The 498,506-nt window shown below is 42.2% G+C and overlaps 6 protein-coding genes across 18 annotated transcripts in view; 4 read left to right on the forward strand and 2 right to left on the reverse strand.

Moving 5' to 3' along the window:
• Positions 1-3,603, forward strand: part of LOC308651684 (tubulin alpha-1C chain-like) — an 8,124-nt gene extending 4,521 nt beyond the window's left edge. The window contains exons 4-5 of the mRNA XM_081299105.1: positions 1-29; positions 1,497-3,603. The exon at positions 1-29 is cut by the window's left edge and continues 652 nt beyond it. Of these exons, the coding sequence (XP_081155231.1) occupies positions 1-29; positions 1,497-1,790 (323 nt within the window). The 3' untranslated portion in view covers positions 1,791-3,603. The remainder of the gene's footprint in view (positions 30-1,496) is intronic.
• Positions 3,604-22,444: 18,841 nt separating this feature from the next.
• On the reverse strand, positions 22,445-26,611 carry LOC308651310 (alpha-1,3-mannosyl-glycoprotein 4-beta-N-acetylglucosaminyltransferase-like protein MGAT4E; the record flags this gene model as incomplete). The annotated part of the gene is made up of 2 exons (XM_081298227.1): positions 22,445-23,610; positions 26,509-26,611. 2 exons carry the CDS (start codon positions 26,609-26,611, stop codon positions 22,445-22,447), a joined length of 1,269 nt encoding a protein of 422 aa, XP_081154353.1.
• An 11,563-nt stretch (positions 26,612-38,174) lies between these two features.
• Positions 38,175-115,725, forward strand: KDM5B (lysine demethylase 5B). Its single transcript, XM_081297714.1, has 27 exons — positions 38,175-38,587; positions 67,733-67,810; positions 69,727-69,849; positions 70,799-70,969; positions 75,486-75,620; positions 78,342-78,438; positions 78,738-78,847; positions 80,058-80,216; positions 81,968-82,087; positions 83,877-84,035; positions 85,387-85,568; positions 86,761-86,923; positions 91,349-91,468; positions 92,307-92,501; positions 95,777-95,958; positions 96,109-96,233; positions 97,451-97,601; positions 97,747-97,861; positions 98,543-98,898; positions 99,922-100,060; positions 103,533-103,712; positions 104,207-104,365; positions 107,396-107,881; positions 109,428-109,539; positions 111,281-111,435; positions 113,135-113,455; positions 113,968-115,725. Exons 1-27 carry the CDS (start codon positions 38,384-38,386, stop codon positions 114,103-114,105), a joined length of 4,635 nt encoding a protein of 1,544 aa, XP_081153840.1. The 5' UTR covers positions 38,175-38,383; the 3' UTR covers positions 114,106-115,725.
• Positions 115,726-132,086: 16,361 nt separating this feature from the next.
• On the forward strand, positions 132,087-244,918 carry SYT2 (synaptotagmin 2). The gene is given in 11 exon segments (XM_081299031.1): positions 132,087-132,355; positions 206,036-206,090; positions 230,632-230,826; positions 231,691-231,857; positions 233,300-233,419; positions 233,863-234,030; positions 234,327-234,350; positions 234,352-234,495; positions 235,645-235,762; positions 236,708-236,841; positions 238,892-244,918. Coding segments are annotated over 9 exon segments (1,260 nt in total). The 5' UTR covers positions 132,087-132,355; positions 206,036-206,090; positions 230,632-230,648; the 3' UTR covers positions 239,099-244,918.
• Positions 244,919-247,039: 2,121 nt separating this feature from the next.
• PPP1R12B (protein phosphatase 1 regulatory subunit 12B) lies at positions 247,040-469,502 on the reverse strand (the record flags this gene model as incomplete). 13 transcript variants are annotated; one of them, XM_081298885.1, is made up of 25 exons in its annotated part: positions 468,909-469,499; positions 403,239-403,369; positions 397,431-397,549; positions 394,658-394,817; positions 393,081-393,225; positions 391,458-391,532; positions 389,925-390,004; positions 389,142-389,281; positions 383,441-383,553; positions 380,600-380,803; positions 379,390-379,472; positions 378,279-378,404; positions 375,629-375,811; positions 371,784-371,966; positions 338,377-338,467; positions 334,677-334,868; positions 332,391-332,580; positions 332,189-332,301; positions 330,994-331,035; positions 274,175-274,191; positions 270,668-270,812; positions 269,618-269,722; positions 266,292-266,342; positions 264,848-264,898; positions 247,040-254,361 (listed from the first exon to the last, which is right to left on the reverse strand). In XM_081298885.1, exons 1-25 carry the CDS (start codon positions 469,404-469,406, stop codon positions 254,275-254,277), a joined length of 3,324 nt encoding a protein of 1,107 aa, XP_081155011.1. In that variant the 5' UTR covers positions 469,407-469,499. The 13 variants fall into 13 exon arrangements, with proteins under 13 accessions (XP_081155011.1, XP_081155010.1, XP_081155014.1 ...); XM_081298884.1 differs by having other exon boundaries at positions 266,292-266,345; positions 468,909-469,496; XM_081298883.1 differs by lacking the exon at positions 247,040-254,361 and adding an exon at positions 259,706-259,840 and having other exon boundaries at positions 468,909-469,497.
• Positions 469,503-472,332: 2,830 nt separating this feature from the next.
• UBE2T (ubiquitin conjugating enzyme E2 T) lies at positions 472,333-487,177 on the forward strand. Its single transcript, XM_081297280.1, has 7 exons — positions 472,333-473,833; positions 483,070-483,239; positions 483,810-483,879; positions 485,663-485,768; positions 485,855-485,953; positions 486,071-486,154; positions 486,929-487,177. Exons 2-7 carry the CDS (start codon positions 483,131-483,133, stop codon positions 487,076-487,078), a joined length of 618 nt encoding a protein of 205 aa, XP_081153406.1. The 5' UTR covers positions 472,333-473,833; positions 483,070-483,130; the 3' UTR covers positions 487,079-487,177.
• Positions 487,178-498,506: the final 11,329 nt, after the last annotated feature.

The raw sequence follows: 498,506 nt of genomic DNA on the forward strand, positions 1-498,506 counted from the left end.
TTGTAGACTGGTGTCCTACAGGTTTCAAGGCAAGTTGGGTGGGGGAGGTCCCATTCACCTGGGACCTGCGTTACTACAGAGAAAGATTCCTGTAGAGTTGTAGGCATAAAGGACAATGCACTGGGGGTGGAGAGAATAAGGCAAACAGCAGCTCTATGGCTCCCTGTAACTGATAGGTCTCAACTGGTCTAGAAGCTTTTGGCCCAGAAGCCGGGGTGGGTTCTACTTAGAAGACTGACTTCATGAAAGGAAAAGTATCTATTTTGTGTCACTTAGGCTAACAAACAGCATTCCCTAGACATGCCAGTCAAGTTAGGGAGACCGGCCTCCTTGTTCACATGTACCAGGGACATAGCCACAGGACACAGCCTGTTCAGAAGGGATAACTTTTGGAAGCACAGAAAAGCCCACGCCCAGATTTTGGGAGAACCATGGGTCAGAAAGCTTCTGGAGTTCTTTGCCTGTGAATGTAGTCACTTCCTTTTGCAGTGAAAAGCTACTCATTTAGGCCCCACCCTTTTGTCGGTTCACATTCCCAAGATACTGGGCATATGACCTAGTTTAAGTTTTATGGACTTTGCTCTAGGGTAAGACTCAGGAAAAATTAAAGGTGGCAGCTCTGACATTAGAAAACATACAGCCTTCTTACCCTACGACACTTGTGACCAAAACAGTCAGGGACATGATGACTGCTGATCATAAAGGTAATAATAGCTGCTTGCTATTATTATTATTAGAGTGCTGTAGCTCAGTATGCAAAATGAGGGGTAGTATGCAAAATGAGGAAGCGAGGCAGACTATTTCTTTCTTCCAAGAACATACACTCAAAGGAAGAAATAGACTGTTTTCAGGAAGTGGTAGGCTTGCTGTCACTAGAGACAATAATGGGAAATCGACCGTTTTGCGGGGTGGGTGAGCACTGAATATGAAATATATTTTCAAATTCCTGTTGGGTATTTTTGTTTTGTTTTGGCAGTACTAGGGCTTGAATTCAGGGGTGCTCTACCACTGAGCTGCATTCCCAGCCCTTTGTATTATTTCAAGACAGGGTGTCATTAAGTTTCCTGGGCCGGCTTTGAATGCAATCCTCCTGCCTCAGCTTCTCAAGTCACTGGGGTTACAGGCATGCACCATGCACCCAGCTGATCAGTGTTTAAAGTAGGTTAGATTTAGATCCAACAAGAGATCTTTAGGATGTTCTGTTTTTTATTTTTTTTTAAACTATTGAGTTTCTACACTATAGGAAAAGACACTAGTAAAATTAAAACCACGTGCCTGCTACACGGTTTTAACATCTAAATATATTTTCTTTATTTTTGCTTTGCTGACCCACTTAACCCCACTTCAGTAGCAGTATAACAAACCCATTTTTATGCCTCATGAGATTAATAGTACTTCCCCCAAATAAGAATACCTGATCAGTTAAGGGGGTCCTTGTACAGACCCCTCCCAGGGCGCAAAACCAGGTAGTTAGACTACTTTCTGTTTCTTCTTAGGTTGGCATCAACTACCAGCCCCCCACAGTGGTACCTGGGGGTGACCTCGCTAAGCTGCAGCGGGCAGTGTGCATGCTGAGCAACACCACAGCCATCGCTGAGGCCTGGGCCCGCCTCAACCACAAGTTTGACCTGATGTATGCCAAGCGTGCATTTGTGCACTGGTATGTGGGTGAGGGCATGGAGGAAGGAGAGTTCTCTGAGGCCCGAGAGGACCTGGCTGCCCTGGAGAAGGATTATGAAGAAGTGGGCTCAGAGTCTATGGATGGCGAGGATGAGAGCGAAGAGTTCTAGGGCTTCCTGGCCCCTGCCACACCTGGTGTCTCGCTCCCAGTTTTTTTCTCTCATTCCAGTGTCTCTCCAACACCCTGCAAATATAATTGATGTCTCCAGTGGTGTGGGTTTCTGATGTGGAATTCTGTACAGGCAGAGGGCCTTCCTATTATTATCATTTATCATCCTTGCTGAAGGAGAAGGCTGGTGATGACCTTCAGGGACTCCAGCTAGGGATGTGTGCAGGAGGGTTGGCACTGCATCGTTCTGTTAGCAGACTACCCTGAAAATATGCACTGGTTCAGCCCTGGACTGGCCTGCTTCAACTTCATGTGGGTCCCTCACTAAGTTGCTAAACTGGCTTTGAACTCACCATTCTCCTGCTTCAGCCTCCCAAGCTGCCCCCAACATTGTGGGGCAGAAGTTGCTCCATGTTTGGTTTCAATGTTTGGAAGGAATCAAGCCTTTTTAAGCATGTCCTCCTCATGGCCAACAGAGGGCAGTAGAGGTTGCACTCAGGCCAGTCTGCAGCAGCCATCTTAAAATTTAGGGCTCTACCTTGATGCCTTACAAAGACACAGGGTCCAAGATATTAGATTAAAAAAAAAAAAAGTTGTTAGCCTGAAGCTATGAACATGTAAAAATTTTTAAAGGTACTTATGAGCCTTTTAGGCAAGAAAATCTGTATCTTTATTCTCAAAGGAGTCCCTAATAAGGAAGTTAGGAACTGTTCTAGGGGTTAGCCATATCTGGTCACATATGGTCTTAGGGATCAGTGTATTAGTCAGTAAAAAGATCTGGCAGTAGCTAAAGGCTAAACAGATGGCACGGCCCAGGCTCAAAGAAGCATCGCTTTAATAATGAGCTTGACACGTCCCCTTCAACCAGGCCGAGGTGGTAGACTTGTGTGCTCTGAAAAGGTAGTGAATCTCCAGGGACCCCAGCTCTGTTCTTGGCAAGACCACACTGAACAGACCCCTTGGCTTGAATATACCTGCTGAGTGTCAGACACTCAATTCTAGCATGTGACTCAGGATGTGTGTCTGCTTTTTTAAAGCACCACTGAGCCTTGGAGCTGCCTGGAAATGTCTCCTGTGACCTCACTTTGGGTCAGGAGATTAGTGTTAATGGAGAGATCCATAGCAAGCATCTGTGAGCCTTGCCTGGTTGGTGCCTGCAGGGCTTTGCTGAGAAGTTGATAGACCCCAGACCTGCAGATTTTGACCACTTCCGAGGAGTGGTATTGTTGAATCATGGCTGTGGGCCTGGGAGATTGTTGTTTTCTGGTGTTCTATGTCTTTCCGTTTTTCCATCTTTCTCTGATTGTAGCTCTGAATATAGAGATCTGACAGTCTCCTGCTTGTTTTTTTCCCCCCTTTTCCCTCAGTCCTCATAATCCCAGAAGACAAGACTTAGCCTACTTTATTCTTTTGTCTTGATTTCCTGAAAACAGCTCTGGCATCATTTTGTGCTTTCCTGGCTCGTGTCCTCCCCTTTTCCAATTTAAGTCAGATCTCCCTGCTACAGCTGTTGACTTTCTATTTTAGAATCTTTTCCAAAACCATTTGTGGTGGACAACCTCCTGATTCCCCTTGCACTCAAAGGGCTGTAGTTGGAGGAGGAATTGGGTGTAAGGAAAGAGAGATGAGGCAAACCTCCTTATTAAGGTGCCTATTAGCCGGGCACTGTGGCATGCCTGTAATCCCAGCGGCTCTGAAGGCTGAGATACTTGAGTAGTATCACAAGTTCAAAACCAGCCTCAGCAACTTAGCAAGGCCCTAAGTAACTCAGTGCAACTCTGTCTCTAAATAAAATATTTAAAAAGGGTTGGGGATATGGCTCGGTGGGTAAGCGTCTCTGGGTTCAATCTCCAGTATCAAAAAAATAAAGTGCCTATTAAAGGATATGGATTTGTTTACCTGTTCTGCCAGTAGCATTACCCAGCAACCAAGAAGCTGATTTTTTTCTTCTTTCCCTGCTTTTCCCTCACTGGCTCCTGACTTTATACATACTAGCAGTTCTAACTCAGTTAGTGCAAACTATGGGAGAGACTACGCTTGCCTTCCAGGTGCCTGAGGCAAGGGGAAGGACACCATCCATCAAGAACTAGACACCTAACTTTAGCAGTCATATTCAACTCCGTAGAGTCAATTGGTTACAACTGAGAGGAACGATAGGTGATTTATTTGGATAAACTAGCAGGTGCCATCCTCCTGATAGCACCCAGGTAGAGTGGACTATTGAGGAGCCCTGATGGGGTGAAGATGGAGAACATGAATTCTTGCTTTGGATGTTGTGATAAAAATGGTGGATAATTGTAGTTTGGGTCTTATCAAGTATTCTCCTTGAAGGATAAATGTGAAGTAAGCATTGTCTATAGGAGTTCTTACTGGAGCCAGTAGCAAGTGGACTCTGGCCCTGACCATAGCCGGGTCTCAACCTAGATGACCTCCTGCAGGCACCATCACCTTCCCCTTGAAACTGCCCTAGGACTGAGGAGCCCATGCAGGGTTGGCTCCATGGAGTCCTTGGAAGGCAGGGTGGCTGTTCTAGTGATCTAGCACCAAAGACTAGGGGGATTGGCTAAATGAGAAGGAGGACCAGCATCCTCTGCAGAGTGCCTGTCCCAGATGAAAATCAACACGAAAAACTTTCTGCCATCCAGAAATATATAGATGGGATGGGAGAGTGTTTCTTTTTCTCTGTGGTGCAGACGTTCACTAAGCTTTATCTGGTTGTTGTTGGGTTTTTTTGTTTTGTTTTTGGTGGTGGGGGAGATAGTCAACCACTGAGCCACATCCCCAGCCCAGTTTTATATTTCATTTATATTTTATTCAGAGACAGGGTCTCACTGAGCACTGAGTGGCTTAGCACCTTGCTTTTTTTTTTTTTTTTTTTTTTTTTTTTTTTTTTTTTTTTTTTGCTGAGGCTGGCTTTGAGCTCCCCATCCTCCTGCCTCAGCCTCCCAAGCCACTACTGGAATTATAGGCGTGCGTCACCACTTCTGGCCTTTACCTGGTTTTCTCACTGTTTCTTCACCGACAGATACTCTGGGCTGTGTCTGAGGTATAGAATCTTAGACTTGACTGCTCCAGAGATGTATAAACTTGTTTTCTTTTGAATGTATTTGACAGCTGTCTGCCTGGATAAAGTATGTTGGCTTTCTGTCACTAAAACAAAATACCTGAGATAATTGATAAAAAGAAAAGGCTTATTTTGGCTCGTTTCAGGGGTTCCAGATCATGGATTTGTTAGCCTATGGCAAAGCAGCCTGTCATAGCAGAAGTGTGTGGCAGAGCAAAACCACTGACCTCTTAGCCAGAAAGCAAGAGAGGAAGGAACCAGAGTCCCATAATCCTCTTCAGGGACATATTCCCAATGACCAAAGGACTTCTCACTAAGTCCCAACTCTCAGAGTTTAACCATCTGCCAGTAGTGCCACTGTGGGGACCAGGCCTTTAACACATGTGCCTTTGGGGGACATTCAAGGTCCAAAGTACAGCTACAGCGGTGAGAGAAGGGATCTTGTGGTCTGGCTGTTCCTTTGGGAAGGCTTCTGCCAGTCTTCCAGTTCTCAGCTCAGCCCTGCCTCCTTCAGCACTTGCCAGGGTTTTTCATCGAGTTCCTCATCTTCTGGATCCTGTGGCATTAATCATCTTGCTTCCTGCAGGCATTTAGTCTTGTGTGCCAGTCCTTCTGCTATAATGAGGTATCTATCTGCTCTCTCCTCTTCCTTCTTCCTTAAAGCTCAGAATTGGGATGAGATCCATGTACAGTGTGCCTAGGAAGCCCCAGCATCGCCAAGGGGAGGCTTCCCGAAGGATTGGCTTTTGAATCAGGTAGTAGAGATGGATTGGGGTACAGGGCAGGGTATTCAAGGCAGGAAAGGTATGAAAAACATGAACACATTCTATTCAAGTGACATTGAATAGTTTAAAATTTGGGATGGAAGGAGGAGAAACTAGAAAAAAAAGGTACAGAACTGAATGACCTTGGTTTTTATTATGGTTTGGATTTTTTTTTTTTTAAGTACTGGAGATTAAGCCCAGGAACACTCTACCATCCTCAACCCTTTTTATTTTGCCCAGGATTGCCTAATTTGCAATTCCCTACCTCAGCCTCTTTCATAGCTGGGATTGTAGGTGTGAGCCACCACTCCCAGCCATGGTTTGGATCTTAAATGTCCATAGAGCTGATGTGTTGAAGGCTTGGTTCCCAGTGCAGCAGTGTTCAGAGGTGGAGGCTTTTGGGAGGCCATAGAATCATGAGGGCTCTAACTTCATAAATAGATAAATTTATTTATGGACTCAAAGCTTAATGGGTTTGGGGAGCTTTGTTTGGAAAGCAAGCTCTCTGCTTACTGGCTGCCATGAGATGAACCATTTGTTCTACATGCACTCTCCACCACGATGTTCTGATTTGCTATGAGCCCATAGCAACAGGGCCAGGTGACCTTGGGCTAAAACCTCTGAAACTGAGCCACAATAACTTTCCTCCTTTTCAAGTTGTTTAATCTCAGGTTTGTTTTTGTTTTTGTTGGCAGGGGCTACTGGGGATAGAACTCAGGGGCACTCAACCACTGAGCCACATCCCTAGCCCTCCCACCCCCACACCTTTTTTTGTTGTTGTTGTTAATTTAGACACAGGGTCTCAATGAGTCGCCTAGTGCCATTGCTGAGGCTGGCTTTGAACTCACAATCCTCCTGCCTCAACCTCCCAAGCCACTGGGATTATAGGCATGTGCAGCACCACGCCCTGCTTATCTCAGGTATTTTAACACAGTGTCAGCTGACCAACAGCCAGGTGGTGGTGCACACCTGTAATCCCAGTGACAGCCGGCTAAGGCAGGAAGATCACAAGTTCGGAGCCAGCCTGGGCAACTTAGCAAGACCTTGTATCAGAAAACAAAAGGGATGTAGAGTGGTAAACAGTGGTGGTAGAACACCCCTGGGTTCAATCCCCAATACCAGTGGGGGGGAAAAAAAAGCAAACCAGTTTTGTGTTTCTTTTTCAAATATTTATTGAGCAATTACTGTGTGCCATAGATGATTCTAGAGGGCCATTGGGGATCAGAAGAATTTGAACTTTTATATAAAATCTTCAGTGGCCTTCAAGTGCCTACATTGAAGGATCACCTATTCTAAAGCAGTGGTTCTCAATCTGGGGTGGCATTGACCTCCAGGGGACATTTGGCAATCCTTAGAGATATTTTTAGTTCTTCAAACTGGGGTGAGCCTGTTCAGGTATGTAGAGACCAGGGATGCTTTTCAACGTCCTACAAAGCACAGGATGGTCCCCTAAACAAGATCATCCCACTCCAAAATGTCAATAGTACTGAGATGGAGAAACCTTGCTTTAAAGGATTGCTTCACGATTGCAAGAAGGGTAGATTGCCAGGCACAGTGCGGTAGAGTCCTAAAGCTATTACTAATCAAGGTGAAAAGTAAGGCTTGGAACAGTGCAGCAAGACAGGGAGGGAAGGAAGATAAGAGAGTTGGAATTGCAGCACTTCTCAGTTGACAAGGCACCTGGAGAGAAGGGTTGTGGAACTCTGCCTTGGCTAACATTAGATGTTCTCCTGTGGCTCCCATTTGGTTGGGAGATGAATATACAGTTTTGGACACTGTATGAGTCTGCAAAGGCTGCCTCACAGATTACTACAAACTAGGTGGTTTAAACAACCAAAATGTTTTTCCTACTATTCTGGAAGCTCCAGGTCCAACTGAAGGTGCTGGCAGGATTGGTTTCTTCTGAGGCCGCTGCATGGCTTGGCTCTTACATGGCTGCCTGATCCCTGTGTCAGACTCTGGGCTTGTCTATGTTCTAGTTTTCTCTTAAAAGGACACCAGTCATGGACCTACCTACCCATCCATATCACCTCATTTTAGCTTACTTAGCACTTTAAAGGCACTGTTTCCAAATGCAGTCATATGAGGTGTACTAGGGATTAGGGATTCAACATATGTATTTGAGGGAGAGAAAGAAACTATTTGCCACTCAGCCCATAACAGATATACTGGGATTGAGGTGACTGGGGACTCGTAGCACAAGGTGCTACTTTGGTACCTAGAAAGTCAGGACTTGCAGGGCTGGGGTTGGAGCTCAGTGGTAGAGCACTTGCCTAGCATGTGTGAGGAACTGGGTTCGATCCTCAGCACTGCATAAAAATAAAGATTATGTCCATCTACAACTAAAAAAAAAAAAGGTCAGGACTTGCATAACTGGTGTGGATTGGGGTAGCTAGATCTGAGGGTCAAGAGGTCACCTATGGAGCTGGGCTAGGTAGCACACACCTGTAATCCCAGCAGCTCAGGAGGCGGAGGTAGGAGGATTGAGAGTTCAAAGCTAGCCTCAGCAACAGGAGGCACTAAGCAACTCAGTGAGACCATCTACAGTCATTAATCTCTAAATAAAATATAAAATAGGGCTGAAGATGTGGCTAAGTGTCCCTGAGTTCAATCCTCTGTACAAAAAAAAAGAAAGGTCACCTTTCAGAAGAGCAGAGGAGGCCTCTAAAAGTGCGGCTGTCTCAGGGTGTAGAGAATCAGTCCAAGAGATGAGACGACCTGTCTTCACTCTTGATGCTAATATCAAATGCAGCAGCAGTCGGCCGGGGGGCACTTGTACAAATGTTTCTAGGTGGGATAGTGGGATTTCTGGTTTCCTTTTTGTGCGTCAGAATTCATCATTTATTTTAGAAAGGAGACACTATTCACAACTTTCAGTTTTTCTCCAGAGGAAAGAAGCATCTGAGAACCCTCCAGGCCTTAGTGGCAGTTCTGTCAGGCAGCATGTCTTCCCCCATCCCCTTCTGAGCCCTTGAGTCCCCGGCATGGCCCCTTCCAAGGAGGCCCCAGCACATGGGGCATGAAATCAACATGCAGCCTGAGTCTCAGCGTATGAAGGAGCCAGTTAGGAAGCGGAAGCTGGGTGAACAAATCACAGTATAATATAGCAACGATGAGGAGCTGGGGGCACACACCTATAATCCCAGTGGCTTGGGAAGCTCAAGCAGGAGGATCGTGAGTAAACAAAGCCAGCCTCAGCAACTTAGGGAGGCCCTGAGCAACTCAGTGAGACCCTGTCTGTAAATAAAATACAAAAAAAAAGCTGGGGATATGGCTCAGTGGTTAAATGCCCCTGGGTTCAACCCCTAATACCCAAAGGGGGGGAAAAACATGACAGTGATGAACTTCAGTGTGGGTAAAGCCCAGAAGCTGATGGTGCTAAGGACCTGGGATCCCCAAGACTGAAGAGTTGGCCACGCAGACCAGGAACAAACAGGGCAGAGGGCAGAGAACGAACAGGATGCTATCTCAGAACTATGACTAGCTCCCCAATGCTGGGACTTAGGGCATAAGACAGCGATGGGAAACAGGTGGAAATGTCGTGGGGACCATGGGGCAGACATCTCCTGACCCCAGCAGTCTCAGGCTAACAGTGGGGAGAAAGGGCTCCTTAGCACATGAGCCTTTGAGGACAGCCTGTGTGTTTTGCTCACACAGCCTATGGTGGTGGCCCACCAGACTATGCTGAGGTACTGAACCAGGAAGATAGAAGCTCGCGTGCCAATTTATGGTCTCAGATGGTGACCACCCAAAACCAAAATGTCTGATAATTGAAGTCAAAGGGATAGTAATAAGTAAAAGATGCCCTGTGTGCCTGGCCTCTTAGAAGACTGGCTCATTCCTGTTGTCCAGGGAGGGAGGGAATAAAGTTAGAAGCCAAACTGGTGAGAGTTCTGGGCCTCTGCCTCAAGTGGACGTGGTTTCTGTGCCACTTTCTGGCGCGCTGACTGCCCTGAGGAGGGCTGTTGATGCTGGCTCAACCATGGACTTGAACAGCTGCTCTAAAGGACATGGCAGTCCTCAGTCCTGGGGAAGAAAAGTGGTGCAGCAGAGTTCCCTCAGCAGGGGAGAAGAGATGCCTACCCCTCTCTCTGAGGAGAGATGGAAACCTGGACTCAATCTCCAATTGAAAATACCCCCACGTGCCTGTGCTCTAGAATACAGAACCTAGGGAGCTAGGAAGAAAGTGAAGGACTGGGGGCTTGGTAGAGTGCTTAGCTCACATGCACAAGGTTCTGGGTTCAATCCCCAGCACCATAAAAATAAATAAAGTATGTGGAAGGATGAAGGATGGGAGTGTCAGCTGCAGGCATTCCCCCACACCTACCCCTTCTTGCTGATCATCTGAAGTCATTTTTCCCCCCATCAAGACTGAGCAGGCCTCTTAGAGGGGTTGTGGCTGCTGCCTCTGGGAGGGGCTGCTTCCAGGCTGTCAGAAGGCAGTGGGCAAATCCCATAAAGCACTTCACACAGCAACATCTGAAGGGGAGGCCGCAGGCACTGTGGCGCATTTGGTCATCTAGAGTTTTCCCCCAGGGATAGTTCCCATCCCTGATGCCTGGGCCCCTTGGAGTAGACTTTACTAGTCCCAAGCACAAGCCATGTCTAATGGCTGTGCTGAGGGCTCCGCAGAGGTGTGAGAGATCCATTTTGCTGCCCTTTAATCGCACAGAGTAGCATAGCTAGTGATTAACAGCACAGATTCAGAAGCCAGAATACCTAGATTTGAACCCCAGATTTGCCACTTAATAACTGCATGGCCTTGACCAGGTTACTTGGGCCTTGGTTTCCTGATCTATGACAACATTAAGCTCTTAGAATGACAGTACATGCCTTAGAGTTGTGAGGAACTACTTTATGGTGCTTACAATACTACCCGGGACACAGTAAGTACTGATTAGTGTTAGCCATGATCAATCTGATTGCAATCGTAACCCACCCCAAAGGAGGAAAGGGGAGCGGCCCTCTGTTTAAGCACTTTCGCTTCCATCCTCACATAATAATCCTCTGTTCCTATTCTAAGTAATCACTTCTTTCTGCTTCCCCGAAGCTCTTCATTTCCCCCAAAATTAAGCTCTTTTGAAGACACTCATTCTCCAACGGTTAATTATTCCAATTTTCCCCTTAGCTAAGGCCTCTCCCTACTTGCCTGTCTCCCCTTACCCCACTTGAGGTTGCAGTGTTCTAGAGCCCACACAATCGGCTCTGTGCGTCCGAGCTCTGGCTGCAAGCCCACCTCCACAAAGCGCCCCCCTGCCCCTTCCCCTGCTTGCGCCAGAGCCTCAGCTTCCCACCCATGTGCTCAAGCTTTAGGTGGGTCAGAGGGTGCCATTCATTATATACAAGCACAACTGTGACCTCATTCCCAGCCACTCAGCCAACAGTGAGACCCAAATATGTTATCTGAATGATAGGCAGGCCTTGGGCCTGACGAAAGGGCTTTCAGCAAGAGGAACTGAACCTTAATTACAAAGGGCCAGGCTTGGTACAGTTATCTCTTGCTATGTGACAAACTACCCCCAAACTTAGTGGCTGCAACAGCCATTATTTGCTCATGTTTCTGTAATTTGGATAGGGTTTGGTGGTAGTGGGTCACCCTCTTGGTGTGGGATTGACTGGGGCAATCCAAAATGATTGCATCTACCTCTGAGGCCTCAGCTGGAATGGCTGGAGGTGGGCTGGGCCTCTCTCCTTCTCATCTTCCAGGGCTGTTCTCTAGCAGTGTAGTTGGACTTCATATGACAGCTTCCAGAGAGTGAGTTCTTAAAGTCTAGGCCTTGAAGCCCAGATTCATTGAGATGTGTTATGGGTTAAATTTTTGCTTCTCCCCCTGCCCCCAATCATATTGAAGTCCTAACCCCCAGTACCTCAGAATGGACCCTTTGGAAATAAGGTCATTGCCCATGTTAAGATGAGGTCCTACTTGGGCAGGGTGGGCCCCTAATCCAATATGGCTGATGTTACTGTAAAAGGGAAAATTGGGCATCCACATGCACCTGGGAGAATGCCAGGTGAAGGTAGGAGTTATGCTCCCAGCTGACAGGTGCCAGAAAAGGGGCTTTCAGAGGAAACATGGGCCTTGACCTAGACTCCTGGCCTTCAGAACCACAAAACAATAAACTTCTGTTTTAAACCATCTAGTGTGTGGTGCTTTGTTACTGTAGCCCTAGCAAACTAACTGAGGGAAGATCAAGACCATCTCTTGATGGGAAGGGTGACATACAAAATTGGGAGGAATAATTGTTATCTTTGTTATCTACCACGGCTGCCCAAGAGTGGTCAGGGCAACAGGCAGCAGAGAACTAGAGATGGACAGGCAAACCCAGATTCTGAGCCAGACTCTGCCAAGAACTTGATGGGAAGCTGTTTTAATGCTCCCTCTTCTCTCCAGGGTACAAAGGACAGATAAGATGTCCTGTTTGATTTCAGCTTCAAAATTTTGTGCCTCCATTAGAGTTCTTCAGCCTGCATGAGGATGCCCTGTAGGGCTTGTCAACACAGATTACCAGTCCCACTCTGAGTTTTTGACTCATATAGTCTGGGGCAAGGCCTGAGAATATATGTGCACTTCTAACACAGTCCCGGTTTATGCAAATGCTGCTGAGACCACACCAAGAATCTCCATGTTCAGGTGGTGATTCTTGACTATGGCTGCACATTAAAATCGGGAGTGGGGGGGGGGGGGCTTTTAACAAGCACTGGTGCCTGGGCTCTGTCTCAGAGCTGTCACACAGCTAGGATGGCCTAGGATTAGGATGTGCTGGGTTTTTGTTTTTTTTTTTTTCCTTTTTCCAATGCACAGCTGGAGTTGAGAACCACTGCCCCAGGGGCCCCAGACATTTTCAGAAACAATACAATCAAACTGTGTTGGTGCATACTTTTAAAGAATAACAAAGATTGTTCCTCAGTCTAGCCCAAACAAAGTTTCTATAGCTTTAAAAAAAATGAGGAGAAATTTGTTCACTAATTTCCTGAAGTTAAGAAATTTGAAATCAAGGTTACTGACTCAAGTTCTCGTCATCTTTTTTGAACATGTTGTAAGTGCTTCTTGTCCCATCATCCCTATGGCTACTAACAGTTAACAGCCCAAGAAGGAGGTGAGAGTTCATTCCTCAGGAGAGGCCCTTGAGTTTTACCTCCCTGTCTCAAACATTATCACATATCTGCACAAACTCTGTATGACCTGCAGGAGACAAATCTTCCCAACTGTCTGGGTGAATCTAGATAACCTCAAGGTGCTTGAGGAGCAAACATGATAGGTAGGAGCTGGAGATGTAGCTCAGAGGGGAAAAAAAAAAAAAAAAAAAAAAAGCAACAGTGGCCGCTAGGAAAGCTTGGGGCTCTGGAGGGAGATTATTTGAGTACACACAACTTCATAGTGGTATGAGCAATCACCATCCCTCCATACTTCAATTAAAGCTCAAGTATAAAATGAGTAAATAGATTCTATTGCATTGGACTGTACAGGGGAAGGCACAGAAGGTGCTTAGCACAGCGTCTGACACATGTGGTAATTTGTAAACCCCATGATTGCAACCATTTTATGAAAACATGATTCCTGTGTTGCTGTAACCAAAAACTCCGTCCTCATCCTTGACACCAATCCAATAACGAAGACAAGGTCTTGAGAAAAAGGAAAAGGAAGGTTTATTACTTTGCTAGCAAGGGAGAAACACAGAGGACTCCTGTCCCAACGGCTGGGATTCTTCCTATCTGCAGGAACAGGGGGGTTTTATAGAGGTGATTCAGAGAAAAATGAGATTAGGGAGGTTAGGGAAAAGAAGATTGGAAAGAAAAATATAAGTTTCAAAGCCATAAGGGATATAGTCAAAGTATCAAGTGGACCTCTGTTACATTACTGATGAGGAAACTGGCACAGAAATTTGCCCAAGATGTGACAGGGCTGCGCACAGCTAGAGCTGGAATGCCAAGGGTTCTGCTCTTTAGTTAACGGGATGGGAGCAGTCCTCAGGAGGTTTGTTGACAGGTGAATAATCAACCTACACAATACCCCAAACCTGAAACTAAGGTGACATGGTAAACCATCCACCACTCTGGGATCATGGAAGGGAGGTTGGGAAAAGGATACAAGTGAATGGAATTTTGAGTTGTGACAGGATCAAGGGGGAAACCGTACAGCTCTTCCTTCCAGTTGATGGAGGGGCAGTTAGCTGAGCAGTGTTTGGGGTGGGGCTGTGTTTGGAGTGGGGACTGCTTCAGCCTTTAGGCTAAGGGAGACTGGGTGGGGAAAGCTGCCTGATTAGTTGCTTTTTTTCTCTTAGCAAATAAAATGCCTACTGCCTGTCAAGTACTCTGTGAGGCCTTGGGGATATGGTAATGAGCAAAATGGACATGCAGGGTCCTTGTCCCAGGGAAGCACCTACTGGGGGCTGGGGTGATGGTTTGCAAACCTTAAACAGTCCACTCAACTCTTTAGAAATTCGAAGAGGAGAAGACAAAGGTCTAAACTGCCCAGCCTGTGTGGGCAGTCAGCAAAGGCTTCTCTGAGTTTCACTGAAACTGAGGACAAGTGGTGAGGCGGACTAGGAGGTCCAGGCCAGGAAACAGCACAGGCACAAGACCCAGGGCAGGCATGAGTTTGGAACCACAGAAAGAGCAACAAGAATCATGTGGCTCAGATGGTAGGAAATGAGGTTAGTGAGAAGGCCATAGGCTGTGCTAAAAAATGTTTTGACCCCCAACAGCCATGGGGAAGCCGCTGAAGCACCTTGTAATAGATAATGTGGGGCCCCAGTGTGACGTGTACCCTGTCCTCCAATTCTGAGCCGAACCCTCATATAGACTAATCTCAGGTGATCACCTCACCAGCTCTGTGAAGATGGGATCTCCACCTTATGGAGGAGAACATTTGGAATCCCAGACAGCAGTGGTCTGGGCTCACATATAGAGACCACACCATCCTGCCTGGTGTTCCTAGAGATTCCACCTAGGCCCAGATAGACTAGGGAAGACACAAGGAGCCTGGATTTTTCTCTCTGTCCCATCTCTGAGACCTCTTGGTGACAACATCGCTCCTTGAATGCCTCGAGTTCCTAAGGTAGCCCATCCAGAGCTGGGAGGGTAGATGAGGTGGGGCGTGCTCACCCTGGATTCCATTCCCGGCACTACCTCATAAAGTAACTCAACCAGAATGGGGAGAATCATGCCCTGAGGACTTTCAGTGGGAAAAAATCTACCCCTCCCTACCCACCTGGGGCTGGGCTGGCTTCAGTGCAGATATGCTACCTGCCTGGGCCTGTCTGAACTTCCCTCTTAGACCAAGTAAGGCAGGGAAGCCGGAAGCCAAAACTGAGTGTGTATTTGCTCTGGAGACCCAAGGGATGCATCAGCAAGGAACTAGAGAGGCCCTAGGACAGGTGGGCTGAGCCTGTGGGCCTCCTCAGAGAGAGAGGTGTGGCAGGGTGGACAAGGGTTGCCCGCTGGGTGAGCCCTGAGGGCTAGGCACTTGATCTGATGCCCTCTGTCTACTTACTGTCTGCCTTACTTGCAGGCAAATCCTGCCTGGTTGGCAGAATCCCTGTTTTACAGGTGGGAAAACTGACTCATAGAGGCTAAATAACATTTTTAAGATCTCACAGTCAGTAACGAGAACTGAGATTAAAACCCAGGTTTAGTTGGACGTGATGGTGCATGTCTTTAATCCCAGCTACTCAGGAGTCTGAGGATCACAAGTTCAAAGACAACCTGAGCAATTTAGCGAGATCCTGTCTCAACATTTTAAAGAAGTAGCTCAGTGGTAGAGGACCCCACAGTTCAATCTCCAAAAGAAAAATGACAACAATAACAACTCCTGTTTGAGTGACTTTCAACTTTTGCAATTTTTCATTGAGCTTCAGTAACCAGAGAAGAGCTCACTTACTTCCCCAAGAGTCTCAGAGACTTCATGGAGGAGGTGACATTAGCAGGGAGCCCCTCCTCTCAGGTGCTTAGTATTCAACAGGAACTCAATAAAGGTTTGGATGAATGAAGAAAAAGTGTCACTGCTGGGTCCTAGGTAGCAGCATGGGTGGGTGGGGGAGGGCTGGGCTTTTGGTTGTAGTATCCATCAGCCATATGGGTTTCTGTTTTTTGTTTGTTTGTTTTTGGTACTGGGGATTGAAGCCAGGGGTGCTCAATCACTGAGCCACATCCCCGACCCTTTTATTTTGTGCATTTTATTAGAGACAGGGTCTCACTGAGTTGCTGTGGCTGGCTTTGAACTCGAGGTGCTCCTGCCTCAGCCTTGGGAGCCACTGGGATTACAGGCAGGCACCACTGCACTTGGCCTGTGTGAGTTTATCCATCTCTGGGAGTGACGGACCTTCTAGGCCTCTGCAGTCTCACCTCCACAGCCAGAACTTGTCTCACCTGGCCATGGCCTTTCTTAGCAGGAGCTGCTACCAAGTTCCTAAATGCCTGTGCTCTAAACATGCAGAACATGAAGGGCCTGCTTTTTTTCTTCTCTGCGGTACTGGGGATTGAACCCAGGAGTGCTTTACCACTGAGCTACACCCCCAGCCCTTTTTATTGTTTTATTTTTGAGATAGGGCCTCCCTAAGATGTCAAGGCTGGCCTCAAACTTGCTATCCTCCTGACTCAACCTCAAAGCACCTGCTCTTGATAAAGGAAGGATGTGGCCAGCACAAAAAAGAAAAGAGGTCTGCCTCTGGGATCCCCAGAGGATAGAAGGTGGGGGCCTGCAGGAGGATGTGGGGCTTACACTCTGCCTTCACTTTCCTTGCCCCCCACAGGAGCCCAATGGCTCAAATTGGCCAGGGTCAAGTTGCTGGTTGCAGAGATAGGAGTATACCTACATCCCCACATCAGTCTGAGACCACCTCAGCCTTTCCCCTGGTGAGGAAAAGCCACATCCATACAAGGTCTGAGTGTGGGGACAGTGTGGATGAGAGAGTCAGGATGTTTGAGTGTCCCAGATTTGTTGGTGGGTCAGAGTTGGGGGTGTGGAGATAGAGATCACCTTCAGGGGAAGTGCTGGGTGTTGCTGGCAGGTAGCTTGGTGGTAATTTCAATGAAGTTTCTCAAAAGCCACCTCCCTCTGCTAATGGGAGCCTCCCCAAGACACTCAACCAGATGGGGTGAAGTAATTCAAGAACCTCAGGCAGAATCAGGGTGGTAGCAATCCAGGGGATCCATGCAGTCTCCAGGGAACCTCTCTCTTTCATATATTTTACATGCTGGGGATGAAACCCAGGGCCTTGTGCATGATAAGCAAGAGTCCAACCACTGAGCAACATGCCTGGCCCTTCATGTACATGTCTCACCTGTAAAAAAGCCGCTCTCCCTCACAGTGTGCTTCTGATGATTAAGTCCAATAGTATATCCTTAGGAACTTTAAGAACTCAAGGGACCTACAAAAACAAAGGGGTATTCACTCATTCCACAAACATCCACTGAACAATGGATCTGGAGATGAAAATGGAACTCAAATCCAGCCACAGATGTATGTGGCTTGGAGGAGGGGATGCCAGGTGAGATATGGCTGAGGAGGCAGGGGTTATAATGCAGAAGAGGAATGAGGGGGTGGGGGTGCGGGGAGCCACGGCACACCTGATGGGAACCACATAAGCTGCCTTTTTACTGTATAACTAAAAAGAACCATTACATTTAAAACAAAATTGAGGGCTGGGGATGTGGCTCAAGCGGTAGCGTGCTCGCCTGGCATGCGTGCGGCCCGGGTTCGATCCTCAGCACCACATACAAACAAAGATGTTGTGTCCGCCGAAAACTAAAAAATAAATATTAAAAATTCTATCTCTCTCTCTCCTTCTCTCTCTCTCTCTCACTCTCTCTTTAAAAAAAAAAATTGAGCTCCAGTGTTCAATGCATGTTTCACTTCATAATCCTCATACTAATCTGTATTATCACCCTCATTTTACCTGATAAGAAACCAGAAATACAGAAGTTAAAGTAGTTCTCTGAAGTCATTAAATCTGGTGAATAACAGCTGAACTCTGAACTCTGCCACTCTGACTTCAAAAGCCATGTATTTAAACTTACTTTGTTCAATTCTCCATTAATTCTTCTTCTTTTTTTTTTGTACTGGGGATTGAACCCAGGGGTGCTTAATCACTGAGCCACATTCCCAGTCCTTTTGTATTTTATTTAGACACAGAGACTTACTAAGTTTCTTAGGACCTCACTAAGTTGCTGAGGCTGGCTTTGAACTTTATCCTCCTGCCTCAGCCTCCCCAACCACTGGGATTACAAGCGTGTGCCATCATGCCTGGCCAAAAATCCTTTTAAAGCTACATTTTCTTTTTTAGAGAATGTCACCTTTATCTTTCTTTCAGGCAAAGTCCCCCATATCTGCCACTTTCTGTGAGAAGGTATCTGACTTATGAGAGGCCAGAACAAGGTCAGTAGGGCACGAAGAAAGGAAAGATCTTATGCAGGAATCAGAGTCTAGGATGAACCAGAAATCAGACCCCAGGCCAGGCCCCCTACCTCTACAACACTCCAGTCTCCAACAGCAAAGAGCCGGGGAAGAACAAAAACAGAACTGATGCTCAGAGAAGAATCTTGCTTTCTGGTAGCCACGGCTAGTCTCCCTGTAAAGTTCACTTCCCCCAGGAAAATTAAGGGAGGGCATCCACTCTAGGGGACAAAGAATGTCCCAGAGAGAAGGTAGGCCAGTAAGGATCGGATGGGCATATGGTAGCAAAGAGCCCTCACCAGAGATTGGGACTGTCTTTAAGGAGAAGACTGAAGGATGATGGCATTCTCAGTGTCATCACCAGGGCTCTGTAGCTCTCCTTCAGTGACCTGGGTCACCTTCTGTCCTAACTGCATTTCTTCTGCTAACTTCATAATGACTTACCTCCTGTCTGCCTTCACCATTCAGCTTCTTTGAGGTAAAACCCCACAACCAAGCACATGGAGTGAGGGCCCATATTTTTTTTTTTTTAATATTTTTTTTTTTAGTTCTCGGTGGCCACAACATCTTTGTTGGTATGTGGTGCTGAGGATCGAACCCGGGTCGCAGGCATGCAGGCGAGTGCGCTACCGCTTGAGCCACATCCCCAGCCCCCATGAGGGCCCATCTTGAGGACATGGCAGCCTGCTTCCTTGTGTCTGATTTTAAGTCACATCACGCTCCAACCAGGTGCTCAGAGCGCTGTGCAGCCCCGATGGCCTGAGCTCCACCCTAATCCCTGAACTTCAGCAATCCCTTTCAGAAGTTGGCCACAAGCCCACTGCTCCCCTATCTCCCTTGTCGGGATGACGCTGGAATTCCTGGGTTCTTACACCAGGCCTGTTCTTCCCATCTCTGTTACCTACTGCCCTATGGACACAGGAACAAAGCCTCAGCCACTGTTTAGGGCAGAGGGTACCCTGATAGGATCTGAGTCCCCGAAGAAAGAGGGAAGTGACAAATGTCATTTATCGTCTGTCATATGCCAAGCAAAGAAATAGGCTTGGCACACGTTATCTTATTTAATTGGTTTCCTCATCCTGAGGCGCTTTTTTTAAAAAAAATATTTTTTTAGTTGTAGTTGGACATGATACTTGTATTTTACTTATTTTTTTATGTGGTGTTGAGGATCGAACCCAGCGCCTCGCACATGCTAAAAGAGAGCTGTACTACTGAGCCACAACCCCAGCCCTCATCCTGACGCTTTATTAAAAATATTCTTTTAGGGGCTGGGGATGTGGCTCAAGCGGTAGCACGCTCGCCTGGCATGCGTGCGGCCCGGGTTCGATCCTCAGCACCACATACAAAGATGTTGTGTCTGCCGAAAACTAAAAAATAAATATTAAAAATATATATATATATATATTATTTTAGGGGCTGGGGATGTGGCTCAAGTGGTAGCGCGCTCACCTGGCATATGCAGGGCGCTGGGTTCGATCCTCAGCACCACATAAAAATAAAATAAGATGTTGTGTCCACCGAAAACTAAAAAAAAAATAAACATTAAAAAAAATTTTTCTCTTAAAAAAAAAAAAAAAAATATATATATATATATATATATATATATATATATTTGTAGATGGACACTATACTTTTTTTTTAAAAAGAGAGAAAGAGAGAGATAATCTTTTTTCCTTTTATTTATTTATTTATCTATTTGGTTGGACACAACACAATGCCTTTATTTATTTTTTTTAATGTGGTGCTAATTATCAAACCCAGGTCCCACCCATGCTAGAGGAGTGCTCTATTGCTGAGCCACAATCCCAGCCCACAATACTTTTTTATTAATTTCTGTATGGGGGCTGGGGATGTGGCTCAAGCGGTAGCACACTTGCCTGGCATGCCTGCGGCCCGGGTTTGATCCTCAGCACCACATACAAACAAAGATGTTGTGTCCGCCGAAAACTAAAAAATATTAAAATCCTCTCTCACTCTCCCTCTCTCTCTCTCACTCTCTCTTAAAAAAAAAAAAAAAGAAATATAATTCACATACCATAAAATTCATTTTTTAAAGTACACAAGTCAATGGTTTTTTTTAGCTTATTAACAGAGTTGTACAAGCATTCACAATGCTAGAACATTCTAACTACACCAAAAAGAAACCCTGTATTAATTACCAGTCATTCCCATTCCAACCTTTTTCTAGCCCCTGGGCACTAATCTGCTTTATTTCTATGGATTTTTGTATTCTGAACATTTCATATAAACAAATCCTGTAGCACATGGCTTTTTGAGACTGGTTTCTTTCACCTAGCAGGATGTCTTTAAGGCTCATACACATTGCAGCATGTATCTGTACTCTATTCCTTTTTGTTGGCAAATAATATTTTATTGTAGGATGTACCACATCTTTGTTATCTTCCATCAGCTGATAGTCCTGTGTATTGGGTTATTATGTTATGAGCATTTGTGTAGAAGTCTGCATGAATGTTGGTTTTCATTTTCTTGAGTAGAAGCCTAGGAGTGAAATTGATGAATCATATTGCCACTCTGCTTAACATTTTGAGGAACTGCTAAACATTTTTTCCAAAGTGTTATACCAGAAATATATGATGGTGCCCATCCTCACCAGCACTTTTTGTGTGTATGTGGCATTGGGACTGAACCCAGAGACTCTACACTGAGCTACATCCCCAACCCTGATTTTTTATTTTGAGATAACATCTCCCTAAATTCCCCACTCTGGCCTCAAACTTGTGATCTTCCTGCCTCAGCCTCCCAAGTTGCTGGGATTACAGGTGTACATCACCAAGACCATCTTTTTAAAAAAATTTTATTTAAAAACAAATTTTTTAGTGGTTGATGGGCTTTTATTTTTATTTTACTGTCAAGAATTGAACCTCTCACATGCTAGGTGAGCACTCTATCACTGAGCCATAACCCCAGCTCCATCACCTTGTTTTTCTTTTTTTTTTTTTTTTTTTGAGTTTTTAAAATTTATTTTGCATTACAATTCTTCATACACCATTATACAATGATTTATCATATCTCTGATTATATATAAGGTACATTGACACCAAATTCACATCTTCATACATGCATTTTGTATAGTGATAAGGGTCTCCTTTCACCATCCATGCTATTCCCCCCTCCCTCCCTTTCCCTCCCACCCCTATTCCCTATCTGGAGGTAATCTTCCTCCCTTGCTCTCCCTCCCAACCCCATTTTGAGTCACCCCCCTTATATCAGAAAAGACATTTGGCATTTTTTTGTGGATTGGCCAGCTTCACTTAGCATAATCTGCTCTAATGCCATTCATTTCCCTGCAAATGCCATGATCTTATTATTTTTTATTGCTGAGTAATATTCCATTGTGTATAAATGCCACTTTTTTTTTTTTTTTTATCCATTCATCCACTGAAGGACATCTAGGTTGGCTCCACAGTTTAGCTATTGTGAATTGTGCTGCTATAAACATTGATGTGGCTGTGTCCCTGTAATATGCTGTTTTTAGGTCCTTTGGGTATAGTCCCAGAAGAGGAACAGCTGGGTCAAATGGTGGTTCCATTCCCAGTTTTCCAAGGAATCTCCGTACTGCTTTCCAAATTGGCTGCACCAATTTGAAGACCCACCAGCAGTGTATGAGTGCGCCTTTTTCCCCGAATCCTTGCCAATACTTATTGTCTTCTTAATGGCTGCCACTCTTACTGGAGTGAGATGGTATCTTAGAGTAGTTTTAATTTACCTTGTTTTTCAATTATAGCCATCATGATGAGTTATCAGTAGAATTTCATTTTTGTTGTTTTTTGGGGGGCAGGTTGGAGGGAGTTTTGGTACTGGACAATGAACCTAGGGACACTCTACCTCTGAATTAGATCCCCAGCCCCCCTTTAATATTTTTTGGTTGTAAGTGATCACAATACCTTTATTTTTATGTGGTGCTGAGGATTGAACCCAGTGCCTCACACATGAGAGGTAAGTGCTCTACTACTGAGCCACAACCTTAGCACCAGATCCCCATTTCTTTTTAATCTCAATTTTGAGACAGGGTCTCCCTAAATTGCTGAGACTGGCCTCAGCTTGTGATCCTTCTGCCTCAGCCTCCTGACTAGCTGGAATTACAGGTAAGCGCCATTGCGCCAGCTCCCCAGTGATGAATGATCATGAAACACATTTTTTTCATGTTCTTATTTGCTATCTTCTTTGGAGAACTGTCTATCCAAATCCTTTGCCTATTTTTTCAGGGTAAAGAGGGAGCACTGGGGATGAACTTAGGGGCACTCTACCCTTGAGCTACTCCCCCAGATCCCACATTTTATTTGGAGGCAGGATCTCACTAAGTTGCTGAAGCTTGTCTGGAACTTGTGACCCCCTTTCCTCATCATTCCCTTGTACCTTTCCTATGTCACTCACACAGGCTAGAAGGAAATGGCTTCATGACTTTAATTTTTTCATACTTTTAATGATGTACCACCGTCTCTGATGAGCTTTTCTTTCTTGGCCTTTTCTTCCCAGAGGTAGATGTGCCTGATCATGAGGCCCCCATCCTGTTTGGCTTTGGCCACCAGCCTCACACAGTTCACTTGGTGTCCCATGCTTTTTGGAACTATCTCCTGAGACAGCTGCCCCTCCACCAGATGGCCCAGCACGAAAAACGAGGCACAGTACTGAGGCATTCCCTCGGGGTCGTAGCCCAGCTCCACCTGCCCCTTCTTCAGGGCATACTTTCCCTCCATGATGGAGCCTGTCATCACCTGCACTTTTCTCAAGTTCAATGGATGGTTCAAGATCACCGTCAAGTGGTCCCCTACATTAACATCGTGAGTCCAGAAGTAGGACTCATCCAGAGTGTAGGCCTCCCAGGGGAAGTGGACATTAGAAACTGTCATATCTGTGAAAACGGCAGCAGGGGGGTTGTCGGGACCAAAAGGGTCGGTTTCCCGGTCGAGTGTGGCCTTTTGGTTGTCATCAAAGGTGGGGTGGGACATCCTGTAATAGAAAAGAAATGGTCTGCAGATGATTGATTTCTCCTGGACCATAAGGGTGCGGAAATGAAGGAGCAGTTTGTCAAGGGGTTTCTCCTGGTGGAAGAGGAGCAGGAAATGGGCCAGCAGTGGGAGGTCCTTGCTGTGGAAGAGTTTGCCAAGGAAGCCTATGTCCGAGAACTCCAGTATCACCCACGGACTGGACTTCATGGTGGCCACCTGTGAATGGATTTGGGTGACAAAGTTGGGGGAACAAAAGACATTGTCCTCGATTAACAGGAAGTAAGTAGAGAGATTTGTGGCAAAGCTCATGAGGAAGGCATGATCCACGTTCTGCTTGGAGTACAATTCCTCTCGACTGGCCTCATTCTGGGTGCCATTCACAGAGGGATAGACATCAGATGGAGCGTGGATCAGTAGCAACTGCCCGGCCAAGATCTGTGGACTGAAGAGTCTTGAAATTTGGGCAATGGTTTCTTTGAGCCAGAGGAGGTCAGAATCCGCCAGGTGGACCAGTACAGTGAGGTGTTTCTCCTCCTCCGGAGAGGAGGCTTGGTACAGGGAGACCAATGTGTACAAGAGGCCATTAGGAGTCCATTGTGACGCTGAGGAGATCCCCACTGTGAGCCATGCTAAGGAGACGTAAAATAGGGACAATTATCAGTGTACAAGTGGAAGTGAGGGTTGTCAAAAGAAGTGACCCAACTATCCCTCTCCTCAATCTATACCCAAAGGACTTAAAAACAGCATACTACAGGGACACAGCCACATCAATATTTATAGCAGCACAATTCACAATAGCTAAATTGTGGAACCAACCTAGATGCCCTTCAATAGATGAATGGATTTTAAAAAAATGTGGCATTTATACACAATGGAATATTACTCAGCAGTAAAAGAGAATAAAATCATGGCATTTGCAGGTAAATGGATGGAGTTAGAGAAGATAATGCTAAGTGAAGTTAGCCAGTCCCAAATAACCAAATGTCAAATGTTTTCTCTGATATAAGGAGGCTGATTCATAGTGGGATAGGGAGAGGGAGCATGGGAGCAATAGAGGAACTCTATTGCTCATGAGAAAGGGGTAGGAGGGGAAAGAAGGGGGCATGGGGTCATTAATGAGGGTGAAATGTGATGGACATTATTATCCAAAGTACATGTATAAAGACACGAATTGGTGTGAATATACTTTACATACAACCAGATATAAAAAATTTGAACTCTAGGGCTGGGGATGTGGCTCAAGCGGTGCGCGCGCTCGCCTGGCATGCCTGCGGCCTGGGTTTGATCCTCAGCACCACATACCAACAAAGATGTTATGTCTGCCGAAAACTAAAAAGTAAATATTAAAAGAAAAATCCTCTCTCTCTCTCTCTCTCTCTCTAAAAAAAAAAAAAATTGAGCTCTATATATGTAATAGGAATTATAATGCATTCTGCTGTTATATATAATAAATAAATAAATAAATAAAGTGCAGATGGGGATGTCATTGAGGACCTTCTCTCTTCTCTATCCTATTTCTCATCTTTTCTTTCCTTTGGTAGAGGTGATGTTTATATCATGACTACTCAAAGTACGGTTCTTAGTCCAGAAATGTGGGCCTCATCTACAAGACACACAGAATCTTATTTATATATTTATTTTGTAGTACAAGGGATTGAACCCAGGGGTACTCTACCACTGACCTACATTCCCAGTCTTTTTTTTTTTTTTGTTGTTACTGGGGATTAAACCCAGGGGCATGCAACCACTGAGCCACATTCCCCAGCCCTTTTTTGTATTTTATTTAGAGACAGGGTCTCACTGAGTTGCTTAGGGCCTCACTAAATTGCTGAGGCTGGATTTGAACTCAAAATTCTCCTGCCTCAGCCTCCTGAGTCTCTGGGATTATAGGCATGTGTCACTGTGCCTGGCTCCCTAGTCCTTTTAATCTTTTGAGACAGGGTCTCACTGACTTGCCCAAGCAGGCATTGAACTTGCAATCCTGCCTCAGCCTCTGGAGTAGCTGGGATTACAGGCAAGCACCATCATGCCAAGCTAGACATCCAGAATCTTGCCCTTTACCTCAGAATTTGCATTTTAATAATAACACCAGGGCTGGGGCTGGGGCTCAGTGGTAGCGCACTTGCCTGGCATATGTGAGGCACTGGGTTAGATTCTCAGCACCATGTATAAATAAATAAAGGTCTATCATCAACTAGAAAAAAAAATTAAAAAATATTAAAAAAAAATAACACCAGACGACATATACACATGAGAGTACTAGGCTAGGTGATGCTAAGTCCCTAAGGGTTCCTCTGAATCATTAAACCTTAAAGTTTGAGACATATGGTTTATGTGCTCAATAAATAATAGATATTATTATAGTTATTATGATTTGTTTTGTTTTTTTACCCAGTTCATCTTCTCAAAAGTCTCATTTGAAAACAGTGTATTAGAAAAAGGATTTTCTCTAGAAATCAGGAGCCCAAAGTTCTTGTCCCAGTTGTGCCACCGACTGTGGTCTTCAACAAGTCCTTTCACCTGTATGTTTAGTTCTAAATCCATAAAGCCAAGGGACTTGGACTATGTGATTCTTAGACACACACTAGCCCCCCCCCCCTTTTTCATGGTACTGGGATTGAATCCAGGGACACTCTACCATTAAGCTATAACCCCATCCCTTTTTTTGCTTTTTATTTTGAGATAGCATCTTGCTAACCTGGGCAAGTTGACCTTGAACTTGTGATCCTCCTGCCTCAGCCTCCTGAGTTGCAGGGATTATAGGCATGTGCCACCATGCCAGGTTAAGACCCCTTCTGATCCAAATGTTCTCTTATCCAATGATTTCACCACCTTCTTATAAATATTTTATCTTTTTCTCTCCAGTGATTCCAACTTTTTTTCACAGTTATGTATTTTATTATTTTTCTACCTAAGCATATAGATAACCTCAACCTCAATTCATTTCTTTTTAATACTTCATACTTTTTTCTTTTGTACTGGGATTGAACCAAGGGGTGCTTTACCACTGAGTTACAACCCTGGCCTTTTTATTTTTCATTTTGAGATAGTCTCACTAGGTTGTTTAGAGCCTCACTAAATTGCTAAGACTAGTCTTGAACTTGCGATCCTCCTGCCTCAGCCTCTGGAGTTTCTGGAATTACAGCCATGCACCACTGCATAGAGCCACATAGTCATTCATTCCTAGGTTATCAGTCATAATTGCAAACTCAAATATTAAGTTCTATAAAATAAGGAGACTCATGCTCTTCGTTATTTACCTAATATGAACAGGTACACTCTTGAAGATGAGAGTAAATACAGTGTAATGTTCAGTAATATTTTATGTGATTGACATATTTATTCTATATTTATTTATCTTTTCCTTCTTCTCATACTCCTGATAGGTAAATGCCTTGGGAGTGGGGAGAGAATTGTCTGCCAGATTGAAATTCTCCTGCCTTTTCTCCTCTCCTCTCGCTTCCTTCCTCCCTACCTCCCCTACATTCCTACTTCCTGGTACCATCCTTCCCCTCCTCAACACTCACTCTTTCTTCTGCGTTGGATTTTTTCCAGATATTTGAAGGTGATGGTTTGCCAGTCTTCTAGTGGTCTCGGGGTCTTACGGCTGCTACTGGTTTCCTGGGGCATCGACAAAGGCAAAGCATACACCTCCTTTCTTTAAAAAAAGAAAACGTACCCCCCTTCCAGGGGTGACCCATAAGCTTTTCTAGGGAAAGTGGTGGAGTGGGCCACCTTCTCCAGCATATTTTCGGGATGTCCCAGTCATGAGTCAAAGGATCCAGGGCCCAAGTGGTTTTCATTCCCTCTTTAAAAAATACATGCAGCTTCTTTAGGGACTAATGGGCCCAGATCCATACCCCAATTCTCTTTGGAGCTCCCTGTTCTCTGGTGGAAAGGTACAGGGAAAAGGAAAGCCCAGGTGCTTTGGGGAATCTGCTTGTCCTTGTTGAGAGCCACAGTTTAGTCGGAATGACGCCTGGCATTTTGCTAGAGGGAATGGTTGAAAGGTGACCCTGCTCTGGGATTAGGGTGGCTCAGGGATTAGGGCGGATCCTGCTGGGATTAGGGCGGATCCTGCTGCCTCGGGTGCCTGCTACTTTGGAGTTCCCATTTAGTTGTCCCGGTGGAGGGAGTGTGTTCCCGGGAAGTGTGGGTAGAGTGCAGGTGAAGAGTTCGGGAATAAAGAGTTGCTGTTTGAACCTACAAGGCTTTATGGCGGCTCGGTTATTTTGTGCCCAGTCAGACTGTGGCAGTCCTCACTATTCCCAAACTACACCCCCAATTCCCAAGCTGAGAGCAAGGGTTGCTACTTGGCCCTTAACAGTCACCATCTTTTGGTCATCTTCAATTTCCCTAGGGATTTTCAAAATGAAGAAGAGCCACAGGATCCCCACTGAGGTTAGGAAGCATCTCCTGGTGGACCCCCACATTGTACCTGCTGCGTTGGGATGTGGGTCCTGTAACAAAAAGTCCACATGTTAAAAAAAAATGTCAACATGTAAAACTGGAGGACTCTTCCCCTCCTGCCCATGCCTAGATCTTCCCTTCTATCCTTCCAGAAGGCTCCTGGCTTGTCTGCCCTACCCCCCAAATTCTGGCCTACCTCATGATCATCCTTAACTTCTGTCCAAATGCACTCTTTTATCTGATCTAGAAATCTACATGGAGAGAATACAGCTTTATTTGCTGCCTCATGAAGGAAGATCATGCAGGGCTTGGTGGTGCATACCTGTAATCCCAGCGATTTAGGAGGATTGCAAGTTTAAGGCCAGTCTCAGCAACTTAGTGAGACCCTGTCTCAAAATAAAAAAGGGCTGGAGATGTGTCTCAGTGGTAGAATGCCCTGAGTTCAATCTCCAGTATTGAAAGAAAAAATAAATACAACAGGGGAGGTGTCCTGTCCTGTGATGATGTTTGCTTTGCTAACTTCACTTCATCCATTTGTTGGGAGATGATAAAGGCTTGCTGGGTCTTTACAGATGTGGCCACTGAAGCCCAGGCAATGCTTTTTATTTTTATTTTTTTTAAAGAAAGAGTGAGAGAGAGTGAGAAAGAGGGAGAGAGAGAGAGAACTTTAATATTTATTTTTCAGTATTTGGCGGACACAGCATCTTTGTCTGTATGTGGTGCTGAGGATCGAACCCAGGCCGCACGCTTGCCAGGCGAGCGCGCTACCGCTTGAGCCACATCCCCAGCCCTGGGCAATGCTTTTTAAAACAAAAATAAAACTATTTATTAAAATAGCTAAAATTGAAATGTTGCTCAATCCTATGCCAAAATAGTGCTTTTCTTGCTTTATTTTTAAGAAAAAATGACACCCTTAATTAATTCCAATCTTTAATCTTCCAGATCTTGATTAAAACATGATTCTGTTAACTTAGAGTAAAACAATTTTTTCATGAGCCTTGGGTTATTCAGGCCACCTCAGCCTCAAAAGTACTTCTATGCTGCCCTCTTCCTCTTTAGTGTCTTTTCTATAGTGAGAATGTGTTTCTCTGATGGCTTCTAGATTATCAGAGGAAAAGCTTTAATATGCCTCGTCACCCACTCTCATTTCTTTCCCCAAATGCTCAATACACAAAAGAAACTGTAGTCAGTGGTTTCCATGCCCCACAGACTATGCTATTCTCTGATGTCCCCCATTTTAAGGGAAGCCTCCCACTTTTAGTATTTTGGTAGAGGTTAACAGGTTTCTCTCCTTTAACCATGTAGTTTTTATTATAGTTATAAAATAGTACTTACAGAGTGAAGAGCTATAAAAATAATACATGTAGTCATAGGCTTTACAGAAAGCTGTTCTTACCTGAATTCCTTTAGTAAAGACTTTTTGTATCCCAGGTGACTCAGATACAAACTTTCATGGGAAAGAACGGGACTTCTCTAGACCATGAGCACATGCACAGAGAGAATAAGAAGGCTTTACAATGTCAGTTAAAGGATTTCACCCCCACAGACATAGCTGTGTCCCTTCTGTCCTGCTTGCCATGTTGACCAGTCACATGGGAGGATTGCTCTCACTTGGCCCACGGGGATCAACAGACTTCTGGAAGGTGGAGCAGAGAAAGAATAAGAGGAGCAGGGGTGATGAGGGTCAGTCACTGTGAGTAAAGAACAGAGGGTGAGGCTGAGCACAGCCGTCTGGGGTCTCCACCGGTTTCCACCCCTGAGCTCATCTCCCTCTGTGATGCTACTCTTGTGTCCCTGCCACTTACTCCCTAGCATCACAGGGACGCATGCTCAGGACTTACATGTGAGAAGATTATGCTTCATAATTGGGAGCTATTCATTTGCTTTCACCGTCAAGATCAGCTGCAGTAGGACTGTATCTTTTTGCGAGGAGGGGATTGAACTCAGGGGCAAGCGACCACTGAGCCACATCCCCAGCCCTATTTTGTATTTTATTTAGAGACAGGGTCTCACTGAGTTGCTTAGCGCCTCACTTTTGCTGAGGCTGGCTTTGAACTCGTGATCCTCCTGCCTCAGCCTCCCAAGGCCCTGGGATTACAGACGTGCACCACCATGCCCGGATATTACTGTATCTTTCAACAGAGAAAATGGGAGAGAGACTCGCCGACGCTGCCCTCCCCATGTCCTCTGTTTCCTTGCTGCTCTGCCATATTCCCTCCTTCTCTGCCATCAGCTCCAGACATACTTGGCCTGGACTTCCACTCCCTCAACCTCAAGCTCTTTGCATTTATCCTTTCTCTTTTGGATGACCCCTTTGTCCTCTCTAGTGAACCACTTCCACCACTATGGAAAGACAATTTATCTCCCAATGGGGGGCAGGGGAGGCAAAAAGCAAAATGCCTCCCTGAATTCATGTTCTCAAGTTCTGTCCCATGGCTCTGAAACTCTATTTGGAAAAAACCTTGAAAGTGTTGCCTTTCTTGATTTGCCCACTTCCTTTCACCTTCTGTCTCATCCCACGCAACCTCCCTGCAGCCTTGACATGCTGATCACTGCCTCCGGCTTGAAACATTTTTTCTCTTCACCCACTCTTGCTGCACTGGACCTTTCTTCCCAGTTTCCTTTCTGCCTCATCCTCTTTCGAACCTGCCAGTGTAGAGGAGTCCCAGGGCTCTGTCCTTGGCTCTCTTCATACATACTCTCCCTGGGTGATTTTACCCAGGTGCCATATAAGTGTCTGTAGCTCAGTGGCTGTCTGTGTATATCAGGTAACTCCCAAAACTTTTTTTTAATTAATTGATTTATTTTAATTAGGTATATATGACAGCAGAATGCATTCTAATTCATCATACACAACTGCATCACAACTTTACTTTTCTATGGTTGTACATGATGTAGCGTCACACCATACATGTACCTAGGGTAATGGTGTCCATCTCACTCGACCCTTTTTAATATTTTATTAGAGACAAGGTCTTGCTGAGTTGCCTAAGGCCTCGCTAAGTTGCTCAGGCTGGCTTTGAACTTGTGATCCTTCTGCCTCAGCTTCCCTAGTTGCTGGGATTACAGGTGTGCACTACTGTGCCTGGCGCTCTCAACTCTTATCTCCAGCCCTGTCTCCTATTGTGACCCCCATTCTGAGCTCCAATTTGATTATTCATTTGTGTGAATAAGAGAAATAATACTAACAATAATAATAAAATAATAAACATTTGTATGAGTAAGAGGTATTTCAACATTTTTTTTGTGTGTGTATAAACTTGGAATCAAAGAGGTATCTCAAGTTTAACAAAACCAAAATAGAACTATAGATTCTGCTTACTTCCTGAGTCATTGACCCAGTTTCCCTCTTTTTAGTAAACAGTACCACCATGTACCTGATTACTCAGAAAAAAAAAAAAAGTCTAGGAGTTATCCTTAATGCCTCTCTCTTCTTAGCATCCCATATTCAATCTATTTAGACCTGTTACCATTTTCCCCCAAATTTGACCCTTTCAGCATCACCTCCTGCCTGGGCTATTGCAACCACCTCTATTGGTCTCTCACCTCTACCCTTGTTCTCTTGTCATCCATCCTCTACACTATGGATGGATGGTCTGAGATCTTTTAAAATTTGAAATCAGTAGGCACAGTGGCATCTAGAATATAAACCCCTGAAGCATAGGGACTTTGTTTTATTCAATGCTATAACTAGCACTTGGAATTATACTGGTCATAGTACAATCATGCTCAACAGTTCTTATCAAGTCACTGATTATTAGGAACCCTTTGATAGTAGTAAGGGATCATTTATTCTTCAGCAAATACCACATGAGGTGTTGGGGGCATAGCAGTGCCAGGAGGCCTGGGCAGTATTAGAGAAGGGCAGTAGACGCATGATGATTAAGAGCTTGGATTCTGGACTTAGAGAGTTGGGCCAGAATCTGGTTCTGCTAAACTTCTTGTCCATGTGGCCTTGGCCACATGACTCAGCCCCTGTGAACCCCAGTTCCTCATATATCAAAAGAAGATAATAGCGATGGCCTTAAGAGTTTTTACGAAGAGGGAAACAGATCATCCCTACAAAGATGCCTGGCACATAGCAAGCACTCAATAAATGTTAGCTCTTTTGTATGAAGAACTAGCACTTGCAACCGGAGAGGCCAGCACCACTTTTTTTCCCCTCATGTTTGAAAGGTCCATCTCCCCTTATTTCTAAACTCCAGCTAGGTTTTGCTTTTGGATTCTTCACTCTGAGAACCTTTCTGGATATTGCCATCAGATTCCCACTTCTCTGAGGGATTTGCAGGAGGGGAAAAAAAAAAAACAGGGAGGGGAAAAATAAATATGAAAAAGCTCAGCTGGGCGCGGTATCACATACCTGTAATTCCAACGCTTCCGAGGCTGAGGCTGGAAGATCCCAAGGTCAAAAGCCAGCTTCAGGGGCTGGGGATATAGCTCAGTTGATAGAGTGCTTGCCCGGCATGCACAAGGCCCTGGGTTTGATCTCTAGCACCCAAACAAAGTCAGCTTCAGCAACTTTGTGAGGCCCTAAGCAACTTAGTGAGACTCTGTCTTTAAAAAAAAAAAAAAGTCTGGGGATGTGGCCCAGTAGTTAAGCACACCTAGGTTCAATCCATAGTATTCAAAACAAAACAAAACAAACAAACAAACAAAAAAACCCAACCTGTGACATCTTCTAGGCTCCTCACCAACATAGTTGTTATGGGTAGGACACCTGCCACATAGTGCCAGTTGCCACTTTTAGTGTGACTCTGACTTAGCTGGAAGTCAGGGTCCTCCTCAAGGCCAAGGAGCATCAATAGAACTCCTTGGGATAAGAATGGGACATGAGGCACCTCTGGTCCTGCCTCTCTCCCTATGGCGCAGCAGGTGGTCCCTTGGCAACCATTGTCTCTGCTAAAGGACTCAAACTCATCCTCCCACTGGTGGCTGCTGGCAGGTGGAGAGGGAGTAGGTTCCACACAGAACATAGTCAAACTAAAGCCATATATATATATATATATATATATATATATATATATATATATATATATATATATATATTGCTGTCTTTGAAAAATGTGAATAAAGATTGAACATTGAAATATTGGCATTGCTTACATGAAAGCCTAAATAATTGGCTTCTCATGGAAAACTTGGAACTTGGTGCAATCCCTTGTCTATGCAGTGATGGTCTGAGCAGTAGCTAGACATGCATTCTCACTTCTCCATAGACTCTGTGACTGACTTCACTAGTGTATTTGTTAGGCCCTAGAAAGCACTGAGGTCTTTGTTTTTTGGTCCTGGACCTCTAACCCAGGGATGCTTTACCACTGAGCCACATCCCCAGCCCATTTAAAAATTTTGAGACAGGTTCTCACTAAATTGCTGAGGCTGGCCTCGAATTTGTGATCCTCCTGTGTCAGCCTCCCAAGTCGCTGGGATTATAGGCATGGGCCACCACTCAGTTCTCTTATTTTGAGACAGGGTCTTGCTAAGTAGTGAAGACTGGCCTTGAACTTGTGATTTTGTCTTGGGTGCTCAAGTAACTGGAATTGTAGGCATGAACCACTGCACTTGGCAGTATTTGAGTTTTATTTGTTTTGTCGTTTTGATATAGGAGATTGAAGCCAGGGGTGCTTTACCATTGAGCTATGTCCCCAGTTCTTTTTTTTTTTTAATTTTTAAGTTATAGATGGGCACAATATCTTTATTTTTATTTGGTGCTGAGGATCAAACCCAGTGGCTTACATGTGCGAGGCAAGTGCTCTGCCACTGAGCCAAATCCCCAGCCCCTGTTCCCAGTTCTTTTTAATGTTTTATTTTGGGACAGAGTCTCATTAAATTGCTGAGGCTGGACTCCAATTTGTGATCCTCCTACCCCAGCCTCCTGAATTGCTGGGATTATAGCCACGTGCCGCCCACCATGCCTGGTGAGATGAGTCAGCATTTGAAGCCACTGTAGCATAGCAGGAGATAATGGATATTGACAGTTTATGGGGCAGCTGGTAGTGAACTTGAGATCAGGCCTCTATGTCCTTTTTCCTTAGCTTTAGAACAGTCAGCCTGGTGTTTAGGGAAGATCAAAGGCAGGTACAAAGATGGCCATTCTAGTCCTGGCCCTGCTATTATTATCGGTTTGATTTTGACTCATCAGCCTTTCTGAATCTCAATTTCTCTGAAAAATGATGACAATAATACCACATACTTCATAAGTTTAGTCAAGTAGACTGTGAATTACTCCTGGCTGGTGGCCCTGTCTTATTCATGTTAGAATGTTATTTCCAGGTGTTCACAAATCACCCCTTCTTGCCAAGGAAGAGAAAAAGGGGAATGAGCATTTACCATTTACTCTGTCAGACGCTGTGCTCAGCATGATGTGGTTGAATGCAGAATTTCAAAGGGGCAAGGTAAATGGGGTGGTGCTCTCTCAAGTTCTGACATAGTGTTGCAGTCTTTTATCCTGTTAAAGTCTTTCATCCCAGATACAGAGGATTCCAAACATTCCAGCTATCCAAGGCCATTGAGCATACTGACAGGGTCCCCTCAACTCTAAGACCTGAGTTGGGGTGCTGGTGGTAGAGTTGCAGGACTAATGGGGAATGTGGGGTTCCCTCTAAGCTTCTCTCAGAAGCATGCACAATATTGCTCCTTGGGAGTTCCAAGCCTCTAAAGTGGCCCAACCGGAATGGGAAGGCACACCTGGAAGCCCTGGTGTTACTCTGCCCCTCCTATAGGCAGGGTAGCCAAGGTAGCTGGCACCGTGGGAACATCCCATTTGCCAGTGCCTGACCCATACCAGGGTCTAGTCCTTTAGGTTCCACACCCAAGTAAGCCAAAATTTAGGACGAAGGTGCAGTCATCTTGGATCTCAGTTGGGCTGAGTCAGCAGGGAAGAGATACCAGGATTGGAGAAGGTGCTGGTGGGTGTAACTCTTGGTATAGCCCTTTTCCTACCATGCAGAAGGCCCTGGGTATGATCCCCAGCAACAGAATAAAGAGAAAGGAAGAGCCAGGACTGGAGAGGGAGAGGAGATGGGAAGGAGGAAAAGGTATTTAGTTACCAGGAGCCTCCTTAAGACCTATACTCAGCTTCCTAAAGACAGAAATGAAACCTTTACCCTGGTGTGAACTGCAGCTGGAGTTGAGGTAGAACAGGGAGCACTGAAGTCCCACAGAAGAGACCAGTGCAGCCAAAGGGAAAGGTTGAGGGTTCCAGGGAATTAAGTAGGGCAGGGGACTGGGCGGGGGAGACTGAGAAAAGACGGGATTTTCTCGTGTTCACCCACCATGTGGGCGCCCCCAGTGCCCCACCTCCAATCTGCTGTGAGCTTCTTTCCAGCTCCGTGTGGGCAAGCAGATTCTTTCCCACAGTTGCCCAAAACTCTATCCTCAGCCTACAGGAGTCACAGAAACTCAAGCCCATTTCCCCTCCCTTTCAATATTGGTGAAGCGTCTACCACGTGTCTGGTTCCGGGCACAGAGAGGGACTTCAGTCCTTCCCTCTAGCGGCTTACTATCAGAGGGAAGAGGCACGTACGTGCCGAGGAGAGGACAGGGACACTGGTGGAAGAAAAGACATAGCGAGTCACATGTGCAGCGATAAAGGGTAGGAGCCCAGTATTGTGGGAATCAACAAAATAAATAAAACAAGGAGACAAATCCCATAGGTTTGTGGTTTGTCCTGAGGACATCTGACACCAGAGCACCAGAGGTGGTGAGCTGAGAGGATGGCACGGATCGGAGATGAGCAGCTGAGATGCGCTAGCTGGGCACGGGACCCTCGGGAAACCAGGGAAGGACCAGCAGGGCTGCGGAGGGAAGGGTGTTCGGAGGCGCAGACCCGAAGTCTGGGCGGAAGGGAGGCGCGCGCGACAGCCGGAGCCCTGGGAAGTCGTCCCTGGCGGCCGCGGCGGCGGAGGAGGTGGGGAGCGGGCTCTACACGTGCGCTACGTGCTGTGCTGGCCGCCGCCCCCTCCCTGGTCGCTGGGGAGCCGGGCCTGCCCCCCATGATTCGTTGGCCGAGTCCCCGGCAGTGAGAGGAGGGATGGGGAGGTAGAGGAAGGTCGCTCTCTCCGTTTGGAACCCAGGAGCGTGGTCTTCCCATCGCGGCGACCGGAAGAAGCTCCGGGACGCCGCAGCGGGCGGGCGAGTCTCGAGGCGAAGGCAGATCCGGGGGAGCAGGCCGGGAGTGGGACCCAGCAGGTTGGGGGCGTGAGGTCTGGGGACTGAGAGGAGCGGAAGCAGATGATGATCCTAGCAATGTATCGCTACGATCTGAAGCCGCACAAATGGGGGTAGTTTGAGGGACGGAGGCCCGGGCGGGGGTGGTGTGTTGTCCAAGAGTAAGGAGGGGGTTCCTGGAGACGTGGCACTCGGAACGGGGTTTGGTTCCGCTCGGGCCGCCCGGGCTGCAGCCCCGCTTTCCCCCGGGAACCTGGATCTGGCCCCGCCCAGGCCTTGCTCCCGGCCATCGGGGAGCCGTAGCCCCAGCACCTCCCGACCGGGGTTGCCCAGGTCCGGCCTCTGGGGCGTCCAGCCGGCCCCAGAAGAGACAATGCGGCCCGGGCTCCGCCCCCGGAGGCTGATGCAGCCCGGGCCGCGGCCAATCACGGACTGTGGCTAGGCTCTTTAAAAAAAGAAGAGCCGGTCGCGGTGTGGCTGTCAGCTGGAGAGGGATCCCTCCGCCCATGTAAACACACATCATAAAGGGCAAGGGGAAGCGTCTTCTGCGGGGCGGGGGAGCTGTCGCCTTCCAGGAGAGCTCTCCCGGTCCCTAGGTTCCCCTAGCTATCCTGGCAACCGCCCCCTTCCTTAACGTCACATCGGGTGCGTGCAGAGCCAAACAGCTGCTGCCTGATCTGGGAGCTACAGTATCTCATCCTTTAGGGGCACTACCGGAAATGGAGGAAGCAGGTTGGGAGACCTTGAGAATTGGGAGCGAGAAGGAGTTCTACCATACTGCTGAAAATTGAAAAAGATTTTCTTAGGTTCATTCCTCCTGTGCCCTTCGGTTAAATAATAGTCTCTATTCACATATATCGAGATTTCTTGTCGAAGTTATACCCACCCAGCTCGTAGGATGCCAACACTAAAGGGTCAAAATTCTTACTGCTCTCCCAAGAAATAGCGCATGACAGGAAATCAATTCCAGAAATGCCCCCCAAATACAATGACTGCTCTCCCTAACACTTTATTGTGAAAAAATTTCAGCAAAGTTAAAACTGCACAAATTCCTCTATATCCACTATCTGATTCTACCATAATAACTTGCCATATCTACTATCTTACACTGATTTTTTTTCCCCTCTAATGGGGTTGCCAGCTGCCCCCTTTGCTTGAGGCTCTATTTCAGTGGGGAGAAGGAAAAAGCTTATCCAAAGCCCTAGAGATCTAAGAAAAGGTCTACCATCTCCAAGGACTGCTGTATACCTCTGGGAAGTTTAATGAAGAAGAGGCCTTCTTTTCTTTTCCTCCCTCCCTCCATTTTTTTAATCTAATTGGAGATCCTTAAGGATAAGATGAATCTGATGAAATTACTCTTGAAGAATTTGAAAGCAGGGGTAGGGCTTCAGTGATGACTCCTCAAGGCGATCATGATAAGCAGTCCTTTCATGAAGATGGCTGCTTTCTGAATAAAGGAGATCAATTCAGTGTTGAAATTCTACATTTTGAACTGTTACCACCTTTTCTGGGGCTAAACGTACTCCCCCATCCCCCAAAGGTGCTTTAAATATATTTATATCTCCAAATTAGTTACCCTTACTATGCCTCCCTTGCCTTTGCTGCAAAATGGGGATAACAGCAATACCTTCCCAGTGCCTTTTGCACGATTAACATTACATAACTAATAACTATTACCTATATGCTAATAATCCCCAGATTTATGTCTCCCCTTCAGATTTATATCTTTCAACCTGTTGGATATCTCCAGCAGTATGTACTAGAGACACCTCAAATTCAACACATCCAGAAGTGAACACATTATCTTCTTCCCTAGAATGGCTTTTTATGTATAGTATGATCTGAGTGAATGTCCAGACGATGCTAGGGGGCCACTCAGACAGGTGTGCCACACACTAGATTCATCCTTAATACTCATGGTTCCTTCCTTCATCCCTAATTTTATTTCCTGCATGTGCATCTCCTAATCAATAGCATCACTGTCTTAATTTTAGCTCCACGATTTCAAGATTATTTCAAGAGCCTTTGTTCCTTTCAAATCCAACCTTGTCATGTGGTTGAGGATAACTCGTTTCCCTGCAACACGACTACCTCCTAATAAATAGTTCCCATCACTTAATAGTTTTATGTATTTGGACAAATTGCTTAATATTCCTTTTTGTAACATGTAAGAAGGAATACTTAACTCATGGGGTTGTTGTGTAGACTGATTAATCATATAAAACATTTAGAACAGTAGGATACGCAAGTACTACCATCCTTACTGTTGTCTTCTCACATCCATGCTATTCTGTTCAAGCTGTTCCTTTTACCTGGAAAATCCTCTCCTATTCTCAATACTCTTTCTGCCCCTCCTGTATATATAAGTGTATACTTATATCGTGGCACAGTATACTACACGATTGAATGATCGCCTTGTGGGTCCGATCTTCTCTATCCGTCTATTAACTTCTTAAGGGCAGTAACTCTGATACATAGTAAACGGTCAGTAGATGTTGGCGCAACTCAATCAGAAGGATAGACTCCATCCCAGGCTGAAGGCCCGGCCCCTCCCGACTCGGGGGCGGGGCGGAGAGCTCCGCGCGGGGTGGGGGTGGGGGTGGGGGTGGGACTCTTTTTCCTCGCCGTGGCGGCGGAGGCGCACGGCGTGGGTTAGCGGCAAGACGTCGTCGGAGGAAGGCTGAAAAAGCCCTAGGTGCTGCCGTTGCTAGTACAAGTCGGACTTGCTATCGCTCGAGCCGCGTCTGTACAGGTCTCGGACGGAGCGGAGCTCTCAGCCGCGGTCCCAGAGCCCACCTAGTCCTCGGCCCTGCCTGACCGCCGGTGATGGAGCCGGCCACCGCGCTGCCCCAGGGCCCGCGCCCGGCTCTGCCCCTTGGGAGCCCGGGGCCGCTGGGCGAGTTCCTGCCTCCTCCCGAGTGTCCGGTCTTCGAGCCCAGCTGGGAAGAGTTCGCGGACCCCTTCGCTTTCATCCACAAGATCCGGCCCATAGCCGAGCAGACCGGGATCTGTAAGGTGCGGCCGCCGCCGGTGAGTCACGCCAGCACCCCGGATTCTGCTCGCGGCTGGGGGAGGGAGCGAGGACGCGCGGGGCCCGGAGGCCCGAGGCGCGGGGGGCGGGGAGTAGTCGCCCCGCAGGCCTCGTCAAGTTTGGGGCTGCCCGGTTGAGGCAGTGGGAGGAAGACCCGGGCTTCTTCTGGGTGGGAGATAAGGAGTGTGGAAGAGCGGGGGCTTCGGCGATGCCACGCGAGAGCCGGGTGGCGGCCGGGCTCGGGCGGACGGGTGCGCGGCCGGGCCTGGGGGTTCGGGTTCGGTTCCGGACGGAGTGGTGGCAGGAGCCGGAGGTGGTCGCGGGGGAGTTTCCTCCCGGAGCTCAGCGGAGGCGCGGGCGTGGAGGGAGGGCTCTGGGCCCGGCCGGGCTCCGCAGGCTGGTCCTCGCCTCCTCCCCCGGGGTGCGGGGGTGTGTGATGGGGTGGGGGTGGGGGACTTTCGAGTTGTCGTGCGAGGAGGAAAGTTTTCAATATGGCGGCGGGAGCCCCTGGTCCTTTGTGTGGTGGCGGCGTCGGCCCGGAGCGGCCCTCACCTGGGCGCCCCACCCTCCAGACCAGGGCACCCCCCACCCCCTGGTCCCCGGGTCTCCAGGTGGCCCCCAGGCCTGGGTCAGGGAGAGGCGGCCAGCGCTGCCGGGGGGCGGGGAGGAGCTGCGGGTTGGGCCTGGAGCGGTGGTGTGTTGGGGGACACAAGTGTTTGGGGAGCACTTTTGGGATGATGTGAGCAGGACAGGCGGCGGTGGGCCCGGATGCCCGCCCACGCTCGCGGATGCTCCCACGCCGACTTCTGGCCGGGCCGCGCGGCTCCCGGGGGAGGCCTGGCGGGGTTGGTGGGATGGGGTGGGGGAGATGTCAGACGCCGGGCCGCTGCCGATTTCACCCCTGGCCCCCGACCTGCCCGAGCTGAAATGCGCCCACCCAGCGAGCCCTCCAAGCCCTGTCTGAAGCGCCTTGGGCCGGGGGGCTGTGAGTGAGGGGTGGGGTGCTTCCGAAACATCCCTAACGGCTCCAACGTCCGCGGAGGAAAACCCGGCCAACCCCTCCCTGTCCCCCACCCCCCAGCCGGAACTGGATGCGCTCCGACACCCCTGTTTTTTCGCCCACCTTTTGGGATGGTCTGAGCCGGAGTTGGCCTAAACGACGGTTGGACGGGCTGGGACGGTTGAAAGGAGGTTTAACTGCCTTTCCTACTGCTTTTAAGAATTTTCTCCCCACTCTTCCCCCGCCCCCCCCCTCCGTGAGTGGAAAAAGACCCCCCCCTCCCCCTTGTTCCTTAAACTTGCTCTTTGTAATGACATTTCGAGTTGCCGGGATTCCGTGTGTAATCACTGTGTTTTGGAAAGCAGTTTTTGAGGGAGATCTCGAGTAAAGTCTTAACCACCCCCGCCCCCACCCCCCAATAAAAAATAAAAACACGGACTCCAGACTTTGTCTTTTTTGGGGGGAGAAATTTTAAAATGGAGATGAAATATAGCCTCAAAAGACAGCTGGCCAGCTGGTGTGGGGAAAATGTTTGAAAATAGATCCGTTTCTTCCAGGGAAGTGGACAAGGTTGATTATTGTTGCTTACGGGAAGTACATTTCTTTAGAGTGTAGATAGGCCTGCAAAAGTTACACTGGGTTTGGTTAGAGTCAAGATTTTAATTCATGAAGAATAATGTTTCCAACATTCAGCAATTTAGCTTTATGGCAGATGTGGGGAAGGATGAATATGAATGTTGGACGTTTGCATTAATGAGATTTTATTCAGAAATTAGGCAACCTGAGCAAGTTCATGGTAACCAAAACGTGAAGAGTTAGGTTCCGAGTTAGGTTCCTGGGAGTTGTCCTCCATGTTGGTATTGTAGTATACTAGGGCTGGGGTAAGTCCTTTATCTTGCTTTCTTTTCCTTTTATAAATCCCTTTTACCGAAAACATAGTGTTGCTCTGGTTAGGTTTTGGCAACCCATTTCCTCATCTGGGCTAGCACACTAATGGCAGTCTTTGCAAAATGCGATTGTGTTGCCTTTTCCCACCCTGAATGTCAGACAGACATGATGGCCACCATTTTGTATTGAGAGTACTATATACTACAGCCTGAGGAAGGGGTAAGGAGGAACAAATAATCTACAAACATGACCAGTGCTCTGTTTTGTAGACCTTCTTTGTGTGAAGGGGGCTTGCCTCCTCCTTTGTTTAACAAACTCCTCTCCCAAATGGAAAGAGTTTGGGACTATTTGCTGTTGATATAACCAAAAAAAGGGAAATCTTTCCAGAAGTTAGTCTTGAAGAGGGGTCTTGTTGGAACAAAGGCTTCTTAAGATATGTAAACATTCTTTGTTTTAGCAACTGTTTTTTGGGAAAACTGTGAACAAGTGGTTTCATACAGTTGAAATACAGCAAAAACAACAAAAAACACCTGAAGAGACATGAAATTTTCCATGGTGATAGCTTTATAATGTATATGTTTGTAGATGATTTTTCTTGAGTTTTTGGAATACCAGTAGCTGTATTAAAAGGGGCATTGGGACCTTTGGTATTTTACTTGTTAGGAGGTAAAGGGTAGAATTATAAAGCATTTCTGTTCCCTTTTGTTTTTACCTTTATTAATGGTGCTTACATAGCTTAGGTTTTTACCTGTTTTCTTAGGGTACAGAGCTGCTTGGCTTGTGAAAACTTAGGATATTCATGTTACTTTGTATGTTGGGAGTATAGGAGTACACAGAAATTTGTGAAAATACAGTAAGATTAAAAGTGATAAAAGTAATAAGTCAAGAAGACTATACTCAATACCTGGGTTTTGGTTTTAAAGAGAGAAATAAACCTTTGTTTCAAATGATAGCAAATACTTAGGATAACCAGATTTTCTCAGCAGAGATCTTTTAAAATTTACAATTAATCTGGTTTCTGGTTTTATTGCCTTTAAAATGCAAATTTTAATTTGCTCTTTTAATAAGATTTCTGTTTAAAGTGGTATTTTTCATATCACTTTCGGTGTTTGGAGATCATTAATTTTAGGAGTGTAACTATTAGGCAAGAATAGTTAGCTGCTTAGTAGACCCTTTTTTGAATCCTCCAAGTTTTATAGGGACATATTTGATGGCTTTAATAACTTTCTTGCCTTAAAACAGCTAACATTTGGCCATAGATAGGCAAGTTCCACTTTTGTCCAAAAGTAGAGATTTAGATCAAACCCCAAGTGGCACAACGGATACTTTTTTTCAACTTTAACTTCTGTGGTCATTAGCGTTTTCCTTCACCTTTATAGCCAAGGTAAAAAACTACTTTGTTTTAACATAGCATCTTTGAGTAAGATCTTTCTTTGGTTGTGGTTATTATTTGGTCACATTAAATTTAAAAATAGGAACATCCTTGAGCAAAAAACAACAAAAAAAAAAGCAAACTTGAAATTACTTTTAAAAATTAACTTTATTAAAATAAACATATGCCATGCAATTCACCAGTTTATAGTGTACATTTATTGGTTTGAGGTATTTTCACAGAGTTGTGCATTCAGTCAATTTTTAGAACATTTTTATCTTCCCCAAAGAAACCCTGTACCCATTTGTACCTACATTTGTTGCTGGGGATACTGGCGATTGAACCCAAAGGCCTTTGTAACACTGAGCCACCTCCTTATCCTTTTTATGTATATAAATTTTTAGTCGTACGTAGTTGGACATAAAACATTAATTTTTCTAATTCAGCGCCTCACAGGTGCTAGGCAAGTGCTTTACTGCCGAGCCACAACCCTAGCCCATCCTTTTTTTATTTTGAGACAGGGTCTCTATAAATTGCTGAGGCCAGCGTCCAATTTGTGATCCCATTGCCTCAACCTTCCAAGTAGCTGGGATTACAGATGGCACCACTACTTCTAGCTTGTAACTGCTTTTTAAGACAAATTTAGGACTGTAAGTTATTGCAAGAGCGCTGCTAGTCTGAAGCAAGGCTATCCACGCCATCCCAGCGCTTGGCGCCCTACCTGCATATGGCCATTTCGGTTCCCACTTGTCTGTCTTACTGTGATGCAGCCAAGGAGGCCCTCAGCAGAGGCCCAGCAGAGGGGGCCACCCAACTTTGGACTTCAACCTCCAAAGCTACGATCTTTTAAAAGTACCCAACTCTGGCATTTAGTTATAGCCTTGGAAATTGTAGGGTAAATGCAGGGATAGCTAGTACCCGCAGGCGTCTCCACCTGGGTCCCTGGAGAAGCACCCCCACCATGCCAGCACACTCAGGAGACTCCAGGCCAGAGCACTCGGTGGCCCAGCTATCTTGGAGCCGAGGAAGACTCTTCCAGCTCCAGAGGCTTCTTCCACCTCAGCTGAACAGAGAGCTGGGAAGCTGCATTCATGTCCATGAAGAGGGGAAAGTCAGTTTCTGCCTCCCCCTCCATGATCATCATGTGGGAACAAATGGTCTGAAAGACCATTAAGCTGGGGCTGGGGCTGAGGCTCAGTGGTAGAGCGCTCACCTAGCATGCTTGAGGCACTGGGTTCAATCCTCAGCACCACATAAATATAAAAGATATTGTGTCCACCTAAAACTAAAAAATAAATATTAAAAAAAATTTAGCACTGTAATGCCCTGGAGGAAAAACTTAGTAGAAGGTAAGAGTTTGAATGAAGTTCTGCAGTTCTAGGTCACAAGTATTTACCTTAAACAAAGCAAAAATATACTTCATTTGTTGTAGTGTCTAAGAGGATATTTACCCAAATTTGACCAACCAGTGGCAAATGGGATGTACTATAGGAGTCAAGAACATCTATTCATCTATACAATTCTTACTGAGCTAATCAACAAATAGAGTGGAATGTGAATGATATTGCAAATACATGTGTCAGCTAAAGATTGGTCCCCACCCCCATTGGAAAAATTTCCCTTCCCGTGATTATAGGATATGATTTTAAACATGCAATCTAAAGTAAAATAAATTTTACTTTAAAAAGTAAAATGAATATAGAATTGCCTTTGTAAAGTGTTAAATAAGGGTTCTCTATTAAAGCCAGGGTTTACATTCTTTTATTTTAGAGACATAAAAAGGAAAAGTATTAACCCTTAAATTCTTTTTTCTCTTTTTTTTTTGGACTGTGGATTGAATCTAGGGGTACTTTATCCCTGACCTATATCCCTAATCCTTTTTACTTTTTATTTTGACACAGGGCCTCCCCAAGTTGCTTAGGGCTTTGCTAAATCAGTGAGGCCAGCCCTGAACTTGGATCCTCCTGCTTCAGCCTCCAAAGAGTCTGGGATTACAGGCGCCCTGCCCTATAAACTCATTCATTTTTTTTTTGAAGTATTTAATTCTCTCTCTCCCTCCCTCCCTCCCCACCCCCTTTTTTTTTTTGTAGTGCTGAGGGTTGAACCCAGGGCCTGTGCATGTGAGATAAGCCCTCTACCAACTGAGCTACATCCCCAGCTCTGAAGTATTTAATTTTCTTTATGATCTATTAACCTACTCTTGGAGCATTTCTGGTTGATAGCTTACTGATAAACTTATTTATTTGTTTAATTTGGGGGACAATAACAAAGTCCAGTATGTTTGGGATACTTGAATATATATATAGGTAGGCAGAAATCTGCCTTTGAGGGAGTTTTCTTTTAGGCGAGAGCGCTACTGCTTGAGCCACATCCCCAGCCCGAGGGAGTTTTCTTTTAGAAAGGTAAAAAATTATTTGTAAACTAAAAAAAAAAAAAAAAAAAAAAATAGAGCCAGGCCAGGGTGCATGCCTATAATCCCAACTTGCTGGGAGGCTGAGGCAGAAGGATCCAAAGTTCAAGGTCATCTTCTGGCAAGTTAGTGAGACCTTATCTCAGATACATAAAAAGGGACTTCGATGTGGCTTAGTGTTAACACCCTTCTGGATTCAGTCCCCACTACTTGCCCCTTCCCTCCAAAAATCACCTGGTTTATGTACCATCATGGGATCTTTTTGTAGGTTCTTTTTTTTTTTTTTTTTTCCAAATGTATTTTCTCAGTTCTGGAGGTCAGAAGTCCAAGATCAAGGTGACTTGCTGGCACCTTTCTTTTTTTGTGGTGAGGGGGATTGAACCCAGGGCTTTGTGCATATGAGGCAATCAGTCTACCAACTGAGCTATATCAGCCCTTTTTGTAGGTTCTTGTAACCTTATTGTTGTCTTAATTGGTCCACATTAATGTAGGCCATAGAAGAAGATAAGGGAAAGTCCATCTGCCCCCAAATAAAAATGCTAATTAGGTTCTTGACATTTGCATTCCTTGATGTCTACTTATGTGCCTCTTTCCAAATGCCATTTCTGAGTTTGAAAGACCACTAGGAAGATCTTGCTTTTTGTCCTTGCACATCTTTTTGGCTTGGTTTGTGTTGAAATTGTGTGATTCTTTTTCTGGGAGCATTAGGTATTTTCTGGACATTATGCGTATGTGGCCTATTTAAAGTTTTGCCAACCTAAAAATAATAATAATAATGATTAGGTGAATAAATGTTAGGAATTGGAAGGGTCTGCTTTATAAAATTTTTATTGTTTGGGTTTCCTGAAGAGGAATCACCAAGAGAAGTATTGATGGAGCCCTTAGGGTGAGTGGGATTATATCTTGGGAAGGTCATATCCCTGGGCTGCTGTTACAAATTTTTGTTATTTTGTTTTATTTTATTTTTTGTAGCAGGGATTGAACTCAGGGTTCAGCCCTGTCATTTTGTATTTTATTTAGAGACCAGAGTCCCACTGAGTTGCTTAGCACCTTGCTGTTGCTGAGGCTGGCTTTTCTACTGCCTCAGCTTCCTGAGCAGCTGGGCTCAACTTTTGGTTTTAAAGTTTGAGCAACTTTAAAAGTGGTAGAGTGCCCCTCCCCATGCTGATGGAGAATTGAACCCAAGACCTAGTGCATGCTAGGCAATTGTTCTACCGCTAGTTTGCATCCCCAGCCTGTGGTAGCTACCTTTAAAAAAAATCTGAGTTGTAACTGGGTGTGGTGGCACACACCAATAGTCCCAGTGATTTGGGAGGCTGAGACAGGAGGGTCATAAGTTGGAGGCCAGCCTCAATAACTGAGTAGTGAGATCCTAAGGGTCTGCTATCTCAAAATAAAAAGTAAAAAGGACTGGGGATATAGCTAAGTGGTAGAGGGGCCCCAGGGTTCAGTCCCTTGTGTCAAAAAGGAAAAAAACAAAACAAAACAAAAAAACCCTGAGTTGTGAGAAACTTGTTTAAGATGTGAGAATTGTATGCACTCTAATAAGGATTTTTTTCTTCTTTTTTCGTTTATGGGTGCTGAGATTGAACCTAGGGGCACTCTACCACTGAGCTATGTCCCCAGTCCTTTTTTAATTTTAATATTTTTGGTACAAGGGATTGAACCCAGGGACACCTAACCACTGAGCCACATCCCTAACTCTTTTTATATTTTATTTTGAGATAGGGTGGGCTTTGCTAAGTTGCTGATGCTCGCTTTGGAACTTGAGATCCTTCTGCCTTAGCTTCTCAAGTTGCTGTGGTTATAGGCGTGTGCTTGCACAGTTTAATTTTTTGAGACAGGGTCTTAAAGGCTCCCTCACTAAATTTCGGAGGCTGGCCTCCAATTTGCAATCCTCTTGCCTCGGCCTCCTAAATTGTTAGGAATATAGGTGCACACCACCAAACCTGGCTAGGATTTCTTCAGTATTTATTAACTGCTATAGTTTGGGATTGAAGATGACCTTTGTGTACTTTATTTTATTTATTTATTTTTTTTAAAGAGAGAACATTTTTTAATATTTATTTTTTAGTTTTCGGCAGACACATCTTTGTAGGTGGTGCTGAGGATCGAACCCGGGCTGCACGCATTCGAGTGTGCTACCACTTGAGCCACATCCTCAGCCCCCTTTGTGTACTATATTAAAATAAGATGACCTTTGTGCATCTTCAAAAAAGTTCTTATTTTTGGGATCATTAACTGTTAGAAGAGTTGTATGGTGAATTTGCTTTTATAGCTAAGTTTATGAACTAAACCATACTAATGAAGAAAAGTTACCTCTAGGACATTGAGGCATTTCATCTCCATACTTATAAGATTTTTGGAAAAAAATGTGGAATCTGACTAAGTGCATTCTTTTTAGTACTTTTTTCCTCATCATGGTTTAAATATATCCCCCCACTCCCTTTCCGTCCCCAACTGCCCAAGGTCTCACTTCAAAGCCCAGGCTGGCCTTAAACTCCTGTGCTCACACCGATCCTCCTGCCCCAGCCTTCCAAGAAACTTAGACTAGGAGTACCCACAACCTTGCCCAGTTTAAACATTCAAATCTTTAATTGTAGGCCACTCCTCCCAAGGCATTGTTCCCGTGCACCTTTATATATGACCTTAGATTCATTCCACTTTTAAAAATTCTCTTTTAAAGTCACTAAAACTTTCTTAGATGTAAAAACTGATTACTTTGTTCTGCCAGGGTATAAATTTTTTTATTGCAAATATTTTTTTATTATGAAAAATTTCAAGCATACACAAAAGTATAGAAAATAGTCCTTTAAACTATTTTTTTCTGTATATAAGAGCAGAAAGAGTATCAGCATTGGTATTGAGACAACTACTAATTAATATTCAGTCGTAGACTGGACAACTTGACTAGCTCTTTTTCTTGGTGGTGGGAGGCAGTTCTGGAGATCAAACCCAGGGCTTGGTGCATGCTAAGCAAATGCTCTACCACTGAGCCACATCCCAAGCCCCTTGGCTTACCTTTGGGTCCTGTTCTGGTTATAGGTGATATTTGGGCAATTCAAAGTAAGTTTAAAGCCTTTAGTGAGTGATGGTCACTTTGCCCAATTAGTGTAGAGATTGTTTCTCTGAGTTTTAGCAAGTAGCTTTGCTGCATTGATACATTTTTTTTGTGACCTTTGTAGAAATGTGTTCATCTACAGGCTGCAGGTGAGGGAGTGAGGAGTGGCTGGAGTGCATTTTCTATCAGCATCTTTCCATTCTCTGATATTTGTTCATTTCATGTTGACCAACCACATTTTATCTCAACTTATGGTCAGAGTGGGTAGTTAATCTGACAGAACAGAGTTGGTAGTTAGTCTGATAGAACAGAGTTGGTAGTTAGTCTGATAGAACAGAGTTGGGAGTCAGGAGTACCAAGAAACAGAATGAAGTCCCTTTTTGGAAAAGGAGTTTTAGGGAAATGAGAATTAGAAGAGTAATGTTGTTGATTGTGTTGTTTTCTGTGCAGAGTGGTAATTTGACTTGAAGTAGGATGGATGTTGCAGTTTCTGTTTAATTTTTAACTAACATGTTTTCAGATATTTTCTTTAAAATGGGTAGTTTAAAAAATAGATCATCAAAAAATGTCTTCTACCAGTAAAATCTTGGCTTCCCACTCCCTCCTTCTGGGGGTGACTTAATTTCTTAGATAGGAGACACCACTAGGCAGAAGTTCACATAATGATTTAGAACTTGTTGATTCCGATTCATATGGTAATCTCTTGTGAAGTGCTGTAAAATTTAAAGATTTGTTTTGTAGAGATAAAAATTAGTTATTATGTGGCTGTATTTTATTTATTACTTAAAAGCCAGTTCATTTATTATGTAAAAGAGAAACAGAGGTGGGGGGTATTGTTTCTAGATTTTAAAAACCTGGTGGATAGAGTTTTCAATCTAATTCCAAAATGACCTTGGACAAAGTTGTTGTACCCCGTGTGTGCCTTCTCATCTGCTCTAAGGAGATCTGACACTGACCTAGGGCTGCTGTCTAGATTAATTAATTGATGGATTGCAAAGAGCTTAAATCCCAAAGCTTTATTTGTCCATTGCTAAGAAGAGTCTGGGGGCAGATTTAGTGAGACACAGTGCCAAATATATCCTTCATTTTCCTCAAAAGTGAAGGGATTTTTTAAGTGAAACTTGAAAAGGCAAAAGCCTGTTGTCAAAACCAGAAAATGTAGAATGTTATTCTTCTATTGTTTTAGATGAATGAAGCTTTTCTGTATTTGGATTTCCCCCCCCTACCAGGAATTGAACCCAAGGGTGCTTGCTTGACTATTGTGCCACATCTCCAGCCTTTTTATTTATTTAATTTTAAGACAGGGTCTCACTAGGTTATACAGCCTCACTAAGTTGCTGAAGCTGATTTTGAACTTGTGATCCTCCTGCCTCACTTCCCAAGCTGCTTGTATTACAAGCATGTACCACTGCACTGACTGAGCTGTATGTATTTGGATCTTTTCTATATTATTTTTTCTTTTTTTTTTTTTTTTGCAGAGCTGCGGATCAAATCCAGGGCTTTGTGCTGCTAGTCCAGAGCTGTACCACTGAGCTATACTCCTAGCCCTGTACCTGGATCTTTTTTTTAAAAAAAATATTGATTTTTTTTTTGGGGGGGTGCTGTTATAAATTATTGCAGAAAATGTGCAGTTGCATGTGTGTTTCTTGTGCACATGCAGGAATTTCTTCTAGGTGAATTTTTATTTGATGATTTATAAATTTACCTGTAAATTTGCAAGCAAATGTTTATCATTATTTTCATTTCTCCTAGTATGAGATACCTGATGCTGTGGAAGCCATACAAATGGATGGACATATGTATTTAGCAAATTTAAATAATCCCAATGCATGCCTAACAGGAAGAATCAGTAGACAAGAGTCCAATGTTTTTTCAGTTATCCCATTTGTAAAGTGAAGAGAAATATAAAAGAGGTAGCAGGAAAAAATGTTTAGTTTGGTCTTTAAAAAAAAAAAAAACTACATCAGTCTGAGTGTGGTGGTCTATACTTATAATCCCAGCAACTCAGGAGGGTGGGCAGGACAATAGGATGGCATGTTCAAGGCCAGCCTTTGCAGTTTATTGAGGCCCTGACTCGAAATAAAAATAACAAGGGCTGGGTGGTGGCTCAGTGGTAGAGCGCTTGCCTAGCATGTGTGAGGCACTGAATTCAATTCTCAGCACCACATACAAATAAATAAAAAACAAAAGGTCCATTGACAACTAAAATATATACACATACACAAAAAATTAAAAATAAGTAAATAAAAATAACAAGAAGGGCCGAGGATGTAGCTCAGTGCTAGAGTGCCCTTGGGTTCAGTCATTAGATCAGGAGAAAAAATGAAATATATCAAGATTGTATTTTATTCTTTACTAACAATTAGACAAACTACTACTGTATATAATCATACAAACTTAAAATTCCCAAATTTTTGTTTAAATATATCTATGTTATTGTACCTTGTAACATTACTTCTTAGGTTGGCCCTATAAGCTGTGGTCTTACTATGACTTAATGGCTTTTGTGTGTGTGTCTTGAATCAAGTATTTTAATAATAATGCTTTCTAGATGTATTAAAATACTCTGGAGTTGGGAGCAGTGATGCAGACCTGTAATCCCAGCGACTGAGGAGGCTGAGACAGAAGGATTTCAAGTATGAGTCCAGTCTTAGTCCCTGTCTAAAAAGACCAGTGTGGTGGTACATGACTGTAATGGTTTGGGAGGCTGAAGCAGGAGGATTGTGAATTCAAAGTCAGCATGAGCAATTTAGTGAGGGCCCTAAGCAACTCAGCAAGACCCTGCCTCTAAATAAAATATTAAAAAAAAAAAGGGGCGGGGGTGGGGGGACAACAGATGGGACAGGACATGGCTCAGTGGTTAAATGCTCCTGGGTTAAATCCCCAGTACCAAAAAAAAAAAGTAATTCCGTGTGATATATATCAACTTTTAAATCTTCAAATGTTATGTTATTTTATTTGGGAACAGACATCTAGGCTAGGATTTATCTTCTCAGCTCTTCTCTTTGTGTGGCCCTAAGCAGATTTTTGTGCATTTGTGAGTTAATTTTTGCTAACTCACTGACTTGTACTGGGGATTGTTAAACCCAGGGCCTTGTGCCCGAGATGCAAGCAGTTTACCAACTGAGCTATATCCCCAGCTCTAGCTTAGTGTATTTTGAGCACCTGGTCTGGGATTTTTATTAAGCATGTATTTGAATAAGATGTTATTACACTATAGGTTCCAGACCCTGAAACATTGCCAATTTACTCTAATCATATAACTCCAGAAACAAAGAACAAATCCCTATCAAACCCACATAATTACAAGGTCTTTAAGGCAAGATCCTCCCAATTTTCTGTGTGGTTATACCAACTCATCATTTGGTGATATTTAAACCATATGGTAACATCTTGTCCTTGCCATGCTTTAGGGAAGAGATGGAGAGGGTTGGCTCTGCTTCATTTGTACTGATTCTTTTTTTATTTGTTGTGCAGGGAAGGGAATGTAGAATGAGAAAGGTCTGTGCAGAATTTTTGGGCTATAACCTCTACTTTGTAAAATTTCCAGGTATTTAAGCTCTCTGCCAGTATTATGATGCATGGGACAAATTGAGAAGAGCACCAGATTTTCCAGTGGGAGGCTGGCTTTAGGGTCTGTGTAGGTTGTGGGTTTGGGGTTTTAAAAAATTGTACTTGATGGCAGCCCATTCCTCTGGTTTCCTCTATAACTGCTGTTTTCACTGTTAAGCTAATGTTAATGTCTTTTTCCATCTTCCACTATAAAATGTGTTTTTGATTTACATAATAGATAATTGGTCATCAAGATCTTTTTTTTTTTTTTTGAATATTTTTAATATTTATTTTTAGTTTTCGGCGGACACAACATCTTTGTTTGTATGTGGTGCTGAGGATCGAACCCGGGCCGCATGCATGCCAGGCGAGCGCGCTACCGCTTGAGCCACATCTCCAGCCCGAGATCTTTTTTTTTCTTTTTTTCATTTTTGGTACTAGGGATTGAATCCAGGGGGTGCTCTACCACTGAGCTGCAATCCCCAGCCCTTTGAGAATAGGGTCTTGCTAAATTACTTAGTGTCTCAGAAGTTGCTGAGACTGGCTTTGAACTTGCAATCCTCCTGCCTCCTGCCTCAGCTTCCTGAGTTGCTGGAATTACAGTCATGGTCACCATGCTTGGTTTATTAAGGTGTTTTTTTTTTTTTTTTTTTTTTTTGACTAGGCATGGTGGTTTATTCCTGTAATCTGAATGATTTGGGAAGCTGAGGCAGGAGGCCAGCCAATGCAACATAAGAAGACCCTGTCTTAATATAAAAAATAAAAAAGGGGTTGGGGACAGTGCAGTAGTAGAGTGCTCCTGGGTTCTATCCCCAGTACACCTCTACCCCCAAAAAATTATTTTGAAAGGAACAGGGTTTAACATTTGATTTTGGATTCTAAAATAATTTTGTGTGTGTGTGTGTGAGTGGGGGAAATGTTATTATCCAGTTACCAAATGAAAACTTTTGAGAATAGGGCTAATAGGGCTGGTGGTATAGCTGAGTGGCATCTTGCCTAGCATGTATAAGACCTTGGGTTCAATTGCTACAACCAAGAAAAAAGAACTTTTTTAGAGAATAGAAACTTCATGAGAAGAAGACTAGAGTAAAAGTAAGAACATTTGGCTTCTGGTGTGTATCCCATTACTTACATGTTATCCTTGAGCTGCTAGCCTTAAGAGGGGACTATTTTCAGAACTTTATTCCTGTTAACTTGCCTATAAAAGGGGATAATGTTGGCCCTTCTTTACAAGTGAAGCCTAAAGAGGTACATTTGCCCAAGGTTTCCTGGGTAATAAGTGGTAGAGCTAGAATTTGAATCTAAGCGGTACAGATCCAGAGTTAATGTCCTTAAACATTTTTTAATGTTGCATCTTATAAAACCATAATCATGATGCAGTTGTGATTACATGAGATAGTTGAAGGGAAATTATGAAATTTTATTATTTTTGCCTATATCCTTTTTTTCATTTGCTTTATATTTTTTCTCATTTTTAGTGATGCATTAAAGTTGTGATTTATAATTACATATTAAGAAATGCTTATTTTTGACTAAGTACTTTCTTTTTTAAAATAAATATATATTTTTTATGTGGTGCTGAGGATCGAACCCAGTGCCTCAACACATGTGAGGCAAGTGCTCAACTACTGAGCTACAATCCTAGCCCTTGACTATGTACTTTGTATTCTGGTAGGCTACCATTTTTTTTTAAATTTGGCAAAAAACCCTTTTTTTTTTTTTTTTTTAGTACTGGAAATTGAACCCATGGGAGCTTAACCAGTGAGCCATATACCCAGCCCATTTTTATTTTTATTTTATTAAATGTTTTTATTAGTTATTGATGGATCTTTATTTATTTCTTTGTTTATATGTGGTGCTGAGAATCGCATCCAGTGCCTCACAAATGCTAGGCAAGCGCTCTACCACTGAGCCACAACCCCAGCCCCCCATTTTTATTTTTTATTTTGAGACAGGGTCTTGCTAAATTGCTCAGATCCTCACTAAATTGCTGAGACTGTCTTTGAATTTGGTATCTTCTTGCCTCGCCCTCCTGAGTTGCTGGGATTACAGGCCTGTATTTTTTTTTTTTTTTCCAATTCTTGCTAAGATAGATCCATTTTACTGATGAGAAGAGCCAGAGAGCTGTTAGGTGACTTGTTCAAATTGGCATAACCTTTAGAAGAAGATTGGGGTACTGGGCCTGGTGGCGCATGCCACAGCTCTAGAAGCTGGCGTATGCCACAACTCTAGAAGCTGGCACATGCCACAACTCTAGAAGCTAAGGCAGGAGGATCACAAATTCCCTTAGCAAAATGCTGTCTAAAACAAAAATAAATGAAGTGCTGGGGATGTAGCTCAGTAGTAGCATGAGTGAGGCCCTGGGGTCAGTCCTCATTACTACCTTAAAAAAGGCGGGGTGTGTGTCAAACCATGGCACTGTTTCTAAATTCAGTGTTCTTCCTTCTATTTAACATATCGTGGTTCTCCTCATCCTGTTTCTTTCATGTCCCACGATAAGCCTTTTGAGTGTGGTTTTCCCATCTTCCTTTTTGTTATCCAAACACAACTACAGGGAAATCAATGCTGCATCTATATCAAAGTACAATTTAGGTTATTTTGTCTACTATATTTATATAGTTCAGTTTATCAGTAAATAATAGCATATTGCCTTTATATAATTTTTTGGTTGGGTGGCTCCTTTATATGGAAGCTCCTGATTCATCAGCTTTTCAATGACTGTTAACACATAAGAAGTATTTAGGACTAAGGGCCTCCTAAATGTCTTCCTGCCTCCCTTCAAAGTTTTTTTGGAGGGTCCTTTTGAATTAGAATCTCATGTTGGGTTAAGTGTTTGAATTTTAAGAAGCTCCCCTAGTCATTCTAAACCTCAGCTGCGCTTGAGAACCACTGGTTTAAGTAATTCCCTAATAGGGAAAATAGGAAATTCTCTTGCCTGTTGGCTTCAGATTGGTCAGAAATTGTCATCTCTACTTCAGGAAATCCTTTTTATCATCTCTGTTGAATGAAGAAATGAATTGGATCTTTGGCATTAGTTGTGATTTCTTTCTTTTTTTTGAGAGAGAATTTTTTAATATTTATATTTTAGTTTTCGGTGGACATAACATCTTTATTTGTATGTGGTGTAGAGGATCGAACCCAGTGCTACCGCTTGAGCCACATCCCCAGCCCACTAGTTGTGATTTCTGAGCAGTACAATTATCAATATGTCAGTAAGTACTAGGCGTTGTGTAAAGGTTCTAGGGCTTCAGAAGTAAATTAAATAGCTTTGACTTGAAGGAACTCATATAATCTACTGGTGAGAAAGGTCTAAAAGAAGATTATTAAAGTATGACGTGTGGATGTCTGCATGGAAAGAAGTTGTATTAGAGTGGCTGGAGATAACCAGGGTTAGTGGGGTAATGCAAGTGGGGGGAGGGTGGAAACAGGAGAGGCTGCTAGGGATGCTCTGGAAGGCTTTGCTTCACCTGAATTGGAGTAAGAGTATATGAATATAGAATTAAAATTAGGGTCATGACAAACTCCAGAAATACCAACATTTAAGGAAAGAAAAGGATCTGGTTGGAGGCACCAGGAAATTGATGCAGGGAAGCCAAATAACCTGCTAGATAAATGCAGGATTATTGATAGTATTTCAGGCTTGCATGGCGAAGTGGTAGTGATTCCTTAAGTCTTAGATGCAGCTTTCATACTCTTGTATTCAGAAGCTGGAAAAGTAGATAATTGCAGTTTGTACAGAGTGATTCCGGGCAGCTAAACTGAGTTACTTCTCAGATCAAATTTATTTTAGGATGCAGCAGTAAATGTGAAGGAAATAAAGCAGTCAATAATGCTAACTCTACTATAGTAATACACAGAATGGTCTGAGTTACAGTGTTGAATAAGTTTAAGATCTTTGGAGATAACGACGTGTTAATTTACCATCTTAAGTGGATGTGCATCATCTTAAATGTTTGTGTCTCAATACATCCTTTATTCTTTCAAACGGGCATCTATCTTTGAAGCCTGGTCACTGTCTTAATGTGTTTATGCTGCTAAAACAAAATCCTGGAGACTGGGTAACTTGTAAATAATAGAACTTTATTTTTCACAGTTCTTGGTAGGTTTTGATATTTGGTGAGGGTTAGGTCTCTGTTTCCAAGATGGTGTTTTGAATGCTGTGTTCTACTTGGGTGGAAGGATAAAAGGGTCTGGGCTTAGTTCCTCCAGCCCTTTTATAAGATTTCTAATCCTATTATAAGTACTCTGCCCTTGTGATTTAATCACTTCCCAAAGGGCCCTACCCCTTAATACTATCACTTTGGTGATTAAATTTTAACACATGAATTTTGGGAGGGGCACAGACAATGAAACGATAGCGATCAGAATCTATTAATATATTGAATGGACTAGCAGTTTGCCTTGTGTAAACATTTAACAGTAGTGGGGTCAGCTAAGCAATTTCCAAGCTAATTTCAGTTCAGGTTTAAGTTTAGTCTTTGACTTTAAATATGACTATTAGGGGGGCTGGGGATGTGGCTCAAGCGGTAGCGCGCTCGCCTGGTGTACGTGCGGCCCGGGGTTCGATCCTCAGCACCACATACAAACAAAGATGTTGTATCTGCCGAAAACTAAAAAATAAATATTAAAAAATTCTCTCTCTCTCTCCTCTTTTAAAAAAATATGACTATTAGGGATCATATGTGGGGTTTAAGAATGTTTCCACTTTGAATGTTAGGCTTAAAGTTAATGAATCTTAATTCTAGGAGGGCTAAGTATTTGCTGTTAAATATTTGCATCTATTAAAATAGATAACCATTTAACTTCCTTTTTTGAATATAATTACAAATGTATGTTTAGTTGGGACATCAACACAACAAAGTTTTTGTGATCTTTTTCTATCTTTTCTGAGGCTCAAGATGATTTTTAGTCTTACTACTATCCCTTTCCTGACCCTGGCTTTGAATCTCTTCAAGTTACCCAGAGTGATTAGTTCATACAAGACCAAAGGTAGAGCTTGTGTTTACAGTCTAATGAGACCTTAAAAGTAGGGTGTGGGATGTTTGACTTTTCCTGCCTTTGGTGCCCAGGTAGGTTTGGGTGTTGCTTAGGGAAGGGAGTGGGGGCAGAGTCCAACCTGAACCCCATTCCTTTTCCTTAATGGGATCGTAAGTATGGAAGAAAACTGAACCAAAACTACTTATTAAATAATAACTTCCTTGAGAGAAAAGTGTTACAGCTATTTGGTCACAATCTGGCTTGGTGTAAGCATTCCAAAGTAATGTGTGTGCCTGTAATGGTAACAGTAGGGAAGAAGAATCTAAAGTTTCTTCTGGTCCCATTCAGTGATTTACATATCATAACTATGAGTGACCGAAAAGAAATATTAGTTTTCTGTTAACTTGTCATGATTAGCCCACATCATGATATGAGTCCATTCAGGTAGAAGGTGATTTGTTCTAGGGATTCAGTTAGCTTTTTTAGAATCCTTCTTCGTGAATTTTAAAAAGGATATTTTCATTATAGGCCTGTTAAGACTTTCGGGGATATGCCAAAATCAGTATGAATCATTTCAGTAGGTGATTTTTGGAGACTTCTGATGAGGAAATTTGGGAATGGTAAGGTATCTATATGGTCTAGTTAGCTTCCTTACTCTATTGTTTATGAACAACATGATACTTGGCTAGTTCCTATAAAGTGACCTGACAGGAAACTATTTCTTTGAGGTTTGATGAAAAAAGATAGCTCTGAGAGCCATTTTATATTTTCTTCTGGTTTTGAGGACCTGTAATTGCCAAGTTTATATATACATATGCATATATATGTACTTTTTATTGTTCTAAAGATTGAACCCAGGGCCTAACTGGCTACATACCCAGCCCAATTACCAAGTTTTGTTAAAAGTGGTGAAAAGGGAATTTAAACAACTCAACTTAAAATTAACACCCCAAGCCCCAAAATTAACCCAATTAATAAATGGGCAAATGAATTAAACAGATACTTCTCAAAAAGAAACATACAAATGACCAACAAATATGTGGAAAAAAATGCTTAGCATCTTTAGCAATTAGGGAAATGCAAATCAAAACTACATTAAGATTTCATTTCAAATTAGAATGTTAGCCATCAAGAACACAACAATACAGCTGTGATTTGGGAGGGGGTGAAGTAGGAGGATCAAGTGCAAGGCCACCTCACCTCAGCAATTTAGTGAAGCTCTAAGCACCTTAGAGACCCTGTCTCAAAATAACAAAAAGGATTGGTGAGGTAGCTCAGTCTTGGAGCCCACCTGGGTTTAATTACCCCCCCCCCCAAAAAAAAAAGAAGAAAATACAAGCAATAAGAAATGCTGGAGAGGATGGGAGGAAAAAGTAACACTTTTAAACTTTTGGTGGGGGCTGGGGATGTGGCTCAAGCAGTAGTGCACTCGCCTGGAATGCGTGCAGCCCGGGTTCGATCCTCAGCACCACATACAAACAAAGATGTTGTGCCCGCTGATAACTAAAAAATAAATAAATAAATAAATAGATATTAAAATTCTCTCTCTCTCTCTTTAAAAAAAATAAAATAAAATAAACTTTTGGTGGGATTATAAATTAGCACGAGCATTATGGAAATCAACATGGAGAAACCATCATATGACCCAGCTGTTTATCTTAAAAAATTAAAGTCCGAATACTGTACTGATACATGCATGTTCATGTTTATAGAAGCACCATTCACAATAACCAAACTATGGAACCATAGCCTAGGTGTCTCTCAGTGGATGAATAGATACAGAAAATGCGGTGTAAACATAATGGAGTTTTATTCAGTGATAAAGCAGAATGAAATTGTGTCATTTGCAGGAAAATGGATGGACCTTGAGAACACTATATTAAGCAAAGTAAGCCAAACTCAGAATGTTAGAGGGTCAGTATGTTTTCACTCATGTGGAAGCTAGAGAGGAAAAAGGAAAAGAAAGGTTGGGGGAAGGGGTCTCATGAAAATGGAAGGGAGATCCGATAGAGTAGAATAAAGGGACCAGTGAGAGGGAGAAGAAGGGTAAGGGGAGATCCTGGGGAATGATATATGAACATATGTGTTAGCAATGAATCCCACCATTATGTATAATTAAATACAGCAATTAAAAATATGGGGGGAAAGTAAAAAGGAATTTACTAGTGCTTGGAAAGTAAATACCGCCCCCCTACGTGTCTCTCTCTCTCTTTTTTTTTGGTACTGGGGATTGAACCCAGGGACACTTTACCACTGAGACACATCCCCAACCCTTTTTATTATTTTATTTTGAGACAGGGTCTTGCCAAGTTGCCAAGGCTGGCCTTGAACTTGTGATCCTCTATCTCAGCCTCCTGAGTAGCTAGGAGTGTGCCACTGCGCCTGGTTCATAGCATGTTTTTTTATTACCACTATATTTTATTTACTAATAGACGATCCACCAAACAAGTTCTTTAAAAACTGATGGCCTTTCCATAGGCTGTATCTCTATATAAGTTCTAATTTTAGTGAAGGTTCTTATCCCTTGGCACCCATTATTTTTAATATGACTATTAAAAGTCCACAAATGATTGTGCTATTTTCAGGATCTTTTTGGTGGTAAGACTTCAGGGAAGATTCAGTTGACCCAAGTACATCTTTTCTAAAAATGTTGTCATTATACAAATACATCAAAAACTGTTATTCATGGAAGATTGAAGGAAAACCTCATTGTTATACAGAATACATATATGATGTTGTAATGAGAAAAAGAAAAAAGTGTGTCAGATTGGATAGAGAGAAAGGATGGGAGAGGAGCGGAGGAGTAGGGAGGATAGGAAGGGCAACAGAATAGACAATATGATTGATGTATGTACAATCCATGTTTGTATTATATGTCAAAATACATTCTGCTGTCATGTATGACTAAAAAATAAAAATAAATCGTATGGTAAAAATAATTTATTTAAAAAAAATTTTTTTTTAATATTTATTTTTTAGTTGTCGGCAGACACAACATCTTTGTATGTGGTGCTGAGGATCGAACCTGGGCCGCACGCATGCCAGGCGTGCACGCTACCGCTTGAGCCACATCCCCAGCCCCAAAAATAATTGTTATTAATAGTGAATGGAAGAATTTCTGTATAGTTCTTTGGAGGAACAGATTAGATAGGGGGATCACTAGGGTTTGTTAGGGCAGTTGGTTTTTTTGCTTTTGGTACCAGGGATTGAACCCAGAGGGGCTTAATCACTAAGCTACGCCCCCAGACCTTTTCATTTTTTATTTTGAGACAGGACAGGGTTTTGGTAGGTTGCTGAGGCTGGTCTCGAACTTGCAGTCCTACTGTCTCAGCCTCCAGAGTTGCCGAAATTACAGGTATGTACACCACAGCTGGCAGGGCAGGCCAGTTGAAAATTTCATTTTCAACTAAATATCTGTGTGAAGTCAGATTTTCTTCATATACTTTTTAAAGCCCAATATATATATTTTTTTTTACTGTGCTGAGAATTGAACCCAGCACTTCACACATGCCAGACAAGTGCTCTTCTACTGAAACACAACCCCAGTCCTCTTCATATGCTTTTAACCAAAATAATATGCCACAAACCATTGAAGAAGAAATGAAAACATGGCTTATTTCTATTAAATTAGACATTAAAAAGATTTGGAAAGTATTTATAAAATAAAACTGTGCATTTAAGTATTGAAGAGCTTACTTAAAATGTCTTAGGTCTAATTTCTAATGTGATAAAAATCAGTAGTGTTAAAATATCTATGTCACTGTTCTATGAAGGCAGATAGAAATTTAAATTTTTCCTTAAAACCATTTTCACGTTTTATGCAGTTGGTGTCTGGATCCAGAATAAGCCATAATTCTAAAAGGAGAATCTCAGGCCACTACGATCACTGTGCTCAAGTTTGTTTTTTCTCCCTGTAAAAAAGGGAGGGTTGGCTCTGTAAAGTAGGATATGTGTGAGAGTGCTGTTTTTTCTCATTTTTACCATGCCTATCTGTGTGTGTGTGTGTGTGTGTGTGTGTGTGTGTGTGTGTTACTGGGGATTGAAACCAGGGCTTCACACGTTAGGCAAGTGCTCTACTATCAAGCTATACCCCAACCCATTTTAACACAAATTAAGCCATTTCCCCACTAGCTCTTTAAAAAACGCAGTGACACTGTTTATCTTAACTTTGTACTGTACAGTAAAATAGATATATAAGAAGACATGTTGTGGAGTCACACTGCCTGGGTTCAAATTATGACTCTATCGTGGCTATTTACTACCTTTTATATAAGCTATGTTAAACTTTTCATACCTTACGTGTATCTGTGTGTGTGTGTGTGTGTGTGTGCGCGTGCGCGTGTGCGCACCTGCATGTGTGTATATAATAATAATTGTGAAACCTGAGTACAATAATAGGTAAGTTCCTAAGACAGTTAAGTAAATGGTAAAAAATGTTAGTGACGATTAGGAAAAGATTCATGTTAAAATTGCTGTGATAAAAAGGGCTTGTTGAGGGGCTGGGGAAATAGCTCAGTTGGTAGAGCACTTGCCTCGCATGTACAAGGCCCTGGGTTCAATCCCCCGGCACCACCAAAAAAAAAAAAAAAAAAAAAAATGTTAGTTGAGGGCTGGGATGTAGCTCAGTGATAGAGTGCTTGCTGAAAATGTGAGGCTTTAGAAAAAAAGTGCTAGTTGACAATTAGATGCCAACTCAAGTTAGGCTAGAAGGATAAGGTCCTTAAAAATAAAGTTAAGAGAGCAGATTCTCTTTACCATACCCTACATCCCCAGCCCTTTTTCCTTTTTTAAAAAATTTTGCTCCTGCCTTAGCCTCCTGTAGCTGGCAAACAGTGAATTTTATTTGCCCAGGGTAAGATTACCTTTTAGAGGTCAAAATTAAATGTAATGACATTGTCATTTTTGTTTCATAATTTCAATAAAACCTTTAACTTGTAATCTCAATTCTTACCATAGTCCTGAAAGGTAACTCTTTTTCATATTTTTCAAAAGAAGAAATTGAGATCCTTTAAAGGAAAGAACCAAAAGTCAAATCCAGGTCAGTGTAGGACAAGAAGAGATGTACTGAAAGTATCTGCCCTAACTATATAACCCCTTGGCTGACATTCTCAGAAGCAGATATCTTTTCCATTATCATGTCTTGGTTAAGTAGCAGGAGGAGTTGAAAGAGACCAAGTATAGGAGTAATGAGATAAAAATGTAGAGGGGTGATGAATTTTTTTGAAACCCAGAAATATAAGACATTCTGGAAAGTTTATTTTTAAGGTTATAGAGTACTTTGTGACCCTGTTGAAAGCTGTGGGCTGTCTTAGAAAAATCCATATATACTCAATTCTACGCAAAACATAAAGCCTCTCATTTAAGGCATAAAATATTCTATAGTATAAAAGGAAAATCTACCAAATTTAAGTTTTTTTTTTTTTTTTTTCCTAGAAGGCTTATAAGAATGGGAGGTCTTAAACCCTTTGAACAAATGGGTAGCTAAGTAAAGCTGGTTGGTGCCAAGCCTGCCCTGAGGACAGAAAGAAGCAAGGGTAGAGTGAGTAAGCAGCATTAGCTAAGGAACTTTATTTTTGCTTTTGTTTGGAAGATATATATATATTTTGGGGGTACTGGCTCTTGAACCCAGTGGCATTTTACCACTGAGTTGCATCCCCAGCTCTTTTATTTTTATTTTGAGACAGGATCTTGCTAAGTTACTGAGGGCTAACCTTGAACTTGGGATCCTTCTGCCTCAGCCTCCTAAATTTTTGGGATTACTGGTATGTGATGCTGTGCCCGGCTGTTTGGAAGACATTGAATGCAGTTCTTCCAAAGGTGTTGTAGTTGGTCTCCATCAGGGTCTCATAAATAATAACCCAGCTTACTTGTTTGTAAGAGATTTACAGTGGTGGTGGAATTATCTGGTTTTCCTGCAGGTGTTTTAAGGGCATGTTACTGATGGGTATGGTGATGCCCGCTTGTAATCCCAGTGACTCTGGAGTTTCAAAGCAGGATGATTACAAGTTTGAGGCCAGTCTGGGCAACTGAGTCAAGCCCCTGTCTCAAGAAAAGAAAAAGAAAGAGACTAAAAAGACTAGGATGCTCTCTAGTAGAGCATCCTTGGGTTTAACTTGGATGTTAATTTTGATATACTAAGAAAATATGTATGTAGAAAATGGCTCTTACTTCTGTTGGCTTTGGGTTGAAAATCCTATGAGCACATTTGTTCTGTGATGTCTGGGTTTCATAGAACATACGCAATTAGAAAAATGCTTTTGTTCTTAGTTAATGTTATTCTTTGTAAACTAACAAGAATGTGCTTTTGACACTGATTTTTAATTGGTTTTGTCTGCAGGGAGTCAGAGAGCCAACTTATGTAGCCTCTGTCTAGAGTACACTTTTCTCATTTTGCTAATTATCAGATCTCAAAATGATGACAGTCTCTATAATTAGAAAGATTAAAGGAGTATTCTAATATGTGAAATATGGATGCTAATAGTAAGTCATCTACAGAATGAATTTTCATGGCATTTTAGAATTTTTAGCATCCTTTGAATATTATTTTCTTACTGGTTGATTTTGTCTTTGAAATATTTCAGTTAAATGTGTTTTAAGTTGTTGCCAAGTTAGTGCTGAGACTAAGGAAAATGTTTACCTGATGCTTTGCAGCCTCTGAGGATTTTGAAGCTTCAACTTCTTACTTAATTGCCTGTCCAAGGAATACATTTTTGAGTGCTAATAATTGAACCTTTTTTTCTCAGCTGTCGCTGAGGCTGGCTTTGAACTCGCAATCGTCCTGTCTCAGCTTCCCAAGCAGCTGGGATTATAGCTGTGCACCACTGTGCCTGGCCGACCTTTCCATTCTTGTGGGTTGTACATGATGTGGAGTTACATTGGTCCTGTATACATATATGAAAACAGGAAAGTGTTAAATAATATAGTTCTTGTAGTTTTTATTTTGAAAGTTAAAACTATAAAGTTTTAAAAATGAAGGAAATTAAATCTCAGCAGGGAATTTATTTAGAACCACTTGTAATCTATGATTTCTTATTACTTTATGGACTGAAAATACTGTTTTTCTGTAAGAAAAATGGTTTATTATTGGGCTGGGGTTGTGGCTTGCCTAGCATGTTCGAGGCCCTGGGTTCGATCCTCAGCACCACATAAAAATAAACAATTAAAGTATTGTGTACAACTATTAAAAAAAAAAAAAAGAGAAATAAAAAATGACACTTTTTTTGGGGGGGTATACAGGGAATTGAACCTAGGGGCACTCACCAATGATATACACCCCCCAACCATTATTATTTTTTGAGATTGAGGTCTTGCTAAATTGCTTATGGCCTCACTGAGTTGCTGAGGCTGTCCTTGTGATCCTCCTGTCTCAGCCTCCCCAGTTGCTGCGATTACTGGCATATTGCATCACCATGCCTGGCTAAAATTTTTTAAAAATCTTTTTTCTGTAGTGCCATGGATCAAACCCACAGCTTTGTTCATGCTAGGGAAGCCCACTACCGCTGAGCCGCATTCCCAGCCTTTAATCACTTTATTGATTAGGTTACATGATATATTCCTTTTAGATTAAGTGTTAGAAAATTTCACGATGTTTGTAAGTGGAGATCTTATTATTTGACTACTTAATTTGAGAGTCATTTCCCCTAATTTTTACTTATTAGAGCCTTTTTATTATGGTTTTTTACCTTTCTTTCTTAATGGCTTTCCCATCCTTATTTAAAACACATGACCCAATGAGGCCAGACTTTGCCAAGGCTATCTTGGGTTCCCCATGATAGTGAGCATTCAAATAATGTGCAGTTCTTGTGTTGTTTTTTTAACACTGGGGATTGAACTCTGGCACTCATCCACTGAGCTACATCCCCAGCCCTAGTTTGTATTTTATTTAGAGACAGAGTATCACTAAGTTGCTTAGGACCTCTAGTTGATGAGGCTGGCTTTGAATTAGTGATCCTCCTACCTTAGCCTCCTGAGCCTCTGGGATTACAGGCACATGCCACCGCACCCTGCAATTCTTTTTTTTTTTTTTAATTGGAGTACACCTTTGTTACTGAAAATGAAAGTCCCAAAAGGAATGGCATTTATCTTTTTTCCTCTAATTTGCAACTGAAAGAGGAGGCAAACATTTCAGTAGATATTTTAAAATGAAAAAAAATGATTTTTGAAACTTTTAAGTATAAATATTAATTGATGTGTCATTATAAAATATAATTGAAGTGACTCTTGATGTGTCACTTTTAGTATTCATTTTATTTGAGGCTACAGGCTAAAATAAGCATAAATTACGTATATAGAAATATAAAGATATACTTTAATTTTTCAAAAGTTTTACAGGCTTATCAAGACATGAAATTTCTATATCATTGTGTTTAGGGATTAGAAGGCTTATTATTTATCTGATCAGTCAGGGAGTAATTTATATCACCTTCAAATCCTTTTGGATCGGGGCTGGGGATGTGGCTCAAGCAGTAGCGCGCTCGCCTAGCATGCGTGCGGCCCGGGTTTGATCCTCAGCACCACATACAAACTAAGATGTTGTGTCTGCCGAGAACTAAAAAATAAATATTAAAAATTCTCTCTCTCTCTCTCCTCTCTCACTCTCTCTTTAAAAAAAAAAATCCTTTTGGATGGTATAATAAAACTAAATATTTGATCACTTGTTTGTATATGTGATACAGGGATTGAACCCAGGGATGTTCAACCACTGAGCCACCTCCCCAGCCCTATTTTGTATTTATTTAGAGACAAGGTCTCACTGAGTTGCTTAGGGTCTCGATAAATTGCTGAGGCTGTCCTCAAACTTGCCATCCTTCTGCCTCAGCCTACTGAGCTGTTGGGATTATAGGTGTGTGCCACTGCGCCTGGCAGACTTTCATCTTTAAAAAGATGGACACAGCACCTTTATTTTGTTTATTTAGTTTTAAGTGGTGCTGGGGATTCATCCCAGGGTCTCACACATGCTAGGCAAGTGCTCTACTACTAAGCTATAACCCCAGCCCCTAGACTTTCATCTTTTTGACTAGTATGGAGTATTTTTATTTTTTTAATTTTATTTTTTTAAAGAGAGAGAGAGAGAGAGAGAAATTTTTTTTAATATTTATTTTTCAGTTGTAGTTGGACACAATACCTTTATTTTATTTATTTATTTTTATGTGGTGCTGAGGATTGAACCCAGGGCCTCACACATGCTAGGCTAGTGCTCTACTGCTGAGCCACAACCCCAGTCCAAGAGAGAGAGAATTTTAATATTTATTTTTTTAGTTTTTGGCGGACACAACATCTTTGTTGGTATGTGGTGCTGAGGATGGAACCCAGGCCGCACGCATGCCAGGCGAGCGCGTTACCGCTTGAGTCACCTCCCCAGCCCTAGCACGGAGTATTTTTATCTTGAAACATATTTAGTATGTCATTAACTACCATTTAAATATTAGCCATAGTCTTTATTTATTTATTTGGTACCGGGGATTGAACTCAGGGGCACTCGCCACAGAATCATATCCCCAGCCCTATTTTGTATTCTGTTTAGAGGCAGAGTCTCAACTGTTGCTTAGCCCCTCACTGTTGCTGGGGCTGTCTTTGAACTTGTGATTCTCCTGTCTTAGCCTCCTGAGCTGCTGGGATGGTCATAGTCTTTATTGAGAAAGGAGTGTGACTGAAATGGCATTAAACATGTGAAGACTTTTCCTGTAATTGTATTCTTAAACAACTAACCCTCACGTGTCCCCCCCCCCCCAAGCATTCTTTTGGTGTGATGGTAAATACTTTTGTACTAATTTGTACTCTGCTTTTTAACTCAACATTTTATTAGAACTTGCAGGTGGGCATTTCAACGGAAGTCTTTCATATCACTAAAACAAAACTAAACTTTTAAAGTTTTCTTTTCTATTTTTTGTCCCCCCCCCCCCCCCCCGCCCAGTCCCTGGTACCACTGGGGATTGAATGCCAGTGTGCTCTACCACTGAGCTTCCTGCAGTATAGGTTCGAAAGGTGAAAAAGCCTTTTTTTTCTTCTTCCTGTTATGGTAGTCTTTAAAATAGGTAAAACTGTGAACACAATTTTTCATGTTTTGTTTTTGTTTACTCATTGAATCTTAGCTATTTTCAATGTTGAATGTCTAGATGTTTTATTTATTACCGCTGAGTAGTATTATTATTTACAGATGTACCAACATTTATTTAACTTACTCCTCACTGATACATATTAGGGCTTTGTTGTTGTCGTTTATTTATTTTTGTTTTGTTGTACTGAGGACTGAACGCAGTGCTTTCTGTTTATTTTGCTCAGCCTGGCTTTGAACTAGTTATTCTCCTATCTCACCCTCCCAATTAGTTGGGATCACAGCTGTGTGTATCACCATGCCCATCTTAGTGTATTTGGGTGTGTTTTTTTTTTAATAATTTTTTTATTTATATGTATATTCTTAGTTGTTGATGGACCTTTATTTTACTCATTTATATGTGGTGCTGCAAATTGAACCCAGTACCTCACATATGCTAGGCAAGTGTGCTACCATTGAGCTACAATCCCAGCCCATGTATTTGGTTTTAAGTTGAAACAATTCCGCAGTGAATTTCCTGTGTCTACATCTTGTTATTGTGAATACTAATGCATATTTGTAAATTCCTGTCAGGGAATTTCTGGGTCAGAGAGCATATGCCTTAATAAGCTTCCTAAATATCTTCCAAAACTTATCTTACCATTAAGAGTGCACAGTTTGTCACAAATTTCTAATATTGATGATATATGTATTTTTAGTCTTTGCTAAGTAAGATAGGTAGAAACAATATAAGCTTTGATTATTTCTTATTTGGAATTAATTTGGACACCAATCTTGGGATGATTGGTCATTTTCCATTTCTTTTTAAAAATTTGGTTCGGGGGATTAAACCCAGGGCCTTGTGCATGCTAAGCATGCTCTCTCACTACTGAGCTACACCCCAGTTTTTTCCTCCCATTTTTTCTTATTGATCAGAGATTCTTTATAAATCTGGCATTTGCAAATGCTGTATGTTATTCATTGTTATTTTAATATCCTAGTATTTCTTCCTAACAGAATACTGCAGTTAATTTCACACATGTAATTTGTTCACTCTGGTTGAATTATTCTCTTAGGATAAATTTCCGTGTATGAAATTGGGTTAAAGGATATGAACTTCCTTGAATTATATCTTTTCAGTATTTAATTTTTCTATTTCAAAGCCTCTTTTTCTTTTTTCCCTGATCTCCTTTATTTATTTCCCTGTTCCTATGATTATGATTATGATTATTTTGGTTGAAAACATTTACATTGTTGTGCAACCATCACTGCTATCTATCTCTGGACTTTTTCATTATTATTTCAAATGAAATTCATTAAAAAGCATTTTAAAAATATTTTAGCTCTTCCCTTATTGTAGATTTTTGTTTGTATTGAGCTCCACATAGGTATGCATTTATATGTTTTTCTTCTTGTTTGATTCTTTCCTCATGATCTCACTTCTCCCAGTATAGAAGGATTCTCTAGAGATCAGGTATCTATATGAATAGACATATTAAGGATAGTGAAAATTGGTTTTGGATGTCAGTTCCTCCTTCCCCCTATTGAAGAACTTATCTTCAACTTTTTAATAAAAGCTAATGTGACTAGAAGTTGAAATATAAAAATATATATTATAGTGTTGATATAGTGTTTTGTATTGTAGTAAGATACTTCTGTAGTAAATAAGAAGTTAGAGTGTCTTTTCCTAAACCTGGTTTTTCAACACAGACTGGGGCTTAGTGATGTTGCTGGGCGGCTCAGCAGGGAAGGGAGGGAGTATATGGGATATATCATTCATTCGTATATATTCTGCTACTAAATGTCAAATAATTATAAATTCTTCTAATAAGAGCTTTTGCTCTCTCCTAGGATTGGCAGCCACCTTTTGCATGTGATGTTGATAAACTTCATTTTACTCCACGGATCCAGAGGCTGAATGAATTGGAGGTAATGTCTTTACTATTGTTCCTGTTTCCTGTATTCCTGAGGGGTCTACTTTGAAGAGGCTTTGTCACCAATCTGGTAGGGAAAGAAAATATGTCCAATAGTTGATTATGGTAAAACAATTTGCAGTAAGGCCATTGAAACAGACAAATTTTATTAAAAGCAATGAAACTTGTTAGACACTTTTTGGTCTGTTAGTAAATCCTATATTAAGGCGATAATCATTAGAATTTAGGTTTTGAAAAGAATTACACAGTAGAACAGATTCTATAGTCCAGATTTCTTCAAAGTGCATAACTTTGTTACTTAGATTTAATAACACTTTAGTTTCCTAAGGAAGAGTGAGGAACACAGAACATTCTCTAGAGAACAGGTGTTTCTTCAGTTTCTAGCCACCAAGAACTTATAGTGCAGAGTAGATAAGACTTGTGTTGTTTGTAGTTTTAAAATCTGATTTTTTAAAAAAATAATTTATTTATTTATTTATTTTGGCGGACACAATGTCTTTGTATGTGGTGTTGAGGATTGAACCCGGGTCGCACGCATGCCAGGCGAGCGCGCTACCGCTTGAGCCACATCCCCAGCCCTTAAAATCTGATTTTAATATTGAACTAAATATCCTTAACTGATACAGAGCACGTATCCAACAGAATTTTATAGACATTGATAATAGGATTAAAATGTGTATATTGTAAAGAATTTCAAATTCAAATTTAACCTGAAAACAGGAGATAAGTACTAACTTGAAATCTTGGTGTGATTGAGAATATCTGAATATTGATCCCAGTTTTGGTCTGGCTTCAAGTTAAATCTCCCCAAACTGTCCAGCTTATATTTGACAAGGATAGTAAAAATAAAAATGACTGTATAGTAATAATATGTTTAAAAATAATATTTTAAAAAGTTTCCTTTTTTATCTTTAAATATAGGGGCTTTTAAAAATTGATATGGGGGCGCTGGGGTTGTGGCTCAATGGTAGAGCATTTGCCTGGCATGTGAGAGGTACGGGGTTTGATTCTTAGCACCGCGTATAAATAAATGAATAAAATAAAGATCTCTTAACAACTAAAAATATATATATTTTTTAAAAAGACTGATATAGGCTGCATCTGGTGGTGCATGTTTATAATCCCAGATACTTGGGTGGCTGAGCTTTGGAGGATCAGAGCTGGGGATATATGTAGCTCAGCAGTACAGTGTTTATCTAGCATGCACAAGGCCCAGGATCCAATCCCCAGGACCATTGAAAAAAATTTGCTATAGAAGCACTATTGTAAATCTGAATTTAGATTTGTGTTTGAGCAAGTAAGAAAATTTCTACTTGCAACAAGCCTTTGAAATCTTGTAAAAAGACCAAGGTGGGCATATAAAAACTTGTCACATAACTTAAGCAGTAAAATGAAATTGTGTTTACTCTGGTAGCTCTTAAATGAAGCACCTTTTAGGGTAAGAACTTATGTTATAGGACTGTTTATTGAATGTTGAACTCCTTGCCTGACGCATGTATGGTAAGGGCTAAATTAAGGTTTTGTTGAGTTAGTATATAAGTTTTTAGCCAACTTCATTTTATATACTTTCAGCTATTTCTTTATTAAAGTATGATTGTTTAATCAGGTTTATCTTGTATCCTTTGATTATTTCTCTTGAATTCAGAAAGTAGTTTTGCACTTAAATATTCTAAGAATGAAAATATAACACAGGCAGGTAATAGACATGAGCTTTAAAATAAACTAGGTAAGTTTATTTTATAAGCAGGCATATGTGCCTGTGTTCTGAGATATTCAGGAAGCTAAGGTGGGAGGATCCCTTGAGCCCAGGGATTCAAGCTAATCTTGGGCAACATAGTGAGACATGTCCAAAAATAAGTAAACAAACACAAACAAAATATTGAGATTAATGCTCAGTTTTTTGTCATTTAGGCTCAAACTCGTGTAAAATTGAATTTCCTGGACCAGATTGCAAAGTATTGGGAGTTACAGGGAAGTACTCTAAAAATTCCACACGTGGAGAGGAAGATCTTGGACTTGTTTCAGCTAAATAAGGTAAAGGGCTAATGACCACCTTACTCATTTATATAATTGTGAGCAGTGCATTTGGTTTTCTTTGCCTTATGAAGAAACTTGTTATTTAAAATATTTAAAGTGAAGCTGGGTGAAATGGCACACTCCTGTAATCCCAGCAACTGGGGAGGCTGAGGCAGGAGGATCGTTAGTTCAAAGCCAACCTCAGCAACTTAGCAAGGCCCTAAGCAACTCAGCAAGGCCCTGTCTCTAAATAATTAAATACAATAAAAAGGGATAGGGATGTGCCTCAGTGGTAAAACACCCCTGAGTTCAATCCCTGGTACCAAAAACAAACTAAGTGAGATTTTTAGTTCAGTTGAGTGATAAGAATCAGGTTCCACCTGTCTGATCTGGAAGTCTTGTGGAATATTTTGCTGCCACCCGTTTTTGTCATTTTTAAACTCACCAATAATTCTGAAAACTATTTCTTTCCATTTTAGTACACACAGACAAACTGAAGCTCATGGAGATTTAAACAAACAAACAAAAAAACAACCCAACTAAAATGGCTGAGCTCATAGTTAATTTCCAGATCCCACTTTAATCTAAAGCCTGCATTCTTTCCACCAAACATCATTTCAGGCTTTCTGTCCCTTAGTTTGTGGAGATTTTAAGGGTCATGGAGTAGGACCAAGTACCTAGGGCCTTTTTTTTTTTTTTAGTAGAGATTTGATTATTAACCTTATTCTTCTAAGATGACTGCTTTGGGGAAGCGAGAAGTCATTTTGGGAGGGACAAAATGTTTATGAACATGTTGTTAAAAGAAATGTTTTAATTGTCTAGCTTGAAATTAACAGCACATGCATTTTTTCTTTTGACTTAGGAAAAGTATTTTTAAAATATAACCATAGCCAAGAACATTTTGTTCTTGGAGTCTACCTAGGCATGATTTCCACATAAGTGTTTCTAACTTTTGCTATTTTAACAGTTAGTTGCAGAAGAAGGTGGATTTGCAGTTGTTTGCAAGGATAGAAAATGGACCAAAATTGCCACCAAGATGGGTTTTGCTCCTGGCAAAGCTGTGGGTTCACATATCAGAGGGCATTATGAACGAATTCTCAACCCTTACAATTTATTCCTGTCTGGAGACAGTCTGAGGGTGAGTTTTGGGGCTCGCCACAAACTTGTTTCGTTCACTGCTTATTGGTACATTATCTTTTAGGGGGAATGAAAAAGCCTCAGTTGTGTTTGAATGACACTGTTCAGAAGACCTTGGTTTTTGGCTGTTTTCTCCAGTGTTGTTATTCTGTTTTGAGAGCAACCATACTTAGACATTTGTTTTTAGAATGAGTAAGATTATAGAGGACATGTCATTTTACTGTCAAAAACTGAAATCTGTATTTACTCCACTACAGGTGTTTCTTTACAGCAAGAAGTTAATTATTGTGTAGTTAAATACTTTTGCATTTGCTTGCTATTTAAAGCATCCCTGGTAGCCATATTATGAAAGTATAACTTGGAAAATAATTTATTTGTTCTTTTTTGCCAGCAGAGATTCCCAAGGAAATGGTCATGTAGAATGCTTATATTTGTAAAGGAGAAGGAACTTAAAAATACTGCATAGCTTCAGGGTGTGTGGTGGGATTACAAACCTATAATCCAGTTAATGGGAGCCTGAAGGAGGAAGAATACAAAATTTAGGACCACCTGGGCAATTTAGTGATGCCCTATCTCAAAATCAAATTAAAAAAAAAAAAGGCTGAGAATGTAGCTCAGTGGTAGAAGATTTGCCTAGCATATGCCATTCCTGGTTCAATCCCCTGTACCACACCTCAAAACAAAAAACCCCAAAAGCTTTGTAGCTAATGGGTTCCTTTTTCAGTAGTTATTACCTAGCCATGTTTGTTTCCATACAGAAATGGTATTTGTGAATTAACTCAGATAAACACTTTTGTTCTCATTAATTAAGGTAAAATAATATTGTAGAAACTTCCTACCTATTTCAAGGTTCTGGCAAAAAAGAGTGTCATAATTTATTTACATCCTTTGAGTTATTCTAAGACTAGAGCAGTGAGCCCTATAATTTTAAAAGTTGTTTCTGTGTTATAGAAAGGTAGATAATAACGTGGTTTCTGAGGGCAAACCAGTAATCAAAACTCTGTTCTAATATTATAATCTAGTACCATCTGTAATGTTTAAATCCTATAGATTTTCTTCCCTTTCTTCTTTCTGAATTCCAAGTAAATTTTCTTTTTAGCCTAGAAGAAAGTGACCAATCTGATATTCAGAAAGCTGTGTGTCTATTTTTGTTACTGGGAACTGAACCCAAGGGTGCTTTTATCACTAAGCTACATCCCTATCCTACCCACCCGCGCCCCCACCTTTTTTTCTTTTTTCTTTTCTTTTTTTTCAATTTTGAGGCAGGGTCTTTTTGTTAAGTTGCTGAGGCTGACTTTCAAACTTGATCCTCCTGCCTCAGCTTTCTGTGTAGCTGGAATTACAGGCATGTGCCACCATGCCCAGCTGTTTTAATGTATATTACATGAGTGGTTAGTGAGTCCATGGATGAAATTAAAAACAATTATTGAATTTGGAACTTTTATGGTTCTGTTTTATAGTCAGACCTAGATAGAGTCGTCCATATAGATTTTCTCTTTTTGAATCTGAAGTGTGGAGGTTACAGTGAATCAGGGGAGAGAAAGTTCCTGCTTTAAAGTTCCAACATTTTAGAAATATGTCATCTGTATACTTAGGCAGTGGAGTTTTGTTGTTTATAAAGCACTTAACACAGGGAAGTATCATGAAAATAAATTGCCCCTAATCCTCCCGCTTGTTATTTCTAATGGCTATTTTTATGCATGTATATACAAATTGGCAATGGGTTCTTCCTATACAATATTGTTATCCTGTGTTTTCGACTTAACATATCATGAGCATCTGCTGTGTCGTTGAATGCTTTTAAAAACAGTTTTGAATGATGGTGGCTTTCCATTTTATATTCAGGTCTTGATTTAATTTCTTCTACTGTTGAAAGTTTATATTGGTCCCCCTTTTTTGTGGGGGGGTGTGGACAGGGAATGGGGATCTGGGATTGAACCTAGGGTCTCACACATGCTGAGCAGGAGCCATACCACTGAGCTACACCTCTAGCCCCTATACTCATTTCTCATTGTCAAAATTTGTTTTTATGGTAAAGGAGAATTAGAAAATATAGAGTTTTAAAAAAGAAGTGCACATAATGAAGGATTTATTGCAAAAGGGTGAACTTCAGCCTAAATTTGGAGAAACTTGAGAAAAGTTGAGCAGTGATATGGGCATTATAGAACACAGGTCTCCATCTTGCATCATCATGTTTTTTGAATGTCCTAAGAGATTACTCTGTGGGATGATGTGCTTATGGTGTGATGCTACTAATCATCTGTAAATCCCTGTTTCTCAAGTAAAGGTTAAAATTAGTGTTTGTGATAGCATTAGATATAAAACCACGGCTTCAGGTGTGTGTTTTGAATTATGGTTCGGAACAAAATAATGAAGTTCTTCATGTATATTCTAAAAAGCTGCTAAGCCTGTAGGTCTCAATATATAGAGTCCCTATAGAACTGAACTGATCATAGATAATGGAAATCATTGAAACTAGTGGGAAATAAATATTGTCTGAATATTTAGTATCTGAATTTCTGACCATCCTTACAGTAATTAGTATTTCCCAACTTTGGTGTCTCAAATAGAGAGTTCATAGAACACATAAAAGGGTTAGTTTATGTGATGGGCAAGTTTATTCTTCTCTGTTTGCTTTGTTTAAATGTGCTCCAGATGCTCAATAGAAGACTTGTTATAGAATGGTAGATATTGTTTCATAACAATTTTTTTTTAAAAAACTTATTACTGGTGTTTTATTCATAAGTTTTTCAGACTATTTAATTATAATATTAATAATATAATAGTTGACTTTTCCGAATAAAATCACTTAGAAAGAACAAAATATTTAGTATTGATATGTTGTTGTGCCTTTGGTGTATTCCTTACTTGATGTTCTGTTTTATATGTTATATGTTATATTTGTTTTATATGTTTATATATTTCTTAAACATTAGAAATTTTAAAAAAAATTATATTCTAATGTTTAAATTTCTTAAATATTAGAAACAATTTGTTTCTCTATGGTTTCTTTTGTTTCTTCTCCCCACAGTGTCTCTATTTTCTCTGCAAATATAAAGGAAAAGGAGCTAAACTTGTAAATAGGACTATATGGTAGTAGTGGTGCCCATAATGCCAATAATTCTGGAATTTTGTTATTTTAGTACCTATCATACCAAATACAAATGATATGAAACATCTAGATGGTTACATTTTGGAACATTTTGCAGGGGGTGTTGCACAGCTGGTATAGGGGATTGAATCCAGGGGAATTTTACCACTGAGCTACAATCTTGGCCCTTTTTATTTTCTATTTTGAGATGGGTCTCACTAAGGCACTGAGGCTGTCCTGAAACTTTTGATCCTTCTGAGTTGCTGGTATTATAAATGTGCATACTGTGCCTAGCTGGAACTCACTTTAAAAAAATGCTTTGCATGATCCTTCGGTTCATAAGCGTGACGACTGGGTGTTCATGCTTCTGTGTGCAATGTTCCTCCCTCTAAACCTTGTTACGACACGGCATATTACCTGTCTGGTGTGGAAAAAAAATTGCTTTGTATGCAAGGTAGGATGGTGCACACCTATAATCCCAGCAACTCTGGGCCTCTGGTAGGAGGATCTAAAGTTGCAGGCTACCCTCAGCAACTTAAAACAGTAAGGCCCTAAGCAACCTAGTGAGACCCTGTCTCAAAATAAAATAAAAGGACTGTGGATGTAGCTTAATGATAAAGTGTCCTGGGTTTAATCTCCTATCTCCACCTCCCGAAAGCTTAAGATGTTTGTGGGTTCTCTTATGAAATGGAAGTGCTAACTTAAAATTCATATTAGCTTCAGTGGTGATACTTTGTTGTGTTATGCTGTATTGGCATTAAATACCATCTTTTAGCCAGCTTAGAATTAAACTAAAGGAGAAAGTGAGTAAGTAGAGACTTGTATGATGAGCCAGTTATTGCTTTGAGCTACTGATTAATCTTTGCTTTGTGAGTTAGACTTTGTTGGAGACATGCAAACCTTGGAATGCTTGTCACATGTCCTGTTTTCTCAATTCAGGTGGTATATTTTGGTGACAGCATTGCTTAGTTATTTCTAAAACTACAAGATGGTAAAATTGTAAAAAACCTATTGGATTCCCCTTGTTATTACTCAACACTTTTTGAAAAATAATAACTTCTATTAGGGGTCTTTTTAACAACTTGTCTTCAATTAATTGACAGTTGCAAGCAAGGGAAATTGCAAATGGCTCTTTGGGAGTGTCTGGAACCTGCTGTGGTTTCCTGTGACTCAATGAGATCAATGAAATAAATTGAAGAAACTAAATTCAGTTGCTTAAAAAAGTTTAAGCTGTTGTACTTATTACATGTATGTATATTATTAGTTGTTACTTTTTTAAAACAGATGCAGACTTGTCTTTGTATTTAGATTTTAAAAAATAGACCTGTTTGTTATCTACATAAATAATCGTACCATGTAAAAATACATCAAAACAAGATTAAAAAAAAGAAGGGAGATTCATTAATGCAATTTATTTTATGTTTAGTGTCTACAGAAGCCCAACCTGACCACAGACACAAAGGACAAGGAGTACAAACCCCATGATATTCCCCAGAGGCAGTCTGTGCAGCCCTCAGAAACCTGTCCCCCAGCCCGAAGAGCGAAACGTATGAGAGCTGAGGTGAGAGCTGCACCAGGTCCATTAGCAGGCATTGTGGAGTTGTGGTGCTACGGCTGTCCAACAACTGTACCTCTCTCATAGTATGCTTTTTATAGTTTTGAACCTTATTAGTCTCACACAAGGAGGCTTTGTGTATTCCAGCATTTATACTTGTGGGGTGGGGTGGTGGGAACTGAGCCAGCAAAGGGATAAGAAATTGAAGAGCTTTTTCTGGGCTTATGTTGCTTGGATAGCTGCTGAGTTGTAACTAGTCAATACTTTGGAAGAATGGGTTTTCTTATGCTTCTATTTGGATTGCCCATTGCCCTTTTCTTTCTTTCTTTCTTTCTTCTTCTTTTTTTATTTTAATTTTTAGTTGTAGATGAACACAATACATTCATTTATTTAATTTTATGTGGTGCTGAGGATCAAACCCAGTGCCTTACATGTGCTAGGCAAGTGTTCTGTCACTGAGCTACAACCCCAGCCTGCCCATTGCACTTTCAAAGGTGATATACATTGGAGATTAAGGGTGGGAGATGTGAAGATGGGGAGTTATTAGTTTTTTAAAACAGGTTAGAAAGTGAAAGGCATAATTCTCAGACTTACTGAAAAGTAGCATGGAATCAATGTCAAATACTTAAGCTGGGAGAGAATTGGGAAGCTTAAAGTAGCTTTAAATATATGAGGTGAAATAAAAGGAAAATCAGGAGGAATAGTAAAAGACTGATAAGAAGTTTCCCTGGAAGAGAAAGAATATTTTTTCAGTTATCTTGTTCCATACAGAGGTGTAAACTTTTTGGATTCCTGTCTAGTATGTCTGATAGCATGTATGTTTTAGGATTCAGAATATATAGGGAACATTTAGAAATGAGAAGCTTCATATTGCAGTAACCACACTTCTCAATCTCTGACTATTTAATAATCATTGACAAAGATGGAAAAAAAAAGACTCAGCCATTTTGCTTTCTGAAAAAATGAGCAAATAAGAGAAGTGTTTTTTTTACTTTGATAAGTTGGAAATATGAAAAACTTTAGTGACCCCATTTTTTGAATGAGGGAAACTGTGTAGAATAGGAAAATAGTTATTTAAAATCCATAAACATATTAAGTTTGTTAATTAAAGAATCAGTTCTTTTTGATCATATCCTTGATCTTTAATAAACCTAAGTACTATGTGTAACTATAATGCTCTAATAAAAAATAATTGTGTAGATAAGCTGGGCATGGTGGCACACCCTTGCAATTCTAGCTATTTAGGAGGCCTAAGGCAGGAGAATCACAGGTTTCACTCCAATCTGGCATAGGTGAGACCCTTTCTCAAAATAAATAAGGGCTAGGGATATATAGCTCAGTAGCAGAATGCTTGCTTACCATGAGCAAGGCCCCTTGGTTCAATTCTCATTACTTCAAAAAAAGAAATAATAGTCGGGTGTGGAGACACATGCCTGTAATCCCAGCAGCTAGAGAGGCTGAGATTGGAGGATCACAAGTTCAAAGCTAGCCTCAGCAACTTAGTGAGGCTCTAAGTGGGACACTGTCTCCAAATGAAATATAAATAGGGCTGGGGATGTGGTTTAGTGGTCAAGTGCCCTGCAGTTCAATCCCTGGACACCCCCCTCCAAAGAAAACAACAACAACAAAAAAAGATAAAAGAAATAATAAAATAACTGAGACACATGTCCTAGGATATGGATGCCTACATCTTGCCTCAGTGACACCTAATGGTAATGATATCACCTGTGGAAGAAAATCTCTTACTTATGGACATCCTTAATATACCTGAATGAACAAGGGCAAAGTGATATATAGTTTCAGAAACACTACTTGGTTAACAGATCACAAAAATAATTTTGTTTTTTTTTCCCCCCAAAATATCAGTACTGGGCTGGGGATATATAGTTCAGTTGTTAAGAGTGCTTGGTTTGCATGCACAAGGCCCACGGTTCTAATCCCCAGCACCATAAAAAGAAAGAAACAACAAAACCCAATAAATATTAGTACTTTGAGAAACAGTAGAAACCAAGACTGGCTTATATACCCTCAATGAGAAGGAAGTCCTTAATAGTTTATTGATGCTAAAAGTATAGTTTATAATAATGGTTTGTAAAAAGAATTGAAGAAAATTTTAGAAGCTGAATTTTCTGTGAATACTGGTAGACCTTGGAAAGAAGTCAACAAAAATAAATAAGCTTCCAGGAGGAAAATAAGAGTTGTTTCCAATTTGAGTAGTAATATTTCTCATAATTTGTTCCTGATTTTTCGTTGTTATTTTTGGTGGGGGAGGGGGGTTATTTTATTATTTTTAAACATAAAATAGTGGATAATACTCTGTTAACTTCTAAGTTTCTCATTCATACCTTAAGTCAGAGTTATTTTAGGGCTGGGGTTGTGGCTTAGTGGTAGAGCACTCACCTAGCATGAGTGAGGCACTGGGTTCAATCCTCAGCACCACATAAAGATAAATAAAAGTATTGTGTCCATCTACAACTAAAAAACATTTAAAAAAAAGTTGTTTCAAAGATAAGGTGGTCTCTAAGGGAAGAGAGAAGTGTGTTTTGAATTTTTTTTTTAATTTAATTTATTTTTTTATTGGTTCAAAACATTACAAAGCTCTTGACATCATATTTGAATTTCTGATTAACAGATATAGTTTGTAAGATTATACAAACCTGTACAGTTTATATTCTTTAAAGATTTCTTTTTAAAGAAAGTATTCATGTATATGACAATTTTTTTTAGGCCATGAATATTAAAGTAGAACCAGAAGAGACAACAGAAGCTAGAACTCATAATCTGAGACGTCGAATGGGTTGTCCAACTCTGAAATGTGAAAATGGTAAGAAAGTTTATTCATGAATAAGAAAGAAAACACAGCTGGGTATGGTGTATTCCCAGCTACTTAGGATGTTGAGGCAGGAGGATCACAAGTTTGAGACCAGCCTGTGCAACATAGTGAGACCTGTCTCAAAATAAAATAAAATTGCCTGGGATGTAGCTCAGTGCTTACCTAGATTTGGGAAGCTCTGGGTTCAATCCCCAATATAAAAAAAGAAGGAAGAAGGAGGTGATGGGGTGAAGAAGGAAGCAGAGAACGGCATAATACAGAAAGATCTAACTTTGGATTGCCTCCCACAGACAAAGAAATGAAAAGTAACATCAAGCAAGAACTCACTGAGAAGAAAGATTATATTGTAGAAAGTGAGAAGGAAAAGCCCAAGAGTCGATCTAAAAAATCCACCAATGCTGTGAGTTGATTTCTTCCTTTCTCTTTCCCCCCCATTTCTTCTTTTCTCCTTTCATTTCTTCCTTTCGAGTCTCTTTACCCTGAAGCTTATACTTTTGTGCCGTACTTAGGTTAACTTACTGCCTGACAATGAAAAGATCTTTTTAAGTCAGTTTATACTATCAGTTTATAAATGAAGAAATAGTAATACGGGGAGGTGGTAGGGGCAGCTGTTTTTCTAGAGTACATTCTGTTTAGCACTGAATAGTAAATGAGCTGTATCATATTGAATCACGAACCTACCTTCAAATGAGCTGAAGGCTATGTCAAAAATCAGTTTGGTGTTTTCCAACTTTCCATTTAGCAAGGGAAAGGAACAGAAAAAAGAAATGAAAGATAAAACAGAGAAAGGAAGGAAAGAAAGAAGAAAGGAGCCTAGGGATTAGTGGGTAAGGACATGGCAGAGATGGGGAGCTGTTTACTCTGTTAGACACTTTTGTTTAAAGTGAAATTAGAGTGTTAGGCTCTGGTTGCCCTCTTTCCTGCTCCCAAACCGGTAAATATACCTCACCACTGGGTATTTTGGGGGAACTTTTAAACACTGACCCTTACTTAATTAGAATTTGAAGTGGTAGTTTAATGTAGTTAATTAACTTTAAAACTTCTCTCCTTTTAAATATGGCAAAATGGAATTTTTCCTTCATAAATTCTACTTTTGATTAGCTGGTTATTATTACCTAGCACCTTCTTATTCTAGAAGACTTTTTTTTTTTTCTTTTAAGGTTGGGTCATAAGCTTTTTAAAAAAATACTTGTTTTAATTGTATATAAACACAATGACTTTATTATTTTTTATGTGGTGCTGAGGATAGAACCCAGTGCCGCACAGGGTCTAGGCAAGCACTCTACCACTGAGCCACAACCCCACCTCTGAAAGACTTATTTTTAAACTACCAAAAGGTAGCAATGTAAATATAGGACAATTGAGAAAAAATATTTAGAAACTTGGGAGATCACATTTTGGAACTGAGGTTGCATGAAGTATTATGAAATACCTTTTATAGAAAATGAAGTTTTTTTTTTTTTATTTTAAATATCCCTATAGAAGTTGTACAACTGGAAGCAGGCTGGAAAGAATACATACATGTCTTAGATCCATTTCATTCTTACAATTTCACTAAATCAAGTAATAGCTCATTCTGCTTTGTTCTACCCCCTTTTTCATTGATGCAGGTGGACCTGTATGTCTGCCTCTTGTGTGGCAGTGGCAATGATGAAGACCGGCTTCTCTTATGTGATGGCTGTGATGACAGTTACCATACCTTTTGCTTGATTCCACCACTCCATGATGTTCCCAAGGGAGACTGGAGGTGTCCTAAGTGTTTGGCTCAGGTAAAAATTAAAGACAGTGGTAGCATTAGAAAATTTCTTCTGGAGTACTTTTTCTTTGCCTGGGGGTTTAGATTTGGCAATAGATAATAGTGAAGTCCAGGAAGAAAATTGTATTGACCCTGAATAGGATAGAAGTCTTAGAAGTAAATTTCATAGTGTGGCTGAGAGGGGGGGAAAAAAGTAAAAAATTGTAAGATATAATTACATTGCTTTAAAAAAAATCTCATTGTAAAGCAAGAATTCTTGAAACACTGAACAACTGAAAATAGAGATGGTTCACAGTGCATAGATAACCATCATATCAGTGTATATTCATCAAGACTCTCTTCTATTTTAAACAAATGAAATTACATTATGTAAGCAATTTGAGTGATCTACTTTTAAAGTATTTTTGTGTAGTTACTGATACTTGCCATCACTTTTTATGAGGGTTATTTTATACTATTTATAATGAAGCAGTCACTTGAATACTATGTTTGCATTAGGATTAGATTATATAATATGGTGGATAATAGGGATGAACTTGGCTTGGGTTGTGGCTCAGTGGTAGCACTGGGTTTGATTCTCAGCATTACATACAGGTAAATAAGATAAAAGTCCATCAACAACTAAAAAATATTTTAAAAAAATAGGGATGAGGGGCTGGGGATGTGGCTCAAGCGGTAGCGCGCTCGCCTGGCATGCGTGCGGCCTGGGCTCGATCCTCAGCACCACATACAGATAAAGATGTTGTGTCTGCTGATAACTAAAAAATAAATATTAAAAAAAAAATAGGGATGAACTTGCAAGATGTCTGGAATATTCAAATTCATTAATTTGCTATAATATAGGGCCGCCTGTAACTGCCTGCTAACTTCTCAATGTTTAGTTTTATTTATTTTAGTACTGGGGATTGAACCTAGGGGTGCTTCACAAATTAACTACATTGCTGATCCTTTCTATTTTTTATTTTGAGACAGGATTTTACTAAGATGCTTAGGGCCTTGCTAAGTTGGTGAGGCTGCCCTTGAACTTGGGATTCTCCTACCCCAGTCTCCCAAGTTGCTGGGGTTATAGGCATGCACCACTGTGCCTGGCTCTGTTTGTTTTTGATGGCATAATTTGGATATAATTAACTAATGCTGTTCATAGAGCCATTCTACTTCCATCAAGTGTTTTATCTCTATTTTGATGATATGTTATGTGTTGATTTTTTTTCTTAGTTTTAACTCTCTGAAGGACATTATTCCTCTCATTCATTATTGGAAACATTTTTTGGTCCTGAAAGAAGCAAGGTTTTAGGCTGCCTCTTTTTGTGTGTGTATGTGGGTTTGAGGACAAAGAGTTAATAATTGGTGATTGAACTCAGGTAACTGTACCACTGAGCTGTATTCCTAGTCACTGCTTTATATCCCCCCTTTTAAATTTATTATTTTGAGACAGGATCTCACTTATTTGCCCAGGCTGGCCTGGTACTTGTTATCCTTCTGTTTCAGCTTCCCCATGCCCAGCCTAAGATGCTTCTTTATAGAGATTTAAATTATTCAAAGTTGTTATCATTTAAGTAAATATTTTATTTGCTTGCTAGAACACCCTTCAATTTCAGGCAGATTCATTTTTTTTTTTTTTTAAACGGAAACATTGCATAGAAGTAAAATAAATAAAACTTTTTTTTAAAGAAATTCTGTCCTTTTGATGATTCACCAGATAGACTTGTAGACTTGACATTTTCAGGTGCCACCTAGAACACAAACTTTCTTTTTTATTTGCAGGAATGTAGTAAACCACAAGAAGCATTTGGCTTTGAACAAGCAGCCAGGGACTACACCCTTCGTACTTTTGGGGAAATGGCAGATGCATTCAAATCTGATTACTTCAACATGCCAGTCCATGTATGTACATATTTACTGCTTTGATAGAGGATTTTAATAACTTTTGGAGACAGAATGACACTTTTAATGATATTAAAATTCCATAATAAAATGCATTCTGATTCATCTAAGAATTTCACTAGAGATACCTTTTTCACAGAGATTATACAGTAGCAGTAGTAAAAATAGCAATAATCACCTACAGTCCCTTTAGCACAACGCATGTAATTTAAAGAATATGGCAAAAATTTATTGATAACTTACTGTGTGCCAAGCTGTGTGCTTTGCCTTGGGAATGCATTTGTTGTATATTAGCTAGTTGCATGTAAGTTAGTATTATAAACTTCATAAGATTCTGGTTTTAATTCTCCCTGTTTCACTTAGGACTATAAGCATGCTTCATTCAGCATTTAATAGTCTATCAAATGAATATGACAAAACTAAATGGTTTCCTTTAGTAATTCTGGGTATTTAAAGCTGGGGTCTTCCTCAGTTCTAAATAAATGCTATAGCAAACACTTCATCCATGTTGATCTCTGTAATTGAATTATGTTCTTTGAATGATTGCTGAGGTCTAATGTTCTCATAAATATTCTTATTTATTCCTTACCCCACTCCAACAGGTCCATAAACTTATGGCACTTCAGCTTTACTTTGTGTGTGTGTGTGTGTGTGTGTGTGTGTGTGTGTGTGTGTGTGTGGTGCTGGGAATTGAACCCAGAGCCTTGTGCATGCAAGGCAAGCACTCTGAGCTATATTCCCAGTCCCACCATCCAGCAGTATATTAATATGAGCCTGTTTTTCTTTATTATCACCAACATTAGCTAAAATGTTTATTTAATTGGCTTATGTTTCTTCTCCATTTGAATTTTTAGGTCTTTTGATTCCTTGTATATTATAGTATTTGCCAGTTTTTGCTCAGCCAGTTCTAGTGACTTGCAACCTATCTATGGTTGGCTTTTTATTTTAATTAAAAGATGAAGATTTTGAAAGATGTTTAAGTTACTTACTTGCCTGTGTACTCAAATCAGATATCAACAGATCCTTGACAATCTGGTGCCTTTTATAGGGCATTCTGCCCAAATTAATTGTTCTTTTTGTTCATAGTCTGCCCCCTTGTCTCTTTTTTAATCATCATTGCCTACTTTACTCTTCTGTCTCATCTAGTGAAAAGAAAAAAATGGATGGACTCAAGACAAATGTGTTCAAAAGCCTCTTGAAGTATAAAGCATCATTCTAAACACAGATTACCATTATTTTTATACTGTCCTCAACCAAGTTGTGTACTACATTTCTGAAAAGACAAACATTCCCAATTTTTGAATATCAGCATTTTACATTCTTTAGCTACTTTTTATAATCATAGCCAGGTTCATGGTAGAGGAACATGAATTCTTAATTTTTATGTTGCTGTTTCTTTTTTTTTCTTGGTACCAAGGATGGAACACAGCGTGTTTTACCACTGAGCTTCATCCTTGGCCCCTTTGTGTTTTATATTTTAAGACAGGGTCTTACAAAGGTGCTCAGGTTGGCCTGGAACTTACAATCTTTGCTTTAGACTCTGAGACTCTGGGATTATAAGCATTGTACCATTGTACCCAACTCTTAATGCTCCTTAATTATAAAATTCCTTTTAGAAAATAAGGATGTTTCCTGAATTGCCTGGGATCAATTATGGAATGATATGGAGAGAATCTTCCCTTAGAAGTCTGGTCCATGATTCCTGTCACTTAATTTACCTGGTTAGATCATCATAGGCAGTTTGTAAATGAGTAAGAAAAATCACCTTTTCCTCTTATTATATTTCTAGATGGTTCCCACAGAACTGGTTGAGAAAGAATTCTGGCGATTGGTAAGCACTATTGAAGAGGATGTCACAGTGGAATATGGGGCTGATATTGCTTCAAAGGAATTTGGAAGTGGTTTTCCTGTTCGAGATGGAAAAATCAAACTTTCACCTGAGGAAGAGGTAGGCCCAAGTAGTAAGGAACTTTTAGTTTGAGGGAGACTTGTGCATTTAAAGCATATCCTTGATCTAAAGAGCCTGCTACTGGATTAATAGCATCCTTATTATTATTATTTTTTAATGTAGATCATTTTTTTTAAACCTTTATTTCACTTATTTTTATGTGGTGCTAAGGATCGAACCCAAGGTCTTGCACATGCGAGGCAAGGGCTCTACTGCTGAGCCACAACCCCAGCCAGTCCCCCCAACCCCAGCATCCATATTATAAAAAATGAAAGTCCATGTATGTGGCTTGAAAGTTTAAGTACTTATTGAAATTCTGTTTGGTCCTTGAAGTAATTTATGATTACTTTCAGCAGATCCTTAATTATCAGATTTTTAGTGATTTCAAGAAAAGTTGGAAGACAATAGAACAATTCTAGTCCTAACTGTACCACTACATTTTATATCATGGTGATAAGGGAAAATAACTTTGCCTTCAGATTGTATAATTTAATTTCTCCTTCTGAAGAAAATCTAAGAGTTTTATTTATTTATTTATCTTAAAACTTTGTCTATGAGTCTATTGTTTTCTACACCATCAGGTTTCTAAAAAAAATTATTTCTATCCTGTTAGAATATATTTATTTATTCTTTTTTTTTGTTACTTCCTAACACACACAGGAAATGGATAATCCTATATCTATAGCTTCATGAATTTTCACAAACTAAGCACACACATGTAACCAGCAGTCGAATAAGAATTAAGATAGGCCCCCCACCAAACTCCTTTTGCCCTTTCTCCTTAATTGCTTTACCTCTTTCAGGATAACCGCTATTCTGACTTCCGATACCGTAGATTACTTTGCCTACTTTTGAACTTTAGTATCTCTTTTTTTTTTTTTAAAGAGAGAGTGAGAGAGAGGGGAGAGCGAGAGCGAGAGAGAGAGAGAGAGAATTTTTAATATTTATTTTTTAGTTCTCGGCGGACACAACATCTTTGTTGGTATGTGGTGCTGAGGATCGAACCCGGGCCACACGCATGCCAGGCGAGCGCGCTACCGCTTGAGCCACATCCCCAGCCTGAACTTTAGTTGCCCAGACTGGCTTTGAAATTGCAGTCTTCCTGCAGCAACCTCTTGAGTCACTGGGATTACAGCCTTTTCCACCAAGCCTGGAATAAGTCCATTTATATAAAGCTTTAAATGATGCGGAACTAATCTACGGGCATCCTAAAATTGAGCATGTTGACCCCTCTACTTCCCACTCCCTTTTATTTTGAAGGAAATTATTTTCCAGACAGCCTTTGGAAACAGAATTCTAAAGTAAGAGCATGGTACAGCTAAAACTTTACCCTCATTTTTCTTATTTTTAGGAATATCTTGATAGTGGCTGGAATTTGAACAATATGCCAGTGATGGAGCAGTCTGTCCTTGCCCACATTACTGCTGATATATGTGGCATGAAACTCCCTTGGTTGTATGTGGGAATGTGCTTTTCTTCATTCTGTTGGCATATTGAAGACCATTGGAGCTATTCCATCAACTACCTGCACTGGTGAGAAATCCCACATAGAAACTATAAGCAGTATGCAAACTGGGTAGAAAAACTTTCTGTTCCTCTCAGATATGTCTCAGCTATGTTTGAAGACTGACGAGTTAGTTTTTTTCACTGCTATTATAATAGGCATCCCATTAAGGCAGTAGTAGTTTGTAAAGCTTCCTAGAAAGTGCATGGATCCTCTGAAATTGTACACTATTTAAACTGTAGCCTGAGAAGTATAGTCTGTTTCTGGGGACAGGATAGTTATTCTTTGAAGTGAGTAAGTTTTTACTCATAGAATGGTTAAAAAAGCTTTGGACTATACTTTTCTACAGAAAATTGCATTCAGTGGCAATTTGGGAATAGAGGCAGGCTATAGGTACATAGTATCTTCCAGGTCCTTGGGATGCCAGCTTCCTTTTTGTTGAGTGGAATTCTGTCACCACAACACTTTGAGGGAACCTCATCCTTGTGTCTGTGAATTTTGTGGATGCAGATACTTGGACTTCTCAAAGCCATTTCTTCACATCTGTTTTCCCCCCTTTATTCATCTTGCTTCTAAATATAAAAATACTTGAAGATTCATAATTCACTTAAATCCTTATATAAGGAATTCAAGAATGTACTACAAGAAAGAAGAGATGGCATATATATGTATAGCATCAGTTCTGCTTCCCTGGGCAATTACTCCCAGCTGTAAAGTGAAGATGATATTTATCATACCTCACAGGGATGTTACAGATTAATTGGTTGACAATTTAAAATGCTTTGAAGAATAAGAGCTCTTTAGAAGTGTTAATTGCCTTATCATTTTTTATTTAACCTCATCTGTCAGAATGGGCAAGGGAAGAGGAAGATGGAGAGTTGCCATCTCTTGTCAGTTGCTGTAGGAAACTGTGGAACTTCATATCCTGTAGATCCCTTATATTATTAAAAATTCTAGATATCTGCATTTTTTAAAGGGTTAGTTAAAAGTGGGAGCTGGGAGAGCAATGGACCTCAGCTAGAAAGTCTCATGCTTACACTTATACTTGAAGGTAGAAAATGCATTACATATGTTCAGATCTCATTTATAATGATACTTCCTCAATTTGAACATTCTTTTGTAACTAAGTCTTACACAGCAAGGTCTGAAAAATACGAACTGATTAACATTTTGTTTTGTGTTGGTATTGCAGATTGATTTATTTTTATAATCTATTTCCAGGGGTGAGCCAAAAACCTGGTATGGAGTCCCAGGGTATGCTGCCGAGCAGCTAGAAAATGTAATGAAGAAACTAGCTCCAGAGCTTTTTGTGTCCCAACCAGATCTCCTCCATCAGCTTGTGACCATCATGAACCCCAATACCCTGATGACTCATGAAGTGCCTGTATGTTCTGGTTAATCCTCCTATCTCTCAGACTTACTAATTCACCACTTTTCTTATTCCCTATTATTTACTTTTTAATAAAGTTGATTTGGTTACCTATTTTCCATAGGATACTTTATAGCAGAAACAGCTGCTTGATACAAGTTGGTAGTGTATATATAGCATTAACCCAGTGGGGGTAGTCACTCAAATACCACAGAAACTGATTTGTTGCAGCGAATACCTGGATAACTGAATGGCCTGCTTTGCAGGAAAAAAAAAAGTGTGTTTTTTTTTCTTTTTTTCTTTCTCATTGTTCATTCAGTGGCTTTAGTATATTCATAGGTTGTGCAACTATCACCACTAATATGTTCAAGACTTCAGTCTTACAATCAATAAAACAAAAGCTTTTTAAAAAAATTTTTTTAGTTGTAGTTGGACACAATACCTTTATTTTATTTATTTATTTTTATGTGGTGCTGAGGATCAAACCCAAGGCCTTGCACGCTCTACCGCTGAGCCACAACCCCAGCCCTAAAACAAAACTTAAATGATCTGTCAGTATACATAGTTTACTATGAAAATGGCTAGATTTTGTTATAAGTAGAATGGTGTTAGAATGCTTTGTATTCTGTCCCTATTGGAAAAAATAATTATATTGAATCTATATGATCTTCATTTTGAATGGTGAACCAAAGTGTCATTTTTTAAAAAATTTTTATTGTTGGTTGTTCAAAACATTACATAGTTCTTGACATATCATTTCACACTTTGATTCAAGTGGGTTATGAACTCCCATTTTTACCCCGTATACAGATTGCAGAATCACATCGGTTACACATCCACTGATTTACATATTGCCATACTAGTGTCTGTTGTATTCTGCTGCCTTTCCTATCCTCTACTATCCCCCCTCCCCTCCCCTCCCCTCCCCTCCCATCTTCTCTCTCTACCCCATCTACTGTAATTCATTTCTCCCCTTTTTTTTTCCCTTTCCCCTCACTTCCTTTTGTATGTAATTTTGTATAACCATGAGGGTCTCCTTCCATTTCCATGCAATTCCCCTTCTCTCCCTTTCCCTCCTACCTCTCGTCCCTGTTTAATGTTAATCTTCTTCTCATGCTCTTCCTCCCTACTCTGTTCTTAGTTACTCTCCTTATATCAAAGACATTTGGCATTTGTTTTTTAGGGATTGGCTAGCTTCACTTAGCATAATCTGCTCTAATGCCATCCATTTCCCTGCAAATTCCATGATTTTGTCATTTTTTAATGCAGAGTAATACTCCATTGTGTATAAATGCCACATTTTTTATATCCATTCATCTATTGAAGGGCATCTAGGTTGGTTCCACAGTCTTGCTATTGTGAAGTGTGCTGCTATGAACATCGATGTAGCAGTGTCCCTGTAGTATGCTCTTTTTAGGTCTTTAGGGAATAGACCGAGAAGGGGAATAGCTGGGTCAAATGGTGGTTCCATTCCCAGCTTTCCAAGAAATCTCCATACTGCTTTCCAAATTGGCCGCACCAATTTGCAGTCCCACCAGCAATGTACAAGTGTACCCTTTTCCCCACATCCTCGTCAGCACTTGTTGTTTGACTTCATAATGGCTGCCAATCTTACTGGAGTGAGATAGTATCTTAGGGTGGTTTTGATTTGCATTTCTCTGACTGCTAGCGATGCTGAGCATTTTTTCATGTGCTTGTTGATTGATTGTATGTCCTCCTCTGAGAAGTGTCTGTTCAGGTCCTTGGCCCATTTGTTGATTGGGTTATTTGTTTTCTTATTGTTTAATTTTTTGAGTTCTTTGTATACTCTGGATTTTAGGGCTCTATCTGAAGTGTGAGGAGTAAGATTTGTTCCCAGGATGTAGGCTCCCTATTTACCTCTCTTATTTCTTTTGCTGAGAAAAAACTTATTAGTTTGAGTAAGTCCCATTTGTTGATTCTAGTTATTAACTCTTGTGCTGTGGGTGTCCTATTGTGGAATTTGGAGCCCGACCCCACAGTATATAGATCGTAGCCAACTTTTTCTTCTCTCTCTGATTTGATATCAAGCTCCTTGATCCATTTTGAGTTAACTTTTGTGCATGTCGAGAGAAAGGGATTCAGTTTCATTTTGTTAAAGTGTCATTCTTGATGGAAATTATTTATATTGTACCCCTATCCCCAAGTTTTATTTTAAGTGAAAATTTTCTTCTAGGTCTTGAGCTTGTTCAGGGCTCCCAGTCTTGACTGGAAGGTGCTGTGGATATTTTCTCTGAGATTCCTATTACATAAAGTAACATTCATATGCTTACTTTCTTTTGGAGAATACTCTGAAGATATTTTGGGAGTCTATATTGATTTTTTTTTTTTTTTTTTTTTTTTTTTTTTGGTGCTTGGGATTGAACCCAGGGCCTTGTGCACTTGTGTATGCAAGGCAAGCACTCTACCAACTGAGCCATATCCTCAGCCTGGGAGTCTATATTGAGATGTATGGAATTGAAGAGTCCATCCCAATTAGACTAATAGTGTTAAAATGAATTCTTTTATTTTTATTTTTTTTTAGTTGTAGATGAACACAATACCTTTGTTTTACTTATTTATTTATATGTGGTGCTGAGGATTGAATTCAATACCTTACATGTGCTAGGCAAATGCTCTGTGACTTAGCTACAACCCCAGCCCTAAAGTGAATTCTTGATCTTGCTGTGACCTAAATTTTATGTGTTTTGGCTTCACAGGTTAGTTAGTCAATGGGAATAGACTGAAAAGACATTACATTATGGTATCATAAGTTATGCATGGGCTATAACTGATAAAATAATGACCAATGAGTACCAAAATTGTTCCATACTTTCATTGTTAGTACTTTGCTCATTGATCCCGTCCCCCACCCGCCACCATGTGGATTGGTCTTGCCCCATTTGTCAAAAGTAGCTTGCTCAATGCAAGACTTGGCTCTAGTTCTTTAGTATTTGAGCAAATCATGCAAGACTACATTCTGGACCTACAGAAGTAGATGAATAAGCTGGGTGCAGTGGCTCACACCTATAATCCCAGTGATCTAGGAGGCTAAGGCTGGAGGATCACAAGTTCTGCCTCAGGAATTTAGTGAGGTCCCAAGCAGCTTAGTGAGACACCCTGTCTCAAAAATAAAAGGGTCTTGCCAATTTGCACCCCTGAGTTTAATGCCCTGTACCCCAAACAAACAAAAAATAGATGAATTAACTCCTTGTGCAATAGGGATTCACAATTTATGGGGAAAAGGGACAAAGTTTATGTAGAAAATGGAAAGGGTGGTGTGGTTTGTTAGTGTCAAGTAGACTATTGAGATTCAGAAAGGGCTTATAAATTAGATGCCATCTGAAGTAGGAGTTGGAACTTCTGCTTATCAGTGTTTGGCAAAGAGTAGGAGAGGAAGAAAGTAGTTCAGATAGACAAGTAGTTCAGATCATGTGATACAGTCTTTATGAGAACCCTAATAGAGTCATTACCATGCATATGTCTGGCCCCATCACTAGAATTTTTCTGATTTTTTGGGTGGTCTTTTTTTTTGGTCTTGACCACAGTTGGAACAACCATAAATTCGAGATAGAGGCTTAAAAAGCTGTGTGCTCTTATGTAAGTTCAGTGTAAAAGTTGTGTGCCTTGAATAATACAGGTGCTTTTGGTGTTTGGTTAATCCAAAGAGTGGAATGATAGGAAGTAAATTTGAGATCCAAATCAGGAAGAGCTCTGTATGAGATTCTTTTTTTAAAAAAATATTTATTTATTTTTTAATTGTAGTTGGACACAGTGTCTTTATTTATTTTTATGTGGTGCTGAGGACTGAGCCCAGGGCCTCCCACGTGCTAGGTGAGGACTCTACCATGGAGCCACAACCCCAGCCCTATTATTCTTGAAATAGAATCTTCAGCTGGTGGTAGGTTATCCTATTTGGGGGTAATGAAATTACATTAGGATTTTTTTTTTTTAAATAATGATATCAGGGATGCTTAACCACTGAGCCACATCCCCAACCCTTTTATTTTTTTTTTTTTTAATTTTGAGACAGTGTCTTGCCAATTTGCTTGCCTTCCAGAGTCTGCCCTTGAATTTGTGATCATCCTGCCTCAACCTTCTGAGATAATGGGATTACTGGTATACGCCATCATACTCAGTAGGATATTCTTTATGGTAGCTGTATTTAGAAAAATGTGTCTTGATCCTGGATGTGGTCAAAGTTTTGTATTAGAAGCCGTATTTTTTGTTCAGATAACTAACTATGGTAGCCTGGGGTACTGCTCCATCTTGTGGCAGAAATTAGGTGACATTCTATCTATAATTTTTCTTTTCTTTTTTTCCTCAGTTTTAATTGTCAGAAAGCTTCATGTTTTGAGAATCACCTAATAGTTTATGTCCAAATTATCTTTGGTGAGACTGTAATTGAGAACCTCAAAAATCTCTAATTATCTGTCTTTTTAGGTTTATCGAACGAATCAGTGTGCTGGGGAGTTTGTGATTACATTTCCAAGAGCTTACCACAGTGGTTTTAACCAAGGGTTTAATTTTGCTGAGGCTGTTAACTTCTGCACTGTTGACTGGGTAGGTAATTACAAATTAGTGAGCTTTTTCTAATTGTGGAAATGGAATATAATGCTTTCAAACCTGCCCTGTATATTGTTACTATAACCCGTTGATGATCAGCTGGACAGTCTGCAAATAGTTTTCCAGTCCATAAAGAGATAAGGCTCTTTGTACCACATTGTAAATCAAGCATATGTAATATAATCACATTATTTAATTCCACTAACATTTTCTTTCTTTTGTAGCAAGACTTTATTTGTTGTTGTTGTGACTTTTTTTTGTTTTTGATTATTGTTCTTTTGAGATGGGGTTTAGCTATGTTGCCCAGGCTAACCCCAAGTTCCAGGGCTCAAGTGACCTTCTTTAGCCTCTTCAGTATCCTGACTTAATGAATAAAGGAGGCTATTGATTAATATTCTGCAACTCTAGTCTGGAACTTTGTCCATACTGGTTTAAATTATCCACAGTATTGCAATTTACTCACACATTTGGTTTCCTTTAGTTATAAAGTTGAATATTTTAAAAAAGTATATTTTAGTTGTTGATGGACCTTTTTTTTTTTTTTCAAATATGTGGTGCTGAGATTCCATTGCCTTCATACATTCTAGTGTGATATTTTATAGTGTGATATTTGGTGATTTTTTAATACCACTTTTCAACTAAGGTACCCAATATGCCAGATCTTTGAGATGCAAAGATAAATAAGGTCGAGTCTAGTCTTGGTATCTTAGTCTGGTTTTAGAGTTGATAAATGTTTTAACCCAGAATGCGACATTTGATAAATTGATAGTACAAGTTCTGTTTTGGGAAATAGAAGATGAATGTATCTCCTCCTTTCTTCTCCTTTCACACACAGCTGCCATTAGGCCGACAGTGTGTGGAGCATTACCGCCTGCTTCACCGTTATTGTGTGTTTTCCCATGATGAGATGATATGTAAGATGGCGTCTAAGGCTGATGTACTAGATGTTGTAGTGGCTTCAACTGTTCAGAAAGACATGGCCATTATGATTGAAGATGAGAAAGCCTTAAGGGAGACTGTTCGTAAATTGGTAAGGTTTCTCCTCACCTAATTGCATGTCATCTGTGTATAACTTATTAAAGTTCTTACACACTTTAAGAAGTCTTTTCTTAGTGTATTTAATTTCCTTGAAAGCCATTCTAGTAGATGTATAGTAATATATCATTTTTGTTTTTATTTATTGCCTATCTTATTGTGGACTTATTTGCCACCTATTTCTCTATATTTATGTTCAAATGTTTGTACCCCTCTTTTAAAATATTTTTAGTTGTAGATGGACATAATACCTTTTATTTTATTTGTTTTTATGTGGTGCTGAGGATAAAACCCAGTGCCTCACAGTGAGCCACAACCCCAGCCCATATTAGGCCCTTTTTATTTATTAAATTAGATTGTTCTAAGAGTGCATTATATATTCTGTATACCAGTCATTTATCAGATAAGTGTTCTGCTAATATTTTCTCCCAATCTGGTTTATCTTTGGTTCTCCTAGCACTGTCTTTCACAGAATAGAAGGTATTCATTTTGATGAAGTCCATTTTATTTCTTCCTTTTTTGTTGTTGTTGTGCTAGGGATTGAACCCAGGGTTTTATGCATTTGAGGTGTGCACTCAACCAACTGAGCTATATCTCCAGCCAGGTTTTTTCCTTTTGTAGATCATGTGGTGGTGGTGGGTATGGGTCCTGCTTAAAAAAAAAAAAAAAAAATCTTTGCATCCCCAGCACTACATCCCCCGCCCTCTAAGACAGGGTTTTTTATTGAGTTGCTGGGAATGGTCTTGAACTTTAGATTCTCCTGTCAGTCACCTGAGTGGCTGGATTATAAACGTGTGCCACCACTCCTGGCTGAAATCTTATAGTTTGAAGACTATATTTAGGCCTTTGATCCATTTCAAGTAATTTTTGTTGTGTTAATATTTTTTTCTCATGTGGATGTCTAGTTGTTCCAGCATTATATTTTGAAAAAAGTATCTCTGTTCATTGTTACCTTGGCATATTGGTTGAAAATCACTTCATACACGTGTACATCTGTCCTATTGCTAATGCCATATGCTCTTCGTTATTGTAATTTTCTAAGAAGTTTTAAAATCTTGTATCTTACAAAACCATCCCTGCCTCCCCTACTGGGGGTTGGGGGTTCAACCTAGGGTGAATGCTCTGCAAACATTTTAACACTGAGCCACATCACCAGCCCCTATTTATTTTGTATTCTGAGCCAAGGTCTCACTTGCAGTCCTCTTTATTCATCCTCCCAAGTTTCTGGGATTACAGGTGTGCACCACTTTGCCTGGTTTACAACTTTGTTCTTTATTTTAAAAATTGTTTTGTCTCTTTTATTTTCTTTGAATTAGCTTATTGATTTCTACCAGAATGACTCATTAGGATTTTGTTTGGGACTTTATTAAACCTATAAATAGTTTGGGGATAATTGATGCTTTTAACAATACTGAGTCTTTTAGTTCATGAACATGGTATAGTTATGTTTTTCTCTTTTTTGGCATTATTATAAGTGGCACTTTAAAATTTTTTATTTTCTAATTGTTTTTTATTTTCTAATTGCTTACATGTAAAAATATAACGGATTAATTGTATTCTGCAACCTCACTAAACTCACTTTTAATTTCTAGTAGATTTTTTTTGGGGGGGGGTGGGGTACCAGGATTGAACTCAGGGGCACTCAGCCACTGAGCCACTCGGCCACTGAGCCCAGCCCTATTTTATATTAGAAACAGAGTCTCAACTGAGTTGCTTAGCACATTGTGTTGCCTAGGCTGGCTTTGAACTCACAATTCTCTGGTGTCAGCCTTCCAAGCCACTAGGATTACAGGCGTGCACGACTGCGCCTGGCAATTTCTAGTAGATTTTTTTAAGTACCTTTTTTGTTTATTTATCTTTTTATGTGGTGCTGAGGATTGAACTCAGTGCCTCACACGTGCGAAGCAAGCATTCTACCACTGAGCCACAATCCCAGCACTCTAGTAGATTTAAAAAAAAAAAAACAACTGTACAAGTATAGGCTGTCAAAGATCCTTTACATTTTTTTTTAAGAGAGAGAATTTTAATATTTATTTTTTAGTTTTCAGCGGACACAACATCTTTGTATATGGTGTTGGGGATCGAACCCGGGCCGCAAGCATGCCAGGCGAGCGCACTACGGCTTGAGCCACATCCCCAGCCCCTCTAGTAGATTTTTAATGGATATCTTTGAGGACAAGTCTTCAAGTAGAATTTAATTAATTAAAAATGTGCCTTATTTGGGTGTATGCTGAAATGTTGACTCTCTGAAGTCCATTATGAATTATTTGCAGGATACCTACCTTCCCTTGATACTTTATAGTTGGGGAAAACTATGCCCAGAGGATTTAAGTGACCTACTAAGCTCATACATTAGTAATTGTAGCTAATCTCATTTTAAACAAAAAATTTCAACTGTCTCCATTCATGACATTCTCAATTATAGATGTAAGACAAAAAAATTACATATTAAAGAAAAACATTAATTAGCATTTTCCTTACTCTCCTTGTTTTTGTTGGTCAGTATATTTGTTAGAAGTGAAATAGCCAAAAGGTTAAAATAAAACAGAAGGCTCATAAATTGACGTAACCAGGACTGGCATTTTCAAGTTGGATTTGGATCTAGAAGCAGATAATTAGAATAGGTGATAGAGTTTAGGCTTTGAGTGGCAAAAGATACATCCCACAAGGGCCCTCTAGAAATTGGATGGCATAGAATATAGGTGAAATTCACTGCTTAAGACTATTTTCTCTTGAGATTCTTTCATTTTGAAGTTACAGTCTCTTCTATTACACACATTTTATAATCTCATGAGATAATGATAGCACTGCAGATAACTTTCTGTAAAGAATTAAGAGACCACTTAGTAAACAATTACTACTTGGGTATCTTTCCCACTTACTCTTTTATTTTCATTCTTTCTTTTTATAGATTATCTAGGAATATCACTATGAAGCTCTATGTAGCATTTTCTCATAAATAGAAAGCTTATCTATTTCTTTTATCCCCATCTTTGCTGAAGACGTGGACAAGGCCATTTTGGAGTAGGATAAGCAGCTACTTATTGTTAGTCATTCTGTTTTTATACTTAGACCAGAAAAGCCAAACATAAGACCTTACCTTATTCAAAAAGGGTGGAGGTCCTTGTTACTTTGTATTCCACACATTTTTGGCCTGCTTCTGTATTTTGGTAAGAGTTTTTTTTTTTTTTTTTTTTTCCCCCTGTTTAGTCTTGGGGGCAAGGAAATTATATTGTCCTTTAAAAGTCTCTAAAGTCTAATTCATTTTAGGGAGTAATTGATTCGGAGAGAATGGATTTTGAGTTGTTGCCAGATGATGAGCGACAGTGTATAAAATGCAAAACAACATGCTTCATGTCTGCCATCTCCTGCTCTTGTAAACCTGGCCTGCTTGTTTGCTTGCATCACGTAAAGGAATTGTGTTCCTGTCCTCCTTATAAATATAAACTGCGGTAAGTAAGAGGAATGATTTTCCCCCCTTTATGAGAATCTTTACTAAAAGCTCAGTGATCTCCTTGTTCTCGAGCTAAAATGGTAAGTATAAAACATTAAGTTTTCTCCAGAGCCATGTGTCTCAAAGCTGTCTGGTATTCTCTTTCCAGTTATCGATACACTCTGGATGATCTCTACCCTATGATGAATGCATTGAAGCTTCGAGCAGAATCTTACAATGAATGGGCCTTGAATGTGAACGAAGCTTTGGAGGCAAAAATCAATAAGAAGAAAAGTATGTGGCACAGAAAGTGGGGCTTGCTGAATAGCAAATTGGGGCTGATTGTGATGCAGGCAACTTAAAGTTATCAACAAAACATATTATTAGAAAGAGCTGAAGTCATCCTTGGTTACCACCTCTGTGCAGACAGGTTTCTAGAGCATTTGCAACGCATTTAAAACCCAAGAGTGAATAAAGCAGATGCCCTTATATCAAAGTGAAGACTTAATATATGAATTGTGCGTGATAGTTTATTGTTAGGAAACACAATAACCTTTTATACCTCTTTGTTTCAGAGATGAAAGCATTTTACATTTCACACAGAATCTTGGGAAAGCTTGTATTTATTTATTTATTTATTTATTTATTATTTTGTGGTATTGAAGCTAGAGGCATTTTAGCACTGAGCTATATCCCTATCTTTTTATTTTCTTCCTTTGAGATAGGGTCTTGCTAAGTAGTTCACATTGATCTTGAACTTAGAGTCCTCCTGCCTCAGCCTCCTAAGTTGCTGGGATTACAGGTGTGTACCACCTTGAGTAGATCTTAATATTTTCATATTGAAGACCACTTCTAGACAGTTGTTTAAAATCTTTTCCTCCAGCCAGGTGCATGTCTGTAATTTCAGTGACTCGGGAATCTGAGACGGGAGTATCACAAGTTTGAGGCCAGCCTAAGAGAGACTGTGTCTCAAAATCAAAAGGGCTAGAGGGCTGGGATTGTAGTTTATTGGTAGAGCCCTTGTCTCACATGTGTGAGGCACTAGGTTCAATCTCCAGTACCTCCTGCACTGCACCCCTGCCAGTCAGTTTCTTGCCCAGCTGCCACCCCCCACCACCACCACTCAAATGAATAAGTTTATTTAAGTAATCAATTAATTTTGGTATTGGGGATTGATACCAATGGCATCGAAACACTGACCACATCTTCAACCCCCTTTTTTATGTTTTATTTTCAGATAGTCTCCCTAAGTTGCTTAGGGCCTCACTAAATTGCTGAGGCTGGTCTTGAACTTGCAGCCCTTCTGCCTCAGCTTTTCTCAAGTTGCTGGGATTGCAGGCTTATGCCACTATGCCCACTTCAAATGAACAAATTTATTAATGACCATTGCAAATAGTGTTCAAGTTATGTTTATAGATAAGAGTAGATAAGCAATCTCTCCCTCTCAGTTCTATGACAGTAATAATAAATATAATGATTATAAAAAAGGTGACTTTTTTCTTTATTCCTAGGTCTTGTCAGCTTTAAGTCTTTAATTGAAGAATCGGAAATGAAGAAATTCCCAGATAATGATCTTTTGCGTCACCTTCGCTTAGTTACACAAGATGCAGAAAAGTGTGCCTCTGTTGCCCAGCAGTTGCTTAATGGCAAAAGGCAAACTAGGTATGTACTTCTGATCATTTTTGTCACCTAAACTTGGAAACCTGTTTTAACTGATTTTTCCTTCTGTCCCAGATTTCTTTGACATTGGAACCTGTGAGTGATGAATAAGGTTCTCATACAGCTTCCTTGGGCTTTTCTTTTGCAGATATCGATCTGGTGGAGGAAAATCCCAAAATCAGTTGACAGTGAATGAACTCCGACAATTTGTGACACAGTTGTATGCTCTTCCATGTGTCCTCAGTCAAACACCACTGCTAAAGGTAACTATAGAGGATGTGTGGGAGTACATTATTAATTCTGTGTTCTGTAAATAAACTTAAATTATTAAATTCTCTTTCCTAATTACTTTGTACATTTATTTCAAATAAATTTTAATATACATTAAAAATATGTGTGTGTATAAAGAAATTATAAAATGTCCGTAGAAGAGAGATAACATTTAAAAAAGTGACCACCAGCTAGTTCTTATAGTTGGTGTAAGTTTTTTTTTTTTTTAAACATAGTCTCTTGTTTTAGCAAGAAACTTGCTAAAGTTGGCTTATGTTAGTTGCCTCATTTACTTATATTATTAGTAAAATCAAGGAGGGATGATGGCAGAGGATCACATTGAATGTGAATTAAAGATTCTAAGTCTGAAAGAAGCCAATTCCTGAAATTACTTGTTTATTTATTAGTAATTAAACTCAAGGGTGTTTAACCACCGAGTCATATCCCAAGTCCTTATTTTTTTTTCCCCCCAGACAGGGTCTTGCTTAGTTGTTTAGGACCTTGCTGAGTTGCTCAAGCTGGCCTTGAACTTGGGATCCTCCTGCCTCAGCCTCCCGATTTGCTGGGTTACAGGTGTACACCACCATGTCTAGCTTTGAAATTACTACTTTGGCTTATAATTTGTTGCATTTGCACCAAATGCAATTTGTGTTTGTTTCCTTTTTTCCTTTTAGGATCTCTTGAACCGTGTAGAAGACTTCCAACAACACAGCCAGAAACTACTCTCTGAGGAAATGCCTAGTGCTGCTGAGCTACAGGACTTGCTAGATGTTAGCTTTGAATTTGACGTTGAACTTCCACAGCTTGCTGAGATTCGGATACGCCTGGAGCAGGCCCGTTGGCTAGAAGAAGTTCACCAAGCTTATCTAGATCCCAGCTCCCTTACTTTAGATGATATGAGACGTCTCATAGACCTGGGAGTGGGGCTGGCCCCATATTCAGCAGTGGAGAAAGCTATGGCCCGGCTGCAAGAACTGCTTACAGTGTCAGAGCACTGGGATGACAAAGCCAAGAGTCTTCTCAAGGCCAGGTAAAAAAAGTAAACCCATATCCCTATCTTGGGGAAGGTTGGATGATAGTTACATTTTAAAGCATAGAGAGCATAGTTGTGGGCATTTTGCAAGTGTTCAGTTGCTAAAATGCATATAGAATACATGTGGAAATAGCTTAGATATTTTGGCCTACTTTGCAACTTGGGTGAAGAATATTATTATTATTATTATTATTATTATTATTATTTATTTTTTTTAACTGATGATGAAATGATTTAAATGAACTACCTCTTCTAGGGATAAGATTTAATGAAAAATTTCTGGATCCCAATGAGACTGTCTTCAAGAGAAGAAAACGTTTACAAATAGGTGTTTAAACCAATAAGTGGGGTGTCAGGAAGTCTTAAGAGAAATAGCTGAGAGATAACATTTGGATAATGCAGCTTTTCTATAGAAACAGGACTGTACATTTGTGCTGTTGATTTAGTAAATCAGGATACTTCATCTGTTTTTGAGGGAGAAGAGAGAATGAAGCTTCTTCCTACTCTTGCTTTTTCTGATAGATTTTTGTTGGTCCTCTTGACAACATAAAGCATAAAATTATCTAGGTTATAGACATTCTTTTGTAATCCTAAAATAGAGGTCTTTGAACAGAGCAAATTTTTGGTACACTGCTTTGAGTGTGTTAATATCCTGTAGAATTTCACTTTGTCCTTAGTGAAACTCTGAATTCAATCTAGTTTAATGTAGAAGAGATGTCTGCAGTAAGTTTTTTACCTTGTGCAGATGGAAGTTTGAGTTTATACCATCATAAGATCAGGTCCAAGTAGAGCTTAAATGCTTTACTGAGTCATTTGCTTTTTAATCCTATTTGTGATTATACAGCAATTAAAATTTAATTTGATATCTAATAACCAGTGCCATTTGCATTTGCAGATTTATTTGCCATACTTAATTTCTTATTTTTTAAAATGAGTTTTTTTTAGCTTTTTTTAGTAACCAATAAGAAAAATGAACCTTCATAGAAAATGCTGAGAAGTCTTTTTGTTTAATTTATGTAGACCACGGCATTCGTTGAACAGCCTTGCTACAGCTGTAAAGGAGATCGAGGAGATCCCCGCATATCTGCCCAATGGTGCAGCCCTGAAAGATTCAGTGCAAAAAGCCAGAGACTGGCTTCAGGATGTTGAAGCTCTGCAGGTTGGTATAAAAACAGAAGAAAATGTCCCAGATTTGAAAGTGCATCTATGAAGAGCAATAATTGACAAGCAGGTTTTTTGGGGGGAGCGGGTGTGTGTGTGTGTGTGTGTGTGTGTGTGTGTGTGTGTGTGTGTGTTGGTTTTTGGATTTTGTTTTTTGGTACTAGAAATATATGGAATAGAATCTTCAGTTAGTGGTAGGCAGTCCTGTTTTGGAGTAATAAAATTACATTAGGATATATATTTTTTTGGTACCCCAGGGATTGAACCCAAGGGTCTTAATCACTGAGCCACATTCCCCAGCCCTTTTTATGTTTTATTTTGAGACAGGGTTTTGCTCACTTGTTTAGGCCCTCGCTAAGTTGCTGAGGCTGGCTTTGAACTTGGGATCCTCCCACATCAGCCTCCTGAGTCACTGAGATTACAGGTGTGTGCCATGGCTCCCAGCTAATAATTGACATGTTATTAAAGATGGTGTGTGGGATCTTATTTCACTGCACAGATTCAGTGATTCTTTCAGCCTTTTGGGATATACTTATTTGTTATTATCCTGACCAATTGGATCAAATATTTAAAGCATAGACAATTCAACCCACTTTTTGAAGCTTTGTAGTCTTATCTTGAGTACATGGTTGCAGATCAAGGGAAAAAAAGAAAAGAAAAAGAAAAGGTTGTTGAGAGAAAAAGGTATGGTTGCCTTTACCCTCTCACACACACACCCCCAAAAAAAGAAAGAAAATGGGTTTCAAAGTTATATCCAAAGTAATTATTACCAATTAAGTAATTATGTGGCCCTTTGCTAGATGTTATTGACTTGGATATAAAGTTTTAAAAAGAGAATAAAATTTTTTATCTAGATTATTATAGACATTCTTTTGTAATCCTAAAATAGGATTGTAATCCTAAAATTTGGGCTAGGAATGTAGCTAAGTGATAGAGGCCTTGCCTAAAATACATGAGGTCTTGTGTTCAACCCTCAGTACTGTCTGCTGTGTTTCCTTCCATCCCCAACTCCAGTTCAGAAAAAATGCCTTCTATGATTTACCCAATTTTTAGCTGGATAACAATTTGAAAAGCAGTTGGTGGGGGAAATGGGCGTCTTCTTTTATCTTTGTAATTATTGTAGGTTTGATGGACCTTTTGATGGAGGAAAAAGAGCCTCAAGTTTTCTTTTCAGATTCTAGTAATAAAACACTATCTTGTTTTCTAAATATTTGTGTAATTTTAATTGATGCTAATTGACCACTTGTTAATAAGAAATACCAAATGGGACATTTGTAGATAAATGTTTGCAACAAAATATCTGGGCCTCTGTTCTGGTTAACAGGGCTTAAAAGAAGATACATTGTTTGAGGGATATTATGTAATTAAAATGTAATCCTAGCAAAACAAAAGTATTTTACATGCATGTAAAGCCCAAGGAGTTGTAGTTGCAGGCTCTTCTCGATAGTTGTTGATGTTATAGTAATTAGTTGTAGTCATGGCCCTCTTTTCACTCAGTGATTGGTAGCAACCAGAAGGTGAGGTCATGCAAATGGAGAGGCTAGCTTATTTAAATTAGAAAGCAAGGAAATGCTTCTGGATAGGTATATTGCATTCATTTCTTTGCAATAGTGTCCTTAAGACCAAAAAGCAAGTTTTGCTTCTTACTTGAAAAAAATAGCCTTGCCTTTTCTTGCATAGATTTGATTAACAACAGGGAACCAATCCACTTGATAGTTAGATTATTTATTTTAGAAGGTTATGGAGTATTATTTTTCCTGCCTCAGCCTCTGGAGCCACTGGAATTATAAGCGTGCCCAGCTGTGCCCAGCTGTGGGAGGCTGTCACATCATGTGACCAGCGTTTTTCCCTCCTGATCGGTTGAGGCACTATCAGTCATCCCTGTTGATCTGGCTACTTTTAAGTCGCTGAAGACGGTAGCCCCAATCTTGAGGGTAATAAAAATGCAGCCAAATGTGTCTCCATGCATGGGCGTGCCTTCCTATCCCCAGGGATTGAGTTACCTTACCTATCCTTGTAACCCTGCCCCTCTTGACCTTCATTGGATGGAAATTTCTAAAGAAGAATCTAGAGTCCCCCCAATAAAAGTCCACTCCGAAATGTGCTCACTCTCTCTCACCAGCCTCTATGATATTCCTCGCTTTCCCGTTTAGGGAGCTTGAGGCCGAGGGCAGAGGAGCCGAATTTAAAGGTAAATGGTGCATTTGTGTTTTATTTGATACCTTAGGAAATTCACTCGAGAGACCTCTAGTTTAGCTGCCTCTGCTGGCCGCGGCCAGTACCCAGCCACTCCATATTCTTCTAAATAACAATCATAGGAATGGCATGTGACTCAAGAGTCAATGCTTTTATTTTAAATGTCCATCAGAAATTTATGCCCTAAGAGATTCATTTCTTTAAGAATAAATATGAAAGACCATAAATATTCAACTGCCCAGTTTTCTCTGTTGCCCTAGAAATGTCTTTTAGGGTTGTCTAATCCATTGCACCTAATTGGTATAGCTCTTTTTATTTTTTTTTCTTAAACTCATGGAGTTCTCCCCATCTCATTTTTCCCCCCGTTTCACTGTCCAGTCTAATTTTCCTGAGGTATGCTCCATCTTCTGGATTTGTCTGATTAAGAGATTCTTTGTGGTGTGTTCTGTCTTCTATATTTTCTACAATTGGAGTTAGTTTCAAAGCCTTGCTGGATTTGAGTTAAATATGTTCAACTAGAATAAATATACCCATATGTGAGGTGATGTATCTGGAAGACTGACCATTAGCCATGTTAAGTTTTACCATTGTATTAGAGCAACACTGGTGCAGTTCATCCCCCATAACCTAATGCTTTTATTCTTCTTCCAGTTTGGCATTATCATTCTCAAATTGTGGTTCCTGGACCAGCAACATTAGCATCACCAGCAGCAGCAGCATCACCTGGGAACTTGTTAGAAATGCAAATTCATGGACCCTTCCCTCACCTACTGAATCAGAATGTCTGGGGATGGGACCCAGGAAACTGTGTTTAAACAAGCTTTCCAGATGATTCTTATGCATGCTAAAGTTTAAGAACCACTGGGCTTTCTCAACTCAGATTTTAGTTTCCTGAATAATTTATTCTGGGTTACTTTAATTCATCATTGGTGAGTGGATTGGAGAAAAATACTTTTTTGTTGCTTTTTAAATTATAAGTCAGCATATGAAAAGCTTGGGTCACTATAAGCTTTTATTTCTGTTGAGGTTTTTCAGACAGTCCATAAGGACCAATGTAACAAGTCAATTTAGAATGACATAAATAGAACAAAGAGACACCACAGTGTTTGTCATGTTGACATCCCATTGGAACATCTGGGAATTAAACATGTTGAAGTCACGGAGTAATTTGAATTGGTCCATTGATCATGGACCATCTGAATTATGCTTTTCTTGTTTTACCTGGAATATTTTTTTTCTTCCCTAAATTGCTGTAATTTTTCTTAATTTATTAGGCTGGAGGACGTGTGCCAGTGTTAGACACACTCATAGAACTTGTTACAAGAGGTCGATCTATCCCAGTTCATCTAAATTCTTTGCCAAGACTGGAATCACTAGTAGCTGAAGTCCAGGCTTGGAAAGAATGTGCTGCTAATACATTCTTGACTGAAAATTCTCCATATTCTCTCTTAGAGGTAAGTTTATAGCGGGCTCACTTGGAAGCACTAAAATCTCCTAGCTTGGTAAAATATGTGGTCTATCATACAAAAGTCACATCATTACTTATGGATCTGTGTTCTGAATTGTTTTTAGCAATCTTGGATACCTGTTGGCATTCAGTGTCTAAAGAAGACCATTTTTTCATTTAAGTTCCTCTGTCTTCATTGAAATTGTACTCTTAAACTTAGTTGTACTTCACTACCAGATTAGAAAGCACCTATTTCATAAAGTGCTTTATCTGTACTTTTTAATTATTTTTTTTCTAAGCTGATGCTCATGCATCATCACTAGAATCTGTGATATATTGCACATTTTTACCTATTTAAGAATCTGGAATCAAAGTAAATATTTTGTAAGCACTCCTGTCTTCCTTTCCTTTCCCCATTTTTCCTTCTTTCCTTTTTTTAGTCTTTTATTCAGCTTTATCTGAAACCTATTTTGCTGATGTTTGTGCTTTGTCCCACATTAGGTGCTGTGTCCTCGATGTGATATTGGCCTTTTGGGATTGAAAAGGAAGCAGAGAAAGTTAAAGGAGCCCTTGCCAAGTGGGAAGAAGAAAAGCACCAAATTGGAGAGTTTGAGTGACCTGGAGAGGGCTTTAAGTGAAAGCAAAGAGACTGCTTCAGCTGTGCGTAGTAGGGTTTTTTCTTCTCCTTTATTATTGGAAAGGATATGTATATATGTTTTGTAGTTGTAGATAGACAGAATGCCTTTATTTTATTTGTTTATTTTTAATGTGTTGCTAAGGATCGAACCCAGTGCCTCACAGGCTAGGCAAGCGCTCTGCTGCTGAGCGACAGCCCTAGCCCTGGGAAGGATAATTTTTAACCCTTTCAGATATACAGATATACAGGTATACTGGGAAGGCAAGTAGAATAAAGTGGAAATTGTCAAGTACAAAAGATTTATACTTGCCAGGATACCTGGCATGGTAGGTAGCACATGCCTATAATCTCAACTACTTAGGAGGCTGAGGCAAGAGAGTCACAAGACCAGATTTGGCAACATAGACTGTCTTACAAAACAAAAACAACAACATCATAAACAAAACCAAAAAACCTGACCAAAACAGAAAGATGCCAGGGATGGGGGGAATTAGCTTAGTGGTAAAGTGCTTGTCTGGCATTCACAAGGCTCTGGGTTTGATGCCCAGTACTGCTTATCTGAGTCTGACCTGCATTTAGTAAAATTGTTGATTCAAGATATCATCTTCAAGTTAATGAGTCAAGTCTAGCTCATGTTCAATGAACAGTATTAGGATAAAAGAAGATAGCTGCATGATTTGGAAGCTGTTTTTGTGTGGTGCTGGGAATTGAACCCAGAGCTTTCCACATGCTGAGCAAGCACTCTACTATAAAACTGCACTCTCAACCTGATTTGGATGCTTTTATTGGCACAAAGTATGGCCCATTACAGAGCAGGAATACCATCACCTGTTGCTTAAGGATGGGATAAGTTCTGGGAAGTGTGGCATTAGGTAGTTTTGTTATGTGAACATCATAGAGTGTACCCTTAAAACTAATAGGGCTACAGTGTCAGTAGGCAGTATAAGCTTACAGGAACACTGTCATATATACAGTCTGTTGTTGACCATAACATTATGTAGCAAGCAACCTGCTGTTGGAACGTGACTGAATGGGTTCATCTTTGGGCCACGGCACCTTTTCTCCTGTTTGCTTTTTTGTAGCTCACTGACCTCTTATGGATGTGAGATTGCATTGTTTATTTATATATTTGACACATTCTTTCTTTGGGGTATATTTATATATTTCTGCAACCCAACACTGTTTTGGTGTAGCTACTGTAGTTCACAGATATAATAGTGAACTACACTATTATATCTGTGCTTCATTTTTGTAAAGACTGAGTCATAGTCCCTTTTCCCTGAAATGCATATATGTCTGTCTGAAACTTTGTGTGTAGTCAGTCTCTGCCCATCTAGTCCATGGACTCTGGTTTAAGAGCTCCTCCTATGCACACATGGCAGAACCCTGAAAGGTCAGTCACTTGCTTTCCATTTTTTGGTTACAAGAGGGCACCTTGTTATTAGATAACGTATATATTGCTGAACATCATGTTCATTTACAAAAAGATTTTTTAAAAAAATACATCACAGGTTTGTTACTTAGTATACTTTTGGAACTATTTTTTTCTTGCCCCTCCCCACCCCATTCATATATTTTCTTCCTCAATCCCAAAAAGAGACAATAATTCATTCTGGTCTTATAATTCATGGTGTGACTGAAGGAGGATGGGTGGATATGACCACGGGGAATGGTTTCACCTGTGACAAATTAACATTTTAAAGACTTGGGAAAACAGAATAGGTCCTTCATCTGATAGCTTCTTTAAAAAAATCTGTTTCCCTTCATGTATCTGTTTTCTTTTAGTAATGTGCTAGAGGAGGGCTTTAATGGTCCAGCTTTTGGTTGAGGTGATGGTCAACTCTGACATGGTACAAATTTGAATTTGCCACCTTTATACTCTACTTTTACTTCATGATGGATAGTGAATAAATCTGTAATGCTTGGGCTTGCTTGTTTACTGGAGGCCTTAAGATAGAAAGTGCTTTAGTCTGTGCATGTAAAAAGTTTCACTTATGGGCAGCTTGTAAATGGTCATTTCAGCTTAATGACTATGAAGTTGATTGTGTTTGTTTTCAAGACAAGGTGACTGAACTCTGCTGGGTCATGGCTCTCTTTAATAAGGAAGAAAGGCTTTATGAATACATTCAATTTGCTGCAGAATGGCAGCTTTGCAGATTACTTGTTGTGTTTGCATTAAGTGATCTTAGTTTTAGTATGCATGTGTACATGTAATAAAATCTGAGCTGGACGTGGTGGTAAACACCTGTATGAGCAACTCTGTAAGTTGAGGCAGAAGGATTAAAAATTCAAAGCCAGCCTCAGCAATTTAGCAAGGCTCTGAGCAATTTAGTGAGACCCTGCCTCAAAAAAAGGCTGGGGACATGGTTCAGTGGTTAAGCACCCCTGAGTTCAATCCATGGTACGGAAAGGAAAGAAAGAAAGAGGAGAGAAAGGGAGGGAGGGAGGAAAAAAAATAAATCTGGTTAAAAGGTTTCTTTTTCTTTTTTAATGAGGACTCTGGTTTCATTGCCTGTAATTGCTGTACTCAGCACACATGGAAGACCTCAGCATTCAAGAGCAGTTAGACATACACTTTACTGTGTAATGGCTGGCCTAAGAGACCTCTATCTCATGTACCTTTCTAGAAGAATGCAAAAGCTAATGGGACTGAAAACAAGTGGAGAGCCTCAGAAATGAGCTCACATGGAGTATAAAACGTCTCAATATTTACAGAGAAGTAAATTTTTTAGGAGATAAATGTACATAGATGTTGGATTTTTAAGAAGTGATGTATAGAAGTAATTGCTCATACTGTGCTTCCTATGCCCCAGGCAGAGTGATCTATCTCACATATCATAGCTAATCATCATTGCTGTCCTGTGAGGTGCACACTATTTTCATCTCTATTTTATATAGAGTGGAATATGTTCCCCACAGTTCCTTGCACTACAATGTGAGGCTGAGCCAGGCTTTGAATGCAGATAAACTATTGTGGAGCCCTTTCTGTTAACTACTAGGACCTTGAGTTCTGGGGAAGGCAATTTCTTTATGATACCATCCTCTCTTTTCAGATGGCAACACTTGGGGAAGCTCGCCTAAGGGAAATGGAAGCTTTGCAGTCTCTTAGACTTGCCAATGAAGGGAAGTTGCTGTCACCTGCCCAAGATGTGGAGATGAAAGTCTGCCTATGTCAGAAGGCCCCAGCTACCCCTATGATCCAGTGTGAACTCTGCAGGGATGCTTTCCACACTAGCTGTGTGGCGGTACCCAGTATTTCTCAAAGCCTCCGAATCTGGCTTTGTCCCCATTGTCGGAGGTCAGAGAAACCTCCATTAGAGAAAATTCTTCCCTTGCTGGCCTCCCTGCAGCGTATCCGAGTTCGCCTTCCTGAGGGAGATGCACTTCGATACATGATTGAAAGAACCGTGAACTGGCAACACAGAGCCCAGCAACTGCTCTCGTCAGGGAATCTAAAATTTGTGCAAGACCGTGTGGGCTCAGGACTGTTATATAGCAGATGGCAAGCCTCAGCAGGACAGGTGTCAGAGACCAACAAGGTGAGTCTGGACTCCTCAGGTTTTGGGAATCTCTGTACCTTTCTCCTGATCCTGGTGTCACTAGCTCTGGTGTCACTGTTTGTTCCCTTGGTAATCACTTTGTGTTACCAGCACTCGCAGCACCTACAGCTTCCTACTTGAAGGACTGTGCTCATCTGCCATATCCTTTTAGTTTACTCTGCTCCTAATAGTTGTTGCCTAGGCACTCCATTTCCACAGAACAAATGTTCACCTTTTCATATATACAAGTATTTTTTCCATTTATATGTCTGTTATCCCAAATGTGTATTTTATGTGTGTATCTTTTTTTTTTAAATTTTTAGTTGTTGATGGACCTTTATTTCATTAATTTATATGTGGTGCTGATAATCGATCCCAATGCCTCGCACATGCTAGGTAAATGCTTTGCCACTGAGCCGCAACCCCAGCCCATATGTGTGTATTTTAAATTATTGTTTGACTACAAATTTGGCACCTGTCCCCGTTTTCCCTCATGGAATTTGCTGAGAGTGGAAGAGCTTCTTGCCTTCTGTGTATTCAGACTTTGAGAAAGAATAATTTTTGGAAGTATTGGAGTCCTTTATTTCTTCAGTTGAAAGCCTGTGGGTTTCAATACCTTGTGCATTCTTTCTGCCAAAGCCAGATTGCCTGACCATCACTGGAAGGGTAGGCCGTTTTCTGTCTTCCTCCATTGAAGCTGCAGGAGAAGAATGCGAAGATACCAGGAAAGCACAGTCAGAATGACAATAGTCTTTTTATAATTTGACTTTTAAATCTAGTACATATTTCTCTATCAGAGATAATTACAGTGCTCTTGTGCCATTAAGAACACAGACATGAACTAAATGGATTAAATCTCCAGCAACTTAAGGGTTAAGGAACCAAAAAAGCCTTTGTCATATTTGTTTCCTTGGTTTTTGTGTTTTTATTTCTTTCCAGGCCTTAAAAATAAATACAGTGCCTGGCACATACCAGATGATCAGTTAAATACTCACTGCATAGATAAATTGGGGCTATCTATATCGTGGAATTGCTTGTGTTTTTTTACACAGGGTTTGCTAGGATTATATCAGTAAAGGCAAAGGACACAACTGTTAATAATAATAATAAATTAATTCTTGGTCGAAGGAATGTTTCCCTATTTCCTTTAAATACAGGAGAAGATAGGGAGGTGATTTTGACAAATTCTCCTTTGATCTGTGCAGAGGGGTACTTGACTACGTTTAAATGTATTGTAATCTTCAATAAGGATAATTACATAAGGTTATATGATCTGTTCTCCGAGAAAGTGGCTTATTTCCCAGTGGTCTTCGTTACCTTTCTGAATTCAGTCCAAGTAAAACTGGGAAGATTAAAGGCTTGATCTTCCAGACAAAGAATTGTTGAGTTGGTCAGTTTAGAAACACCAGGAGACTCTTCAGTTTGGGAGAATTAGTCTTTCTTTTTCCCAGTTACCTTCCTGATAACCCAAGTTACTTTCCTTAGGTTGGTGCCAGTATTTTTAATCCTGAAAAGGCCTTGTTGTAAGATGTTTTTCTTCCATTAGGTATCTCAGCCTCCTGGTACAACATCTTTTTCCTTGCCTGATGACTGGGAAAATAGGACCTCATATTTACACTCTCCCTTCTCTACTGGACGGAGTTGTGTCCCTCTCCATGGTTTGTGTATCATTATTATCATTACTACTACTACTACTACTACTACTACTACTACTGCTGCTGCTGCTGCTATTTTGAGGGCTGGAGAGTAACAGGTCATCTTGCAACCAAGTATTTTGTTGTAGAGGATCACGTACAATAAAAAACTTTATCCTTCCATTAGGGTGGTGGAGGCAAGAAGACCGTAAGTTCAAGGCTAGTCTGGGAAACTTATTGAGACCCTGTCTCCAAATAAAAATAAAAAGGGCTGGAGATGTAGCTCAGTGGTAGGGAAAAAATAAAATGAAAATCAACTTTGAGCCCCCTTTCTTTCTCTTCCTTTTGGTATTAGGGATGGAACCCAGGATGCTCTACCACTGAGCTACATCCCAACCCCTTTAATCTTTTTGCTACCCGGGATTGAACCCAGGGGCACTTAACCACATCCCCAGCCCTTTTTTAAAATATTTTTTTAGTTGGAGATGGACACAATATCTTTATTTTTAGTGCTGAGGAACCTAGGGCCTCACACCTGCCAGGCAAGCGCTCTCCTACTGAACTACAACTCCAGCCCCACGCCAGCCCTTTAGAGACAGGGTTTCAACGAGTTGCTTAGAGCCTCACTGAGTTGCTGAGGCTGGCTTTAAAATTCTCCTGTCTCAGCCTCTCTAACTACTGGGATTACAGGCTTGCGCCCCACGCCCAGCCCTTTTATTTTTTTACTTGGTGACAGGGTTTCAAGTTGCTGTGGGTCTTGATGAATTGCTGAGGCTGACCTCAAACTTGGCAATCCTTCTGTCTCTGCCTTCCAAGATATTGGGATTACAGGCATGTACCACTGCACCCAGCAGAACTTCATTGTTAAATGTAGGATATGGGTTACTGTGCATTCACTAGGTAGGGAAGAGGGATAATGTTTAAGTTTTATAAGTGCAAAAGAAACAGAGAAAGGCCTTGTCTATTGCTTTCAGGGACAGAAGAGTCAGTCCCATACAATTAATAATTAAGCAGCAAGTATTTAAGTCAAGTGCTAAATCATGGACTGTCTTATTAAATTACCTAAGAGATTTGTGGAGGATCTCAGAGATAATACACATTTGAAACCTACCCCGTCCCAATTTATTTGGAATCAAATTCAGGGCCTCATGCATGCTAGCAGATGCTGCACCACTGGTTTACACCCAGCCCTTAAAAAAAATTTTTTTTTTCTTTTGAGACAGGGTCTTGCTAAGTTGCCCAGGCTGCTTTTGAACTTGTGATCCTTCTGCCTTAGCCTGCTGAGTAGCTAGAGTTACAGGTGTGCTCCACCATGCCTGGCCTACCTCCTTTTTCTTACTTATAAATGACTACCCCATGATTTAAAAAGCTGCAGCTGGAATCCTGAGCCTTAGTCACACCTTCTCAGTGTGCATCTAGTCTTGTGGTCAGAGCCCCTTGATCCACTCAGATTATTCATGCCCTGGGCTAGCAGCTTGTTTCTGAGTTTTCTAGTAGAAGCTGTCAGGGTAGAGGTACTGTCTTTTCTGTATTAGCAATTAGCAAAGGGATGAAGTTAATACTTCTAGTAATAAGGAGTCTTAGGAAATCTAGTTTGGGGCTTTGGGCACATTAAGTGAACCTAGCTTGAACTGAATGCCATTTAAGGAGGATAGAGGGTGGAAGTGGTATGAAAGGCAGTCCTTCTGTAAATTTCATAGTCCTGAATGCACATGTGTGAACACTCTTTGTTGTCATCCTTTTGATTGGGTCTGGTCTTAAACAGGCATCAGTCCAGAAGTGAATGAGCTATTGATGGAAGCCCAGTTGCTCCAGGTATCCCTTCCTGAAATTCAGGAACTTTACCAGACTCTACTTGCAAAGCCAAGCCCTGCTCAGCAAACTGACCGAAGCTCACCAGTTAGACCCAGCAGTGAGAAGGTGAGTGTCTGAGGCTGCTGGAGGCAGCAGAAGCACAAAGGCTTTAAGATGATTTTTGATCCACAGAAGGGTGCCAGGTGTCTGCCTTACAGCTTGCTCTTAAGGGTGTCGGTGAGAAGGTAGGCACCAGCCACCATTTGCTAACAGTTTAAGCTTATGGCCTGTGTTTGGGTCTTGTTTGAGGTGACTGTGTGAATTTCTTTCTTTTTTTTTTTTTTAATTTCTTTTTAGTAAGATGTATGTTTCATCATTACCATGTGATAATAGTTACCATGAGAGTTAGTGTTGTTTTTGACTTTCACAGAAATACTAAGAGGTGAAAATATAATTATAGCTGAGAGGGCTTTTAATTATAACAATTTCAAAAATCAAAGATACTTCCAGAGTCAACATTGAACAAATGCTTTTGCTACTCCCTGAACAAGGCAGCTGGTGTGAAGATTGAGGCTGCTCATCTTGAATGCTGGCTTACTTGAAGGATTCTCTACACTGTCCTATTTTTTTTTTTTTTTTTAATTTAGTAAATCGCTTTTTTTATTTTTTTATTTTTTTTTTTTAGTTCTCGGCAGACACAACATCTTTGTTGGTATGTGGTGCTGAGGATCGAACCCGGGCCGCACGCATGCCAGGCGAGCGCGCTACCACTTGAGCCACATCCCCAGCCCCCACTGTCCTATTTCTTAGCCTAGTTAAGGGTACTATTTCTGCTTCCTTCTAGTGAACTAACTGACCTGGCACTTCAGGCCCCTGAAAATAGTCAGGATAGAAAATTACCAGGAAGACTGAAGCCATATTAGGGAAGAATCTCATGAATGATAATACAAGGACTAATACCAGCATTTAGGATTTATTTTTCATATTGATAGCAAATAATATAGCACCATTATTATTGTTTAATACTTTTATTAGTTGTTGGGGGACCTTTATTTTATTGTTTTATATGTGGTGCTGAGAATCGAACCCAGTGCCTCACAGATGCTAGGCAAGTGCTCTATCACTGAGCCACAATCCCAGCCCCTAGCACCATTATTGATTGTGTTCAGATAATGTTCCTATGAAGGGTAGGTATGTACGGTTTTAAAGAAGGAACTAATAGCTTGGTTCCTTAGGAGCCAGCAGATCAAAGGGTAGACATAAACACCCAGATAGAAACTATGTAAGTGGCCAGTCACTCCCTGATTTGATGAAAAGAATCTTTGGAAGGATCTTGCATCTCCTGGTGCTGGTTGAGTAATTTAAGGCAAATCGTTCTTTCTTTCTTTATTTTTTCCTAGTGTTCTTTGTAGCACTAACAGAGAGGAGGGAAGGAAGTTAAAGTCAAATGGTTGTCCATAGGATTGGAGGGGGAGATGGTGGTGATGTTTAGGATGCAGGATATTCACCAGGGGAATAATTTGGTTTCTTATTCACCTATTTTCCCTTTCTGTGGTCCTGGGGATTGAATCTGGGGCCTTGCACATGTCAGGCAGGGGCTCAACTGCAGAGCTACATCCGCACCCCTTTTTATTTTGAGACAAAGACTTACTAAGTTGTCCAGACTGGTATTGAACTTGTGTTCCTTCTGCCTCAGCCTCCTAAGTAGCTGGGATACAGGTGTGTACCACCATGCAAGGCTCATTCGCCCATTTCCTTTAGCTTCACTAATTTTAGTAGTAGGGAAACTGTAGGCTAAAATTGAATTTGCTCATCTTCCACCCAGAATGATTGCTGTCGAGGAAAGAGAGATGGAATCAACAATCTTGAGAGAAAACTGAAGAGACGCCTGGAGAGAGAAGGCCTCTCCAGTGAACGGTGGGATCGAGTTAAAAAAATGAGGACACCCAAAAAGAAGAAAATCAAACTGAGCCACCCTAAGGACATGAACAATTTCAAGTTAGAGAGAGAGCGTAGCTATGAGTTAGTTCGTTCTGCCGAAACTCATTCCCTGCCCTCAGACACGTCCTATTCGGAACAGGAAGACTCTGAGGATGAAGATGCCATCTGTCCAGCTGCGAGCTGCCTGCAGCCAGAAGGAGATGAGGTCAGTGAGGTTTGGGCCGTAGAGGACGTGCTTTCCCTTAACTCAGAAACCCTGTAAGCTAGACCTCATCTCGCTGGGGCTTTCTCTTCTGCTTATCTGCTTTGAGCTGATCTGAATGGATTGCTCAGTCCTCCCCCCACTGATATTTCTGCTCTTACCATCGTTCCTGGTTCTCCTCCCTTCTCTTGAAGAAACTCTCGTTCTTCCCTTTTTCCTTTTCTTGCTCCTCCAGCTTTCACCGTCCCGGCGCTAAGAAGGTGGGAGGGATGCTGACGTAATGCCCTTTTGCTTACTGTCACAGGGCAGCACTGTCTTAACCCCAAAGCAGTCACGACTTGAAGATGACTTTGACTCGGTTGCTTTGGCTGGTGGGCCAGCTACACTCGTTTGGTCCCAGTGGTGGGACGGTGGCTGTTAATGGCAAACGGCCTGAATATCTTGAGGCTGGCCTGCCCAATTTTGAATGGCATTCTTTCCTCTGAACACCCCATCTTCCTGCTCTTTGTAACCAGGTGGACTGGGTCCAGTGTGATGGCAGCTGCAATCAGTGGTTTCATCAGGTCTGTGTTGGTGTTTCTCCAGAGATGGCAGAGAAAGAAGACTACATCTGTGTGCGCTGTACTGGGAAGGACGCACCAAGCCGAAAGTAAAAACAAAACAAACACCCCCACTTAATGTAATTCAGGACTCCAACCAAGAAGATTTCCTCAAATCTCAGCAAAGCTACAGGACTGGTGTTCAAGCCAGTCTGTACACGGTGCTATTTCTATTCCTCATGGGATCATTTTTCCAGAACTCTTTGAAAAAAAGAAAAAACAACTAAAAAAATTTTTGACACTTTTTGTATTTTTTTCCTTAAGAGCTGTTTGTGGTTGTTGAGGTTTGAAACGCTGACTGTTTTTTGCAGGGGTTTCCACCAATTTGGAAGGCATTGAAGCTTGCACCTTTTCATGTACAGCATTGAAATTGTACCTCTGTCTGGGATTTACCGGATTAAGACCCAACTCAGTTTCAGTGCCCAGAGGGGCACCAGAAATTCCAGTAAATCCTCATTTGAGGAATCCTTCTCTTGTTTACTCTGTTACCACATTGGGAATTTTAAGTTTTTCCACTTTTGGGATTTTTGTTTGTTTCTTCCTTTCTTTATCCACTTTTCTTTTTTCTGGTAGACTAGGTTTATTTATCTGAGCAATAACTTCTATGTTGGTTTCAGTGGCTGGAATTAAAACAAAACAAAACAAACTCCTGAACAGTGTGTTGGTGCTTTAGCATTTGGTTGATGTACAGAACGCAAATGTCTAGTTTCTAGTGTCACTGATGAACTAGTGATGTAGAAAAGAGACTGCTCTGTAAGTAATTGCCACAGCTGTATTTTGGCTTTCTCCCTGCCCCTTCCTCCCTCCCCTATTTTTTGGTAGCTTGTATCAAATGTTGCAGTTTATATTGTGGAATAAATCCTTGGTCCTAATACTACACTATATGCTGGTTATTTAGAGCCATTAGAACAGCTTCCTTTGCCCCTCTGCCTTGTGGGCTTGCAGAACCAGAAGGGGTTGCTTGCCTTGACTTCTGCCCAGCCAGGCTGTGGTGGCAGTGAGTGTATGCCTGCGAACAATTGGGGGTTTCTTCTTTTGCATCCTGCTCTTTTTGGTGGGTCGTATGCCTCCAGGCCCCACTAAAAGAACCCCTCAGTCTTCAAAGACTAGAACCTGTCTTTAAAGCCATGCTCTATTTTAATAAACGCTTCAGAATGTTGGTGAGTCAATCCTCAAGTCAGTCCTCCTTGTGGAAATGACACCTTTGTTATATTTCAGTTGACAGGGAAACTTGATTTAGGGTTAAGATATTAGAAGGAAATCTAAGGAAGTTTCATCCTCATAGAGAGTTGGGTTTAGTGTGAGGGCAGAAGGGAAACTTGAGAACACCCAGGCTCTGCCTTCCTGGTTTCCTTCCTGTCCCTTTCTAACTCTGGATCTGGAGCTGGATGGTTATGGGGTGTGGACTGCCACAGCTGTTTCCCTCCTTTTCTTTTGAAAGAGCTCTCCTCTGCAGTGGAGAGGGCATCCTGGTCAACAGAAGAAACTGTTGCTCGCTCTTCCTCTCCTCTTTCTCCCATATTCTATAGCCATAAACCTGCAGACGGTAAAACTCTAGTGGGTCTTTAATAAAATAAAACAACAAAAAGCAGTTTGTGATGTAGCAGAGATTTAAATGTACTACCCCCTTTTATGCAATTCAAATAATTAAATCTCTTTAAGAATGACTTCTAGTCAGTTTTCCTGCAGTTGTTGTGATGTCTCTCCTTGTCTCATGGGGGTTATGGGGCCAAAAGAAATGCATAGCTTCCAGTGCACAACCTGGAATAACAGTGGTTTGGCCTTTTTAGTATCCAAATTCTTAACCCCACCTCACCCCACCCCTGGTGTTGGAACAAGATACCAGCTGACCCAGTCCTCACCTTCCATTGAGAAAGCAAGCTTGAAAGAGGACATTTCTTGGGCTTGGGAGTAGCTTGTGCATAGGACCCTGGGTTCCACCCCCAGCGTTGCAAGGGGCAAAGAAGACTGCTGCTAAAATAAAGCCTTTGCCTTTAGAGAGCTCTCACCCATGTTGTACAAGCCACCCCCACCCCTCCCCGCCATCCAACCCCACTAGTCTTTCTTCATCTGTAAGTTGTGCACAATCTCCAACAATAGCCTCTTTGGTGAGGTAGTATCTTCATCTCTGAGGGGTTAAGATAGGCAGGTGTGTATTTGAGCCACCCCTCCCCCAGGTGGAAACCACTGATCATCATTTTTTTTTTTTAAATAATGCTGAAGCTAAAGATATAGACAGCATTGGTTGCCTACAGTTACACTGCTAGTAAATGACAATGCCTGGCTTTTTCTTTCAGTTCTGCTGTCTTGCACACTATCAAACACTGCAAATGAACAGAGCACGTTTTTGCTTCCATTGCATACCCAATGTGACCACAGACTAATTTTTGTTATCTAAAAACTGGCCTGGACTTCAGAAAAACCTCTGACCTTACGGGAAATATGAGGAAGCTAACACACCAACTGACACTTTTGAGTTTCCATCTCAGTAGTTCTGCAGCCCCCTGAGCTCAGAGAGAGAAGGGTTGAGGGAGGTAGAGCCTGAGCCAGGAGGAACTCATTGGTGAAGAGCAAGTCTGGGGACTTGGCCAGCAAAGGGTAGATGAGGAGTGCTGTCACTTCTCCCATGATGTAGTGGTTGCTTTTTCTTCCAGATCAGACTCGGGGATTTCTCCATTTTTTTCTTTTCCCTACCCTGACTGATAGCAGGGATTAAACCCAGGGGTGTTATGCCACTGAACTGTGTCCCTAGCCTTTTTTATTTCTATTTATTTTTTGCAGTACTGTGGATTGAATCCAGGGGTGATCTGCCACTGAGCTTACATCCCCAGACCCCCCGCCCCCCTGCCCCAATCCACTTTTGGTACTAGGTATTGAACCCAGGAACACTTAAACCACTGAGCCACATCCCAGCCACTTTTTTTTTTTTTTTTTAACACTTTGAGACAGGGTCTTGCTATGTTGCTGAGGCTGGCCTCAAACTTGCAATCCTCCTGCCTCAACCTCCCAAGTAGCTGGGAAAAAAGTCATGTGCCACTGTGCCCCACTTAAGGGATTTCTTATATAAAATAAATGGCTTTCTTATACAAGCCTCCAGCCTGGGGGGAAAATAAAAGACTGTGTCATTTGGACTAGCTGTAAGAGAGGTTAACATCTTTATCACCAACTTCCTTGCAGCCCTCTAAGAGGTAGGATTCACTTTTTTTTTTTTTTTAAAGAGAGAGAGGGGAGAGAGAGAGAGAGAGAGAGAGAGAGAATTTTTAATATTTTTTAGTTCTCGGCGGACACAACATCTTTGTTGGTATGTGGTGCTGAGGATTGAACCCGGGCCGCACGCATGCCAGGCGAGCGCGCTACTGCTTGAGCCACATCCCCAGCCCGGTAGGATTCACTTTTCTATTTCAAGAAACCTAAAGCAGAGGTGCCACTTTTGGCAGTGGAGGTGGGTACAGACTTGTTACCCTGCTTCATTCTGCCATGCAGAGCTTAAGAAAACAAGATGTGAAGGTCTTGAGGCTTTGAATCTTCAGTAATGAGATGCACCTGATTTGCCATTATACCCACCATAAAAAGCAACACAATCTTTTGGGTATCAGTGGAAGAAAAAATTGAGAAAGCAGATGCCAACTTGAAAGGGGCTAAAACTTGGCATCTATTTACCATTTTGTAGTGGATCTCTGCCCCCACCTCTTGCCCTCCACCCCCGTGGTTCCCCCCCCCCCCCCACACTGATATTTGGCAGTCCATTAAGACCTGCTTCTAGCTTGAAATAAGCCTTGATTGGTGTTTAGTGCCCACGGGTGTCTTTGTGGGTTCAACCTACCTAGGTTTCAACTCAGTCTGGAATGGATCACAGGTGCTATATTCCTGTAATAGGAAATGGAATTACTGAGTATTTTGAGTCTGCCTGTTTGCCAGGCATTGAACCAGAGCTGGTCACTCAGTAACAGGCTTACTTACATGTGCTAGAGGTCAGTCTATATTACGTTGGCTTTTCCCTGCTGTGATGCTGTGTAAAACTGAATTGCCTCCTGAGGAAATGCTGCCTGTTGGGAAGAAGATCTGAGGAAAGCAGTGAAGATCTCAGTGTTGAATCCTTTAAGGACCGGGGTCCTTCCTCAACTAGTGTCTCAGAAACACCAGAGCGATGGCTTCATCTCTGGTGACTCTCTGTTCCCAGTCCTCTGCTCGTGGCTTTTTAAGCCTCTTCACATTCTCTGAAAGGTTTCATGTGTAACTTGTACTGGAAATGTTATTGAAAGTTGCCTAAACAAAAAATTGTATAAAGCAATACTGTTGTAAATCTATTTTTTAAGGCATAAACAATTTGTAAAGTATATATTTCACTTTGAAATTTATGTAAACAAATTTTCATGTTTAAATACTGCTGACATTGGAACGCACCTATACATTTTCCGTAGTATAAGTGGAATATATATTCAGCCAACAGCAGAATGGGTAATCCAGCTCCCTGTTTTGGTTTTGGGTTAATTACATAAGGTGAAGGGCTGTGATCCGGTGAGTTTGTGTTTTTAATTTTCAGGATAACCTACTGCTTACCAAAGTGGAATTGGAATGGTGAGATCATTTGATCTGTTTCAGGTGAGTGGAGGCCAAAGGACTGTTCTTTCTGCTTTCCCTTCAGGAGGAACAGAGACATTTAAAAAAAAAAAATTGCCCTTCTGGGTCTGGGGATATGGTTCAGTGGTGGAGCACTTGCCCAACATGCAGGAGGTCCTGAGTCAATCCCAGCACCCCGCCCCCCCCCCAAAAAAAAAAGCCTTTCCAAGGAAACATTATTTGCTGTATTTAGGATACATCAAAAATTTCAGTTCCTGGCAAACTTTCTTGGCTAGAAGCTGCTGTTCTCTGCCCCAAGGATTCAGGAGGCTGAGGCAAAAGGATTGCAAGTTTGAGGCTAGCCTTTGCAACTTGGTAATACCTTCAATACCATGTCTCAAAGTCTAAAAAGGACTGGTTGATATATTTAGATAATATAGCACCCCTGCCTGGTTTAATCCCCAGTACTGCAAAAATAAAGGATGAAAAAAATACTCATTTAACTAACAATTTTAGTTTGTGGGTGAGGACCTGAGCAGACTTAAATGCTCAGCAGGCCAAGACTGAATGCACATGTTAGATAAGGAATGTAGAAATAGGATTGGGGTCAATTTATAAATTTTAAATCATGTGGTTCAGTGATTGTAAAAACGTTCTAAGCTCCCAGGAGACAGCTGCCATTACAGATGAGGCAAATCCTCTGCAGCAGCTGTGATGCACTGGTAGTTAGTCTGCTTGGAATTGTGTTCTTCAAAGCTAGTCTGCTGTTACTGAGGATCACCTTTCAGGGTGTATGTAGCAAAGAGCCCGATTTCCCTATTTCACAGGTGTGAAAACTGAAAGACTGTAACTTGCCAAGACAATTCTAGGAGATATGAATTGGGAATGAAATGAGACTGATCTAGGCACCCTATTCTAAGGGCAGAGCCTGTTGCTCTGATTTGCAGGTTCCTTTCCACAACTTTCTACAGGTTTCACAGAACCAAGAATATGGGCACTCAGGTGGGTGATCTTGCTTCCTTTCTCAGTCTTCCACCTTCCCCTTTCTCCCAGCCTTAAAGGAATAGAGTGGACAGATGTGACTCAGGATTTAACCTCCAACCACCGGATTCTTAGTTGTGGCCCTGGTTGGGAGGTGCTTTTGGGTTTTAGAGATGTCTGAAAACTAGCAGCCACATTTAGCATTTAACACTAGAACGACACTACCCACCACCCGCCTCCATAGGCCCAATACCCTACTTCCTTTTCCCTACTGAGACTGAGAACACGTAGTCAGTGATGGGTGTTTCATAACTAACCCCACCAGATATTGCTGGTGTCCTCAGGCAGTTTCACAAGGGAAAGCAGACCCTGGACACAAATTCCTGGACTTTGTTCATTTCCTTGCTTTCTTCATTTCTATCCCCCACCTCCACACCACCCACTGCTCAAAGAAGCTCCTCCAGGATCCTATAGGACTTATAGACTATAGGGAAAGCGCTGTCCAGAAAGCAAATCAGAGGAGGATTTGGAGGTGATGTGCCTGGGTGTCCGAGCTCCCAGCTCAGTGATGATTTTCCACTGATTGAGCACACCCTCTTTGAGCCACTGCTAGACTTAAGGAGCTGCCACTCCTGGCGTGGCCACCAGATGGCACCATTTGCTTTCTGTAAGTGCCATGGATCCTCTGGCCTTGTCCATGTAGGTTGGTCCTGTTGGCCAGAAGGCGGTAAACTAGAGTGAGTTTAGGCAAACTTCAATATGATTATTAGGGCTTTTAAGGCTCTAACCATTTTTAGTTTTTTTTTGATTTTTCAGCAATACACCACTGAGCTACCTCCAAACCCTTTTTAAAAAGTTCAAATTTTTATTTTGAAACAGTCATGCTAAATTACTTAGGCTGATCTCAATTTTGTGATTGTCCTGCCTCCTGAGTAGCTGGGATTATAGTTGTGTGTCACTAGGCCCAGCTGGGCTCCAGCCCTATCTTAGCAGAGAAAGCCATTGGGTCTCTATACATTGCTTTCCTCCCAAATCAGTCTCTTTATTGGGGTGGGGTGTGTGTTGGGGATTGAGCCATGGGGCCCTTTTGAGATACATTTTCACTAAATTGCTGAGGCTTGGCTTGATCATATGATTCACCTACCTCAGCCTCCAAGTCTGTGGGGTTATAGGCCCCACCATGCAGGGCCAAAGTGTCTTTGGATAGGTTTGTTTTTCAATTCAAGGGAAAATAAGGTCAAGGCCCTCTTTTTTTGTTAGCCTGTTTTGCTTTTGATACCAGGAATTGAACCCATGGGGACTTAATCACTGAGCCACAATCTCAGCCCTTTTTACTTTGAGACAGAACCTCACTAAGTTGCAGAGATGGGCTTTGAACTTGTGATCCTCCTGCCTCAGTTTCCTGAGCCTCTGGGATTACTGGCATTTGCTACAACGGCCTGCTGATAGAGGCCCTCTTGATGCAGGCTTTACAGTGTAAGTGATGACCACAGAAAAATGCTGGCTCTGATTAGAGGGTGGGGGTGAGCTGACTTGAAAATCTCAATACTGATTTCTTTCCCAGAGCTACCTTCATTGGAGAAAGGTTAAGGACAGTGTGCACTTATTCCTGAGAATCTTCTATGAGTCCAGAATGGCTAGGTCCTAGGGAAGCAGATAGGAAGTGATCATTGTTCTCTTTGCTAGATAGCCTGCAGGATGAGTACTGAAAAGGCAACCATGGAGGATGTGTGACTTGAATTGGGATATAGATAGAACTTGTATAAGGCTTGTACCCAGGAGGTGAGCCAGTCCCCGAGGTGTGTGTGTGTGTGTGTGTGTGTGTGTGTGTGTGTGTAACGCTGGGGATCAAACCCAGGGCCTTGTGCATGGGAGGCAAGCACTCTACCAACTAAGCTATATCCTCAGCCCACTCATGTTGTTTTAAACATTTTTCCTTCATGCTTTCCCACTGTACCATGACCTCTGCCACATCACTGAGTTGTTCTTAAAACATTTCTATAGGGCTCGGGTTGTGGCTCAGTATAGAGCTCTTGTCTAGGATGTGTGAGGCACTGGGCTCAAATCACAGCACCACATATAATTAAATGAATAAAATAAAGGTCCATCAACAAAAAAAAAATATAAAAAAGTTTCTATAGAGAAATATAAGGTAGAGACCCTCTTTTTTTTGTTAGCCTGTTTTGCTTTTGGTACCAGGAATTGAACCCATGGGGGCTTAATCACTGAGCCACAACCTCAGCCCTTTTTACTTTGAGACAGAACCTCACTAAAGTTGCTGAGACGGACTTTGAACTTGTGATCCTCCTGCCTCAGATACTATTCCTAGGACTTTATGTATATTTAATCCTCGAAACAAGGTAATATTTCCCTGTAGGTAAGGATGGAATTTTTATGCATAATTGTGCCCTTAAGTATTAGCTTTAGAGTTTAGGAGCATGCATGTACTTGTTCCATGTCTGCCAGATCCTCAGTGAAGTCCAGGGTTCGGAAGGGAAGAAATGCTCAATGTTGGTGCTTTTTGCCCAGAAAGACCATAGTCTATTTTCTAGTCTGAACTAGAAACTGTGGCAATCACAGCTTTCTTGCTTCTAATATTGACCTCATGCACTGAAACCATGAGGGTGTGGGGAGAAGAGGTATTAGAAGAGGAGTGGATGTTTTTCAGACTGAAGCAGAAGCCACCAGGAACTTCTAATAAACAACAGAAGAGGGCAGCAGAGGACCAAGATTAAACTGCTCTCCCATCCTATTTCCCAGACCTGAGCTAGGCCTTGTAGAGAGAAACACTTAGGTACCCAAGGTCACTCTGCATTCGTTTACATCTACATAACCAACCCTAAGCCAGAGGTAAGGATCTGTCTTCTGCAATGTGTAGTCTTTCAGTTCATCATCTAAATCTAACTTGCTTGCTGTTTGGGAGAAGATTGGTTATTGATCTAAAACCGAAGCTCTGAACCCTTCTTCTCTCAGTTGATTGATAGGAGGCAAGCCCTAAGCTAGTGATGATCTCAATGAATTGCCCAGCACATTGAGCACCTATCTCCTATATTCGTAGCCCTGCACTAGGTTTTATAGATTCATGACCTTAAGGAACATGAGCCCTGTGTTCAAAGGAACTCAAAGTTGAGGGCAGGAGGGAACTAAGAAAACAGATCATTCTAGTTTCTTGTTCTCTTGGGAATACATAATTTTAGTAGAACTAGAGAAGAAAAATAAGACTGGCTATGAGATCCCTCTCCCTAAATGTTTGGCTTGATTGCCACTCCCTTAAGTGGTACCTAAGATCAGCCAGAGGCACTGATGGCAAATTGTTCCAGTAAAGGTGTTCTCTGAGATGGACAGGCTTTGGCCCAGGAGGACCTTTGGGTATTGAGGCTGGGAACAAATTTTGGATATGTGAGTGGAGAAGAACCAAATGAAATGGTCCTAGGAGTCTGTGTTCAGTATCTTTAGGGAATGACTAGAACAAAGTGTATGTTTAGGGAAAGGTGAGGAAGAGGCATTTCAAATGACACCCATAACGATGAAAAATGGTAAAACTAGCACAATGCCTAATGCAGGTTCAATCTTTACCATATCCCAGCGGGGTCTGTACTATCACGCCCACTTTACATCTAGCTGGTACATAGAGGAACTAGAATTTGAACCCAGAGTCTGAACCTCAAAAGCAAAATGAAAACCCTCTGAGTACCCCTGATCCTCGACTCTGACATGTGGCTCCCCAAAGCAATAAGCCATTCCTAAACACTCCCCAACACAGCTACTAACTCCCCATAGGCTGTGAGTTTCTTGTTCTACCCCTGGTTTGGTGAGGCTTATGAAAGCCTCATTTCAGAGAACCCAGTGAACATTCTTTTTTCCTAAACGGGTAATTGAGCCACGTTGGAAAAGTATTCCAGCAGCCTCTTTAAGGTCCCAGTGCCCGCTACACGCAGGAGATAGGTGTGCAGGTCTATGCTGGAACCTTGCCCTCAGGAACTTGCTGGCAGGTGGGTGGCAGCTCCACCACAGCGCTCAGCCTCCAGCCACTGTGAGCAAAGTCACCTCAATTGGGACTGAGGCCAGGCATATTCATTGTTCCTGGCAAAAAGAGCAAGTCAGTCCCAGAAAGCTCAGACCTTTAGAGATGGAATTGCATAAGTAAAAGTGGAAAATCTCAAGGTGACTGGCCTGACTGGAAGAAGAGAACCTCAGGCCTGAGGCAAGCTGCTCTTGTGGCAGACACTTACCCAGGAGAAGCACTTTCTCAGTGCTCTGAACCCAGGTAGCCAAGCCCACAGACTGCCCTGCTGGTGGGTCTTAGCTGCACACACAGGGCAATCATTCATGCAGAAAGGAGGACATACCTGATGCCATGTCCTGTGATGGGGGGTCTAGCTCAGGGCATTCAACGGTCCTCTCCGAGGCAAATGATGTGGGGAATCTGCACTTTCTGGCCTTCTGGAGCTAAGGAATAAGTTACCGTAATGCCCAACATTCATTCAGCTCTTGCTCAGCATCTACCACCATGTTGGATACTTAAGAGTTATCGTTTGATTATGAGGTATCCCCCAAAATTCCCGTTAATGTAGGAATGTTTGGAGATGAAATGATTACATTATGAGAGCTGTAATCAAATTAGGAATTCATTTAATGAATAATTTGAATTTTTATTTTATTGGTACTGGGGGTTGAATTGGGGCATTTTACCACTGAACTACATTCTGAATCATTTATTTATTTATTTAGAGACAGGGTCTCACTAATTTGATAAGGCTGGCCTCAAACTTGCCATTCTCTTGACTTAGCCCCACAAGTCACTGGGATTATAGGTGTGTGCCATCACATCTGGCTTTGATGAATAGTTTGTTTCCCCCCGACACACACACAGTTTTTATTATTATATTATAGTTGTACATAATGACGGGATTTGTTGTTACATATTCATAATCCATGCACATAATTTAGCAATATAATTTGGCCAATATCACTCCCCAGCTCTTTCCCCACTCACCCCATGGTTCCTTTTCTCTACTGATCTCCCTTTGATTTTCATGAGATCTTCCCCCCACCTTTCCTTTCATTTTTTTTCTCTCTAGCTTCTGCATATGAGAGAAAAAAATATGACCCTTAACCTTTTGAGTTGGCTTATTTTGCTTAACATAATGGTCCCAAATTCCATCCATTTTCCTGCAAATGACATAATTTCATTCTTCTTTGTGGCTGAATAAAACTCCATTGTGTATGTATAACACATTTTCTTTATCCATTCATCCACTGAGGGACACCTAGTCTGGTTTCATGGTTTGGCTATTGTGCATTGTGCTGCTATAAACATGGGTATGCATGTGTCACTGCAGTAAGATGACTAATTCTTCAGGATAAATACCAAAGAATGGTATAGCTGGATCCTGTGGTGGTTCCATGCCTAATCTTCTGAGGAACCTCCATACTGACTTCCATAGTGGTTGTACTAATTTACAATTCCCACTAACAGTGTAAAAGTTACTTTTTCTCCACATCCTCTCCAGCACTTATTTTTTTTTAAAGAGAGAGAGAGAGAGAGAGAGAGAGAGAGAGAGAGAGAAGTTTTTTAATATTTATTTTTTAGTTTTCGGCGGACACAACATCTTTGTTGGTATGTGGTGCTGAGGATCGAACCCGGGCCGCACGCAGGCCAGGTGAGCGCGCTACTGCTTGAGCCACATCCCCGGCCCTATTTTTATTTTTTTAAAGAGAGAGGGAGAGAGAGGAGAGAGAGAGAGAGAGAGAGAGAGAGAATTTTTAATATTTATTTTTTAGTTCTCGGCGGACACAACATCTTTGTTTGTATGTGGTGCTGAGGATCGAACCCGGGCCGCACGCATGCCAGGCGAGCGCGCTACCGCTTGAACTACATCTCCAGCCCTCCAGCACTTATTATTATTTGTATTCTTGATGGCTGCCATTCTGACTGTTGTGAGATGAAATCTCAGAATAGTTTGATTGTTGATGATGTTGAACATTTTCTATTTGCATTTCTTCTTTTGATAAATGTCTGTTTAATTCATTTGCCCATTTATTAATTGGATTATTTGGCATTTTGGCATAAAAATTTTTGAGTTCTGTATATATTCTAGATATTAATCCTTTGTCAGAGGAATAGCAAGCAAAGATTTCTCTCCCATTCTGTGGGCTATCTCTTCACATTCCTAATTGTTTCCTCAGCTATGCAGAAGCTTTCTAATTTGATGCCATCCCATTTATTAACTCTCAGCATTATTCCTGAGCTTTAGGGTCCTATTGAGAAAGTTGTTTATTGCGTCTATATGCTGGAGTATTGACCCTATGTTTTCTTCTCAGAGTTGCATAATTTTTGGTCTAATTTCTAGGTCTTTGATTCATTTTTAGTTGATTTTTGTGCAGGCTGAGAGATAAGGATCAAGTTTCATTAACCATTTTTCCCAGCACCATTTGTTAAAAAGGTTGTCTTTTCTCCAATGTATGTTTTTGGCCCCTTTGTCAAGAATCAGATGACCGTAAATGTGTGGGTTTGTGTCTTCTAGTCTGTACCATTGGTCTATGCATCTGTTTTTATGCCAGTACCATGCAATTTTTTTTTCTTTTTTGGCTCGGGTCTTTTTTTTTTTTTCCCCCTTTTGGAACTGGGGGTTGAACCCAGGGCTTCACAGATGTGAGACAAGCACTTTGCCACTGAGCTACATCCCAGCCCAACAGGCAGCGTGTTTTTTTTTTTTTTTTTTTTTTTTTTTTAACTATAGCTCTGTAGTTTAATTTGAAGTCAGGTATTGCCTCCAGCATTCCTTTTTTTTTTGGCTTAGAATTGCTTTGGATATTCAGGATCTCTTAGTCTTCCAAGTGACATTTAGGACTGTTTTTTTCTAATTCTGTAAAGAATGTCATTGGTATTTGGATGGGGATTGCATTGAATCTGTATATTGCTTTTGGTAGTATAGCCATTTTAGCAATATTAATTCTGCCATTTTAACAATATTCTGCCTATCCATGAGCATGGGAGGTCTTTCCATCTTTTGAGGTCTTCTTTAATTTCTTTTTCCAATATTCTATGGTTTTTTGTTGTAGAGACATTTTATCTCCTTGGTTAGATTTATTCCTAGGTTTTTTGTTTGTTTAGGCTATTGGGAATGGAATTGTTTTCCTGATTTCCTTCTCAGCCAATTCATTTTTGGTATATGATGGATAATTTGAATGGACAAACTGGGTGGCATCTGTATGCGGTAGAGCATAAGGCTAGAGTTGGCGGTGTCACTGGGTGTGTACCTTGGGATTACATATTTTGTCCCTGGCTCTTCCTGTACTCTCTGCTTCTTGTCTGCCTGGGCTGAATAGTTTTCCTCCTCTATGCTCTTCTGCCATGATGTACTGCCTGACCTTGGACCTAGAGCAATGGATTTGGCCAACAAGAACTGAACCTCTGAAACCATGAGCCAAAATAAACTTTTCCTCCTCTTAAGTTGTTCTTGTCAGTTATTGGAGTCACAGCAATGAAAAGGTTGACTAACATACTTAGATTACCTAGGTTGGTTCTCAGCATATTTCTATAAATGAACTAACCTGCCCAAGGTCTTACTGCCTGTGAGAGGTGAGCTGAGATTCAAAATCAGGTGGTTTGGCTTTAGAATCCCAAATGGTGAGTACTATGCTATGTGGGCTCTTTTGAGAGGCCATCAGGGAAAGGGTCCTTATGGGTCTTTCAACTTAACTTCAGACTGAGTGATTTTTCTAAAATCAAGTGGATCAAGTTTTGTTGGAGGCAGTGGCAAAAGCCTATAATCCTAGTGGCTTGGGAGACTAGGCAGGAGGATTGCAAGCTCAAAGCCAGCCTCAGCCTTAGTGAGGCCCTAAGCAATTTATGCAGACCCTGTCTCTAAATAAAATATAAAAAGGGGGCTGCGATGTGGCTCAGTGGTCAAGCGTCCCTGGGTTCAATCCCTGGTAGCAGAAAACCAAAACAACAAGGGGTGTGTGTGTGTGTGTAGGGGGGAATGTGGCTCAGTGGTAAAAGCACTTGTGTGAGGCTCTGAGTTCAATCCCCAGCACCGCCAAACAAAAACAAAAACAAAGCAACAACAAAAACAAATGGATCAAGTTTCTCCTGAATGTAAGGCCCTAATCCACACAGCTGGTCAACAGGCTGTGGCGTGGTCTTGCCCTGGCCTCCCTGCTCCCCAAGCCCACTCTGCACTCCAACCTCACAGAACTACTTTCACTTTCCTGAGCATAATCAGGTAACTACCTTTTGCTAAGGCCCTGCTCAATCTTTACACACTTCTAATCTTCACAACAACCCCTCAAGGAGATGGTGAGGCCTCCATTCAACAAGGTTTCAGAAGGTGAAGACGTGGTATCCCAAGTCACAGAGCTTTCCCCCTACAAAGCTTAAGTGCTTTAATAAGTGCACTCTACCCATTTACCCCATGATTGTCTCCGACTGGCCGGCCTTGGACTTCACTGCCCACCCCAGAGAACTAGTCCTTCCTCTGGAGGTAGCTGAAAGGTTCCTCTAGGAGGGAAGGCTGTCATGGCTTCTGCCTTCCTGCCACGCTGACCTGGAGACTCTCGCTGCCATTCTCATGGTACCTTTTACTTTCCTATCCCTGAACATCTCACTCCCTGCTTCCAGGAGGCTGTGAACTCTTGGAGGTGTGTAAATGTCCCCTCCATACTGCCAGCCCCTAGCAGGGGTCCTGATAGACCTTGTCCTAGGAGGTGAGTGGAAAAATGCTGACTGGGTAGCCAATGGGGACATGGATGATCTGAAGCTTAAGAGAACTGGCTCCAGTGGTGCAGAGAAGGGTGGCAGATGCACCTGGGGAACCCAAAAGAGGACTGTGTCAATCCTAGAGCTCTTCCCTGGTGTCCTCTGCTGTGGCTTCTGGTACTCACCTCCCACAGCTGGGGCTCATCCAAGGGCAGTTCTGTGCTACGACCCCAATGTATGAAAGGTTTTAATGGACGCTGGGATATTAAAGTGCCAGGGTTAATTTTCCAGAAAGTGTTTCAACTGACCTGCTTTCCATCTCCTCCTGATGGGTAGCTTCGAAGCCCATGGTTGCCCTCTGGAAAGGAAAGACATCCTGCCCTTGTAGACCTGAGTTCTGAGCCATTTGTTCCTCACGTCCCAGAAGGTATGCACCACCCTGTGCACAGCATCTCTTCCTCATCTTTAGAGTCACCCTAAGAGTGTAAGAGGGAGTGGCTGGGGAAAGTGGCAGTTTTCACACTAGGTAGAATAGTCCAGAACCCTCTTCTGTATTACAAGGGCAGAAACTTAGGCTCAGTATAACTTGTCTGGGACATAAATCTGTGTGACAGGGACTCCACTGAGGAGGGAGGAAGTCTGCTCTGGTGTTTTAGATTATTCCCTTTGAATGCGAGAATCATTTTTACTTTCGGACAAGAATGTGAAAACATGAAGTCCTCATGATGTCCTCTCATCCCTGGGATCTGATAAAATTCTGAAAACTTCCAGACACTTCCCTTCTAGGAGTGTTAAGTTATAAATAAATAGCCCTCCCCATTCTGTTGTATTTAAGAGTTTTATTTGTGCTCCGTGTTATTTGTTTTATTGTTTTGTTCACTGCACAGATCATAAATAATTACAGTTCATTTAATAGCCTTCCTGGAAAAGCTGGCCTTCACCACTTGTTAGGAAACCAGGATTTTTATTTTTAGTTACAACTAAAAATAAGATATCTTATATCACATGAATTATACGATATTTAACTTTATTTTACCCATGTTTCATCCTCCTCTGTCTGATGAGTTAGTGTCTTCTATTTTTTCTTTCTTTTTCTTTTCTTTTCTTTCTTTTTTCTTTTTCTTTTCTTTTCTTTCTTTTTTTTTAATAGTAGGGATTGAACTCAGGGGCACTCCCCCACTGAACCACATCCCCAGCCCTATTTTGTATTTTATTTAGAGACAGGGTCTCACTGAGTTGCTTAGCACTTTGCTTTTGCTGAGGCTGGCTTTGAACTCATGATCCTCTTGCCTTAGCCTCCTGAGCTGCTGGGATTACAGATGTGCACCACTGTGCCTGTCTTGAATTAGTGTCTTCTATATTGAAAGCATTTTTATAGGATGTCTAAAAATTAAGTGGACTTTATAAATATATATAAATAAAATCAAGATACATTTAAACTTGCTATGTGTACGAAATCCAAGCAGAAAACACTAGTGAAGAAGACCTCAGTGACAGGAACTGCAGGTCAGTTTTATAGACCCATGTACTGAGTGCCTGCAGTGGGGCAGGTGTGTTCAGAGGCGGGTCCAGCAGTTGTTGGCTTAATTGTCGGGAACAACATGCAGAGTTAAGATGGATGCTCGTGGGCTGGGAGGATGGGAACGGCAATCCCTGGCCCCCGTGTTTGTGTTAGGAGTGTGAGGAGAGGAGGCAGGAATGAGTTGGCCAGGTCTGCAGGTGGACAGGAAGGCGGGTGCTCCTGCCTGATCTCTTCTGTTTACTCTAAGGACAGACAACGGGCAGGGCTTTGAAAAGCTGTGTGAGAACAAAGACCTTCCCAGGATAGAGGGGGAAGCAATCCAGGTGTTCAGTGTAAGTGCTAGCAGACCTGGGAGCAACCAGGGACAAAAATGCTGGGTTTTATGTGCCAATTAGTGACAAGTGGGGGAGGGGCACAGAGACTCTGCATCCCCAGAGAGTCGTTTGGAGGGAGATGCTGTAATTGGTTCCTTGCTCTCTCTTCTTTCCTACATGGGAAAAATTAGAGAATGAAGCTATGAGGAAGCAGTGTTTAGTAGAAAGTGGCAAAACAATGTAATCAAGGGAGGTAGATTTCCCTCCAGATAGCTCCATGTTATATGGGCAGACCCCTACCTTCATGGGTTCAGAATGATCTTGCATCCAGGCAGAGGGTTTGCCCTAGTGGTCATGCAAATCAGTGATGATGGACCAAGACTACAAGGGCTCATCTTTTAAAAATGATGAGTGGTTGAAAATAATAATAGGTTGGGTGTGGAGAGAGTGGATGTCTTTTCCATTCTTTGCTCTTCTAGCTCCTGGGGGAATAAGCGAGAGGGATGCTGAGCTCGTGATTAGGTTTATAACTCAGACACTACTGGTCCTGATGAATTAAAAGAACATTAAGGCTGTAGCCAGGGACACCACATTTTTCATTTAACCAAATTGATTGCAGCATTGACTTCCTAATAGTCTGGGAAGGCAGGCTGGCTTCCCCTGACCTTAGGTTCCCAGGCAAGCTTAGGAGAAGTTGGGGCACCAGATTGACACAGGCTTTCATTGTATGCGCGCAGCTGGGCCAACTGCCATAGAATTGAAGTGTGTTAGCCCGGTTAGCATGGGAACTGCAGTCCCTGTCTGGCTGCAGTCCTGTAGTTACACACTGTCAGTATTAGGAGTATGAAAAAGCAAGGGGAGAAGAGCTTGTCCCTGTGTCCAAGAAATAAGTCCTTGAACATGCCTGGCTCAGAGAGGAGTTGGACATCCTCTTTTGCATGGGAAAACAACATAATGACAGTCTCATCTTCCTTGATTAAAATTTGACTCTGCACATGTGGAGCACACCTGTAATTGCAGCAAGTTGGAAGGCTGAGGCAGGAGGATCACAAGTTCCAGGACAGCCTCTGCAATCTAGCCAGGTCCTGTCTCAAAAACAAAAAGGGCTAGGGATGCAGCTCAGTGGTAAAATAAATCAATAAATACTAATACTAATACCACTACTAATAAAAACGGACTCTGGAAGAGTTAAAGTGGGTACTGGAGTTGTGCTGTATTGTGTGAGTTGTGTGCCTTCCTCCTCATGCCCCCAGGGATCCTAAGTAGGTTAGGGCTCCACCCTGTGCTTGCAATCTTCTTTCTCCCCTGACTCTCCCTCAATGCCACCACTTGCTGTGTGTGGCTCCTTGGTCCAGTACTGTACCTGAACTGTTTCCCCATCTATAAACTAAGCATAATACCCATCTTAAAAGGGATGTCTCACATATTCAGCAAACTAACACGTAGGGAAAATCTATCATTTAGGGGTTTCCTCCCTACCTCCTCCCCTCTTCCTGGACACCACCCTATTGTCACAGGCTCCAGGCACCTTTATCTTCTCCCAGAGATCCTCCTCTTCCTCACTCACCCTTTAGGCTCAAAGGCCCCCACCATCCCGGTGACCACTGTAGGTAGACTTACTGGGGTGGGAGGAAAGAAAGGGATTCAGGGGCCCCAAATGGCTACGGGGGATCCTGAGCTTAATAACTTAGCCTTGAGCTGCAGAGGGTTCTGCAGACTGGGGAGAAAAGGCTGGCTCAAGCGAGACAACCCGTCGCAGGTGGGGAGGAGGCGGCCCCTTTCCTTGTCCTGCTCTCCCTGCCCTGGGAGCAGCCGCCTTGACCTTGAGCAGGAGGCGTGGGCGCGGAGCGGAGGGGGCTGCGCAGACCCGACCAGGTCCCCGCAGGCAGGTCCTTCCCTCCGCCTCCTGCAGGCCTCCTCCCTCCGCGGTCCCCGCCCTCCCGCGCTGCCCGCCCGGTCTCCTCCCCTCACTGCAGCGCTCTCCGCGCTCGCCCATCGATCAGGCCCCCTCCCGTCGCCGCCTCGGCGCAGACTGCTAAGCTCAGCAAGTCTTGCGGCAAAGGCACTTCGGAGCCGAGTTGGGGCCGGGGCGGAGCGGGGACTCCGCGCCCCGGGGGAACGGACGCCGCTGCTAAACTGTCGCCAGCGCCGCATCCTTACAACCCAACGCGCCCTCGCAGCGGGGACCCCGAATCTCTCCTTCCTCCTGGGGGTCTGTCTCCAGTAAGTCCGTACCCTGCCCGTGGGGGCATCGACCTCCCCCTCCGAAGTTTCTCCATCCTCGCTACAGATTAGAGGGGCCAGGGTGGCGCTCAGGAAGTTTGAGGCCAAGGGGTCCAGGCGCCCGCGCCTCCTCTGGGGGAGTTTGGAATGTCCAGGGGAAGAAGGTTCGTTTGGGGAAGCCGGTCGAGGGGCGAGGGGCCGGCTCCTCTTCGGGCTGGGGGCCAAGAGGGAGCAGATTTCCTCTCCCGCCTCCCCTAGAGGAGCTGCGGAGGAGAGGGGGCCAACGACCCCTGCGCCCTCGCCCCTCTTTGCTGCCTCCCGGAGCCCCCTATGCGCATCTTGCGCTCCCCCGCCCGCCTGAACGGTCTCTGACCAAGTGGGGACCCCCGGTTCCGCCGTCGTCGGAGGAGAAGGGAGGGTCCCCGAGCCCTGCGAACCGCAGCCCCTGGATCAGGGAGCGGTTGTAGAGCCAGATACAGGGACTGTCTGGAAGTGAGGGTCCAGAGGAGCAGGGACAGGGAGGAGCAGGGATGGAGGAGCCCCTTGCCTCCCTTCAAATCTCATGACTCAGCACGACCTAGGACGTCCCATTCCTGCTCCAGCCCTTGTCCCCAGGTGCAGACAGCCTCACTCTTCTTTCTGGACTCTTCCATCTACCTTTGCCTTGGCACGGGGTTATGTGAATCAAAGAGGAGCTGTATCCTTTCCCCTCCACTAATCCCAGGCATCCTCCCTTCATTTCCACACTCCACAGGTGCCTCCGCCGCCCCTGACCTACGCAGCCCATGTGGGCATGGGTTTCTTGTTGGGGTAGAGGAGTGAGAGCCCTCCCCTCTACACCCCCCCCCCCCCCCGCAGTGGAAGAAAACAGTGCAAGGACAGAGAATGCACTAGCCCAGAGGGACCACTGCAGTGTGGAGAGGGCAGAGGCTGGCTGGGTGCAGGAGGCCCAGATTGGAATGGGGTGGGCAGGAGATGAGGAAATCCTTAACATCCGGGGTCCGGGCAGGAAGGTGGTCTGGGGCCTGACCCAGAAAGCCTGGGGGTAGATGCAGTAACCTCTTCTCCTCCTTCCTCTGCCCAGAGGGGTCCTCTCCCTGTGTAATAGATTGTCCTCAATCCAGTCGCTCCAGCTCTTGGCAACCTGGGCATTTCATTACAAGGGGTGACAGGGAGGCACAGGATGGCCTTAGTCCTTCCAGCCATCTCCCCCTACTTATCCAAGTTCAGCTTTTGGGCTTCTGGAAACATCTCTGTGATCATCAGAGGTGTTGAAAAAAATAGCCATGCCCTGTGCCCCTAGGGCTGAGTGGAAGGGGCAGGTGGAGGGGGCAGGGAGGCTCTGATGCAGTGGGACGTGCATGGCGTCCTGGCCAGCGAGCAGTGGCAGTGGCCTGGCAGGCACTGCAAGCTGCAGCTTGTGCCAGGGCCTCAGGGGGTGAGTCAGCGTCAGGGGTCCATGCCAGGCACACTGAGGCCTGGCCCTGGGAGTCCAGCCCCAGACCTTCTTTTCCTCCTGCCCCCTGGGGAATAACCCATGAGGGCTGCACCCCCACTCCTGGGCTTCCTCCCTCAGTATGGCCAGCCTCTGTCCTGCTCTGCTCCCAGACACATCCTCAGGACTTCCTCATCTAGGGACACATCCTTAGGACACATCTAGGACTTCCCTCAGGGTCTGGCTTTTACTGGGGACTTCTTGGGTTTCCTCCTCACCATCTTTCCTCTGCACCTGGCCCACAGAGGAGCGAGGAGATTTGGGAAAGTGGCAGAGGGGGAGGCAGAGGTAGGTGTTCCAATTACAGCCTCCCATAGACTGGCCTTGTGTCCCTGGAGAAGCAGAGACTAGACCACTGTGTGGTGAGTCAGCTTTACTCGTGAGATCTTTCCACTCAACCTGGGATCTTTTTTTTTTTTTTTTTTTTTTTGAGAGGGGTGCGTTGTGCAAGCACATTTCTTTTTCTTTTAGTTCTTCATTCAGACCAAGGGCCGGGGGGAGGTGCGCACTTTGCCCATTTCCCCATAGAGGAGGCTGACTGGCTTCACCTGTGACTGGGGTTGGTCACATCCCTGGACCTTTCCCATAGTCTCTGCGTAGCCAGAGAGGCCTTTCCAGAGCTGGGTCTGGGTTGCTGGACCTACACTGCAGATGGAGCTCATTCCAGTTCTTTCCTCCACAGGCATCTTCCAGGCAGATGCAGCCAGGCCACCCCTGATACTGTGGAGAGGGGCGGGGTGGGCTTCGGAGGTGGCTGGAGAAGTCTCTTCCCTGGCAGCCACCCCAGTCCTCCCCAGCCTAGGTGTGCCTGACCTTGAATGGCCTCTGCTTATTCTTTGTCCTGTCACCCCTGGATCTCCTCTTTCTCTGCTGAGTGGTGGAAGGGGTATGGGCAGGACCGTGGGGGCGTGGTGGTAGTGGTTGGGCCTAGTGCACTGGAGGAATGACATGTTATTCCCTTGCTTGCACTGAGGTGCCTCGTGGATGATGGAAGGCCGCGGCTGAGTAGAAATGCTGCTTTGCTCAGCTTTGGGATTTGCTGTGTGGACTTTCCTGATCTGGGCAGGTTCTACTAAAGCTGGATTTGCTTATCTTAAGCTAAACATCTTAGATGGTCCAGTTTGCTGAGATTATTCTTTAGGAACTCGAAGGACCAGCCAGAGGGAGCAACAGAGAGGGCTTTTACACAGATGGTGGTTAAAACAGGAAGCAGCAAAGTAGAGAGGCCCGGAGCCAGCTGGGCTTGGGTTCAGATCCCTGGGTCCTGAATTACAATGGTGTGGCCTTATTCATTCATTCACACAACAAGTATTTTTATTAGCGAGTACCTACTCTACCTACTCTGTGCGGATGTTCTAGTCACTGGATGCAGCCGTGAGCACAATAGACAAAAAATTCCCGTCAATCTGGATTTTGTGTCCTTTGCCACCCCGATGTCACTTTCCACACTCACTCAGTTCTTGCTGTTTGACAGTCTGCTGTGTCCAGAGCTATGCTAGGCAACAGATTCAGATGGCAACAAAACAGACCTGGTTCCTGCCCATGGCGCTGATGATCTAGTGAATACCAAACAATTAGACAAATAATTACACCAAGAATCCACCGCAGCCCTGATAAGCATCATGGCAATAATAAAAGGAGACAAGAGCATTTCATGGGGTGGCCTGACCAGGTTCAGAGAGTTTTCTCTATGAGAATAAGTAATACTACTTACCTTACAGGGTAATATTGTATAAATAACTATAATATCGTCTTTAAAGTAGTCCCTGGATCACTGGACAGATGCATTTATAAATTCTGTGCATGAATCATCTCTACACAGGCAACAAGTTGATTATTCATCCTCCACTGGGTCAGAAGCCAGGTCAGGAAGCTGGGATTCAGTCCTGGGTCAGAAAGCCTGTGATAAATGACAGTTTCAGTTTCATTGGAGAAATGTCAGTCATCCTTTTTTTTTTTTTTTTTTTTTTGGTACTGGGGATTGAACTCAAGGTACTTTGTCTCAGAGTTACAGCCTCAGCCCTTTTTATTTTTCTTTTGAGACAGGGTCTCCCTAAGTGGCTCATGGCTTCACCATGTTTCTGAGGTTGGCCTTAAACTTTCGATCCTCCTGTCTTAGCCTTCCAAGTTGCTGGGATTACAGGAGGGTGCCACCATGCCTGGCTTTTTATTTTAGTTTTTCTAAGAGGCAGTAGAGTGACTATCACCAGATTGCCTGGGTTCCTCCTGGTTCTGCCACTTGCTCTGACTTTAAGCAAGTTAATCAACTTCTGAATCTCAGTATTCCCATCTGTAGAATGGAACTAACATTCCTGCCTCTGACTTAGGTTGCTGTGGGTGAGGAGTAAATGAATTAGATCTTGTAAAGTGCATTGCTCAGGATGAGAGTCATATAAGCTTTTCTGTCATGGTGCTTCTCACAGCCCTTTCCTTGCCCACAGACAGGACTCTGTCCTGGGTTCTCCAGCTGAAGAGAACCATATTTCACCTCTGTTCATCTTAAAAACTCAAAGAAGATGCGCTCTAACTGCCTTGGTGGTCACTGCAATATTTCATCCTTGCGATTTTCAGGGGCTTCTTTATGGCTAACAAGCCGTTTCTTGCCAAAGCTTGATTTCTGGGAAGGCTCTGTCCTGGCAATCCTTCATCTTCATCCCTGGAACAGACAGTTCCAAGAGGGAACCAGAGTAAATTTGTTTGCAAACCCAGAGGTACCTGATGAGTGAGTGGAGTCCAGCCTGCAGGGGGCACCCAACTGGTGGCCCCACCCCCACAGACTGGCTCTGAGATCCAACCCCACAGAGGACTCTGAAATGTGTGGCAAGCAAGAGCTGCTGTGGAACCGCCTCCTCAGATCAACTTCCAGATGAGGACGGAGTCCCCCAGTGAAGGGACGAGGAGTCTGGGTTCTGGAGGCCCCTTCCAGACCCTGCCCTGTAGGAAGGCAGGAGGAGTGTGGGGGCTGCTGAAATGACCATTGCACCTCAGAGCGTCTGATGCTCTAGCCTGCCCCCACACTGAGGGTCAGAGACAAGAAGAGAGAGAGAGAGAGAGAGAGAGAGAGAGAGAGAGAGAGAGAGAGAGGAGTTGACTGCTGTTGTCAAGTCAAGAGAGGTCCTTCTTTGGCCACTTTATCTGGAGCCCCAGGATTTCAGCTTTGGCTGAACACACGCCCCTTGTCACCCGCAGCATGCTGCCTGCCCACAAGACAGCAGTTCAGTACCACCATCAGATCTCAGAGCAGCCATCACTGTCCCCATTTTACAACAGAGAGGCAAGGGCCCAGAGACATGGTGTGACTTATCCCAAATCTCCAGGCCACGGGTCCTTGCAGGACGGAGATGACTGCTCAGAGTGGAGTTGCCCTGCTGTCGTCAAGTCCCTCCCCATCCTCACCAGTTCTGCCTACAGCATGGAGCCAGAGGATGGAGTTGGGGATTCTCGGGGGCCCTTGGGGATGAAGTTACTCAAACTTTGAGTATAAACTGGAGACTAGATGTTTGAAATCAGGCAGCAGATTTTTTTTTTTTAAAAAATTAGGCAGTGAGACTTGGAGAAATTGAATTGGTTCTCCTTCCCTGCCGTAGGGTTTCCTTGGGATTCTCCATAAAGGCTCGGGCATCTTCTTCAGGAGTACCTGCTCTGAAGGGGGTAGGGAGGAGCCATGGTAGGCTGCTGGGGTGACTGATGGGACGCCCGCTCCAGCTGAATCTGAATCTGCCCAGCCACCTTGGGTGTAATGGGACACTGATCCCCTGGGCACCTGAGCCTCGGCGAGTTCCCAGTTTGGTGATTAAATGATAAATGTCTGAGATGCCAGACATGTGGCAGCCTGTGGAGCCTGGCAGCAGTGTGTGTGTGTGTGTGTGTGTGTGTGTGTGTGTGTGTGTGTGTGCTGGGTCTTAGGATTAGCTGCAAAGGCAGGGGAAATGGGAACTCCTTGGAGCCTGCTTGTCTTTCAGAGTCCAGGCTCAAGAAGTCAGATCCCCGTGGGATGCGCAGCCTCAACCCTCAGATGCATGGGTAGCTGGAGTGCACGCACAGTCTGAGCCACAGTGCCCTGTGCTTTCTTGATTCCCCACCATCCTCCTCTTCCCTCCACTTTCCATTCAACTCAACTAAGTACCCACAGCTACAAAGGGAGCTCAAGTTAACCACTGCTCCTCTGCCAACCTGGGGCTCCCCAAGGGCAGGGCATGGGACTCTTTCCCCTGTCCTGGATCCCCGAGGCCCAGAGGGAGCCCTCGTGATGGCCCGTGTGGGGCGGCAGGGTTCCCGCTGCTCCCCCAGCCCAGGCTTCCTGACTGCACAATCTGGGATCCTGGGAGGAACCAGGAAAGTTCCCTGGAGGCATTTGTGGGGACCAGGTGCCTCTGAGTGGGACAGGAAGTTGTCAGGCTGTGAACACCGGCAGGACTTTCATAATGGGGCTGATGTGGTAGCTCTGGAATTTAGCAATTAGGGAATATTGCAATTAGAGGCAGAATTTACCCATTACTATTCCCTGCATCTTAATATCTAGTGTAAGTGGTTGTGACTATTAGTGTGGCACTAGAGAGCTGGGAAGATAGAAATGAATGAAGGGATGCTGTGAGGGGCTTGCAGGCTGAGCATGGGGTGGGGCTGGGAGGAGCTTAACCCTTTACATGCCCAAGCTGAGGAATGACCCAGGGGTGCAAGCAGCCGGTCGCATTTGTAAGATGTGACTGAGACAAAATCGCCCAGGCTCACCCTGGGCCTTTTTTAAAAATTACTTTTATTTTTAGTTCACAAACAGTAATCACACATATTTATGGGATATAGTGTGACATTTCTATATATATATACAATATGTAATGATCAGCTTAGGGAAATCGGCATCTCAGACATTTATCATTTTGTGTGTGTGTGTGTGTGTGTGTGTGTGTGTGTGTGTGTGTGTTGGGAAACTTCAAATTCTATGTGCTTCTTCAGCTCAGGTTGCTTGCAGGTGCGGAGGGAGTGGTGGTGGAAGCCATGGGGCAGCCCAGCGGAGAAGCAGAGAGTGAGTCCTAACCAGCTGTGTGTGTTTGTGAGAGAGGGGACGGTGCCTTCCTCACACCTGACCTTCCCTTTTCCTCTTGTTCTTTTCTCTCCCTCCTCACACCTACTCCTGGCTTCAATTTCTTCTGAAGCCAAATGAGACCAGATGTGTTGGTGCAGGATCAAGTCAAGAAGGGACATGTGGAGTTAGTGGCTCTTGGGATGGTGCCTGTTTGTCCCTTTCCAGAGCAGATGTGGCTTCCCCAAAGTCAGCCAGTGCTCTGGGCTCCAAGGACCCTCTGGACAACCCTGCTCCCTAAGAGGTGGAGGATTTGAGAGAAGTGTTTTTTTCCTCACCGTTGATTCTGCTCTGAACTAATGGTCCAGATGTTGGGCTGCTGCTTCCTGTTTTGGAAAGTGTCTGGGGAAAGAGCTTTTATGTCTTAATGGAAAGGAAGTCCTTTCTGATGTGTGACCTCACCTTCTCTTGCTGCTCCTTAGCTTCCTAGAGAGGAGGAGAGCCTGAGAGACAGCCTGCAGGGGGGTCCTGGAGGGTCCTTGACTGTGGTGGAGGTCTCTGTGTGCCTCTGCGTCTTGTGTGTAACTAGGAAGATAATATTTAACAAACACATAGTCCCTTATCTCTGTCCTTCCTGGGGCTGTCTGGTTCCCTGTTTTGATTGTGAACCATGGATCACTCATTGTGCCAACTCAGATGAACCCAAATCACACGCCCCAGGGTAGGGTCTGGGACCAGATGCCAGGAGGAATGGGATCACCCACTCCACAGCTCAGGAGTGGAGGGAGGAAAACAAGAATCTGTTGGTTCAGTGCTAGGGGTCCTGCGGGAAAGCAGACCTGGGACTGAAATCCAGCCTCCCCATTGGGAGCCAAGAAAAGTTAGAGGTTAAACCCCAGGAAAGTCAAGGGCAGCCTGTGGCTAGGATCCGAGTTAGCAGGAAGCACGGAGTTAATTGGTGAAGGGGGAGGCCTCTCTTTCCCAGTGTGAGTCTCCCAGGAGGAGGAAAAAGCATCACTTTAATAAGGCTGCCCTGGTTCCAAATCAATCCTGGCGTTGCAGGAGGCAAAGGGGGAGACACAGCCGAGAAATCGGATTAGCTCTTTGATGCTGGGAACTGTGCTCCGCTGCTGTGGGAGGCAGGGAAGAAGCAAGGACTAAGCCAGCCATTGGCAGCGCAGTTCCAGGGGTCTGAGGCTGCGGGGAGGCCTGGCCCCCTACTACCATCCAGTCTCTGCTGGTGGAGGGGCAACGGGGAACCCAGGATGCAGGCAGTACCGGGAGCACAGGCTCTCACTGCTGCAAGGCTGGGAGGTGTCCAGTGAGCTCCAAAGACCCCAGGAGGAGAGGAACGAGAAGGGAGAGAGGAGGCGTTTGACACCCCTGGCTCCATGCCCCCAGTTGCATGTTATAAAAGACACCTCCAAAGAAGGTGTGGGACAGTCAGGTGGCCTAGGTTTAAACCAAGACTCCCACCTCCTGGCCATGTGTCCCCAGGCAAGTCACTTAAACTTTCTGTACCTCAGGGTCTTCTGAGAATGGAGCTAGTAACACATAGGACATGTGGCCCTGTGAAGACTACATGTGATGTCCTACAACAGTACTTCTCCAGATGGGATCCACAGATACCTGGGAGCTCCCAAGAATTTTTCAGAGGGAGCCCCAAGGTCAAAGAAGTTTTCGTAATAACCCTAAGTTATTGACAGTTTCACACATGATGGTGTTGGGTACTGAAGCAACTGTGGGCAAAACTGCTGGCCCCTCTGCACAAGTCAAGGTTGTGGCACCAACTGGACTGGTCATTGTCTTCTTCCCCACCGCACACCTGCTAAGCAAATAAGTCAGTACATGAAGAAATGGCAGTTTCACCTGAGAATGTCTTTGATCAAGCAGCAGATGGTATGGTTTTATTAAATCCTGACTCTGCAGTACTCTCTCTCTCTCTCTCTCTCTCTCTCTCTCTCTCTCTCTCTGTGTGTGTGTGTGTGTGTGTGTGTTGCAGTGCTGGGGATCCAATCTAGGGTCTCGCATACTAGGCTGAACTATATCTCCAGCTCCTGGAGCACACATCTTGTTTTGTTTTGGTTTTGGAACCGGGGATTGAACCCACTGAGTCACATCCCCAGCCCTTTTTTGTGTTTTATTTAGAGACAGGGTCTCACTAAGTGGCCTAGGGCCTCACTAAGTTGCTGAGGCTGGCTTTGAACTCTCAATCCTCCTGCCTCAGCATCCTGAGCCTCTGGGATTATAGGTGTGCGCCACCACGCCCAGCTTGGAGCACACATCTTATAAATAATCATTGTGGTGAAATGAGAAGTACGATTCTGCATACTGAAATAATTCTCTCATAAACTAAAGATTAAGGGTTAGGGATATAGCTCAGTGGTGGAGCACTTGCCTAGCAAGCACGAGATCCTGGGTTCAATCCTTAGTATCTTAAAACAACAAAACAAAACAAAAACTCACCACCAATACCTATGCATTTGTTTGAGTTACAAGCTAAACTAACCACATTTAGTGGGGGACACCATTTTTACTTGAAAGAATGACGGGCAAATTACAATTATTTAGAATTGGGCGTTGAGCAGGCATTTTTACAAAAATGAATGAATAGAGACTGCGACTTCAAGAAAAATCAACTGACAGTATTTGTTCCCAATGATAAAATTCAAGCTTTCAAGCAAAAGAATTAGAATTTTGGGAAACTCACATCTATTGCAATGAAAAAAAAAAAAAAGACTTCTGATTAGATTAGCTAGAATATTAATGGATGTGATTTGTCAATATTTTGAAGTTTTTCAATATCTGAAAGATCTGCACAACTGAGCAAACCAGTATCTTCAAAATGATAAATTATGGTGTTATAAAATCATGCTCAGAGTTAAAAGATCCATTCCAAACTTAAGGTTTCAGATTCCACACTTCAGCTAAACCTTTAAGAAACTACCATGTATTGAGTTTTGGTGTCCCATCAAAGAAGAATATCCACAGTGATCTGCAAAGGCTTTAGCAAATCCTCCTCCCCTTTCACAACTATACTTCTGTATGAGTGTGGATTTTCTTTTCTCCTTCAATCAAAGTAACTTATTGCAACAGATTGAACACAGAAGCTGGCATGAGAATTCAGCTGCCTTCTAGTAAACCAGCCATCAGAGAGATTTGTGGAGATGTAAAATGAGGCCTTCTTACTAGATAGAACTTCCACTGTGTGTGAGAGAGAGAAAGAGAGAGAGAGAGATAGATACTGGGGATGGAACCTAGGGCCTTCTGCGTGATAAGCAAGTGCTCTACCACCTAGTTATATCCCCAGTCCTTTTTATTTGTGTTTTTTTAAATTATTTTTAAAATTTTAATTAATTTATTTTTGTGGTACTTGAAATGGAACCCAGGGATGCTTTACCACTGTGCTATATCTCCAGCCCTTTATTATTATTTTTTTTTAATCTTGAGACATGATCATACTAAGTTGCTGAGGTTGGTGCCAATTTTACTATTCTCCTGTCTCAGCCTCCCAAGTTGCTGGGAGTACAGACATGCACCACTGTACCTAGCTTATAGTTACTTAAAAAAATATTTTAATTAGTTGTTGATGGATCTTTATTTTATTTACTTATTTGTGGTGTTGAGAATTGAACCGAGTGTCTCACACATGCCAAGCAAGTGCTCTACTGCTGAGCCCCAGCCCCAGCCCTAGCCCTACAGTTACTTTTTATTAAACTATATTATGATACTATATAGAGAGTTTATTGCTTTTTTAATATAATAATTTAGAAATTTCTCAGTTTTAATTTCTAACATCAGAGGCTGGTGTTGTGGCTCAGTGGTAAAGCACTTGCCTAGCACACTTGAGGCACTGGGTTCAATCCTTAGCACCACATAAAAATTAATAATAAATAAATAAATAAAATAAAGGTATTGTGTTCACCTACAACTAAAATACAGTTAAAAATTTATAATATGGTAATTATTGGTAGCTATAACCCACATAACCACAGGCTCTTGGAGGGTCCTCCATCAATGGGTCTTGGGACAATATTTGAGAACACCATCCTAGGTGAAGGCAAGCTGGTAGCTGAGCACCCAGTAAATGCCAGACAAAGACTGCTTGCTCCTCAGAGCTCCTGACTTCCCAGGATTTGGTACTGTGGGACAGAACCTGGGGCATTCTGTGTCTCAAATGTTCAGGGTCACCTAGGAGCCTTGCTGGGTCTCCTGCATGAGACCAGCTGACCCCTAGAGATGCACATCCAGGGTCAGAGAAGCCCCGGGGGATACCTAGCCTACTGGCTTCACGTGGGCCTCTGGGGCAGGGGCTCTTCCAGGACTGCTTTTCTTGGAGTTGGGAGAGAGGATACCCAGGGACCGGCCCCCTCAACTGCCCCAGTCCTTTGTTTTAAAGACAAGACCAACAAAGGGAAAGTGACTTCTCAAAAAAAAAACACAGTGAGCCGTCAACTCAGCAGTGATCAAGGCACAACCAACACCTGAGACGGTCCCTTGTAACTGGAGCGCCTCCGCCCACAGCGCCTAGGTACTCTGTGGTGGGGCCCTGCAAATGGTCAGTCGTGCATTCCGATGCCCCCTGTGTGTCATCCCGTTTTATCTTTATAACAAGGCTGAGCTCTGCTGAGGTGAATTTGTAGATCACATTATCATCTGTTTAAGGTGCACAATTCAATAGTGTCTAGTAAATTTACAGCATGGAAATCCATTACCAGAATCCAGTTTTAGAGCATGTTTTACCCCATTTATAGAGAGAAACCATCTCAGGTAAAATAAATTCCAAGGTCACCCTGGGAATGGGTGGCAGAATTAACACCCAGATTCAAGTTTATTTGTCTTCCCACGCCACACTCCCAGGGCACACTGCAAAGAAGAGGGTCAACTGGTCCATTGTTTGGGGGCTGTGGGCAAAAGTCACCCCTAAAGGCTGGTGTCACAAGACTCTCTTGAGAGCTGGTCATGTCAGTCCAGTTTGAGCATGATTCTAGCCACACAGCTCTGTGGATGCTGAGGAGATCTGGATCTCTGCTCCTCTCCAGGGTAAAATTGCATGAACGGGGAGCTTCCATCACCTAATTTACAGGAGACCTAGAGCTCCTTGCTGAGCAGGTCCTCTAGGGTCTGGGAAATAAAAATTTCAGGAAGTAAATAAAAATGGTTCTTAACACTAGTAACCCCTAATGGTAAGGCATCTAGCCACATTCCTCCTGCTGCATTGACTATCCATTTCCACTTCCTATCCACTCTTCCAGTCCTCCTACCCAGTGAGTCGGGGAGGGGGGGAGGTCAATGTACATAGTTTAGAGAACAACTCAGAGCCAGATGCAGATTATGGACTGTGTCTACCTGGACACCTGCCTGTTATAATTAAGATTCAAGACCCTGATTTCTGAGGCTGGGAGGTAATTGCTTTCCCCACAAGAAGACCAGGCAGCCTTCGTGTCTCTTCTGTGGCTTTTGTGGCTCTGGCATTTAAAAAAATGTGGTCAGTTTATCCTGGAAGGACAAGTGGAGGGCAGGGAGGCTCTGGAGGACAGCAGAAGAGCCACCTTCATGCGGGGTCATGCACATCTGCTCATGCACATCTGGCCTAACAGGGAGCTCACCTCCCTCAGCTCCTGAGCAGAACAGGCTGACATAATTGATTGTCCTGACACACGGCTCCTTCCTCTGCATGAGCATCCCTGGCTGCCCAGCTTTTGAGTGCCTCTGCAGGGCTGCTTCCACTGCCCATTTTAGACCAGGAATGGGAAAGACCAAGACATAGTAAAAGATGGGGGGCCGGGTGGGAGAGAAGGGTCACTTGAACTTTCCTTGGATATTGCTTTGGAGGGGGAGACATTGCCCACGGAGGTCATCCAACCATGGCAGGAGTGGGGTCTCTGAGCTTCACCCTCTTAGCACCCCCAGCTGTGTTTTCCTTTCCTCTCTACAACAACGAGCAGCACTGTAGAAGGACCTTGAGCTGGCAGCCGTCAGGTAGGGGAAAATCAACACTGAATTTGCAAATGCTCAGAGGTGGGCTGGGGCAGCCTCATTAGGCAGGATTACAATTGTTTTAAATAGTTTTTTTTTCCAAGCTCTATTGTGGTATAATTGACAAATAAAAATTCTATCTATTCAAGGTATACAATATGATGGTTTGGTATATGTACTTACTGTGTAATATTCACCATAGTAAAATTAATCAACACATCCATCATCACACATAAATACCTTGTGTGGGTGCGTGTGTTAGACAGAAGGAGGTGATGCAAGAAATCAAACACGTGGTGGCAAGTGGGTGAGCTAAGCACATCTTTGCACCTGGCAAAGGGCATTATCCTGGAACCTGGCTACCAAGTGGCCCCGGGCGAGCAGCCCGCCTTCTTTTATCTTTAACCTAACGCAGCTCTGCCCTTCACTCTGATTGGACGAGTTCGGGGTTACCTTCTACGCGATTGGCTTATTTTAGAATTGGGGCGGGCAAAAGGGAAGGGCTCCAATCAGATCCAGTTAAGGCGTTACACTGTATTTTGAAAATGGACCACGAGACTTTCTATTTCTGACAGTGTGGATGAGGACTTGGGGGGCAGGTGGGTGCCCCCAGGACCCACCTGTCATGTCCGTTCTTGGGCACAGGGTTCTGGCCACCTCCCCCTCCAAAACAATCGAGACTGGTTCCCAAAGCAGCTCCTGGAAGGGTCCATCTGTACCCCACTTTCTGAGAGCATCTCCTTATCTGGGGTTGATGGCACCTTGGGAAATTTGGTTCTGGGAGGGAAGGATGCACAACGTCCCACCAGCTCACAGGCGAACAGACCGCCTAGGCCCAGCTTTTGGCAGGGTGCCTGTGGGCAGGGGCCCTCCCTCTCACAGTCCTTGGAAATCGAGAATGAAATTCAACCTGAGGCCTCATTTCTGTGTTGTTGCTGGAGGAGACTCCTCAGGTGACACAGGGCCTCCTTCCCCAGTCCACACACCACTGCCCCAGCTTGGCTCAGCAGTGCTCTGGGTCCTGCTTGGCGCTGGGCAGTTGTGTGGCCTGCTTGCAGACTCTAGACCCAGGTTTTGGAAGCATTTTCTGGAGAGGGACTTGGGTCAGGGGGAAGGTGAATGAGACAGTGTATTTGGGACCAAAGCCAGGGACTCCAGTCACTGCTTGAGTGACAGAGGTGGCAGAGGAGAAGCGAGGGGGAGGGAAGAAAAGTAGGTAGGAAAGTATGTAGATTCCTTGGGTCCTTTCACCAACTCCAGATGCTGGCCTGATCCATGCTTCACCCTGTAGTGAGAAGATGTTTTTTTTGTTGTTGTTGTTGTTGTGCCTGAAATTCTGTAGAAAAGGGAAACTCTTGTCAGTGTTGAAACCAGGAAGAGGAACGGGGACCTCTGCCCTGCAGCCCTTCACTTATGGCGCCTCCAGGTCATCACATGCCTCAGGGCCACCCTTCCCTGGGATCACTCCTCCAGGCTACCAACAATCAGGGAACCCCTCTGTGTGCGACTACAATGGTGAGGAAGATGGGACAGAAGGTCCCTGTCCTCCTGGCCCTTATTGTCCAAGGGAAGCAAGATATTAAGCAAGAGAATCACAACATTGTTCATGTAATTGCAACTGTGGTCACTGGTATGCAGTGAGAAATGCTTAATGCCTCCAGGGTTTATAGTAGGGAATGGGCTTGTGGCCATCTCAGCTCATGGGCTGCAGAGGGGACACAGGCATTCCTGGGCCTTCTTGAGGGGTGTCAGGCCGCTCTCCGGCAGTGCCCGAGTGTGTACACCTGGAAGGTACGTGGAGGAGCACCACTCTGGCTTGTATAGAGAACTGGAATTTTTGGCTCTGCCTTTAGTTAGTTCCCCTGGTAACCTTGAGCTTGTCACTTCTCTTTGTGTCTCTGTTCTTTCTTCTGTAAAATGAAATCTTACTCGAAATTTCCTGATGTCCCTTCCCAGAATCCCAGAAAAGCATCAGTTTCCAAGGGACAAATCATAGTTCTTTCCTGGAAAGGAACTCAGGAATGGGGTCTTCAGCCACTCACTCCAGAGAGCGACAGATAGGGAGGAGAACAAGCCAGAGTCAGGAGATCATGGTCCTTTGACAGCACAAATGGAGGGGTGTGGGTATGACAGGTGCATCCTACAGTGGATAGAATCAGGGAGATTTTGTACTAATGGCGGGACCCCAGGGCAGTGGTTGAAAACTACAGCAAGCAGGGTTTAGGTTAGATATTAGGCAGTACTTTCTTGCCTATAATACTAAGACATCTGGCAGGCGACCAAAGAGGTTGAAGGAGAGTGAGTGTCATAGCTATTTAATAAAAGCAGAGAAAGAGCTTTTCAGAGGGAGATGGTTGCATGGAGGCAGGGGCAATGGGTGACCTTACAAGGTCTCTCCTCAGACAAGTCCATGAATCTTTCCTGGCGCTGCCACTGATGTCAGTGCTGTCCGGGTGTCTGGGAGAGGAAGATGTCAGGTCCTCTTGGAAATGAGTTTTTGAGCATAAACTATCCCCGATTCACGTCTCTTGATGACACATGTGGCTAACTGTGCAGTTGTCACCCTCAATCAAATGGAGGCCAATTACACCTTTGCCCTTGTGTCCTCCTGTAATAGAAACATGGCTTCTGAGAAGTGTATCAGTTTCTGGCAACCTGGGGGCTGGGAGGCATTTCATGTTTCTGACCCAGAAACGAGGTCTGAGAATGCGCTCCTCGAGGGTGTGGCATTGGGCAGCCAATAAAGCCTTCTGCTTAGGGGGCACCAGGGCAGTTATGTATCTTGATAAAGGGGGATGGATCCCATGTCTTATCAAGGTCCTTTGTGTCCTTGGACTTTAAAAAAAATTGTTGTCCAAGGACACAGGTCTTCCGTGTGTCATTAGGGGGTTTATTACTTTTTTTTTTTTTTTTTTTTTTTTGGTACCAGGGATTGAACCTGGGGCACTTAACCACTGAGCCACATCCCCAGCCCATTTTTGTTTTATTTAGAGACAGGGTCTTGCTGAGTTTGATTTCACTAATTTGCTGAGACTGACCTCGAACTAGTGATCCTCCTGCCTCTCAGCCTCCCTAGCTGCTGGGATTACTGCATGCACCACCACCGAGCCTGGCTGTGTTACCTTTATGCACATGTCTGCATCCAGATTCTGAAAAGTCCTCTGCTTCTACTGAGGAACATACTGTGCATCTGAAAAACATGATTCATATTGTCAGAAAGGCAATGGGATTAGCTCTACCATGAAGAATATCAGGTAGATGGAAAGAGGAATTTCCAGACATTAAACATAGACATTGTCACAGAAGACCAAGCGGGTGGTGAGACAGACATCCTTTGACAGGAAGAGAAGCCTCAGATGGGGAAGACATCGGGGAAGGAGAAATTGACAAGATTTCTTCCATACCAGGGTTTGTGTGAGTGTGAGTGTAGACAAGGTCAGAAGAGCAGCTCAGTTGTCAGTCCACGAACGTGTGTTCAGTGAATGCATTAGTGTCAGGGCAGAGAGGAGCTGGGGGAAGGGAGGAGGCGGGAGGAGAGTAATGCTGGACCTAACAGGGCTCAGCAGAGTGGAAGCCCCTTTTTATCAGTGTCATGGTGTTATCTCCGGGCTCAGGGACATTGTGTGGGTGAGTGTGTGAATCAGGAAACTTGAGTTAGGAAGAGTCAAACCTGCCACAAGGACCTGCAAGTGATTCCCCAGCCCCAGCTGAGTTAGCAGCGCTGCCCGTTTAAATTCAGGGTGCTGCGCATCTCAGTCCTTTGGGTGTAGTCTGTTTACACACGCTGAGCATCTACCCCGCCAGCAAGCCACAATCCTTGAGCCTCAATATTGAAGGGAGCATGAAGAGCCTGGGTTGGTGAAGAATACGGTTTCCAGAGGAGGACTCCAGGCTGGTGTCAGGAGAGACTCCACTTTCCCGCCTCCCCTCTCTGTCTCTCTTTCTTTCTGCAGCATTGAGAATGGAGCCCTGGGCTGCTCCATTTATTTTTGGTACAAATCTCCCTAAGTTGCTGAGGCTGGTCTTGAACTGTGATCCTCCTGTCTCAGCCTTCCAAGTTGCTGAGATTACAGGTGTGCACCTCCTGGCTTTCGCTCTTTTTCTAATACAACTCTGATGTCATTCCAGATGTTTCTAAGGGTATCTCAGCCAGAAAATGCATAAACCTCATCTCAGGTTACTTTGCTACCAACACAGAGGCTGAATGACCAGTGCATTAATTTTTTTTGGTGATCTTCCCAACTTGACTCCTAGGACCACAATCCAGGAAGGGTTATGATTCTGGATTTTGAAAGTGTGACCTTGAAATGTCCTGGTACCAATTCTCCCGCCTCAGGGTAGGACCTTCCTAAATCACCCCATATCCTGTTAGGTACATGTTCTCCAAATTTCTCTTGGCCTTTCCTTCTAGTAGTTTCATATATATATATATATATATATATATATATATATATATACACACACACACACACACACACACACACACACATTTATTTATTTATTTTTATGTGGTACTGAGGATCGAACCCAGTGCCTCACATGCATGGCGGGCGCTCTACCACTGAGCTACAGCCCCAGCCCTTAGTAGTTTCCTTTTTAGAAAGTGTTCCTTTTGGCTAACTAGTATCCATCATGTTGTTTTCTCACATTTGGCTTCTGGGAAAGGGTCTGATTCTCAGTGTCTTAGGGCCAGGTTGTCCTGCCAAGTTCAAGATGATAGTGAGAGGTTGGGACTCTAGACTACTTTTCTTTGTGATCTTGATGTCTGCCTGTTAATCCCCTTAGAATTATTCTCAGCCTTCAGGTCTCTTGCATAGTGCCTTTGCAAAGCTGGAAGCCTCAACTGTGCTTAGAAATGTAGTCCGTACCCGCTGTTATGGTGGTACACCTAATTCCAGCTACTCAACTGGCCATCCCAGCCTGAGCAACTTAGTGAGACAGACCCTGTCTCAAAATAAAAACAAGAAGGGCTGGGGGTGTGTCTCAGTGGTTCAATCCTCAGTACCTCCCCACAGCTGGGCTTGGAAAAGGTTCAGGACCATGGACAGAGCTCAGCACCTCAGGCAGGAAGGCCACAAAACTTAATCCTGACTCCAATATTGGAGGTAGAGACAGGGACAAGGGAAAACCGGTGTTGTAGGATATTGTTTCTGCTTTTTACAAGGTGAGGCCTTGTCGGAGATACTTCCTGTCTCTGGGCTTCACTTTTTCATGTGTAAAACGAGGTGGCTGAACTCCAGGGCTCCGCTGCACTGTGAGCTTGAGTGACTGTGAATGTCTTTCCCAGAGGGTCTTTATGAGTGATCTCGACCTGTGAGGCATGGGTAGAGCTACTCTGGCCTGTGAGGGGAAGGATATGTGATCCCAGGTCCTCCAACCTGGCCATGGCCCCCAAATCAGTGTCATGCATATTTCTCCAACATGTAGAGCAGGGCCGTCTTCTCTGCCATATTCATGATTCCAGATCCCCCACCGCCCACTCTGCTGATGGTCAGAACCTGTCCTGGGTTGTTGGGAGAGGCGAGCTTTGTGGAGGCAGTGGGTCAGGTGAAGCTTAATGTGGGGTAGAGCCTCCATCCAGGCTGGGGCTGAGCAGAGTAGACACACCTGGGGGGGAGGGGCTACCTAGGCATTGGGAGGGAGAATCCAGACCTTGCAGCCTTGGCGATGGGGGCAGGGTGTCTGAGCAGGGTCCTCCCTCCCTCGCTCTGACGCTCTGACGCAGTGGCTCTGCCTCAGTACAGGGCTGGACTGCAGAGGATCCTGCAGAGGGAGGAGGAGGCGCAGCCGGATAGAATGGCTTGGGGCCAGATGCGAGGGCAGGGCTGGGCGGAGTCGGGCAGCTCTCCAGAGCTCCGGGCTGTAGGAGTGACAGTAGGAGGAAGGATTGAGTGCCAGACTGTGGCTGTGTCCTCATGTGCCTGGAGCAGGGCTGCACCAGGCTTCTGGCCTCTTGATGAGTCTGAACAGGGTCATCCCTCAGTTCCCAGCCCTCAGGTCACCCACAGGGATGGGACGTCCCTCCCCTCTGTCCTCTCACTCTTCTTCCCATCTTGCCCATTTCTGTGTCTTTTCCTGACCTCCACGCCTCTCACCAAGCCAGGAATCCAAGCCCTGTAGGTTCCCCTGTCCAGGGCACTTAGCTGGGGTAGAAGGCACAATTGTCATCCCGAGAAGTCACGAGAAGGCAGCCCAGGCCTGTCTGCTGAGTGGGGTAACCCGGAGCCCTCCAGACCTACTGAACAGCAAAGGGGAGACTCCAGGCAGTGTGTAGTTACCTGCACCAACCCTTTTGGTGCTCTTGCTGTTAGGCTCCCCTCAGAGATGACAGGTACACCTGCTGTCACTTGCAGGCTCACCTCATCTTCCTCCCCCAGCCCTAAGAACAGTCTGGTGTGTCTTATTTTACAGCCCCAGGCCCAGGTTCTTGGTCCCCTCCGCCTCCCTCCCCTCCCCGTTCTCTTCCTCATGAAGGGACACCTGCATGTTGACTATGCAGTGAAGTGACCCAGAAAAGGCTGGGTAAGCAGGCTGGGAATCCGGGCACGGCCGAGGCTGCTGGGGAACATATTCTAGGCAGGACTTCCCTGTACCACTTGTGCTGCCAGGTGGCTCACTACCTACCTCACCCAAAGCTAGTTCTTAGGTGTTGAGGGGTCTGGGCGAGGTGGAGGCAGACTCTTGGCTGGCAGAGACATCAGGGGTGCACACAAGTGGGCACAGTGTTCTAGGGGATGGACGGGGGCTCAAACCTCTAAAACCAGGGCTCCCCAATGCTCAGGTCCTGTTCTGGAAACCGTTGCCCAGATCAGGAGGGCAGTTCCAGGGCACAAGCCCAGCCTGGGGGAGCAGGCTGAGTCCCACAGTCTTAAAGCAGGGACCTCATGGCTTTAGGTATAAGCAGAACTGATTCACATCTCCCCCATCTCCGAGCAGGCCTGGGAAGCATCAGCAACCTGGGGACTAATTTTGTCCTTTTCTCAGGAAGGCGATTCCAACAGAGAAAGAACTTGGCCTGTTTCAGTTGTAAACCAGGCGGGTGCCTCATTCAGTACCAGGTGCACTGAAATTCAGTAAATAATTGTGAGGTTGTAGAATTAACACTGTCCCGAGACTCAGTGGCCTGCCTCAGATATGGGTATTTGTGCTTGGGCACAGTTGAGCAGAGGCCAGGTGTTGGAGGGACTTAGGGACCACTGATGGCTTGAGGGCTTTTTCTCTTTGACTTTGGGATTCCATGATTCTGTGACCTCTTTTGAAGAAAGGAGACCTCCGAGTGGGGCCAGAGCTGAGCAAGCAATGGGTGTCTCACTCAGGGACACGCTATGCAGCACCTTTTGCCCTGCTACCTCTGCTACATCAACCTGTCGTCAAACTGGGTAAGGAGAGCATGTCTGCCTCTCCTTTCTTGGAAATCCTTATTGGGAGCTTCTAGGTTGCAGTCTCAGCTTGGCCTGTGTCTGGGCCATCTGTTCAGTTGAGCGATATCCTTCTGACTCCTGAATACACTTTTCAGAAGTGGGTGCTCAGGAAGCCCCAGGTGGGTGGAGCATGGGAGAGACTGTTGACTGTCTCAGGGGGCGTGGAGGTGGGGTGGGGGTGGGTCCCAGCTTCAGCTGCTCCCTGCTGCCTCCCTGGCTCTGGCCCTGACGGGGATGAATAATTGATGGTGACTAATGGATCGTTGCTCCTTTATGAAATATTCAGCAGGGACTGTGGCAGGTTTGTATAATCAGATGTTTCACGCTGCCCTCCTGGTAGGTGTGGGACTCCTGGGTTTCCCTGACTCTCAGAACCATGGGGTGGAAGGGGACCCTTCCCTACAGATAAGTGGATCCTGTGCAGAGAGCTGAGAGGCATCCTTCTCAGGGGGCACTTTACTGGGGAGGGTGCCCCACAGTCCATAATTCTGGGGACTGGACTTGTCTACTTTGTGGAATGTCTACACTGCCCAACATTTAGAATATTAGGGAACTACCTGGAGGGGTTGCCAGCAGCAAACATAGGGATTGCATACATCCCAAAATGACTGGGATGCATAGTAGGGTGCTGACTCTGGACATTTAAAGCATTCCTGTAGATCAGCCTGATTATGCAAATGAGGAAGGGTGCCTGGGGTTTTGAATGACCCTAAGGCCTTACAGCTTTTGCTCCACAGAGCTGGCTCCACCCACAGCATCCCTCCATAGTGCTGTCCGCCATGACAGTACCTTGGTGTCTTCTTTCCACCCCACATCCTCTCCTCTCCTTTGTCACTGACCCTGTAGGAATGATGTCATGGGATCCCAGGATGGAATTACAGCCACCAGCTGCCATGTGTTTGAGAGGGCTGTTTAGTCTGCGCTGGGGGATGGGGCGATGGGTGTGTGTGTGTGTGTGTGTGTGTCTGTGTGTGTGTGTGTGCGTGCGTACATGCACGCCCACAGCCTCATCCTTGCATGTGTGAAGTGGCATGCCAGTATGTGTGCTTTGGAGGGTGTGCTAGTCTTCTTCCCCTCCTTCAGGAGTCCAGGGCTAAGAGGGTTCCGGTCACACCTGCCTCTGCCCCTTCTGATCAGCACAGATCAGACCTCGGGATTCAGGGAGGAGACAGGCCAGAGTCAGAGGTAGGGTGGGCTGTGTGGTACGTTGCAGGAGGCCCCTTCCTATGCTTGATGTGGTCCCTTTGGGGCTGCTCCCGTGGGAGTTTAACCTCCCATGGGGTCCGGGCCACAAGGAGAACCAGCATGTCCTGTCTTCTGCTTTGGATCTTCCCTCTGCCACACCGTTCGCATGTCTCCCATCACTGTTGGAGGCTGGATGGGGAGGTCACAGGAAGGCATCCCTCCCTGAGGGATGAGCAACTTAACTCAGTCCACTTTCACCGGCTCTGAAAGGTCCCAAACAAGGGTGCACCCCACCATCCATTTCTGAGTATCAAAATCAAGCTCCTTCCATCAGTAGGAAGTTGTTCCTGCTCTCTAGTCTGAGGCCTTCCTGCTGCCACCAGATACATCCTCCTGTTTCTTGGGCTGCAGATCTCTCCCTTCAAGGTCTCAGGTAACATCGCCAGTGTGGGAGATGGATGAGTAATGCTTGCTTAACAGAGAGGAAAATGCAATTCAGGATTTTGGGGTTGGAGCCAACTCCCTCCATAGTTATCTCTTATTCCAACTTGACACATCTCTCTGCTCGATACCTGGGCCCTGTCCAGGGGGCTGAATCAGAACATCCTTGCAGGAGGAAACAGTGAGGACCTGCTGGCTGTCCCCTGCTACTTACAACTCAACCTATTTCAGACCTGGGCCCTCCCGCTGGGGTAGGCCCCAGCATGGTAATCCATGGTCATCCCTGCTAAGGAATGAATAAGACCTTAGTGAGCTTTTACCACAAGCTGGTTCCACTCTTATGGTAGTGGGGATGGAGGAGAATGGCTGAGAGAGCCCTTGGCAGAGCCAAGGGTGGGGTGCACCCTTGTTTGGGGCCTTTCAATGGCAGATCACATTGTCCATTTCACAGATAAGGAAACTGAGATTCAGAGTAAAGTGCTGTGCCTGGGTTCACACTGCAGGTTGGAATGTGAGAGCATTTTTTTTTTTTTTTTTTTTTTTGGTGTGTGGGGCCTGCCCTGAAATCCAGCCTCAGGAGGTGAAGTGTGATGGTGACAGGAAGTCCAGCTCTCGGCCGTGAAGGGGGTCCCCTGCCCAGGGCCTCTGCTGCAGGAGGCTCTGGCTGAGGTGGCGGCAGCGTGCAGCAGGCTGGTGTTGCCACCCAGAATCTCTGTCCCCACCTCATTAATGTGTCCTCTGTATTGTGATGACTGAAAAGACATTTTTTTTTGTTGCTCATTTCAGTGTCAGGAACAAAGAACTTGGGAAGGAATGGAGGGGAGGAAGGGTGGGCTTTTATCTTTTTATGTCTCAGGTTCCCAAAGGGAAAAATTAATGCCATGGATGAAGATCCTTATTTATTTTTTTAAGGTGAGCACTGGGGGGGGGGGCTGAACCCCGGGGGGCATGCTACCCCTGAGCCACATCCCCAGGCCTTTTTATTTTTGTTTTGAGACAGGACCTCCCTAAGTTGCTGAGGCTGGCCTCAAACTTGCACTCCTCCTGCCTTGGCCTCTTGAGTTGCGAGGATTACAGGTGTGCGCCGCCACTAAGCCTGGCCAGAGGATCCATCTTACAACAAATACACCAACCCAGGGCTGCTTTGCACTGAGCCCTTTGAGCCCTTGCTCGTCTGGGCCCTGTGTGCTTTTGGCATCACTGTCTGCCAGCAGGGCTCCCTGTCTCCGCATCTGGTCCCGGGGAACCCCCCTCCCAACAGAGAGGGCCCCCTTCTGGTGTCAGCCACTCAGTCACCAACCTGGGCTGAGTTCCACCCCACAGCCAGCCTGGCACTGGGCTTGAGAAGAGTGGCCCCTCCCAGCCTGTGGCATTCAGAGTACCTTAAGTAGAGACAGGAAAGGGACAGGGGACGGCCACACAGACCAGTCACAGGGAAGGGCATTTAGTGCCACCTGAGGAATCTTAGCAAGATGGGCTTTTGGAATTCAAGGTGGGTGAGGAAACTAAGGGCTGGGTTGAAGGACACTTCAGAGAGGAGGACACTTAGACTGGGCCCACCTCTTCCTGGGGCCTTGGGGATCCTCGTCATCCATGCAGCCAACAATGTATGGCACACACCCCGGGGGGGGCGGGGAGGCCTCTGCTAAGTGCTGGGATGTGAAGATGTGTGAATGCTGTGCTCCCCAAACCTGCAGGGCAGACACTTTCAGGGAAGCAGCAGGTTCTGCCAAGGGCACTGGAGGAGACTTCCCAGAGCAGGAGGACCTTGAGGGGTGTCTTCTGGCATTTTCCAGACGGACAAGAGGAAGGGAGGTGTGCAGCAGAGGCCATCACAAGAATGAAGGTTCAGAGTGTGTAGAGCCTCAGTGGGTGGTGGGGGCCTGCAGGGGCGAGCCAACACAGTGGAGAGCAGGGCCAGGCCCAGAGAAGCCATGATGCTGGGTTCCATGGGGCAGGGGAGAGGGAGAGGGAGGATGTGCACTTGAGCAGGTATAGAGAACAACATGGAGGGTATAGTAAGAGGCAGAGAGCTAGGGGTCAGGGACAATGGCCATAGGAGATGACGGGTGGCAGGAATTGGTAGGAGTGAGGCGGTTCTGTCTGCTCATGCTCAGCAAAGTGCAGGGAATGTGTTTCAGGACGACCCGACCTTGTCCCATGGAGACATCAAGCAGCAGGACTTCAGCTCAAGGAAGGGAGCAGCTGAGGGCTCACGGTTTCCTCGAGAGCTTGTCCGTGTCTGAGGTTAGGGTGGAGAGAGTGGTGGGGAGAAGGAGGCGGGGCAAGAAGGGCCAGGGAGGACCTGTGCCCCAGTACTAAGAGTGGCAGGGCTGAGGCACTCTCTGACACATGTGGCCGGACCTGCCCAGACTCCCAGCCTTCGACCCCCCGGAGGCAGAGCTGAGGCCTGCCTGTACCTGCAGGCTCTGTGCCCAGGACCTATGAGACCATTTCTGATGATCTCATTCCCTCTTCTCGCTCGCAGGGAACATGCCTTCCAGCAGTGTGCGCCTGTTTCCCTAGTTAATGGAGCTGGGGAAATGTGCATTCATTTCTCCCCTGAGCTGTGACAGGCAACGAAATTTGCCCTGAAATTTGCTTCAGTGTGGATTGAAATAAAGATGCAGCATATTTTGCAACAGAGCATTAAGGAGGAAGAGTGTGGGCACCTCACCCCAACAATAGCTTCCTGGGGAAGCATTTCCCCCAAACTTTCTTTTCTTTCCTGCTCAAGTACCCCTCAATGTGCTACAGTGGGGAGATGCGTGGTACCTGGCAAGAAGCTACGGGTGTTAAGTAAGCATGATGCCAGTGTGGCCGCTGGCCAGAGACACCAGGAGACCCGGGAAATCACATTTCTAGAAGAATGGGACTCTAGAAGTCTGGAGGTAAGAATGGGTGTATTTAAAGTGCCCGATGCCTGGATCTGAATAATTAAAGGCCATCGATTCTCCTCATTGCTAATGGAACCTTGTCGGTGTGTGCCATGGTGGCAATAGGATGGGGCCGGAGGGATGCGCACATCTCTGGTTGGTGGAAGCGCAGCCCTTCTGTTCTCATAACCTGTTTACAGTCTCTGCCCAGAGATGACTAAGGCCAGCCAGGAGCGTGAAAGAGGCTCCGTTTCAACTTACTTTACTCGTTAGGAAGTGATAACACTGTGTCCTGGCAGCCACTTTTCCAGTAGGTAGGTTTGCCAGGAGAGGGCTGAACCCCAGAGCCTGAATCTGTCGAAGGCTCCGTCTCCCTCTTGGAGAGCTCAGACTCCCCCCAGGGAGCCGCCTCTCCAAAAACACCTTTTGAGCATTTCATGCCCCTGCCCAGATGTTTATGTAGGATCATGGCAGATGAATAAAGCTAGAGATTCAATGTCCAGCACGGGCCATCGTTAACATTATATACTGAAAATTTGCTTGGAGAGTGGAGGTTAGGTGCAGGTGACTGGGGAAAGTGATGGCAATGTTAATTTGCCTCCCTGTAGCAATCATTTCACTATGTGGATGTGCATGAGAGCATCATGCAGGACACCTTCAATAAATATAATATTTTAAAAGTCTGAAATATATATACAGAAAAGTGCACAGATGATTTAAGTGTAAAGTTGGATGAATGGATATCACCAACGGAACACACCTGTGTGGCCTGCAGCCAGCTGAAGAAAGAGAACCTCTCCAGCACCCCAGAGGGAGGAAACCATCCCAGGTGGATGAGAGAAGCCTCAGCTTCCCCAGCCAGGGTGTCCTGTGCTGTCCATTAGCTTGACCTGTGTTTGAACTGGAATAATATGGCATGGACTCTTTGGTAATTGGCTTGTTCCCAGGATTATATCTGTGCCATTCACTCTGCTGTTTCATGTAGCTGTTATGTATTTATTCTCATCAATGTGTCATGTTACACTGTGTCAATGTACCTCAATGTTCATTAACATTAACATTTGTGGAGTTTCAAGTTAGGGTCCATTACTGTTACTAATGCCACTATAAGCTTACTTCCTCTACATACCTTTTGGTAGCTGCCTTTCTCTTGTTAGGTCAGGGTGTGTCTGCATGTCACTGCAGGGTGTGTATTTTCCAAAATGCTTGTGCCAACTTACGCTCCCATGGGCAGTGATGGGGAGTCCTTGCTTCACCAGTATTCTTGTCAACACTTGGTATTTTCTATCTTGTATTTTAGCCATACTGGTGATGGGCGGAGAGGCTGTCACTCTTTTTGATTTCAACATGCATTTCACCTATGACTGAAAAAGTCCAGCCTCTTCCATTTGCTTGTGGGCCATTTGGATATTCTTCATGGAAGACACTCTTTTAGTCTTCTGTTCATTTTTGAACTGAATTGTTTTTTGCATATGTATTTGTGTGTAGGAAGCCCACCTGTGTTGAAGGCCTAGGTGCTAAGACTTCACTTGTGCTTTTCCTCGTAAAGTAGAAAAGCTGGGATGCTTTCAGAACCTAGGATCTAGCTGATTAATGTGACATTCCCAGGATCCCACCATCACCTCCCTATGGTGTCACATTTGCTTTGTGTGTCGTGTAGAGCCTGGGCCATGCCCAGCTGCAGGTTGGCTCTCTATCCTCATCTCCCCATCCTCCCCACCCTGGGAAGCCTGCCCCTTGGTCAGGTGAGACCGTATCCAGCCCACGCCACTCGGTACTTGGCCACTTGTGCTCCTTTGCTCACGTGTGCTCTTCACCTGGAATGCTATCTGGGAATCCTTTCTTACTGAAGGTCCAGGTTAAATCCCTCACTTCTTGGAACCCTTTCCTCCTTCCCACAGCTCACTATGGTTCCTCTTACCCGGCCTCAGCCCTTGTCTGCCTGCCTCTTGGAGCAATTAATTATATTTTGCTTTGTGACACCTCTTCTATTGTTGGCTGATCTTGTGATTTGACTTTTGGTGCACCAATGTCCAAGATCCCCAAGAAATCAGTGCCTCCGTGTTTCCTGCTGGAGTCCAGAGGGATGAGGTGGCCAGAAGTCACGTCATGGGGCAGCCTCAGCATGCCCTGCCTGTCCACCAGGTCTGATGGCTCAGTCAGCCTCCCTGGGTGCCTCCTGTGTGCCCGACTCTGAGCTGGGTGGGGGATCAGGATGCAGCAGTGAGGGCTACTTTCCACCTGAGTCGTCAGTCTCCCCAGCAACTGAAGGCAGGGAGCACAGAGGTGGTGTTGGAGCAAGTGTGGGCTCCTGGGAGGGGTCAGGGAGGCTGAGGGGTGGGAGGTCTCTGGGTTACTGTGGCCCTCATTGGGAGATAGTCTGATCCGAAGTGAGGCTGATGAGGTCAGGGACTCACATTTCATCCCCGTGGAGGCTCAAGTGGCTCTCAGGAAGCAGCATGGCTCACCTCTGTTCCAGGCACCCTACTTCCCCCCTCTCTGGTGATGCTGTGTGGGGAGATGTGAATCATTCCCCCTCTGACTGTTCAGCTTGCTTATTGGTGCTGCTGTCCCTGAAGGGAGGAGGAAAGGCTCAGTGCCACATCTCAGGGGCCCTCTGAGGCCCTGCGTCCCTTTGCCCAGAGGACTGCCTGAAGGAGGGCTCTACGCACCTGCCCTCTCTCTGGAAGGTGTCCCGTCCTGCTCCTCTCTGATCCGGGGCCTCCTGGATGAAGATTCTGAGCTCTGATCTGGAGCTTTTCCCTTATCCCTGCGAATCAAGGGCCTTCAGTGGGGAGCCTCTTAGAGATTCCATTTAACGTTTCCTGAGTGCTCGCTGTCTGGAGGAGTTAAGGACCCTGCCCTGGGGATTCTCCAGTTAAATAAGACGAGACACCTGTGGGGCAGGGCTGTGGGGCGGAGGAGAGTTCTCTGCAGCTGCTGGCTCTCGCTGTCCTTTCCCTGGTCTCTGGCCCCTCAGCTCTTCCTGCTCCCTCTCTGCAGCCATTGGGCCTGAGGAGGATCGCCAAGGCAGCCTTCTGGTCAGGGGGTGGCTGAGTGGGCTCAAGGAGGGTGGGAGGGTTGGGGCAGGAAGGGAAGGAAGGTGGGGGTGGAGGATGTTGGCCGGGGGTGGGGGTGGAGGAGGAGGCGTGGCCAGAGGATCTGGCCATCAGATGACCTGGCACTTCACTGAGACACTAGCTAGACTGCATTTGAGCCAGGGACTTGGGAAGAGCCCCCACCCCTACCCGGCAGAGGCAATCATACCACTGGGCCTTGGGCACCTGGAGTGAGGGTGACCTGTGTTCCAGGTCCAATGGCTCAGTGTTTGCTAAGGGACCTTGCCTTGTCCCCAAGATCACCTGCTGTCCTATCCCAGTCTGGCCCAACCCTATTTGCCCAGGGTCTACCACAAGCAGTGGTGGCTGCGCATTGTGTGGGAACTCGGGAGCCCGTGCCCTCTGTGTGCATGCCCTTTGTTTCAGGACTTGCCTGGTTGGACACCATTTGCGTTTGACGTGGGCTGAGGCTTCAACTCTGGGAACATTCTTAAATGAAGAAAAGCAAAGAGGGGCCGGGAAGAAGGTTGGAAGTGTGGAAATGATGTGATTGGGTAGTTAGGCGGGTAATTCTTCCTTTCTCTTCTTGGGCACCTTCCCATTCCTTCCTCATTCCCTTGTCCTACCAGCCAAAACAGCAATAAACATCATTCCCAACTGATCCTATATATGAAAGGAATCTCATTCCCAAAGAGGCCATAGTCAGGCCCTCTTTGCTCCAACTTCTAGAGGCAGGGACTGGTGTGTTCTGGTTCCGTATTTTAGTCACAATGACATCATGGCCTATATGGATTTGAATCCTCTGAATTTTCAGGTTTGAATTTAGGGAAGCTCTATATTTAGCCAACACGTATGGAGCCCCAACTTCATGCAGACCCTGTACTGGATTGGGGATACAGAGACCAATCGCCATGGCTCCTGCTTTGGGCCATGTGTCCTGGGAAAACTGCCACACAGACTGTTAATTCAGGACAGGAGGAAGTTCTGGGGGCTGGAGACACTAGTCGGACAAGGAAGAACTGGTGGACTTGAAGAGGAGGTCATGCTTAAGAATGTCCTGAAGGGAGCTGGGGATGTAGCTCAGTTGGTAGAGTGCTTGCCTCGTGTGCACAAGGCCCTGGGTACAATCCCCAGCACCACACACAAAAAAGAGAATGTCCTGAAGGAGGAGAATGTCCTGAAGGAGGAGTTGAGGTCATTTGAGGAACAGAGGGTACTGTAGGCAGAGAGAACAAAAAGCAGAAGGGCAAGTTGCAGCACTGGGGCCTCCAGGAAACATGGGGTGTGAGAGAGGGACCAGTGGGGTTGAGGCTAGATCAGGAAGGGCAGGAATGTGGAATATCGGGCTGATGGATATGGATTTTATCCACTGGAGGATATTAAGCAGGGGTGCAATATGAACAGATGTGCATTTTAAAAAGTTTATTCTGGCAGAGACGTGATTCCTGGTTAGAGGGAAGCAGCGCAGACAGCAGGGGAAGCAGTCAGGAGATAATCGTGGAATCTAGGTGAGAAATGATGAGGGTCTGGACCTCTGGGAGATGGAGTCTGCATTTGAGAGATAATTAGGAAGAATACAATAACACACCAAACTTATTAACCAGTTATGAGTGGGAATAAATGAAAGATAAGGAAGCCCTGGGATGATTCCTGAACCAGACAACTCAGGGATGGCACCTTCAGCTGAGCAGGGAAAGAGAGGAGGAGCAGCAGGTTTAATTTGAAGGATGAGAGTGAGTTTAGTTTTGGCATGGTGAGTTTGAGGCACTTCTGGGACAGCTGTCTTAGTGTATTTTCTGAGGTCATAACAGAATACCTGAGACTGGATAATTTATAAGGAACAGAAAATTATTTGGTGCACAATTCCAGAGGCTGGGGAGTCCAAGAGCATGGTGCTGGCACCTGGAGAGGGACTCTGTGCTGCATCATCACATGGTGGAAGGTGGAAGGGCAAGACAGGCTGAGCACCAGAGAGCAAGACCAGGTGAACTTGATTTTGTAGCAACATATCATGCAATAACTAGCCCACTCTTGTGATAAGAATATTAACTCATTGATGAGGGCAGAGCCTTCATAACCTAGTCACCTCTCATTAGGCCCCACCTCCCAACACTGTTGCATTGGGGGTTGTTTCCAACATGGGAACTTTGGGGGATATATGTAAAGCAGTGACTGTGTGGAAGCTACTGATAAACATCTGCAAGTCTGGGTCAGGTGCTCGGGAGAGGCATCAGCTCGGGGAGAAGGGAGGGAGTCTCACCCTTGGGGAGAGGAGCTGGAGGGAGGACAGAGAAGGGAGAGAGCAGGGATCCTTGGGTCAAGAGGCCAAGTAACCAAGTAAGAACAAGGAGGAGGCCAAGATGGAGGAAAGAGAATGGCAGCAAGAGAGAAGATGTGTTGCTCCAGATAGGGGAGAGAGAGCAGAAGGGAGTGTGGCCCCTGTCCAGAGCCCCTGCAGCGCAACAAGGCAGGGGCAGAAAGTGTCTCTGAGAACTTACCCTTTGGAGGCCACTGGGGACCTCAGTGAAAGCAAAGCTGTTTTATTGGCTAAGGATGGCCAGAGACAGATTGTGTTGGATTGTGGGATCATGGATCAGCAGTGAACTCCGAATGTAGCAGCGGGGAACAGTGGTGGAGCTGTGTAGGTAGGAGGAGCTATGTTTTAATTTATAAATGGGATAAACTTGAACTTACATGTAGATAGAAGAGGTGAGGCAAGTGGAAGGTAGAAGAGGGGTTGGGGATAATTTGAGCAGGGTCCTAGAGGAGGTGGGGAAGAGTTGGTGAAGGGCTATATGGAGGGACAGTTTCACCAAGGACTGAGGACTGTCCCCTTCCCTGTGAGATTGGGCAGATGGGGAAGGAAGGAAGCCTTGGAGAGAGTCTGGAGAGAGTCCATTAAGGAAGCCATAAGGCAGCAGAGTCCCAGAGACCCTGGGGGTATTGGATTGACCCTCAGGATGGAGAGGGGGGAAAAGAGGTGGAGAGTTGGAGATATGTTGGCAGAAACATATCAAGTTACAGAATCTAAATGTGGACTCACATAGATCATAGATAGAGAATTTTTACAATTACCATATTAAATTGGGGGGGGGGAGAAGCAGAAAAGTATAACAACCCATTTTCACAGAACACCACTCTTGATATTGGTTCAGTTGTTTTTCTATATATTTTGAACAAACAACATAAATACTATATGCACTCATCCTACTTTATAGAAAATATAGGTATTTTTGTATGACATAGGTACAGCTAGAATCCTGTTGGAAATCACCTCCAATCTTATTCCCTATCTACATCTTTGAAAGAACCCCTGATAATTTTACTATCCATACTTTATAAATCACACAGTATTGGCTTGGTGTGTTGTATAAAAACATAAACCTGGGGCAAAAATTGCCTGATAACACCTGATGAACACTTGATACAAACCAGTCAAAATAATTTGCTTTGCTCAGAAGACTGCAGTTTGAGCAGGGCTCAGCAGGGTGGTCCATCTCTCTGCACATGGTTGGCTTCACTGAGGCTCCGGTGGACCCACTTTGAAGATTGCTCACTGATGTGGCTGTCAAGTCAGTGCTGGCTGTAAATGGGGAGCTCAGCAGGGCCTTCTGACCTCTTCCTTTGAACTTCCCTGGGTTGCTTGAGCTTCTTCACAGCATGGCGGCTGGGCCTCAAGAACAAGTGTCTGTGGGGAAGAATGTAGAGATGAGTTCTGTTTCCATCACCTGGCCTTAGTATGTAGCATCCCTTCTGCCACCAGTTATGGGTCACAGAATCTATCCAATTTCAAGGAAGGGGGCATATCCTCTCTCTTAATGTTTAAGTCCTATTATATATGAAGAACATGTGAGATGGGCAGTAACAGTCTGCCACATATGTGCTTAAAATTTTTATCTAAACAGGATTTCATAGTCTACATTCTTTTTCTTTTTTTGGTACTGGGGATTGAACTCAGGGGCATTCGACTACTGAGCCCCATCCCCAGCCCTATTTTGTATTTTATTTAGAGACAGTTCTCATTGATTGCTTAGTGCCTCACTGTTGCTGAGGCTGGTTTTGAACTTTCGATCCTCCTGCCTCAGCCTCCCAAGCTGCTGGGATTACAGGTGTGTGCCACCGCACCTGGCTGTAGTCTATATTCTTTGACTTGTTTTTTTTTTTTTTCTCATTCAACATTGTGTTTATGAAATTTAGAGCTGAACTTTAATTTTTACATATGTCCTGGCTGGTGTTCGGGTCTGGTATTGGGAAGAGCCTCAAGCCATATCATGAATTTGGGTTCAGCTTAGTCTTCTGTAGGTAGGGCTAATATGCAAAACCAGTCGTGGTTATCTGCTGTGAAATGCAGACTCTGCCACTTGTTTCAGTGTGAGTTCAGCAAGAAAGGGAAAGAGGAAAAGTAGTGAGTGTAAATTGAGGGAGGGATTGTGTGCTAGGATTTGTCAGGTATGCAGAAGAATACAAGATAGGGCTCTTGCTCTTGAGAAACCAGTCCTCCATTCCTAGAGGACACGGGAACCATGGACTGCAAGAAGGTTTATGAACTGAGTAGGGCAGTTGGGAGAGGGTGGGGTCGGCTTGGCTGGGAGCTGAGAACCAGCATCGGGAAGGGTGCTCTGCCCAGTGGTCGCCTCCAGCCCAGGAGGGAGTCTCATCAGCCTCCTGTCTCCACTTCTCCAAAGGGCACCTGGCTCACTGATCGTGTGTTAATTGTGGGGTGTGAGACCCAGGCCAACTCTGAATTGAGTGAGGAGGGGAGAAGGCAGATCTGCCATGAAGGCAGATCTGCCATGGCTTAGGCCCCAGCCTGACCTCCTGTAAGCTCCCAGGCTGGAGTGATGGCAAGGCACTGGACTGGCTGTTGGGAAGGGTGCAGGGGTGGAAAGGCAGGGACCCTGGAGAGACCGGCGTTTCCAGTGAGCAGGGCAACGACGGGACCTGACTCTGCCACTTCCTGGTGAGGTGGTGGGCAGGGGAGGTTTCAGTTCCCCATCTGTAAAATAGGCATGGGAATACCTGCCCAGGGAGGGTTAAATGAAATGCCATGACGTATTTAGCACTTAACCCTCAGCAAGTGCTAGGAAGAGGTTAGAAGAATGACTTGAAGCGGGGCCAGAGAACAGGTGCCTCCAATGCTGAGCGGAGGAGCTGGAATTTGGCCCTGAGGTGCTCTGGCTGCTGAGCCTGGCAGTCTGGACTGGTTAGAGGAGGGGCAGGCAGAGGGAGACCAGCCAGGAGGCCAGAGGGGACCCCAGCGGGGCACCCGTGAATACTCCTTTCATCCTGGAAGTGCTTTTTTGGGATTCAGGAGCTCTGAGGAGGAGGTTTGCGAGTGGACTTACACATGATGGAAAAGCCCAGCTTTTCCCAGGTCACTGCTGCTGTCAGCTGTGACTTTCGCCCTCCGGAAAGCCTCTGCTGAGCTTCCGACTCCACCACGTCTCCTCAAGTACTGTTAAAGCTCCGTGCTCTGCCTTCAAGGCTGAGCATAATTTTTAATTATTTACTGTGTTTCTCCTCCCGGTGAGAGCAGGGCTATCTGGGTATGGCGCGGTCGATGAGAAGTAATTACTTGTTGAATACATGGCTACACACTAAATAATGGCCACGAGGACTGTCTCTAGTCACATGCCCAACAAGTTCGAATGTTCACTGTGTCTATTTTTCTGTTACATACTTTATTTGATGGCACATATACTGTCCTCATTCAATAGATTTTTAAAAGAAATTTGTTATATATGACAGCAAAATGCATTATAATTCATATTACACATATAGAGCACAATTTTTCATATCTCTGTACACAAAGTAGAGTCACACCATTCATGTCTTCATACATGATGTCCATCTCATTCCACCATCTTTCCTACCCTCATGTCCCCTCCCTTCCCCACCTTCCCCTTTGCCCTATCTAGAGTTCTTCTAATCCTCCCATGCCCCCGACCCCAACCACATTATGAATCAGCATCCTTAAATCAGAGGAACATTTGGCATTTGGCGTTTTGGGATTGGCTAACTTCACTTAGCATTATATTTTCCAACTCCATCCATTTATCTGCAAATGCCATGATTTTATTCTCTTTTAATGCTAAATAGTATTCCATTGTGTTTATACACCACGTTTTCTTTATCCATTCATCTACTGAAGGGCATCTAGGTTGGTTCCACAGTTTAGCTATTGTGAATTGTGCTGCTATAAACATTGATGTGGCTGTGTCCCTGTAGTATGCTGTTTTTAAGTCCTTTGGGTTTAGACGGAGGAGTGGGGATAGCTGGGTCAAATGATGGTTCCATTCCCTGTGTTCCAAGGATTCTCTTATAATAGATTCTTACTGAGCTTTGTCATGTGCTAAGCACATTTCTGGGGACACAGTGATAACCAAAAAGGCAATGATCCTCTTTACGCAGCTTACACTTTCTTGGGAGACACCAGCAGACAATAGTCAAGGTAAAGGTCTGATCAGGGCAGTTCCAGAGGCTGGCAAGTGCTCAGAAGGCAATGGAGCAGACTGACAGGGTGGGGGTGGGGGTGACCCTCCTGCTGAGCCAGCACTGGGGTTGTACAAAGGGGCCGGGGAATTAAGGGGGGGGGGCAGAGCTTTTCAGGTGGAGGGACTGGCTCTGGAAGAAACCAGCATAGTGGTGGAGGGGACATTGGTATGACCAGAGAAGTGTTTGAAAGCAAGAGAACGGGGAGTGAGAGGTCAGCAAGGTGGGCAGGTCCAGTCTGCCCAGTACCTTAAAGGTCAGGTGAAGGAACTGTGATTTTATATTAAGTACAGGGGGAAACTCTTGTTAAGTTTTAGGCTGAGGGGAGATCGTTTGGTTTACTGTTGAGAAAGAGGCTGAGGAAGGATTGTACCCCCACCAGCCCTACAGGTGGGGCACTGGCATGCACTTATTAAAGCTCACATTCCTACAGGCACACATGTGTGCACATCACATGCAGACCTTCACACAGATGTTCCCCGACTCCAACATGCCACGCTGACATCTGGGCACATGCAAAATTAAATACAATTCTGCTTTCATGTTTTTCAGAAATTCCCACACGTACCCACACAAGGTACACACTCAGCTGCCCACGCAGGTCTCCCTGTGCTACACATCTATGTAAATGTGCACACAGTAACTCTGGCCCAGGACCAGCCAGCCCTCGCCGCCCATCACCAGAGCAATCTCCTGCAGGCTTCTAACGACAAATGAGATCAGAGCTCTGTGAGGAATTGTCCTCTCTGTTGAGCATGAATGTGCTAAATAAATCTCTCTGCTTTGAATAAATCTTGTACAGATGTAGAAAATGCATTAAAGGCTGAGGAACTAGAGGTGGTTGGAGACGGTGGTGGAGACGGAGTAGTAAATCTGTGCAGCCCCTGGGGCTCTCTAGTTGCCTGGGAGGAGGGAGGGAGGTGAGAATGTGGGCACCTCTTCTTCCTGGAGGTCACCCCAAGGTAAACGTGGCCTCCTGGGTGATGCGCTCTTCCAGCCTGAGCTGTCTGCACCCCTCCCACGGGCAAGGTTAAGTGTTGGTCTTCTTGACACAGAAATACCCATCTCCTTTGACCCGTTCTGAGAGGTAGAACACTCCTTGAGAATCTCACTCTGAACTATTTTTGCAGGTACCAAAACCAAGCAAGCATCAATGGTTTTTGGTTTGTTTGGGCCTAATTCAGACACAAATTGCTGCTGCTTTCTTGGAATGTCACTGAGTTTCCAGGTCCATGATTTTATGCTATTGCTTGGTCCATTTTCAACTCCTCCCTGCACCCGCCTTTGGGGCTGGATATTAAACCAGGGCCTCGTGCATGTCGGGCAAGGACTCCTCCACTGAGCTACACTCCCACCTTTCCCTTGCTTTTTAATGGACATGTTCCAATGCTGAAGCTGATCCGATACACCCAGTCCTGTGAGATCATCCTGGTTATTCTAGAAGACCTCTCATTCCAATCTCTGAGCAAGGTTTAATGGTACTTACAGCCCAGTCATTTCCCCTTTTCCAGATCATTTATTATTGTGTCTAATAAATCCAGGGCCCACCTCCACACTTGGGTGGTGCTCATTTGTTATTTCCTTTAGTTTTCCATCTCTAAAGTTTTCCGTTACCTCCTGCCCCATCCACAGGCTCAGATGTCCAGGTAGGGGGTGGAACCTGCCTACACTCAGTTGACACACTTGTGAACATCTGAATAGTAAGATGTCCTGAGTGTCGACTGCCCTCCTAACTGCTGGCTTGGGTGTTTTGTCTCTATGTATGTAAGATACTTTTCTTTAGTTTTTTGCAGTTTTTCTATGATACGTCTACATGTGAATTTCTTTTCTTTTTTTTCCTGCTTAGGATTCATTAGGTTTCTTTTTAAAATTAATTCATTTATTTATTTACTCTAATTAGGTATATATGGCAGCAGAATGCATTTTGATTCATTGTACACAATGGAGCATGATGTTGTACATGATGTAGCCTGGTACGATGTGTGCAGTTATACATGTACCTAGGGTAACAATGTCCATCTTGTTCCACCATCTTTCCTGCCTCTGTGCCTTCTTCTCTCTCCTCCCTCCCCTTTGCCCAATCAAAGTTTCTCCAGTCTTTCCATGCACCCGCCCCCAATTATGGATCAGCATCCACTTATCAGAGAGAACATTCAGCTTTTGTTTTTGGGGTATGGGCTCACTTCGCTTAGCATGATGTTCTCCAACTCCATCAATTTACCTGCAAATGCCATAATTAGATTCTCTTTTAATGCTGAGTAATATTCCATTGTGTATATATACCACAGTTTCTTTATCCATTCATCTGTTATAGGGCATCTAGGTTGCTTCCACAGTTTAGCTATTGTAAATTGAGCTGCTATAAACATTGATGTGGCTGCGTCACTACAGTATACTGACTTTAAGACCTTTGGGTAAAGACCAAGGAGTGGGATAGCTGGATCAAATGGTGGCTCCATTCCAGGTTTTCTAAGGAATGTCCATACTGATTTCCAGAGTGGTTGCACCAATTTGCAGTGCCATTAGTAATGTATGAGTGTGCCTTTTTCCCCACATCCTCACCAACACTTATTATTCCTTGTATACTTGATAATTGCCATTCTAACTGGAGTGAGATGAAATCTTAAAAGTAGTTTTGATTTGAATTTCTCTTCACTGGGTTTCTTTTTTCTTTTTTGGTAGATTATTTTCTATATACCTTTATTTTATTTATTTATTTTTACGTGCCTTGCACGTGCTAGGCAAGTGCTCTCCCAGTGAGTCACAACCCCAGCCCCTTTGTTGGGTTTCTTGAATGTGCGAATTGATATCTTTTATCAGCTCTGGAAATCTTTTTCAGTCTTTATCTCTCCCAGTATGACCTTGGATCTCTTCTTGTTCTTTATTCCCTGCTTGTAATTCCAATTAAATGGATGTTTTCTTCTCATTGAATCCTCTTTTACCCTACATCTGCCCAGTTTTTGCCACTATATTGTAGACCATTTCTTCTGATCTCTCTTCCGGTTCACTAATTTTCTCTTCAGCTGTGTTAAATCTGTGGTCATATCTGTCCATTAAATTCTTATGTTATTTTATTGTATGTCTTGGTCTTCTCTAGCTACTAAAATGAAATACCCCAGGCTGAGTGGATTAAACAATAGACATGTATTTCTCACAATTCTGGAGCCTGGAAGTCCATGATCAAGGTACTCACAGGTTTGGTTCTAGGTGGGGGTCCTCTTCCTGGCTTGCAGATGGCTAACTTTTGGCTGAATCAAATGGTGGGTGGACTGTGTCTCTCTTTTCTTCATATCATGAAGACCCCACCTTCATGACTATCTAAACCTAATTATATCTTAGGGACTCCTCCTCCAAACACCACCACATTGGGGGTTAAGGTTTCAACATACAAACATTCATTCCATAACATTTATCAGCTAGAAGCTGTCATATGGCAAATTTTAGTTTTCATATTCCTGCTGAAATTAACTTTTTATTTACTTGAAAATTGAAAGCTTGATTGTTTTATGATCAATATCTACTAATTCCAATATCTGGAGTCCCTGTCCCTCTTTTTATTACCTGTTGTTCATACAATTCTTCCTCAAGGTCTCTTTTTTCTTTGTGTCCTTGATTTATTTTAATTATGTGCTAAGAACTTTTTTATTTTTTGTCAAATCATTTGCTATCTTCCTCCAGAGAGGACTTTTCCTCCCTTTATTTTAATTTTCTCTTTTATTCAGAGAGAATCTTGTTGGCATCTGCAGGGTGCCTGGGGGCATTTCTAGTGCTGGGCATCCTAATTCAAGTTCAAGGCATCTTAATTTAAGTTCAAAGCTTAGGTTTCCATAACCAAGATGAAAAGACAGCCCGGAAGCCCATCTGCTTTCATTTTAGAATGTGTGTGGAGGATGAGCCTGTTGGAGTCCTGGTCTAAAACAACAGGTAGTTATCAAGGTCCCCATTTTGGTGGACCCTGGGCACTGACTTTTATTTCTCTACCCCAGAGGCTGCCACAGGGCAAAGCGGGCAGCTGCTGAATTTCTCAGGGATTCTTCCTGATGAACAAAGGCCCTCAGGGCTCAAGCACTTTTGTCTGAACTCACTGCTCTGGGTTTTTATTGTCTTCCAGAGTTCAACCCAGTGTTTCCTCCACATTGTGTTAGGACATAGATGCTGCTAAGATGATTTTTGTATCCCACTAAAATTTTCTCAGCTGTCCTCTGAGGGAAGGTTGCTCCTACTTACCCAGTTTCCCTTTGCTGAATGTGGGTCTGTCTGTCCCGGCCCAGGTGCACTTGGCCATTCACAGCCCTGATGCGGAGATGGAGACCGGGAGCCGTGAATTGTCCCAGGAAAGCAGTAGCAATCACAGTTCTTTCTCTCTGGCTCTGACTCTGAAGCCACCATGGGTCATGTGGCTGGGTCCGATTCTCCTTCTTTCTCCAACCTGTTTGTTTCCAACGATGAGAGAGGATGGTCACGGTTTTGTTTCTAGAAGGAGAGGCTCCTCTCGTCCCTGTTCCCCCCACACTGGTTGGGGACCAGTGGCGATGATGTGAAGCTGCTGGAGATGAGTGGGCACGGCCTTTATGCGTCTCTGGTCCGATTGCTTCATCGGGAGAGTGATGGCTGGCGGAAATGATGGGCTGCTAAGCACCTGGCTAGACCTTTGACTGGCCTTGCTTGTCTCCGACCTGAGCACGTGAGCAGACCCAGGCCCAGCTGGCCCTCGGACCCCAGGGAGCTCAGCGTGATGCCCCCTTAGGATCCAGAAAGAGGAGGAAGGGTGTCTGGAAGGCAGAGCCATGATGAAACTCAGCTGCGCCCACAGGTCACTGAACGAGTACTTTCCCTTGTCTTATCGGTGACACCTGTGGCTGTGCATGGCTCGCCAGAGCCTGTATGGATCAAAACAGTGGGACACACAAGCGATGGACTTTAACCAAGAGCGGTGACCCAGGGCTGGGGAGGTGCCTTCCCTTCACGCTACTTCCTTTACAGCTGCTTTCAGACATCGGTGTGTGGGGATGGTGAAGTCACCCATCCTATCCCACCCATGTTGTTCAGAACCAGACGTGGCCATTATTGATGGCCAGGCCCACGGTGCACTCCCGGCTCCCAGTGAGCGCAGTAATTAATCCTGGCGGGAACTTCATTAATCTTGATTTAGTGCCCAGTGTAGTTGGTCCCTTTCCCTTTCCCCTTCATCTTCTCCACGTTAAATGACTAAAGGAAGAGTGTTAATTTCCTGAGATGGCTGGTGGTGGGGTCGGGAATTCTGTGGTTCTTCAGCCAGTAGCTCTGTGGGTGCCAGGGAAGGGCAGCGATACAGGGCTGACGAGTCCATGCCATCCTCCCATCTCGTCCGCCTCGCTTCTCTCTTAGGTTCCTGAGCTTCGGGGAAAACAGCACGTCCTAGGCTGTTCTCTGTGTCTCCCTCCCTCTTTGCCATGGCCCCCTCCCTCATCAGTGCTGTGCCTCTGTCAGGGAGCCATGTATGCTGCCGATAGCGTGGGGTGCTGGGTAGCCCATCATGTGGTGGGTCTGGACCTGTGACCAGGACGAGCTGTTGCAGGCAGAGGCAGGGCCTCGGTTATGCCCTGAGAGAGAAACCAGGGCTCCTGGGCCCGGTGACTGAGTGACAGAGGTGTGTCAAGTCTTGTTACTCAACTGTGGTCCCCAAATCTCTTAAAGACAAGAATTAGACATTAACTAGTATTTCTTTCTTTTTTTAAAAATTTTGTTGTCTTTAGATATACATGACAGCAGAATGTATTTTGATATATCACACAGACATGGAGTATGACTTACTCTAATTGGGATCCCATTCTTGAGGTTGTACATGATGTGGAGTTACACTGGTTGTGTGTCCATACATGAGCATAGGAAAGTGATGTCTGATTCATTCCACTCTCTTTCCTATTGCAATCCTCCCTCCCTTCCCCTCATTCCTCTTTGTCTAATCCAATGAACTTCTATTCCTCCTTCCTCCACTTATTGTGTGTTAGCATCCACTTGTCAGAGAGAATATTCAGCCTTTGGCTTTTTGGGATTGGCTTATTTCACTAGAATGATAGTCTCCAATTCCATCCATTCACTGGCAAATGCCATAATTTCATTCTTCTTTATGGCTAAGTAATATTCCTCTGTGTGTGTGTGTGTGTGTGTGTGTGTGTGTGTGTATTATCCATTCATCTATTGAAGGGCATTTAAGTTGGTCCAACAGTTTAGCTATTGTGGATTGAGCTGCTATAATGTGATGTGGCTGTATTACCATGGTATGCGGATTTTAAGTCCTCTGGGTATATGCCAAGGAGCGGGATATACTGGGTCAAATAGTGGTTCCATTCCAATTAACTAGTATTTCTAAGAAGCACTTTAATGCAGAGTTTAAAGAAAGACAAAGACTTTGGCTACCAATGACACTCACAATGTCTCATTTTCTGTTAGTAGCTGCTTAGCTGTGGTATTTTGCGTGGCTTGTGTGGAATCAAAGCACACTGAATTTGTTGACTGAACCCCAGACTTTCAGAAACAGCAACGGGTTCCAAAATTCCTGAAGGCTCGACAACCTTGAGATGTAGAAAGCTACTCTCACATATTTCCCCGTCTCCACTGATGTTCCTCCCGTCATTTCCACCTCAGGCCTCCTCCTGGTCTCTACTTTAAGACATAAGTGGCTCCAAAATGGGAGATGCAGACTTGTCCAGGTCCTTCGTCAGTGCCTTGACTCCCTCTCTTTGAGGGTTGCCCTGTACAGTCGTGGATGGGCTTGGAGACGATAGACCCCAGCCCCAATCCTAGTGCTGTCCCTTGGCAGCCACGAGTTTCGTGTGTATGGTACCAGGGATTGAACCCAGAGGTGCTCTACCACTGAGCCGCATCCCCAGCTCTTTTTAATTTTTTATTTTGAGACAGGCTGGCCTTGAACTTGAAATCTTCCTGCCTCAGGCTCCTGAATCACTGTGTTACAGGCATGTGCCACTGTATCTAGCCAAGAGATGAGTTTTTATGCAATTATTTAACCACTTTTCCTCTGGTAAATGGGCCACACCTGCCTTTCCGGAATGCTCCAAGGGTTAAACAGAACACTACACAGGATAGCAATCTGGGCCCTGGCATTTGATAAGCACGCAATAAGTGGGTGTTGTTATGTTCCTTTCTTCAGATAAAGGGTTTCTCCTTATTTGTTGTGGAGTCTTTAAACCTTGTAAATCTTATAATAATTCTACCTAGAACCATCACTATCAGTCTTTACTATACCTACTAAATGCAGAATGAAAGTACAATCCCAGCGATATTTTTGCATTTATTTGAGTAATGTGCCATAAACTTTATAAAGTGCTTTCACACGTATTATTCTATTTATCTCCCACATCACACCTGGGAGGTTTAGACTATATTTGAAAAAAGATTTAAAGCAGATATTATGTGTTTTAGTCACAGCTTATAAGTGTGTATCTGGGTATACAAACAGATGTGTGTGAGAGTCAGGAGCTGTGTGAGTGGACATTTACCTGTGTCTGCAACTGTGAATGGGTGGCCATTGGAGCTGTCCAACAGACTCCATATCCTTATATTTGGGTGGACTGAACTCCAGATCTCCTGCTTCTCTTCTGTTCCCACCCAAATGTCTATTTTTGTCCATTGTTATGCTGTTGATCTACTAGATGGGCTTTGGTAATGCTGCAAGATTCCTGAATATATTTGAGAAGCTTACTGTGTACCCAGCTAGTTAAGTCCACATGGGGCTTACTTAGATGGGCCCCATAAAATAAAGACATACAGTATTCTGGGCAGGTTTACCCACATGTAGGCATTGACTGAGACTGGAAGAGAGAATCCCTTCTTAACTCAAGTGGCTTCTCTGGCTGCAGTCCCCTCTCCTCTATGACTCTAGTTCCCCGTGGCCTCTCTTCATCTCATTATAGGACACAAAGGAAATGTAGAACCTCAGGGCTCCTGAGTGTCCAGGATTGGTCTGTGCAGAAGGAAACCAGATTGTCCCAGTTTCCTGGTGGGAAACTTCTCTGAGAGAGGAAAATATTGCCATTTTGACGAGCAGATTGGCTCTTGATTCTGCTGAAACAGCTAGTCAAGCTGTCAGATCACTGGGCAAGTTTAAGTTAAATTAGTTGTTTGGCATCATGTGGGCCAGGAACTAGGTAAAAAATTTTTTTTTCTGCTGAGAGCTGCTGAAAAGGTAACTCTTTAAAGAAATCAACTTATGTCCATTTCTTTTGCTTCTTGAATTAGGAACTATGAAGATAAAACTCTCTTCCCTACGTATCACAAATAATAAAAGTAAAAACTTTGTACTGATGACAGTAATGTGGGGAGAGAGAGTGGAGAACTAAGGAGAACTGGACGCGGTGGCACAGGTCTGTAATCCCCACAGCTCAGGAGGCTGAGGCAAGAGGATCGAGAGTTCAAAGCCAGCCTCAGCAACTTAGTGAGACCCTGTCTCTAAATGAAATATTAAAAAGGGCTGGGGATGCGGCTCAGTGGTCGAGTGCCCTGAGTTCAATCCCTGGTACCTACCCTCCAAAAAAAAAAAAAAGAACCAAGGGGAGGGAGGGTCAGATGTGGGGAAGGGAAGGAAAATCAAATGGGAGAAGAGAAAGATGTGCTCTGAGGCCCTCCCAGAGACCTTAATGTAGAGAAGGCGAGAGGAATGTGGAGAAAGAGGTGCCATTCAGGAAGCAGCGCCCTTTCTCAAGACCTTCTGGGAAGTTGCAATGACAGCCTTTCAAGGTAGCCTTGGTTTTGCCGGCTGTTGACTCTATCTGACGGCTGTGATGCAGGTCCCCAAGCTGACATTTCTCTTGGTTGCTTCAGTCCACCGTGGGCACCTAAGTCATCACGGGTTAATTGCCTGCCTCCCTGACAAGTGACCTGAGGCAGAATCCAGGTCATAAGTTCTTTTTCTGGGATTCAGAATATAGTAGGTGCTCACACTCTCTTTCCTTTCTCCCTGCCTCCCTCCCTCCCTTCCTTCCTTCTTTTTTTTTTTTTTTTTTTCCTGCTTAGGATTGAACTCAGGGCACTTTCCCACGGAGCCATATCCCCAGCCCTTTTAATTTTTTTATTTTGAGGTAGGGTCTTGGGCCTTGCTAAGTTGCTGAGGCTGGTTTTGAACTCAGAATCCTCCTGGGATGACAGGCGTGCGCCACCCTGCCTGGCTTGGTCCTCAGATTTTCTGATGTTAACCCAGAAAGGGAATCAGAAGAACGAAAAGGAGTATAGAAAGTCATTGGCTCAGCTTCTCTCCAGGCAGGACACAGCCCTGCTACCTTTGACTCCGTGCTTCCTGTGAGCCGTGGAAGCAAAGATTCTCCTTTTTCTTCTCTTTCCCCCGCTTTCCCACTTTCATCCTAGGGACAAACTCCTCAGCCTTTTAAAATGCAGAACAGGAGCCCGTGGGAAGGACAAGAGAGTATATATGAATACATTTCACATTATTTCAAATTGAAATTAAAATTTTAAACTGAAATTGGCACTTCACGCGATGGTGTACTATATTCAGTAATAAAAAAGAATGAAGACGTTGGTTTCCAGCAACCCATGGGTCAATGTCCAAATAATTATGCCGAGCACAGGAAGCAGCCCAGGGGAGTGAGTGTGGAGCGTGGGATTCCGTTGACGGGGCATTGTACACGGATGAGCCTGCTCTATGGTAAGAAGCACAAACCCCGGTGACCCGGGGCGGGGTGAAGCGGGCTGGAGGGCACAGAGGCCCAGGAGACATTTTGGGGGGATGGAAATGCTCTGCATCTTGATTGGGGTGGTGGTGAAGTGGGTATACACTGAAGATTCATCAAGTTAACACAAACTAGTGTGTTTTATTGTGTATTTGGGATTTTATCTCAATGCAATTGATTAGAAATCTAAAAATAGTGTACAATGAATCAAAATGCATCCTGCTGTCATATATACCTAATTCAAATAAATTAATTAATTTTAAAAAAAGAAAATGTAAAAATAGGGGCAGTGAAGGAGAAACTTGGGGCCCATTGGGGTTATGTACTCTCAGGGACCCAAATGGGATGGGGATGAACCCCTTCCTCTTGGCTAAGTGTGAACCAGAATGAGGAGCTGAGGCTGGACTTCAGTGGAAAGAGGGCCCTGGAATCCGCTGCTGCAGATGGAAGGCCCTCCCTCCACAGCCTCCTCTACGTTCACATCCCCTGGGTGGGGAGCTCAGCATGAGGGTGAGCCCGTCTTTCCTACCTGCGTTGCACAGAGGAGACACCTGAAGGTGGAAGAGCGTATGCCAAAGGTGGCTGACGTCCTACCCTGCCAGGTCCCCAGAGCTGCTGCTCCATGGGACTCTGCCCTGTGTCCCACAGGCCCTGTCCCCAGGGTGGATGTGCCTTAGCCTGCCTGGGGAGTGTCGGTTGCCGGGATACTGAAGGACAGCAAGTGGCTGGAGTGTGGGAAAGCCTGATGAGGGGAGCCTAGCTAGATCTCTCCTTGTCCCTGGGTCCCCACTGCCACCGCCGCTGCTGCCATATGCTCATAGTATGCTCAGTGCCCCACCTGAAGACGTTTCTAGAATCCAGTCCAGTGTCATTGCCAGGTGGGTTACATCCACTCTGTAAACACAGATTAAATACTCAGTGCATGTCAAGCACCATGGGAGGCACCTGGTGTAGTCAGGGGACTAAAAGTCTTGTGTCGGAGCTCCCAGTCTGGCGTGGGGATCCATGAGGTAAACGGGTTAGTACAAAGGTGAGGGTGGGTGGGGAAGCAGGCAGTGTGGGCTTCCAGAGGGGCTGCACCAATGCAGAATGGAGGCTTGGGAGGAGGCAGGGCCGAGCTGAATCCTTGAAGACAGTTAAATTCCACTCGGCTACATGTAGCCAAGGCAGGCACAAGAAGGAGTGTTCCAAACCCAAGAAACAGCAGGTGCAAAGGCCCAGAGGTGTGAGAAGGGCCTGTGTTGCAAGAGTTACAAGTAGTCTAGTAAGGTTGTGGGGCCTGGGGCTGATGGCACTGAGCGTGAGAGACAGCGGATGGTGGCGAGCACTAGATCCACCTCCAGTTAGAGCCCAGCATCAGTTTACAGGAAGCTGAATGGTCCCAGGAGGAAGCAATGGGCCAATCTGGAATGTGGGACAAATGACCTGCTTTGTCCAACTGATGAATGACATAATAATATGCCCAGTGCCCCACCTGAAGAAGTTTCTAGAACAAAAGGAATGTAATGGATACAACAACCACAGGCAACGTGTGAACTCACACCTGTAAGGAGGCATTTTGGAGCCCATCGGGGAGGTTTGAATATGAAGATAACACAAAGCATTAATTTATGCAAGTAGTGACAGTGTCATGTTATAGAGGGCTTTCTAATGGCATTTGAACTCGAGACCTATGCGGAAGTACTTCTTTTTTTGGCACTGGGGATTGAACCCAGGGGCACTTAACCACCGAGCCACATCCCCAGCTCTTTTTATATTTTTTATTTTGAAACAGGGTCTTGCTAAGTTGCTTAAGGCCTCACTAAGTGGCTGAGGCTGGCTTTGAAATTGTGATCCTCCTGCCTCAGCCTCCTGAGCCACTAAGATTACAGGTATGTGCCACTATGTCCTGGCAACTAAAAGATCTTTTTTTAAAATGGTGCCCCCAAGCACAGAGACACAGTGGTGCAGAGAGTAGACACCAGAACTCTTGGGGGAGGGGTCGATCTGGAGGCAGAGGTGACGTGTTTGCTGGGGAGCATGGTGTGTGGATGCAGATGCAATGTCTGGCCAACATTGGAAAGGAGAGACCAGGACTTGCGAGCAGGCTGAACTGCTCGGTGGTGACTTAATGTCCGTATGAGAATGGCCACTGGTCATGCTATCCTGGGGACTTTCTTACTGCAGGACTTTCTTACTGGGGCTCCTTCGGCTTTTCTGGTGGGGTATTCCCCTTTGTGGTGACTATCACAAGGGCCTCGTGTCCCTTGCTCTTCCTGGGGTGAAGGGGTGGCCTGAGTTCTGTTTCTTGGTGCCCATGAAAGGATCCTCCCCAGTCCTGGGTGAGTGCCTTGGCCACTGTCCCTTGCCCACCTTCCCTTGATTCCAGGCAAATAAAGGACTCTCCCAGGGAAGAGGCTCTCGATGACTCCAGGAGAGGCTAAGCACATAATAGAAGTCCCCACAGCCAAGTGTATCCAAGGACTCACTGCTGCGTCCTGCTGTTGCCTGTCTCCACTGCCAAAAAACAAGCGCAGGCCTCCTCCTGACCCCAGCCCCATCGCCATTATTACTGTCTGCCCATGTGCCTGGTGCTTTGCTAATCATTCTGTATACATTATTTCTAATCCTCAGCAACCCTTATTAGGTGGATGTTAGTAATCCTCTTTTACCGATGATGATCCTGAGGCTCAGAGAGCTTACCTGACTTCCCCAAGGCAACTTAGTAAGGTCTGAGCTAAGAACCAAGCTCTGCGTATGGCCCAAGCCATTCTTTGCAACCACCCTATACATCATCTCCCAGTGAACCTGGCCTGCGCTGAGAGAATCAGGGGTCTGTGAACTCGGCTCCAGAGGTTGGGAGACCCAGGGTCTCTTCAGCCACCTGGATCCACCCCACCCTATCAGTTAGTTAACCATGTCCCTGAGCAGGAATGAGGCCCGTGCTTGGCAGGGCCGAGGCTGTGCTCTCTCCGCCTCTGGAGGAGCCTTGACCCCAGAGAGTTTTAAAAATCCTTTTGGATTTTAAAACCCTTTTGGAGGCTGCCCTGGGTGTCACCGCTAATTAGAAGGTTGAATTTTGTGTCCAAGTGCACACAGCCCTCCCCAGGCCGGCCCAGTTCCCCATGGAGGGAGGGGGGATCCGAGTCATTTCTGCATCTCCAGGAAGCTGAGAGGCTGCAGAGGCATGGAAGATACTAGAATCTAGAGGTGCTGGCCTGGTTCAGCTCTGCTGCCTGCCTCATGTATGCGACATCTCTTGCCATTTCCTGGTTGTCGCCCAGGAGATGCCCTCTGCCTGCGATGTTCTTCCCATGTCGTGTGCCTGTGTGATTCCTGCTCTCAGGCCCCTGGCTCGCAGGCTGGGTAGCACATTTGTTCTGCCACACTAACCACTGTCCTCACTATGTCCTACTGTGATCACGTGGGTCTCCTCACAGGAGTGGGAGCTGCATGACAGCGGGGACCATGTCTTGTCATTTTTTATGTCCAGAGATTAGCCCAGCCTTGGTGCCTCTCAAGGTGTTTGCCAAGTGAATTAATGAATGGGTAAATGCATGGCTGGATGGAGGAAGCAGATGACTCATTTTTTGACCAACCTTGAGCAAATCAGTTCCCATCTGAGCCTCGATGGCTTCATTTGCAAAATCTGGGGACTGGATCCAGTGAATTCCAAGGGCCCTTCCTGCTTTACAAACACTCCAGCAGGGGTGGAGGGAGCCGGCCAGCGCCCGCAGAGTGTTCCCTCCAAACACCTGCCCCCTTGGAGCAGAGACCGGAGCTGGCAGGCTGGTGATGGATGCAGGACTGGCATGAAAAATTGAGGCCACAGGCCGAGCTCCCCCTGCCAGGTGGTTCGAGGGCCACAGAGCGTCACAGGGCAACCGCGAAGGAATGTTATCGATGGCCTGACACCATGTTGGGGGAATTAGCCCGTCCTCACATGTAATTACGAGGCATAGAATTATGCAAAGGGACCGGCCGGGAGCAGAGGCAAAAAGAAATGCTTTGTACCCGCAGTGACGATGAGTGAGTTGGGGAAGAAGGCCAAGCCATTCATCTCTTCCACAGCTTCTCCTGCCAGGGGTGTTGGCAGCAGGTGGCCTTTGTCAGCAAGAGGAACCCCACTTAACCCCATGCTGTCCTCTGACTCAGGGTTTGGAGGTGAGGGTCCTCAGGGTCAGGCAGTCCCTAAGGGTCATCTGTTCCTTGTCCTTTTCTGAGGAAGACTTTGCACTTAGCTTTAGCATCAGCATAATCCTGGAAGAGGGTAGATATCTAGTAGTATTTTTTTCTTTTTTGTACTGGGCTTTGAACCCAGGGGCGCTTAACCACTGAGCCACATCCCCAGCCCTTTTGATTTTTTCATTTTGAGACAGAGTCTCACTGAGTTGCTTAGGGCCTCTCTAAGTTGCTGAGTTTGGCCTCACACTTGCAATCCTCCTGCCTCAGCCTCCTACGCCGCTGGGATCACAGGCATGCTCCCCTGCGCTTGGCTCACCCAGCAGTATTTACTGAATGAATGTCAGTCAGTTAGTATACAAATCATATGGTCCATGGAGGCAAGGATTCTTGTCCTGTTTATTGCTATATCCCAGCACACAGAACAGTGTCTGGGATAGAGTAGCTGCTCACTGAGTATTTGCTGAATGATTAAATGGCTTCAGGAAAGCCAGTGCCAATGTATGAGACAGGCAGGAAAAAAAAAAAAAAAAACAATGAACTAGGTAAAAGGGAGGCCAGGGTTGGGGGAGGAGGCAGAAGCAGGGCTCAACACATGGCTAAGCATGGACTTGCATCTGTACTGTCCTTAGGCAAAGGCCTTGGGACCATCTCTCCTTTCCTCTAGGGTAGCACTTCTCAAATCGTGGTCCATAGACCACCAGCTCAGACTCTGCCCAAGCTCATCAAACTGCATCAGAATCTTTGCAGTTGAGCCCAGAATCCTCACTTTACAGAAGCTTCCAAGAGATTATTTTTGGTACTGGGGATTGAACCTAGAGGCGTTTTACCATGGAGCCACATCCCCAGTCCTTTTTATGTTTCATTTTGGGACAGGGTCTTGCTGAGTTGCTTATGGCCTTGCTAAGTTGCTGAGGCTGTCCTTGAACTTGTGATCTTCCTGCCTCAGCCTCGGGAGTCTCTGGGATTACAGTCATGCAGCAAGTGCCTGGCCCAAGAGATTTTTTAATGCACATTAAGATCTGGAAGGAGCTGATTAGGCTGCTGGGGAGAAGATCCTCTGCCTTCCTCTGCTACTATTCTGGGATAGAGCAAAATAAACAGCAGCCACCACTTACGAGGGCAGATATGCATTATGTCGCATAATCCTCCTGAGAGCCCTGTGAGGTGAAGGTTTCCCTGTCTCTTTATATAAGAGGAAACTGAGGCTCCAACAAGTGAATGAACTTGCCCCAGGTCACATAGCTAGAAGGCATCAGGGTCAGGACCAAAGCCTGGGCTTGTACATTACTCTGTCCTGCCTCACGGGGTTCCTTCTGTTGCCTGGTAGCTAACCCCAGTCACTTGTCCTGACTTCAGGGAGGAGAGAGCTGTCCCCTCCATGGGGGCAGTAATTCTGCTCCAGCCTGTGTGTTGATGGAAATGCGTGAAGCAGGAGACGGCCTCTCTCAGGCACGGTCAATTTGTTTCCACTGAAGACCTATGTGCCCTGCCCAGGGAGTCTGATGGCAGCTGGAGAAATCCCATAGGCAGCAGCTCTGACCCTGTCATCCTAGCTCACCCCCCAACTTACATATCAGCAGCTGTCACCTGCTCAGCAGATGGGCTGACAGGCAGCACCTCTCCCTGAGCGGTACCCAGATTGGCTTGGCTGTGCCCTGGCTGCCCCTGAGCTAGAGCCATCTGTGCCCAAGAGAGACCCAACATCAGAGAAGGGCAGACGGACCCTGCACAGCCCTTCAGGTTGCAGAGAGAGATGGCTCAGAACCTTGTGGTGCCCACACCTGCTTTGCCCAGATAGGGCACCTGAGACCAGCGCACGGGGGGCGGGGCAGCTTTTCCAGCCCCTGCTAGGGGCTTTCAAAGCCTGTGAAATGCCTCTCACTCAGCCAAACACTGCGACCTGACCGTGATTCTAAGCCATCTCTTTCTGCTGCCTTCTGTCTGTCAGCAAAGAGCCCCCCTGGTGTCTCTCCATGGCAATCAGAGTCCCTGGAAACCACGCACCACGGGAAGAGAAGGGGATGGCTGAGCCGGCGTGGGTGGGTCTGCCCCGGTTCTGTGAGGCCCTTCTGCATTTTTTTCATAGCTGATTGAACTCATTGCCTTTCTAATGGGGAAAACAGAGCTGGGCTGAAAAGTTCCTTTAAAATGAAACTCAAGAGCAGAAGAACACAGACAGAGGTAGAGTTTGTGGGAAATTAGTATGCCATGCGACAGGAACCGGGAGGGGTCCCTTCCACCAGCGAACCAGAGAGACAGGGTCGTTCCATTTCATGCCCTTCCTGAGATCCCTGCAGGGGATTTGGCATTTGATCCTCCATGGGAGGAGGGGCATTGCCCACCCCCTCCCTGAAAGAAGGCTCATTTAGAGAGACAGAGAGGTTGATCCTCCTGAAAACGAAAGGCATCTCTGCCTCTGCGTGGAGTCTCACGCCAGAGCCCCTGGGGTTCTGGAAAAGGAGAAGTCTTGCATCCAGCAATCATCTAAGTTCAATCAGCCCGTGCCCCAGCCTTTAGGAAGGGAGACTCGGCCACTTCCCCTTCCTCCTCCCTAGACCTCCGGACTGCAGCAGGAGCTGGCTGGGGGCTGCACCAAGCAGGCTGAGAGGCAGGTGCTAGTGTCCTAAGTGGGAAGGGTTGACACATTCCCACGCAACCTGGCCACCCCCTTCTGGAAGTGTTTGGCTGCACATTTTCCTGGGAAATGAGGACTTTTAGGGGAAAAAAAAAAGAACACACGCACAAAAAAAATCCGACCACTGCATTGCAGTGCCTCTGAGATTGGTGCAGGCTGCCCGGCTGTGTTTGAGGCACACATGCCGCACGTCCTCACCCAGCTGCACCTAGGCCACCGACCTCCTCGCCCCCCTGGCTGGTGCTGTCACAGCCCTGGGACCAGAGGCAGGGGAGGGGGCACCGGCTTTCGTGTCACCTAGCTCTGGACTGACCCAGAGCAGGATCCAAGAGGCAGTAGTAGTAGAGGTAGAGGTGGGGATTTCTGAGCTAGGGAGGGGGAGGACAGGGTGGCCTGGCCAGGCCAGCAGGGCTGGCCTCCTGCTGCCTCCACTGCCCTTGCCAGGACATCGGTTCTCTCCGTCATCCAGGACCCCTTCAGCTGAAGCCCGGGCGGCCCATTACCAGCCCTCATCCTTTTCTCCTCCTTAGGGCCCTTGCTGTCCACCCGCTTCTGGCTCCCAGCTCACAGACTAAGACCTATGGAGTTTAGAGCTGAAAGGGGATGAAAAGATCATCTAGTGCCATCCTTCTATTAACAATGACCCAGAGAGGCAAGGTGACTTGCCCAAGGTCATTCACTGAGCTGAGGGCCGGGCTGGTCTTGGAATGTGGGGCCAGAGGTGGGTCAAGAACTGCTGAGGGAAACCCAGTGAGAGGGTGCTCAGAGAGGTCTGGTGACTTCCTACTGATGGTTTAATTAATTCATTGATTAGCTGTGTGAGGCAGCCGAGGAGGAGACGCAGGATCAGGGTTCAGTGGCCTTCTCTACACTTCTCCCAGGGGCCTGGCCCCACTACAGCCCTCTGCCCTCAGCTTTAGGGCATCCCTCTAAAATTGCCAATTCCAGTCTGGCCCTAGGGTCTGTCAAGGACAAGGAGGGGCTCCTTCCACTGTGCTGGCCACACTGTTTCTGGAGGGGGTGCTGACCGCAGAGGAACAGGGAAGCCAAGCAGGGGAGCACCTCGTGTCTCTGACCCAGGACTCCCAAGCCAGCTCTCAGCATGGCAGTATGAGGGAGGAAAGGGGGAAACAAAGTGACCGCCAGAGACGGCCAACAACTTCCCGTTCACAGAACCATCTGCCTGTTCCCTCCCGGACCTCCCTCTAGAGCTAGTGGTACCCCATCCCTGCAAGCCTTAGGTTCTGAAGGCCCCAGAAGCTGGGAACAGCTCTGTCCAGGGTCCTGATCTCACTTCCCAGAGAAGTGGACTCTAGGTCTGCATGGGAGGACAGAGAACTGGGTGGGAAAGAGGTCCTGGGCATTCTGAAGGCTGCCCTTGGGCCTCTTCTTGTGGGCAGCCCGGAGCACAGTGGGCATCATGGCTTTTGTGTGGTGTGTCTGGACTCACTTTGCCTGAGGCAGGCAGTGATGAGGCTTCTGTGCCACTGACCATGATGAGGGTGGCCCAGCCTCAGTCTGACCTCTGGAACTCACCAGGAGGGCTCAGGTCTAGGTGGGGGGCATTCTCCTCTCAATATCCCATTTTAAGAAGGATAAGGACAAACTGAGTCTTGTCTTGTCCAGAAGAATTTGTCCAGGACAGAAGAGGCAATGGGAAACTCTGAACAAGGGTGGAAGGAGCACTTGATATTAGACACAGGCACCCAGGGGGCCTCTTCTAGAGAGCGGGAGAATGGCCATGACTGCCGTGGAAGCCACAGAGACCCAGATTTTAGTTCAAGAGAAGGAAGTCCACTCTAACTCTTAGAGATGTCCAAACAACCAGAAGGCTATTTTGTGATGGAGCGGGTGGCCAGTTGCTGGTCAGGGAATTCCTGCATGGAGCAGGAAGGAGGTTGAGCTGGAGACAACGAGGGGGGAAGGCAAAGGGAGGTCCTATGCATGTCCTGGCTTTGGTGCTCTTGGGCTGTCACCTATGTGTGGCATCTGACATTTAACAAGCAATACAGCCCACTGGAGCGTCACCTCTCCCTGCCAAAAAAGCTGTTGTTTCTTATTGTTATGGATGACAAAAGGAACCTCAGAGAGGTTAATGCTGAGTCCTCCACCTGGAAAGCAGCAGGCTTCCTGGTCCACAGCCCTTGTTCTTGTCACTCAACCACACTCGGCACCGAGTCTCGGGCTCTCAGGGGCCTGGGGCACAATGGAGGGACTGAGTGCCCATACAGACTTGCACCTCTCTTGCTCTGGGTTGAGAATAAAGATTAGCAAATCCAAGGAGGAGGGTAGCTGCCACCCAGGGGCTGAGGATCTGGAGGCCCTGAGGTTGGCTGGTCATTGGGTTATCCCTGGCCAGGCTGATGCTCCCCACGGGATGTTGTGAATGGCGTGTGTGTGTGCGTGCATATGTGTGTGTGCGTGTGAGTGTGTGTTCGTGTGCATGTGAATATCCCAAAGTCCACGTCTACCAGGGCCACATCTCCCTCACCCAGGCATCACTGATGACACTTCCCAGCACCCTGTCCTCTGCCTTCTTGGGGTTGCAGCGGGGAGGGCTTCCAAGCCTCTCTTGCCAAGTCCCCACCTGAGCCCTTCACAGTCCCCATAAGACTTGGACCCCCAGCCTTTGACCTTCAGCTAGGGCCCAGGTGTGGGGGGTGGAGGTTGGTAGCTGGTAGGATACAGAGCCCCTGCACCTTCAGGTTTGGAGGACCTTGGCACAATGCCACACAGACCTGTCTCTTCCCTTTCATATGTACCCCAGGGGCTTGCTCACCGTTCCCCCTCCATCATCTAAGCACAAGCCAGAAGCATAGGAGTTGCTCATTAATGTCCCCCCCTCCTCTCCCCTTGCGCCCAGTTCAATCCCAGAGCCGGTCACCTTTTGCTCTTCCCCCTGGAGCCCTCTTCTCTTTATCCCCAGCCACCTGGTCCAGCCATTAGCTTCTCTTCCTCCTCTGGATGATGCAGAGGCTGATCACTCAGCCTGGAATGAACTTCTCCCCCTCTGCCAAGTTAGTTCCCATCCAGCTGTCAAATCAATTCAAGCACCACCTCCTTCAGGAAGCCATCCTTGATCTCCCCCGAGAAGTCAGAGTTCCTTTATGATAGAGTTCCTTCACGCTACCGGCTGTACCACAGATCCGACAAGTGTGTGTGAGCAGGTGTGGTCAATGGCCAGCCATTGACTCCCCAGGAACTGGGCACAGCATTTGACACATGAAATAGGCAATTAATATAAGGCTGCTGAATGGAAGACGGACCGCCTGGGGTGAGTCTAGAGTCAGGCCTTGCGAGGACAGGGGCCTGGGGGAGGAGTTCTGGTGCAGGGTTCAGGCATGGCTGGCCAGAGTGCGTGGGGCAGCTCTTCCAGGCTCACAGGATGCTGGTGCACTGGGGAGAGCGGGCAGCGCCGTGGCCACGGACAATGTGCCTACTTGGGTCACGTGATTGAAAATATTAGTCCTGGGAGCAATTAGTTAAGTTAATTAGCTCATTCATTTAAGTAGCAGCTAAAGCAACGGGGCCTGAAGACTGTTTTGGGAAAGACACTCAATTATTTGCACCAATGTCACCCTAATTTCCCTAGTAAGCTCGGCTGTGGCTGGGCAAGGGAAGAGACTTGAACACTCAATTAATCTCCCCTGTTTGGGGCCTGGAGTGGGAGGGGAAGAGGGGCCTGGGGAGGAGGGAAAAGCAGGCCATCAGGACACAGAAGCCCCAGTGGCCACCTTAACACTCTGACTGACCCTTCTGATAAAGAGGATCTGTGGGCCTCTGAGATGTCACTCCCAGGAGGATGACTTAGCCAAGGTCACACAGCAAGTCAGTTCCAGGGACATAGCCAGAGCCCGGGTTCCCAGCCTCCCACACCAGACCTCGTCTTTAGGGGGAGAAGGGAAGGCATGCCAGTCACCATATTGACCTGCAGAGGCCAGGGAGTATGGTGACAGGCTTGCACAACACAGCTCACCTAGAATGGCATCCGGAACTGAGATGCCTGATATCCACTCCAGGGTCCAGCACCCAGTCTCTTCCCTACCTGGAAAACGAGACCACTGGTCTTGGACATACCCCTGTTCCCTACCCTAATCCCTTGGGACAATCTGTGGGTGCACAGGTCCAGGTCTCTTCCTCACCCCATCTGAGGTCACCAGGCAGCACTGTCCACACATTACCATGTGCCCAGATGCTGGGCTTGGCGGGGTTAGGGGTGACTGAACAGGCCCAGGACAGCCACCAGAGAGCAGCAGGGGTCAGTGTGTAGGGACAGCTGAGCCGGTGAGTAAGGACGGGGGAGCAAAAGGCGATGCTCAGGATGTTCAATCAGGACAATGGCATTGAGGTGTCAAGCCACAAATGCAGAGACAGAGGGAGGTGATGTCACTGGGGAGGGCCATATTTTCCATGGACTACTGAGCAGGGGCGATTTACTTGCAAGGCTGGTTTAGGAGGAAATGAGACTCCAAGGGAGATGCAAAGTGGGAAGGAGAATTAGATGCCTCCAGCTCGGGCTCGGTGAAGCCCCAGGCCGTGCGCCTCTCGAGGGTCATCTTACGTGAATTGGAGATGGATGTTTCCTAGGAAAAGGAAACTGGAGCTCAGAGAGCATAAGTCATTTATCCAAGTCACACAGTTCACACAAGGCAGGGCCGCGCTTCCTGGTGGGATTCTGAAGCTACTGGTCTTTCCGGAAGCTCTCATCCTCACTCTTGGCCCCACAGAGAATGACCGAAGCCAGATCCCCTCCCAGGCTGATTGAAAGGGACTCTCCAGGAGAGGGCACTGGCACCTTTCTCTTAAGCTCCTCAGGTGACTCTGATGGATAGAGAGGCTGAGGACCATCATTCTGCGGCCAGCAGTTTCCTAGAGCCCCTAGGCTCCAGCCATTCCATCACCGGCGGGCACTGGCTCCTGTGTCCAGGCACTAAATCCACCGTCGTCAAGGACGCGCGAGGCAGGGAAGAAAGACGGATGCGTTAAAGTTGATCTGGGACGGGCCTCCTGCAGAAGGACAGGAGCCAGCAAGTCACAGGGAGAAGCAAGAGAGGAAAAGCTTAGGAAACCTGGGGAGGGGGAGTCCCCAGAGGGCAAAGACAGGCGTGGAAACTACTGACACTTTCCTGTCACCTGCATGCATGTGTGGTCCTGGGAATCCCCTTTTTTCATCACCATGACCCTTGACACCTGCTACTTCTCCCTCGGGAGCCAGCTTTTGAGTTGCCACTCATCCAAGACAGTCAAAGGGGAGGGAGACTGTCCTCTCAACAGATGCACACATAGCTCCTCGGACCCCTTCCACTGTCAGCAGCTGCCACCAACTCTCTGTGCAGAAACACTCCTCCCAGGGCTGGGGATGTAGCTCAGTTGGTAGAGCGTTGTCTCACATGCACAAGGCCCTGGGTTCAATCCCAAGCACCACAAAAAGAAAAAGAAAAAAGAAACATTCATCCCAGAGATAGTCCAGGTGGACAGTTTGACTGCACTGGACACCATCTCAGATGTAAGTCACCTGTGTGGCTTCTTTAAGTATATACCTCACCATTCCAATTGTGTGAAATGGGTGGAATAATTTCAAACTTTTATTTGAAAGCTTTAAGAAAAAGAAAGATTGTTCAAGAGCAGTTTGTGACTTTTTAACCTTGAGGTAATGACTACTGATGATAACGCGCTGGGGTGGACAGAAGGAACCAGCCTTGAGTCTGGAATCAAATTCAGTCCCTACCACATATTGGGTGATCAATATCTTTGAGCAAGTTTTTCTCTGTGTGAGTCACTGATTTCCAAAGGTGTGTGACCTGTTCAAACCTCTTTTCTAAACTCCAGACCTAGTTCTAACCATCTGCCGGACGTTTCCTCCTGAATGGGGCACAGGTTCCCCCACTGAGCTCACAACCACAGCCTCTCATGCTCCCTCTATTGGTGAATGTCCTTCCCATCCTTCTGGTGACCCACACCGGAGGCCCAGAAGTTGTCCTCGGTGCTGTCTGTTTCTGGCCCATGTGCATGGAGTCTCCCTTCTGGACACGCAGACCCATCCCGCCTCCTCACTCCTACTGGCCCCTGCAGCCTGGGTGTATCACCTTTCCTTTATTTCCAGACACTGCCCCTCTCTGCCTGGGGCTCCCTCACCCGGCTCTGCCGCCAGCCTTCCCCAGTCCATTGCCAAAGCCCGGCCCCCTGACCAACAAGGCCTTCAAGTTCAGGTCTGATGTCCCTCCAGCCCCACCCCTGGCCACTCCTTCCCGCTCTGTCCAGTGCCTCTTGCTTCCTCCCTTGAGCACTTTGCTTGGATCGCCTGCTCTTTCCTCAGGAGCAGATCAGAAGTGTCCCTGGCGTGCCAGTGAGCAGCCATCTTCCCTGCAATCTCTCCAGAGTTGGCTCTACTGAGTCTCCAGCTGCCCCGGTCCAGGGTGCTTTGGGCACACCTGCTGGGGACCCTTTACTCCTGCATCATGATCTGCCTGCACGCCTGTCTCCCCAACAGACTTCCACATTCTTGTGGGCAGGGATCATGTCCCAGAGCATGTCACATCCCAGCTCCTGGCAGAGTGCAAGACACCTAGAGAACATTTGGCAGAGGATCCTGTCCAGTGTTTGTCCCCTTTCAAAGGCCCAGCTACACTAACAGGGACATACACACTGGCCCTGGTCAATAGGTGGTGACAGAAGCATAGCCATGCACCAGCGTATGGCCCCTTCAGGTGGTCATCTCAGGCAGGCAGGGGACATGGGCACGCAGGTGGGCAGACCCACTGGAGCATGAAGCTCACCCAGGTAGGGTTTCCGTGACTGCAGCTCCCCACCCACAGTTATGGGAATTGATTGTCTTGATGTCATGGTTTGAATCTTTAATGTCCCCAGAAGTTCATATGTTAGAAGAAGGTCCCCAGTAGATCGAGGCTCAGAGGCAGTGACTAGGACTGTAACCTCATCAATGAATTAATCCATTTGATGGATTAAGAATTTGAATGACAACTGGGTGGGGTAACTTAGGCAGGTGGGCATGGCTGGAGGAGGTGGGTCACTGGGGACATGGCCTTGGGACTGTTCCTGTCCTTGACCCTTCTCTCCCGCTGCTGTGAGCTGAGCAGCTTTCCTACTTCACACCCTTCTACCACGATGCGTCTGCCTTGGAGCCAGCCGGCCATGGACTGAGACATCCGAAATCATTAGCCCTAAATAAATTTTCCTTCTCTAAGTCGTCCTTGCCAGGTGTTCTGGTCACAGTGGTGAGACGCTGGCTAACACACTTGGCTTCCTGAATTCTCTTGGAAGGTCCTCTGAGCCCATCCCCGATTCCCTTTCCCTCCTCAGGGGCCCTCATATATGGCCCACTTGTGGCTCCAGTCTAGAGAGAATACAGAGAATGGGGCTTGCTGGTCCTGTCTGCGAAAAGCTCCTCTTAGAGACGATGGGGATATATTTCCTTGAGAGCAGGGAGGACTGGAGCTGGTTCATGGTCACCTGGAAAATGCTGAAGTTAGCCCAATGATCTTGGGAAGGTCACCTCACTCCCCAGGAGGTGGGTGAGTTTTAGAGCCCCACAGACAGGACTGGAATCCTGGTTCTGGTACTTTCCAGCCATGCAGACTAGAGCAAGTCATTTGCACTTTTTTTTTTTTTTTTGAAGCAGGGAGGGGGGCGTACAGGGATTGAAACCCAGGGGTGTTTAACCACTGTGCCACATCCCCAGCCCCTTTTATTTTTTCTTTTGATACAGGGTCTCACTAAGTTGCTTAGGGCCTTTCTAAGTTGCTAAGGCTGGTCTCAAACTTGCATTCCTCCTGCCTCAGCCTCCCGAGCAGATGGGATTGCAGCTCATTTGCACCTTTTGAGCCTCAGTCCCCTTAGCTGTGAAATGGGGACAGACATGTTTTTCTTAAGGTAGTTATAAGACTTAGGGAAGATCCAAGTGTCTACAACCCTGCCCAGTTTAAGGTTAAGGAATGAGAAGGGTGCTTGGTAGTGATGAGTAATGTATATAGAAGAGGGGTTTGGAGTGTGGCCCCAAGTTCAAATCCTGAATCTTCCATTTCCTAGCTCTGTGACCTTGGGAAAGTTAGTTTACCTCTTTTTTGCCTCACTCAATTTTCCCATCCGTAAAACGGGAATAAGGATAATTTTCTCCTCTGGGGTTACTGTAAGTATTAAGTAAATAAATTCATGTTAAACCCTTAAAATAGTGCCTGGCAGGGGCTGGGATTGTGGCTCAGTGGTTGAGCACTTGCCTGGCATGTGTGAGGCCCTGGGTTTGATCCTTAGCACCACATAAAAATAAATAAATATTTTTTAAAAATAGTGCCGGGCACATAGAAAGCACCTATATGTCTTCCTTGTTACTTTTATTAGCATCATCTCAACACCTGCATCTCATTAGTTCTTTTGGGGGGGAGGGGATTGAACTCAGGGACACTCAACCACTGAGCCACATCCCCAGCCCTATTTTGTATTTTATTTAGAGACAGGGTCTCACTGAGTTGCTTAGTGCCTGACTTTTGCTGAGGTTGGCTTTGAACTCAAGATTGTCCTGCCTCAGCCTCCCGAGCGGCTGGGACTACAGGTGCTTGCCCCCATGCCCGGCACATCTCATTAGTTTAAGCACCTGCTTGTTCTTGTGGGAAACCTGGCTTCCCCCAAATCTGCCTCCCCCTAGTCTAGGTTCTGGGAGCCCCCTCAACCTGCCTCCCTCCATCTGGGCTGCCACTTGCTCTGGTTTCAGTGTCTGCGGTCGCAGCACCACCATCTAAGCACTGCTCAGTGGCCCCACCACCTGCCCACCCCTCACACCTTCCTTAGAGCAATGGCCCCACGTCAGCAGCCTGGTTCCAAGAGAGGAGGGCAGCCGCCCTCGAGGGGTGAGGAGAGCACGGAGGGCGGGGCCTCACAGTAGGGCTGCTGGGGACCCCAAGTGCCAGATTTAGTGAGCTAGCTCCAGGGCAGCTCATCCTCTTTACACACAGCCATTCTCTTTTCAGGATCAGCGGGTCACACAGGGTCAAGTGACAGCCACTCTACCCAACCTGGAGGGTCTCTCCCACTGACCCCCAAGCCCTGTGGTGAAATTTGGCTTGTTTTGTCGACAGTATTCTTTATTTTGGGGGAACCCCCATTTAATGACTGCCAAAACCATTCCTATATGTCTGGAACCCTTGACACAATTCAGATTTCCCCTAGCAATCGCCGGGGGTACCACTCTTTAGCCCCCTGCAAGCCAGTGGATGCAAATACATACCTCAGAAGAGGGGCGTCAGTGGACTCCTTAGGTTTGCATGTGACTGTCAGCTGCAACCCATCCTGGACTCCTCACCCTGTCCCCAAGACATGTGAACTGCCTGGCCTGTAGTAGGCACTAAATAAACAGCTATTTCTATCAGTTTTCTCATCTGCAAAGTAGAGATAATATTAAAATAACAACTTACATTTCTGTACTCTGGTTCTGGCCTAGGCACTGTTCTGAGTTTTTTTGCTTTATTTTGTGGTGCTGGGAATGGGACCCAGGGTCTTACCTTGCCCATGCTAGACAAGTATCCTACCACTGAGCTACATCCCCAGCCCCTTACTGTTTTTTTTTTTTTAAACATGTATTAACTCATGCAGAATTCACAATGACTATTTCTGTTCTCATTTTACAGATGAGGCACAGAGAGGTTAAAGTAACTTGCCTGGCCACACAGTTAAGTAGCGGGATTCACACCCAGCAGTCTGCCTTTGGATCCTGTAACTTTAACCAACACAGTGTCCACACTCTCGCTCAGGATTGCTGAGGGTTCCAATGATTCTATATAATCTGGTCCTCTGCAAGCGCTAGGGGCTGATGCTCTGGGTGTTCAGTGCTTTGGAGGGAGAAGGGGCAAAGTTGAGGACAGCGTTTCCCTCAGCGCGAGTCATGGTCGTGGTGTGGGACTTAGGAACTCTACAGACTGCTGTGGCTGCATTTCCAGAAGGGAAGCACTGAGAGCCACGGTTTTGGCTGCCTAGGTCTGAGGGGGGAGGTAAAGAACAAGGACATCAGCCTCCCTTTTGTGCCTCCCTCCGCTCCCAGCTGGGACCCGCAGCAGGGGGGTGGTCACCAGCAGGCTGCCTTCCCACTCTGTAGGCAGCAGTCTCTGCTTCTTTGGCAGGGTACCCGCCAGCCTCCCAACAGCAGCCTCAGAGAGGCCCAGGTCACTTGGATAGAAAGGGGGGAGTATCTCCACAGCTCAGGGAGACTGCAAAGTCCTCTCTGGGACACCTCTTCCTAACATGACCCTGCCACCAGGAACCTGGTCCTACAGGGTTGGATTGGGGCCCAGAGCTCCAGGGCAGCTCTGGGACGTGTGTGGGAGGAGCGCGAGTTGCCATCTCACTGGAACAGGGAGGGGAGAACATTTTATTTTAGTCTGTGGACTTAGTGGAGGTGACTTTGGGGGGGGGGAGCTGACAGAGATCATGAAGGAGGCCAAAGCCCTTGCTCCCCTGACCACCCCAGCTCAGCCACTGACTGACACATGGCTCCCAGTCCTGGGTTGCTTTGGGATGACACCAGAGGCCAAGCCAGGGATAGGGCCAAGAAGCCTGTGCTTGGACTGCAGCCCTGAGAGGCAGAGCTGGCATTGGGGACAGAAGCTGCTGGCGGCTGGGGCGGCTTTCTCCAGGAGTCCTGGGGCTGGAGTTGGGATTTCAGGGACCAGGAGATGAGAGGAACATGGGAGGAGACAGAATTTGCCCAAGGACATACAATGTTCAAGGGCCAGCAGCAGGGTTCAATGATGCCAAGTCTCATAGCTTCTGAGCCATATATGGAGAGGCTGCCCGGGGCTGGGGGAGCAGAGGGTCCTTACCCTGTGGAACTTACAGTCTAGGGGGGAGGGGAGCCGAGAGTAAGATAGGACAAGAGTGACAAGGCTGCAGAGGAAGGGCACAGGGTGCATCAATGACTGTGGGGGCCAAGACTGGCAGGAGGAAGGTGGGCTAGCATGGGGAAGGGGGTGAAGAGGATGGGGGTCCTCCACTATTAGGACCCTGCAGCTCAAGACAGCGCAGCACGGCCAGGCTCTGCTGTGCACAGAGTTTGGTAGGGCCAGAGGGGGGCGAAGAGAGCTTTCTAGAGATGCTGGTGCAGGAATCCCACAGGAAGAGGACAGGGAAGGAGGGACAAACAGGACATAGGAGCTGCAAGGGAGGAGGGTGTACCTAGCCCATGGAGATTGGGGAGGATCACAGTCTAGAGTCCCAAGAGCTAGCTCCATAATCTGTGACCTTGGGCCCTTGGGTGGGTCACCCATATTTAGGGACTTCCTATGCCTTAATGAAGCAAATAATTGACCCCTTCTTGCATCCTGAGATTGTTTATGAGCATCTGGTGAAATTAAGACCATAAGGAGAGAGGTCCTGTGGGACCTCAGGAGGCCCTGAGCAAATCCAGCTGGAAAACCCAAAGGGACCCTGGATGCTCCCACCCCACCCCCCAAGCTTGACCCAGCCCCTCCTGTGCAAATGTCACCTGGTCCTTCCACACTCCTTCAGATTCCACTGCCCCTGGAGGGCAGGCAGCAGATATTAAATCCAGGTGCTTTCTGAAGGCACAGATATGGCCTTCAGGAACTCTGCCCTTTCTGTCATTAGACCCTGTTTTACTGAAGGCAGCCATGAGTGAGGCTGAAGGATCTTTTGATTTATTTTATGATAAGAACGAAAGGATCATTTCCTCCATCCCCAGGCATCCAGGTAGCTCTAGCTTCCAGTCGTGAAGGCACAGGCCTTCTCTGTCAGGTAGGATGGTGTCACAGACACTCAGCATCAGGGAGTTCTGAAGTCTAACTTGACCATGACCTGCTACATCTTCAGTGTGGTGGTGATCCCGGGGGGGGGGGGGGGGGGACAGGGAGGTTCCAAGGAGAAGCAGAAAGAAGAAGCCACTTAATGTTCTTCTGCTTGCCCACCCATCTCAGGTGACAGGGACCCCATCAGTGTGTATGTGTGTGTGTGTGTGTGTGTGTGTGTGTGTGTGAGCACATGCAGCAGGGGGAATCCGTAATGCCCTCTTCTGAGTAGATTGCCCTTGAGCTTTCAACCCTCAGGTTCCCTTTTCCATATTAAGAATGGCAAGGGTCAGCTGAGCTGACCAGATCTCAGGAGTCATTTCTTACCTTTAGCATGTGTGTGTGTGTGCGCGCGCGTGCACACCCTTGACAGCACTCATGCCAGGGGTCCCGTCCAGGCTCATGCTGCCTCCCAGGGCCTGAAGCCCGGAAATCCCCGAATCAGCTTTTCTGTAAACCTGGGGCCATGACTAGCCCGCTGCTGCCATTCTAAAGAGAGGCTCCGGCCTGCGCAGGAGCAGGGCTTGCTGCAGCACTGCAGTGGCACAGCTTTGGGAGTGATGTAGGCATCCTGGGGCTGGGGACAAGTGGAGGAAGGGAGGAGGAGGAGGGGATTCGCTGAGGCTGTGGGGAATTTCCCAGGTTCTACAGATTGGGTGGGGATGAGGAGGCCTGACTGAGTGCCCAGACACACAGGCCTACAGGAATTTGGGGGGTGGGATCACTTCCTGGGTCAAGCCCTAAACTTAATTCATGATTCTGAGTGTGCAGAACAGGAGGAAAAAGGAAGGAGCTGCTGCTGACTGTGAAGGAGGCTGAGGGCCTGAAGGCCAGGGAGGGCTAGTGGCCTGACAAAATTCCACCTGCTGAGCTCCGAGGCCTTAGCAGGTGGGTGCTGAAGAGAAGATGAGGTGCAATGAGGCCAAGAGGGACACCAAGCTCCTGGGCCTCCTTGCCCTCTGGCCCTTCCCCTGCCCACGGTGGTGGAGGCCTTGCCTTCCTCTGGAGGGACAGTGCAGAGTGGGCCTGGTGGGGCAGAGTTGGTCTCCAGGGCAGAGCGCTTTTGGTGTGTCCTGTCCCACCGCAAAAGCGAGTACAGGGTCCCTGGCTGGCAGGCACCGTGCCTCCTCCCTTGCCTGGCTCACTCCACCTCCCTTTCTCCCTTCCTCAAGTGACCAAGGAGAGCCCTGGAAGATTCTACTCGGCCCTCCCTGATGAATTGACGCAGGGGACCACGGACTGTGGGAGTCCTCTGGACAAACACCCCCACCTCCCCTTCCCCTCTAGAGTCTGCTTTTTGTTCCGTCTCTCCTCTTCTCCCTCCCTTTCCTCTTCTCCCTCCCTTTCCTCTTCTCCCTCCACTCAGGGAAACCTTCATCAGTGTCCCCTGAAGCAAATCCTTCCTCTCCCACCCCTCCCCTCACAGTTCGACAGCAGGGAGGTCCCCTTCCTCCCGCCCCTCCCCCAGCCAATCCCCGCACGGAGAGGCTCATAAAGCTCGTGGGTGGCGGGATGGGGTGGGGAGTGTCGCAGGAGGGCACTGAGGGGCGGGGACTCCTCCGCAGAGCTCGGGGAGCCCCATGGGGCTCCTGGCCAAAGCCGGCCCCGCCCGCCCCAAACTTCTGTAACGCCCGCTCTGCCAGGTTAACCCCCCTCCCCCGTGCACACTCCTCCCCTCCCCCTCGTGCCCCCTCCCGCGGGCTGGGCCGTCCCGACTGGAGAAGGCGGCGGAGCGGAGGCGGCCTCCCCGCACGGGATCGCCTGAGGCGGGGTCCCTGCGGTTTGCGGGATCGCCCCCCGAGGGGCCAGCACGGGCTGTGTGCAGGCGGATGTGAGGAGCATGTCAATTGGCGGGCGGGGGAAGCGGGATCAGGTTGTTACTACTGCAGAGAGAGAGAGAGAGGGAGAGAGAGAGAGGGAGAGAGAGAAGAGCGAGCAAGAGAGAGAGCGCGCGCGCTAGCAAGCGAGGAAGCTGCAGGCGGGAGGAGAGCCGCAGCGGCCCGGCCGGCTGCGAAGTGGGAAAGAGACCTCGACTCCAGGACCCCGGGGGTCCCCTCCGTTCTTCCTGTCACCAGCTCACACCGAACTGCCCCGAACGTCCCTGGTAAGAGGGAGCCCGGGCGGGGCACCTTGTGAGGGCAGCCCTTGGTCCCCAGCAAACCACGCCCCGACCACCAGCAGCAGCCTTCCCAAGGGACTGCACCGTGGGCGGTGGGTGGTCGCCAAACTGGGACCCTCTGACTTTCTGGGCTTGGCGCTCACTACGGACGAACTAACTGCAGGACGGTGCCCACGGTGGGAGCCTGGTTTCCGGAAATCCACTTCCCTGGCCAGTCCCTGGGGAGGTGGCCTGAATTATCCCGGGAACCCCTCGCCCTTCCACCTGTCTCTCCTCGCGAGCCCGGAATGGGCGCGGGGGGAAGTCGGGGGAGGCGGTTGTGCCTCCGCAGGGGGACCCGGACACTAGCTGGAAAGCGAAGGCGCTCGCCGCTGAAGGGGCGAGGAGGAGGTGGATGAAGTGGGTGTGCGGTGCGAAGTGGGTGCGGGGCACGTGGGACCCCACCCGCCCGCGCCGCAGTGAGGATGAGTTGAAGGATCCCGTGCGCGTGCGGAGCCTGGAGCTCGGGAGCCCCTGGAGAAAAGTGGGGCGCTCTGGGGACACTGGCGGTGCGCAGGGCTCACTGCCCTTCAGCACCCCTCGCCTGCTGCAGCCATCCGGGACTACGATCCTCTGTAACGTCTTTTGTCCCCTCCTCTCCCTGGAACTTTTTCGTACTCCAGCCAGCTCCGTGCTTTATGCACTGGAGGAGGCAGGGTCCCAGGGATCCTGGCAAGAGAAGGAGCTTAGGACGGGAATGGGGAGCGGGGAGAAGGGGCGGCTGGGCAATAGACCGAGTGCCCTATTCAGTTAGTTCCATGACCTTGGGCAAGCTGCTATATATCTCTAAATCTCTGGGTGATGGAGGCTCGTGGTGCACCAGGCAGGAATGGGAACGCGGTGGGGGAGGGTGATCTGGTGAACAACCCCCTGGGCCAGCCTGCCAGAGTCTCTGCGTCTGGAAATTCGCTGCTTTTAAGATCGCTGGCCTGGTCTATGACGAGCTCAGCACACACTTCCGGGGGAGAGGGGTGACACTGTGGAGCTGTGAACCCATCCTCCCAGGGAGAGTCCGAAAGCTCCCATCCTGACCTGTCCTATGAACTTAGGCAACTGTTTCCCTTTTCTGGCTTCAATATCTTCTTCTGTAAAATGGGGATTTGGAATTTGTGGTATCTTGAGTTCTCTCCCAGTCCCAACACCTGCTGGCAGGTGAGGCCCGTTAAAGAAATAGGGTTGGGGTGTAGCTGGGTAGGGTGACCTGTTCTCTGAGGAGACTGTAGCTCCCTAACCCTCTGCAGAGACAAGGGGACCAGGAGGGTGCAGCCTGCTTATCCATCATCCTGTCCCCCTCTCAGGACAGGCTGTCTGGGGAGTAGGATGGCTGAGTTCTAGCACCACACACCCTTTCTGCCGAGAGCAGAGCCTCCCCTAGGAAAAGTCTCCCTGTGACAGAGAGGAGACAGTAGGCTAAGGAGGATATCAAGGTCATGCTGTCTGCCCCCCCCCCCTTCCCCCAGGCAAGACTGCTTCCACCTTAGACAAAGATGAAGTAATCCTCTCTGTTTGGAAAGATCTCCACAAGAGCCCATACTGTGCCACTGTGAGGCTCTAGGGAAGTCCCATCTACCCTTTTCTGGGTGAGCTCTGCTTCTGTCTTCAGTGGAGATGCAGTGCTAGCTCTCATTGTGTCTCAGGTGTTGTGGGGAGTCCTGGTTGAAGACACAATAGCTGAGTTTAGTCTTCAGGCTCTGCCTCCTGTTTCTGTGACCTTGTGTGACCTTGGACAAGCCCCTTGTTTGCTTTCCTCACCTGTACATTAAGAGGGTTCAACTAGATAACCCTATCCAGCCACAGCACATCTGTGGCTGAAGTTTGGGGCTTGGAGCCTGAGTGGCAGGAATGGGCTTGACCTGGCCATGAGAACAGGTGGTCTGTCCTGCTCATCCCTGGAGTGAGACCTTGGGAAGTCCTGGCTCTTCTGGTTATTAGCTGTGTGACCTTGAGCAAGTGCTTTTATAGCTTTGAGCTTCATTGACTCAACTGTCAAAACACAAGGATCCTGGCAGTGTTTGGGGGTTGTTAGGAGGATTAAGCAAGAAACATGTGAAATGTTTAGTGAATGGGAGCCCTCTAGGTCCTCACCGAGGGGCAACTATTGTTAGTAGTAACAATAAAAGCTGGTTCCAGCAGGTCTGGAGCAGCTGTGAACAGTGGCTTGGGGGGCAGAGATTTGTGGACATGGCATCTTCCCTGTGTTCCCGAAGCTTCCCTGCAGACTGGGAGTCCAGGCACTGCTCCTGTCTTCTGGACACTTAGAGTCACCCTGTGGCGGGAACTTCAGGGCAAAGAGAGAGCCCGGCTTTCTTAGAAACTCACATCTATTTTCCTCTAGTTCTCCCTTTCACACCCCCTGCCACCGCTGGTCCCTTCTGTTGTTATGACAAAATGGGCCTTTTACTCCACTCTGTGAGTCTTCCAGGAATGAGCCAATTGAGGACCTGAGAGGATTGAGACTGTCTGTCTCTGAAGTGAGTGGCCAGAAGCATGTCCCCCTGGCTGGGGTGGAGGGCATGGCAAAGGGACTGGCTCATTCTTGGAGGAACTCTCAGTATTCCAGGGCCAGGCCAGACTGCGTGTGCGGGTGGCACTGGTTGGCAGGGCTGGGGTTTGGGTTTACCCCAGGCTCACTGCAGGACTTTAGGCAAGTCACGCCCCCCTCTGGGTCTCAGTTTCCTCATGTGTCAAGTGAACGTTTGGTTTAGAGTCCTTCTGGCACCGTGGGAGGTTTTTAGGTCATTTGGACCTGCAGGGCTCACTGCCCTTCCCCGCCACCTTATGACAGCCTGGGGACAGATGAAGAGCAAAGGCTTTGCAGATAGACAAATCCAGGTTCCTGTCTGGGCAACAGCTGTGTGAATTTACTGACTCTCCCTGAGCCTCTGTTATCTCATCTGTGAAGTGGGGATACTTTTTTCTACCTCTTGGGGGTTCTTATGAAGAAGAATGAAGTGGGAATGGTTTATACAAAACACCTGGAGTGTGGGGAGTTCCTAGTGTGATAGTTAGGTGCTGCGCCCAGTGTGGGTTTTTGAGGTTCTGTGTCATCACAGAGGGGGCTCAGGTCAGAGGAAAGGCAGGGACAGAGCTCATAGTTGTGCACTATGCACAAGCTTCCAGGAAAACTCTCCAATTCCTTGTGTCAGCCCCCATCCCCATCCCCACTGTGCTCTCCTGGAGTTTGTATGCTTTGGCCCTTGTCACCTGACCTGCTCCCCATGGGAGCTGCAGGGCTGAGCCTGAGCGGGCAGGCCACCAGGAGGCTCCTGGTGATGGGGGAACACAAGCCGGAGGGGTGACATCCTTCCATTCAAGGTTAGTCATGAGGAAAGGGCTGTGAAATGAGGTCTTGGAGAAAAGGCTGGGAGCTGGGGCATGGCCACCATGTGTTAGGTGAGGGAACCTCAGAATTTGGCACTGAATGGTCCCGTCCAATACTCTGATTCTGATTTGGGGGAAGCTGAGGTTCAGAGATGGGGAGCACCTTGCCCAGGATCACACAGCACATTAACACCCGTAGTAGAGCTGACTGGCACTTTTGGACCCTTGGTCCAGTTCTTTCCATCCTCCCACTCATGCACTGAACAGTCATTTTCTGTTTCTTCTAAAATTAGAGCACAAGGTGCAACGCTTTGATGGCAACAGGAAGGCATGGGTACTGATAGGAAGGAACATCCTGATCCAGATACCACGATCATTGGGTCCAATGTCCCCATTTTGCAGATGAGAATGCTGAGGCTCAAGAACATTAAAAGACTAGCATAAGGTTACCCAATGTCAGAGACTTGAATTCCCAGGCCTGAGACTTGAATTCCCAGCTACGCCATTCTGCTTCTCCTGGCTCCGACGTGCCACATGGCAGCGGGACAGACAGATCGGGAAAATAAACCTGGATGGGCTTGGGGACGGGAGACAGGACGCAGAAGATCAAAAGACAGAAATATCACTCTCAAGCCGGTAGCTGGCTTTCTTGGCCATATCAGTTGGCCTGTGCTCTGAACTGCCGGGCTGACAGCCTGCTGGCCCTCGAGAGGATAGAGACAATAGCCGCTCCTCCACTTGGTTCCATGGGCCATGCTGAGTGAAAGAAAGTCAATATTTGCCCAGTGGCAGAGCACAGGCTGTGAGTCTGAGTTGGGGTGCGGGTGGGGGGAGTGGTTCCAAAGGCCTGGGGGCGGGAGGGGACTTGACTTCTGAAGGAGGCTTTGGATTTTCCGCATTAAATAACCCTTTGTGTGTCAGCGTGTCTGGGTGTCTCTGGCCCTAGTCCCCGCCTCCTAGAAGCCCTGATCCCTAATAAATTTGCCTTATTGTTTGGAGCTGACGCCAACCCCCACCCCCACCCCAGCTCCAACTCCCTGGAGAAATGAGACTTTTGAAGCTTTTGCAGAAAGGCCTGGGAGCAGATGGCCCATTGAGTGGGTCTCAGGCAGGAGCAGAGAGAAGGCTGGCCTCCGTATCTGGGCCCCCAGTGGAGGGAAAGATGTGGGTAAAGTCCTTGGCAGGTCAAGAGAGGCTGCGAATGGTTTTTCTTTCTGCCTTTGTTTGGTTGTCTTTCCATTTCCCTTCTCTGCATCCTGCTCCCTTTCTCTGTGTCCTGAGATGGCAGAAGGGGTGTGGGGAGGAGAGCCAGGGAGCTCAGCCTTCCCCCAACTCCAATGAAATTCTTGAACCCGTAGCAGCTGCCGGCTGCTTTAATGGTTTTTGCAATTGCTGCCGTTGCTCGTAGAATGTGTCTTAGCAATTTAACAAAGGGTGCAGCAGGAAGGGCTTATATGAGATTCGAGGAAGGACTTCCTACCGTGGGAGTTCCCAGCTCTTGAATCTGCTAGGTGGGCAGCTGTGGGAGGTGATCTACTGAGCTCGCCTGCTCTCTCAGGCATCAGCCAACATTGTGATCTGACTCTGAAAGGGGCCACAGTGACATTCCCAGAGATCGGTGCCTAAACCTGAGGGTAGCCCCCAGTTGATCACCAGGGCTGGCGGTCTCAGGAGATCACACAGCCAGAGTGACCTCCTATGCCCTGTTTTGTCTGCACTGTGGGCTGAGGGAAGCTTCGCTGAGTGATTGGAGGAGGGATGGAGGGCAAGGGGGCCCTTGCCGGGCCTCAGCCCAGCCAGCCCTGTGGCAGGACAGATACCCCAGCACCTCGGAGCAGCCAGCATGAGTGTCTCTCAAAGCTGCAGCTCACAGTGGGCCAGGCCGAGGCTGCCAGCTCCAAGCTTGCCTTCAACCTGCTCCCCACCGCTTGGCCCAGACTCGAGAGCAGCCGGGGCTCAGAGACAGATTGCAGCCTGTCCCCATGCTCCTCCCCCAGCACTTGGTCCCTGGGCACAAGCACAGCCCAGAGCCCAAACCAAGGTGGACTTCTGCACAGGGGCCCCCCAGCTCATCTTCTGTGGGTCCGGGGAGGTGGGAGCCCTGTGCCTTGCAGGTGTAAGACCTCAGGCACCAGGGCTATATTGTCCATGTTCAAATTCAACTTCTCTAGTTTTTTAATACTTGTTAGTTATCTCAGTTTCCTCACCTGTAAAGTGGAAATAAAATAGTTTGTATATCATAGGATCCACATGAGGATTTAATGTATTAACAGTTACATCCAGCTCTGAGGATAGTAAGTACTGGAGATGGTGCTCTAAATATAAAGATTTAGTTATAAAATGCTACAAAAATTGTTATCATGGTGTTTCTTAAAATGGAAAGAGACTTTTTTTCTTTTCTTTTCTTTTTTTTTTTTTTTGGTACCAGGGATTGAACCCAGGGGTGCTTAACCACTGAGCAACATCCCCAGCCCTTTTTATATTTTGAGACATTATATGCTGAGTTGCTTAGGGCCTGGCTAAGTTGCTGAGGTTGACTTGAACTGGTGATCCTCCTGCCTCAGCCTCCTGAACTGCCGGGATCCCAGGCGTACACCATGAAGTCATTTTGAAGATACAGAAACTTAGCCAGAGCTGGGAGTGGGGTGAGGCAGAATGTGACTAGATTTGATCAGAAGGATCTAGAACCCAGTGGACTCACCATGAATCTACATGACTACAGGCAAAGCGGTTTCTTCCCATTTCCGGTCCTCCGTGGTGCTCCTCTGAAAAGGTGGAGAAGAGGCCTCCTCCCTCACCTCTCCTGAGATGCCCTGGGCATCTGTGAGGTGGACGTGTCTGAGGAAGCCAGCAGGCCTGGTGGGTGCACAGGTTGGCCACTTCCGTCTCGGCTCTGGGACTCATGCAGGCTTCCTGGCTGAAGCCATGGCACCAAACCTAGTGGGCCACTCTCCCAGTGAGGCCAGCTTTGGCTGAAACTGGACCCTCATTTTCTGTTCTTTCTCACTGGGCCAGGAAACTTGGGATGAGGGAAACTGCCTCTAACTGAGAGCCCCAGGGGATGCCTCCCTCGGACGTCAAACGCGGGAGCCCCTGCCCTCCTGACCCCCAGTGCAGGGGTGCTGCCCAGGAGCAGGGAATAGTCTCCATGCACATCCAGCACCTTTCCTGCTGTAGAAGCCAAGGACCCCGCTGATGGCATCCTTGTCCTTTACCTGCCTCATTCCCAGGGTGGAGGGTGGAGCCACCTGGCCTTCTGGCAGTACTAGATCGATGGCTAAGCCACTGGCCTCTCAAATGAGACCTAACATCCTCTGCCAAGGATCACAGTGGTGACCTGGCTTTTGATGCCCATCGCCCTCCTTCCTGGTCCTCTGGAGTGAGGCCAGGGATGGAGAAGGGAGGCCACTTTATTTCAGTTACTCGGGGCCTTGGAAGTGTCTGGCTTGGGAGCTGTCCTCTGAGTCTCTTCCAAGTGTCATTTCACCAAGAGCCCCAGAGATGAGTTGCCTTCCAAGGTCACCTGAAAAGTCAGCTGTGAGCACATGGCCTGGAGTCTGCCGTATTTCATCTGCCCCATTCCCCAGGCTTCCTTAAAGAAGACTTTAGCATTGGCTAGAAATGTAGAGATCCTGTTCCATGCCAGCCTCCTGGGACCTTGGTCCTGACCCCAAATCCCCTGGACATCATCCCTCCACAAATTGAAAGTGTTTACATTAGCTAACACGTAGAACTTTCAGAGTAGTCTCATTGGAGCAGAGAATGGAGGCTTTTCCCAGGATATTTAAGAGCAGACCTGGTCTTCATAAATCTGGACTGGATTAAGTCTTAGGGGAAACTTTAGAAAATGAGCCCTGATTTGCAATTAACACAACGGCAAAGGAAACTCAGCCTACTAACCATGTGACTTTGGGCAAATTGCTAAATCTCAGAGCCTCATTTCTGAATTGAGACTGGTACTACTTATTATCTTATTTACAGAGGTTTATAAATATCTATTTACTTAAAAACAGCTTTATGGAGATGGAACTCACATACCATACGATTCAACCATTTAAAACGCACAATTCAATGACTTTTAATATAGTCACAGAATTGAGCAACCACCACCAAATCTAATTTCAAAACTTTTTTTCCCACCCCCAGAAGAAGCCCCATGCACATGATTCCCTTTGTCTCCACTCCAGCCCTGAACAACGAATCATCTACTCTGGCTATAGATTTGTCTCTTCCAGATGTTTCAGATAATTGGAATCATACCACATGTGATCTTTTGTGACTATTTTTTTTTTTTTTACTTAAACAATGCTTTCAAGGTTCATTCACGAGGTAGTGTGGATCAGTACCTCATTTCTTCTTATTGTCACATCACATTTTGTGGTAGGGATATACTGCATTCTGTTGATCTACTCATCAGCTGATGGACGTTTGGGTTGACTCCACTTTGCAACTACTACAAATAATGCTGCTATAAATATTTGTGTAGAGGTTTTTGTAAGGACATGCATTTTCATTTCTCTGGGGGGGTATACCTAGGATTGGAATTGCCATGTCAAACAGTCTATTTTTAAATAAGGCATTTTTATATTAGGCTCTGTTTAAGTGTGTTTGTTTTTAATTTCATAGTTGTAGATATAGTTGTAGATGGACAGAATGCCTTTATTTTATTTGTTTATTTTTATGCGGTGCTGAGGATCAAACCCAGTGCCTCACACATGCTAGGTAAGTGCTCTGCGACTAAGCTGCAGCCCCAGTCCTTTTCCTTTTTTTAAGTATTTTTTTTAGTTGTCAATGGATCTTTATTTTTATTTACTTATTTATATGTGGCACTGAGAATCAAACCCAGTGCCTTACACAGGTTAGGCAAGTGGTCTACCACTGAGCCCTAGCCCAGCCCTGTTTTAAGTATTTTATATGAATCATCTCCTTTAATGATCACAATACTGTACAAGCTGGGTGCTATTACTACGCCCCTTTGCCAAAGTGAAGAGACTGAAGCATCATTTGCATGGCAAGGAACTTGTCCCTGGACACTCAGATAATAGGGCTAGGATTTGGATCCTGGCAGTCAGGCCCTTAGCTCTTCTACTATTTTGCTCCCTTGTGAGGTTTACGAGAGATGAACTTTTAAGTATGAACATTTAAGTATGTCCAGCCATGCCTGCCCTATAGTAGGTGCTGAATAAATATTTGTAGACTCTGGGGAATCTGACCAGACATCCTGCATTTCCCTGCCTGACTCTATGTGGCTTTATAGGACTGACTGTGTCCCTTTGAGTCTCAGTTCAGTTCCCCTCAATATGTAAAGCATCCAACATGGAATTTAATAAAAGGAGGGCTGATAGGGGCATGTGCAGCATCTTGGACAGAGTCCTGGATTCTGGTTCTGGCTCTCTTATTTGGAAGGGAAGTGATATCCCTTCTCTGGGCCTTGGTCTCCCCACGGTTCAGTAGAGGCTGGAATAATTAGTGCTAAGGTTCCTCCTGGTTCTCATTTCCTATGTAAGTTTGGTGTTTTCCCACATCCCAAGCCCCCAAGGAGCCAAGCCTGGGCTCACTGCTGTTCTCAGAAACACTTCTCCCACCCAGGGTAACAGACCAGGTGGGGTGACGGGGGAGGAGGGGGAACCTAGCATAGGCTCCCTCTGTCATGGAGACCTGGCTATGGGTGGGGACCTTCCATGGTCTAAGCCAGGGAAAAGCCATGTGGCCTAGGTACCTCCCCACTTTTTTGGCCCCCCTTCTCTTGAACCCACACCTCCGGGGCACCTGCAGCCCGCCTACCAATGAACTGCCCAGCTGCCTTCTGAGGCTTGGCCCAGCTCCTGATGGGATCATCCGTGGGCAAGTGCTGCCACAGAGTGGGCTGGCTGAGTGGAACCCAGCTCTGTGTTGGAACCGTGGCTTCCTGTAGACACTCACCTCCCTGTGTGCTTTTCCCCAGGCCTTTTCAATGAGAACCTGAACTGAATCCTCTGACTTCCATCGGGCAGCACCAAGTAAGGCCTCTAAACCTTTCTGCACCTTCTAGCCTGGGCAGGTTTTTTTTTTTTTTTTTTTTTTTTTTTTTGTACCTGGGGTTGAGCTCAGGGGCACTTAAGCACTGAGCCACATTCTTAGCCTGTTTTATATTTTATTTAGAGACAGGCTCTTGCTGAGTTGCTTAGATCCTCCTGCCCCAGCCTCCTGAGCCTTGTGGGATTACGGCATGCACCACTGCGCCCCGCCTGGGCCCTCCCTTTATTCCATATTCCTTCCTTCCCAGAATGGTTCGTGCTCCCTCCCCCTGAGCTCCAGGGAGGGTGCCAGGCGTGTGACATACAGGATGGTGTGGCTGACCATGTGTGGTAGGGTTTTTAGTATCTCGACTTTATGGATAGGGAAACAAGTCCAGAAGAGGGAACGACTTCTCTAAGGACAGTGCCTTGGTAGGAAGCAGCGGGAGGGTCTGAGTGGAGACCGTCTGGTCCCAAAGCCCGCATCACTAGAAGGATAAGAAAGAGACAAAGGGTTTTCGAAGGGCCCAAAGAACCCAGGTGCGCTGTGTCTGGGCAGGTGGGCTTGGCTCCTCCAGGGCAGGGCTGTGGCTCTGTCTCTTTCACCCAGCACGGTGGTGCCTATGTAGTGACACCTGTGAGCACCCCCTACGCCACAGCCTGTGGCTGACACTCCTAGAGAGGGCCACCAGCTGGAGCTTCCCCTGAGCAACAGCAAGGCAGCAACCTTCCTGGGGTGGCTGTGCCCGCCTGGGGGCGCGGAGCTGCAGTCCCAGCGCCCCTCCCCCTCGCGCCTGCACCTCTCACTATTTTTAAGCTCCGTGGGCTTAATGAGCCGCACACGTGTCTTCAGCTTCACCTTTTCCTCCAAGGAACCTCGGGGATCTGGATCTGGGCTGGGCTCCCTTTTCACCTGCAGCCTCGCAGGAGGCCAGAGCCTCAGCCCCCATCTGGATTCAAACTTGGCTCAGGAGCCACACCCTGCAGGGTCCAGACTCCAAGGAACAGGCCCTTCTCCTTGTGCCACCATCCCTCTCCTTTCTCCCTTCCTACCCTCACCCATTCCTGTGAGCTTAGGGACCTTACAGAGAGCACTGGCGAGCTCCCATGTGACTGTTGGTGGCTTCCTGAGGAAGAGCTGCCTGGGGGCTGCAGGGCGGTGGAATGTGGCAGCGAGGGCTGGGCTGGCAGTGTCAGAGATTTAGGGACTCAGGGTTGGACAGGGAACCTTGAAGTTCATCTAGGCCAACGCTGTGTCCCCCACCTGACATCCCTCTCAGTAATGGCTAACCTTGGCTTGAATATCCCCAATGATGGGACACTTGTCACCTCCAGAGACCAAGGTACCAGACCAATGGTGCTGACTATGCAAAATTCTTAATCATTTTGAGCCTAAATCGGTGTCACCAAGAAGAGGGGACACTCCCTGTCCCCAACAGTGGGTTCATCTTCCTCCAGCCCTTACTGCTGCTGGAGGAGGAGAGGGGAAGCAGAGGAGCTGAAGGTCACTCTTCATGGGGACACACAGCGTGGTGTCTTGGGCAGGGGCAGAGGCACCTTCCAGGGCTGTGGGGATGTGGTGGGATCTTTGCTGAGAGGACTCGGCTGGAGTCCTCAGTGGGCGGGGCCACTGAGAAGAGTCAAGATGCTTTTTTGGAAAAGCTGGGGTCAGGGCCTGCAGCCCTTCCCGCCCCACAGGAGTGAGGAACTTGAACCTGGGGCAGAAAATCAGAACTGAGACAAACCAGCTCTGTCTGTGGAGACCGTCACATGCCGACTTCCGCTACCAGCTCTAGGGACTTGGGCTCTGATAGGAGCCACACTGGGAATGCCAGCTACAGTCAGTGTCAGGGTGACTGGAGCCCCCTGAGACTCCAGAGAGCCACAGATGCCCCCGGCCCAAGGATTTGGCCCGCTCCGAGGAGCTCTGGATGGGGACCCTGCTCCGCCCTCCTGGTTCTGTGACCTTGGGCAAGTCATTCTTTCTGGCTCTACTTTCCTGGCTGGAAAGCATGTTGTGTGTCCCTTCAGAAGGGATGTGGGTGTCTGGGCTTTCGGGTTGCATGCCATATCTGTGGGTGGATGTTCTTCATCCCAGTTGTGCTCTGAAAGGCACGATGTCCTCATTAGTCATATGAAGGTGACAGTCCTCTGCTCGCTTCCTGTTCCTCCTCCTCTGGCCCAGGGCAGAGAGGCTGCAGCCCTGGGGATTTTGCTCTTAGCCAGGCAGGGGCCATGCCTGTGGTTTGCTGGGCAGTGTGAGCCTAGACGGAAGCCTCAACTCCTGGGAAAGGAGACCTGGAGGTTCGGGATCCGGCCCAAGGGGCTCTCCAACCCCAGGCCAGGCTCTGTGCAGCGGGCTCCAGGGAGTGGGCTCCCTGGGGTGCTCTCCTGCACCATCACCTTCCCAAGGCAGCTGTCAGCTCTGCGCCTTCCAGGATGGAGACCCCAAGTGGGGCCTGTCTGGTTGGTAGTTGAGAGACGCCTGTCCAGGACCCCTGCTAGGTCTGTCCCTGGCTTGGACCTGGCCAGCCCCTCTGAGCCCACTCTTGGCTCAGTGCTGCTCTCTCAGGAAACCTCCCTAGAGTGGAGCTCCTGTGGTCCCTAGGCAGGACACCCACACACCTCGGGGGAGGCAGGTTGGCAGCTTGGTGCCCCTTGCTCTGGGCAGGGCCCATATTTCCCTTGTGGCATCCTCCAGCACAGAGGCCACTGGAGGGTGTGGGTGCCGGGCTGGATCAACACCCAATCCTTCTTCTTTGCACGTTCTGTTTTTCTTTTTGATTGACTTATAACTTAGATTCAGCAAAGTGCTCAATTTATTGGTTTATGCACCTATACAAACACCAAAGAAATTCTCCAGAGGGCTCCTGGGTCCCGTCCCAAGCCCTGCTCATCCCTCACCTATAACCAGTCTCCCTCCAGGCACCATGGAGTAGTTTTCTATTCTTTTGGGTTTTCCTCCTTTCGGTGGCCAGGCCTCCATTTCCCTTCCACTTCCACTTCCTCTTTCTCTACAAATCCTCTAAATGTGGATGTCCCCCAAACCCATCTCTCACTTTTCTTTTACACCTACCCTCTCCCCAGGTGACTGTTTCCCCACGCCCCTTTCCCTCTGTGCTAATGACTTCCAGAGCCTCAGTCTCACAGGTGCTCATTCTTGTGTGACACAGATGCCCACCGGGATTGCCACTGATCTGCTGGCACTAGCATTCCTTGGGGGTCCCCTTGGGGGTCTGGGAAGCATTGTCTTGTTGAATTCCAGTGTCATCCTCTGTAGGGTGGGACTGGTGGAGAGGAGAGATAGCCAGACCCTGCTAACTTCTGTCAGGACGATGGGCCAGACACCCAGACATCACTTAAAATTTGAGCAACCAAAATGGAGATGCAGCAACACAGTGGCAGAGGACCCAGGTGCCCAGAGAGGCCTGAGCCTCAGGGAGGCGGCTGCAGGTGGGGCTGAGGAATGGCAGTTTCTGGACCCAGGCAGAGAAGAAGCCAGGGACAGAGCAGTGGCTCAGAGAGAGGACTTGGCCAGAGGCGGGCCTTAAGGCGGCTGGCTGGGCTGGAGCCAGGCCTGGGTGGAAGAGGATAGCTAATTAAGGAGGCCTCGCTGCGGCTGCAGAGGCCTGATTCTACCAGGATTATAAAAGAGGGCATTGAGCTTAGCCTGGGCCATGACAAGTTGGCTGACCGGGAGGCCCCCTACCTGCCCCCGCTGGAGCCATCCTGGGTGCTCCTGAAAGGCCTGTTCCCATAATGTACTTACATTGTTCCTAAGCCCAGCAACCCCGTGAGGAAAGTTCTATTCTGATTCCCATCTTGCAGTTGGAGGGTTGGCCCCCAGTGCAGATTTGCATGGCTAACACTGGCAGAGCTGAGACCTGTATGGGTCTGTCTGCCACGAGTCCAGGTGCAAATATACCCACTTGGCTCACCTGCTGTTTGACTTGGCTTCGGTCCCTCAGTAGAGCTGTCTCCTAGTTGGATCCACATCGAATTCCAAGTTGGGACTTTCCAGAGTGGAATTTTCCCCCAGCACACGCCTCCTCCACCCTGTGGGCACCGAGAGGCTCTGCGGCCTCTCTCCTGGCCTGTGTTTCCCAGGTCTGCCTCAGCCCTGGAAAAGGAGAAAGTTGGCTTCTTTGGGGGCTCTAATTGTGCTCCCAGGACTTGCATGACCCACTTCAGTTTCTGGAGACCATGAGCTGTCAGAGGTGTGGGTGATAATGGGCATCGCCATTGGAAGAGTGACTGGCACATCTGTGTCCCCGGGCCTGGCTGGCATCTGGAAGGAGGAGGCACTTGCAGAAAAGGGAAGATCAGGCTGCCTCCTCCTTGGCCGGCCCCTCCCTGGGTGCCAGCTGCCATTGCACATGGAGAGCAGATGGGAGGGGGGTTCCCCAGACTTCTCCCGGCCTCTTCCAGCCCCCAGCTTGGCCCACAGATGAGACGGTCTACTTTTGGGGAGTGCAACCCTTTCCGTCCCTCGAAAAATATGCAATGTCCCAGATATGAATGAGCAGCTTTGTTCATGTGCTGCTTGGCCTCATTTCCTCTTCCATAAAATGGGATGAATAGTGACTACCACAGGGTGGGAGTTAAAACAAAATGTGGCATTGGCATTTAGTGGGCAGTACTGAAGGGTCTCCTTCCCCTGCCCAGTACATCCCCCCCACGGGACCCTGAGTCTTCGTGACCCCCAACCCCCATTAGACCTGACTTCCCAGTCTTGAGAAGCTGGCTGGGGCTGTTTGTTGGAGAGAGTCTAGGGCTGGATATGCCAGGAAGTCAGGCCCCAGTTCACAGTGAGGCCTTGGCTGTCTCCTCTGTCAAGTGGCAGGAATCACATCTCCATTTCTACAGCGGCCTGAGTTTGTCATCTCCCTGGTGAGCTACTTGGGGACAGGATTGAGTTTTATTCATCTTGTATTAGAAGTGCTTAGCACAGGTCCTGGCATGGGATTTGGAGTAAATGAAAGTAAGGATCAAAGTCCCGCATGGTGGCACACACCTATAAATCTCAGCTACTCTGGAGGCCAAAGCAAGAGATTGACAAGTTCAAGGCCAATCGGGGCTACTTAGACCCTGTCTCAAAATAATGAAAATGGCTCAGTGGTAGAGCACTTGCCTCACATGCATGAGGCCTTGGGTTCAATCCCCAGGACTGAAAACAGAACAGGAAGGAAGGAAGGAAAGAAGGAAAGAGAAAAGTGAGAATCAGATGAAAAAGGAGATTTTGAGCAGACGTGCCCAGGGTTATTTTCAAGTCTGGATAAGATGGGCATGAATGGGGGAAGTAGTCTTCGTGCCCTCCCTGAGCTCGTGACCCTGGAGGGTCTGCTTGTCCACTTCTGCTCTGGCAGTGTACCCGAGGCCACAGGCCCACCCACCCACCCACCAATGACTCACGACCACTGGGACCTGGGCGTGAAGGTCTGCCCTGGATAGGTGCACCCAGCTCCTCCCCCCTGAGGCAGGGAGCTTGATGGACAGAGGTTTCCAGAGGGGACAGGCCAGTGCCTAGTGAGACACCCCCCCAACTTCTCAGTCACCTGCTGCCGGGCCCAGCAGCCAGTCTGCTCCTCTGGGCGGGGATGGAGGGGATGGGGGAAACCCAGAGGTGAACAAGACAGCAGCCCTTGGACCTCTTAGCCCTTAGGGTCCTCAGGGAGCTGAGCTGCTCACACAAGTGACTTTACCAGGCGGAAGCAATGCAGAATGTACAGAGCCAGGAGGAGAGCTCCGGGCCTCTGTCTCCCCGGCCACACACCCTGGGCAGCACCTTCTCCTCCTAGACAGCTCCTGGGTTGGCAGTCAGAATCCCTGGCTTGGCCAGCACCGTAGCCGCCTTCCAAGGACATGGCTCTTCTGACCTTGTACACATGGCTAATATGGACTGGGTCCTACCAAGAGGACCAAGGAAAGGAAATGGACATTTGTTTAGGGTCCACTCTGTTCCAGCACATGCTTTTCTAAGCTTCATAACGTCCCTGTGAGACAGGCACCATCCCCTCTGTCTGGCTGGGGCGGTGATTCCCAGAGCCACGAGCTCATCTCCCAGGGCTGCAGGGTTTCCCCATGTGGGACTGGAAAGCAGACCTGGCTGCTCATCACGGGTGCTCATCACTGCCCCACCCCCTGCTGTCTTGTGCAGGTCCAAAACTTGGGCCAGACAGAGACCCCTCCTCACTGGAGAAACTGCCAAGGGATGACAGAGAGACTGCAGGGATGGGGGCTGGTGGCCCTGTGGCTTCCAGCCCTGAGACTCTGTGGTTCTGCAACCCACATTATCCAAGCACAGGGACCTTGACTACCACCATGGCTCCTGGACAAGTGGTGTGGCCAGAGACTCCAGTTCTCCCTTTCCCAGGGTTTCTCTATCTCCCACATATGTCTGTGTAACACACCTGCACACTACACCTGCACGCTTCTTTGCACACGTTCATAGTACCTGTTCATGCGTGTTCCCATCCCCCTGTGGTGTTTGCACTCATGGTGCCCGACGTGTGTGCGCACACACAGCCTTTCTGCTACTCCCCTGCTGCTGTCCCGCATCTCCGCCAGGCCTGAGAAATGGAGAGCAGACCCTTCCTTCCCTTGGTGCTGGGCTAGCAATCGCCTCTGGAGCTGATGTTCTGCTCCATTACTTGGTTAATGGAGCTTCCCTCTGCCTCCGGCCTTTCCTTAGTTGCCTACCTCCTCCTTTCCAGGGCCTGAGCATTGACTCTGGCCTGGGAGTCCGTCAGCCTGGCTGGGATGCCCGGCTGTGTGTGAAGGTGGGCATGGGGCATGGTGCTGGGGGCAGGCTGCGGCTCATGATAGCCACCAGGGGGCGCTGCTGGGCCTCAGAAGCCAGCCCTGACTGGGGCGGGGGAGGAGTGGGTGGTGGGAGGAGCTCTGGAGACGCTAACTTCTCTCTTTCTGGTACTTGTCAACTGTCTTCTTGCTTCCGTCCCCTCTTCCCTCTCCCATACATCCACACACGCCCTCCTACACACCCCACCACACACACCCCACATGCAATGCACACTACACACTGATACACCCCTACCTATCATATGTGCACAACCCACACGACACACACCATACACCACACGCACTACCCATGCCCTACCCACCACAGACACACACGGCATACATGAAACACACCCGGCATACATGAAACACACCCATCCCTACACACCACACACCCACACCACCTACCCCACTACCCCCCCCCACACACACACCCTCCTCTGTGTTCACACATGAAAAGACTTTTCCTCTCATCTCGCAGCTCTGAGCCCACAGAGGGGCAGAGCTTGGCAGAGCTCTGTGTGCAAAGCCTGTAACGTTTAGAAAGAACATGCATCGATTTTTGATGGTTTTTAGCTCAAAATGAAGATGTGCATCTGGCATGAAGGAGAACGGGACACTCGGAAGGTACAGTGCATTTCCCAGGTGGCAGAGCTGCACACCCTGTAACCAGTGTCCCATTGATTGAGCTCGTTAGTCACTGCTAAGTGGCCCAGAGCCCCTCTTTTTTAACTTTTGGCACTGGGGATTGAACCCAGAGGCTCTTTACCACTGAGCCACATCCCCAGTCCTTTTTTAGTTTTTATTTTGATCAGGGTCTCACTGAGTTACTTAGGGCCTCATTAAGTTGTTGAGGCTGGCCTCGAACTTGGAATCCTCCTGCCTTGCTGGGCTCACAGGTGTGCCCACTGCACCCAGCTCCAGAGTCCCTCTTGCCCCAGGGGATGCTTCCTCAGCCAGCAAGCTCTATAGAGAGTAGTGCCTGATCATGGCTGGGGCAGAGCCCCCCAACTCCACCCCCAGTCCTGCCTCTTATCCCTCAGAGCATGCACAACCAAAGTCCCCCAAGGTTCCCTGACACTTCTGGGGACCCAACCCCTACACTCCACTGCTCTTCATCTATTCCCACTGTCACCCATTTGGAGCCCACCTCCACGCTGCTCCCAAGCATCCAGATGCCCAGACAGTGGGCAGCCTTCCCTCTCCAGGAGAGCTGCCTGTGGGCTCGGGCCATGCTGTAGGGTGCTGGAGAGTGGGTCTTTGGGTGAGGGCACAGGGTTCTGGGGAGAGCAGCAGGCCGGGGTCAGGAGCAGCTGGAATCCTTAAGGTGGCTGACGGCTTCTAGCACTGGGGGTGGGGGTGCTCAGCACTTCTCCCCCGGGCTTGTGGCTGGACAGACAGACGGGTGGGTGGAGTGACTGAGCTGCAGGATGATCTCTGTGCAGAAACCTCCATATCCTCAGTTGCTCGGGGTGCTGAGGACCCCTGCCTGACTGGGCATCCCCCACTCCAGCACCCTGCAAGAGATAGCGGGGAGGGAAGTGGAACCTGTAGGGCTTGGCGGGGTGGACTGGGGGACAACAGAGGCCAGGCCCACACAGCGCCACCACCAGCTTGCCATTTTATCTTCAAGACATCTGGTAAGTCCTGTCCCTTTGGCCTTCAGTTTCTTCATCTTTCAAGCAAGGGCTTTGCAATGCATTGTCTGTAAGGTCCTGAGGCGCTCACAGGCCGAGGCTCGGCTTGTCTGTGATTTAGGAATATCGTGCCTGGGGTCTGGGCTGAGAGAACTAATCCGTGGCAGGTCTGGGTCTACAGGGCCCGGCTCAGGAGCTTTGTTTGGATCGTCCCAGTCGGAACAGGGCGGTTAACCCTCGTTTATGGATGTGCAAGCTGAGGCCCAGGGAGGCAAACGAGCCAGCCCAAGGTTACGCTCACTGCCATCAGGACGGTGGCCTCCGCCTCAGGCCTCTTTTTAGGTGGTTTGGGATTTGTTAACCTCAATTTAGATGCAAGAAAGGGAAAGTGAGTGTCACTGCAGCCGGGAAGATAGAAGTTAGACCCTAGGAAGGATTTTCCAATTCCTAGGAAGCTGGAGTGGGAAGCTGGAGTAGGCCCAGTCAGGAGCAGGCTCTGGCTCCATGTGTGAGAGCTCAGCCCAGCTCCGAAGTAGCAGTGTGCACGAACTGACCCAGTAAGGCTCCTTAGGTCTCGGTGCACGAGGAACGCAAAGAAATGGGTAATTCATTTTCAAAATGAGCTAAAGAATTAATTCATTAAAACTTTATCCTCTGCCTCCCAGGACCAAATGCTGGACTGAAGCTTTGATGCAAAAAGTACAGCCATAAATTTATCCTTAAGTATTGATCTTTCTTAGCCTGCTAGCCTCAGCGACAGGCATCTTGCTGGCTAACCTATTTCCATCTCATTACTTTGGCTTCTGCAAATACAATGCCGAGAAAGATTAAATAAGTGGTATCTAGTCAGTCCTCCATTATCTGCCTTAATCGAGGTCAGGGCAGAGCGGGGTAATCCACAGAAGTGCATAGTCCCCAAATCATGTTTAATTGGTGTGGGGTGACAGTTGGAAGTGTGTGTGCATGCCCACGTGTGCTGTTGACGTGGGTGGGAATCCACTGTCCTCATCTGTCATGTGATCAGCATCTTATTCTGAAGGAACTCACACCTGGGAGGTCATGGAGGGAGCCCAGCAGCGCTGGAGGATAGAATGAGGCTTCAGGGCTCTCAACCTCTTTAGGACGGGCTGAGGAGGAGCTGGGTGGAGTCCAGGGTAACCTCTGTGGGTGGAGGGAACATCCTGGGGATGTCCTTCCTGCTGCGGGCCTCCCAGCTTGGGGAAGGCTGGGCCATTCCTGGGTAAGCTGCACAAACCTCTTCATTGCTGGCTTTTGCAAGGCTGGGGACCCAGCTCCTAGGTCCTGCAGTAACAGAGATGGGGAGAAGGGACAGGCAGATATATTTGTGGGATTCACAATTGAAGAAATACAGAAGAGCACACAGTGAAGTATTTGGCAGCCTCTCCTTTCCCAGTCCCCACCCCAGAGGCAATGACAACAGATGTGATCGACTCCTGCAAGTCTTTCCCAGAGCTGATCTATGGATGTGTAAGTGTGCACGTCCTTGTCCCCCACCCTGCACCAAGGTATCCTTCTTAACTCCTTTGTGCACTGACTCTTTGACTGACAGTCTCCCTGGGAGGTCATTCCAGATCTAAACACCAAGGGGGATGCTCAGGAGCGGTGGAGCCTTCCGTGATGCTTCTGCCTGCTAGACCCGCCGTGAGTGGCAGTGGGAGCATGTTCAAGGTCCCTTCACCCACTTCCACCTCTGGCCCAACTGTCCTTTCCTCCTGTTCCACAGATTATTGCCCATCAAGTCCCCCTGTAGTCTAGATCCAGGCTTGCGCTCAGCGCCGAGCAGCTACGTTTGGGTTAGGGAAGGTGAAGTCCCCCCTGCAGGGGGCTCATTACAAACATTCAAAATGAGCAGGGTGTGGTGGCGCAGGCCTGTAATCCAACATCTCAGGAGGCTGAGGCAGGAGGATCGCGGGTTCAAAGCCAGCTTCAGCAATAGCAAGGTACTAAGCAACTCAGTGAGACGCTGTCTCCAAAATAGGGCTGGGGATGTGACTCAGTGGTTCAGTGGTTGATTGCCCCTGAGTTCAATCCCTACAAAACAAAACAAAATACCAAAAACCACAACAAACAAACAAAAAAGATTCATAATGGGAGTGGCAGGCCTGGGCCTTTCCCAAGGCTCTCTTCCCCTGTGTCCTTCTCAGTCCCCACTTGGGCAGAGATCCAGCTCATGCCTGCTGTCCTGCCTGGTCCTGCCCACCACCCCACCCAGCAGTCCTGGCTGGAGTGCCTTGGGGACTGACACAGTCACAGGAACCAAGTGGCCATTCCTGATAGGTGGACAGCATCCAGCAGGCCACGGGGGTGGGGGGGTGGTGGGGGGGTGGGCAGAAGAAGGCTCCTCCCTGCTTACCCCCCTCCTCCAGGTGCTGGAGCTCCCCCAGCCTCACCCCTGGGAAACCCAGTGGGAAGACGGGAGACTTGGACCCAGGCAAATGGAGGCTCCAATCTTCACCATCAGCCGAGTGACCTCGGGCAGATCACTTGCCCGTCCTGGGGAAATTCACCTTCTCTCCAAAACGGTGCTCATAACCGTGCCCTCCTCCCAGCGGGATCATGGGCACTGAAGGAAGCTGCCGTTATCCAGCCTGGCGTTGCCCGCAGTTTCCTTGTGCCCGCCCAGATGCCACCTGGGGGAGGCGGGTGCAGGGCATCCGCAGGGCCACGGGGCCTTTCACGCTTCTTTTATTTCCAGCATCTGCTCTTGGACGTTGACCTCCCCATGTCTTTCCACAGTACTCAGAACCTCCTTTTCACAGTGGCCACCGTTTCAGAGGAAAGCAGACTGCAGGCACGTGCCAGCCCTCTGCCTGGGGCTTGGGGTGGCCTGGCAGGAGAGCTGGGCGGTCTGTATCCTGACAAGACCCCGGGGCCTGACGGCCAGGCTCCAGAGACCCTCCCCAGGCCCTCCCCCTGGATGTCTGCTCTCTGTGGGGCCTCGCAGGCCCCTTCCTCCTCCTGCCCTGGCCCTGCAGGCTGCGGACTGCCCAGCCGGCCTCCCTCTGGGGCGGCTGCGGCCTTCTCTGCCTAATGGCGCCATTTCATGCTTTCCTGCTCGGGTGATTCTGACCAGACAGAGGAGTCGGCTCTGTCCTGGGAGTCCCTGGAGCCCAGATCATTTATCATCCTCAGCCCTTCCAGCTGGCCGCCTCCTCGGGGCTGCCGCTGCAAGCCCTCGGGGAGGCGGAGGAAGCCAGGGCTCCCTAAGGACTGGGCCTCTGCCCCATGCTGTTCTGTCCACCTCCCTGCTCAGCCATGGGATGGCAGATTAAATGGCGGGGGCGGGGGGGGGGGGGAATGAGTCCTGGGGAGGAAGGAGGCTGCTGTGCAGCAGGGGAAAGAGTGCTGGACTCCTAGTCCAGCGACTTGGATTCTGCCTCCAAAATGCCTCTGTGACCTCTGACAAGTTACTACACCTCTCTGAACCTCCCTTCCTCAGAGGAGTCTTGAGAACACATGCCAAGTCTCAGCATCTTTTCCCCCTTGGCTTCTAGAAGGATCTGTGAGGATGAAAAACACTTTCTTTTTATACTTATCCAAAGAGAGAAGATGAAAGTCTATTTATTTATTTAATTTTTAAAATAAGAGCTTACATGCTGTAGCAATGGCTGGTGGGTTCACAAGCATCCACACTGGCAGAGGGATAAGAGGATGGAGCACAGGCATTGTAGATATGAAAGACCCTACCGATTCCTTATCCTACATTTTTTGAGCACCTACTACGTGCTAGTCAAAAATGCTTGTATTTGTGAATCTTAAATTTTAGAGAAGGGAGATGGACAAATAGAATTGATACAATACATAGAGGGTGTCAGCAGGGGTCCTGTAGACAGCAGTGAACCAGGAGAGGGGGCAGTGGGCAACAGTGGTCCATGGTGGGTGACAGGTTTAAATGTGGTTATCACAGACGACCTCATGGAGCTGAGGAGGAGATCTGGATGGGAGGCTGTGGGTAAGGGTTTCAGGCAGAGGGAACAGCAGCTGAATGCTGTGCAGAGAGCCTGGGGTGGCTAGAAGGAGGAGGAGGGGTTCTGTAGGAGAAGAGTAAGGGCCCCACCAGGCATGTGAAGGCCCTGAAGCCTATAACAAGGGAAATAAACTTTGAGGGAAATAAAAAGCCCCTGTGGGGTCTTTTTAAAAAAATATTTTAAAAACTTATGATAGTGGGATTCTTTATGCCATAGTCCAACATGCACATAACATAATTTGATCAATCTCATTTCCCAGTCTCTGCTGTGGTCTTATGTTTTAATCGTGGACTGAGGACAGCCTGGGAGGGGGAGAGGGACAGCAGGAGACCGGCCAGGAGCCTCACACCCCCAGGTCCTGACAGGCACCCCCACCCTGAAGGGAGGGCTGGGGGGTAGTGGGGTACCCAGGGAGCCACCTTCCCTCTTCTTTGCCTCTGTCTGCTAGGGGTGGCAGAGCTAAGGGACAGGGGTTACCAGGTCACATCAGAGAGAGAATCTGCTGGAGGAGTTTTAGATTCAGAGCTACTGGAGTGTCTCCCAGTGGACGGTGGCCAAGGGCAGCGGTGGAAAGCTAAGCAGCCGGGCTCTTGCTTCGGGCGGAGGCAGCGGCTGCAGGCAGGAGTGTGATCTCCCCCAGGCGTCATCTCACTGGATCCGGTCTCCCCTCCAGGCCTTGGGAACCGAGCTGCACTTGACAGTTAAGAAGTCTGATGCTCGGAGAGGGAAAGAAACCACCCAAGGTCAAATGGTGGTGAGGGCACGTCAGACCCTCCACAGCCCACGCCTGCAGCAAAGGGAGGGGGTGGGTAGGTCTCAGAGCTGGGCACAACACCCCCCACTACGCCAGTTTGGGGATCTCCTGTGGGAACACGCACACTCACGCCCCAGGCCTCAGTTCCCTCCCCTTCTATCCTGGGTGGGTGCCCCTGGGCTCAGCCTGGTGACTGTTGGAGCTTTGGAGTACTAACCCAGTTTGTGGAAAGAATGCTGAATTCAGAGTTGGCTTCAGATGTACTGGTGGCACCGAGAAGGCCACTGTGAATGGCATGATGTGACCCAGCGATCGGAGAGCCTGCTTGGTTGTTTACTTGTTCATGTGCTGCAGATCCACCAGCTGTCTGCTCCGCACTGGACGGCCCATGATCTGCTGGGGCACAGTGGCCAGCTTCTCTCTGAGGGACCACAGAGCCTGTGACTTCAGACTTGCAGGTTCTATGTCTTCTATTATATTATGTCTACTCTGGGTTTGAAGGGCTAAAGCAGCCATAGCGAATACGTGAACAACTGAGCATGGCTTTGTTCCAATAATATATTATTTATGGCCCGGTGTGGCGGTGCATGCTTGTAATCCCAGCAACTCGGGAGGCTGAGGCAGGAAGATTGCAAGTTCGAGGCCAGTCTCAGCAACTTAGTGAGGCCCTAAGCAACTTAGCGAGACCCTATCTCAAAATAAAAAAATCAAAAGGGCTGGGATGTGGCTTAAGAGTTAAGTGTTCCTGGGCTCAATCTCTAGTACCACCATCAAAAAAAAAAAAAAAAAATCTTATTTACAAAAAATTGAAGTATTGGGCTGAACTTATCTCCCAAACAAATAGTCTGCTTAAATGGTCACCAACTGCATGAGCATTCTGAGGATCTGGCAGAGCTGGGACACAGAAGGCCAGGGCCCTGATGGGCCTAGATGGGGGTGTGGGGTGGTGGGGCTTCTTTGGGGAGCTGTTGTTTGAGCTGAGACAGATGCAGACAGGAGCTTGGGGGTGGGCACAAGCAAAGGCCATGAGGTGGGGGAGCGTAATATGGTGCATTAGAGGAAATAAAGGAAGTCAGTGTGATGAGGGTGAGGGACCCTAGGGAGGGAAAGCTGAGGTGGTGCTGGGTGCAGAACATGAGGCCCTGAGGCCACCGAAGGATTTTGCCCTGTCTCCCTGGGATGGATTCTGACCACAGTGACGTGATCAGACTTGCATTTTACAGGGAATACTTGAGAGGCAAATGCAGGGCTGATGGGAAGTACACAAGGATACGCAGCAAGAGATCCAGTGGCTGTCCAGGGGCCAGTGGGGTCTCAGGGGCTGGGAGTGACTCCGGCTCCATCAGTCATGAGAATGGGGTGGAGCTGAAGCCAGGGCATGGGGAGACACCACCAGGAGCCACCAGGGCAGGAGAAAAGGGTCCTAAGGGCAACCCCGGGCACCTGAAGGGCAGTCAGGAAAATGATGAAAACCAGGGGGTGATAAGGGAGGAGGCAGCAGTGGTCAAGTGGCAAAAACAGGTGAGAGGTCAAGTTCAGCAAAGTTCAGAATTCTCCTGGTGTATTAGGGTCTCCAGAGGAACAGAATCAACAGGAAATGCAATTGTAAAAAAGAGGATTTATCAGATTGGCTGTCTGCAGGCTGGAGGGCTGGGAGAACCAGTGGCTGCGCAGTCCAGGAGGCCGAAGGCCCAGAGCAAGAGGGATCAACGGGGCTACCCTAGTACGAGATGGGAGGTCTCTGGAGAATCACTGGCAGAGTCCGCTTTGGAAGAGTGAAGATGCCAGATTTCAATATCCCCAGAGGATCGCAGCCACAATCGGGCTTGCGTCTGCCGCTGCTCCCTTGTTCTTCCAACTTTTATTCCATCCAAGCCACCATCCTATTGGACGGTGCTCTCCACTCTTAGGGAGGGTCTCCACACCAGCTGTCTGTCCCACATGCCAATCCTTCCTAGACACACCCTCACTGGGTGTGTAGAAGCCTCTCTTAATCATTGGCATCTCTTAATCCAATCAAGTTGACGATTCAAATTAACTGTTACACCTGGGCTTGGTGACCTTGGGGTCACCCATGACTTTCCCTCTCTTTCCCAGGTGTAGCCATGCAGTGGAGGGGAACCCGGCAGCTGGGTGGAGGCAAGAGGCTTTTCATTGGTGGGTTGGTTGGTGATGCTTTAACTGGAGGAAGCCGCAGCAGAGGGAAGGGGCAGGTCAAGCATAAGAAGAAGAGGGACTGGGAAGGCTTCCTGAGCTGGTCAGGCCACCTGCACAGGCACAGGGACTGGCCTCCAGCAGGAGGAGAAGCCCTCCAGGGCCATGGGGTCTGGAGGAGAGGGTGGCCCATGGTGTGGTTTGGATGTGAGGTGTCCCCCAAGCTCACGTGTGAGAAAATGCAAGAAGGCTCAGAGCAGAAATGACTGGCTTACAAGAACCTTGACCCAACCAGTGACTTGATCCCCTGACAGGATTAGCTAGGTGGGAATTGGAGGCAGGCGGGTCATTGGGGGCGTGACTTTGGGGTCCACACTTGGGTCTGGCAAGTGGAGTCTCTCTGCTTTCTGACCACCATGTGAGCTGCTTCCGTGATGTCCTGCCTCACCTTGGGCCCCAAGGAATGGAGCCGGCCTTCTGTGGACTGAGACTCTGAAACCATCAGCCCTCAATAAACTTCTCCTTCTTTATAATGGTTCTGGTCGGGTCTTTTAGTCCCAGCAGTGAAAAAGCTGCCCATGACAGCTCATGTGTACATTTGTCTTTGCTTTGGGCTGCGGAGAGGGTATTTGGGGAGATTTCTCTCCAATGGCTTCCAATTTTTTCTTGTAATAGCAGATAAGAGAGAGAGAGAGAGAGAGAGAGAGAGGGAGGGAGGAGGGTTTGTGAGCTGCAGGCCACCGAGGTGGGAGACCTTGGGGATCCCCTATGAAGGAGGCAGGGCAGGCTGGGGAGGTGGCTGCAGAGGGTGGTGCTGGGGTTCGGCCCCGGTGCTGCCCAGGCTCTGCCCTGTGGTGCTCAGCGCCCAGGGAAACCCTGAAGCTGGAGAAGCTGACAGCAGCATTTCTCCAGGGCTGGCGTCTTGTCAGCTGAGTGACATGAACAGAGCAGCCAAGGGAGTGCAGGAAGGTCACAGAACGACAGTGGGAAACGAAGATAGGAGGGGCTCATGGTAGCCCCAAAGAGACTTCCAGAGAAGAGCACGTGAGGCTGAGCCTGAGGGAGCAGGTGCAGAGGCTAAGACAGGGTCTGTTGGGGGGAGGTGAGTGACAGGGTGCTACGGGGACAAGAAATGTACTTGAGAGCCAACCAGGCCAAGCAGGGCTCTTGGTCAAAGTGTGACGAGAAGCCATGGGTGGTTTCAGGTAAATCAGTCTGGCTGCAGGGTGGAGATGAGACTGAGCTTGGGAAGTGGAGGCTTCCAGATGGGAGGCCCTTGTGGTACTCCAGGTGGAGGGGTAGGAGGTGGCTAGGTTTGGAAAACACTGAGTTGGGCTGTCCAGTCTGCATATGGCTGGATGTTGGGATGGCCCCACCTGGACAGGAAAAGTGACCCAAATGCCATGGGTCTGAGCACCTGGTGCCATTTCCTGGAGGTCTGACTAAGGTGAGAGCAGAATCTATTCCACCTCTTAGGACGTGCTGCCTCTACCTGCCCTTTATCCAGGGTCACCTTTGCGAGCATCTCATGACTCTCTCACTCTCTGGGCAGCTACAACCCCATGGTGTTTTTTAGAGAGGGGCTTAAAGGTGGTCCAGGCTCTAGGCCCTGGAAAAGCCACCCATGCCCCTCTGCTGCTCTGTTAATGGACCCCCCCCCCCCCCTTGGCAGCTGTAAGTCATTCCCCTCTGGGAGCATCTCCAGGAATGTGGCCTCATGTCTCATAAGAGCTCGGGGCTGACAGAACTTTGTTGCTGGCTGTCTCTTCTCCTACCCCTTCCCTCTGGGTCGGGCTCCATAGTCTTCCTCACTCACTAAGCCAAAGTGGAAATTTCAAGACAGAAGTTTGTACGTGTAACCTCACCCCCATCCTCCAGTCTTTCAAACATCTTCCTGCCACTCTTGGAGAAGGACAAAACTCCTGGAGGCATCCCAAAAGTCCATGCCTGGTCTGGCCTGGCACATCCTTCTGGCCTCATCAGGATCCACGCTCGCTCCAACCCAGCTTCCATAGCCTTCTCCAGGCTGTGTGCTCGCCACACTCTTCTCACCCCTGGACCTTTGCACGTGCTGCCCTCTCCGCCAGGGCTGCTCTTTTTCTGCCTCTTTACCTGGACACTTCCTGCTCTTCCTTTGGGTTGCAGCTCAATCCTCGGTTCCCCAGGAAAGCACATTTGCTCCCCCAGACTAGGTTACACACCCCTCTCCCACCACCAGCTGCCTCTCCTTCATGGCACTTCTGTTACAATTTTACATCCATATGTGGGCAAATATTTCACATCCACCTTATGATAAGTTCCACAAGGTCAGAACGGGATGAGTTCAACACGTACTTGAATGAATGAATGAGTCTCTCTCGAATGTTCTCTCTACTCCAGCTCCTTGTTCTTTCCCTAATCTGGGTCTGTTTCACTTCTGGTCTGTTGATCTGGCCTCCTCCCGGCCTCTGTCACCAGCCTCCCGTCCCCACCCCACTGTGCAGCTAACTTCCCAAAGTCCTGTGTTTAGCAGGTCAGGGTTGGTCCTCTGCTCATGGACCTTCCCTTTCCTGGACTTCTAGACCTCCGCAGATGCACCTTCCCCACTGGGCATCTTGGTCTGCAGGGGGATCCGAACCCCAGGAGCCAGACCTCCTCATTACTGGCTCTTTCTGTCCCGGGGACTGTTTTCTGGTGGTCAGTTCGTGGAGAGAAGGTCCACATCGAATATGGACCTCAGGTTTCTCTACTGTGCTGAAGCCATTTTTAGACACCTCCTCAGGGGCCCCAGGAGCCCTTCCCAGATTCAGATCCAACCTACATTTACTGGATGTGTGCCAGCCAAGGTCAAATGTGTTCTCGAAATTTTCAAAATGGCTCTGAAAAAATAGGTATCATTTTCTGCAATTGTTCTATGAGGAAATGAAGTTGTGGAAAGGGATTGGTGGGGCGTCACCTGAGCAGTAGTGTGTTCAGGGCACTCTCCTCAGCCTCCCCCAGCTGGTGCTGCCTCTGCCTGGGTATGGCAGGGAGTGGGGCTGGGGGACCGCAGGGGCCAAGCAATGGGGGGTGCGTGTGAGTGGTGGCAGAGCTGGGTGCAGGATGAGGAGTAGGACTGCCAGGCCCGGCAGTGAGAGTGTGAAATCCAGGACAGATGGCCATGTGGGTCCAGTCTGAGTGGTAGCATCTACATAAGACCCAGAGCTACCATTATGCTTCATGGAGAAAGACTGAAAATTTCCCTCTCAAGACGGGAGCAAAGACAGATGTTCCCTCCCACGTGACAGTCAACATAGGTTCTAGCCAGGACGGTTAAGATCATAAAGGAGGACATAAAACAGTGTCTATTTGCATGACTCTGTATTTGGAAAATCCTAAAGAATACACCCCCCAAACACACACACACACACACACACACAATTAGAATAAATAAATGAGCTTACCAATGTGGCAGGATACAAGATCAATATACAAAAACCTATTGTATTTCTCTCTCTCTTTTTTTTTGTGTGTGGTACGGGATTGAGCCCAGGAACATTCTACCACAGACTTACATCCAGCCATTTTTATTTTTTGAGACAGGATCTCACTAAGTTGTTGAGACTGGCCTTGAACTTGCAGTCCTCCTGCCTCAGTCTCCCAAGTCACTGGGATTACAGGTGTGTGCACTGTGCCTGTCAAGAACTTATTGTAGTTTTATACACAAACAATTAACAACCTGAAAGTGAAATTCAGAAAACAATTCCAGGGCCAGGCACAGTGGTGCCTGCCTGTCACTTCAGTGGGTGTTCAGCATGAGGCAGGAGGATTGCAAATTTGAGGTCAACCTCATAACCTAGCCAGACTGTGTCTCAAAATAAAAGGGCTAGAGATGTAGCTCAGTGGAAAAGTGTCCCTGGGTTCAAGGCCCAGTGCCAAAAAAAAGTAAAACAACACACACACATTCACAAAAGAACAATTCCAGGCTGAGGGTGTAACTCAGCATTTGCCTGTGTCTGGCATATGTGAAGTCCTAGGTATCATCCCCAGCATCCCCAGTAAGTAAATAAATAAAAGAAAAAAAATTCTACTTATACTAGAATAAAACACCTAAAATATATATCACAAATAGGCAAGATTTGTATGTTGAGAAGTAGGAAACAATGTTGAAGAAATTAAAGACCTAAATAAATGGAAAGACATTGTAAAATTTCATATATGCACAATGGAACATTACTCAAGTCTTAAAGAAGAATGAAATGATGGCATTTGCCGGTAAGTGGATGGAGCTGGAGACTATCATGCTAAACAAAGTAAGCCAATCCCAAGGAACCAAAGACCTAATGTTTTCTCTGGTGTGTGGATGCTAATTCACAATAGGGGAGAGGCTAGGGAAGAATAGAGGTACTTTGGATTAGGCAGAGGGGAGTGAAGGGACGGGAAGAGGGAGTGGGGTAGGAAGGTTAGTAGAATGAGTCAGAAGGTATTACCCTCTGTGCACATAAGACTCCACAACCTGTGTGATTCTACATCATGTACAACCAGAAGAATGAGAAGTTATACTGCATTTGTGTATGATATGTCAAAGTGCATTCTACTGTCCTGCATAATTAATTAGAACAAATTAAAAAACAAAACAGAAAAAAGATGGCAATAATCCCTCCATTGATCTACAGATTCAACACAATCCCTACCAAAATCCCAGTTAGTTATCTTATATATTATATAAATAAATGAGCTGATCCCTAAAAATCCTATGGAAATGCTAGGGGCCTAGAATAGCTAAAACAATCTTATAAAAAGAATAAAGTTGAAAGAGTCACACCACCAGATTTCAAAACAGTTTCAAGATAGCATGTTACATGGCATAGGAGAGACAGACAGATCAATGCAACCGAGTTCAGAGTCCAGGAAATGAACCATTTATGGTTAGCTTGTATTTTACAAGGGTACTAAGATAATTCAGTGGGGAAAGGATGTCTTTTCAATAAATAGTACTGTGTCAAATGAATATCCACGTAATGAATTTGGACTCTTTCCTTTTTTTTTTTTTTTAATATACTGGGGATTGAACACAGGGGCACTTAATCACCCCGGCCCTTTTTATTTTTTGAGGAGGGTCTCACTAAGTTGCTTAGGGCCTCACAAATTTGCTGAGGCTGGCTTTGAACTCACAATCCTCCTGCCTCAGACTCCCGAGCCTCTGGGATTACAGGCGTGCACCACTGTGCCTGGGATCCTGGGATGACCCCTTTCTTTATACTATGCACAAGAAATGACTCAAATTGAACTACAGATTTAATGTAAAACTATAAAATCCTGTAAGAGAACATAGGAGTAAATCTCGGTGACCTGGGGTTATGTGATTGTTTCTTAAATACAACACCAAAACATAAGCAACAAAAGAAATACACTAGACATCATCAAAAATCATATATGTGATAACCCTCTTGGTCCCCTGCAGGGTGGGCGTGTTGCTGGCTCCTGAAGAGGTGTGCGCAGGGGCTGGGAATCTGTTAAACTGGAACCTCCCCCGCCCACCCTCTACCATCTGACAAGGAACGGGTATCCAGAATATGTAAAGAACTCTTACAACTCAATAATAAAAAGACAAACACTCAATTAAAAAATTGGCAGAGGGCTTGAGTAGGCATTTCTCCAAAGAAAACAATCAAATGGCTAATAAGCACATAAAAAGATGTTGAGCATCATTAGTCATCAGGGAAATGCAAATCAAAGCCACAGCGAGATACAGCTTCATCCCTCACTAAGAAGGCTGTAAACAAAAGGCATGACACGTATTGTCCTGGATATGGTGAACGTGGAGCCCTCATCCGTTGCTGAAAAGAACATCAATTCCTTGCAACCACCTTGCAAGACAGTTGGCTAATTCCTCAAAATGTCAAACACAGTAACCACATGACCCAGCAGTCTCAGTCCTCGGTGTGTATCTAAGAGACAGGGAAATACATGTCCACACTAAAACTCACACGTGGATGTTCATAGCAGGACTGTTATGATAACCCCAAAGTGGAACTAAGCCAGAGGTCCTTAAATGGATGAAGAGATAAACAGAAATGTGTCCTGTTTATACAACAGAGTGTTATTTGGCAATGATAGAAATAAAGAACTGATATACGCTACACCATGGTGAACCCCGAAAACATCATACTAAATGAAAGAAGCCAGTCCCAAAGGTTGCGTGTGTAAGGAATCCATTTATCTATCTATCATCTATTTATTTACTTATTTTTGGATACCAAGGACTGAGCTCCTGGGCTCACTGAGCCAAATCCCTGGCCTCCTTTTACATCTTCTTTAGAGACAGGGTCTCGCTAAACTGCTTAGAGCCTCTCTAAGTGGCTGAGGCTGACTTTGAACTCTCAATCCTCCTGTCTCAGCCTCCCCAAACTCTGGGATTACAGGTGTGCGCCGCTGCGCCTGGCTTAAGAAACCATTTATATGAAATGTTTATAAAAGGCAAATCTAAGGAGATGGAAAGATGGGTGGTGGCGAGAGCTGGGGGGAGAGTGTGCGTGGGGAGTAGCAGTTGGTGGGCATGGGGTTTCCTTTGGGGGAGGGGAAATGTCCTAAAATTATCTCCTAGCTGTAGTTCCACAACTCTGTGACTACCCTGAAACCACTGAATACTTTAAATGAGTAAATTATATGGCGGATGAATTATAAACTTGGGAGAGCTGTTATTTTTTTTTTTAAAGATCCTGGGCAGTTGGGCAGGCTGTGGGCATACTTGGCTCTCATTTTTCTCTGGTGATGGGCTGACTGCAGTTCTCAGAGAACCTGAGGGGCCTGCCAGCCCGAGAGCAGGTCCAGGGGGCCCTAAAAGACAGAACTTCGAACCCCTAAAACTCTCCCTCAGAACTCAGCGCAGTGGAGAATTGACCCGACCAGAACAGTCTCACATTTTTCCTTTAAAATTCTCCTGCTGCCAGGCACGTGGGGGTCACCTGTAGTCCCAGCGACTCAGGAGGCTGAGGCAGGAGGATTGCAAATTCAAGGTCAGCCTCAGCAACTTAGCAAGGTCCTAAGCAACTTAGTGAGACCCTGTCTCAAAATAAAAATTTAAAAAAGGGTTGGGGGTGTGGTTCAGTGGTTAAGCCCTCCTGGATTCTATCCCAGGTACAGAATAAATGAAATAAAATAAAATAAAACTCTGTGTGCATCCTGCTCTGCAATTCCATGTTTGTTTTTGTAACTCCATGTGTATTTCCATGCTTGTTTTAATTTCAAATATATGGTAAATTGTTGGAGTCCAGTGTGGTGGTTCACACCCGTAATCCATCCCAGTGACTCGAGAGGCTGAGGCAGAAGGATCACAAGTTCACAGCCAACTTAGACCTTCCACAACTTCGTGAGATCCTGTCTCAAAAAATAAAAAGGACAGGGGATATAGCCCAGTGATAAAGTGCCCCTAAGTTCAATCCTCAGCCACAAACAAATGGTAAATTGTCATTAGGTGAAACGGATGCTGTTCATTCTTATGAGCTGGTCTGCCTCTGTGTCTACACTGCTGGATTTCCTGGGGTGCAGCAGCCAATGGACATCTCCTTGGAACCCATGGTGTGCTTGGTGTGGAGGGAGGAGGCACATACCCACCCAGTCATGAGAAGCAAAAATACTATGTGGGCACACGATTGGGAGTGAGGCAGAAACTCAAGAATATAACCTCAACCAGTCATGGTGGCATGCACCTGTAATCCCAGCAACTCAGGAGGCTGAGGCAGGAGGATTGCAAGTTTGAGGCCAGTCTCTGCAAACTAATAAGGCCCTGTCTCAAAACAAAATATAAAAAACCCAGGTGGTGGGTGGTATAGCATGTGTGTGTGTGTGTGTGTGTGTGTGTGTGTGTTATATTGAACCTGGGGCCTTGCACATGCTAGGCAAGAGCCCAACCAATAAGCTACATACTCAGCCGCATAGTAATATTTTTGCTAGCAAACAGTTGGAAATTATCTAAACGTCCAGACATTTTGACATTGATTAACCAATTACTCCACAGTGGGATATAATTTAGCTATTTAATGAAAAGGAAAAATTTAGGGATAAAGTAAAAGGTTTCTGATAATATTTTAGGTAAAAAACAAAAGGCAGAACACCAAATTATATATAGCGTGGTCTCAACAAGTCAAACAGCCAGAAAAAAAATAGTGGCATGAAATATACTGAATGCTCACCTTAGCTCTCTGGATGGTAGAAATGTGGCCTCTCCTTCCTCCTTTGCTCCTTCTTTCCCTCCCCTTCCTTCCCCTCCCCTCTTCTCTCTCCTTCATCCCCCAATTTTGCCTCCATCCCCAGATTTTCTGCAGTCATCTTGGGTCACATTTATTATTAGTGAATCCAGTTCTTGCAGGTGGAGGAGGGGCATAGCGAGGGATGGAGATCCAGCCATGGGGGAAGAGGTGGGTGCTGGGGGAGACGGGGAGGGAGGGAAGAGGGCTGAGGAGAGAGGCCTAGAGGACAGGGGAGGAGACGGAGCCGGGAAGTGAGTAGGAGCGTTGTGCGTGAGCCTTGTTTGGACAGGCAAAGAATCAAGGTAAAGTGACTGTCATGGAAGTCAGAGAGAACAGAAGCTGAAAGAGATCTCCCTGAAAACCTTGCTCCTTCCTAGACCTGCTGCGGGGTTAGATTTAAGTGAATCTGGGAAAGGGATTAGATTTCTAGGTTTGGAGTCAGACAAAGCTGTCAGAGAGCCAACTTGTTCAACTGAATTACTTTGGGAAGATTTCCTAACCTCTCCGAACCTCTGTTTCCCCATCTGGTAAGTGGGAACAATAATACTTTGGTTGTTTAGATTAAACGAGGTCATACATGGAGAGTACTTTGCGCAGCCCCTGAATATACGTGTACTGACGTGATGGCTATTGTGTTTTTGCACAGGTGTTAACATTATGCAGAACATCTTTGAACTCTAAAGGGATTGCTATTAATAGTTTTTGGCTTTTTTCTGCATTTTTCTTGGTGCATTATAGTTGTGCGTAGTGGTGGGATGTGTGGTTACATATTCATACGTGCACTCAGTATGACGGTGTAACTTGGCCAATATCGTTCCCAGTATTCCCTCTTCCCTCCCCTCCTCCCTCCCCTGGTCCTCTCCACTCTGCTGACTTCCCTTTCCTTGTCCTCTCTAACGTCCACACAAGCTCTTAAGACAGCTTTCTCTGGTCCTTTGGGCAGCGCTTTCTGCATCGGGGTCCCTGGATGCTCACCCTGCCCTCTTCTCCTCTCAACCCCAGCTGTCCCCTCTGCCACCATGAGGAACATCTTCAAGAGGAACCAGGAGCCCATTGTGGCTCCTGCCACCACTACTGCCCCGCTGCCAGTCGGCCCTGCAGACAACTCCACGGGGAGCGGGGGCGCAGGGGAGAGCCAGGAGGACATGTTCGCCAAGCTGAAGGACAAGTTCTTCAACGAGATCAACAAGATCCCCTGTGAGTGGCCCTGGGGGCTGAGAGGGGACTCTGGGCGGGGCCTGTGGGCAGGGCAGAGCTGAGATAGGTTTGCTTCCTGAAGCGTGGGTCTCAGCCTGGATTCTCTGCAGAACCCCTTTAGGAAGGGGGCTGTGGTCTTGAACTAATGGGGTGACCAAGGAGATTAGTTTACGTGCCTCAATTCCAGCAAGGGGAAAATATTTTACAACTTAAAACATTATTTTAAAAGGAAAAATTTGTACAAATCATAGTTTTCGGTAGTATAGTAAAACCACTTCATTTTGAAATATGGAAAATAAAAGCCCCGCTACTTTCTGAACTCTGGCCAAGGCTGTGTGCACAGGCCCAGTTTCTGGGGGGGCAGCCACACTGGTGAGACCCGGTGCTTCAGGACCACGGAGAGCAGCCCACCCCCGCCGGGAACACCTGACCTTGCAAAGCCCAGGCTTCCTGGTGGCCAGAACCTGAAAGAGCCTCTGTCCCTGAGTCAGCCCTCTCCACACTAGTGGTGGGGCCAAGGGACTCTTCCTTCACACGGGTGTGATAAGGACCAGTCCATCTGCTCCAGCGTGAGCTTCTCCGAGGATCAAAGTAGACACACTCCTGTTAATGGAGACGAGCTGGTCTTCTTCTGAGCAGCACCCAACGCTCTCTCCTCTACCAGAGCCACAGGCTGGGGAAGAGCAGGGCCTTGCTGGACAGTCGCTCGAGCACCGCAACTTTGCAAACCATGCATGGACACGTGGCTTGAGAAAGGGACAACGTGGGTGTTGGGGTGGGGGTCACGGGCCCCTGTGTTGCCAGCGCTGTGGGGTCCGGGCCGCGAGGCCCAGTGTGCTGACCAGGGCTCTTCTCTGTGGGCAGTGCCTCCCTGGGCTCTGATCGCCATCGCTGTGGTCGCGGGCCTCCTGCTCCTCACCTGCTGCTTCTGCATCTGCAAGAAATGCTGCTGCAAGAAGAAGAAGAACAAGAAGGAGAAGGGCAAAGGCATGAAGAACGCCATGAACATGAAGGACATGAAGGGGGGCCAGGTAGGCGAGGGTGGCTGGGCGTCTGCCGGCCACCCGGGGTGGCTCCAGGGCTGCCATGGCTAAGCTGGTTCCTCCTGCAGACTCCACGGGGCTCTGTGGGCTGCATCTAGGGTAACCTCATCCACCGTCTGCTAGTGGCAAGGGGAGCTTACCCAGGTGACAGCATGAGCTCATCCCTGAGAAGGAAAGGGAGAGAGCCAGGCCCCCATCCCAGGCAGCCACTGGAACAGAGGAGGACAAGACAGACCCCTCCATCACCAGGAGGACACTGTGGGTGACCCTGTGTTTTCCCGCCAGGACAGACTGAAGGACAGCAGGTGCCTGTTTGGAGGCATCTAGCTGGGCTGGGCCGGGGTAAGGAGTTGAATGAGCCGGGAGAAAGGTCTTCAGGCACCAGGTCAGGGATGAATGGAATCATGACTCATCAGAATAACTGTTATTTATTTTTTGGTACTAGGAATTGAACCCAGGGCCACTTTACCACTGGGCCACACCCCCAGCTCTTTTTCTGTGTCTCCCTGAGTTGCTTAGTGCCTAAGTTGCTGAGGCTGACTTTGAACTCATGATCCTCCTGTCTCAGCCTCCCGAGTTGCTGGGATTACAGGCATGCGTGGTGCATCATAATAATTTAATTTAATTTACCACTGTCTTTTGGTGTTGGTCAGCCTCAAAAGGTCCCTTATATGCCAAAGCCTCAAGTTTACAGAGGCCCCTGTGTGCATCACGGTCCCCATGTTTTCATTGGAGGTGACGGGTGGCATTTCTCACTCAAGGAACCAGGATGGAGGTTGAAAGGAAGAGGCAGCCTCAAGAATTTGACCAGAAGTCATCGTGGTCTTGAGTGCTTATGTGCATGTGTGTACACGGGCCAGAAGAAGCCTGCAGTGTGTGTGTGTGTGTGTGTGTGTGTGGGTGTCCAAGAGTGACATGGGCCTAGTCGTCCTGAGCTGACCTTGTGGCGGTGACATCAGGGGCTGGCTTGAGCCACAGGCTTTTCTCTGACATCACTTTCTCTCCTCTCTTCCCTCCTCTGTGGACGCGCCCTGCTCCTGTTGGCCTGGGATGCCCTGCTGGTATGTCTTGCCCAGGATGGGGAGAGGGGTCCGAGCTGGGGAAAGTGTGGGGGAATGTTCTTGTGACAGAAGTGAGTCCCCTGCCTCCAGAAGCAAGCTCTGCCACATGGCAGAGCTCCTGGCAACCTGGCACTGTGCTCCTGGAGGGGAACGAGGCACCAAGCCCAGAGCCTGGCTTCCCAATGCAGGGCTGGGCTCTACCTGGGCTGCCCGTGGGCTGGGGGGCAGCGGCGTCCCCCCACCTTCCCTCATGGCCCCACTCAGCTCTGGCTCAGGGTCTGGCACAGAGGGGCCAGGTTCCCATCACCTGCTGGGCCAAGTTGCTCTCTTCTCTCCTTTTAACCCATTTCCCCACCCTCAGGTCCCCAGGATGACGATGACAATGAGACGGGCCTGACCGAGGGGGAAGGCGAAGGGGAGGAGGAGAAGGAGCCGGAGAATCTGGGCAAACTGCAGTTTTCCTTGGACTATGATTTTCAGGCTAACCAGGTGGGTGGGGCTGGCGGGGACAGGCGAGGTGGGGCTTGGTTCTTGGGGCAGAATGGGGATAGACGCAGTGATTCTAGAGGTTTTGGACATTGTCCCTTTCCATGGAGAGGGCAAGTTGGAAGGCACAGGGGGTATATCCCTGGGTATCAACCCTGGCATGGCCACCATGTGATCTGGGGAGGTTCCAGGGGGACTCTGCTATTAACCTGCCCACCAAGCTCAGGTAAAGCAACTCATCTCTCAACTTCAGGTTCTCCAAACATCATTCCAAATTTCTGGGAGTGGAGATGGAGACCAGTCTGCCCTCCAGCAGGGGCCTGGCCTGCGCTCCAGCTGCTCCCACTGGGAGGGACGGGTGGGGCCAGGACTGGGGCGGGACATGGTCTGGGGTGGGACCTGGTCTGGGGCAGCAGGTACTCAGGCCCTTCCCTCTCTCTCCACAGCTCACGGTGGGCGTTCTGCAGGCTGCTGAGCTACCTGCCCTGGACATGGGCGGCACCTCAGACCCTTACGTCAAAGTCTTCCTTCTTCCAGACAAGAAGAAGAAATATGAGACCAAAGTCCATCGGAAGACCCTGAACCCTGCCTTCAATGAGACCTTCACCTTCAAGGTGAGGAGGACAGGAGAATGGCTAAGCCCGCTCCCTGCCTCTGAGTTCTGCAGACCTTTCCCTGGTGCTTAGCCATGGCTGGGGCCCTGGGACCAGCTCAATCCAACAGTGGCAGGTGTAGGCTACATGGAGTCCCTGTAGACCTCTGTGGAGGATGGGGCTCCCTCCTACTGTTCCCTCAGGCCCCCATCTCCTCTCTGTCTCTGAGCACTGCTGGGAGCCCCGAGGGATGGCTGGAGCAGGGACTCAGGTACCTGCCCACAGCCTTGCCTTCTCAACCCACTTGTGCCTGACAGGTGCCATACCAGGAGCTGGGGGGCAAAAACCCTGGTGATGGCCATCTACGACTTTGACCGCTTCTCCAAACATGACATCATTGGAGAGGTAAAGGTGCCCATGAACACCGTGGACCTTGGCCAGCCCATCGAGGAGTGGAGAGACCTGCAGGGCGGAGAGAAGGAGGAGGTGAGAGCGGGAGTAGGCCGGGCCCAGAGGAAGGAAATGCCACTGCTGGCCTGGGCTCCCTCCCCCGGCTCACTCAGCATGACGGGAACAGGGTGGACGGCAGTCAGGCCTCCAGGGTCAGGGTCCAGCTCCACATGCCTAGCTGTTGACTCTGGGCAAGTTGCTGAGACTCCAAGGTGAAGATCAACTATCCGTGTAAAGCGCCTGGTATTGTCCACCCAAATAAGGAAGTCGTTATTACTGTTTCTCCTAGATTCTGCTGTCACTTAGGGCCAGGGATGCATGACTGCCTCAGTTTATCCACCAGGAAAGTTCATTTTTGCTCTAAAGTTTTCTCAGCATGGAAGCTTGTCCTTCAAGCAACTGCTAAGGACACTTCCTTCAGTCACCACATATTCACTAAGCACTGACCGTGTGCCCAAACCCCCATTTTAGCAGAGATCTTAGGAATCAGGAACCCTAGTCCTCATCTGGTCCTCAACGCCAGATTGCTGTGTGACTCTGAGGAAACCATCCTCCCTCTGAGAGTCTCCATTTCTCATGAGTCACAAGAATCCTTGCCTGTCTACACACACTGCAGTGCCAGTAATAGAAGAAGAAGGAAGAGGAGGAGGGGGGAGGAGGAAGGGGAGGAGAAGGGGGGAGGAGGAGGGGGAATGAAAGGGGAGGAGGAGGAGGGAGGAGGGAGGAGGAGGAGGAGGAGGAGAAAAGTGCTTTGAAACCCACAAACCGCTCTGCAAGGGGAGCGGTTGGCCAGGGGAGATGGCTCAGGGAGGAGACTTCTGAGATCAGCAGTCTCCAGTTCCCCTGGGAATGAACACTTGACCTCACACCTGCTCCTGCCCTTCCCACCTGGCTTGGGCCTGGGGAAGGGGCTGAGCACTTCCCACACCTGCCCAGGTCTGCTTGGTCCCACTGCCCCAGCTTCCACTCACCCGTCGGCCTCCTCAGGACGTGGCTGTGAACTGCATCTTAGGCCTGGCCCTGAGGTCAGACACTGAAGAACCTTCTCAACCATCACAGCTGTGGGGACTGGGGACTGAGGGAGGTGGCAACATGGATATGCTAGTCTTCACAAGATGGGGTCAGCCATGCTAGCGACAGTGGGATGGCTGAGGTGACCTGAGTCCCACTTCTTTCCCTGGACAGCCAGAGAAGCTGGGCGACATCTGCACCTCCCTACGCTACGTGCCCACGGCCGGGAAGCTCACTGTCTGCATCCTGGAGGCCAAGAACCTCAAGAAGATGGACGTGGGTGGCCTTTCAGGTACATGCAGAGCTTCTGGCTGCCATTGGGTGGCACCAGTGAGCCAGTCACGGCCCAGAACCCCAGGAGATTGCACACCCCAGCAAGGAGGAGGAGGTCTTTCCTGTCCTGGGACCTGGGTGTCTGCCTTCAGAGCAGGGGAGCTCTGACCCCTGTCTGACGTGTCTTCCCAGGGCTCCCCGTCCATGCCCTGTGGGCTACAGAGGATCAGAGAGATTTCAATGAGTTGTGACAGGATTTTGCTTCTCCCAGGGAAGTGTCGGAAGTGGATGAGGCCTACCCAAAGTGGGCCTCTCCATCAGGCCAACCCACTGGGGAAACTTCCAGGAGAGGCGGTAGGCTCTGCTGGCTCTGCCTTGGCAAGGGACTCCATGCATACATGGCGGGTGCTGAGTTTTAGACTTACCTGGTGAGGAATGGGGCCGACACCTGAATCACCCGGTACCGGCGGTTGCAGCCCCCTGTCTCTGCCATGCTGTGCCAGAGAATCAGCCTGTGCTGGACTCAGTCACTGAGCCAGTACATGACCTTTGATGGGTCATTTCCCTTCTTCAGTCTTACTTTCTCATCTGCAAGTTTGGGAAGATGGGCTTGGGCAGGATCAGGACTAGGCAGAGGTACCCCTGCCTAGCACAGTCATCACCAGCTGAGCCCCATACTCTCTCACGAGGCCTAACTTAGAAGCAGAAATTTCCTCCCTGTGATGCTCTAGGAAGCCACAAGCAACCAGTCAGAACTGGTCCTTGAGGTGAAACCTACTGCCAGCCTTGAGGATCCTCTGTGTCTTTTGGGTTTCCTGTCCTGTGCCTCAGGGCTTTCTGAGGGCCTAGTCTCAGCCGGGTGGAGACCCCCACCCCACCCCCCATCCTCCACGGAGGCCCTGGGTACCTGGGAGGGAGGACGTGGGCTAAGGGAGCCTTTTGGGTTGCACTCTCCCCGCCACAGACCCCTATGTGAAGATCCACCTGATGCAGAACGGCAAGAGGCTCAAGAAGAAGAAGACAACGGTGAAGAAGAAGACCCTGAACCCCTACTTTAACGAGTCCTTCAGCTTTGAGATCCCCTTTGAGCAGATCCAGGTGCGTGAGCCTGATGGACCTCAGGCGCGGAGCTGGGCCAGGAGGCAAATGAGTATGGGCAGGTGGAGGGCAGGGGACTCACCCAGGAGTTTCCTCAAACCATGGAGGAGTGTCACTCTGGTGGGGGAATGCCACATGGGGACTCTTCCCCAGGGTCTCCCTTTTGGAGGAGATGAACATGAAGTAATTAAAAACATTCTACAGATGGTTTCTTTAGAACTTGGAGGGACATGGTTGTACATATGGGCCAGGGGGTGACACCAGTGAGACTGGAAGTGACTAAGGAGGAAATAGTCTCTTTCCCTTCCATCCTCCCTTGGTCATCCCTGCCCCCATGTTCCCTGCTTCCTAAGTCTGCGCCCATCTTCCCCTCTAACCCCTTCCTCCCTCCTCTTCCCCCCCCTTTCCTTTTCTTTCCCTCCCTTCCTCCCTCCCTCCCTTCTGTCCCACCAGAAAGTGCTGTACATGGTGGAGATGAGGTTTGTTTTTCTCCACTTCTGGGTGGGACTGGGATCTGGACTTGGTAAGGTGGGAGACACAGACCATTCTGGGCTGGAAGTCAGATGCAGGGGCTTGCAGGGGGGCGGTTCTCTTCAGGGGAGCTGTCCTTCCCCCTCTTCTCCCTCTTTGAAGGGCAAGAGTGCCAAGGGGCTCTTCAGAGTTGAAGTTGTCGGGTTTGAGGTGTCCATGATGTCATTTATGGAATCTTCAGGGGAATAGCAAAGATGTGATCCCAAGAGGAATCTTCACAATGGAAAGCTTGAGATGTGGCTCAAGCATCTCAAATCCACAAGTCCAAAGCCATCATAATGGTCTTCTCCCTCCCTGATCCCGTCCAAATCTGCTTTGTCTAAATTCTGTTTTCAATGAATGACCCCACATCTTCCCAGTGGCCCATGTCAGAGGCCTGAGCTTCATCTGAGACCCCAGTCCTTTTTCTTTTCCCATTTACTCAACATATTTCCTGAGCATTTCCTAAGTGCCAGGCACTTGCTAGTGTCTGGGGAAATAAGTGTGTAGAAGACACAGACCTGGGGTCAAGGCCCTTACAGTGGGAGGGGCCCAGCAAATACGGTGGGATGGTGGTTTCAGTGTGCCTAAGATGTAGGGGAGACTTTGCAAAGAAAGCTTTGCCCTAAGGGTTGAGCCTGAGTTAGTAGGGAGAGGGGGGAGAAAGGCATTGACTGTCCCCTCAGCAAGTCCAAATGATCACCAAGTCCTCTTAATTCTCTCCTCTAAATACCTCTCTGGTCTGGCCCTGACTTCCCATCCCCACTGTCCTGGTTCACATTCACTAATACACCCCTGCAGACCCCTAGCAATGGGTGCTCCTGCAATCAGGTCCATTCCTCCCACCTCGGGGCCAGGTTCTCCTAACAGATCCATGCCACCCCTTCTCTTATGTCTTCAGGAGCTGCCTACTGTTTATCTGACTGATAAAGTGCAAACTCCTTAGCTGACCTCACTTCCTGCCCAGCTGACCTCACTTCCTGTGTCTCAATCTATACTTCAGTGAATCTGAACTTCTGTTTCTCAGTTACCAGTGCACTCTCCTGTCTCTGTTCCCTTTCCGAGGCTAATCTTCTTTTCTGGAACTCTCTTCCCTCTTTTCTGCCGTCTGTGAAGCCCTTCCTGTATTGACCCAAACAGGACTGTCATTTCCTCTGAGTTTCCGTTGTACCTGGTGTTCCCCTCTGTAGCATAACGTTTATTACTTTGTGTGCAATTTTTTGATTATGTGCATGTTGATGTCATAGAGGTAAAATTCATCTTTTCCTCCTCCCATCCCCTCTGCAAGTACTGACAGTGCCTGGAGCATTTTTTGTGGTGCACAAAATGTTGTTAGTAGCAACACAGGTTGTCCCCAAAGGTGTGACCTTTGCCTCCATGTAAATTCAATCTTATTGGGAGCCCAAGATGGAAGGCAGTAAGGAGCCCAGGGAGGCCTTTCTTCCCAATTGTTTGGAGTAAATGTTGATGGAGGGAAATTTGGACTTGGAATTCCATGTCTTCACTTTCCAATGTCCTCCCTCTTTGGCTTCCCTTGCAGAAAGTCCAGGTGGTGGTCACTGTGCTGGACTATGACAAGCTGGGCAAGAATGAAGCCATCGGCAAGATCTTTGTGGGCAGCAACGCCACGGGCACAGAGCTGCGACACTGGTCTGACATGCTGGCCAACCCTCGGAGGCCCATCGCCCAGTGGCACTCACTGAAGCCGGAGGAGGAGGTGGACGCACTTCTGGGCAAGAATAAGTAGATGGCCGTGGCTGGGACCCCGTGCCCTTGATGGACACTGACAAGATCCAGAGCTATCAATACCTCAGTTATGCGACCTTAGAGGTTTTCTTCATCGTTTGTGGTTGTGTCCTTGTTTTTCCTTCCTTTTTCTCTTTTTCAAGACCAACTTTCCTTTGATGGCTGTGTGAGGAGAGTCCCCTAAGAGGTGGAAGAGAAGCCTGGCTCTGTTCGTCGTCCCAGGAGCTGCGGTGGGTTGCTGCATGCCCTGCCGGTTCCCCCTCACTCTCTCAAAGCTTTGTTCAAGCCTCACCCTGGGTGAGGCCCTCTCCTGGCGGGAAGTTGCAGCGCTTCCTGGTTTTGTGCGTTCTGGACCAACAACATGGCAGCACATCTTGTTTTGCGACAGCCAAGGAACACAGTAGCCAACGGGTGTGTGTGTGTGTGTGTGTGTGTGTGTGTGAGTGTGTGGGTGTCTGAGTATTTTTCTTCATTCCTGGGATGAGCCATAGACAGTGATCCTCTGTGGGAAGAGAAGGCTCTTCAGAGACATGAGGAGATGAAGAAAGTCCACTGTCTGAGTGGAACATGGTCTACCAGATGGCGGAGAAGGCTCAGACTCCCAATCAGAGGCCGGAAGCCCTCATACTCTTCTGGGTGGACATTTGGGAGGCAGCAAGATGTGGGGACTGGATGTGTCCAGAACTAGAACCAGACCCCTGATGCCATCACAGACTTCCTCCTGTCAATCATGTTTCCCCAGAAGTGGGGTTTCTGGGACATTCGTGGAAATGAACTATCCCTAGATTGGTTAGACTCTTCACAGGGACCATCAGTCCCAGGATCTTACTCTTGCTGACAATGAACATTGAACTATGAAGCAACAGAAGTCCTGTTACCCTGAAAGACCAAGCTTAAGCTCCTGGATCTTTGCCCCAACCAGTGGGAAACACACTTTCTCCCTTTCCAGAGTCTCAGCAGCACGGTTCATGAGCCCTTGTTCTCCATGATGCTTTTGCTTCTGTGTCTCTTTGCGTCTAAGTGGATCAACACTGTCTGAAGACGTGTTATCTATACAGAGCCAGAGAACGTTAAAAGGAAGGCTTAAATGTGCTTAGTTTCCCTGAGGTCCAGGTAAGAAGGGGGTGGTTAGAAGGGAAGGATGATGGACAGATGCTGGAGATTTTCTGAGACGGTACAGAGGGGAGCAGTGGGATTCCTTCCATTCCTATTCCTTGCTCCCTGGGCCCTCTGCTTTCCGTGCTTGGCTTATGGATTGCTAGAGCGGCCCAGCGAGACGTGCGAGGAGGCCCCAGCCTTCCATTCATCAGAGAGATTTTTCTCGGTGAATGTCAAGATGTGAATGCCATTCATTTGAAATGGGTGGAGACCAACCAGTGTTTCATCAATTTTATTTTATTTTGTGGTGCTGGGGATCACACCCAGGGCCTCCTGCATGTTAGGCAAGCACTTAAGCTATATTCCCAGCCTTGTGCCAGGTTTTCTACCCCATGCCCAGTTGTGTCCCATACCTGTTCACCTTTTGTCCCTAGCATTGATAAAAAGCCATATATATGTTAGTCAGGTTTGCACTGAGTTCCCTTCCAAAACTTCAGCATGGGCAAGAGAGTCAGGTCCCCATGTGGCTAGAGGCCAGCCCTCCTTGTCTCCCTTCCTCTGATCTCTCTCTTCCATCCTTAAAGCTCTCAGGCTCTTGGTATTTCCTTACCAGAGAAAAATCACAGCTTCTCCAGGAGGCTGGGGCTCACTCTCTTTCCCAGTAAAAAATGGCAGAATTTTCCTCCTGCCCCATCTGAGCCACTTCAGCTTCCTGTAGGAACCTGACACAGGTAGATGGTGATGGACTGAATCAGGCTTTGAGGCCCCAGCACAGAGAAGGTGCAGAGTGTCTTTTTATTCAAAAAAGTGGGGGAGGAGGGAATTTGGTTTGCTTGGCTTTGTTTTGTTTTGTTTTGTTTTGTTTTGGTTGAAGCAGGGAGTGAGGGGACACTTACAGCAGAAGCAGACCGGGAAGCAGGACTTGGCTTGCCTCTCTCAGAGTCCCCTCCCTTCCTACCAGTGGCCCTTGGTACATGGGAAGTTATGCATTTTATACTCCGTGTGTGTGTGTGTGTGTGTGTGTGTGTGTGAACAATGAGAAGGTAGCACTCTGATAAGGATTATGAGCAGTGGTCCTTGGGACCAGAGTTGTGGTCATGGTAGAAAACTGTAGGACAGTAGGGTGCCTTCAGAATCAAGGTGGCCACAGAGTACCAGAGTCTTGGTGTGGACATCAGAAGTCACTGGACTTTTCTTCCCTCCCCAGAGCTGAGGCATTTTGGTGCTTTCTCAGGGTCCTTCCTCACTTACGTCCCCGCGAACCTCATTCATGGAAACCCCCTGTCAATCTCACCCCCTTGACCTTCCTTCTTCTGCCTTCTCCCAATCCACTTCCTACCACCTGGGATTCTTCTCAGCCCATGAGCTTCATTTAACCCTTCTAGCGCCTAAGATTTACCACTTCCCAAACAGAGAAGGAAAGGAAACCTCTGGTGTTTCGTGTGTGCCTGGTCCTGGAGATAGAGGCTGGACAGTTCCTACTCAGAGCCCACCTTGAGTGGAGCCTGGAGGGGACAGGCTGCTGAGGCTTCTACTGGTAGCACGGTGGGTGCTGGGAGTGTGTCCTCCCTCAGGTCCCAGCTGGTCCTGATGAGCTCCCAGAACGGGAGGGGAGGTCCACAAGCAGGTGGGACATGCTAATGCTGGAAAGTTTCTATAGCTGACGGCTGAGGAAGCCTAACCACAGAGCATCCTTCTAAACCCTGACTGCTGTGTGAATTTATTCCTGGGGATGTCAGGGTCTTGGAGTGTCAGAGCTAATCAGGACAGAGTTAGGTGTCTGACTAGTGAGGGGTTCTGGATGCTTCTGGGGCTATGAGTTTTCATTCCAAAGTCTGTTCCAGAGAGAGCAAAGTTCTTAGTCGAGAGCAGCATTTTTACAGAGGGACTGAAACTATGAAAATCCAAACTCAGAGCCACTCAGAAACTAGGATGAGGGCCAAGGCTGCTTTCTCCCTGAATCATCTATGTAGAAGGAAAACCAACTCTGCCAAAGCTACGGGCAGATTTTTTAGATTTTGGAAGCAGAAGCTGAGGCCTGGGAGAGGCTGAGCAGGTGCTTGGGGTGAAGGAGAAACCACGGTCCTGGAGCTTCTTGGCTGGAGGTTGGATGACAGGGATCAGGCCACAGTTTCAGGTCCTGGTCTTCTTTCTTATCAAGAAACCATACATAGCGTGTGTCTCTGCAGAATCAGATTTGGGTGATTTTGCTGGCCCCAGGCTTCAGGGAGAGAAGAGGGGTGGCTGCAGGGTCTCTCATAAACTGGCCTCTATGTGATGGGGTGAGGGCAGGGTGGGTGGGAGACAGCAGAGGCTCTCCCTGGCTGTGGGAGCAAGAGATTCCTTGTTCCTTTAATGTTCTAGGCTTTTCTTTGACTCTTCAGTTCTGATGTCACCCAGCCCTGTAGAGAGAGCCTGTGCACCTCAAGAGGAAGAGATGGAGCCAGTGACTGCCCTCTTACCCTCTGCCTTCGCCCCTTCTCTCCTCAGGCTGGTTGGGGCCTTTCATCAGAGCCATGGGTGGTGGCAGGCAGGGAGCCCTAGGTCCTTATCCTTGTGGCACAGAGTCCCGTGATATACAGTGCCAGATTTGGCAAGTAAAAATATAGGATGGTTGAATTCAGAATTTCAGAAAAACAACACAATTTTTAAGGATGTCGTAGGCAATATTTGGGACACACTATACTTAAAAATGGTTCATCGTTTATCTGAAATTCAAATTTAACTGGCCATCCTGTACTGTGTCTGATGACCCTACCCTATGACCACATCCCTCCTCTCCTGCTCAGTCCCAGGGGGCCAGAGGTTGGTCACCACAGATTTGACCTAACCTGTTTTTTGAAATGCAATATTGAGAAGGGGACACTGTGACTTGAAGATACATGATATACTTTATTTTTTAAGCAACAACAAAACCACCTTTTGAAGCCATTTGAGCCTCATCCGACCCCTGCCATGTGCATTTAGTTATATATTAAAAGAAGATAGTTATCTATAAACATACGAACAGAATCTTGTTGAGTCAAGATGCATGTCTATAAACTTCTGTAAATAGCCGCATGGCAATGCTGAGAGTCCCCTCGGTCCCCCAACCTCAGGCCTATTTTACAGAACTGGTCAAGGCTGCTCCTTCTCTTTTCTGTTGTGTGATGTCTTTGTCCCCAGCTCCACACCCGCCCTTCCCCATTGGGAATCCCATAATGGGAGCTGTCAGGGGATGGGAACGGGTTTCCAGCCCTGGTGCCGGCCCTGTTGGAGAAGATGCTGGAGGACACCATGGCCCCGAAGGCCCCCCGTCTGCGGTGCATCTATGGGCAGGGCCAAGGCACGCCATGTCCCGCCTGCTGTCTGGTGTCCGCTGTTTCTGTGTTCCGTGTCCGTGTGTGGCGTGGCTCCCTTCCTCCCGCTGTCTGAATAACTGAAAAGCCATAAAGGGGGCCTTCTGCTGGAGACCACCCTCCACCCTCCCAGGAGCCCCCATGTCCCTCCGACAGGCTCCCACAGAACACTTGTGAAGGGCTCACTTGTTGTCCTCCCCTCCTGCTTCCTCAGCCCCGTGTCATGAGGATGGACGGTGGCCAGGGCTTCTGGTGGGGCCTTGGGAGGTGTCCCTGGCTGGCTGTGGTCTGATGGCTCCACTCCATCTCCACCCTGACGGTGCACGGTGGGACGCCACAGTTCTGCTACTTTCCTGGGGGCCCTGCAGAGTCAACCCAGAGTTTCAGGAGCAGCCAGTCAGCAGCTCAGTCTGTGGTCGGGTTTCCATTTACGACCTGGATCCTCAACCAGCCTGGCCTACTGCCACTGAGGTGTCCGGGTCCTTAGAGGGTAATGGAGGAGGAACTCGTGGGGGGAAACCTAGGGCTAGTAGTGGGTTAGGCTTTATCCCCATCTTCCTTCTGTAGCTTGAGAGAGAGCACCCCAATAGTGTGGTGGCCCTAGGGCTGCCAGGCTCCTCCAGAAGTGGTGGGTAGGTGCCATGGTTATGGATGGCTTAGAGGACCCTCGGCGGAACAGGTGTGTCCTGGGCTCTGGCCCTCATGCTGGCTCCCCCAGCCCCCGCCAGGCACAGCAAGCAGTAGGGGCCCAAAGCCTTCCAAGGTCCCTGGTTGAAGTGCAGTCCCCAGCCTGCAGCCCCGGGCCCCCAGAGCACAGGAGGGCGGTGATGCATGTGAGTAACCTAGGAAGCCTCGGGCCGGAGAATTGCTTGAGGAGAATCAGGCGGGTTGTGTTAGACAAGGCCAGAGGTGGCAGAGTGAGCCCTGCCAGTTACAAACCACAGCACCCGGGCACACAAAAATCCCAGGGCCAGCTCTCTTGGTCCCTCCCACTTTCCACAGACAGGGAAATTGAGGCAAGATTGGAGGGAGGGTCTGTGGTGAGGGGGCAGCATCCGTGAGCGGGGCAAGGGAGCTTCTGCTGTGCCTACCTTAGCAACCCAGAATTTAGGGGGTCCTCTTTAGAGAAGCATGACCAGTATGCCCTGACCCTGCTCATCTAAGGACTTGATTGGTTGCTTTCTAAAAACCCTGGGGCCAGAAAAGTTGGGCCAGAAAAGTTGAAAACTAGGCCTGGGGCAGAGGGTTGCCTGACCCAGTTCACCCTGGACCATCTTGCCCCACCAGGAGCCCTCCTGCCGGACATACGAGCAGCCCTCCCTGCCCGCCCCCCGCTTGGCAATGCCCTCCACCCCCTCATGTGGACTCTGTTGTTCTTGTTTGATCTCTTGTCAAATTGTTATTTTGTAATGAGCTGCGTCTCCTTATTAAAGAAATGAGTTGAAAGAAACCTGGGGGTGGGGGGTGTCTGTAGTTGTTTCTACCAGCCATGGTGAGGGTGGGGGAGGCAGGAGCTGCCCCGAGGGTCAGCACTGTGCATGAGGGTGACCAGCTGCGCCTGAGACTCTGGCCTCTAGTCTAGTGACTCCCTTCCGGAAGCCACCCAAGGGGCCAAGTCCCATTCCCTTCTTGAGAGTGGGGGAAGACCAGATGGGCACTGTTGGTTGGTGGAGCCTGATGCCCTCCTGGGGAAGGCTGTGGTGCTGGGATCCTCCCCTGGGAGACTGCAGGGTGCCCACATCCTGGAATTCCCCTCCAGTAGAGCGGTGCTTAGGAACAGCCAGCCTACGTCTGACAAGGAGGCTGGCCCTGAAGTGGGAGTGTGAAAAGAGAATTTCTACAGATTCTTGAATTACTCCACTACAAAGAAAGAACTCCAGAAGTCTTTGACTCTAATGAGGCAAAAATGTTAGGAACTTCATTGGGGCTTCAGAGTTCTTAGAAAAGAACCCGGTGCAGTGGCGCACTCCTGTCATCCCAGTGGCTCAGAAGGCTGAGGCAGGAGGATCGTTAGTTCAAAGCCAGCCTCAGCAACTTAGTTAGGTCCCAAGCAACTAGTGAGACCCTCTCTCTAGATAATAGATAAAATATAAAAAAGGGCCAGGGATGTGGTAGCAAAAAAAAAAAAAAAATAGTTTTTAGGAAAGTGTGGGGGCAGTATTGCCCCTAGGACCAGGAAGGGGCTAGACTCCTGTTTCAAGCCCTACCCCACCAGTCTCTTCACTTTGAAGACAGGCCAGCCTATTTTGTTAGTTTATGCCATGTGGCACTTGTCCTCTAGGGTTGCCACCTGCTCAAAAGTCAGGTCCAAATGCATGAGGAGCAGCAAAGTCAAGGCAGGGATGGGGCCAACTCAGTGACGAGCAAGGGCCAGGACCCTGGCATGTCTACCCCATCTTGCTGCCTCAGTCCCCGAGGTGGGATGGGCTGGGTGGCTCGGGTGTGTGAGGGGCACTCTCAGCCCAGGACTGGGGCTCCTCACTGGACCATTTCCTGGCCGGGAGTGTGACTCCTTGCTCTCCTGCAGGGAGGCCACATACTGCAACCCTCCCCGTGCAGCATTGGCCTCATAACTGCGAGGAGACCGTCTGTGCAGACCTCAATGCCCACTGGGGGACACAGAGAGGAAGATGACATTTGTGGTCTGGGAGCATCAGACATGCTGCTTTGCCTGTTTCGGGCCTCAGGACAGATCCGAACTCTTCAACCATGACATCATGTGTGTGTTTTCTGCTGCTGCTTGGGCTACAAACAGTTGGGTGACAGAAGGGGAAAAGAATCTTCCCTCCTTGACCTCCCTTTTAGTCAGTGAGCAGGGATTTCCGCTTGGCAGAAAACACTGGGCTTAGCAGAGCCAGAACAGAGTTTACTGGATGGAGAAACCAGACCCGAACCTTGGCTGCCAAAGGGCCGACCTGGCCGGCCACCCACCCACAAACCCTGCCAGCGCCTGTGCGGCTCCTCCCTGGGCTGGGCTCTTTCATTTGGAGTTTGAGTTTAACCTCCAGTAGTAACCCCCAAGTTAACTGCATTTGTAGTTTGGATCTAGGGAGAGGTTTGAGGTCTCCTGAATCAAACGACCCAGTGAAAACCCGTATGTGTACAGCAGAGGACTAGGTGGTGCCCAGAGACTTGCATGAGCCCAAACAAAGCCCCTCTTCTCTGGACACAGCCTGCCCAAGTATGAGAGGTCAGTGTGCATGAGATGGGATCAGCACCCTCGTCATGGGTGCTTTCTGCCTTTGAGGAAATAGCCCTGCTCTCGGTCACCTGAAACCCTGATGTCTTCTTACGGTTCTGCTGAACCTTCGATCTCGGCTTTTCCTGGGCCTGACACACTAAGGAAATACATTGGTGCTCTCAGAGACCTGTCCTTAGGGCTGGCCACTCACTTGTGGCTGTCCTGAGAAAAGACCTTCAAGTGGAGGGAGGTGTAGGAAGCTGGTGGGTGAGGCCCCCATGGGGAGGGGCGTTGACAGATGTGACATTCTATCAGTCTCACTGCACAAAGTTAAAACACAGTTTTATTTACTCATTTATAAATACTGTTGTGTTTACAGGCATCATATAGATGTGAATATTATTATTACCAAACTTTCAAACACAGAATACTTAATGCTATATAATAACAACCAGTAAAACAAAATCATCCATATCTCAGGGTTGAAAGGCCACTCAAAATTGCATAAAAATACATTCAGTTCACAAAGCAAATCTGGCTTCCCCTCCCGAAATGGCCCCCTCCCCAGGTGTATTTACAACAGACTGAAGTTAATCCACACACCTCAGATGAAGAACAGTTTACATCTGGTGTGGAAGTAAGGTGCGGAAGGAAGGGTGGAAAGAGTAAAGACACACGGTGCTGTCACTGAGGTGGGATCAGTGTGGAGACACCAGGGTGGTTCTTATGACCTCTTTTCACCCCTGTCTGATCAAGGTCGGGGCAGAGGCAAGAAAAGAGGGAGAAAACCATAAAGTCAAAGCCTGAATCTGAACCACTCAATTGAGAAGAGGCCACATCTCTCCTAGAAGAGGGAGGCAAGGTGAAGCACACTCCTTCCCTCCTTGGGGAAGTCCAGCCTCTTTCAGGAACCAGCTGGGTGGTGTCCAACCTTTCGGGAGTTCAAGGGATGCTGGCTAGAAAAGGGTGTGCTTTGGATGACTGTGTCTCCCTGAACCCTCCCGTGCCCCTGCAGCTTGCCACCCAGTGTCCTTTTCCCCCCAATTTCTCTTCACCTGGCCCTCTGCACCAGAGGACAAGCTGAAGTCGGCTGGTCTTGGGGGAGGGACAGCAAGAGCAGGTGTACTTTGGGGGAGTTGAGCTCGTGCTGACCCTCACAAGTCCCTTGTTCAGGATTTGTGCTCTGTCCCGGGACCACACCAGAGGCTCTCACCAGGTTCCCCAGTTACATGGCTTCCCCGAATCCCCTATCCTGCAGGCAGAAGTGGGCTGAGCTGTCGCCGCCAGATGCACTGCCAGGCCCGTCCAGGTGTGCAGAGAAGACACTTTTGCCTTAAGCTGGAACCAGTCAGCTCTCTCAGGACAAAGACGGGATAAACCAGACATGCTACCTCGTCTCCTTGGCCAGGCTAGGGAGGAACCCTAAGGGTGACGAGGGGCCATTAGCAGTCAGCAATCTTTGAAATGGGAAGGGGGGTGGCAGAGGTGGCTGTTGGATGTGAAACTCCAGGAATCCTGGCTGATTAGGGAACACCTCATTTTCTTAAGCACCATCATCAGGTCCTTTTCTTTTTTGAGAAAAGCAAAGAAAAAGAACATGGAGGAAGATGAAAGGGAGAGGAAGGGTGAAGTATGTTTACTGGAAGGACATAAGAGCATCCTGATGTCAACTTAAAGGCCACCCACATAAAATCTTATTGGCAGCATTAGGGGAAATTTTGGAGGAGAAATAACAAAATATCACTCTGGCAGATTCACAGTCCAAAATGATAAGCAGATGAGAGAAAAGTCCTTTGGGGGACTGGAAGGGAGGGGGAAAGGCCAAAAATATGAACTGATAGAATAATATACTTGAATAAAATTGGTTTCTGAGTTCTCATTTCTAATCAAGAACATGCGAGACCTCATTTTGGAAGCTCCGAGCTAGCATGTATGTGTCTATGCACTCAGACTAGAAGAGGACCCTCAAATCGTCAAACCTTTGTAAGGAAGGCCAGACAGAACATGCATCAGTGCTGTGGTCTTTAGACACCCCTGCTTCTTATCAACTGTTCTTCCCCAGGAATTCTGCAGGCTTCCAGAGATTGGGTTGCAAGCCATTCCTCAGTTCAACTCTGACCCTCGACGTCCACTCTTAAGAAGTGAGCGCATCTTCTTTCACTATGCTGCAGCTGGCTGCCAGGTCAAGAGTCTCTGCTGTTTTTTCTCAGATTTCAAAAAACACCTCATTCCTTAGTAGCTGTGGCAATGACTTCCTGGGATGTAGTGAAGTTGATCTATTTTTCCAATCTAATCAGAACACAGCGATCAATACCTGTCCCTGATAGGGTCTCCTCCTGAGCAGTGTCAATACCCATTAGGGAAGCTGATTAGAATCTCAGCTCAGCTGGAGGCTGAGGATAAAGTCACCAGCTCACAGCTCATTTCCACGCTGAAGCTTTGCTCCCTCCTTCCTTCCCTCCCAGTGCTTGCAACCTCTACCCTGCTCCACCTTCAAAGCCCTGCCTGTCTCTTTTCCAATGCTGCCTGGGGGCCACCTCCCCACCCAGGGTCTTTGCCCTTTCACTGGTCTCACACTAGACCCACAGGAGTCTTGCAAGAGCCGAGTGCTGCTCTGTGCAACATGGCAGTGTGGTTTGTAAACGCTTCTGACTTTGCTGGTCTCGTCTGCAGACCTGCTATAAAAAAAAGCCTGCTTGAACAGAACCAGAACTTCCTACTTCTGAGAGACCAGAATCCAGAGGAGCTCAAAGGAACTAATATTTATTTATTTATTTTTTTACTGAGGAAAATTCCTTTGCTGTTGCAAGATAGAGTTCAAGACCAGGGACCAGCTGGTGCTAAGCAGCAAGACAATCAATTTGTCTGTCTGGGGTGAAGAGGCAGAGTAGGCCATGTCTGAGGAAGCTGAGGAAAGGTGGTTGAGAACCTGTGAAACGACAGCTCTATTTCCTATTAAAACAATTTGTCTGAAGGCTGCCTACAACAAATTACTTTCTATCCATTTCCCTATGAGCTCCAATTTCCACCTCTGCAGGTTTTAATATTCTTACCAAAACATTAGGAGGGAAAGCAATTGAAACACCACTCAATTATCCTTAATACCAAACTCGCTTTCCAGCAAGGATGAGAAGTCAGTCTTGACGTGCTGATGTTGAACAGTCTGAATTAGAAGAAAACAAGAATTTTTGCTCTTGAATTTTTGAAGTTAAAAGAAGGAATTTTTGAAGCAGAAATTCCAAGTATAAGAAATGTTCTGTTCTTCCTAAGAATGAATAAATCACAGAATTTTAAGCCAAGAGAATTTAAAGGTAATCTTGCCCAAGGTCACACGGTTAATAGAAGAGCTGGCCCCAGCACTGATGTTCAGGTTCCTGGGGGTTTACCCTTTCATGTCGCCTGTTCTCCCCTCACAGCTGCCTCATTTACGGGGTCACAGGAATCCAAATCTTTGAGGGGGTCTGAACCTGCCTTAAAAATCAGAATGGTGAGAGAGATCTGGGCTTAGATTTGGGCAGGGACTACCTCTGACGAGATTGTGTGCCAAGGTAAGTGCAGTGTGGGCATAAATGATGGGGTTCAGTGGCCCTGGTGGTATCCAGAAGAGAAGGACACTGGACTCTTGGTGATCCCTCACTGTTCAGCTGCAGTAGTGGCTCGCTTGCTGGGGCAGACAGGAACTCCCCCTTTCCATGGGCCTTGTTGCTGAACCTGTAGGCCTCCCTTTAAGGTGTGAAGTGGCTGGAAGCAGAATAACGCAACACGTGGAACAGTCTTCTCTTCCCCAGGTGTCTGCTCACCCAGGCCCATCTCCTAAAGAGTGCCAACACTGTGGGGACCTTCTGCACAGTGGCCTGGCCAGAAACAACTGGCTTTTCTCTGAGAGGAGATGGTGTCTTTCTTTGGCTAAGAGATGCTGCAAAGTTGCCAGACATCCAGAGGCACAGCAAAGTGCATGGCTGAGAATTTCTCCTTCCTCATCTCTGAAATCAGTTAAATGCTCTTGGCGGAGAAGCAGCTGGTAGTTCACCCAGTCTTGTGTGGGATCCACAGCTATTAAGTAGGATTGTAGCCTCCTTGCTTCCTGGTAGAACTGTCAAATAAGCACATGCTTTGTTTGGGATAGGGAGAAGAGGTGAAATGTTCCAAACAGAGATATGAAACCCACCAGCGGCCTCGAGAGCATCAGATGCATCTAGATCTCCTTAAACATGGAAAAGCACAGAAGAGAAATGCAAATATCCTGCAGCTGGATAGAGAGCAAGGGAGTCTCTAGGAGATAGCCAATGAGATTGGCCTAGTGGAGAATCAAGTGTTCCAAGGACACCTGGGACATGTCTGTTGTTCAGAATCGTTAGTAGCTGTACCCTGAGATATGCACAGCCTTATGCTAGAGATTAGGATGGGGCTGGGGTCATCACACCTGGGGCTTCTGAAAAGGACTGGGCTATCTGAAAAGGATCAGCAGCCTCTGAAAGACAAATAGGCAAACTTTAGCTAGAGAATCTCTGGAATCCTCAATCGTTACTCCCAAAGGTGTGGCTTGGCTATTGAAAAATATCAAGTCAGTGGGAACAGAGGGTGTGAAGTTGAACTGAGAAATTCTCTTTTTCAGACAGTCTTGACAGTCTTCCTGTCAAGATTGAAGTGACAGAGCTGAGCCTCTCGCTGCTGGCCAGCCTGCTGCTACTCACTTAGCTTGAGCTGCTGGGGTGCTCATGAGTTCCCAAACCAGCAGGCAAGGATGCGGAGGGCAGTGGAGACTGAGGAGACCAATAGAAGGTAACTTGCTACTAAAAGGCCTACACCTAGCACCTCATATGGCTTCTAGTCAATACAGCTGTGAAGAAAGGACGTTTTATTCTCTATAGGAGACCAGGATTCATAATGTTATCTAATAAAATCAATGGCATAAGAACAATTGCCTGAAATAGTGAATTCAGGAAATTGTACCTTAGTGTGAACTATGGTTCACACTTTCTGAGTTCTTGGCCATAGAATCCAGTATTCCTGAGACTAAAAATCTTGTAAACTTCTTGACACAAGGAAAACCTCCTGGCAAGAAGAGACCTTTGACATGAAAGGCTGCTGTAGAGCAGCAGGGGAGAGACACCAATTCAAGAGTTTTGAGAACCTGCCTCCAACACTTTAAAAGGCACAAAGGGATCTGAGGGAATTCTGCAATTCCTTTACTTGGTCTAAGGAACTGAGAAGAATAACAAATGTTTCCTAATAATCTGGTTTTCTTTTCTTAAGAGGCAATCAGCTCCACTTCCTCCATATCCAAGAGGCACCAGGAGAATCAATTAGCCAATCCTTGTTGATTTCTTCCCCCCCCCTCCAATGAAGGATATGCTTACAGTGGAAGATATGGCACTTCTCACTCTAATCCAGCATTCCCTGAGAATTGAGCTTACAATGCCCCCATTATAATATAAAGTTCCAAGATAGGAGCAGCTTCTCCTGGGAAAAAAAGAGGAAGGAACAGAAGAGAGAATCTTATATACTCTAAAAGTGAGGTTCTGCCAGAGGAGGCATGGCTACTATTCTGGAACTGTTCCTGAATTATAGATTCTGAGTAAAGAGCATGGGCATTTCAGAGGACTATCGAGAACACCATCGACACTTTCAGGAGACAATGACAGACAGAGGTAGCACAGACTGCTCTCAGCACTGAGTATCACTGGCAACCCTACAATGAGGCTCTAAGTGACCTGCATACTCAAGGTGAACCAAGGGATGCAACTCCTCCAAAAAGCAAATACTATATGCCTTAATTGTCTCATGGAGAACTAATGATTGAACTGTACGCTGGGGTTATGGAGTACTCTGTGAAGGTCTGGGCAAGATATCTTAAAAGGCTGTTTTGTCTAAAGCAGGATGGCAAAGATGACAGGTATGAAGAGCAAGTCACATGAGGAGTGACTGAAAAGACTAGGGCAGTGTGGGCTTGACGTCAGGTGAAGAAGAGACCACCATCCACACGGATCTGAAGTGCTGTCACTTCAAGGAGCTATGAAGGGTAGACATGGCCTACAGGCAGACTTCAGCTGGTCTTAGGAGAAACTCTGGTTATTAGAGTTGCTCAAACCTCAAGTAGTAAATGCACAGCCACCAGAGGCTATCTAACTATGGGTCAAAGCTGTGGTAGCAGGGGTCCCTGTGACACAAAAATGGAAAGCTGGACCAAATGACCTCTGGGCCTTGCCACTCTAAAATTCCATGACCCTCATCATGTGTTGAAAGGACTTCTTCCCTTTAAACCTCATCAAGCAACCATGTCTCCTGATAACTTCTAAGAAAGCAAATATCTCTTCCCTCAATTAACCACCAGAAACAATCCAATCCACCACTATTCTCACAGCACAGTGGAACACTGTCTTCTCTGTCGTCATGTTTCAGTGTCCTCAGATACTTTCCTTTCACCAAATATGTATTTCAACTTCCACCCTCTGCCCAGCTCCCAACAGTCTGCCCTCCCCACCTTACAGGTCTCCTTGTAATGACTTCATATCTCATTTGCAAGAGGCACCAGGTGAAGAGAGGAAAACTCCCTCATCAAAGAGAGATCAGGCAGAATGGGGTATCCACTTTTCTGATAAGGAATAAGATTTTCTAATAAGAGCTATTTTCTAATAAGGAGCCCAGATTTTCTAATAAGAAAAACCATTTTTCAGGGGAAAGATAAGTGGGAAATGTGAATAGCAGGCTGACACTTCTGCCATGGTCTCACTTTTAATAGACAGGGTTCACGAAGCCACCCCAAAGCACCAGAGTCATGATTTTCTAGTCTTCAGAGTAATGATCTTCCACAATGGTCAAAACAAAACAAAACAAACAAAAAACCAAGGTCGAGTGCTCTGGAGGCAAGGGTGTGGGAGAGAAAGAACGAAAGGATAGAAGGTAGAGGAATAAGTGAGGCCAGGGCCATCAGTGCCTTGGATAAAGGTTAGGCATGAGGGAAGAAGAGGGGTTGAGACTAGTCAGGAATGGTTCTGGGTTGCTGAGGAAAAAATATAAGTCAGTTCCTGAGAGGTGAAGAACAGAGAGCTTCAGTGCAGTCACTGTCCCCTGGACTCCAAAGAAACACAGCTCCAGAGGCTGATGATTAATTCCACATCCTGCCATTTCTCTTGGCACCCCAGACAGGAACCTGGAGTGGTACCACAAGACTCACTTATATTAAAGGATACTGGGTCAGCATAAAGGCTAGGCATGTCTTATGTGTTTGGACCAAATCCAATGTGGACAAAGTAGGAGAGCAGCAGGAAGCTTGGGTCCATAGCTGAGCTTGGTATGCTCCGTGGGGTCTTTTCCAGATGGCTCCAATGATCACAATCATGCTTCAATTAAAACTGTCATAAAACTTGGGGTGAGGGTGTGGGAGGAACAGGGCATTGAGAGTGCAGAGAAAATGTACAGTGCAGAGGATGTGACTGAAGCGGGTCAGAGAGAAGTGTCCCCTTCCTTCCACCAAAACATTCACTTCTTTTGGCTGGAAGGCAATGGCTGGAAATGAGGGGCAGGGCAGCAGATGCCTTCCCACACCTGGAGCCTTGTCTATTTGGACAGTTTGCTGATCACTCTGATGAGGGCGCCATTTTCATCTTTCAGCCTCTGGTTGTCAGATTTCAGTTCTGTTAACACCTGTAGGTGACAGAGCGAAAAGTGTGTTAGAACCTGGCGCAACTGCTTCCCCTACCCTCCTGACCAGGCACGGCTGGCAGGGGAGCAGGGCCTTCTGAGAATGTGCATGTAATGAGCTGTCATCCCCCCTTCTCCCAGAGACAAAGTTCCATTGACTCTTCCTACTTACTCAGTTGGTGGTGTTCATATTTAGAGATCGCAGCCCCTCACCTTTTGAGCTGGCAGATTAGTAACACAGGCTCACGTTCCACACTAGATATCCTTTTACTCTATTGAGTCAATGGCTATTTTCAATTATTCCTTGAACTCACCTCTAGTCTAGATAAACTGGAGAGTGCCAAAGTAGGCTAATGAGGACATAGGGAAGGAATTCAGAAAGGAGTTGTTGGTGATCCAAAAGAGTTAAATGAGGACACTGCTTCGCAGCCAGTGAAAAACAAGAATGCAGGCTGAGGGACAGAACTTGCCTTTTCTGCCATGTGCACAAGACGATTTAAGGGCCCTCCTTCCACCAAATCTCAATGGTCATACTACACATACCCACTTTCAATCACTAAAACCCAGGGAACTCACAGATGTGGTCACACAGCTGCAAGACACAGTGGACACTAGGCACACAGTGGACACTAGGCATACTCTCCACCAATAGTTATCAAGAAAAACCTAGAGGCCTTAGAGCAGTTTTAGGAGATAGTGTTATAATTCCAGGAAACAGATGCTTATATATAGAGAGAGGCGGTGGCGATTCAATTCTATTAATTCTACTATCTTGGAAGTTTGCCCATCTTGTGGAACAAAGGAAAAGTAAGCTCCAGTTTAGATATCCAAGTCTTTATTATGTCATCAAAGCACTTTGATAAATACGTTATGCATTAGAAACAGCCTAATGGACTGTTGATAAAGGTAGTTTTACGTGTGGGCCTCACTGATAGCAAGATTTAGGTTGGAGGGTAAGTACCTCTTTGACAGAGAGGCTTCAGAAATTGACATCTTTGCTGTCAGTGCAGATGTTGCAGGATTATCAGTCATTTAAACCTAAAGGACCCCTGTGGCAGGCAATACCCTCAGAAACAGGTGGCCTGGGCCCAGGTGTTATGAGACCTATTAGTTCTAGCGCTTGCCTCTGCTACGAACACTTAGGGATCTAACTTTCCCTCAGCATTGCAGGGAGACAGGCTACTTACACAAAGTCCACCTGTGCACGCACAGACGTGTAGCATACACGCATAAACAACTAAAAAAAAAAAAGAATTTGTAACGGGAACAAAAGGAAAACCCCAAGGATCTCCGAGGTGGGAGGCAGTGTGCTATTGGGCCTCACTAGGGCCTCGTGAATCTGAGATACACTTCTATTCTTATTTCTACAAATGAGGGAATGAAGAGTTCATAACTAGACCAAGGCGTCAGGCTACTTAAGTGGCACAGCTGATATTGGTCTCAGGTGTGCCCAGCTTCAAAGACCATTCTTTCATTACAGGTGGAGGCAGGGGTGGGAAAACCCCAAACCCCAGGAACCGCCTCAGTCTGGAAACAGAGCCCAGCATAGCCTTCGCCATTAATGATCTGTATTACTTTAGGCAAACCACGTCTCTGCATTTCCATTTTTGTGTGTATAAACCATTCTACTCCCTCAGAAGGTAGGGAGGTGGTGAGGCCCACATGAGGTGAGAGTATGGGGGTGTGTGGACATCTAGAATGTGCTTTTGGATACTGAGTACTCCTGGGCCACTAGGAGTTTGCCCATGAATATGGGAGGGTGGGCAAACAGTCTACAGGCCTTACATAGATGACTTTCATTCAGAAAATGTCAAAGGAAAGTTCCAGACCTTTGACCCTGCCTTTCTTCCCTCTAACTCAACCAGGAAGGCTCTGGCTGCCTCCTCATGTCTCCATCCCTGCAGGTGTACCCATCAGAATCCAGTGCTCAGAAACTCATCTTCATCAGAGTTTCAGAAAACAGCCCAGGGTGGCCTCACAGTGTTTCACCTTCCCATCTCTTTCCTATGTCCCATCATGTGGACTGCAGGCTGGATGAGACTATGAAAACCATATTTCCATGACAGGACTCCACAGGCGGGAAGAAGCTATACATGGCAGTGGAGTACGGTTCAGTGCCTAGTGTCTCGTCCAATCAGAACTGAGTTGCCTTTTTTTTTTTTTTAAATGTACAAACAACTCATTGAGCTTTGGTGATTTATTTTTACATTAAGAACTCAATTCCTTGGGAAAAAAAATTGAACAAGGCAATTTCACAGCTGCAACATGCTACAATTGATATCTTAAGGGATTGTCAAAAAGTACAAGAGGAATGTAGAAATTGAGGGGAGGAAGCCTCATAAACCTCACTCTCAAAAGAGAGAAGGGGAAATGAACGTGTTATCTGATATTTTCTTGAAGTTAAAGAATGATTAAATAAGAACATATGTGAAAGCACTATATGAGGATGTTAACAAAGCTTTCTCATTTTAACTCTCTGAACCTCAGCTTCATAATTTCTTGATTTCTAGCTTACCACAGTTTGAGGTACAGAAAGTTGGACAAATAAGTATGGATTTCCTCAAATATTACTTCTTATAGCCTACTGAGAAAAGTGTTAAAGAGAAAGGTGACACAGGGGCCTGCAATTTCAGATAGCTCCAGGGCAAGGCTGGCTGAAGGCAAGAGGGTTTCAGATCAGTCTTGCCTCAATTTCTTTGTTTCCAACTACATGGGAGGTGGGAAGGGAATCCTCCCTTTTATTTTGTTAGTATTTAACTCAACTATGAGTTAAATACTTTTGTTAGTAAGTGGCTTGCACTACATGCTGAGGTAAGTTTTCTCCAGGGACTATTATTAAAAAAAACCAACCAACCAACCAACCAACCAACCAACCAACCAATCAACCAAAGAAAAGGGCAGGGTGAAAAATCTCTTGATCACGCTGCCAGTTTGGCTTAGTTATCTCATTTTTCCTTCTAGTGGGGGTCAGCAAGGTTTTTCTGTAAACATCTCAGGGTCTGCAGGCCACACAGTCTCTGTTGCTGTAGCACAAAAGCAGCCCCAGACATAATAATATTACATAAACAAAAGAGCATGGCTTGGTTCCAGTAAAACTTTATTTTTGGACATTAAAATTTGAATTCCATGTAATTGCATGTGTTATGAAATACTCTCCTTTTGATTTCTTTTTTGGCTATTGGTAGGGCTCATGGGCCATAGGAGTGGGTCACAGTTTGCAATCCGTTCTATAGAAGGTCATGTACCAGGCAATGGCATTCCTTAAAGTGGGCAGAATCTTGGCAGGGAAATGTTCTTTGAAAGTTAACCTTTCGCAGGGAAGTTGGAGTGCTGAGAAGGCAGAAGTCTGTCCCTCATCCCTCAGCTGCAGTACTGGGTACTGTAGTTGCTTAATAGATCCTTCTTGCATGTTCTGGCCATATGCTTAACAAACGGCCAAAACTTTGTGCCAAATAAGCAGACAGTTCCAATCACAGGGCGAAGAACATGGACTCTGGAACCTACCATAGGTAATGTGAATTTTGGTTCTACCACTAACTCTCTGAGCAACCTTGGACACATAATCTGTGACTGTATTTTTAAAAAAATATGTACAATAATTCTGAAGATTCAATGAGAAAAAGCATATAAAGCACTCAGCATAAGCCCTAACTGACTTTATCATGGTTATTAACCACTGAAAGGATGAGATCTAATTTTTCCCATATCCTATACTGTCTTGCAACAAAGAGGGGAAAATAACTGGGACATCTTTTGGGGGTCTCTACTTTGTCCCAAGTTGAATTTTCCAGGAATCTGTGTGCGCACAAGTATGTGTGCATGCACACTGGGGATTAATTGAACCTAGGGCCTTATACATACTAAGTATGTGCTTTACAACTGAGCTAAATCCCTAGTCCCTTTTCCAGGAATCTGGAGGCTAATTTTAAAGCATGGAGGTAGGCAGGCCTAACAGTGGCTGCTCACTGCCAGCCCATGGTAGCACTTCCCTTTCAATTTTCTTTCAGCCTGTGATAGCATCTGTAGCAGGATATTAGCTCAGCCCTTATGGTAATTTGGGTGCTTCAGTTCTAGTGGATATTAGTTGCCAGCTACTGACCCTGAAGGCAAAAGCAAGTAGGCAGGAAAAAAAAAAAAAAAGGCCCTGGTCAGGACTAATTAGATTGTTGCTGAAAATTAAAAACTCATTTCAGGGTAGTGGTGACCCCATCACACTATCTTGGGATGAGAAAACAAGCTGTCTATGAGCTTGTCTTTCAGATCCACAGCCAGGGGAAGGCTCCAGCTTGCCAAACACATTTTTTTGTTCTTAGTTGAAAATAAATCCCTGCTCTCTGCTCCACTGCCTGTCATCTCCTTGCAAAGCCAGCCCTATTAGGGAGGGTCTTGCTATTTGAGGGTCTCATTTATATAGACTGCGTTCTGCCTCAGCCCACACTCAGGGTGGGGAGGGACACATCTCTAGGGCCCAGATTTGTGACAGGGATGAAAAATGCCTCCCAAGGAGGGAGAAGAAAGCAAAGACTATTGCAGAAGGAGGCAAAGGATGCTATTCAGTTCTGCTCTGATGGTGGGATGCATGATGTTTTTGCTGGTAGCAGAGCTGGGCCAAAATGGCTCTAGCCATTGGTTCTAGTCCTCTCTGCCTATGCTGTCATATGCAAGGATTTAATTCTGCCTGGAATTTAAATGGCTGTGGTTCTCAACCCTAGTTGAACAAAAGAATCAACAGTAGAGCTTTGAAAAAAAAAATACTGAAGTCTGGGTCTCAACCCAAACCACTGATTCTTTGGAGCGGGCCCAGGCACTGTCATATGTCAACAGCTTCCAGGTGGGTCTAACGTGCAGGCAGGATTGAGAGCTCTTGTCCTTTATTACCCCAGACCCAACCATTATTTGGAGTCTACAACTATCCCCAATTGATGTAGGGGACCAAGTTGCAGTTGACTGGGAAAGATCTATCTCAGTTTGGGAATGACCCCACCAAAGAAATATATGTGCATGAATGTACACAGGTATAGGCATACCACACGTGTGCACATTTATGTGTAACCGAGTTAGAAAATACATATTCAGTATCTAGGAGAAGGACAAGTAATGTAGTTATCTTACTAAGTGTACGCTGGCCCATGTGAGTCTACCCACCGCCTCCCTCGACCTATGCTGTTATTTCCCATTCTAAGGTCTCAGTCCTGGCTCCCTCCACCTCCAGATGACCAAGCTTTACAGGAACCTGCACAGAGGCTCTTATGGAGGGGATAAGCACAGGGCTTCTGGAACCAACAAGAAGAGTAAACCTGCCTGGAGTAGTGGAGGAGGGAAGTGAGGTGGAGAGGAAGGGCAAGAACTAGAGCTCCTGGGTGTCCGAGGACTCGATGGACTCCGAGAGTCTGGCCACCACTCGGGTCAGGGCCCTGTTCTCAGCCTGCAGTTGCTCGTTCATCTGCTTCAAGGTTTGAATCTGTTTTAGCTGGTGGAGATTCTGCAGAGAGTGAGACACGGAGGGGAAAGACAGACAAGACAGAGACAAGACAGACCAGAGGAGAAAAAAGTAGGACAAAGAAACCATGTGACTTTTTGTTTTTGTTTTTAGTTTTCATGCTAGAAAGGAAATGAGAGAGGCAGAAGCAATGAGAGCAAATCATGTATGTTGGTTGAGGGAGGGTGGAGAAAAGCACCAGAGAGGGGAGAGCTATGTCTGCGATTCTTGGCTGAGGCCTAAGTGCGCTGATGGTTGGCCATATGGATACAACTGGACACTTGAAATGCATATCTGGATCACTTTTGAGAATGACAGTCCACCAAGTAGCTTGGGGCCTTCTGAACCAAATTCATAGGCTGAGCCACAGCCTCAGGGACCCTCCATGTCACTGTCAAACTAAGGACTTGGTGTGTTCCTAAATCCAGCTGCTGCCCTTTTCTTTCTCTCTCATCTCATCTTCTCTCCATACTTCCCATTTGTTTTCTTTCTGGATTCTTTCCTTACTTCATTTTTCTTTTTAATTTTAAAAAACAAAACAAGGAAAACAAGAGAGGGGTCTGTTATTGAACCGCTTTCTGTATATGGCATGTACTGTTTAGCAGGATGAAATGACACATAGTGAAATAATAAACAACTGTCAGCGCTCTAACCTGCTTTGGAGGAAGTTTCCTTGGCCTTGCTAGTTCTTCTCTGCATTCTAGGATCCCAGAGCTGCTGACCTTCCTTTGACCTGATATATGATTATATGCATCACTAAGTTCATAGCTAACTGTGTTCCCTCTGTCAGAGTTAATGCTGAGGCTGGGAGCTGCTTAAAGGTGTTCACAAAAAGAGTCGTACACTGGAAGTTTCTGCACATAAAAGTGGAGAAATCATAAATGTCCAAATGATAATGGAAGTGGCTGGGCCAATTCCAGCCCTTACTGTCTGTCAGTGTTGTAAATGGAATAGAACAACCAGCCCATGGGTATTTTTCTTAAAACCCTGTAAGGACTTAAAGACTTCAATAAACGAGACTATATTACGGGCCTGCCTACTCTGCTCCATGTCCTTCCTAAGTGATCATTTGCACTGACCCTGAAACTGAGGCCATCAGCTTTTGGGGAGGAGGGGAATGACTTTGTTATGCAATGGAGTTTCATGGATGAGGACAGACAATTCTGGGTTACAATGATGACAAAAAGATCACAGGGTATTAGAGAAATGTTTCCCATACCCACACAATGAGAAGGACAGAAATGAAAGATTAGTGGAGTAAAAGTTTGGGAGTAAAGCAGAAAATGAAAGGTAGTATGAGGGGAAAAACAGTGAAAAGGAAAAACAAGCAGAGACAAATCACTGAATATCCCTTTCCCTCCAAAGGGAGAATAACCATCTTGCAAAGAGGTAGGGTAGCCAAGCAATTCCATGGAGCCACTGGACAGGAGGGACTGGGCAACCCTCTTTGCCCACTGTAAGCATCTCAGTCATGAAGGGGACAGAGGAGGGAGATCATGGTGCAGCACATGGAAAAGTTTAAAGAGATGGGCAGGGACCAAATTTAAGAACCAATGGAAAGTCCCTGGCTCTCACCCTTCACTGGTGTTGACACTGGACCAAGCTTTCAACACAATCATTAACATTATATGAAGTGGTCCTTGCCTCCCAGAGAATATTAAAGACATGAACTATGAAGGTGACTCAATCTAACATGTGAATACAAGCAGACTGAAGTAGAAGAATTTGCAAGTTAGCAGCGTGAGAGAGGCAGGAAACACTAGTGGAATGTTCTATAGAAAGCGGTCTATAGAAAGCATGTTCTATAGAACATGGCAAGAAGATGGGGAAGAGTGCAGGGCATAGAGCAGAGTGGACAAGGGCACAGCTGAAAGGGTGGGTCGGCAAGTGATGTTTCCAAAATAAGCAAAGTAAAAATCCCAGGACCAATCTAAAAGGAGATTGGTTGATGGGCCTCTGTCATGCAAGGACCTGGGAAAAGAAGGGCAGAAGGTCTAGCAAGGAGGCTGATGCTGAATGGAGGATGCAGTAGAAAAGTAATGAGATCAGATGAGGGAACATCCCAGGACCAAGTACAAGTCTAGCACAGCTTACACTGACATACACGTCTGTCAGAAGCTGGCATGTAATCCTGCTCCAGCCCAGGATCTGGGTGGGGTTTCTCCTGGGGAGAATTTATGAATACTTACCTTTCTAGGCAAAGGCCAGAGGGGCACAACCCAACTCACAACTACAGAGCCCACATACATCTGGGTGAGCCAATCTCATGGTTCCCCATTTCACCTGGCCTTTGTATTTTACTTGCTAGAGTCAGAAAAATAGGCACCAAAATTACTCTGTGTCCTTGAACACTTCCTCTTTAAAGGTTCACTGGAGGTCAGCCGCATAAACTGCTCCCTACTGATTGCACCAGGGAGATTTGAGCATCTGTACAAATATGCAAAAATATGGAGACCAACAGGTCCAGCCTCTACTGGGTCCCACAAGATGGTTGCATGGACTGTTGGCTGGCTACCTAATACACACAAATTTTGTCCACTAACTACTCTAGAAAAGTTGGTCACAATGAAAAATAGCCTGAATAGAGAACCTGGAGCTGAACAAGGATTTTCTTTAATTCCTACAGAGCAGTGATATTAATTTGATAACATTTATATTTGTATATTTGAAGTTTTTGTTTTCAAAGAAGGTATAGTCACCAATGCAATGTTGGTGTGACTGGAGGCTCTGATGTTCCTCTCCCTTAGTCCTCTAGGGGGACAGTTTGTAGATCTGGTAGTACTATATGATTTGAGCAAACTGTTTAAGGGCTTTAGAGCCTATAGGCATTTATTCTCCCACAACTTTGTAATTAGGAATGGAGAAAAAAAGGCAATGACTGCGGGGGTATATTTTTAACTAAAAAAAACAAAAAACAAAAAAACACAATAAAAACCAGTCTTAAAACAGCTTATCTACTGGTTTGGGGGCCAAAACCATCATGATCTGGTTCCAGTTGATAATGTAAACAAATTGATTTTAAAGTTGTTGGCAAATGGCTTCTAACTAGAGAGAGCAAACACGTTCATGTACAATAAACTCTATTGAGAAAAGAAAAGAACTCATGATTTACTTTAGGAAATCATGGTCTGACAGGATAAAGAGAGAGAGAAACATGTAAACTTGTCTCAACCACAGGATCGAGAGCAACTAGAACACAGGAGGACTTCTGTATTCTCCATTTTAGAATGGGAACAGAAATAGGAAATGATCTCAAGTTCTCCACTTTTGGCCACTTTCTGGGTCTTTGTGTGGGGTCCTGTGTGGAGACAACTCAAGAGTTTCAGGACTGGTGGGTATAGGCTGGTTCTGGACTCCTCAGTACTTGCTGGGAGGCACCAGTTTTGGCTTCATTTACATGAGGATCCGCATTTTGGTCCTTCCTTCCTTCCTTTTTCTTTTAGCCATTTCTTAATGAGCATCACTGACAGGACAGCTACCTAATAGCAAAGTACAAATGGTATAACTCAAGGGTTTCGAAGATGGAATAGTCGCCATGCAACCAAGAGATGCTGATCCATCCATCTGGGACTATTTACAATGCTCACATGTCACGCTAAGAGGGCGAGAATAGTTTTGAATGTAAGTGAGATGGGTTTAGAAAAACCAGAAGATGAAGAGGTTTAACAGTGGTAGGGTATGGTCCTATCATCTCAGGAGAATCACCCATATATTATAAAGAGTAACAGCTGGATGCAATATAAAAAAGCACATGCCTATAATCCCAGCAACTTGGGAGGCTGAGAAAGGAGGATCACAAATTCAAGGCAAACCTGGGCAACTACAATTTAGAAAGATCCTGTCTCAAAATGTAAAAAAATAAAAGAGAGTTGGGGATGTAGCACCCCTGGGTTCAATCCCAGTAGTGCCAAAAAAAAAAAAAAAAAGCAATAGGATCTTATGAAAACTATGACCTTGTCATGTCCTGAAAGCCCCCCACACCCTAAAAATTAAACATAAGCCTTTGGAATAATAAATGTGTCTCTCAAGGTGCTGTAACTGTATATTAGGGATACCTACTATTCACAGAAAGAAATTTAGGGATATGCCTGAAACTGAATTAGTATTCTTGTTTCCTAGCTGATGAAACCTGGGTCTCACCCAATGAACACTTGGCAGCAGCACAATAAGATCCTTGAAGAAAGAAAAGAAGCTTAGCAAGCACTAGGTGATTGTGGCCATGAGGCATCAAGGCCACTGTGGGGATGGGATGCTCCACAATCATATCCAGGTGGCTACCCTGAGCAGCTTTGTATCTTCCCCTTCCATAGTAGTGAGTTGATTCCTTTCAAAATATTACCAAATCTTAGCATTCAAAGCTGCAAAGCATGGCAACTGTTCAGTAAAGTGCCCAGGAGGCTATATCACTTCAGGTCATGGTGAAGGTTGAGAGGAAAACAGCAAGCCTGAAGTATATCTGGTGGCATGAGCTTATTCTAGTGGGACAGTGCCAAGCACACTGGAACACCGCAGAGGAAATGGACTGGGGAAGGAAATCAATATGTGAATAAATTTTTACTCTGCTACAGAATGACTCAATCTGTGTTCTTTCCTGCAAAGGGCTGGGTTAGGGAGGCGCAGCAGGGAGGAAAGCCTGTGGCCATGCGCAGGCTTCACTGAACACCTAATGGGAAGCTCCGCAGAGTTGGAAATGTGTGTACTAGTCTTTTTATTTAGCCTTTCAAGGGTGAAGCCATTGCTCAGAAAACCTTACATGTTCAACTTGGGTTTACCTCCAGTCTTCTAGAGACCTCTCTTTAAACTGAGGGCAATATGTGGACTTCGAGGTGACCACAGTAGATGATATGTGAGCTGAGAGTGCCTGGGAAACCTCCTCTTCACATATCATCTCTTCCTGGGAGTGTGGAGTTTGTGGTGAATTTCAGAGAGGGCAGGCCTATGCTTAAGTATCCAGTCTTGGCAGGCATTTAGAGAACAGGCATACAAAGAGAGAAAAAAATCTCTTCATACCTTCATCTCTTCTTCCATTTCTGACATTTTCCGCTCCAAGGCTCGTCTCTCCTATTTAGAAACAAGGAGCCTATTGAACATGTAATGGACCTACAGGCAGCCACGACGCACCTCCCAGCTGCTATGGGATCAGCAGCTTCATGGTAAAGGGTCTGTCTACTGACTCAGACAAACCTTACCCAGATGTGAGCGCTCCTTCATCCTGTACCTGTGGAATGAGCTACTTCACTGATAAGAATCCCAGGATCTCTAAGCAACTAAGTGAGACCCTATCTCTAAATAAAATGCAAAAAATAGGGTTGGGGATGTGGCTCAGTGGTTGAGTGCTCCTGGGTTCAATCCCCGGTTACCCCCCCCCCCAAAATCCCAGGATCTAATTCTTCTTGCAAAACATCAGAAGACATAGAGGGAAGCAACTTGCTTACAGATGATCAGACCAGGGCACTCTGAGTTATTCTCTGCAAGTTGGAAGGTTTCATGGACTTTCAAATGACTGCAAGTAGCCAGAATCCTTGCTTTCTATTAACAAAAATCCACCATTATCTTCAGTAATATCCCAAGCCCCCCAAACAAAATCTTAGGGAACTGCTTCTCTCATGACAGAAAGATGGTTTGCAAGGAAGTAGACATCACTGTCTACTAAGAAATAGCATCCCTACTCCAAGTTCCTGTCTCCCTCCATTTCTTTCTCCCAGCAACTAACTCTTATTTTAGCCTGAATGCAACAGAGAGTCCTTGATCAGATGAGATACCAAGGAGGTTTGGCTATAGGCCAAGGAAGTGAAATATAAAACTTAGCTGCTTTCCAAATTAAACATACAATAAAAGGAGAGATGGGATCATATTATATCCCTAGGGTCAAATCTAAACTAGAGCTCATCAATAAATCTAATTGAGTTTTCCCAATCCAAGAATGTCAAATCCCAGAAAAATAGCTGAGTGCAGTTGGAAGGAGGTCAGCAATTGAACCAGAGAGTGGGATTCTGATGGTTCATGTCTCAAGTCAAATGAATTAAATCAATGGCAGAGGGTCCTGTTAAAAACTTTTCTTTTTAAAGTGATGAGAAGGGCAAAGAGCCCTTGTATATGTATGTGTGTATGTGTGCGTGTGCACGCACGCTTATGATGATTTACAGTAAACCAAAATATATTATGGCTATGTGTATGTGTGTAGTTGTGCCTATTGGCAGAACTACAACAATATGACCTTCCAAGAACCCTTCCCACCCTAAGACTGGAATGTGTACAAAGTACTGAGGAAGCCAAAAGGACTAGCAATCAAATTACTGTCCAGAATCAGACAAAAAGAATTTCTCATCAGGCTGGGAATGGAATGTGGCAGAGTTCCTACCTTCTTAAGATGAACTTTTTCCACTGGCATAAACAACAAAGTTAGGGAAAGTCAGAGAGAGAGATGAAACAGGAAAAAGAGACATGCACGTACCCGTTTCTCCATTTCTAGCATTGATGATCTGTCAGAGGTCTTTTCTTGTTTCTGCTGAGCAGATGGAAAGAAAACACTTGTTACTTCAGGTCTTTTGCCAGGGGAAACCCAGTCTCGTTCATCTTCACCACTGGACACTCAGAAGTAGATGGCCAGGCTTTGGGCTTTCACTTTAGCAAGTGTCCCAACAAATAAATTCTGATAGATCACTAAGCCTAACATTATTTTGTCTCTGAAGTTTGCAGGATTCCCACTGATTGGGGAGGTGGATAAGGCACTGTGACACTCCAGAAGTCACATGTGCTGGGTGTGGAGGCACATTCCTGTAATCCCAGCAGCTTGGGAGGCTGAGGCAGGAGGATTGCAAGTTTGAGGCCAGCCTTAGCAATCTATCAAGGTCCTAAGCAACTTACTAAGACTCTGCCTTAAAATAAAACATAAAAAGGGCTGGGGATGTAGCTCAGTGGTAAAGTACCTCTGGGTTAAATCCCTAGTACCAAAAATCAATCAATCAATCAATCGTACAAAGACATTATTCAACACATAACCAACTCCCTCTCCCAGTTCTCTTTCTCTCTGTCTCCAGGGCCAACTATCTTCTTATGTTGTAGTATCCCTCTCCCTTCTTTTCTATGAGTAATATCATAATCCACAGGAAATGAGAAATGGGTTTTCTACTTTCAAAGGCTGGAGATCCTTGAACTTGAAGGCCCCATGGCTCTCCTCTAAACAATCCCTTCTCCCATTCCTTCTGTCTCACGGGCACTAAGGCCATTTTCTTTACAGAGCACTGGTCTCTGTGTGTGCTTACACTTCTTGGGAGCCCTGCTTTGAACACAGCACTTCCATTTTTATCTGTTGCATACCCTGGACTTTCAGTTAATATTTTATCTGCATAAAGGATTTAGAATGTATATTTTAGATCACCATTGACTTTTAAGTTACAGTTTTTAGAAGGGTTAAAAAGATGTGGCTACATACCCAAAATGTAGAATAAACTCAGATAATAATCCTGCCTTAAATAAGGGAGTAAAAAGGAACCCTTAAGTCCCTTTTGGTCTTAGCATTACAGAACAGGGAAGAATTTCTTACATTCTATAGACATTTAATAAGTAAAGGTGATTATTTTTATTTTGCCTTGTGCCAGGCTCAGACAACAGTCAATAAGTATAGAAATTATGCTGGTTTTCTGGCAGAGGTTACCCTTTCCTCCCAAAATTAAGGAATAGCCAGAACTAACATTAATCCTCGGAATCCGGCTCCTGACCTGGGCTTTCACCTTCTGCTCTGAAGGTCATGGCTATGTGCCTTAATATTCCATCTATAGTAGGAAGGGTGCAGAAGGAAAAGAGAAGTTGAAACTGGGATCTGTGCAGATCCTCTTTAAGTCTCCCTTTCCTAAGCCTGAGAAACTATGTTTAAATTCATGTATACAAAGAACTAGTTTTTTTATTTGCTTGTTTTGCTTTAAATGTTAAGCCTGATAGAGTTTAGGTGAACCTTCCATGTAAAAACACTGCGCGTGTCCATGTGGTAACTGTCTCCATGTAAATGTATGAGACTGACAGGCTCCCGCCCACTGTCCTACCAAACAACTCCATTTTTGGTAAACAGAGAAAGGGTTTGTAGTGCCACCATTTCTTCTGAATTTCAATAACTTATATTTGGCAAAACTAAGTATATTTTGACACACCCAGCAAAGCAGTTGGCTGGAGGGTAAATGCTATTCCCCAGTGAGTGGGAAAGGCTGATTTTATTTTTAATGTCCATGCATGTCAGTGTCTACAGCTTGCTAGGCTGCTCATTGCTATGAAGCGAAGGCTGGGGGAAAGGCTGTGAACCCCACCCAATAGGTCAAGAAACAAGCTAACTGCCAGAAGCTTTTGCCGAAGAAAATGTGGAGCAGGTGAAACTAGGTTTTTCCTGTGGTTCTTCACAGTCCTGAATGCTCCTTATTTTTCTATAAAATATAGTCCAGTAATAACTGACAAGAACCAGATCTGTATTTATTGACAGATGCCAATACTTGGCACAATTCAGAATAAAAATTGGACCAGACATCTCCTAAGGATCTATTATAAATTAGATGTTTGCCTGGCTCAGTAGTACTGAGATGAAGAGATATCTTAAGGCTTACCCTGCCTTGGGGCAGGGTTGTAACTGTGTATATTTGTATTTTTTTTTTCCTCTTAAATTGACAGAGGCAGCTCTCAGGACAGGACAACTATTTTGAGCCTGGCTAAGCCCTTTTCTGGTCAGTGTGGCTGTCCTAGCTGTCTTGCTGGGATCCCACACAGTTTTGTAGCACTATCTTCTACATGCTGGTGCCCCTTGCTCATCCCATGTCAGAGGGATGCTGTTCAGAGGGTATTTGACTACCCCGGTCCCCACCCATCCCCACAGTTTAGGACTATTCAACTCTATATTTTAGTCTTACTTTTGGATCGTATCAAATTACCAGATTGACTAGCCACCTCTGGTTTTCATTTCATGCTCTCCTTGTAAAGAGTCATTTTTACCTCAGATCGGCTTTTCAAATTCTTAGTCCCTAGGCATCTGGGGTCTAAAACTCAATAGGTTTCCGGTTAACTCTGCAGTAACCTAAGACAATACTTGCTCTAGCTCTCAGTTGCAGGGTTTATTTCACTAGTGATGAGGTCATTACCTCTACCACCCTCTAATGCATCATCTAATAAAATCAGGCCCAGCAGTGAGAGGAAATGGATATCCTTGCCTTCCCACCTACCAGCTCTTTATTTCTAGCTGAAGGAGGGTGTAGCCTGGGGAGATAGGAAGGAATCGTTAGTTGCAGGATGGAATCTTTACATCAGGACCTAATCCCGGGTTCCAGCAGCTCTTTCTTCTTCCCCTGATGTGCTACATAACCTAAGCAAGCCACTCTTGTTTCTAGGCCCAATTTGCTACCTTTCTGTACTCGGGTATAGTGTCTTGCAGATCCCTCTCCAAAAGGTCATGTGCATATGAGCTGCACTGAAACATGAGGAATAAGTCAGAAGAAGCTGTCTAGGATTGACTGTGCTGTGCTAGTTTATGCTTTTCTACTGAGAACTAATTAGATAATATTAATTAATTATTAGCATTTAGACCATCAGAAGTTGTTCACTGAACTATCAGTTTTCAATTTTAAGTTAAACACTGACTGAATCCTAAATTCAAATTAGAATCCAAGGGAACTCCATTTCACTGCCTCTGATGAAGCCTGATTTTGACTCCATCTCATGTCCTGCCCCTTAGATCCCTAGTCCAGGTTGTCTGCTGATATCAACCCCTGTCTCCCCATCTTCTTTATTCTTTCCTCTCCTTACCTGGGCCATCTTCTCAAGCTTGGATTTTATATCTGCTAGCTCTATCTGGGCCTCCTGAAGTTTGGTTTTCAGTTTTTGGTTTTCAGTCAGGGCACTCTCGTAGAGCTGGGGAGGGGGAAGCAGAGTCAGGTCACTAGGGTGGGGCTTCCCAGAATCAAAACCCACACAGTTTGATCACATGAGAATGTCTGGGGCTCTCTGCTCCAAGCCAAGACAGTACCCTACGGGCAGAAGACGAGGAAGTGTGGGGATCAGGGCACATTCACAGCCACTGCTCTCTGGCTTCTTGAAGGTGATGATCTCACATGCAGAACACAGAGAATGATGCTCTAATTTCAATAATGTTAATCTTGGGGGGAAAAACCCCAGTCATCCACTTTCTCCTATGTAGTACTGACATTGCTTAAAAGTGTGACTTCTCATACCAAAGAGATTAGTTTTGTAACTGGCCTAGGGTGATTTTTGTCAAGTTCTACTTAATAAAAAACATCAACAAAGAAGAATTTCTTTAACCAAAATGTTTTTTCCTGGTGCCTCAAGTGCTTGAAAGGGAAAGTTTTCAAAGCCTACTTCTGGAGCTAGATAGCAAGACAAAAGGAAATGGACTATAAAGTGATTCGAATCCTTTCCAAGCCCAGACAATGATGATAATGATGAGGGTTTTTTAAAAAAACTAACATCAAGAAGTATTTAGCTGATATTCACAGGATCTTATTAAAAGCACATGTTTATTAAAAATAAGTCCACCACATGAGTCTCAGGTTTAGACAGAACTATAATTTTTTATTCTTACAATTCTTATTTTCTTACTTTTCCCCATATATGTAAATATCTGACTCTAGGCAAAAACTTACTGCAATAAAAACAATTTAAGGGTCTTTATTTAGCTGGTGGAGAGGTAAAGCAAACAAAGAAGACTGTAAGCAAGGAGTTGTTACTTAAGTGTCCTTTTCCTTGCTTACTCACAATTGCGCTCCTTTTTCTATCCTGGGGGAAAAGGCTATTTATATGTTGTAACCCAAGAACAGGAAAATTGAAAAACGACCTTACTTTTTTATAATCCTTGTTGCTGTCCTCTTCCACACGGCTGGTCAGGCTGGCTAGACGAGCCTCCCGGGCTTCCCGACGGGCTCTTGCTGAGGCTCGGTCACCATAAGAATCACTGGTTGTAGGGTTACCACCTCCTGATTCCAACCTGTGAGATGTAATGTGAAAGGTAAAAAGTACTTTTGAGAACAAAGTAGTGAGGGGAATATAGAGTTCAGGAGTAGTCTGTACTTTTTCTAAGATATTTGTGAGGGGAGGCCAAAAACGATGCATGACATTCCTTCCTTGAATCTCTCAGAGAGCATTCCTGGATCTCATGGCTACACTGTATCCATGTGGAGCTTAAGGAGGGAAGCTGTCATTTGCCAAGAATGGAGCTTACTTGAAAAATTGGTGGTTTGGACACATGTGCTGACTTAAATCTTGGAGCTTTTCAATTAGTTTGGGGTTGAACAGCTTCCCTGAAAAGTGTGCTTTTAAAAAGCAAAAGTTTCTTGGATCTCAATGGCTCTTGGAAAATGATTACAATTAACTGTTGTTGAATCAGAAACATGTGGAGACTGAGCTGGAGGCTGAATGGAGGAGGATGGCTGCAGGGCATGATACCTGTACTTCATCAGTGCACTGAGATTGGCTGGAATCCCAAACATTCCAGGGTGCTACACGATGCCCAAACAGCTACTTTCCGACCCTCTTTTTTGTATTCTATATCAGTACTTATATCTATAACCAAGATTCTTATACCTTCCAGAAACTGAACTTCCAAGAGTGGTTTTATTTCCAGTATTGGTAAATTCGTTAGAGGAAGTCAGCTAATTATGGTTAAAGTGTATAATTATTGAACTGATCCTAAATACTGGTTTATATTTTCCTGAACTTTGCTTTTTGCAAACTAGAATGTGTCACACACAAAAGTGCTCTGGACAAAGCAGCCCTGCAGAGCTCTACGGCCCTGAATTGGGACGGTTTGAAGCTTCACAGCTGTGGGACTTGCATCTGATGTTTCTGTGGTACCTACTGTCAAATCTAGGGAGGGGGTAGCTGAAATAAGCATTAAGTATTAGAAAAGGCAGAAAAGCAATAAGGTTGAGGACAGAGAGGGGAGAGGCGAAGTAATTAGCTCCTAAGGACAATAATGGTCACTTTTCTTTATAACATTCTTTTTATTTCTTTTGTTAATAGAAATCTTTGTATTGACTTCTTTTTACTATAAAAGCAATACATTAAAAGTAATACCAAAGGGGGCTGGGGTTGTGGCTCAGCAGCAGAGCACTTTTCTAGTACTGGTGAGTGAGGCCCTGGGTTTGATCCTCAGCACCACATAGAAAACAACATCTGAGATAAAGGTTAAATTCTTTAAAAAAAAAATTAAAAATTAAAAAAAAATAATACCAAAGTATCTACCCCATAATTTTGCCCAAGGAATATAACCACTATTAACAGTCTAGTTCATCTCCTTGCAGGATGTCAACACAAAAATATGTTAAAATATATATTTCTGTAAATAAAATTAGATACTGCCTATTGTCTAATTCCTCTTCCTTCCTACACTTATTATGATGATTGTGGGCATCAGCTAAGTAAAAATAAATTTGTTTCTCATAAAAATGACTGCACAGTCCTTTCCATGGTTTTCTGATAATTTAATTAATCTTTAATTGATAGCCACATATTATTTGTTCTGGCCCAGACTGGCCTCAAAGTTGCGATCCTCTGGCCTCAGTCTCTTGAGGAATTGATTTTAATATTCGGGGGGTTCAATATTTTTGGTTATTCATCTTCTTTGTTTTGGCATTACCCACTTTGTGGCCTTTATTTAGCAGAATCTTCATCATCTTCTTGTTATTGGTGGAGCCTCCAACATGGTAGGGTTTTTACAACTAACATAGCTTAAATTTTTTTTTCTATTTTGCTTTTTGTTTCTATAGTATCTTTTACTGCAGACATTTAAAATTTTACGTGATTATATTTGCCAATTTTTACTTTTATCATATAATGTTTAGGAAGGTCTTTCCTATATAAAATTATAAAATATTTCACTTTTTTTGTTGGAAAGCTTTTTTCTCTAAAAAAATTATAACCCATCTGAAATTGCCTTTTGGGGGGGGCAGGAAAGATATAGTTCCCAAATAGTCAATTATCTCAATGATCACTTAATGAATAATTGTTTCCCCAATGAGATGAAAATACACATGACTCATACACATGACTTTGTGGGGATTATGGATTGTGTTCCATCATATCTTTGTTTATTTTTAGACCGGTACCTCACTGTTTCAATCATTGCAATTTCATAGCATACTTGAAATCTATAGGCAAAGTCTCCTTTCATGAATGGCTATTAATAACACAACAGAGTTCATAAAAGATTAACTATAACAAAATACCACGACAAAATGCCACTCTACCAATTCTGTAAAGCTGAGTAAGCTTCTGCTAGGTTAGAAGTAAATTACTTATCCTTGGCTAGTGCTGGTGAGAGGGCGAGCAAAAAAAGAATACACATAAAACTTAGCACACATTAAGGGAGAACCAGCTCCATCACCAAGCAAATTATAAGAAGACTCATTTGCCCTGTGTTGTCTTATATCTACATCTTCCCCCAGTCTCTTCTTAATTTCTCCATCAGAGGAATAGTGGAAAGGAGAGATTCAAATGTGTATCTCCATAATTGCTATTATTTTCTTCTTCCAAAAGATCAGTTTTTGGTTTATTATTATTATTTTTTTTTTGGTGCTGGGGATTAAACCCAGGAGCACTTTACCACTGATCTACATTTTTAGTCCTTTACAGGCATACAACTTTGCACCTGGCTAGAAAGATCAGTTTTTGTAACCTTCTTATTAGTTGAAAAATTTCAGAGGATCATCCTCTAAATGGATACCTTCCCTTAATGTTTCTGCAACTGCAAAACAGGTCTTTAGTTAATTTGACAAACTGCTGCTGAGCACCATTTAGATACAAGGGATAAAGCTGGACTCACTGTTAGTGACAGCATCTAGCCTTAATCTCCGTTCAGGTTTCCACTATGCAATGAAGCCTTCCCTACACCACCAGATTAAGTTAACTGCCTCTTTTTTCTTTCTTTTTTTTTTTTTTACTCTCACATTTCCTGACCATACTTCTAAATGGCATTTTCTACATTCTATTGAAATCATCTGTCTCTCCAGTGGTTTGTAAGCTAATTGTGGGTAAGGATATTGTCTTATTTGTATTGTTTCCCTACTGCCTAGCACAGTGCCTGGTACAGGCGCTTTAGGAAATTAATCTAGTGGTAGTACACAAGGTGAACTGGAAAAAGGAGACTGGTGGCAGGAAGGCAAACTGAAAGCTGTTCTATTACTTTGGCAGGAAATAATAAACGTTAGAAATTATTGTGGTGGATGTGGAAATGAAAAGGAAGAAAATGATGTGGGGAAATTACTAAACCACTATATAAATCTAAATTTAATTAGACATATATTTACTCATAATTATTAAACATGCATATAAAACAGAGAGGATTCTTACCTAGAAAGTCTTTCATGCTAGAGAAAGGAAACAAAAACAAAAACAATTAAAAAAAAAAGGAAAAAAGAAAACAGCATTAGCAAAGGGACTTATTTTTATTTCCATTTATAAATGCATTTTTTCAAATCAGATGTCTCAACTTCACAGCTGGAGATAGGGTTGCAATTTAAGAAAAGCAATTCAACCAACTGCACAAAAGGCTACTTAGCTAGAGCTCACATTTGGTATTCCATGACTCAGCAGACCTGAGGCTTAGGGATATAGCATCTTTTTTTCTTTTCAGGGCTAGGGTTGATCCCAGGGGTACTCTATCACTGAGCTATTCATTTTTATTTCATTCTGAGACAGCATCTCACTAAATTGCCCAGTTTGGCCTCAAACCTGTGATTCTCCCACCTCAGTCTTCTCAAGTTGCTGAGATTATGGGCATGTGCCACTGCTCTCAGCAGGGACATAGTATCTTTTAAAACTAGAAGTCAGGAAAATGTAAAATGATCAAAAATTGACACCCCCTCCCCTCCAATAAGCCAGCCAACCAGTGTTTTAGGAGTGGATATCACTGATTTTCTGTGTGACATTTTTGATCATTTCTAATCTCAATATTCAGACTGTTAATTTCTTTCAGTTCACAGACCCCCAAACCTTCCCAGAATAAATTTATAAATGTTAAACTTGGGACAGTTTTCTGGTTTTCACCTAGATCTATAGTGAAGGTAGATAAGTGAGAAAATTAGAAAGGGAAGAAGAGTTCCATCCTTAGTCTCTAGAATGCTGATTAAAAAAAAAAAAAAGAAAGAAAGTACTTTGAGGTCTCAGAAGGAAGGAGTTTAATATGTAAACTATGATCTTGGTCACTGTAAATAAACCAACAAAAAGTGACTATATCTGTGTTTCCCATTTATTTATTTATTTTTATCATAGATGGCCTTTCCCCTCCTACCTCTTCACTTTTTTTTTTAAAAGAACTCAGGCAAATAAACACTTACTTGATTTGAATGTATTTATTTATTTCCTCTTTTGAGGTGTTAAGGAATAACAAAAACTCCCAGGACAGATAAAAGAAGAAAGAAGAGATGCAGAAATGTGACAAAAATGTCACAAAACTAATAATAAATCCTTGAACTACTGAAGAGTTACTCAGTGGCACTGATTTGGAGATGGACACAATACCTTTATTTTATTTATTTATTTTATGTGGTGCTGAGGATTGAACCTAGTGCCTCACATGTGTGAGGCAAGCACTCCAGCACTGAGCCATAACCCTAGCCCCTTGTACACTTTTTCATCCTAATATAAATCTTGGAGATTCTCTTTTAGTAGGTTTGGAGTGGAATCTTCCTATCCCCCCAACACCATATTGGGAATTGAATCCAGTGCCTCATGTGTGCTGGGCAAGCACTCTACCACTGAAAAGGCCTCCTTAAAATTTTATTTTGAGATAGGGTCTAAGTTTCCAGGCTGGCCTCAAACCTGCAATCCTTCTGAGTAGCTGGAATTATAGGCATGTACAATCATGCCTGATGCCCTGTATGTATTTTTTAACAAGTACCCAAGATAAATCTGTGGCATAGCTCTGGTTAAACACCACTGGACTGAACATATGTTTGTTTGTTTATTTTTTTAAGGTGGAGACATGTCCCATTTGAGATGAGGAAATCATTAAAAAAAAAGTATATAGTACATATTTAATGTCCTCATACACTTGGAGTTCTTGGAGAATCCTGAAATTTAGAAATCTGGAATTCCTGACACTTTTCCTCTCCTGTAATTATACATTTGTACCTGATCTTCAGGGAGAGTCATATCCCATACACTCAATGCATATCCCACACTACCAATGACTATTTTTTTTGTCAACATTATCTAAAGTTTTTTTCCTCTTACTTGAAGGCTCCCCTCCCCAAAGAGACAGCTATTTTTTTCCTTTTTTTTTTTTTTGGTGGCGCTAGGGATCAAACCCAAGGCCTCATCCACATTACGCAAGTGCTATATTACCGAGCTACATCCCCAGTCCTAAAAGAAACTAAATTTTAATTATTTCTCAAGAATTACTTAATATATATGCTGAGCATGGTGGTGCATGCCTGTAATCCCAGCTACTCAGAAGGCTTAGGCAGAAAGGAAGATTGCAAGTTCCAGGCTGGACTGGGCAACTTTAGCAAGATTCTGTCTCAAAAAATAAAAAGGGCTGGAGATGTAGCTCTAAGGTAAGTGGCTCTGGGTTCAATTTCTGGTACAAAAAAAAAAAAAAAGAATTACTTAATATATAAAAAGGCTTCAAGAGTATTGGAGTGAACCTGAGAAGCTAGGGTGTTGGCATGTACACTCACTAACCTTGTAAGATCAGCCTTACAGGACCTGTGTGGATTAAAACTCACAGCCTAGGAAACCTGTAAATGGTGATATGTCAAATACCTATGTGTAACTGAGACTGAACTTCACATTAGCAAATGCCAAGAAGCTGATGTATTTAAGAGCCAACTGCATACAGGGCCCTGGAGAGGATGTGGAGAAAGAAGTTAACTTACTACTCTACCCAGCATTAATAGTCAATATAGCATCCTGACAACTTAAAAATGAAGAGAAGGAAAGTGGGAGGAGCTGGTATTTTAAGAGTATATTTCCTCATAATTATCACATTTAATTTTACTATCAGAGTGATAACTTGCCCAAGGTCTCTTGGCTAGATGATGTCAGAGTAGAAATTAGAACTCAGGACAGGCCAAGGCCATCACATTCAGAAATATGAAGAACTCAGTTCCACTCAGTTTATCAAGCACCCATCATGCTCTGGCCCCATGGGTACTAACTGTGAATAACATAGTGTATGTATTTCTCTAACATCATTTCGGAACTCATTTATTTCTGTAAGTCTTCTTAGTGGGAGCCCAGCGGTTACCTGTTATCTTATGGCCCTTTAATCTAGGAAATTGAGCTCACATACAACCAAATGAAACAGTAATTTAGGAAAACATTTAATTTCTCTTGCTGCTTCTGGGCATAAGAGCCTTCAAATGACATCATGCATTCAGGAGACCCATTCTGGATAGTCTCTCCAAAGATGAACTTCCCACATATTCTCTTGGGTATGGAAAAAGCGACTCATTTAAAAATCAAACTCGTCTGCTTTGTGTTTTCTTTTTCCTCATCCTACTGAAATATAAGCCTATTTCCATATGATGTGCACAGACTGAGGCCTGCTTAACTTTCTTACAATTAAATCAGGCCTGTTTTCTGGCTTTGTTTTTCCTGAAATATGGGCCCTCACATGAAAATATCTTTCTTTCTTGTCTCCATTCAGTTTCTTCTTTGTAAATACCTTATTTGTTGGATAAGATTTAACAATATTTTTAGATTTAAGTTTTGCTGTGTAGACTCTGGCAACTGCCTCTATATTAAAGAAATGAGTTTTTTTTCCTCACTAAAATGGAGGAAATTAGGATGTTTTAAAACCAGGTATGGATCTTGGCAACTACATGTATCAAAGCATGTGAATCATTTCCATTGATTAACTCAAGAATAACATGTAATTCACCTTTTTCATTTAGAATGTTCTAGAAGTACAATGAGGTTCTTTATGCCCTGGCATCACACCCAAGAGAGTTCTCAGACAGATATGTGAATATATAGTGTGGCTGTGTGTACTGTACAGCCTCTACTGAGGAGGGTGACAGAAAACGCAAACACTTAAAAACTGAAAAACACAAAAGACAGGTAATCACTATCAAGAGACAACCAGAGAAAGCCCACAGTCCCCTGGATATTAAGAGGCAGATTCCACAGGGTTTTCAAGCAGCTGAAGTTAATTTTTCCACAGATGAGAACATGTGGAGAAAGGTAACACTGTGGTGTTCACACTTGTGACTGCCACACCAATTCCTGCCCCTCCAGGCTTCCTGCACATATTCCCTACAGATAGCCATCAGGAGCCTGATGAATGACACTCGCACTTCTACCTGCCAGGAGAAACTAAAAGCAAATATCACAGTCTGTTACCATCTTTTTGGACATGTTAAGATTCCTTGTCATCAATTACTCTTTGGGTGACCTTTTATAAAAATGTGCAGGTGATGAGTAATCCAATAGACAAAGCAGTAGACAATTCACCTAAATCCAGATATCAGAGAAAAGAGAGCTTCCAAGCTAATCCTCCACCTTTCCTCACCATCTCTAACAGTAATCTCCAGCTTCTACCTGACTTTTGGAGCAATGTGGAAACCTTGGGATTGTTTTTCTTTTCTTTTCCTTTTTTTCCCCCTTTTTATTGTCTTCTAGGGCTAGTCTTAACAATGACCTGGGAAGGTTCATCCAATTAAAGGAGAGTATATAAACCTAAACCTCAGAGATTATTGAGGATGCAGTAGAGGTAACACAGTTACCTCAACACAAACAATATTATTTCAAACAAGGAAAAATCCCCGAAATTTCCAAAGGAGATGGTATTCACACAGTAAAAGAAATGGTTTCCTTTGAGTTTTTAGCCTAAAAAAATATTTTTATAGGCTGGAAGGCAAGATAGCTTGAAGGGATACAGGATTTAGTGTTTAATTCCTCAGCTTCTGATAAAATGGCTTAGGTTTTTAGCTCATACTTCCTGATTTTTACTGATAGAATACTCCAAAAACTATTGTTTTGCTTGGTTTCTTGATACCCAAGATAACTGAGGGTTTGATTAAAAAAAAAAACATTCAGGAGAGAAATTTGGGTTTGCTGGGTAAAGAGAGTGGCTGAATTGGTACGCAGGAGATTTAACCTCAATTTTTCCTCTTCATCCAGCTGTCACTCAAAGTAAGCACAGATCAAACGTTAAAACTGACACAGCTTCTCATTATAGGAAGTTGACTGCCAACCCTGCAGGGAGACTACTGAGTAAATCTAGAGATAAGATGGATTGGGAGTTTGCCTAAGTGGTCTCAGGGGAACAGTGAGCCAAGAAGTGATATCACAAGAGGCAAGCAGAACACAGAATAGTGTTCTTCCCAGAGAAGACTGTTTTTACTTTTGTTTTTGCAGGACTGGGGATTAAACCCAGGGAACTCTACCACTGAGCCACATCTCTAGCCCTTTTTATTTGAGATAAGGTCTCACTAAGTTGCTGAGGTTGGTCTCAAACTTGCAATTCTCCTGCTTTAGCTTCTTGAGTCACTGGGATTACAGGCATGTGCCAATGTGCTTGGCCAGAGAACAGGGTTCTAATTGAGCTCAGCCTAAGGAAAAGGAAAATGGAAAGGAAATATGGTGAAGGTCTAGAACACAGAGATTAGGCATTCTAGCCAAATCTCTGACCCTGTGGAGACTGGAATGTGGGCTTATCTACGTTCTGGAAATGGTCCTATTTCCCCATCCTCCTTTCTCTGCACGTTTGTTCCCTTTTAAAAACAGAACAGTTAGTCTCAGTCTACTCTTTAGGGTCTGGATAACTTATCTCTATTTAATGACATCAGATATTTTAGAAAAGGCATAAGTCTTCTATCCAATTTACAGACAACACACAAATGTATTATGCATGTGATCTAATCAGGAAGTGTTAGGAAGAACTTCTAGAAGTGCTTTTGTTAAAGATCATTTTGCTCTACTTTCCACTGAAGTCAAATGAATGATGGCCATTAAGATGAACTCTCTGGTGTGTCTGAACTAGATAAAAATTGTTCAGAGAAGGAATTACTTTTTTAGCTTTAATGGCTCAAGTGGGGGCAATAGGTATTATGAATGGGACCCTGGAGTAGAAGTCACTAAAAGCTGTTCAGAGACTAATACATGAACACAGAGTTAATATAAAAAAATAAAATAAAATGATTAGCTACATAGAATATGGTTTTCAAAATGCCCCCAAATTAAGAAGCAGGGTCCTTCCTTTCATACCTCTTGAAATACTCCTATAATAATTCCATTGCTTGGGCCTGTTTCTAATAAAAGAACAGAGTGAAGATCACCATTAATTCAGATGGGCAATCCTAGAAAGGGACAAGAACCAGGCTGGTTTTGATTTGTGAAATGTGTAGGGTCCTCAAAACACCAGAGGCTGGCTTAGAAAAATCCCCACAAAAGCTTTTAGCTTGAAAGTTATCAGGAGTACAGGAAGGCACATAATTAAAACCAAACTCCTTTTACCGAGTTTAAAATAAAATTGTGGCTCTGGAAAGCTGGGCCCAAGGGAAAGGAATGAGACCAAGTCACATGTCTACTGCCAAGGCTGAAACTGGTTTAACTCATGTTCCTTTGGAGTCAGGGCCTGACCCCACGGTGATGGGAAAAAAATCTCCTATTTACATTTTCCCTAAGAGGGATGAAGCAGAAAGAACATTTTCTATCATGTTTTTGTGTACTAGCTGAGCCAGGGGAAACAAGTTGAGCTATTCTGGGATGGCCTACAGAGAACCAGTCCTTCCCTTCAGGGTTCTCAGATTAATGACCTAGAGGAACAAGTAAATGACTGGAATGGGACTGCAGCAGAGACGGTCCTGACAGCCAGTGCCCCTGAAGATCTTATCACCATCTGAGCTATCTATAAAGTCATCTAATTTTTTAACTTCTCTCATCATTGTTTATTTGGTACCAGGGATTAAACCCAGGGGCGTTTAACTATCATGCTACATCTCCAGCCCTTTTTTATTTTGAGACAGGGTCTCACTACATTGCTGATGGCCTTTCTAAATTGCTGAGACTGATTTTTGAACTTGGGATCCTCCTGCATCAGCCTCCAGAGCCACTGGGATTACAGGTTAGTGTCACCATGCCCAGCAATTTTTTAACTTTTAAAGAGTCATTCTGAACAACAAATCCCATCAGTATGTACAACTATAATGGATCAGTAAAAAATATATATATATGGACCACCCCCCCAAAAAAAAAGAATCATTCTGGTTTCACCTATCTATCTACCTACCTATCCATCTATGAGAGACAAAAGTTTCCCAGCCTTCTCCCTTAAGGAAGAATACCCTTTGTAACTAACACCAACAGGACTCTCAGGAAGTTGAAACAAGCAGAGATTCTAGCTCTGAAGCCCATCTTATTGAGTCTGTATTCCAGTAATCTATGTGGGGATCTTGCATAATTTAGAAATACATGAATGGGTAGAATAAGAACTTCAAGATTTAAGCAAGTTGTGACAGTAGAGGACAGTGAAATGAAGTCTACATTGTCCCCACTCCCCCATCTAAAAAAAACAAAAAACAACTAATGGTATTTTCTTAAATATCATCAAGGTTTCAATTGTACTATTTTTCTCCTGCTGCCAAAATAAATTACCACATTGGACTCAGGGATACAACTACTAAATTTTTATCTTTTTAATTTTGAGACAGGGTCTAGCTAAGTTGCTTAGGGCCTCACTAAGTGCTGAGGCTGGCTTTGAACTTGTGATCCTCCTGCCTCAGCTTCCCAAGCCTCTGGGATTACAGGCGTGTGCCACCATCCCCAGCAAAACTTCAAGTCTTAAAACAGCCATTTGTTATCTCACAGTTTTGTAGGTCACAAGTCTGGCACAGTTCTGCAGGCTTCCCCGCTCAGGTATTCAGTTGGCTGAAATTAAGGCATCTGCAGGATGGGCCTCTATCTGGAAGATCTGGGGAAGGATCTGCTTTCAAACTAGTTCATGTTATCAGCAGAATCCAATTTCCTGCAGTTGTAAGTCTTAGGTCCCTGTGGCTCTGTTGCTGTCAGCTGGTGGCTGCTCACTGCTTGCAGGGACTCCCACATTCCTTCTCACTGGGCCCCTTCCCTCTTCAAACCAGCAATGGTGCACTGAGTCCTTTCCACACTTCAAATTCCTTGCTTCCCCTTTTGTCATCGGCTGAGAAAGCTCTTTGCCTTAAGAGACTCACATGATTAGATAAGGCTTATTAGGAAAAGCTCTCCTAACCAAAGGTCACTTTTGTGCTTAAATATAACATAATCAATGGGAGAACTATCTGGTCATAAATACAGGTTCTGGAGACGTCTTTAGGGAGCTATTTTCAACTATCACAACATGGTCTAGTTTTATCTATTGCTTCATGAAATTAAGAAACACAGCTGGCTTCTTAGCTGCATTGGGTGACTGTATACATTCAGAATCAGAACCATGCTGAAAGCACTGTCTTAGGTGGGGAAGAAGTGTACATCCATGTGAACAGGCATACATGTGTGAGAAAGTATACCTTTTCCAAGCAAAAATGACCAACCATTAAATCACATATAGCTTCACTGTATTATACTCCTTGATTTTTCTTTACTGACTACTTACTACACATGGAAAAATAGTTAAAAAGGAAAGTCAAATATAGTACCTACATTCAGTTATATTACAAATACTGTTGAAATTTTTCATACCTCAGATTATGAATACCCCATCAATTCTTTGCTTGTTATGGTGCTGGAAATTGTACCCAGGGCCTCACACATCTACCCTATTGATTTAATATAGCATGCTGATAGAGATCAGGTAATGTCACCTCACATATTCTAGTATATCTTACTATATTTTAAAAGAAAAATCATTAAGTTCTCTACATGATAGAAGTAGACTCACTGTTGTATTCATCATGCTACCTAAATACTATTGGCATTTTATAGCTCTTAGTTTCTTGTAGGCCTGTACCTTTTTTTTGTAGATATTCCCTGTTTCTGAAGAATTTCTGGATTTTTGGGGAACTCATAAAATGTACTTATTATAGAAGAAAATATATATAAATATACAAAGTCCTCCATGACTTTGTATTCATAAACTCTGATGATCCACAAACACATTTGCTGGCTCAGGCATGTTCTCTATTTAGCGACTCACATGCTGTGTACCATATGTGATGAAAATGACCAGCAGAAGAATGAGGAGCTCTAAAACTTGTGGTTCCAGTGCATGGGTCACATTTTTCAGATGGTCATCTATTTTCATTTTCCCCATGGCTTGAAGTTTTAGGTTCACACTGGTGTGCACAGTCACCTTAAACTGCAGTAGCCCATGAAAATACATTCCAATGATTCAAAAATCAGGCTCAGTGAACATCTGAGAAAAGAAGCCTGATCACTCCCTCAAAAATATTTTTAAGGAAGACTGCATATAAGTCCTAAGTTTTGGAAATCCTTATTTAGGTCTTAAATCTCACTCTTTAACTTTAACAATTTCTCTAATTAGAGTTTCCAGGTCTTACTCCGATACTTAGCTGAGACTCCTCAATAGATGTGTTATTGATCACCATTATATCTCCTAGACAGCAAGCTTTCCTTGCCCAAAGACTGGGAAAAGATGGGTTGCTATTATTATTTTTGTGGTGGGGATCAAACCCAGGGCTTTGTGCATTTGAGATATGCTCTACCACCGAGCTACATCCTGATATGCTCTACCACCGAGCTACATCCTCAGCTCATAGATAGCCTTTTTAAAAAATTCAGTACTGGGTATAAAACCAAGGGATGGATGGACTTTTTAATATGATAAACATCACAATCTAGTAGCCTGTTTGGATAGCAGTAATTTAGATTTTATTTGAACCAAACTATGAATCAAAAACTTTTACAGGAGAATTGTAAGTCCAAAGCCAGCCTTAGCAATTTAGTAAGACCCTATCTCAAATAAATAAATAAATAAATAGATAGATAGATAGATAGGGCTGGAGATGTGGCTCAGTGGTTAAGTGCCACTGCGTTCAATCTTTTTTTTTTGCTAAGAGGATAGTGTGGCTCACTAGACTTTACATTTCAAGATGAAATAAATACTTGGGACCTAAATAACATAAGGTAAAACTTTTTACTCCTCAGTAGATTCCACAGAAGGTTAGAGACTTCCTTTGTTTTTAATTTTTTTCCCTGCCTCCACAGAAACCAAACAAACGAACCAATAAATAAATAAATAAAATAAAATTTGTCTTCTCTCTTTTTTTTCTTTGAGATGGGATCTTGCTATATTGCCCAGGCAGACCTTGAACTCATGATCTTCCTGCCTTCGCCTCTCAAGTAGCTGGAATTATAGGCACGTGCCACTGTCCAACTGAACCAATATATCAATTCATCTATTTTAGAACTATAAATACATAGAAAATTATAATAAACAGGAATCTTAATTAACTTGGAAAAATCTTCAGAAATGATTCTCTAGTGTGTGGTTTCTGCTTTCCAAATGACCAAATGGGACAGGAGCAGCATTCAGTCCCTGTATTTCACACCCATGTGTGCTCAGCCTTGCCCATGGTATACTTAGAGTAATAAAATGTGTGATTACAAAATCTAAGACAAGCCTCTTTGATCTCAAAGAGCTCTTTCTGGGAAGGAAAGATAAGCACAGCCATGAAACACTTGGAGGGCAATGCAAGAAACAATTGATTGAATGCAATCAAACACTAGACTACATGGTAGCTACAATAAGTGAAAAGGGTAGCCAGGAAAGGGAGAATGCACTATTGAATAGAGATTTTGGGCAAGGCTTTACGGAAGATACAGGCCTACTGGACATATTGTCTTGAAGTTTGAAACCAGTGGTCACGAAAAATGACCGTGTCATATGTAATTGTTAAGACTTATGGCATAAATTGGGGCATTGCTAGGGCCACCGCTGTCCTAAAGTGCCACTCTGCTCTGAAAGACAAAGCTCTGAAAGGTGATAAATGAAAGCTTTCTTTGATTCTTCCACTTTTTTCTTTTTTTTGTGTGTGTGTGGTACTAGGAATTAAACTCAGGGGGCACTTGACCACTGAGCCGCATCCCCAGCTCATTTTTGTATTTTATTTAGAGACAGGGTCTCACTGAGTTGCTTAGTGCCTCGCTAAATTGCTAAGGCTGGCTTTGAACTTAAGATTCTCCTGCCTCTGCCTCCCGAGCAGCTGGGATTACAGGCATGCGCCACCATGTCTGGCCCGATTCTTCCACTTTTATATCCCCACAGAAAAACTGTGTCTTCAGATACACAAAGTTCTTTGAATTTAGGGGGCTAAAATTGCCTCCCAGAGCAAAACAAGTATTTAAAATGTAGACCTTTGTGAGAGGAGCATTTATTTATTTATTTTTGTGGGGGCGGGGGAGCAGGGGCAGGGTCCTTCAGACAAGAAAAGCCTCAGAGTAATTCAGAAATTGTTATAACTTAACAGGTTCTGAGCTGAAGCATACCTTTGTATCAAAATTTATTTCTATAGCAAATTAACAGCATAAATAAAATAAATTACCTGAATACTTACAAATGGCTTTAGAGTGATTGTTTACATACAATTGACAGATGCATTAAAAATACTTTTCAATCACAACATTTAAGGGCATAGGAGATCTTTTCTCCTTTGCAAAGGTAGTAAGTAGTCAACAGTTACATTATTGACAGTTAAAAATAATAAAATATACCCCAAATTCTGACTTTTTCTTTTCCTTTTTTTTTTTTTTTTTTTTACTCATTTAGGTTTGTCTCTTCCTGAATCATTCTGTAAGGTTTTTCCTCCTTTAAACTAGGTTTTGTTGTCATTGTCTCCCTTTCCAAATCAGATTCAATACTCAAGGATACTGGTGACAATCTAGGTGCCATTTCATGGAGAGACAGCAGTTTCTCTGGAGCAGTTGTTACCCATCTCACTGGTTAACACAGGCTCCAGAGCCAAGCTGCTGGCTGCAGCATCACTAGTTACGTGATCTTAGATAATTTCCCGACTTCTTTCTGTCTCAGTGGTCTCAGAAGTAAAACGGGGGGTTAATGGTACTTGATATATAAGGTTACCAGAAGTATTAAAAAAGATAATAAGTATGTCTGGTAGAGCATGACATAGTAAATGTTTTATAAATTGTTGGCTACTGATACCATTTCTACAGTTTCCCTGCTTTTCCAATCTCTCTCATGCCTCTTTGGTTCTTTGGCTCTCCCAATACTTGTTCACTGAAAGAGGAATTAAGCTCAAGTAAATTCCTTAGCACTCAAGTAAAGGGTTTTAATTGTAGATTTTGATTATCCAGGCTAATTCCTACTTACCCTTTCCAACCTACAGACATTTAAGGTCATTATTTTACTGTCTGGATGGTTGTACACCCTTTTAAAATAACCAACTACGTGAAGTTGATTTTGGAAAGCAATACCAAGATTTTTCATGTTTTTAATGATTTGATATACTTTCATTTATTCTATAATTCAATTTAAATCTGCTGTTTTTTTTTTCTGTCATATCATGGGCAGATTATTTTTTTAATATTTATTATTATTATTATTATTTTTTAGTTTTTGGTGGACACAACATCTTTGTATGTGGTGCTGAGGTCAATTTAAATCTGAATACGTAAATTTTCAAACAAGCAACTTAAAAAATAGCTACTTGCTATTTTACATGTAATCTATGTATAAAAAATGTTACTTTTGCAATGAAACATGAAGAAATTAAAGTCGAGGCACACTTTTAGTATCTTTAATTAACTCACTAGTAGAACTTCCCTGCATCACATAACCAAAGAAGGCTGCTGGGTTTTGGGGCTGTGGTGACAACTAACACCCCAATTATGGATAACCACCACCCTTTATAATAAGAAGGTCAAGAAAAGAACCAAAAAGGAGCTGGAAAAGAACAAAAGGCTGATGAGAGCCAACTCTCACTGTTTCCCTTTGGCCCATTCTGATTATAATTAATTGTTAGTTCACCCAAACATTACGAGGGTTAGTTGGGCTGGAAAAAACCAAACTAATGCTGAATAATCTGGGAACTTTTCAAAATTTGAAAAAAAAGCAATCCCTGATCACACAGCTGGTTATGTACTGAAAACAAAACTAGAACTCAATTCAAAACTCATAACCAATTGACCCTGACTTCCTAAATTTTTGGATCCTTTGAGAACTGAAGCTTATTACCCTTAACAAGAAGTTGACTACAATGGCCCTTAACAAAGAAACAAGATACAGAACCTTCTGTCCTCCTTGAGATTCTGGTGGTAGCTGGATAGGAAACAGTCAGAGGCAGCTGCACTGCTGGTTGGCACTCTCAGCTTATTCTCAGCCCTTTCCTGACACTGCATCCAGTCCTTAGGCAAGCTCAATACTCCCATAACTCTAATCCTAAACTTCAATATTTTCAGCCCATAATTTTCTCCCCATCTTCAGACCAACCACAGGTTGAATATTCCTTATCTGAAATGCTTGGGGCTCGAAGGTGTTCAGATTTTGGAATATTTGCATATACGTAATAATGAGATCTCTTGCAGACATGCCCTAAGTCGAAACAGAAAATCCATCTGTAGCCTAAGGTAATTTTGCACAGTATTTTTAAAGCATGTCTATTTTCACTGTAACCTGTCACATGAGGTCAGGTTTGGAATTTCCACTTGTGGCATCATGTTTGTTCTGTAAGGTTTTGAATTTTGGAGCATTTTGGATTTTGAATAAGGAATGTTGGGGCTGGGGATGTGGCTCAAGCGGTAGCGCGCTCGCCTGGCATGCGTGCGGCCCGGGTTCGATCCTTAGCACCACATACAAACAAAGATGTTGTGTCCGCCAATAACTAAAAAAAATAAATAAATATTAAAAAATTCTCTCTCTCTCTTAAAAAAAAAAAGGGAATGTTAACAACCTATACTTTTTGGATATCATTAACTGAAAGTCCCAAAGTTCCTCTAATTCAATATATCCAAAAGTGAAATGTCGTTCCCATTCAATACACTTTCACTTCCTGTTTGGCAATGCAATTTGTCATTTCTGACCAAGTCATTTTTGGCCATTTGTCATATTTGACCATTTTTGGCCAAGTCACCTAAACCAAAGACCTGGGCATTATTCTTAACTCTGCCTTCTCCCAAGTTCAACCCTGCCCCCACTGTATGGATCCCCAAGTCTTGTCAGTTCTAGCTTCTGAACAATTGAATGCTTCTCTATTCTACCTGAAGAATACCTTGCCACAGGCCTTTATCATGTCTCACCTGGAATACCGAGATCAGATCACCTCCTGATGTCCCTTCCACCATCCAGCGTCTACAGCTGCCAGAGTTATTCCTCTGACATGCAATTCTGATCACAGCAACTTTACTCCAAATCTTCAGTCTTTTACCCACAGGAAAACTTTCCAAATCTAAGAAAGCCATACTTAAACCCTACATAGTATGGCCTCTGCTAAGACTCTAGTTTTAATTCCTATTATACTTCTTAAATATATCCTTTGTTCTACCTACACTGATATGCAGCTTTCAAAATAATGCTACACTTTCTCATATTTTTCTACCTTTGTAATATGCTACTTCCTTCTTCTTTGCCCAAAGAGCTTCTATTGTCCTGCAAACATCAGGCTACTGCATTTATCACCTGACTGATCTTTTTTTTTTTAAATGTGTGTTGGGGGGTGCTGGGGATTGAACTCGGGGGCACTTTATCACTGAGCTATATTCTCAGCCCTTTTTGTTTTGAGACAGAGACTAAGTTGCTGAGGGTCTTATTAAACTTCTAAAGCTGGCCAGGCGAGGTGGTGCCCTCTGTAATCCAGTGACTAGGGAGGCTGAGGCAGGAGGATCACAAATTTGAGGCCAGCCTCAGCAATTTAGTGAGGTCCTAAGCAACTTGTACCCCCCCCCCCCGAAAAAAAAAATTCTGAATCTTGCCTTGTACTTGTGAGTCTCCGGCCTAAGCTTCCTGAGTAGTTAGGATTACAGGTGTGCATCCCCACACCTGGCCTGATTGATCTCCTAAAACACTCTGTACCTATATTAGAAAATATAGGTACCTTTATTAGAAAATTCACCTCCCTGTGTCATAATTCTTGGCTTCTATCTCTACAATTAGATTTAAAAGTCCTTGAGGGTAGAAATTGTGTCTTGCATTTATTAGGAATTCCAGTGCCCCATATGGGGCCTACTACACATAGCAGATGCTCATAGAATGCTAATTATGGGAAGATTCAAGGTAGGGCAAGATTGGCTGGGTATATTGGTGAGCTCCTAAAATACCAGTTACCCAGCAGGGTGAGGTAGGAAGATAACTTGAACCCATCAACCAAACTGGGCAACATAGCAAGACCCTGTCTTGAAAAACCAAAACAAATAGGTTAGGCAGCTTTAATACTCATTAATCATGGGATTAGAAAATTAGGGTGGCAAGTGCAGGACACAGCTTGCAGTAAAGGAGCTGATGTCTTTAAAACTCCCAGTCTCTTTAGTCAACAAACCAATGTTTCAGATGCCACTTCACCTGGTTCCATGCAAGATAGGAATTAATTAGGCCAGTATCTATCCAGAATTCATGTAATGGCTCCTAATAGGGAAACCACTTTTATTCCTACAGGTCCTACTTTTCTTGCCTAAAAAGACTTCTTGGACTGAAGAATTACTGCTTATTGACTTTACTTGAGTGGAATAAACAAACAAAAAATATACTGGTGGTTTTAATTAGGAAGAAAAAAATGATAAATAGTTTGCATCCTAATTATCATGTTCACTCAAATGTTTCTCATTCCAGGACAACAAATTATAAAGTTGAATTAATAAATGCCTGTAATGCTAGAGACTGGGGAGGCTAAGGCAAGAGGACAGCAAGTTTGAGGCCAACCTGGGCCACTTAGTGAGACACTGTCTCAAAATTAAAAATTAACAACAACAACAACAGTAATAATAATGATGATAAAATGAATTCCATATTGGTAGTCTCCCAATTAAAGAATTGTAGGTATAGAGGATAAGGTAATATGCTACAGAACTGCTTGGTGTTTGCCAGAGATGAACACAGCACATGGAAAGAGTGATTATCAACCTGGTCTGGGAGGTGAGAAGGCAGGATGCCTTTGGCCTGCCTACTAGGTGCCTCACAGAACGAGCTCTTGTGACAGTTGCAATCTTTTATTATCCAATTATCTATCAATAGTACTGTGATTAGTTTGTATGGCTGATTATAAAACAAAGTAAATTGATTTACTTCTCCCTTTATATGTGAAAATGGCTGGGATGAAAATTATTATTATTATGTAAAATCTTTTCTGTTGAGATGTTAGACTGGAAGCAATCCCATCTAAATGAGAAAACGCTACTGATCCTGGTTTATAAATGCAGGTCAAATCCTATTATCACAAATACCAATTCAATGAAAATCTGCCTAATTAAAGATTCCCAGGGTAAGTAAGCTGATAACCCACTTACTTCAAGATGTAGTCAACATTATAAATATCAAATATACCACAGTTTGGACATCTGCTACTATGTTTTCTTTGTAAATAATCTGTCTTGCAATTTTTTTTCAATTAGCAAATAATAATTTGAGATTATGGACTAAGGATTACTTGGTTCATAGCTTAGGATGATTTAAAATGTCAACCCATTCTAAATGGACTAGTTCCTAAGCTATAGAATTTTATATTACACCCAGTGATTAAAAACAAGAACTGAGGTGTCTAAAGTATTTGTAGTTCACTTTTTTCCTAATGTTGGAAAATTACTTTCTGAAGAAAACTTTTCTACTGAATGTGTGAACCAAGAATTTTATGTTACAGTTGTTTAATGGTGGCTGAAGGCTGACCCTTTGGAGTGTCATGAAGAAGTACTGGTGTGGTTCCCATTAGAATTGAGAGTGAATCTGGCAGTTGTTCTGTTTTTCCTGAGTAACAAACCAGAGATGAACAGATCTGTTCTCAGGGAACTCCCAGCCTTTAGAGAAAAAAAAGAGATGTTGAACTAATGTGAAACTAGTATGAACGCCCCAAGAAGCTGTTGAATCCGTTATGTCATTATTCCCCAGGAGCCCCAAACAGCGGTATCAGGAACATAACCACTTACAATAGCTGTTCTTATTGAGGGTGGGAAGGGGTGCCTGGGATACAAAAAGGATGGATGGACATTTTTGCCTATGAGGAAAAAAGGTATTTCATTTTTTTTTCCTGAATTGTCCATGTCAACCTATCATGAGTTTACCCTCAGAAAGGCAAAATAAAAAAATGATGAATATAGCTTTTCTTTCAGCAGGATAATGGTGGTATGTTCATAAAATAAAGCACTGTAATAAAAGGGGTATTTTTAAAAACAATGTTTCATGGTATAATTTGTATTCAGAAAATTAAGGATATTATTTTTGAAATATCAATAGAGGAAGTAAACACAAATCTTGGCTGGGGAGGACCCACACTATCTTCTCATGAGTGATTTCTCATTAGGGAGTATATTAGTTGTGCAATTTCTGGGCAGGCATTAGATTTTCTTATGATTAAAACGGGTCAGAGGCTTACTGAAACACTGCATTATATAATATGAAAAAATATCAGATGCTGCTAAAAGTTTAAAAGTTAAGGTGTATGATAAAGTAGTTTGTTTTGAAGTCACTAAAAAGTCTTTCTGCCTTTTGTTTTCTCAAGTTAAAAATAATTCCCACTGAATTGCAGTTTTAGTTTGCTTGTTCTGCTTCTCAAAGAGCAAAGTGTCCAAAGTATTTTCTCCTTGTGAATAGCCATTATTTAAAAATTCTCTGAGGACACTGTCCTTATATGGAAACATTTTATATTCGGCCCCTTTAGCAGCACTAAAAACAACAACAAAGAACCCCCACAAACTTTTAAATGCTTATTCAAAATTCCAATCCTATTTTGTAGAGTGCTGGACCAGGGGTTACAGGTCTTTAACTTTGTCTGATCTCCATCAGAAAACTGTGTGTGTGTGTGTGTGTGTGTGTGTGTGTGTGTGTGTGAGAGAGAGAGAGAGAGAGAGAGAGAGAGAGAGAGAGAGAGAGAGAAACACACACACAGAGATTGAGATGAGAGCTGTGTGCCTTTCACTTTAGAACACACACAGCAACGTCATATATCTTTACTGGAAAGGTCCCAGCATTTTCCTTTTTAAGAGAAATCTGAAGACCCTATAGCCCATAAGTCTCAGGCTCGGTGGGGCTCATAATCCCAGACAATACGACTGGAATTTGAGAGCCAGGCACGGAGATTAAGTTATGACCCGTCAATTGCCTCCCTTGTTCTATAGACCTGGTGTTCCTCCTCCTGCAATTTCAGTTTTCTGTGTTCCTACTATGGATAAATTTTGGACTCCCACAGCTACTTAAGCTTCTGACTGTCCCCTCTTTACTCCTTAGCATGTCTTTAACCTTGACTTTCAAATCTATTTGATATGTACTCCAGTGTTGCTGATAATATGGTTTTGGAGCCAGGAAACCTTAGCTTAAATCAAGACGACTGCTTACAAGCTGAGTGATGCTGGGCGAGCTACTTCTGTGCATTTCCATTTCCTCACATGTAACGCGAAGACAGTGAGAACCACCTCAGGGAGGCGGAGGATCAGCCAAGCATCCAAAGACACATGAGCCCAAGACCACCACAAAACTAGTTGTGAAAGAGCAAAAAAATTAGTCAGTCGTGAGGAAAGGAACCGAGCTAGGGAAATCTTATGAGATGAACCAGTTCTGAGAGTCAACAACCTCTAAATTAATTATGCATATTTTTCCACTAGCTCAGAGATTAAAGACAAAATAGGATAAGGGCACATGAGTGGTACATAAATACCAATGTTCTCTACAATATAGTCTCTAGTCATAGGGACATTAAAGTTGGTTACAATAAATTGGTGCTATTGTGGGAATCCATAGCCACAGACCACTAAAATTGGGAAGCAGTCTCTTATTAAAGCTGTCCATGTTTTGGTTTCCTGTAATCTCAATTTTCAAATTTTCTCTCACTGTGACCTCTGTCTAAAAGGCGGGGATGGGGGTGTGTGGAATGAGGGTGGGAAGGCTGGACGGCAGCTGTTAGGAGTGAGACCAAAAGAAAGTACTTCTTCAGTGGAGTACTAACTTTAAATAAGAAAGGGGAAACAGAAAGGAAGAAGAGGAGGATGGTCACTCAATAAATTGAATGATCATCAGGTATCATTGCTCTGGGAGTGGTGGCGACAGTGGACAAACATTAACAAGAGGCTTTTTTCATCCACAGTCTGTAAAGGATGGAATATAAAAGGGAGGCAGCAAAGGGAACACCAACTCAAGTAATGGAGCTCAGCTCTGTGACCTCAATCAGCAGTCACCAGAAAACCCCAATGCTGCTGGGGGGAAAGCGTTCTGCAGTTCTGTAGAAAAGGAAGGTACTAGCCCATGTGTTCAAGAAACATCCTGGAACTCAATAACAGTGATATGTACACCGGAGCCTCTCTTGGTTCTCTCACAAAGAGCACCTATGAATGAAACAGCTTCCTAACAGCATTCTTTTGGTATTCTGGTAACTAAACACCCCTGGCTAAAGTCCAAGACTAATACCTATATGCCAAATTCCACTACATGATAATTTACACCATGAGAAAGACATTGAAAATGAATGTAAAGCAACCCAAAATAAACAAGTAGTCTGTTCAGATTTCTTTTAGATTTTCTCCCTACAGCTCCCCAAATAAGGAATCTATGACTGTCCCTCTTCTTACGTTGTATGTACGATAGAACACAGTCTAGTTCCCTAAGAAGGAACTGCTACCTTACCTACTACCTAATATGCCCATCAGCATTCCTCATCATTTGCTGTTGGTAGCATTTTTTCCTTTAGTTAGCTTCCTACAGAGGAGGACATTAAATTAGATGCAAACACCCATATGTTAATTACTTCAGCAGAGTCATTCACTGGAGTAAACGGAGAAAAGCCTCAAATGGCTTTGTTATCACAAGCATCACAAGCACCTCCATACAGCTAATAGCCACGAGTTATTTCTTTGGGTTTTAATCACAAAATTTCCTGATGGTGCCTGAATGACTGAGAAGTAAGGTTCCAACTGTCCATAAGTTCTTGTTCATTTGGTTTTTCTTTCACTCAAATCACTTTGCTTATCATGCAAAATAGGCAAAGGTATACTCTATTTCACATACATGTGTGCACACGAGCAGAACATGCACATAACTGAAGTTTTTGTGTACAGTTTCACAACCATATGGGAGCTTTTCTTTTGAATGATAGTATTGATCCATAAACCACAAGAAAAACAGCAACTACATATAGCCACAGAAACTAAGAAAAGCCCCATGAGACATAATGATAAAAACTCTAAAATCTTACCGTCAAGCAGTTTACAGCTTATTAAAAAGCCAGAAGACAGAAACTGTAGGCTGGTATATTTAAGTCTGCTTTTACTTAAGACTATATCAAGTATTATGAACCATAACCTCTTTCAGAGAAGCTAAATGGGTCTTTACTTGCAATTTTTTTCCCCTTTACTGATTCCTGTAAGTTCCATATGCTTTTGCTCTCAACCTAACCCGTAAGTTATATATAGACACATTTCCTACCTTTGTCACAGCTAGGAACATATGTAAATAAAAAAGGCTGCTTACTCGGAGTGTCTTGGCAGTCGGGGAGGGAGATGCTGGGGGAGAATCAGACTGAGATTTCCTATTCCGCGTGAATTCTTTACTTCGAGTATATAAAGAGGACATAGTTCCTTAGGATGTAGACAGACACCCAAACTCTGAATTCTTCACACAAAGCTGGGAAACTGCCTTGTAGGTTACCCTCAAAGAATTTCTCCTTTTGAACTGATGCAAGATGACTTTGGAAAGAACTAAATAAAGGATAAAAGCTGCCCTGTAATTTATAGTCTTGAGCTCTGAACCAGTCCACAGTTAAACAGTGTCTGAGAGGCGTGTTCCATCAATATTTTCAATTCAGCTCCAACCACAAGAGCTCAGCACTGGTGGCTTGTGGTAGAAGGTACTGTGCTGAGCAACACCTTGACACCTAGATGGAGTCCTTGATTCTCCCGGAAGAACACTTCTTATGAGGCTTGCTCTTCAATAAAACCCAAGTCTAGGTTCCTGATGATATCAGCTTAAATCCCAGAGGAAAAATGACTCTGGATCCTGCTGCAGATGAGTCTAGGAAGGACTACGGTCACTTTATCCAGAGGGAAGAAATACAAGCCCCCAGGAAATCATGCTGTTTTCCCTTAGCTTGATTCCACCAGGGCAAGGGTTGAGAACTGCTCTGATAAATTCAGGTCAAACAACTTGAAAAACAAAACAAAACAAACAAAAAAAATAATAAAAAATAAAAGGAACCAAGAGTTTAGAAGAAGGAAGCTGTCTGAGGAAGTGAAGTTTTCCTAGGTCCTCCCAGACGAAGCTGCTTTTACATATAAACACTCACAGTCATACACACATCTTTTCCCCTCCCCTCTTCTATTTTCTGACATTCCAAATCCCTATTCGCTCAGCGAGGAATGCTGGAGAGGAGCCAAGGGCAAAGATTCACTTTCAACTTAGAATTCGGGTTGCCACTTGTAGAAGGAAATGAAACCCTGCCAGCTGTTCGGCATAGAGGGAGGCTCTTGGGGGCAAACTCAGGGGTAGCCCCCGACCTTCAATATTCACCACTCTGAGGAGGCAGCAGTCTCCCAAGACGGATTTCTCTAAACAGTTTTCTAAATATGATAATGGTGTTTTTTCAGCTTCTGGATCTCTTAAGTAACAAAGCCCAGAGAGAAGCATATGTCAAAGTACCTTCAGGCCTTTTATGTTCAGTTTTAATGTGATGTCATTCCTGCTGCTCTGTGGAGGAGCCCCCGAATTTGAAACTTTGGCTCACTGCAAAGCAAGTTCTCCGTCTCAGAGAACTTGAACTGAATCTGGCTGAATCTAGAAATTGAAAGCTTACTGGAGTTTCCTAAAAGGCCACGAGCAGGAATGGACAAGATTAGAAAGGAGTGTAAAGGTGAGGGAAAAGGGAAAAAAAATCAGAAATAAAAGAACAGAGCTGTGAAACTGCAAGACTACAGGACTCAGCAGCACAGGGGCAGTTAAGAGTTAAAAACAGGAATTTCTTTGCTGAGTGTTGAAGGGTTTTGGATTTGGCCTTGAAGGAACATCTCAAATTTAATCTTTTGCACCCTGTTGTCATCACTACACTATCCAACATTTCTTTGCCAAATGCTTTCTAAGCCAATGGGTTCATTCCCAAAGTAACAACTCTCTGGGATCTTGAAAACTCCATCTTGCTCTCCCCTTTCCATATATATCTCCTTTACTTTATTTATTTATTTTTATGTGGTGCTGAGGATTGAACCTAGTGCCTTGCACGTGATAGGTGAGTGCTCTACCTCTGGGCCACAACCCCAGCCCAAAATTTATATTTTCCCTCTGTCTTGATATCTTCTTTATTTCAATGACCAATTTTGTGAAATTAAAGCAAGAGGGGAGATCAGCTACTTGGAGGTTAGTCTGAGATTTTTGAAGGGCTCTTGATTATTTCTAATCTAAAAAAATTTCTGAAGAGTTTATAGATCATATCTGTAAGCCTGAATTACACATACAGTACCTAAATTTTTGGGAATTTAGATCCACACATTTTATATTATGGGTACAGCCTATATAGTTAATCTTATTTGATAAGAGTGGGTCTTTCTCTACTAAACCTCTGCACTTAGAAAAGAAATATTAGTGTGAACCTAAATAGTAATATACCAGGAACAAGCATGCTTGCTTAGGGAAGGATTAGTGATACCTTGTCAATATGTTGAAAGAAAGTTAACAGATTATGTTATTCCTTAAGGAGACAGCAAAAACAATTCTGAACAGACAATTGTTTTCTCACCTATTTCTGTAAAGTTTGTACACTGATTTCACACCTATTGACAAATAGAGAGGGACTGTAAATCCTCTCAGTTTCTAGATGGCACCTTTGTCTCATCTCTCACTTTTACTTTTATATCTACTTCTAGGAATAGGCAAACTCTTTTATATCTTACAATCTGTTTTTACATACATTAGATAATCTGATCCTCTCAATATGTTGAAAAGAACATCATTATACTGTTACCTTATAGATGAGGAAATTATAGAGTTTTAGAAAGGTTCACTGACTTGGCAAAAGCCATACGGTCATTAAGAAAGGAGCAGAACAACTGTCTGAGGACTAAGTTTTGTTTGACTGAGGTAATGTAAAAGCAGATCTAAAAAGATCTATCAATTCAAAACATTCAAGAAGATTCTGAAACTGGGCATGGTGATGGATGGCTATAATTCCAGTGACTTGGGAGGCTGAGGCAAGAGGATTGAAAGTTCAACACCATCCTCAGCAACTTAGCGAGACCCTTTCTTAAAATAAAATATAAAAGGGGCTGGGGATGTAGCTTAATGGTAAAGCATTCCTGGGTTCACTCTGTAGTAACTCTCTAACCCCCCCACCCCCAACCCCACAAAAGATTTTGAGTATTTGAGACATTCACAGAAATACACTGGAAATTTAGAAACAGAGATAAATTCCCAAAAATTTGAATCTAATTTTTTTCTTCATTTACTTGTTCTTCTTTGTATTTAATTTTTTCCAGCCCAGACATCAAGTATTTATTGTTCCTTTTTGACTCAAAAGACATAAACTCCCCTTTGAAAATGAAAGTGTCCTTCACATCTCAGTGAAAATAAGAACTGAAAGAAAATATTCTTGGTCATAGTCTTGTTCCTTTCAGTTATAATCTATTTTTTTTGAGTAGTACACATTTCCAATATCATTCCCAAATTTGGAATCCATAGATTAAAAAACAATACATTTTTCTCCACACTGGCTTATCACATTATAACATTCTGGTGTAGGGCAAACATGTTATTATTTAGAAAATTCCCTAATCACATAAGTTTTCTGTTCAAAGACAATTAGCATGAAGGAATATCGAGAATAAGAATAACTTTTATTTCCCCAGGTGGGGGTGCTCTCACTGATGATTCAACCTATTCTTTTTCAAGTTAAGTCTTAGCAAACAAAGAGCTTGATAAAGGAGAACCTCAGAAATAGACTTCCATCAGGTAAGCTTTATAACAGCCACTTGCTTAGAAAATAATTTATTCCAGATTGTTAGGACAAAATATTGGGCTTATTTGTTTTGTTTCTCCTAAGTGAGATAAAGGGAGGAAAAAAGTCCATGAACTTTAGGGGGTTGTTATAACTGAACTAAGAGTCCCAGGCATCAGTTCAATAGACTCCAACAAATATAGGACTATCAAATAAGGGAATTCGTGTGTGTGTGTGTGTGTGTGTGTGTGTGTGTGTGTGTGTGTGTTAAGATGACACACATCACAAGTGAAAATGAGCCTTTAAATGCCCTTTTGTGAATTCTGATCACTGACCCTCAATGACTCAACTTTCCCAAAACTTAGATGAAGAAATTAATGAATCAGTTAAGTAATTTCTAGTTTTTCCTCTTTTTATTTCTTAAATCAAGAAAACAAAGTGACATGGTACAGAGTGATGATGTTTGGTAAAAGGCCTCTCCAGTGATGATTCCGAAAGTTACTGACATACTACCATCCTGCTGTAGATGTGGCCAGAGTGCGGGCTGCACAGTCAGATATCCTGCTTTCCCATCTGACATGATCAAGTTCTTCAGTCTCACTGAATCTTATTTATCATCTGCAAGTGGTGATAGTGCTATTTGCAGAGTTAATATATTTAGGCCTAGTATATAGCACAGTGCTTAGTTTAGTCATGCTCAATACATGGTAGTTATCACAGAAAATGCATGGTCAATAGGCACATGAATTTAGAAAACATATATAAAAATCTAGGGCTGAAATGTAGCTCAGAGTAGAGTGCTTGCCTAGCATGTTTGAGGCTCTGGGTTCAATTCCAGCACTTGAGCTCTATGAAAACAAACAAAGCAAAATGAATCTATATGAAAATCTGACCTGAAGCAAAAAGCATATATAATAAGTTCTTACAATCTATATATTTGTTTTTCTTATGCTTACATCAAAGGCTACTGAGAAAGAATTGGTAGAATCTCGTTCCAAAGGCTTATTTCTCTACCTGAATTATTCCCTCCCTCTTTCTAACCTTTTTTATTTCTTGAAAGGGAGCCCTGGCGTAAGGGGAGGGTACAGTGGTGAGTCCATTGACTGGTTAGTTGGGGGATGGCTTTACATGGGGAGATGGAGAAAATAAGCAAACATATTGAGTATAACGAGAACTAGGTTTTTCATTGTTAAAACAAAAACAAAAACAGATAAGCTGAGCATAGTGGCATACACCTGTAATCCCAGCTACTTGGGAGGCTGAGGCAGGAGGATTCCAAGTTCAAGGCTAGCCTGTGCAACTTAGCAAGACACTGTTTCAAAATAAAATTTAAAAAGAGGGCTGGGGATGTAGGTTAGTGGTTAGAGTGCTCGAAGTTCAATCCACAGTACTGCCTCCTGCCCTCAGCAACACAGAAAGTTTTAATTATGAAAAAAGAAAAAGTTTAGAATGAACCTAGTGGTGGTATGAAGGAAGTGAACCTACTGGTATGGACCCAGGATTTTTATTAATAAAGAAATAACTAAATTGAATGTAAATGTATGTGTGCTTGTGTGTATGTGAGTGCTTATATGTGTAAGTGAATGCATATGTATCAATAAGTTCAAATTATATTGTATTTCCTAGCTCTGTCTGGGAGGGCCTGGGAAGAGCAACATCCCAATAGCATTTAGCACACTCGGTATCCAGATCATTGTTTCTAAATACCACTCTCCACTAAAAGGAATAGGACTCCCTGGAGAAATGGCTAATTCTAGAGCTGGTGCAGGCAAAGAAAATGAGACTTTTTTTTTGTATTAAAAATAATGATAGGGCCATGATAAAAGGACACAGATGTCTGCTTGAAAAGCAAAACCTGGACACTAGTATGGCAGTATGTAAAAAAGTGGATGTGTAACCGATATGATTCTGCAATCTGTATACGGGGTAAAAATGGGAGTTCATAACCCACTTGAATCAAATGTATGAAATATGATATGTCAAGAACTATGTAATGTTTTGAACAACTAATAATAAAAATAAATAAATAAATTTTGAGGCAGGATCTCACCAAAAAAAAAAAAAAAAAGCAAAACCTGGGAGCACAAGTATCAAAATAAATAATGATAGCAATGGGTTACAACCCACCAAATAAAACAGGAATCTATGAGTCCACACTGATATAAGTAAAAAAGAAAAAATAATTGGGAGGAACTAAAGTTCTTCCTTACAGTAAAATGTCTATTAATAAATGTAGAAAGGGTAAGGAAGTTAGAATAATCACCACTTAGCAATCTTCATTATAAAATCAATCCAGGAAAGGAATATTAATGGATAACAAAACTAGTGGTTATGAATAGATGAGGTAGTAATTTACATAATTTCAAATGTTGCCTCATAAAATATTTATTAGTCAGAAAGGAAGAAAAGGAACTTTGCTATAAAGAACTCTGGAAGATGCCATCTTAATCTAGTGATCAAAATCAACACCATCAGCAGGACAAATTGGCAGCATGAAATGAGAAGAGCATAGCATTATCACTGTGACACTGTGGCCTAAAGTATATAAGCTGAGTCATGTTATAAGGAAACACTGGACAAATCCAAACTAAGAGACATACATGACTGCACTGTTATCTTAAAAAAAAATTATCAAGGTCACAAAAAGCAAGGAAGGATTAAAGGACTAAAAAGACTCAAAAATTGGGTTTAATTCATGATCTTGGATTGCATCTTTCTACTACAAAGGCTATTATTGAGACAATTGGTGAAACTGGAATTTGGTTTCTGGGGAAGGGTATACATGAGTTCTTTGTCTTATCCTTGAAATATTTCTTTAGTTAGAACTTGTTCAAGAGTAAAAAGAAAAAAGCCCTGTTCTTTCAACTTACTGGGAGGATGGGAGAGGAGGACAAAAAGATGGCTTAACTCCAGAGAACTTTGGGGAAAACAGCCCACATTACAGAGGAGATTATATATGTTCACCACAGACCTGGATTTGCAAATGGCAGACAATCACTTGTGCTGGAGGCATAATAACTATAAGTTGAGATTCATTAGTAGGTCATGAATCAACTTCGTGGCTCACAACCAATCAATAAAAAGTCAAACAGAATACTACATATTAGGATACATCATACATAGTAGAGTATGTTTTCATGAAACTGTTGTTTTGGTTATATATAATACATTTAAATATATATTGGGTCACAATATAAAGTGTATTTCTTTCTTTCTTTTTGGTACCAGAGATTGAACCCAGGGACACATAACCATTGAGCCACATCCCCAAGCCTTTTTTCTATTTTATTTAGACAGGTTTTCTTATAAGTTGCTGCGGCTGGCTTTGAACTCATGATCCCCCTGCCTCAGCATCCCAAGCCACTGGGATTACAGGCATGTGCCACTGCACCAGCTTATAAAGTATAGTGCTTACTACCATGGGTCATGGTCAAAAGTTTGAAAATCAATGGTGTGAAGATGCTCAGTACAAGTCCCTTGATGGTGAGAAGAGCAAGAAGAGTTTTTACTGGGGGTAGAAGGATAGTCATAGTCTCCCATCTGTGCAACTAACTGACGAAGGACATGTGCTTTGAACTAAATTTAACCCGTATTATACTGTTTGATCAGTAAAACCTGAAAACACTAAAATAGTCACTATTTAAAAATCCAAATTTGGGATCCAGTAGACAACCACTGCTAAAAGCCAGCAGAGAATGATTTATTATTATAGTTGACATAATACTGAGAATCATCTCCACTTCCAGACAGTTAGTTTCTTTTCTTCTTTTTTTTTTTGAGAGAGAGAGAGAGAGAATTTTTTAATATTTATTTTTCAGTTTTTGGCAGACACAACATCTTTGTTTGTATGTGGTGCTGAGGATGGAACCAGGCCACACGCACGCCAGGCAAGCATGCTACCACTTGAGCCACATCCCCAGCCCCAGACAGTTAGTTTCACCATGCAACATCCATACTAGTCAAATGCACTCAGCAAACGCTTCTGTGGTCTATGACATGAATGGAGATTCCTTGAACATCACTGAAGGGCTTCAACTAGAGGAACCCATACTTACTATCATCTCAAGGACAGAGTAGTTGGAATTCCCACTTGCTTTTTCCTAAATGAAGAACAAGGTTCTCCTTTTCCTCTAAAAACCTGACAATTCAAGATCAGCACTGTTCACTGCTATATGAAGGCAGGGGGCATGGTAGTAGTTGTCTCTGTTTTTTGAATTTTCAAGCCCATTGCATTTTGGACATCAAACATGATATAATTATTAAGCTCCAAGGGTGGGGGGGAACCCTCATCTCATTCTGCTTGCTGCGTTTGCCATTCAGTGGAGACTATTAGCCTGCAAAAGGGATTATAATATTTATCAAGAACAGAACAAAATTATATATTTTTTAAAAAAAGTTAGTGTAATAAGAGGTTTTGAGAGGGGTGAGAATTGAAGAGCATGTAAGGAAAGAAGGTACAGAAGCAATAGAGAGGGTAGAAAGAATGGCATTTGCACTTTGGGTCACAGCCAAACTGATTTTTAAGATTTCTGATGGCTGGGTGTCATGGCAAATGCCTGTAATCCCAGCTAACTTGGGAGGCTGAGGCAGGAGGATCACAAGTTTGAGGCCACCCAGAGAAACTTAGTAAGACTGTCTCAAAATAAAATACTAAGGGCTGAGGTATGTCACCCAGTAGTACAACTCTTGCCTAGCATGCATGAGGCCCTGGGTTCCACCAACAGGCCAAATATATATATATATATATATATATATATATATATATTATATTTCTCTTACTCTTATACAAGTATAAATATGTATGCAAAAGAGGGGGTAAACTATATTGGCAAAACTGTATATCAACTACAATTACTAAAAATAATTCTTTTTTTTTTCTTTAAAGCAGCAGTGTTATTTCTTTTTTTTTTTATTGATTGTTCAAAACATTACAGAGCTCATGATATATCATCTTTCATACATTAGACTCAATTGGGTTTTGAACTCCCATTTTTACCCCAAATACAGATTGCAGAATCACAACTGTTACATACTCACATTATTACATAATGGCATATTAGTGACTGTTGTATTCTGCTACCTTTCCTATCCCCTACTATACCCCCTCCCCTCCCCTCCCCTCCCATCTTCCCTCTCTACCTCCTCTGCTGTTGTTCAATTCTCTCCCCTCCCCCCTGCCCCTCATAACCTCTTATAATTTTGTGTATCATTGAAGGTCTCCTATATGCTTTCCCTTCTCTCTCCCTTTCTCTCCCCCCATTCTACTGTTAGTCTTTTCCTCATGCTCTTCCTTCCTGTTCTGTTCTTATTTGCTCTCTTTATATCAAAGAAGACATTTGGCATTTGTTTTTTAGGGCTTGGCTAGCTTCACTTAGCATAATCTGCTCTAATGCCATCCATTTCCCTGCAAATTCTATGATTTTGTCATTTCTTAGTGCTGCATAATACTCCATTGTGTATAGATGCCATATTTTTTTTATCCATTCATCTATTGTGAATTGTGTCGCTATAATCATTGATGTGGGCTTGGCTGGGCATGGTGGCGTGCACCTGTTCTTAGCAGCTCCAGAGGCTGAGGCAGGAGGATTGAGAGTTCAAAGCCAGTCTCAGCAAAAGTGAGGTGCTAAGCAACTCAGTGAGATTCTGTCTCTAAATAAAATACAAAATAGGCCTGGGGATGTGGCTCAGTGGTTGAGTGCCTTTGAGTTCAATCCCCAATATCAAAAAAATAAAAAATAAATAATAAAAAAAATCTATGGGCTTGCAAAACCTAGAGAAGCTTTTTTTTTTTAAATCAATCTACAATTGTAAAAAATCCCTTAGAATTATTTTAAAAGTATATCTGAGAGTAGTCTCATAATTTCAGTCCCTATCTATGAACTTTCAAAAAAAAAAAGGGGAGCAGAATAAAATTCTGGAGTGCTCCTGGCTAAGAGGATCACAAAAGACCTTCCCATTGACCCTTATAAATGTCAGAAATGAACCTCAACTATGAGATATTTAAGGCAATAAATAAATGTTGAATGACTTTAGCCAAAGAACTTTAGCTCTGGGCTTTTCTGAAGTATCCTCAAACTTTAAACAATAATCTAGAACTATAATATTTAATAATCTATTTTTAGCACAGTGACAAAAGAATTCCTTGCTATCACAGATATAGCAAAGGTATGGGAAAGTTCCTTGGGAAAGTGAACATGGTTTGCAAACCTCAGGACTTTAAGACCCAAAGAGGATCATCGATAGTTTGATAGACCATCACTTAGTCTTTCAAAAATTTATCTGCCTTTTCCTGCATGCTAATTTTTAGTAGCTTAGTTTATAAACTTTTAATAGCCACAACATATATAGTATTGTAGTTCACACTGAGGAAAGAAGGTTAAGTCAAGTATTATCAGTTAGAAAGAGTTTAAGTTGTCTTTTTCTCCTTTTGGAGCTAAGAGAACAGAATGGTGATTTTGAAGCCTACTTATGAGTATATGAGTATAGGAGCCAAAGAATAAATTTTTATTTTTCATTATCAGCAGATACTTTTCTGGCATTAATCTACCTAACAACTATTAAGTGCTCACTGAACGCAAGGTGCTGAGGCAGGAGGATCCCAAGGTCAAGACCAGCCTCAGTGACTTAGCAATACCTTATCTCAAAATTAAAATAAAAAGGGTTGGGGATATAGCTCAGTGATAGAGCACTCATGAGTTCAATACCTAGTAACACAAAAAATTATTTATGTATATGTACATAACACAATTTGATCAATTTCACTCTCTAGAACCTCCCCTTTCCCTCCAGACCCCCCTCCTCTACTCTACAGGTCCAGAGGGATATATAAAGTTCTTTAAGACATGATTGCTATTTTCAAAAAGACTACAGGAAATCTCAAGGTTTATATAACTATAAAGTCACTACACTGCTAAAATTAATAATCAAGCCCTACTTTTCTATATGTTTTTATATAAATAATTTCTGATCTCATAGTAAACAAATAAGCTGTTTTTAAGGAGACCATCGATGACACACAGCCAAGTCGGAAGATAAAACCAATAAGAGCTTCACTCACTAGCCTGTGTATTGATCTGTTGCTCTGCTTTGGGGTACCTAGAAGGGCTATAATCATTATTTGGGGGTGAATAAATTCTGGAGGAAACAGATTCCTGGTCACTTGCCCCCTTCTTCATTTTCCCATGTAAATTCTTTGTTTTAGTTTATGTGCTGTGAAAATCCTCCCCTTTCTTTGGTGATGGGCCAGATCAGTGATGGTAACTCTCATTCATTGATGACTCTAGCATAGACCGCTCCTTACTGATAGGCACATGAGGGATTCTATCATGAAATATATATCTTATCCTCACTTCTCCTTTGAAATGAATCATTCCAGAATGAAGATTTGGTCTTCATTCCACACATAAGGAAATACAAACAGGGAGAAGCCACACAATTTTTTCAGTCTAATAAAGGGTTTTTGACATGTGTTCTTCATGAAAAAGCAATAAAAGCTAAAAATCAAACCAACATACATATCCCTGAAAGGCCTGTGTACACTCTGGTGGGCTATTGTGATTTGGGGGGGTAGGGTGGGGACAGTGTCATCTGAGGCCTAAGGCAGCAACAAAGTCAAGGCGAAACAGGATCAACAAGTTGACCAGAACGGGGCACACAATAATTTTTGTTAGTTATTTTGTTATTTTGAAAATTACAAAAATGTTCCCAATTTTGCTTTCATATAGTTAAATAATCATGCCTTAGTGTTATGAAAGTTTAAAGAACAGAATTTCACTTAAGGACAAGGGATTATAAAGGCCCTTTAAGAAAATCGTTCTATAAACCCATCCTAGAATTGGTTCATGAGTTTACTGTTTTGCAGTTAAACTTGAATTTAGCAACAGCTTAAAAAGGCCAACAGTGAAAAGCTACCTCTTTTTTATGTGAACAACTCATGCAGCTTTTCCCAAAACCTTCACACATGTCTTTGTAGGCCCCACAGGATGGAAACGGTAGTAAAGTTAGAAGGGGCAATTCAGAATCTGAGGTTTTTCAAGGGCAGGGACAGGGGCAATACTTACCACAGGGCATCTGGAAATATGTGGGGATACTAATTGTCACAATGATGGAAAGTGCTACTGTAATTTAGTAGGTCAGGGACAGGGATGCTGAATGTCCTGCTATGCCAGAGACAGACCCACAGTGTGAAGAATCACCCTGCCAAAATGCTCACAACACCTTGATGAGAAAAAAACACATGATGGATTGATCAGAAGCATTAACAGGGCAAATCAGGTCTTTTTGTTTAGTTGAAAAGTGGCAAAAGGTTTGTTTATTTAATAAGGTACATAGTTGTCTAAATACTGTAATGTATATGTAATTTAAAAGTATATGACTTGTTTGGGCTGTGGTTGTATAGCTCAGTGGTAGAGTGCTTGCCTTCACATGTATGAGGCACTGGGTTCGATCCTCAGCATCACATAAAAATAAATGAATAAAATAAAGGCAGTGTGTTCATCTACAACTAAAAATTTAATTGTTTAACACTTTTGTTAAAACTTGATTACAAAAGAGTTAAGTAGAGTTGGGCTGAGAATATAGCTCCAGGCTAAAGCAATTGTGTAGCATGTATGAGGCTCTGGGTTCCAATACAGCACCACAAACACACAAAGGTAGAGTTGGAAAGATAAGCTTCATGCATGCATATCCCCCAATTCATCAGACGATACATTTTAAATACATTCAGTTTATTGTATATAAATTATATCTCAATGAAGTTATTTTATTTTTATTTTTTTATGGTACTGGGGATGGAATCCAGGAATGCTCTGCTCCTTAGCGACACCCCCAGGCTTTTTTATTTTTTATTTTGAGATAGGGTCTTGCTAAATTGTCAACACTGCCCTCCAACTTGTCATCCTCCTGCCTCAGCCTGCTATCTATCTATGGTACTAGGGATTGACCCAGTGGCGCTTCATCACTGAGCTACATCCCTAGCCCTTTTTGGAGACAAGGTCTTGCTAACTTGCCCAGGTTGGCCTTGAACTTGTGATTCTCCTGCCTCTGCCTCCCACGCCCTTGGGATTAAAGGCGTGTGTCACCACTCCTGGCCTAATGTTCTTATGATAGCATAGATTCTGAAACAGAGTTTATTAGAATGTTGCTGGTCTACAATGAGTTGACATCTACCCTTTTCTGTTTTGCAGACACTGTTGACATATATAGTATAATTGTTTGTCTATGTTTGTTGCATATGTACCATATTTTATATCAATGTTTTCAGTTATAAATATTTTAAAACAGTTAAAGATAAAAGATGCTATTGTACTAGTAGGTTTTAATTTTCAATTCTTTTATCTCACATTTTCAAATGATTTTCTTCTAAGTTGACTGAATTCTTTAAACAAGCAACTTTTATTTTTTCTGCCTTTCACATTTTGCTTAGAGATCAGTTTTCTCCTTCGTCTGGGGTTCTGTGGGCAGTGGGTGGCGGGGGCGAGCGGGGGTTAAGCTTTGATTCTTGCCAAAAATATGACTATACCTCTGAAAATGATACAAAAGCTTTTCCCTGAGCCTAAGATATACGAGATGCCAAAAAATCAAAACAAATAAACCTTTAACCAACATGAGAGAAAAAGTTCAAAGAAAAATATTTCATAGGGAGAGTATTATTTTTGTCCAGATTACTTAGACCCATTGGTAAGTAAAGAACAGTCTCTTTACATTTTTTAAACAATGCATTTCAAACCCACATCATAATTCAGAAAAAAAAGTTCCTTTAGTTATCCATGGGGGAAACAGGTAACAATTCTGAGGGTACACAAGTTAATGGTCCTGTCAACTCTGTCATCCCCACATTGCAATGACAGTTTAATTTTGCATAAATACAATTATGTGGAGGCAAACACTGTGGAAGAGGAGGAGGGCGACAGATGCACTTCTCTAGGAAATACTACTTGTGAGGTTCATGAGGCATGGCGATGTTTGTGGTAAACAGGAACAATGTAGGAATCAAATTAATTAGATTCCTAGACTGTTGCTTCGCATGCAGTACAGGGAAGAACTAAGCTTCACAGTGACCTAGCTGACTGTACACATACATGAAGAGAGCACGTTGTTCTCTGAGCACAGAGAGCATGGAGATGCTAATAGCCAAGAGTCTTCAGTACTGCTCAAAGTGGTCTCTACACAGTGCTGGGTGTCATGTTACTACCTGGGTTGGCTGATTTGGGATGATAACAATTGTGATTCAAGTTAAGGTCACACAGTTGATCTCTATATGCTCAGCACCACACTCAAACAAAAAAAATAAATTACTTTTCCATGTCTTAGACTGTTGGTGACTTAGCTATCTTCTACTGGGCTGAGGATGTAGCTCAGTGGTAGAGGGCTTGCCTAGCCATGTACAAGGCCCTGGATTCTATCCCCAGTGCTGAAAAAAAACAAACAAAACAAACAAACAAACAAAAAAAACCAAAATAAAACAAAACCTACTACTGGTAATAATACAGACTGACTGAATATCCAAAACCCATCATTACAACTGGAATCAAAATTCAAACAGCAAAGCAGATATACTACTGTTCACCACCCAGAATGGTGACCATCAAATTTTACTTTTGAGAGCCAGGGCTTGGAGCACACGCTTATAATCCCAGAGCTCAGGAGGCTGAGGCAGAGAATTGCAAATTGGAGGCCAACCTGGGCAATTTAGCTAGATCCTGTCTCTAAATAAAATTTAAAAGTTGGGGGATGTGCCTTAGGGGCAGAGTGCTTATATTAGCCCTGGGTTCAATCTCCAGTTAAAAAAGAAAATCCGATGTTCTAACCCATGAAACTTGTACAGCCTAGGTACAAGGTCAAATGTCTTTTTTTTTTTAGTGTTGTTTGTGGAAAGTATTCAGTCTTATTGGAAGCAAGACAAGCTAGTGTGAATGCTGGTTTCTTTCTTTTTATTCTTTGAAACAGTTCCTGTTTGCCACCGACCTAACAGTTCCTATAAAACAAATATATTTCTTGAAGGCTTGAAGATGAAACCCAAAGGTAAAATTTGTTCCCTAAATTGGTGTAGAACTGAGGTCTTTGGCAGGAGGTCATTGTTATTGTGGTGGTGGTTAAAATATGATTAATTTTCTTTAATGGTTATCAGACTTTTCCATTTTCCTATTACTTGATTCATCTTGATATCTTCTATTTTCCCCAAACAATGTCCACTTAAACTTTCAGGCTTATTATAGCATACAGTTATTCAACATAATTTCTTATATTTCTGTTTTATCTATAATTTGTCCCCCTTTTCCTTCCTAATACTGTTTGTTTATATCTACTCTTTTTAAAATCAGACTACCAAAGGTTTATTGTATTTAACCTTTTTATATAACCAACTTCTGGGGTTACCAACCATTCCATGGATATTTTATTTTTTTGTTCAGTAGTTTCTGTTTTGATATTAATTTTATTTCATTCCTTCTATTTTATTTGGGCTCACTCTATTTTCTTGCTAACCATGGCTGCTGCTATTCTCCCTCCTCTGTTCCAGGTGCTGGGGATCCATCCCCGGCCTCACGCATGCTAACTTGCTGTGTTGAGTTGAAGGCTTATCTCATCATCTTCTTGTGGAACTGTACTGTCTCATGCCCTTGATGCCCTTAATTCCCTTGCTTCCCTAGCTTAAATTCCATGGTCCATTATTATCAGCACTCTCTTTCCCCTTTCTCCCGTTAGAATATTCTGCGAAATGACCTTGTTCAAATCCAATTTCCTCCCTGTTCCACACCAGCTCCTGCGTAACTTAAATGTGGCTAGATAAAAACATACAATCATGCTCAGTGGTCTCAATTTACATTCTTTATTTTAACCTTCAGTATATTCTTAAGGATCCCTTTTCCTTTCAACCAAACATCTAACACTTCCTTCCTCATGCTCATTCCTTGGCTCTTTGTCTTGTTTTCTAACTCATTAGAAAACTGAAGCAACCAGAAGAGAACTTCCACAGACTCTCATTACTACCTCCCATTCTCTCACCTGTTATCACTGGTGAATTTAACATACCTCTATTTAGAGCCAGTCCTTCAACTTGTGTCCCTCACAAGATTTTACTCATGGACCTTATGACAACAGTTCACTCTTCCTCCTACACTGTCATATCTATTTCCTATTTCTCTCCTGGATCATTCCCATTAGCAAACATGCACCTATATCTCCCATCATTTTTTTCTTGGGGGGTAGTGGTGGTGGTGGTGCTTTACCACTGAGCTATATTCTCAGCCCTTTTTATTTTGAGACTGAGTCTCACTAAGTTGCTGAGGTTGGCCTCACACTCGTGATCCTCTTTCCTCGGCCTCCCGAGTTACTTGGACTATATAGGTTTGTACCACTGCAGCTGGTTTATTTCTCCCATCTTAAAAGAAAACCCTTCTCTTGACTATATTTCCCCTGCATGATGCCACTGAATTTCTTTGTCCCCCTTTATTGAAAAAGATTTTTAAAAAACTGACTTTTCCCCAATGTTTCCAATTCCTCTTCTCTCAATGTGTCTCCCACCACTGTTTCCCCTCAAACCACTCTTCCTTAAAGTTACTATGTTACCAGAATCAATGATCAGTTCTTAGTCTTCATCTTACTTGATCTTTCAGAAGATATAACACAGTTGATAACTACCTCCTAAATGATCAATTTTCTCACTCTCACTGGACACCGCATACTTCCTCGGTCCTCTTTTCCATGTTGTGTCTCCATTGTCTCATGGTCTCCTAGATTTAAATATCATCTAAATGCTCCACAGATTTGTACACCCAACTACCAAGTTTTCCAGTTGGATATCCAGAGATCTCAAACTCAACTACCCTAGGCTATATTCTCAGTTTTCTTGCCCAACCTGCTTCCTCTGCAAGCTTCTCCATTTCAGTTCAGTCAGTTGCTTAGGCCAAAGCCATAGAATCTCATATCCCACACAAGACCCTTCAGGAAATATTGGATCTTCTTTCAAATGTATCTAGAATTTTACCAACTCTCTACATCTCTACTGCTACCATATGATCCAAGCACCCATCATCTTTTGCCTGGATTATGATAACTGTCCTGGTTTCTGCTCTTATCTCAAATCTAATCTCAACACAGCAACTAGAGTGATTTGAAACTTAAGTCAGATCATGTCACTTTTCTACTCAAATTCTTGCAATGGACCCTTGTTTTACTCAGAGTATATAACCAAGGCCTATAACATACTATACTCACATAATCTGATTCTCTTTCCTACTAATTTCTCCCATAATTTCTTACATGTGCCATTTCTTACTTTCCCACCATATAGCCTTTGCTCCAGTTGTTCTGTTTTCCTGGAATAATCTTCCTCCAGATGTCTTGGTGAGTAGTTTGAACAGCTTCAAATCTTTGTTCAAATCTCAAAATACTGAAAAAATTTACTCTGACCCCCTAATTTGATACCAAAACATCTCCACTGAATCCACCTCTAACCAACTCTTTTTAAACTGCATCAGTGTATAACATCTTATATTTTTTAGTATATTTATTGTTTACTGTCTCTTTCCTCCCACTATTCTCTGCTAGAACATATGCTTTAACAGGATCTTTGTAAATTTTGTTGACTAATGGATTCCAAGTATCTAGAACATTATCTGGCAAATATCAGGCAGTCGATCAATAAATATTTATTGAATACATTAGTAAATGTTGACTTTTAATTTCATGTGGTCCTTATGATATAATGTTCCATGTATGCTTCTTATCTATTGGATTAATCTGGTTAATTTTGGTGTTCAAATCTTTTAAATCCTTAAGTATTTCTGTCAGACATGCTGATTTCTGAGAGAGGCAAATTAAAATTGGCAACATTGACTACAGATGCATTGTTTGTAATTCTGTCAGTTTTTGAGACAATATTATTAATTTCTCAAATTCACTATTTTATATCTTTTTGGAGGATTGTTTACTTTTTTGGGGGGGATTATTCCTTTTTTTTTTATAAACAAGACTTATCTTTCCATCATTTGATGCTTTCTGTATAAAATTATCTTTTGATGTTAATATTGCAAATACTCAAAGAGAAAATTGGCAATATCTTTTTCTCATACTTTTATGTTTTACCTTTCAGTGTCATTTTAAAAACAGAATATAAGCTGGACACAGTGTTGCATGCTTGTAATTCCAGTTGCTGAGAGCCACAGCCGAGTTGGAATGACGCATGGCATTTTTGCCAGAACAGAGTGGTTGAGAGGTGACCGGAGCCACTGAGATGATGATGGTTATGTTAAGCTGTGTATTCAATTGTACATTAGACCCCTGCGGTCCACTTTGGCCCACTACTTTGGAGTTCTCTCTTTCATTATTTCTCCTTCTAAAATGCATTCTGAAAGCTTTTCTCAGTTCTATTTTCTAATTTACTAGTTTTCTCTTAATCTATAAAAAGTATGCTGTACAACCTAACTGCTCTTTTATTTCAATATTATATTTCACTTTCAAGATGTCTAAATGATTTTTTTAAAACCTTTCTCTTCTTGTTTTGTTACCTGTTATTCTGGTTTTATGAAACCTAACATTTCTATATAGGGAGAATTTTAACTCATTTTGAATTCTCATATTACTCTTTTTTTCTCAGGTACAAATTCTCTTATTTGTTGGGTCTCGTAATTGCTTTTCATAGTCTAAAGTTTTATCAGGTTCTTTGTAATGTTCTGAGCCCTCAGTTTTTATGACAGTTTGGTGTACCTGTGTCTACAGGAAGTTTCAAATCGCCTTAGCTTAGATCTGGTAAGATGCCTACAGTGAACCAGACTGTAAGCTGCTTGCTCTGGGGTCTTCTTTCTTCTAGGTATTCCACTTCTAGATTGTTCAGCTAAAAATGGTTTGAGCTGGGGCAGTGGCGCATGCTTATAATCCCAGTGACTCAGGAGGCTGAGGCAGGAGAACTACAAGTTTGAGGATAGCCTCAGCAAATTAGTGAAGCCCTAAAGCAACTTACTGACACCTTGTCTCAAAATTAAAAAAAAAAAAAATAGGGGTTGGGGTTGTGGCTCAGTGATAGAGTGCTTGCCTAGCATGTGTGCAAGGTACTGGGTTCCATTCTCAGCACCACGTATAAACAAATAAATAAATAAATAAAGGTCCATCAATAACTAAAAAATTTAAAAAAAAAAAGGGCTGGGATATGGCTCAGTGCTAAAGCCCCTTTGAGTTCAGTCCCCAGTACTTTAAAAGAAAAATAAAAGTTTGAGTCCAATTCTATCTTGAATGGGTCACTGGGTGCCTGTGCTTTCTTGCTTCTGCTAGTCTTCCTCTATTTCTGCTCAGGAACAAGCAGCTTATTTCTGGCATTAACACTACTGGGATGACCTAAATGAACACAGCACCTATTTGCAGACAGTATAGTGTGTCCCTGGCTCCTGAATTCAAGTTCTAAGTGGATGAGATCCTTGCAAAAAAATCCCGTCCAATTGCCTGTATCCATTCACAGCTCACCTATCACAGTCTCTTTTCTCCCCATTACCAGCCAACAGTGACCTTCTTTTTTTTTAAGTATGACTAATTAAAAAAAAAAACTTCAAAAAATATTTATCCATCAGTTCTGTTTTGGAATGTGAGGGATAAGATTCAGAATGTGCTCACTCTGCCATTCTGACCTAGAAGTCCCAGAATGGCTTTCACTTTTGAAATGAGAGCAGTTCAATTATCCTGATCTCACCAGTCTTATAGACATTTGCATATAATACCCAAACTCAAAATAAACTGTAGTGGAAGAAAATTTCCATTATTTGGAAAATATATATATGTATGTGTGTACGCATACATACACACACACACACACATTTGCATCGAAATAGATAACAGATGCATTGGAAAATCAAAAATGGAGGGAGATGGTTTTGAAAAGGTAAGGAACCAGGGATATCAGCAGACTTTTACCATAAACTTTTTGTACAAACTGCCATTACTTTCCATAAATGGAATCAGACTGAACAAAAGAACACGGTGCTTTCCCCAGCCCGAGGAAGGGCCATTGCAGCCAGCAGAGTCCTGTTATAAGCACCGACCTGCACTTCTGCACCTGGAAGACCGCCATCAGCACAGTGGAAAGAATGCTGGACTGGGAACTCAGAACTGCTCTAGTTTGTTCTCTACCACTAACTTATTATAGAACTTAGGTTAAGCTCTGCCTCCTTTTTAGTCCCAGGTCTTTACATCTGCAAAATAAAGAAGCTGGGCTAGAATACCTTAAAAGTACCTTCTAGAAATAATTTTCTGTGACCTCAACAATTTTGTAGGCTGACTCCTCCATTATGCAGTTTGCTGAGTAAATAATTTGAAGGAAAAGGAAGAAAACCATGCATTCTTGCAATCAGTCTTTGAATCAAATGGAAGTTAGAAGAATCACAGATGCTTGGTTTTGTTTAATTACCACTCTGCAGAGGAACAGCCTAGTGGCTGGATAAAGTTTCTCTATGGGTGTAGACACAACCTAAGTTTTAAATAGAAAAAGCAAATCAACCTAGACCCAAACAAAAACCCTTATACATACAAGTTCAGACAAAACAAAGTGTAAGATGTCTTTTCTACAAACATGTCTGTCACTAATAGCTGAGAAGACAAAAAAAATAGTAAATATCAAGCTGACAAGATCAAAGTGTAGATGAAGACAAAACTAAGCAGTATGAAGCAAAGTTATAGGATGTGAGAGATCTGAGCCTATACATGTTAAAGATAGTACAATTAGAAATTTTATGTGAACAGTCAGGCACAGTGGCACACCCTGTAACATGAGCTACTCAGAAACCTAAGGCTGGAGGATTTTTAAGTTTGAGGCCAGCCCAGGCAACTTAGTGAGAGAGCACCCTGGGTTCAATCCTTAGTTTTGGGGGTGGGGGGTGGGACTTATGTTAACAGAAATGTAAGAAAGGAAATTAGGAATAAAAGGTTAATGTTGGAGTTTTTAAACAGAAGGATAAGGAATAAAAGATTAATGTTGGAATTTTTAAACAGAAGGATAAGTGGATAAAAAATTAATTAGGGCTGGAGATGTAGCTAAAAAAATAGAAAAAATTGGGTTGAAGTGGCAGGAAAATTAAAAAATAAATCTTGGAGTTTCTCAGAGCTTTGACTACGGATCATGATAAGAATGTGTACAAACTCTTTACATTTGCCACAATGCAGTAAAATCCAAGCTGATTTGGACTTCAAAGGTCTGGAGGATGGAGCATATACAATCTTGTGTAGTTAAACTATCTACAATCTTGTGTAGATAATTTCCAACTCCCATAGACACACTGTTTTCTAAAACAACATTCATTGAAAGTACCTTACCATCTACACTGTTGTATGTGTGATATGGTCTGTTGCACCTAAAATGCAACAAACACCTACAATGGATATACATGATAGTGGGGTAGGTGTCCAGTAGATTTCTATTCACTGTTCAGTATTTCTGACACAGATGAAATAGGCAACCAATCAGAAGAAAGGGACAAAGCTCTCTGACAAAATTCCTGTTCAGTTCATGATCAGGCCACTAGGCAGCCTTCACTTTCATGCAAACGTTCAAGTTTTGTTAAGTTTCCATTACCAGAGCATTTAATCGGGGGGTGGGGGGGGCAGGGATAGGTCAGTCACATTTAGTGTCACCACAAATACAGCCACTATTAACACTTGGTGGCTATCTCCCTGGTCTTCTCACCTGGTCCTGTGTGTCCTCTATTCCCCCATAGCTGCAATCATAATACCTCCATGAGTCTACATTTAGTTCTTTCAGTAATATTTTATCATAATTATTTATCCAGATTGAATTATCTTTGTAACTCACTTTTAATGGCTGCTTTTATACCTGACCCTGATTCAAGGCAACACCCCTGTGTGGCCAGCAGGCAGGGAATGGTAGGACAAACTATGATTCATGGCATTCCACTGTGTGGATGAATCATAGTTTACTTAACTACTGCCAAAATAATGGACATTTAGGTTGTTTCCAATTTCCCCACTATTATAAATAGCTAAATGGACTAAGTCTGTTTTGGTCAATAGTACCTAACAGTTTTCCACATAGTAGGCACTCACCAGTACAACATGGGAAGGCCCAATTCACCACATTCTCACCTAAACTGGGCATTATCTTTTCAGTCTTTGCCTAATACAATTAGTGAAAATGTAATTACATTATTGCTACTAATACCAGAAAATCTTGTAAGTACATTATAATTGCTGTTTCTTATATGAAGCTACAAAATAGGGATAATCTTATTTTTAAAGGTGAAAGAACTTTGAGAGTTCACAGAGATTAAACTACTTTTCTAAGATCATACAGCTAATAAGAGATGTAACCAGCCTAAGTCTTCTGGCTCCAAAATCAATGCTGCTTCTAACAATCCACATATCCTCCAATCACCCTAGACTCCTCTTCATGTTTCATTATCCACATCCAGAAAAATAGTAAATCTTGCTGTTTTCATAGGTTAAAGTGTTTCCATTCTGTCCATACTTAACATAAGACATCTACTTCATTATCCTTCATCTAGATCCTTTGCTTTCTAGGTATAAGGGATGTTCACAGAAGAGGAGGGATATACAGAGTGTGTGTGTTAATCATTTCATTTTCCCAAGAAGAGATCTACCAAGTTATTTGTATATGTGCTATGAAAGAAATATTCCTGCTTTAGTTTAGGGCCAGCCTGTAGTAATCTAGAGCTTAATCCTGGGCCCTCTTTCCTTCTTTAATTATATTCCTTTCTTGGTGATCTCACCCAGTCTTAAAATACCTTGTCTAAAATATCATCGCAGTCACCTAAGGCAATGACTGCAAAATACTTACCTCTGCAGCTTTACTCTCACTCCCATGAGCAGCTGATTCTTATGTCTAATTGTCTACTTGACATCTCATCTTGGAAGTCTAATAGGAATATCTTCTGTTTCAGTAGAATATGGCCTTTATGAGGGGCAGGAACATTGTCTAATGCACAGTGCCTGACACATAGTGGATAAACAATAAATACAGGTTGGCTGAACAAATGCATGCTGTTATATAAGCAAAAGACTTCCCAATGAGATTAGACTGTTCTGGGAGGGCTTTGAGAATTTGGTATTCTGAGTTAAATGTACATTTCTGGAGGTCAGGAAGGAGTAGAGTTTGGTTCTAAGCTCTCTCAGGGTGCCACAGTTAACCCTACTTTTTAATGATGACCTACCTGGGATGTTAGCAATCCATAAACATACCTCTAGGAACACTGTCAAATTTGCCTATTAAAAATCACCTAGGAGACAGTTACAATATTTCCAAGCCTTACTATCATGCCCCTCCTAATTCAGAATCTCAAGGGAGAAAGGTCTGAAAAATTTACAGCATAAACAAATGACTCCAGTGACATATCAACAAGTTTGAGAGAGATTACTATAGATGCTTTTCCTATTGGGTTATTATCACTGAAACTTTATGGATACAAATATCCACATGTACTCTTAGTTCTAACTCAAACATTCCAGAAATTATTTAAGTCATCCAAACGTTTCATTGACTTCATTCCAGAGCAGTAGAGGTCACCAGTGACCTAAGAGTCCTTCTCATACAGCATGACATACATGGAGTAGACCCTTAGTCTCAATTAAGGATCTGATTTTGCTTACTTGGCAAAAAATTAGTTGTGTGAACCCATGCTCAATTACCATACCTTACATGAGTTTACTCTGACATATGGTCAACTTTCATCACTTTCTTCTTTAAAGTTTGTTGAAGAATCAGGATTTCAGTTTCTCTCTCCAAAAATCCACTCCTCTTAGCTATCATTTCAGGCAAGCAGGGTCAAAGCTTTGCAGATTTTGTTACCCTCCCCACAAATCTCCAAAAAGTTTTTCTTGCATATTATAAGAAGACTGAAAGTTGATAAGGCAAAAGACTAATAAATTCTATAATCTCTCTCTCTCTCTCTCTTTTTGCCATGGTGGGGACTGTGCCCCACCACTAAGTGATATCCCCAGACCTTTTATTTTGAGACAGGGTTTTGCTAGATTGCCTTGGCTGGCCTCCAATTTACAATCCTCCTGTCTCGACCTCCTGAGTAGCTGGGATTACAGGCAATGTACCACTATGCCTGGTCCATACTCTATGTCTGACTAAGGAATTCAAAGACAACCAGTAATCAAAGTGAATGACAGCAATTAACAATCTTCTCACAAACACACTTTAAGTCAAAGTCACTTTTGGTCACAGTTTACAAAAACAGAATGTCTTAAGTGGCAACTAATTATATATCCCAAAATTGTAATCTCAGCTAACCTCAAAGACAGATCCTTGGGAGGGAAGAGGAACAGGATCAGATGAGAAAAGCAAATGGGGACACATTGGGAGAATCATTCTAGACTTTTTCCTCAAGAGGTAAAGAACTGAAACAGAACAGAACTACATTAAAATGACCTGGATCCATTTCCCTCTCTGTTCACTATCCCATTCAGGAAGCTTCTCATTAATGCTTTTCCAAGTGCAGACAGACAACATACATGCCTCTAAACAGATGATTTCCCTTGCCCACCCTGCAAAAACATTGATGGTAAATCAGGAGAATTATGCTCAGATGACAGAAAATTGACACTTCGTGTCATGTTGACATCAGCAAAACATTTTTTTAGATCAGTAACTTGGTGTAGAGGCCAGCAAACTGTGTCAAATTCAGTCCACCAGCCTGTTTTTGTAAATAAAGTTTAATTGGAACAGTTACTCCATTTATTTACATAATTGTTATGGCTGTTTTTCCATTGTAATAGCAGAGTCAAATAGTTACAACAAGGCAACATGACCCCTAAAGTAGAAAATATTTACGATCAGTCCCTTTACATAAAACATTTGCTGAACCCTTATCTAGAGTGTTTATGTGACAAAATGAAGCCTTAGGCTGGTTTGTCCACCCCTAGCACATAGTACTGGAGAATATCTGCCCTCTTCGCTGGGTCTATGTTGCCCAGGCTGACCTGAAACTCCTGGGCTCAACTGATACTCCCATCTTAACCTCCCAAATAACTGGGACTACAGGTGTGCACCACCATGCCCAGTTCTACTAATAGATTTTATTTTATTTTATTTTGAGAACTTTAATATTTTATTTTATTTTTTTAGTTTTCGGCAGACACAACAGCTTTGTATGTGGTGCTGAGGATTGAACCCGGGCCGCACGCATGCCAGGCGAGCGCGCTACCTCTTGAGCCACATTCCCAGCCCCTACTAATAGATTTTAATAATGCCCTTCTTTTCCTCAGTTGCCAAAAACATCACCATAGTTTAAGCTATAGAATTCAAATTATAAGAAAACATTTTAAAAAATTCCAAAGCACAAAAAACATCAAGTATTTCTAAAATCCCAAACTCTGTTAAGGTACTTCTGTGTGAACATTCATGCACATTAAGGATCATATTTGGATACAAAATTACGGTTTCCCTATGAAGAAATTCATGGCCCCTAAATGGTTATTATCTGATTCTTGAACTTGCTTGATTGAAAACTGAGATGGCATGGAGAAAAATTAAAACTGGTAACTTGTAAATGTTCATCTTTAGGGCTGGGGATGTGGCTCAAGCCGTAGCGCGCTCGTCTGGCATGTGTGCGGCCCGGGTTTGATCCTCAGCACCACATACAAAAACAAAACAAAACAAAACAAAACAAAAAACCAAAGATGTTGTGTCCGCCGAAAACTAAAAAATAAATATAAAAAAATTTTTCATCTTTACATTTTCACCCCAACTATCCTATCTTTTAGGTCCTACCAAAACAACACTTTCAAAGGCAGCATTGGTTAGAGCCTCAATTCAACATTCCTGCAGGGGCAAGTCTATAAACATTGCATTTGCTGAAAATGGGCTTCAAATCCCACACCAAGCTTTATACTTCAATCATGGGCCCAGAACTCTAACATTAGCTAAGCCTAAGCCATGGTTAAGACTCTCTAGCCATGCCATCAGCAGAAGAAATGAATACTTTTGTAACCAAGGTAACCCTTAGATTCCAACTGAAAGGGGAACAATTATTCCTGGAGGCTCTCTTATGATCAAAGCCATCATAGGACTGACTACTTTGATAAAAGAGTTGAACCCCAACTCCTTTGAAGACAACTGTATGAACTGTCATAATGGTAATGATGGGGTTCCAGGAATGCTCAAGTTGAAAATGATCCTTTTCTCAAGAACATTGTTAGTTGGCCCTGAATATTTTCTTTTTTCAAAGATAAACTGAAAAAATACCAGCAGGAAATTACCACAATGCTAGCAATATATTTTTTTTTTCTGAATAGTATGGTTATGAAAGGTTTTTCTTATTCTTTATAGAAAAAAACGATTCCCTTTTTACAACAAATATTTTTAATACCCTTCACATTTACTATCCTGAAATGAAATTCACTTATACCAAACTTAGTTAAAATCATGAAAAATAACATAGTGAGAAGAAATAAATGTGAAGAAATTTATAACAAACTGTGTGTGTGTGTATGTGTGTGGGTACTTGGATGCTGGGGATTGAACTCAAGAGTCTCATGCACTCTCTACCACTGAGACACACCTTCAGCCCCTAAATATGTACTTTTCAATGTGTTAATTCTTGTTCCAATATCATTAGGAGGCATAACAAAGCAGTAAGAGGTTTGGATACATCTTAAGATTCTTATGAGGTAAAATGCAGACCTGTAAAATCTGTTAAGTCATCATAATATAAATGGCATTACTATCAGGATGAGCAAAACTCAGCAGTTGCTCCTCAATTTACATGGTGTTTGAATTCTCAGAACTGCTCCCTACCAATTGAGTGTGTACATAAAATCAAGTAAGGTTTGAGACTCAGATACTAGACAGGTTTTCATCTTAGACTGTCCTGGGAGAAAGTCAAGAGTCAAGCAAGCTCAGGACAACTGCTGGACGTGAGACATCTTTCGAAATCTAGCATCTGGCATATCTGATCCCTTCCAATAAATGCATCTAGAACATGCCCCATCACTATGTTCCCTGAAAGGGCCCTTAGGAATTTTTATAACCTCTTCTAAAAATGCTCTTGCTGCTTTTGAGAACCACTGTTGTATACTTTTCTGTGCTTCATAAAATTTCCTTTTGTAATCATGGGGGGGGGCAGGGAGAAGCTCCATCAGAATTTCAAGCTCCTAAGGGTCCCTGCAAATGAAAAGACGTAAGGTCACACGTTGCTAACAACCTTGAAGGCAGCTAGATGCTGAAAGAAGAAATTGAAAGAAGAGAAAAAGCCAAGAGGTTAACTACACCATTCTTAGAGGTCAGATAAATCTTTCACATCTTTGGATAAGATGTTTGAATGAAACCCAAACAGAAACCTTGAAGGTCAGTTTATTTCTATGTTAAAAAAGATTTCTGATTAAGGCAGAACTCACTGATGTAATGGGACATTGGGTCCAAATTTTCAGGGTCTCCAAGGAATACATGTAAGCTTTGATTACTGAAATTTCCTTGGCAACAGCATGACCTAAAATTAATAGAGTCCATAAAAGGAAGATGCCAAAAGAAACTTTGTTCTTAAGATGGTTTATGTGGTTTGGGCTAGAGCAAGGCACAACCCATATATAGAAAATCACAGCATCTATAGTATTTTAAGAAACTACAGTTGCAAAGAAAGAGCAAATGTACAGTGACAGGAGAGATCCTTCCAGGCCATTGTGGAGTCAGCCACTAGAGAGGAGTCCTCTGGGTAGCAGGCAACTTCCCCCATACAGAATCGGTTGGCTGCCCTTTCTCAATCTCCATCTCCTTCCCAGGATTATCCATGGACATCAATAGTACAGATCCAGGAGAGCTTGCCTTTCTACATGTGGAATGTCTGCCAATTCCCAGAGGCTGGCCACAACAGGACTTTAACAGCCACTGCTTATTAAGTCTATCCTTATTTTTTATATCCTTGTGAACATCAGCATGATATTAAGTTTCTCAGCCTTATTAAAACCCTCTCATTCCCTATCTGCCTAAAAATAAAGATGTTAGCGAAGAAAACCTCTATTTTATTATTCTTTTAACTCTGTTAAAAGAAATTAAGGCTTATTAAGAAAAAAAAAGACTGAAGTTGTTATATAGTATACAACAAAAATATTACTTTACTACATAAACAACTTAAGTCTCTCTGATAGCTCACCTACCATGTCTTTAAACTTAGTCAAGCTGTTGTTCTATCTCAACAGTGCAGGCTTGTCTGGGAAATACCTTACCATATTAGGCAATCAGGCCTCAGAAAGAGGGGAAAGCAAAACAGACCTAGGATTTTACCTAAAAGGAGAATGGCAAAGATACTGCCCAGCGGTGGAGAGTGGACAGAAAATTGCTGAATCCTCTTCAGGACATAAAGGGGCTTCACAAGATTAAGTAGCAAGATTAAAAATTACTGCTTGAGAGAAAGATCCAGAAAATGGCCAGAAGCAAAGTAGTAAAAATTTAGAAAAACAGAAAAATGGGCTGTTATTTACTCAAAGAAAGAAAGTTGGGGAAAAACAGTCAAGATTTATGAAACTAGGACTGTTAGAAACAGTCAGAGAAGCACACATACGAGGGGAAATTTAGTCATAAAAATGAAAGTCTGCTTGATCAAGGGAGAAATTTGCAGAGATTTGACTTGCTTAGGAACTCAAAGGGTTCCAAGCAAAATTTGAAACATTTTAATCCTGTTCCTTCCATTTCTACTCATTTCTTTCCCCTATCTCAATGATCCCTTTTAAAATTCAGTCCTTAAAACCCCTCAGGTATGTGTCAGACATATGTTAGAATTATAGAGGCATTTGGGCTACTTCTCTTATTTTTCAAATAATCCATTCTTGAGAGGTTGTTTGGAGGTTCTAGCAGCAAAGTGCAGCTACTCATGTACCCTTGACCTAGAAGTGGTCTTTCCCTATGAGGGAAGATCGTCCTCTTCAACCAAGTGTTCAGCTTTGGGAAAGATGCACATGAAATGGGTAAGGGAGGAAGGGGACACTTACTTAGCCAGCCAGATAATCTGAATCAACTCTGGCAATTAATGGAGAGACAGATGTCATAGCCAGATCATGCTCACATTCCAAGTAATAATTTTTAAGGATAAATTAATAAATAACTTTAAAATCACATGATTCTAAGGTCAACAAAAATATTCCAAAAGACTTACTCTCATCTGACTTAGGAATTTATAGATTTGGAACATTTTAATTTTAAACCCAGGGAGTCTGGCTTCTGAGTTAGTACTCAGAGCTTCTACACTACATTATTTGTCATAAAGTATGTGACATAAGACATATAACAAATATAAGAATTCAAATGAAGGCAAGGTGACAGCTGTAGACTAGGGATATGACAATGTGATCCTGGCAAATTAATCTCTCCAGGCCTTAGCTGTTGTCTTTATGAGAGGGTTAGTTAGATGGCCTTGAAAGACCCTTTCAGTTCTAAGATTCGGTCTATAATCACCATTTTAGACATCACAGAGCTAAATCAAATTTTAAGTAGCATCTTAAAATACAAGGTCTTTGAAGAAGGCTTCTTAACTGAAATGGAAGAGCTAGTGATTTGAAGATGTAGCAAAGCTGAGAAAAATCTAGGCAAGGCAAAAGTAACTAAAAGGTGAGTAAAATTAACAGGTCATTTTCAGGCATGATTAATTAATAGAACCTCTCTGATGTGGTAAGAACAGTCTTGTGACATAACTGGGCTTCAAAGGTCTCTGGACAAGGTTTGTAAAGAATGCTTTTAATTTTAAAAGACATCAGAGGATGCTCTGGGATACTCAACTTTTATATCACTATATGATCCTTTTATAAAAAGGCTGAAAAGATTTCATGGGTTAATATCCCTATGAGAAAAAAAATGTTAAAACAAGAATACAGGGCTGGGGATGTGGCTCAAGCGGTAGCGCGCTCGCTCGCCTGGCCTGCGTGCGGCCCGGGTTCAATCCTCAGCACCACATACCAACAAAGATGTTGTGTCCGCCGAGAACTAAAAAATAAATATTAAAAATTCTCTCTCTCTCTCTACTCTCTCTTTAAAAAAAAAACAAGAATACAAAACTATCTGTTATTCTATGTTCTGTTTTTGATTTGAAAAAAGACAAAACTGTATTCATATTCTCAGAGTCAAGTGCCAGGATTTCTCAGTCTCATGCTGGTTCTTCTCGTTTTCCTCATTTTGAACTCTGGAATGCTACAGGCTTTGTCTTTAGGAATCTTCTATATGATGTTACTTTCTTGGTGACTGTATCCAACCCCTGGTTTTTTTCTTTTTCGGTACTAGGGGTTGAACCCAGGGGTGCTTAACCACTGAGCCACACCTCAACCCTTCTATTTGAATTTTATTTAGAGATAGGTTCTCACTGAATTGCTTAGGGCCTCTCTAAGTTTCTAAGGCTGACTCTGAACTTGCAATCCCCCTATCTCAGCCTCCTGAGCCAATGGGATTACAGGTGTGTGCCATCGCACCTGGCCCAACCCCTTGGTTTAAAATATAATCTATATGTTTGCTGACATACAAGTTTATGTCTGAAGCTTGGGTCACTCACATGAACTCCAGACCCCTATATCTTAATTGTTCTTTTGACATTTCCATGTAAAATATGTCAATCAAGTTTATTAAATTTAAACCAAATGCCTACTCTTCCTTGACCAAATCTATTCTTCCCATAGTATTCTTCATCTCAGTTAATGAAAACTCCATTTCATGTTGTCTTAGCTAAAAGCTCTAGCATCAACCTTGACCTGTTTTCTCAACCTAAATCCAAGCCAATAGCAAATCTAAGTGGTTCTAACTTCAAAATGTATATTGAATAACAACTTCTCAGGATCTTTCTGTTTTTCCAATATTATTGGAAAAGCCTCTTAACTGACATTACTGCTTCCACTGAATCTTAAAGACCACTGATGTCCCCCCCCCCCTCAGAGTACAATCTTCAACATGGCAGGTAGAGTGAACCATTAAAATATAAGTATAATAATGTCACTCTTCTGCTCAAAACTCGGTAAGATATCTACATGTATATTTCAAAAGCTAGAGTTCTAATGACAACTTATCAGCCAATGCTGTCTAGCCCCTTTGCTCATTCTGCTCTAACCACACTGGGTTTTACACCTGTTCTCAAGCATGCCAAGCATACCCTGCCTTGGGTCTTTGCAATTGCTGTTCCTTTTCTGCCCATAACACCCCACCTCCACATGGCCACATGGCTGCCTACTTTACTTCATCTAGGTTCTAATGATATTCTGTAACAGAGCCCTATCCTAACTGCCCTACTTATAGCATGAGCCTCTTGCCCACCTTGGCACATCTAATTCCTCCATCCTACTTATTCTGTATGGCTTTTCCATAACATATCACCTTTTAACACATTATTTTCTGTAACATATCACCCTTTAACATATTATTTACTTTACATATTTATTTTATTTATTGTCTGTCTCCCTCACTAGAATGTAAATTCCAAGAAAGCAGAGGTTTTTGTTCATTGTTGCAAAATCTAGAAAAGTACCTGAACATAAGAGGCAATTAAAAGCACTTGTTGAATGAAAGAACAGGAAGATATTTATAATAGAGAAGGAAGGACAAAATGAAAAATGCATGTAGTGGCTTTCAGCATTAGAGACACTTCTGAAGCATTTATTTTTTCCAGTTCAAAACCAAGCTTTGCCAACAAATTAAAGTTGGGTTCTCTTATTAGTTTGAAAACTTTACATTAAATTGCTTACCTCTTTTAGAACATTTTACCAACACTTTTCTCCACTAGCATATAACCAGTCATCTAGGACAAGCATATCAATAGTCATAAATTAGTAATTCCTTAATAACATCTCCTTTACCAATGTATTTTGAGGAGTGATTAGTAATCCAATCTACTAGTTCCATTCAGAGCTAGGACAGCTCCAGTGTCGACTTTGAGGGTAAAGTTTCACTGGTTTTGTCCTGATTGATTATACTACCTGATTTTCCTAAAAGCAACAGGGTGGGGTAGGGGATTCCTAACAAAAGTATGGGAATTCTTACTTCCTGACAGACATAACTACCCACCTATGTCAAGGACAGCAGAAGAATGCTGATGCTCTACCCACTGAATCTTGATACTGAGTAGGCTTTTAAGTTGTCCTTCAAGAAGACGTTCCTTCACTCAAGGAGGTGAGGTGCTACTAGCAAGTCAATTCGAACATGTAACCTGCTGAGTAAAAAAACCAAATGGATAAATAGGGTGTGGAAAAGGACATAAGCCCTAATTCCAGGTCTGCATATTACCATCAAATTAAAACGTTCCCTGATGCAGGATACAGGATGCTTTTCCTTGCACAGGTTTCCCATCCCCAAGTTATTAACTTCTCTGGTCTCCGTTTTCTCAACTATGAAATGAGGCTCCTAAATCAAGTTATCTATAAATTCCTTTTCAATTCTATGAGACCAAAAGTGGGGTGGCAAATACCTTTACTACACTGAACTAGGTTCTTCAGCAATTCTTTTAAAACAGGAGCAATTTGTTTAGGTTCAGCTTCTTCAGGGCACCATTCTGCTTGCTCACCAACATCTTTTCTGTTGACCACTTGTGCCCTCTAGTGATGAATTCAATTACACAACAGGATCAGATTGAAAAATAGACTACTGCAGAGGAGTAAATGGGGGAAAACCAGAATTCAGTAGATAAAACTCATAGTAAAGCAAAAGTCAGTCCAAGGACACAAAAATAAAAGGTGGAGAGAACTGAAATGGTCACCACCTTCCCTGATGTGCCTATGATCATTCCCTCCAGAGCACCTGCTATGCAAAACCCTTATCTGTGGTTTTGCTTTGGTTTAAGTTACTCACAGTCAGCCACTGTCTGAAAATATTAAATGCAAATTCCAGAAGTTAATAGCTCATAGTTTTAAAATTGTATTGTCTGGAGTAGTATGATGAAATCTCATGCTATCCGGTACCCTGTCCTGCCAGAGACATGAATTATCCCTCTGTCCAGGGTATCCATGTTGTGTATACTATTGCTTGTTAGTCATTTAGTAACCTTCTGACCAACTGTTAAGACACTGATATCACATAGTACTGGTGTCCAAGTAACTCTTATTTTACTTAATAATGATGCCAAAGCACAGGAGCAGAGATAGTGGTAATTTAATTTTAGTTGTAACTGTTCTATTTTATTATTAGTTCTTTTTGTTACTCTCTTACTATGTTTAATATAAATAAAACTTCATCATAGGTATGTATGAATATGAAAAAGTATAGCACATGTAGGGTTCAGTACTACCTGTGGTTTCAGCCATCTCCTCAGGGTGATGGAAAGTATCTCCCATGGAGCAGGGAGACCACTATACAGTAAATAGTAAATACATTCTTGAATATAAAAGCATTTTTAGATATGACTGAAATAACCTCTTCTCAAATTAAAATTAGATTCAGTTTCCTCTTCACTTAGAAAGACAAAGGATATCTTTAGATTTACAGAGACTGGCCCATACCTAATGTGGATAATGAAAGAGAATTGCTATAAACATATCTGTCAAGGAGGTGCTACAATATCAATATATAGTCTTTGTCTATCTTACCAGCTGATGGAATTACCACTGGGGATGGGTTTTGATGAAAACCATGTACTATGTTGGATGTGGGCAAGGCCCCCAGCCTTCTCATCATATTTCTTGCTCTTTACTGACACTAGTATAGCAATATGTGACTTCTATCTTTATCACACACATCACAGATAGCAAACATCAGGCCATGCCTGGCCCTAAATATTAACTGGTGTTTACATTTTGGTTACATTTTTCTAAGTACATAAAGAGGAATGAATTTCAATGATATCAGCAGAGATTTAGTTTAATAATAGAAAGGCTTCTTAATCATGCTGTTGTTACTGACATAGGGATGAGAAATTAAAGAAGCTTATAAAATCTTTAAGAAGATGGGGGGAAATCAATATATATTTGGAATCATCTTAGCTCTAACCCTGATTAGAGACACAAATAGAGATAATAATAATTGAACTTTCCTTTCTAACCTAAAATTAAATATTACTGGATGATTTCATATATGTGTGTGCATATACATATGTAGATATATGTGTGTATATATACATATGTGTGTATACATGTAAATAACACTGACATATCATCACTCTTTTTTCGGGGGAGGGGTTTACTGGGGATTGAACTCACAACACTCAACCACTGAGCCACATCCTCAGCCCTACTTTGTATTTTATTTAGAGACAGGGTCTCACTGAGTTGCTTAGCACCTTGCTGTTGCCAAAGCTGACTTTGAACTCTTGATCCTCCTGCCTCAGGCTCCTGAACCACTGGGATTACAGGCGTGTGCCACTGGGCCTGGCCATATCCTCACTCTTAAGAAGCAGTACATTCATATATATGTACGCACATAGACAAACACAGACACACACAGTTAAAGAATAGACAATGCTAATTTATAGAGACAGAAATTAGAAAGAATGGTTGCTTCTCAGGACAGGGAATTGATTAGAAAGTGGCAAGAGGAAACGTTGTTTTTAAATATCTTTTTTTCTTGGTGCATTACAGCTGTACATAAAGGGGGGGATTTGTTGTTACATATTAGTACATGCACAAAGTATAACAATATGATTTGACCAATATCCCTCCCCAGAGCTTTTCCTCTTCCTCCCCTCCTCCCAGCTCCTGGTTGCCTTTCTCTGCTCTATTGATCTCCTTTTGCTTTTCGTGTAGATCACCCCCCACCTTTCTTTTCCTTTTTCCTCTCTAGCTTCCATAGATGAGAGAAAACATATGACACTTGACCTTCTGACTTTGGCTTATTTCACTTAACATAATGATAAGAGGAAACTTTTTAAGGTAAGGGAAAAGTTTTATATCTTGATTTGGATTGTGGTTTATACTAGTATATGCAAGTGTCAAAACTCACCAAATGACACATCTAAAATGTATGTATTTTATTGATTGTAAATTTATATCTCAGTTAAAAAAATAAGATGTCATGAGCTAACTATGGGGCTACCTCAGTGGTAGAGTTGTTGCTTAGCACTTGCAAAGCCCTGGGTTCAAGTCTCAACACCACAAAAAAGAAAAAAAGAAAAAGATGTCAGAGTCTTGGGAAGAGTGAATTTAAAAAATAATAGATACCATCACTCTCAAGGAGAAGGTTAGAGGAGAGTAGGGAGCTTGCGTGACTTTAATAGCAGATACAGTTTTACTAAATCAAAATCAGGAAAGAAAAGAACTGCCCTGGCTTTTCAGCAAAATTCATGCTTATTAGCTAACAGGGCCATTTCCACAGAATGTCCTCTCATTTATTGCTACAGAGCTGAGTCTATGATACTGCCTGATGGATGGACATGAAAGTAGGGCAGAGAGTGGTCTAAGATTCATAACATACTGGTGACTGTCTTGAACTAGAATTGCAGCAATTTACACTGGGTTATCATTAGGTGTGTTGTTCTGCAGCCCATATGGATAATGGTTTCAAACCTGCTAGCATTAGAAGCAAGCGCTCCGAAGAGAAAATCAGATAAACAGTTTAATTGAAATAAACTAGAGTTGAAGACTTTTCAAAAAAGGAAGCCTCTCACTTTACCAACTCATCATCAGTCTTTCCTTCTGCAGAACTGTGGGTGGGACTAGAGAATGGTACCTGGAATGTGCTTGTACCAATACCTTACCTGCGTACAAAGTTACCAATCTAGAGGTAATAGGCTGTTTGTTCTTAAGAGTCACACTGAAGTCTGCTTGACACATGGTAAATACTAGTAGATGCCTTAAGCAATTGGAAGAGTGGAATATTTTTCAGCCTGACAAATGACTTTCACAGCAAACCTCAATAGTCTCTGCTTTTCGTCACAAACCAAAAAGTTTTTCTATTATCTTAAGTAAATGGTCCTAAGATGAAATTCCATGAGAACCACTGCATTAAAATCATTATAGTTTTCATTCCTTGGTACTCGAGGTTAGGACTTTCCAGGGCTGAGAAATTTTGAAAAGTAGAGACAAAGATTTTCACTGACAAAAGACATTCTATGACATCAAACCTTCCTTGTTGTAATCCATTAATTTAAATGGCCTGTACAATCCTCTAGGGATTATGATGCATTTCAGTGCTCTGTAATCTATTACTCAAATTCTCTGCTTAAGCATAATTCCCCAAAGGAACTTCTCTATATTCATTCTCTCTATATGCAAAATCCTATCCAAGATTTTTAAAGAATCTATGAGTTGCTGTTGTTTGCATGCATGCAAACACACACACACACACACACACACACACACACACACACACACTTGCCTTAAGGGAATAGCTATGTGCTATTTCCACATAACACAGCTCATCTTTGTGAAGTAGCCTCAGCTTCAACCCAGAGTAGGCAATTCTCACTGGTGTTACTGTAAGTCATTACAGATACTGCTTTTTGAAAGTCTACTATTGATTATTTTGGATCTTGGCTAAAATGTAGGTGAGTTGATGACAATGTCTTATTCATCTCTCTTCTGTTAAAAATGAGTTAACTGTTAATTATTAAGGGTTGATAAGTGTATTCTGAGAATACAAGTCCAATAAATTGTGGAGTATTAAAAAGGCCATCATTTTATGTAATTTCTCACAGGAAAGCACATGTATTTCAATTAATTTAGTCAAAACCAAATTCCTTCCTTCCTATGAAACTGTAAAAAGAAGAAAACCCCCAGTATTCTATGGCACTGGAGTGGCTCACAAGAACCTGGATTATTTTTAAGAATGCTGGGTACAGGCCTGCAGATGGAGGCTAGGCTTTATGAGGTCAGGGCTATAGAATAGGTGAGGTGCTTAACCTTATTTCACAGTCAAATATAAATGACTTTTAGACTATCTGATGTTTCACATACTCCACACTTATGTTCCTCTTTATCAATGTGGATCCATAAAAATACCACTTTTTATTTTTCTTCCAAAGATTTCAAAGTACTCTACAATCCAATAACATTCAAGAGAAAAAGATGGAGCCTGTAATGGTGTTAGAGATTAGCAGCCGGCACACAGAAGCTGGAAATCTGTTTAAGAGCATGGGTATTGTTACACCACAGGAGGAAGTACCACCATCTAACACCTGCCATGCCTCTCAGAGGAATGTCTATCTCCAAACTCCTCCTCAGCTTCAATTTGCATAGGTCCTGCTCTTCTATTAAAATCATATGCATCAAAGCAAGATTGAGCCCTAAAGAGATATGCCTCACTGGCTTGTCACTTACCCGTGTTTCCTTGACCTCTTCAGAGACATCAGTTTCATCCTCCTGAAAAGGAAGGAGGAAGACGAACAAGAGAATCATCATCATGGATATTTTAAAGCAACAAGGTCAGTTCCTATCAATTATACATCTTGGCATTTCAAACATGGGCAATGAGATTTGACAGCCAGGTGATACTCTGTGATGCTACTTCTAACAGCTTTCACAAGTAGGCAACTTAGAAATATCACCTATGGTTTAAAAAAAAAAAAGTCAAATCAACCACAGTTGGGAAAAAAAAGGTATCATCTCTGCCCAAAGTTATCAATCTATGGGCTGGGGTGTAGCTCACTGGTAGAAAGTTTGCCTGGCATGCCCAATGCCCTGGGTTAGATCCTCACCATAGGAATTAAAAAAAAAAAAAGTATTAGTCTATTCAGCTCTATAACAAGGAAATATTCTTATCTAAAAGGTAGTTTCTAATAGATACATATTGTTGTTTCATTTCTTGTCCCATTGAATAGTTTTATCTAATTTTCAAATGAGTCATTAGTAACCAGGGGCTTTTGTTTCGAATTATTGGCTGCTTGGTTTTTTAGATTCCAATAGCAAGGTTGAGTGAAAAAGGTAAACATGACATGGAGGGGGATGCATGTCTCTGTTGGTAAGCACTGGTACATCTCTCTTTATTTAAAAGTCAGTGTTAATCTGTTTTATATTTATCCTTTTTTCCTCCAGAAGAATAAAATTGAATCAAATGAACTTCCGTTAACTTACAGATTTCAAGTTCTTTAAATTTCTTATAGCTCTCCTAAAACATTTAGTTAAAAATCTCTGCTTTTTTGTGGTATTGATATTGTTGACTATATGAATTTCAAGGAATATTCAGGAAGAGAGCTAAAATCTGGCAAATTTATTTACTTGTTAGATCTGTTTATATTGGTTAAATTATATTGTAAATTTCAAGTTCTTAAAATTCTTCATCAATCAAAACTGAGTGCCACCATATGATTAGTACTATTCTTGGTACTGGGAATCCAGCAGGAACATACTAAATGAGCCCCACACTAGCTAAATTTTGTTTTGCTTTTTTTCAGTAATAGTTCTTATCAATCTGCAAGATTCATGGTACCACATGGGACTCTTTCTTTTGAACTCAACAGAAAGACTGGCAGCCAAGCATAATGTGCTATGGCCCAGTATGGACTAATCTACTTACATCTTTTGTCCAGAAGTTGATGCCCGTGCCTCTTCTTCGTTCCTTGGGCCGCCTCCTCTCTCGAATGGAGAGCCTGTTAGAGGACTGATCATCCAAATCCACTTCTTCACTTTCTAGCCAGAGATAAAGTAAAGCATGACTCTTAAGAATCTGTAGCAATGTGCACGAGAGAGTGGCTTCCACCTTTTAAAACTCTACATACCATTTTTGTCCATTTCCTTTGCAGCTGTAGTATTCACAGTGATCTCTGAACTCTCAGAATCAGGGATGGAACATCTACTTGTTCGTAGCAGATGAGAACTGGTGTAGAGTGAAGGTCTTGATGCAGAAGGAGACACTGGTTTTGTGGGTTTGTCTGGCTGAGCTGGACACCTTAGACGACGATAGACATGCTAGAAATAATTCGCAGAATGAGCCATGAGAGGTCAAGTCCAGCCAAAGGATAAAGATAGCAGATTTATTCAAGATGAGCTTTTTCATTAAGAGTCTTATTTTAATAGCTGATGCTCAATCAACAATCACTGAGCTGAACTGAAGTTAGTTAATTAATCAGAAAACCACAGCTTCTGGATGCTACTTTGAAAAGACCATCATGTTGCTAGCAGTATAGGCAAACTGTTCTTAAAATGACTAAAGGGCACTAGACAGTGCTGTGTTAATGAAAATTCTTTTGATCTTGGAGTGAAATAGGAAGCATGATGAGCTTTCTCAGAGTGTTGAAAGGCAAAGTTTACAAAGGAAAATAAAAAAGCTCAAGACAAAGGAGCAGAATGTAGGAAGCATCTGAAAACAGAGAATAAATCTGAACATTCTACTAATTTCTGAATACTCATTAATTTGCCATAATGATGTTTACTGAAACCTATTAATTTTTTTTAATGGTTCTGGGGATAGGAGTCAGGCCTCAGACATGCTAGCTAGGCAAGTACTCTACCACTGAGTCCAGTCCCCTAAGCTTTTCATAAATTCCCATTTTCCCCTTTGAAATACTTTTTTCTAAGGGTTACGACAGAACTTGACAATGAGTCTTAAGTTGGCTTATCGAAGATGCATAAATTCTTACAGCATACTGAGTTCACAATATACAGATTTTGTACAATTTTTAATTTAGAAATTATAAAACAAGCCTGGTGTTTGATAATTTAGTTATAAAATTATAATTAAAAACACCTGTAATCCTAGCTACTCAGGAGGCTGAAGCAGGAAGATCCCAAGGTCAAGGGCAGACTGAGCAACTTAACAACATACTGTCTGAAAACAAGAGGCTGAGGACATAGCTCAGTGGTACATTTCTTGCCAAGCATGTACAACAAGGCCCTGGGTTCCATCTTTAGGTCAAAAAAAGAAAATAGAGAACAACAACAAAACAATTATAAAGACAGAAGTAATAAAATAAAGTAAGCTTTGGAGTCAGATGCAATTTGGCTCAAAGTCTAACTATAGTATTTATTAGCTGTTTGGCCCTGAATAAGTTATTTAACCTCTCTGAGCGTTAGCTTCCTTATCTGTAATACAGGGATAACACCTCAGACAGGATGGTGAACATTCAATAAGACAGTAAGTGTTAGGTGCTTAGAATAATATATGATAATAAGTATTTAATAAATATAATAGCTTATAAAACAAAATACACAACAGAACACCAGTTTATATGGACTCTAGCCGTTCAGAGTTAGAACATGAAAGAGATGATTCCTTTCTCCTACAACTAAACTGACCATAAAATTTATCAATTACAATTTTAAGAGTGAAAGAAGTGGTAATAATAATTGCACAGAGACAACAGTTATAACTAGAACCATCTTAGGTAAACCAGGAGTATGCTTATCCCTAAGTATACTCTTGTACCTGTGACTACCAACTCCACCAGAGAAATGAAACATAAATCAAAATGTCCACCCAACATAAATAAAAATGTACACCCAGGAGTGTTCTGTAAGCCCTTACATTTGTAGCAGTTTGGGGAACACATTAGTGGTTAAGAGACCAAGCCGTGGAGTCAGACTGCCGGTGTTCAAATCTTGTTTATCCACTCCTCAGCCGCATGAAATGTTAGCTAAGTTACCCAATCTCTGTGACTCGATTTCCTCATAGATAAAATAGGAATAGCAATATCTACCTCAGAGGATTGTTTTGAGGATTAAAAACACATGAAATGCTTAAAGTAGTGCCTGGCAAAAATACTTAATAAATGTTTATATTCTTATTTGCATTTTATTATACTGTGGCCTCTCTTTTTGGAATAGGTGGGTATTTATTTAAAAGCATTAGTTAACTCCCAGGAGGGAAAAAATGGTCATTTAAGGAATGACATCCTTTGAATTCTTTCTGTCACATAGGTTTGCCAACTAAAGACAGTCATCAAGTACTCTATTCCTGAGTGGTCCACTGCAAGGTAGAAGAGCATTTGAATGATCAGTAAAGAACAGATTTGCAGAAGCCAATTATCCTGCTTTTGTCACAGTACTTGCCAGCAAAATGAGCTCACCTCTTCATCCAGACTCCTGCCCCCGGGTTGCTGGTCTTCCCCAGCTTCCTTTGCTGGGACAGCTGAGGGCTCTTGCTTTTCAGTGCTCCCCTCCAGTCCTTCAGTGCCTGCAGGTTTCTCACTAGCCTGCCTCTCTGCCCTGGACCGGCTGAAAGTCCTTTCTGCTTCTTGAAGGTCTGTTAGGGTAACACCCTGGGAAAATAGCACAAGATCACGGCAGTTTCACCCTAACATGGAATAACTCTTGAGTAAGCAGGGAAACTCTCAAAAAGATCTAACGGTTTTCAAATCCCAGACGAAGATCCCAAAATGCATAATGAGGCCATTTCAAGCAATATATGCTTAAAATAAGCATCTCTGTGTGCAAAGAACCCAGGCCTGAATCTAGGTACATTTCAAACGTAATACTTTAGCTTTCCCAATTTGATCCCCAGAAAATAGGTCAACACTGATGTCTGCCTGTTATAGATATATTTCTTCCATACCAAATAGTTCTTGGCATTTTTATGTGAATACTCTCTATTCTCCCAAGATCAAACTGTTAACAAAAGAGATTTTCTGAACAGCAGATGCTGGAAAAACTTAATTTTACTCGTAGAAAGAAAAGCCATATCCAAAAAGATGAAAATTCAGCGTAAAGCTAGAACAACAACAAAAAGAACTCCCAAAAGAAAAAGTAAGCTATTTCTTTAATATTATTTCCAAGTAACTCTAGGAATCATCCAGCGAGGTTCTTCCGACAATTAATGTTTGCCCCTGGGTCACAAAAGCAGCAAGGCAGAAGAAAAGCAAATAATGAGTCACTTGCAGCTGGGACAAAGGAGTTAGGAAGAGAATGTGATGAGTCTAACTGAAGGGGTTACATGCTCAAGTAATCAGAGGAAAAGGGATGTACCAGAGCTGGAAGGTAGTTGATGGACACCAAATGCATAACTTGCTTTTTTTTTTTAAACCATTCATTCACTTATTCACTCATTCTCTTAATAATTGTCTTTAAGCCCTAGAACTATGAAGACAACACCAATTATTTCTGTCAAGAAACTTTTAATCAAACAAAAATGATATAAGAATATTAAGAAATACACACACATACACACACAAAGAAAGAAACACAGTAATACATAATAAGCACACCTAACACTGATTTTGAAAGGTGGGGGGTTAAAAAAGACCATGGGTAGAGGGGAGGCTATGTACTGAAACAAAGAGAAGCCATGGATCACTCAGGGTCTGTAGTTAATTAAGCAAAAGACCTTCAAAATTTACTTTCTGAAGTAAATTTTGGAAGCTTGTAACCTGAAATAGGAATGCAAAATGAAAAATAGCATGGCGATTCCTCAAAAAATGAAAAATAGGCTGGGCATGGGTGGTGCATGTCTATAATTCCAGGGACTCTGGGGGCTGAGCAGGATCCTAAAGTTGAGGCCAGTGTCACCAACTTAGTGAGATTCTGTCTTAAAATGCAAAAGAGTAAGGGCTGGCAATGTAGCTCAGTAGTAGAGTACCCTGGGGTTTAATCCCTACCGTGTGCCGCCCCCAACACACAAATTAAAATTAAAAGTAGAATGAGCATGTGATTTGGTAAGTTCCATTTCTAAGGATAAACACATAAAAGAACTGACAGTAGGGTCTCAAAGTAAAATTTTGTACAGCCATTCTCAGCAGTATTATTCACAACAGCCAAGTATCCATCAACGGATGCATGGATACATAAAATATGGCATATACATGCAATGGAATATTATTTAACCTTAAGAAGGAAGACAATTTTGACATATGCTACAATATAGATAAACCTTGATGACACTGTGCTAAATGAAATAAGCCAGACACAAAAAGACAAATAGTTGCATGATTCCACTTATGTAAGGTTCCTAAATTGGACAGAAAGAAGAATGCTGCCTGCCAGGGGGAAGGGAAATACTGTTTAATGGATATAGAGTATCAGTCTGGAAAGTCGAGCAAAGTTCTAGAAATGGATAATGGTAATAGCTATAAAACAACATGAATGCACTTCATATCAATGAACTGTATGCTTAAAAATGGAAAAAGTGGTAAATTTTATGTTATGTATGATTATCACAGTAAAACAAAACAAAAAAAAATATAGTCCACCTTGGTTCTCAAGGAGGATACATTCTAATAGGCAAAACAGAGAAATAATCATCAAGCAAAAATAAAAAAGGAAAACCTGACTCACTTTCTGAGGGTCAGAGAAGACAGAAGGATTTTTTTTGCAGCTATGAATAATGTCCCTTTTTCAGTCATCAACTTTACTACTTGACTTCTGCAGCATTTAAAAATGTTCAACTTCTCTTTTTTTGTGCAAACTGATTTTTCATTCATTTCTATGCCATCACTATTTTCTACTTCCCTTTTTACTTCTCTGGATACTCCCTTTCATTCTGCTTCATGGGCTAATCTTTCTTTCCTCCTTAACTAACTCTGATTCATAGCTTCTTCCTCCATTCTCACTGCCATCACAACCTGAGTTCATGGCCTTGTCATTTTCAGCTTGGACTACTATTAACAGCTTCCCAGCAAATCTTCTAATTTCCAGGCTTGGCAAACAAACACTGCCTACCACTTCCATTAATTCTCTGCATGGGGATTTTTGTGAAACATAAAGTAGACTCTATCACTCATCCTTAAACTGTTTCAATGGCTCCCTTAAGGGATTTCCCCACCCTTCTTTGTAACGTCTTTACTGAAATATAATTCACATATTGTAAAATTCACCCTTTAAATAATCCCATGGTTTTTAGTTTATTCACTGAGTTGTGCAACTATCACCACTATCTAATTTCAGAACACTTTTCAACATTCCAAAAAGAAACCCCTCACCTATTAACAGTCATTTTCCATTCCTCTTCCCTCTAGCCCCTAGCATTCATCCACTTTCTGTCTCTCTGGATTTGCCCATTTTGGATACATCATATAAATTGAATTATACAACATATGGCACTTTTTGAGTCTGGCCTCTTGAGCTTAATTAACTTAATGTTTTCTCAAAGTTTATTTATGTTGTAGCATGTAACAACAGTACTGCATTACTTTTTAATACCAAATAATATTCCATTGTATGAACATAGAACATTTTGTTTGTTCATTCATTAGCCAATGGACATTTGGTTTGTTTCTACCTTTTGCCTATTATGAATAATGTTGTTATAAACACTTACATATAAGTTTTTATATGGACATTTTTATTTCTTTTACATATGTACGTTAAGAGTAGAACTGCTGGGTTGAATAAACTCTATATTTAACATTTTGAGGAAGTGCTAACTATTTTCCCCTAGGGATTCCTAATGTGATTCTTTTTTAATATAATTATTAATACATATTTATGGGTTTCATTGTGATATTTCCATACACACATATATCTACTCCATGCTTTGTTTATGTCCAACAGCCCTCAACCCTCCCTTCTACAGGGCACAGGGTTCTTAAGACCCCCAAGCACTAGTGGAATGATGAGTCTTGCTCTGAGCCTGGAGGAACAGAGGTATGAGTGAGAGGTACAATGGAGAGTGGGTAGATGGAACTATAAATTCAATTGATTCTCTGTAGTGTAAGATTTAACAGAGTTTTTAATACAGTGGCTGGGATAAAGCATTCACTTTAGTAGTTTTAAAATGTACCTGCAATGGAAAAATAGATAGATGAAAGGATATTTAAAAAAAAAAATCACACTCACTTGAGTAGATCTTCGTGTTTGCCGAGCTTGTCTGGAACGTGCTTTCCGTAAAGACTCTGCTTCCTCATCCCGTACCGGAGTCAGATAGGACCTACAGAGAAGTAGGATCTTTGCTGCATGACTTGAGGAATGACAAGGTGCTTCTACACACTGAAGGGATTTCTATGCGCTAAGGATGAATTAAGGCAAAGTACAAATGGCAGAAATGCTATTTGACATCAGTAAAAATCACTGAATTGAAGACATAATTTGTGAATGTGTTATTGTTCAGGCAAAATTGTACCACCTGTAAAAAAAAAGATTCTATTTCTTCTTTCCTTAATCCTTTCCTATAAGCCTTCAGAGAGAATATCTTCAGTATTTTGCCAATGAATGTGATGTTTGTTGTAAGATTTCTTTAGATACTACTTATTGAATCAGAGTAATTCCTTTCTATTTCTATAGGAAGCAGGCTAATAATTTTTTTTTTTTTATCACTAGGTGGACTAAACTTTATTGAATGCTTTTCTCTCCTATATATTTACATGTTGTTTGTTTCTTTTCTTTTCTTTTTTTTTTTTTTTGGTGCTGGGGACTAAACTCAGCTCATATGTGCTAGACAAGCATTCTACCACTGAGTTACAACCACGGTCCTTTGTATTTTCTTTTGAGACAGAGTCTCACTAAGTTGCCCAAGCTGGCCGTGAACTTGTGATCCACTTGCCTCAGCCTTTGTTTTACATTTTTATAATTTTCCTTTATTGACTTCATAGAAGACAGCCAGACTCTCATAGCTGCTTTTGCAGTCAATATATTTTAGTTGAAATATATCAAGACTAACTAGCCTTTCACAGATATACAGTTGCAAAAATGAGGAGTATTGTGATTATTTTTTCAGATAACTGTGGATATTGTTTGATACTATACCAATGTGGAATCTGAAATGTATTAAGAGACTCTTCATATTCTGTTACATTAAGATGCATTGGTCTGGGCTGGAGCTGTGGTAGAGCACTCCCCTAGTACTCCTGAGGCACTGGGTTCAATCGCCAGCACCACGTAAAAAAAGCTAAATATATAAAATAAAGGTATTGTGTCTATCTACAATTAAAAAAAATATTTTAAAAAAAGATGCATTGGTCTACCTTGCACTTTGGATCTTCTTATCTATACATGATTTTGTAACATTATATCTCCATTAGTCATTTGCAAAATATCAGTGTACCTAGTTATGTATATCTTCCTAATACTGACACATTTATTTATACAATTAAAAAAAGACATTCCTTAATACCACCTTTGACCTTAGAACAATCTACATAATAGGAAGATGTCAGTATTACAGTGACATATACAAGTTTTCTAAAATTCTAATTTTTGCTTAAAAGTTTAAATTTTATGATTAGCAACAAATGCTTAACAGGCTCACTTGGTTCATTTTCAAGAAAATGTCTCCATAACCATAGTGCCATCATTAGTCATTATAAAATGGTGTTCCATGAAAAAAGTTAGTTCTCTTCTTCTGAGACTATAATCTTATGTTAGGCCTGACTGGCCACATTTCATGTATTTATTATCTTTTTCTGTATATCTTTTTATTTCTCCAAATTTCATTCTGGATATCTGCTACTGTCTCATCTAATCCTCTCTTTGGCAGGTTTGATGCAAACTAACCAATTGAATTTCCTAATTTCAGTTATTTTTCAGTTTAGAATTTCCACTTGATTCTTTTAATAGATTGTAATCCTCTGGTGAAATCCTCCATCTTATATTTTTTTGAATATATTAATCATAATTATTTTAAAGTCCATGTCTGATAATATCACTATCTGATCTGGTCCTATTATCTATTTTTTCTTTTGATCTTTTGGTAAATCAGTTTTATTTCCTGGTATAGCTAGTAACTTTTGAATTAACTCCAGATACAATTAATGAAAAAATGTAGTTTTAACTCACAGCACTAGAAGATGTCATCCTTCAGAGCAATTAGGTAAAAGTAGTTCTCAAACTTTGACTTGCCACAGAATCACTTGGAGAGCTAGATTCCACAACCCCAGAAGTTCTGCTTTGGTAGGGTTTAGGATGGGAATCTAAGAATTTGCATTCCTAATTATTTCTCTGCTGATGATGCTCATTTACACTCTGAGAACCACGGGGATGAGGCAAATTTCCTTAATCCACTTTGAGACTAAGCTGACTGGAAGTCAGGCTTCAGTCTTTGCAGGGGGGCTGGTGTATTTTGGAAAAGCTGGTTTTTACATTTCCAGAGGTTGCCATCTATATGCTACAAGTCCATCATAAACAAATGATACGTATCAAAGAAGAGAGTGACTAACTTCTCCTTTGAAGGATGCAGTTGATTTAGTTGAACTAAAACCAGGCAGGTTTTAGTTCAAGTTTTACTTACTGTCTCTAATTGGGAATGGGATGCTCATACTATGGAACAATAGAAAGAACAGATAACTGGATTCTACTTCAATTACTAGTTTGCCTTAAAAGACTTAATCTCTTGGGATTTTGGTTTCTTCATTTATAAAATAAAGGGGTTGGTCTATAGTTTTTAAGGTCCCATTCAGCTTTAAGCCACAGTGAATCCATATTTATGCTGATTCTGGGCAAATGTCCTTGAAAACTTCCAGTTAAAATGCTTACTAATTGGTCTGGCCAAATAAACATTTTCCCTGAGTAAGGAGGGGTGTTTGGTTCAGTTGGACACTCTCCCCCATGCCAAATCCACAAATGCTCAAGTCCTATCTATAAAATGGTGCAGCACTTGCATATAATCTACAAACATCCTTCCATATACTTTAAATCATGTGTAGATTATTTGCAATACCTAATACAACGCAAATGCTATGATAATAGTAGTTATATTGTATTGTTTAGAGAATTTTGACCTGAAAAAAATTATGCATGTTCGGAAGAGATGCAGTTTTTTTCCCTGATTATTTTTTGATTTGCAGTTGGTTGAATCCACCAATTCAGAACCCATTGATACAGAGGGCCTACTATACTAAATTTTCTATATTCCATATGCCATTTCCTTTTGTACTTTCAACAGAACTTTGTGTGACAATGGAAATTTATATATCTGAACAGCCCAATATGGTAGCCACTAGTCATGTGTGGTTTCTGAGCACTTAAAATGTGGCTAGTGCAACAAAGAAACTGATTTTTCATTTCATTTCAGTTAAACTTAAATAGCCACACACAACTACTGAATACCACACTGTAAAAAAAAAAAAAATCGTGAAGTCCTGAAAAATCCAATTAAAAGACATTTATTGTCAGCCCCTTTCTTAAACCTGAAAATCAGATCCAACTCATACAACATAAACTTAACAAAATTTGTCGAGAACACAGTTTATTCACCAGCTAAGTTTAAAAGCAACTGATTTCATTTTCTTGTCAAAGTTCTCACTTTTCTTCTGTTTCCCAGAGGCAATATTACTGTAACCTTACATTTTTTATGTGGTAACTTTAAGTTTTATGAGGTTGTTTTGGGGCTCCCACCTTTAAGATATTTATAGATACAACAAATAGGAACAGGCTCACTGATGCAGCACACTCAGAGTTACTTTTTTGCTAATTGCAAGGTTTGCACTCTGCTGTCTCCACAGGCCTTATCCCATACCACCCCTCTTTCCCTCTTGCCCCTTTTGACACAGAGAGCTCAAAGAAAAGACTGTTACCTCCTTGCGTAGGCCTGCATGGCAGAATGAAGGTCAAGAGATGAGTGGAGACGAAGAGCAAGGAAGGTAAGTGGCTGCTGGGAAAGATTGCAGTCTCAGCACCCGGTCTCCCTTGGAAACTAGAAAAGGCTTGCACTGCCACTGCTATCCAACAACCCAGAGGCAAAGCCTGTAATTTGCTAAGAAGCTGCTACTAGAAAGGAGGAGGAGAAGGAAGGGGAGGAGAAATGGGGAGGAAGGCAAAATCTTGGGGCTCGGCAGAACCAATGCTGCTAATAGTTCCCAAAATACCATTCCATTAGATGCATATTTTATATAGTGTACCAAACCAATCAATACTACTTCTCATCTGATATACAGGGGAAGGAGAATTATTCCTCATGTAAAAGGAGGTACAGCAAAAGAGCATTCTTGTTCTGGATACTATTTCATCTGCCCTTGGGCTATCCTAGTTGCTGCATTCATCCAAGTGAGCTATAAACATTGCCTCACATGAGGCTCAGGCCTAGCCAGCTGGCAAATTTAAAGGGTGGTGAAGAGACAGATTAAAAGGAAACACATGAGAGAAATGCAGGGAAAGATTTCAGATCTGCTATAAATGGGTTAAATCTACATAGAGGGAGGCTATAAGAACTACTAAATTTGATAAGCTAGCTACAGATTTCTAGATCTAGTTTATGTCACATATCAAAATGTTAACTGATTTTGTGGTCTGGGATAATTGCATTCAAATGCTCGTGTGTCTTTTTGACCTATTTCAACACTGACATCAGAGATGAGGTTTAAGTGAAGAAGAGGACCAGCAGGAGGAGGAAACTTCCTGCAGTCAATCTCAGCATTTCCTGAATTCTGTGAATCAAGAGTTCTCAAAATGAGACAATTTTGACCTCTCTTTCCCCAAAGGTTGGGTTAGGCAGAATTATCTGTCTTGAAATGCCAATAGTACTTAGTTTGCAGGCATTGGGATCAGCACATTTTTTTTTCTGTAAAGACCCAGATAATAAATCATTAGGTTTTGCAGACTTTCTAGTGCCAAAGCAGTCCTAGATGATACATAAATCAGTGGATGAGCTGTATACTCACTGCTTGCCATTCTACCCTGGTGGAACTAAAGCCAGATGGCTTGTAAAGCTTCAAATATTTACTATCTAGTCCTTTTCAGATCATTTTGCTGATCCTTGCTCTAGTCCCTAAGTTCTAGAGCACCAAACTACGGCTCAGAGAACTCCTTTTGGGAGTCTGGTGTTTCTGTGATGTATCTTAGATAAATTCTATATCATCTTGATTCTTTTCCTTTGGAATATTGATTGGTTCCATTAGAAACATGCCAGCCTCAAGTGCCAAAGCCACTTTCACAAAAACAATCTTTTACTTATGTAGGTCACTTTACAATTAATTCACTGGTCAGAGCAGGTGTTGCTGATGCCAACAATAACAGATTCCTGCACAAGGCCAGTGAGTGCTGCTTTATTGCATACCCACAGGCTATACCAACTGGACATGGCCAACTATCTCAAATATTTATCACTGACTACAAAATAGATCAGGACAAATTCAACACTATGGTTAATTTTATTTTAGTCAAGACAATGCAATAAAGCCAACAAACAAAGTGTACTTAGAAATAATGTAACTCTCAAACAATAGGAGAATGGTTAAATAAATTACAGATCATTCATATGATAAAGAATTATACAGACATTAAAAAACAAACTAAAAAGTACTACAGGTGCTAACTTGGAAAATATCTGTACCTGGAAAATATAAAGAGCTTAAACCATTTTTTATTTAAAAGACCAACAACCCCAACAACAACAAAGATCAATAAAACTCATAATCAAGGAATTCACGAAATAGGAAGCCAGAAAAGTCTACTAATGGACGAGAAAATGCTATTTTAGCTGCACACAGTGGTGCACACCTGTCATCCCAGTGAGTCGGAAGACTGAGGTAGAAGGATTGCAAATTCAAGGCCAGCCTCAGTAGTTTAGCAAGGCCCTAAGCAAATTAGACCCTGTCTCAAAATAAGATATAAAAATGGCTGGGGGATGTGGCTCAATGATTAAGGACCTCTGGGTTAGGAAGGAAGGAAGGAAGGAAGGAAGGAATGTTGTTTCACTAGTATCAAGAAAATGCAAATTAAAACAAGAAGAAACGACTACATTTTCCTTAGACTGGCAAAATATTAAAAAAAAAAACCTATGTCAAGTAGAAAGAACTAGCAACTTTCATACAGTGTTAGTGATACAAAGAAGGTAGCAATATATACTCACGTCTTCAGACCAGAAATTGATTTGAAAATATATACCCTTTAGGAAACTCTTGCACATTTATACAAAGAAATATGAACAAGAAGTATGCAGTAACATCATTAATGTTAGAAAAAAGAAGACCTTAACACAGGAAAAAAAAGAAAAGATAGACTAAAATAAGCATTTAAAATGAATGCTGGGTAAAAACAGTAAGTTTCAAAATAATGTATGCAAAGTGTAAAAATATAAAAAATATTTGTGTGTGCATAAATAAAATAATAACAACAATAAGTTTAAGAATGATAAATATCAAATTCAGGATATTTATATTCAGATGGTGACTACCTGGTAGAGAGGGTGTTAAGAGATGAGACCAGGGTCTACAGGGGCTTACGCCATATATTCTCAATAGTTTATTTAAAAAGAACTGAAGCAATTTGGCAAAACATTGGGACCTGATCAAACTAACTTGGTATTTGTAATGTTTAATAATTAAAAAAAGAATAAGTATAATAACACTATATCTCAAACAACTTATAAATATTTTAGCAGTAATATTACTGTAGGTGAAAATGTAATTTTTATTTTCTACTTAAAATACAGTTATGGTGGATAATTTTGTAAATGAACTTTTTAAGAGTTAAGGTTAAAAAACCTTTAACCCTGAAAAGTGATCATTAATATAAAAAGAACTCTTGCAAGCCGAAAGATACATATAACAGAGAGATATTCATGTTTCACAATGTGGAAAACTTAAGACTAATAGATTTACAGACTCCTCTATTCTCACCAGCTCCTAGAAATTACTTTCTAGCTGCTATAATCACTAGCATGGCCTCTATTAGGGGGAAAAAAAAAAGCGGGGGAGAGTGTTGGGGGAGTACGGGGGATGCGGGGGAGTACGGGGATGTGGGGGAGTAGGAAAAGCTCCCATACCTGTGGTTCTTAACCTGTACTAAACACTAATACCTTTAACAATCAGATAAAAACTATAACTATTTCCCAGAATAAAAGTACTTACATGTACACAAAATTTGCTAACAATCTCAAGGATTTCTGTACTTTATCTTAGCTAAGATTAAAGGGGGCAGGGTCTAGAAGGTAAACCAGACTTACCTTCAGAGGAGGCCTATAGGTCTATTAACTTCATTTTCCAATCACCTATACTTTGCAGATGTATCAAAGTCCTTTAATTAAGACTCTGTGGGTGGAGGAAGGAGAATGGGAAGAGATGGCTGATGTGTACAGGGGTGGTACAGCTGCATGGAAGAATCACAGAGTAGTAGGATAACCATGATTCAAAACAATTAATTGAACACTTCAAAATAGTTAATAGAGGAATTCTGAATATTTCTGACACAAAGAAATGATAAATGAAAACTACAGAACCCTAAAGAGAGAAATAGAAGAAGATCTTAGAAGATGGAAAAATATACCCTGTTCATGGATAGGCAGAACTAACATCATCAAAATGGCGATATTACCAAAAGTTCTCTATAGGTTTAATGCAATGCCAATCAAAATCCCAACGGCATTTCTTGTAGAAATAGAGAAAGCAATCATGAAATTCATATGGAAAAATAAAAGACCCAGAATAGCAAAAACAATGTTAAGCAGGAAGTGTGAATCAGGCGGTATACTGATACCAGACTTCAAACTATACTACAGAGCAATAGTAACAAAAACAGCATGGTACTGGTACCAAAACAGGCGGGTGGACCAATGGTACAGAATAGGGGACACAGAAACCAATCCACAAAACTACAACTATCTTATATTTGATAAAGGGGCTAAAAGCATGCAATGGAGGAAGGATAGCATCTTCAACAAATGGTGCTGGGAAAACTGGAAATCCACATGCATCAATATGAAACTGAATCCCTTTCTCTTGCCATGCACAAAAGTTAACTCAAAATGGATCAAGGAGCTTGATATCAAATCAGAGACACGGCGTCTGATAGAAGAAAAAGTTGGCTACGATCTACATACTGTGGGGTCGGGCTCCAAATTCCTCAATAGGACACCCATTGCACAAGAGTTAATAACTAGAATCAACAAATGGGACTTACTCAAACTAAAAGTTTTTTCTCAGCAAAAGAAACAATAAGAGAGGTAAATAGGGAGCCTACATCCTGGGAACAAATCTTTACTCCTCACACTTCAGATAGAGCCCTAATATCCAGAGTATACAAAGAACTCAAAAAATTCGACAATAAGATAACAAATAACCCAATCAACAAATGGGCCAAGGACCTGAACAGACACTTCTCAGGAGGACATACAATCAATCAACAAGTACATGAAAAAATGCTCAACATCGCTAGCAGTCAGAGAAATGCAAATCAAAACCACCCTAAAATACCATCTCACTCCAGTAAGATTGGCAGCCATTAGGAAGTCAAACAACAACAAGTGCTGGCGAGGATGTGGGGAAAAGGGTACACTTGTTCATTGTTGGTGGGACTGCAAATTGGTGCAGCCAATTTGGAAAGCAGTATGGAGATTTCTTGGAAAGTTGGGAATGGAACCACCATTTGATCCAGCCATTCCCCTTCTTGGTCTATTCCCTAAAGACCTAAAAAGAGCATTCTACAGGGACACTGCTACATCGATGTTCATAGCAGCACAATTCACAATAGCAAGACTGTGGAACCAACCTAGATGCCCTTCAATAGATGAATGGATAAAAAAATGTGGCATTTATACACAATGGAGTATTACTCTGCATTAAAAAATGACAAAATCATAGAATTTGGAGGGAAATGGATGGCATTAGAGCAGATTATGCTAAGTGAAGCCAGCCAATCCCTAAAAAACAAATGCCAAATGTCTTCTTTGATATAAGGAGAGTAACTAAGAACAGAGTAGGGACGAAGAGCATGAGAAGAAGATTAACATTAAACAGGGATGAGAGGTGGGAGGGAAAGCGAGAGAGAAGGGAAATTACATGGAAATGGAAGGAGACCCTCAGGGTTATACAAAATTTCATACAAGAGGAAGTGAGGGGGAAGGGAAAAATAATACAAGGGAGAGAAATGAATTACAGTAGAGGGGGTAGAGAGAGAAGAGGGGAGGGAAGGGGAGGGGAGGGGGTATAGTAGAGGATAGGAAAGGCAGCAGAATACAACAGACACTAGTATGGCAATATGTAAATCAATGGAAGTGTAACTGATGTGATTCTGCAATCTGTATACGGGGTAAAAATGGGAGTTCATAACCCACTTGAATCAAAGTGTGAAATATGATATGTCAAGAACTATGTAATGTTTTGAACAACCAACAATAAAAAAAAGAAAAAAAAGAAAAAAAAGAAAAAAAGAAAAAGAAATGATAAATGTCTGAGGTGAGAGATACACCATTTGCCCTGGTCTGATCATTACGCATTGTACACATGTATTGAAATGTCACACTGCACCTGATAAACATATGCAATGATTATGTGTTAAAACTTTTTAACTTAACTTTTTGAGTTTTTAAGTCAAAACTCAGTGATACTGTTTAAAGTCATGTTTCCTATGGTATAATTTACATGCAGGAAACTTTGCCCTTTTTAGTATATTGGTCTGAGAGTTTTAGCAAATGCACACAGTCCCATGTATTGTACCACCATAATCAAGATAGAGAATAGTTCCATCATCCCTCTAATTCCCTCATGCCACTTTATAGCCATCACTTCCCACCAGCTAAGGGATTTTTTTTAATTGCAGAAAAAAATTTAAAATGTACTATTGAAGAAATGCATAGAATTTTCATTCAAATTTAAAAATAATATGTAATATAACAATTACCTTAGCCCACTAAGTTAGACATTGGCCACTACAATAGATTGTAGATTATAAAAAACAGAAAACAAAAATGGGGGGGGCCTTTAAGATCTAATGAATGAAATTCCTTATATTCTAACCAGTGCTTGCCACTGTGATCAAGTTCCAGGAAGGTGGAGACCACTCTTTGTCATTACATTACCAATACTGAGCACTGAGCCTGCCCTAGGTTAGGTATTCCAAAACAATTACTGGATTAAGTTATGAAAAAAATTCAGAATCTGGGCTATTAGTTTTGTCCTAAGTTTGGCCCCAATCTCCAACCAAATGGTTGCTTATTTGCCATTTTTAAAGTTTAGTCAATAGTGTGTCGATTCATTTTTTTCATATTCAGCCATCTTCCCATCTTGCCATTTTTGACTTATAAAAAATGAAGGGTTGAAGGTTTGCCTGAAAACTGGATCTTATGGGGAAGATGAACATATTATGTAGTGATAATTAAAATTGAAGACAGCAAAATGCCACAAATAATGCTCTGGAGAGGAAACCTGATACTGGCTGGGAGACTCAGGAATAAAACATCACAGGGGGGTAATCTGAGTAGAACAAGTGGCTTCCTAGAAAACAAGGGGGTACAACAATTCCTGGGGCCACCTTCTCAGATTTTAAGTAGTAGACAGTGACCTAGCAGGAACAACAATCCCTGCTGTGGCACTGTGAGGGTGGACTGGCTGTAGGGCGGGGTGGGGGGTTGCTCTGAGGGGAAGAAGGCCAAAGGTCTAGGCTGGGAGGCCTGAAACAACTGGACAGTGCAGGTACAAAGGAGACAGGGACTTGAAGGATTCTTGAGAATGGCAGGACTTGGTGACAGATTAAAGGTGAGTAGTGGAGAAGGAAAAGGTTTCTAGTTTGATTTCCAAGTTTCCCAAATGGGTGACACTTCTGCAGGACCATAAACAAAGATTTTCTTTTTTCTTTTTTTTTAAACATGAGAATAGACTTTTTTTCTTACCTTTTAAAGGTCAGAGGGAAGACTTATTTGGTTTATTTTGTTTATAACCTCTTTCCAAAGAGGACTTGAAAAACCCTTAAAGAAATGCAAACTTGTAACTATTCTTTACACAAAGAAATAAGAGGGGAAGAAAAATAATGGTCTCAAATGGCTTGTCATGGAATACTCACTAGAAGTCAGGCACTCTCCTAAGCTCTTTACATGCCATTTTATGAAGAATGGGAGAGAAGTCTGGACTTGAGACAAGAGACTGAAGTGACCACTGAAGCAGCTGGAGTGGATAAGGTCAGCTGGGGAGAGTCACAGACAGAGAAACAAAGGACGCTTGTGGAATGATGTTTAAAGATGTTACAGAGGAAAAACAGCTAAGAAGGGACACAAAGGAGAAGCAATCAGAAAAGACAGAAGTAATCCAGGAAAGAATGGTATCAGAGAGATCATGGTAGAATAAAAATTTAAGAAAGTAATAGTCAAAATTATAAAATGTTGCTGAAAGTTCAAGGTAAAAGATGAAGTGACCATGAAATCTGATACAAGGATCTTCACAGGACCATTTAGCAGAGCAATTTCACTGGATATGCAGGTGTGGCAGAATTTCTCTTCTAATAGAAGAGCAAAAAGGAGGCCAGGAAGTGGATAAAGTGAAATTAGAGTCCCCCCAACTTTTTTGTACCAGGGATTGATCGCAGGGGTGTTTTATTACTGAGCCACATCCCCAGCCCTTTCTTTATTTTGAGACAGGGGTCTCACTAAATTTCGGAGGCTGACCTTGAACTTGGAATCCTCTTGCCTTGGCTTCTGAGCCTCTGAGATTATAGGCATGCACCGCTACCTCTGTGCCTGGCAAATTAGAGGACTTTCAAAGACTAATAGCAGAGGAAAAAGTGAAATATGGCAACACCAGAGGGCAGTGCAGGGCTAAAGGTGAGTTCTATCAAGATGGGAAAGACAAGCACCTGTCAAGGACAAATGGTCTTTACACAGGGAAATCTGTGTCATAGATAAAGCTAAGCTTACAGTTTTGCTTCCCATTATTTATGAATTTTGTGTGCCAAGTAGTTTCTTTTAAACACCATCAGCTTCATTATAAAGGAACTTGGTTCTTGAGGGATCTTTCAGCTATTACTATATTTTATTTACATGTCAATGATCAGTAACCCATTTTCAGCATAAGTGCACAGGGATTGTGAATCATATCCTATTTCCCTTTCAGGTTAGAAGACTAAAATTTCCTAAGAGGAAATAAATTAAAGAACTGGGTCAGTATATTGCCCAGGGTTATCTAAGAGACTCTAAGGAACAAAATGAATTGTTTAAAGTAGAATCAGAAATGATTCATGCAATTGCTGTCAGCTAATTCCAATTTTTAAAAACTTCTTTAAATAGAAATATACATACCCAATACTCTAGTACTCTCCCAACGATAAACTTCTTAACCCAGCATCCTTACCCAAAACTGGACAGGTGGCCTGTAAGACAACTTCTCACTTGGTTCTCCAAATCTCTGGTATTACAGGCATGCACCACTGCACCCTGCTACCTAGACACTCCATTCTATACCACTCACCTTCTCTGAACTCCTAACATACCTACTTGAATACAATTTTGCACTCAAGGATGTATTATTCTCTAATAAGTACTCGTGGTTTGCTATGTGTAAATTTGATTATTGAATATTTTTATTTTAGATTAAAAAAATTTTTTTCAGTTGTTGGTGGACTTTTATTTATCTATATGTGATGCTGAGAATCAAGCCCATTCTAGGCAAGTGCTTTACCACTGAGTCACAACCCCAGCCCTGATGTACTGAATCTTGATGGTACAACGTGGGGCATATGCCTTTCTTATCATAACCCACTGTTCTTAGCACAACATGGAGCACACAAATGGTGAGAGTCACTGATGGTTTGGAATTCTGTGATTTTTAGAATCTAATATTATCTATAGATCTCCTAACTTCACCAAATTGCCAATTAAGAAACTCAGACTAGGGGAGTTACATGGCTTGCCTAAGAAGGCATAAGTTGTATGCTTTGCTGAAGGGTAAATGAGGTATCCTTCTTGCAACCCAGGGAGTTTTTTGTTTTTTCTTTTTAACCTTGTGCCTGCTTCTCTATTTTGAAGAAACACCAAAGTGGAAGTTCACAAAGGGCCTCCACATTTCAGAAAATATTTGCACTTCTTATATCAATACACTTAAAATGGAATGGGGGAGATAAAGCTCATCTGAAAACTGATTCAAACACAAAACAGGGACTTCAGGAGCAATGCACCCAAGATCAATTGACATTCCTCTGCTGCCATCTTATGGACATAGATGATTACAACACAGGGCTTATTTTCATTTAAGAAAATGTTATTCAACATTGACACATCTATGTATTAGGCTCTGGGGTGAGAAGAAAACCCTACAGAAAAGCAGCACCACAAAGTTCACAGTGTAGCGAATGAAGAGCAACAACATATTATTTACCTGATTAAACCAGTCGGAATAATAGTACTACTGAAGAACAAATCTGATTTCAGCCTGGAGATGGGGAGCAGGATAGTGAGCAGTAGGGTTTAATCTGTGGGAGTTCTTATGCATGAATAATGTGTTAAGTAGAGAAGGTGAGGGGTGGGGGGAACCACATTCCAGGGAAAAGGTTTCGAATGGACAAAGGAAGAGGACTGTTAAGGTAGAATGAATTCAGGAAATGTCTAAGTTTTATATCTGGGTAAGTTGATGCAATTACTAAGGCTATAAAATACAGGAAGAGTAGAAAGAAAAGGATGAGAAGGATAGGGAGAATAGTACAGTTCTGGGTAAGGTGAATTCAGAGCCTGATGAAAGGTAGCCATAGTGGCTTGGGGAGGCTGAGACAGGAGGATAAGGAGTTGAAAGACAATCTCAGCAACATACCAAGACCTTGTATAAGTAAACAAACATTTTTAGAAGAACCTGATGAGTATTCTCTCCACAGGACTAAAATGAGCAATAATTGTCAGCAGGATTTTCGAGACTGCCTGGCTTAGCATGATTTTGAATTTTGCTCAGAAACTGGTCCTCTGCATATACAAGATCAATTAGGAAGCTTCTCATCTTATAGATGGAGAAAAATGTTTACTTTCATGAATATTCATCTGATTGTAAAGTCTGTGGTAAATAAACAGCTTTTACACAGACCTCATCAAATTTCCCTCTTCATTTTATAATTTCTTCTTCAAAGTCCAGTTTAGTTTGCAAAGTGCCCTTCACCTATATAAACTGGCTTCTCTCTCTAATTGCCCTAAATACCTGACAATTTTTATTTAAAATATATAGTATAAAAAATTTAAAACAAAAAAGAATACAATCACTACCTGCGTATTCTTACCATCCAATTTAAGAATAATAGTACCAATACCAATTTCCTTTTAAAAGGAGAAAATTTGGGGCTGGGGTCATGCTTAGTGGTAGAGCGCTTGCCTAGCATGTGTGAGGCCGTGGGTTTGATTCTCAGCACAACATATAAACAAATAAATACATAAAGGTCCATCGGTAACTAATAAAAATTAAAGAGAGATAGAGAGAGAGAGAGAGAGAGAGAGAGAGAGAGAGAGAGAGATCCTACTTCTTGAATTTCTTAATTGTCTTCTGTAACAACCTCTTTGGTCTGATTCTTAGATCAAAGCACATGTTTAAATTCATTAAGAATATGAAGAAAAAAAAAAGAAGTTCCAAAAGCAGTTATTCTGAACACTTCGTATCTTATTCCTCTCACCTACCTTCTCCTTCTCCTCCAGTCACAACACTAAAACAATCTATACAACAAGTCAGCTTCCGGACCCGGACATCCCGGCACCATGCGGAGGCCTTCCTCCAGCCCTGATTCCCGACTTAGGCTTCCTGAATTAATAAAGCACTGAACTGCTTCTGAACATATACTTTCTGGAAAATCTTTTTCGTATCTAAAACTTGTCAAAGATTCCAACATGGCGGCAGGCGCAGAGAGATCAAGTCTCTGACCTCTTCAGCTATGCAGGCATAGGGAGTCGAAAACAACCTAAATCTGTTTGCTCAGGATCACTAGGCAATGCTGAGCTGACGTGGATCTGGGGCGAACAGTCTGGGCCTCTCAGAACACACACTGAGCCCGGATCAGCCGAATTCAAGCTCCCGTTCGCCTGCTTCCCGCAGACAAACAGCTGTGACTCAGCACTAATCCATCCGGCTGAAACAACTGGTCAGCACTTCTGATCCTATGGAGGTAAATGCCTACTGAGCCTTCATAGGTAGTGGCCACAGGTTTGAAACGGGGCTTGGGAGAGACAGTAAGGACCCACCCGTTGCATTGGTCACCCGGCAAAGGGAAACGAACTGTCGCCATTTGTGAGAGATACCACCATGGCAGAGAACTGACGTCATCAGACTTCGGCGGAGGAGATAACTTCATTGAAACCTGCGGCTACAGGTGTGTAATTCCCTAGCCTTCCCTCTCCACACATCGGGGAAACCTTAAGGGCCCCTCCCAGCTCTCCCGTGAGCGCAATAGCCAGACAGAGGGAATCAGAGGTGGCGTGGGACCCACGACGCGGAACTACCGCTCCCACCAGTGCTGACAGCTGAGGTCTCTTGCACCAGCTACCGGGGGCGTGGCTACCGGAGGGCAAGTAAAATTCGCTGAGGATTCTCAGCCCCAAGCTCTACCAACTTAGGGTCTGAGGGAATGGCAAACTGGGAGAGTGTGCCCAGTCGTTCATGAAAACAGTGCTCCCGGGAGCAGCAGAACTGGCGTGTAGCCAGTATTGTGGTGAGCGGCACCCGTGAGAGGGGCCTGGCTAGAGGAAAAGTGGGAAGTGACTAGACACAAGAGGAGGCCCTAGGCACTCAGGATTGGAGACTCGCCCAGTCTGGGAGGAGCTGCTGCACAGTGATTGGTTCCCGCATATTGACAGGAGAAACTTGGCCTGGTGGGCACAGCGCCACCTACTGGAAGAGAAGTTAATCAAACTCTAAGACTGCATTCATTAGGTTTTTTTTCTTTTTTCTTTTCTCTTTTTTTTTTGATTTGGGTTTTTCTTTCATTTTCATTTTTCTTTCTTGTTGTTTTTTTAAATGTTTTTTTTTACAATTTTTTTTAATTTTTTTTCTTCTAATTTTAATTTTTTTTAATTTTTTTCTTTTTTTATTTCCTATTTTTTTTCTTCTTTTGTCTTTTCATTTCTTTTCAATTATCTTATCCCCCCTTCCTTGAATTCTACCTGCTTACTCTCATTCTCTTTAGTGACTTCTTCCCTTCCCTTCTAATACCTTTCCTCCCAAGCATCAAATAAATTTATAGGAGTAAACAGTAACTCAGCAGTCAAACAGAACAAGAAGTAACATGAGCAGCTTCAAAAAGCAAGGAAGAAAAGGAGTACAAACAATGCAGGACAGCCTGAACATTCAGGAGGACCTAGAGTCATCAGAAAAATGGTCATATAAAGAACTCAAGGAACACCTTAGACAAATGGAATGGAACCTTAAAGAGGAAACAAGACAGCAAATTCAAGCAGCGAAAGAACACATTGAGAATGAATTACATAAACAGATAAAAGAAGAAGTTAAGCATCTTTATCAGGAGATAGAGATTATAAAAAATAATCAAACAATAATTCTAGAAATGAAGGAAACGATAAACCAAATTAAAAACTCAATTGAGAGTATCATTAACAGAGTGGAGCAAGTAGAAGCCAGAACGTCAGATAATGAAGACAAAATATATCATCTTGAAAAGAGTCTAGCCAACTCAGAAAGGCTGGTAAAAAATCACGAGAAAAACATCCAAGAGTTATGGGATAACATAAAAAAACCAAACTTACGAGTCATCGGGATAGAAGAAGGTACAGAGATTCAAACCAAGGGAATGAGTAACCTGCTGAATGAAATAATTACAGAAAACTTTCCAGAAATAAAAAAGGAAACAGATATACAAATTGGAGATGCATACAGGACACCGAGCACACAAAATCACAGTAGACCAACGCCAAGACACATTGTTATGAAGATATCCAATATACAGAACAAAGAGAAAATATTAAAAGCTACAAGAGAAAGGAGAGAGATTACATTCAGGGGTAAACCAATAAGGTTAACAACAGATTTTTCATCACAGACACTGAAAGCAAGAAGGTCATGGAACAATGTATTTCAAACACTGAAAGACAATGGATGCCAACCAAGAATTCTGTATCCAGCAAAATTAAGCTTCAGGTATGACAACGAAATAAAAATCTTTCATGATAAACAAAAGTTAAAAGAATTTGCAGCCAGAAAACCAGCATTGCAAAGCATTTTGAGCAAAACACTACACGAGGAAGAAATGAAAAACAATAACCAAAACCATCAGTGGGAAGTGCGTCAGTAAAGACAGAGGGTGAGGGGAAAGATAATCATGGAGAAACAAACTAAATTTTTTTTTAAAAAAAGGATAAATAATCAAACATGGATGGAAGTACAAACCATATATCAATAGTAACTCTGAATGTTAATGGCTTAAACTCTCCAATAAAGCAACATATGCTGGTATCATGGATTAAAAAAACAAATCCAACAATATGCTGCCTCCAGGAGACACATCTGATTGGAAAAGACACACACAGGCTGAAGGTGAAAGGATGGGAAAAAATATACCACGCACACAGTCCTCGTAAGCAAGCAGGGGTGTCCATCCTCATATCGAATAAAATCGACTTCAAGACTAAGTTAATCAAAAGGCATAAAGAAGGACATTATATACTGTTAAAAGGAACCATTCACCAACAAGACATAACAATTCTCAATATTTATGCACCAAATAATGGTGCTGCGACATTCATAAAACAAATTCTCCTCAAGTTCAAGAATCAAATAGACCACAACACAATAATTATGGGTGACTTCAACACACTTCTCTCACCATTGGACAGATCCTCCAAACAAAAGTTGAATAAAGAAACTATAGAACTCAATATCACAATCAATAACCTAGACTTAACTGACATATATAGAATATATCAACCATCATCAAGTGGATATACTTTTTTCTCAGCAGCACATGGATCCTTCTCAAAAATAGACCATATATTATGCCATAGGGCAACCCTCAGTAAATATAAAGGGGTGGAGATAATACCATGCATTTTATCTGATCATAATGGCATGAAACTGGAAATCAATGATAAAAGAAGGAAGGAAAAATCCTACATCACATGGAAAATGAACAATATGTTACTGAATGATCAATGGGTTACAGAAGACATAAAGGAGGAAATCAAAAAATTCTTAGGGATAAATGAAAATACAGACACAACATATCGGAATCTATGGGACACAATGAAAGCAGTTTTAAGAGGAAAATTCATCGCCTGGTGGTCATTCCTCAAAAAAAGAAAAAACCAACAAATAAATGAGCTCACACTTCATCTCAAAGCCCTAGAAAAGGAAGAGCAAAACAACAGCAAATGTAGCAGAAGGCAAGAAATAATTAAAATCAGAGCGGAAATCAATGAAATTGAAACAAAAGAAACTATTGAAAAAATTAACAAAACTAAAAGTTGGTTCTTCGAAAAAATAAATAAGATCGACAGACCTTTAGCCATGCTAACGAAGAGAAGACGAGAGAGAACCCAAATTACTAACACACGGGATGAAAAAGGCAATATCACAACAGATGCTACAGAAATACAGAAGACAATTAGAAATTATTTTGAAAACCTATATTCCAATAAAATAGAAGATAGTGAAGACATCGATAAATTTCTTAAGTCATATGATTTGCCCAGACTGAGTCAGGAGGATACACACAATTTGAACAGACCAATATCAATGGATGAAATTGAAGAAGCCATCAAAAGACTACCAACCAAGAAAAGCCCAGGACCGGATGGGTATACAGCAGAGTTTTACAAAACCTTTAAAGAAGAATTAATACCAATACTTTTCAAGTTATTTCAGGAAATAGAAAAAGAGGGAGCTCTTCCAAATTCATTCTATGAGGCCAACATCACCCTGATTCCGAAACCAGACAAAGACACCTCAAAGAAAGAAAACTATAGACCAATATCTCTAATGAACCTAGATGCAAAAATCCTCAATAAAATTCTGGCGAATCGAATACAAAAACACATCAAAAAAATTGTGCACCATGATCAAGTAGGATTCATCCCTGGGATGCAAGGATGGTTCAATATACGGAAATCAATAAATGTTATTCACCACATCAATAAGACTTAAAGATAAGAACCACATGATCATCTCGATAGATGCAGAGAAAGCATTCGACAAAGTACAGCATCCCTTTATGTTCAAAACAATAGAAAAACTAGGGATAACAGGAACTTACCTTGACATTGTAAAAGCTATCTATGCTAAGCCTCAGGCTAGCATCATTCTGAATGGACAAAAGTTAAAGGCATTCCCTCTAAAATCTGGAACAAGACAGGGATGCCCTCTATCACCACTTCTATTCAATATAGTTCTCGAAACACTGGCCAGAGCAATTAGACAGATGAAAGAAATTAAAAGCATAAAAATAGGAAAAGAAGAACTTAAATTATCACTATTTGCAGATGACATGATTCTATACCTAGAAGACCCAAAAGGGTCTACAAAGAAACTACTAGAACTAATAAATGAATTCAGCAAAGTGGCAGGATATAAAATCAACACGCATAAATCAAAGGCATTTCTGTATATCAGCGACAAAACTTCTGAAACGGAAATGAGGAAAAACATTCCATTCACAATATCCTCAAAAAAAATAAAATACTTGGGAATCAACCTAACAAAAGAGGTGAAAGACTTATACAATGAAAACTACAGAACCCTAAAGAGAGAAGTAGAAGAAGATCTTAGAAGATGGAAAAATATACCCTGTTCATGGATAGGCAGAACTAACATTATCAAAATGGCGATATTACCAAAAGTTCTCTATAGGTTTAATGCAATGCCAATCAAAATCCCAACGGCATTTTTTGCAGAAATAGAGAAAGCAATCATGAAATTCATATGGAAAAATAAAAGACCCAGAATAGCAAAAGCAATTCTAAGCAGGGAGTGTGAATCAGGCGGTATAGCGATACCAGATTTCAAACTATATTACAGAGCAATAGTGACAAAAACAGCATGTTACTGGTACCAAAACAGGTGGGTGGACCAATGGTATAGAGTAGAGGACACAGAGACTAATCCACAAAGTTACAACTATCTTATATTTGATAAAGGGGCTAAAAGCATGCAATGGAGGAAGGATAGCATCTTCAACAAATGGTGTTGGGAAAACTGGAAATCCATATGCAACAAAATGAAACTGAATCCCTTTCTCTCGCCATGCACAAAAGTTAACTCAAAATGGATCAAGGAGCTTGATATCAAATCAGAGACTCTGCGTCTGATAGAAGAAAAGGTTGGCTCCGATCTACATATTGTGGGGTCAGGCTCCAAATTCCTTAATAGGACACCCATAGCACAAGAGTTAATAACAAAAATCAACAAATGGGACTTCCTTAAACTGAAAAGTTTTTTCTCAGCAACAGAAACAATAAGAGAGGTAAATAGGGAGCCTACTTCCTGGGAACAAATTTTTACTCCTCACACTTCAGATAGAGCCCTAATATCCAGAGTATACAAAGAACTCAAAAAATTAGACAATAAGATAACAAATAACCCAATCAACAAATGGGCCAAGGACCTGAACAGACACTTCTCAGAGGAGGATATACAATCAATCAACAAGTACATGAAAAAATGCTCAGCATCGCTAGCAGTCAGAGAAATGCAAATCAAAACCACCCTAAGATACCATCTCACTCCAGTAAGATTGGCAGCCACTATGAAGTCAAACAACAACTAGCGCTGGTGAGGATGTGGAGAAAAGGGTACACTTGTACATTGCTGGTGGGACTGCAAATTGGTGCGGCCAATTTGGAAAGCTGCTTGGAGATTCCTGGGAAAGCTGGCAATGGAACCACCATTTGACCCTGCTATTGCCCTTCTCGGACTATTCCCTGAAGACCTTAAAAGAGCATGCTACAGGGATACTGCCACATCGATGTTCATAGCAGCACAGTTCACAATAGCTAGACTGTGGAACCAACCCAGATGCCCTTCAATAGATGAATGGATAAAAAAAATGTGGTATCTATACAACGGAGTACTACGCAGCAATAAAAAATGACAAAATCATAGAATTTGCAGGGAAATGGATGGCACTAGAGCAGATTATGCTTAGTGAAGCTAGCCAATCCCTAAAAAACAAATACCAAATGTCTTCTTTGATATAATGAGAGCAACTAAGAACAGAGCAGGGAGGAAGAGCAGGAAGAAAAGATTAACATTAAACAGAGACATGAGATGGGAGGGAAAGGGAGAGAAAAGGGAAATTGCATGGAAATGAAGGGAGACCCTCATTGCTATACAAAATTACATATAAGAGGTTGTGAGGGGAATGGGAAAATAAACATGGAGAGAAATGAATTACAGTAGATGGGGTAGAGAGAGAAGATGGGAGCGGAGGGGAGGGGGGATAGTAGGGGATAGGAAAGGTAGCAGAATACAACAATTACTAATAGGGCATTATGTAAAATTGTGGATGTGTAACCGACGTGATTCTGCAATCTGCATTTGGGGTAAAATTGGGGGTTCATAACCCACTTCAATCTAATGTATGAAATATGATATGTCAAGAGCTTTGTAATGTTGTGAACAACCAATAAAAAAAAATTAAAAAAAAAAAAACAAGTCAGCTTCCCAAAGAACCATCAGAAAAGGAGGACAGAGTACAAATATATACAGAATATCTAAGCTGTCAGGCAGAATTTTTTTTTTTACCTGTTGCTTCTGCCATTCCATGTCAAGCACTTGCTGAAGTCTCAGTTCAGAACATCCAAGTTAGCCTTCAAATACTGAGTATTAGGAAACTTTGGCAGAGGCTTGTCTCAATTCCCTGGAACACACAGATGAACTTCCTGTGCTTCTGATTTTCATAAAATGAGGAATGGCAAGGCACTCAACTGCCAGATCAAATCAATCCACATGAGGTAAAGCTACTTCAGACACACCTTGCCACACACCTGTGCAGCTGCATTCCCAGAAGTCCAAGTTTCAACAAACAGGTGGCCACTCCTCTAGTTGTTCTTCCCCAGTAAACACCAGAACCCATTTTATGAGATTGTTTTTAAAGCAGTGGTCTTTTGCTAACATGGGAAAATGAACTGGTAGACAGGAAGTGGGAGGGGGAATAAGGGCACACAATTTTGGCCCCTCCCATGTGTTGCTAATTCAGCTCTGAAAAAAGAATCACTTTATCAGAAGGAGATTAACTGTGAAGACATGGCTGATAAGGGCTTTTGAGTAGCAGGTGTTAAGTGACTGCTCCTGAATTGGCTGAGGAATGGGAGCAGAACCAGAGGCTCTGCTGCCTCAGGGAATGAACTCTTGTCCTTTCTCCTGAGTGCAAGAGTCCTGAGGGGTGGATTGTTTTAAACATCCCCTCCTAAACTGTTGAGACTTGCATTGCAAATGCCATTGTCTCTGGAAAATGAAGTGAGGTTACGTTTTAATGGCAATGTTCAGCAACAGAAATGGCAAAAGAGTAGCAGACTTTTAAATGAAGGCCCTAAATTTCATTATAGTTAACTCTTAAGAGACAGGTCTTCCTTCCCAGAATTAGTATTGCTAAACAATACTGATGTTATTTTTAAACCCCCAAGTATAGCATTCAATGGTAATTACCATAATTCTAAAAGAGTTGCTTCATCCTCAAAAGAAATTCCATATGCATTCATTGCCCACTTCATGTTTTTAAATATAGATTGCCAGCCTCATTCTTACTAAACAAATAGTACCACATTCTATCACACCTAAAACACATCTAAAAATTAGTTACAAGATGCATTACTGCTTTGTTTATTTATTTATTCATTTATTTTAAAAAGAAGTGTCAGTAAACCTATCACACATGCTTTCTTTTCTTTTAGTTTTTGTGTCAGGGATTGAACCCACACATACTTGCTTATAATCTTATAGCCCAATTAACATTTAAGTTACTAAAAGACATCTTTAAGATGCATTTACCTAGACATATTAGAATCAGCAATACACAAAACCCAGTGGATACAACAATATGGAACCCTATCTCTACAAGAATCAGTTGCTACCATTAGCCACATGGCTTAGCTCACTAGCTGTTGCCTAAATGTCCAAGATTCCTGGACACCTCTTGGTGAGGGAAGAAATGGCATCAGAAGATATGCACATGGTTGCACTATATTACCATGAAGAAGATTTTCCCTTTAGATATCCATGAAGTACGTCCCAACAATGCATTACATAGTAAATATAGGCATATCTTGTTTCCTTGTACTTTGCTTTGTTGCACTTTACATGTTATGGTTTTTACAAATTGAAGGATTATGGCAACCCTGCTTTGAGTAAGCCATTTTTCCAACAGTGTGTGCTCATTTTACTTCACTGTGTCATATTTTGCTAATTATCACATTTCAAATTTTTTCATGATGATTATATCTGTATGGTGATCTGTAATCAGTAACATTTGATGTTACTATTGTAATTGCTTTGGAGCTCTATAACCAGGCCTATATAAGATGGTGAACTTGATTGGCAAATGTTGTGTGTGTTCTGACTGTTCTGCCCACTGGCTATTTCCCATCTCTCTCCCTCTCCCCAGGCCTCCCTTTTCCCTGAGATGTGACAACAATGAAATTAGAACTACTAATAACTCCACCATGGCCTCTAAGTGTTCAAGTGAAAGGAAGAGTCACAGATCTTTCACTTTAAATCAGAAGCTAGAAATGATCAAGCTTAGTGAGAAAGGTTTGTTAAAAGTGAGAAAGTCTGAGAGCTTAGTTTCTTGTGCCAGTTAGCCAATTTGTGAAAGCAAAGAAAAAGTTCTTGAAGAAAATTAAAAGTGCTACCCCAAAAATGATAAGAAAGAGAAATGGCCTTATTGCTGATATGGAGAAGATTTTAGTGGTCTGGATAGAACACCAAACCGGTCACAGCATTCCCTCAGGGGGTCATCTAGGGCAAGACCCTAACTCTCTTCCATTCTAGCAAGGCTGAGAGAGGTGAGGAAGTTGCAGAAGAAAAGTCTGAAGCTTGCAGAGGTTGGTTCCCAAGGTTTAAAGAGAGAAGCCACTTCTATAACATCAAAATGCAGGTGAAGCCACAGTGCTGATGTAGAAGCTGCAATAAATCATCTACAAGATCCAGCTAAGATAACTGATGACGATGGCTGTGCTGAACAACAGATTTTCAATGCAGATGAAATAGCTTTTTATTGGAAGGAGACACCATCTATGAAATTCATAGCTAGAGAGGAGAAGTCAATTCCTGGCTCAAAGCTTCAAAGAACAGGCTACCTCTCTTGTTAGGAGCTAATGCATTTATCTGGTTCTTTTAAGTTGAAACCAACACTCATTTACCATTCTGAAAATCCTAGGGTCCTTATAAACTATACTGAATCTACTCTGCCTGTGTTCCCTAAATGGAACAACACAGCACATGTGTTTACAACATAGCTTACTAAATATTTTATGCCCACTACTCTAAGACCTACTACTCAGAAAAAGATTCCTTTCAAAATATTACTGCTCATTGACAATGCACTTAGTTACCTACCAGCTCTGATGGAAATACACATAGAGATTAATGTTGTTTCGTGACTGTTAACACAACACCCATTCTGCAGCCCATAGATCAAAAAGTAATTTTTACTGTCAAGTCTTATTATTTAAGAAATATATTTCATAAGGCTATAGCTGTTATAGATGGTGATTCCTCTGATAGATCTGGGCAAAGTAAATTGAAAACCATCTGGAAAGTATTCACCATTTCAGATACCATTTAAGAACATTGGTGATTCATGGAAGGAGGTTGAAATATCAACCTTAATAGGAGTCTGGAAGAAGCTGATTCTGACCCTCATGGATGACTTTGAAAGGTTCAAGTTTTCAATTTACAGATGCGTTGGAAATTGTAAAGAGAACCAGAGTTAAAAGCAGAGAAAGAGACTGAACTGCTGCCTCTCACAACAAAACTTATATAGATGAGGAGCTTCTTATGAATGAGCAAAGGAAACAGTTTCTTCAGATGGAGTCTACTCCTGGTGAAGATGCTGCAACCACTGCTGAAATTAAATGATTCAGAATCTTACATAAACTTAGCTAACAAATCAGGGGTAGGGTTGAGAGGACGGACTCCAATGTGGAAAGTTCTATGGTAGGTAAAAAACTATCAAACAACATCTCACTCTACTAAGAAATCTTTCATGAAAGGAAGAGTCAATTGATGAGGCAAATTTCATTGTCTTATTTTAGGAAAGTGTCATAATGACCCCAGTCTTCAGCAACCACCACCTGACCAGTCAGCAGCCCTCAACATCAAGACAAGACCCTCCATCTGCAAAAAGATTACGACTTGCTAAAGGCTCAGAAAATCCACTGCATTTTTTAGCAATAAGTTATTTTAAAATTAAGGTATGTATCTTGGTTTTTTAAACATAATGCTATTGCACACTTAACAGACTATAATACAGTATAAACATAGTGTTTATATGCACTGGGAATCCAAAACATTTGCTTTTTTACAATATTCACTTCATCAAGGTGGTCTGGAACCAAACCTGTACTATGTCTGAGGTTTGCCTATAATAGATAAGGAGATAAAATGCAAGACAAGTGGGCTTAAAAGAAGAACACAGTCTTAAAACGTTGAGATACAGGATCCCTATAATATATAGAGTTTAAAACTTAAATAAAACAACCTGAAATCTAAAATGGTAGCAATAGTTAGCACTCTGGGAGTAGATCTTGGCTCTGCTGAAGTTAAGCACAGATCTTAATGAAAGCCCGCAAAGCATTTTACTGGTAGCAATATAACTAGTTATTATGTGTACATATCCCTAAATTATTTTAAAGTTTGAGAAGAACTTTTACATAGTATGCTTCTTTTAATCCTCACAATAGCCCATGAGATAGGCTTGGGAACATTTGGGTCATACATGAATTATTTGATTCCTACAACAAATTTACAAAGTAGGCACTGCTATCCCTCTTTTACATATGAGGAACAGGTCAGAAAGGGAACCTGATTTACCCCAAATCACACGGCAAGTAAGAGGCTGAAGTGGAATTTTCTTAATCAATTCTGTGCACTGCCCACAGAGTAAGGCCTTTTACAGTGGCCTATGGGTAGCCCAGTCCCTCAGGTAGCAACTTATCATCATTATCATTTCAAAAACAGTCATGTTCTGAAGGAAAAATTCAAATTTAAATTTAACACTAAAGGCAGTTCTGTCTGTATGGTGTCTTTAGCCTGGTGAAGCTTCTTATCATTCTGCTACCTAAGGACTGGGGGCCCCAAGCAGTGGATCACTTTTCTTTCTATTCCAGAACTGTTTGGAGCATAATCCAATTGTATTAACAACCCAGAGACTTCCAAGATGACAACTTGCTAATCATCTGAGCCTTAAGCAAGCTATAATCTTCTTGTGGGTGGAGGATGTTGTCCTGATGTTGATGGCTGCTGAGCCATCAGGGTGGTGGTTGCTGAAGATTGTGGAGTCCCTGTGGCAATTTCCTAAAATAAGACAATGAAATCTGCCTTATCAGTTGACTCTTCCTTTCACTTAAGATTTCTCTGTAATATGAGATGCTGTTTGATAATATTTTCCTCACAAGAGAAAATGTACCTACTACCATATATATTTCACTCTCTTCCTGTTCAATATATTCATACTTAGAGAATAAGCATGTGAGTAGAGAAATTTATTTAGTAAATTAAATTGGTAAATTCAGCATTGCTGCAGACCTCAAGATAAAGACAACACTCACTTGACAACAACAACAACAACAACAAAAGAGAGATTAAGAGAAGTCTGTGAAATCTCTTCTCTAGAGTACCTTTTTGAATTGATAACTGTCTACAGCTTGGGATAGGGATGAACACATGATAAAAACCATGACTCAAGAGTTTAGTTGGTTGGTATATATTTCTAACATCTCAAAGACGATGCCAAATTAATCTGTTGACAGTCTCATGTTAGCAGGATTAACTACCTAGTTTACAACACCATGAGAGATTCAAGAAGGGGGTTGAATATGGGTGGTGTATGTGACCCAACCAGTAGTGACCATATCCTGAGAAGCAAAGCAGAGTCACATATAATTTGGGCTATTTGGGAGAGACAAGCAATTTTAGCTTCTTGTGGAGAAAAACTATTAAAACCATTTCTATAAAGAAAAGAAAGGCCATAAACTAATTTAAAATTCAGGGCTGCTGGGGGAGGAAAAAAGCAAGAAAAGCAAAGGCAGACACTATCAGACTCTAATATTAGCCAAGGGAATTGTTTATATTTTGTTGCTAAGGAAAACTTGGAGCTTTGGAAAATGAACCCAAGCACTACACTATGACAGCTGCTGCTTGGCCCTGGTATCCCTGCAGAATTATCTGCCAACTTGCCACTTGCCGTTTCTATCCTGCTGTCTGCCAGTCAATTCAGTCCCTTTATAATCAGATGACCCTGTTGGTTTTCATAGTTCCCAGGATAATCCAAAGATTGGATGGTGGTGATTAAGTGCCAAGAAGGTAGAGACTATTGCATTCTGGAATGCGGATTAAGATAGGCTGTCCTTGAATCAAAAACCTTTATCCTGAATTCAAAAGCTGTAGTTGGTGTGTTCAATGAAGAAGAGGTCTGGGAGAGGTCTCCACTATGCCTCTCACTCAAGGTGTGATACTAAATGAATTACTCTGCTCACAAGGCCTCAGCATTCTCATGTATCAAGCAGGGAGCATACCTCCTATTTCTTTCCATCATGTAAAGAGAATATATTTGAGCATACTTTAGACTTACAGAGCTGGGGCAGGGTTGGAGAGTAAGGGGGAAGGAACTTTGCAAAGCTACGATTATGTTGTTGAAAATAACAAACTGTTTCAGAAGTTCTGCCATGAGCTATGTAAGAAAAATCACAAATTATTTAGCATCATGCAAACTTTGAATCTCAGGCTATTACAATTACTTTTCAATAGCCATAGCCATCTCCACAGACTTATATTGTAGGAGAAACTTTGGTCCCTAGAGTTAATTTTAGTCAAGTCCTCTTTCTCCTTCTGCCCCATTTTAAGAGTAATACTTTATCACTCTGGAACTTTGGACTGTTGGGTCAGGCTATATGGACAATGACCAAACAGACTCCATTTTACCTTGAGACTCCATGTCATGTAAGAAATCATTCTCCCATGGGAAGACCCCACCTGTGTACCTACTTGACAATTGCTTAGCATAGCATATTGGCAATGCAAAACAGCAAAATTGTTCCTTCTATTCTTATACAGTGTACTTGTGCAATGTACCCTAACCGCATAGAATGTTAATGTTTGTCTAAACATTAGAAACCATTCCTTAACTTGTACTCAACCTAGGGTCATTTTGACCCACTTCCCCTTCTGCTTATGATTTTAGATCTCATGATTTTTGTTTACAGTTTTGAATCATAGCAACAGACACTTATGATTAATGTACTGACATTCTTTAAAAAGTGTACTCTAACTCCTGGAGGGGGTCAAAGGGTGTAGACTTGCAGCCTAGCCCTTGGCCCTCCAGCTGGTGAATAAAATGTTCCCTCTCCTGTTTTAAGATCAACTCGGTGATTTACTGGAATCTTGCAAAACAGGACATTATAGAAAAATAAAATTAAAAACCATCCAGAACCCCCCCCCAAAAAAAATCCCAGTGTTCACCATTCCATATTTACTACTATCTAATATCATAATGTATCCTTTAATAACTAGCTTTGTTCATATAACAATATATCTGTAGTTAACAAACTGAATAAAGATCTGTTACCAGAGGGTGTAAAGTTGAGACTGATTTTTGACCAACTGTATACACATACTCACTTATCCCCTCTTGGAACAAAACCTTCTCTGCAAAGGAGAGCCAGCTGTGAAATTTAATGGTAAGACCCATTCTCCAGGTCCAAGTGCTCTAATCACAGTGGAAAATGGAGATTATTTCTGAGAGATGACTTTCCACTAGTTATGTCTTGCTGTGGCCAGTTTCAAAGCCCCATTTATCCCAATGCTCACTAATTGTTTCAAATTGGACCTGTGAACACAGGCTTCAGGCCTTCATCATGGTTTCTCAGCAGGAGTCAAGATATTTCCACAATGAGCTGATTACAGAGAAAGCTGCAGCTTCAAAGAGAAGAATTAGCACACAGCATGTTCTTTCAGAAGGAAAATTTAGCTGTTTTCAAAACATCTCATTTTATTTTCTTTCAGCTTAAGCATGTCTAGATGGAGAAACTAAGTGGCTTTAATTCTGTAAAGGCTAAATGGTGTGTTTTATTTGATTAAGTCATTCTCCTGCTGAAAATTCTTCAGTGATATTCCATAGCTCTGAGAATAGAAGATGATCAAGTTTCTTAGCATTGCACAGACAAAAAATCTACATGATTTGGTTCCTGACTACATTTCTCCATAATTTCCAAAGTATGTGCAGTAGAATACCAATCTTATATTCCTTTGAGGGAAAAGAACCTATTCTACAGGCAAAAAATTCAGACTATGCTGCAAATTCTAACTATTCCTAAACTCTACTCTATAACCCCCCCCCCCCTACAGAGGAATGACCCTGAGAAGGCTTCAGAGTGATCCCGTTTAACTTTGTTTTACCCATTGCTTTCCAAATTAATTTGGCCACTCAATGCCTTTCTTTTCCCCTTCATCTAAATCTATTTCATAAAAGACACTTTTAAAAATGTTACACTAGCCTTCCTGTCCTCTAGCTTCAGACATAGTGAACTTATTGTTTCTTGAAATTCTTGGGTTTTCTGCAAAATACCATCCTCTTATTAGTACTTTTAGTTAATTTCTACCTGTTTTTATTTTAAAGTTCAACTCCAGTCACCTTTTTTGGTAAGGCTTTCCAGCCACCCCACTCAGTCTAAATCAGATTTCCCTCTGCCTCAGTCCTATAGCAATCTATTCATACTTTTATCAAGGTGCTTAAAATCTGTACTGTAATAGTTGATTTGCTTATATGCCTTCCCACAACAGATAGATTAAAGATCCTCAAGGGCAGGAGAGAGGTTTTCTTTGGCCTTGTAACCTTGATACTTTTGTGACTGGCTGTTTCAAAAATTCTTCAAATGGATTATCATGCTTATTAGCATATAAATCTAGAATCCTTACCTTTGGCTGTAAAATCTGGCATTATATAGCTCCTACCTACTCCTTAAACTTCATCTTAGTCTACCATTTCCCTCACTCTGCATTGACTCACAATGCCATCCTTCATTTTTTTTTTTTACATTTTTTTTTTTATTGGTTGTTCACAACATTACAAAGCTCTTGACATATTATATTTCATACATTAGATTGACATGGGTTATGAACTCCCAATTTTACCCCAAATGCAGATTGCAGAATCACGTCAGTTACACATCCACAATTTTACATAATGCACTAATAGTAATTGTTGTATTCTGCTACCTTTCCTATCCCCTACTATCCCCCCTCCCCTCCCCTCCCATCTTCTCTCTCTACCCCATCTACTGTAATTCATTTCTCTCTTTGTTTATTTTCCCATTCCCCTCACAACCTCTTATATGTAATTTTGTTTAGCAATGAGTGTCTCCCTTCATTTCCATGCAATTTCCCTTTTCTCTCCCTTTCCCTCCCATCTCAAGTCTCTGTTTAATGTTACTCTTTTCTTCCTACTCTTCCTCCCTGCTCTGTTCATACTTGCTCTCATTATATCAAAGAAGACATTTGGTATCTGTTTTTTAGGGTTTGGCTAGCTTCACTAAGCATAATCTGCTCTAATGCCATCCATTTCCCTGAAAATTCTATGATTTTGTCATTTTTTATTGCTGCATAGTACTCCATTGTGTATAGATGCCACATTTTTTTTATCCATTCATCTATTGAAGGGCATCTGGGTTGGTTCCACAGTCTACTTCATTTTCTCCAAAGGATCAAAATGCCTTCCCATCTTAGTGTCTGAAAACTGCACCTAGCTGTTACCTATCCTAAAAATCTTGGTTTGAGCATCACACCCTATGAAAGCCTTCTTCTTTGATCCTCCAGGAGAAGGAAAGTCTTCTAAATCTTCTGTCATACACTGTTATAACAACTCATATTACCTGTTTATGAAACAGGTTGAGGATCCTTTATCCAAAAGGCACAGGACCAGTGCGACTGGGTTTTGAAAAATTAATTTTAGAATATTTGCATATACATGAGATATCTGAGAGATGGAACTCAAGTCTAAATGTAAAATTATTGTTTCATATACATCTTTCCACATAGCATGAAGGAAATTTTATGCAATATTTTTTTAGTGCACTTGTATTTTGATTGCAACCTGTCAGATGAGGTTAGGTATGGAATTTTTTACTTGTGGCATCTTGTTGGTCCTCTAAAAGTTTTAGACACTGGAGCATTTCAGATTAGATTTTTGGATTAGGGAACTGTATTTCTCATAATTTTACTGAAAGTTTTTTGGTGGAGGAGATTATAATTAAGCTGAATTTCATATGGATCTTTATAAATGCATCCTGAAGGTAATTTTATGCAATGTATAAAATAATTTTGTGCATGAAACAAAGTTTCATAGTGAGGAGTTTTCCATTTGTCATGTCATGTCAGCACGCAAAACATTTTAAATTTGCAGTATTTCAAATTTGGGATTTTCAGATTAGGGATGCTTAGCCTATATGTACTATAAGTTTAATCGTTGTTTAACATTTCTTTGTCTTTGTCTCTAGCATGTTTTCCAAGGGCTCAGATCATATTTGTACCTGGAAACTGGCAGATATTCAATGAATATTTTGAAAAGAATAAGTACTAGTATATATGAAGTGCTTCTTTATTTAATGTCTCCCTATTTATCTATTGTGCCATTCCTAAAATGTTCTTATCATGGCCTCTATTAGATACACCATATTTATCTTATAAATCACTAATAGCCTGACTTAATAATTTTATTCATATAGCTACTGCTTCTTGAGGAAATATACCTGGTAATCCTGTGTGGCACATAGCTTATACTCAATAGATATCTGTGGATAAAACTTCTAAAAGAAAATAAAAAATCTATAGCAAGTGCTCTTATTTATTATAGGTTATAAAATTCCCAGAAGGCAGTAACCATCTAAGTTTCTCTAAACAATAGTTCATTTAACTAGATCCTTAAAAAAATAGTCTGATAAAAGACCCAATTTCCCCATCTTTTTAGGGATCATGATCTTAACGAGGAATTTAATTTTTTAAATTTCTCAGCTCAAATTTTTTAAAGAAAGGTGTTTTTTTTTTCAGCTAATGAAAAGATTACTTTTGAATTTAGTTTCTAGATAAAACTAATAATACCTGCATTACATCTGAGCTAGTAAATATGTAAGCATTAAATATTTGAGGGACTTATTCATATTCCTTGGCTAGCAGTCAAGCAAAGGAGGACAATTCTTCACTCTAAAACTTATTAGCCCAGATAACTAGTTTTCTTCAATTTTCATGTTAAAAAAAATACTATTTTCTAACTCATTTAACATCTTTCTCCCTTTACTTCTCAAAGTGTATTTTAAAACTGGTTTTAAAATGATTAAAAAGTTCAATTCTTATTATGTCTCATAGATGCTATTTTTTTTTTTTTTTTTTTTTTTTTGGTCCTGGGGATTGAATAAACCCAGAGGTATTTTACCACTGAGCTACATCCCCAACACTTTTAATTTTTTATTTTGAGACAGGGTCTCCCTAATTTGCTTAGGGCCTTAAAAGTTGCTGAGACTGGCTTTAAACTTGTGATCCTTCTGCCTCTGCCTCCCAAGTCACTAGGATTATAGACATGTGCCACAGTGCCTGGTTTCTTTTTGTATCTTAAAGATCTTCCACTTTATCCAGCTAGATGATAAGATTTTTGGACTTTTTTACATGTACATACACAGTCAGTTATAAAATCTCCTGCCTTTGAAATTCAAAATAATATTAAGTCAAACTTAAATCTAAATTTTGATAAGATTTCACTCTTTTCTAATTTTTAAGTAGTTCTGAAATTTCCAAATAGAGAAATTTCCACCTTTCTTTAAAAAATTTTTTTATTTTCTTTTATTCTATGCTTTATACTTCTCCCTTGGTCCCTAAGATTCATAATCCTAACAATTAAGAAGTTCTTTTTAGCTTCTACCTTGAGAATATACAACTGCTCTTTCATAATTTCTTTCTAAAGAAAATGCAGACTAGCCAATGATTATCCTTCTACCATATCATCATATACTGCTCAGTTCCTTTTGTGGAATTATTCTCAAATTCATTAGAAATACATATCCTACCTCTATTCTTCAAGAGTTTTATCAGACTATTACTTGTCTTCCCTGACAGAGAACTCATTATGAACAACCCAGAACAAAAGATATTTCACTAATCTTCAGGTTCCCATCACAAAATATAGAAATAATGCCTGACAACTATGTCTCACATGACAAATAGAAAAAAAAAATTAACTATACCCATAATAGAATGTTTATGTTAAATAATAAAAAATAATTAAGATCACCACCAAAACCTCCGAGTCAAAAGACAAAACCCAAAATTAAGATCTATTTCCAAAAATTTATTTGTAATTGGGGAAAAGACTTCACACCTACTGCTTTATCTCCTAATTCAAAACAGAGCCCCCGCAAAGCAAAGAGTAACCTAACATACCTCCTCTTCTCCCTGGCTTCCACAGAGGAGTCTGTTCCAGTAGAGGAGAGCACAGTGGCAGCTGTGACCCCATTGGCAGTGCTAGGTGGAGGACGATTGGTGATCACACAGAGCGGGGTGCTACAAGAGACACTCTCTGCTGTCTTCTCTGTTGTAGAGTCAGCCTGGGATTTGTAAGGAGTCCTGAAATCAAAAGAGACATGAGCAGGAGAATGGTCAGCTTGCAATACCATAAAGCACTGGCTCAGAGATAGGAAGGTTAGAGAGGGCTAACTACAGAATCTTCTTACTCAGATTTTGTTTGTTAATTTGTTAATTCTGAGCTCTTAAATCTTAGAACAGTGTAATTACATGTTTAGTTGGACATCCTCTGCCTGAGGACTCACACTTAATTTTATTATTATTTTTTTGTCTGAGATCAAAAAACAAAAACAAAAATTAGCTATATGGTACCAAGCAAGATAGTGACATATGCAAGAGTGCTTTAAATGACTCCTCATTACCATCTGGCCTCCCTCCACACATGCACACAGAGACAGTGTCTTGCTACACAGGAGAAAGACACTAAAGTCACTTACGATATTAGTTTCCACCTGTCCCTCAATTCTTGGCAGTGGGAGTCTTTGTGGTAGTCCTCAGTCTAGATTTGATGACCATCTTCTTGAATTATCCATTTGAAAAATACTCTACAACCTCAGTATGTTTAGTTCTCCCTCACCTAGTTCAGCAACTGCAGTCTCTTTTCATTTAACAAAATGCCTAATTGTCTGTATTCGTAACTGCACAAGGGAGAAATTAAAACAAAAACCGAATAGGAATTCTGTATGTAACCTTAGCTACAGACTTTTCAACAGCAAGCTGTATAATTAAACTCATTTATGTGAAAACAAGATCTTTGTTTCTTAACAAAGAGTTAGGAGCAACCATTGGCTCTCCACCCAAAAAGCTATCATTTGTGATGTCACAGCTTGTTGCTGGGGTAACAGAGATCCAAAATTGATACAGAGATGGCAAAAGCAATGAAAAGCATGAATGTTAAAAATCTGTTTTTCACCCACTCACAATTATTACCAGAAATGCTTATAAGTAGCTATAAGTTCACTTCCAAATAATCAATTATTAGAATAAGCTTAAAAGAAATAATTGGATAAGAATCTATTATGGTACTTAGATACAAATGTAAAAATAGAATACTTTTAAAGATGGAAGTGGTATCTAAAAATATAAGCTACTTTTCCAGAAGAGTAATTTTTTATTCATTTTCTAATTTGAAAAATTAAAGGTAAATAATTCCTCAAACTTATTAATCTATAGGGAGTACTAATAAAATTAAAAACACATTTATGAAAAATTATAGGCATGGCAGCACACATCTATAGTCCTAGCTGTTTGGGAGACTAGCTACCTATAGTTCAGGAGGTCAAGGCCAGTCTGGGCAACACAGTGAGATCACGTTTCAAAACACAAACAAACAAACAACAATAAAAACCCATTAGGTAAGGTTTTTCATACCTTACCTAAGGTTTTTTTTTTTTTTTTAAGGTTAATAACATATTTTGTTCTCTGCATTTCTTAAGCTATTGAAATATCAGAGATGTAATTTTATTAAATCATACAACAGGATTTTTACTATTATTTTGAAATGTGATATAATTTCACAAGTAGATAAGAGACTAGGAAAAACTCTAGAGCAGGAATCAAAGTTGGTACAATGGAGTAGGATAAATACAGGCTTTGGGTTTAAGGTAATTTACTGTCTGATCTCTTCTTCATCTATAAAATAGGAATAATGATATCTTTACATGCAGGATTCTTGTGATAACTAAACAATGCTGCAGAACTCCTAAAATAGTACCTGGGATAAAATATAAATTCACTGGAAACAAAACAGCGACAAAATGGATAAGAGCTTTGAAATGGACAAATCTGCGTTCAAATCCTGCTCAGGTCCTCACTAGCTGTGTGATGATGGGCAGATGACTAAGCTTTTGGTCTCCGTTTCCTCATCTATAACATAATACTTAATTAACTGTGAAGCTCTTTTTTCCCATGTTTTTTATTGGTGCATTATTTTAATTGTATATAATAGTAGGAGGTATTGTTACATATTCATACATGCACACTACAAAACAATATAATTTGGCAAATAGCACATATACTGGGGAGCTCTTTATGAAACTATAAATAATATGTGTACTTAAGATGGCTAGTTGCCTAAGCCATATCCATTGTTCATTACTAACAGTACCCCTATATCATTGAGGACAGCAATGTACCTATTAAACATCTACATCTACCAATGTACCTATTAAAGACTCCCTATAAACTGGAGATATCCAAGGAGATATAAACAGAAAACTAGTAGTTCTGAGAAAGTTTTCGGTTCAGAGGCATTCCATCCCTGCTGCTTCCCTCTTTCCTCCTGCTTCCTCCCTTCATTGCAGCCATAATGGCTAGAGCCCCAGCAGTTATTTTGTTTACTGAGTCAATCCATAGAAATAGATGCCATGATGTAAAGATTACAGAGTAGAAACACTGAAAAAAATATGGATCCTTTAATGACTTTAGAGCTATTAGGTTAGCCCTGACTATTTCTGTGCTTCCTACAAGAAAAGGATATAAACCTTTATCTTATTTAAGGCACTATTATATGTGAGTAAAGCAAATCTCAATATAATTTGTGTATAGTAACTGAGCCAATGCCTGTCACATAATAAGGTTCAAAAATGATGTCTATATTCACTTTTCCCCAATGTCAGTTCTTAATAGTTAATCAAGTAACCTATCTGTGTTTTGGCTTCTTTATCTATGATGATAATAATTACCATATCTGTATAGTTGGATAATTATGGGGATCCAATAAATTTCCACATAGTTATACAGTATTATTTTTATTAATCAGTCATAAGCCTGTCCCTCCTTATAAATAACTGGATTATTATGAGAACCTAATGAATTTCTACATAATTATACCATACTATAATAACCCATCATGATCTTATCCTTTCTGGTCAAATTAATAATCACTACTTGTTTTCAGGAAAGAAATCTAGTAAACTGACAAGTATCAATAATCACCACTCTAACTGGTGTTCTCACAACATGTCTTCATTAATAATTTTACATTTTCTTTTGTGTCACCCGTAGGGACAAGACCCACAAAAACTATACCTCAAAAGCAAAAAGGTTTCTGACCACATGAAAAAGATTAAAGAACCATAATTAAAACCACAGCTAAAGTGCTGCCATACTTTCACAATGAAACTCTGCCCATGGAATCCCTTAGATAAACTAGAAACCAAGGAGATACTGTCCCCAAACATTTTAGACAAGCCCGAATCTCTCCTTTCCCACAGCATTCCCGGAAAAACATTCTCATTGGCTGGGAATTTTTAGAAGGCTGTAGGAGGCTTTTGGAATATCAGCTAGCTTTCCTTCTTATCTGGGTTTGTATGCCATCTTCCATCTTCCAAAACAACAAGAAACTCCCACTCATAATTACTAGAAAGTTAAAATATAAGAATATTTTAAATACTTAATTTACTGCAATAGGTATAACCATTAAATTGTACTCAGAACTGGTAAAATTGTTGAGAGGTAAAAGCAATCATGTTAAGTTGATCCTTGAATCCCAAATACAATGATACATATCCTATGTTATTCAATAAGCAATGGTTAACTGGCTAAGAAAAGCCAAAACAAAAGCATCTCCATTAAGTTATGGAAATTTTCACAGGAATTCATATTTCCACCTCAGTGACAAAGTCTCTTTAGTTCAAATCTCATGTGTTTCCAGAGGCATTAACTTTGAAGAATGCAACTCAAATGGCTCCAAGAAGCCTTACCTGCCATGGTGTACAGATGCAGTAGTGTTTGCACTGATTGGTGTAGGGCAAGAAGAGGCAGGTTGCCACTGGCTGCCCCGAGAGGTAGATGAACCAATGGTAATGGGTGAGGTAGCAGGAGATGAATTGCGATTGGCTGAAATGTAGGGACTTGTGGGGTCACTACTTCTACCAAATGAAGCACTGCAAAATAGCACACAGTCACTTTCTTCAGGACATGCTACTCACCCACCATTTCCCAGCACCACCTTCCCACATTCCCAGATTGTTCAATTGAAAGGAATATAGACCAAAGAGAGGGCATGGCAACTGGGAAATGGAGTGCTCAACTCCAGCTGGAGCTGGGACACTGGCAGCAAGCAGGTGATCACCGGAAAGAGTGAAGCAATCATCACTCTTTTTAGAATGATCTTTAGGTCAGTCATCCAAAAGAGTGAAGGAATGTGAAGGAGGAGAGATGATATTTAACAAGGAAAAGCCAGAAAGTAGAATATATGACAAGAGTAGAAGCTCAGAAAGAGTAACAATAGGAAACAGAATAACTCTATTAGAAACAATAAGTCCCAACAAACCCAAGTCAAAAAAGTCATGCAACCCCAAATGTCTACCTGATATAGAAGCAGCACTGCAAAGCCAAAGTAAGAGGAGGGAATTTGGAGAGGCTTTCAAATTTTAAAATAAAAAAGTGGACAGGAGTAAAGAAATTCTGAAAAAAAAAATGCCTTTGAGAACTGCAGTTATTTAATTTAAAGCCAAAATGCCTTTGGAAGGATTTGAAGTTTGAAGTCTAGAAAGTAATGTTGTATTGGAAACAAAAGGCAACTTTTCTTGGTTTCCAGTTAAGATAGGTAAGAACCATCTCAATTGCAGCAAAAAGTTACTTGGGTTAGAATTTAAAAAAAATACTTCCTAACTATAATAGTAATGACACACTTGAGGGGGTGATTAAAAAGGGCTATGCAGCCTTCTCTGGAAAAGAGGCTTTTTTGTTGGGTCCCATCCAAATGGATTCCTGCCTACATACAGACAAGAGATGACATAGAAAAGAAAAGTATACCAAGGCCTGGCACAGCCGGGGAACGAGAAATTCCTGTTTTTCTTTTCTGTTGAAAATGGTGATGGCACAGAATTCTTTCTTCTTGAAAAGATCATAAGAGAAGATTTTATAAAATCAAAAGGTGCCTTAGGGTTACAGAAGATATGCTTTGGAAATCCAAGGTATGAAGCAAGTTGTACATCTTTTCTCAAAAAGTGCTCTCATAATTAAGCACACTTTCCACTCTAAATAGAAGCAGCACTTTCCTTTCTGTTCACTGTAACCTGCCAGACTACATCTATCAAACCAAATGCCACTCAACCCATTTGCTAATGATATGGATCAAGGAAATCAGCAACCTTGGCACAAAATAACACCATGCCTGAAAACAAAATAGCAGCTTTGTCCCCTTTCTACATCTAGAACATTATCTTCTGAGAAAAGTTTTCTTGAATTTGATTTCAACTGTGAGGAATAAACTAGGCCTTTGCCATTAATACAAATAGCTGATAACCTCACATAGACAGAAACACTTAGTATATACAATAAAGAATCAGTGAAATCACTGACCTGTGCTTGTACAGTTTCAAAATTGAACCCTTTCGATTTTGGCTATATCTGTAGAATTAAAGCAGTGGTTGTTTCTTTTATAGCTTATTATTTCCTGTGTTCTGACATTAACTATTTGACAAATCTTCCTGCCAAATGGAAATAAATTTTGATCTCAAACAGCTAATCTGCCCATATAGTCTATGGCCAAAGCCTGTTTCTAAGGTAACCAACCAGCCATCTAGGAAACCTAATGAAGGCATGAAGAGGCAGTTGGAGGGGTTAAGTGGAAGTGAAGAAAGAATTCAAAGTAAGCAGTGAAAAACAGATTCTTCCACATCAGCAGCAAAGTTCAAATTAAAAAATTAATTAAGTATATCTTATAGCTAGCTTAATGGTTCTGGCAAAGGTGCTTTGCTTGCTGGCTAATACGTGGCAAAGAAAATAATTGCAGAAAAGGGAATAGAGATGAGAAAAAAGAAGGAAACCCATGTACCTTCTCTGCACCAAACTTGCGAGTTTCACATCTTGATGGATCTGAGGGCCATTAAAGTCATAAAAAAAAAAAAAACTCAAGTCCCTAAATTAACAGGCTTTAACATGAAACTTCTTTAATGCAATAGAAAACTGTTCCCATTTCCCACCCTTTACCACCCTACCATGTCCCCCCTTTCCTCCCCACAAAAACATAACACGATGAAAAATACTCTAGTTTTAGAAAGAGAAAAACCAACTGTTGGACAAGGGTGTTTTAAATTCAGTCTTGCCCAGTGATGACTAGAAGTCACTTCTGATTGAAGATTTCAATAGGACTGAGAGGATAGAGTCTAAAGTCAGATCTTTGGTAAGAATTTGGAATTAGCTTACTTTAATTTAGATATTAAGAAAACAAATTAATTTTAATTTTAAATTAGTCAAGATGTTAATCCCAAGAAATCTAAAAGCAATTTATTTGTTGATTCATTTTTGTGGTGCTAATTGGATATAAAAAGGCATGCAATTATTACCCATATTCCCATAGCCAAGTGAATGAAAATCATCTCCCAAACCCCTTGTGCCTGGTACCTTTTCAAGTAGGTTGATACATAGGTGGAAGGAGTAATTGTCTGTGGAGTTTCATTTCCCTTTGCTTCATCCTTCCACAGCTGCCGAGTATAGGAGCCACTCCTCACTAGATTAACAGCTGACTCTCTGTAGAAGCATGAAAGAAAAACAATCCAAACACTGATTCCTACCATCAGTTTTGTCCATGATACAATGCACAAGGGGAGAGAAGAGCCAACAGCAAACTGTAACATGGCTAAAGAAACAGATACATCTTTCCAGTGATTCTGTTTTATATATACCTGTTTTCTATACAGACAAAGGATGACTATTACTGTCTGTTTTCTTCTAACAACTTCAAAGCCAACTAATTTCAACAGGTACCAAATTCCTCATATCAAAGGTCCTTTATCCTTTTGTAAAGAGAAGTCACTTTAGTTCCTTGTTTAAAAAGCACCCTGTAATCAGTCCCCAGTAGTAGGTTACTCATAAGTTAAACAGAGAAGGGACGGGTGAAAAAGACGAAGTCTGCCACCATGGAAAAAGGTTACTACAGAAGGAGAAAGGAAAGGAAGACTTGTTGGGGGCCTCTTTAGCATTATAAATTAAAAGGAATCAAGGAAGGGGCTGTAGTAGGATTTTGGATCCACAGACATTCCATCTTTTGTGGGTGGAGGACCATACTGTGAGAAGAAAGGTTCTGGGTTAGGTTCTGCCCTGAGATGCAGGAGTACTTCAAAATCCCTATATTGCTTTTAACTGGTGAGGAAGACTTTAAATTTTATCTACTTACAAATTATACATTGACCAAGTAAATAATATTTTTAGTGTTTTCTATATGATAAGCAGAGTGCTAGGCACTAGAGGTCTTTGAGCAATCACACAGACATAGACCCTATCTTTATAGAGCCTGCTAGGGGAATAAAACTAACCCACAATTTGGAAGGGCCAGGGAGGATGTCCTACAAACAGTAACATCTAGATGGGCTGGGAAGCATTCTCAGAAGAAGGAACAAATAATTCATAACGTGCTAAGGACACCTACAGGAAGAAGGCAGAGGTATAATGGCCACGAGATCATTATGCCCAGAAGAGTTAAAGGAAAGCATCTTCTGGTCTGTGCTATGATTACCTGTTCTCCTTTTCTTCAATGTCATTTGTGCTACTGAGCCTCCGGGATGCTAGTGAACTAAAGTAGCTTTTGTTTTCTCTTTCCTGTAAAATAAAAAAAAGCAAAGCACAAGAAAGGTACAATACTGATCCAGCATAAAACAATTTGGCTAAAAAAGCAAGAACTAATCTACCTATATAGTCTTATATCTGGTTCCACACTAATGCCATTGTGAGTGATATTAAAAAAGGTAGCTTTCAAAAGCTTATTCCTAATCACTCCATTAAAATCTCATAGGCAGTGAAATAATTCTCATAAGTAAGGATAGACAACGGTAGCACAAATTACACAAAGCAGTAGTCATGCCTTTGAAAAGTCACAGAGCGGGCTAGGGTTGTGGGAGAGCACTTGCCTAGCATGTGTGAGGCACTGGGTTCAATTCTCAGCACCACATATAAATATATTAATAAAATAAAGATCCATAATATCTAAAAAAAATTTTTTTTAAAGTCATGGAGCTCTCCTCACTATTCTTAATCAAATAAGTCTATTGAATCGCTAGCATATCTTTTCCTTAAAATGCACAAAAGATATGCTGCAGAATTAATCCAATATGCCTTTCCTCTTCAAGTATTCTCCAGAAGTACAAGACAAAACAAGAGGACTATGATTATAAGGAAGATCTGATCCAGAAGAGGGTACTAAGTGAGCCCTATAAAATCTGGAACCAAATTCGTCCCTGATAAATACATAGAGGAATTATTTATGGTGTTAGCTTGATCATATGTCTATGAATTTAAAAGATTACAAGTGTAAAAATGTTTTTTCTAAATCCTAATGTGCCTGAGCTTCATTAGGATTCAAAGCCCAGCTAAGGAACTTTGCTTCTAAACATCAAAAGTGAAGTTTCTGGTATTGGTTCAAAAGAACCTTTTGAGCCATATCCAATTTTCTCTGATCCTCTATTTTACTCTAGATAAGAAGGTAAGCAAGAATGAACATATAAGTCAAAAGAAGAAGCTATATTTAAAATTTACTTTCTTTTTTGACCAAGAGAATAATAGCAAGCAAACAGCAACTTGATGATACTATCAATGTGTCTGTCTCCTTCCTCAGGTGTTATAGTTCTACATTCCTCTTAGAGAACAGAAAATATTTTCATTATTCCCAGGATTGAATTTTCATGAAAGAAAACTGCTTGGAATTCTCCCACATCCTGCTGGAATTGCACCTTATCTTTGTTGTCCAGCAGAGCAGAGATCCGAGGGCTTGAAGAGGAGCGGTAGATGGAAGAGCCTCGATCCCTTAGGCCTTCTCTGGAATTGGCCACTTCACTCAGCATGTTGTGACTGCCAGTTTTTTTGAGTCCCAATCTCCATGAAGAAGGAGATTCATCTTTGGCCTCTTCTGGCTTGTTAAAAAGGCTGGAGGAGAACTAAGAGGGAGGATGCAAAGAAAAGAAAAAAGCAAGGTCCTGATGAGCCTTCTGTTTGAGCCTATTTGCCCTTTCCATGCTTAACAAAGTTCAGTGAAGCAACTAAGGCAGCACCAGAGAACAAACACACGGTGGGCTGTCTGCCAATGTGCCCTCCTCACCTAGAGGACGCTTATCACCTCTCAAGACTCTCTTTCTCCCTAAGCCAGAAATAGCCTCCAATTCTCAGCACAGTTCTCCTCCCTGACAGATTTGTTCTGAGAAATAAAAAACCATTTGCTCTCCTTAACTGACCTGGAGCACCAGGAGGTTGATACACATGTAGTGAATACAGATAAAGAGGTAGTGATACATCTTCTCTTGATTCACTGGGTAACTGAAAATAAGATATTTCACTTCTTAGGTCTCAACATGCTCATCTGTAAAATGGTGATAATGAGTTTAATTCCTCCATATGATATGTGGAGTTTGAAAACACAAGATGAGCTAATGTGTAAATATGTCTGAAGGTACTATTGTGATAAGCTGATTTAATACTAATAAAATATCAGAGGCTCCTCCACACAAATTCTAACTGCCAACTTCAAAAGAACTTATTTGATGTTGGATAGCAGTTCCAAGAATTTTAGATTTCACTGACCACAAAATTTAAAAACTTTAAAGGTCAAAGGTTTCTACCTTTTTTCTTTTGTCTGGAGAGAAAATCTTTCATAACATGAACAGCTCACCATCACTGTCATTATATTAAAAAGAAGAAGGAATTTTTAATTTTAGAAAAGAAAGTTTCACGTCTGGGGCTGAAGCTCAGTGGTAGAGCACTTGCCTAACACGTGCAAGACTCTGGGTTCCACCCCTAGCACTGCATAAAAAAAAGGAAGCTTCATAAAAAGCTTACATTATCTTTAATTATAAATCAGGGAAAATTCATAGACTAGCATTAGCCCAAAGACCAATTTAGGGTATAATTGGTCTTTGGAACACTACCCAACAGCTCCTTCCTAAGGTCTGGGAAACTTTGCAAGGTCATCTTTACTGCTTGAAATAGTGAAAATGCAGTACAAATGTTAATGCATTCATCTCCAACTCATGCTCAGAGTTTTCTCTTCATTGTCACGTGAGTACATACATTTATATACTCCTTCCTTTTTATAAGTTACCTTAATTCTTAGGGAATCTTTCCCCCTTTCACAGTATTATTCGGCAAAGTGGAATCAGTACTGCATGTGTTTGTATTTTTAAAAATTTATTATTTTTCTTTTTGAAAATTAGGAAGTTTAGCTGGGTGCTGTTGTGCACACTTATAATCAGCAACTTGGGAAGCTGAGGCAGGAGGAACAAAAGTCCAAAAACAACCTGGGCAGCCTGGTGGAGCCTGTCTCAAAAAAGGACTGGGAATATAGCTCAGTGGGAGAGCACCCATGGGTTCAATTCCCAGTAGAGCAAAAAATTAAAAATGAAATAAAAATAAAAACATAGGAAATCTAGTCACAACTAGAAGCAGTGACAGTATGTGAGGTACAACCAAGTGATTATATTCTATTTGAAGCCTCTGTAATGATTCACAATGATGTTTCTAGGAATAAATAAGCAGCCAAGACTTGTTCTCTCATTTCCACAAGGACACCAGAAGCCCATCTTTCCAATTCATGAGGAAATAAGATCAATAAGTTAATATCTCCAAAACCACACAGTTTTTCAACAGTTCTATTCCAAAGAATTTGGATCAATTCTTAACTTCAAAACCAATTTTGCACTTGGTAGAGTGGATCATCATTCAGCTCTGTCTCACCGACTAGGAGCCTACAGATTCTTAGTTTGTGTAAAGTTGTAGCAGGAAGTGCTCCTGGAATTTCAACACGTTCTTTCTACTTCTGCCCTTTACCCATTATAAAGTATAAAGACATGAAAACAAAGTTTTAGAGAGAAGTAGAAAAAAGAGAATAGTCATCAAAGCAATTATTTTTGGATGCCAGATATCTTCCCAAACCTGTCTAAAGTTTATATATAGTTACCTTAACCTTGGATGTGAAAAAAAAAAAAAACAACAGGAAATGACTTTAAAAAAAAATGTTTTTGGTCCCAGACTATTCTATCCTATATGTTATCTTAACCCATCTGTAGCCATATTTGGTGATGGTTTTACAAAAAGTATTTTTGGCAGTGTTATGCACTGATTCTTTGTGTCCCTACAAAATTCATATATTAAAGCCCTAATCCCCAATATGTCTTATTTGGAGATGGGGCCAGTGAGTAGGTGATAATGGTTAAACAAGGTCAACAGAGTGGGTCTCTCCTCCAACAGGGCTGGTGCCCTTATATGAAGAGGAAGAGACACCAGAGCTCCCTTTCTCTCCACCACGTTAGGACATAGCAAGAAGGTGGCCATCTTCGAGACAGAAGAGTCACATGGCTCATATACTGAATCCAGTATATTGGTCTGGGACTTCTCAGCCTTCAGAACTGTGAGGAATAAATTTCAATTGCTTACATCAACCAGTGTGGTATTTTGTTCTAGGAGAGGAATAAGGCAAAAGTATATCTTTATTGTTTTATAAGAACATATCTTTGAGTCCTTTCTAAATATGTATTATTGCAGGAGGGTGAAATATAATACCCAAATAATTCCAAAGTACTCACTCTCCTAGCAGAAGAGGCAGAGAAGGTATTCTGAGCTGGTGTTGGTATCTGCTCCATGACACTACTCTTGCTTTCAGAGTTGGAATGGTTGACAGTGGCTTCTGGCTTTTTATCTGTTATTTAAAACAAGAGAAGTAACAAGTCCAAGTATGAAAACCATACCTTTGTGTGTCTATGTTCTTTTCTGCTAACAGAAAAGGCTTATTATCAGAACAGATTTTAGGGCCATGTAATACTAAACTCAAACTAAGATGAACTCTCCAGCCACTGTGGGCAGAAGAAAATAAACTCAACAGTATTCCCATCTTGTTTCTTTGGCAGTGTTATGCACTGATTCTTTATGTAAGCTCCAACTCTAATTTCCAGATGAAAAGTGAAAATTGTTTCTACATTATCAGTAAAATCATATATAGAATTCATTAGTTACTACTTGGGAAGAATATGTGTTTGGGGGTTGCTTGGCAGGGAAAAAAACAAAAAGTGCAAGATAGACTTTGTTTTCTAGGTAATTATAATCAAAAGAGATAAGACTCTTTACAACAATAATAACACAATGTCATATAAAATTCAGGTACTAAAGTGACTGATTCAGATCAACAAGTGCTAGAGAATTTCAGAGGAGGCAGATCCTCTGAGGGAAGAAACAGGGAAAATTGCTACATTAGTCAGGGTTCTCTAGAACAGAACCACAGAGGAAGCTGGAAGACAGTACTGACTGACAGGTGGAAGAGGAAGAAAGGGCATGAGTAATGGCTCAGAAATCAAAAGACATACATCTGATGGTCAGCAAAATGGCCAGCCTACTTTAAATAGTGGGAATTCCTATGGTTACAATAGGAAATAAAGGTAAAAAGGGATTGGAGGGTGAGCTACAGAATAATATTATTGCTGAACTCACGAGTGGTCCATATTGGTAGGGTTATCAATCAGAAAGCTTGTCTTTTTATTGCTACAAACTAAATAACTACCACTGTGCCTGTGTCTAGTGAATTATGCACTGATTCTGATTTATGTACTCCGGAAACAACCTCAGAATAACCTACTCATGAATTATGTGACAATTTTAAGCTATATCCTAACTGTGTGATACTAGAAAAGTATACTTATATTTAAATCTCTATTTTCTCACTGAGTCTTACCTTGTGGGAATTATGATAAAGATTAGAGATTATGTTCTAAAACTGCATAGCTCATTGTCTGGCCATAGTAAATCCCTCATTTTTTAAAAAAAATGTTATTTTTTTGAATTATTGTGAATATTCAAGGCATTCTTTAAATACTATCTGAGTATCTGTAGCCCTGAGAAATCCAGCTTACTAGCCAAATGTGACAGACTGTTACTGTAATAGCTCCCAACAAATCATGTCTCGGCGAATCCATACCCTTGTGCAAATCATGTCTCCATGAATCCATACCGTTTCTACATTGACTCTGGGCTTAGCCAGGTGATTTGCTATGGCCATGGGAACATTAGCAAATGTGACAAAAGTTAAGTTTGAAAAGTGCCTATACACTGAGCTTTGGCCTTTGACTGCTTTTTGAAGCATCTGCCACATGAAGAAGGAGAAGCTAAGTTGCTTGAAGATAGGAGTCACATGGCTCATTTGCACTAAACATCCTGCCATTTAGGACCTCATCCCTCTAGATGATTCAACAATTGACTATACAAACATGAGTGAACCCAGCATTACCATGAGGAGATACAAATCATATAGTTGAGCCCTTCTGAAATTGCCAATCCGTTGAATTTGGTACACATAAGGTATTCTTGTTTTAAGCCACTAAGTTTGGGGATAGTTTTTACTCAGCAATAAATAATTGATTCACAAAATATTTAAGTCAAATAAATAAAAGCGGAAAAAGAAAAACTCTAATCAAAATGCTTATGTTCACCTCAAAATATAATTAATATCTTTACTACAACATAAGACACATGAAAAATATCATATTAAAAAGTTGTATCTGTGGGTCTTTAAAATTAGGATAAATGAATTCAACAAGTATTAGTTTAGTATGACACAGGCAATATTTGGAAAGGTTTTGGTATAATGCATTTCCTTGCATTTTCCCCACATATTTATTGAGCACCTTAATAGAAGGCCATGTGCTAGGAACTATGGTACATAGCAAGTCGATCAAGAAACATTACTTTCAAGTGCTTCCAAAGCTTGCTGGTGGGGGAAGAGCAGAAAGGAAGAGCAACAAACCAAATAATTCAAATATTAAACATCAGGAAAAAAGTAATACACCAGACATTCAAACAAACAGCTACAGGAATCAGGGGAGGGAAGAAAACCATATATTTACATGGTAGGGCTCCATAAAGAAAAAGTTGATTGGAGCTGGGATTTGGGACATGAGTGAAATTTCAGTTGGCAGAGAACTGCAGAAATGAGTAGGGAAGCTTGCTAGAACCATCTGGCTTCTGCCCACACCAGGCTAGTGAAACTGCTCTCTAGGATTACTAGTGACTTCCTAATTGCTGTGTCATCCTTCAGCTCTCCCTTCTCACTACATTCCTGGTTTCTGAGGTAGAATGATGCATCCTGGTTTTTCTCAATTTCTCTGGTCACACCTTCTTTGCCTCCTTCAGTGATTCTATTTCACTTCCTTCCACTTCACATCCTAAGCACAGTATGTCAAGATTCTTTTTTGTACCTCTTTTCTCTAAAGTCTCTTCCTTAGGGATATCATCCTTTTCTAATTTCATATTTCACTTCTGTGCAGATAATTTGCACTGGTCCCTTACTATTCTGAGGAGCTCCAGATCAAAACTATATGTGCTATCTATGAAACCTCATTCACCTAACCTCCTATGGTGTCAATTTCTCAATCTAAAAAGTGGTGATAATGATATATACCCCAGAGTGTGATTATGAGAATTAAATAAAAATGTTTAAATGTGTGTTGCAAAGTAAAATGCACTGCAGATGTAAAGTTTTATTACAATTCCCTGAACTAAACATAATCTTTCTTACTAGTGAATACGAATGATTGGATTAATCTCTCTCACATGGCATGTATTTTACTCATGTATATATGCCTTTCTATTCCCCTACTAGACATATTCAACAAAAAAACATTTAGTGAATGTGAGTGCCTGCCATGTGCCAGGCATTGTGCTGAGACCTGGGGGCATAATAATAAACCCAGTGTTCCCAGCCAAAACAATGAGTACTAGAAGAAAATTAAGAACATGGTGCTAGAGGGATACAAACAGGGGAGCAATACTGTTGGGTGGGAGAACAGAAAAGGGGTCCATTCTTTGCAGATTTCAGTTATCAGAAAAACCTAAAAAATCACCATTTGAATCTGCTAGATCCTAAAGCTCCTAACAGAACTCACTAAACAAGCATCTGAAGGCCTGAAATAAATTTTAAAGTACAAATAAACATTCAACAGCAGGACAGATCACAGCATGTTTAAAGAAATCGAGCAATATGGTCTGACTACAATATGTCCTTGCCTGTGTGTAGCACTGGAAAGGTCAGCTGGAGATAGATTATGAAAGGCCTTGACAGCCAGGCTACAGAATTTGGGACTTAGTCCATAGGCAAAGGTGGAGTGAGGAGGTAGTTCTAGGTTTTGAATTAGGTACACAATAGTTATAAGGGTGTTGTAGGTATTTTACTCCAACAGCAGTGTGGAGATGGGCTGCAGGGAATGAGATCTGGGGTGGTGGTACAAATCACAAGCAATGCCAGGAGTTCAAGCAGCTCCCTCCCATTTTTTTTAATACCTTAGTAGATATAGCATAGAGCAAGCCCAATATTAATTCCGGGTAATATCTGAAAACTTGGCAATATGTCAATGCTCAATAGCTAATACAAAGGACAAAAAGAAACACATTTATAAATCTTTTTAAGTACTGGCACTAGCATTTCCAGAGCAAGCTACACCTGATTAATAATAGAAATCCAAGTCTCAATGAATATAAGGTCATCTCCTATACTGCAAACCTAGTTGGTATCTGTCTTCTCTATCATACTGATGGACTCTAACCTCTGGTGACATTCAGTGAGCCTCAGATTGAAACATGAAGACAGGTGATATTCTCCCATGATTGACGGAAACCATATCAGGAAAGCCAGACATCATCAGAAGCTTGGGCCAAGACAACAGAGTAAGTTAAATATCTTCATTATAGGTAGTCCAGCTACAACAGAATTCAGAGGAAAACACAGACTTCATTATAAACTTAATGGGTGGCCTCTTCCCCTCTAACTTGGTTTTCAAGCTGGAAATGTCATTTTTTTTCATGAACTCAAATCTGGAGGGATAATGTGCCAATGAATGCAGGGCATATGTGCAATTAAAATCTTAGCTTACCATTTCTTTCCAATTATCTATGAGAACTATTCTTTGCAGCTGAATTTCTATTCAGTAAAATCCAGCTTATTATTTCTCAATGATTGCCGGCCTTTACAAAACCAAACCTATAGGCTATTTTATAGCTTAATGATCTGACCATGTTCAGCACCTCATTCTCATTTTTAGGGCTCCTGTCTTGTCAATAATAAACTTAAGAATCTCCATATGAGATTACAGTTAGCCTTCCATGGATTCAACTAACCATGGACTGAAAATAATTCAAGAAAAAAAAATGTATACATATTGAATATGTACAGACTTTTTCCCCATCATTATTCCCTACAATACAGTGTAATAACTATTTACATAGCATTTATATTGCATTGTATATTATAAGTAACTTAGAATTATTTGAAGTACACAGGAGGATGCGCATAGTTTATAAGCAAATACTATATTGTTTTAAATAAGGGACTTAAGCATCTAAGAATTTTGATTATCTACAGGGGTCCTAAAACCAATTTCCCAGAATACCTGGGAAGGACTGTACTGTTATTAATGAACGTCATATAGGGCCTGTAATCCCAATGACTCGGGTGATTGAGGCAAGAGAATCTCAAGTTTAAAGCCAACTTCAGCAACTTAGAAAAAAAAAAAAAAAGGAATGGAGATGTGGCTTGGTGGTTAAACACCCCTGGGTTCAATCCTGACACAAAAAGAAAAAAAAAAGATAAAGATAAGCCAGGCATGGTGGTGCACACCTGTGAATCCAAGCTATTCAGGAGGTTGAGACAGAAGGATCACAAATTCAAGGTCAGCCCTGGCAACTTAGTGAGATCCTGTCTGAAAAAATGAAAGGGCAGGAGTTTAAGTTCAGTGTTAGAATGCCCCTGGGTTCAATTCCCAGTATTACCCCTCCACTAAAAAGAATCATAAAGGTAAATATGATATTGTTCCTTTCTTAATCCTCTATTCAGGACCTGAAGGAACCTTATATAATAAGGAGAAGGATGGGGGACGGGGGTTGGGGAGGGTGGTCGATTTTAGGATTCTGTTTAGGGAATCAAACTAACCTGAGAACTAAGTACAAATTTTCACCAGTTCATCAAAAGTATTTGACCCAAAGAGACATAGTGACTTTTTGGAATCTGATCTTGATGCTATTTACAAATTCAAGGTTAGGACAGCTGGCTCCTGCACACAGAATTCTCTGTGCACCTTACTAATGGCTGTATAGAAACTGGAAGATATAGTTTAACAGAGCTCACAGCTTTTATAAACAAGTTGTCACTAGCAATTTGATCTCTTTTCTTTGAAAACTAAATTTGCAGTGCCTTGAGGCCTGGCCAGCTTTCTGACAAGCAGTGGAAATGGAGGATCTTTGCATTACCTGCCTCCTTCTCAGTTTCTGACTCAGAAGCTTCATCTTCACCTTCCTCTTCCTCTGAACTAGAGCTGCTGGATTCTTTACTTTCTTCCTCCATTTCTTGGGACTTGGGTGTCTCTTCCTCATATAGCATCTTCTCTTTGCTAAATTAAAGACACAAGTTGAATGTAATTCAGAAGTAATGACAACAGGTAAAATAAGGAGAACAAATCTATAGACTATAATATATAGAGAGGCAATAGTAGAAATATATTTAAATCCTTCTTTATATCTATGTGTTCATCTGAACTCTGGAGTTTGTTTTTTTTTTGCAGATTAAGGTGTAGTATTGACTCTTGAATATGACTCGAGGAGATCTGGCCTGTTCAACATACAGAAAAAAAGGAAACCATGACTTGTGATGATGGGTAGATATAAAAAAACAAAAACTTAACAGATACTTACTCACAACTTATTACATGCCAGGAATCATGCTAGGCACCAAAACAGTGGTAAACAACAGAACTTACAGTGCATTTATGGGAATAGGTGGGACTAAGAACCCTCAAGCTAGGATAGGAGAAACGCTGCATGCATGCAGTCTTCATTAATTTCTAAGTTTAAAGCACATTCACCTATTCTCAGTGTTTTTCACCCATATCAATGCCGTCTCCCTGTCCCCTAAACTTTTTAACATGTTTGAAGATGATCTGACTAAAACAAGTTTCTTCACCATATAAATTCTCAGGGTCAGTCTGACATATTAGAACACAGCTTGAACCCATTCCTCAAGCCCAAGTATCTTACTTCTTAAAGAGTCCACTCTGCAACTTGCTGTTCAGGTCTGACTCAATGAGTTTATTTCGTGTCTCCTTTTCACTTCGAAGCTGAAAATTGATAAAACAGAGAAAAGGAAAAAAGTTGACTACTGGTGAAAAATCAGCAGTATTAAGAAGAACCCAATGGCACTATCATCCTGAAGAAGACAGAACCCTCACTAAAGTAGGGGAAAAGAAACTGAAAAAAAGAGAAACACATCAGCTGGGTCTCCTCAGGAAAAAATGACAGAGGAAAATCCTCATCCAGATTAGACAAGAAAAAACATGGTGTTAACGCTTCAAGAAAACTTCCTGTTTCAAATACCCAAATCCCAAAAAAACCTAGCTTCTGAAGAACAAAAGGCCAGCAGCAACTTGGAAAGAATTCTATATGATCCCTAACTAAAATAAGTTGACAATAATTCTAAAGAAAACACAGGTACCAAAATGGGAAATTAGCCCTTAGAATGATATTTAGATGCATGCTCTAGACAATATGTATTCTATCCCTAGAGCCTAAAGTTATGTAGGAGACATGGGTATGAATCATTATCATAGTTGTAGAAATGTTATTCAGTGACAATATTATCCAGGCTCAAAAACATAACAATGTTTGGTAAAGAATTTATAGGAATCTTCTCTATGATTTTTGTAATTTCTTCGTGAATGAAAAATTATTTCAGAATAAAAAGGTTTTAAAAACCTAATTATGCAAAGTATACATCTTATATTAGGAAGACTGTTGCTGCTATATAACAGGAAAGCCACTGTTTTTTTTTTTTTTCCTATTCTACCCTGTGGTCACTGATCTTTATTCTCCTCACCAAATTACTCATCCCCTTTGTGGGGAGTAAATGTGACACATTCATTCTTCATCTCTTTATTGGAGGTGGTTTTCCATGCTGCAGTTTGTGCATGGGCACCAGGTGTGTGTAGCACTAAGCAGAATGGCACAGGTAACCAAATGAAAAAAAGATTTAAAATGAAGAGGAAGGAGAAGAGGACTGAATTTTGGATGTTTCATGGAATCTAGAATAAGTATGAATCACTGACCAATACTGTCCAATACCAAATAACTGTTTTATCATTTTATATTTGTTAAGAAAGATAAATATTCCTCTTTATAATCAATATGCTTTAAATTATATACTCTTAGTTAATAAGAAAAAGAAAAAATTATGAGTCCTGCATTCTAGTATTCATTTGGAAAAAAAGCTCTTAATATGAACATAAGCATTTTCTAGAACTCAAATGTATAGTTTTTTTTTTGTTGTTGTTGTTGTTTGTTGCTTTCATCTGCTTCAAGGATATCTTACAACAAGCAAACTTTAACAACAGTGGTTTCTAGAATACTTTCTTCTAACAGACTCTTGATAGTTCCTCAAGGAAACAATGAATATCTCTGGAATGCGGAAATGTCCAGTTCAGTTCTCAACAGACATAATAAAAGCAAGCAACTGTGATACCCACTGTAGACCGCAAACTTCTAGAAGAGCTTTCAAAGTATGAAACAGTGACTCACCACATTCTGCTTCTTCTGGAGCATCTCCAAATGCTCCACAAGACCCTCATCAGCCACATCAAATGGCGTCTGACCCTGGGAGAGAAAAGGGGCACAATGACTGATAGAAAATAGAAGCAGTTATTATGTAACTTTATTTTATCAGGGACTATGCAATATTCACTTTCTGCCTTAGATTCCAATGATACAGGCTGAGTATCCCTTATCCAAAATGCTTAGGACCAGAAGTCTCTGAATTTTTTTCAGATTTTGGAATATTTGCATATACATAATAAGATACATGGAGGACAGGATCCAAGTCTATACACAAACATCATTCATTCTTCATATACAACTTGTACATACAGCCTGAAGGTCATTTTATACAATATGTTAAATAATTGTGTGCTTTAAAGGTGTGGAATTTTCCACTTGGGGCATTATATTAGCACTCAAAAAGTTTCAGAGTTTGGAGAATTTCAGATTTTAGATTTTTGGATTAGGGACGCTCAACCTGTAGATGCTTTCCAAATTAATCTACCCTACTTTATGACAGGCCTTCATCTATTACATGGGAAACTCTATAAGAAACAGAAAACCCATTAAGCAGAGAGTTTCATAATGTACAAAACAGTATTGAGGAAATATCACCACATCATTTCTAATGTTTATTGCCTGTTGGCAAATAATCAAGGGAAACTTCTACTTGTACCTACTCTAAAAAAGGTCTTAATTACAATGATGAATTTAATAAGGGCTCTTAAAAACCTCTGGGGGAGGTTCAGAAACATGTGCACCAAAGATAAGTCACAGAAATCATCTCCCTTTAAGTAACTAAAGGGCAGATAGGAAGGTTTTCTCTTTTAGAAAACATCAGCCCAATTAAGGACTCTGACCTATAGTCTAAGAATGAAACCAGGACCCAAAGGAGACGTGAGGCAGATAAGAACATCTACTAATTAAAGAGTCCAAACCAGGTACAGTGCTGCATGCCTGTAATTCCTGCAACTTGGGAAGCTGAGCAAGAGGATCCCAAGTTCAAGGCCAGCCTAAACAACTTAGCAAGACCTTCAGCAACTTAGTGAGACTGTGACTCCAAAAGACTGGGGGATGTAGCTCAGTGGAAAGGCTCCCCTGAGTTCAAATCCAGTACAGAAAAAAGAAAAAAGAAGAAAAAAGTCCATTATCTCTGGGTTCTTAGAAAATTAAGAGACAAGGATTGGAATTCAGGGCTTCTAAGATGCTTGAAGTGAGGCTGAATAAGGCTATTTTCAGCCAAAACTCAAAGTTCTTTGTTATTGTAACATTTTTAAATGACACAATGTGAATAGAGCTCAGCTGTTAAAAGAATGATTTGAAAAATATCAACTCTTCCATACTTCACTATAAATAGTGGCCTTAGGTTTCTGAAAGCCTTTTTTTTTTTTTTTTTTGCCAAGTTTGTTTTAAGGGCTTCACTAGGTTAATGGGGTTTTATTTCATGTAGCAACACTTCTCTATGTTGATAATGGGTGAGGGCAGGCAGGTGAGGGCAACATCACAGCTACCAGGGATGCACATTTCTCCAGAGCAGTCACCTGGCCATTTTGTTCTAGAGACTCAACCACCAACCTCATTGCGTTTTAGAGATTCAGACTCACTAACCAGTTTGTTCCGGATATCCATGTCACAGAGTGCTTCTGCCAAGATGGAACAAGCCTCCTTCACTCCCCAGTGTGCTGCTGCATGGAGGGGAGTCCAGCCATCAAGATCCTGAACGTTGAGTTCGTAGCCAGCCTGAATTAGAAGTCTAAGAAGAAAACCCCAAATATTATATTTCTCTTTTCAATTTTACAATTTTCTGCCAAAAAAGCTGAAGGTCATTTTATACAATATGTTAAATAATTATGGGCTTTAAAAGTGTGGAATTTTTCACTTGGGGCATTATATTGGCACTCAAAAAGTTTCAGATTTTGGAACATTTCAGATTTTAGATTTTTGGATTAGGGATGCTCAACCTGTAGGTGCTTTTCAAATTAACTGATATTTCAAATTGAGCCCTGAACTACAGGGATTCATTCTATGATTACTTTTGCCCTCTAAGGCATAGCTATGGTTTCATAATTGCTTCTTTGAGCATAAATCATAGATGATTTTTAACTGAGCCCCTCAAAAAGGTCATTTGTATGGTATTTCCTACACATATCCATGTATATTATATAAGGGGAGTGCAAAGATAGGTGTGTACCTGAGACTAACAAAAACCTAATTCAATTAACCAAGTCATACAACTCTATTATAGAATGTTCTCTCTATTCTCCAGGGCAAGGAGAAATTAACATAAAACAAGGGCTCATATTTCTTCAGGATACTTTCTGGTTGGTATTTCCACAATATCATAGGTTTACTACAGAATCTCATACCTTCTACTCTATAAGAGTATCTGCAGACACTAACTTTAAAGCTTTAATCTAACTGTAACCATGTTATACATGTAAAGATATGATTCCAGAAGTCCCAAATTGCACTGAGCTGGCTGAGGCCCTTTATTGTGGAGCTCCAGAAATCTTCCAAGAATTGAGCACAGTATGGATGTCACACTTGGACAGACATGGAGTACAACACACTGCCACATCTATTAGAAACCCCATATTAGGTTGAATATAGAACACTGAAGGAGTTCGGCAGCAATGGCACACACAGTGCCTTCAGCAACCCACGTTTTGGGGAAAAACCTTTCAACTCTAAGCACCAAAAGCTACATAAGGCACAGATGTAAGAAAAACTGGAATAGACATAGCAGAATCCAAATCCCTCATGTAAGTTTGACTATTCTAGACACTGCATATTCAAGATCTGTAAGATTGATCTAAAGAGTCCCAAGAAATTATTTAAGTCAAAAAGGACCAAAATGATCATAGGTCTGTCCTGCATTGCAGGTCCTAAGAGGAGAAAGTTACAGGGGAATTAATGACAAATTCATAGAATGGGACAAGGTCTGTGTATCTTAACTCTTTTTCATATATCATACATATCAGTGAAAAGCTAGCAGGATGGCAGGAGGGAGGTAGACTATCTGTGGCCTAATATCAGCAAAATATGGGGTGGGGGAACAAAAAACTGCATGATCAACAAAAAAGGAAACACATCATAGTTGAAAATCTAATTCACCTTCGGCATTCAAAACTCATCTCATCTCATCCCAGTAAACCAAACTACTGATTGATATACAGAAACAATACCTGAGCACTTCAGAGTAGCCCTTGGCAGCAGCCACATGGAGGGCTGTGGCTCCTGAGCGGGCCTGCCTCACATCCTCTATTTTCCCACTGTTGAGCCACTGGCGGGCATCCTGTAACATCTGTTGCTCTTCTTCCTTTCTTGACTGCTCTAGATCAACTCCTATAGAAGTAATATATCAGACAGCCAGCATTACTAAAACTCTACTCAAGTCTAACAGGTTATTTTCCTTAGATTCAAAACACATCATAAATATAATCACAGATAACAGTTTAATTATCAAACTGGATAGTCATCAAATTTAGGAAAGCAGCTGAATTTGCACACACATTAATGGTCTTACCAGGTTAAATCATCAGGCTAAATATTATGTGATGCAGATCCATTGAGGAAACATGCCTAAATCATTTTCAACAGAACATAAAAATCAGAGGGGATATTATTTTTACTTATAATATTTGCACAAAGCTATAAACTTCAAGGTTCTTTTATGTTATATCATTTCAGTTTCCAAACAATTCTTTGAAGTGAGTATAATATCCCCATTTACCATATAAGGAAATAAACATGAAAAGTTTCAATGCCTTGCTTAAAGCTACAAAACACATTAGTGATGCTAGAACTCTGAAATACTTGATCCCTGTCTGTTTTTCTTTTCCACTCATTACACCAAAAGGTTAGTATTAAAGATGTTGGTTTCAGGTATGACGTACTTTAAAATAAACTATCTCTAAAGCTTGTTTCCATATACAGAAAAATACAGTGACCTGAAGCTATACATAATACTTCAGAGATGAGTAGGTGATCTGCAGGCTAAAAAAACAGTCAAAAGCATGATGGAGGAACTTCAAGAATTCCTCCCTTTAGCCAACCACTCTCCAATACCCATGCCAATGAAGAAGGGCTGAGATGGGGCACTCCCTGATATATAAATAATGAAATGTCTCAAATATAAACATACCCATTCAAAGAGTTCCACCTTCATTATCAGTCTTTTCTGTGCTTGGTCTGCTCCCTTTCTACTCTTAAATGAAAATCTGGGAGCTACCTAAGTATTATCTCTGTCTAATCTGGGGAAAGGAAGGGGTGAAGAACAGACCAGAATTCCACACTCTATAAGGGGAGTTAACAGTGCTACAAAGTTAGGCATACATATGGGTGTCTATTCCAACAGAGTATAATCCTTAACTGAAGAGTCAACAATCAAAATAGGAAAAGTAGATTCTCAAACCAAAACTACTTTAAAAACTAGTTTGTTTAAAAAATTATCTGTAAATTGTAAAACATTTTGTAGAAGATGCAACTGAGTGAGATGGGAGGGTAAACAGTACCAAAGCCTTCAGTTCAATAGGGCACAAAACTATATGTAGAAGGCAATAAAAACAGTAGTTGTTGACCTAGAACATCATTATTTTAAGGTAGGTTTGCAATATCCTTTCTATAAAGGGTCAAATATTAAATATTTTTGGGTTTGCTGGCCATCTAGTATATTAGAACTACTCAACTCTGTGGTATATATACAATGGAATAGTACTCAGCCATAAAGAAGAATGAAATTATGGCATGGATGGAACTGGAGACTCTCTTGCTAAATGAAATAAGCCAATCCCAAAATACCAAAGGTTGAATGTTCTCTTTGATATCCAGATGCTAACTCACAATAAGGAGGAGGGGATAGAAGTTCATTGGATTAAACAAAGGAGAATGTCAGGAAGGGAGGGGGGATAAAAATAGGAAAGACAATAGAAAGAATCAGACATAACTTTCCTATGTTCATATATGAATACATGACTAGTATAATTCCACATATTGTACAACTTCAAGAATGGGAAGTTATACTCCCTGTATGTTTGATACACAAAATACATTCCACTGTTATGTGTAACTAAAAAGAACAAACAAACAAACAAAAAGAACTACTTAACTCTGTTACTGTAGCACAAAAGCAGCTTGTAAACAAATGGGCATGGTCAGATGGCCCTGATTGCTTTAAAGGTCCCTGGAGCTAAATCCTTTGGGATAAACTACAGATTGTGGGTCTGGTTGTTTACCAACTCCCTTTCCCCCAAAACAAAACAAAAACAGCACTGCAAATCACATCTAAAGTTTTGTGACAGTTCTAGCAGAATTCTCTAAGACCTGTTCTCCTGTTCTCTGCCTAGTGTTATTCAACATTTTTAAATTAAAAGAACCCAGAGACCTTTAGTAGGAGAATCCTACCCCATTCCCTGAAATGAATTCTTCTAAAACTACCAAAACAAACAAACAAAACAAAAAACCTTTTTAGAGCATATTCTCCTAAATTATATTCCTAACTTGATTAAACTACCAGAATAATTTTAAGATTAATATAAAGATCATTTCAGAAATTACAATAAATATATTTTACTAGTATCAACTTCTGTTCTCAAGAAAAAAGATGCAAAGTTACAAAATGAATGTGGCCACACTGTATCCCATCCCTTTCTTTGAACTCCACAATGTGTAGCAAATCTAACAACATATATGCACTGATAAAAAAGTTCACAGGTTACTTCTACCTATCCGGTGAGTATACAACCTCAGAATGGCAAAAACCAGGAATGACTAGCCATTCTTTTGGCATTTCGCCTATTTTTGTTGAGTTGTTACATGATGTTGGTAGTTGATTAATGCTGTACAGACAGATCTAATCCTTTCCTGTTATATGATAATCAAAAGTTTTAACCAACAAAAAGAATTATGTTCTACAGGGGGCAGAGAGTCCCTCTGGGCCCAGCATAGTTTCTAGGTTACCTTGCTTCTTTACTTGCTCCAGAAGAAGATCCTTCATGGCTGGCTCTTCTGCAAGGTCAGAAGGGACCTCACCTTCACTATTCACCATACCCACACTGGCTCCATGGTTAATGAAATACCTGTGCAACAAGACTCAGGATGAATATTATCTCTGTCAATCTAATATTAATTTATACTTGTGCATATGGAGTTCTGTGTAGAGCAAGGCCTATTTCAGGGCTTTAAATATGGCCCCAAATAAGGTGTTTCATTATTAATTTTCAACTTCATTAGCCTTTAATAATCAGAGCTGGAAGTTTCTCCATTTCCTGACAAGAGCAATCTCAATAGTAAGATTTCTTTCATAGTCATATACCTAACTCCCAGTCTCTCTCTCATTCCAGTGGACAGCAAGAAGTTTCTAAATACCATGTAGTCTTTAAAACATGTCCACCACCTCAGAAGTCCAAACAGGGTTTCCAAAAGGACTTACCTTGCATTTAATATTAGGAATGAAAGAGAGCCCCTAAAAGCAACATAAATAAATAAATCTAATGAAAACTTCCAAGTGCACATTGGAGTTTACTAAGTAGTATTGTGGATGTGAAAACAGAAAATAAGTATGCATTAAAATTTGCACAAATCCTCTTAAATCATACATTCACAAAACTTTCCCTTCAGCAAATCATGTATGTGAAATTTTCTGTACTTTTGGAGGAAACTAAATCACTGAAGAAGAAACATTAAAATGATAAATGGTGAGATTCTAAATCCACATAGAATACTTAATCCCAAAGAAGAAAAAACTGATAATTTCAATACCTTACATGGGTCCTCTTTTATTCTCAAAATGATTTCTCTCTCTCTCTCTCTCTCTCTCTCTCTCTCTCTCTCTCACACACACACACACACACACACAAAATCATGAATCTTAGGCATGAAGGCAATGTAGTTATTACTAATCCTCCTTTAAGTAACTGAGGCTCACACATATTAAGTAATTTTCTCAAAATCACATAGCTGGAAAATAGCAAAGGCTATGGCTCCAGTCTTTGAATTCAAGTCTAATTCACCTTTTCTCCAGAATAAACTACTTCAGAGCCAGTGCGAATCCAAATAATGCTGGGAGCTCTAGCAAATATTCACAGACACTTAAAGGGAAAGAAAAGCTGCAAATTAGACTTTAATTCATTGAAAAATTAATAAACGTCATTGGTCAGAGAACCATACGTTAGGCACTGTAGGAAATTTTTTAAAAATAATATATGGGTCAGGCGTTGTGGCACACACCTGTAATCCCAGCAACTTGGGAGGATGAGGCAGGAGGATCACAAGTTTGAGGCCAACCTCAGCAATTTATCGAGGCCCGAAGCAATTTAGCAAGACCCTGTCTCAAAATACAAAATAAAAAGGGTTCAGGATATGGCTCAATGGTAAAGCACCTCTGGGTTCAATCTCCCAGTAATGCCCATCCAAAATCTATGTATGGCCACTACATTCAAAGAATTGACAAAGGAGAAAAAAATCTATAAAAATTAGATTAAAACCATGATTTTGCTTTCTCAGTGCCTAGGAGCTGGTTTGACAGGGCCTCAGTAAATGTTTGTTAATTTATAATCAATTCCACATATGTAAAACTTAAAGGTATTCACAATTCATCTGATTTTCAACTGTCTTCTTCCTTCTCTCACAGCCTTAGGGGAAGACAGACCTTATTTAATTCCAGAGTTAACTCCCTCTATCTGCACTCTTAAATCTATCAAATATCACTATTCTGTCCATCAGTTTCTCTTTTTTACTTCCCCATATTCAATGGCTCCTTTCTTCTGGTTCCTTCCCTTTTACATACCCCCACCCTGAAAAATCATAATACAAATAATATACATAATAAGCACATAATAAATGTTTGTTGGGACTAAACTATAAACAAAACCCTTATTATTCCCAAACACACCCCACTCTCACCCAGCTCTCCTCCTTAGTTCAGTGTTTCCTCCACTGGATGGAACACAATTTCTTCTTCTCAAGCCTTTGCCTCTTCTCACTAACTGAATTCTCTCTTGCCTTCCTCTCTCCCATACCCCTCACCCCACACTGCAGCTCGATGAGAACACAGGAGCACTCAAAGCAATGTGAGGGCCAAAACTGTGCCCTCTTCACTGTCTCTATTTTCCCATATTCTCCTGTTTTAGGGAAAAAAGTAAATCTTCTTTAGTTTTACACTTTTACCTGAACAAGAATAAATGTCAACCTATGAAATAGTATCTACTTTACCCTAAGGATCCATATAGGTGTCCAGAGGCTCAGAAATAACTATTAGCTCAATATATATGTCCTTAGAAAATAAAGCCTTCCTATTCTTTCTAATGCATTACTGATAAAAGGCCTTTTTGCTACTTTTTATGGAAGAAAGAAAGGAAATTAAATGTAGCATCCCAATAAACCATAAAGCCAAACTAAATGTTTCACCCTTGGGTCAATCTGCTACTTCTAAGTTAAACAAACACTATTGATAATAAAAATCTAATAGCCAGGGCTGGGGTTGGGGGTCAGAGGTAGAATGCTCGCCTATCATGCATGAGGCACAGCCCTGTCTCAAAATACAAAATAAAAAGGGTCAGCATATGGCTCAATGGTAAGGCACCATTTTAGGCACCAGTTTGTTAACTGAAATTAACAAACATTTACTGAGGCCCTATCAAACCAGCTACTTAATCCTCAGCACCACATAAAAAATTTTTTAAAAAAAGATATTGTTATAACAAAAATAAATATTTTTTAAAAATCTAATACCCAGTTAACTAATATTAAGCCTCAACTTAAGCTGAAATGAGGAAAAAAATAACCTCTAAACCTCCTTTTGATGTACCATACTGAGTACAAACATGAGACAAAAAATTCATCACAGAACATGAAATAGAATGTATTTGATTCTTCCTAGAAAGTCGGTTTACTTTTTATTCTTTTCTACTTCTGTAAAAATTAGAGTTCCTAATGATCCTGGGAATAAGAATGCAAAATGTAAGATCTTTAAGATACAAAAAGAGGCCAGGTGCAGTGACATACACCTATAATTCCAGCAACTCAGGAGGCTGAAACAGAATGATTGTAAGTTTGAAGCAAGCCTCAGCAACTCAGTGAAACCCTAAGCAATGTAGTAAGACCCTCTCTCAAAATAAAAAATAAAAAGGACTGCCAATGTGGCTCAGTGGTAAAGCACCCCTGGGTTCAATTCCCAATGCCCTCCCCCCAAAAAGAAAAATGACAAGATGGCCAGGGACTGATCTTAACTGAAACATTCTTCATTGGCTCTGAGGCCAAATTGAATAGTATAAACAATTGTTTTTCATCATATAAAAAATAATGCCACAGTCTGGCATGGTGGCACATGCCTGAAATCCTAGAAACTAGGAGGCTAACCTGGACAACTTAGTGAGATCATGTTTCAAAATAAAAATAATAAGGGCTTGGAGTATAGCTCAGTGGTAGAGCACTTGCCTGGCATTCAGGGGGCCTGGGCTTTGATCCCCAGTAATGCAAAAAAAGACCGTAAAAACAAAATCTGTCTAGTAACAATATGCATAATGAAAGAGAAGGTCATCCCTACTACCACTCCAGCTCTGCAATGGATTCTGGTCTATATCAGGTCAATCATGATCAAACTTTCATAGATCTAATTTGTAATAATTAGATGAAGAAATAGTAACTGATAGATTCACTTCATTCAGGGTAATATTTGAGCAGGAGATTTCTGAATTTTGAACATTTTTCTAAAGGAACTATGTTTTAAAAATGAATTAAAATAACTACTATTTAAAAAGTCTCATTAAAATCATTTATCTGTACTCAACTTCACAGGAGTGTGATGCCAACCAACACAATGATCCTAATTCTAAGCATAAGCTCCTCTAGAAAAGTATGTGTGGAGGGGAGGGGGATGAAAAGAAGTGAATTCTTGAATGTAACGAGATTTGGTAGCTCAAATATCACAAACATGCCACCTGAACAAATTAATCAATTCTCAAAAATGCAGGGCCAATATGTTCTGTATTTCTTATTAAATAAAATCAAATTTATTTGACAAAGAAATCTCTTTAACTCTTGGACATCAAAATGCTGGCACTGGTGAATAAGGCTGAGAATGGAAGCCTTTCTTATGAGATTCTGAAATGGGGACAGCCTAGGGGATAAAGAGGTGGCTGACTTTTACTAATTTAGAATACAGTAAGGAAATAAGAGGCAAGAAACTACACTATTCATTTCTTTCAGCTTTCAGACTGAGCAGTCCTCTGCTTCTTTGAACAAGCAACCCAGTGATGCTGCCTACTGTTTCCCCAGCCCCGAACCCCTTTGTTTAACTTCTCCCAATGAACATCCCTGGCTCAAGACAGGGTCTCCCACAGGAAATGTGGGCAAATCAGATTCTGTGGGAAGCTATTCTCAGACCTCTATATAGCTGCCAATGTCATTCTCACTTCTGATTGCTAAATAAGAGAGATGTAATGGAGCTCTAATCATAATCACTGAAAAAGGCCTTAAAACAAGCAATCTCATTTCTAAAGGACTACAAACATTGTGATAAAGAATTTATTGTATCAATATAAATTTTCCCTCATCTAGAATATACTCAATTGCTTCATTTTAAAGATGTTTCAACCACCAAAGCCTCTTTCCTAAGTAAAAATAACCTTCCTGATCATTCTTTCTTACAAGAGAGATTTTTTTTAGTGCCTCTTATATCTCAGACATAATGTAGTCAGAATTCTTCTGCCCAAGGGAGGGGCAACTAGTTGTCATGGAAGTTAATAGCTACTACTGTTATTTTATTAAACATATCCATTCAACCAATGTAGAGAACACATGTCAATCTCTACCCTTCCTTGGTTCTACATGTTTAAGTTCTTTCTTCTACTAAATACCAGCATACCAGTTATTTTCACCTTTGTTTGTATTAAGCATTGATTTTTAAAATTTTTTTTAAACTGTTGATAGACCTTTACTTACTTATCTGTGGTGCTGAGAATTGAACCCAGTGCTTCACACATGCTAGGCAAGTGCTCTACCACTAAGCTACAACCCTAGGCCTTAAGCATTGATTTTTTTCCCCTCCATATTTATACTGGTACATTATAGTTGTTATAATGGTGGGATCTGTTTACACATTTGTTTATGCACACAATATAACAATATAATTTGGTCAAAATCATTCACCAATATTTTCCTTTCTTTCTCCTTCCTCTCCCTGGTCTCTTTCCTCTACTCTACTGATCTCCTTTGATTCATGAGATTCTCACCCTACTTGTTTTCCTTTTTTCTACTCTAGCTTTCACATATTAGAGAAAACATGAATTTTTACTTTCTGAGTTTGGCTTATCTTGCTTAATGGAATACTCTCAAGTTCCATCCATTTTCCTGCATTTGACACAATTTCATTCTTTTTTATGGCTGAATGAAACTCCATTGTAAACACTGATTTAAAAAACAAACAAAAACAACAGGTTTATAAAGACATCCAGAAAAAAAATTGCAGCCTGCTTACACATGTGCCCTGCTAGAGTTCTTCAGAAGTGAATCCAGAAAGTGCATCAGACAGAATCTAACTGCATAATCCAGCAAATACAAATTATATGAAGATGAAAGCAAACAAAAACTTTCAACTAAGAAACTATAGATTTAGCAATTATGTAAAACATACAATCAATTAGCCTTTAAAAATAGTCAACTTCGTGAATTTGCAATTAATAACAGAGATTAAGACTATTTATGAAATCCAAATTCTATGAGCAGAGAAATGAAGGTTATTCCTACCAAACCCAAACAGAAACTCACTCTGCTATGTTGAGATAGCCACAGGAAGCTGCTGCATGAAGGGGTGTCCATCCCTCATTGTCTTGCTGGTTTACATTGGCTCTGTTCTCAACCAGAAACTTCACCATGTCCAAATTTTCATCAATACAGGCCTGAAAAGAAAAGTCCATTCATTTATTCAACAATAATTTATTGAGTTGTACTATGTGATAGGCACCACTCTGGACATGACAATATCCAACAGTTCTGATAATACATTAATTTTTATGTTTTTCAAACTAAATGTGCAGAACATGACTTATAAACTTAGACGTGCTATAGGACTATTATTTATAGTACTAATTTGATTAATTATAAAATTGATTTCTGAAGTGGGTAAAAATGATTTCTAATGGGTAAGCTGTTTCATCATTATAATATACAAAGGAAAGCATGTTAGAAATTTGATAAGTACTGATTTGCTTACAAAGTTTAAAGGAAAATAATCACATACTATCAGATGTAATTTTCTCAGTAGGAAGTTATAGTTTAAGACTATAGGATTACTAAAGGGGGATCATTTCAAACGAAAGAAATGTATTTTTTTCATGTATTTTCTGAATGGCTTCAAACAATATGGCAAAGGATGTTTATAGTTACAGATGATCAGGGATCCTTATCTGCCCACCTCCTACCAGAAATTAGGGAAGAATGCAGAAGGGTTTTAAATAAAGGCTTTAGGCCTATCAGTCTAGAAGAAAAGAGTCACAAATAGCAATGAGATCTACAAAAACCGAAAAGCTCTCTTGATAATCTACAGAACAAAATGGAGGTAGAAGGTTCATAGTGACAAAGATAATCATTATATCAGGTTTAGATGGTCCTAAAACACTTGAGATATTTCAGGATTCAGACAAATGAGACACTTTTTAAAAACTCACCTATGGACCCTCTTCTTTAAATAAATAATCAATCAATCAATCAAAATTTCAACTGAGAAAAAATCTATTAACCAAATCGAAATTATTTTCACAATAATATTAGGAGATTTTATACTTTTTTTATTGTTTTGACATCTGCACTAATGATGCAAAAGCAATGTTGGGTAAAACTGCTCATGCCTTAGCAGAAATCAAGGCAACAGCACCAAAAAAGCTAATTCCACTTAAGAATGACCTTGATGAGGCAGTAAAAATTACTAATTTTATTAAATCTAAATCCTTGAATATTAGTCTTTTTATTACTCTGTGATAAAATAGGAAGTATATTTGCAGCACTTCTGTGGAACTGAAGTATGATTGTTGTTTCTAGAAAAAGCATTTGGGGGCTGGGGATGTGGCTCAAGTGGTGGCGCGCTCGCCTGGCATGCGTGCGGCCCGGGTTCGATCCTCAGCACCACATACCAACAAAGATGTTGTGTCCGCTGAGAACTAAAAAATAAATATTAAAAATTCATTCTCTCTCTCTCTCTCTCTCTCTCTCTCTCTCTCTCTCTCTCTCTCCCCCCCCCCTCACTCTCTCTTTAAAAAAAAAAAGCAAAAAAAGCATTTGTGTATGTGTTTGATTTGCCAAATGAACTACCTACTTTTTTCATAAAACACTAATTCTACTCAAAAGAATAACTGACAGATAACTCATTGTTCCTCAGGCTTGAAAATGAAAAAAGTGAGCTTCTCACCTCAAATAAAATAACTAATATTCTCACCTCAAATAAAATAACTAGTATTTGTGTCAGTGGTAGAATTTGGCCATGCAAGTGAAAATAGGAATTCTGCGAAATAAAACTACCACCATGAAATTGAAAGCTTCCTAATATTCTGCTGATGTTCACAATGGGACTACCAACAAGTGTGTTTGTTAATATTATATAAAGAATTATAATGTGTTTACATTTGGAAGATCTGCTTAACACAATGAACCTGTGTTTTCCAAATAACCAAATGCTTGGTAATAAAAAATTGGGCATGGGGAAAACATACATTCAAAATACAAGTTAATCCAATTTTTTTGTTTTTATACTGAACCCATGGGTGCTTAATCACTGAGCCCTTTTTATTTTATATTTCAAAACGGCCTTGCTAAGTTGCTCAGGGCCTCACTAAGTTGCTGAGGCTGACTTTGAACCTACAATTCTCCTGAGCCGCTGTGATTACAGGTGTGCACCACCTTGCCCAGCTTGACCAATGGGTTTTAATGTGACAGAGTAAAAACAAGTCCACTGATATGGTATTAGCTTGCACATTGCAACTAACATTTAAGAGACTACCAGTAATTAGAGTTTTGATATAGTACACAAGAGCAAAATCCACAATTGTCTGAATAGGCTATTAAAATACTCCTCATTTTTCCAAATATATATCTGTGTGAGACTAGATTTTCTTTATGAATTTTAAGTAAAACAAGATGTCACAACAGATTAGATGCAAATATTAAAAGAGATCTGTAAGAATGTAAAAAAAGTGCCACTTTCTGATGTTTTTAAAAAGTATAGTTATTTTAATTAAAATATATAGTTTATGCTAATATGTAACGGGCTGCTGTTATTTTATTTATTTAGGCACTGGGGATTGATTGAACTCAGGGGTACTTAACCACTGGGTCATATCCCCACCCCTCTTTTTATTTTTTATTTTGAGACATGGTCTTGCTTAAGTTGCTTAGGGCCTCGATAAGTTGCTGAGGCTGGCTTTGAACTTTCGATTCTCCTGACTCAGCCTCCCAGATCACTGAGATTACAGGCATGTGCCACAACACCCAGCAGGCTGTTGTATTTTAATGTATTAAAAAGTATATATTTTTTTAATTTCTCAAAAAATATAATAACCAATAGGGACACATTTCTGAATAAATTTTAGGGGGGTTTATTTATAAATTTTTAACTATAAAAGAAACTGGAGATCAAACAGTTTGAGAACCACTATACCAAGGATATTTTATGGTGATGATGAGCAACTGTTTAAAACAGCAAAAGATTATTGTGAGAAGAATTGACCTTGGAACTCCAGAGAACCCCTGTAACTACAGGACCCAAGTAATACCATCACACCAAGGGCGTTTGTGGGAATTCCTTCCAGAGATAAACCTCCTGTCAATCCTGCACAAAAGCAGGGGCATGGCTGAAAAAGCTTGATCCAAATTAAGTGAAAATTTAATTAACTAACTCTGGTCACAAAAAGCATCTTTGTTAATTTTTCCCAGACCATATGATAATCTTCTAACAATTACTGAGATTAGCTAAACATATCAAGCTAGATTTGATTTGATGCAATATAATATATTCCTCCAACTTGACCTTTTGAGGTCAGATGACTCATAGCCAGTGTTCATTACTGTCTCTTTTTCAAAAAGCAGCTATAAAAATTAATTTCTTCTATGAGGCTTTCAAGGTTTATCAACTTCAATTCCCTCCTTACTCTTCCTTTACTTCTATAAGGCATTAACTATTTTGTAATTATGCTTCTCATTACATTGGTCACATGTTGTATGTCTGAGTCTGCAATTCCATATGGCAAGGTCTAGTCAACTCATTTCAGAGTAACTCACTAAAACCTAAAAAAAAGCCTTTAAGTGAAAAAATGGAAGTGGGCATGCCTTAACCCATCTTCTGTTGCTATTTAAAAAAAAAAAAAAAAAGCCTGGGAAATTTATAAAGGAAGGAGTTTTATTTAGGCTTATTGTTCCGAAGGCTGAGAAGGTGAAGATTGGGTGTCGGCAACTGGTGAGAATCTTGTTCTACTTTAACTCACAGTGAGAAGTAGAAGGACAAGTGGAAATGTTAGAGAAACAGGGACCAGATTCCTAATCCCTTCCCATGGGAAAGGCATTAGACCATTTATAAGAGCCCTACCTGGCTTGGGACCCAAAATTCTTCCTCTAGCCCCACTTCCAAAACTGCTGCATTGAAGAATTAATATTCAATATATGAACTTTGGGGGCGCACACTCAAATTACAGCAGAGCACTTTTCAAAAGGGCACTAAAGTAAAAGGAGAAGACAGTATTTTAGGGACTGTGCTAAATATTGACCTTAATAATAACACCTCCATCAAAATGACCAAATGTGCAATCTTAATTTGTATAGCCCAGGACAGTTAGGTCAGTTACTTTTACTTGGTTGTAAAATGTGTTTGGCTCTGAAAGAAATCTAAAAACAGCTCTGGTGGCCACACTACCACCAGGCAGACTTTTGGAAGCCAATGTTTCCAAGGTCATTCTTTGTATTTTGAAGATGTTAGCAGCCCATTCCAGAAGGCCTAAAATAAACCCCAAAACTAGAGAATGGGAAAAATCTGCCTTTTCTCTTTCCTTCCCTCTTAACATATTCTTTCTGTTTGTTTTTTTTTAATATTTATTTTTTAGTTGTAGTTGGAAACAATACCTTTATTTCACTTATATATTATGTGGTGCTGAGGCTCGAACCCAGGGTCTTGCATGTGCGAGGCGAGCACTCTACCGCTGAGCCACAACCCCAGCCCCTCTTTCTGTTTTTTAATCTCTTTCATTCCATCACTACTTCAGTTTTCTTTTTCAATTTTGTGACATTGTTGTCTATAAATTTCAAATCCCTGATACAGCATTTTTATAGGAATAACACTGCAAGGAAGTTTGAGAGAACAGCAATAAAAAACTGGCCTAATCTGATACCATCAGTCTCAAAGGAATTAATTTAGAGACAATAAAATAATTGAACTGCTCAATTCATTCTCCACAAAGACTGTAAAAAGCACCAGCTGTGGGGTCAGAAGATGGAGTTAGTGTGCTGGCTCTGCCAATACATATAACCTTGCGTGGAGTATTTAACAAAATACCAGCATACTTATCAATGGTGTTGGGAAGACCACCCACCTCGAAGGGTTCTGTGAGGATTAAAGAAGACAGGTCTTTGGAAAAACAGGTGTTTCTGAACCAACAGTATTATAAAATAGCAACTTCCCCAGGAAGAAACCACACACAAGATGTATTTACTCCTCACCGGTCAAAGCCCTCCCCAACCTCCTCCATTAGCTTATGGGAGAAAAGTGGTTTAATTAAAAATGTCTTTGAATTAGCAAGACTTGGGAGCTTGTTCGTAAATCTAACTTCAGAAAACTCCCTCTCTGATGTTCAAAGTCCTGTGAGTTCCTAAATTCAGGAACTACCTGAATGAAAGAGTATGCACCATGGTTAAACTGGAAGAGAATCCCTCTTGTAATACCAATCAAGAGAATTAGAAGGTATTTACTCACATGAAATACCTTGGAATGACTATTTCTCCCTCCCTCCCTCTCTTCTTTTTTGGAATCCAGAAGGACTATGACTAAAGCATGGATGAGAGACGAATGGTCCCTGAAAACCTTCTCAAGTGAATAATGACTAAATTTAGATGTCCTTCTGCCCACTCCATCTGCAGCTGTGCTGCTGACTCATTCACATCAGAAGCATGGTGCATGAGCAGATTCGCCCAGCTGTAAAACCTTGTCCAGGGCCTCCACCCACAGCTATCCTGATCCTCCAGACAAAGAGCCTTTCCTTTTCTTGAGAAGGAGGCTAAACAAGCTTTTGATATTACCCATGACAATGACAGGGAAATTCTTTGATTTTAAGTCAAATGCCTTCTGATTTAACTTCCTTAAGTCCTTTTCCTTCTATTTCGTACTCCTGAAGACATACAGAAGATTACTAAAATATCAACTTGATCTAAGCTCCCTAAGAAATGGAGATATGACTAAATATTAGTCTAGAAAAATATTCTAAAAAACTACCAGTTAAAGCTTCCTAAAATTGGCATGTCACATTTCTCTGACAAGGACTTTTTCCAAGGGAAAATACTTGCTTTTACCAATAAAACAGGGAAAGAGCACTATGATCCTGATACTGCTCTCTCTATATCAAAAGCAAAAGTGGCTGATGCTTGATCAATGCCAGAGTTAAATCTGGGAGTACACAGAGGCCTTCCAAAACAAAGCCTCCTTGGTTCCCAAAATAGCCTGCAACTGTCACCACCACCAAGTGCTGGCTTTAAGAGCTGACCTTGCTGCTATGTCTCTGAAGAATGCTAATGTTACCTGCATCAGCCTGTGAACAACTCTTTCCCACAAAACCCAGCTCCAGGTGCCTGGGCAGTTGCTACATTAGAAGCTGGGCTTAGAGTGGCCTAACTTAATTTGGGTTTTTCAGACCATGTTTGCCTTGATTTCAACAAACCATGCTGACAAATGTGTTGTGAGAATACAACAAAAGACATTACCAATTATCAAAGACAATCCTCAGTATGGGGAAAAGAACTGCAAACCATGTATCCAATAGAAAGAATATCCTGAATATATAGGGAACACCTAAAACTCAATAATAAAAGAAATCCTGAAATTCAAAAATGGGCAAAAGAGTTGAAAAGACATGTCTCCATGTTTACAAATGATATGCAAATGGCCAAAAGCCATGAAAAGATGGACAACATCACTAGTCATTAGGGAAATGTAAGCTAAAACTACATCAATACACCACCTCACACTCATGAGGATGGCTACTTTCAAAAAAAACAATAACCAAAAAAAAAAAGGAAGAAGAACAATTATGGTGTCAAGGATGAGGGGAAATTAAAACACTGTGCACTGCTAAGGGGAACATAAAATGGTGTAGCATCTATGGAAAACAGTATGGCAATTCCTCAAAAAATCAAAAATAACCATTTCCATTCTATTCAAAAACAGAATTGAGGGTAGATACTCAGAAGAACTGAAAGCAGGGTCTTACAGAGAGATTTGTTCACCATGTTCACAGAAGCATTATTCCCACTAGCTAAAATGTGGAAGAAGCCAATAGTCCACCGACAGATGAACCAATAAGAAAGGTGTGGTGCCTGCAAACAAGCCACACTGCCCTGCTGATACCTTGAAAAGGCTTCTGGCTTCCAGAACTGAAGAGAATAATTTTCTATTATTTTAAGTCACCAAGTCTATGGCAATCTATTACAGAAGGAACCAGAAACGAATCCAATGGACAAAGAGTAGGGAATCAGAACCTCGAGAGTCTGCCATATTCTCACTTTTTCCTCAGCAGTGATTGATCTCTTCTTTGCCAGATGAAAAGGATCACCCACACACACAATTTTTTATGCCACCTTCTAGAAGAACAACTACATTAAGTAGAATTTTCTTGGTTTTTTAACCAATTTAAGTCAAATAGGAAAATCCAGAAAGCTCTGACCATAATTCTCACATTAGGCATTTCACTGAAGAGATTCTGGCTGAGGGCTGAAACTGAAACAAAGGTATTGATTTATGAGTTCTCTGTGAATCCCAACATATCTAAACCCAAAGTCCCTTGGATCCAACTAGGCAGCTTCATCATATGTCAAGTAAACTAAAGGTGACAAAGGTAATAAAGCAATCAGTAAATCTTGGAAATCTCCATCATCCCATCATCATCAGATCACCACTATGAAAAGACTTTAACATACTAGTAGTTATGATTGTCTGACCCAGCACTTAACTCAATCCTTCCAAGTACCTGTCTCTCTGTTCCAGTCATGGTACAGTGTAACTATTGCTTACGTGAGAATCATAATAGCAGTTTGCTCCAACATGACAGGTGACCCCAGCAACTGTCAGCCCTGCTTGAAAAACTCACAACCCCACTGGCAGAGACAGTTTGGCTCCCAGATGGTGAGAACTATATCTGATTATGTACTCAGTGGTCAGACAGGCTCTGGAAACAGATCTGGGCCTTTCAACAGAGATAGCCAAGACAGACAGCATAAGTAAAGAATTTTCCATGTAGTGCCACACTGATTAAGATTTTTGTTCTCAGTAGGTTGGCATATTGCCCCAAGAGTGCACACATTTACAAATGAGACCAGAGAATATCTTCCTTCAATTAAAAGTATCATATTGCCTAAAGGTTAACAAAACTTACATTTCAAAAAATATGTTCATTCTAGATTCTAACAAGGCCTGCTATAAATGTGCCAACAACCTGCCTTTAAAATAATATTTCCCTCATCTTTCTCTACCCCATGTCTTCACCTAAATGAAGAAAAACTTATTAAGTTGTCTTAACTTGTCAACTTTTGTACTATACAAAATTCTACATATCTGATCACACTCTTATCATCAAGGCAGGTTTTGTTAAGGTGAAGAAAAAGAAGACTAAAGAAAGGGCCCAGAAAATAAAAGGCATCTTCTCAAAGCTCATGGTTCAAACAGAAGATTTATAGTTCTAATCTCCAAATCTCTTATTTTGTTAACTCACTAATAATCCTAATTTTGAGAAACAATAAATGAAGCCTATTAATTGTGATAAAAATTCCAGTACAACTTTGTCTTAGGTCAAAGGAATATATGTAGCTGAGTAAATATAACATTTGGATATAAGCAAAAAAGTTCCTTTGGCATTACCTTCTTTTAAATTCTGCATATAAGAGCTGAATACTAAACAACTCAATGATTTTCTTAAACAGATCAAAGGAAGTCCTTGAAAAAGATTCTTAAAGCTTTAAAGGAAGGAAAGAAGATGGTAGCTGGTATAAAAAGCATTAGGACTTTTCATTTAAAAATGGAGAAACTTAGCCTAGGTCACATATTGAGTTGAAGAGCCACCTGAATGCTTTCATCTTACCAATATAGAGGCATCCAAAATAGAGTTCCCAGGCCAGGGTCAAGATACCACCTGGCTCATGGACTATTTCTAATACCTGATACCATCTCCTTAAAAACTGCTTTAGCAATTTGTTATTGGGGTGTAGTCCTACAATAATTTCAAAGGGTCAATTGGTCAATTTGAGTTGGTCACTCATAACTAGATTAAACAGAAAACACAAAGGTCCCACGAAAGTGCTTTGGTTACCATTCTGTTTATTAGCATGAGTCTGGATTAGAAACCTCCCTCATATCTTGGCTACCTGTCTTAACCACAGCCCCCCAAAGGTCTACTCTGCTGCCAACTTGGCATGTAAAGTAAATCGCTGTTCCATGGAGAGGGATTTTTCTATTTAACTCCAGATCACTCTGTGCCCATAAACAAGTGTTTCACAAGCCACAAGAGTATAGCCTGAAAGCTAAGGCATGGGCAATGCTCCATAGCTGTCAAGTAAGCTTGGGGGAAAGAAGGCAGGCAATTCTGAGACCTGAGCTTGGTAAGGGGTGAAAGCCACAAAGAAATTTCAGCAAGTTTAAATTCGCAGAAAGTACAAGTCAGTGCACCAAAGTTCATCCCTAAAAGGAGATATTAAACAAGAGGCTTTTTTTTAAAACACAGCATATTTTCATCAAGAATTTTTTATAGTCAAAGCTAGTATGGACCATTATCCCTATCACTTATTATCATACCCTCCACCCCATGGGACTATAGTTCTATGTGGCCAAAGGTATTAGGGAAAATAATCATACAACCATATCCTGTACAGTGTATCAGTTAAGAGCACAGACTACAGAACAAGACTTCCTAGGTTCAAATCCCACGTCTATAAGTTGATAGTTTTGTGTTCTCAGAACAAGTTATCTCTCTGTATGCTTTAGCTTACTTATCCATAAAATTATCATATCTATCACTGTAACTACTTCATGGGGTTGCAATTACAACTGAATGAGTTCATGTACATAAAAACACTGAGTTCAAGGCCCATCATTAAATGCTACTTAAATATTAGTTGCTATCATTATCACTATCATTATTATTAACACTTTTATTATCACTAACAAGTGTTTCTGTTGGGCTTTAACAGTGAAAATCAGGATATAAACAAGCCTGCATATATAACAACATAATTGTACCAGTGCGGCTGTTAGCAAGGGACATCCTTTTCCACACAAGAAAATGCAAAAATGATTCCCTTAAACATAAATATATTATAAACTCTATGTGAGTTCCTGTAGATGCAAGTAGATCACAGTCAGTCTTCATTAATATGATAAGGAAGTGAATTTATGCTAAGACTAGAGGATAGGAGAGACAACCCAGCAGGAGTTGCTGACTTCTAAAGGTGGTAAATAAGTTCAGGGGTGGCATACTAGATTTTACCATAATAGAGTCACGGCTGCTGAAGGGTCCAGCAAGTCTATTGTTAGCATGAGCAGAAAATCCCAGAAGACAGATTTAAATTCCAGATCTGATACTGACTCACATAATTAAAGAACAGGTTAAGAATTGTCTTAGTAATCAGTGTTCCCTGACTGTAAAGTGCTTTTCCATTTATTCATGTAACATTTATTGAGATCCTATACTATGCCAGACATATCCCTCAGGGGGAGATGTAGGAATAAACACTGAATAAGTCTTTACCATTAATGGTAAAAAGAGATGTGTAAGTGATACAATGTAACAGGACTCACACTCTAAAACAAAATGAGAGATAAATAGAGTGCTACAGCACAGAGTAAGAAGTCATCAACTTTGTCTGGGGATGGACAGACAGGTGATACGAAACACTTCCCAGAATGGGCATAACTTACCTGTCAGAAAGGAGAAGCAGTTACCCCAATGAGGAAGCAGTGATAAAGACAATCTGAAGCAAAGGGAACAGCTTGTACTACGGTCTGGAGGACAAAGAAAATGCCTATTTTTTGAAATGATGAAAGTTTGGCATACTTGTAACGGGATGGAGTGTGCATAGGAATCTGAGTAGGGCTTTAGTTGCCAGACTCAGAAATTTGAACTTTACCCTATAGGCTAATGGGAAATAGAAGGAAGAGTGGTTGTTTAGGTAGGCTGGTAGCTCTAAAGGTCCCCATATCTGAGTCTAAGATACAGAGTCTTAACTTTTACCCTGCTTGCAACAGAGAGGTGTTGAGGTTTTTAAACCAGAGAGGGATACCATTAGAATTATATCTCAGAGTGATAACTGCAGTGGGGATATGAAAATTGAACAGCTGGCAGGAAAACTCATGACAGAAGCACCACTTAGGAAACCGTAATACAGGCTAGAGAGAATGAGATCTTGAAGTAAGGTAAAGTGTGGGAGACACTAGGGACAGATGGATTTGAGAAGCACTCCTGAGGTAGAATACACAGAACAGACAGATCATAAGAATACCAGTGGTAAGCAAGGAGAGCAAAGATTTTTTAACAGAGTAGGAGCCTGTTGGATTGTGATATCACTTAGCCAAAACTCAGATTATAAGGAAGTCTTAGAAGTCTTTTCTGTGAGTAAGTCCCATCTAGTGCTAATTTCTCTCCAAGCCTAAATGACTTACATCCAGGAACTATATCCGAGCAGCAAACTAACATGCCCTGCTGGCCTTTCTATATTCAAATAATCCTAAAGCAAGCCCAGGGAAAGCAATGCCAACCAGCCCAACCTCACAGCTGTTCCCTGACCCATAGCAAAGTCCCGGTTGGGTCAGTGTCATGAATACTGTGACAGGGCCCTGGCAAGGTACATTATTGTACAGCAGCCCACACAACAGGGGAATTGAGGTTACTGCCTAAAGGTCTCAGCACAGCTGAAATCTCTCTAAAGTCACATGTTCGTGATGACTTTACAATTCAAGAGGACACCCCAATTTCTTTTCTACCATTAAAGTCTTTGGAATAGAAAATCAATTGGCAAATTAAAAATACTGTTTGGGTAAACCAAGGATTGAGACAGCTGGGTCAAATGGTGGTTCCATTCTGAGTTTTCTGAGGACTCTCCAAACTGCTTTCCATAGTGGTCACACCAATTTGCATTCCTGCCAGCAAGGTATGAGTGTACCTTTTCCCCCACATCCTTGCCAACATTTATTGTTGCCTGTATTCATGATGATTGTCATTCTGACTGGAGTGAGATGAAATCTTAGAGTAGTTTTGATTTGTGGCCATGTCAATGTTTATAGCAGCTCAATTCATAATAAACTATGAAACCAAACTAGGTGCCCTTTAATAGATAAATGGATAAAGAAAATGTGGTATATATATTCAATGGAATATTACTCAGCTTTAAAGAAGAATGAAATTATGGCATTTACTGGTAAATGGATGGAGCTGGAGAATATCATGCCTAGCAAAATAAGGCAATTCCAAAAATCAAGGGCCGAATGTTTTCTCTGATATGCGGATGCTAATTCACAATGTGGGGAGGGGATGTGTGCTAAAGAAGAATAGACTTACTTTAGGTAGAGAAGAGTGAAGGGAGGGGAGGGGATATGAGGATAAGAAGGAGAGTAGAATGAAACAGATATTATTACCTTATTTACATATATGACTACATGATCGATTTGATTCTACAACATGTATAATCAGAATTATTCCCCATTTATGTACAATATATCAAAGTGCACAAATGCATTCTACTGTCAGGTATAACTAATCAAAACAAATTAAAAATTTAAAAAGTACTATTTGATTCATTTGGTATTTAAAAAATAAAGATTTTTTTTTAATTTTTTTTAATTGATTATTTATCGCATTACATAGTTCATGATATATCATCTTTCATACATTAGACTCAAATTGTGCTTTGAACTCCCATTTTCACCCCAAATACAGATTGCAGAATCACATCTGTTACATATTCACATTTTTACATACTGCCATATTAGTGACTGTTGTATTCTGCTACCTTTCCTATCCCCTACTATCCCCCCTCCCCTCCCCTCCCCTCCCATCTTCCCTCTCTACCTCCCCTGCTGTTGTTCAATTCTCTCCCTTTTTTTTCCCTCCCCCTTGCCCCTCATAACCTCTTATAATTTTATGTATCCTTGAAGGTCTCCTACCATTTCCATATGCTTTCCCTTCTCTCTCCGTTTCTCTCCCCCCATTCGTCTTTGTTTACTGTAGTCTTTTCCTCATGCTCTTTCTTCCTGTTCTGCCTGGAGAAGGCAGTGCTGCCAAACTTCAACCAGTTGTTAATTGTGGAAATATTCTTCCAGTATTGTTAGATATATAGCGGCACAATTCACAATAGCTAGACTGTGGAACCAACCTAGATGCCCTTCAATTGATGAATGGATAAAAAAAATGTGGCATCTATACACAATGGAGTATTATGCAGCACTAAGAAATGACAAAATCATAGAATTTGCAGGGAAATGGATGGCATTAGAGCAGATTATGCTAAGCGAAGCTAGCCAAGCCCTAAAAAACAAATGCCAAATGTCTGCTTTGATATAAAGAGAGCAACTAAGAACAGAACAGGAAATAAAGATTTTTTTATACGCAAACATATCATATATGAAACTCCTTTTTTAAAATTAGAATATCTAACAATACTGGAAGAATATTTCCACAATTAACAACTGGTTGAAGTTTGGCAGCACTGCCTTCTCCAGGCAGAACCCAGGTGCCCCAGGGCCCCAAGCCCCACTGCTTTCTACTGTCTTGTACCTGCCCTGCCTTATCAACTTACATCACCTGCCCCATTCCCTTTATATACGCTCCCAGAATATTTTATTATGAAAATGTTCAAACATACAGAAAAGGTGAAAGAATTTCACATGAATACCCACACAAATCCTATACTACCTTAACACTGGGCTATACTTCTTAACCACATATCTATCCCTTCGACCCCCACATCCCGCTTCAGACATTAGTAATAATTTTCCCCAAATAGTTCATCATGAGTATCATTAACTACAGTTTAATACTTGTTTACAATATTATTTTTCTTTTCAGGAAAATTTACATACAGTGAAAAGCATGAATCTGAAGTGTATGTTCACTGAGCTTTGACAAATGTCTACACCTGCTACCCACTACTATAGGTGTTTGAGTTGACTTTGAGGTGTCTGACCACTTGGACAGAAAATTGTTTTTCTACACTGCTCTGACTGTGGCCAACAAATTGCTCGCTGTGAGCAGAAACATAGCTGACCCTCCCTTAATGTAGCATCTTGTTTCTGTTGGGCCGTAACAGTGCAAATCTGAATATAAACAAGCCTGCATATATAACAATATAAATGTACCACTGGGGCTGAAAGAGAAGACACTACTGGTTAAGACTTTAAAAATTTCAACAACTTGTTTTTTCCTGAAGCATCAAGCTCAGTAATACATTAGGAAACATGGCCTAGATAGTTCAACTTCAGATTCCTGTGGCCTAGAGGAAGAGAAGTGGAATGAACAATACCAGGCAAGGAATAACACAAACATCCTTCGAAATCAGTGTGATTCTACTCCCCCTGACCAGTTTAGCTTACTGGTAGTAGTGGGTAACAAAGGAAGCTTCTATGGTTTGACTGGTTAAGACATAGTATGCCTAGGTTCTGGATTCCAACATGGCAGCGGGCGCAGAGAGATCAAGTCCCTGACCTCTTCAGCTGTGCAGGCATAGGGAGTCGTAAACAACCTAAATCTGTTTGCTCAGGATCACTAGGCAATGCTGAGCTGACGTGGATCTGGGGTGAACAGTCTGGGCCTCTCAGAACACACACTGAGCCCAGATCGGCTGAATTCAAGCTCCCGTTCGCCTGCTTCCCGCAGACAAACAGCTGTGACTCAGCACTAATCCATCTGGCTGAAACAACTGGTCAGCCCTTCTGATCTTACGGAGGTAAATGCCAACGGAGCCTTCATAGGTAGTGGCCACAGGTTTGAAACGGGGCTTGGGAGAGACAGTAAGGACCCACCCGTTGCATTGGTCGCCCGGCAAAGGGAAACGAACTGTCGCCATTTGCAAGAGACACCACCATGGCAGAGAACTGACGTCACCAGACTGCGGCGGAGGAGATAACTTCATTGAAACCTGCGGCTACAGGTGTGTAATTCCCTAGCCTTCCCTCTCCACACATAGGGGAAACCTTAAGGGCCCCTCCCAGCTCTCCCGTGAGCGCGATAGCCAGACAGAGGGAATCAGAGGTGGCGCGGGACCCGCGGCGCGGAACTACCTCTCCCACCAGGGCTGACAGCTGAGGTCTCTTGCACCAGCTACCGGAGGCGTGGCTATCGGAGGGCAAGTAAAATTCGCTGAGGATTCTCAGCCCCAAGCTCTACAAACTTAGGGTCTGAGGGAATGGCAAACTGGAAGAGTGTGCCCAGTCGTTCATGAAAACAGGGTTCCCGGGAGCAGCAGACCTGGCGTGTAGCCAGTATTGTGGTGAGCGGCACCCGTGAGAGGGGCCTGGCTAGAAGAAAAGTGGGAAGTGACTAGACACAAGAGGAGGCCCTAGGCACTCAGGATTGGAGACTCGCCCAGTCTGGGAGGAGCTGCTGCACAGTGATTGGTTCCCGCATATTGACAGGAGAAACTTGGCCTGGTGGGCACAGCGCCACCTACTGGAAGAGAAGTTAATCAAACTCTAAGACTGCATTTATTAGGTTTTTTTTTCTTTTTTCTTTTCTCTTTTTTTTTTGATTTGGGTTTTTCTTTCATTTTCATTTTTCTTTCTTGTTGTTTTTTTAAATGTTTTTTTTACAATTTTTTTTAATTTTTTTTCTTCTAATTTTAATTTTTTTTAATTTTTTTTCTTTTTTTATTTCCTATTTTTTTTCTTCTTTTGTCTTTTCATTTCTTTTCAATTATCTTATCCCCCCTTCCTTGAATTCTACCTGCTTACTCTCATTCTCTTTAGTGACTTCTTCCCTTCCCTTCTAATACCTTTCCTCCCAAGCATCAAATAAATTTATAGGAGTAAACAGTAACTCAGCAGTCAAACAGAACAAGAAGTAACATGAGCAGCTTCAAAAAGCAAGGAAGAAAAGGAGTACAAACAATGCAGGACAGCCTGAACATTCAGGAGGACCTAGAGTCATCAGAAAAATGGTCATATAAAGAACTCAAGGAACACCTTAGACAAATGGAATGGAACCTTAAAGAGGAAACAAGACAGCAAATTCAAGCAGCGAAAGAACACATTGAGAATGAATTACATAAACAGATAAAAGAAGAAGTTAAGCATCATTATCAGGAGATAGAGATTATAAAAAATAATCAAACAATAATTCTAGAAAGGAAGGAAACGATAAACCAAATTAAAAACTCAATTGAGAGTATCATTAACAGAGTGGAGCAAGTAGAAGCCAGAACGTCAGATAATGAAGACAAAATATATCATCTTGAAAAGAGTCTAGCCAACTCAGAAAGGCTGGTAAAAAATCACGAGAAAAACATCCAAGAGTTATGGGATAACATAAAAAAACCAAACTTACGAGTCATCGGGATAGAAGAAGGTACAGAGATTCAAACCAAGGGAATGAGTAACCTGCTGAATGAAATAATTACAGAAAACTTTCCAGAAATAAAAAAGGAAACAGATATACAAATTGAAGATGCATACAGGACACCGAGCACACAAAATCACAGTAGACCAACGCCAAGACACATTGTTATGAAGATATCCAATATACAGAACAAAGAGAAAATATTAAAAGCTACAAGAGAAAGGAGAGAGATTACATTCAGGGGTAAACCAATAAGGTTAACAACAGATTTTTCATCACAGACACTGAAAGCAAGAAGGTCATGGAACAATGTATTTCAAACACTGAAAGACAATGGATGCCAACCAAGAATTCTGTATCCAGCAAAATTAAGCTTCAGGTATGACAACGAAATAAAAATCTTTCATGATAAACAAAAGTTAAAAGAATTTGCAGCCAGAAAACCAGCATTGCAAAGCATTTTGAGCAAAACACTACACGAGGAAGAAATGAAAAACAATAACCAAAACCATCAGTGGGAAGTGCGTCAGTAAAGACAGAGGGTGAGGGGAAAGATAATCATGGAGAAACAAACTAAATTTTTTTTTAAAAAAAGGATAAATAATCAAACATGGATGGAAGTACAAACCATATATCAATAGTAACTCTGAATGTTAATGGCTTAAACTCTCCAATAAAGCAACATATGCTGGTATCATGGATTAAAAAAACAAATCCAACAATATGCTGCCTCCAGGAGACACATCTGATTGGAAAAGACACACACAGGCTGAAGGTGAAAGGATGGGAAAAAATATACCACGCACACAGTCCTCGTAAGCAAGCAGGGGTGTCCATCCTCATATCGAATAAAATCGACTTCAAGACTAAGTTAATCAAAAGGCATAAAGAAGGACATTATATACTGTTAAAAGGAACCATTCACCAACAAGACATAACAATTCTCAATATTTATGCACCAAATAATGGTGCTGCGACATTCATAAAACAAATTCTCCTCAAGTTCAAGAATCAAATAGACCACAACACAATAATTATGGGTGACTTCAACACACCTCTCTCACCATTGGACAGATCCTCCAAACAAAAGTTGAATAAAGAAACTATAGAACTCAATATCACAATCAATAACCTAGACTTAACTGACATATATAGAATATATCAACCATCATCAAGTGGATATACTTTTTTCTCAGCAGCACATGGATCCTTCTCAAAAATAGACCATATATTATGCCATAGGGCAACCCTCAGTAAATATAAAGGGGTGGAGATAATACCATGCATTTTATCTGATCATAATGGCATGAAACTGGAAATCAATGATAAAAGAAGGAAGGAAAAATCCTACATCACATGGAAAATGAACAATATGTTACTGAATGATCAATGGGTTACAGAAGACATAAAGGAGGAAATCAAAAAATTCTTAGGGATAAATGAAAATACAGACACAACATATCGGAATCTATGGGACACAATGAAAGCAGTTTTAAGAGGAAAATTCATCGCCTGGTGGTCATTCCTCAAAAAAAGAAAAAACCAACAAATAAATGAGCTCACACTTCATCTCAAAGCCCTAGAAAAGGAAGAGCAAAACAACAGCAAATGTAGCAGAAGGCAAGAAATAATTAAAATCAGAGCGGAAATCAATGAAATTGAAACAAAAGAAACTATTGAAAAAATTAACAAAACTAAAAGTTGGTTCTTCGAAAAAATAAATAAGATCGACAGACCTTTAGCCATGCTAACGAAGAGAAGACGAGAGAGAACCCAAATTACTAACATACGGGATGAAAAAGGCAATATCACAACAGATGCTACAGAAATACAGAAGACAATTAGAAATTATTTTGAAAACCTATATTCCAATAAAATAGAAGATAGTGAAGACATCGATAAATTTCTTAAGTCATATGATTTGCCCAGACTGAGTCAGGAGGATACACACAATTTGAACAGACCAATATCAATGGATGAAATTGAAGAAGCCATCAAAAGACTACCAACCAAGAAAAGCCCAGGACCGGATGGGTATACAGCAGAGTTTTACAAAACCTTTAAAGAAGAATTAATACCAATACTTTTCAAGTTATTTCAGGAAATAGAAAAAGAGGGAGCTCTTCCAAATTCATTCTATGAGGCCAACATCACCCTGATTCCGAAACCAGACAAAGACACCTCAAAGAAAGAAAACTATAGACCAATATCTCTAATGAACCTAGATGCAAAAATCCTCAATAAAATTCTGGCGAATCGAATACAAAAACACATCAAAAAAATTGTGCACCATGATCAAGTAGGATTCATCCCTGGGATGCAAGGATGGTTCAATATACGGAAATCAATAAATGTTATTCACCACATCAATAGACTTAAAGATAAGAACCACATGATCATCTCGATAGATGCAGAGAAAGCATTCGACAAAGTACAGCATCCCTTTATGTTCAAAACAATAGAAAAACTAGGGATAACAGGAACTTACCTTGACTTGACATTGTAAAAGCTATCTATGCTAAGCCTCAGGCTAGCATCATTCTGAATGGACAAAAGTTAAAGACATTCCCTCTAAAATCTGGAACAAGACAGGGATGCCCTCTATCACCACTTCTATTCAATATAGTTCTCGAAACACTGGCCAGAGCAATTAGACAGATGAAAGAAATTAAAGGCATAAAAATAGGAAAAGAAGAACTTAAATTATCACTATTTGCAGATGACATGATTCTATACCTAGAAGACCCAAAAGGGTCTACAAAGAAACTACTAGAACTAATAAATGAATTCAGCAAAGTGGCAGGATATAAAATCAACACGCATAAATCAAAGGCATTTCTGTATATCAGCGACAAGACTTCTGAAACGGAAATGAGGAAAAACACTCCATTCACAATATCCTCAAAAAAAATAAAATACTTGGGAATCAACTTAATAAAAGAGGTGAAAGATTTATACAATGAAAACTACAGAACCCTAAAGAGAGAAGTAGAAGAAGATCTTAGAAGATGGAAAAATATACCCTGTTCATGGATAGGCAGAACTAACATTATCAAAATGGCGATATTAGCAAAAGTTCTCTATAGGTTTAATGCAATGCCAATCAAAATCCCAACGGCATTTCTTGTAGAAATAGAGAAAGCAATCATGAAATTCATATGGAAAAATAAAAGACCCAGAATAGCAAAAGCAATTCTAAGCAGGAAGTGTGAATAAGGCGGTATAGCGATACTAGATTTCAAACTATATTACAGAGCAATAGTGACAAAAACAGCATGGTACTGGTACCAAAACAGGCGGGTGGACCAATGGTATCAAATAGAGGACACAGAGACTAATCCACAAAGTTACAACTATCTTATATTTGATAAAGGGGCTAAAAGCATGCAATGGAGGAAGGATAGCATCTTCAACAAATGGTGTTGGGAAAACTGGAATTCCATATGCAACAAAATGAAACTGAATCCCTTTCTCTCGCCATGCACAAAAGTTAACTCAAAATGGATCAAGGAGCTTGATATCAAATCAGAGACTCTGCGTCTGATAGAAGAAAAGGTTGGCTCCGATCTACATATTGTGGGGTCAGGCTCCAAATTCCTTAGTAGGATACCCATAGCACAAGAGTTAATAACAAGAATCAACAAATGGGACTTCCTTAAACTGAAAAGTTTTTTCTCAGCAAGAGAAACAATAAGAGAGGTAAATAGGGAGCCTACATCCTGGGAACAAATTTTTACTCCTCACACTTCAGATAGAGCCCTAATATCCAGAGTATACAAAGAACTCAAAAAATTAGACAATAAGATAACAAATAACCCAATCAACAAATGGGCCAAGGACCTGAACAGACACTTCTCAGAGGAGGATATACAATCAATCAACAAGTACATGAAAAAATGCTCACCATCTCTAGCAGTCAGAGAAATGCAAATCAAAACCACCCTAAGATACCATCTCACTCCAGTAAGATTGGCAGCCACTATGAAGTCAAACAACAACAAGTGCTGGCGAGGATGTGGAGAAAAGGGTACACTTGTACATTGCTGGTGGGACTGCAAATTGGTGCGGCCAATTTGGAAAGCAGTTTGGAGATTCCTGGGAAAGCTGGGAATGGAACCACCATTTGACCCTGCTATTGCCCTTCTCGGACTACTCCCTGAAGACCTTAAAAGAGCATGCTACAGGGATACTGCCACATCGATGTTCATAGCAGCACAATTCACAATAGCTAGACTGTGGAACCAACCCAGATGCCCTTCAATAGATGAATGGATAAAAAAAAAAAATGTGGCATCTATACACAATGGAGTACTATGCAGCAATAAAAAATGACAAAATCATAGAATTTGCAGGGAAATGGATGGCACTAGAGCAGATTATGCTTAGTGAAGCTAGCCAATCCCTAAAAAACAAATACCAAATGTCTTCTTTGATATAATGAGAGCAACTAAGAACAGAGCAGGGAGGAAGAGCAGGAAGAAAAGATTAACATTAAACAGAGACATGAGATGGGAGGGAAACGGAGAGAAAAGGGAAATTGCATGGAAATGAAGGGAGACCCTCATTGCTATACAAAATTACATATAAGAGGTTGTGAGGGGAATGGGAAAATAAACAAGGAGAGAAATGAATTACAGTAGATGGGGTAGAGAGAGAAGATGGGAGGGGAGGGGAGGGGGGATAGTAGGGGATAGGAAAGGTAGCAGAATACAACAATTACTAATAGGGCATTATGTAAAATTGTGGATGTGTAACCGACGTGATTCTGCAATCTGCATTTGGGATAAAATTGGGGGTTCATAACCCACTTCAATCTAATGTATGAAATATGATATGTCAAGAGCTTTGTAATGTTGTGAACAACCAATAAAAAAAATAAAAAAAAAAGACATAGTATGCCTAAGCTCAGTGGAAGATCAAAAATAACAAAAGGGTGTCAAAACCAGAATAATGGACAGGTGAAAACCTGAAAAAGAATTCAAGAATCTCTATTAAGGCAAAGACTTTCCACGTAGCCTGGCAATGCAATGGTATTCCTTCATGAAAGCAAAAATGAGAAACATGCCCTGTCTCCTTTGATGGTAAGTTTTTACTTATCTGCAATCATATCCAACCCTCCTGGAACACTTCTCAGGCAGTGTGCTCAGACTTAGGTGAAGCTTGCCAAGACAGAATTTCAGATGCTATTGCAAAGGTGCCAAAGGTTAAGGAAAGAGTGTGTATTATTACCTTGCTCTTTCAACCTATCTCAACTATCTCATTTACGGAATGGCCTCAAGCCCAAACTCTGAGCAACTGTCTATGTAGGACAGAGGTAGAGGGCAAATTTCAGAACAGAATGGGAACATTACAAGATACTGTACAGACAGAAGAATCTAATTTTAATGTCACGCCCATCCCAACTAAATATTCTGACTATAAGATGGAAAGCACTAAACTTAACCTTCCTTTATCTTTCAGGGTTGATGTAAGGACACAGGAGATAAACATAAAAACAGATTTTTAAAAGAATAATGAGCACACAAATCAAAGCATTCTTTAACACATGATCTTATGTTATTTAATAAAACAGAATGCACTATGAGGCAATATAGCACACTGATTTAAAGCAGGGTTAGTAAACTTTCTCTATAAAGAATCAAACAGAAAGTACTTTAGGTTTTGTGGGATATAGGCTCTCATAAACACTCAGCTTCACCACTGTAATGTAAAAGCAGCCATAAACCAATGAGTGTAGCTATGTTACAATGAAAAAAAAAATTTTTTTTTTTTTGATACTGGGAATTGAACCCAGGAGCACTTAACCACTGAGCCAGAGCCCCAGCCCCTTATTATATTTTATTTAGAGACAGGGTCTTGCTGAGTTGCTTAGGGCCTTACTAGATTGCTGAGGTTGGCTGTAAACTCACAATCCTCCTGCCTCAGCCTCCAAAGCCACTGGGATTACAGGTATGCACCACCTCAACCAGCTTACAGTGAAATTTCACGAACACTAAAATTTGAATTTCATATAACTTTCACATGTAATAAAATATTAATACTTCTTTTTTATTTTCTAACTAGTTAAAAATGCAAAAAACATTTTTAGCTTGCAGGCTATATAAAAACAAGTAGCAGGCTGTAGTATGTTAACCCCTGATTTACAGTGTTGGCCAGAAAGTTTGAATTCAAGTATCAGCTGTGAAACTTAATAACAATAGGACCTAGTATAAAATGTTTAACTTCTTTCTGCCTCAGTTGCCTTATCTTTAAAATGGGAATAGCCAGTTGTGGTGGCACATGCTATAATCCCAATAACTAGGGAAGTTGAGGCAGGGGATTACAAGTTAAAGCCGAGACACAGCAATTTAGGGATATCCTGTCTCAAAACAAAAAGAAAAAGAACTATGGATACAACTCAGTGACAAAGTGCCCCTGGTTCAATCCTGATTAACAAACACACATATTTACATACACAAAGGAATAAAAATAATATCTCTTAAAATTGTTTTGAGGTTTACATGTTAGCATAGGCATAGCAGTTGGAACAGTACCTGGAACAACTAATTTCTCGTGTAGATTGCTACTAGCTATTATACGCCATTCCCATAACAATTTCTAACAATTCTCCAAAAGTGTCATGCTTTCATATGTCTCCACACCCTTATACATGCTATTTTCTCTGCCTGGAATGCAATTTCCTATTTTACATGGCCTCAAAGACATAGTTTAAAATCACCTTCTCTGTGAAGTCTGTCTTAACTATTCTTCACATCCTAGTGTACTCTAAGCCACTATCACCTGTGATCACCTGTGTTTTTAATCACCTATTATAGTGTGCTATGTTTTACCGTAGTTATTTTTGACAGGTCATTTCCCAACCAGACTCCTCCTAAGCAGAAACTATGACTTACTAATTGTATCCCTACAGCCTAGGATAGTGCTTTACACATTGAAAGCATATATTTGCTTAGTGGAATTATCAAAAATACAGGAAGTAACTTAATACATTAATAACCAGGTCAAAAATCTCCTAGTTTTAGTTAAACATAAACAATTAGAATAATAAATTATTTTCATATGTATTTTGAATAAACTCAATCATATTGGCCTACCCTTTAAGCATCCAGAGATCATCTTGGTGCTTATATTAATATCTACACATTAATAATTACAATATCAACATTTAGTAATTTAAATCTATCTCTAACCACAATTTATACAAAATAATCTGTTGTCTGGTGGTGGTGAAAAGGAGACTAAACAATGAAATCTGAAATTTCTACCAATGTTAACAATATGGTAAGAAGCAGAAGTTAACAGAATGGGAGCCTCTTTTTATTGATGGTGCTCTTAAATTCTTAGGGAAATCATCAAATGATCAAAAGGCTTCACAAAGGCCACTGAAAGAAGTATACTTCCCCCAGCTAATGAGGATCCTAACTAAAACAGTTTCAGTGACAACCTAAGTTACCACTCTTGCCCAGCCAGAGTGTTCTGCCCCTTTGCTTAGACCTCTGCCAGGCAAGCCATGCTACTGTGTCCAGCTGATCCTGTGCCAGACACAACATCATCCCTCTGACAGAAGCTCCCCTGTGTCTGGTAATACATGTGCCAGCATGCCTGGCACACTGTCTCCTAAAAACAATCAAAGCTCTTTGGGGAGAACAGGTTAAAAGGGGAAAGGATTCCAACAACTAGTTAACATTTTCCTAAAAGCAATTCAATGTCTTCAAAATCGGTCAAATGTTACACAACTATGAAGAGAGCCCAGTGAAGACTCAGATCACAGCCTACCAGGCCACACTAACACAACACTAAAGATGAAGAAGCGCCTAAGCTTCTCTTTTTCTAAGTTTTCTAAGTTAATGTCACATTGTATAAAATCCCAGTTGGTTGCTATGGAAATAATGACATCAGAATTGGTTTGTCCTTAGATTTTTTTATTCTTTTTGTTTTCTTGTGTGTGGGTGAAGTGTGTGTGTATGCCTCCCAGATAAGAAGAGTAGTTGGAAAACAGAAGAAATCCCCATCTAATTTGCTTCCTTCCTATCTTATCTGTGAGGCAGTAGTCACTACAACAGAACAGAAGTTGAAAAGGAGTGATAATAATATCAATTAAGATTTATAGAGTAGTTTATCATGAGATAAGTACTGCCCCACACATTAATTGGCTTAATCCTCCTAGCAAACTTGTAAGATGAACATTATTATTATTTTCATTTTTAAAAGGTTGTAACTTGTGGCTGGGGATGTGGCTCAAGAGGTAGCGTGCTCTCCTGGCATGCGCGCGGCACTGGGTTCGATCCTCAGCATCACATACAAATAAAGATGCTGTGTCCGCCGAAAACTAAAAAATAAATATTAAAAAAAAAATTTTAAAAAAGGTTGTAACTTGTCTGAGGTCATGTGGCTAAAAAAGAATATGTTAGCATTTGAATTCACTTTGGCTCCAGAGTCTATATTCTGAACCATTTTATCATACTATCAATCAATTTAGCAACCTGAAGGCTTGTAGAGACTTGAACAAATCTAGTGTTAAGAGCTCTAAAATGCTTTTTTTTTCGGCGAAGGTTGCAGTGATAAGAGACAAAAGCCAGATCAACATAGGCTCTGGAGCAGGAAGCAAAATAATGTGAAGTAGTATCATCTGTTGAGAATAAGGAAAGAAGTCAGGTGGTCAAAGGGTGAGGAGTGCAGAACTATGAAATGACCTTTCCAGAGAAAGGAATGTGTTGACCAAAGACAAATACAGTGGTTAAGACCTTTGAATTTGAAAACCATGTATTTAAAAGTACAAATCAGCACTATTTTGTGATTTTCACTTAGGTGTAACCACAGAGAAATCTACTACTGAGCCACATCCCCAGCCCATTATTTTTTACTTTAAAACAGGGTCTCACTAAGTTGCTTAGGGCCTTGCTAAGTGAAGGGTAGCCTCAAACTTGCAATCTTCCTGCCCTAGTCTCCCAGGCCACTGGGATTACATGTGTGCACCACCACACTCAGCTTTGCCCATTTTTTGAGGAATTTGAAATTTTATTTTTGAGTTACAAGAGTTCTTTATATATTCTAAACACAAATTACTTATTAGTTATGCAATTTGCAAGTATTGTTTTCTGTTCTGTGGGTTGTCATAATTTTCTTGATAGTGTCCTTTCTTTTTTCTTTCTTTGGCACCAGGGGTTTAACACAGGGGCACTTTACCACTGAGTCACATCCCTCGCCCTTTTCTTTTTTTTAATTGAACAGGTTCTCCCTAAATTTCTTAGGGCCTCATTAAGTTTCTGAGGCTGGTCTGGAACTTGTGATCCTCCTGCCTCAGCCTCCCAGGTTGCTGGGATTACAGGCATGTGTCCACCTGGCTCCCCCATTACATTTTTAAATTCATTTCTATTATACTCCAAATTATGGTTTACAAAGCTATTTTGTACACATTCAAATTGATTTTATACAAAACTTTTGCCTGAAATTTTATTTATTTTATTCTGCTTTTATGCAATGGCTAGTTTGGAACATAGTTAATCCCACATATTATATAACTAAGTTACATACATTCTTACCGTATGGCACAGGGCAATTCAGAGGCTTGATGTAAAAGGCACTGGATTAGATAAAGGGGAATGAAGGAAAGGGAAGGGATGGGAATAGAAAAGACAGTAGAACGAATCAAACATAACTTTCCTATGTTCATATATAAATACACAACCAGTGCTCAATCACAAGAATGAGATCCTAATAAGTTATACTCCATGTATGTATAATATGTATAATATGTCAAGCTATACTATCATGTGTATCTAAAAATAATTTTTAAACGAATTTTTTAAGAGGCAGAGTGACACTTCTCTTTTTCCCAAATTTGCTCAAGATTGCCCTATGAAACCATGTTAAATGACTATCCATCTAGAAAGCAGCCATCTTGCCCAGGAGGATCTGACCCAGAAAATCACAGAAGTCTATCTGAAAGGACAGGTAGAAAGATATTAAGATATTTGAAGCTTGTTTGTTTGATTTTTCTAAAACTTTTTTAGTTGTTGACAGACCTATTGTATTTATTTATTTATATGCAGTGCCAAGAATCGAACCCAATGCCTCACACATGCTAGGCAAGCCCTCTATCACTGAGCAACAACCCCAGCCCCTGCAGTTTGTTTTTGAACAATCTAATTACTGACCTTTAAAGATATCACCTAAGAATCCTTTTATAGAACTGGGGATGTAGCTCAGAAATAAGCAGACATGAACCCTACATCTTTTTGAGACCAAGTCTCATCTTTCTTGATCTACGAAATTTTAGAAATCGGTGAAATATCCTATGTAACTAGTATTAGCGCATCTATCCCCTGGGGCACAATCAGTCCTGTTAATATGCCACACTGACATGGCTGACAGAGTACTCCAATTTAAGGCTGAATAGCAAGAATTTTAAGGCTTAAAATAATTTATCTGTTTTCAAAAGCGATGGCAGAGACCAAGAGCAAAGTCACTTTTCCAGGTTAGCCTACAGAGCACTGGAAAGACCAGAGCAACTTCCAGAGCACTTTTTGACGCAGAATCAATAAATATTTTCAAATATGAACATCGTTAGCTACACTTTCTTGTCAATAGATCAAGTTTAGATTGACAATGAAAAAAAACTCTTCTAAAACATTCTTCTCTAATTTATCCCTACTTCACTTCTTCATTTCTTTTTGTAAAAGAATAGGATGCCATGAAAAGCTGTGCAATTCCATTCTTCTAATTTCAGTCTGGAAAAGTCTTTAAGCGAATACATGCCTATATATATTCTCATAAAAATGGTCCTTATGAAGATTAGTATGTTATAAAATGCAAACAGCAGTAGAAATATACTACCCTTAAAAACAATAAAAACTTTGCCAAGTGTTAAATACTAAAGGACCTTAGCTTATTCACAATTATTTAAGTGTGAAAAATTTTGCAAAAAAACAAAAAAAGTTAATAGAACATACTAAATACACAAGAACTCATCATAACTATTCAGATTTATTTTTATATTCTGAAGTTAGCTACACATATTATTATTGTAGAAAAATAGCTCTTGAAACATTTGCAGGTCTTAGGGTTACAGCACACTCCCTATTACAACAGACCCTTCCTTCATCCTTTGCAGCAACCCTTTTAACAAAACAAACAAAAACCCTCCTAGAACAATCATTTAAAGTATAATGCCAAACCAGAGAAGAATGTAACACTCAGTATATGATTTACATAGAGCTAGCTATGTGAGACTTTGAGCAAATCATATGACCTCTCTGGATCTCACTTTTTATCTGTAGAAATCATGGATGCAGAACTGTCACTTTCATGAAGACTTCTTTATTCACTATCATCGTTAGGGTACCTACTAGATATATTATTCCACAATTATCCCCATCCCAAAGAGTCTAGGCCAATTTCTAATAGATCATCATATTCTGAAAAACTCAAGAATCAAGAAATATTTTTATTAATGAGTTTACATAACAAGGTCTTTATGGTGCTTGCTGCTGTTATTCAAATGAGTTTATTTTCCATATTTTGAGTCAGAAGTTGAATTTCAACATTTATTTTATGACATCTAGTATAGCACGTACAATGTCTTCAGCCAAGAAGAAACCAAGAGGAAAAAAGAGCTGCTGCATGAGGAAGAAACTGGGGGTGGGGGGTGGCGGCCATAAGAACATCTAAGAGTTTAAATCATGTACAAATGCAATGATATAAGTACAGTGTTAAAATTTACTTGTCTGAGATGTGGAGAAAGGTTTTCTGTAACAGACTGTTCAACTTTTCTGATTTTCACAGACCTTATACAAAGTTGGTCACTCCAAATATCAAGCAATATGCTTACTGGACCTTGATATTTTAGAGCTAATCACTAAGAAATCTATGCAGCAAAAGTCAAGAACAGTTATAAATAACATCACACTGTAAGCATTTTCTTAGAGTAGTAAGTAATCTATTAAAAAATCATATCAGCTTTGACCTGAAAAACCAATATTAAAAATATATATATGACAGTGCTGGGGCTATAGCTCAGTGGTACAGTACTTGCCTAACATGAAAGGGGCTCTGGGTTCAATACCCAGTACTACAAAATAAATAAAGTTACATTTAAAAAATATAACAATAGCAAGTAAAAATGACAACGTGGAGCACAGGAACTTTCATATACAGTTGGAGGCAGCATAAATTGATATTGCCAATCACTTTGAACAGCACTTATGCAGTGAAGATGTACAAATATTTGACCCTTCACACAACTGCTATAAAATCTCTAACATATGGAATCATGTACAAGAATGCTTATAGCATTATAAGTTTTTAAATTTCTTATAACATTTTCATTAAGATAGAATTCACCTGCCATAAATTCACCCCTTTTTAACTATACAATTCAGATATTTTTAGTATACTGAGTTGTGCAACTATCACTACTTCGTAATTCAGAACATTTTCGCCACCCCAGAGAAACCTCATTCTGTTAGAAATCATTCTCCATATTTGACAGTTTCATTTTTTTTCTATAACCATCTCTATATGAAGATGTCAGCTTAAAAAAATTCAGTGGAGGGGCTGGGTTTGTGGCTCACTGGTAGAGTGCTCACCAAGCATGTGTGAGGCACTGGGTTTGATCCTTAGCACCACATAAAAATCAATAAAATAAAGGTATTGTGTCCATTTTCGACTAAAAAATATATTTAAAAATTTTTTTAAAAGAAAAATTCAGTGGATCAATGATATTTAATATTTATATCACTATTCAATAATATTATGAAGTATTCCCGGATGTTTGATACATATTTCACAATCAAGCTTTTTAATTTAAAGTTCTCAGAAAATTCATTTCCCTCAGTATTATATGCTTTGTGTTTACAGACTTCTCAAGTTGGAAATTAGATTTCTATTAAAAATATGACTTAGGTCACATTACCTAAATAATAATGACATTTTAAAAATAAAAAAGCAATTCCTGCTGTATCATGTTGGTGTTTCTACGAATCTATATGTGTGATTAAATTGCATAAACACACACAAATAAGTATATGTAAAACTCGTAAATCTGAATGAGGTCTGTGTATTGTATGAATATCTATTTCTTGGTTTTGATGTTACACTGCAGTTATATAAGATATCACTAGTGGAAGAAACCGGGTGAAGGACACCCAGAATTTCTCTTTATTACTTTCTATGAAAATATAATTATTTAAAAACAAAATTTTAAAGACAGTAAATCCTATGATACAAGATGAAATACTCAAAAAACAATTTGCCTGCAGCTGAACTTTTCACGAAGACTCCTTTATTGAGATACTTCCAATTCTACAGCTATTGGTTTACCAATCCCCCTAGTCGTGTGTCTCTCCTAAGTTGCTGCTGCCCTATTAATTCTGGCCTTTAAACTATTTACTTGTTCATGAGAAGGTAGGGGAAGTGACAAAGGAAATTCTAATTTAATACACTACATATTAACAGATACCATAAAGGAAGAATTTGGAATTATTAGCAGATAGCTCTTTCTTAGGCCATTCCCCAAAACTGTAGAAAACAAAATACTGACTTTGCTATTTGTAGTCTTCAAGCTGGTCAAAAGCACAGAATGGAATATTAGTTGGAGGTAGTTAAAGGTAGTTCCCTACAAACTACCAGTAGTTAGAGGTAGTTCCCTATAAACTTAGGAAAAATATTGATGAAAACTCACAAGTAATAAAAAAGCGGCTCACAAGTAATAGTGTGTGGAGAGGACTGCTGGGTGAATCTTGGCCTAGGCACAGGAGACAGCTGAAAGATGAGAAACACACAGGCCACCATCCATCAAAATCACCCTAAACAGGCATTTACACATAGAGACAACACTCTAATAATCCATATCAGGTCAAATCCAGGGGCCTCATTTTCTTTCCTTTCCTTTCCTATAAGAGTAAGATAGGTGATCATTAGAGATGTTTGCCTCACTCAAGTTCAAAGAAGAAAAAGGTATCATTTTTCCATTGAATAATTACAAAAACTAAGATCCTTTGGGGATTTAATAACCTGAAAAGTAAGTACATATATGTGTATGGAATATGTGTACAGAAAAAAAAAAATATATATATATATATATATATACACACAACACACACACACACGTGTGTGGAGTGTGTGTGTGTGTGTGCTATTTAGAAACAATTTACATACACATCAATAAGAGAGAGCTCCTGTGAATAAGAAAGAGAACATAGCTAGTCATTAGTAAAGCAAGTAACTGCTTTATAAGTTCTAGTGCTATCAGAGCAATCCAATTACCACAACAACCACACAAAGTCTTGATCAAAAGTGATTTTCAAAGACTAAACCACAGATACTTGAAATATTAGCCCTTCAAAGTGTTAGAACATGTTTTAAATACAAAGAATTCAAAAGGAATATGTATATAATCATTTCTTTGGGGAAGTTAAGAGATCTTCAAAAAGATGCACTCAAGTTCAGAGAAATAAACTATCAGATCAGAAAGGAAAAATCTTGGAATAAATCAGTAACCAAAGCAATCTACAGCCAAAAAAAAAAAAAAAAAAAAAAAGGTATCTACTGAAACTGACAAGACAGAAGCAAGAGGTAGGGAAGTTTGAAAGAGCTCCAAGGTTCTGTTTTCAGGGGAGGAAGTGGATGTAAGGCTTGAGCATTTACTCTATAAAGTGGAGGAGCGTCAAGTATAAGAACCCAAAGTTCAAATTATGTGCATAAAAATTATTTGAAACACATTTTCTTCTTTATTCACTGGTCATATCAAAACCATTTTTGATTTGATAGATCTCTCCACTTGGGCAACAGCACTCCTGGGCAGGAAACAACAGGTAAATAATCAAACTCCCTCACTTCTGAGTCTTTGCTTGTCACAGTATGACTTGCTGAAAAAGATATGACAAATAATGTCTGAATCTCAAAGGTTCTGCATCTCCAAATCATAATTCTGGTTTATATGGTAGCTAGAGGGAATTTTTAAGAAGTAAATCCTTATACTTAGATCCTGATTAGAATCCTGGCCTAAATTTTCTCCTAGTATTCAAACTATTAACATATTTTAAACATTTGAGGAAGCCACAATCCAGGCAATAAATCATAATTAGCAAACAGGTGTCAAACAGTACTTACTAAAACTGCCTTGAGATGGGACTGATTAGATGCAAACATAGAATTTTCTAGAGACATTAGCAGAAACTCATTAAGCCAGAAGTAAGAGGAGAGACATGGGCCTCCTCACCCTTATCCTACAAGTTATCATGAAAATATAACATCCAATAAAGATTTCCAATCATGATGTAGCCAGGGTTCTGGATTTGGGAAGGCATAAGGTATTTTTTCAACTTGTTCTTAAGATTTAGACCCTACAGGAAAGTAATGGGACAACTCCTTCTGTCAACTATGTTCAGAGAAACTAGATGGGGCGTTCCTCTCAAACTAACTAACCTTCTCAAATGATGTCATTGCTTACTCAAGTCTCCTATCAAAAAATATTTCTGAGATTCAAGGGTCCTGGCAGATTTTAATCCCTGCCTTCATGTAATCATAACATAATCATCTAAATAGTTGATAAGGTCCTAACCCTCAAGATCTTTTTGAAAAATCAGTTTAGAAAACTGGAGTCTAACTTGTTTAATATATAGCTAACCAAGCTTCATACTGTTAGGAAAAAAACAAAAGGACTGGACCTGTGGAGTGGCCATTCAGGGACAGTGACAGCTATGTGTGTTGATCTTCTCCTCCCTAAGATGGAGACACTTAACTAAGACAGGGCAGAAAGAAGCCTTAATTCTTTTCTTCCCCACATTTTTTAATTGGTGTATTATAGTTGCACATAGTAATGGGATTTACACATGCACATAATATAACAATAAAATTTGGGCAATATCCCACCCCAGCATTCCCCGCTCCCTCCCTTGCTCCTACCCCTTGGTCCCTTTCCTCTACTGATCTCCCTTTGAGTTTTAGGAGATCCACCCCACCTTTGTTGTCCTTTTTCCTCTTTAGCTTCTGCATATGAGAGAAAACATAGAAATCCTGACCTTCTGATTTTGGCTTATTTTGCTTAACCTAATGGCCTCTAGTTCATCCATTTTCCTGCAAACGCCATAATTTCATTTTTCTTTATGGCAGAATAAAAATCCATTGTGTATATTTACACCACATTTTCTTTATCTGTTCATGTGTTGGTGGATACTTAGGCTGGTTCCATAGTTTGGCTATTGTGAATTGTGTTGAAGAAGCCTTAATTCTAAAACTTAAAAGAAATAAAACCAAGCCATTTTTGGTGCTAAGTTACTTAAGACTTTTCTCTTTCTCTATCTTAGACATGAATACATATTCAAATTCTCTAAAACATCTAATATTCTTTGTTAACTAGCATACTGCCTGGCATGTAGTAAATGCTCAATAAATAGAAGATTTTAAAGTAAATGTGTGGATGATTGAATGAACAATTCAACAAACTCTCTTTCCTTCCTTAGTTTCTATGACAAAATAACGAGTTCTTTAGCTTTTTCCTCTGATCACTCCTTAGTTTCTCTTCAAAACAGGTAAATTCCCCAAGGGTCAGTTCTCATTCTTTTGCGTATCTCAGCACTGAAAGAGCTCATCTTTCAGAACACTTTACTGGATGGATTCGTGCATTCAAACACTGCACTTGGCACTGAGGAGAAAAAGATGGTTGAGACATGTTCCCTGCCCTCAGGAACTCAGACCAGCATGAGAAAAGTCAATATGAATTTGGGTAAGATAGTATCATATGTACTTGCTGAACTAGCAGCAAGATCAATGTGTCATGAGAACAAGAAAGATGAATAAATTCTGACAGGGTAGACTTCCAGAGGAAATGACACCTACAAATGAGCCTTACAGGATTAAAAGGGTTTTACCAAGTACACAAGGGCAGAGGGGGCAGTCTAGGCAAAGAGAACATCAGCAAAAGTTCATGTCGAGATTTCAGGAAATTGCAAGTAATAAATGTACAGGTATGTGAGCACTGGAAGTGGGAGGGAAAGAAACTGGCAAGATAGGAGGGAGCATTTCAGATACCATGTAAGGAATTAGCATTTTCACTCTGCATGTCAATGGCTTCAAAATGCAAAACTACATCAGAATAACCTGGGATGCCTGACACAAACACAGATTCCTAGGCTCTATTACAGATCTACTAAATTGGAATTTCCAAAGCTAGAGCCTAAAATTTAGGCATCTGTATTTTAATGAGAAGTCTGATGTATAATCAGGTTCAGCAACCACTGATGGATTGGTTTTTTTATAAAGATGACATCATAATTTTTCCTTGTACTGAGGATTAAACCTAGAGGCACTTTATCACTAAGCTACACCTCCAGTTCTTTTTATTTTTTCCTTTAATATATGGTAAGTTGCTGAGGGTCTTACTACATTGCTGAGGCTGGCCTTGGACTTGCTATCCTCCTGCCTCAGCCTCCTGAGTCACTAGGATTACAGGTATATGCCATCATGTCTGGCTAAATTTTTATTTTAAAGATAACTCCAAAGGTACTATTACAATTGACCATAAGTTGAGAAATATAGTGGGAAAAGGAGGTCTACCGAAGACTATGGCAATGACACATTCACTTATTCAACAAAATTTTAAAAATACCTACTATGTGTCTATTCACAGAGCATGGTGCCTGGACTACAGAAATGGCAGTGTAAATGGAGGCAAGAAGACAAAGAGACATTACAGAGTTTGACAAGTTTGATGATTCAGTAGACCATGGAAAAGGGAAGGGAGAAAGAAAATTCCAGTTTTCATTAGTGGCTCCCAAACTTAGAAGAGCATTAGGCTAAAAGATCCTTTGGGGGATAGGAGTCTTCTTTTTAAAAAATTATTATTTATTTAATTTATTTATTTTTAATGTGGTGATGAGGATCAAACCCAGGGCCTTGTATGTGCAAGGTGAGTGCTCTACCGCTGAGCCATAACCCCAGTCCCTAGGAATCTACTTTTAATATATGCCTCCTGGGGATTCTCATGCAGTCAACCAGGAATAAATCTTGGGATTGTCAAATGGGAACCAATGCTTTAGATGACAGAGCAGCTAATGATACTTTTCTCCAAGAAGAGAAGACAGGGAGGGGAGCAACTGGTTCGTGATGGAGGAAATGGTTTTGCTCCAGAGGAGGGCCTGGAAATACTGAGACATTTGATATAAACCTTCAGGATGTCTAGATCAGGATGTTGGAGTCTGGGGAAAAGATCCTGGAAAGATCAGGGCTGGAAAGATCCAGATATCATTACTATACAGAGATAGCTGAGGCCACGGAATGAGCAAGATCACAAATGAAGAAAGGGTAGAAAGGAAGTGGGGCTGATGATGGAACTCTGGGAAACCAGTGGGAAATGGTAGAGGAATGGTGAAAAAAAGTGAAAAAGAATGATTAAGGAGGTAAGAAAAGGATCTGAAGAGGAAGCAATGTTTTGGAATTAAAAGGATAAAAGTTTCAATTAATAAGGAAATTGACTGGAGAAAATGTTATTAAAAGGCCCAAAGGGATTTAAAAAAAACAAAAAGGAGAATAAGGTGTGGCATTCAAGATGTCTGTGGTGGCCTTTGAGAAAATGGTTTCAGAAGAATGGCAAAAAAGTAGAATAATAGCCTTACATTGCTCCTTAAAGAGAATCTAAGGAGAAAGGAAGAAAGATGGGTTAGCCATTTCAAAGACTGGCTGAGAGTAGTTAATTTTGGTGGTCAACGTGATTTTTAAGGACGGAGACAACTTGCCAAGCATGGCAGCGCATGTCTGTAATCCCAGCAATGCAGGAGGCTGAGGAAGGGAGGATCAAGAGTTAGAGGCCAAACTCAGCAACTTAGTTCTCAAAATAAAATTAAAAAAATAAATAGCAATGGGATATAGCTAGTGTTAAAGCACTCCTGATATCAATCCCCAGTGCCACAAATTAAAGTGTTTTTAAAAACCAGAAGGATAAAGTAGGGGAGATGAGAATGAAGACACAGATAAAGAAATAACTGATCTAGTATCATCCTAGAAGAGGCAGGGAAGGATGGCACTAACATCTAAAAGGAGGATGAAATGTGAATGATAGCAGAGGTAATCTGGAGATGGAGAAGAGAACCCTGAAAGTTTTGTTTGTTTGTTTGTTTGTTTGAGAAGTAGATGATGAAGTCAGCTGTTAATAGGCAAGAAAGTGAAGATGTAGTTGGAAGCATAAAAATGAGTAACAGAGCCACTAGGGTTGTTAAAACACTGATAGATGGTAATGAAGATCAGATGAGGGCCTTTATAATATTTTATTTAACAAAACACATGTAAGTGCTTGCTTTGTGCCAATGTGTTGTGTACTTCACATATATTATTTCCCATAAGAACTTTATGAACTTGTAATTCTTATTATCCTCATTTTACCTATGATAAAATTAAAACAAAAAGAGATTAAGTGATCTATCCAGGATAATTAAATGGCAGAATCATGATTCAAATCAGATGGTCTAGGCCCAGTTTGTGCTCTTAACCACTCTCCTGTGCTGTTGTCACTTGAGGAGGTTCAAGGGAATCCCAGAGGGGGACCTCAACTCAAGATAAAAGGGTCTCTAACAAACATGGCAGAAAATTAGAAGATATGTTAGGAATAAAAGCAGAGATTTATTCAGGAGAGCAAAGAGTACACATTCAAGGGAGAATGCAGGCTATCTCAGGAGTGTGATATGCTTTGGAGGTCTTGGACTCTTCTTTTAAAGGAAACTTGGTGAGAGGTGGGCCTGGGAAGTTATGTTAAGATGGAATTGGTCTTATGATCACAAGATGGGTTGTGGTAGTCTGGCAATTCTCAAGATCATTAGGTTGACATCTTCTCCATTATCTGATCAATAGAGAATGCTGGAAAGTGGCCAGGCACAGTGATGCATGCTTCTAATCCCAGTGGCTCGGGAGGCTGAGGATGCACAACTCAGTAGTGAAGTACCCCTGGGTACTTAGTACACCTGATACTAAAAGAAAAAAGAAAAACCTGGGAAAGTATGCCATGTTATAGGCTTTTTACCTCCTTTTGCTCTGTTTTAAAAATACGTTTTTTAGTGAGCTAATTAACAGTACAAGGGACAATTTTCATTATGTGGGTCAATATCCAGTAATTTTAAGATTATAAATGACGATTTGTAGATTTTCCAGAGCTTTGGGAGTAACAATCTTGGGGAAAAAAACTAACTTTGGGAGAGAGGCATAAGGAACTTCTTAAGAAACAAGACTTTAGGATTATAGCCTCTTTTTCCTTCCCTTTGTCTTCTATCCTACTTCACTGTCTCTTTAATATCCACATCAATATATACATTATGAAGTCAAAGAGTTATTACAAAATTTTATCTAGCACTGCTCAGAAGCTTAGGACAGCAGGGCAGGGAATAGGCAAGGAAGTTCAATGAAATTATATGAAGTTAAATGAAACTATAGTAAAGAGTTTCACAAACTATAGTAAAGTTGAGGGCACTTATAAAGGCATAGTTGTAATGACCTAACAGTGCAGGTCCAGTTTCTTCTGAATTTAAAATCTTTCTTTGACTCTAAATCCTTTTATAAATTCCAATTGTTTATGGCATGTTAACATTTTGGTGTCTCACAATCTTACCTCAAAATATAAATGTCAAAAATCTAAACTTTCTTCTTCCCCTATATCAGCTTCCTTTCTCGCCTTCTCTGATTATAGTAGAGAGTGAAAATTGAACATCAGCGGATTGTCTTCCCTCATCCCTCACCATTTTTTTCCTAGCACCTAGTCATTATCTGGCGAAGAATTTCAGTATTATTCTAAATATAAAACTATCTTTAACCTTTCCTTTTCCTGTTTGCTACAACTAATGTCTCAATAATCTATATTTTTCTTAAGTTTCTACTTACATCTTAATATTCTTAGATACCTCTCTCTACTGCCCTAGAGGTTATTATAAGAGACTATACTTTTTTTTGGTGGAGGGGCATTTTTTTTCTTTTTTTTATTGTTGGTTGTTCAAAATATTACATAGTTCTTGACATATCATATTTCACATTTTGATTCAAGTAGGTTATGAACTCCCATTTTTACCCCGTATACAGATTGCAGAATCACATCAGTTACACTTCCATTGATTTACATATTGCCATACTAGTGTCTGTTGTATTCTGCTGCCTTTCCTATCCTCTCCTATCCCTCCTCCCCTCCCCTCCCCTCCCCTCCCCTCTTCTCTCTCTACCCCCTCTACTGTAATTCATTTCTCCCCCTTGTATTATTTTTCCCTTTCCCCTCACTTCCTCTTGTATGTAATTTTGTATAACCATGAGGGTCTCCTTCCATTTCCATGCAATTTCCCTTCCCTCTCACTTTCCCTCCCACCTCTCATCCCTGTTTAATGTTAATCTTCTTCTCATGCTCTTCATCCCTACTCTGTTCTTAGTTACTCTCCTTATATCAAAGAAGACATTTGGCATTTGTTTTTTAGGGATTGGCTGGCTTCACTTAGCATAATATGCTCTAATGCCATCCATTTCCCTCCAAATTCTATGATTTTGTCATTTTTTAATGCAGAGTAATACTCCATTGTGTACAGATGCCACATTTTTTTTATCCATTCAAGTAGGTTATGAACTCCCATTGAAGGGCATCTAGGTTGGTTCCACAGTCTTGCTATTGTGAATTGTGCTGCTATGAACATCGATGTAGCAGTGTCCCTGTAGCATGCTCTTCTTAGGTCTTTAGGGAATAGACCAAGAAGGGCAATAGCAGGGTCAAATGGTGGTTCCATTCCCAGCTTTCCAAGAAATCTCCATACTGCTTTCCAAATTGGCTGCACCAATTTGCAGTCCCACCAACAATGAGCAAGTGTACCCTTTTCCCCACATCCTCGCCAGCACTTGTTGTTGTTTGACTTCCTAATGGCTGCCAATCTTACTGGAATGAGATGGTATCTTAGGGTGGTTTTGATTTGCATTTCTCTGACTGCTAGCGATGCTGAGCATTTTTTCATGTGCTTGTTGATTGATAGTATGTCCTCCTCTGAGAAGTGTCTGTTCAAGTCCTTGGCCCATTTGTTGATTGGGTTATTTGTTATCTTATTGTCTAATTATTTTGAGTTCTTTGTATACTCTGGATATTAGGGCTCTATCTGAAGTGTGAGGAGTAAAAATTTGTTCCCAGGATGTAGGCTCCCTATTTACCTCTCTTATTGTTTCTTTTGCTGAGAAAAAACTTTTTAGTTTGAGTAAGTCCCATTTGTTGATTCTAGTTATTAACTCTTGTGCTATGGGTGTCCTATTGAGGAATTTGGGGCCCGACCCCACAGTATGTAGATCATAGCCAACTTTTCCTTCTATCAGACGCTGTGTCTCTGATTTGATATCAAGCTCCTTGATCCATTTTGAGTTAACTTTTGTGCATGGCGAGAGAAAGGGATTCAGTTTCATTTTGATGTATATGGATTTCCAGTTTTCCCAGCACCATTTGTTGAAGATGCTATCCTTCCTCCATTGCATGCTTTTAGCCAGTGGAGGGGCATTTAGTGAGGATCAAACCCAGGGCCTTGTGCATGCTAAGGAACTTCCACCACTAAGCTTCACTCCCAGCCCCAACTTTTCATGTTCTTCTCCTTCTTTTAACTTTATTGGGCTGGCAATGGAACTCAGAGCCTCATACATACCAGTCAAGTGCTCTATCACTGGGCTCTATACCCCATCCCTCACCTCTGCACTTTAACTTATCTCTCCCTCATTAGCACAATCTTATCAAATTACTTAAAACACTACACTTTTCACCCTTCTGCTCCAAAATATTCAATGTATTTATTCAATAAGCAGTTATGAGATGTCAAACTTGTCAGGAAGTGTACTCTCCCAACCCAAAGTGAACTCTCCCTCCTTGAAACAGCTATACTAATTAGCCAGTCTATTCATTCTACAATTTTGCTGCTTTAACAGCTAGTTATTCTTTTTTCATGTAACTATGCTTTATCTCACCAAATGGTGAACAAGGTTCTTGAAGGAAGAGAATTTTTTACTTTTTTTTAAAAGCCTTTTGGGACCTTAGGCATAGTACAGTACACCTAGAAGGCATTCATTCCATTGTTCTTGATCAAGTCTCCCAGCATTCAAAAACATACCAAGTTGAAGAAAACTGTCCTCAATATACTGCGGTTTGAGCCATTATTTTATTATAATTTTAACGGCCCTTTCCATATTCCTTTACTAAAAGTCAACAAATTCCAGGGTAATTTTTATATCACATAAATGATAATGGTTAATTTTCTTTAATCTACATTAATCTCTTTGTGCTTTAGTTTCATTATAGGTAAATGATGATAACAGGAACTTTAAGTTCATAAAGTTCTTATGAGAAACTAATTAATATATAAATTATATGTTGATTTCATCTACATAATAACTTTTATACATAATAAGGTTGTACTTACATACCAATCCCTAAACTACACTAAAAACTCAGTTTGTTTTATTCATGTTTTATTCATATGATTTTTACATCTTTCCCAGTCCACTCACTTTCCATTTGCATCCAGATGATTTCAAAGCTATAATACTTAGGACCCACAGCAAACTGAATTCTATAAAAACTTTCAACATCAGAGGCACTTATTCCTAACAGTTGAACTCCTTATGTGGATATGGTCCATAAAGGTCAAGGATCTAAATTCTGTAATATTTTTAGCATCTAAAATCCTACTTTATGCTCTCCTGCTAGATCTCTTGGTCTTTAAAAAAACATAAGATCATGCTATCAAATTCCTAATTCCCCACATGCCCTAACCAACCAAAGTTTTAACTAAAAAAAAAATTAAAACAAAGTCAACTACTAAGAAAAAAAATATTTTGAAGCAAAAGAAATCACAATGAACCCAATTCCCAACTCATTTTTCTCATTAAATTATCAACCAAAATAACTTACTACTCCTGCCACCACTCTACCTCTACTTAGCCCATTCATTGAACCAATCTGTATTCCCAATGACTTAAATTCAACAAGCATTTTGGTAGATGCAATTAATATAATAGTGAATAAGTAAGGCACATTCCTGCCCTCCCTGACCTTAAAGTTTGGTTGGGAAAAGACAGTTAAGCTATAAGACTAAATGACACTGGGTTCAATTCCCAGCGCCTCAAAAGAAGAAGAAAAAATAAAAGGAAGAAAGATGACATCATGACGACGACAACGACGTGATTAAATACTTCAAGGGAAAACATAGGAGAAGTACTAAAAGTAAGAAAAGATAGCATAGGCAGATCCATGGAGAGGCTCCTTGGGCAATGATGTTGAACTGAAAAATGGGTAGACAAGGAAAAGAGATGACAGGGATTGGGAAAGGAGGGGAAGGAAGCATACTAGAACTTGGAGACAAGAGAACATGATATGATTGAAGAAATTTAAGGTGATTCATGTAGTTAAAGTATAGAAGTCAAAGCTGGAAATGACAAGAAGTGAGGCTGGAGAACATGAAAACCACTGAAGGATTTGAAGGAAGGTGTGAACTATTCAGATCTTCCTGGCTAAGTATAAAAAATGGTTAGAGAAGGCAAGGGAAACTACCCAGGTGAGATACAATGACCTGAACTAAACTGTTGGTAAAGAAAACAAATAAAATCGGGTACAGCAGGACTGGCCTGTAATAATCCCAGCTATGCAGTAGGCTGAAGCAGGAGGATTTCAAGTTTGAGGCCAGCCTTAGCAATTCAGTGAGACCCTGTCTCAAAATTAATAATAAAAAGGGCTGGGGATATAGGTCAGTGGTACAGCACTCCTGGGTTCAAACCCCAGTAAAGAAAAAGAGGGGGAGGTGGAGAAAGAAAAATAAAATGAATGAAAGCAGATAGATTTAAAAGATATTAAGGAGATGGAATCCACAGGAATGGGAGATTATAAATTCATGGGAAGGCCATGTCTATTCTATTTTCAATTGCATCTCCATGGCTATATATCTAGCACATAGTAAAGGTCAGATAAACACTGCTAAACAAATGAATCAAGAAAAATAAGGAATCATAGATATATTACCCAGGGGCTGAGATGTGGACGGGTTCTATTCCCAGCACCACAAACAAACAAAAAAAGATGTTGCCCAAGTTTCTATAACAACTGGGGAGAGTAAAGTGACTTTACTGAGATAGGAAACACAGGAGAAGAGGAAATAATGTTGAGTCTGAGGTAACTCCAAGGACAGATAATGATTCAATTGGATAGACAGTTACAAAGCTCAAGAGAAAACCATACTATGGGAATAAAGCATACTTTGGGAAACATCATCCCAATAACACTTTTATAATCCCAGGGTTGTTAACCTAATAGTTTTAACATCAAAGCTATCAAAAAATTAATACCTGTCCTTGCCAAGCACAGCAGTATATGCCTAATCCCCTGCAAGAGGCTGGGGCAGGAGGATCACAAGTTTGGGGCAGCCTTGGCAACTCAGTGTGACCTTATCTCAAAATTAAAAATAGAAAGGGCTAGGGATATAGTTCAGTGGCTAAGAACACGAAAAAATAAGCCACAGACAATAAGAAATAGTTGCAATACATATCTGACCAAGGATCTATCCAGAAACTATCAAGAATGCCTACAAATCAATATTAAAAAGGCAAAAGTTTCTAGCATAAAAATTTAAATGTGCATGGAACAGACATGACATCACACACACTCTGAATAATCAATAAATATGTGAGAAGATTCTCAATCAACATCATTAGTCACTAAAAAATATATTAAAACCACACTGAAATACAAGTACATAAACATCAAAAGGGTTAGTATTAAAAAGACATACACGTGCACTCACACACACACATATGCACACACACACGCGCGCGCGCGCGCGCACACACACACACAAAGATGAAGAAAAAAACTGAACTGACAATATCAACAAGGATGTGCAGCAAATGGAAGTCTCACTCATTGTTGTTTTACTTTGTTTTGATGCTGAGGATTGAAGCTGGAACGCTTTACCACTAAACCACAGCCCTATTTTATTTATTTATTTTGAGACAGGGTCTCACTAAATTGCTGAAGGTCTTGCTAAGTTGCTAAGGCTGGACTTAAACTTGCCATCCTCCTGCCTCAGCTTCCCAAGTTATTTGGATTGTTGGAATGTGCCATCACACCAGACTTCATTCTTTCTTAGTGGTACTGTAAAATGGTATGATCACATTGCAAAAATGGAAGTTGCAAATAAAATTTAAATTTTACATATTCTACACACCAGTAATTTCATTCCTATTGTATTTACCTAAGAGAAAATAAAACATGTCTATAAATAACTTAGAAGAATATTGATTGCCTCTTGATTCATAATAGCAAAATGAAAGAAAGAAAAAAAAAGGAAGGAAGAAAACGAAATGAAAGGAGGAAAGAGAAGAAAAGAACCCAAATGTTAATGAACAGAAGGCTAAACTATGGAATATTCACACAATGGCTACTACTCAGTCATAAAAATGAATTAACTATACAAAAATTTGGTAAATGTCAGAAACACGTTCAGATGAAGAAAACAAACATGAAAGAGTACGTATTTATATTCTATTTAAGAACAGCAAAACCGAATTCTTAGAATGATAGAAACAAAACAATGATTGCCTGGGGGAAAGGAGAGGGTGTGGGTAGAACTTTTAAGGGTGGCAAAAATGTCCTACTTCTTGATTTGAGTGTTAGTTATATGGCTGGATACATTGTCAAAACCCATTAAAACTGCAGATTTAAGTTCCATGCATTTTGCTATATCTAAAGTATATCTCTTTTTTTTTTTTTTTTAAATGAGAAGGTGAGAAAAGTTCATCTAAAATTTTTAGATAGGATGGCCAGGAAATGCTTCAGTGCAAAAGTGACATCAGTTAAAGACCTGTAAAAAGTAAAACAGGTGAGTATTTGATGGAAGAATCTTCAAGGCAGAAGAAATAACAAATGCAAGGCCTTTGAGCAGGAATAACAGCCAGTTTTCAAAAAACAAGGAAAATCTTAGAGTAGGCTGAAGAAAGGAAAGACAAAATCTGAGACACAACAGGGGAAACCAGATGGTATAATGCTGGTGGGTCACAGTGAGCCTAGTTAAAGAGTTTTGTCTTCATCTTAGGACTTAGTGCACTGTGCTCAGGCAGCTTACATAAAACTTACGTAAGTAGCAAAACCAGGATTAGAACCCAGGTATATCTGATTCCAAAGCTCATAATCTTTATCACTTGGTTTTACTAACACAACATAGTTAAGTCAATATTTACTAAGTGTTTACTGGTAACTTTATATCATATTGTCTCAATCATGTATTATTCTACAAATAGGTTATAAATGTGATATAAAGATCTTCTGAATGAAATTTTATATTGTTATTTAAAAAGTTTTGCAACCAAGTAAAAATTGAACCTGTGTAAAATTATATTTAATTTATATGGTTTTCTCTCTATAAAATTCCTAATTATAATTTTGGTACATAAAACTATGCACAGTTTCATTGCCAGAGAGCATATATAGTAACTCTATGTATGCCCCTTCACTTGTTTGTCCTGTTGAATCACTTTAGTCTATATTTTTATTTTAGCCTACTTTTTTTATAGCAGTGAAGTTCTATGTTTTGTATGCACGTATGTAAAATAATGCCAAGAGCTAATAAATGGGATGGCATCAAATTAAAAGCTTTCACACAGCTAAGGAAACAATTAGGAATGTAAAGAACAGTGGGAGAATCTTTGCTAGCTACTCTTCTGAAAGAGGATTAATATCTAAAATATATAAAGCACTCAAAAACTTTACACCAAAAAAAAAACACACACACACAAATGACCCAATGAATAAGGTGGCAAATGAATTAGATACCTCTCAAAAGAAATACAAATGGTTAATAAATATGTGAAAAATGTTCAACATTATTAGCAATCAGGAAACTGCAAATCAAAGTTACACTGAGATTTCATTTCACACCAGTCAGAATGGCAGCCATCAAGAATACAAATAATAATAAATGCTGGAGAACATATGGATAAAAAGGAACACTTTTACTGTTGATGGGATTGTAAATTAGTACAACCAATATGGAAATCAGTATGGAATTTCCTCAAAACACCAGGCATGAACCACCATATGATCCAGCTATACCACTCCTTGGTATTTATCCAGAAGAATCAAAGCCATCATACTACAGTGATACATACATACCCACTTTATAGCATCAAACTATGGAACCACCCTAGGTGTTCATCAACAGATGAATGGATACAGAAAATGTGGTGTATATATACACAATGGAGTTTTATTCAGCCATACAGAAAAAAAATGAAATTCTGTCATTTTCAGGAAAATGGATGGAATTAGAGAACATTATGTTAAGCAAATCAAGTCAAATTCAGAAGGTCAAGGGTCATACATTTTCTCTCATATGGGGAGCTAGAGCGGGAAAAGGAAAAGAAAGGTGGGGGCAGCTCTCATGAAGATCAAAGGGAGATAAGTGAGGGAAAAGAACCAAAGAGTAGGAGGTGGAGAGGAAAATGCTGGGGAGTGATATTGACCAAACTGCACTGTTATATTGTGTATTATGTACACAAATTTGTAACAACAAATCCCATCAGTATGTACAACTAAAATGCACCCATAAAAAATGTGGGGGAAAAAATGCCATGTGACATGATGGAAAGAAAGTGAAATTTGGGATTAGAAGGCCCCACATTGCTACTGATTCACTTTAGATCTTCTAAGGCCCAATATTTTGGTCTATAAAATGGAAATATAATTTCTGCTCTGCCTGCTTCTTTAAGTGCTATTAAGAAAAATAATAAATCTCTCTCTTTGAATGTAGTCATAAATAACCAAATACTCCATTAATGTATGCTGTTGTGGAGAATAAATGAGGTGGAGAATAAACATTTGAAGAATCTAATGCCAGCTATTCCAGACACAAACGTAATACAATTGTATCCATAGGAATAGCAATAAAAAAGTGATAAATTTTAAAAAATACATTGTTTTTTAATTTAATCGATTTTCCCATTATTAGGTATTCCTAAATAAAACAACTAAATTTGTAGCTCTTGATTGCTACATCGATTTATCTACTGTTTATAGATTTTGATTTTATTGTTCAATATCTGATTTTATTTTTTCCTTGCAGTAATAGGGATGGAACCCAGTATCTCATGCACTGAGGTACATCTCCAGCCTTTTTTATTTTAAAATTTGAGACAGAGTCTCACTATATTAACCAGACCAGCCTTGAAGTTGCAATCTTCCTACCTCAGCCTCCTGAGTAGCTGGGATTACAGGTATGCATCACTGCACCCAGCTTCTTTGTATTTTCTTAATATAATCATGATAAAATGTATTAAAAATAAGACACTGAAGCCCTGCACAATGGCACACACCTGTAATCCCAGCTATTCAGAAGCTGAGGCAGGATGGTTCCAAACTGAAATCCAGCTTCAACAACTTAGCAAGACCTTGTTTCCAAATTAAAAACAAAAAAGGTTTGGGATTTAGCTCAGTGGTAGAGTGCCCCTGAGTTCAACTTTCAATATCTCATTACAAAAAAAAAATTAAATAAAATTAAAAAATACACACACACACACACACACCCCAAACTTCCGAATCTCCTCCAGTTCACCCCCAGTGCTATACAATATCATATCATTTTCTGTGTACACCATGACACAAAAAAAAATACAGAAGCAATGTTTTAGCCAGTATTCTACACTGAATAGATGTAGAATTCTGATAATATAAAACATTACAGGAGCAATACTGAATGCTAAAAGAAATCTACCTCTAAAAAACTATGTATCTAAAATGGCTTTAATCTAACTGGAGAGGTTAACCAGAATTTCAGAAAATTAGTGTAACCTAGAAAGAAGACTAGAAGTTTCTGGGTCAGAGACCTGACTTCAAATAGCCCTGTGACCTCTGAATATGATTCTGAGATTAGCACACGTTACCTTCTCTGATTCTTCTTTCTCATCATTACATGGAATAATACCATATATTTAGAAGAACTGTTGATGTAAAGATAATTTTTAGAAAGTAAAATGCATAATGCAATACTTGGTAAACAATAGAACTTAGTGATACTTATGAACACCATAAGTTCAATTATGTTAAAATATCTGTAAAAACCAAGGTGACCTGAAAAAAACACTAAGACAAATAAAATAGTTGATGTTAGAGTGATATTCATAATAATTGATTTTTCTTTTAAATAATTTTACATGTTATCTTGTTGCTTAGCAGTAGATATAGAATAAATCAAGAACACTTAGACAAGTTCTCGTGGAATATGAGTTGTTATCCACAATGCCTCTGTTATATTGAGGTTTTTGAAACAGAAATACAACTGTAAGGTATCATTTTTTCTTCAAAAGTTCTTCAAAAGAATTTAAAGAACATTTTGCTTTTCTCAAACTGATTTGCAAACAACTACAAATTCATAGAAAAGAATATCAAGCAAAAATCTGATATTTGTTTTACAATTAGAACATTTAATTATATGTTATTTCTGTGCTATCCTTAAGGTATTCCTTTAGCTTCTTTCTGGGCCTCATATTTCTCATTTGTAAAATGACAGAAGTGGATCAGATGGCAGGCACCCTCTAATGTTCTTTTTGCTGTAATATCCTGGAAACTTGATAATCTTCTAATAAAAAAATGTATATGGATAGTCCTACAATCTGTTATGTACTTTTAAGTGGTCCTATAACAGACTTTCACCCTGGGGATGGTTCCCAGAGCTAAAGACATTATTGTCTCTTCTCACTGAGCCAGTGGGCCCAAAGGGAACTGGAGATCTTAGAAATCCAGAGATATAACAAAATGATTAATGATTTGTAAATTGGTCTTAAATTCAAGGATGGACACATTTACCTTGGATTAGAGAAAACTAATGACTATGACTTCATTATCTTAAAATATATAAAGGCAAATATAATCAATACTATTTCTTCACTTTTACTATGAATAGATTAATAGCAAATGGAATCAATATTCAACAGGAGGAATACAGACCAGATTATATCTTTTTAACTATGAGTTTCTCAATAACTGTGGGATCCCTGAAAGTGGGGCTATGATTTATTTGCATCCCAATATCTACTACAGGATCAGGCACCTAGGAAATACTCAATAAATATATAGCAAATACACACACACACGAATAAAAGATCACTCAAATTTTTGAATAGTCAAACCACAAAAGTTCATTCTGGGAAGAGGACAGGAAATTTCTCTTCTGATACTAAATAATAATAATAATATCTACCTCACAGTGACTTATATAATGAATAGAGAGACAAAGTTTATTATATTTCAAAGTTATATCCCTGTTTTATAAAAGCCCTTAGAAATCTGTCTTAAATTCAATTGAGATGTGCCTGTAGTCCCAGCTACTTGGGAGGCTGAAGTGGAAAGATCATTTGAGCCCAGGAGTTCAAGACCAGCCTGGGCAATACTGCAAAACCTCATCTCAAAAACAAAAACCTAAAAAAAAAAAAAAAAAGAAAAGAAAAGAAAAGAAAGAAAAAGAAAAAGAAAAGAAAAGAAAAACCCTCTTCAGCTGTGATGACCTTGTCATGAACTGGCTATAGCAAAGAGATGAAGCAAACAATCTCTATTCTTCCCAGAAAATTAGTTCTGTTTTAAATATCTATTAAGCACTTTAGAGTTCTAGCAGTAAAATTCTGCTATTAGCTCAACATGGCAATTGATGAGACATGAATAGACAAGTATCTCACTTGGGTCTCGGTGCAACAGGAACACTCCAACAGGTGAAATGATTCTCAACAGATGGAGTGCAGCATGGTCATCCTTCAAAATCACTTTCCATTACCCATAGTGATTTATAATGAGGTGAGTCATTATTTTGACCTCACTTTTCATGCTATTTTCTGTCAAGGAGGTAACAATCTAAACATGGGGAGGAAAATCAATACAAGAGTCATGCTTATTAAAAATGAAGCTGTGTTTATAGAATCCAAACAAAATCTGTTTGGGCACTTTAGAGTGACATTGCATACCTGGGTCACCGACTTAAAAAAATAAAAAAACTAACTTTAAAAAAAAGAAATCTGACAAAAAGTATTGAAAGAAGCTGAAAAAAAAGTAAACCTACCTCTCATTAAATGCCCATATATAAATAAAACACAGTTCATAAAACCATATGTACCTTGATGAAATTAGAAAGTCGTATTTCTCCTTAGCCTCAAAGAGCACAATACAAAGTCAGCCAACTCAATCTCCATATGAATATTCCAAAAGTCAATTCCATTTTCTAAGTCAAGTCCATCATGTGCCCATGGTTCACAGCCTAAAATTGATACAATTAGAATGGACAGTCTTCTCTCCTGACTTCTCCCTTAAGGCGGGTGCCTGGAAAGCAGTCTCTCTCTTCTCCTTACACTGGCAAGTTAACTTTCTTAGTGTTCTCTGGATCCTGTCCTTTTAAATTTTCTTTCATAATGGGTTGGTTGCCTAGGGTGTCAGGAAACAATATTATCAAACTGAAATCTGGAACAATATTTCAAAATAAGAGAAACTTCAGTTAAGAATGAATGGAACAGGGGCTGGGATTGTGGCTCAGAGGTAGAACACTCACCTAGCATGTGTGAGGCACTAGGTTCAATCCTTAGCACCACATAAAATAAAATAAAGATACTGTGTCCACCTATAACTAAAAAAATATTTTTTTTAAAAAAGAGTGAATGGAACAGATGAAAGATTGCAGAGAAAGTTTATTCCATTGTCATCTCTGACCAAAATTTACATACAAAGGCCACTCACTAATCTAAATGTAAGGTATCATAACAAGCTTTGTAACAGTCAGCACACTATACCTATATGCTATGGTTTGGACATTCAATGATCCCTAAGAATTTGTTTTGTTGAAAGCAAGATCCCTAATACAGCTAAATTCAGAGATAGGGCTTTTAAGCAATGATTAGGCCATGGGGCTATAACCTCATCAGTAGATTAGTGCAAGTGATAGATTATTTGAATGGACTACTGGGCAGTAACTACAGGCAGGTGGGGCATGGCTGGAGGAAGTACATCCAGTCAGTAGATCCCCTGGACTTTATCTGGTCTCTGGCTCCTCTCTTACTCACTCTGCTTCCCAGCTGCCATAAGCTGGGCAGCTTTCCTCCACCTGCCCTTCCACTATGATTTTCTGCTCCACCTTGGGGCCTAGATCTGGGAGTTAGTCAACCACTATATGAAACTCTGAAACCATGTGACCAAATAAACTTTCCCTTCTCTAAGTTGTTCTTGTCAGGTATTTTGGTCACAGCAATAAAAAGCTGTCTAACACAATATTAACCATTTTTCTCAAAATTTTCACAATTTATATTTGTTTTATCTGATTGTTGGTATCCCAATTTGAAGCTCAACACAAAGAGCTGTGATAAACAGAAGAAGAAACAGTTATTTACTATAATTCAGATCAAATCAAGATTGACTTGAAGTTTCAAAATTCTATTAGGTCATCAATGGTACTAAATCACAAGGAAAGAGACAACTACACATCATGTGCCTCCTGATAGAAGTGTATACCATCACCTGTGATAGGGTCTTGCCAAAACATTTAAACCTGAATCAGATCAAATCTCCAGATATAATTGCCAGTTTACAAAACACACAGGGGCAAAGGAACATGTTAACATCACAAGCAAGCAGTCTACAAAACCCAGATTGTGAGAACCAGAGTACAAGCAACCTAGTTTTTCAATAAATAAGATACAGAGAAAAAAAAAAAAGGAAGAACTCATAGATTAGAAGTTTAAATTTTTTAGAAATTCATATTGAAATATTAATAAATACAATTATGTCTGTGATTGGCTATAAAATAATCTACTATACTGGGGATGAGGTAGGAGGACCTATAAATGAAATAAGATTTGAAGCTCAACACAAAGAGTTAGTAACTTTTGAGAATTAGACCATTCCATTCCTGTTTTGTGCTTTAAAGTATTCCACAATAAAAAGGGGTTTGGGGGTTGTTGTTGTTGTTGTTTTAACTTTGGTACAAATAATAATAATAAAATAATAACAGAGGTAGTTCAGGAGGAGGATGCCAGAAAAGATCAGGGCTCTAGCTACCTTCCATCATCCTCACTTACTCAGGGATACTAATTATTGTCAGCTCTTCCTTCTTATCCTCCTTGATGCTTCCTCCACCCCACCCCACCCCACCCCACCCCACCAGTACTGGTGATTGAACCCAGGGGCACTCTATGTCTCAGCCCCTTTTTATTTTTTATTTAGAGACAGAATGAAGGGAAAGCAAGGAATGAGAGATGGGAAAGCGAGAAATGAAAATGGAGACCAGGCAGAGATACCCAGGAGAGTTTATTTGTCAGAGCTGGGACCTTTATGGACCTTTATGGGGGAGGCTCAGGAATCAGAACTGGGCAGGTCCTGGACAGGTCCTAATGCTGGCAGTTAAGGACTGGGTTGTATGAGGGAGTGGTGAGCCCTTCTCAGAAATGCCCTTCGGTCCAGTCCATTTTGCAGAGAGTTGAGAGGAAGAGGGAGGCCTTCTGGGGGGTTAAAAAGTACCAATTTGTCAGGAGACAGAGTGGGAGAAGGGAAAGAGGCAGAACTAGGCTTTGCCAGAATAGCATTACTGTATTGCCAAAGAAGGTTTCTAATTTATTCAAGAAGGGGCCAGAAAAGATGAGGAGCAAGGGTAGTGGAGAATCAGAGACGTGAGCTGAGCAGGGAGATAGGCCATCCATATAGAAGCTCAAAAGGGAAGATGTTGAGTGGCTTCTTTGGGAGGGCTTGTAACCAAAGAAGAGCGAAGGGAAGGAGTTTAGTCCAATCTAAATGTAATTCAAGGGACAGTTTAGTGAAACTGTTCTTCAAGATCTAGTTGGTACGTTCCACCTTGCCAGAAGACTGGGGATGGTAGGGGATATGAAAATGCCAGGCGATGTTGAGTGCCTTAGCTACAAACTGTGAAACATGGGAAGTGAATTCAGGATCATTATCAGACTGGAGCGAGGAGAGGAGCCCCAATCGGGGAAGAATGTGTTCAACAAGGATGTTGGCCACCGTTGAGGCACATTTACTGGTGGTAGGGAAAGCCTTGAGCCATCCCAAGAAGGTGTAGACAAGTACCAAGAGAAATTTGTACCGCCTGACCAGGGGATATGAATGAAATCCATCTGCCAATCAGAGCAAGGGAGATGTTCCCTAGCCTGGTGTAAAGGGAAGGCAGGTGGGTGAAGATTGGAGGTAGGGTTGGTTTTTTTGGCAAACTTCACAGGAGGCAGAGAGGGTAGAGAGAAATTGTAGGTCCTCTGGAGAGAGTTTAAGGTGGGAAGTGAGAAACTGTTTAAAAGATGTGGTGTTAGGGTGAAAGAAGTTGTGAAGGAAGGTAAGCATCTGTTGAGTGTCAGGTAGGGAAGAATCCGTAGAGGAACTAGAAAGGCAGAGGACTGCAGGTAGAGTAGGCTGTCAGAGGGCGGCAGCCATCACCTCAGAGTCTGCCTTGTGGTTGCCAAGTGTCACAGAGGAGGTGTCTGTCTGATGGGATTTACAATGTGAGATTCCAATGGTAGTGGGAAGTTTTGAGGCCTGAAGGAGACCAGAGATAAAGGGGGCACTAGTAATTGAGTTCCCTTGGTGGTAAGGAATCTGCACTCCTTCCAAATAGCAGAGTGGGGGAGAAGAATGTGGAAAGCGTATTTACCGTCAGTGTAGACACTGAGAGAGCCAAAGTGAAGGCTCTAATGAGGGCAATAAGCTCAACCTGCTGATTCTATGTATTATTGGAGAGGGACGCTGCTTCCACAACTGAGGTTAGAGAGACTATAGTATACCCTGCCCAACAAACTCCCTCCAGAAGGAAGGAGGAGCCATCTGTGAACCATGTGTATGTTGCCTGGAACAAGGGGCCTTCCTGTATGTGGGAGGGATGTCGAAGAAGCTCCTCCAGAGTTTCAATGCATAAATGGGTAAGAGAAGAAGAGATGGAAGAGTCCTGAGGAACAGGGAGGAGAATAACAGGGTTTAAAGGTGAGCATGTGTGGAAAGTAAGATTGGAATCTTTCACCAGGGAAACCTGTAGAGATAAAAGGTGGCAGGCAGGTAAGGAATGTAAGCCCTTGCAGGTGAGCAGTTCCTTTAGGTGATGGGGAGCCAGGATGGTGAGTGGAGCCCCAAAGGTGAGTTTCTTTGATTCATTAGTGAGTAGAGAGGCTGTGGCCAATGTTCATAGGCAGGGGGCCCATCCCTGAACAATAGGGTCAAGACCTTTTGACAGATAAGCCACAGGGGCAAAGCTTGGCCCTAGCATGTGTACGAGGACCCCTAGAGCAAATCCCTGCTTTTTAGCCATGTAAAGGTGAAATGGGTGTGGGAGAGAGAGAGACCAGGGGCCTGGAGGAGGGCCTGCTGGAGCCTGGTGAAGGACTTTGTAACAGAGTGCAATAGGGGTTCAGAGAGTGAGCCCTGGGCTGCATCACATAGAGGTTTAGCCAACTTAGAGTAGTTAGGAATCCAAGCTCTGAAGAATCCCGCCACACCTAGAAAAGAATTTCTTTCTTAGTAGAGCGCATTGGTATATTAGTGATAAGGACCTTTCTATCAACCATAATGGCTTTGTGTGTAGGGGTCAGGAGGAGGCCTAGGTATGTTATCATTGCCAAGGAAAGCTGTACCTTGGATGGAGAAACCCTATAGCCATGGGTAGAAAGGAAGTTAAGAAGTTTACAGGTGTCCTGATGACACCTCAAAGGAGGGGCTACAAAGGAGGTCATCAAGATACTGTGGCACCAAAGACTGAATGAGATGCTAGGTCCTTAGCTAAGGCCTGTCTGAAGATATGAGGGCTGTCCTGGAACCCTTGGGGGAGAACTGTCCGCGTTAGCTGAGTGGAGTTATAAGACTCAGGGTCTGCCATGTAAAGGTGAAAATGTCTTGAGAATCAGAATGGAGGGGAACAGAGAAGAAGGCATCTTTCAGGTCTAGTATGAGAAGTAAGAGGTCCCAAAAGGAATGGCGAAGAGAAGGGTATAAGGATTGGTTACCAGGGGATGGATTGGGATGACCACCGAGTTGTTGGAATGAAGGTCTTGGACCAAGCAGTAGGAACCATTAAGTTTTCTTACTGCCAAGATGAGGGTGTTATAAGGGGAATGAGTAAATCTAAGGAATCCCTGTCACAAAAGGTCTTGAATGATTGGCTGTAAGCCTAGGAGTTTTTGCTGGGAGAGTAGGCATTGTGATTGGGCCAGAAAATGGAGGGGTCTTTGAGACAGATGTGAATGGGCTTGTGGTGTGAGGTGATAGAAGGACTTGAAACATCCCAGACAGTAGGGTCCACCTTGGAAGGGGGCCATGGTAAGGCACTGGCAGATGGAATAGGCGATGGTCCCAAGGCAAGGGTGAGGATCAGGGGAGAGGCAGGCGAGTCTGGATAGAAGGATATATGAAGAGAGAAGGAAAGCATAGCCCCCAACTTTATGAGGATGTCCCTTCCCATAAGGGGAATAGGGCACTGTGGAATGACCAAAAAGGATGAGTAAAAATTAGAGAGCCAAAAGCACAAACAAGTCTAGGTGTCTGTGAGGATTGGTAAGGTTTACCCTCTACCTGGACAATAAAGGTGATAGAACGAGTAGTAGGCCCCCAGAACTCCTTGAAGACTAAATATGTAGCCCTGGTGTCTAGGAGGAAGGAGACAGGCCTACCTGAAATACACAGTTACCCTGGGTTCCCATGATAGTAGTGATGGTAGTGGTCGGGTGACGGGGACCTGGGCCTTGTCAGTCCTCTGAAGCCAGTCCTAAGAGTTGGAAAGGGGAACCAGAAGGACCAGAAGGCTGGGAGCCACTACAGGCTCAGGGACAGTCAACGGCCCAGTGTCTCTTCTGATGGCATTTAGGATAAGGGTCCAGAGGCTTGCGAAGCTTAAGACAAGTACAGGCCCAGTGACCTGTCTGACCACATTTAAAACAGAGTCTGGTTGATCCTGAGGGACTCTTCTACGGTCCAGTGGAACCAGGGTCAGATGCTAAGGCCAGATGGACAGCTTGAGCGAGTATCTGATATTCCTGCTTCTGGGCCTTCTCATCTCTCTCTCGTTACACATCTTAAAGGCCACTTCTAGAACCTCAGCTTGTGGAGTTAGGGGCCCCCTCTCGAGGTACCTTAGTTTGGCCTTAATATTGGGGAAACTCAGGGAGAAAAAGTAGGTCATTAGTAGTGGTCTCCCACCTGGAGTCTCAGGATCCAGATTAGTATATTGTAATAAAGCCTTGGTTAGGTTGTCTAAAAATGTTGAAGGGTTTTCATTCTTAGCTTGGAAGAGTTCCTGGAGTCTTTCATAATTGATAGCCTTATGGGCTGCCTTTCTAAGTCCTGCCATAAGGTAAGTAATGAATTGGTTTCTCCGAGTTACTCCTCTATGCAAATTATAATCCCAATTGGGGTACCAATCAGGGATTTGCTTCAGTGTCAATCAGATGGGCATGGGAGGTCTGATGTACCTCATTAGCATAATTTCTAACTTGCTCCCAAACTCGCCTACGCTCCTCTGGTAGGAGGGTGTTAGACAAGATCATATGGACATCATGGAAGGTCAAATTATATGATGGAGTCAGATATTGAAACTCTTTGATATATGTGGTAGGACTTGAAGTCCCAAGCTGCTTTTCTGTGAAAGATCTGACAAAGAGAAAGGTACATGAACCCGGATTACACCATCTACCCCAGTCACCTCAGGTAGAGGACACAGAGATGCGAGTTGAGCAGTGGCAGTCCGTGAGCGTGTGGCAGGAGGAGGGGCCGAAGGGACAGTTGCTATGGAGGCTTCATTAGAAAGAGAATTGTGGTATGGTGGGGGCTCATCCACTTGGTCAAAGGAGAAGGAGAAGGAGTCCTGGTAGGATCTTGTGTCCCTTTGGAATCAGGCGTAGGGGAGGTGAGAGCTAAAAGGACTTGTATAGGAGAGCAAGAGTTGCAGAGAGAGGGCTTAGAATGTAGAAAGGAGAAGGCCTAAATGTATGATATCTCTTTCCATTTTCCTGAATGCTCACAATAGTTGAAAAGATCCCTGATAAGACTGGGATCTAAAGTGCCATTAAGTGGCCATGTAGAGTCATTATCCAAATGATATTGAGGCCAGATATGATTGTACAAGTGGAAAAGTTTTTCGCAGTTTAGGTCTGGAATGAGAGAGAGAGACTCTAGATTAGCCAGGAAGCAGCTTAGGAGACTTTGAGAGGGAATGGATGAGGAACCGCACAAGGTGAGAAGTAGGAGGTGATTTTAGAGGTGGGGCATCCCCCAGTCTCTAGTATCACCAAGTCAAAAGGACGATTACGCTCAGGGGTTGTCACCACTGCTGGGTAAGCATTGAGGCAGGAGACTGAAGAGGCACTTAGGTACTTGGGCACCTGGCCAGGACTACGCAGTAGGGGCAGAAGCCCGTAAACCAAGGCTGAGAGGTAGTCTCACCAGGAACAACTCACAATCATCCTCGGTGATTTTTTCCTCAAAACCCTGGACCCAAATAAAAGACCACCTACAGACTCAGTCCACAGTAGGGATCAGCCGGAGCTGTGAAAGCTACGGCTGGAGGTGCCCCCAACCACATGGTAACCCTGGGAGTGCTGGATGATCAACTTCCCAGGACCTGTAAGTCGTTTAGGTCAACCAGAGACAGGGGTCTTACCTGAAATGTCCAGTGGTGGGTGCAGAAAGGACATTCAGCAGAATGGAGGGCCTGGTCCCACAATGGAATCTAGATTGGTGCCCGTGGATGCTCAGTGACTCTCAAAGAGGGGAGCAGGCACACTAGGGAACCTGATCCCAGATTTCGGCACCAAAATGAAAGGAAAGCAAGGAACAAGAGACGGGTAAGCGAGAAATGAAAGATGGAGACCAGGCAAAGATACACACGAGAGTTTATTTGTCAGAGCTGACAAATAAAGGCCATCTCTCTATAGGAGAGAGAGGCAACACAGGCCTGAGTTCTGGGACTTTTATGGGGGAGGCTCAGGAATCAGAGCCAGGTGAGTCCTGGGTGGGTCCTAATGCTGGCAGTTAAGGATTGGGTTGGTATGAGGGAGTAGTGAGCCTTTCTCAGAAACCCCTTGAAAGAGAAAGGGAAACCTTTTCCTTAAAATGGCAGCTATCACTTAAGATGGCCATCCAGATGCTAATTATAAATTATAATTATAAAGGGTATCATTAAATTGCCAAGCCTAGCCTAAAACTTAAAATCCTCCACCTCAGTCTCCCAAGTTGCTGAGATTATAGGCATGCCCCAGTGCACTGGGCAATAAAAACATTACAAAACAAAATAAATAAAGTGGATCATTAGACCCAAAATTTATACATAAAAGCAGACATATCAAGGCTGTGGCTCAGTGATAGAGTGTTTGCCTAGCATGTGTGAGGCACTTGGTTTGATCCTCAGCACCATATAAAAATAAATAAAATAAAGATATTGTGTCCATCTACAACTAAAAAAATTAAAAAGAAAAAAAAGCCAGATATATCATGGATATTCAGAGTATGGCATTGTAAAATATTTTCCCAAATTTGTATTAGATTGAGTCCAACAGATTGTATTCATATTATAACATTTAAATATACTAGATACAAAACCATTTATAAACTTTTCATAAACCTATTCAAAACTACAGTTAAATACCATATTTCATTAGAAATCATATACATATTAATTTTCAATATTGAGAACTAAAACTCCAGGTTTCCAAGTCAAGTGCCTCACGGGAAAAAAAAAAAATCTGCATGCCTGATAAAACTTCAGGCCCCTAAATTTACTCAAACCCATTACAGTCAAAGATCTAAGAAACTATTTTTTTAATTAGACTTCGAAAGCAGAGGGAGAAAACACATTCACAGACAACAATAACAACAAAACAAACTGAGCAAACCATGAATTATCACTCCTAATGAAGTTTCAATTCCTAGTCCAATATGAAATTCGGATCAAGATCTTTAATCTGGATTTATTATTACTATGTTAAACCACTAAAGATCTATTTGAGACTCCAAGACCCATCTTTTACCATGTAGAGAAGGTATAAATATGATAATTTTCATCCTTATGGATGAATACCGATGAATACACAAATACTGATAAATATAATACTACACCAACATCCAAGAATCAGAAGGATGGAATAGAAAAATCACCATGTAGCCAATTTCATATTGCAAGTAATAATGGGAACCAGCTATTCTGCAGACCATTCTCAAAATTTAGTTTAGTTTCTAAAATATATCTACTGTTCAGTAAAAAGTAACAAAAAGCCCAGCATCAAGCATAGAGAAAACATTCAATAAATAAATATGAGAATAAATGGCAGAAGAAACTGTTTATTGGCATTAACCTCCCTAACACTTCTCTCTCAAGGCTGCCTTCCAGTGAAAATACAAATGAATGGAAAACAGAGCAAACCAGACTGGGAAAAATAATAATCTAACCTAACTCACCTAGCTAATCAGCCTATCAATAACTGGGATATAACCCTTCTGTCCCTAGTTAATATCTAAAACATTCTTAACTCATAAAGTTAATAACCTAGAACACTCTTAACTCATAATAAAACCACTGTAACTAGCTAGAAATCAGCTTTCAAGGAGCCCGTCATATATTTAAATTTAAAGTTTAATTTAAGTTTAAATTATAATCATATTGAGAAAAGAACTTTTATTTTTCTTACGGAAGTCAACAGAAAGACTAATTTTGTTATACTTAATAAGACAAAAAAAAAAATACACCTTTATATAGCCTCCAAATAACATCTCTCTTCTGAAATTGCTTGTTCAAAGGTTATAAATTACCAAATCCGACAGTCTTTTTTCAGGCCTCCTTCTCAATTTCCTTATGCTACTCACTTTAACATTCCTCAATATCACTGTACTTTCTGGGTTCTCTTCTCTATTATAGTTTCCTATAACTGCTATAACATGTCACCACAATCTTGGTGGGTTAAAACAACAAAAACTTATTATTTTGCTCTCAGGAAGTCAGAAGTCTAGAAGCAGTTTCGCTGGCTAAAGTCAGATTGCTGGCTCCTTCTGGAGGCTCTGAAGAGAGAATCTGTGTTCCACTTGCCTGTTTCAGCTTCAAGAGGCCATCTGCATTCCTTGGCTCACTGCCCCTTCCTCAAACCACTCCAATCTTTTGCCTACTTTCACTACTTCTGATTCTGCTCTCTTGCCTTCCTCCTATATAGACTGTTGTGATTAATTGGACTCACCTAGGTAATCCAGGACAATCTCCTCATCTCAACATCCTTATTTTAATCACACCTGCAACATTCTTTGCCATGTAAGGTAAAACACCCACAGCTTCTGTGCATTAGGACAAGGGCACATTTGGGGGCACACTCATTAGCCCTACCACATCCTCCAATGGCTTTAACTTGAATTTCTATATCTTCTTCCTACCACCAAATAGTGTTTCCTACTTTTCTCTTTTTATTTTCTCTATACTCAATGCTTCAACTCTCACCTCTATCTCAAATATGAGAAAATCAAAGTCTAGACAGAACAATGTCTTGCCTTGATTCACATAAAGGCCAAAAGGGTATATCTACTTGGATGTCTTCAGAGCACCTCAATTCAGTAATGGACTGAATCCTATTTCTATCTGAACAATACAATTCTTTCAAACTTACAGGCTACAACTGTATTACTCTTTTTGTCATGTTCATTCATCTCTGTCCTTCCATTCATTTTGAAACCCAACTGCAGCTTCATAGTCTTAAAATTTTGCTTTGGTTGGGTTACATCCCTGCTCAAACCCAAAAGTTCTCTACCAAGAAATCCATCAAGCCTTCTGAGCCAATGTTTGAAGTTCAAAGTCCCCGATGATGTCATCCCCACTCTCATCTCAGACCTTCCAAAAATATCCATTAGGATTTCCCAGTGTCCTCAGCCTATACACCATACTCCTTCCTATTTCTTTTCCCACATTGATTTACTGTCCTATACTACCTTCCTTAGTTCTTCTAGTTATGTGCACATCCTTGTGTATGTATCATAAAATCAGCAATTTGAGTACTGAAGATTTTTGTCTGTCTCCAAGTCAGATCATAAATTTCTTGAGAGTAGAAAGTCTATCATATATACTTTAGCACAGACTAACAACCTACCTTGAGACATTCAATAGAAGCTGTATATGAAGAATCAAATAAAATTTCTAACAAGAAAAATATATAGCTAGGCACAGTGGTGCATGTCTGTTATTCCAGCAGCATAGGAAGCTGAGGCAGGAGAATTGCAAGTTCAAGACTAGCCTCAGCAACTTAGTAAGACCCTAAGCAATACAGCAAGACCCTGTCTCAAAATAAAAAATAAAAAGACATGGGAATGTTTCTCAGTGGTTAAGCACACCTGGGTTCAATCTCTGGTACCAAAAACAAATAAAGGAGAAGAAGAAGAAAAGAGAAATACATTATAGCACATAAAACTATTTTTAAAAATACTTGCAAAGCATATTTAATATGGGAAAATGACTACAAAAAATTAAGTGAAAAAAATTAGATAAAGTGTTTGTTTTCAACTTTATAAACATATTCATTTATATACTTATGTATACTTAGTATAATGAACATTCAAGAAAAACATCTGAAAGGAATATAATAAAATGTTACTGGTATTTATCTCTAAGCAGCCTGATTTTGATTCACTCTAAATTTTTTCTTTAAACTTTCATTTTCTACATTTGTTTTTTTTTTAAACAATGAAAGACCATATAGTCTAGTAAGAGGGAGTATAAATATAATATCAAAAGCATGGACTAACATTATAGCCAAACCACTTGGACTTAAATAAATTCTAGCTCTGCCACTTATAATCTTGGTGGCCTTGGGCAGTGTCTGTTTCTCCAACTCTATAAAATCCAGACAATAACATAAGTACCTATCTCATGAGTTGTTCTGAGTATTACATGTGAGTTAATAAATTAAAACCTTAGAATAGACTCTGGCTCAGAATAAATCCTACAGTATATAAGTAGGAGCTACCAATACTACTATTGCTGCTACTACTATTATTGCCAGTATCATTACCAAACGATTAAAAAACATATGACTACAAAACTATTAAAACGGCTTTTACAAAATGGTCAATATTGAATGTAGGCAAGGATGCGTTATGGACTGAATATTTGTATCTCCTCCTAATTCATTTGTTGAAATCCTAAACAATGGTATTAGAAGGTAGGGCCTGTGGGAGGTAATTAGGTCATGAGGGTAGTACCCTAATCCATGAGATTAGTATTTTATAAGAGGACACACAAGAATCTGAACTCACTCACTCTGCTCTCTACCATGTAAGAATGGAGTAAGAAGACATCTATCTGCAAACCAAGAAAGAAGAACTTCACCAAGAACTCTGCTGCCATCCTGATCTCAAGATTCTCAACCTCCAAAACTGGGAGAAATGAATGTCTGTGTTTAAGGCCCACATGTTTTGGTACCTTGTTATAGCAGCACATGCTGACTAAGACAGAATGCAAAGCCAATAGAATTTGTACATTGCTGTTTTGAATGCAATGGTAAAGCTACTTTGGAATATTGTTTGGCAATTTCTTAAAAACTTAAACATTCATTACCACATGATTGAGTTATCTCACTCCTAGGGGTCTAACAAAATGAAATTTTTAAAAAATGTTCACACAAAAATATATGGAAATGTTTGTAATAGCTTAATTTATTATTTCCAAAATCTGGAAATAACTCAAATATCTTCAACCATGAATAGATAAACAAACTGTGTACACCCATATGGTGGAATATCACTCAACAGCAAAGACCAACTATCTATTGTTAACAACACAGATGAGTATAAATGCAACACAGCAAAGGAAAGCAGACAGATTCAAATTCGATCTACAAGGCATTGTGATGACAAGGGTAGAAAATTTTTGAATGGCTGCCATGGATTAAGGTAGTAGATGGGGCTGGCTACAGAGGAGCACAAAGAAATTGTGAGAGTAATGGTAAAGTTATACATCTTGTATAGTAGAAGTTACAAACTTTGTCAAAACTCATGAAACTCATAATAAAAAGGGTGAACTTTACCACATATAAAGTATATCTTAATTTTAAAAATTTTTAAATGAAAATAAATAATGACAATTTTAAGTTACCAACCCCTTACCTTCAGCAGAATTATGCTTACTCTACATAGATGGACAGCTGCCTATTTCAAAACACAAAGAATATTCTAAAAACTCAAATTGCAATATATAGTTACTTGATAGGACTTTAAGAATGGGGAAGAAAACTTTACCTAGGGAACAAATGAATTTCATTTGCAACTGTACTTAAAAAAAAAAAAATCCAGGAGAACCTAATATCTAAATCTTGCTTTGAAGTCTACTATGACATGGGAACTTGAACTAATATACAGCAAGGGGCCAGGGGCCCAACACAGTCTGATACATTGTATCAACCAATCTGAAGAGGTAAGCTACTACAATAACTGATGATGAATAACTGTTGTAGATGCACAAGAGGATTTTCTGAATCCCACATTGCCATGGGTCCTGACACTAAGCAAAATAAATCAATACTCAGGGTAAGGCAAAAGTCACTTTACAGATGAAATTATAAGAATAAATAATGAGTTAGGAATAAAAGAGAAAGGAATAGAAGACAAATTTCATTTTCACACAAGTTAACATACATAGCATACTATTTGACATTGAACTCAGCACATTGCCATCTTCATCTTCTGTCTCATTCTGAATATAAATGGCTCTGACTATTCTCCTCTCTTCATCTGCTTCTAGCTCTACCTCTCTTCCAGAGAAATATGTAATTTAACCTCCCTGAGACTACAAGGTCAGATTGAGGTAGCTCTAAATGAGAGAGGCTACTATGGATTGAATTCCAGCCTGGAGTGACCCAGCAGGTCAAAACTTGGACCCCGAGACCACTACAAAGCCAACGTTCATTTCTAAGTATAGAATCATTCTAACCTCCGTGGTATCCCTCTAAATGAAGACTGGTCAGACTGGGCTGGTGACAAGATCTATGTGAACTGACATCAGAATCCCTCACCACACCCAGCACAGATAAAAGTGCCAATCTAATATATGCTGAAAGAATAAGCAGGCAATCATTTTAATGAATTTAAGAAAATCTCCTTTCTGAAAGCAAGCACTTGCCTTTTACAACAACCCAATGATTTGGTAGATATAATTCCTAAAAGTCTCTGTGTAGGCCTAGAGCACCCAAGACTTTAATGCTAAGATATCAAGATATCAATCTTACTAAATAAACAAAATTTTAAAGTACCAGTCCACGTGAAATTATTAGCATACACTTTTCTTCTTTGTAATGTGTTTACATAAATAAAATGGATATTTCTTTGTGAGGGAAAATAAGTGTTTTCAAGGTATATACAATCAGATTAATAACTATCAAACATACCAAATCTTAATTTATTTATTCCCCAAAATGTAGTTAGTCTTCCTCAGTTTCCAACACTTTCTTCAGAGTTGGTCTAACCTTTGAGTTAGGTCTTATCCCCATCTATTTCAAGTATTATTAATAGGCCTCCTGGACCTTGTTATCTTTGACTCAAGCACCTCGTGGTCTCAGCAAAGGCTGCCAAAAAAGAAAGGTCTCTTAAGTCAAAAGTAGCATCACAGCTGCAGTAAGAGCAAATTGTCTACTGTTTCCTTGTAGAAAAGGAGAAAAATCATTCCCCAATATTACATGGGGGTTTCTTCCAAGATGACAATTCACAGTTGATCAAGTGACCATGGCCAAAACAAAGGAAAGAAAGGAATCAATTATCCAGATAATGCACACCATATTTATATAACAGGCAGATATTTTAACTAAATAATTCAGACGTTTTTTACTACTCACTCTCAATGTTGCAGAGGTGAATCAGTAGTAAGGTAGGTGGCTCAGACTGGCAGCTCCATTCTTTGTTTTTTTGTTTTTTGGGTTTTTTTAGTTATAGTTGGACACAATACCTTTATTTTGTTTATTTATTTTTATGTGGTGCTGAGAATCGAACTCAGGGCCTCCCACATGCTAGGCGAGCGCTCTACTGCTGAGCCACAACTCCAGTCTCCCTGCCCCCCACAGCTCCATTCTTATGTTCTGAAAATCATCTTTTATGTACTTTAAAAGTTCTTCAGATTATGGAAAAACATATTGCAACTCTTTGTAAAATGATTTGTCAAAGTTTCCAAGATAATGGAGGCTTGTCTTGATTCAAAAAGATGGTTTTTCAACAGAAGATTGCTTTGACCTTAAATCTTTGAGTATATTAATTTTTAGCTGAATTCATTTGGTATTGAATATACGTATTCAGTTCAACTCACTACCAGTCCTGCAGATGTGAAGAAATGTTTATAATGCATTTGCAGGTCATCCCTTTCCTCTTCTATTTCAAGAAATTACTGCTGGGTGCAGTGGTACACACCTGTAATCCAGTGACTCGGGACTCTGAGGCAGGACAACCACAAGTTCAAGGGCAGCCTGGGCAACTTAGCAAGACCCTGTCTCAAAATAAAAAATAAAAAGGGCTGGGGGTTCAGGTCAGTGGCAGTATACCCCTGGATTCAGTCCTCGGTACTGCATGAAGGGGCTGGGAGGGGGCGGCGTGGAGATTGATTAAATGTGAAACACGTACCGAGATGTTGCACTTCACAGTTGGGAGTGGTAATGAAAGAGAGAAGGAAAGGCACCAAGGTACTCAGTCTCAGTAGAAGGGCTCAAAAAAATCTGAAATGGTAAGATCTACCATGAGTGACCTCAAAGAAAATGCTTTACTCAGAATGATATTAAAATGAGTATGGGAAGAACCAGACTTAGCTAGCTAGCACAATCACTTTAAAAGAAACAGATTACTGAGTTACACTAAAAAGAAGGGTGGTTCAATAGAAGGGTGGTTCAAAAAAGGATTAGAAAGCCAGATTTCATTTTTCTATCCTCTAGAACCCATAAAATGATTTCCAGAATCCAAATCTCAATCTCCTTCACATCACGGATACATTCAAAAAATAAGAATTAACCTTTCCAAAATTAACCTCAGAAATTTGAAGTTTAAAATTTAACTTAGGATCTATCTTATTTTATACCCAGTGACTTATTCAGTGGTATATAGAGCTCTGCAATTTAAATCTGAAAAATCCATACCTGCAAGCAATTTTCTCTTTTCTAACTTGCACTAGTAACAATTTTTCTGGACTTCAATTTCCTTATCTGGAAAATGGGACTAACAACTTACTTGCCACATTTAATTCAGAGAGTCTCTACTGAGGTTCACATGAGGTTGGCCTTATGAAATCATTTAAACCTCAAAGCAATATACAAATATTGGCTGCTGAGGTGCACCACTGTTGGAGGCAGAAAAAAAATGGATTAAAAATAGGATGATAAGTACCTTAAAGAGAAGGGCTTCAAAAACAGCAAGGAGCAATTTTAAGCCATTGGCCATACGTATTTAGGGAAGTGGTTTGACATAAAGACATGTTTTCTGGTTTGTTTTTGCATTTTTTTAAGTACTAGAGATTAAACCCAAGGCCTCACACATGCTAGGCAAACATTTTACCACTGAGCTATATCCCCTGCCCTTTTTATTTTATTTTGAGACAGGTTTCCGCTAAAGTTGGCTGCCCTCTGACTTATGGTTCTCCTGCCTCAGCCTCCAGAATGGCTGGGATTACAGGAGTGCACCACCACGCCCAGCTTGAATTATTATTTAGAAGTGGATTCTCATGCAAACACATTCACTTTGCACAGACAGCAAGAGAAAAATAAGGAAGATTAAGAGTGGGTGTCCAGCTCTCAGTCACCAAAATAACTGATAAAGTTCACTTAGGGAAAGAGGGTGGAGTTACTTATAACAGCAGGTATATAGAGAATATTGTTGCATAAGTGAGAGAAACAAAAGTGTTATTACCAACCATAGAACTGTCAGGTCATCTACAATCATACACACACACACACACACACACACACACACACACACGTTTCTAGAGGCTTTAGAAAAAAAATTGAAAGTCTATTTTATAAGTATCAAACAGAAGGGCTTCCTTAGCTTAGTTCTCCACATGAAACCTGGGGGAGGTAGCATTGCTGGGAAGAAAATATGACACCCATAACAATGAGGTCAAGGGTGTTCTAGGAGCTATAGCCTGGAGAAGATACAAACTGTTTTTTAAGCACTGCAAATCAGCCAAACAAGGTGTGGTTTCAGAAGATCTGCTTACCTTAACCCAGTCTAAGAATTTATTCTTTAAGGGACCTAGGTTATTGGATAATGGGGCCACACAAACACAAAACTGAATTATCTGCAAGAACATCAAACAATGATACTAACTATGCATATAAGTGACACTGTTTGTGGGCACACCAACAAGATAGAAGGGAAGACGACTAATCTATAGGGATAACACCATGGACCAAATCACCAGTAACCATGACAACCCAAGTTGGAGGGAGGGAAATACAAACACTGACCAAACATCAGGGTGACAAAATTCCTTCAGGTAGGGACCCTGGGGTAGGAAAAAGACTTGATTAGTGGAAGAAGATGACCAATAATGAAAGTGAGTTGGCCGAAGAGGCAGTGTCCATACAGGAGGTCTCGGAGGTGACACTAATACTCTCCACGAGGCGAATCACAGGGCTAAGGGCTCGTCCGTAGGAGACTGGACGCCTATATGACCGAAAAGGTAGTCACCTGGTGCAGGGCTGTCAAGCCGTCCACGTTGACGGTGTTGATGTCCGCACCTCTCGTCAGAAGCTTTTTCACCTCGTCCGTGTCCCCGCTAGAGCAGGCAGCCAGAAACACAGCGCCGTCTTCGAAGCGGACCCTGGGGCTCCCGCGCCTAGTCTGTGGCTGCCGCCCCGTGCTTCGTCGCTCCGCCGGCTCCTGCTCTGTCAGCGAGCCCCGCCAGCGCCGCAGCTGCTCAGCCCGCCGCATTCGCGCCGACTCTGCCCGCTTCCCGCCCAGGTGCTCCAGCTCCGCCATGGCTCCGGCCTGGGCAGGTGCTGCCAAAACTACCACCACTAGACTGTTTGTGCGGCTTGGGTTGCCGCCGCTGCCTCCCACAGAGCGCTTCAGCCGGGAGCAGAAGGCGGAGACCACAGCACCGCCATCTTTACTTCTCCCGCCACTAGCACCGCCCGCGCGCTCGCTCGGCTTCAACACGCAGGCGCTGCCCTGGCCTCGGGTCATCACGGGAGTTGTAGTAGGAGACGCGCCCTAAGGGCACCCCTTCGCCGAAGGGAAACTACATATCCCTGGATGCATCAGAAATAAAAGCGAGGACCGGCTGTTTCCCTTCTTCGCCAGGGGACCCAGCGGGGTCACCTTTGCCCTAAAGCTGGAATCGTTTCCCCGACGTGCGTCAGCGTCTCCCTCTAGGCATTTTGGGAGTCGTAGTTTATTCTTGTTATGACTACTAACTAATCTTACTTTGGGAGTGGAATAAATTACACAGTAAGTGCAATAAATACTCCCCGAAAGATTTGATTCCATGTTCAGATTCTAAATCTAGAGTTTTATTAACATGTATTAATCACAGTAAATGGGAATGTGAGTGAGGAAGAGAAGCATCCATACACATAAGGCAATACATGTATTACATAAATATTTTCAACATGACACTTATTCTGAGCCCAGAAAAGATATTTAAAAGAACGCATCCAGGTGTAGTGGCAAGAGCTTAAGCTTTGAATTCAAATTGAATTCACATATTTAGACAAGTTACTGGACTTCTCTGAGCCTGTTTCCTTACGCATAAAACTGAGATAATAATACCTCAAAGGGTAGTCTCATGGATTAAATGTGATAAGGTATGCAAGGATAACTAGCGCTATTCTTGGAACAATCAGTTAACAATGAATATTAATTTCCTTTCATTCTCCCTCCTCTCCTCTATTCTTGTCATGGATCTTAAATATTACCAAACAGAATGGACATTTTGTCTTCCATGATTTTTTTTTTCCAAAGCCACAAAAAGATACTATGCAACATTCTAAACTCCTAAGGCAACAAGTGGAATATTTTCATATTCAACATGAATTGCTTATAAAACCTTTGTGTATCTAATTGATTTAATAACTATACCCTCTAAGGCCTTAGCCCTGGACAAAATATAATTAAATGTGTTATCCATAATTAAAGACAACATATACAAATATTAGGTTCTTTCATATTTTCTGCATATTTGAAATTGTTCTTTAAAAATGTTACAAAAACCCTATGCATGGTGGTGCATGCCTATAATCTCAGCTACTGGCAAAGCTGAGGTAGGAGTATTGAAATTCCAGTAACGTATCCAGACCCTGCCTCAAAATAAAATTTTTGGAAGGATTGGGGATGTAGCTCAATGGTGGAATGCATGCTTAGCATGCACTAGGTCCTGGGTTCAATTCCTAGTGCCACCAAAAAAAAAAAAAAAAGAAAAGAAAAGCAGCAAAATGACTAGGTATTGTAAAGGGAAACTTATTTTTATTATACTCTTATTATGAACATTTGCCTGTTCCTCAATTTTCTCTGAAATGCACTGGAAATCATACACTGAAGAAGTAAATAAATCTAAAAATTGAAAGCCTCACATAAAAACTGACACATAAATACAAAATATTATGTTTAATAATAGTGTCTATATTCCATATGCTTTAAGTTGAATATTCCTAAATATCTTATAAATACTAATTAAGCCTTACAGCATCTTTATGTGCAACGACTAAAAATGTGCATAAAAATAAATCACTAATGTATACTTTTTGGGGGGTACGGAGTGGGGATTGCACCCAGGGAACCACTGAGTTACATCACCAGCTCTTATTTTATTTTTTATTTTGAGACAGGATCTTGCTAAGGTGCTTAGGGCCTTGCTGAGACTGGCCTCAAACTTGAAATCCTTCTGCCTCAGCCTCCCAAATTTCTAGAATTACAGGCGTGCATCACCATGCCCGGCTCATTTCTTTTGACTATATTCTTTTTGCATTCAGAAACAAGAAATAGCTGGTCTGGTTGTATAAATAAATTAAATTGAAAAAAATAAATTAAAATTGGCCAAGTTCAGTTTAAATTCTTCTTTCCTCAAGAAAAGTTTCAATTTCAACAATAATAAAGTCTCAATACTAGGAAGATTCTGGAAGCAGGAAGTACTTCCTTGCTAATTATATTTGCCTTTTTTCTTCTTCCTCATCTTCCCTTCCTCCTTTCCCCCTTACCTTTCCTCTTCTCCTTTCCTTCTACTTTTCTCATTATAGTAACCTTCTCTTAGGAGACTTTACAGAAAGGTGTAAATAGCTAAGTTCCTTGTCTAATTAATTTAAGAGCAAACCTACCCAGAAGAAGAGAAATGTGTCTTTGAACTAAGTGATTACTACAAATAATAATAATTATTTACACTATAATTTTTTTAGTTAAAATCATGTCAGTTTTTTTCTAATCAACCAGGTCTCTGAGAATAAATTACATAATAAGTTTATTAAACAAGTATGATAGTTTAAATTTAGAACGGAATGCCTTAAAGAAAATATTTTTATATATAAGCAAGTAAATCCTGACAAATAAGCCTGCATACAAATAAAATACAATTTTTGTACTTTCAAATGTACTAAATCCTCTGTTTTCTATAAAGGGAAGAAACTTTTATAAAATTGTAATTTTCCATATCCACAATTTAAACAATAAATTTTAAGATTAGACTACTCCATTTAAAAAGCAATATGACAGGCTGTGGTTGTGGCCGTTGGTAGAGCACTCACCTAGCACACGTGAGGCACTGGGTTTGATCCTCAGCACCACATAAAAATAAAATAAAGATATTGTGTCCACCTACAACTAAAAAGTAAATATTAAGAAAAAAAGGCAATGACACCTGTAGACAGTTTATGAAACATTTTTATTCTGGCCTCTATTCCCACTAGGTCCTATAGCTCCCTCTGGTGGGCAAATTGAACTGTACAGTTAACACCCAGTCCTTTCTTTTCCCTGTCCATCTCCGATCCTTCGCCAAAACTCAATTTGCTGGTTTTCTATTATCACTCCTTTCCACAAAACTCAATACAGTTAGTACTTTTTCTAAGAGACATAATAATACCTATTTCTCAAAGAATCACTCAAGGAAGTAAATAATTTCAGTTGTGAGACAGAACTGTAATTGAGATACAACAGTTGAGGTAAAAAGAAAATAAGACATTGAGGGGATTAAATATCAGTAAAATATCAAAATAAAATAAGACATAACTCCAAAATTATGGGAAAAAACCCCACTTCACTGCAATGAGTAAATGCTAACAATAAATGCAAACTCCCAACAGCTAACTGGAAACTAGACTGGACAGTAACAGAATTCCTGATGTTTCATAATCTCATATAATAATTCTCATAACTCATAAGCTATTTTATTTAGTTGGTTCAGTCGTACAACTAAAGTGAGGAATTCCAGAGTAGGATCATAGAGTTCTAGTGACTGTGTGGGTCTACTGAGGAGAGAAAACATACCATGCAGTTCATGGAGAACCAGCTGCTACCTAACATCAATTTGGACTAAATCTCTACAGTTGCCAGAATTATATTGGTTTACAAGTTTAGGAAGAGACTGTTCTTTGCTCCTATGCCACCACTGTTCTAAAATGACACAATGAGCTAAAAGCAATGATAAGATGAAGGTTGGGTTTTATTTGTTTTTTTCTTGTTGTTGTCCCACATACAGTATTCCCAAAGGCTAGTCAAGTTCCAGCCCTGTCCTTTGTATTCTCAGGTCCAAGCCATCCTGCACCTCTCAAGGAGCATTCACCTCTGGCAGAAGCAGCTCTATCAAGGTTGGTTTAGCTATGAACAGGTACTTCCTCATTCAGGTACTTCCTTTAACAGCTTAAAAGTCTCTGTTCCAAGGCTGGGGATATGGCTTCGTGGTAGGATGTGCTAGGTCCTGAGTTAGAGCCCCAGAACAGTGGCAAAAATAAATAAATAAATAGATAGATAGATAAATAAATAAATAAAATTCATCTATCCCAAACTTCCACCCAATACAAGAATCCCTTTTGCGCCATTTTAACAAATAATTACCCAACTTCCACTTGAACACTTCCAGTGATGCTCTGGAATTCACTCTCTTCACTTTTTAGAGTTCTGATAGCCAAAATGCTTTACTGAACTAAATTTCAACTTTAATTATCATCCATTCATCTTACATGTAGGTTATGAAGTAAAGTCTATCGTATGAAAAATATTTAAAAGAAACGAAGACAGCGATAGCCTATTCCCTTCTTCAGATTAAAAGTTTCCGGTTCCTTTCCTTGTTCTCTTTCCAGCTTTCCGCCTGGACAAAGCCAACCTTGTGCCAGGTAGCGCAGCCGGAACAGCGCCTCCAGGAACCTCAGCAGAGGTGGGCTGGGCGTAGGGATTTGAAGGGTGGCGCCAGAACGCGCGCTCCAATTTGAATGAGGCATGAGCGGAAGCGGTCCCAGAGCGCTGGCCAATAGACGGGTGTACTCGTCTCTAGGGAATTGTTGCGAACCAATCACAATCCTTGCAGGGTAGGAGGCGGGGTCACGCCAACAGCCCGGGCTCAGGCAGGCGCGGATTCCCAGTTCCTACTAGATACCTGCGCTGCTGCGCTGTGAAGTGAGGTTGCACAGGTAAGCAAGTTTTCCGGCCCCACACCCGGGAGAACGTACCCAGAGGAGCTCTAGTGACTGAGGCAGGAGGATCACAAGTTCGAGGCCAGTCTCAGCTTAGTCTTGGGGGAAGAAGTCTTGAGTTTTATCTTAACATGGGCGTTTTCCTCTCCACTGAAGGGAAAAATCAGAAAAGCCAATGGTGAGCGGAAGTTATAAGTATTTTCGCAGTGAACTTGGGTGGAAGCTTCTCCAGGGATACTAGGGAGAAATTTGCCAGGGTGAAAAAGACGGGTAAGTGCCCTGTACTCGCCGCAGGGTATGAGCAGGCCGTTATTTTTACTTTCTTCAACATCTCAGGTTTTGTTCATTAATTATTAAACGTCGTACAGGTTTGGATACATGAAAAAGCTTTTTTTAAAGACTAGGGACCTGTCCTAAAGAATCCGTCCAGATGAGAAGGAAGCTATCAGAGATGCATTTGAGTGGTGTATAGGGTTGGGATGCATTACTGTAGAGGAGGAAGAATTTGGTGTGTACTGATCTGTAGGTGTGACCGAGAATGATATGGGCATTATGTCTGTGGGGCTAAAGCATAAATGCAAGGGAAGTAGTTTCTAAATATGAAGCTAAAAATATGGGTTGAAGCTAGACTGTAAAGAACCTTAACACCCAGAAAATATGCAGCAATTGATGGCTTTCGAGCCAAGGAGTGGCACATACCGATTTGTTGATATAGTGAGACTGGAGTCTAGTTCCTTTTTTTGAAAGAAATGTCTTACCTGCTCTCACTCTTATCTAATCCCCTTACCTACCTTTCCAATGTGTTCTCATTTTATGTAAAGGTATAAAAGTTATACTTCAGGTTAATGGTTTCATTGTAACTGATTCCCAGTATATGCTTAAGGACAAAGTTGTAAGGTTCTGTGTATCAAAGTTAAGGTTAATTATCTAGTGAAGTAATTGCTCCAAGAGATGATGTTCTTAAAGGTGTAGCCAGAAGGACTGGGAGTGTAGCTTAGTGGTAGAGCATTTACTTAGCAAGCAAAGGGCCCTTGGGTTCAATCCCTAGCATCAAAACAAAACCAGCATAGCTAAGTAAATTTGGAAATACACAATGTATATGAAAGAGGTATGATATAATTGATTCTACTATTAATTCACCCATAGTATTAGTCTATTTAGATATTTAAATATTTCTGAAAGAGTGTGTTAATTGTGGAGAAGCACCTTGCCCCTCCCCTCTTTAAAAAAAAAAAGGAATGTGGGATGTATTGGCACATGCCTGTAGTTCTAGTGACTGAGGCAGGAGGATCACAAGTTCAAGGCCAGCCTCAGCTTAGTGAGGGCCTGTCTCAAAAAAAAAAAAAAAAAAAAGGGCTGGGGTTGTAGCTCAGTGGCAGAATGCCCCTGGATTAGCCCCCCATGTACACCCCACTACCCCATCAAAAAAAGAGACAACCAAAGAACTAAAATTAGTCTTTGGGACAGGATTCAGCAGTGTCTTAAGCAGGCAATACACAAATTTAGTCTCCTTTGAACATGTCTCCCTATGGTTAAGATGGATGCATCAAAGTTGATGATTATCATAAATTAAAACTGTCTTGGGCTGGGGATGTGGCTCAAGCGGTAGCGCACTCGCCTGGCATGCGTGCGGGCGGCCCGGGTTCGATCCTCAGCACCACATACCAACAAAGATGTTGTGTCTGCCGAGAACTAAAACAAAATAAATATTAAAAATTCTCTCTCTCTCTCTCTCTCTCTCTCCTCTCTCTCCCTCTCTCTTTAAAAAAAAAACTGTCTAGTAATCCTATCAAGTGATTCTTTGATTATAATTAGAAAGTAAAAATAACTTAGGGAGAGAATTGTGGAAATAAAGTTTTTACTGGGGTTTTTACAAATTAATTGGCTTTCTGATTAGTTTAAGGCTGTGTGAGTAAGTTAGCATGAATTAGTGTATCTAGGCCCCTTTGAATATAGGTTTACTGCTCAGAATCAGATCCTAAAATGTGATGACCATCTGAGGACTAATGTGACCATTTAAGCACTTGCTTTAAAAGGAGACCAACATATTTGCATAGTTATTAAAAATAAATCCTGGGCTGGGGTTGTGGCTCATTGATGGAGCAAGTGCCTAGCATGTGCGAGGCCCTGGGTTCAATCCTCAGCATCATCTAAAAATAAATAAAATAAAGGTATTGTGTCCAACTACAACTAAAAAATAAATATTAAAAAAAGTTGGAGCTGAGGTTGTGGCTCAGAGGTAGCGCGCTTGCCTAACACGTGTGACGCACTGGGTTCGATTCTCAGCACCATATACAAATAAATTAAAAAATAAAGGTCCATCAAAAACTAAAAAATATTTTTTTAAAAAAAGTTAAATAAATTCTACCAGCTGGGCGCAGTGGCACCCGCCTATAATCCCAGTGGCTCAGGAGGCTGAGGCCAGAGGATCGTGAGTTCAAAGCCAGCCTCAGCAAAAATGAGGCGCTAAGCAACTCAGTGAGACCCTGTCTCTAAAAAAAATTAAAAATAGGGTTTGGGACATGGCTCAGTGGTCGAGTGCCCCCGAATTCAATCCTTAGCACCCCTATTTTTACTGAAGTTCATCTCGAAAAAATTTTTATTTATGAATACTCAGTTCATGGGAATACTCAATGAAATACTTTTACATGTCCCTTTTTTGTGTATCTACACAAAGAATATGTGGTCTTATTCTCAGATCTAAGCACTAGAGAAATTAAGTGTTTCAAACTTTAGTAATGCTAAACATATTTTCTTGTAAAGAGTTTTCCTTCTTTTTTTAAGTTTGTATTTGTTCTTTTTAGTTACACATGACAATAGAATGTATTTTGATATATCATACATACGTGGAGTATAACTTTCCATTATTGTGGTTGTACATAATGTGGAGTTACACTGGTCATGTATTCATATATGGACATAGGAAAGTTCTGTCCCATTCATTCTACTGTCATGAGCCTTCCTTTGCGATATATATATTTAGTTGTAGATGGACACAATACCTTTATTTTATTTATTTATGTGGTGCTGAGGATTGAACCTAATGCCTCACACGTGCTAAGCAAGTGCTTTACCATTGAGCCCCAGCCCAGCCTCATATTCTTAAACTTTGCTACACATTTCCATCACTGTAACATTGATGATCAGGCTTTTATTTGTGATAACTTTTTATCATATTTATTGATAAAATAATTGACATACAATAAGCTGAATATATTGCGTGCAATGTGGTAGGTTTTTGACTTAAATACACATTTGTGAACATATTACCACAATCAAGATAATGAACATGTCTGTTACTTCCAAAAATTTCTTAGTAATCCCTTCTAGCCATGCCTTCCATTATCCCTCCATTTCTAAGCAAACACTTACTTAGAATAGAACTGGAGATTATGTGCTCTTTTTGTCTATCTACTACTTGCACTCAGCATGATTATTTTTGACATTCATGCCTGTTGTATCAGTAGTTTGTCCTTTTAAAAAAGTGTTGCATTTTAGAGTTATCCCACTGTTCATTTTTCCATTTTTCTATTGATGGATATTGGGGTTGTTTCCATTTTTTTTAACTTTATTAAGATATTCACATACCATATAAGTCGCATTTAAATAAATATGTGATTCAGTGGGTTTTAGCGTGTTCTTATGGTTGTGCAATCATTGCTACAATCCATTTTCATCATCCCCAAAAGAAATACTGCCCATTAGCAGCTGCTCCCTATCTTCTTTTCCCCATCCCTTGATAACCACTCATCTAATTTCTGTCTCTAATGTATTACCTATTCTAGACATTTCACATAAATGGAATTGTACAAGGCTATATATGATATTTTGTGACTTCTTTCACTTAACACAGTATTTCCAAGGCTGTTCTGTGGCATGTACGGGTGCTTTGTTTTTCTATTGCTGAATAATATTCCACAGTGTGGTCATATCATATTTGTTTATCCATTCTTCAAATTATGTATATTTGTATTGTTTTCATTTGTCGACTGCTACAAATAGTGCTGCTATTTGCATTAGTGTATGGATTTTATGGACATATAATTTCAGTTCTCTTGGGTATATGCCAAGGAGTGGATGCAGGGTCATAGGTAACTATGTAAACATTTTGTGGGACTGGCAGACTGTTTGCCAAAGCAACTGCCTCATTTCACATTCCCTTGAGCAACACATGAGGGTTCTGATTTCTTCATATCCTCATCAACACTTAGATATAATCTGGTTTTCTTCATTATAGACATTCTAGTGGTTGTGAAGTGATATTTCACTGTGGTTTTGATTTGTATTTCCCTAATGATTAATGATGTTGGAATCTTTTCATGTGCTGTTGAGGATTTGTATATTTTTGAAGGAATGTGTGTTTAAATCCTTTGCCTATTTTTTTTAATTGGGTTGTCTTTTTTCAGTGAGTTATTTATATATTTTAGATGCAAAGAAGTCCCTTATCTGGTATATAATGATTTATTAATATGTTTTTTTCCCTTCTGTTGTCTTATCACTTCATGGTTTAATTTTAATGAAGTCAGATTTTATCAAATTTTCTGTGTGCATGCTCTTGGTATCTTGTGTGTAAAAAAACTTTGCCTAACCCAAGACTACAAAGATATACTCTTATTTTCATTATTATTCCATTTATCTCTTTAATTTTTGCCAGATACAGAATTCTAAATCTGCTTTTCTATACTTTAAAGATGTTGCTCCACTGTCTTCTGGCATGCATTGTTTCTGAGGCATCTGTTGCCTTTATATTTTTGTTCCTTTGAACATAATATGTCTTCTTTCCTCATACTGCTTTTACATTTTCTTTTTATCACTATTTTGTTCTTGTTGTTGCAATTTGGTTAGAATGTGTTTTGTTTTCTTTGTGCTTCTTAGTAATTCTTTGAGCATCTTGAATCTGCAAGTTTATACTTTCAGTCAAGTTTGTGAATTTCTTGGCTATTATTTCTTCAAATATCTATCCTCCATCCTCTTTCTGGGACTCCATTGGAATGTGAATTAGGTTATTTGATGTTGTCTTATGGTTTCCAAATACCCTGTTCAATTTTTGACAGTTCTTTTTCCTTGTTTGTTGTCTAGAAGTTTGGGTCTTTTTCTTCCATGTTTCTCCTTAGCATGCCTGCTCTATTTCTTGAAGATATGGAATATTTTAATATAACGTTTTTAAAATTTTAATTTGTAATATAACTGTTTTAAAATCCTTACTCTTATCACTATTCATCTAGGTCATGTCTTTTTTCCTCTGACTGCTCTAAGACTATTCTTTTTGCAATACGTTCTCACTGTATTACTCAGGCTGGTCTCAAATGAGCCTCATGCCTCAGACTCCTTGAATAGCTGGGATTGCAGATTATTATTATAATCCCTTCTAGCCATCCCTTCCAACGAACATTTTCTTTTTTATCTTTGCTTTTTTTTTTAACAATTTAATTATGACATGCATAGAGTGGTTTTCTTTGTATTTCTCTCTCTTGAATATCTTACTTAGAAGTTCTTCACCCAATAGTTTTCTTCAGACTTTTGACTGTCTCATTGGGTTTAAAAAAAAAAAAAAAAGAATTAAAATACAAACTAGTATGAGTGGAGAGTTCATTTATTCCAAGGTCCTTGTATTGCTTGGAGAAGAGTTGGTACTAGTAAATGATATACTTTTAATTTAAAGTTGCTGAGGGGGTAACTTCTACTGGATTCAGTAATTCAGGTGTGTGTGTGTGAGTGTGTGTGTGTTTTGTACTTGATGTACATTTTATATAAAAAAGAAACTGTTGTAGGGTACAACAAGGCAGACTTACAAACAATCTTAAGTTGCAGAAAAACAAGAAAGTAACTTTCTATGTGATCCTAATAAAGGTACTCTTTCCTTGATCCTAAGAAAATCATATATTTTTAGAAGTTAAAGCTATTAAGTTTTCAGAAGTGCAAAATACATTCAGAAAAAAAGAAATCTTTATACTTAAGGGAAAAGTTCTGTTTTTCATTTTCTTTCTTTTTTTTTTTTTTTAAGAACCAGCTATATTTTTAGTTGTAGATGGACACAATACCTTTATTTTATTTATTTATTTTTATGTGGTGCTGAGGATTGAACCCAGTGCCTCACACGTGCTAGGCAAGCACTCCACCACTGAGCCACAATTTTTTGTTCTCGGCATAAATTTTCATTCTTTGCAAGGGAACCAAACTTCCTGAACCCCTTTCCGTGTTATCCACAACTTGAACTATTTCTGGATATCAAAAATCTGTTCACAAATGGGCTATGCAATTCGGTCATCCTTTTGACTTGATACTTTTCTTTGTCAAAATTAAACAATACAGCATTAGTTTCTCTTCTATAGACATCGTCTGTAACACCAGCTTCTACATCTACGAAATATTTGCAGCCAAGCCAGAGGTGGAACTACTCTTCTGTAAAACCCAGAAGGAAGAACTATCTGAATGTCTTTTCACAAAGGCCTTCTCCGTAGTGTACTGGATAATCATAAGCACTGTGTAGATCCTGGTGCACAGCCCTCGTGGGCCCCCTTGTCACATCAGGGCCTCAAGCCGCCCTTCTTGGTAGGCCGTGACTGCTTACTGGAGGAGATGGTATGTGTGTTTTTAAAGCAGGGCATTGCAGAGCAAGGATGCCAGGGAAGGAGAGAACAGGGTTTCCAGAAAGACCAAGAACAGATTGAGCCCTGCAGCAAGAAACACTCTAGGCTCTAACCTCTAGCTTTTCAACTTTAGACTTTGATAAGTTAAATGTGTATGTTCAAATCTATGTGATGATTTTTAAAAGTAGACCAAAAATTTTCAAGACAATAGAGAAAATCTAAAAGAAGGAAAAAAAAACCTTATAATTTCAGATATATACAAAAGGCACATAATAAGCCTAAAGATACAGAAAAATAGAAAATGAAACAATAGGAAATGGTGTCTCAGGCAAATATCATCTAGAAGAAAGCTGAGATAGCTTTAATATGAAAGATACTTTAAGGATAAATCATTACTAGAGAAGAGAACATTCTCTAAAAATGATAAAAGCTAAAATTTGCTATAAATATGTAACAATTTTAAACTTGTATGTCTCTAATAGCCTAACCTAAATATTTAAGGCAAAATTTGACAAAACTACCAGGAGAAATTACATTTACCATCGTAGTGCTTTATCAGTTAAACATCAGTCTCAATAATTGATAAATCACAAGAGAAAAAAATCAGTACAGACATAAAAAACAAAAACAAAGTTAAGCTTATCTAATGGCATAAATAGACTATTTCCTCAAATAACTTTGGTGTGTAGGTATTTTTAAGCATACACAGGACATTTGTGAATAGTGACTACATATTTGACAATAAAGCAAGACTCATCAAATTCAAAGGATATATATATAAACTACACATTAGAAATCAGTAACATATAACTAGGAAACCCCCACATTTGAAAATTAAACCCATTTCTAAATTAAAGAGGAAATTGTAAGGGAAAGTAGAGCATATTGAGAATGGGAGAATATTCTACAGATCAAAATTTTGGTATTCAATGACAATTAGAAGGCAATGTATAGTCTCAGTGTGTTTACATTTGAAATAAGAAAGATGAAAAATTAAGCATAACCTAAGTTGGAAAAACTAAGAAAGTAGGATAGAAATAAGCAGAGTCAAAAGCTTTGCCTTAAAGGTTAGAAATCAGGCAAGAATAACAGCTATCAGCTCTTCTGTTCTAGGTTGTGCTGGAAGTTACCATCAGAAGAGAAGACAGGAGAAGGGTAGAAGGGGAGAGAGAAACTGATTATGTGTGGATGATGTGATTGGCTGTTAGAATTACCCAAACCCCCCCACCCCTAAGTGGATTTAATATTAACATTATTAAGGTTTCAGTTAAAAATTGATTATATTTATATATACTAGCAAGAAATAGGTAGAAAATATTTTTTTGAAAAGATAAAAAATAAAATGCTTAGGAATATATCTAACATCAAATAAGACTTTACATAAAAATTATAAAATTTTTTATAATTTGCTTTTTTTAACAGTTTATAAAGATCCATGAGTAAATCATATTGGCCAATTATACCTCAATAAAGCTGGAAACAATTTAAGTAAATAATGAAAATAAGCTGTAGTAATTGAAACACTGGAATATTAGCCCAAAAATAATCTACTTAACCAATGCAACACATTCAAGCAAGAGTCCCAAAATAGATCCACTTGTAGACAGAAATTTAATTTATGGTAATATCAGGGAGAAGAATGGACTTTTCCAGTAGATGGTGCTAGGACAATTGGCTATATATTTATTTGGTGAATATTTTTAAATTGGACTCCTACCTCTCACAATATAAAAATACCAATTCCTAGTGAATTAAAAAAATTGAAATGTGAAAAGTGAAATTATAACAAGATTTGAGGAATGTGTTGGAAAATATCTTTAAATTTGGTATGGAAATGATTTTAAATTGATTTAAATGTTTTGATCAAAGGGCACCTTAAAGTGGAAAGATGACCATAACTAGGAGATACTTGTAATACCTATCAAATTATTACCATCCTGTGGCTGGTCGGTCACCAGAGGGAGAACTAGAGGAAGAGAGTGAATGGATGTGTTGTGGGATTCGTTTTAGATGAGAAAGACTTTGGACTTATTTGAATGTTAGGACTAAGAGGGAAAGATTGGCAGTACTAGGGAAAGGTGGACTAACTGATGGGGTAGGTTTCCTGAAGAACTGGGAAGATGTGGAATCCGCATGGAGAGAACTTCAGGCAGCAGCTTGTGTCTGAGGATTGACATTCATTCTTGCTCTCACAGAGCTTAGATAGGCTTCCTCACGCTGCAAGTATTTGTCCAGGCCCTGCCTGGCCTCATGAGTTTATAATTATTAGAGGAAGCATACATTAATTTAAAACCTTTAGTAGTTTTTTCATTTGTTTGGGTGTTTTGTTTTATACGGGGGATTGAATCCAGAGGCATTTTACCACTGAGCTACACCCCCAGTCCTTTGTATTGTAAGACAAGGTCTTGCTAAGTTGCTGAAGCGGCCCTCAAACTTGTAATCCTACTTTGACCTCCTGTTTATTTTAAAAATTTATTTGCTAGAGTAGATGAAATGTTCACAAGAAGGAAGTAGAAAAAACTCAGACTCCCTTGTCAGAATAGAGATTAAGAGGAATCCGACCTTCACTAAATTGAAAGTATGTGCTGAAAGTTCCAGTCACCTCTGCTAACTATTTCATGGTTGCTCTTTTTCCTCCCTCAGCACATCCCAACCAGACTGTTTTGTGGAGCGGTGAGCTGTGTGGTTCCTTTTACTTGGGATCATGCAAAGAGCATCCCGACTGAAAAAAGAGCTGCACATGTTATCTACAGAGCCACCCCCAGGCATCACATGCTGGCAAGAAAAGGACCAGACTGATAACCTGCGAGCTCGTGGGTATCCCATCATGCCTATCATGAGGGTCATGGCCCCATTTGAAAATTGTGCTGAAATCAAACATTTGTGTGTTCTGAAGTAGGGAACAGTTATAAGGTCCAAGTACCCTCCCATCTTTTTTATACTTATTTGTTTATTGTCCTAAAAGTTTTGCTTGGAATTTCTGGAGTCTTTCAGTTTTTATTATACCTTTTGCTGATTTAAAATCAGAATTTTGGCATCAGCTCTAAAGCAGTATTTAGACCAAAGCTGGCCATTTCAAATATCTAGGAGGCCAGACGGGAAACATAAGTGATTAAAATATTGCTGTCCAAACAAAACAAATCTGTAGGTTGTATTTGGTCTGGTAGCCAGCATTTACAACTTCTGTTTTAGATCTTCTCTTTGTCCTTTGAGACCATCAGCTTTTGGGGTACATCAACATTATGATGCATTGCAAAAGACTAAAGCCCTGAGAGAAAATTATTGTCCTGGACCTAGTTTTTCTGTTAGGACCATACCCTTATTAAGTCCATATGGAATGATAATTCAAATCATCTGATTCCCTTTTTACCTTTTCTTTAAAGAAATATTAGGTGGAGCCAATACACCTTATGAGAAAGGTGTTTTCAAGTTGGAAATCCTCATTCCTGAGAGGTTAGTGCAAGTTCAGTTCTTAACCTATAAAGTAAAAGTTACTGGAAGATGGAACAACGTAGTATATAGAGTATTAAACGTAGGAGTAAAGCATCTGATTTTCTTTGGGTTTTTTTGGTGTTTGTTTTCTGTCGGTGCTGGGATCAAATCCATAGCTGTGCACATGCTAGGCAAGCATTCCACCACTAAGCTACACCCGCAACCCAAAGCACCTGGGTTTTAATTCTAGTCTTGTCATGACTTAATACAATTAAGTTTTTTTGCTTGTTTGTTTTGTTTTTATCTCTCTGGAATTCAATTTCCTTGTCTAAAAGAATGGACTAAATCACAACTGAGCCTTCCCTCATCCCACCTCTGAACCTTTAAACCATGCTAAAATATGCATAACATAAAATTGATCATTTTAACCATCTTTTTGTTGTTGTTGTTTTGTACAAAAAAAAGTAAAGTGTCCCTGGATTAAAACCACGGGTACTTGACCACTGAGCTACATCCTCAACCCTTTTTATTTATTTGAGACAGGGTCTTGCTAAGTTGCTTAGGGCCTCACAAAATTGCAGAGGCTGGCCTAGAACTTCAGATCCTCCTACCTCAGGCTCCCAAATCACTGAGATTACAGGCATGGGTCACCACAGCCAGCCATTTTAACCATTTTTAAAATATTCACATTGTTGTGCAACCATCACTAAATCTATCTATATAACTTTTTTATCTTCCCAAACTATATAACTCCCTGTCTCCCCTGCCCCCGGTTCCTGGCAACCACCATTCAACTTTCCATCTCAATATTAAGGTCCTTCTTAGTTAAAGTCTTCTTTAAGACTCTGATCAGTTAAGTTACAGTTGTACTTTTGTGCAGAATGAGGAAGGATGAAATGAATACCTATCTATTAAAATGTAGACATTTAAAAGGTCATCCTGGCCAAACTTGATAAAGCCTGAGAGAATAGCTTAAGAATCATCATACTTCAGTTCTGAAAATAGACTGGGAACTTTCCAAGATTTGTTTCTCACTAAAGAGACATAATACTAAATGCAACGTATAAGTCTTAATTAGATCCCATTTCGAAAAAGCTAGCTATAAAAAAAAAAAAAATTGGGACAGTTAAGGAAATCTGAATAGGAAGAGATATTATGGAATTATTTTTTAAAAGTTTTGTAGGTGTAATGGTGTTAGAGTTCTATAGGAGAATATCCTTATTCTTAAGAGATACATGCTGAAATATTGAGAAGATAAAATAGAGCTGGGAATGTAGTTCAGTGGTAGAGTGATCATATAGCATGTGCAAGGCCCCAGGAATCCCTAGTGCTAAAAAAAAGGTGAAGTGGCTTGATTTCAGGTGGTGGGTATATGAATGTTTCTGATACTATTATTTCAACTTTTGACTATTCTTAAATTTTTATGATAAAAATTTGGGAAGGGGCTGGGGATGTGGCTCAAGCGGTAGCGCGCTCGCCTGGCATGTGTGCGGCCTGGGTTCAATCCTCAGCACCATATACCAACAAAGATGTTGTGTCTGCCGAGAACTAAAAATAAATATTAAAAATTCTCTCTCTCTCTCTCTCTCTCTCTCTCTCTCTCTCTCTCTCTCTCTCTCTCCTCTCTCTCTCTTTAAAAAAAAAAAAATGGGGGAAGAGAAAAGGTTTGCCTCATTTCAAATGCTGCCTTCTTGACATTTTTCTAATATCAGCATTACCTTTTATCTATTAGTGACCAGGGAGGTACTTAAAACATAATAAAAGCCATAGTAAAATAATGATTTCCTGTTCTATACATTCAAAGGTACCCATTTGAACCTCCGCAGATCCGATTTTTGACTCCAATCTATCATCCAAACATTGATTCTGCTGGAAGGATTTGTCTAGATGTTCTCAAACTGCCACCAAAAGTGAGTGGTGTATAAAGATTAACTGAATAAAACTTGAATTACAATGTCACATTCTAATATAAAAGCAAGTGCTTATCTGTGTACAGGGTGCCTGGAGACCATCACTCAACATTGCAACTGTGTTGACCTCTATTCAGCTGCTCATGTCAGAACCCAACCCTGATGACCCACTGATGGCTGACATTGTAAGTACCCCATTTCCTCAGCAGCACATAGCCTACTCTCTCATAACTCTAATGATGCATACTATGCCAAATCTTTTTTTTTTTCTTCTTTTTCCTCCATGAATTCTTTTGTCTCAGTCCTCAGAATTTAAATATAATAAGCCAGTCTTCCTCAAGAATGCCAGGGAGTGGACAGAGAAGCATGCAAGACCAAAACAAAAGGTATGATATTTGCTATTATTATCAGTTTGTTAAATGTATATATATCTATATATGTATAAAAATAATGTTTATTAGATTTGCCAAATTTATACTGTAGTTAGAATAGGTAGGTGATCTTTTTCTCCTATTGCAACCATCTAAAAACTATTTAACAAAACAGCCTGGTAGCTAACCAGCAGTAGATTTTTCCTAATAGTTGTCATCTGCTGGCAACACTAGAGGGCAGGCAGCTTCTAGTTAATATATATATTATTTTTTTTGTATTCTAGAGGGTAGCAGGAATAGAAAGGGAGGTGACTTGAAGGGTTTTTTTTTTTTCTGAGTTATCTCTTTTAATACTGAGAAAGGACTATATTTATAGAAACTAGTTGCAGAAATAGGGAGGGTTTTAGGTTGAAGGGGAAATTTTTATATTTCTTATGGGACCATTCTCAGAAGAAAGGAAAAGGAAAAACTTCCCTAATTTAAGTTGATAAAGTTTCCTCATTTAACAAAATACAAATTACAAGATTATAGAGATTAGCACATCCTGGTTTTTGCTGAGTTACAAGATACTTGAAATTGAGTAGAGTAGCAGTTATGTGTTATTTGTTAAAGGAAATAATTAAAACATACAAAAATTTTAGGAAGATGCTTTCAGAGAAAATACCATATACACCATGCAATATATAAACCTTGTAACAAAATACCTGGAAATAATATTACAGAGCTTCACTGTTTTTCTTTGGCATTTGTGTGAACTTTGTTGTATTTCACCTTACCTCTCCTTTTTAGGCCACTGAGGAAGAGATGCTTGATAATTCAGCAGAGGGAAATGAGTCTGAAGCCCACAACTCAACACAAAAAAGGAAGGCCAGGCAGCTAGTAGGCAGAGAAAAGAAATTTTGCCCTGATGTTCAGGGAGTTTGTCCTGGTCCATCTTAGTTAATGTATCCTTTGACGAGATGGTCTAATTTGCTTACCTTTCCTAAATGTTTTTCTTGGTATTTGATGACATTGTAATTTTTGTATCCTATAAAAGACCCTGTATATTTATGTGTTCTGCTCTCGAGTGATTCTCTGTTTGTTTTATTTATCTTGCACATATGTATTTTGAAACCTTTTAAACCTGAAAAATAAATAATCATCTAATGTTGAGTATGTGTTTATCCTTCATGGGTATTTGAGAGTGGACTGGCCGGGGTGCTGTATAATCAGAATGTTAAAATATCTGTCCTTTCTATTGTCAACTTACCACCATCACTAGGGACACTGAATGTTTAATATAGAGGCAAAGTAGCCGTTAGAAATAATTCAGTTACCTCTAGGCTCTCAGAAGTCCTTTTTGAGGACTTTTCAGAGTCCTCAAAACTGGGAATAAGGCAGTGTGCCCTTTTGTTAATGTTTCATCTTTTTGCAGCTTTCACTTTTTGTGATCAGTATAGCTGTTCCTGTCAGCAAATATTTAAGGTACACCTACTGTGTGCCAAGTATTATGTTTATGTTTGAGAACGTAAAGGCAAGGAGGTCAGACATGGGATTGTTCAAATAATCATACAAATTTAAACAGGGATTATTAATCCCTTTCACTCCCTAGCATCATTTCATGGCAAAGTATTACTCTGAACAATTAGGTGCTGCACTTGAATCCCCTACTTGTGATTTTATATACTTATCTTTTTTTTTTTTTCTTTTTTCTTCATGCTAGAATCAAATCCAGGGCCCTACATGTGTTCGGCAAACACTCTACCACTGAGCTGTATCTCTAGACCTTATAGAATTCTCCAACTCACTACTCAAAGACAGTTACTGTGTTCATTTTAAAGTCCAGGAGTTAATTTTATTCTGGGTTTGTCTTCTATACTCATTAAGTTAAGTTTGGGGTTCCTAGATACCATTAATGTATCAGTTAGGATGCTTTCAGTAGTGAATAAAATCTGACCCTGACTGGTAATAAAGGAAATCTATCACCTTACTGAATAGAAGGGGTAGAGCAAACATCTGGATTGGTGGGTTCAGAAATTCAGCGATATCAAGATCTTGGTTTCTGTGCATCCTCCGTCCACACTATCAGCTTTCTCTCAGGCTGCTTTTTCCTAAAGTTTCTTCCCCTCCTAGGTAACAACCTACTAGCCTCAGTGACACTTTCTTCTTAACATCTATCAGACCAGAGGCCTCTGCTTTCTGTGGAACAAAAGTCTATTATTGAACCACCCTGGAAGCAATCACTGTAGCCAGGGAAACGCCTTGCACTGATTGGTCTGGGTTTAACACATGTGAAATGAGAGTTGGACTTAGGGAACCCATTGTAGGAAAACAGCACTTCTAATAAACCAAAAAACCTCCTACACTCTAATCTGTCACCCAGTCTGTTCAGCTCTACAAGCTACTTTTCCCCACCTCCACTTCTAATACTGGTTCAAGCTCAACTCATCATCTCTCACCTGCATCTTAGCCACAGCCTTCTATCTTGTTTCCTTGCCACCACCCTTGACCCTTGAGAGTCCCTGCTTCTCATAGCAGCAGGAATAATCTCTTGACAATGGAGGTCAGATTTGGCTTCCGTCCTTGAACAACCCCTCCAAGTGGGTTCCTTTTTCAATGAGAACAAAAATCTAGTCTACTTCCCTACCAGTGAGACCCTTCATGATCTGGCCCTTACTTGCTTAATCTCTACTCCTTCTACACCACACTCCAGCCACACTGGCCCCCTTTCAATCTCAAACATTCGTGCTTCAAGTCTCTCACATATGCCATTTCCTCTGCCTCCTACATTCCTCTGGATGATCTCGACTGACCATTTCAAATGTAGCTGTAGCAGAAAGGCCTCATGCCATCTACAGATGCCCTAGAGCCTCAGGTACTCTCTGGCTCATAGCCCATTACCCTGATTAATTTTCCTCATAGCACTGGAACCTATCTGAAAAATGTGTGTCTACTGTCTTGACCCCAGGTGCTGAGGATATAGTGGCTACAGGGGACTATTCTCTAATCACAAGAAATACCAGAGATGAAAGTTACTAGAAGCCAGTCATCCCTCTATCTCTGCCTTAACAAGTGCAGAGGACTTGGGTTAGAGATCAGAAGTGATGGGCCTGAGAACTAGAAAAGCCCAGATCCTACCCCCAGCCCAAGATGAGAAATGGCTAAAAGCCAGAACTTGAGTCAAGAAGACCTGGTTCCAGCCCTGGTGGTGCTGCTTCCCACTTGCACTACCTTAGTGCTCTGCTCAATCTTTCTGGTTTTGGTTTTTGCCTCTGTAAAGCAGATCATGATGGTCCTTAACCCATGAGATCATTGTGAGGATCGACTGAGATGATGCGTGTAAAACACCCAGAACATGACCTGGCACAGTGCTCAACATTAGTTGGGTACTTGGCTGAGGACTGGGGAATGGAGACAGCAGTCAACCATCGGTGGGCCTCAGAAGCTGCTCTGCCCCCTGCCTATTTGCCAGTTTACTCCGTTCCTAGGACAAGCAAGCTGAGCAAAGTTTCTCAACTCGAAACCCCTAATTAAAGAGGAGAGATGACATCCATGACTGATCATATAAACACTGCATATTCCAAGTTCCCTTCTCCTGCTGCCCCAGTCCCCCTCTTCACCTCTCCCCACAAGCTATCTAAATAAGAACAGATTTTACCACCCACCTTGTGGGCAGAGTCGAAGCTGAGGCTGGGACCAGCTATTTATCCTTCGGCTGCTGCGGGAATTCAACACATACAAATAAAGCTCCTTTTCCAGCCAAGTGTGTATTTTTCCATCAGCGTGTGGCCCCCCTGCCCAGGTTGTCTTGTTTAGGTTGGGACAGCAGGAGGGAGGGGACAGGGAGGGGTGTGGGGGCTGTGGTTTCAGAATCTGCCCCCCAGGCTGGCTGGCTGCAGGGCAGCTTTCGGTCCCTGACTGCACGGGGCTGCCAGTGAAGTCTGGGAGAGGCTGGGGCAACACTCATTGCACACGAGAAACAACACATTCCGCTCTCTCCTTGCTTCTTGGCAAGTCACTCCTGCCTCCTGCCATGGCCCCCAGAGTGTCCATCCCTCCCTCCAACTCGTAGTTTATATTAGGGATGACAGATTATCCAATGCCTCTCATCCTACCCTCCCTTCCACACCCCCCACCCAGCTCCAAGGTTTCTCCCTTCCATGAGCTTACCTCGCCCATCCCTTCCCCCACTCCACTAGACTGGGTCCCCTTCCTTCCACTGCCTTCCTCTGTTAACCAGAACCCTGAAACTTGTGCTTTAGACAAGAGGTGCCTCCCATCAGAGGCACCCTCCTCTAGGAGGTGAATTCTTAGTCACCTGGTTTTCTCTCTTGTTCTGGCAGTAGCCAGGCACTAAGCTAAGCTCTTTAAAAGAAAAATCTTTTTAAAGCTCTCCAAAGACCTTTAGAGATTAGGCATTATTAGCCCCATTTTACTGATGATGAAACTGAGACTCAGAGAAGTTAAGTAAAACCTAGGGGCAACTGGCTATTTATGGCACATCGGGATTCAACCCAGATCTAATTCCAGAATCATATTTATCAACTGTATGATTCAGTTCTAATATTGATACATCTGTCTCTGCAGTTCTCCCCAAAGTAGCTGCAGGGTCATGGGCAAGTATCTCGACCCTTCCATCTCCTCCTCTATAAAACTGAGCTCCCTCTGCATGCTAATATGTGACAGCTCTGGAATTCTGAAGCTACCTGACACATCCAAACAGGGCAGTGCAAGTCGATCTGCTCACTTACCTTCTCACTTCCCCTTCTAGTCCCTCATTTATGTTCTCTTGCCTTAGGTTACCTACCACACAGGCCCACTGTCTATACCTGATAGCTCATCCCATCCTGACAATCTTTTTTTTTTTTTTTTTTTTTTTGTACTAGGGATTGAACTCAGGACACTCAAACATTGAGTTACATCCCCAAGTGTATTTATTTTGTATTTTGAGACAGTCTCACTAAATTGCTTAGGGCCTCGCTAAATTGCTGAGGCTGGCCTCAAACTTGCAATCCTCCTGCATCAACCTCCCAAGCCACTAGGGTTATAGGTGTGAGCCACTGCATCCAGCCTGGCATTCTTTTTTGTCCATAAAAATTCCCATCCAGTAGCTGCCCTCTTCCACCTTAATGGCTGATAAGAGGACAATAGGTTGCTTCTCCTCCCCTGGGTAGTGGGTGATGGCAGAGAGTGATTTGTGAAAGAAGCCTCTGGCTGCTTTTCCATACAAGTGACAGAAATCTAACACTCTCGCTTGTGCAAACAAAAATACCAGTTCACAGCTTGAGAAGTCCAAACTTACTTTTTAGGCATGGCTAAGTATAAATGCTCAGCTAATACCATCAGGATTCATTTCTCTCCAAGTGGCTACACAGACACCTGCAGCTCCAACGAAAGAGTACTTTCTATCAGCTCTACCAAAGTTCCTGGAATGGTTCTCATTAAAAGGACTTGGAGCCAGGTGCAGTGGCACATGCCTGTATTTCCAGTGACTCGAGAGATCGAGGCAGGAGGATTGCAAGTTCAAGGCCTGCCTCAGCAACTTACCGAGAGCTTGTCTCAAAATACAAAATAAAAAGGGCTAGAGCTGTAGCTCAGTGGTAAAGCATCCCTGGGTTCAATTCCCCAGTACTTAAAAAAAAATCTTGGGATATGAGCCCCCTCCTTGGACAAATCATGTGCCCAGGGGACAGAAAAGGCTGATAAGACTTCCACTTATGGCACCTAGGATGGAGTTAACTCCATTCGAACAGGCAGTACAGAGCTGTGGGGAGCACTGCCTGAAGGAAAGCCAAATGGATGTTACTAGAACAGAGGAAGACAGACTAAAGTAAATAGCTATGATTAACCTGAAGGAACAAGTTGCCCTAATGGTTGAATTTTAACCATTATGGTACCCAAGGTAAGAGCTGATACAAAGAAGAGACAGAGAACTTGAGGACCTTTTAAATCTCACTATATAAATATACACCCACAGCGCTTTATTATAAACAGAAAGACCTGCCCAAAGTGCATGCATAGACCGGGGAATGGAGTTCCAGAGCATCATTTCTTAGGGATACAAATAGTTTAGTTCTGATAAGAACTACCTCGTACTCTGTGTTATTTGCATCTCCTTCAAATAAAGGGGCCCAATGGCCCCTTGAGATTGGGAAAAAATCTTTAGGGATATAACTATTATGTTAATTTCTTAATTCTGTTTTCTCCCCATCCCCCTTTAACAGAAATTAATTGACATATTCTTTGTGCTAGGTCCTGTGAAAAGAATTTAGGATACAACAATGAATGAGATCAACAGGGTCCTTGCTCTTGTGGAACTATCCTGCTAGGTCAATTTCAGAAGAGCCTTGTCTACCCTTGCTCAGGCAAAAGACGTGAGCAGTCATATTTTGTCCACCACAAACCCACAGAGACATATCCATTTACACACTATAATTTAGTGGACCAGGAGAGGTACCCAACCTAAGAGTGGTTAGCCCATTATATTTGACCATAGGCATAAATGACTTGGCCTAGTATAGAAAAAGAAGCTTGGCTAGTCCATTTCTCAATCTCTCAGGACATTGCTCCAGGAAATGCCAAAAGAGGGCTGGGGATGTAGCTCAGTTGGCAGAGTGCTTTCCTTGCAAGCACAAGGCCCTGGGTTCAATTCCCAGCATCCAAAAAAAAAAAAAAAAAAGCCAAAAGAACACAAGGCAATTATCCCAAGACCTGATGCTGATAGGATGCTTACAGAAGCCTTGAAGAATAGGTTCATAGTGAGGACCATGCAAGCAGAAGTCGTGAATCAACATAGCCTACTAGTCAAAAGAAGGTTAAAAAAAAAAGGTATAATTAACCCAGAAGGTGTGCATATCTAATTCTGGCTAATTAGAAGGCTGAGTAGGAGGATGCCAAGTTTAAGGCCAGTGTGAGCAACTTACAGAGACCCTATCTCAAAATAGAATAAAAGATCTAGGGATGTAGTTCAGTGGTAGAGCACTTGCTAGCATGTGTGAAGCCCTGGGTTTAATCTCCAATACTGAAGGGGAAAAAATGGTATAATTACTCAGGGTTATTCTTTTGACTCAGCAATCCCACATATATACATGTGTGTTAAAAAGGTACTTGTTGCAGTATCGTTTATAAGAGCAAGCTCTTAAGCAATCCAAATGTCCATCAGAAAGGGAACAATGAGATAAAATTATATTATCTATATAATGGGATACCAACTACTATGAAAAAAAATGGGCAAGTTTTCTTCTGTGGAAAGATCTTTGAGCTGTATTAGTAGGTTTAAAAAAAGAAAAGGCAGAAGCACATGTGTGATATTCTAACTTTAGGTAAAAATAATAATAATAAGCACAGCTATGCATCTTGCTTGTCTATGCATTGAAAAACCTCTGGAAGGATATGTAAGACACTAATAATAGTGGCAAACCAGTAAGGTTTTAGGAAGTGAGCAAATAGGGACAGGAATGGGACAGAGACTATTATTTGAAAAACGTACGTTATTTGAACCATGTCAACATATTATTTATTTAAAAATTAGATTAAAGCTTTTTAAACACAAATAAGTGGAGAGAGAGCAGTTAGTCATGGTTGAGGACAGACAGGAGACCAGGCCTACAAGAACAGCTGAGCCCACTTGTGGAGGGCATGAGTGACTAACCACAGATTCCAACTGGCTAGAACTCAGAGCTGCTTCAAATCCAGAACAGCTCCAGATTTTAGATACAAGGGCCAATCCCGCTGCTCTCTTTGGTCTTGAGTTTGCTTAGACTCTGCCTCCATTGTTGCTTCACATTCTCTCAAGGATTACACACTTGCTGGAGTTAATGCCTGGGTCTCTTTCCCTTCACCTAGTCTAATCAGAACAGCCTTCCTGAGAATGAGCTAGAAGGATGGAGGGGTTTGAAATGCTCTGTCTTGGAGAAGAATGGAGTTCATGTATCAGTTAAAAAATGAAATAAAATTTGAAACACTTTTAAATGCAAAAAAGGAAAAAGAAGAAGAGGAAGAAGAGAAAGAGGAGACAGGGAAAAACAGGAGAGGAAAGAGCAAAGAGAGAAGGAAGAAAAGGAAGGAGCAGGATGAGAGAATCAAGTACTAGGCCACCAAAGCCCTGGTACAGTTCTAGGGCTAGCACCTCATTCCTTTGGCTGCAGGTTTTTGTTAAACTCAGTCTTTCCCTTCCCTTGAGAAGGGCCCTGGTTGTCTCGGGGGCATTCATCCTACTCAGAAGCAAGGCTTGAGGGAGAAGCTTTCCAAAGCAGAGAGTGGGTGAGGAAGTTAACCCAAGGACAAGAAAGTGAGCTGATTCTTGGGGATTCACAGGATCAGGAAACCCTAGTTCTAGGCCTGGGTCTGAATAAGAGCCCAACCTGCTCACTGCTTTCTTAAGACCACGCTGTCTGTCTGACCCAGTGCCAAGTACATAAAGAGCACTTCAAAATGAGTGAGCAGATTTGATTCTGAGGCCTCCAAACTTCAATCCTGAGCCTCTCCAGCATCCCCAGATGCCTCAGTTTCAGAAGATGGGTTAGGAAGAGCCTTGACCCTCTGATCACTCTGTCCTCAAAGCAGCCCCACCAAGGCCACACCCATGACTCCACCAGGGGCAGCAGAAAGGAGCTGAGGGACACAAATGGTACTTCACTGGTGCTTTATTATACAGAAGAATCCAAATATTTACATCCTGACAATTTTCACATGGCTGGAGATGGCACAGGACTAGAACCCGGAAGGGCACATAGGAGTGGTGGATGATGGGTGAGAGAACTTGCCAAACCAGAGCAGAGGTAATTAGAGAGGACAGTTCCAGAAAGGATCAGGGTTCTAGCTACCTCCCACAATCCTCTCTTACTCAGCCCTGCTAATTGTCAGCTCTTCTTTCTTCCCCTCCTTCACCATTTTCCCCCCTTCGGTGAGGAATGAACACTCTATAACTGAACTACCTCCCTGATCCTTTTCATTTTGAGACAGGTTCTTGCTAGGTTGCTAAGGCTGGCCCAGAACTTGCAATCCTGCTGCCTTTGCCTCCTAGGTAGCTGAGATCACAGGTGTGGCACCACCACACTGTGCTCCCTCCCTTTTTGTGTGTGTACCAGGGATTGAACTCAGGGACACTTAACCACTGAGCCTCATCACTAACCCTATTTTGTATTTTATTCAGAGACAGGGTCTCACTGAGTTTAGCTTAGTTTAGCTTAGCCCCTTACTTTTGCTGAGGCTGGCTTTGAACTTGCAATCTTTCTGCCTCAGCCTCCTGAGATGCTGGATTACAGGTGTGTGTCACCACATCTGATTCCTCCCTTACTCTTTAAACCTTATTCTTCCTGGCAAAGAAAGCAAGTAGGTTGGGAAGGAGAAGGTCCAGCTATTAACTCTGCTGATCCATAGTCTTCCAATTTTAGCTCTGGATTTTTTCTTTTGGTATGTACCTAAGTGCTTAGCAAACTATGAGCCACCATGAGAGGTTCTCCTCCACAAGTCAGTCTGCCAACGCATAGCACACAGAACCCAGGTAAGCATACACTGAGCCAGCAGCTCCCAACATTTACACCACTCTAGTTCCTTTCTTTGGGCCAATTCTTCCCCATAGGCACTATTTTGAAAGAGTTTGTCAATCAAACAAAATACACTTACGTGCATCAAAAAAATTTGGTTTTTGATTTCTGTGATGAATCAAAGACATACATGATCTTCATAAACTTCTACTGACCACAAAGGAGATAGCTAAAATAAATGAACATACTGACTTGCTAGGAATTCAGTAAAAAATAAAATAACAGAGAAAGCACTATATAATCTTCTCCTGGGCAAATGCACAACATTGACTAGACTTTTTATTTATTTTTTCAAGAGAGAGAGAGAGAGAGAGAGAGAGAGAGAGAAAAGAGAAAGAGAGGATTTTTTAATATTTATTTTTTAGTTTTCGGCGGACACAACATCTTTGTTTGTATGTGGTGCTCAGGATCGAACCCGGGCCGCACGCATGCCAGGTGAGCGCGCTACCGCTTGAGCCACATCCCCAGCCCGACTAGACTTTTTAAATAGTGAAAATAGTTCACGGTGCCAGGAATCGTGGAACATGCCTATAATCCCAGCAACACAAGAGGGTGAGGGAGAAGATCACAAGTTCCAGGCCAGCCTGGGCAATTTAGTGAGACTCTGTCTTGATAAAAAATAAAAAGGGCTGGGTTTGTAGCTCAGTGGTACAGGGCTAAAGGGTCCAATCTCCATCACAGAAAAAAAGAAAGGAAGGAAGTGTTTTAGCTTTTTCACTGCTGTGACTAAAAGATCTGACCAAAACAATTTTAGGAGGAAAAGTTTACTTGGGGGCTTACGGTTTCAGAGGTCTCAATCCATAGACAGTAGGCTCCATTCTTCAGGCATCAAGGTGAGACAGGGCATCGTGGCAGAAGAGTGTGGCAAAGGAAAGCAGCCCACATGATGATCAGAAAGGAGGGAGGAAGGGAGGGAGAGAGGGAGGGAGGGAGGGAGGGGGAGGGAGAGAGAGAGAGAGAGAGACACTCCACTCTCCAGATACAAAATATATACCCCATAGCCGCATCCCCAATGAACCACTTCCTCCAGCCACACTCCACCTGCCTCTAGTTACCACCCAGTTAATCCCATCAGGGACTAATTCACTGATTAGATTAGGGCTATTTCTTCTCCAAACTTTTCTGCATTGTCTCACATGTTGAGCTTTGGGGGGACAACTCACATCTACATCACAACAGGAAGAAATGTAAAGAAAAGAAAAGAAGAAAAGAGTTTATGGGAAACAGCTCCACTCCCTTCCCACACACCTCTCTTCTGTCCAGCCTTGGCTGATGCCCAGATCTTTAGAAGCAGACAGTAAAGTTGGACAGCAGTGCCACCCTAGCCCACAGATCAAAGCACTGACCAAAAAGCACAGGCTCCCTTACCAAAGAAGCAGTCACACATAGGTAACAGTCCCTAAAACTCCCAAACCTCTAACACACAGCCACTCAAGACTGGCTCCCTAACTCCAAGGGAAACAGGGATCCTATGGTGAAGAGGGGAACTAGGCTGACTTTCTAGAAGTGAAGGCTCCCCCAAATCATACTCATGTTGTCTTCCATGAAGTTATCAGAAAACTCATTTCTCTTTTAAGAATTACCAATTCTCAGTACCCAAAGTAAAACAAACTCCCTCTATCAAGAAAACTCTTGATCATCCCTGGGCAATTAGGGACAGCACCATAGTTTAGTGAGTGACTACTCTGAAGTTGACCCCCTGGTAGGACCCTAAGGAATAATAAGGTCAGTTTATTCATTTGGAGCCTATAAGAATCCAGGAAACTCAACTAGTCAAATGATATTTTAAGATGTGTCAAGTTAAATATGGTCTTTGCCTCATCCCTCCAGCCCAGCCTAGACACCTTGTGAACCTATGTTGGAGTTCCCACTAGGCATTGGGAGCAGCAGGGAGACAGGACAAGCGAAGCTGCAGAAACTTGAGCTGTGAAACTCAAGAGGTTTCTCAGGGTTGTCTTAACCGTGGAGGTCCTGTGGGTAGGTCCTGGCTAGGGATCACAACAGAACTCAACAGAACAGAGTTTCATTCAGTCTCAGGATTCCAGACTCTGTCCTTTGAGTTTGACTGATGTTGGAGTGCCCTGGAAAAAGTCTCACCCATTTCTGGGTCTTGGATTCTTTTTTATGTTTGCAAGAATTAGCTTTCATATTTGTAAGAATGCACCAGGTTCTCATCCTCTCACCCTGAGATTGAATGTGTATGTGGGGTGAGAGGTACTCTATAGACCTTCAGATGCACTTGGGAAACCACAGATAAGAAAGTCATGAGGGGAAAGGCAGAAAGGTCAGGCCTATTCGGGGAACCCAGGACTCCCAGGTAGTCACATGCTTCTAAAAGCATTGTAGGAACCTCCTCTCTGCTAGGTAATGGATCCTTATCCCACAGAAAGACAGAATAAGAAGGATAAGAAGGGAAGACCAGGCTTGTGACAGTTGGTGGCAGGGTGCATCTGATGGAGGACCATAGGAAGGCAACTTACAGCCAGAGAGAACCCAGACTGCTACACAGTTCCTAGTGTATACCTTGCTAGGATCTAACAATCCTCCTTCTTGCTGGAGGCAGGAGTTTCACTGGTGCTTGGATGTAGGAGGGGGTGGGGAAGCACACACAGGATCCTTTTCCTCAGTCTTGCCTGAGGGGGCTGAAGCTGTAACCATGACAGCCTGTTTCTCCCCATCCTTCTCTAGGTAAGACAAGCAGCTTGGGAGGTGGAGTACAAAGAGTCTGTCCCAGCTCATGGAATCACCAGTTGCCTCTGGGACTTCACCCCAGGTTTGGGACTTTCAAAAAGTGATGACACTTGGTGTGGTGGCACACACTTGTAATCCCAGCAACTCGG

Source organism: Spermophilus citellus, assembly GCF_964194105.1.
Source record: "Spermophilus citellus genome assembly, chromosome: 6".
Classification (NCBI taxonomy): Eukaryota; Metazoa; Chordata; class Mammalia; order Rodentia; family Sciuridae; genus Spermophilus; species Spermophilus citellus.

Excerpts from the sequence above, each read along its gene's own strand:
- KDM5B (XM_081297714.1), top strand. The coding sequence starts at position 38,384 with ATGGAGCCGGCCACCGCGCTGCCCCAGGGCCCGCGCCCGGCTCTGCCC. Across the intron at positions 96,234-97,450 it reads AAAAATCAATAAGAAGAAAA|GTCTTGTCAGCTTTAAGTCT; the intron begins GTATGTGGCACA and ends CTTTATTCCTAG. Across the intron at positions 98,899-99,921 it reads AAGAGTCTTCTCAAGGCCAG|ACCACGGCATTCGTTGAACA; the intron begins GTAAAAAAAGTA and ends TAATTTATGTAG.
- UBE2T (XM_081297280.1), top strand. The coding sequence starts at position 483,131 with ATGCAAAGAGCATCCCGACTGAAAAAAGAGCTGCACATGTTATCTACA. Across the intron at positions 485,769-485,854 it reads TTCTCAAACTGCCACCAAAA|GGTGCCTGGAGACCATCACT; the intron begins GTGAGTGGTGTA and ends ATCTGTGTACAG. Across the intron at positions 486,155-486,928 it reads ATGCAAGACCAAAACAAAAG|GCCACTGAGGAAGAGATGCT; the intron begins GTATGATATTTG and ends TCTCCTTTTTAG.